The following is a 421,624-nucleotide window of genomic DNA, read 5'->3' as shown; positions in this document are numbered from 1 at the left end:
TCAAATTTGTCCAGGTTCCCTGGCTGACTAGGCACTATAACATGGACACGAGCTGCAGCTGGGAGGGGGAGGGGCCCCCATGGGCTAATAATAAGAAGGCGGAAGTAGGAAGTGAGGAGACAGAGATGGAGTGGGTTGATCATTCAGGGAGTGTCTCAAACTGCCCCAGTTTGAACTATAAAATGAAGTTTGAACTGCGAGATGAACTTTAACAGATAAGCACTAGCTGTGCTTTGGGTTCCATTTGTGTGTTTATCTTCTTGGGGATAGAACTATGCACTGAGGAGGAAGATGTTTTAAGTTCCCTTGGAGTTTTCAAGCCCTGTCAAAGAAAGGTTTAATCAAACTGTTTCACAAGGAACTTTACTTTGGGGGGGGGGGGGGGGGGTGAAGCGTGCCTTCCTTTTTGCCTTACTTATTAGAAGAAAACAAACAGCCAAGTACTGTGCTGTATAACACAACTGTTTCTACTAAGGAGCACTAGGATCTATTTTTGAGAAGCAAGACTGAAATCCTGGACAGGATTTAAGGACTGGGATTGCAGAAGTTTTTGTTTGTTTGGTTTTTTTGTTGTTGCTTGTTTGTGTCTTCAGCAGGCTTGCTTTTCAGCAGCCTCCCCCTAAAAGACGGAAAAGGACTCCTACCATACTTGTCACCAACAGTACAACCAAGGGACATTACAGTATGTACATATGTATGTGGTGTATATATATATATATATGTGTGTGTGTGTGTGTATATCTATATATCTCGTTACCTCCTAGAGCTCGCAATATGATTCATGATTCTCAACACATTGTCACCATATAGTAATACATAAATATTTTGTTACACAATTGTCTGCCAAGATTCGTGGAAATTATTCATGTTTTTTGTTTTGTTTTGTTGTTTGGAAAATTTTCCTTTATTCAAAATGTAAGCAACATTACAAAATATCAATATCACCAGGACATTCAAATGTACAACAGCGTATATGTCATCAAAAACAGCATAATGTGCTCAACCCTCCCTAAACCTCCCCCCCCCCCCCCAAACTCTACTCCCCTTGAGAAATACATAATACCATACTTCAAAATTCTCTCAGAGTACCTCTCTATTGGTGATACAGCTTCCATACAGCATGGAAATGTCACATACAATCATATTTCAGGGCAATCAGTTTTAACATCAAATATAAATTGTTAATTTTAAGCAACAAATAGTCTTTGGTGGGAGGTTCCGGCCGTCGCCAAGCAGCCGCCACAAAGAGGCGAGCCGCAGATACCACCATGGCCAACAGTTGACCCTTGGTATCTTCCCATTAAGCTGGATATTCATTGAGCAGATAGCTAAGGATGGACGGGGAACATGGGAGCCCCAATATCTTGATGCCTCTTAGAAACCATCTCCCAATAAGACTGTACTTTTGGATATAACCACCAAATATGTGCAAAAGAGTCCTCAACACTGCAACCTCTCCAACAATATCCTTTCAGTTCCAAATATCTTCTGTAATCTATACTATTGGAATAACATTTTATAACTATGTTCAATGGTTATATAGTTAGATGCAACTGAAACTCGAGTGCACCGTTTATAAATACTTTGCCATTGTGCAGTCGATAAAGAAACACCCATCTATGTCTCCCATCATTTTTTATACAGTTGAACTACTGGCTTGCTAAATAATAGTGCTTGATATCATCTGGAAATTAACCCAGTTCCTATTCCCATATGAAAAATCTTAAACAAAGCTTGATCTCCCCTTTCCCAATCTGGAAGAACCTTGATCCGCATAAAGTCATATAATTGACCATAAAAGAAGTTATCTCCTTCCCTCAACCCATACATGTCCTGAAGCACAGGAAAGGGAATCAGGGTCCCCTGAACTACCAGCTGACCTAACATCCCCCCTCTCGCCAACTATTTTCAACCTAATGATGATCCCATTGGCAAAACTTCTATCAAACCATAACCTCAACCCATACATATATGCTGATGATGTAACGATCTATATTCCTTTCAAACAAAACATTAATGAAATCTCCAACGAAATCAACCAAAGTCTACACATCATGAACACCTGGGCAGATGCATTCCGATTGAAACTGAACACAGAAAAAACTCAATGCCTCATACTTACCTCCCAATACAACACGAAAAAATTTACCGCCATTAACACAACTAAACTAAATCTGCCAATCTCAGAAACTATAAAAATCCTTGGAGTCACTATTGACCACCACCTAACACTCGAGACTCACGCGAACAACACAACCAAAAAGATGTTCTACTCCATGTGGAAACTGAAAAGAATAAGACCATTCTTTCCAAGATCTGTCTTCCGCGGCCTAGTGCAATCACTTGTACTCAGTCATCTGGACTACTGCAACTCACTATACGCAGGCTGCAAAGAACAAATACTGAGGAAACTTCAAACAGCCCAGAACACAGCAGCCAGACTCATCTTCGGAAAACCAAAATATGAAAGTGCAAAACCCTTACGTGAGAAACTACATTGGCTCCCACTCAAGGAACGTATCACTTTTAAAGTATGCACCTTAGTCCACAAAATCATTCACGGTGAAGCCCCTGCATACATGTCTGATCTAATAGACCTGCCACCCAGAAACGCCAAAAGATCATCCCGAACTCTCCTCAATCTCCACTTCCCTAACTGCAAAGGCATAAAATACAGAGTACTTCACGCATCAACCTTCTCTTATATGAGCACGCAATTCTGGAATACACTACCACGCAACCTGAAAACGATCTACGAACTTACCGACTTCCGCAAACTATTGAAGACCCATCTCTTTGAGAAAATATACTGCAAGGACCAAAACACATGAAGCCCACACACTCTCTTCTGAGTTCTCTTCCCCTGCATTTTCATCACACTTAATACTCTACCCTCTTGCTATTGTTTTATCGCCCTATCAATTCCCCATTGTTATATTCCACTGTTCCATTCCCAAATGATATTTTGACTTTGACTTTGTCTTCCCATTACTCTTCACTATGTAACCCATAATCGTAATGCAACAAATTGTATTTCCATCATTCACAATATATTGTAAGCCACACTGAGCCCGCAAATAGGTGGGAAAATGTGGGATACAAATGCAATAAATAAATAAAAAATAAACATCCTACAGCCTTGCTTCTCCCATCTATGAAAGGCCCTAGTATGGACTGGTACATCGAACCCTGAGGCATATACTCAGAGTAGCTGAAAAATATTGTTGCTTAGGGAAAAGACACATCCTAATGGAGTACCAGAGGGCTAAAGTGCAGGATGCCCATAGGGCACTTGGTTAAATCTAGAGCACAGCTGGGACAAGGAAAGCCAAGGTACATATTGTAACAGCATCTCTCGTAATCCTGCTTGCTCCAGTTGCACCCAGCACTTATCCAGAAAGGCATGCCACTCAAAAATGTCCGTGAGCTGTGTTGCTCTATAAGAAGTAAAAAAAATCCGGTACCCCCATTCCACCCTATTCTCTAGTCACATATATACAGCTCCTACATATTCAAGGTGGTTTTCGTTGCCAGATATAGTGAAATACCTTCCTTTGCAGTTTAATCAAAACCCCTTTAGGAATTGGTAATGGGAGGCTTATAAAATAATATAAAAAATGGGGTAACACATTCATCTTCACTGCACTAAACCTACCCACCCAAGATAAACTAATCCCATCCTAGCAATCCAAATCTGCTAGTACTCGAGTTAGCAAAGGAGGATAATTCAATAAAAACGAATGATCCAGATCCGCTGGGATGGACACTCCTAAATATCAGATATGATGAGACGCCCACCTAAAGGGAAAGTGTTGTCGTAGGGCCTGAAAAGTACTACCAGACATTGTAAGATTTAAAATCTCAGATTTCGTAGAGTTAATGGAAAATCCCAACACCCGGTGTTAATGATGTAGCAAGTCCATAACTGCTTCCAATGATGCCAAGGGGTTTGACAAAGGGAAGAGTATATTATCAGCATAAAGTAAAATCCTATGATCCTGTTTTCTTACACCTATCCCACTAATCTCAGGGCTTATCACGAACCAATATCAATCCTCTCTCATCTAACAGCATAGACCAACTATTTTTTGTACCTGAATAGACAACTTTATCTAAAGCTTATTAAAGCTTTAGCCTATCAACCTAGAACTCAAAACACTGGGGCTAATAAGAGCCTGCATGTTTATTTTGGTTCTGCTCATCCCTTTTCAGCAATAGGCTTTGTAATTAACACTTTATAATTACACAGCAGTGCAGCACATACTATAGACATTAAGTACTAGATTCAGTGAAGCGAGCCCAAAATGTGAGATGAGGACAATTCTATAAATGGCATTCTGAGTTGGGTGCTGTTTATAGAATAGCACATAGTGCGAGGATCTGTGCCCAAGTTTTGAGTGTAAGGGTTTACACCAACTGAAACCTGGTGTGAATCCTGGTGCAGATCCCCTGAATTCTATAACACTGCATGCATTTTTAGTGAATGCATCTGACCAAAATTGGGTGCCCCTCCATTTTGGGTGCCATATATATAATCCAGGGGTAAAGGAGTACTTTTAAAAGGCATTTCTATGTAGGAATAGCCTTTTCTAAAATTGCCCCGCGTATATATGTGTGAACTGGTACAATATAGCTTTATCTGTTTAAGTTTACTTGTCCTGGGTGGAGATACTTTATGGGCGTGAAAAGTCAGGAAATGTGTGCACAGGAGCACCTGTAAGTGTGTGTGTTTGCCTTCTGTAGGGTTATTTTCAAAAGCAAAATGTGTACATGCTTTTCCTTAGAAAATTGGAGTAACCTGTGGGTTTAACTGTTTCATGTTAGTTGGCTTGTTAAGATAATAAAAAAAAAAATTATCTGGTGGGGTTGGGATTAAGAATTACAAACACTGTTTGTTGTTGTTACTGAGACTTTATGAAATAGTTCTATAGATGTAACAACAAATGAAAGAGACAAGATATGTAATTTTACATAGCATGAATATTGAGAATTCTGGAAACTTTATCACATTTTATTTTGGAAATATGTATGCTTGATATTCTTTAATAAAAAGATTTAAACATTTTTAAAAAATGTCCTCTATCTGCGTGCACTGTCGTTAATGCATGCTATTTAGAACAGGGCTCTGTTGTAAATAATATCCCTTAAAGGCTTTAGCATTAACTTTTATTATGACCTCCTAAGTGAAAGTGAGAGCAGTTCAAACACATCTAGGAATGTTTATGTAACAGACTTGGGACCTGATTCACTAAGCTTTAACTTAAAAGGTATGTCTTGTAAATTCCTGGCTTTACCTGGACGAATGTTAGATTTTTAGTATCCTACCATCCCTCCCCCAGCTGATTCTGCAGGATTTTTAACAGTTTTGAAAAAGAAGGGAGGGTGGGAGGTTATGGCCAAGTCATTGTTTTTAAAGTAACAGATCAGGAGGAAAGGAGATCAGAGCCTAGGGTAGGATTTGTATCTAATATATAGGGAGGAAACACATGTGGTAGTTAGTTCCTGACTTTCACTACTAAGCAGGTAAATTTAGCCAAGAGAACCCCAGCTGGTCCAAATTTGACTGGCTAGCTTTTCCTGAATATTGAACAGGACACCTATCTGGCTTTACTCAGCTGAATGTTCTCCTAAAAATAACCAAATAAAAGTAGTTAGTTCTTCCACCCAGTGGTTTTCGAACATTGAACACAGTGAATCAGTCTCCATGCTGTGTCACAGCCATTTAGATTTTAAGCTTGATGCCGTAGAATCAAGCAGAGCCACTTTGGCATAGGTTATACAGAAAAAATGTGACATTTGTTTTAAGAAGAAAACATAATTGTATATAAAGGGTGGTGTTTATTAGTCTTTTAGTGACAAGTGTCTGATATGACAGTACATTAATTGAATGACCTGACAGAAGAACAAGTAGTACAGTAGCTGAATGTTTAAATCTGTTATGTTGGCCATCAATAGCATTGCTTTAGCACTTGCAAATTACATGTGAACATAGACTTTGGTATGTTGGTATTGGTATACAGACATGCTCCAAATTGAAAATTACATACACAGACACACATATGTATATAAATACACATTCAGAAAAAAAAAGTTCCCATTGCTTGACGTTCCAGGTTTTGCTAGCTGCATATTCAGCTAATCCCTAATACACAGTTGGAATTCCAGTGACAATTAACGTGCTTTTTAATAAATGAAGAAAAAGCCCTCAGAAACCGTGGGTAAAATGACCCAGGTTTAGTGCACGGTCATATAAATTTATGACACGTACCACGATTCGATCATAGGGCTAAAAAACTTCATTCTATAGTAAGCTTTCAAATTTCTAGCTTTTTACTATATTGTTAATGTTTTTTAAGATGTTTTTCTTTAATGCATTCTTTTTCTTTCCCACTTTGAAATAGTCATTTTCAATATTTAATTACTAAGGCATGGATTATTGTGAACAATGGAGAGTGCCAGATTCTAAAGCTAAGCGGCGTGATCAGATAAAAGAAAGTGCCCGAATCTCAAACCAAAAAGCTAAGTAGCACAATAATCCATGCCTTAGTAATTAAATATTGAAAATGACTATTTCAAAGTGGGAAAGAAAAAGAATGCATTAAAGAAAAAAATCTTAAAAAACATTAACAATATAGTAAAAAGCTAGAAATTTGAAAGCTTACTATAGAATGAAGTTTTTTAGCCCTATGATCGAATCGTGGTACGTGTCATAAATTTATATGACCGTGCACTAAACCTGGGTCATTTTACCCACGGTTTCTGAGGGCTTTTTCTTCATTTATTAAAAAGCACGTTAATTGTCACTGGAATTCCAACTGTGTATTAGGTTACTGTTTTTCTCCAGTGTTACTGCCACGTTCTATTGTTTAGTCTTATAAAGAATTAGATCCCTCACTTCTCCAGGCACTCTTAAGCTAGAGTGAAAGACAAGCTGGCGAGACGCTCAGAATGGACATAAAGGTTAATAATAATTTTAAAAAAGGATTAGAAAGCGATATATATATATTTATTTATTTTTACTAGCTTATATATATTTTTTTTTACTAGCTTTCTAGAGCTCATTCTCCTTTCCTGATGGCCAGATGCTCAAAAGAGAGTCACGGTAGAGGGAACTCTACTGCAAATCCAGTACAGAAAAATCAGAATGGCATGTAAATGCATGCCACATTAATAAAATCGCAGCAGTAATTTGCTGCTCATTACTCTGGGCTAACTTTCCTGTCAGTGCCTGAGTGCTGATTGACTCAGGTACTGACAGGAAATTTAAAAACAACAACAAAAAGAAATATGCCCCTTACCTCCAACCCCTTCCCTGAAGAAAAAAAAAAGCTTAAGCCTGATCCTCTCCCCAAAACCTAAAAAAAAAAAACCCTGGTGGACCCCTCCTGGCTCCCTCCCTCACAAAAATAAAAATAGCCTGGTTGGTGGTCCAGTTGGCCCACTGGCTCTACAAGACCAGGCCAGGCACCCCTGGTCCCCACTGGCCCTGATATTGTAGAAGAATCCCCTCCCCCCAAGACCTCTCCACATACCTCTTGGTAGGAAGCAGGAGGAATGCCTACTCCCTCCTGCCTCTGGGCCCTCATTAAAATGGTGATGCCCCATGTGGCCCAGTGCAGGAGGTATGTGGAAGAGTCTGGGGGGGAGGCATAGGATTCTACTAGACTACCAGGGCCAGTGGCAACTAGGGGCTCAGGCTTGGCATGGCCTGGCTGGGGGTTGGTGGGCCTGCTGGACCACCAGGCTATTATTTTGTGAGGAGGAAGTGGGACCAGGAGGGGTCTATGGGGTCGGGAGGGGCTATGGGGTGAGAGGCTTGGATGTGCATTTTTGGGGAAGCCTGGCCAGGGCAGGGTGGTCGGATTGGTGGGAGAGAAGGGGTGCTGTTAAACACCTCTTATCTCAACCAACTCTTAATGTTAGCCTGGACCAGGCATTAGGTTTTTGGTGTGAGAGCCTTTTCTTTTTTCTTCAAATACTGCGGGCTATGTAATGCATTTAAATAGAGTCTGTGCTGAAATCATTAGAGTATTCGGAACACTAACGCCAGATTAATCTCTAGCGCTGGCGTTGGGTTTTGAGCATCAGCCCCTGAGAGAAGAACAGTATTTAACTACTGTTACTATTCTTATTTTACTGTTAACAGCTCTAACCTTTCCTCGGGTCCTGAGTCAGTATTGCCTTGACCCTAGGAAGATGGTTTTAGCTTTCAAAAGCTAGTTGAAAATGTATTGATACTTTGAAAAAAAAGGTAGTGCTTCCCTATTTTTTTTGTGCTGTTTTTCTTTATTAACCTTTAGTTCTGTACAGTGAAGTAGACTAACATAGCTGCCACACTGCTTTATCAAATAGTTATGGAAAAGGAGCTTTGTATACCACTTGAAAGTATCTACCAGAAGATTAGCAAAATAAGTTCCACTTTTCTGATTGTATTCATGCTGCCAAGACTTATTCAGCATGGCCCAGTTCAGTGAGAGCCAATCCTTGTTCGCTGGGGGATTTTCCACTATCATACCCAAAACACTGCAATTTATGCAGCTACAGGATTCAGCAATATTGATTTACTTCATTAAAATGTTTCACAAATTTGTTTTTGACTACCAGACTATTGCTTGTGGAGGCTTAAGTGCCCTATTGCTTAAAAGAAGAACAGACTTTGCTGAAATATTGCTCCACTGCTTTTAAGCTGAAGTTAATGTTTCTCTGGGAAAGTGTGGCTTGCTAATTGGTACAACAGTGTAAAATGTCCCTGGTCTGTGCTAGATTCTGCTTTAGAATTCAGTGCACAGGTTAGCTGGAGAGAGTTCTAGTAGCTCCAACAGCCAAAAGTCAAACAATGTGAAAGTGGTACATTTGTAGGGGGATTGGCTCTTGTGAAGAAATTTCAAATTCCCAAAGCAATGGAGTCCAAATAAATGTGATTACATTTTCTGGAAAAGGACAGAAGGGTAAAAGGCTAAAATTGTAAGTAAGAAATATAGTAAAATGTGCAAATCTAGCAGTAATTCAGCAAAGATTAAAATTTAAAAAAAAAAACAGTAGTGTCTTACACCCTTTATGTAGAGAAGCAAACTCCATTCTTCTTTACGTCTTCAATTTGTAACAAAGCTCTTTCATCAGCTAAATGAGAGAAAAGTACTGTCCTCCAAGCTTTTTTTTTGTAATTTTTAGATTTTATTTCTTACCTGTTCCAAATCTACCTCAAGGCAAGTTACAAATTTAGGTACGGGTTATTTTCCTGTCCAAAGTGGCTCACAATCTAGTTATTTTATTATTTATATTTTGCTCACACCTTTTTCAGTAGTAGCATAAGGTGAGTTACAGTCAGGTACACTGGGTATTTCTCTGTCCCTGGAGGGGCTTACAATCTAATTTTGTACCTGAGGCAATGGAGGGTTAAGTGACTTGCCCAAGATCACAAGGAACAGCAGTGGGATTTGAACCGGCCACCTCTGGATTGCAAGACCAGTGCTGTAACCACTAGGCCACACCTCCACTACCTGAGGCTGAGCCTGCCCAAGGGTATCTGATGCCCTAGGCAAACCTTTGTGTACCCTCCCCTTCTGTGGGGTGGTTTTATGCCCTTTCCCTCTGCATTCTAGCATCGCCCCTCATATCTGTCTCTCTCTTGCCAAAGGGCTAGCATCCCTCTTTATGTTCTCTATCCCCTATTTAGCATCTCTTCTCACCTTTCTTTCCCTAACCCTCCCTCCCTCCATATCCAGCATGTCCCCCTTTTTGCTTTCCTCACAGTTCCACCTCTTTCTGGACCCAAGCCAAAGTTGAAAGGATCCTTTAAACAGAGGCCTGTACTGCCAGGTCTTGCCCTCTTCTAATGCAAGAGATCCTGTCAGGGACTCAGTAATTCTTGAGCCCAGGCTTGTACTGAAAGGCCTTGTACAAGAGCTGTAAATTATTCATTGGTATGACAAGGTGTATATCAAATGCCCATCACTCTTTTGAAGATTTGGTATCCTTGTTTGCAATCTTTGCACAATGATGCCCCACCAGGGAGATGGATCTTGGAAGTACTTTAATGACAGCACCAGAATACAGAAACCTTGGTTCCTGGTGGGTTTCTGTAGAAGCTTCTTCCTGTTTGCATTTTTTACCTTACAGTCTTTATGCCACAGATCTCAAGTTTAATTTTGAATATTGTAGGTGTAGGTTGGTAGAGGTACCTGAGACCACTGGGCATGGTTCTAATTTGGTGGGGTTGGGGGGGAGAGGAAGGCAGAGACATAGCTTGGTGGGGTGCAAGGGGAGCAACTCCTCACCAAACAGATTTTAAATGAAATAGCATCTATGGGAATTGGGCCTGCACCCTCACACTGGCACTTATTTTACAGAAGGTCTGCTCCCTCAGATGTCAATACCTGGCTATGCTTTTGGAGGAAGGAGGTGGTTGGGAAGAGGATAGGATGAATGAGCAGAGCACTACAAGAATCTGGGCACTCAACATGACAAGGGGGGGGGGGGGGTCAATGGAAAATGGAACTGGTTGAAAATTGTTGTGAATCTGTATTTAATTTTATTTGTTTTGATATGTCGAGTATCTTGATGATCTGTTGTGCTTTCTAATAAAACAGAGTTTAAATAAAGGGCCCCATGCTAGCACTGTCCAATTACACCTTTGGCTTGATCCGGGCAGAGAAGGGAGGTGGAGACATTGGACACGGGATGAGGGGGTAGGGAAGTGGAGAGGAGATGCTCCTACCACCTCCCAAATGCTGCAGGCAGAGCCAGCCTTGAGTTGAAGGAATGGAGGGTAAAGTGACTTCCCAAAGTCACAAAGAATGTTCTTGGTAGAAACAGGATTTGAACTTTGGCTGCTCTGGTTTGTAACCTGCTTCTCTAACTAAGAAGCTACTCTTCCACTCATATGACAATATTTTCATAAGGCAAAAATACAATACCAGTTTCATACTTAAATAGCCAGGTGACCCCTCGAGAAAGAATATTAAGCATTAAAAAATTGTGGGCAAAATTAACTTTCCATTAACCACTGCTGCTACGCCTTGCCTTGGACTCTATACTTTTCTGCCTGTAAACTTAGTGGCCTTCTATATGTTGTATTCTATATGTTGAATATGGGGGGGAGGGAGTATTTTTCACAGTGGAGATCCTTGGGCTGCTGAAGGATCTAGTATCTCTGAGCTGGCTACCATACTTTATAAAAAGGGCCTCCCCAGCTTTCTAAAGGAGAAACTGCACCCTCCCTCCTCCAGGGCCCCTTCTCTCTTCACCTCTCTAAACCTAGGACATCAATGGGAACATTCATTCTATGCTTTTTTTAAGCATAACGATCTTTCACAAACTGCATTATTTAAAAGAGTGGTCAGTCTGATCCTTATAGCAGCTTAATACCTGAATATCATTTTCATACTACAGAGGTGAGTTTGCTATTACTATATGTACAATTTTAAAGGTAAAATAATAAATTGCATTGATTCTCTCCCCCACATTCTTCTCATAGAAGGTACTCAAATGTCTGCATTCTTCCCCCACACACACACACTTCCCATCAGATGCAGACCTTATTTGCCTTGAATGGATTGTAAGCTCTGTCAAAAGGGGAGGATCTATTATCTGTTTGTGTACAGCACATGTATGTCTAGTAGTGCTATAGAAATCGTAACCACGGCCTTGAGTGAATTATTTCAAAAAAGACGGTAAATAAATCCTAATAAATAAATAAATTAGTAGAGGGGATCCTTAGGAGCAGGGACCCTAGCTGCACCTGTACTTTCACTTCCCTGTAGTCAGGGAGAAGATCCCCTCAAGCCCATACTCATTATGTGATGAAGCGTGGCCTAGTGGTTACAGCATCTGTCTTGACATCCAGAGGTGGCTGGTTCAAATCCCACTGTTGCTCCGTGTTATCTTGGGCAAGTCATTTAACCCTCCTTTGCTTCAGGTCCAAACTTAGATTGTGAGGTCTCCAGATACAGGGAAATACCCAGTGTACCTGAATGTAACTCACCTTGAGCTACTATTAAAAAGGTGTGAGCAAAATCCAAATAGATATGACATGATATAGGCCAGTGCATGATGAAGGTTTTTGTTTTTGGGGAGGGGGGGTACACATCACATTCAAATAACTTTATTTTGTCAAAGCTGTGGCCTCTACCTTTTCAAAGGACACCTCAATCATGGGTGTAGGTAGCAGGAATGTTCACAAATAATGGTAATTTCAGGATTGGTATATAGACAAATGAAAGCTGTGGAAAAAAACCAAAACTAAATTCTAAAATCTAAGAATGTTTTGCCTTGATAAATTTCTGCTACAGCGGTCTAGTGATTTTCTTTAGTGGATTTTATCCATCTAAAGACTGAGGCAAAAACAAAAAATACTCAACATATTCTAAACGTTCAGCAGGCCATAGAAATCTATTGCATCCTTGCATTCCAACTCGAGACATTCTTAATGTTCTAAAAGCAAAAGAAGGAAATTTATATATACCACTTCCTCTTAAACTGTATTTAATGATTGTTAGCCACAGTGGTACTCTGGGCTGTGCAATAAATGGTGCTCAAAATTTGGTACCCCCCCCCAAAAAAAAAAAAAAAATCAGGATTGAACAGTATTCTGTAAAAGAAGTTCCTTGATTGGTGCCCTTTACAACTTTGGGTGCGAGGATTTAGACTAACTGAAGCCGGGTGTAAATCCCAACATGCATGGTGGACACGGATCCAGACTCTTCTATAATATTGCATGCATCTTAAGGGATATAACCCACCCTTGACCCTTCCATCATTATGCCCCCTTTGTAGATCCACACAGAAGCAAAGTACACAAGGGTGGAATAAAACCAAGTCCAAAAGACCAGTACTGAAACCACAGTGGTAAGAGCACCAAAACCACAGTTTATTGGGACCCTACACAGTCTGTGTTTCGGCTACAAAGCCTTCCTCAGGGGTCTAAAAACATAAAATACAAAATATAACCATATAATGTAAAAACATACAAAAATGTAAATATATAATATGAAATATAAAAACTATAAATGCAAAACGCTGAAAATACATTTGAATTATAACAAAAGCATGGATCATAAGACGACATATAAAAATATAAACATAATAAGAATATACATGGAAAAATCCAATTGTATATATGACAAAAACATCTATAACACACAGAAAATTAAAAATATATATGAATGAATGAATGATATATACATATATATATATATATATATACACACACACACACACACATAAAATCACAATACAAAGGACATAGGAATGGAAGGGATCTATATTACAGTTTGCAAAACACAGGCACATTTATGAATGATGTTATAAGTGTACATACCAACAAATTGACATTTATAAATTAAGCATCTGAACCTCTCAAAATAAGGAGCAATAAGCTGCAACGGATACAAAGGAGGAGAAGGACAACTGTGAATATAATTGCGTATTGCAAAAAAAATGTCAATTCATATTACAAAGAGGTTTTACTCTGCATGTGTCATAAAAACGGGTGATGGTAATGCTGAAGTCAAAAGATAGTGTATTATAACCCAAAAAAAGTGATAAAAATGAAAATAAAATGAAAACTAAAAACCACCACTGTGAAAAAGAGATACTGAGTAGGCAGTCCGGGGAGGGAAAAGGAAACTGAACCGATGAAAAGCTGAAAGCAATATATACCAAAAGCTGCTATCGAAAAGACAGACCATGGAAAAGCAAGGAAAGCCTAAAGAGAGTGACAACGGGCTGCTGCCAAAGAAACAAGTAATGAAAACTAAACAACCAGCATGAGAGAAAGTACGTACCTAAGCAGTGTGGTCCACAATCCACGATGAGAGAGTGAACAAACAAACAAAATCGATACCCCAGTAGCGTGCCAAAATTTAAACAGGAAAATGATGATGTAAAAAACCGTCACTATCCATCGGTGACGTTAACAGAAAGGCTGGGTTAAAAGAATGCATAAATAGCAATCAAAAATGAAAAGGGAAATGGGACTTGATATACTGCCTTTCTGAGGTTTTTGCAACTACATCCAAAGCAGTTTACATATATTCAGGTACTTATTTTTGTACCAGGGGCAATGGAGGGTTAAGTGACTTGCCCAGAGTCACAAGGAGCTGCAGTGGGAATTGAACTCAGTTCAACAGGATTAAAGTCCACTGCACTAACCACTAGGCTACTCCTCTGCTCCACAATAATATCCCAGAAAAAATGTGTGCATAACTACTACTACTACTACTATTTAGCATTTCTATAGTGCTACAAGGCGTACGCAGCGCTGCACAAACATAGAAGAAAGACAGTCCCTGCTCAAAGAGCTTACAATCTAATAGACAAAAAAAAAAAAAAAAGTAATCAAATCAATTAATGTGAACGGGAAGGAAGAGAGGAGGGTAGGTGGAGGCGAGTGGTTACAAGTGGTTACAAGTCAAAAGCAATCTTAAAGAGGTGGGCTTTCAGTCTAGATTTAAAGGTGGCCAAGGATGGGGCAAGACATAGGGGCTCAGGAAATTTATTCCAGGCGTAGGGTGCAGAGAGACAGAAGGCGCGAAGTCTGGAGTTGGCAGTAGTGGAGAAGGGAACAGATAAGAAGGATTTATCCATGGAGCGGAGTGCACGGGAAAGGGTGTAGGGAAGGACGAGTGTGGAGAGATACTGGGGAGCAGCAGAGTGAGTACATTTATAGGTTAGTAGAAGAAGTTTGAACAGGATGCGAAAACGGATAGGGAGCCAGTGAAGGGTCATGAGGAGAGGGGTAGTATGAGTAAAGCGACCCTGGCGGAAGACGAGACGGGCAGCAGAGTTTTGAACTGACTGGAGGGGGGAGAGGTGACTAAGTGGGAGGCCAGCAAGAAGCAGATTGCAGTAGTCTAAACGAGAGGTGACAAGGGTGTGGATGAGGGTTTTGGTAGAGTGCTCGGAAAGAAAGGGGCGGATTTTACGGATGGTGTAAAGAAAGAAACGACAGGTCTTGGCAATCTGCTGGATATGAGCATAACCAAAACACACAAAAAATGGAGCAGTCAGGAAGGGGGCAAGGCCCACGAGTGGGAATGCTAGAGTGGCAGAAATAGAAACAAAACGGGGGTAAAATTGGAAGTGAAAGCAACGAGTTTCAGAGCAATGACCAGCACATGTCAATTTTTTTGGCTGATTGCAGATCCATATATACACATGAACATTACATTGTAGTTGCATATTGATAAAATGGGCCTCAGAGAAAATGTATCAGTTCAAGATCTTTGTTCATCCCCTTGGGTGTTACACTGTCTAGTAGATAAATGGCACGCTGTTCTGCTCTTAACAGGGAAATATCAAGATTACACCCACGCCAACTATTTTTAATAGTACGAAAGACCAAAAATTTAATGTCATTGATGTTGTATCCAGCCTGTATCCAATGTTCTACCAGGGGTGCAATTTTAATCTGTCTCTTAACGCAACTGCGATGTTCTATAATTCTGACTTTCACCATCCGATTGGTTTTTCCGACATATATCATTCCACATGGGCATACAATTATATACACAACATTCTGAGATTTACAGTTGCTGTTGAAATTGAGCGTATACTGTTTACCAGTAGTTGGGTGAATAAAGTCCTCAAGATTGAGTGAATGTACACAAACTGAGCACGAATTACATGGTCTATGACCGGTATAAGTTTCAACAGGTCCTTTTAATAAAGGGAGAGCGGATGGTACTAGATGATTCTTGAAATTAGGATTTTGGGAAAGGCAAATGTGGGTGAAATGCCTGTAAAACAGGGATGTGTCTGCACAATATGCCAGTGCTTTTTGATAATACTTTTAAATTGGTGGCTCAATGATGAAAACTAGAAGGTACAGACGATCTCAGGATTATGCTTAGGCTTATTACCAGTTTGTAATAAATCTTCCCGTGTCATGTTTTGTGCTTTGTGGAAAGCCTTGTGTGATGCATTTCTTGGCATACCCCCCTCTGAGTAAATCTTTCTGAAAGGTCTCTTGAATGACTGTAAAAGTCCTCTGTGTTTGCACACAATCACCTAAGCCTTAAAAATTGGCAAAAGGGTAGATTGTTCTTCAGAGCCCGATTGTGATAGCTAGAGTAGTGTAAATAAATAACAGTTCTTGTCTGTGGGCTTCTTATGTAATGAAGTGGTTAACCAATATTTTTCTTTTATAACCATAACATCTAAAAATGGTATTTTCTCCATATCAAATTGCATTTTGAATTTCAGATTAGAGTCAAGGGTGTTAATCCATTTGTAGACGTCATTGAGTAGCTCGACACTACCCTTCCATAAAATAAAAATATCATCAATGTACCTCTTATACATCCGAAATTCCCCCGTTAAATGGGTGGTCAGTTAGAAACATATTCTCAAACTTGGCCATGTAAAGGTTGGCTATATCGGGGGCCATGTGCTCCTCTTTAGATCCACAAGGAAACAGGTGCTATTCCAATGGTTCCCAAACCTTAAGAAGCCTTCACTCGACCCTACTTGTCCCTCTAATTACCGACCCATCTCCCTCCTCCCTTTTCTCTCCAAATTACTTGAGCGTGCTGTTCACCACCGCTGCCTTGATTTTCTCTCCTCACATGCTTTTCTTGACCCACTACAATCTGGTTTTCGCCCTCTCCACTCAACCGAAACTACGCTTACTAAAGTCTCCAATGACCTATTACTGGCTAAATCCAGAGGTCTCTATTCTATCCTCATTCTTCTTGATCTTTCTGCTGCTTTTGACACTGTCGATCACAGCATACTCCTCAATATCCTGTCCTCACTTGGATTTCAGGGCTCTGTCCTTTCCTGGTTCTCTTCCTACCTCTCCCTCCGCACCTTCAGTGTTCACTCTGGTGGATCCTCTTCTACTTCTATCCCTCTGCCTGTCGGTGTACCTCAGGGTTCTGTTCTTGGTCTCCTCCTCTTTTCTATCTACACTTCTTTCTTTGGTTCATTAATCTCATCCCATGGCTTTTCCTACCATCTCTATGCTGATGACTCCCAAATCTACCTTTCTACCCCTGATATCTCACCTTGCATCCAAACCAAAGTTTCAGCGTGCTTGTCTGACATTGCTATCTGGATGTCTCAACGCCACCTGAAATTAAACATGACCAAAACCGAGCTTCTCATTTTTCCCCCCAAACCCACCTCCCCACTCCCCCCGTTTTCTATTTCTGTTGATGGCTCTCTCATTCTCCCTGTCTCCTCAGCTCGAAACCTTGGGGTCATCTTTGACTCTTCTCTCTCCTTCTCTGCTCATATCCAGCAGATCGCCAAGACCTGTTGTTTCTTTCTTTTCAACATCCGTAAAATCCGCCCCTTTCTTTCCGAGCACTCTACCAAAACCCTCATCCACACCCTTGTCACCTCTCGTTTAGACTACTGCAATCTGCTTCTTGCTGGCCTCCCACTTAGTCACCTCTCCCTTCTTCAATCGGTTCAAAACTCTGCTGCCCGTCTCGTCTTCCGCCAGGGTCGCTTTACTCATACTACCCCTCTCCTCAAGTCGCTTCACTGGCTCCCTATCCGTTTTCGCATCCTGTTCAAACTTCTTCTACTAACCTATAAATGTACTCACTCTGCTGCTTCCCAGTATCTCTCCACACTCGTCCTTCCCTACACCCCTTCCCGTGCACTCCGCTCCATGGACAAATCCTTCTTATCTGTTCCCTTCTCCACTACTGCCAACTCCAGACTTCGCGCCTTCTGTCTCGCTGCACCCTACGCCTGGAATAAACTTCCTGAGCCCCTACGTCTTGCCCCATCCTTGGCCACCTTTAAATCTAGACTTAAAGCCCACCTCTTTAAGATTGCTTTTGACTTGTAACCACTCGCCTCCACCTACCCTCCTCTCCTCCTTCCTGTACACATTAATTGATTTGATTTGCTTGCTTTATTTTTTGTTTATTAGATTGTAAGCTCTTTGAGCAGGAACTGTCTTTCTTCTATGTTTGTGCAGCGCTGCGTACGCCTTGTAGCGCTATAGAAATGCTAAATAGTAGTAGTAGTAACCTGGTCCCGGGGCACCCCAGCCGGTCAGGTTTTCAGGTTATCCACAATGAATATTCATGAGAGAGATTTGTATGCACTGCCTCCACTGCATGCAAATCTCTCTCATTAATATTCATTGTGGATATCCTGAAAACCTGACTGGCTGGGGGACTTCCAGGACCAGGTTTGGGAACCACTGCTCTATTCTATAAATGGGTGCATGTGTTTTTGCAGAGATCTCCCATTTCTGCCCTGTTTTGGCACCTCGTATCCATTAGAACATTTTTCCGTGACAAACCAGCATGGAAGTAGCACCTAATGTTAAGCGTAATACATAGAATTCCCCCATCTGTGCATATGTACATTTATTTTTTTGCCCATTGCTGTACATTGGGCAGTTGATTTTGAGAGAACTGTCCACAATAGTGCCAGGATTTATTTCCTGAATGGCAGAAGCCAAACTATAGGTCATAATATATGAGAAGTCATGAAAGCTTTTTAAATTTTGTGTGCATACAGGGCTACGGGCGATCTTGAGGAAACTGGACTACATTCAGTTAATGTCTAAGTTGACAGCAATGCGTTTGGGCCGCCTGATCCCCTATCACCAGGTTTGGGACCCAAATACACAGTGGTTGGCGCAGCCTGATTCTGCCTTGCTAAATAATTAAGGGAATGGGGGGGGGGAAACATACAGTGGGCTCTTGTTAAGCAGATGAGATTATAATTTGTATTTGGAAAATATTATGTTGTATATCTGCAGTTCTATTTCTATGCTCAGTTTCTACTTAATAAAAATTGGAAAAGTAAAAAAAAAAAATTCTGTGTGCATTGCTTAGCAAGGTTGAAGCTTATCTGTTATGTTGACCACTCTCAATTTAGTTCACTGTTGCTGGACATAGCCCTGTTGGCAGTCTATGCATGTGTGCATGTCTGTAGGTGGATATAGTCTGCAAATGGAAATAGGTATAGCAAAGGTCTCACAACGTGAAAGAATAGGCAGCATGGCAAATGAGATTCAACACTGCTAAGTGCAGAGTAATGCACGTACGGCAGGGATTCTCAAGTCACTCCTTGGAACACACCTAGCTAGTCAGATTTTCAAGATACCAACAACGAATTTACATGAGAGAAATTTGCATACAATGAAGTTAGTACATACAAATTTATGTCATGCATATTAAGTGTGGATATCCTCAACCACTGAATAGCTAGGTGTGTCTTGAGGAATGAGGGGAAAAATTCAGTAGTGTGGAAGGTTCAATGCATCCCTCAACCATGACTGTTGAAACTGGAAGACTATGACTAGCTACAAGGAGCCATGCAAGCCCCATCTCTCACACACTTCCACTAGGCACCTGCTGCTTGTTGGCAACCCAGACAGGATGTCAGACTAGATGAACCAATGTTTAGATCCAGTTTGTCTATCTCATATACACACAGATGCAAACAGAAAATATGGCCTTTGAGTGAGGCTTAATGTGAAAAAGAAGAGAGCAAAACAGTGTCACAAGATTATAATCACTGATACTAAAGACCAGTACTGGCACTGGAAATCATTATTCTTTCTCAAGGCAGAAGTGTATTTCTGGTATAATGTAAACCTAACCTAAAGACGAGAATGATAGTAATTACAAGAGTGTGCAATTATTGATTTAATATGCATTTTTCAATACTGTCTACACAAAACAATACGAGTGAAAGGAGTACTTCCACTTACACACAACTCTGCCTGTTCCACAGGGTAGAGACTGATTAAAGCCCTGAACATGGGAGCACTTGTTTCATCCTCTTGTAACATGACCAACCAGAGCAACTCTTTAAGTGAAAGCACCACCAGTTGCTGTGTTCTTTTGTGCACGGTCTAAGTTGATATTCTTGGGTCCTTGTGGCATTTGGACCCTGCATGCCAATAGGATAAGTTTAGAGTCTATAGTTTTAAAAATAAAAATAAGGGGCCCTTTAACTAACATGCAGAAAGCAGTTACAACGTCAATTAGCATGTAGTAACTTATATGCACAGCTGTGGTATGACTGTACACTAACTGCACACCCTGTTATGGACGGCGAGTGGACATGGACTACACCTTGCAGTTTGCACACAGCATCTTTCTGCATGCTGCCACTGACACAGCACGGATGCACTTGCTACCTATTAAAGAGGTGGCGTCATGTGCATTTGTACCATTACTGCACCTACTGGAAAGTAGAGGGCTTTTCCGCATGGTCATTGTTTGGGAACATGCTGGGCATGCCCCTACAGTTCCTGCTGAGTCAATACATATTTTATGTTTCAACAATTTTTATTTTAGATATAACTACATACTAACAAACATTTACTTTCACAGGATACTTACAACTGAGTTCCACATCATTTGCTCTTATTCCAAAATGTACTGCTAAGATCCCCTAAAGTGATGTGGTTCCCCCTTCTACTTAATCTACATATTTCCATTCCTTAACCCTTATCTCCCCCTCCCCTAATCCCCTCCCAGTAACCCCTATATGCCAAAACCCACTTCTGTCAGCGTATAGCATATGATTATAAAGTATTAACAATAAGACTACGTCCTTTCTGTGTCATCTTATCTAAGTAGCATCCCCATATTTTAAAGAATCGAGATTTCCTTTTACAATGTCCTTTAGCCTCCTTTGCCTCCCAAACCAGCAATTGATGCACCTTATTGCGTCAGTGCCAGAAGGTCGGTGGATTGGCTACAGTCCAGTGTTGCATGATACATTTTCTTGCTACCAGATAGAGTTTTCGACATAACAGTGTTTTATCAGCATTCAATCTCCTTTGTGGCTCCTTCATATCTAACACTAGTTGTAGGGGGTTCATGTCTCTTCTACTACCCACCACCCCTGTAAGATAAGTAACTATTTGCCTCCAATAGCGTTGTATTAGTACACAATCCCACAGTGCATGATACAGTGAATTCTCAGAGTTATTACATTTCAAACACATAGCTGTTTCAATTCCCCCTGATTTATACAGTTGGACTTGGGTAAAGTATGCTCTGTGTAGTATTCTATACGCACATTCTCTATAATCAGCTCCTCCTATTATGTGTGGAATATCTTTGAGCTGCGTCATCATATCCCAGGAGTCCAATGCCCTTCCCACGTCTTTTTCCCATTTCTGCCGGATCTGAGTCAGTTCCTTCCCCGGGGCCAGACTCCACAGCTTCTGATGTATTTGTGATATGGAGGGGGCATGTTCAGAGATCTCATCAAAGAAAGTCTTAATTTTATTGCCTAATTTGTTATTCAATACTTCTTTACTTAGTGATTGTATGTAGTGCTTTAGTTGGCAATGTGCATATTTGTCACCCCAGCCCTGTTGATTTTGGCCTATCAACTGTGTCAGCGGTTTGATTTCCCCAGTTGCATCTAAAGCATCTGCCAATTCAATTACCCCTAGTTGCTCCCATCTGTCAAAAGTTTTATTTTCCAACCCAGGTACAAAGGCTGGGTTCCCTTTAATATTTATAAGTTCAGTTGTTCTCGGGTCCCCTCCTAGTAATGTCCCTAAAAATCTCCATGCTTCTCTTATTGGTTTAAGTAGAACGTTATTTGTCAATACATATTTTAAATCATCATATGTATTTATTGATTTATAATTTAAACTAGTAAAAAAGCCCTTTTCTGAGACCAATGAAACGGGCGCTAGAAAGGTTTTTGCTTTCTGCAATTAATGTTTTGAATGGGATATTTAGGATAATTGTGTTGTCATGGTAATGATTAATTTACAGTTGTGTGTAATATATATATTTTTTTAATTTTTTTTTTTTTTTATTGTGTTGGTTGTTATGTTATTGTATTTGTAGGATTTAGTAAAAGAGATTGACAAAGTAGTTTGTGCCACAGTTTTATTCATATGTGTGTGTGTGTGTGTGTGTGTGTTTCACAGAGATAGTTTGTGTGTGTGTGAAAGTGAGAGAGGGTTGTGTTGATTTGGAGGTTGGCGGTGAGTGGCGGTGAGTGTCTGTGTTTGTGTGGTTTTGTGTGTATGAGGGAGGGGGGGGAGGAGGGGCGGGGATGGTGAACTGAGAGGGTGTGACAGGGGAGAGAGTGAGTGTCCATGTCTCCATGTTGCACATCAGTGTGTGTGTGTTTTTTTGTGGGGTTTTGGGGGGGGGGGGTTGCGTGTGTGTGTGAGAGACAAAGATCTCTTGTTTGTCACAAAGATATGTTGTGTGTGTGGAAGTGATAGAGGGTAGTGCAAAGTTGGAGTGTGGGGGTGAGTATCATTGTGTGTGTTGTGTTTATTTTGTGTGTGTGTGTAACTTTGGTGGGAGGGATGTTTGGTGAACTTGGAGGGGTTGTCTGTTGGGTTGTATTGTTTTTGTCTTGCAGGTAAAGGTGTCTTGCTAGTTTGGGGGTCTTGGGGGGGGCATAGGTTGGGGAGGGGGTGTGAGTGTCTGTGTTTTTGTGGTATTGTGTGTGTGTCTCCCAAGGGGGGGGGAGTTGATCTGAGTGGGTGTAGCAGGGGGATTGGAGGGGGGTAAGCATTTTTGTTTGGGGGGGGGGGTGGGGATGTCCCGTGCTGGCAAAGTGTGATGAAGTGTTGTGTGGCTTTGAGGGTGGTTATTGTTGCTGGGATGATATATATAGAGAGAGATGGAGTGTGCATTTATCCATGTTCCGCATTAGTGTATGTGTTTGTGGTTTTTGTGTGTGTGTGTGTGTGTGTGTGTGGCGGTGGGTGGTGAATTGTGAGGGTTGTGGTTTGGAGTGTGCATCGATCCATGTTCCTCATCAGTGTATGTGTTTGTTTGTTGTAGGTCTTTTTTTGGGGGGAGGGGTGGTTTTGTGTATGTGTGTGTTAAAGATCATGTGTATCACAGAGCTATATTCAGCGTGTGAGAGAGAGAGAGTGTGTGTGTGTGTGTGTGTGTGTAACAGGGGGAGTTCGTGCGTGTGTGTGTGTGTGTGTGTGTGTGTGTAAGTAAGAGAGGGTGGGGTGTACTGTTAGGTTGGGGGGCCTGTGTTTTTGTGTTATTGTGTGTGTGTCTCACAATGGAAGGGGGGTTGCGGAGGGGGGGGGGGTGAGCTGAGAGGGTTGTGGTTTGGACTGTGCATCTATCCATGTTCTGCATCAGTGTATGTGTTTTTGTTTTTGTTGTTGTTGTGGGGTTTGTGGGGCGGTGGTTGTGTGTCTGTGTGTGTTTGTGAAAGTTCATGTGTGTCACAGAGTGTCATAGAGTGTGTGTGTGTAACAGATTGTGTGTGTGTGTGTGTGTGTGTGTGAGAGAGAGGGTGGGGTGTACTGTGAGTTTGGGGGCGAGTGTCTATGTTTTGTGTTATTTTGTGTGTCTCACAATGAAAGGGGGGACGGGGGGGGGGGGAGGGTGGAAATCTGTCAGGATTGTGGTTTTAGGGTGGGGGGGGGAGTTTAGGGGATGTCCCGTGCTGGCAACACACACAGAGCTTAGATCCTAGATTCTTTGCCTGTGTCGTTTTAAAATCCTCACTGAAAACTAAATGTACATAGGAAAATTGCAACACAAAACCACATAGCCTAAGATCTGTGTTCACACACACAAAAAGAGGTAATCTGAATAGGCGTGAAACAGAAACAATACTTGAAATACTGTTGTACTTGCATTACAACTATTATATACACTGTGCTCTAGGTTCCTTTCATTTTAATCACATACATATTACTTCAGCAACATTTGTAAACACTGTCATATCCTTAAACCTTTCTTGAATCCACAACCGCAGTTAGATACGATTATGGGTTATGCCTGGTTGACGCCATTTGCCTTTCGTGCATATGCAATTCTTGACGGGAGTGGGGAAAGTATTGGGGTTTTTAACGGCGACTCTGAAGTACCTCTGCTGACGGATCCGAAGTTCTGTTCTCGGCTGCGTGGCGTTGCTTCATGATTGAGCATCTGTTGAAGTTTCTGTGCGTGCGTCTGACATCAGACGCACGCACATAGACTTCAACAGATGCTCAATGGAGCCACGCCCCGCAGCCGAGAACAGAACTTCGGATCCGTCAGCAGAGGTACTTCAGAGTACCACTAGAGGGTCGCGGTAGGGGGGTGCAGGGGTAATTTACGCGGAGGGGGGTTGTGAATGTGAGAGAGGGGGTAATTTGGAATGCAGTGGGAGGGGCGTGACGGGCCTTGAACTGGGAGTGACGTGTGTGGGTGGGTGTGTGGATGTGGTTTGAGTGAGGGGGGTGTGTGATGTTGGGGGGTTGTTGATGCACCAAGCGGGGGGGGGGGGGGGGTTGTTGCGGCGCTCTCTGCCACTTGCTCCGAAGTGGCAGGGAGCAGCGCAGTGAGGGGGAGGAGTAGGGAAAGTGCTGCTATGTTGTGACTGGCCACTGTCGGAAGACGTCATCTTTTGAGGAGATGTATACAGAAGCAGTGAGCACGAATGCTTCAAGGTTTTTGTCCACGCTGCCAGCCTCAGAACGTTGGAGTTGCATTTTATTATATAGGATAGGATGTTTTTATGACTATGATTTATGTTTTAATTTCATTCAAATTGATGTATTTTTTTGTACAATGCTATATATGTTTTTCTACAGTTTTCAATTGTGATTGCGTTCATCACCATTCTTTATTTATAGAGTTTATTGTATGACCCCTGATGTAGATGCTTGCGTGCGTCGAAACACGGCCCGTGTCGGGTCCTTTTTTTAAGTATAACAATAAAGACTGTTGAATTCATATTTCCAGTGGTGATCCGTCTTTGTTCAGCCTCTACTTTTGCCTTCCGAGGCTTTGTGTGTACCATGGGGTAAGTGCAAAAGAGAGACCTTTGAATGTCTATGACCAGGTTTACTGCTACCAGATTCAATACTTGGTCCCGTTTACCCTGATGCAGCTTTTTTTTTTTTAGCAAAACGCTGAGCACCTTTGATGGGACATACTGCTCTAAAAATGTCTTTGAAAATATGGATAATTTCTTTTGAATTTTGATAAACAATTGTTTTGCACACATTTTGTTATAATTTTTGTTAAATATAAACAAAGATTATGGGAGGTTTTTTTTCAGCTGATGAAGTTATTACCTGATGAAGTCTAAATGACAATTATACATGGTAGACTGGGTTCTGAGGCGTTTTCCTTCTCTATAAACATGATAATAAAGAAGGTTGTACACTGTCCTTTGTTAATATACAATTTAATATTGTTGATTCGAGTAGAAATTAATGATTTAGTTGGAGTTGATTTAGTTCCACCTTCCTCTGTTTTATTTTTTTATTTTTTATTTTTTGGAGTACTTCAGGGTAAGTGCAAAAGAACCCTTAAGTTTGAAATTTGCCTTAGAGCCTATAAATAACATTACATTTTCCAATTTTTCTATTCCGCTCACTCCACAGTTAGTTTGAGGTGTATTACATAAAAGAAAAAATAGAAACAATCATTCTAGGAATTACAAAACCAGATTAAAACAAATTAATAAAAAAAAATAGATGTAAATATAATCAAAATAAAATTGAACCAGATAAAGCACAGCTTCGACTACTTACTACATATTTCTTAAACAATATAGTCTTAATAGAAATTCAAAAAGCAACATAGTTAACATCTCAGACCCATATAAAGGTAATAAATTCCACAGCTTTGCTGCTTGATAAGAAACATTTGCGGAGAAAGATCTAAGAAATTTTATGACCTTATAGGCAGGGAATGCCAATTTCAGTTTGTTCTGTTTCCATATCCTGAGTATAAAGTTTTAATCAAACCTACCGTGTAGGGTGGAGCAATTCCTTTAGTTATCTTAAAGATCAAACAATACAATTTAAAATGCATTGGATACCTATGGAAGCCAGAATGCAACTTAACATACCATGATGTAACCCAATCAAATTTGTTAAGAGAACAAATTAACCATATAGCAGTATTCAATATAGTTTGTAACTTTCTTAACAAATATTTAAAACAGCCTAGATCAGTGATGGCGAACCTTTCAGAGACCGAGTGCCCAAACAGCAACCCAAAATCTAATTATTTATCGCAAAGTGCCAACAGGGCAATTTAACCTGAATAACAGAACTTTAAAAACATTTGGCATGCTTTTGAATAATTAATGTGATTTTTGCTGTTGCATGCATGCTGCTAACTCCCTTCCCCTCCATGTGCATCTCCTTCCTGTCTTCCCTTCCCTCACCTCCAACAATTGCCCACCCCTCCATCCATCCATGTCCATCAACCCTCCTCTCTCCTGCCCTCCCCTCCATCCACCCATGTCCATCAACCCTCCTCTCCATCCACCTATGTCCAGCAACCCTCCCCTCCATCCACCCACCCATGTCCAGCAACTCTGCTCTCCCCTGCCCTCCATCCATCCATCCATCCCCAGCAATTCTCTTCCCTCCCTTGTCCTGCCCCCCTCCATCCATCCATACCCAGCGATTCTCTTCTCTCCCCTGCCCCCTCCATCCATCCCCAGCGATTCTCTTCTCTCCCCTCCTGCTCCCGCTCCCATCCATGCCCTGCATGTAAATCTTTTTTATTACCTCCGTCGAAGCGGCTGCGTCTTTGAAAGCCCTGCCCGTCTCTATCCTTCCCTTCGTGAGCTCGTTCCCTCAGTCAGTCCCGCCCTTGCGGAAATGATGTCAGAAGGTGGGGCTGACTCTGAGAGAACAAACTCACGAAGGGAAGGATAGAGATGGGCAGGGCTCTCAAAGATGCGATTGCTTCGGCGGAGGTAATCAGCGCCTGCGGGGAGGACATGCGAGGGGATGTTGGGTGGGTGGGCCTGGATGGAAAGTGGCTGGGCCTGGGCCCATCCAAGCCCGCCCGTGGCTACGCCCCTGGCAACGGCGCACATCCCTCTCTGGCACGCGTGCCATAGGTTCGCCATCACTGGCCTAGATAAACTGTTACAATAATCCAATTTTGACAATAGTGCCTGAACCACAATTTGCAATTTATGCAAGTGAAAATACTTCTGAACTCTTCTAAAATTGTGCACAATCCAAAAACATTTTTTTAATGAGGTCACTTGAGCTTCCTTAGTGAAATTCTGATCTAGAGTAATCCCAAAATTTTCAATGAGGATTCCAGTTTATAACTCATATTATTCACAATAAAGGAAGTTTCATGAATAATATCCAATTTAAAGAAATGTGAGTAATCATTCAACTGGAAATTAAAGAGAAACTCTCTATTTTCAATTTGATCTCAGCTATATCTATAAATGTTGGAACTAGCAAAGTGATATCCGCATACGTGAATACTAGAAAACCTGCCTTTTCTAACTGTAATCCCAGTGAAAATATGCAGACATGGAAGAAAATGGGTGACAATGGTGACCCTTATGGAACACTGCAGTCAGCTGGCTACTTATCTGAAAACATTCCATCTTTACAGTGTAAGATCTTTTTATAAGAAAATCACTAAATCACTTCAAAACATTATCTGTCAGACCTATAGAATTCAGGATAAGTGATGGACCACATCAAAGGTGCTTGAGAGGTCAAACTGCATAACCAAAACTTTCTGCCCCTTACTCATTAGCAGTTTGATCTCTGAAAGCAAAGCACAGACAACACAGTTTCTGTGCTAAAATTTGCATGAAATCCTGACAACCATGCAAAATACCAAATTTCATAAGATAATATTGATTGATTGGATACCAAACCTTCCAAAAGTTTAGCCAAAAAAGAAATTGAGGCCATTGGTCTCTCTATATACATATATATATTTTTTACAATTGCCTAAGATTCTTTTTTATTGTTTAATATAGATGTAAGAATAATATTACCCAAGGAATTGGGAAAAACACTATGGGCCTCTTTTACCAAACCGCGCTAGCGATTCCCGACACAGCAATGCCGACAAAGCCCATTCACTTTTTTGTGTGTTTCAGCTTGAAACAGCACTGAAATGTTCTTTTAGAGATGTAAAAAAAAAAAAAATCAATGTGAGGTATCCTGCAGGGAACAACAGTTACAATCCTATCCACCTTACTGGGTAATGGACTATGTTGGTCTTTATCTGCCACCCTTTCTTAAATTATTAAATAAGTTTATAAACAGCAAATAGCAGCAGTCCACTTTAAATTATCCATTTTAACTTTAATATTAGAGCTGCATGTCAATTAAATCTTGATTAATCATACCATTAAGAGACTGGGTCCAACATTGCTCTCTCCTCCCTCCCTCCCCTCTGCCCCCCCCCCCCCCCCGATCCAACATCTATCCTTCTCTCTTTCCTCTTTTCATCTCCTGGGTCCAGCCTGCCAGCATCTTATTTCTGCCCTGTGTCCATCTCTTCTTCTCTCCCCTCTGCCCCTGCTCCATCCAATCTCTCTCCCTCTCTCCTCCCCCCCTCCAGGTCCAACATCTCTCCTGCCTCGCACCCCGGGGTCCAACATCACTTTCTCACTGCTCCCTGCCCCACCCTGGGTCCAACATCGCTCCCTCTCTCCCGTCCATATCTCTCTTCCCCTCTCCATACCTTCCAAGTTTACTTAGTCTAAAGTGACAGCGCAGCCATGTCCATACCCTGCCTGCTCCGGAGGCTCCCTCTGACCTATCTCACTCCCTCTGACTCAACTTCCTATTACCTGGTGGTGACTGTTTTTCATATATAGTGCCTATTCATATTGCAGTACTGAATATATAGGATTTTAAAAAATGCCATCAATTCTGAATATTGACCAGCTTGTGCATACAATCTTCTTTACTAAAGTTCACTTTTATTCAGAAAGGTTTAGTTTTTCTCACCTTATGCTTAACCACATTCCTTGGGTGTTTTAACTTAAAAAAAACTTGATCCCATTTTTTCTGTACTTGGAATATGAATTTTTTGTTCCAACTTCAATTTATGATGCTGCTCGCAAAACCTTTTGATTTTCCACACAGTTAAACTAAGGGGAAAACACTCCTGAGCATAGGAGCCGACTCTGGGGGTGCTTGAGCACCCCCAATATTGAGAAACTTCCTTGTAAGTGTCCAGGGAGGGGTTATTTCCACTGGGCTTAGCACCCCCAATAATTTTGAAAAGTTGGCTCCTATGCTCCTGAGTCTCAATGTTGTTTGACGTTCTGCAGATCTCCCTTACACTTTAGCTTGGTTATAAGCAGACCCACAATTTCAGAGTATATATATTTTTTCCAGAGTAATTTTCCCAGCCAAACTAATGAAAAACTGTCCTCTTCACAACTACCTGCAGAGTCTGACATGCATAAACGTTTGTTTGCATTAGAAAAGCGCATTCCTTTTGTGTATGTTCAGAGCTTGTAGGTGTCATTTTAACATGCTCTCTCTCTCTCTCTACCCCATCCACTGTTTGCCTACATAATAAGCGTGAGCGCAAAGTCTGTGGGTGTTTAATGTGAACACTTCACCTCCAACCTGCTTTGGGTTGCTGTTTTTCAGAGGAAGGCAGTGTATAAGTCTGAATAATGTATTCATCATGAAAACAGTGAAAAGGGTAAAGTAAGGCTGTCCACATGAGATTTGTGTACAGTATGTCATCAATTCTCACATCAGAATTTTTGTATTTTGATTTTTTTATTTATTACACACATAAAAACTCTACAACTTAATGCTAGACTGCAGAGCATATAGCATCTTGCCCAGAAATGTTAGAAGTAATTTTAGAACTGCCCATTCTTAAAGTGAAAGGTCACCCATATTTCCACTTTGAAAATTATCCCAGGAAAGAGCACCTGCACAGATTTACTCTACTAACTCTTGCAGATACTTTTTCTAAGAAATATGGTGCATATTTTTGAAAACTTAACATACGTGGTCCCTCATGAATGCCTCCCCTACAGCTAACAAAGAGGCCCTTTTACTAAAGCTTAGCGTGCTGTGACAGGAAACAGAGCTCAAGTCCTTAAGGGGCCATGTCACAGGGTTAGGACCCTATATTAAGGAAGAAATTGATAGATGAGAGTTTGTGTAGTTCCCTTTAAAAGCTGGGGGAGGGACGCATAAGGTAGAACCTTGATGTCTGTCTCAGCATGTTGTGCTTCCTGGTTCCTCCCAGGAGGCTTAAGACTCCAATCTCAGGGAAGGGGGATAGATCCTACTTTCCTATAAAGCATATAAACTCCCTTGGGTTAGTACAGTGATTCCTAAACCTGGTCCTGGAGGCACCCCAGCCAGTCAGGTTTTCAGAATATCCACTATGAATATTCATGAGAGATCTGCATGCACTGCCTCCACTGCATGCAAATCTCTCTCATGAATATTGATTGTGGATATCCTGAAAACCTGACTGGCTGGGATGCCGCCAGGACTAGGTTTGGGAACCACTGGGTTAGGACAAGGGGAGTGAGTGGGTGGATGAACGGTAAAGGACAGTTTGAGAGTCCTGGGGGAAAAGTTCTGCCATGGGAAGTACTGAGGGAAAGCTTGGAATGGAACAGAACCTTTACAGATAGTTGGGAAGAGCTGGAACTTTAAAAGTGTAGAAGGGACTGAGAAGAGGGACCAGATAGTTTGGTGCCTGATTTGACATGCATTTCCACACAGGTAAAAGGTGTAATGGAGGTCACTCCTGATCCTTTTCCTCCTGCTAAGACTAGTGAGAACCCACACAGCTTGACAGTGCACTAAATGCTGCACATCCTATTTTATACCTATGAGCCATGTGGCACTTAGTACATATTAGTGTCCGTTAGCACATGCTAAGCTTTAGTAATAGGGCCCCAAAGAGAGGTCCAAAATGGCACTATGAAGGTATATATATATATTTTTTTTGTTACATTTGTACCCCGCGCTTTCCCACTCATGGCAGGCTCAATGCGGCTTACATATTATATACAGGTACTTATTTGTACCTGGGGCAATGGAGGGTTAAGTGACTTGCCCAGAGTCACAAGGAGCTGCCTGTGCCTGAAGTGGGAATCGAACTCAGTTCCTCAGTTCCCCAGGACAGCATTCTCTGTGTGTAAATCACATTTACATATGGAAATGATGTGGGAGTATACACAAGTAAAAAGGCACATCATAGTGCCTACATTTATGTTCCTGGGAGTACAGTTTGGGAGCAGTTGCAATGTACGCACATACTTTACAAAGCATGCGTATGCAGACATATATTTATACCTGTCCCAGAGCAGGCACTATGGCAGATTATTCTAGGACCCTATTTTCCAAAAGGCACATAGGTACTTGTGTTGTTTTTAGAAAACAAGGTCACAGAAGAGAGGGTAAAACAGCATACAGACATAAACAGTAACAAAAAAAGCAACACTGGGCCTTCAGGATGGAGATAAATGTAGTTCTTTTTATTCTAAAAGAGACCCAACAAGGGCCGCATTTTTTTTTACCGATAGCGTTTTGCAAGACTTTATGAATACTCACTACGCTTTGGGCAATATATCCTGACTGTTTGGTTCTTCCCAACTTTTCATTATTATATTTATAAGAACCTTTGGACCCCTGAGGCAGGCGTTTGTACGCCAAAACACGGCTCGTGTAGAGTCTCTTTTAGAATAAAAAGAACTACATTTATCTCCATCCTGAAGGCCCAGTGTTTTTAGAAAACAGCCACATTTTTTAGAATTTTTATGGGCATTTTGTTATAAAATCCCCCCCCCCCCCCCCCCCCCGATTTCACCAGAATACAGGGTGGACAATTTTATAAAATTCTATTTTCACAGGTAAAGCCCCCTTTTACCTGGGGAAATGGCTTTAAAATTGCCTTCCCTATGATGATGAAATGGCAAAGTTTAAAATGAAAGAAAAATTAAATTCTTAAGGAAAAGCATTTTTCCTTCTGCCAGATATGCAGACATGCATCCTTGGGCCAGTATATAAATGGCTGAGAAGCAGGCTCATTTTCACATTTTAGAAGAGTTAAGGTCATGGAGGGGAGACAAAATGATAGACAGCTACAAAGCCCACTGCTGGAGGCTTCCATTTCCAGCTCTCCAAAGCAGAGGGAACTTTTTTTTTTTTGAGTTTTAAGAAACAAGGAAAGAAAAACACACACTGAGTCTCAAGGGTCAAACATGGCTCCTTAGGAATCTTAGGTGTAGGTTTTTTTATGCCATGCTATTATATTTTAAAACTGCTCAGAACTGGGGACCAAATAACATTTCAAGATAAACACATCTGAATTTGCATCTTAAGAGATTCTGCTAGACAGCACATTCTCCTTATGAGAGGAGGTATTAAAGGCTGGCTGATATGAAAACATTTCTACTATTCACCAAACACAACAGAACAGGAAGAAGGTCAATGCCTCTATACAGAGATACACAGTAATCCTATACCTGTCAGAACAGCTGCATTCTTTAATATAAAAATATCCTTAATGTTGCAAGTTCCAGCTGCAGTCTAGAACAGGGCTTCCCTTGGATATCCTCAATGCATAGGCATGAGATCATTTGGCATCCTTTGGAGGGGCGGTGCATTCACATATTCACTGTGGATATTCTGAAAATTGAGCTGGCTGTGAGATTACCAGGATGTTTGTGAAGTCCCACACATAAAAGATTCTGTCCTAGTCACACCAAACAATAGATAAATATTGGTGTGGCATGGCCAACTGTTAAAAATGGCTTTTTAACATTTCCCGCAAAAACAGAGGGAATTGGATAAATTCCTATCTGTGTGAGAAGAAATTTTAACCCGGCATGTTGGACTGTCACTAAGGGGCCTTTTTACTAATGAGTGCCTAACACAGCTTAAAAGGGCTTACCAGGGGATGTAAACATAACATATGAGTAGCCATACTGAGTCAAACCAATTGTCCATCTAGCCCAGTATCCTGTTTGCAACAGTGGCCAATCCAGGTCACAAGTACCTGGCAGAAACCCAAATAGTGGCTACATTCCATGCTACCAATCTCAGGGGCAGTAGCTTCCCCCTGTCCATCTCAATAATACACAGTGGACTTTTCCTCCAGGAACTTGTCCAAACCTTTCTTAAAACCAGAGACTCTAACTGCTGTTACTATATCCTTCACCAAAGAGTTCCAGAGCTTAACTATTAGTTGCGCGAAAAAATATTTTGTCCTATTTGCTTTAAAAGCATTTCCATGTAACTTCCTTGAGTGTTCCTTAGTCTTTGTACTTTTAGAACGAATAAAAAAAATCGATTAACTTCTACTCGTTCTACACCACTCAGGATTTTGAATACCTCAATCCTATCTCCCCTCATCCGTCTCTTTTCCAAACTGAAGAGCCTTAACCTCTTTAGCCTTTCCTCATATGAGAGGTGTCCCGCTGTAAGTTTGGCATTGGCACATGCAAACCACGCACAAAAGAATTTTAGAACTTTTTCCATGGAGGGGGTGTTGGGAGCATAGAATGGGCATTTCTGCATTAATCAGTTAGCATATCTACATTATTGTACACTTAGGGGCCCTTTTACAAAGGCCCATAGGCACCTACGCATGTCCAACACATGTCAAATTGGCACTACCGTCCAGTTACCGCGTGCCCCGAGTGGTAATTCCATTTTTGGCTTGTGCCCAAAACACGTGGTAGAAAATATTTTCTATTTTCTACCACAGGGCGCTTACCTGGTGGCAAATGGCAGTTGGTGTGCGCTGGACGCTTACCACCCGATTAGCGTGTGAAATCTTATCACTAAGTTAATGGGTGGCATTAAGGTCTCAGGCTGAAAATGGATGCGTGCTGGTTTTCATTTTGCAATTGAACAACAACAGCGAAGATGACACACAAAAAAAATGTAAGAAGAAAAAAAGAAAAGAGAGAAAGAAAAAAAGACGAAAAAAACAAAAAATGTGAAAAAACAAGACGACACTTCAAATAAAAAAATTGTGTTAAAAAAATTGTAGAATTTTATTGAAAGGTGATATGACTCGACACAGCTGTGTTTCAGCCCAACTGGCCTGCATCAAGAGTCTTTACACCATATATGTATTTTCTTGTCTTTTTGAACTTTAATATATAGAATGTTCTGGAAAACAGAACTTTATTTGAGCAACGGAGTCTTAATCCAGACTCTGTAAGTACCGACTTCGAACGGTCTCTGTATAGAACTACTAAACTCAATAGATACGGAGCTACAGTCATATCACCTTTCAATAAAATTCTACGATTTTTTAAACACAATTTTTTTTATTTGAAGTGTCATCTTGTTTTTTCACTTTTTTTTTCGTCTTTTTTTCTTTCTCTTTTTTCTTCTTTTTTTCTTACATTTTTTTGTGTGTCATCTTCGCAGTTGTTCAATTGTTTGATTTTTTGCGAGGATCAGTTTCTTCTGTTTTGTTGGATAGTGGTTTTCATTTTGCTGCACATCCATTTTCCAGCACATTAAAAAAATCCCTTTTTTCCAGGCGCGCTCAGGAAGTGGACCAGTGCGTGTCCAAAACACGCGCTTACACTAGTGCAGGCCACTTTTGGGCGCGCCTTAGTAAAAGGGTCCCTTAGTGCAGGATTAGCACGAGAGCTCTTACCACTTACAAAATGGGCGGTGGTTAAAGCTTATGGGCTAAGTTTTGTTAATGGCCATGCGCTAATGACAACATTAGTACATGGCCATTAATTTGAAAAATAGAAAATCGGCCATTTTGCAGCTGAAGGAAAAACCTGCATAAGGGCAGATGAAGTCCAGCTTTTCCTGCAGCTTAGTAAAAGGACCCCTAAGTGAAAATAAGCTGACCGCTCTACTTCTGCTCATCTACTCTCTTCATCAAGTCAGGCTCAGACAGATAAACCAATTTTTTTGCTATCTTTCCTGCAAAAGTGGTCCATGAGTGATCAGTAGTTAAGCAGAATGTTTAAACCTGAGCTTCTCAATTGTACTCTCTAAGGGCCCCAGACAGGTCTAGTTTTTAGAATAACTAAAACACAGGAATCAACCCACACCTTGGACCAAGTATGTGCAGATATATCTGATATCTAACCATTGTGAATTTCCTGAAAAAAGGGGTCCACTTGTGACCAACCAGGCCCTAGAGTGGCCACAAGCCTTTACCAAGCACCACTCCTCCTCCCACAAACCCTCACACCAAAGAAAGAAAACCGATGCCTGCGATATACAGTATGAATTTGTTGTTTCCTAGAATGTGATTTGAAAAGTGCACTAGAGATTAGGGATCATGTGCTGCTTTTATCCAAGAGAACACAAGTTGATATTGGAATCAGAAACATGAAGCTACATTACAGGATATCAGCTGTGGAAAATAGGCCTTACTCAGTCCTGACAGACAAGACATGTAATGCCTCTGATTATCATTACAAAGAAAAACACACATCACAGATAAGCATCTGTGCTTTAAAATCTCTTTAAATATCTGCAGTAATTCCAATTAAAAGCGTATGCATACATATATTTATATGTATATATACATACAGAGACACATATGCATATACATATATATAAAAATATATATATGCACTCAAGTGGTATTTATATGGCTTTTTGTACAATACAGCTTTAGTGAAAATATTACATCTGAAAATAATTCAAGTACAAATGTACAAAATCTGTAAACTTATACAGAATTTTTAATTTATAATACACTTATTACAATCTATAGGTACAATAAAACACAACGTTCTTCAGTTCATAATTTGATTTTTGGCTATCGTACAGTGGTTTAAATTCTGGAGGGCTCCTCTTCATCATCACTGTAACCAGATTTAAAACAGACCTAGGAAATTAGATGGAATAAGTGTAGTTAGCTCTTTGATATTTTTGCAACATATATGCTTTTGAAATTGATGAGGTTTTCCTAGCCAAATGGTCAACATTTGCAACACTAAATCAAAAACTGCGAGTGTATTTAAGGATACTGTTACTGTATAAGTCAATCTGCACAAATCCTTAAAACTTTCTATATTGTATACTTTTCTGTTTATTGGGAGGAAAAGCCTCACGTGTTGTGATACACCTCCACTCTTTGCAGATATACTGTCACATATATGCAGGGTGTTTCACTAGCATCATTGGCATAAAAACCTCCCTGCTATTGTTGCTCAATTCAATATCAAGGTAATGCTAAAGTCTAATGTTGATATACATCTAATTAGACCATGAGAAAGTTGTCAGAGATGAGTGTGTGTGAGGAAGATAGTGAATACAGAGGTTAGAAATGTGGTAATGGGGAGCAGTTAAAAGTGAATAGGAAGATGGGAAATGTGAGAGCTAGGGAATGAGAGGAGAGTTGATAAGTAGATGAAAAGTGCAAGAAGGCGAAATTTGAGTGGATAGAGGCAGAAAAGAGAAAAACAGAGATAGCTTTAAGAGAAAGATTGATATATCAGAGACAGGTGTAGTGAGGGAATGTAACAAGACAGAAGGAGAGAGGAAAAATTACAAATGGACAGCGGTCACTGGAAACAGAATTTACAGAAGATAGGAAAGCAGAAAAGAGAAACTGGGACCAATGTGATGGAAAAATAAAATGCCCAGGCGCACAACGGTAGAAAGAAGTGTTTTATTTTGAATGTATTAACTGGAATATGTTAGCTTTGGGAAATGTGCATTGCAGATGTTTATGTATCGTGTTCAGTACAAAAGGAAATTCAACTGTTTTTGTTTCTCCACTGTGGCATGATATGCTGAGCTTAACTTCTTGGGGTTCCTAGTTCAATTTTTGTCTTCATATTTCTATTTCCAATTTTGGATCCCTTGTTCTGTATTTGGTGAGGGTTTGTCTGTGCTTTGTGTATGACTGAGGTGTGATATTTGTTTGCATATAGTTTCTGTGTTAAAATCTATAGCAGTCCCACTTGTTCTATTTTACTTGTATAGATGTTTTGGTGTTTTAGGGCCCAGTGTAATCTTCACTCCAGCTGCTCTGGCTGCCAACACTGAACAGCTGCTAAAGAGAATCTACTTCCTGTTTCATGTGTGATAAGTATTTGTTCTCTACTTTCAACTCCTGTGAGGTGCTGGTGGCTAGAGTGGAGTGAGCAAAGAAAGGAGCTCCCTTCTCTGCAGTGCATTTAGTGGTGCTGGGGAGATAGGAGAAGGGGGGCTGATGAGACCAGTCTGCAACTGGGAATGAGTAAAGGGGGCTGGTGCCAGGTCAAACTGCTTGTCCTGCTGAGCTCACTAGAGAGAACGCTAGTGAGCTCAGCCGGACAAGCAGTTTGACGTTGCTGTCTACTTTTTGAGCAGTGTTCTTCAATAGGGCGTCCTTCCCCTGACGAAGCGTGCAATTGGCGAAACGGACCATTGGGGAGGCCCGATTATGTAGCTGCTATAAGATAAGTGATTATATCTGCTTTCATGTCCTGAGAGGATTTATTTAGCACGTTTTGTATGAATATGACTATAAAAACAAATATTGATTAACATCTAGGGAGGTTGTGGGTTAAGGACCAGTGATTAAAATATGGGGATGGTGCATATTTGCATTTTCGCATGAGTAATCCCATTAACCTGGTTTAATGTCACCAGTCTGAGGTCCTTTTTTCCCCTCCTTTATTTTTTCCATTGTCATGCATTTTGCTTGATTTCACCCGCTATTTTTTGTTGTATTACCATAAGTGAAGCGTGTTTTTCCCCTTTTTGATTGTTACAGAAAACAAGTATACAAATACATTTATTTTTTATGTTTAAAGAAAAATAATGTGAGCTTTGAAAATGTGCATGTCTTGTATTTTGTTCTGTACTGAAGGAAATGCATCTCTGTTTCTCTGGGATGTCACTGCTCACAGTCTGATTTATTTTGTTTTCATTTTATTTTTGTTTCTACATTATGTTTCTCGTTTGTAATCTCATATTTCTTTGTTAAGTGATGGCCTGTGTTTTCCTTGTGCAACAGGGATAAGAGATTCAATTGATATATAGATTCTGTATAGGAATCTGTAGCATCGTTTCTAACTGGAAAAGAACTCTTCACCCTTATGCTTAATAAAAGACCCACAAACCCGATCCCTGAAGGTGTGCTGATGTTCTACATTTGAAATGCTAACTTTTTGTAGGTAGGGTTTGTGAAGTTTCAGCTCTTAACTTGGTGCCAGTATGGTATGGTAAGCTTCTGAAGGTCTATTTGCCGGGTTTTGATGTTAAGTGCACAGACTAGCACAAGTGCTGGAGGGATTTGTGCATTCTGCACACATTAACATGCGTGCAATTCCAGTGCTAATTGCTCCTAGTGCCGGTGTTAGGTTTTGAGCATTTGGGCCTAAGTTGTTCCAGGAACTTAGGCAGACATTGGGTCTTGGGGGGGCTTGAGCACAAAGTGGGGAGGGAAGAAAAACATGTTCCACCATGCTGCTGCTCTTGCCCCCCCCCTACCCACCCCACATACCTAAGCTGGTGGGGGTCCCTAAACTCTGCTAGTGGAAGCACTCCTCTACCCACAGGCTACAGGCTTCCTGAGTGGCAGCCACGGTCACTATACCACACATCTCCCCTCCCCCAGCACATGCTCGGTTTCCATACAAACTAGCATGGGGAGGAGGCCTGGTGTGGTGGCAGTGAGGCCACAGGTGGAGGAGTGCTTCCACTAGCAGGGTTTGGGGACCCATGCCAGCCAGGGTCCATACCCAAAGTTTGGGGGCCCAGGCCCCTAAGGCCCTTCTGTGGCTATGCCCCTGAGCTGTCTTGGCAAGGAACTCAAAAAATATAGAGCAGGCTACACCAAATGCTGATGCCTGAACCTTACTAGGCCGTATTTCAGCTACAGAAGGTATAATCAAACACCTCATAACAACTGCACGCATTCTTGCAATTTTCAGTTTGAAAACTCTTCTCTAAGAGAACTAAATAAAAGTAGGCCCCAGTTATTTACCCCTTAATTCCACCATAAGGAAGACACATTTGTGTAGGATTTTTGTTTCTGTTTTATTGTCATGTTTTATTGTAATGATGTATGCTTTGTTGCACTAAACCCAGAAATGCAGATGGTATGGAGTATAAATATTTTAAATAAAAAAAACAAAACACTGGCATCCACTGAATAATTAATATTTGCTTTCTTATACAGTGACTATAGACACTGGACTCTGCAGCCTTCATATACAGGTCAGGATCTCAGGACATTCATTATCAACATATATATATATATACACACAATGTCTGAATTTATTTAACATTGGAAACTGTTGTTTATTTTAGTGATCTTCAAAAACCAAACCTGCTTGAGGGTTATAAGTACCACTGTTAGAACAATCTCTGATATCTCTACCCCACAGACAGTACCAATACAATGAATCCACAAAGGGGATAATCTTACCCCTCTTCGGAAAAGTCTATGGAAGAAGCCCCTCTTTGGTCTAAGGTTACGTTCGCTCATATCGAGATCTGGTGACAGACTGCCATCTGTTTCGTAAACATTTATGTCTTTAAAACAGTCAGTTTCTATCATCTACATCCAAGAAAAAAAAAAGATGAACAAAAAAAACATTTAAATGAGAAGAAAAAATTTTTTTTTTTAATTTTACAAGCTGCCATGCTAGAAAGTTTCTCTTTGGTCAATGAATGGATTGAAATGAGGCAATAGCCCAGATATAGTCTCATTAAATGGAAACGAGTTTATGTTTATATGGCTGACACTGGATAACACTTCCTTCCCCCTAACAGGGCTGGCTCTAGTCCAGTGATTCTGAACTCAGTCCTGGGTTTTCAGGATATCCACAATAAATATACATGAGACAGATTTGCATACAGCAGAGGTAGTGCATGCAAATGTATTTGATGCATATTCTGGGCCGCTGAGAGGTGGGGGTAGGGAGGGCAAAATTCCCTGGGCCTGGCCTCGACAAGCTTCTTCCTGCCTGCCTGCTTCTTCCGGGTCTGTCCTCTCCTGTTCCTACGTGCCACCCAGGACCCGGATGATTGCATTACATGATATCACGTTAATGCAATCAACTGGGTCCCGACTCCATGCACGAGAGGACAGACAAAGAAGGTTGGATGAAAACAGCAGACGGGATGATGTCAAAAAGTTGAAGCTAATTAGGTTAGTCTCTCTTTCACCTTCCCCGTGCAGCAGTCATCCTACAACAAAGCAAACAAACCTATGAGCTGCTGCATCCATGTTGTGGTTCTTTAATGCTTGGTAGCATTTTTATTTGATTGCACTTATATTTTCAAATATACCAGCTTGTGCAGGAGGCAGGGGCGGTGATGTGTGATTTGGGGCGGTCTGGTATTGCCCCAGGCCTGGCTGTGTCTCTTGGCGGCCCTGTGCATATCCTGAATGCCTGGCTGGCTGGGTGTGTCCCGAGGACTGAGTTGAGAACCCCTGCTCCAAACTAACTGGCGCCCTTGTATGAAAACTAAAATTGGCACCCTCCCTTGTTAAGTGGTGGCTGTTCTGGGATAACATCCTATCTTTTGTGGTGGTGGTGATAGTGACAGTATCTCTCTTCTCTCTTTCCTTCTATGTAGCATCCCATTCTCTCTTCTTCCAGCCTCTTTCTAGCACCATTATTCCCTCCAACCCCTTCCCTATATATGGTGACACAGAGGAGGTAGAGAAGGAAAGAAGGAAGCTAGCATGGTGATGCCTCCCTCTTGTATGGCACTATGGACTAGATATGGCGCCAAAAAAGTCGGCACTGAAAAAATAGCTATTCTATAAGCTGGGCTTATAGTGCTTAAGCCCAGGAATTGTGCCTAAACTGAAAGGTGGTGCAAATATATGCGCCTACATTAGACATGTACCCCATTATTCTATAAAAACCCATGCTAATTTTAGGAACGCCCCATTCCACCCAAGACCCTCCCATTTCCACATCCCCTTTTTCAAATCAAATGTAAATTTGAAGCACTGATCCGGCACATAACATTCAATTAACTTTAATTAGTGCCAATAATTGCTTGTTAAAAAGCCAATTATTGGCACTAATTAGCTTTTTATTTAATTAAATTGCACACACCCAAATTTGTGTGCACAATTTTTGGTGACTTTTACAGAATTAGGGGGTATATCTGGCCGCACAAGTCAATTTCAAAAGTCAGCTGCCCCAGCAAGCCAAACTGCTTTTATTTTTTCTTTTATATTTTATTTTAGAATCACAAGTAAATAGTTGCAGTACTTGAAAAGTGAAAACCCTCCTCTTTCAAAGGGGAAAAAGACCATATTCTACCATGTTTTATGTCTCCATTATATCAGGGGTTCTCAATCTCAACCCAATCCTTGGGACACTCCCAGCAAGTTGGCTTTTCAAGATATCCACAATGAATATGCATGAGATAAATTTGCATGTACTACATCCAGTGTATATATTCTTTGTGGATATCCATAAAACCCACCTGGCTAGGTGTGTCCCAGGACTGGGTTGATAATCCCTGCATTACATGAACATTCCCATAATCTGAACTTCTCAACTCTGGCTCTTGAAGGCAACGAAGTTTGTTTTTTTGGGGCAAGTTCTGCAAATTAGCTTTCCTCTTCCGCCATCCACATGCCAAGAAATCTGATCACTAGTCATTGAAAACTAAACTTATTCACCATGGAATCTGCACCAATATTCACCAAAACCAGGCCAAACATTTTTAAAATATCCTCTTTCTGAATCCAATACCTCATGCTGCCAGGGGATGGAGACACAGCCTGTAACAAACTTGGAATAGAAATTGTCATCTGTAGGATCCAGATTTACTCCTTTCACTGTAGAAAATTGTTCAATATCCAAAACGTCCTTACAGTATACCGCACGTGGCTGCAAACAGGAGACAAGTATATTCAGTAACTAGCACAAAAAAAAAATGCCTTGAGTGTGCTGTGCTCCTGCCTCCTCTTTGTCAGTCTTGTTATTCGCTTGAGACCTTCCTCTTTCAGTCTAACAGTTTGTGTGGCATGCAAAATCATTTATTGTACCTTATATTTTGGGGTACAGTGCCATCAGTACAGAAGCGAAACTGGTGCTGGGCAGACTTCTACAGTCTACGCCCGGATCGTGACTGAATAGATAGGGATGGGCTTAAGTGTAAATTTTAAGGGGCTTCGACGTTAGCTTCAGAACTTTTAGTACAAGAAGAGTGCTGGGCAAACTTATACGGTCTGTGCCCTGAGAATGGCAAGGACAAATCAAACTTGGGTGTATATATATATATATATATATATATATATATATATATATATATATATATATATATATATATATAGTATCGCATATCAAGTAAAATGAGTTTATCTTGTTGGGCAGACTGGACAGAATGTATAGGTCTTTATCTGCAGTCACTTACTATGTTACTATCTAATGCTTTCAGGACTGTTTACAAGAACAAATATCTATTAGAGTAGGAGGTAAAATCCCTTCTTTCCTCAGCAACTCCTAAAACTGAGAGATTTCTTTTTACCAGAGACTTTAGCCAGGGCAGCAATTTCAGGCAGGATTCCTAACCTACAAGTACCCTAACTTATGGGGTCCACAATTTTTGAAACTTCAGAATGACAGATGTTGCACAAACAGAGGTAAATCAGACACTGAAATGTTATATTGATTTTTCAGGAGTCTCCATCTCTGATGCAGCGAAATGAAACATGTTATCATGCCAGATACTGGTCCTCCTGTGATTTGAAAGTTTGAAAGCATACTACTTCCAGATAAGTGAGTTTTTCATATTCTTACAGCAGGATTGTTTTGAAATAATATTGACAAAATAAATCTATCATGAATATTTGGTACTAGTACTGGTTGTATTACCTTGGTATCCAGTCTCTGATGATCTGATTTATATCCACTGGAAATTGGTCATTTGAGGTTATTATATTTGTCTTTACAAGATGGGCATAAAATAGGCCCCTTTGTGGACTTTTCATATAGAAGCTCTGTAATATTAGCCCCTTTAGGTGAAGATGCCCTGTCTGATTATTCCTAGAGAGTTCTAAATCTGAGGGCCTACACTAATACACTGCATCTGTCTATTTACATGCTCTACTCTTTTACCACTATCACCTTTTGGCTTATTTTAACAATTCTTGGTAGCCATCCAGTTTGAGTGCCTTATTCTTGGTGAGTTACAATAACTGAATATAAACTATCATCAAAAACCATACAAAAATTAACACAGCAATCATTGACTCATAGTATATAAACTCCCCCACAATTCATTAAAAGAGTACACTCACTTTTTTTGTGAAAAGATGGAAGTCAAGACAAAGGTTCAAAGAAAGATCATTTCAAGAAACTGAGCCCACAATTTAAAGTGCTCTGGCATGCGTCTCCAGCAGTCAGTTGCTAGAACAGCACGTAACATAACAGTCATAAGTAATATACTGAAAAGCGGTCAGTATCTCCTGTTGTATCACATGCACAAATAAAAGGATGCATGTGATCAGAAAATTAAACTGCACTTGCTGAAGAAAGCACAAAATTCACGGCTTCAAAATCCTGAAGAGGCCCAGGACACTTACATCAGGGACAAAAGGTGGATCCAACATGTTTGCTTCCAGTCTCTTGAAGTTGATGCTTCTGAAAATAGGATGCTGCTTGACTGCAGTGGCTCCATCTCCTGTGCAGCCCAGTCGCTCCTTTGGGTCCTTGGCCAGGAGCTGTGTATGAACCAGAAAAACAACACACTTTCAGGTTTCTCAGTTATTCTTAGAAAGTGTTTTTGTTTTTTAATTGCTGAAGTGAATTTCAACCCCAAATACACAAAATATATCCATTTGCATTTTTTTTGGAGACGTGAAATACATTTCGCTCAATTTAATGATCAGGAACCCCAGTTTACAACAATTCCAATATCACAGTGACTGCCACAGAATGTATACATCTTGCCATGGAATTGTAGCTACCATCTCCGCTTCCAAATTTGGCATTCTTCCTTCCCTGCCACTGCTATTTTGCTCTCTTGACCACTGCAGCTGCCATCCATTTTCTTTTCCCCACTGCCACTCCCCCTGCCTAGCTACCTTGCTCCAGTTTACTAATTCACAGCCATATACACTCCGGCCACACAGCTCCACTCTAACTGGATCACAAACATTCTCAGTACTCAGGGGTCCTTTTACAAAGCCACAGTAAAAAGTGGCCTGCGGTAGTGTGGGCACGTTTTTTGGGTGCGCACTGGACTACTTTTTACCACAGCCGTAAAAAAAAGGCCATTTTTTAACAGGCTGAGAAATGAGCATCCACAAAAATTAAAACTAATGCGTGCCTATTTACAGCCTGAGCCCTTACCGCCAGCAACTGACTTAGCGGTAAGGGCTCACATGCTACCTGCTCGGTGGCCATGTTGCCAATTACCGCCGGGAACACTCCCCGCAGTAGAAAATAGAAAAATATTTTCTACTGCGGGATTCGGCGCATGCCAAACTTGGAATTACTGCTGGGCACACGCACTATCCTGTAGTAGTGCCGATTTGGCACACACTACCCACGCGTTAGCCCTCCCGCAGCTTTGTAAAAGAGCCCCTCAGTGACCAGAGATGGGGGGGGGGGGTCATTACTTTTTAAAAGTACTTAAGTAAAAAGTAAAAGTACTGGCTTCAAAAGTAGAGAAGGAGAAGTAGAAGTCTTATAAAAAAATACTCAAGTAAAAGTGAAAAAGTACAGCTCTTAAAACTATTTTTTTTTACTACAAAGTAAGAAGTATTCTTAACAAGCTGGACCACAGAATCTAGTATGTTTACAGTGGACCTGCATTCCGTAAACAGCTCAGAGACTTCCTTTTAAGGACAGGGGGGAGAAATCACTGGACATGGAGGGGAGGGCAGGGAAGAGAGGAGAATTGCTAGATATGGATGGATGGAGGGACCAGGAGAGGAGATTTGCTAGATATGGATGGATGGATGGAGAGGCCAGGGGAGAGAGGAGATTTGCTAGATATGGATGGAGGAGAGGGCAGGGGAGAGAGGAGAGTTGCTGGACATGGATGGATGAGGGGAGGGCAGGGGAGAGAGGAGAGTTGCTGGGCATGGATGGATGGAGGGGAAAGAAGACAGGAAGGCGATGCACATGGAACATGGATGGAGGGGAGGGAAGAGAGGAGGCTGCCACTGCAGGCAGTGGGTGAGCAGCACTACTACCTCCTGACTGCACGTGGAAGTCTCTGGAAAATTCGCTCAGCTGTATGTGGAAGTCCCCACACGCATGCACCAGTAGTCAGGTGAACTCTGATGCTACTGGCCCATGCGTGTGTCAGACAGTGTGAGCCTACATCAGCCCAGGCAGAGAGGGCTTAGTTCCGGGGAGGCTTTCCCTGCAGACTTGCAGAGCTGTGCCAGCCCATCTCTGTCAAGGAGCTGCACCAAGTCCTGCAGCCCTGGCAGCTTGAGATAAAAAAGCAGCATTAATAGAGGAGGTATGGGCAACTTGATCAAGCTGCAGGAGCAGGAGTTCGCTGAACACAACGTGCACTTGTGATGACTTCAGCGCATAGATACCACCTCCTCCAAGTTCTCCTCGCTTTAATCAGTGCAGCCACACTAAAGGCCAGATGATCAAAAGTCCCGCGCTGTTCCAAACAGCGCTCTAAAAATAGTGCTGGAACAGCATGGGGCGTTATTAGACCTATGATCAGAGATAATGACATGCAAATTTAAGTACGCAATTATCTCTGATCATGGGGTAGAAGTGAGGGAGAATTGTGCCTGAGCATGCGCTCAGCACAATCCTCCCAAGCTTGTTTGACAGGTCTGGGCTGTCAAAATCCCAGACCTCTCAAACACAGGGGCTGGAGGTACATGGGACCATCAGACCCCAACTACCCCTGCCCCGAGCAAGGCAAAACGGGGGTTGGAGGTCTGGCAGACATCCGGTCCCCCCGACAACCGCCCCCCCCCCAGGTTCAAGAAGGGCTGGAGATCTGGTGGGTCTCCAGTCCCCCTAACTCCCTCAGCATTTCTAAAAGGTCCCTGGTGGCCCAGTAGGTGACCAACCCCCCCCCAGGGGGCTGGAGGTCCGCTGGACTTCTGGTCCCCCCGACACCCCCTGCCAGGTTCAAGGAGGGCTGGAGATCCGATGGGTCTCCAGCCCCCCCTAACTCCCCTCAGCATTTCTAAAAGGTCCCTGGTGGCCCAGTGGGCAACCAACCCCCCCCCTCCCAACAACAGGGGGTCTGGAGGTCCACCGGACCTCCAGTCCCCCCAACACAGTTCAGGGAGGGCTGGAGGTCCAGTGGGTCTCCAGCCTCCCCTAACCCCTAGCATTAACAAGGGGTCCAGTGTCAACCCCCCTACCCCCACCACCCCCTACCTTGAGGAGGAAGGTAGCTTGCCTCCCTCCTATTCCTTCGATACCGCCTGCAAAATGGCTGTGCTCAGCCCTGCCCAGTGTATCCCAGTTTTCTCCCTTATATGGTGTGAAACCCCGCCCAGTGCATCCATTTGCAGGCGTCGTCGAAGGAAGAGGAGGGAGGCAGGCTACCTCCCTCTTCCAACTCAATGTCACGGTGGTGACTGTTTCCTTGTCTGTGCTCACCTCGCCCTCTGGTGGCCTGAACCGGTGGCTGCTATGAACTGTCACATGTTCCAGACTTCAGCCCAGCCCGGTCCAGATCTTCCAGGCTGCCAGACTTGCTTTTCTTGTTTGTGCCTGAACAGCACCCGTAGCTGCCTTGTGATTCCTGCAGCTAAACTTCAGCTGCTGATGGGCTTTATTAGCCACCTGGAAACTTCTGTGTTTGCCTTTGCATCGTCTAAGGTCCTGGTATGTGGGTGTGCTCTGTGCACTTCTGCCTAGTCCAGTTCTAGTCTGAGTTTTTTGCCTGGTTCTAGTTTGTTTGTGTGTAGTTAGCTTTGGTTTTATTGCTTAGTGCCTAGTCTTGTTTCTGGTCTGCATTTCCTTGTCTTATGTCTGTGTTCCTTTTTAGTGGCTGCTTGGCAGCTTTCAGTCCTGACTCTCACCTGTCTGTGTTTCTGTCTTAAGTGGCTGCCTGGCAGCTTTTAGTCCTGACTCTGTTGTGTGTTTCCTGTTGGTATCCAGTTCCTGCCCTGTCCTGTAAGTCCTGCCGGCCGCCTGCACCCAGGGGCTCAACTCCTGGTGAACGGCGGTGAAGCACAGGTGAAGTCTAGCTGTTCCTGCTCTTCCTGTCCCAGCTTGTTTGCCTCTGCTGCAACTCCAGTCTGGGGTTCCAGTCCTGTTCTGGTATGGGGGTGGTTTTGCCTGCCACTGCCGCTCCATGGCAGTAGTTCAAGGGCTCACAAACCCTGTGCTTCCGTGAGAAGCCGTGACACTCAAGGTAGGGGGATTGACACTGGACCATTTTATGGATCATTTAAGTTTTGAGCGAGACCTTTTTTTTTATAATGAATAAGGCACAAAAAGGTTTCCTAAATGACCAGATCACTACTGGAGGGAATCAGGGATGACCTTCCCTTACGCCCCCTGTGGTCACTGACCCACCTCCCACCCCCCCCCCCCAAAACAGTGATTAAAAACATTACTTGCCAGTTTCAGATGTTATACTCAGGTCCATTACAGCTGCATGCAGGTCCCTGGAGTAGTCTAGTGGTGGGTGGAGCGCACTGCAGACAGGTGGACCCAGGCCCCTACCTCTTCCTGCCTGTTAGACTTGTGGTGGAAACTGTGAGTCCTCCAAAACTCACCAGAAACCCACTGTACCCACATATAGGCAACCCCTTCACTCATAAGGGCTATTGTAGTGGTTTACAGTTGGAAGTAGTAGGTTTTTTTTTGGGGGGGGGGGGGGGGCTCAGCAGACAAGATAAGGGAGCAATGGTCAAATGTATATCCGGGAGCATTTATTTGGAGTCCACTGCAGTGTCCTCTAGTGTGCCTCATTGCTCTCCTGGGATGTCTGGGGGTCCAGTCTAGTAAAAATGCTGGCCCCTCCTACATCCCAACGGCTTGATTTTCTACATTTTTCATTTGGACCTTTTTTTTTTTTTTTTTCGAAAATGGTCCAAAAAACCCCCAAAATGTACAAAACCTAATTCAAAATGGTATTTTTGAAAAAAGCAAAAACAAAAGATAGACATTTTTCTTGACCTTCTTTCCTATTCGGATTTTGGATGTTTTGTGCAAAACGTCCAAAGTTGGACTTAGACATCAAATCAAAAATGTCCCTCCACATAACTTTGTAAGTCTATGTGCTTTGAAAATAAGCACCAATATGTGCAAAAAAAAAAAAATTCAATGCTAATCAATTATCAGTCATTCAGTCTGTAATCCTCAATAGATACCACTGAAATTTGAACAGGAACAAAAAACTGCAAGTCATCAGCATAGATTCTGTACTGGACACCAAGTTCACCTAATATTTGACAAATATGATCAAGATAGAGATTTGAATAAAACATTTGACACTTCAAGATAAGGAGTTTGTGCATTACAAGAATGATTAATTGTTGTCAAGTCAAAACCAACTCCTGGTGACCTTACAGATTGACTTTATCTTCCACCTTAATTTTCTCTTAACCAACCCACCATTTTTTCCATACTCCTTTTCAAGGAATCCTTCTCCTCCCCCCTTCTCCTGCCTCTCCTCTACTAAAATATAAATATTCTTCCCAACAACCATAAGAATTGAAAGACGAAGAGACTGGAGAGAACTCCCTTTGATGCAATGAGGCAAAATTGAGCACATAAGAGAGGTGATAGAACTCTTTTTCATTATTTAGATAAACTCTTTAAAACTTTGGACTGTACTGAATGGACAGTGCATGTCTTTATCTGTGGACATATGTTACTATATTTGAAGAAAGGAATGAAGTTGGAGATTTTAATTTTGAAAAAAATATATTTTTTTGAAAAAATAAAAATAATTGAACTGATGATGATTGAAGGTGGAACTTACCCATTGCTTCTGAAAGCTTAAGTGGGTTAATACCTTTGATGGTCCAATGTAAATCATATAAATCAGGATGATGGGAGGAATATTTATGTTTTATGAGTATTTTTCCCCATCTGCATTGAATCTGTCAAGTGAGGTGCTTTCAGGTAGAAAGAAACAGACCCAACAGAGAAAAAAAAAATGCTAATTTTGTTTTTACAGTTGCTCTGAAGATGTAAATGTGTGTGTTGTCTATGCGTGCACCTGTGTATTTTATAAAATATCAACAAATATATCCCGTAAAGACTACGGAGGTCTTTTACTAAGGCACACTAGTATTTTTAGCATGCGCTATATTTAGGGCACACTAAACGTATGTTGAAATTCCTTCTAAAGTGCTGTCTACAAGCTTAGCTTCATAGCTGCCATTTTCTGCACAGATCAGTTGTGTACCTGAAAACAGCACAATTCAGAATGAGAGAAAAACTTGCATGAAAACTGACTAGTACTTTCTGGGACAGCAAAGCTTGTGTTCTTTGCATTACTTGGCATGCCCTGGTCTTCCCAGCAGCAGAGAATATCACTACTCTATGTCATTCAGGAGAAACATACACACATGGAAGAGATTCACATTCAGGCAGATGTGAGGATCATTTCTGGATTGCTAAGATCAACACTGCTCCAAATGGCTCTCAGGAGGCCGCCCACACTGAACTCACTAATGTTTCTGCAGGAAAAATAACCTGCCCTAATACCACCACTGAGGGAAGGCCCACGACACAAGTCCACTGTGATTCAAGTAATGTGGCTGCCTTGATAGTTCATTTAAAGGTAATAAATAGAAATAAAACAACAGAAGGGAAAATGGACTAACAATAAATGTTTTGACAAGCTTTTGAAGCCAAAAGCTTTTTCTTCAGGTCTGGCATGATATATGACCTTCAGAAGCTTGCCAAAACATTTATTAAGTTAGTCCAATAAAAAAAGTATCTCTTCCCTTCTGTTTTATTTCTGTTTACTACTATGATTCATGATCTTAAAAATGCCTTACTTATTTGCTCCAACCCTTATTGGAACATGCATTTTATCCTATAAACAGAACCCAGATCCATGTCTCATGGGTAGAGATCATCACCTACACTAAATATCATGTACAGAAACTTGATACTGGACAGAAGTAAGAAAATTTGTAGCTTGTGGGGAACTTGGAAAACTTTTAATCATACAAGGACAGGTCAGGGGAGATGTGAATGCCTGCTGTTCCAGACCTGGAATATGAGGAATCCAAATTGTGACTATGGCCAGTGGCCATCTTAATATGACTACTGCTCACTTGGTCAACAGATATCCTAAGTGACTCACTTCTGATGGCATCTCAACCATTCACACAGCCTTATGTAAAGCACTGGAAAAGATTCAATCTCTTGATACTGACTATAATCTACTGCTTTTGCCAGCCATAAAATGAAAAGTATGCTACAGGATGTCAAATATGGTGTTGAAACATTTTCCAGCAAAACAGAAACATATGTCAAAAAGCTATAAAAATAATTTCCAAACCTCTATCTTCACCCACCATCCTACAGATTGAGTTTGCCTCCTCTGAGAACTTCTCTGAATATTCTTCTTGGTCCTCCCTCACCCTTCGGTCTACCTCTTCCCGCTTGACCTTCTCCTTCCGTTTCCTGAATGGTGACTGGCCCTGGATCATTTCGTAGATTAGACATCCCAGCCCCCACCAATCAGGGCTATAAGTATAGTTTTCATTGTTTATGACTTCTGGAGCTACAAAAAATTGGAAAAAGAAAAAACAGAAAAGAAAAAAGATTCATGGGAGTGCAATATATAAACATTTCTGTTTTGGTGTCTAATTTAAAAAATATTGTATCCTGGGTGCCAGAGGCACTAAAGGGTTTTTCCCAGAAGTGAGTTTGTGACTTTTGAGGAAAATGGTTAGTAAATCAGATTATCAAGGTACTATGTTAACGTTTGAAGTCATTAGAAAGAAGGAAGAGGAGTAAGAGCTGGTAGGAAGATGAGGAAATGGAAAGAAGATATAGTAAAGAAGGGAAGAAACAGCAGGGAATTTAGTACAGGGAACTGGGAAGGTTTTCACAATAAGACAAAGGTAAACTACTAACTGCAATTGTATTAAATCAGTCAGATGTACAGTAAATCAGACAAAATAATTTCATTGCAACAAAGGGTTGTTTGTTACTTTACCTGAAGAATACTGTTGTGGACTATCTCGTGATTGTTCAGGATCAATATGTTTATACCCTACTTGGTCATGGAGGGACAATGACTGCAAGTGTAATTCATTAAGGGGTCCTTTTACTAAGGCGCACTGACAAATGGCCTGCGGTAGTGTAGACAAGTGTTTTGGGCGCACACAGAATTATTTTTCAGCGCACCTACAAAAATATGCCTTTTTTAAAAATTTTTGCAAAAAATGGACGTGCAGCAAAATGAAAATTGCCGCATGTCTATTTTGGGTCTAAGACTTTACCACAAGTGACCTAGCGGTAAGGTGTCATGCAGTAACCGGGTGGTAATGGTCTACACATGTCAAATGCCACTTGACGTGCGTAGCTGCCACGTGCCAGAAAATAAAAAATATTTTTTGGGCATGTGTAGCGGACGTGCGCCAAAAATTAAATTATCACAAGGGCCACATGGTAACTCCAATTTGGCATGCATTGGGCATGCATAGGCGCCTACGTGGATTAGTACAAGGGCCCCTAACTTCATTTAAGAAAATCGTGAGTAGACCACAAAAAGATTGCAGAAGTCTAAAATAATATAATAACACCGTTATTATGTAACAAGAGTGTAGGGTTTTGAACACAGAGCCCAACTTGGCCAAGTTTCGCCAAATGACTGCTTCAGGGGCTAAAATAACCAGATCAGTATGAAAACAGGCATGCACCAGATTTGGCTCGCCTTTCCCTCTCACTCAAGTCGTCGTTGACACAAGTGTTTGAGAGGGAAAGACTACAACTGAGCTAGATCTATTGCATGCCTGTTTTCATACTGATCTGGTTATTTTAGCCCCTGAAGCAGCCATTTAGCAAAACTTGGCCAAGTTGGGCTCTGTGTTCAAAACCCTCTACTCTTGTTGAATAATAAAGGTGTTTTTGTATTATTTTGGACCTCTGCAGTCTTTTTGTGGTCTGCTCACCATTTCCTTTGGTCTGGATTTTGCAGACTGCCTGCCCATTTGTGTTTTTTGGGATAGGAGTAGCAGCCCAGTGGTTAGTGCAGTGGACTTTGATCCTGGGGAACTGGGTTCAATTTCCATTGTAGCTCCTTGTGACACTTGGCAAGTCATTTAACCCTCCATTGCCCAGGTACAAATAAGTACATGTATATACTATGTAAACCGCTTTGAATGTAGTAGCAAAAACCATAAAAAGGCGGTATATCAAGTCCCATTTCCCTTCCCTCCCTTTCCCATTCATTAAGTTTATGAATTCTGAGATGGCTGGTCTATTGTATATTTGTTTGTTGATTACATTTAGCTGTACTTTATCTATTATATGATATGCATTTTGTATTTTTATGATGTTTGCTCTGTAATCAACTTTGTGATTCATAATATATAAGGCAGAATATTAAATCTAAGAAATAAACTACTCCAGCCTGAGAGAACAATAGATCTCCAATTCAACAGTGGTTCTGTGCTCGTCAGAGAAATGAAACCTCATGCACACTTTGTATTAAAGTAAAAAAAAAACAAACTACTGCACAGGGACATGGGTACATGCAGGAATCATTTCAATGCACGGTGTCTTTGCATCCTGTATGGTTAACACCCCTTATACTCATTAGCTTACTGGTGCTATTAAAGATCAAAAGGCTGAATAAAAAAAACCCTAGTTCTAGGCTCCGAGTTTGATGAACATTGGCCTCTCCTGGCTGTTTCTAAGGGATTAGTGGGTAGATATTTGATGACAACAATGGACTCCTGTTCCTTTCAGTTTGTTGTTGATAAATGGAATCAAGATTTCAGAGACTATTCAGCAGAAGCTTTAATAAGTAGCTTACGGACCGGATCTGCATTATTGAAAGTGTGCAATTGCAGTAACTTCATTACAAATTTCTTCTTTTTTGAGAAGAGTGCTTATTTCCTTAAACGCTAGACTGAAGAAGTGAGTTTTCAATAGACTTCGGAATAACAAATAGTCATCGGTGCATTTGGTTTTAGGTAAGGAGTTCCAAATTTTAGTGCCTTGATATGAAAAGTTAGCAGTATGGATGTTTTGTAGGTTACTTTCTTACAATTCGGGAAATATAAGGTAATATATTCTCTAGATGATTAAGAGGCATTACATGAAGGTAATTCAATTAGATTGTTCATGTATATTGGGGAACTATACAAAATTTTGTGAATGAAGGTACATAGCTTGAATGATATTATATCTTTTATTGGCAGCCAATGCAAATCATACAGAAGCAGGATTGCTTTGGTGAAGCGTGGTAGTCTGAATATGAGACAAGTTTGTAGTTTTTTGAGGAGATCCCCTTTAAGTCCTGCATAAATAGAGTTGCAGTAATCAAATTTTTTTAGGACTAGAGATTGAACTAGGGTACAGAAGACTGATTTTGTGACGAATGGTCTTAGCGTCTTCAATTTCCATAATGAATTGAAGACACTTGAGACCACTTTGGAAATTTGGTTATCTAGAGTGAAAAACTGGTCAATTGTGACTCCTAAGATTTTCATAGTTGAGTCAAGGGGATATGTGATGCTCTTATTGGGTATTCTTCGGTATGGGCCATTTTGAGATAGCATTGAAGTTATGATTGAGTGCAAATAGCTTATGAGTAAATTAGGGGCTGAACTGAGAAAGTAACTAGGGCAGTTATCAAATAGGCATTGTGATTTAGTGTATTTGTGAAGAGTGCATTTGACTTGATCAGTTGTAAGTGGATGAAAGGCTGACCAGATTCTGTCTGCTTGGGAGCACAGTGGTGAAGGATCATGTAGATTAAGAAAATGATCTATTGATGTTATGGACTTATGAATTCTTGTCTGATTTTAGTTATTTTCTGCTCAAAATATGATGCCAATTTATCAGCTGCTGGAGTGGGTTTGTTTGTAGTAATTACAAGTTGAGTATTCAATAGCTTATTTACTAGTGTGTAAAGTTTTCATAGATTATCTGGGGGGGGGGGGGGTTTCGCCCATGTTTTGAATAGTAAGTGGTTTTTGCTTTGATAATCATGCTCTTGTATGATTTTAGGAGTTTTTAAAAAAATTAGTCCATTGTTCATTGGATTTGTTTTTGATCCAAATTCTTTCTTGTCTTCTGCATTTACATTTCATAATTGGTGCAAGTTCGTCTAGAACAGTTTTGCAAGTGTCGTTCCATATTGGCTGAAATTAGTAGATGGATTAGAGGAAAGTAAGTTACCAAGTTGTTTGCTTGACCAAAATTTTGAGGGGTCAGTTTTACATCTGGCTTTGTAGGTATGTGATGTGTTAGTAGGCTTAGATAAATGGGTGGATTCTTTCCAGTTTAGCTTGAAAGAAAAGCTGCTATGATCTGACCAAGGTATTGGGGACCATTGTGGTTCAGATATTTGAAAGCTAATATGGTCTGTAAATTTGGTTGCTAATAAATCTAGCTTGATCTCATTAGGTTTCCCTTACCCTTGGTCTTACCCCTCTCTTTTTTTCAAACCATGCATCTTTTTCAAACCATGCATTTTTAACACATTAAATGTTCTATTGTTTCATGCTAGATATAAAAGGTTTTGATTTCTTTTGACCTCCCCCCCCCCCTTTTATGCATTATATATATTTTTGCGTTAGATATAAAGATTTGGATTTCTTTTGACCTATTTCCCCCCCTTTTATGCATTACTAGCCGGTGAGCCTGTTAAAACGGGTTAGTATGGTTTTTTTCCAAGGCCCCCTCCCCTCGCCGCTGCAGGGTCCCCCCCCCCCGGAGTCGCCGCCGCTGCCACCCGGCCCGGGCCCTCTCTTCGCTATTGAACTTACGTCGCCAAAACGCAGCACGCAGATCAGCAGAGCTCCCGTCGGCCTTCCTTCTCTGCCTGTGTCCCGCCCTCATGTGACGTAATGTCAGCAAAGGCGGGACACAGGCAGGGAAGGAAGGCCGACGGGAGCTCAGCTGATCTGCCTGCTGCGTGTCGGCGATGTAAGTTCAATACCGAAGAGACTGCTCGGGCCGGGTGGAGGGGGGCGGTGGCGACTCCGGGTGGGGGGAGCGGTAGCGGCAACCTCGGGGGGGGGGGGGAGAGCTGTAGCGACGTCAGCGGTTCCCTCCCTCTCTTTCGTGCAGTTTCCCTCTCTGTCCCGCCCCCGTCATCACGTATTGACGCGGGGGCGGGACAGAGAGGGAAGTCTCTACTGCGCATTTGCGGGTGAGTACGGTCACTCGCCATTTATTTGTTTGATATATTTATGTATCATTTTTTATTTATCTCTTATTTTTTCATTCATTCATTTTTTCATTATTTTTTTTATTTTTCATTGATTTTCGATATGCTTTTGTATATTTATCTACACTTCATTTGGAGTTGTTTTGAAATCCCTATCTATACTATTTAAGTTCCATATGTGACAAAATTAGTTGGGTTCTTCTTAATGTTCTTATGTATGTAGAATGTATATGTGGTAGGTTGGTGTTTTTGCATCCCGCATTTTACATGTGATATCCATGTATGTGTGGCATTGTGTTTCCTGTATTCTATTTCTATCCTTTTCACATACATAATTTATGTAACTACATCCATTCTTTGGATATGATGTACTACATCCATTCTTTGGATATGATGTACTGATTTATTCATACATTTGTTCTAGATATCTCTGTTAGCAGACATTTGACTGTGAATCAACTGCTTTACAAGTTATTTTGCATCAAAGATCAATAGGTATGTTCCTTGCAATACATTGCCATATTTTAGTTTATTATTCATCATTTTTAAGTAATCTATATTTTATTTTGGGTACAAAATGTTTATGTTTATATGTTTTTATATATACGTTTTTATGAGATGTATGCACACATTTTTTTCATTTGTTTCTATTTATGGTTATTATTGTGTTTATTTTATAGACCCCTGACGCAGGCCTTTACGGCCGAAACACGTTACGTATCGGGTTGTTTTTATTGATTTGAATAAAGACTTTGTTTGGGAAGACACCAACTGTGAGAGGACTCTTTTTTGGATCCACTGTTTGTGTGTTTGTCTTTGCTTCTCCTGTGGAGAGATCACCTTCTGTGGGTGTTTGCTTCACCGAGATTTATTTCAATTCCTCTGCATCATCACCCTTTAAAACTATTTCCAGTACAGGCAGATCTCTTACATCTTCTTCCTTAAAGACCGAAGCAAAGAATTCATTTAGTTTCTCTGCTATGGCCTTGTCCTCCCTGAGCGCCCCTTTGTGATCTAACGGTCCCATGGATTCCTTCGCAGGCTTTCTGCTTCTGATGTACCTGAAAAAGTTGTTACTGTGAGTTTTAGCCTCTGCGGCAAGTTTCTCTTCATATTCTCTTTTAGCCTTCTTTATTAATGCTTTGCATCTGACTTGCCAGTGTTTATGTTGCTTCATATTTTCTTCACTTGGCTCCTTTTTCCATTCTTTGAAGGACAATCGTTTGGCTGTAATAACTTCTTGTACTTCACCTTTTAACCACGCTAGCTGTCGTTTTCTCTTCTTTCCACCTTTGTAAATACATGGAATGCATCTGGTCTGGGCTTCCAAGATGGTATTTTTGAATAACGTCCGCGCCTGATTTAATGTCCTAACCTTAGCAGCCAATCCTTTTAGCTTCTTTGTAACCATTTTCCTCATTTTATTATAGTTGCCCTTTCGAAAATTAAATGCAGCTACAGTAGATTTCTTTAGCAGGTTCATCCCAGATAGCTCAAACTTGATCATGCTATGATCACTGTTTTCCAAGGGACCCACACTATGCCCTGCATGCCACCAAGTACCAGATCCAAAACGGCTCCCCTCTTGTTAGTTGCTTCAAGAAGCAGTTGTTTATTACACCTATAAATTTTATCTCCTTGGCACTCCCGGATGTAACATTTATCCAGTCAATATTGGGATAATTGAAATCACTCATTATTATAGTGTTGCCCAATTTGCCAGCTTTCCTAATCTCTGTAAACATTTCTTCACCTGTCTCTTCGTTCTGTCCCTGTGGACAGTAGTACAGCCCTACAAGAATACTCCTTCCTTTCACACTTGGAATTTCTATCCATAATGATTACACGCTGATATCTGTTTCATGTGGAATGTTTATTTTGACTCAATTCCCTAACATATAGCGCAACCGCCCCCCCTTCAATTTGATCTTCTCTATCACTGTGATACAATTTGTACCCTGTTAACAGTGTCCCATTAATTGTCCTCTTTCCACCAAGTCTCTGAGATGCCTCATCATTTAGTGCTATATACTCTAACTTTCCCATCTTATTTTTTAGGTTTCTAGCTTTTGTATACAGACACTTCAAATTGTATTATTTCCTTGGATCTACAAGCTGCTTAGAAGTTGAAGGGGATAATGTGCATTTTTTATGTGGAGGAGTAGCCTAGTGGTTAGTGCAGTGGACTTTGATCCTGGGGAACTGAGTTCAATTCCCACTGCAGCTCCTTGTGACTCTGGGCAAGTCACTTAACCCTCCACTGCCCCTGGTACAAAATAAGTACCTGAATATATGTAAACCACTTTGATGTAGTTGCAAAAACCTCAGACAGGCAGTACAGTATATCAAGTCCCATTTCCTTTTCCCCTTTATCCTGCTCTATCATTAAGCACACCTGGCTTACTTTCATCATTGTTGAAACTTCTCTACTGGGATTCTCTACTGGGATTCCCTAAATGTCCTGTTAAAATAGTATACCAAACCATGTACTCCTGGGCGACTGTCGGCTCCCCCCCCCCCCCCCATTCTAGTTTAAAAGCCTCTCTATCTCCTTTTTAAAAGTTAGTGCCAGCAGCCTGGTTCCATCCCAGTTAAGGTGCAGCCTATCCTTTCGGAACAGTCTCCCCCTTTCCCAGTCGCCCAGTTCCTAACAAATCTAAATACCTCTTCCCTGCACCATTGTCTCATTTCTTGTGGGCATGACAAATGAAGCCAAATGGCCATCTGCTTTTGGACAGCTGGGGAATTTGCCCATGCAGCTCCTCTTCTGAATACAGCTGGTTTATATACCTTCCACTCAGCAATTCATACTGATTTTTAGCATGCCAAGAACAAAACTTCCACCACATACCCATATATCCAACAGTTCCAACCCTCCCTCGGATTGTCTCTGCTTCAGGGATCTGAACAGCTAGCCCAAGATCAGAAATCCGGATGTGACCTGTGTGCAATAAATTAAACTCAAGTAAAGCATGCAATGAGTTAAGATATTTTCTTGGAGTAGCACAAATTAAAGTTGTCTGTATTTCAGTCCACAATCACTGTCACATTTCTCTTCCTCCCCTCCAAATATACTGTTTCTCTCTCATTAATCTGATTATTTACTGAAGAGGAATCTGCACCCTTCTATGTATTGTGGCACATTGCAAGAGGAACATACAACAAGAAATAATACCAGCACCAATTAAAAAACAACAACAACAAAGATTACAGTCATGTATTACAATTGAGATTGTCTCAGTAGTCTCCCCATAAATCTCCTACAGGTGGGTCTGGCAGAAGGGTTTCTTCTGTTCGGGGGAAGGAGGGAGTGGGGTTCCTTCTGTTTCAGGGAGGGAGAGAGGAAGAGCTAGGGGATCCAGTATAAATCCGCCAGGATTTTCGGTTGAGACAAAGGAAAATACAAATTTCAAGCTGGTTTCAGTGCCGAAACCAAAATTTGGTCAGCCTCTATACTCCATAGGGTCTTTGTGTAAAGTTTCTCAAAAATGTTTGTGTTTCACTTATCTTTAGTCATTTCCATTATACTAATGCTTTTCCCCAGGATCCTGGTAGAACTGTTTTGGGTTCCCTTTAAATAGTTTATTTTAGTATCTCTTTTCTGTTTCTTCTTCTCTCTGCAGCTTTTGTGCTTCAGCTGCTACTTTTATTACTGGAGTATATATGAATTTAAGGTCTTCCTCCATTAATGCAGCATGTTTCAGTTTGATATTTCTGATCTCTCTGATGATCTCGATCCTTTTAGATACCTGTCTCTTTGGGACATCTCTTCTCACAAAGATATGTTTGGTTTTTTTTCCCAAGAAGGAGTTACCTTCCTTCCTCTTCTTCCTCTGCACTTGCATCCTTGTCAGTAGAATTCTCTCAGTAATGATTTTTGCTGCACAGTTTTGTATTAATGTCTGTGATAACAATAGATGTTCCTTTTACACAGGCTCTATGGCCTTATTCGTCCTACTTATTATATTTTTTACTCTAGATATTAAATTCAACTTGGTAATCTTTTCCTCTCCTGGAGCCCAACACATGTATCTTTTTCCAAATAAGCTAAGAGTTCAATTGTTAATCCTCCACCTTTGGGACTTTCTCCTGCTTTCTGTTTTGTTCTTTTTCAGATGACATCTAAGCTTGCCCTTCATTTTTCTCCCTTTCTTGCAGTTCTGGATCTCGTCTCTCTGTCGCCACCTTTTCTTCATTGTGAGCTTCCCCCTTTTCTTATCAACCTTTGACTTGATGTTCCATTCAGGATCCATTCTTTCACTCTCTGTATCAGCTCTTCTACATATGTGCCTTTCTGGATCTCCTCCTTCCTGTGTGTCAGCCTCTCTCCTGATTTTATGTCTCACTATACCAGCTCTTTTTCTGTTGGTTGTGTTTCTTTATCAACATATATCTTCCTTCTGATACTCCTGCCTAAATCTCCCCTTTCTCTATATATTTCTTTTTCTACATAAGCCCTCAATTAATTATGATTTTATTACTCATGCACTGCTTTTCTGATCTTTTACATTAGTGATCTTAAATTTGCATCAGTTTTTTTTTAAACAGAGTTTTTTGTGGCAATATTCCTCTTTACTCCATTTTTTGACAAATTCTCTTGGCATACCCTCTTGATAAATAGAGGGTTTGTAACATAAAAGCAGCAGTACATCATCTCTCTTTGGAGTTCTAAGGTGCACTAATGGATTTAGCATATGTTAAATAAGATGCCCATAGGAACATAATGGACATCTTATCATTTAGCGTATGCTAAATCCATTAGTGCACCTTAGTAAAAGGGCCCCTTCATCTGCAGTCTATTTAACTGTAGTTAATCCTTTTATCATGTTCATTAACTTCTCTGGTTTATCTCCTACTACAGTGGGTCCATGAACTAATCCACCTGCAGCAGGGGGGGTGTTATCTTCATCTGAAATATCTATACTATGGCTACCACCATCTCTAGCCCTCGAGTGTATACTACAAATTAGCACCTTTTTATCCTGGACACTGTGCAGACAGGGGGTCTTTTACTAAAGCTCAGCTCGCGTTATCTGAAGCAGTGCCCATAGGAATAAAATGGGCCCTGCTGCTGATAACTCGAGCTAAACTTTAGTAAAAGACCTCAACAGTTTGTAGTCATCCTTTTCTTTCCAACCATACTTCAATTCTATTGTCACCTTACCGAGATTCAGTGCAGAGTTTTTACAGCGGGGTCACCACATGAAAGTACTCAGCAAGATTTGAGGAGAAAATTGTATTCTCTCCCCCTCAAGAGATGCACAGCAATCCTCCAGCTATTGCTTCTGAATTTTACCGTTTTTCCCCGAAAACAAGACACTGTCTTATATTAATTTTTGCCCCTAAAAAGGCACTAGGTCTTATTTTCATGGGCTGTCTTATTTTTCGGGGAAACATTGGGGTTGGATCGGGTTGGCCCGCCCTCTGTCGCTCCCGGAACTAACCTTAAACGCCTCCTTTCACCTTCGCAGCAAGCAGCAGCAGGGCAGGCCACTCCTTCCTTCCGTGTCCCGCCCTCGCCTGACGTAACGTCCGCGAGGGCGGGGCACGGAAGGAAGGAGAGGTCTGCCCTGCTGCTGGTTGCTGCGAAGGTGAAAGGAGGCGTTTAAGGTTAGTTCCGGGAGCGACGCAGGGTGGTTGGAGGGGGGGCCCGGGGGCGGCCTTGTCCAGCTCTCGGCGGCCCTGCTTTCAAACAAAAATTTGCTAGGTCTTACTTTCGGGGGAGGCCTTATATCTACCAATTCAGGAAAACCTCTACTAGGTCTTATTTTCGGGGGATGTCTTACTTTCGGGGAAACAGGGTATGTTGTGCTCCCTTTTGACCCCATTTAGGTTTATGAGGAGAGTGTAGGTGTGTGTGTCTGTGGTAGGAATGTGTACAGGCAAAAATAAATTTTGCAAATTTTTGGAATTTTCACAAATATTTTCAATTCTTTTTGTTCAGTTTGCTTCATACATCTGATTTCACACACAATTTAAAAGAAATACATATTAGAACTTTCTATGTGCATCAATTTACAGGTTAACACACAATAAAATGATTTTACATGCATTCAACTTAAAACACATTAACCACGGGAGGCCTTTTACAAAGCTGCGCTAGCATTTTTAGCTCGCAGGAAAAATCAGCTGGTGGTAAACCCTGAGACACCCACAGGAATATAATGGGCGTCTCAGCGTTTACTGACAGCTGATTTTTACCGCAGGCTAACAAATGCTAGCGCAGCTTTGTAAAGGAAACCCCAAACGTGCAATCACAAACGCATTTTCCTAAGCTGTGAGATGTCTAGGAGACCCGTTTGGGATGAGGCAGGAGCCTAATCAGGCACTGTGTTTTGGGCTGTAGGGATATAGATTATCAGCTTCACAGAGCAGAGACTGGTCTTATGTGCATCTGTAAAGCACTATAGTGTTAACAGTAATGTTGTACCACTAATAGTGGCTATTGTAGTGTGCATACTTACCACGGTCATCCAAAAGAATATTTTCAGGCTTTAAATCTCTGAAAAACAAAGAGAAGCAGAATTACACAGAAATAGCCCTCGCCCAGTCTGTAATGTTAGAGTGAGGAACATAATGTTCGATTCTCAGCAGCACTTAGCCAGATAGCAGATGCTGTTATTCAGGTAAGTGCCGCTGACTGGGGCCATACCCAGATTTTCGGTGGCATTATCTGGATGCTGCTGCTAAAAATCTCTGCAGACCGCCCCAATGCTATCCATGTTTGTGTGGATGTTCTGGGGTAGAGCCTGGGTGGAGCCGGGAGTTACCTGGAGACTGGTAATATTCAGCAGAAACACTGTCCTAAGTTATAAAGATGGCTGTCCAGGTAATAGCATTGAACATCGCTGCTATCCAGATAATTGCGGCTCTGTCTGCTAAGCCTGGATATTCAGCAGCAATATCCGGACAGCGGCCAACACTGAATATTCTGTTATTATTCAAAATGCCAACTGCAGAGCATGAATATTGACCCAATACTATGATATGTTTCTGCCACAAAGAAAGCTGGTATAAATAAGATTTTGTGTGTAGATATCTATTGTAGAAATTGACAGAAATATCTCATTTTCTCTCCACTATCAAGTTGCCTACCATCTCCCCCTCAGAGAATAAGTTATTGTCAGCCCCAACTGTCTTACAGGGAGTGCTCTGGGCTATAAAAAGAAAACGTACCAAATGGCAGGGTACCAGGATTGGATGACTTTGGCAATCATCTCTATAAATGTTTTGGTAAAATATTGCACCCATTTTAGTGTGGGTTTAGACTGTAAACCCATTAGGGACAGTACTAGTACCTGTATAGAAAACTGTACTTGTTAACCACTGTATGCCTATGTGAAGGCCTCAGTAGTATATTAAATGCGCTAAATAAATAAATTATAATTCTATCGATGAACATATGGAACTGCCTCAATCCTAGCACCTTGTGGTGATCACCGTTATACCTAAGCCCGAGAAAGATCCTGTTATGATCCGAATTGTGAGCCCATGGGCCGCAGTCGGAGAACTGACTGCGGCAGATGGAATAGCACCGGCAAGCTGAGCTACCTCCCAGAAACAAGGAAGAGACTCGACAGGAACAGGAGTACTATAGCAGAAGGCAGCGCCCCCAGCACAGAGGTACCTCCGGAGCAGGAGAAAGAAGGAAGGCTAAAGAGGAGACATCTTCCAACGTAGACAGAGCCTCAAGGAGCTGTTCACACAGAAGCAAGGAAGCATAACAGGAACCCACTCACACAGTAGTGGGATAGCGTCTCAGGAACCCATTCACACGACAGCAGGATAGTGTCTCAGGAACCCACTCACACAGGTAGCTGGAAAGTGTCTCAGAAACCCACTCACTCAATAGCAGGAGCGTCTCTGGAACCCATTCACTCAATAGCAGAAGCAGCACTGAAGCCCACTCGCTCAGTAACAGGAAAGAGTCTTGGGAACCCACTCACACAACAGCTGGAAAGCATCACTGGAACCCGTTCACACAGTAGCACTAGGCACAGCCAGGAAAGAACTCAAGAATATATAAAGAGCCACGAGTGTCTACAAGACCCAGACACAGCCAGGAGCTTAGAGACGTAGAGGCAACGATATCAGACCCAGAAGGTTGCTAAGTACTTTCTGGAACATGATGTCATCCTGCTGCACCTGCTTCCATGGCTCCCGCTGAGAATCCTGCGCGCTAAGCTGTGACTTGAGCCAGTACCCAGAGCAGAGATAGCATCATGCTGCTAGGAGAATCAAGTTCATCTGGGACCATGATCCAGGAGTCACGGTAGAACCGTGACAGATCCATTCTTATGTGGTTCATATCATCCCATCTTGCTGCTAGGGACAGATTATAAAATCTTTACAAAGATTTTAGCTGCTCAGTTCCAAATAATTTTACCTAACTTAGTGCCCTGTTTACTAAGCCGCGCTGTAGACGCCCAAACTTTTTGGTGCACGCTAAAAGTTAGCGTGCACTAATGCTAGAGACACCCAATGGGTGAGGAGGAGCTGGGGTTTATGCAGGCAACGGAAATATTCACCCAAGGTCTGCATTAAATTAAGTGGGTGAATTTAGGACTGCTCAAAAGCTGTCCTAAATTCACCCGCCTATCTTATGTGGGTCCCGTCTGAATATTGTTTTCTTAACCATTTTACACTGGACTATGTCTAAGGAAGAAGGTATATGAAGCAAATAAATTAATTGCACATAAATGTGTACATGACTGTCCTCATTTAATGACTCTAAAGGACTATGCATCTGAACAAAGCCACAGTGACATCCTGTGGACAGAAGATAAAATCCTTTCAGATTCCTCTGTGGAAAAGAATCATGTGAACTGTGGAGACATACAGGCCACCGCTGAACCTGCAAAGATCAAAACAGCCCTTACATTTCCTTGCGCCACATCAAACTGTGTAAAACATACACATTTGCCCTTTAGCAATTCCATTTGATGAAAAAAAGGGACTAGAAATAAATCTATTTTTAGAAATAAAAGGTAAAAACATCATAGCCAAAATGCAGCAAAAGCCACTCAGGTTAAGACAACAGGAGGGCCACTCTCACAAAACAAAAAGGAACCTATCCAGGGTTTGTACTGCAAGAGAACATAGCAGTGGTGGCACCAGAGCAGTCACTGGATAAAACATCTCCTAAGACTTCCTGTTATAATTAAAAAAAAAACCACCTCCTAAAAAGAGTGCTGCTTTTAGCACCCTCTTCCCCAATTTGGGCTTGTGCTCACAGACTGATTCAAAAGGGCACTGTGGCTCTGTGAATTACAGCACAGGGACATACCTGTACCATGCTGTGCAAGACCCTCCCCTCCTTTAGGGGGGAGCTGTTCACTTCCCTTGTGTGTATTTGTGAGGCAGGTGTGTGTACTCTGATGTCCTGTCCGTCTCTGTTGGGTAAGTGGGTTTCTGTGTCTTGTCCTGATTAACACTGCTGGGACCATATAACATAAGAACATAAAACAAGCCATACTGGGTCAGACCAATGGTCCATCTAGTCCAGTATCCTGTTTTCAACAGTGGCCCAGCCAGGTCACAAGTACCTGTCAGAAACCCAAATAGTAGCAATATTCCATGCTACCAATCCCAGAGAAAGCAGTGGCTTCCCCCATGTCCATCTCAATAACAGACTATGAACTTTTCCTCCAGGAACTTGTCCAAACCATTTTAAAACCCAGATATGCTAACCGCTCTTATCACATTCCAGGGCCGCTGAGAGACTGGGCCGGGCCCGGGACAAGGCCGCCCCCGCTGTGCCCCCCGAGGTTGCTGCTGCCGCTCCCCCTCCACCCGCCCCCCTCCGTCCGCCACCGGGCCGGGCCCCTGTATTTTAAAATCAAAGCGCCTCTCACCTCCATGTGAAAGCGCTGCAGGCAGCAGATTGCCTCCCTTCGGCCCTCCTTCTCTTGTGTCTTGCCCTCGCGGAAGTTACGTCAGACAAGGGCGGGGCACAAGGAGGGAAGGAGGCCCAAAGGGAGGCGATCTGCTGCCCTGCTGCCTGTAGCGCTTTCACACGGAGGTGAGAGGTGCTTTGATTTGAATGCAGGGGGCCCGGCCCGATGGCAGACGGTTGACGAAGGAGGGTGGGTGGGACTGTGGCGCCGGGCCCCCCCTTGGAGACCCAGCCCCAAGGAATTTTGTCCCCCCTGCCCCCCCCCTCTCGGCAGCTATGCCACATTCTCCTGCAGCGAGTTCCAGAGCTTAACTATTCTTTGAGTGAAAAAATATTTCCTCCTATTTGTTTTAAAAGTATTTCTATGTAATTTAATTGAGTGTCTCCTGCTCTGTGTACTTTTTGAAAGTGAAAAATGTATTCACTTCCACCCATTCTACACCACAAAGGATTTTATAGAACTGAAATCAGTCGTCTCTTTTCCAAGCTGAACAGCCCTAATCTCTTTAGCCTTTCCTTATATGGGAGGAGTTCCATCCCTTTTATCATTTTGGTCACTCTTCTTTGAACTTTTTCTAATTCTGCTATATCTTTTTTTGAGATACAGCGGCCAGAACTGAATGCAATACTCAAGGTGAAGTCGCTCCATGGAGCGATATAGAGGCATTATAATATTCTTGGTCTTATTTTGCATCCCTTTCCTAATAATTCCTAGCATCCTGTTTGCTTTTTTGGCTGCCATCACACAGTCCAGAGGGCTGCAGGTTTATCTGGGTTGGCTCAACGAAGGGTCAGTGCTTCTGACTCTGCAACTGTGCTCCTATTTCTTGCTATGTATCTGCCTCATGTCCCATTCTGGCTCCTGACCCATTCCAGTGATGGATTTTTGCTCCATTATTTTCTGGACTTCTACCTTGTCTTGACTTTTCTTGTTCTATTGGGATTCTTGTTTTGGACACTTACAGGGGCATTTTCAAAAGAGAAGAGTGCCCATCTTCCAACACAAATTGGGAGATGGGCGTCCTTCTCTCAGGGTCGCCCAAATCGACATAATCGAAAGCCGATTTTGGGCGTCCTCAGCTGCAGTCCTTCGCGGGGACGACCAAAGTTCACAGGGGTGTGTCAAAGGCGTAGCGAAGGCAGGACTGGGGCGAGCTTGAGAGATGGGCGTCCTCGGCTGATAATGGAAAAAAAAAGGGCGTCCCTGACAAGCATTTGGTAGACTTTACTTGGTCCCTTTTTTTTCACGACCAAGCCCCAAAAAGATGCCCAAACTGAGCAGATGACCACCGGAAGGAATCGGGGATGACCTCCCCTTACTCCCCTAGTGATCACCAAACCCCTCCCACCCTAAAAAAAAAAAAAAACTTTTGCCAGCCTCTGGGCCAGCCTCAAATGTCATACCCAGCTCCATGACAGCAGGATGCAGGTCCCTGGAACAGTTTTAGTGGGTGCAGTGCACTTCAGGCAGGCGGACCCAGGCCCATCCACCCCCCTACCTGTTACACTTGTGCTGGTAAATGTGAGCCCTTCAAAACCCACCCGAAACCCACTGTACCCACATGTAAGTACCCCCCTTCACCCCTTAGGACTATGGTATGGTGTACAGTTGTGGGGAGTGGGTTTTGGGTGCTCAGCACCGAAGGTAAGGGAGCTATGCACCTGGGAGCAATTTGTGAGGTCTACTGCAGTGCCCCCTAGGGTGCTCGGTTTGTGTCCTGGCATGTGAGGGGGACCAGTGCACTACGAATGCTGGCTCCTCGGTTTCTATTATCACCGAAAATCTGGGACGACCATCTCTAAGGTCAACCATCTCAACATTTAGGTTGACCATCTCTAAGGTTGACCTAAATGTTGAGATTTGGGCGTCCCCGACTGTATTATCGAAACAAAAGATGGGCGCCCATCTTGTTTCGATAATAGCGGTTTCCCCGCCCCTTCGCCGGGACGTCCTTAGAGATGGGCATCCTTAGAGATGGTCGTCCCCGTTCGATTATGCCCCTCCACGGGCTCTTACTAAACTGCACTAGTGATTCCCATGCGGTGAGTGTGACGTAGCCCATTCATTATGAATGGGTTGTGGCACATTTTCTACGCCGGGAATCCTTAGCAAGATTTAGTAAAAGAGGCTCTTAGTAAGGTAAGTAGAAAACTTTACATTTAATCTTTAAACAGCAATCTCCATATTTGTTATTCTGTAAATATGTTAAAACCTTTCTTTTTCTGAAGCATCTGGAATAGTATGATGAGTTAGATAGAATTATGCGTTAGTTAAATTTTTTGCGATTAATTTTGTTTTTATTATTATGTGCTTTAAACCCATTTCCATTAGGATAGAGTGAGTTATAAATACTGGGATTATGATTATTCATCATTAGCCTTGGTGTTAAGGGCAAGTTAAACTTGACTTAACCAGCTCTGTGGGTCTACACACTCATTTTTTCCCAAAGGAACCCCCATCTCAGTCAATGCCTATGTCCCTCCAGGGTCCTTCACTGGCATCCCTTCCCCTGGTTTGGCATCCTGGGAAATTGTTCTGCTTGCCCTCCCCTTGCGACCTCCCTGGATGTCATACCGAGGACAGCATCTCTCAGGAGAGCAGACATTACACTCTGTTCAGGACAAAGCAAAGGGTTTAAACATGTGAACTCAATCCAAAAGAACATTGCTGCTACTGTACCAGCAAAGCCTTTTATCCTTCTTGCTCAGTGCTTCCAGCTCTCTAACCCAATTACTACGTATTCAGTTGCAGGTGTATTTCTAACAAATAGACCCATATAGATGATATGACCCTAAACCAAGTGTCACTAGACCATGAGTTACCATCACCATACTGGCCAAGAAGTGGCAGCCTGCTAAACATGTTATGAATTAGCACACCGGGGTTCTAAGGACAATGGGTCATTCTTTCCTTTTATAATTGTCAGTGAAGGATGACTGGAGTTTTGTACATTCTTGGTCTCCATCAGTGAGCCAAGAGTATTGGTGGATTTTATGCCTCGGCTTGTGGTTTCAGCTTCAGCGCCAGAATCAACAGAAGCTTTCCCTTTGCTTCATACTTGGACCTCGAAGTACCAGATGTTCATGCAAAATTAAATTAAACAAGTTTTTTTTTCTCCAGGAAATTTAATATTGCTGGCTGGTCAAAAGGACTGGCTATTTTCCCAAGTTTCTTATGGCAAAGTGTTATCTGCCCCCCTCAAATTACATATGATTTCAATCTTAGGGAAAAACGCCAAGAAGGGGTTGACTGCAGCAGAAAGAGCTGTAGACAGAAGTAGTGCAGAGAAACCAGGGCCTAAAATGATTCAAGGCCAACAATGCTTAACCTTAAACACATCAAACGACATTGCTGCAGAACCTGAGAGTACGAGCACTCACCAATGTATTCAGGACATTGCACCACCATTCTGCAGAAGGCACTTTGGGGAACATTCTGGACTGAAGTGGGCATGTGAGCACCCCCATGTGACTATCTGGCAGTCACTTTCTCTCTATGCTGCTTAAGCATTATTATTATTTCAAAATTTAAGTTGTTTGGAATTCTCTAGGTTGTTAATGTACAAATGAAGTTTAAAAAAAAAATGTAAGTTTTATGTTAACCTATACAGAAGTACCACAGACTTTCCCAATATTTAGAACAGAATTTCCACTTGAGCCACCATAGGAAATTATAGTGAGAAAATACATAATTTTAAATGGCCACTTGTGTTTTTAAAGTTATATCAGTTATTAATCCATTGGAAATTAGATAGCTAACATCTGAATTTTGCAACCTTTAGCTCTCCTCAAACCATGCCTATTTTCAGCCTACAACTCTGACCATTTTGAGAATAAAACAGCCTAAGCTATCCCAATTCCAAAAAGAAATGTGGTTTGTGCTTCCACCAACTGTACAAATGCTCTAGATTTCCAGTTTCTTCCATCTAATCATGACAAACTTTCTGGGGTCCCTTTACTAAGATGCGTCGAAAAGTGGCCTGCACTGGTATAGATGTGTGTATTGGATGCGCGCAGGTCCATTTTTCAGCGCGCCTGCAAAAAAACGCCTTTTTGGGGGGTTGAAAAAGGACATGTGGCAAAATGAAAATTGGCACGCATCCTTTTTGGGCCTGAGCCCTTACCGCCACCCACTGACTTAGCGGTAAGGTCTCACGCATTAACCAGGCGGTAATCATCAGCACGCATATAATGCTGATTACTGCTTGGGCCACGCGATAGCCTGGTGGTAGTTCAAAATTGACGCGCATAGGACTAGCGTACATGCCTACACGGCTTAGTAAAAGGGCCCCTCTATTTGTGAAAGCCACAGAATAAACTTATCTACCAATTACTAGCACAAAAAAAAGACTTCCACTAACACTTAATAAAATTTTGCAAGATGGAAGGAACAGTAGACATTTTGAGCACAGTACGTTAGATTTAGTCAAACTAAGACATACCAACAAGCAAAGAAATCACACATCTCTCATTTGTTTGGGCTTCTTAAAGACACTGACTTTCAAGTAAAACTGAGGAAAAGACTTTACAGCTGCAACAATCTGATGTGATGAGGAAGACCAGTTTGAAAGCTTCCCCTGAACTCTCACCTGTAAACAATTCGCTCTCTTTGGAGATCCTCTAAACCACAGCATATTTCTGCAGCATAGAAGACCGCTCTCTCTTCATCAAAGCCCGGGTTTCCCATGTTGTAAATATGAAATTTCAAATCTCCTCCATTCATAATGGTTAATACGAGACAAAGGGCATCTTTTGTTTCATACGTGTAGGCTAAACTAACCTAAAAGACAAAAAGAGAAGCCGATTTACTTTATTGACCATTTATTTCCACTGGCCCCCCCAAAAAATATTCCTAATGGATCGTAAAGTATAAAATCATGACAGAGACTGTAATGCCATAAAAAAAATAAACATACATATATACATAACCCCACCCCAAAATATATACACACCAAGAATATACTGGAGCAGATGGTATCCGCACCTTCATTATTATGTCAATAAACAATTCATTGCATTTATAATCTGAAAGACCTCACAAATGAAATCATAAGCAAAGATGTACTATTACTGCCATTTTCAATCACTGGTCTAAAAAAAACAAACCCTGCTCTCTTTTATCACACTTCTGGGTGAGTTACATATATAATACATTACCAAAAGGAAAAGTACAGTTTTTAATGAAAATAATAAAACTGATTGCAAAACTAACATACATAATACAATAAAAATAATAATAGATAATACAAATTAAAATCTTCACCTAAAGTCTATTATCATAAAACTAAATCAATTCAGAAAGATAAGTTGCGCATATACCCCGGGATTCTATATATTGCACCTTAACTTCCTTGTGGAAATCGAAGCGTATTCTATAACAGTGCACGTAACTTAATTGATTAACTAGCAAATCAGTGTTGTCAATTGGATGTTAACAAGCAATTAATAGCACTAGTTGGCATTAAGATTTATGCACACAACTCACTAAGGGCCCTGTTTACTAAGGTACACTAGTGTTTTTAGTGCACAATAAAAATTAGCACACGCTAACGCTAGAGACACCCACCCATAGGAATATATGGGTGTCTCTAGCATTAGTGTACGCTAATTTTTTAGTGCGAGCTGAAAACACTAGCGCGCCCACAGCGTGGCTTAGTAAACAGGGCCCTAAGTGTATTCTGTAACGTGGTGTGCTTAAATTCTAAGTTGCATAGTTGAAAAGGCCATGGGCGGGACTTAGGTGTTTCTAAAATCTATGCGTCCAGAGAGTATGGCATAAATGGCCACAAAGGTTGCTTGGAGAGGCACTCGGTGTATTCTATATACAGTGTGGAAATTTAAGCCTATTCTATAAAATATAGGTGTACTTTGGAGAATATGCCTAGGTGTATTTTTTTCCACACGGAATTTTCAAGCACCATATACAGAATCTAGCCCATAAGTTTTAGTCTTCTTCCTAAAACTTGAAATTAGATTTTTATCATGATCTCTGGTGGCAACTGATCCTGCAGCCAAAAATGCCTTAGAAGGAGAAGTGCTTAATCAAACCAGATATGGAGAGGAGAATTCCAAAAGACCACAAGCAACTACCAGGCTTCATAAGTAGTACTTGGTTAAAGAACTGACAAGTTGTTGAAAAATTACTTAAGCCTTCTTTTTTGGCTAAATTCAAGTTAGTTTTTTTTGGTATTTGTATGTATTTTGGTTTTATTTTAAAGTGTTTAGCTGCAGTTACTCAGCTGTTGCAGTTAAAGTGTAGGTATGGGCAGGGAATATTTTAATTCCCACTGTCCAGCAGTTGGAGTGATTCCATCTATTACAAGCAGTTTAATTAGTCATACTACAACAAGCCAGAAGCCATAAGAGATTTTCTTTATGTAAAAAAAAATTAAAACAATGTGTGCTTAATTAAGCTCACAGTAGTGACTGAAATGGCTTCAACCAATACACACTGGGAGCCTTATAAAACTTTCTTGACAGAGGGCCAGTGTGAAGAAACAGTGTGTTTTAAGCCTGTAAAATGTATTGGATATTTTCCTGCCTAAATTAATTCTGAAGTGCATTTCTCTAGTTTGTCAAGTAGGTGGTGCATGTTTATGCTTAAAGCAGTTACAGATAAGTGAATGATTCATACTTTAGTTAACACTGATAGTAGGAAGTGCCTTGCAGGGATGTAACCAGCTTTTTAAAAATGATGTTGTTCTAGGGTCGGCTTGGCCTGGATTTTGAAATTACCCAGCAGTTGCTGGCTGTTGTTTCATTTCAGCCCGGGAGAGAGAGAGATTTGATAACTGGTGAGCAACTATATGTCCTGATCTCCTCAGGTACTTTTTAGGAAGTAAACAAATATTTAGGTAGTGTTATAATTGATCAATATTTCAGTCACCTGTTATTGTTTGCAGATTGCACATTTTTTTATTAATTGTTCAATATATGTTTTAAGACAATACACAATTGTTTATTGCCTCTGCCTGTCTGGACTGATAAAGAATCCTGGTGGTTTGTGTGTTGGGTCTGTGAGTCCTTTCTGGGAACTGTGGGACAACTGGGAGTAACCTAGAAATCACTGGGGATAATTTGAGAGCGGGAGATTCACCCAGAGGCAGTTGTGACCCAGTCGGTGGGAGGAGGGTGCTAGTGTAGAGCACAAGTGGCAGGTGCAGGCAGACCTTAGCTGTGCTGGGGATAGATCCTGTAAGTGCCTGCGGGGTAACCCCAGGCGGGTGGCTAGGCGTTTTGTTACAGCCTGCATAAGGCTACCATGTTAGCACATAGAAAGTGGGACCTGTTGCTAATTACACATCTTAGTAACTAGTTGAAGGTGTGACACATAATGTGCTTTAGCAGTACAAATTTAAAAGGACCTAAGGAATTATGTGGATAATGATGATAAAGATATTTAAACATAAAAGGACATAAGGGAAAATTACAATGACTGTTTTTTTTGTAAAGAACTTTATTAGGTACTCAACCAGAAAACAGACTTGCATAAGAGCAGTACAAATACAAGCCACTTCTGTGCTGTCAGAAATAATTTTTTCTGCTGCTGGACAAATTACAGCTGCATGACAAAGTTTTCTGACCCGGTCAAAGTGAACAAAATGATTCTTCTCAATAAAAACTGGAAGATGTAGGACTCAACCTAACTTCCCTTTTGACATTATGTAACACTGCGTGCTCACACTAAGTAAGAGTTGTCCATATTACAGTTAGTCTTTGGTCAATTGCTACTGCCTGTTTGTGTTACCTTGTCTGTTATAATATTAGCATAGGCCTGAGGGTATTGGCCTCCCTATTTCAATCAAGTGAATCGAATTGAATTGAAACTTTTTTGACTGAATCGGACAGTACTAGTAAAGGGTAATGGATCTGATATACTGCCATTCTATGGTATAATAAAAACGGTTTACATATATTACATACAGGTACTTTCACTGTCCCTCCTGGGCTCACAATCTAAATTTTGAACCTGGGGCAATGGCGGTGACTTGTCCAGGATCACAAGGAGCTGCAGTGAGAAGCAAACTTGCTCCTACTATACTGGACATGCTGATTTCCTTTGATAGACATTTTCTCGTACCTGGGGGTAAATTTTGATTGCAGACTTTCGTTGGCACTCAGATTGAGTCTGTCACCAGACCCTGCTTTCTGGCTTTGTGCCAGTTTTGCTCTGTTCATAGCTATTTCAACTCTTCCGTCTGTCTCTCGTTCCTTTGAGCAATGGTCGCTTCCCGTATTGATTATTACAATGTCGTCCATGGGGGTCACGTGATGCCTGCTTCCTAGGAAGACGTGGATCTGAGCAGCTCCCCTGAAACCTGCTAAAAACTGCTAAAAAATACATAGATCCGGTCGGGATAAACGCTGATACCTGCTCACCAAGGTGCAGAAAGTACCCCCAGACGCATTTGAGAACGCCGGGTGACTGAGGTATGCCCACAAAAGGGCAACGAACAGCAAAGATAACGCGGACCCTGAATCAAGCCAAGATGGCGACGCCGCAAAAGGCCCCGAGCCCAGACCCAGTTTCGCTCCCGCCCCCGACGCTAGTGCAGAACGCGGAATGGGTGCAGGAAATCACAAGATCAGTATCGGCGGCACTAGCTGACAGACTGAATAAGTTGCAATCAGCAGTGGAGGAAATCCACGAAAAATTTGACGCCCATACTCAACGAATCCAAGAGATGGAGCAGCGCATAACAACAGGCGAGGAGGAAGCGAGGGCCACGGCGAACCTGGTTGCCGCGTTGCAGAAAGAGGCGGGAGAACTCAGAGAGAGGATTGAGGAGCAGGAGAATCGTAGTCGCCGGAATAATATCCGCGTGATCGGCTTGCCTGAGGCGGTAGCGGGCACTGAGCTGTACCAGTTTTTTGACTCCTGGTTACCACGAGCGCTGGGTTTGGAGGAAGCTACAAGCGCCTTCTGTTGCGACAGAGCCCATCGGATGGGGGTCAAGGGAGACACTAACACCAGACCGCGCACTGCTATAGCCCACTATACCAACTGGCTTTCAAAAGAACGGATCATGAAAGCATTTCGAATGAAGGGAAGAGTGGATTATGAGAATCATCGACTGCTGTTGTTTAACGATTACTCTGCACGTGTAGCAGCGCAACGGAGAGCAATGGCGCCCACGTGCTCTGAACTTCATAAGAAGGGAGTGAGATTTGCGCTTATGTACCCTGCTAAACTGCGTATATGGCAAGGCGGACAGACAATCCTTGTGCAGGAGGTGGGGGAAGCTCAAGAGTTTCTGCGCAAGATGACCGCGGCAGCACAAGAGGGGTGAGAAAGCCAGAGCAATGAGAGCTAGAAAGATTTCTGCAAGAAACGATGTGACATATTGAGGATCCTGAGGCACCATAGGGATAAAGAACTTGAACTCTTGCTGTTGATAGGTTTGTTTGCTACTGTTGTTGGGTTGAGTTCCTAATTATAGATTTAAACGGGGAGAAGTTGGGGGATAGAAAGGGTTGTTATTTGACTGGGGGTTCCCTTATGTTACTGGAAGTTCAGAAATGGGAAGGTAACTTTATCACAGGTGGGAGGGGATTCGAGTAATTAAGATCCATGACGGGCGGGGGAAGGGGAGCTGCTGAGAAGATTCTAGGAAGGTGAAGGATGAAGAAGAAGAGGAAGGGGGGGAAGAGGGGGGAGGGGAGGGATGGGAGGGCAGGGGACAGAGGGCGGGAGGGGAAGGGAGGGGGAGTGGGTGAGGGGATGTATGCATGTGGTGGATGTATGGGTATGAACGAGAAGGGCACGGGGGAGGGGGGAGTAAAGATAGCACACATAAAGCGTATCCTACAGATTAGGATACAGGATGAAGAGAATGAAGATGGAGTAATGCAAGAGAATCAGAGAGTGGGAACCTGCCGGTCCAGCTGGGAGACTGGCGGGATTGATGCTAGTATGGCTTTGGAGAGTGCCCTTATGTGTGGTGATGATGGCTAATTTGAAAGTGGTCACGCTTAATGTGGACGGGTTGCATTCCCCGGTTAAGAGAACCAAGGTACTTTCGTGGCTGAAAAAAGAGAGAACAGACATAGCATTTATTCAGGAAACTCATTTAACTGCAAAAGAACACCAAAAACTTAGAAGGGGATGGGTGGGGGAAGTAGAATATGCCTCCTATAATTCCAGGCAGCGAGGGGTGGCTATTTTAATACACAAACAATTGCCTTTCACCACCCACAAAGTGATATCGGACAAGGAAGGGCGATATGTGCTAGTTCTGGGTGACCTATGGGGCCAGAGTTTCTTACTGTGCAATGTTTACGGGCCCAATGTGTATTCCCAAAGATTCTATGCAGACTTAGTGGCCAGGGTGGCGCCTTTCCCAGACTGCCACATAGTGATGGGGGGAGATTTTAATTTCGTGGCTGATCAGACAGTAGACAGTAAGCCCCGGAGGTTGAGAGGTGGGAATTGGGATAGCAAGGGGATCAACTTCTTAACATCTGAATTGGGGCTAGTGGATCTATGGCGGCTCTTGCACCCACATGACAGTGAATTCACCTTTTATTCTCATCCCCATAATACCTATTCCCGGATTGATTACCTCCTTACCACTCCTTCGTTGCTTTCCCGGTCTTCTCATGTCCACATAGTGGACTGCGCACTCAGTGATCACTCGGCGGTCACTATGACGGTATCCTTTACAGAGGGGACGAGGGAGCGAGTGTGGAGGTTTCCTTCCTCACTATATCATGACAGGGAATTTCGGGAATACTTAAGAGACAAATGGTTAGATTATCAAGCGTACAACCAAACAGGGGATGTTGACGCAGGCACATATTGGGAGGCCTCAAAGGCAGTGATGAGGGGTCATATAATAGCATACACGGCAGGGAGGAAAAAGAGGAGAGAGGCAGATCTGTTGCAGCTGTCCAATGAGTTCCACAAATTAAGACGGGCACATACGAGTACTATGAACGCTTCAGACCGGGCTCGAATGGCAGAGGTCAGACGCCAGATAGATAACATCCTGACACAAAGAGCACAGAGGGACATATACTTCCAACGTTTTAAGTTATTCAAGTGGGGAAATAAGGCGGGGAAATTGTTAGCCAACCTGGTACGACCATACCGCAAGCGGCAAATCATTACCACTATCAGAGATGACGCTGGTAGAGAGTACACTAAAGAGCAGCACATCACACAACAATTTGTGAAATATTATAGCTCCTTGTACGGGGCTCGAGACTTCGACCATGAGGCTTGTGAGGGTTTTTTTCGAGATATTCACCTTTCTACGATAACGCCCGAGCAATTGCAGACCTTAAATGGCCCCATTGCAGAGCAGGAGATCCGACAAGCTATCAAATTTTTACAACTGACTAAGGCGCCAGGGCCGGACGGCTATGGCCCAGAGTACTATCGAATGATCGCAGACCTGGTAGCAGGCCCTATGGGAGCATGGTTTAACGGGATAGTGGAAAAGGGGCTACCTATACAATATAATATGGCCCACATAGTATTAATACCAAAGCCGGGTAAGGATGTGACCCAGGTGGGCTCATACCGCCCCATATCACTACTTAACCAAGACATAAAACTTTTGGCAGCTATATTGGCTAAACGCATGAATGGGATAGTCCCCTGTTTGGTGCATGAGGATCAGGTAGGCTTTGTCCCAGGACGCTACGCCTCTATGAACATTATGAGGGCTCTTTTAGCTGTCCATGAGTGTAAAGGTAAGGGAGGGCAGGCAGTAATTGCGGGGTTAGATATGGAAAAAGCGTTTGACAGTATCTCGTGGCAATACCTATTCTGGACCTTAAACCGGTTCGGTATTATAGGGCCGTACATCTCTTGGATTAGAGCGCTCTACAATGCCCCAATGGCCAGGCTACTGATCAATGGTACACTTACAGAGAGCTTCCCTTTACAGAGGGGAACTCGACAGGGTTGCCCAATGTCGCCGCTTCTTTTTCTGTTAGCTATAGAGCCGCTAGCCATAAAAATCAGGGACAGCAACCACATACAGGGGATAAGGGTGGGCACACAAGAATTCAGAGTAAACCTATTCGCGGATGACATATTAGTCTATATGGCAAATGGGACCAGAGATCTACCTGGGGTTCTTGCAATAGTGGGGGAATTTGGGAAGTTATCGGGTCTGCAAGTAAATCGAGCCAAATCAGAACTACTCCCGTTGTCGGGAGGCTCCGAGGCTTCTGGTCTGCCGGGATTACCAATACCGTATGCTAGGGGAGCCATGCGTTACCTGGGAATTTATCTCAGTGTCAATGCATTAATCTTTTATAAAAAAAATGTAGTTGATTCCTTGGAAAATATAAGGAAGCTTTGTGACCGATGGAAGCACTTGCCGCTTTCTCTAATGGGCAGGATAGCCTTAGTCAAAATGGTCCTTCTGCCAAAAATATTATATCCCCTACAAGCGGCTCCGATTTGGATATTGAGGAGAGATGAACGGTTGTATCGATCTATTATCCGCTCTTTTATCTGGCGGGGAAAGGGGGCTCGAATAGGGCATCAAAAGTTATCCCTCAGTAGGAATATGGGGGGATTGGCGCTACCCGAGCTACGTTGGTACAACATAGCAGCGCTTATGAGACTCATTTTTGAAGGCATGACGGGCCAATATAAGTTTATGCCGGGCAAGGGGCTGGAAGGATGGTGTGCACCATGGTCTTTTACAAACTTAATACACATGAAACCCAGCACTGTATATGACACAGCAGGGAGACTGGCATTTTTGCAACCCCTCCGGAGGGCGTGGAAGTGGTGGAGAGAGCACCAGAACCGGGCACCGGAGGTCTCTCCCTTTTTGGGAATGGTGGGCAACGCGGACTTTCCTGCAGGAATACGACACTCTGTGTTCGATAAATGGAGGGATCAGGGTTGTGTGATGCTGGGTCACCTTATGGAACAGGGGCAGGAACATCTACAATCTTTTGCTCAACTGAAAGACAGGTGGGACATTCCCAATCACCACTTCCTACAGTACCTTCAAGTGCGCCACTATTTTTCCTCACTAGTAGGGGCATATGGGGTTAAGTGGCAATGGGGGCCCCTAGATAAGATCCTGCTACGAACACCTTTCAAGGTAAACAGCCTCTCCACATGGTACAAAATCTTACTTATGAATGGGCCCGTAGGGGGGTTGGAGAGAGTGACAGACCAGTGGAATAAAGAGTTAAATATGAACTACACCACAAAACAATTTAGTAAGTTCTTCCACACTATTTATGACATGGTAAAGGTAGCAGATCTGCAGGAAACGCAATACAAGATACTGCAAAGAGCATACATTACGAAGGCTAGGGGAATGGCCATGGGGTTATGGGAGGAAGGCCAATGTACTAAATGTAAGCAGGGATGGGGAAGTCTCATACACTCTTTTCTAGAATGCCCGTCTCTCTCTGTGTGGAATCAGGCATTTCAGGTATTCAGAGAAGTAACAAAAAGGCAGATTGAATGGGATTATGCATCTTTGTTATTGGGGGATCAAGCTATACTCATTGCCCAGGGCCTTTCCAAATCATGCAGGAAATTCATTTATATCTCTCTCCTATTGATAAAGAAAACGATATTACAATTCTGGACCTCCACGGAGAGTGTTCCGGTGGAGGTATGGTATGCTAAAATGAGAGCATTTGGGGAAAATGAGTGCCGCATTTACTCTAACGCATCAAAGCTTGCTAATATACAATATCACAGCATGTGGACGGACTGTTTAAGAGTGTTATCTCTACAAGGGGATGTAGAGGAAGGGGAGGGTGAGAGGGGGTGAATGGGGTATGACTGTTGGGTAATGGAATGGGATAGGATGGCGAGAGTGGAGAATGATTCTGAGAGAGCAGGACAGGAAGAGGGGGGGGAAAAATGGAAAATACAGTGTGGGGTGTGGACTCTGCGGGTAAAATATTGTTTAATTAATAAGGAAGGGTCAGCTTACGATTTCTGTGTCTTTAAGTAAAATTGTATTTTGCCAGTTTAAAGTGCCTGCGAGCACACATTGCTGCACTGTGTTTATAAAAATAAAATAAAAAAAAAAACAATGTCGTCCATGTAGGTCTCCCTTCCATTCTACTCATTTGCCTTCAGACTGTTCACAATGCTTCGATCTGCACCCTGACCTGTGTCCAGTACTTTGATCATGTAAACCCCCCTCCCCCTTCTAATTCGCCACCACTGGCTTCCGGCTTACCCAATTCAGCATAAGCTACCTACTCTCACTGGCAGGGTTTTTTATGCGAAAACACCGTCTTACCTTTCAGCAGTGATCTCCCCTTATACCCCAGCCCAAACTCTTCACCCATCTTACGATTATCGTTTGTCTATTCCTCTGGTTTCTCGCTCCTGCCTGGCATGTACTAGATGTCCTGCATTTTTCTTTCTTGCTCCCTCCCTCTGGAACTCCATCCCTCCAGTCGAGCTCCGTTATAAGAAGTTTAGGTCGGGTCTTAAGACCTTGCAGGCCCCCCCTGACTTGATTGGGCATTAGGAACATGTAATTTGGCAGCGGTCTCCCTCTCCCTCACCTCCCCCCCCCTTCTTCTTCCCGGTTCTTTTTTCTTATCTTAATTTTGTAGTTTCTTTCCATCTGGTTGTTTCAGTTTGTTTAAACCGCTTTGTCTTTGAAAGGCGGTATATCAAGATCAAAATAAACATAAACAAACATAAATATGACTGAAAGTGGCAGTATTAGAATATCTTTGTTCATGATTGCATTTGAAGTCTTTTCCTCTTTTAAGATTATAAATGTTACATATTGCTTACTGACATAACAGTGAAGTGTTTTTTTGTTATTATTTCTATTTCCAGTATTTAATATCTGTAGAAAACCCTGGACTGAAGTAAGTTGATTGCACTTACTACGAAGTGACTGTTAACTTTCTCTAGAATTCTTTTCTCGTTTAATGCCATGGCTTCTCCTTTCCTCTTTTTGATTCGCTTCTTTTCCAGCTTTTTGCAAGCGTACATTTTTCCTGTTGCCCGCACTTGGCAGGCACACACCTAAGGGAAGAGAAGCAGATTCGATAGAAAGCAATCACAGATCATCTTCACAAACCCAAAACATTCTATAAATAAGGGGGTGATTTTATGAAGTGTTTTACATGCAGAAAGTGGCTCTAATAAAAATGTACAGAGGTATACATGTGTAGGGGGTAAGTTTGTATCAGGACACATCAATAGTGCAGCCAGAGGTGACTCTGGCTGAGCCTAAACAATCCCTCCCCTCCACTGGGCATTAAAAAAAACCTTGGCTAGCAGGGATCCCAGCTGAAGGCACCTTCTGCTGGAACTGTGGAAGTCCGCAATGCACTTTTATCCACTTATTCCTGCACACCCTGTGCATGAACTAAGCAAATGCAGGGGAATGCAGGCGTCAGTATTGTTCCCTCCAAGCTGAGCTGAAGTCCTTCACCTACAGTCCTGCTAGTGGGGAGGGGTGCTGTTTCACTATCACATTTTCAATAATGAGGGACAGGCAAGCTCTGCAGGACTCCAGGGAACCTGCCTGTCCCTAGCAATTGAAAACACAATATTAAAGCACCAACTCCACTGGCAGCAATGCAGCCACCCTTACTACGCCACTGAACATAGGCATCCTGTAATCACCTCAAGTATGCAAAAGTCCACAGCTCAATGCTCCTATGTTTTGACAAAGCCTGCATCGGAGGAAAAAGAAATAGCTGATATCTGGGCGAATTGTTAACATACCTGCATGTGTACAAAGTCTGCAGGCAGCTTTACCCCTGGCCTTTCTATCACATTTCAAAGACTGGGTTTAAGCATAGTTTCCTGTTGAAAATTCTCACACCATTTTGATGTTGCACCTAGTGCTAACTTGGACCCTTTTCTTTTTAAGTGGCAATATATCCATGATGACTTCTTATTTATCTCCTTGGAAATACATGTACAAAACTTGTACATGAGCTGGGTGCATAAGTTGCTCTAATAAGCTGTCTGTTACAACAGTGTGCTGAACAGTGCATGTTGTTCTAACGCACCTGCTGAAAAAAATCATTTTACTCTCAATGAGGTAAATTAATGGCATGCAAACTACTGCAGTGTTAAATGTGTACGAACAGAAAAAAGGCACATGCTGCCACAGCAATCTGCCACACTTTAATGCACTGGATATTTTTGTCTATCTTCCTGTCAGTGCATGACCAGGGATTGGCTCACACAGTGATAGGAAGGAAGACAAAAAAAACCCCATCTTGTTGAAAGATCCCTAGTGGCCCAGTAGGCCCCAACTCCATGACCCTGCAAAGATTCCTTGTTGGCCCACTGACCCATCTGGGGCTACCTGTCCAGGGCACCTGCATTAGGGCACGTCTTTGACCAAAGACTCTTTGGTACTATGGACTAATAAAATTTAACCTGGCACAGGGAGGTATCCAGTGGTGACCTGCTCCTCCTGCCCACCATCTTGGAAAACGGTGGCAACTGACCCCTAACAGTGAATTGGGAGACGTCACTAGGGGCCAGGCATCAGATGCAGAATCAAGTGGGCATCACTTCCAATCCTAAAGGTGAGTAGGGGGAAGAAGTATCCAGGGGCCCACAAGACCACTTGTGAGAGGGGAGCGGGGTGTCCAGAGTCTACTGGGCCATCAAGGAGGCCTGTCGGAAACGGTTGTCTGAAGTGAAGTGCTGCAATTCTTCTCAGAGACCAGTTTGCTCCTGCACTGAAATCAGAGCAGGAATAAAGATTCAGCACTATGAAAAAAAAGTGCATAACAGTGCCAAAATTTTGCATTGATTTTCACATCGGGAGCACTGCGTTTTGCACTCCTGCCATACTACTCTTTGGCACAATGGTTTTACTGCTGATTTATCCATGATAAAACTTCATACTGTACAGGGGATTAAGATTACCAGAGGAAAATCAGGAAAAAAATGCTGTGTTTAAAGGATAGCACTGCTTATTACACTGGGAAGGGTTGAAGAAAAGAAAACTGGGAAAAAAATACTTTTTGAGGTTTCCAGCAAAGCCACAGAGCTTTTGCTGTCTTGAAGAAACCTAAAGGCCTTGTATCAATGCAGTTTTTCACAGCCCTGCTCTGGAGGTACACTAAGCCAGTCATTTTTCAGGACTACCACAATGGGCATGAAACAGTGCTTGAAGCTCTCTCTCTCTCATGCTCACACGTTGTGGCAATCCTGAAAAACAGCTTGGCCAGCTGTGTCTCATGACAGGACTGCGAAATCATGTGGGTGTGTGCTTCTGTTAACATGGGTTACTGGCCTGTTAAATGCCACTGCCCCTTTTCAATAGGGCGATTCACTAAAACACATTCATTAACCAACATTATTAACAACACAGGTTAATGCAGTTTAGTGAATCTGTTCCTTTAAGTCCAATTCAAGAACATGTGGAAACTAAGAAGGATATTTACAACTATAAAGTAAAAGAGAAAAAGAATTATTTCAAGCTACAGTATGTTCTGGTCCAAGGAAAGAGCACAGTGCTGACAGCTGCCACACATGTAAATTCCTGACTCTTGGCTGCAGCAGAATGTTTAGAGGAGAAAGATGCCATTAGCAGTGACCAAAACAGGAAATTACTAGCACACCAGGAACAGGGACTTGAGTGGATCATCTGCTCTGCTGGGACTGATCTTTAGATCGATCTCCCACTGCTCACCACTCAAGATCAATTTATTGAACACTCACCTCTCCAAATCCCCCTTTTCCTAGCACTCTGTAATGCCGAAAGGTGGTCTTGGTTACTGGCTGCCTAGGTAACGAAAAATGTGGGAGGAAAAGAACACATGCTACATCAGTGTTTAAGTTCTATTTCTTAATTCTTCAAAATTGACAGACATACACTCCACCCCCTTTCACCTTCCTACTCTTTGGAAAACCCCCCAAAACATATTTTTCTCAGTACCCGCTGGAAGGGAAGAACACCTTGCAAGTATACCTTTCTTTGATTGACAAAAAGACATAGAACATTGTATCCTTACCAGTTGGGCATAGCCAGCCCTCCAATTTTGGAGGTGCCCAGGGGTGGACTGGGGGGGGGGGGGCAACACATTCCTTCCTCCTCTTCTCTCCCCCCCTGCTATCCAAATAAATACAGGTGCCCAAGCTGCTCTCCTCCTCCTCACACTGCTTCTTTAACACAGAAGACCTTGCGTCAGCAGCTGAAGGCATTCTGCCAACTTCTGCAGCAACATGAGGAGGAGGGGAGCAGTGGCACTGTATTTATTTGGCTTGGTGGGGGGGAGGGGGCTTCAGTATCCCCACCAGCAAATATAAAGAGGTGCTGCCGTTCAAGGCCCGCCCACCCCATAACTACGTCACTGGTTGCACTATAGGGAGATTAAGAAATATATAGCCTTTATATGTTGGATACAATTAGTTCTGTAGCCAGCTCCGTTTTAATCAAGCCCTTGAAAAACTGCTGTGCTGGCTGACTCCTATTATAAGCCAAAAAGCAAAGCCATAAAAATAAAAAACCCTACCCCCATACTTAAAACCCAAAAGAGGAAGTGAAATACACACATCTGCATGGATTGCTTCAGTATTTGCCACCACCACACTGCTGAGACCTGAACCCTGTCCATTAGGTTTCAACAGTGAACCAAGTAAAGCCTTCCAACCACTCTGGACCCAATGGGCGCCTATTAGAGGACATTATCATACCTCTCAGACAGATGGATTGGATCAGCTCCTTAGCACTTATTCCATATGTGCAAAAGCTTTATTTTTAAACCCACTTCTTTAAAAGAGCAACTACATGACGAGTGACATGAAAACGTGTTTATTGAAATCTAAATCTCTTGGACTATAGATGGAAACATTTTGAAGATTCTACATTTTACAGAATTCACCTTTATGTGACATTTGTCAAACATTTTGAAATTACTAAGTCAATAAGGAATCCTTTTACTAACATGCGCTAAATGCTGTGCAGCTCATTATATGCCTATGGGCTGCATGGCATTAAACGCACACTAATTTGTTAGCGCGCTAAATCTGTTAGCACATCTTAGTAAAAGGACCCCTAAAGAAATACATTAACTGATCTAATACACATCATGACAGGAGTGAACATAAAAAAGAAAGTGTGGTGGGGTAGCCAAATATTTCTATTACAGTAATAAGACATGGAAAGGGGATGGGATTGGATATGCCGCCTTTCTGTGGCCACAATCAAAGTAGTCTACTTATTTGTACCTGGGGCAATGGAGGGTTAAGCGACTTGCCCAGAGTCACAAGGAATTGCAGTGGCAATCGAACCCACTTCCCTTGGTTCTCAGGCCACTGCACTATCAATTAAAAATAAAACACAAGGCGTTATGTTTTTTTTTATGAGAGCAAATACATTTCTTGACCAGCTTTCAGGGACTAATATCCCCTTCTTCAGATCAGAAAAGGTGATGTTACCAGAAAATGGAAGACTCATAAAAAGAATGCCAATGATAGTCTTAACGGGAGAGGTGAGGAGGATTGATGGGTGATCAGAAGTTGACAGGTAGAAGAATGTTATCACTCATAATGCATTAAAAAGCTCAGGGGCTGATGATCAGAAGCAAAGGCGGACGCTAAAGGCTGTTAGCACCATACCAGCGCCCACATTTGCTCCCACCCTATGATCAGAAACAAGAAGCACACAGGCTCTGACTGCAAGAAGCAGGCAAATGCATGCTAAACAGGGCATTTACTATTCCTCCCCAATGCTCAGCGGGCAGCATGCCAAACACTGGAACTGCTCCTGAAGTAAGCCCTATGCCAGCTCGGAGCTGACATTACAGTTTGCAGAGCATTGGGGAGGAATGGGGAGCCCTGTTCAGCATGCATTTGCATGCATGCAGGTCCCCACACCCTCCACATGCAAGGGGCTGGAGGTCCGGTGGACCTCCAGACCCCCACCTAAACAAGTAAAGCTTCCCTGGTGGCCCAGTGGCCTCTGCCCTGGGGGTACAGGGGGCTACACCAAAAAATAAATTCCCTGGTGACCTAGTGGGCAACCCTATCCTCCATCTGCCCTGATAGGCAAGCATCCCCTGCCTCTGTGTCTTCAATGCGAATGTTAAATTGAGCTGTAAAAAGAATATAAAACCTTTATAAAACCACTGAATTAGTAAAGAAATGAGGGAAATGACTATATATATATATATATACACACACACAATACTTTAAAAAAAGGCACTAAATACATGATATAAATGATGATTATGATGATATACGTACTTATATTGATAAGATAAAAAAATAATTTGATATAACCTTATAGTAAAAGCAAAACAATATTACAGTAAAAACAAAATCTAAGTCAATAAATATACATCAAACATAAAAAAATAATACATGTAAATCAAATATGCATCAAACTTTAAAAAGTAAATAAAACAATAATAAACAAGACAGTATTATAACTATGTGGTCATTTTTTCAAAAGTGTCCATTTTGGTGTCTATAGAAACACAGACAGGTCCAATTCCTGATTCACAGTCTTGTATCTAAAAATTAATCTCTGACCTTCTTTTAATAAAATCCCATCAGTATCTCCTCCTCTCCAATGTGGAGTGACCTTGTGTAATACTGTAAATCTCAAACCATCAAATCTCTGTCCTTTGGCTTGCATGTGCTCTAGTAAACATTTCTCGGATATATTTCTTTTAATGGCACTACGGTGCTCAATGATATATTTGTTCAGTGCTCTCTTTGGGGTCCTTTTATTAAGCTGTGGGAAAAAGGGCTCTGTGGTGCTGGTGGGGGCCATTTTTCTCACACACCAGGGCCCTTTTTACCAAAGCAGGTAAAATGTCCAAAAAAAAATGGCCACATGGTAAGATAACCCTTACCATGTGGCCATGCTGTGGGGAGCACTTACTGCCACCCACTGACGATTCAGGGGAGCTAGACTACCAGGGTGGATGGGGGGTGTGGGAAGTAGTGTTGCCCACTGGGCCACCAGGGAGTTTTTTTTTGTGTCAAGGGGGTTAAGGGTCCATCAAACCTCCAGCCCACCCTGTGTCTGGGGGTGGAGGGGGAGAAAGCCACTGGGCCACCAGGGAAACTACTTGTTCGGCCGGGGGGGGGGGAGGGGTTAGTGGAGCTGGAGGTCCACCGGACCTCCAACCTCTTGCGTGCGGGGAAAGGGGGGAAATTGTTTGACAGGTCCAGGCTCTTATTTGACAGCCCAGACCTGTCAAACAACTTCTGCAGGAGGACTGTACTTTGGGCACATGCCCAGACACAATCCTCCCACAGAAGTATCCCTATGATCAGAGCTAATAGTGCACATGAATTTGCATGCTATTATCTTTGTTCATAGGAGCATTATTGCCCCACGCTCTAACAGCGCTAATTTTAGAGTGCTGTTAGGAACGGCGTGGGGGTTTTGATCATCTAATCCTCAGATTTTTATTGCTTCTTTTCTAATCAGTTCCACACTGTCTGACTATTTTAACTTCAATTGGCTTATGTTACCAGATTATTTTCTATTTTCTTTTGAGTATCTGAAAAATAATGCCCTGTGGAGGTGTCAATGTGGTCTGCTTTATGGTATGTGATGTTAGGTCTATATGATTCATTCTTGTCTTTAACGTCTGGCCTGTTTCACCAGCGTAGCATCCAGCTTCACATGTTCTACAATGAATAATCTATACTACATTACAGCAGCAGCATGCTGAAACTCTTTACTGTGGAGTCCTGTGACATGTGCTCGCAGTTTACAGCATGAGTTATTGTAGGGACTTGCACCATTCTCTTCTTTCTGAGCTTTGGTTAGAAGCTTCCTTTTCACTAATTTTTACTTCATGTTAGGTGGGAGTCAAGAGCCCAGTACCAGCAGATCAGGGACTATCTCCTTCAGCCACTCACTCTCCAGGAGTAGAGGCTATAAGTCTTATTTTTTCTCGGGTTTTTTTTTCAACTCCAAATAGTATGCCACTACATGCAACATGGTGCTCTCTGCACCTTTCTTTTCTTTGTACTGGTGTAGGTTTGCCCTGGATGTTTAAAATGAAGAAGCAGTCTTCATAGAGATGATTTTGGGTTGTATGTATCCTTTTTCTTTGAAGGATTCAGTTATAGGTTTAACTGCTTGCTGGGCACAAGGTAAACAAGCATGTTGAACCCTCCCCACTACAATAATTATATTTTAAAACTCCAGCAAATGGGGACCCCTGTGATTGTGACTGCAGAGGGAAAAGAATCAGGTAAGACTGACTGTAGCCACATCTGTCAGTCCATTTTCTGTATTCTCTTTCTGGAACTGATGCAGATCCCACACTGTAGAGTTGGCTCAGCATGTGGCTTCTACTGCAAAATAAGCAAGAAAAAACTACCATGGTATGCAGTAAGCAATGAGCATGCAAATTACTGCCACAATAAATACATGGCAATAATCCACAGCTCATTGTCACCCTTACAGTGATTAGCTCATGTGCCAACAAGTAGTATGACAAACAAAACAAAACAACAACAAAAAAAGCCACAGGCATTATGTTATCACCCCTCCTCCCCCAAACTGATACTCCAACAATGGACAGCTACACCTCCCTGACCCAACCTGATCCCCATTTCCCTGGTGTCTACTGGCACCCATACCTACCCCCACCCCCTTCTCCCGACTTAAAACATAATTCCCTGGTGTCTAGTAGCACCCACATCTGAAAAAAAAAAACACATTTCACTGGTGTCTCATGGCACTCCCCACCCCTGACCCCTCCCCCAGGCTCCCTAGAATCCCAGTCTGCCAAATAAGGAATTTTTCCCTTTTTTTGGTAGTGTAGGCAGAGACTACCAAACAAAAGAAACATTCCCCTATTTGGCAGACTGACCCCACTCAAGTGCATCCCATGATGTACCAGATGGGGTTTGGTGCTGCTGTTTTCAAAGATGGTGGTGCTGAGGTAGGAGTGAGTGGGCATCACTCCTGAGGTTTTGAGGGTCTGAGGGAAGGGTTAGGGGAGGGGGGGTGCCACTACACACCAGGGATTTTTTTCCCACAGTTAGGGCTGGGGAAGGGTGAAGGGAGGGCTGCCAGGAAATTTTTTAAAATATCGGGGGCTTGGGTCAGGTTGGGGTGAAGGATTTAAGGGAGTATTAAACTTAATGTCAATGCCACCCTTTCTCACAAACCCCTCAGCAAAACAACCCCAATCACACTCACCCATTCTCACACACCCCAGAGTATCACACCTCCACGCACACTCACCCCTGAGCAGTATACCCTCACTCACACACCAGAGAATAGCACACCCCCACTCACACGTTCTCACACCCCCCTCAGGAGTACATCCCCACTCACACATTCTCACCCCCTTCAGTACCATATCCCCATCCACACTCACCCATTCTCATACCTCCCCATCAACAGTAGAACTCCTCAGTAGCACACCCTCACCCACTCATTCTAATATACCCATTCACAATCCATCTCAGCAGTACATCCCCATTCAGCTGGTTAGGCGCAAATATTCAATGCAAACCTGGCTATGTTTAGTGGTTAAAATAGGCTGTATAAATAGCGGGCCTATCTTTAACCACTAAGCACTTAGCCAGTTAGCTCTGAATATCGGCTTAACCAGGTAAGTTGCTGCAGTCAAAAATGAATGAATATTCAATGCTAATCACTGGAAATGGCCCGGCATTGAATATCTAGGTTTAACGCCGGCAGCAGACAGCAAAAGCACTGCCTGCTGCTGGCTGAATATTGGGAGGATAATGTAAAAACAGATAAAGTTAACATTTTAGTAATTCTACTCATAAGCAGCCATCCTGCCAATATCACCCCAAGAACAAACCCAAAAATCATCCATGAAGACAAAAAGAACTCCAAACAGACTGTAGAAGCAAGACCTGAAGTGAGCTGTTCGTGCAAGGAAGCCCTTAAATATCAGAGTTGTAGATAAGTATGGTCAAATTTCTCAAAGCTTATGTTAAAACATTGATCAAGAGTTACAGGAAACATTTAATTTAATTTACTGCTACTTGATAATATGCTACCTGTTACTTAATTAAAGGTCCACATACTTTGTGTCACACACAGACATCTATGGTTGAGTCTTGTTGAATCATTAAACTATATCATTTTTGTCCGAGTTATTTCTTCAGTTCTCATCAGGGTTTAGATTAGCATTTGTCATGGTCTGAGAATAAACTGTACTAAAATACAGAACACCCTAGCAAATGTGTATACTTTCTCAGCACTGTATAGGAGAGGTCAACTGCAAGCCTTACCAGGAAGGCTAAATGGGCCATTTTGGTCTTTGACCTCGCTCATAGAGAATGACAGAGGGACGGGGACCTGCGATAACCGTGGGGATGGGGAAGGAGCCCGCAAGGACGGGGCGGGAAAAGATCCCACGGGGAAGGGGTGGGGACTGGGACAGAGCTGGTGAGGACGGGGACAAACTTTGTCTTTGTGTCACTTTCTACTTTGAAGCCTGTTAATGAACTCAACTGTTATATTTCTGTTTGATGCACGTAATATTTTTATTTTTTTGGAAAAACAAGCTGGCCACAGCTAGCAAAATTTGCATTGGGGATCCTGTACATCCTGCTACCAGCACATCTTCTAAAAAGACATCTTCTATTGGAGGAGGAACTGTGGAAAACAGGAGAACGAAACTGAATCCTGAGATTGTTGATGACTTCTTATTCATCCACAGATTAAAAAAGCATAACAGTGCTTCATAGGGCATATTTCTCCCCTCAAGGGCATACAGAACGGGTTGTATTTTGTACATCTGGACATTTTAATAGGGTGGATTAGGATTCCTTGGGATAGTAGAAGTCAGCTATTGTTGGGGTTGAAAGGGTAGAGGATGGTGGTTGTGGGAGGGTGATTATAGCTGCTCGTTGTTATTATTGTTTTCTATTTGTAATTTATACACAACAGTTGCACAGCACATTGTTCCTTTTTATACTTTAATAAAAAGATTTAAATATAAAATTGTAAGTGTTCGAGGCTTCTGCAGATGAGAACAGAGCCCACGGGGATGGGACGGGGACAGAACCTGCAGGGATGGAGCGGGGACGGAGAGAGGGCCTGCGGGGACGGGGTGGGGATGGAGACAGAACCCAAAGGGATGGGGCGGGGACGGAGACAAATTTTGTCCCTGTGTCTCTCTACTCCCTCATCTCCTTTCTTACATTATCACAAAGAAAACGAGGGCTTGTAGCACCACGATAATAAAAGAGACTCACACTTGTGCCCTATCCAACAGAGCCCGCAGGTATGAGATGCATCATGGGATCAATATACTCAATCCCAGAGAGTAGCTTGCCACTACCATGGCAACTTATGAACGTGTTGACCAGGTAAGCCATCTAGGGTGGATGTGAGGAGAAGGGGAGTTTTCATCAGGACTAGGGGAAAACAATAATGCTGATCTTGTTTTGCACACTAGTTTGCAAGCACTACTCTTTCCTTAAGCAGAAGTAAAACACTGCAACTGAAATATAGCTTGAACAATTACACATTTCCGTTTTGGCCAATTTTATTGTTTTGTAGTTCTACAGTGGTGATTGACCATTGCACACCCTTCCCTGCAGGCTATGAATTCACACCTAGGGCTTATAGCTCTTTCTTTTTGTTTCTAATAGCTTTAATTTATTAGGCGAGTTGTAATTTGCTGATTTTCTGGCCTTTCAGCCCCCCCCCCTACTGATCACCATAGAGAAGTACCACACATTGGGGGATTACTTGCTCTCAGTTGGAAAGTCTCCATAATATTCTATTTCAAGACTGCCGTGATACAAGCTGGGATACTCCTAGCCAATCTAGTTGTCCAAATTTGCACTACAAGAGATATCTGAGTTTGTACGAAGGTGGCAGGGTAAGGGGGTTAAGGTGATTGAAGAAGCAGACACATTCCCCCACTAGCCTTCTTCAGCAACAGCAGCCACGGTCCATGCCAATGACTGAAAGCAATCTCTAGTATTCTCTCTAACCAGGAACCACAACGTTCTGGCATGGTGCTTGGTTCCATCCTGGTTTATAACTGCAGGCTAGGCCTGTGAACCCTCTGTCCAAAAAATGTTATTTCAGATGCTTTCTTGTCAGGTTTTTCTCTGCAATGTAACAGACATTCCATGTGCTTCCCCAATACAACTATTCCTGAGTCTAGGATGAAGGCAGTGGTAGGAAGCTGAAAGTGAAGCAGCACACTTCCTCCAGCTGGTAGAAAAGGTACATCTGAGTGCCTAAGAGCCCCAGTGACCTGGATTTAATTGAAACTGCTTTTTGAAAAATGCCATCAGTTGTCTAAAAGCATTGCTGCCCAGTGGCCTGAAAACCATTTCCTTAAACATTAATTATTAAGGACTATCTGCATCCTACACAGAAGAAGATCAAGTGGGAATAATGAAGAGGGAGGGGCATGTGTATTTTGCCACTACCATTATTTAATACTAGTAAAAAAGGCCCATTTCAGTTTTTAAGGAAACGGACGCTAGCAAGGTTTTCCTCGTAGTGTGTATGTTTGAGAGAGTGTGTGTGTGAGAGTGACTGTGTGTGTGAGAGAGAGAGTGACTGTGCGAGTGTGTGTGTGTGTCAGAGAGAGAGTGAAAGTGGGTGAGAGTGTGTCTGTGAGAGAGTGTGTGTGTGTGTCAGAATGAAAGTGTGTGCGAGTGCATATGTGAGACACAGCGAGACCGAGAGTTTGCTGAACCCCATCCCCTCCCCCCTTCCACCCCTGTCTGAGTTCCTGAAACCCCTTCCACTTCTTCACATGTGAGTTCCAGGACCTCTCCTGCCACTTCTTCCCATCCCCCTCTCCCCTTCCCACTCCGCCTCTCCCCCCCCTCTCTGAGTTCCAGGACCCCCTTCCCTTCCCCTCCTCTTCTTCCCCTCCCCCCTACCCCCTGATCCAGGACCCCCCTCCCCTTCCAGTTCCAGGACCTGCCCCTACCCTTCCAGTTGATTTCCAGGAATCCCCTATCCCCATGTCGTTTCAGGACCCCCCTCTGTAGTTTCAGGACCCCCTCCCCCCCGTGTCGGTCATGACCCCCCCTTCCCTCCCCTGTCGTTTCAGGACACCCCTCCCCACCTCCTGCACGTTTTAACCTCCCGCACGCTTCACACAGCCTCTTCTTTCACTTCTGTTTCAGCTGTTCCTCTGGTCCCACCCTCAAGGGCGGGACCACACGAACAGCCGAAACAGAAGCGAAAGAAGGACCCCCTTCTCCCTCCCCGTGTCGTTCATGACGTTCATGACCCCCCCTTCCCTCCCCTGTCGTTTCAGGACCCCCCTCCCCACCTCCTGCACGTTTTTACCTCCTGCACTGTAGGGACGCCGCTTCACACATCCTCTTCTATCACTTCTGTTTCTGCTGTTTGTGTGGTCCTGCCCTTGAGGGCGGGACCACACGAACAGCTGAAACAGAAGAGAAAGAAGAGGCTGTGTGATGCGGATGACGTCACTGATCTACTGCTGGAATCAGACCACGGAGCCACGGTTCCAGGCAGAGACCGAACGTTGGAGATGAGAATTATTATATAGGATAATGCAGACTTGACTTCTAGCAGTAATTGGAGGATAGACACTAAACATTTTGGGGCTGGATGTGTAAACACAATCCCTCTAAGATGAGTGGGGATCTGCCAACTGCATTGCTACCAGTAGGGGGTGGCGTTTCAATATTGCGTTTTCATTTGCTACGGACAGGCAGGTTTCCTGGAGTCCTGCAGAACTTGCGTGTCCCTCACTACCAGGGGCGTATCTGGACTCCGGCGGTAGGGGGGGCCAGAGCCAGAGGGAGGGGGCACATTTTAGCCCCCCCCCCACGCCGCCGCCGCCGCCGAGCCCCCACCGCCACCAATGACTCCACCCCCCTCCCGCCGCCAACCCTCCCCCGCTGCCGTTCTTACTTTTGCTGGCGGGGGACCCCAACCCCCCGCCAGCCAAGGTCTGCTTCCACCTGCCGCAAAAACTTCTTCTTCAGCCGGCGGGGGACCCCAAACCCCCGCCAGCCGTCCCGCGGTGTTTAAAATTGATCTTCGGCCTCCGTGGCCGTGCTGCTGTGATAGGCGCTGTTGAAATCCACTTCGGAGTCTGACGTCGCAGCACGTACAACGACGTCAGACTCCGAAGTGGATTTCAACAGCGCCTATCACAGCAGCACGGCCACGGAGGCCGAAGATCAATTTTAAACACCGCGGGACGGCTGGCGGGAGTTTGGGGTCCCCCGCCGGCTGAAGAAGAAGTTTTTACGGCAGCGGCAGGTGGAAGCAGACCTCGGCTGGCGGGGGTTGGGGTCCCCCGCCAGCAAAAGTAAGAACGGCAGCGGGGGAGGGTTGATGGCGGTAGGGGGGTCCAGGGCAAAATCTGCGGGGGCCCAGGCCCCTGAGGCCCCACGCAGATACGCCCCTGCTCACTACTGAAAATGTGATAGTGAAACAGCACCCCCTAATGGCAGGACTATAGGTGGAGGACTCCCACTCAGTTTACAGGTAACTGTGTGTGTGGATGAAAAGTCCTGGCAAATCATCATTTTCTCTCTCTTGCTTCATATTTAACCAGTTAATTGGTATCTCTGAAAACATGTGATCCTACTGGATTCTGCCAAATACTTGCTCCCTATGTTGCAAACTTTCACTGTGTTTATATTGTTATTACTGGTTTGTGCAGCGGACTTTGATCCTGGGCAATTGGGTTTGATTTCCACTGCAGCTCCTTGTGACTCTGGGAAAGTCACTTAACCCTCCATTGCCCCAGGTACAATAAGTACTTGCATATATTATGTAAGCCGCTTTGAATGTAGTTGCAATAAACCACAGAAAGGCGGTAAATCATGTCAGATTCCCTTTCCCCTTCCTTTAAATGCTGGTTTTCTTGGACTGAACACTGGTGTTTAGCCAGTATTTGCATGCTGAAAAAAAAATGAATACAGTTTGTCTGCACAAGTACACTCTCTTTCTCCTGAAAGGGTTGGGCTTGTTTTGAAAAACCTGGCAAACACCAGCTCTCAGGCAATCAACCACACCTAGTTTTTCCTTTACTATCCATGCATTTCACCTCAACTGGTTTTATTGCTCAGGTTAAACTGTATCTATAAGGACATTAATTTACACTACTTCTCAAGAATAGCCATACCGGTCAGACCAATGGTCCATCTAGCCCAGTATCCTGCTTTCAACAGAGGCCAATCCAGGTCACAAATACCTGGCAGAAACCCAAATAGTAGCAACATTCCATGCTACCAATCCCAGGGCAAGAAGTAGCTTCCCCCTTGTCTATCTTAATAGCAACTACTGTACAGCATTGTGCACACCAGATGTTCTCAATCCAGTCCTCAGGACTCACCCATCCAGTCAGGTTTTCATAATATCCACAACGAATATGAATGAGACAGTCACAGAGCTGCATACAAAGGAGACAGTACATGCAAACTATTCCCTGCATATTCACTGTGGGTATTCCGAAAATCTGACTCTCTAATAGTGTCCCAAGGACAGATATAGATACATAAAAACAGAGGACAAACTAATTCCACGTATAGCACAAAGAAGATGACCAAAACAAGATGCTCCTCCCAGACACCTTCCAAGAAATACGCACACGTAACTGCAGTGCACATGTACAGGGTGAGGCACAAAAAAAACAAACTTTTACAGTTTTTTTTTGCAGTTTTCTCAGCAATTGCTCTGAATTTCAACGAGAAATTTCATGTGCTTACTTAGTTATCATACTTTCGTATTACTATTAAATAACATACAGGGCCCCTTTTACAAAACGGAAGTACTCGTATGGCAGCTTTGCCACATGTCATTTCGGCACTACTGCCAGGCTACTGAAGGAGCCCGGCAGTAGTGCCTGCCCCTAGCATGCACCATTTCCAACACTTATTTTTCAGCTCTGGAGGTTTACCTGGTGGTAATCGGGCAGCCTTGCGCACTGTCCAGTTACTGTCAGGTTAGCGCTGGGAGCCCTTACCGCCTCCTAAATAGGTGGCGGTAAGTAGTTCACTTACAGTGTGGCCATTTTTAAAACAAAATTTACCCGCGGCAGTAAAAGGGGGCCTCTGCGTGCAGCAAAAGGGGGCCTCTGCATGCAGCAATCCACGCACTGACATTCCTGCAGGACTCCTTTACCGCAGCTTTGTAAAAGGGGCCCTTAATTATCTTAAGCTATGTTGATGTTGTTGACATTTTAGCATTATTACCTAGCAAATTTTTGTGCATTAAAAATATTTGAGCTAAACAATACAATCTATTTGTCAGAATTCTGCAATCACTGTGGATGCTCAAAGTGTCCACCTCCAGTTTTAACAGGCCTTTAGTCGCTTTTTGAAAGTTCTTAACAGCCTTGTCGATTGGCCCCTATGGCAGGCTGTCCCAGATTATCTGCCGACACCTCGCCCATGATTGCTGTTCCTATCCAAAATGCTTTTAAAAGAAATTATCTGTAAATTATCATACTATCAAATACAAATTATTCAAATTCAAATTATTGTTTACAAAAGTCTGTCACTATGACATCATTAACAGTAAACTGGTATCCTGTTTTTTTTTTTTTGTTCAAATAATGGTAGTTTTACAGTGCAACTTCAGGAATTAAATGCGCTCAAATGACATTGCTTTCTTTAACATAAGGAAGTTTTACAGTTCAAACATTTTTGAATCGTGAGTGGTCATGCTAAAAACTCTGTAACTTTGTCATGTATAAAGATAATCTTATTTCTCTTGGTACATAAATGTCGATAGTAACAACAAATAAAGCTGTAAAATTTCACATTGAAATTTTAAGCGGTTGCTGAGAAAACAGCAAAACACTCTAGGGAGTTACTTTTTTTTTGTCTCACTGTATATGTGAAGCTGGAAAAACACACCCTCTAAGAATCCTCATGACCGACCACCCCCACCGTTTCAAAATCTGGGGTCAACAGGACACCAAACAAAAAAGATATTGTGATACAAAAGAAGGTCTACATAAAATCAAGGGGCCTTTTACTAAAGTTTAGAATGTGCTAACAGAATTAGTGTACACTAAATGCTAAGAAGCCCAAACTGATGGCAGCATGCTGTTTTGATTTGCTCAATGCATTTGCTGTGCTCGCTGAAGTTTTGTGCATCCATTGCCAGACACTCTATATCATTTTATTTGCATCACAGATACATTACAGAGAGTTGTTACCCCTGAGGCAGGGAGTCATATCTGCCGAAACACGGTCCCATGTCGGGTCTCTACTCTGGTGCATGGTTTAATAAAGACTTTCTTGGTGTTTACTCCCTGGTTAGAAGTCGTGTCCATCTCCACTTCCTTTGTTATATACCACTGATCAGACAGACATTTTAATAACCCAATTTCTGTTTAGAAGTTCTCTAAATACTGATGCCCCAGGGCCAGATAAATGAATGTCTGTTGTAACAGTGGCGTAGCTAAGGGGGGGCCTTGGGGCCCCTCAAATTGGATCCAGGACCCCTGGATTGGCTGAAGCGTTTCTCCAGCAATGTGAGGGGAAGCAGGGCAGGCAATGTGCAGAGGACAGTGTTGGAGAAAATATTCAGCTGGCAGGGGTTGGGGACCCTCACCATCCAAGGTATGTGTGGTTGCGGTGAGGTGGGGGTTGCAGCCCAAACTATGCCCCCCCCCCCCCACTTTGGGCTCAGGATCACACCAAACATTCAGGTCTGGCTATGCCCCTGGGGGACAAGCTCACTGCAAGGACTTACAGGGCCAGATCACGCAAACTCAGGGGTCCTTTTACAAAGGCTTGCTGAAAAATAGCTTGCAGTAGTGTAGGCATGGGTTTTGGGAACGCGCCAATCCATTTTTTAGCGCGTCTGTAAAAAAGGACTTTTTTTTTTTGCCAAAAATGGACGTGTGGCAAAATGAAAATTGCCACGCGTCCATTTTGGGTCTGAGACCTTACCGCCAGCCATTGACCTAGCGGTAAAGACTCATGGGGTAACCGGGCGGGAATAACTTATGCACACCTAATGCTACTTGGCACGCGTTCATTACGTGCGCCTGAAAATAAAAAATATTTTTCAGACGCGCGCCAAAAATGAAATTACCGCAAGAGCCACATGGTAGTTGGGCAGTAACTCCATTTTGGCATACATTGGACGCGTAGACGCTTACGCAGCTTAATAAAAGGACTCCTCAGTGAACCAGCAGTCATAGCTGCAGAAGGAAGCAGAAGAGAGGTCAGACTGGGGAAAGCCTGGCCATGGGAGGGAGCAGGTGAGCATCCTTTACAAAGTCTCCAGCCACATTCACCATGGATATGAGACCAGTCTTGCTGTGATCTCAGACAACTCTTCACTTTGGATATGTGTGACTTCTGGGCTGGAAGGAGGTAAGAAAGCGAAGAGCTTAAACTTAAACTTAAAATGATTTGAAGAGGACTGCCTCAAGCACAACTCATCATCTATGGCAGTATGTATCATGTAATACTACATTTTGTCAGACTAAATTTGAAATATAACGCGGCAATGTGCTAGTTTAAAAAACAACTTACCTTTCCAACCATTTCCACTGTAGAAATCGTGAAAAATACATGCTTTTCTGGTATTCCTCAAAGGGGCCTCTACTTAAGTAATCATGGACAACTCTAGAAAGAATAAAAGAGCATATTTCATATCTGCCTAGCATACTAGGAAGGCTAACATTTTATCAGTCAATAAATTAACACTGCAGTAAAATGCTAACCACAAACAAACAATTGTCACTCTGTAGAGCTCAGCTGTAACTAAAATCGCTTAAGTGATTTTTTTTTTTTTTGTTGAAGTTTGGGATGCCTAGCCCAGAGTCTTCTCTCTCTGTAGCAAGTGCCAACTCTCTCTCATAAGTACATAAGTACATAAGTAGTGCCATACTGGGAAAGACCAAAGGTCCATCTAGCCCAGCATCCTGTCACCGACAGTGGCCAATCCAGGTCAAGGGCACCTGGCACGCTCCCCAAACGTAAAAACATTCCAGACAAGTTATACCTAAAAATGAAATGACAATCCCTAGCACACTTTCCTCTCTCACACTGGGGACTCGATCCTCCAGTCTGTGTTGATCACATTTTTCTGCATTTTTTGTGTAAGATAGTGACATTTTTTTCAACATTGTCAACAAAGAGACACCTTAAGCAAGGGGTAGGCAACCTTTATACACAAAGGGCTGAATGAATGTCACTGCTATCCCTAGCAGGCCACACACAGAAAATTAACATACATGCCATATAATTCACTGCCAACAAAACTCAATGTGGTGAGTGAATGAATATAAATTATTATCAGAATGGTTAGTTAACGTATACTTCTGTCTTTCCAAACAGTTGCTAACACTGTTAAGCAAGTCTTGTCCCATTGTATCCTTCAACAGTTCCACTAACAACAACATTCTGGTTAATGCTTGTGCAGGTCGCTTTCTGTGTATACATCCCATGGTCTCGTGGGCCACAAAAAGTTCAATGGTGGGCACAGGTTGCCCACCCCTGTCTTAAGCACATGTGTTCAGCCACTGGAAGTACCTTTTACAGAGTATCCACATGTGAGGGAGTAGATGGTATAGGGAAGAGCACTCCCTCATTGATGATACAGTTCAGCCACCTAGCAGCAGGTGGCGCTAGTCTGCCAAGACTGAGGCTGATGCTGAGTTAAGGGGTGGGGTTCAGATCAGGATGAAGTTAAAAGCCTTGAGGTGAATAGATCAGGGAGGGCCGATACAGAAGTTTCTATGACGGAGGTCCAGAGAGGAGAGGACTCCATTGCAAGCTGAGCTGTAGTACCAGGGAAGTGGTGTGGCTCAGGCTTCATTGGTATCAGAGTTGTGTAGGATGACTAGAAAGGTAGGAGAGACCTTGATTTACATTCAGAAAGTACTTGTTTTGATGTGAATAGACAATGTGTTGGGCTAGGCTGGGAGTTATGCTTAATTAGACTGGACTTGTGCTGAATGAAAGCCTGTAAAGTAACTGGGGGTACATGGTGTCTGAAATAAGAAAATATTTTCCTTTTTGCTTGAAAACCATGTGTGTCTGACTGAGTTTGTGCCCGATCCAAGCCACACCCTTGAACACATTACCACACCACACAACAGTAAGTTCTCAAGTGATGCGCTGATTCCCAAAATAAATTTCATTCTGCTATAAATCATTCATTTCATGAAAAAAAAAAAGTTATCAGAATCAACTGTCTCTTATGAATTCTCAATACTAAATTATTTCTGCCTTGGTAATAATAATCTGTTTCTTACTAATTTCTTCCCTCCAAAATGTATTAATTTATAGCTCGCCTTTTTAGCATAAAGCTAAATTTGGGTTACAGTAAAAACAAACCATGAAAAGAAATTATGTATTGAGAGGCATTTTCGATACAATGTCTAAATATGATGTTTTGCGAAAAATGTCCAACAATCCATAATGAACATGGCCATTTTCAAACCAGAAAAACATTCAACTTTTTGTATAAAAAATGGCCATTTGGTTTTTGTGCTCAATGAGTCTATCTTTTAGGACCATTTGCTAGACTGGCCACAAAGACATCCCAGCAGAGCAACAGGGCACCCTAGGGGTACTGCAATGGACTTCACATAAAAGGTCCCTGGTACACATCTCTCCATTACCTCCTTATGGTGAGCCCTCCAAAACCCACAAAAAACCTACTGTACCCAACTATACACCACTACAATAGCCCTTATGCCTGCAGGTGTCACCTATATATAGGTACAGTAGGTTTTTGGTGGGTTTTGGACAGCTTACACTTTCCAGCACAAGTGCAACAGTTACAGGAGGTTATGGGTCTGGGTCCCCTTCTCTACAATCCACTGCACTGACCACTAGGCTACTCCTGGGTCCTGCCTGCTACTTTAACAGAATGGCCATTATATCTGAAGCTGTCATAGAGCTTGGTATGTACTGTCACTGTCACATCTTTAGGTATTGGGAGGGGGGTCAGTGACCACTGGGCGAGTAAGCGGGGTTATGCCTTAATCCCTCCAGTGGTCATTTATGGCACCTTTTGGTCACTTAGTCATGATTGAAAGAGGTCTAGCCAAAGAGTCTTTATTTTGGCCTAGACATTTTCATTTTGTTCCATTATTGCAGAAAACAGTCTATCTGGTGCCTAACATGTCCTGCTCCCAACACACCCTCTTGAAATTTGGATGAACTGTAGAGCAAAACATCTAAAATCAGGGTGTTGAAAATTGCAACTTGGACGTTTTTAAGAAAAAAACATCCTTTTGCCACCTTATCACATTTTTGGACCTTTTTTTTTGTTTTCAAAATGAGCCCCATTATCTTCTAAACAAAACTAAGAGACAATGGGGCTCATTTTGAAAACAAAAAGAGGTCCAAAAAACATCATGATGTACAATGTGCAGGACGTCAGACTCAAAAACAGAATGAAGCCTTGTGCCGGAAGAAGAGGACCTCGGCTGGCGGGGGCTGGGGTCCCCCGCCAGCAAAGGTAGGCGATGGCGGGTTGGCGGGGGGGGGGGGGGTCGAGAGGGTCGTCGACAGGGGGGTCCAGGGCCAAATCTACGGGGGCCCAGGCCCCCGTGGCCCCACGTAGCTACGCCACTGATTTACACCAACTGAGCCCAGTGCATAAATTAGGTGCAGATTCCCCAAATTCTATAAAACTGGGTGCATCTTTTGTGAATGCCCTGATCCACCCATGCCCCTCCCATAGCCATGCCCCTTTCACTAAAAGATTTACATACATATCTTTATAGAATAGCACTTAGCAAGATGCGTGTGCAAATCCAAATTGTTGCAAATTACTATCACTAACTGATTGTTAGCACCCAATTATTGGCGCTCATTGGCACATGCAACTTTGAGCACCTTTTATAGAATGTTTAAATCTACCTCAAGCCTCTGGCTGAGCTGCTTTGGTCGATGGACAAAAAATTCTACATCTATGCTGAGAATGTGCAACTACTCATAACCATTGAACCAGATCTATTCACAGCCTTGAGTAAACTGACTGCCTGCTTAATCACAACTCGGGAATGGGCAAATAACAACAAACTCTGTCCGAACCCAAGCAAAACAGATTCTTTGGGTACCTAACACAAGTGGACAAATACTTGACTTCAAAATACTTTTTGGGAAATATGAACTCCCCCCTAAAATCACAGGTCAGAAATCTTGGGATACTGCTAGACTCATCACTAACTCTGATCCCACAAATTTCAAACATCCCTTAAAAATTGTCTTGATCACCTACAGCAGCTATGAAATCTTTCCCCATATATTGAAAAGACAAGTCTGACCATAGTGGTCCATGAGACGGTAACATCATGATTAGACGACTACTGTAATGCCCTGTACACTGGTCCAAACCAAAAAGAATTTGCATCAGCTCTAACTAACTCAGAATTTTGCAGCATGACTGATAGAAAGCTGCAAGTGGCGTGACCACATCACACCCTTCCTGCAAAAAGTACAGTGGCTACCAGTACCTTACAGGCTAAATTTAAAACTCTATGTTTGACTTTCAAGTCCTCAGACAAAATGGGCTAGAGTACTTCTCTTTTAAAGAATAAGTTAGCCCTTTACACACCTATTGAGACCTCTAAGGTCCTCACAAGGATCATCAATATCTGTACCCTTGTCAAAAGAAATTGTACGATGTGATACCTGCCAACGAGCCTTCTCAGGAGTAGCCCCCACACTCTGGAATTTACTCTCAGAAGGGCTAGAAAAAACTTGAGACTACCTCTACTTCAGGAAGCAGGTGAAAGCCTGGCTCTTCTCCCATGCCTTTAATACATAGGGTGACTTCTATACACTCATTCTGACCCTAGACCAGTGGCGTAGCCAGACAGCCAGTTTTGGGTGGGCCTGAGCCCAAAGTGGGTGGGTACAACATTTTCTCTGCTCCGCCCTCCCTCCACCACTATACCCACCATTTCTCCCTCCTCTCCACCCCTATGCCTACCATTTCTCCCCCTCCCCACCTATCCCCTCTGTATGCAGCATGTGTCCCTCCCCTCCACCTCATACACAGCCACGACTTCTCCCTTCCTCACCCCTCTACCCCTTTGCTGCATCTCCCTCACCCACCAACCAAGCCTCATCTTTCCATCTTCCCTCCCCGCTGTGCAGCATCTTTCTTTCCATCTTCCCTTCCCCCTGTGCAGCTGCTGTGTCCCCCCGTCTTCCCTCCCCCATGCGACATCTTCCCCCCCCCCCCCCCGTGCAGCTGCAGCATCTCACCCTCCTTGCAGGCCCGCCCAGCAGCAAAGTTCCTGACAGCGATTCCAGTCGCAGCGATTCCCACACGCTGCCTGCCGGCTGCAGTGCCGCTCAACAATCTCCTCGCGCTACTAAGCACTAACCCGGAAGTCTCTCCTGCAGAGGAGAGACTTCCGGGTTAGCGCTTAGTAGCGCAAGGAGATTGAGCGGCAGCCGGCAAGCAGCGTGTGGGAATAGCTGCGACTGGAATCGCCGTCAGGAACTTTGCTGCTGGGCGGGCCTGACCCGAAATTGGGTGGGCCCGGGCCCGCCCGTGGCTACGCCCCTGCCCTAGACTAGCTTGCTACAACACACTGTAACGTAGATCAGTTCCTTATATCTTGCTTAACTGTACAAAGAACTTGACTTTAGTTCAGCCACCCATCTATCTATCCCAACTGACTCTGTACCATGCATCTTGTTCCCATCATATATCTGCACTTGGTCCCTCAGCTATATGGTAAGCTGGATTGTAGAAAACATTAATATCATATCTATGTTAGCTGAATGTTCTACTGCATGCTTATTAGGTGTATTATTAACATTATGCTAACATTGTATTATATCGCTGGTATTTGAATTTCAGTGCTGCTAAATGTGTATATTTTTGATACTGTTTCACGGTAGTCCTATTATTAGGTTTTAATTTGCTGCTTTTAAGTTTACCTCATTTATTGTATTTATGCTTATACTTGGTCATTTTACTACTGTTATGTTGTTAACAAAATTGTAAGTTTTATGTTAAACTGTACCTGCTGTACACCCCCCTGGGTGAATCTCTTCATAAAGGCAATTAATAAAGCCCAATAAATAAATATGTTCCCGGATACATGAATACTGGAAAGCTATACAGTCTAGAATAAAATGCATGTGAGGAGTGGACATGCTGTGGGATCCTGGGATCTTTTTGCTAAACTTAAAGATTCCTAACTTGGATATTAAAGCCAGAGAGTGTGACTATATATGCCTTAAGCCCTGCCACGCTTAACTTAGCCTTTTTTTCTGGAAGTATCTTTGCCTGTTCGGAAAGGTGGCTAGGGAGACTGTGGAACATTTATAATATGGAAAGGATTACAGCCCAGTGGAAAGGGAAGATTGACCTTTTTATGCAATTTGGGCATCCATTCTTGTCAGTTTTTGCATCCTTAGAGGGCATACTTGAAGGCAAAAGCAGCTAGATATCATGCCATGAAATGGGTAATGATTGGAAGTGATTGAGAGGGTCTTTTGTGTTGGGGAGAGGATGGGGTAAGCATGAAAAACATAAAAAGAGGCTATGTGTTGAACTAGATGTATGGGACTATGTAACAGAAGTGTGCTGTTTGTTATTCGGTCTTATAATGTTAAAAAAATGCAAAAGGGTTTTTTGGAGAACACAGTATCCCAGTGTTAACAAGAAAGACTTCTTTAAGGTCCTTAAACTGGCCTGTGCAATTGATAACCGCATCTGCTGCCAAATGCTGTCAGAACAACATCAGGAAACAGGCTGAAGTTCTACAAAATACTGCTAGAGGCAAAGCACATGCTCATGGCACACCAGGAAGGCACGTGTCATACACATCTGTTGCTAGCCCTCTCTTGCACAATAAATGGAAGCACTATTTGACAAGAGTTTGACAAGGATAAGAGTATGTAAACAATCCCTTTGAAAAAAGTACTCAAACATTATGCTATCATACCAAAAGTATTAACAGCCAGAGGGCATGCACAGCATTTATTGCGTTAGGAAGATAACATATCTGCATTAGTGGATTTCAGATCACACAGCCAGTCCAGGATTAAACATACACAGAAATCACTGTGCTCCCCAAAAAGTGAAGATAGACTTCACCAGATCAAATTACATTTCTGGTTGATATAACCTCAGCTATAGCCGCTCTGCAAGCAGAATCAGCGCCAAGCAAATGCTGCAGAAAGTGAGCAGCAAGTCAATCACAGTAGTCCAATACAGATAAGACCACTTGGAAAAGAAAAGGTTACTTAAAATGTCAACTGAACAGCATTTAAAAAGATATCTGGCTTGCACCTTTCTCATTAGTAGCTAAGGAACAATGAGCATTTTTCTGTCCTTAAAGAGCTCACAATTTAAACTTGCAGTGGGGCAATGAAGGGTTAAGTAACATGCCCAAGATTATAAGCACCTGGCTTCCTTGGTTTTCAGGGTGCTACTCTAACCATTAAGCTATTATTCCTCCAGTCCATAGTCTTTCTGCTTCTCCATGATTTTGATCATCAACTCTGTGGAAAGAACAAGGGGTACAGAAAAACAATTGAAGGCGTTTCCTCATCCCAGCTACTTTTAAAGCAGCTCTGCTGAAAAGTGTATCTGGTGGGGTAGAGTGGATAGTGAGGAACAGCACAGTTTTACAAAGCTGAAGCCAAACCGTTGTGCTTACAAAAATACTCGGGGGTATATATTCAAAGCAATTTAAAGGACCAGAGGAGGCTCCTGGCCATTTAAAATTGGTTGGTTGGGGCTAACTAGCAGTATTCAGTGACACTTAACTGGACGGTGCTGCTGAATATTACTGCTAAACAGACAATCCCTAACCAGTGAAGTTAGGGGCAGGCCAGGGGCCTGTATTTATGTGCCGAATTTAACTGGACACCCATCTGAATATTGGCCAGTGCTCTGTTAAACCCAAATAGGGTCTGGGGAGTAGGGGGTGGGGGCTGGGCAGCTTTCTATTTCCTTTCAGGGGAAGGGATTGGGAAGGGTGACCTGACATTTGTTTTATGAGGGTCCCAGCCAATTTTTGGCTAACAATATTGAATTAGCCCCAGATATTCAGTTCAGTTGCCCAGATATGGCCCTAGCACTGAATATCCAGGGTTAATTCTGCCCGTGGCAGTCAGCGTTTAAAAAAATGGCTGAATATCGACCAATCTATGTTTACTTTTCTGGGGGTAACAGGAATTCCTTTTTTTTTTTAATCAACATTCAGATCCAACTCTCTGGTCACCTAGTCAAAGAAATTAATCAGATTTGTCTGACAAGACCTGCCTGTAGTGAAACCATGTTGCCTTGGGTCCTGTAATCCACTGGATTCCAAAAAATTACGATTCTCTGTTTTAGAAGTGTTTCCATTAATTTACTTACAACAGAGGTCAAACTTACCGACCTGCAGTTCCCAACCTCTTCCTTACTTCCGCTTTTGTGGAGAGGGACCACATCTACTCTTCTCTAGTCCTCCGGGACAACTCCTTACTCTAGAGAAGCATTGAAAAGGTAGCCAGCAGAGCCACTAGAACCTCCCTAAGTTCCTTCAGTACCCTCGGATGTATGCCATCCGGCCCCATCGCTTTCTCCACATTTAGTTTAGCCAGCAACTCACGAACACAGTTCTCTGAAAATAGTTCAGAGACTACCACCCCTCCATTCCTATTTGTCTTCTGCGGTCCTGCTCCCGGCCTTTCAGCTGTGAACACAGAACAGAAATATTTAAGTAATTCTGCCTTATCTTTATCAGCTTCTACATATTCCTCCCCTTCACCTTTGAGTCTCACAATGCCACTTCCTCCTATCACTAACATATCTAAAAAAAAAAATGTCTTGTCCCCCATTTTACCGTATTGGCTATTTGTTTTTCTATTTGCATCTTTGCTTTCCTGAGTACTCTACCAGCTTCTCTTAGCTTTTCCAGATATTGTTGCCTGTCATCTTTCTGTGATCTCTTGTAATTTTTAAAGGTTAACCTCTATTTTCTTACCTTTTTAGCTACTTTTGAGAACCAAAGAAGCTTCCTTTTCCTCTTATTTTTATTTATGTTCCTTACAAAAAGGTTTGTTGCCTTTACCAATAGCTCGTTTCAGTTTTGCCCACTGCATTCCATCTTCTTCCAGATGTTCTCATCCAGACAGCAATTCCTTGAGGTAATCCACTATCTGAACAAAATTAGTTTTTTTGAAGTCTAGAACCTTCACTTTTGAACGAACCCTCTCCACACTTATCTTAACATCAAACCACACCATCTGGTGGTTACTGGATGCCAGATGATCACCTATTATAACATCAGAAACACTCTCTCTATTAGTAAGCTCTAAGTCCACTATGGTCCCATCCTGTATGGGTTCCATTAACAACTGCTGAAATAGTTCCCCCTGTAGAGAATCTAGGAATAGGTCTTCTAAAATAAGCACCATAGTAACATAGTAGGTGATGGCAGATAAAGACTTGTATAGTCTATTCAGTCTGCCCAACAAGATAAACTCATATGCATACTTGATCTTGATCTGTCCTTGCCATTTTTGAGACACAGACCATAGAAGTCTGCCCGGCACTGATTTAGCTTGGGATTTCAGTACAGTGCACCAAGGAAAAATTACAGATGACTTGCTTGCAAAGAAAGAACATGCTCTTCACATCTCTTGGTCTGCCTTGGCTGGCAGGTGCTGCCTCCAAGTCAATCACCCAACACGTAATTAAACTCTGGAATTCGTTTCCGGAGAACGTGGTGAAGGCAGTTAGCTTGGCAGAGTTTAAAAAGAGGTTAGACAGTTTCCTAAAGGAGAAGTCCATAAACCGCTACTAAATGGACTTGGGAAAAATCCGCAATTCCAGGAATAACATGTATAGAATGCTTGTACGTTTGGGAAGCTTGCCAGGTGCCCTTGGCCTGGATTGGCCGCTATCGTGGATAGGATGCTGGGCTCGATGGACCCTTGGTCTTTTCCCAGTGTGGCATTACTTATGTACTTACGTGTACTTATCACCTCTGTACTCTGAGGTCAGTCTCTCCAAAGGAAAGAACTGTTATCACAGGTCTTCAATTTCATTTTGACCTATATAAGTGAGCAGATGGTGTATGTAAGAGGAAGGAGATATCAGCCACCACTTAAGCTGAAGACACCCAGTACCACACAAGTTCTTCAGTTTTGCACTAGTGAACTCATTTTGCTTGGAATATTTGTGCTGTGGTTAGTGTGTTTGGACTATAAGCAGGTCCCGATATCTGAAAGAGCCATCATGCATCGCTTCTCCTGTGTCAGAGGAAACCAAGGGAGCCCTATGGGGTGCATCATGGCTCAGAAGCTCCCAAAAGCATTTTGGAAGGGAAGTAAAGAAAATGTAACAACTTGTCATGGAAAGATTATGTCAAATAACGCTGTAATTGAATAACCTTAATCAACATATAATACAAGAGGAAACATCTTGGAGTCGATATTCAAAGTGCTTCTGGATGTTTAAATCACTTGTTCAGGGCTAACTGGTCATATTTAATGGCATTAACCAGTTAGTGATACTGAAAATGTCTGGTTAGTGCCCAACTCGAAGTCAGCTATTGGGGTGGGGGATGCGTTCTGGGGGCAGAATCAGCACTTAACCAGCCAAGGTAACTGCATAAAAGTCAGTCCTATCTTTATGCGGTTCGCTAGTTCTGGAAATCACAGCTGGGACATTGCCTGGCACTGAACTTCTGGGTATAACGCCGGCAGAGGTCAGCAAAAGCTGCGTGCTGCCGGCTGCCAGAGAATGGTGTAAAAGCAGTTAGCTTAGTGGGGTTTAAAAAAAGGTTTGGAAAACTTCCTAAAAGAGAAGTCCATAAGCCATTATGAACACGGCCTTGGGGAAAATCCACTGCTCATTTCTAGGATAAGTAGCATAAAATGTATTGTACTTTTTTTGGATCTTGCCAGGTACTTGTGACCTGGGTTGGCCACTGTTGGGATACTGGGCTTGATGGACCTTCGTTTTGTCCCAGTATGGCAAACTCTCATGTTCTTTGGCTCAAGCAAACAGCAGAACTGGGAAAACGACTGAGCTTTGTGGTCCTTTATTTACTATCATTCTCTTTTTTATTGTCTCATTATCAGCTGGTGCAGAAAGTCATAATGCTAAGATAAGGAAAGGAAAAAAGTGAAATTATAAAGCAGTACAGTCAAAAGACACTGCTTTATTACTATTTATACAGAGCATATAAATATTTAGAAAATTTAATAGCAGAAGGAAAGATGACCCAATAAGCAAAGAGAAAGAAATTAGAATCCAGCATTCTCCGGCACACATCCTGTGTCCCACTGAAACTGTACTATTTTCAGTCTCCAATATACAGCACCTACCTTGTGCAGTCTTTAAAAAGCTCTTTGCAAGGGCTCTGCTCCAGCTTCTCTCTACATCCTTTCACTGTATCCTGAGGTATTTCCGGTAAATGGGCTGCAGACTTAAAGACAATACAGTGCAAATCAGTAACCAAACCAGCAATCACCCATATGTCTTGGAAAAAAAACATGCAGAGAACAAACATGAGTCTTTTTTTTTTTTAAACAAAACTAGCAAACTGGCCCTTAAAACCACATTAAAACAGCCATAATAATGTGAAGCCCTTGCTAGGTAGCCCAACTTGGGCAGGGCTTGCCTTGCTAGGCACAGTGCTGGATGTATCAGGGAGCACAGCTGAGCTTTGTGGCTGTTCTCAGCATCAGGGGCGTATCTGCGTGGGGCCTCAGGGGCCTGGGCCCCCGCAGATTTCGCCCTGGACCCCCCTACCGCTGCCAACCCTCCCCCTCCGTTGCTCGCTTACCTTCGCTGGCGGGGGACCCCAACCCCCGCCAGCCGAGGTCCGCGTCCTCCTGCCGCTGCCGGCTGCCTTTGGTGCTTTCATTTGTCCATTGAAGCTGGCGCCAACTAAAGTTTCTTTTGAGTCTGACGTCGCTGCACGTTGTACGTGCAGGACGTCAGACTCAGAAACATTTTCTGAGTCTGACGTCCTGCACGTACAACGTGCAGCGACGTCAGAGTCAAAAGAAACTTTAGTTGGCGCCAGCTTCAATGGACAAATGAAAGCACCAAAGGCAGCCGGCAGCGGCAGCGGCAGGAGGACGCGGACCTCGGCTGGCGGGGGTTTGGGGTCCCCCGCCAGCGAAGGTAAGCGAGCAACGGAGGGGGAGGGTTGGCAATGGTAGCGGCTGGGGGGAGGGGGATCGGCAATGGCGGCGGCGGCGGCGGCGGCGGCGGGGGGGGGGGGGGGCTATAATGTGCCCCCTCACTCTGGCCCTGGCCCCCCCTACCGCCGCAGTTCAGATACGCCCCTGCTCAGCATGCTCACATTCCCAAATGCTGCCACAAAGGCCACTGGCCAAACACTCCACAAGCTTCTCAATAGTTTTGGCTGACATGATCCCAAAACTGAACACAAGTTAAAGAATGCTTAGTAAGCCAAGAGGTTCTGTTGAGGCCTTGAATCAGGAAGCCACAGAGGGCCATATCCTTCTGATGAATACAACTGTAAAACAGCGGGTCTGACTGTTTTGTTTCACTCATGATCTTATGCTTATGGCTCTTCCCATTTCTTTTGTGCCTGTAGCACTTTTTTTTGGAAATTTAATAAAACATCTGCACTTCACTTATGCCCATATCCCCAGTTTTAAAATAATTCCTTTCCCAGAGTCCTCCACACTCTCACAGTCTGTGTAATTGTCACACCCTGGTTTCTTAGCTTGATGCCTGTACAGGTCCTGTGATGTAAGAACTAACACAGCAGCACCTTGACTTACTGAGTGTAATGGTGGAAGCGCTAGAAAAACACATTGCATTTCAGCTTTCTATCTTCTCAGAAATTAAATAAAAACTCACAACTGTAAGATAATTTAACAGTTTATACTTACAAAGTCAAAATGTTGCTTGCCTGTCCTGACCTACCCCCCCCCCCCCCCTAGAAATTTAATATTTCACTTGAAAGGCAGTAGACTTATGGAATGGCCTTGCAGTAAAAGTTTTAGAGGTAAAGATGACAACAACAAAATGTAATAAATTCTGCAATGAGCATATAGATTCCTGAGTTAGGAGAAGAAAAGGAAAAACAGATTAACTGGACTCTGTGGTACTGGACTAGGAATTAAGGGACCTTTTTACTAAAGCTTAGTACACGCTAACTGACATTAGCTTGCGTTACCATGGCCCACAGGTACAAAATAGGACATGCAGCATTTAGCACACGCTAAGCTTTAATAATAGGGCCTCTAAACCAGGAAGACTAGATGGGCCTTAGAGATCTTATCTGCCATATTTTGTGTTTTTACTGAAATACAGACTACTACTACTTAGCATTTCTATAGCGCTGCCAGGGTTACGCAGCGCTGTACAAGTACATCCTTCTTGCAACTGATTTGCTTAGCGTTTGCTTTTAAACAGCATCTTAATTTGGCACCATACACTAAGGCAGTGATGGCGAACCTATGGCATGCCTATGGCACGCCCTCATAGGCGGGGCCAGAGCTTCAGAGACAGAAGGGAAGGGTGAAGGTGCGCCGAGCGAAGAACACGCTTTTCGCTGCCGACGCCGCCTTAACCCCCGAGGTACGCCTTTTAAATTTCAGAGGGGGGGGGGGGCCCTGGTGCTGGGAGGACGGGCGGGCGGCCTGATTCTTGTTTGGTTGGAGGGAGGGAGGGAGGCCTGGTGCTTGGTGCTAGGAGGGAGGGAGGCCTGGCGCTGGGTGTTGCTGCTGCGTGCTGGGTGGGAGGGAGGCCTGCTGCTGGGTGCTGCTGCTGCGTGCGAGGGAGGCCTGATGCTGGGTGCTGCATGCTGGGTGGGAGGGAGACCTGGTGCTGGGTGGGAGGGAGGCCTGCTGCTGGGTGCTGGGTGGGAGGGAGGCCTGATGCTGGGTGCTGCTAAGTGCTGGGTGGGAGGGAAGGAGGCCTGATGCTGGGTGCTGCTGCTGCTTGCTGGGTGGGAAGGCGGCCTGGTGCTGGGAGGGAGGGCGGGCAGGGGGGAGAGGAGGGTGGCTGGATATTTGTGGCTGGAGGGGAGAGGAGGGTTGCTGGACATGGATGGAGGGCAAGAAATGAAGAAGAAAGGAGGAAAGTAAAGAAATTAATGGAAAGGAAGCCCTAGAAACGGAGTTAAGAGAACAGATAGAGAGCAGTAGAATCAGCGACAAGGACCAATATGGATAGAAAAACAAAATCACCAGACAACAAAGGTAGAAAAAATCATTTTATTTTCATTTTAGTGTTTGGAATATGTCCAATTTGAGAATTTACATCTGTTGTCTTATTTTGCACTGGGTATACTGGAGCTGTAACAGCTTACAGAAATGATTTATAATGAAAGAAAATCATGTTATTTTTTTCTCCTATACTAGTATAATATTTTCAATGATGTCTGTTTATATGCGCCATGGCTGGTGTAAGGGGTGTGGCTATCATAAGGGTGGAGTCATATGTGGTGACCCCACCCATAATGAGTACCGGCACTTTGCGATAAATAATTAGATTTTGGGTTGCTGTTTGGGCACTCGGTATCAGAGAAATTGCCAGGGAATAGTAGGAAGGCGATATGCTGCTGAACAGTGGCGTAGCCAAGGGTGGGCCTGGGTGGGCCTAGGCCTACCCACTTTGGGCTTAGGCCCACTCAGTAGCAGCACACCTATGATGTGGCTGGCAGGGATCCCCAATATCTACTAGCCAAAAACTCCCAACAACTGTTCCTCCTGCATACCTACAGATCTTCGCCTGCAGCGAGCAGCGACTGATACATACTGCTCACACCGGCCCCACAGCCTTCCCTCTGATATATACCCACCTATGTGGAAACAGGAAGTTGCATCATCAGAAAGAAGGCTGTGGGGCCAACATGAGCAGTATGTATTAGTTGCTGCTCGCTGCCAGTGAAAATCTGCTATTTAAAAGGTATGCGGGGGAGGAAGGATGTTTGAGAGACCAGATGGCATGCAGGCAAGAAAGGGAAAGACTAAATCACTTGTGGGACAAGGCGTTCTTCTGCCCACCCATCTTGGGTCCAGGCCCACCCAAAATTGGGTGTCTGGCTAAGCCCTTGCTGCTGAAGTAGATTAATGTATATATTAGGAGCTTCCTTCATAAGGTAACTAGGACAAGGGTTTAGTATGCATTGTGAGGCTGAGTATTTTAGGAAGTAATGTTTTACTGTGTCATGCATTGGTAGTTGTAAGGAAGACCAGATTCTGTTAGTGGCTATTCCTGTATGTGTGTCTGCTTTTTTGTTTATTTTATCATCATTACTATGCCACTTACCTGACCAGAGGGTACTAGAGATTAAATTAAAAATAATAAACACACTAACATAACAATAAACACACTAACTACGCAAAAAATGAATATCTCATTGCACCACAAAACGTTGTCCCAAGTGCATGCAGTATCCCCTGAATGCTTCTCTGCAAATGCTATGCAGCACATTGTAGCGCTTCTTCAGCAGTGGCTTCCTTCTTGCTATCTTCAACTTGTTCAGCTGTTTTCCCTCTGTCAGAGACCTCTGTAGTACTTAAAAGTAATCTAAGGACTCAGGGTAACCTTCCTGAGTAGTTTCCTTAACCCACAGTTACTAACTTTGGAGGGATGCCTTGATCGGGGGGCAGTATTTCTACTTTATAATGATGGACCTTACAGTGCCCCAAGAAAACAAAAAAATAAACATTTTTTTTATAACCTTCCCCCAATCTGTATCTTGTAATACCTTTATCAGGCAGCAAGATACGTGTTTGCTTCAAATTCACATACAGGATAAACAACTTGATTTTACATCAGGGTTATTCAAATCAGCTGAACTAGTGCAGCTGCACACAGGAGGACTATATCAGACTTATCATGTGTCTTGTTAAGGCAATTTTTGGAAAAGAAGCTGATTTGAGTTTACAATAACAAAAGTTCAGAAAACTTATGCAACCAATATTTCTGTAACATAAAAAGTTTAGAGTTTGTTTTGTTGATCTACATAACAAATGACTGCTTTAATGCATTTTAGATAGCAGAATGTGAAAAATTAAAGGCTTTAAAGAATTTTACAAGGTCCAGTAAGTGCTTTAAAACTTACAAGTCAACAGTTCCCATGCTGATTTCATAAGACTAGCACAGGAATTCAGTGTGTTTTAAAACCACAGTTTAAGCAATAAAGACCGGCACTGTTGGAAGAAGAAGTGAATGTCTCCAGCAGCAGGAATAGACTTCTTCTGTCAGATGGGGGTGGAAGAGGAGAAGGAGAGAGATGGTGATCAGGAGAAAAGTGATGGAGCTGTTGAGGAGCAGAGACAAGGAGAGATGAAGGGAAGAGAAAAATAATTTTAAAAAACAAAAAAAACAGCAAGGAAGAGTAAAGAGGAGAGAGCAACAAAAAAGCAGGGAACTCAGGTAAGACAAGTAACAAAGGACACAGTGGATGACTGAAAAATGGAGGGAAAGGCTTGAAAATGTCACTTGGGTGAAAGCAAGTCCTCCTGTGAATTCTCCTCTCCTCTTCACTAGTGAGGGGAAGACTTGAAAATGTCACTCTTAGGTGAAAGCTGGTCCTCCAGTGAATTCTCTGTTCTTCACTAGTGATTGATTCTCTCTCTATTCAAATCCCTGTGGAAAACTGATTTTTCCTTGTTGCTTCAGATTCTTCTCTGCTTTAGGCAATCTCTTTGTGCAGTCTGCACTCCAGGCCGTTCAAAATACTCATTCACCCTGTATTTATTATTTGGTTTTGTTCTGCTTCTTGAAGTAAAAGGTTTGTGTTTTCTCTAATGGGTCTATGCACTGTACTTGAGCAGTTCAACAAGACCAGGGTTTGTTTGTTTGCTTGTTTTCAGTCTGTCTATGCTGAAACATTGCTATTGGAAGTTTGCTCTGTTACAGGGTGTTTAATTTGTTTGAGGATTTATGGCATTTCTGGTTGTTTGCAGAGAAAATATATTGCTCCTGCAGGTGGACAGCAGGCCCATATGTCCCCTATTTAGCACAAAAACAAAACCTTTCTACACTGCTTTATTTGGTAGACTGACTCTAGTGGCTGCTGGTGGTCACTGAAAAAATTACAAACTCTTCAAAACACTGCAATTAAGTTACTGCGTCATGCTTGTTGCTCAGATCACACTATCCCCTCCTAAAACACAACCACTGGCTACCCGTTGAACAACATATAATCTTCAAGATAGCTACCCTTACATTTAAGGCTTTCCAAATCGGCCTTCTTGCCTGCCTTACTATCCCTTACTCTCTCGCTCAGACTCTCCATTCCCTTAGCAACCATCACCTTGCCCTTCCTAGTCCCATAGTAGCACATTACGAATCAACTAGACACAGTGCTTTCTTCTTCCTTGCCTCCCACATATGGAACAACCTCCCCCTCTCCCTTCGCTCTGAATCTTCCTTTAAAAAGTTAAGGCTAATTTAAAGGGTCAAATTGAACAGATGTTTTGTTTTGGGTTCTTCAGCAGAGGCCCTCTTCTTTCTCCCTTGCCTTGTATTTTGGTATTTCTGCACGACTGTTGAGCTTCACTATTTTCTGAGAACGCTGAAATTAGATTTTCCATCACTGAAGTGCATTCGCTTCAAAACCATTATCGAGAATTTGTTTTCCTTTGCAGGGACGAGACTATGGAATATGTTACCACCAGATCTAATGCACATATCTTCCTACTTCTCCTTCAGGAAGGCCTTGAAGACTTAACTGACAAATAGTTAGGTATTATGTCAACAGTTTCAGACCACTATTTCTCATCCCTCGAAATGTCACTTCGCTCTATATGAAGAGCTTCACTTTCCTTATTGTAAACTGCAACAAATGTTTTATGGAAAATGGGCGGTATATAAAACTCCAACAAAATAGAATAGAATAATGGAGTTCCTTTTCCTTTCTAATGTTTAGTCTGTACACTGCTCTATACTGTCCTGGCAGCTAGAGTGATCTAGCAAGTTGAAATAAACTATAAAATGGTGACACTAATGGTGACAAAAGCAAATAGGTACTGCTCCTGCCTCCCAACTTGTTGGGGAGGGGGACCCACTTGAACCACCAGGGACTGCTGTAGGGCTGGTAGGTGAAGGGTCTGGGAGCCCACTTGGACCAACATTGACAGCTTTTGGGGGGCAAGGGTGGGGTTTCACACAGTGCCAGCTAACCTGAACTTCCTTCTGGTCCTGACAAACTGATACCCCTGGGGAAGCTGTGTGTAACTCAAAAATTACAGGGATTAGTGGGAGTGGAAATATCAACCCATCCACAAATGAAGACAGCAACACTGGCCTGCAAGGGCTAGAAGAATGAAATAGAGAATGACACGGGGACAAAGTTTGTCCCCACTGCCACTCCATCTCACAGCAGAACAAAATCTCATTTTTAAAAAAGTGAGCGATTGTCCTTTATTGAAAATGATGGAACTAGTGTGGTGGAATTTGAGTTTGCAGGGACAGGCTGGGGATGGTGTCAAAGCTTGTGGGGATAGGGACAAGCTTTGTTCCCGTGTCATTCTCTAAAGGAAAATTTCAGACTGCACCAACCTAAATGCAAGAAAAAAGGGGTGGGGAAGAAAGAAGAGTCAGATATAGAATGAGGGGGGGGGGGGGAACTGAATGAAAGAGGTGGCACTGAGCCTGGGGAGAAGGGAGGAGGACAGAGAGCAGTGGGAATCAAGTCTGGTGAAAGAGGAGAGGCATCAGACTTTAATGATGTACTTTTATCACAAAGCAAATTCTGCCCCAAAATAATAATATCTACCTCCTAGTATCATCCATTATCCTTTGCTATAATGTTTTTGGTTTCATGAATTACACCAGTAGTCTCTAATTGTTCTTTTTTTTTTTTTAAATTTGTAAAGTTTATTGAACAAACCTTATAAATGTTACAGTATAATGTCTCATCCTAAATTCTGGTAACAACAATCATTCTTTTCTCTGAACCATAGAATACAAACATAAAGACAATAAAGAATGTCCTCTCTTATGTCTCCTCCATTTTTCCCCCCCCCTCCCCTATTTCCCCCCCCTCCCCTCCCTTCCCGCTTCCTTAGTCCCTTCCATTCCCAAGTTCCCTTCCTTATTTCCCCCCCCCCCCCCCTTTACAATTCTTTCCCCAATATCCGTTCAAGTTGTTTCCATTCTTTGGCCTGAACATTATACCTCCCCCTTCGTTTATCTGTCAATTCCTCCATCACCATTAAACCCTTGACCTTCCCAATCCAGTTATGTATTGTAGGTCCCTTGTTTTGTTTCCAGAACACTGCTATTATAGATTTTGCAGCCGCGAGGCCCAGCCTCTTAATCCTTTGTCCCCATTTTTCTCCTTTTTGATTCCCCCACCCCAGTAAGCACCATTTTGGATCATATGGGAAAGAAGTTTCCAGGGCCTCTGTCAATAGTCCCGTCACTCCCTCCCAAAATTTCTGTATGAGCACACACTCCCACCATATATGATAAAAGGTGCCTTTTTCCTCCTTACATCGCCAGCACCTGTCTGAAGCCTCCGGGAATATTGCCTTTACTCTCTCCGGCGTGTAATACCATCTACTTAGTACTTTATATGCATTTTCTTTCAGCAACACACAAACCGAGGCTTTTTTAACCTCTCTGCATACTCTTCCCCACTCGGAGTCAGTCAGTTCCTGTTTCAGATCCCCCTCCCAGGCCTGCATGTATTTATGTTTTACGAATTGTGACCCCCTTATATGATCATATAGCCTAGATATTCCTTTTCCCCATAGATCAATCTTCCCCCATACATCTTCCATCTTTTCCTTTTCTACTAATTTATCTTTAATCCACCTTGTGGAAGCTATATAGTGTTTTACTTGCATATACGCATACATATCTGATGATGATAATTCATAGGCCTCCTGCAATTCTGCAAAGGGTTTAATCCCCTCTTCTGTCAGCAGGTCTCTGAATCTGATAAGCCCTTTATGGAACCATGTTTTAAACACTCCACCCTGAATCCCGGCCGGGAAGCCTGGGTCCTGTGTGATCCAAGCAAATGTGGATTTAGTCCTAGATCCCCTAAGCCTAAATTTTAAAGTGCCCCATAATGCTAAGAGATGTGATACAAAGGGATTTAGGGTAAGCCTCTTATATGTATTATCCGGAATCTGGGCCCATAACAATCCCTCGAGCACCCCTTCTTGTACAAAAATCTGCTCTAGTTTTGTTATGGATGATAAGTCTACCTTTCCCCATACCGCGATTTGTTTAAGCTGTGATGCCCAATAATACCAGAGTAAATTTGGTATCCCCCTCCCTCCTTGATCTGGTGTGCCCCACATTATTTTCCGCGCTAGCCTTGCCGGTGCTCCCCCCCAAATAAATGTTCCTATATCCGTTTGCAACCTCATTAGTTCCCTCTTGGGTACTGGGATTGGAAGTGTTTGAAACAAAAATAGAAGCCTAGGGAGAATATTCATTTTTACTGATGCAATACGGCCCCACCATGAGAGCCACCCCTTTTGCCATTTGGTCATGTCCCCTCTTACTTTTTTTAATAAGGGTATATAGTTTAATTGATATAATTTAGTAAGATTCCGCGGGATCTGTATCCCTAGGTATCTAAAACTCTCTTTAGCTACTTTAAATTTGAACGCTTCTTTTATTCTTTCTTCCTCCACTTCTGGTATCGTAACCCCCATCACCTCTGACTTATCATAATTCACCTTAAATCCTGATACCCATCCATAACTCTTCAACTCTTCAATCAAAGTAGGCATTGTCTGCATAGGGGTTGAGATGTAAAATAAAATATCATCCGCAAATAATGCGATCTTGTGCTCCTTCCCCCCCATCTTGACCCCCCGTATCTCTCGGTGTAACCGGATCCTCTGGGCGAATGGCTCTATAGCTATGGCGAACAATAAGGGTGAAAGCGGACATCCCTGCCTAGTACCCCGCTGAATATCAAATTGTTCAGAGTATCCCCCATTAATTTTAATTTTTGCCACCGGGCGAACGTATAATTTCTGCAGCCAGCCTAAAAAATTCTTCCCCATCCCCATCTGTGCCAGGCTCTCCCATAGGAACTCCCAATCCACTCTATCGAATGCTTTCTCTGCATCGATCGCTAACAGAGTTAGGGAATCCCCTCTCCTCTGGGCTCCCCACTTAATATTCAAAGTTCTGCGAATGTTGTCCGCTACTTGCCTGTGTGGCACAAACCCCGCTTGATCCTCATGGATCAAAAATGGTAAAAGCTTGCTCAAACGCTCTGCCATCACCTTGGCTAGAATCTTAACATCTATGTTCAATAAGGAGATCGGCCTGTAGGAGCCGCATAAAGTGGGGTCCCTCCCTGGTTTGAGGAGTACTGTGATCCCCGCTGCATGCATACTCACTGGCAACTCTTCCCCCTTGAAACAGGCATTCCCCACTCTTATCAGCAGGGGAGCTAATTCGTGCCTAAATACTTTATAATATTTCCCCGTATATCCATCCATCCCCGGCGCTTTCCCTCCTTTTAGTCCTTTGATGGCACCTAACACTTCCTCCAACGTTATTGGAGCTTCTAAGCTCACCCTTTGAGTCTCTGTTATTCTATTGAGGCCTAACTCCCTTATGTATTTTTGCTTCTCCTCCACTGTTGCTCCCTCCTCTTTCGAGTATAATTTCGTGTAATATTTCACAAACTCAGCCCTGATATCCCCGTCTTGATGCACCATGTTTCCTCCCCCCCTTTTTAGTTTGGTTATCGTATTTTGCACCTGTCTGCAGCGTAATTTCCGAGCTAACATACTGCCTGCCTTATTGCTGTATTCAAAGAATTTTTGTTGTAATAATTTCCGTTGGAATTCCATCTTCCCAACTTGTAACTTTTGCAGCTCAGTTCTACAAGCCACTAATTCTCTGAACACTTGGGCATTCCCCTCTGTCTGGTGGAGCACCTCACATTCTGCCAATCTTTGACGAATCATCATTTCCCGTATCCCTTGTTCCCTCTTTCGTTGTGCCCCTTTTTTAATCAGATGCCCCCTTACCACTGTTTTAAGAGCATCCCATAAGGTCCCGTCTGTTACTTCTGTGTTATCATTGAATGTCAGGTATTCCTGAATTATGTTTTTCACTTCCTTGCAATTTTCCTCAGTGTCAATCAAAGACTCATTAAGCCTCCATACCCTTTCCCCTCTCTCCTTGCCTAAACCTCCCACCATAACCCACACCGGAGCATGGTCTGATGCATGTATATTATCAATTTCAGACCCTCGAAGAGCTCCCCATAGCGAGCGACTGCCCCAGATCGCATCAATCCTACCATATGTCTTTTGTGCATGTGAGTAGTGCGTGTAAGTTTTTTGTCCTGGATGTTGTAACCTCCAAAAGTCCAGTAGATCTAATTCCCGCATTAGTTTGATAAATTTCCCTCTTGTGTATTTCGCCCCTTGCTCTTTTCCTTTCGAGTGATCAAGCCCTGCTGCGGGAAAATTAAAGTCACCCCCCAACAATATCTGACCCTCAACAAAAGGCATTAGACTTGTTCGTATTTTTTCAAAAAATTCCCCTTGTCCCTCGTTTGGTGCATAGATGTTAATGAGTGTAATTGGATGACCCTTAATTGATCCTTTGATTGCCAGGCATCTACCTTCCCTCCCCCTGAATTCTTGTTCTTTGGTGAATTGCAGATTATCTTTAACATATATAGCCAGTCCCCCAGATTTCCCCCCTTTGGGATTCGCACATAGGTACCCCTCGCCTAGTACCTGGTTCCTTAACAATTTTTCATCCTTCTTTTGTACATGTGTCTCTTGTAACATTACTATATCCCACTCCAGTCTGCGTAATTCTCTGAAAATAATACTTCTCTTCCCGGGGCTGTTAAGGCCATTTACATTCCACGATCCTACCCTCAAAATCCCCCCCTTCCCCCCCCTCCCTTGTCCTATAACCCCCCCTCCCCCCACCCTCCCCTTCCCCTTCAACTGGCTCTCCTCCCTTTTCGCCAGTTCCTCCCAAAGGAAGTAAGTCCCCACTGGCAATGTCCCCCGACATTTAACTTCTCCATGTCCTCCCCCTCCTCCCCAGTCGAATCTCCCCTTCAATCTTGCAGCCTCCTTGAACTTTCATGTAACTTTATAGTCTATAGCTTAATTCACTATATATAAAAACTTGAGTCCCCATGATTAGCTTATCTGCTCTTATTCAGTCCACTCCTTCATCTTCGGATTCTCTCTGCCTCTCCTTCATAATATTCGGTTCCTTTTCTCCCCTGGTCTGGCTTCCTCCAAGACTCTCTAATTGTTCTTATACCACACACTAACATTACTGGCTTTTATCTCATCTAGAATGTAAACCGCACTGAACACTGGAAAGGGGATATTAGTGGTATACAAGAATCAATTTGATTAAAAATTTGGCTTCTTTGTCCTAGTACCTAATACTCTAACAGTAAAGGCTTTTTTCACTAAACAAGTATAAGGGAATAAGGGTTAGAGTATTTTTTTTTGTGGCAGTCTAGGTCCTTTGGAATAGGCTGCTGGCAGATATCAGATTGGAGTTATATTTTTTGTGCTTCTGGAAAGAGATGAGAGGGGAAGATATCAATGTGGGATACCATTAAGATGGGTTACTTTGCCACAAGTCTTGCTATTTTAGCACAGGGTCTCATTGCATAAAACAGGACCTTGTGCAGAGCTCCCTAGAGTAAATTAAAGTATAGTGTTGAGCATCATCAGTTAAGATGCGTTATGTTGGGAAATATAAGGAACCCCAGAACTCCATTAGGTCTGAAATAAGTACATCAATCATTAACCTTTAAGAGTTATTATCAAGCTGAATGCAATTTACTTTATTGTGAATTGATTCATGTTTTTCAACTGCAATTTCACCACACTGGGACAAAATGAAATATTGAAAAGGGATATTAAACTGTAATGTTCTGCAAAAAGCCATTTATAACATTTATAACATTTATAAAAACCCCAAATGACAGAAACATTGCGTTAGCTTTTCTCTACCTTCCCATTTATAGTTCCTGTCAGCTTCAATACTATGGGCAACACAGCTGCAACTGCATATCATACACTACTGCTGATCTCACAGCTGCAGCATCTATGAGGTTATATCAACACTTGGTCAATTTTTTTAGGTTGCACATGCTAATGCGAACATTAGAGCCCGACCTGAAAGAGAAATACTTGAAAACGCCCTTTTTCCTGGGTGCACTGGGCATAACGTGCGGGAAAGTCCTGCGTTAGCATGTACCAAGCTCATTTCCTAGCGCCCTTTAGTAGACAAATCCCTTAAATTAAATAAAGACATTTCAGATATGTGTGCTGCACTGAACTTCTCAAACTGCTAAGTGCATTATACAAATCTAATCCTGAACAAAAAGAGAAAATGTAAATGAAAACACACAAAAGCAGAAAACTGCAGAGAAGAATACAAAAAAAAACAAACTCCACGATATTCAGCCAGTGACCGTCACTGGCTAAATTAGCCCCCGGTATTCAGTTCTGGGCATTGGCATTGAATACTGGGGGCTAATGTGGGTGGGCTGGGTGCCGGAGATTATGTGGTTCTGACCGATATCCAGAATGGGCCGCAAATGAAAATTATGTGGGTGCCAGCTCAAAAACTGTCCTAAATTAGGCCACTGGGTGCCGGCACTGAATATCTGGCCAGCACCCGCATAACTATTTTTTGTAGCTAAAACCCTCCCAATCCCCCACCCAGCTTCTCTAATATCCCCCTGGCTGCGATGCCCTAAGCTCCTCCCTTCCCGTCTGAATGAAACCCCTGTCCCTACATCCTCAATGTCTAGGTAGGCCCCTCCCTGGGCCTACTTGTCTCCCTGGTGATCCAGCAGGGGTCTTTGGGGGCAGGAGCGCAGCCCCCTTGTAGCTTCATTTCAAAATGGCTGCTGCAACCTCTCAAGGTACTACACAACTACTGTGAGCTGCTGCAAGAGATCGCAACAGCCATTTTGACAGGCAGCCAGAAGGGGGCAGGAGTGAGGAGGCTGTGCTCCTGTCCCTAATGACCCCTGCTGGACCACCAAGGAAATAAGTAGGCCGGTAGGGGGGCCTACCTAGATACTGGGGGGGGTTCTTTTGGGGAGGAGGGGAGGGACAGAGCATCATAGCCCTGGGGGGTAGGAGGAAGGGGGCTATTAGAGAGGCTAGGTGGGAGATCGGGAGGGTTTTAAACAGAAAAAATAGTTATGTGGGTGCCGGCCTGATATTCAATGCTGGCACCCACATACCTAAGCAGCCTAACTTAGGACAGTTTTTGAGTTGTCCTAAATTAGGTCACTTAGTTATGCGGGTGCTGGCACTGAATATTTCTGGCACCCGCATAACCCTGGGCTCCCCCCTAGTTCTGCCGCTGAACTGCCCACTTTTTGGTTGGGTGGTCTGTGGGGATATTCAGCGGCACTCTCCAGTTAAGTGTCACTCAATATCCCCACTTAGGTGGCAGGAAGCACTTCAAGCGAGCAGGAGAGGCTCCTGCCCACTTAAGTTGCTTTGAAAATCGACCAGAACGTGTACACTTTGATTTACTGGTGGACCTAAGGGTGGCTCCTCTTTCTCACCCTTTGTCAAATGCTATTGCTTGAATTCAAAGTTCAAGTCTTACTAAGGAAGAGGAGCATTCCACTGCATACGGCATGGGTCCCAGGCAGGCCAGTATCATTTAATTTAATATAAACAGTACATATACTCTGCACCATCAACCATGCTGGGCAGGTTACAACCAACATACAACTGTAGCAGAAAGCAGCGGTACAAGAAGAGCAATATACTAAAACAAATCAATCATCAACATAAATAAAATAAACATAAAACTCAAAGCTTAGTGGGTACTATTCTCAAGGCAATCGTGCATTCACAATATATTCCCTGAACGAAATAAAAACCCCACCCAAAGGCTTTTTTTAAAACAATTTTCTCTTCAGTTGTTTTCTAAACCCCTCTGACTGTGTAATACTCTAAAGAATTCAACAGAATAGGCCCATCTGTCTTTCCTTTCCAGTCAAGTGTTTTTCTTAATATCATTTTCAATATTTCTCCCCTCTGTGTAATATGCTAAAGAATTCCACAGAACAGACCCATCTGTCTTTCCTTTGCAGTCAAGTCTTTTTGTTGATATCATTTTCAACATATCTCCACATTCTGGACAGTTGCAAATTCTTAAAAGGGCCCAAGCAGTTTACACTGTTGAATTTTTCTTTGCATAGATATCCATGTTAACAGTCTTGATCCCAGCAATTTAAGGTAGATATGTATCAATTTATAAATAGAAACATAGAAACATGACAGCAGATAAAGGCCATATGACCCATCCAGTCTGCCCATCCTCTGTAACCCCTAATTCTTCCTGTTCCTAAGCGATCCCACATGCTTATCCCATGCCTTTTTAAATTCTGGAACAGTCCTCGACTCCACAACCTCCACCGGGAGGCCATTCCATGCCTCCACCACCCTTTCTGTGAAATAGTACTTCCTTAGATTACTCCTAAGCCTATTCCCTCTTAACTTTGTCATATGCCCCCTCATTCTAGAGTGCTCCTTCATTTGAAAAAGGCCCTGTACTTAAATGCCCTTGAGACATTTAAACGTCTCTATCATGTCTCCTCTCTCCCTCCTCTCTTCCAGCGTATACATGTTGAGGTTGATAAGCCTGTCCCTATAATTTTTGCGTTCAAGACCATTTACTAATTTTGTAGCTGCCCTCTGGACCGACTCCATCCTGTTTATATCTTTCCGTAGGTGCGGTCTCCAGAACTGCACGCAGTACTCCAAATGGGGCCTCACTAGAGACTTATACAGCGGCACTATCACCTCTTTTTTCCTGCTGGTCATGCCTCTCTTTATGCACCCAAGCATCCTTCTGGCTTTGACCGTCGCTTTTTCTACCTGTTTGGAAGCTTTAAGGTCATCAGACACAATCACCCCCCGGTCCCACTCTTCCTTCGCACACTGAAGCACTACACCCCCCCCCCCCCCATACTGTACTGTTCCCTCAGATTCTTGTGACCCAAGTGCATGACCCTGCATTTTTTGGGATTAAACCTTAGTTGCCAAATATCGGTCCATTCCTCCAGCTTTGCTAGGTCCTTCCTCGTGTCATTCACACCCTCCAGGATGTCCACCCTGTTGCAGAGTTTAGTATCATCCGCAAAGAGACAAACCTTACCAGACAGCCCTTCCGCAATATCGCTCACAAAGACGTTAAAAAGAGCTGGCCCTAGGACCGATCCCTATGGTACTCCACTGATGACATCCTTTTCTTCAGAGTAAGCTCCATTTACCACTACCCTCTGTCTCCTACCATTCAACCAATTTTTAACCCAATCAGTTACTCTAGGTCCCATACCGAGGGCACTCAAGTTATTTATCAGTCGCCTGTGCAGAACCATGTCAAAGGCTTTGCTGAAATCCAAGTATACCACATCAAGCACCCCTCCCACATCCAACTGTTTGGTCACCTAGTCGAAGAAGACAGTCAGATTCGTCTGACATGACCTGCCACTAGTGAAGCCATGCTGCCTCGGGTCCCGCATTCCATGTAGTTCAAGAAATCTCACAATCCTCCTCTTTAGAAGCATTTCCATTAACTTACTCACCACTGAGGTCAGACTGACAGGTCTGTAATTCCCATCCTCCTCCTTACTTCCATTCTTGTGCAAAGGAACTACATCCGCCCTTCTCCAGTCCACCGGGACCACTCCAGTTTCTAAGGAAGCACTGAAGAGGTCCGTCAGTGGAGCCGACAGAACTTCTCCGAGTTCCTTAAGTACCCTGGGGTGTATCCCATCTGGCCCCATCACTCTGTCTACTTTTAGTTTGGCAAGCTCCTCACGAACACAGTCCTCTGTAAACGAGTCTTGGTCTACCATACATCCATCCCCTTTAGCCTTTGTTTTCTGCAGCCCTACCCCCAGTCTTTCATTCGTGAACACAAAGCTAAAATAATTGTTAAGCACTTCAGCTTTATCCTTATCATCTTCCACATTATTTCTCTTCCTCAGCTTTGTGCCTCACAATGCTATTATGGCACTTCCTCTTGTCACTTACATATCTGGAAAAGGTCTTATCCTCCAATTTTACCGTATTAACTTTTCCTCCGTTTGTCGCTTCGCTTTCCTGATAGCTTTTCCAGCTTCTCTTCGCTTATTCAGGTATTCTCTTTTGGCTTTTGGGACTGAGGTGCTATTAGAACTAAGTTATAAGAGAGAAAATGTTTGTATGGCTACACCCAAATGTTGTTTGGATTCTGCGGTAAAATGATCACGTGAATGACTGTGGCCATGCCCTTGTCCATTTAACTGTGAAGGTGCACCAAGTAAACTGAGGGTGTTTGCACATCTAGAAGGCCAACAGGGCGCCTCCATTTAGGGAGGAAATTATCAAGATGGGCTTACCATTAAGATGCATTATTTTACCACTAAGTTGTGCTATTTTATTACAGGTCCCATTTTATGCCATGAAATATGGTTACTAATAACTGAGGTTAACAGTAAAATAGCACGTCCTAACGGTAGCCTATGTTGATATCTTCCCCCCTTAGGCGGCTCAATAATACGAGTAGTAAGCCTATTCTATAAGGGTGCTTATAAAATTACCTATCTACATGTTCCATCTTTGCTTATACCCTACACCCCTGATGGCGAACCTATGACACGTGTGTCAGCACTGACACGCGTAGCCATTTTCGATGACACGCGGCGCCGCCGCAGTGTGGTCCGCCCTCCCTCCTCGCTCCCGGAAACTAACCTTAAAGCCTCCTTTCACGTCGCAGCAAGCAGCAGCAGGGCAGGCCACTCCTTCCTTCCGTGTCCCCGCCCTCGCCTGACGTAACGTCCACGAGGGCGGAGCACAGAAGGAAGGAGGAAAGGTCTGCCCTGCTGCTGCTTGCTGCGACGTGAAAGGAGGCTTTAAGGTTAGTTCTGGGCCCGGTAGCGGGTGGAGGGGGGGCCCAGCGACCTCGGGTGGGCAGCGATCTCGGGTAGGGGGGCCCGGGGGCGGTCCTAGTAGCAGTGATTTTTCTTGAAGTGACACACCACCCGAGTTATGCTCGGTTTTGTGGCGAATTTTGACACACCAAGCTCAAAAGGTTGCCCATCACTGCCCTACACTGTCAAATAAAATGTTCTATTACATATTGTGTTGACATTGTAAGTAGTATACCACGTCATACAAATACATAAATAAATAAATAAATAAATAAATAAATAAATAGGATAAACCAGCACTGGCCTGCCTAGATGTAAGCACGAGCATTTACAGAGAAAGACAAAGTGGGGTCAACACACACAACATAGAAGCACAGTCAAAAAGCACCAAGGGCCTTCAAGGTTGGGATAAATACTTGGTCCTTTATTCACAGACCCATATGAATAAAGGACCAAGGGCTCTGTTTACTAAGCCGTGCTGTAGGTGCGCTAGCGTTTTTAGCACATGCTAACACTAGAGACAGCCATAGGGACATATGGGTGTCTCTAGCATTAGCACGCACAAAATTTTAGCATGCGCTAAAAATGCTAGCACGCCTTAGTAAACAGGACCCCCCAAGTGTTTATTTCAACCTTGAAGGCCCTTGGTGCCTTTTGACTGTGGTACAAGTGTTTACGACTGGTATATGGCTCACATGAATGTTCATGCCCCACCTATGGCCTTCCCATGTCCCCCTACCCTGAGAACGCCCCTCTAGTGGTTATGCACAATGCCATTCGAGTGCATAATTACAGAGTAGCAAGTAGGTACGATACTGTATTTACACATCTAATCGTTCATTTATCCACATGGATGGCAGTAAAAATTTACACAATCAGTGTGTAAATTTAAATGATCTGTTATAGGAAGGGGGGGGGGTTATTTCCTACTGCAGAAAGCTCTGTAGAAACCACAGCATACAGCTGGTGATCAGTAGGAACTATATAATGCACATACATTTGCATAGGAGAACTATCCTCCAGTTTCACATTCACTGTTCTTGCAACTATCAAATCCCCAAAGAAAATAACAGGACCAGGGAAATTAAATCATGACATCAACAAATCAGATCAACAGCAAGCAGTAAACATCCTTCCACATTTCCCCATGTGTGGCAGTCAGTATCTGCTAGCACTCCATGCACGTGTGATCTAAGCCACTTGTTGTAACCTGCCACTGAACCATCTCATGTAACGCTAATTACTTTACCTGTATTTTTATTAGTCCAGACATCAATGTGTTGAAGCCAACAAAAGATTAACCAAGCATGACTGCACCTGTTTTTTGAAAGGAAGAAGGGCATAGAGGACTAGACTGTTACACTGAAAAAGCATTTCAAATTAGCTCAAAAGGTCAAATACTTATGGGTGGATGATGCTGACACTTAAACCAAAATATATTTTCTTTTGCAATATTTGGAATTTTCCCCAGGAGCTGGAAGAACACTTTACTCCAGGACAGGCTTAGAAGAGTCATTACAGGAGGACTGATGGCTGTGTGTGACTGAAGCTTCCAATTATTTTTCACTTATTTTCTGCTTATGAGCTACACAAAAATATTTACAACCATAGGTGGCACCTCCTGCATAGCTAACTCTAACAGGAGCTAGTTACATCTCTGTAAAAGCCATCTACTTGTTGTTTCTGTAGTGCATTCTTTGTAAGATTAAATATGTATCTGCACATACATTCTTTCTTTATTAATTTCAAATTTGGACATGCAGGACAGTGTTTTAAAGAGGCCTCTTACAATATGGAAAAAGGATCAAGAGACCCAAAGGGCTTTCAGGGAGAATAGGAATTATTTCCATTCAACAATAAAAACAAGCATTGCCCCATCATTCATCTCTCTTTTTCAGGCTGGAAAGTTTTAATCCTCATTTATTTTACATGGCCAGTGATGGACCCTAATGGCAAAGGCGACTAGATGCAAGGCATAAAGGTTTTGCCTGCAGGGTGGGGGTGGGGGGAGGGGAACTGAGAAGGAAGCATTTTCTGTGGCTGCCTTTAATAGGTTCAGAGCCAGAAAGCTCTCTAACAGCCAGCTGATGCTTTAGCATTTTCCAGGAAATGAGATTGAGAGCACTTTACTGAGCTGCAGCTATTAATTCAGGTACACAGAAGCATATATGCAAAAAAATGGAAAATTCAGTCCAAGTGGATTTATGCATGAGACACAAACTATCGGCCCTGAGCATTTTCCCACAGACACAAAATGGGAGAAATCCTTCAGTACATGAGGTTTTGCAAGCTCCACATTTCTCATGTGTGTCTATTTTAATTCCCTCCAGTGCCTCCTCCAATATTACCCCCATGTGCCACTTCCTTCTCTGTCCATGTGTTTCGCATCAGTGGTACATTTTTGGGTGACTGCCTCTGGATAATGATTTCAATAGAGCACGGCAGAAAAAAATTAGTCAAACATGTCAATTGTGGTTACCAACACCCCAGAACAAGGAGTTACCAGAAAATACAGCATGCTTCTACAGCAGCACATACAAAAACAAAAAAAATAATGAACAGATATATGTAAACAAGCATTTGTGCCTGTGTCACTGTTTTTATGTCTGTGAAATACAGTTGTTCGAGTGGTTCTGAACCAACATGTTATCTGCTAACATGACCAAACCTTTCCCCTCTATTTATACTGTTCACTAGAGAATTATTTTCACCAAGATTTACAGGGCAAGTGAGTTTAGTTTTGTTGATATGGGTTGAAAAGTGAAAAGAGACCGAGTCAGGGAAACAAATAGCGTGAAGTACTTACCCCTGGATTCTATATATGGTGCACAAAATTCCGCGTGCGATTTTGGGTGCATGCCCAATTTAATTGAGGAATGAACCAGTTAGCACTGATAATCAATTAACAGAGCTTACTGAAAATAATTAAGCTTACACGCACATCTTGCTAGATGCTATTCTACTACTACTACTAACTACTAACTAGCATTTCTGTAAAGATATACTATGTAAGCCGCATTGAACCTGCTAATAAGTGGGAAAGCGCGGGGTATAAGTGTTACAAATAAATAAATAAAGATATGCGTGCAAATTCTTGTGCATGAATCTGAAAAGGGAGTATGGTCGTGAGAGGGGCATGGGTGGACCGCAGGCGTTCAAAGAATTTGCACGCACTGTTACAGAATATGACTGATCAGTGCGGGGATTTATACCAGGTTTCAGCTGGTATAAATTCTCGTGCCTTTAAGTTAGGTGCAGATTCCGGTGCTATTCTATAAACAGCCCCCAACTCGGAGCATCGTTTCTAGAACAGCACATAGTGCTCATTTTAATTATTTATTTGTTACATTTGTATCCCACATTTTCCCACCTATTTGTAGGCTCAATGTGGCTTACATAGTACCGGAGAGGCCTTTGCAGGCTCCAGTGTGAACAAATACAGGGTGATGTTGTGGTAAGATCAATTTCATGTGGCACAGCCACATTAGGGAATCGGAGAACGGAAGAGTTGTGTTATGTCCATTACGTGCTTTAGTTTGGTTGTGTTGCAGAGATTAGGCATTTAAGTTGGATTGGTAGGGTATGCCTTTTTAAACAGGTTGGTTTTTATACCAAATTTAGTCTTTAATGTGCAGTTAGCACAAGCAAACAGGCTGCCATAGAAACACGTTAACAGAGTTTTGCGTTTTTTTGTCTGTTTGCACATGCTCATAGCCTCCCCAGCCCAACCGTGACCTTCCCCTGCTGCCCCCACAAGCGCAGGCAGGGCAGGTCCATAGGTGTTCTGGAGGTCCGATGCCAGTTCAGGACAGCAGGCTGCATTGAGAAGTGTTTGCGGTGGCTCTGAGGTGCAGTGGCAGGTTCGGATGGCATTGCTGGAGAGCGCTGCAGTGTCAGGCAGTGCTGTACTGGCCACGACTGTTGTTTCGGTGGCAGCAGAGAGTCCATCGGGGCACTGCACGGGGGGGGGGGGGGACACGTTCCTGCAACAAAGGAGATAGATAGTGTGCATCGGACCACCTGTGCACATGCGTGAGTTCTTTGCGCATGTTGAAGAAGCGCTGGGAATCGAGCCTGACTGGCAGCGGCCTTGGGTGCCAGGAGGCAGAAGACAGGTGCAGTGGTTGCAGCTCCGTTCCTCTCCCCCCCCTGACATCAGCGCTGTTCCTCCCCCCGTGTTTTACCTTCTGTGGCAGCGGAAGAAGGCACTGTGGGCTCGCCTCTGGCTCCAGTTTCTCCCTTCCCTCAGTGTCCCGCCTTCTGCGATGATGCATTTCCTGTTTCCGCAACGGCGGCACACTGTGTGAAGAGGGAAGGGAGAAGCTGGAGGCAAGCCTGCAGTGCCTTCTTCTTCACCGACAGCGCTGCCACAGAGAGTTAAATGCGTGGGGGGGGGGGGCAGGAAGGAACGGAGAGGAGGACTGTCAGGGAGCTGAGGGAGGGCAGGGAGAATCGCTGGACATGGAAGGGAGAGGAGGGGGAAGAGAACAGATCGCTGGACATGGAGAGAAGGGGAGGGCAGGGGGAGAGAAAAGAAATTGCTGGAGAGGAGGGGAGGGCAAGGGAGAGAAGAGAATTGCTGGCCATAGATGGATGGAGGGGAGGGCAGAGGAGAGAGAATTGCTGGACATGGATGGATGGATGAGGGGGAGGGGAGGGCAGGAGGAGAGAACAGATCACTGGTCATGGAGAGAAGGGGAGGGCAGGAGGAAAGAAGAGATTGGAGGAGGGGAGGGCAGGGGAGAGAGGAGAATTGCTGGACATGGATGGATGGAGGGGAGGGCAGGGGGAGAGAAGGGGAGGGAGTCTCTCTCACTAGCCTGGATTTGGTAGATCATTGGCAGATTTTACACCCCCAGGAAAAAGATTTTACTCATATAAGAACTCTTCCTCTCTACCATTCCCTAATGTGTCTGTACACACGATCCTAATTCTACCACAACATTACTGTATTTGTTCATACCGGAATTGGCGAACGCCTTTATGGTACTATGTAAGCCACATTGAGCCTGCAAATAGGTGGGAAAATGTGGGATACAAATGTAACAAATAAATAAAATACTTCCAAAGCACATAATACCATGTCTCATATTGATTATGTTTTTGCATCTAAAGAATTGTTTCATACTATATTGTTAGCAGATATTGGGCCACTGGTGGTATTTGACTATGCACTTATTTGGATAAATGCAGAATTAGGAGTAGTCCCAGGGGGAGGTGTAGGTAGATGGCGTTTTCCAGCTTGTTTATAATGAGCATGCTTTTAGACTTTATTTTATACAAAGGTGGAAGGACTTCCTTGAAAATAAGGCCCATGCATCTGAACCAAGCTTATTGTGGGGAAAAGGATAAAGCTGTGATCGGGTGGGGTGGGGGATATCATTGCTTTTGTAAGCAGGCATGAAAAAATTTTATCAGCTCTCCTGTTAGAATTGAAGAAGCGTGTGAAAACATTGAAAAGGGTGATGCGGGCCCATCCAACTATACATTCTTTTGATAGGGCACAAGTTGCTATGAACGATTTGCTGTAGCAGCGAGCCCAGAAAAACATGTTTTATCATAAATATAAGCTATACAGGTTTGGAAACAAGCCTGGTAGGTTATTGGCCAACCTTACTAAGAGTTGGTCTGGGCCTACGGTGGTTTCCTTGCTTCGTAATGCATGGGGTCAGGTTGTGACTGAGCAAAAGCAACTGGAAATTTTGTGAAGTTTTACAGTTCTCTTTACTGGGTAGAGGAACAGGGAACTCCTGAGCAATTAGACACCTTTTTGCAGGCTTGTTAAGGTTCCAATTATTTCTGAGGAGGAAAGGGCCCATTTAAATGAACCTATCTCTGGGAAGGAACTCCAGAAGGCTATAAAAACTAGAAAATTGCATAAATCCCCAGGACCAGATGGATTTAGCAGAGAGTTCTTTAAAATCTTGGAACTTTCAGCTGGTGGGACTTTTAGGTGCATCAGTGGCGTAGCCAAGGGTGGACCTGGCCCACCCAGGCCCACCCAGTAGCCACACAACTATGATGTGACTGGCAGGGATTCCCAAGCCCCACCAGCTGAAAACTCCCAACAACTGTTCCTCCTGTATATCTTGTAAATAGCAGATCTTCACCTGCAGCAAGCAGTGACTGATATATACTGCTCGCACCAACCCAACAGCCTTCCCTCTGACGTATTCCTGCATATGCAGAAACAGGAAGTTGCATCAATGGGAAGGCTGTGGAGCCAACATGAGCGGTGTGTATTAGTTGCTGCTCACTGCCAGCGAAAATCTGCTATTTAAAAGGTATGCGGGAGAGGGGGATGTTTCAGAGACCATATGGCATGCAGGTGATCGAAGAAGAGACCAAATCACCTGTAGGACGGGGTGGGGTTCTGCCCACCCATCTTGGACCCAGGCCCACCCAAAATTGGGTGTCTGGCCACGCCCCTGGGGAGCATACTTTGATTCTGCAGTGCAGAGAGAGCGTATTTCCCTCCTTGGTCTAATCAAGCTGTTATTTTGCAGTGCAGAGAGGGTCTTTCCCCTCTTTGGTCTAGTCAAGCTCTTATAACAGGTTTGCCAAAGTCTGGGAAGGACCCTCTTCTGCCGAGTAGTATAAGGCCCATCTGTCTCATCAATGTAGACCTTAAAATTTTTACCAAAATTTTGGCAGATAGATTGTTTTAATTATGTTCCCAAGTTGGTGGGAGGGGAACAAATTGGTTTTGTGAAGGGCAGACATGCTGTCATAAATGTACACAAATTGATTTTGGAACTGCAGAGCTGTACATATTTGTCCATTCTTGCCCTGGCGATTAGCTTTGATTCAGAAAAGGCTTTCAAGAGGGTGGAGTTGGCATTTTTGTTTCCATTGCTTAGGGAATATGGTATCGAAGTCTTTTTCTATAAGCTCTACAAACTTAATATGCAAACCCTGCTGCTGCTGTCCTAGTGAATGGGCTCTCTTCAGAGGTCTTTCCTCTGGGGTGAGGCACAAGGCAAGGGTGTCCACTATCCCCTTTATTGTATATATTATTTTTAGAACCCTTGCTGATCCTGCTCAGAAGTAACCCACATATTCATGGGGTTTGTATTCTGCAGGCACCTTTCCCTATCAAATGTATGGACTTTGCTGATGATATTATGTTAGCATTGACTAACCCTCAGAAGACCCTGATGGATGTATAGCAAGCATTTAAACTATCAGGCCTTAAACTAAATATGTCTAAGTCAGAGGCCTTACCCATACAATTGACTATTGGGCAGTTTTGGTCTGATTTCCCTTTAAAAGAGGCGAGGGGTTCAGTAAAAAATGTGGAAACACACATATCAGTTAACTTGAGGACCTTATATGAGTTAAATGTGGCACCTCTGCTTCAAAAGACCTTGGACTGCTTAAAAATATAGGCGGACCTTCCCTTGGCCCTATTAGGCAGAGCATTTCTTTATAATATGCTTATCGTGCCTAGGTGGTTGTACTTGTTGAAGACTTTGCCGATCTGGTTAAGAGAATGAGACTTGAGCAAGTTATGTAAAGCCATACGTCTCTTCCTATGGAGGGGAAAGAAGGCCCATATTATACCTTTGCCATCGCTTATGCTTCTTAAATCAAAGGGAGGTTTGGGGATTTTGGACTTGCATCACTACAATATCGGGTGTGGGTTCAGTCACATGAGGGACTGGTTCACATGCCTCTGGTTTCACCTCTATGAAGCTGAAGGCAGCAATTTTGTCTCCTCTGTCTGGTTCTTATGTGCTGACTGCTGTTAGCACCTGAGCCCTGACCAATAAACTGAAATGAATGCGCAAAAAAACAAGGTCCTGTGGTTCCAAAATCAGGGAGTTCAGGTCTTATCATCAATATCTTTGTCCAATGGTCAAAGCTTTACAGTCGAATCTGAAACCAGAGTATTAGGGGTCTTCCTTGATTCTTCACTCACCTTCTCTTCCCATATTAATCAGTTATGGAAGAAAACACTATTCAAAATGAGACAGCTAGGTCTAGTCAGACCATTCTTCGACCAAAAAGCCTTCACACTACTAGTCCAAATGTTAGTCCTACCTCACTTGGATTACTTTAACGTTCTATTTCTTGGTATTAAGTGTCAATATCAGTAAAAACTGCAAATCATACAGAATACAGCTGCAAGATATACAGACTGAACAGATATACTAGTGTTTCAACTCATCTAAACAAACTGCACTGGCTTCCCACAGCAGAAAGATTCAGGTTCAAAGCTGCTTGTTTAGTTTTTCAAAATCTTACAGGGCTTCACCTCTGAACTGCTAAGACTGCTTCGCTATATCTGGTCCAGTCTAACAGACTGAAACAACAACTAATGCTAGCATCACTATTTCAAATGACAATTCGAAATCAGAATATTTTCAGCTCTCTATTCCCCTTACTTGGAGTCAAAATATGGAACGCTCTACCTATTCCCATCAGAACAGAAAACAACTACCTCAAGTTCTGGAAGAGGCTAGACACCTTTCTCTTCCCAAAGACTGCTTCATAATAATTTATTATGACTTCTATTTCCTAGTATCATCCATTATCCTTTCCTGTAATGTTTTTAGTCTCATGCATTACACCAATGGTCTCTAATTGTTCTCATACCTCACACTAAAACTATCTGCTTTTGTCTCACCTAGAATGTAAACCGCACTGAACCCTAGAAAGGGGATATTAGTAGTATACAAGAATTGAATTGAATTGAATTGAAGACTGCAAATACTGATTTAAACTGAGGCTGGGGAAGGGATTTTATTGGCTCGAGCAAGAGTCAGAGTTCTCAGTCTCCACCTACTGGTAGCTGTGCACAACCCATCAGCCATTTCTGGGCTGGGCCGGAGGGATGCTAAGGAAACAGTTTTTACAGAGAGCCAGAGAGATGGGCAAGGTCCACTGGAATGGCATTCGAGTTGAGCTGTATCATAACTTAGCTGCAAGCACACTGCGGAAGTATAGAGCATTCCAGGAAGTGACACTCGGTTTAACTCCGGCCAATGTGCACTATCGATGGACTTTCCCATTTGGCTTGATCATCCTGTTTAATGAGGTCCATAAGAAGGTCACGTCACTGGCAGCACCAAATGACTTGCTGCAAAAAGAGGGTGTGGAGGAATAGTAGTGCAAGCAATGACTCAGAATGATCATCAAAGTAGGGACAAGAAGCAGCGGATGGCTTATGATGAGTTGTTGCTGCCTTTTGTATTGGCAGTCTTGATCTTGTCTATGCTTTTGGCTGCTTCTTCATCATCTTTGGTGCCAGACACAATGTGGGTGGTGTTTTTCTTTTTAGTAGTTTTGGGGATGTATGTGGGGCATACTGAGGGTTGAGAGAAATGGTATAATTGGGTGGTATGTGGGGGGTTGTGCATAGGTGGCCGGTATAAGAGGCTTGGACAGGCTAAGCCTCCCCTGCTGTGCTCTGAGAGGTTTAAATTGTTGATTTACCTCCATCCTCACAGCAGGAGCTGCAGTGAAAGCCCTCTAGCCTTGTGTAACCAATTGTAGAAATTGGTTTATGGTTTGTTTACCTTACTGCTGGGAGAGCAGGGGGAGGGGGGTGGCTGGGTTGCCAGGGAGATATTTAAGGAGGATGACTTCCTGACCTGCACTGAGAACAGATAGCAGCAGAATCGGACAACCAGACAACAAAGGTAGAAAAGATCATTTTATTTTCATTATAGTGTTTGGAATATGTCCACTTTGAGGTGGACATATTCAGGTGCTCAACATTAAAAGTTTATATTTATTTATTTTCTTATTTATGGCATTTTATCCTGCATTAAACATGAATTTGGGTGTTTTGTGGCTCTACATGAGAATTGTGATGATATGATCCCTTGCTTCATATTGTTGACGGTCTGCATTTTCTGTATGGGTGGTATATTGGTGTATTAGGTTCTGCCCAGTGTAATATTTATGGTACAGTAAGGTTCTGAGTGTGTTTTTACACAAAGTTGTGCATAGTGTTTTGCAGTTGAGCAATTATGCTTAGAATATGCTTTGAGCAACCACTTTATTCTTTGACATATGATACATCTACTGCAATAAAACTCACCCTCAACGTTCTGAGGACACGGACGTCAGTGAAGCCAAGCCCTGACTTCCTTCAAAAAGGTTCGAAGGTTCATGGTGGTGAAGCCACCAAAATCGCTCTGGGCCCCGCCCTCGAGGGCGGAGCAATGGCAGAACGAAGGGGTTGGCAGGGAGGCGGGGGGTGGGAAATCGCTCCGGGCCCCGCCCTTGCGTCAAATGTCATGACGTTGGGGGCGGAGCAATGGCAGAACAACGAAGGGGTTGGCCAGGGAGGGAGGGAGGGGGGTGTTGGTGACGAAAACCTTGCTAACGCCCGTTTCATTTGCTCTGAAACGGGCCTCTTTTACTAGTATCTAATATCTAAATTTAATAAAAGGTATTAATTGTGACTTTTATTTTTATTTATTTATTTTTTTGTGTGTTATCAGACAATTATGGATTTAAGCTCCACCCCTGGCATCACCCCTAACCCCACCCCCTTTAGCCTCCCCAAACAGTTGGGCCACCGACCGCCTATGGGGTTGTGTGCGAAAAGCTTATCTGAGTACTATAGTTTGTCTGATATATATCCCTTTTGTATGTGATGGGTTTAATGGATGGGGTCTATATTGGGGACTGGAAGAGTTTATGTGTATAATTGGCTACTGGGGACAGTATCGTCCTTGGTGTGTCATGGGATAGTTGATGTATCCCACTGAGTGGGGGTAGGTGGAGAGGAGGGGGTATGTTGGGTTGGTGAGTGATAGAGGATGACGGAAAGGGGGAGGGAAATGTGTACTAATAGTTTGGTCAGGAGATACGTGTGATGAAGGGGGGAGGTGGTTAAATTTGTCTCTTATAATATAGGGGATATAAATTCTCCACACAAACATGGTTTTTTTTAGGGAATTCATCTGGATACAGGTTTCTATGTTTTGTGAGGGAAACACATTTACTTTGAGCCATGAGCGATATGTTGGGGATCCACAGCTCACACAGACATTTTGGGTGTCTACAGTAGGCTGTTCTAAGCAGAAAGTGGTGGGTGTTTTGTTTGCTAAAGGGTTGCCTATAGATGTGCAAAAGGTGGTACAGGACCCACAAGGCAGATTTTTGATGGTGACAGGAATTATTAATGAGGAACAGTTTACTCTAGTGAATCTTTATATTTCAAATGATGGACAGGATGACTTTTTCAAGTCCATTATTCCACGTATTCTCCAACAGAAAGAGGGTTTTCTTGTTTTGGGGGGGGGGGGGGGGGGGCGGGCCTTATCTTAACCATGGCACCTCATATAGATAACTCGGCTGGGCAAGTGGTCTATAGTAGGAAGGATAGAAGAGACCTACATGAGTTTGTTCAGGTGTTAAATGTGGATGGCAGGTAGCGATGGTGTCATCCCTCAGTTAGGGACTACACTCATTTTTCCCAGGTCCACCGTTCTTATTCGAGAATTGATTATTTTTTGGTGGATAAAGGTTTGCTGCAGTGGGTATATCAGGCAAGTATAGAGCAGATAACAGGTTCAGATCACATACCTATATGATTGGCATCATCTTCACCTTCAGGGATTTCGGGGGGGGGGGGGGGAGCAAGAATTTGGAAGTTCAGTGATAGTCTCCTGGATGATCCAGCTATTGTGCAAAGGTTGCATTAACCTATATGTTGGGGAGAGGCTTCACCTGAGGCAGGTTAGGAGAGACTTAAGGCCACTCTGTGGGGTCATATTTCATTGGCTGATTTTCGAAGAAGCAGCAGCAGGAGGAGTGATAAGGCTAACTCAGTTGATAAGTAGGTTTAAGATGATGTACAAGCACCACCTGAGGAATGGAGATGTGTGGGCTGAGTTGCAGGCAGCTCGATGGCACTTGAGGGATTATAAGTTTGAATGTTTACGGTTTAATTTGCAAATGCTGAAACAATGATATTTTAAATTCAGCAATAAGGCTAGTTGCTTGGAGGCCCATCGCTTGAAAATGAGAACACAGAACAATATCTACTAGGAAAGCAATGGCTCCCTGATTGTAGTTTTGAGGAGGAGCTGGGACGGTGGGGGCACCATTTCAACCTTCACCTCAGGCAGCAGATTACCTTGGGCCGCTCCTGTTCTCAGGCCTCTCATGAGAGACTGTCAAAAGCTTTCTGAAAATATAGATATATTACATCAACGGGCTCACCTTTATCCACATGTTTATTTGTACCTTCAAAGAAATGAAGCAAATTGGTGAAGCAAGACTTCCCTTGGCTGAACCCATGCTGATTCTGTCCCTTTAAACTACTGTATATGTCATACTCAGCTCCATCACAGAAGAATGCAGGTCCCAGGAGCAGTTTTTAGTGGGTGCAGTGCACTTCAGCCAGGCGGACCCATGCCCATCCCCCCCACCTGTTACACTTGTGGTGGTAAATGTGAGCCCTCCAAAACCCACTGTACCCACATGTAGGTGCCCCCCTTCATCCCTAAGGGCTATGGTAGTGGTGTACAGTTGTGAGAAGTTGGTTTTAGGGGGGTTTGGGGGGCTCAGCACCCAAAGTAAGGGAGCTATGCACCTGGGAGCAATTTGTGAAGTCCACTGCAGTGCCCCCTAGGGTGCCCGGTTGGTGTCCTGGCATGTGAGGAGGACAAGTGCACTACGAATGCTGGCTCCTCCCACGACCAAAGGGCTTGGATTTGGTAGTTTTTGAGATGGTCATCTCTAAGGACAACCTAAGGTCGACCTAAATGTTGAGATTTGGGCATCCCTGACCGTATTATTGAAACGAAAGATGGATCTTGTTTCGATAATATGGGTTTCCCCGCCCCTTCACTGGAAAATCCTTAGAGATGGACGCCCTTAGAGATGGTCGTCCCTGTTCGATTATGCCCCTCCACATAAGTGCAGAACGGGAAAGCCAATCTGAGTAGCCTTGTAGCTCGGCCTGAATGTCTTGCTGATTGTGTGACAACTCTGCCCCAGAGGGAACAATTCTTTTTGTAATGACTTAGTGAAATACCAATAATGATTTTACTTGATTGCGCCTAAATCTGAGTCTGCATTGTCTCTCTTATTCCAGCCGAGGAGTTTATCTCTGAGGGCTGGTGTCTTCTTTTTCCAGGGGGCAACGGATTGAGAAGATTACACCATGTTTATTTATGTTTTCTGTAATTTTATTCTTTATAATAGTTTCCACTATTTTGCCAGGCACTGAAGTCAGGCTTTGGTACTGTGGCAAAAACCCTTGCTACATGCTGCGCATTGGGTGTGGAGATTGAGGAGACAGTGCTTTGGGGTACTGTATGCTTTTTCCTCTTTCTGCCTCTATTAGGTAATGGCTGTGGATAAGAATACTGGTTTGGCCTGGGGAAAGGGAAGAAAAGAAAACAGAGGGGTGGATTTATTTGAATTTAGCTCATTACTTTTCAGCAGTAGCTCAACGCAAGGTACATTCAAGTACGCTAGATATTTCCCTTTTCCCAGAGAGTTATAATCTATATGCTGGTAATGAAGATAGAAAAGAATGGCAGAGTATGGAGGTCAAGCTTGGAGATGGAGGAAGAGAAGGAGGAAGAGAAAGCAGGGTCATCCCTGGAGAGGACTTAAGGAGAGGGGAGAGAGGAAAGACAAAATTGATAAGTGTTGCACTCCTTCTCCCAGGAAGCTTAATGTGGTTCCAAAAGCGCATGTCAATTGTCTTCTTGAGACAAATCCTTGCTTGTTCTGATGAAAGGTATGTCACCTGCAAACAGTCCAAACCGCACTCTCTTATGTAAGAGGAGAATGATGAAACAAACACAACTTTTAATAAAGGTCCTGTTCTAATTGTAACAATGGTGGCATAATATATCATTTTCATAAGGGAAGTCTCTTTTGCTATGTTAGCCTCCTCGGTGCTTTCCTTTTGACCAAAGTAAACATTTTTTAACTTGAAAGTTTTATTTTTTTTTTCAGAACATCTAAACATTTTTTTTTCATTTGGTATTTCTTTTTCTTGTTTTGGTGGTGGAGCAGTTATCTTGTTTTACTGCAGGCCAATATTCAAAAGCAATTCCAGGAATAACATGTATAGAATGTTTGTACGTTTGGGAAGCTTGACAGGTGCCCTTGGCCTGGATTGGCCGCTGTCGTGGACAGGATGCTGGGCTCGATGGACCCTTGGTCTTTTCCCAGTATGGCATTACTTATGTACTTATAACAGCACCTGCTTTCTGGATAAGAGATACTGAGAGGCACTAACGGGAAAATGCCTCTGCGTATTCTTACAGCCCACCTCTCTAATATGCAGGCAGTGCTGTGGCAGAGCCAGAACTTAAGCTGAATAGTGAGAAAATTCGGTCTGCTATAGAAGGCTGTCCTCAGTTATCCGGAGAGCAGACTGAATAGCTCCTGTGTTGATCACAGTGAATATCCAGATGATATATTCTGAACGTCATTTATTTATTTATTTATTTATTTATTATTTTATTTATTTATTTTATTTATTTATTGCACTTGTATCCCACATTTTCCCACCTTTTGCAGGCTCAATGTGGTTTACAAAGACCTGTTATGGCAACGCCATTCCAGGGTAGAAGATACAGTTGGTCTTACAAAAAGATTGAGGATGACAAAAAAAAAGTGCTAAGCAGACAGTAATAGAGAGACGACTTTCAGAATAAGGGCGGAGTGTTGAAATGTTGCAATTAAGCTATGGATTCTCGTGGTAGACTTTGTTGAAGAGATAGGTTTTCAGAGATTTGCGAAAATTAGTTATTTCATTAAGGAGTGGCCTAGTGGTTAAGATGGTGGACTTTGGTCCTGAGGAACTGAGTTCAATTCCCACTTCAGGCACAGGCAGCTCCTTGTGACTTTGGGCAAGTCACTTAACCCTCCATTGCCCCATGTAAGCCACATTGAGCCTGCCATGAGTGGGAAAGCGTGGGGTACAAATGTAACAAAAAAAAATTTTATTTTCAAGCTAGTTGGTAGTGCATTCCACAGCTGAGTGCTCATGTAGGAAAAGCTGGTTGCATTTTTATTTTATTTTTGTTACATTTGTACCCCACGCTTTCCCACTCATGGCAGGCTCAATGCAGCTTACATGGGGCAATGGAAGAGCTGCCTGTGCCTGAAGTTGCATGTGTTAGTCTGTATTTTAATCCTTTACAGCTGGGGAAGTGTAGATTAAGAATTGTGCGGGCAGATCTTTTAGCATTTCTGGGAGGCAGGTCCACGAGGTCTAGCATGTAGGCCGGGTCATCTCCGTAGATGATTTTATGAACAATCGTGCAGATGTTGAACGCGATATGTTCTTTAAGTGGAAGCCAGTGAAGTTTCTCTCTTAGGGGTTTTGCACTTTCATATTTTGTTTTTCCAAATATGAGTCTGGCTGCGGTATTCTGGGCTGTTTGAAGTTTCTTGATAGTCTGTGCTTTGCAGCCAACGTAAAGTGCGTTACAATAGTCTAGATGACTTAGTACCATCGACTGTACCAGGTTGCGAAAAATGGATCTTGGGAAGAAAGGTTTTACTCTTTTGAGTTTCCACATGGAGTAGAACATTTAAAAAAACAAAAAACAACAAAACACACACACACACATTGACTACTGCAATGTGGTCTATGTGGGGGCTCCACAGAACATTCTTAACTATTTACATTCACTGCAGAATACAGTTGCCCCTTTTATTTGCTGAGCGAGGCGCAAAGATCACGTGTACCCTTTGTTTTTGAAGATGCACTAGCTCCTTGTTAAATTCTGAATCCAGCTTAAGATCCTTACATTAGCCTTTAAGGCATTACATGATGGAACACCAGCCATTTTTGAATGTTCCCTGTTACCCCTCAGATCTTGAATTCTCTTAATGACCATAGATTGGTCTTACCTGGACCCTCTCGAGCTCACTGGGAACCCACATGTAATAGTGCTTTTTACTCCCCCCCTCCTCATCTGTGGAATAATATGTCTTTAGAGATCCAGCCAAGAACCATCCTTCCAAATGTTTAAGATTAATTTAAAGACCTACTTATCTTTGGAGGCCTCTGGAGTTCAGTGATGTTGGAGGCAGGGTTATAGGGGGCACTAGCATGATTTTACCGATTTAAATTCTTGTTTTATTTTTGGGCTGTCTGTATCATTGATTTACTTTGTTTTCTTTCCTATATTTGAATGGAGTTCCTTTTCTTTTATTGTTAAGATTGTAAATCATCTAGATTTAGCAGTGCCGCAGACTGGCAATTCATTAAATCTTGAAATAAACATAACAGCAGCTGAATTTTGACCTGCCAGGTTATAAAAATGAATGCCATGTTTACAGTGTTTAAATAATAAAAGGAGATTTGCTACAAACAAATTAGAACTACAGCTTTCCCTCCCCACAAGGCATGCGGCTCCACTCAATGCGTCCCACTTGTATGGTGGGAGATTTTCAATTTAGCTGCATTTGCAGCCAATATACAAGGCTTAAACAATCATCAAAACAGCTTGTGTGGAACTTCCTGTTCAAGGGTAAAACAGTACGCAAGAGGAAATCAACTGTACTTTTTCAAACACGGTATTCAATTGCTCAAAGGTTTTCTCACACAGGATGGGAGGAAACTCTGTTACATTCATTCTTTTGCTTCAGTGGGCACCAGGACTTCTCTTCTCTCTTTCCTCTCTTGTGGTTCTGTGACCCTGACAAATTGCTACCCCACCATCTCTACCGTCAGCTGCCATCCCCAGAGAAACTTGCTGGGACTCCGAGCAGCTGGGATCGGAGAGAGACACTGCAGAAGAAAACTATGCCAATAACCACCACACAATTCTGACTCATCCAGCATCCATCTCCGCAGAAAGCTTGAGTGTATGTGAAAGGAAGCGGGGGTCACAGGATTGAAATTAGGGATGTGCACAATGCAGGAGAAATTTGGCTAGTTTTTTTTTTTTTTTGTTGTTCCTTTGTGACTTTTTCCAGACTATTGTGTGGCTTTTCGGTTAGTTTCACACATTCGTTTTAATAAAGAATTTTTTTAGAGCATGCTAAATTGATTTAACTTGCAATAACTGACGAACCAAGGCACACTAAGGGGGGAATTTATCAAGCAGCATTATGGACTTAACAAGTGTGAAAGGAATTAGCGCATGCTAAATGCTGAAATCCCATTCTATACCTATACGCTTTTATATATTTATTTAGCTTTATTAATCGCCTTTATGAAGAGATTCACCCAAGGCAGTATACAGCAGGTACAGTTTAACATAAAACTTACAATTTTGTTTACAGCATAACCATAGTAAAAATAACCAAGAATAAACATAAATAAATTAGGTAAACTTGAAAACAGTAAATTGAACTCTAATAACAGGACTACCATGAAACAGTATCAAAAATATACACATTTAACAGCACTGGAATTCAAAACCCAGAGATATAATACAATGTTAGCATAATACTAATGATACGCCTAATAAGCATGCATTAAAACATTCAACTAATATAGATAAGATGCTAATGCTTTTCTAAAACACAGCTTACCATATTACCAGTGCCGTAGCGAGGGCGGCTGACACCGGGGGCGGGTCGCCGCTGTGCCCCCCCCCCCCCGGGTGCAGCACGGCCCCCCTCCGGAGCGCCCCCTCCCCCCCGGAGCGCATTCTTACATTGAATTAGGAAGCAAGGGGCGGGCGAGAGGGCCGATCTGCCCCCGAGTGCACGTCGCTGGGAGCTGCGTCAGCTCCGCTGGTTCCCTGCTCTCTCTGCCCTGGAACAGGAAGTAACCTGTTCCGGGGCAGAGGGCAGGGAACCAGTGGAGCCGACACCCCCCCCAGCGGCGTGCACCCGGGGCAGACCGCCCCACCCTTTTCCATATTGCTGAGGGACCAAGAGAAGATATATGATGGGAACAAGATATGTGGTACAGAGTCAGATGGGAAAATTTGATAGATAAACTCAAAGGAACTGATCTAAGTTACAGTGTGTGTAGCAAGGTAGTCCAGGTGCAGAATGAATGTATAGTCAGTCACTTTATATATTAAAAGCTTGGGAGAACAGCCAGGCTTTCACCTGCTTCCTGATATACATTTTAGCATTTAATGTGCACTAATTCTCTTAACATGTGTTATGACGCATTAAGGCCCTAATGCTACTTGATAAATTCCCCCTAAGTGATCCTTTTACTAAAGGACATTAAGATCTAACATGCTTTTAGCATGTAAAAAACAGGCTACTGCAAAACACATTAAAGCGTTTCATAGTATTTTGCCTATCTGCATGCGCTAAGTACATGTTAACTATTTAAAAAAAACAATATATATATATTTTTAGAATGGGCACGTCCTGGGCAGAGAAAGGGAAGGGAAGCATTAACCAGCTGGCATGTTCTCATTAGTCAGTACTAACTGGCTAACATGGGAGCAGTTAGCATCTCCTACATAGTAAGCGTCAAGTCCTCCCACCTTTACCTAAATACTTCCGAATTGAATGAGTTTAGCATGTGGGGAAGCCTTGCATTAAGATGCACTAAGCATGCTTTGGCCACCAATGCCAGAACTCATGCGCACACTTCACTGTTGCCAGAATTAGCGGTTGAAGCACGACACCAACTTAAGCGCTGCTTAGACAGCACAGGCAGAGGGACTTGGACTGCGGACCTCTTCAGCTGGCAGGACATGGGCATCTCCCATCAGACATTACAGAGTTTTGAAAGGGGCTTGAGCCCAAAGTGGAGTGGCCTAGGTCCCCAAGGCCATCTGTGGTTATGCCACTGCATCAACTTCTAGCCAGTGCTTCTCCTGGAGGTGCACCTAGCCAGTTGGGTTTTCAGGATTACCACAATCAATAAACATCAGATAGATTTGTATATAATGGGTCTCCAATACATGCTATTCTGATGCATATTCACTGGGGTAATCCAGAAAACCTGAGTAGCTAGGTGTGCCTCCAGGATAGGTTTGAGAAGCTCTGCTCTAGGTGCAGTGACCCCAAAGAGTCCTGCCGCCCAAGGGGCAGACGTCTTTGAGTTATTCAGGCTCACAGCACAGCTGCATCTAGACCCCTGAGCAGAGGCTGCTTGTATCAGTTCTAGTCAAACCGCTGATGAAGCAGAAGCCAGCCACGCAGATTCTTCTACCATTAAAAGGAACCATTTGGACTCACTCCCTGAACAAAAACATTAGCACAGTGTCAGCACGTCTTCTGTGGAGCTGCCCAATGTTGCAAAGACCTGTTCATTCTGCAATCCTCTGTGCAACCACTCACGCCTAATACACCAATGTTGGTCACAGTAGGAAATGAGTCTTCCTTGTCAACATCTTTTTAGATTTCTAAGCATTCTCACTCATTTCTAAAAAAAAAAAAAAAATGTTTACAGACTATGTGAACGGATATTTAAAAAATCCAGCAGAGATTCCTTCCTAGTATGACAGATCAGGGGATCTCAACCCAGTAAGGTTTTCAAGATATCCACAATAACTATGCATGAGACATATTTGCACTGCTTCCAAATATATCCCATGCATATTCACAGTGGATATCCTGAAAACCTGACTGGCTGAGTGTGCCTTGGGGACTGAGTTGAGAAGCACTGACACTGAAAACTATCCTGCTCCTCTGGTCTGATTCTTGCACTAAAAACAACCTATTGAGATCTGATTGTTTCCTTATGGGATCATTTTCATAAGAGAAAAATGGCCAAAAAGTGGCATAAATTTGCATTTGGATGTTTTTTTTTTTTCACAAAAACATCCAAATTGGCATTTTCAAAACCAATATTTAGATGGTTTTCTATGAAATCCTTCAGAAGTGTGTTCAAATCACAAAAGGGCATGTCAGGGGCATGTTAAGGGTGGGATTTTAACACTTAGACATTTTTCAGCCATAATGGAACAGAACAAAACCATCACTAAGTCGTTTTGAGTTAGGCCTGTTTTTATAACGAATAAGGCACAAAAAGGTGCCCCAAATGACCACTGGAGGGAATCAGGGGTGACTTCTTCTTACTCCCCCAGTGGTCACTAACTCCCTCCCACCCCCCAAAAATGTTATCAAAAACATTACTTGCCCGCCTCTATGCCAACCTCAGATGTTATATTCAGGTCCATTAGAACAGCATGCGGGTCCCTGGAATAGTCTAGTGGTGGGTGCAGTGCACTGCAGACAGGTGGACCCAGGCCCATATCTCTCCCTACCTGTTACACTTGTGGAGGAAACTGTGAGCCCTTCAAAACTCACCAGAAACCCACTGTACCCACCTTCACCTATAAAGGCTATGGTAATGGTGTACAGCTGGGGGTAGTGAGGAATGAGGAATATTTAGCTAGAAGCTGGTCTCTCATTTGAGGTTCTCCTTTCAACAGTGGTGTGCCACAGTACCTCATCTGAATATGAAAAATTTGAGGGATATGGTTCATGCTCTGATTCTTTCAAAGCTGGATTAGGCAACCCCACCAGTACTGCATTTGTGAAAGAAGTTACCATGTCCACTGTAGCTATTGCAAAATACAAGTCCAGCTGACATGCAGATTAGGAAAGAGAGAACATGTTCTCCCTAACTTAAAGCTATGAACTGGCTGCCAGTCAAGTTTGAGAAGATTTTTAAGATCTCAACATTGGTCTATAACAGTGGTTCCAAACATTTTTTCAGTCGAGTCACACCTGATGGGCAATTCTCGCATATGTGACACCGCGTACATGACCCTCATGGACATTTGGTCTAACACAATATAGCAATTCTTGAGCTAAATGTAAACATGCTTTGAATCCACAAAACCCTTATCCCCTCCCCCCTCATCTCATATCATCTGATTAATAGCAACATATATCATTCCACTACCAGGAATGTTAAATACAAAATATGAAAAAAATCCTAACTTGACATACATGTAGCAAACCTACCAAACTATGATTCAAACAACTTGAACCCTACCTATGAACAGTCAGTATTACAATATTATATGAGTTCTATAACACCAATGTACCTACTACTGGTAAAACAGAACATGAAAACAGAATACCACACTTCAATCACAGGCAAAACATAGACAGACCTTCACCAAATACAGAACCACTTTAATACTTCTGTACTAAGCAGTACATTAAGTTAATAAATCAAATGAAAACAAGGGATCACAAATTAGAAACAGAAAAATGGAAGACAAAAACTGAACTGGGGATCTCAATACATTATACTAGGTTTGTACCACAACATTAGAGAAATAAAAAAACAAAATGAATTTCTTTTTTACTGAACAAAATACAAAGACATTCGTGATGCACATTTCTCAAAGCTAACATATTCCACTTAAATTTAAAATAAAACACTTTTTTCTTCCTTTGCTGTCTGGTCATTTTATTTTGCCAAGCATTTTGGTCTCAGTTTCTTTTCAGCTTTCCTCTCTTCTGCTCTCTTTCCACTATGTACTATCCATTTGTCCTTTCTCCAATTTTTGACGCTCTTCTTCCATTCCCTCCTTCTCCCCCACCTCTACAATCCAGCAGCTTTGTGCCCCTTTCTCCCACCTCAGCATTATGATCCATCATCTCCTTGTCCCTTCTCTCTTCCCCTATAGTCCAACATCTCCCTGTCCCTTTTTCCTTCCCCTCCACCCCTATGGTCCAGCATCTTCCTGTCCCCTTTCCCTTTCTCTCCACCTCTATGGTCCAGCAGTGCCCTGTCCCATCTCTCTTCCCCTTCATTCCTATGATCCAGCAACTCTGTACCTCCCCCATCACCCCTATGGTCTAGCAACTCCCTATCCCCTCTTTCTTATGTTCAGCAGTTCCATATCCCCTCTCCCCACACCCCTATAGTTCAGCAGCTCCATGACACCTCTTCCCCCACACTCCATAGTCCAAAAACTCCCATTCCCTATTCCTTATGGTGCAGCAGGTCTCTATCCCCTCTCCACCCATGGTCCAATAACCCTCCTCCCCTTATGATCCAGCACTAGTGTCCCCTTTCTTCCCCACCCCTATAGTCCAGCAGCCCTGGGTCCCCTCTCTCCCCCTTCACTACCCTACAGTCCAACAACTCCCTATTCTCTATCTCTTACGGTGCAGCAGTTCTGTATCCCCTCTCCTCCCTCCCCTCATGATCCAACAATTCCCATCTTCCCTTATAATCCAGCAGCTGTGTCCCCACTCTTTTCCCACCCCTATAATCCAGCAGCTATGTATCTCCTTTCCCCTTCCCCTTGGTCCAACAACTTCCCTCTCCTCTTATGATCCAGCAGCTGTGTCCCCTCTCTTTTCCCATCCCTATGGTCCAGCAGCTTTGCATCATCTCTCTTCTCCTTGTTCCAACAACTCCCATCTCCCCTTCCCTTATAATTTAGCAACTCTATGTCTCATCTCCCCCCATATAGTCCAGCAGTCCCGTGTCCCTTCTCCTCCCCTGCCCCCCTATGATCCAGCAGCTCCTCTGCCCCCCCCCCCCCCCCCCCCAGAGAAGTGGAGCCTCAGTCCTCAGGGTACCAGTTCAGAAAAGAAAGCATAGGCCGCAGGAAACAGCCCAGCGGAGAAGACATGGCTACACTAATCCTGATACCACGCTCCTTACAGGACTGTGCAGGCAGCAAACTGCACTTAGGAAGGAGCACGGTATGAGGGTTAGTGTAGCTGCATCCCCTCCACCGTGTTTCCTGCTGACTGAACCACTCTCCCCTCTTCACAACTGATGTTTCTGCTGCCAGCCCCGCAACACACCAACCGGGTGCTTGCAACATACTAGTGTGTCAAGACACACCAGTTGAAAACTGCTGGTCTATAAGATTAAGAAGGAACTGAGGCCACAATATTGTTAATGCTATTGACCTGATATGAGCCACTGAGTAATTTAAGATCTCTGAAAAGTTTGTTATGTGTGCACTTATGTAAAGAATCTCAACTGCAACCACAATGCTTCCCTCTTCCAAAACATTATGAATTTGGAAAACCATTGATAAATACCTGAAATCTTCTTCTTCTTAACAGTATAACATGGCTGTTTCTGTACTGTTTGCGTTATTTTGTTCTCTTTAACATCATGATATATTATTACATATATTTATTGATGTTTGTTATATTTCTCATTTAAAACAATAAAAATATTTTTTTAAAAAGAATCTCAACTGCAAGTGACAAGAGCTACACCCTCACTGCTATGATATTTTCAGTTGTATCTATGGAACCAGCTACCCAATGATATTAAAAAAGAATTGGATTATTTGTGCTTCCCAGAAGGATTAAAGGCATGACTGTTTGAAGAGGATTTCTGAGTATGCTGTGGGAGGAGACAGTGTGGAGGGTTAACTTTACAGGAGAATTCTACTGTACTAGAAAATGTATTTTGAGATTTTAAACTTTTTTTTTGTAATTGTATTTATGGAACGTTAACTATGGATGTAAATCACCTCAAGGGTCTTGTCTAGAGGACATCAATAAGCATGAGGAAATAAATTTAAAATAAAATACATCCAAGCATGTCGACCATGGCAAGTAGCAAAAAAAAACCAAAAAAACCCCAGTACCATGAGCCTTCAAAATAGGGGCACAGTTCCTTTAATCATACTTATTTGTAAAATAATCCTCAAAAAGACCCAACATGGGCTGTGTTCCCTCTTCGTACAAAGTCAAGTAGAAAGACGCTCTCCTTCAGTTATGGAGTCCGAAAGGTTAACCTTTCAGACTCCTTAACTGAAGGAAAGTGTCTTTCTACTTGACTTTGTGAGAAGAGGGAATATATACCGTCACAGCATATTGCTTCCAACATTCCTGTTGAGTCAAACAACATTGCTGCACGCTGTTCTAGCTATTCTTTGTGACCCCTAACGCAGGCGCTGAGTGCCAAAACACGGCCCGTGTCAGGTCTTTTTGAGGATTGTTTTACAAATACGTATGATTCAAGGAATTGTGTCCCTATTTTGAAGGCTCCTGGTACTGTTTTTTTTTTGCCATTTGGACTTTTGTTTGTACTTTGCTCCCTCTCTTTGCTGTACTATGGACCATGGCAAGTAGGACAGCACTGGGGAAATAAAATATGTACCAATTGCTCTCCTGCTACTCCATAATGCTTTTAACAAGGCCAGTTTAGTAATGACTATGAAGACCCATTACGTTAAGGAAAAAAAACGATTATGGGGCCCTTTTACTAAAGCTTAAAGGCCTTCTTTTACAAAGCTGCGCTAGCGATTCCCGTGTGGCAAATGAGAGGAAGCCCATAGGAACTGAATGGGCTTCATCTCATTTGCTGAACCGAGAATCAGTAGCGCAGCTTTGTAAAAGAGGCTCAGAGTGCGCTAAACGCTACACGTCCTATTTTATACCTATGAGCTATATGGCGCTTAGCGCACACTAATGTCCATTAGCAGACTAAAGGGGTCCTTTTACTAAGGTGTGCTAATGATTAGCACACGCTAAATAAGATACCCATAGGAGTGGAGCAGTGGCCTAGTGGTTAGGGTGGTGGACTTTGGTCCTGGGGAACTGAGGAACCGATTTTGATTCCCACTTCAGGCACAGGCAGCTCCTTGTGACTCTGGGCAAGTCACTTAACCATCCATTGCCCCAGGTACAAATAAGTACCTGTATACAATATGTAAGCCGCATTGAGCCTGCCATGAGTGGGAAAGCGCGGGGTACAAATGTAATAAAAAAAAATAATGGGTGTCTTATCATTTAATGCACTATCATTTGCATACCTTAGTAAAAGGACCCCAAAGCTTTAGTAAAAGGGCCCCTATAATAGCCAATATCACTTGGCAGCAAAACCTTCCAGTACCTTCTGTTAGGGGGGTATCCTTGGGCCATAGTAGTTATGGGGGAGACCGCACTCCTTACTGTGACTGTTGCGAGGCCAAGGGAAAGACTGGTCTTACTCTAGTGCACTTTATAGGGCACAGAATTTTCCCCTTCTCTCGTCACTCTCACTCACAATAGAAGCAGTCCTGCCCAGGTTTTGGCAATAAGTGGGTGTTTTTATTTTTTAAATTGAAATTTCAAAATAATTCTCATAACCAAACAAAACTTGGAGGAAGAAACATTGAGCATGCAAATTACCATTAAGAAGTAACAAAGGCAAAAAAAAAAAAGTCAAGAAAAGAAATCTTAAACTTTGTAAATCCCCTATCTAAATATATCGGGGGCAAATTAAATAAAGGCAGTTAAAATAAAGAAAGAAACACATTTTAAGAACAAAAAGGTATTGAGCTTGATTACTGACAAAAGTATTCTAACTGCAACTAACTACTGTCATTTTAACATCTCTTGTTGGAGTGGAAGTCACAGGTTTCACAAGATATGCTGTTCGATTAAGATCCAATACAGGAAGAACCTCAGCAACATTATCCACTTGCTCCGGTCTTATTAGGTAGAAAAAATATTTTCAATATTGGTGGAATTAAGTCAACAGATATTTTCAAGTTTTCACTTAGGGCCCTGTTTACTAAGATGCGCTAGCATTTTTAGCGTGTGCTAATGCTAGAGACACCCATATATCCCTATGGGTGTCTCTAGTGTTGGCGTGCGCTAAAAACATTAGCGTGCCTACAGCGCGCGCTTAGTAAACAGGGCCCTTAGATATTTCTTAAAGGACTCACAACTTGAAGTCTTGGAAAGTTCAATGCCCTAAGATTTAAACGCTGGGTATAATTTTCCAACTGCTCTAGTTTTCTATTTGAAGAGATTTTATCTTCTTCTTCTTTTTTTTTTAATTTGCAGAAGCTGTTTATTGAAAATCCAAGCATCATGAAAAAGACAGTACAACTAAAACAACATACCAAAACTTGGATATCCCAAGAAAAGTAAATCAGGCTTTCATTTTTTAACAATAGGTTTCCATTTAGAAAAGTCCCACCCCCAACCCACCACCCTCCTCCTCCCAAATCTACAAATGAAATAAAAAAAACATCCCACCTCTCCTCTGCCCAAAGATCAGAATCCATTGATTAAATACAGAAACCCCCTAAACAAAACATGCAGTCAAAAAAGGAGCCCAAATGGCCTCCCACTTAGAAAAGGTCTTCCTCTTCAATGCAATCAAATGCTCCATGTCACAGATATACTACAATCTTGTAATCCAGTGTACCAAAGAAGGAACAGTGTGATGCTTCCAGTGCCTCGCCAAATTAAGGCGAGCCACTTGGAGAGCATGACATGATTTTATCTTTAACCAAATCTGCTCACAAAGTTTTGAATTCTTTAACTTCATTTTCAAAATTCAAAAAACTTTCTCCTGTAGGGTATCAGACCTAGACTCAGTCTGCTGCAACATATTTTGGAACTCCAGAGACAAATTTTTAAATCCTGACAACACTGCAAAATTCAAGAATCAAGCCTTAACCAGGGATGCCCAAACTGAATCGAGTGTAACAACCGACAGCTTCACCAGTGGTGGCAGAGATTTTCCGGTACTTCCTGGCGCTAAATCCCTAATGGGAGTCATTGGACCTCTCGATGTTATGTTGGCCCATTGTTCCTCTGCTACCTCGCAACCAGTAACAGGCACAGGGTCCAACTCCAATGTCGCAAAAGAAGCCACTTCTGTCTGGCCTAGAGGGATGACATCATCTCCAGGTGTCCCTCCAGGCAATGCTCCCGCTGCCACAGCAGCTGTCAGGGCCGGTGATAGTTGTGAGTGGGGGTTGAATGAAGTCTCATCACCCCAGACTCTCAAGCCTCCCTTGCTAAGAGAGAGAGCAGGCGAATTCTGCTCCCACCCCCCCAATCTTCTTTCTTGTGGCACAGGAGGCAATCATGCACCGGGTTACTGAGGAAGTATGAGGTATCACTTTTCCTTTCCTCTTACGAGCCATGGTGAAACAGACTTGTTGAGTCTCTGTACTTTTTAAATTCAGTCTAACCACACTGTTTCTTCACTGATCTGAAGAATAACTCTTGAGGGCTTGGTAAAAATATATTAAGTTCATCCGGTAAAACAGCATCACCTACAACTTTTTTGTTGACCCTTGCTTTCACATATTCAAGTGGACTAACATGGCAACCACATTTCTCATACATACAAATAAATAGACAGATACATCTAGCTATAGATAGACAGATACATCTAGCTATAGAGTCTTTACTGGGTAATTAGAAAAACATAATTAAAAAGTTGCTGTCTAAAGTTTACATTGATGTAAAGTTGCTTGTTACACAATCAATACAAGTTAATAAAGATATAATTTTTTTTAAAAAGTAGCACAGACAAAACCTTCAAAATGGGTACATATAACTTCTATTCCTCCTCTTCAGGCTCTTTTCTCATGAAGCTCCTGACTCTCTCACAGTCAAGAAACTCCTGACCTGTAGGGTACTACACCAGAAGTACCTTTCCTCTAATAACCAAGAATTCCACTATCTGGCCTCTGAGGTACTTCACAAACTCTCCCTCTCCATGTCACCAACACAGTTGCAGGAATTCTCAGGGACCAATTCCTTACGGCCTGCAGCTCTGTGTTCTTCGGGCTCTCAATATTTCTTAAAATGGCAGGAATAAGGCAACCCCTCCCCCCCCCCCGAGTTATATTGTCTAGGGATTAGGCTACTCTACAAGTAAACACATTGCTGGCTGTATGGACAGCTCAAAACAACTCTTACAATAAAGTTACTTGTCCCTGACGTAATCTAGTCATTTCATCAATTCGAAGAAGGGCAACCTTCGAAAGCTAATCAAATAATGTATTAAGTTATGTCCAATAAAAAAGGTATCATCTTATTTTCTTTTGTTTTATTTCTATTGATTATCAGTCCTACTGATATGTCAGGAAAGCCAGCAGTAGAGATGCCTGCGGCCAGTATTGAGTCATTAATGAAACTGAGTATAAGTCCACTAGGAGTCTATCAATAATAGTATTTTTTTCAAGGTGTCTCCAGTTTAAGGAATTTTTGTCCTATGTTATGGCTCTTCTAGTAGCACATAGTGGTACTTAGGTTATTTTGAGCCAGTAATCTGTCTGTATTTACTTTCAGTCTAGCCAGAGATTGGATGTTGTTACAGTATTGTTTTGAGACTTGTAGAAGTGTGACTCCAATAGCCTAAGAGTACTTTCGCTCTGTTCCTATGTGACAGGTACCATTTTTAGTATTTTCATAAAAGTTTTACATTTTAGTTATTTTTACACATTTGAATTTTTATAAAACGCTGCTTGTGTCAATTTCTGTACAGACAGCTGGTGATTTTGCCCTCTTAGTTATTTGTCCATCACAGGTTACTTGAACTCTTAGATATGGGTACCTTCTTGAATTTGTGGAGTTTTTTTGCCCCTATATGGGTAAACATTGTGTCATTTTAACATGCATTGTTTATTTTGATTTATTTTCCTTTAGCCCACCTCCTTTTTACCCCTCCTCCTCACTTCTGCCCTAGGTAGATCTATTGCTTTCTTATTCTGCATAGTTACACTTTTACCTTTGGCTATAAGACTGACATATAATATTATTCTCCATATATTTAATGTTTTTACTCCTACGAATGTATTTATTTTATAGTGTAATCCCTCGATGCAGGCACAGTGCTGGAACACCACCACATCAAGTATTGCATTTGCGTTTTATTATTTCCCTTTAGTAGACTGATTAAAACTTGAAACTATATATTTTTTGGAGTCACCTGCTTCTTAAATTCCCGTGTAAATGTCTGGCTACTTATGGGAATAATAAATATATCTATGTTGATCCTTCACATTTGGAATTGTTTCTTGTGGATAAACCTGTACTTCAAAGGGAAAGCATTTATGGGTCCTTTTACCAAAGGTGGCTTGCGGTGGCATCGGCGAACGATTCCACATGCTAAGGCCACCTTTTACCGCCATAGAGTGGAGGAGTGGCCTAGTGGTTAGTGCAGTGGACTTTGATCCTGGGGAACTGAGTTCAATTCCCACTGCAGCTCCTTGTGACTCTGGGCAAGTCACTTAACCCTCCATTGCCCCTGGTACAAAATAAGTACCTGAATATATGTAAACTGCTTTGAATGTAGTTGCAAAAACCTCAGAAAGGCGGTGTATCAAGTCCAGTTTCCCCATAGGTACTTTTCTTTAAAGGGCCAGTAAATGGCTGTGTGATAACAAGACGCAATGGCTCATGGCCATTTGCTGGGGGAGCCCTTACTGCCTCCTATTTAGGAGGTGGAAAGGTTTCCAGCACTAACCTGGCAGTAACCCAGCAGCAGGTATGCCCCCAGTGCTAGAAATTGTTTTTTAATTTCCTAGTGCCGGAAGCCATAACTACCACTGGGCTCCTGAGCAAGCCTGGCGGTAGGGCCGATTTTCTGTGCGCAACCCTTCTACTGCTGGGTAGTAAAATGGCCCATTAATACTTAATTTTTCAGGTTTGAGATTATTTGAGGCAGAATTTATAGTTTATTTCCTTCCTATTGTGATTTATATTTGCCTTTGTTAAAGTTTTTTCTTTTCTTAGATGTTAAGTCTTGTTGGCTTCCTAGAAAGAGTTGGGGTTTTCTTTTTTCGTTTTTTTTTTTTTTGCTATAAATGCTTCTGTATTATTCTGATATTTTCTTGATTTTGTTTATTGTACATACTGTAAAGAATACAAAGAGAAAGAGAAACTATATTTTAAAGCAATAATATATTTACTGTTCTTTTTTTGGCAGTTTTCCATTGGGTTTTTTTGTTTGTTTGTTTTTTAAGTCCATCTTGGGTTCAACCACTATTTTGTATGCCAGATTCAGTGTCTGCATAACAACGAGCCTCTTTCTTTTGCTTCCAAATTGGGAATCGAGGTGGATCCTTACTCCCACAATATTATAGTATACAGCTACCTGGGCAAGCAATATCCCAATAAACACTGTCCCCAGACATCAAGTTGATATCAAGGCACAAACGTTAACATACCAGGGTATTTTAGCATCCTTGATCACACACATCATTAAACTCGCTCCATTCAAGGCACTCAAGGCTTGTTCCACACAACAGAAAATTTGATTTCACATAGGCATAAATATGCATTGGTACACGTGAAGGGGCATTTTTGAAAGGATGTCCAAGTAAAAAAAAAACCCAAAACATCTAGCTCAGTTCACCCCCCAAAAAACCATACGAAGGCATTTTCAAACAGGAAAGATATCAATATTTTATTTTCAAAAATACGTGAGGCCAGCGTTAGAGAGTGGCAAGCAGGGCAATTGCCCTGGGCTCCCATACCATAGGGGGCCCCAAACCTGCTTCAGTCTAAAGTAGGCATAGACTGAAAGCCAGCTTTTGGGCCCCCTCCTCGGTTTCTGCCCTGGGCCCCTGAATGTCCAACACCAGCCCTGCATGAGTGAGAATCCCACCTTAGCTTTATTATGTATTGTGAGCCCTTCAGGAACAAAAAAAATCTACTCTGCCTAACTGTACACCACTACACTAGTGTTTAAGCCTGCAGTTATCTCCTATATGTAGGTAGAGTAGTTACTTTGTTGAATTTGGAGAGCTCACAATTTCCACCAAACAGAACTAGTTAAGAATGGGATTTGGACCTGGGTCCCCTTGTGTAGAGTCCACTGCACTTATCATTAGGCTACTCCTGGAACATGCTTGCTGTTTTGTTGAGTATGCCCATAATACCTGAAGCAGTCATACAGCCCGGTATCTCCTTTCAGTTTCACTTCTTAGGAGGGTGGGAGGGGGACAGCATCACGCCTTAATCTGTCCAGTGATCTGCTAGTTATTCAGTGTCTTTTTGTTACTTGGATGTGATTGAAACAGATCTAGAGAAAAACACCCTTCTTTTCCCCTTGGACATTTCTTCCTGTTCCATGATTGCTGTTGGATGTCCTAATTTTGGTCCCACCCTAGTCCCACCCACAAAACGTTTTTAGCCTGCCCTCTTGCTATTTGGATGCACTACAGTATAAAACATCCTATTTCTGCCTTTCGAAAATCACTATTTGAATGTTTTCGGCAGATGTTTTTTTTCATCTTTTTAAAATGTCCGTGTGCTTTGAAAATGAGCGCAATAATAGTTTTTGATTGTCAGAGTTACCTGTATGTCTCTTAAAACTGACAGATGAGAATAAGATCTGAATTTAGTACACACTTTTACAGTAGTAGCTCAAGCGTTTGCTTCTGACTGCCCTCTGAGTCCCCATTGACTATTTCAGTCAACCTCTTTCTAACTTAGACCTGAGCACTTCCTCCACATCGTCCACTACTATGTGCAGACGGACTGGCTCTAGCCAGTTTTGATTTTATTTGGACAGGGCAATTCAGAAGAAAAAGTAAGTGGGCCCCTCTTTAAGCTGACAATAAACAAAAATGAAAGAAAGTACTGAATCTCAAATTTTTTAAGTAACTCGCATATATCCATATGTGGTTTGGAAGATGCTGTCCATTAGAAAGTTATAAGTCATTACCAGTGCATCTTTCATACTACCAGAACACATTCCTTTCATTACATTCCTCAAATCTGAGGATATTAGTCTGTCGGTGGTAGTCTTGTGCCAAAACTGAAAACCCCATACTCAAAGCTTATTTCCTTTCACCATCTGTTTAACATTTAGAAACCTAAACAGATCAAGTTTTAAACAAAAATATACTGTGTGAAGTATACTAAACTGCAAAACATGTGCTTTGACAGTTTAGTATAGCACAAGTACTTACCACATAAAATCTCTTCTAGAATAATTTATTCTCTAGGTTCAAATGAAAATATTGTGGATGGGGCAATCTATATCTGTGGGAAAATGGGAAAACTACGCGAACCTCTTAATCTTCTTTCTTTCTGTGACAGTCATATTTGTCCTTATTCTGGATCATTGGGGGGGGGGGGGGGTTGGGAGGAAGTTTGAGAAGAGATTTGGGGCTGTTATGTTTTGGAGTTTTATTGGTTAAAAACAGGGGATGAAGGTATTAATGACTTTAAAACTTAAACAGGGGTCATGTATAGTGCTTATTGGCCAGCAGTTTAGTCTGAAAGGATACACCATACCTCATTTCTTTGTGATGGTTTGTTCTAGTCTTCTATGGATTTGATTAGATTTACTAATTTTATACAGCACAATTGCATGTCCCCTACCTCAACGCAAGTGGCGTCCTCGGGCTGCGTGGGGTCCCGTTGACACGCACACTTGACTGGCACTGCCTGAGCCATGTGTGTGTAGTCCTCTCTGGGTTTGTTCAGACAGCAGTGGTTGCAGGCTCCTTAATTGCTTTGCTTCCATGCACCTGTTTCTACTCTCTCTCTCTCTCTCTCTCTGCCTGGCTTCCAGGCCCCTTGATTGCTTTGCTTCCACCCACCTGAGTCTGCTCTTCCTTTGCCTGGCTTTTCTTGCTTCTCTCTTATTGGTCTTCCGGTTCCTCCTTCCCCTGCTCTTGTCCTATGGCTGAGCCCCTTCCAGGGTTGCCAGGTGGAAAAATTTTTTCCCACCCAATCGAGCCCAAATCCAGGCCAAAACCCGCCCAAAGTCAAACCCCGCCCCTGACACCCCACCCCCGCGTCATCACCCCCGCCGTCATCATCCCCACCCCGCGTCACTGGCCCCACCCGCATCATCGGCCCCGCCTCCCCCGTCATCGGCCCCGCCCAAAACGTCACTAACCCCGCCCCCCGCGGCCGAAAAAACCGCTTTAAAAACCACCCAAAAGACCCAAAAGAAGCCCAAAAAACTGCAACCCGCCGCGGGCAAAAATTTCCCACGGCGGGTTGCGGGAAACCGCCCAATTGGGCGGTAAAACCGCCCACCTGGCAACACTGGCCCCTTCTCCCTGCTGTTGTCAGTCGCCAGCATTTTATCAGCTGAGCTCTCCCTGGACTCCATGCTTCGGCTTCTACTTTGGTAGGTGTTTCTAACTCTGTGGTCTGCTTCTTATCTACTGGTCCCTCGATGCTGACTTTGCCTGTACCTGGATTACTCTCTTGCCTGCCGCCTGCCTACTGACTGCCACTTGTACCTGGATTACTCTCTTGACCTGCTGCCTGCCTGACTGATAAATTCATCACCCCGCTTCCAGCTCCATCCCATAAGTCCTGCAGGCCGCCCGCACCTAGGGGCTCAACCTCTGGGGAACGGCGGTCAGCGCAGGTGAAACCCAGGGTTGTCCAGCTGCCAAGCTGAACCTGATCCGAGTACCGGGCTCAGCAGCGCTCTACTTGGTACAAGAACTCACAAATCTGACTCACAAATACCTTAGGGGTCCTTTTACTACGCTAATGGATTTAGCACGCACTAATGATTAGTGTGTGCTAAATAAGACAGCCATTATATTTCTATGGGTGTCTTATCATTTAGAGTGTGTTAATCGTTAGAGTGGGCTAAATACATTAGCACACCTTAGTAAAAGGACCCCTTAGTATCAAAGTGGTTTACAATTAATTTCAAAACAACATCCTATATAATAAAACTCACCTCCAACGTTCTAATGTGCTTGGGACCGTGGCTCCCTCAGCACGGAGGTGGTCTGCTAGGCAGCATCGAACCCAATGACGTCACTCAACCCAGCTGATCAGAGGAACTGGCTGCTGGCACACGCAAAAAAAAAAAAAAAAAAAAGAAACAAACAAAAAGGCTCGAGAAGCACTCCCCAACCTGCCGTGCTCTAACGAGATCAACAACCGCCATCAGAACGCTAGCACCGCACGAGACTGGCGCCCAGCTGAGGAGAATACTGCCGCCCTCCAAAACCTGCCGCCCACCTGAGAATACCGCCGCCCCGACACTGCTATCCTACCGAACCTGCCACACACCATACCGCCGCCCCGAACCACCCTCTGGACCCGCACTAACAAAAAAAAAAAAAAACAAGGTGAAGAGACAGCCTCCGGCCGCAGGTTCACAGACACCGATCCTGCAGCACTAACAACAGCGCAAGCTGGATGAGGTTCACAGACAGCAGGGCAACGTCTAAGCGAGCAGGTACAATTAAGGGGGCAGAAACTTTAAGGAAGGGGGCTTGGAACTTCAAGGAGAGACAGACAAAAACACATGGAGAGGGGGAAGAGGACAAATGTTGCAGATGGATGGATGGAAGGCATGGGAAAGAAAACACAATCGCTGGATAAAAGAAGGAAAAGGAATTCAAAAACAAAACACGGGGGGGTGGGGGGGCACCCTTACACTGCCACTCACAGGAGGGAGGGAGGGCCAAACTTCTAACAGAAAGGGGGGGACTGCACTTCACACAGAAGGAGGAGGATATGCACACACACACAGTCTTTCACTCTCTGTGTGCCACTGTGACACACACTCTCTCGAACACACACACACACACTGTCTCACTGTCACACCCACAATCTCACACAGGCATACACTCTGTTTCAATGCCCACCCCTGTGGTCCTGCAACAGCTTAGCGGAAGGAGAAGGATATGGAGACACACACACGCACGCTCTCTCTCACACACAACCAGCCTACAAATCTCTGTGTCTCACTGTCACACCCACAACACTGTTTCTCTGTCACACCCACACTTACACATACACTCTGACTCACTCCCGCCCCTGTGGTTACAGAACTTCAGACACAAAGGGTGCGGGTACCTGCACTTTGGAAGGAATGAGGGAGTCATAAACACACACAGACACATACTCTGGCACACTGAAGCAGTGTCACACACAGACACAATCTCTGTCTCACACACACACTCTTTCACTCTCTGTGTCTGACTGTGACACACACTCTTTCAAACACACACACGCACACACACTCTCACATTCACTCTCTCTCTCTCACACAGACACTCTCACACACTCTCTCAAACATACACTGCACCTGGGAAGACAGTTGCTTCACATGATGGTACAACATAGCAACAGATGATTTACAAATTTAACAATTATTCCTTCTCATTATAATACTTTTCTAAAAACTCTACAGTTACCAAAAACAAAAACAAAAAAAAAACATTACTGGCACCCGTTTCCTTTCAAACAGAAACGAGCCGTTTTTAATAGTATTACAATAAAATCTCCAACACCTCAATTAAAATACTGTTTTTAAAAACTTTGAGGTTCCTCAAAAAGAGAGTTCCAGAGAAGGAGTGTAGCATATGAAACATTCTTTCTAATTGTTATAAGCTTAATAACATCAAGATCAGGGAGTTAAAAAAGACTTTTCTGAGGAGTGTAGGTGATGTGTTATCTGATCAACCCTTCTACATGGTGGAACCTAATGTTGCACCATGTATTATGGACATTTCTGTCTCCAGTCTCTAGTTTCTAAGTGCATGTCATTCACCTTTCTTTCAATTAATCATCAACAGGCATGACTGTTCTTATTGTTTCTTATTTGCTGCTATCTGCCCCACCCCCACTGTTTCTCTATTTTTTTCTCCTCTTCATTTTTGTGTATCAAGAACCTATCCAGTTCATCTTCAAATAACCGACCTCAACCAACCTATATTCAAAATGGTTAAGGGCGTACCAGACAAACATAAAATGTGGATTGATAAGGATGTGGACAGTACAAGGGCAGAGTTTGTGGCGAATTTGGAGATGGCAAATTGAAACCAAGTAACAGGACTAACATGATGCAGTATCAGAAATATACACAATCAACAGCACTGTAGAACAATCATATAACAAAAATATGATTAATGTCAATGCAATAAAAATGATATAATAGACAAGACATTATTGGGCTCATTTTCGAAAGAGAAGGACATCCATCTTTCGACATAAATCGGAAGATGGACGTCCTTCTCCCAGGGAAGTCCAAATCGGTATAATCAAAATCCGATTTTGGACGTCTCCAACTGCAGTCCGTCGCATGGATGTCCAAAGTTCAAGGGGGTGTGTCGGAGGCGTAGCAAAGGCGGGACTTGGGCGTGCCTAACACTTGGACGTCTTTGACCCATAATCAAAAAAAACAAGGATGTCCCTGATGAACACTTGGATGTTTTCTCCCAGATGTGTTTTTCTTACATATAAGGCACAAAAAGGTGCCCAAAATGACCACATGACCACCGAAAAGAATCGGGGATAACCTCCCCTTACTCCCCAATGGTCACTAATCCCTCCCACCCTCAAAAAACATCTTTAAAAATATGCTATTGGGAATTCTTGATTCAATGACTCAACAGTTCTTCCACAAAATTATTTATCATTTAGTTCCCTTATTTCTCTTAAAATGAACATGTAATATCAGTATAAGAAAAATTACCCCATTGTTGAAGTAAGTGTCTAAAACTTTCAGACCACAATCTCTGCGATTTTCATCTGAAGCCACCTCATATTCTGCCTAGGGAGCAAACATGAAAAAGAATGCTGAGTTTTTGGTTACACACAATACAAGGGCAGAAACAGAAAGATAATATAAAATCAACTCACTTATTTTGGCTACAGATTCTATGATGCCAAAATACTAAAGAGACCATTAAAGACAAGTTAAATTATCAATAAAATTCAATCCAATCTATACACTGAAAATAATGAAAACCCCCTAATAATAAAAATATTCTGTGAGAAGTGCTCATGAATTAGTGTTTAGCCATGACTGGGAGAAACAATCAAAAGGACACCATCATTGCACCCAGAGCAAAAATCTTACCAATTGCATAATTTGTCACTGACATGTACTCAAACTGTTCTTGTTCTGTAAAGTAAAAAAAAAAACAAAAAACAGAGCAAGAGATTCCAGTATATATGGAACATACTGTTTTGCATGGAAAAGAAGGTTTTGAATTGTAGAACTGAGGAATTTTGAACTTAGCAGTGACAGCAAAAAACAAAGATACAACCCAGATATAACGGTGGCGTTCAATGCGGTGGACCACACATTGCTACTCGAATGCCTGGATCAAATAGGAATAACAGGGACTGTGCTCAAATGGTTTAGTTGATTCCTTTCAAATCAAAGCTATTCTGTCAAGCAAAACAGCCAACTTTCCAACTACTGGTCTCCTAACTGCGGGGTCCTGCAGGGATCTCCCCTCTCACCGATACTGTTCAACCTCTTTATGTCATCCCTTGCCTCAATACACCTGGGACTTAATGAACTACTATTATCCTATGCGGATTACATCCTGCTTCTCTTACCAGTGACGGCATCAAACAAAGATCCAACTTAGTTTGTAGTGAATGGTATGACTGCTATTAGCACCTGGGCCCTGACCAATAAACTGAAACTGAATGCACAAAAAAAACCAAGGTCCTGTGGTTCTGAAATCAGGAAATTGAGATCCCATCATCAATATCATTGTCCAATGGTCAAAATTTTATAGTCAAATCTGAAACCAGAGTATTAGGGGTTTTGCTTTATTTTTCACTCACCTTCTCTTCCCATATTAATCAGATAAGGAAGAGAACACTATGCAAAATGAGACAGCTACATCTAGTCAGACCATTCTTCGACCAAAAAGCCTTCACACTACTAGTCCAAATGTTAGTCCTACTTCACTTGGATTACTGTATCATTCTGTTTCCTGGTATTAAGTGTCAATATCAGAAAAAAAAACTGCAAATCATACAGAATACAGCTGCTAGACTAATATACAGATTGAATAGATATACTAGTGTTTCAACATCTTAAACTGCACTGGCTTCCCATAGCAGAAAAACTCAGGTTCAAAGCTGCTTGTTTAGTTTTTCCAGGTTTTACAGGGTTTCACCTCCAAATTCTGACTAAGACCGCTTTGCTATGTTTGGTCCAGTCTAACAGAATGCTAGTGATGCTAGTGTCACAATTTCAAAAAATTCAAAATCAGAAGATTTTCAGCTCTCTATTCTCTGTACTCGGAGTTAAAATATGGAACTCTCTACCTATTGCCATCAGAACAGAAAACAGCTACCTTAGCTTCAGGAAGAGGCTAAAAACCTCTTCCCAAAGACTGCTTTATAACAATCAATTGACTTCTGTCTCCTACGCCCATCTTTCGACATAAATCCTAGGGTCGTCCAAATCGGTATAATCGAAAGCCAATTTTGGACGTCCCCAACTGCACTCTGTCGCAGGGGTGGCCAAAGATCAAGGGGGCGTGTCGGAGGCATAGCAAAGGCGGGACTTGGGCGTGGCTAACACCTGGATGTCCTTGACCCATATTCGAAAGAAACAAGGACATCCCTGACAAACACTTGGACAACTTTACCTGGTCATGTTTTTCTTATGACCAAGGCACAAAAAGGTGCCCGAAATGACCAGATGACCACCGGAGAGAATCGGGGATGACCTCCCCTTACTCCCCCAATGGTCACTAACCCCCTCCCACCCTCAAAAAATATCTTTCAAAATATTGATTGCCAGCCTCTATGCCAGCCTCAGATGTCATACTCAGGTCCATCACAGCAGTATGCAGGTCCCTGGAGCAGTTTTAGTGGGTGCAGTGCACTTGAGGCAGGTGGACCCAGGCCCATACCCCCCTACCTGTTACGTTTGTGGAGGAAACAGCAAGCCCTCCAAAACCCACATCTAGGTGCCCCTCTTCACCCTTAAGGGCTATGGTAGTGGTGTACAGTTGTGGGTAGTGGGTGGTTTGGGGAGCTCAGCACACAAGGTAAAGGAGCTATGTACCTGGCAGCAATTTATGAAGTCCACTGCAATGCCCCCTAGGGTGCCCGGCTGGTGTCCTGGCATGTCAGGGAGACCAGTGCACTACAAATGCTGGCTCCTCCCACGACCAAATGGCTTGCATTTGGTAGTTTCTGAGATGGATGTCCTTAGTTTCGAAAATCAGAAACGACCATGTCTAGGGACGACCAAATCTAGGGACGACCAAATTTAAGTATTTGGACGTCCCTAACGGTATTTTAGAAATGAAATATGGACGTCCATCTTTTTTCGAAAATATGGGTTTCTCCGCCCCTAGATCGGGACGTTTTGCGAGGATGGCCAAATCCAAACATGGACGTCCCTTTCGAAAATGCCCCTCCTAGTATCATCCATTATCCTTTCCTATAATGTTTTTGGTCTCATGCATTACACCAATGGTCTCTAATTGTTCTCATACCTCACACTAACATTACTATCTTTTGTCTCATCTAGAATGTAAACTGCACTGAACCCTGGAAAGGGGATATTAGTGGTATACAATAATTGATTTGATTTTAAAAAATAGAATATTTTTTATAATTATCATCACAAAAAACTTTTTCACGTCATGGAAGGACTGTGAGAACCACCTCATGAACAATGTTGGAGACCTGGAGCTTCTAAAGTATTATAAAGTGCCATCAAAGAGATAAGTTTCTGGGTTTTTTAGCTTTACAAAATTATCAAGAGAACAAGAACAATTTATTGAGTACATGTACATAAGTACATAAGTACATAAGTAGTGCCATACTGGGAAAGACCAAAGGTCCATCTAGCCCAGCATCCTGTCACCGACAGTGGCCAATCCAGGTCAAGGGCACCTGGCACGCTCCCCAAACGTAAAAACATTCCAGACAAGTTATACCTAAAAATGAGGAATTTTTCCAGTCCATTTAATAGCGGTCTATGGACTTGTCCTTTAGGAATCTATCTAACCCCTTTTTAAACTCCGTCAAGCTAACCGCCTGTACCACGTTCTCCGGCAATGAATTCCAGAGTCTAATTACACGTTGGGTGAAGAAAAATTTTCTCCGATTCGTTTTAAATTTACCACACTGTAGCTTCAACTCATGCCCTCTAGTCCTAGTATTTTTGGATAGCGTGAACAGTCGCTTCACATCCACCCGATCCATTCCACTCATTATTTTATACACTTCTATCATATCTCCCCTCAGCCGTCTCTTCTCCAAGCTGAAAAGCCCTAGCCTTCTCAGCCTCTCTTCATAGGAAAGTCGTCCCATCCCCACTATCATTTTCGTCGCCCTTCGCTGTACCTTTTCCAATTCTACTATATCTTTTTTGAGATACGGAGACCAGTACTGAACACAATACTCCAGGTGCGGTCGCACCATGGAGCGATACAACGGCATTATAACATCCGCACACCTGGACTCCATACCCTTCTTAATAACACCCAACATTCTATTCGCTTTCCTAGCCGCAGCAGCACACTGAGCAGAAGGTTTCAGCGTATCATCGACGACGACACCCAGATCCCTTTCTTGATCCGTAACTCCTAACGCGGAACCTTGCAAGACGTAGCTATAATTCGGGTTCCTCTTACCCACATGCATCACTTTGCACTTGTCAACATTGAACTTCATCTGCCACTTGCACGCCCATTCTCCCAGTCTCGCAAGGTCCTCCTGTAATCGTTCACATTCCTCCTGCGACTTGACGACCCTGAATAATTTTGTGTCATCGGCGAATTTAATTACCTCACTAGTTATTCCCATCTCTAGGTCATTTATAAATACATTAAAAAGCAACGGACCCAGCACAGACCCCTGCGGGACCCCACTAACTACCCTCCTCCACTGAGAATACTGGCCACGCAATCCTACTCTCTGCTTCCTATCTTTCAACCAGTTCTTAATCCATAATAATACCCTCCCTCCGATTCCATGACTCTGCAATTTCTTCAGGAGTCTTTCGTGCGGCACTTTGTCAAACGCCTTCTGAAAATCCAGATATACAATATCAACCGGCTCCCCATTGTCCACATGTTTGCTTACCCCCTCAAAAAAATGCATTAGATTGGTGAGGCAAGACTTCCCTTCACTAAATCCGTGCTGACTTTGTCTCATCAGTCCATGTTTTTGTATATGCTCTGCAATTTTATTCTTAATAATAGCCTCCACCATCTTGCCCGGCACCGACGTCAGACTCACCGGTCTATAATTTCCCGGATCTCCTCTGGAACCTTTCTTAAAAATCGGAGTAACATTGGCTACCCTCCAGTCTTCCGGTATTACACTCGATTTTAGGGACAGATTGCATATTTCTAACAGTAGCTCCGCAAGTTCATTTTTTAGTTCTATTAATACTCTGGGATGAATACCATCAGGTCCCGGTGATTTACTACTCTTCAGCTTGCTGAACTGACCCATTACATCCTCCAAGGTTACAGAGAATTTGTTTAGTTTCTCCGACTCCCCCGCTTCAAATATTCTTTCCGGCACCGGTGTCCCCCCCAAATCCTCCTCGGTGAAGACCGAAGCAAAGAATTCATTTAATTTCTCCGCTACGGCTTTGTCCTCCTTGATCGCCCCTTTAACACCATTTTCGTCCAGCGGCCCAACCGACTCTTTGGCCGGTTTCCTGCTTTTAATGTATCTAAAAAAGTTTTTACTATGTATTTTTGCTTCCAACGCTAATTTCTTCTCAAAGTCCTTTTTTGCCCTCCTTATCTCCGCTTTGCATTTGGCTTGGCATTCCTTATGATCTATCCTGTTACTTTCAGTTTGTTCTCTTCTCCACTTTCTGAAGGATTGTTTTTTGGCTCTAATGATTTCCTTTATCTTACTGTTTAGCCACGCCGGCTGACGTTTAGTCTTTTTTCCCTTTTTTTAATACGTGGAATATATTTGTCCTGAACCTCCAGGATGGTGTTTTTAAACAGCATCCACGCCTGATGCAAGTTTTTTACTCTGCGAGCTGCTCCTTTCAGTCTTTTTTTCACCATTTTTCTAATTTTGTCGTAATCACCTTTTCTATAGTTAAACGCTAGCGTACTTGATTTCCTAGTTTCACTTCCTTCAATGCCAATATCAAAACCGATCATATTATGATCACTGTTATCAAGCGGCCCTCGTATCGTTACCCCCTGCACTAGATCATGAGCACCACTAAGGACTAAGTCTAGTATTTTTCCTTCTCTTGTCGGCTCCTGAACTAGCTGTTCCATGAAGCTGTCCTTGATTTCATCAAGAAATCTTATGTCCCTTGCGTGTACAGATGTTACATTACCCCAGTCTATATGCGGGTAATTGAAATCCCCCATTATTATTGTGTTGCCCAGTTTGTTTGCGTCCCTGATTTCCTTTAACATTTCCGCATCCGTCTGTTCGTCCTGGCCAGGCGGACGGTAGTACACTCCTATCACTATCCTTTTCCCCTTTGCACATGGAATTTCAATCCACAGTGATTCCAAGGAGTGTTTTGCTTCCTGCAGAATTTTCAATCTATTTGATTCAAGGCTCTCGTTAATATACAATGCTACCCCTCCACCAATCCGATTCACCCTATCACTACGATATAATTTGTACCCCGGTATGACAGTGTCCCACTGGTTATCCTCCTTCCACCAGGTCTCAGAGATGCCTATTATATCTAATTTTTCATTTAGTGCAATATATTCTAACTCCCCCATCTTATTTCTTAGGCTCCTGGCATTCGCATATAGACATTTCAAACTATGTTTGTTGTTCCTAAGTACATCATGCTTAGTACTTGACAGTATTAATTGGCAATCTTTTGTCTGATTTTTATTGTTATTTAAAGATACCCGATCTACTACAATCTCTTTTGCAACCTCACTATCAGGATACTCTATCTTCCCTGTTATGGTGATATCTTTGAAAGATACCTTATCCCGAACCATGCTCTTTTGAGCGACTGTCGGCCTTCCCCCCATTTCTAGTTTAAAAGCTGCTCTATCTCCTTCTTAAACGCCGATGCCAGCAGCCTGGTCCCACTCTGGTTAAGATGGAGCCCATCCTTTCGGAATAGGCTCCCCCTTCCCCAGAATGTTGCCCAGTTCCTAACAAATCTAAAGCCCTCCTCCCTGCACCATCGTCTCATCCACGCATTGAGACTCTGGAGCTCTGCCTGTCTCTTGGGCCCTGCGCGTGGCACAGGTAGCATTTCAGAAAATGCTACCCTGGAGGATCTGGATTTCAGCTTTCTACCTAAGAGCCTAAATTTTGCTTCCAGAACCTCTCTCCCACATTTTCCTATGTCATTGGTACCCACATGTACCAAGACAGCGGACTCCTCCCCAGCACTATCTAGAATCCTATCTAGGTGACACGTGAGGTCCGCCACCTTCGCACCAGGCAGGCAAGTCACCAGGCGATCCTCACGTCCACCAGCCACCCAGCTATCTATATGCCTAATGATCGAATCACCAAGTACAACAGCTGTCCTAACCTTTCCCTCAGTGACAAATTATGCAACTGATATGATCTTTGCTCTGGGTACAAAGATGGACTTCTTTGGTTGTTTCTCCCAGTTATGGGTAAACACTAAGGGCCCTGTTTACTGGGCTAGCGTTTTTAGCACGTGCTAACACTAGAGACACTCATATGGGTGTTTCTATCATTAGCACACACTAAAAAACCCTAGTGCACCTAGAGTGCGGCTTAGTAAACAGGACCCTAATTCACTGAGCACTTTTCACTAAATATTTTTATTAAAGGTTTTTTTCATTATTTTCAGTATATGGATTGAATTGAACTTTATTAGTAATTGAACTTGTCTTTAACGGTTTCTTTAGTATATTGGCATAGCATTAAGTGAGACCAGGTCTTTGTACTTTACCCCAGACAATATTTAGAAATTGTATGAGACATTGCCTTGTTCCCTCTGAAAGGAGAGTGCTGCACGCTGCCAGGTTAATGCCAGGCTAGCGTGGGAGCCCTTACCACTACAGTGGGTGGCGGTAAGTGCTCCTCCCAAAATGGCCATGCGGCAAGTGCTTCACTTGCCACACGGCCATTTCTTTTATAAAAAAGGAAAGACCTGCCTATCACCTGTTGCGGTAAAAAGGGAGACTTGGCGTACGTCAAAAACATGTGCTGATGCCAGCGAAGGCCCCCTTTTGCCACAGATTCATAAAAGGACCCCCAAATGTTTATTATCACTGAAAAACGACAAGGGCCGTGTTAGGGCCACTAGGTCTGCTTCAGGAGTCTAAAAATAATAAAAGAATGTAAGTATACCAACAATAATATACAAAATATAAACAATAAAAAACAAAATACAAAAGTGAAAAATGGACATCCTAATATAACAACAACAATTTGAGGGATAATTAAAGAGAGGATACGTACTCTGCATTAAAGAAACCAAAATGTCAATAATGGTAGAAAGAACACACAGATTTAATACTAAAATTCCATATGTAAAACTATATATCATACTAATAACATTTTCATACTAATGCTGACCGGTCCTCATAAAATATGTCCAAAGGAAGGTTCTACATTGATAATGTATTAAATTTACTGATGGGGGACATTTACATACTAATGCTGACTAGTCCACAATGACTATGTACAAGTGAGTCCACAATCAAGAGGCAAAACAGATCTGTACATCCAGTAGAACAATAAAAACAAGATAGATCCAAATGACGGTCTCCTAAATATGGATACCCAATTGCCGGACCTCAAAACTGCATATAAGTTGATTCAAGATAAGATGGAAGATATGGAAAACAGAAGTTGGCGCTATAATTTATGCTTTCATGGAGTGCCTGAACCCCCCGCTTATATAGACTGTCAACAGGTAGTACAAAGTATTTTGGGGGCTCTACTTGGCACGGAGGGATCCACAATTCAGCTAGACAGGACCCATAGAGTCCTGGGGACACTTCGCAACAATATGCCAACAGATATAGTAGCTTGTTTTACCAACTACAAAATCAAAGAACAGGTCTTGCAGGCTGCCAAGAAAGCAGAGAATTTTAAATGGGACTCATATCTGATAGAGATCTACCAGAATCTTGCAAGCATCACTTTGAAACTGCATGGAGTTAAGGCCTGTAACTCTACAATTGCTAACAACAGGTATACAATACAAATGGTGCCACCTTTTTGCCCTGATATTCTACAAGGTTGGTAAATTACACCAGGTAAGCACAATTGCGGAGGTCCAGCAACTATTTCCAGAGACTAGTGCTTCTACTAATGCACAACAACCATGTGGACGTAAACTGTCTCTTGGGCTGTCAGATCCACCAAAATGGCAGAGGGTGATTAAAGGGGGTGGCCGCTTGAAAAGACAATTGTCTGCAAAAACTATGTCTGAGGCTGGTGCTACTTGAGTAGCCTGTCAGCGGAGGATGATTGGCTGGGAGTTTGCTGGAATGCCTCCAGGGCAGCAGATGACTTGCAGGAGTGTGTGTTTCCAGAGCTGGACTGGTTGAGCATTTGTGGTTGATGAGCTATCTTGCTTACTTTTTTCTGACTTTTTCTTAGTTATAATGAGCTTGGGTTAGTGTTTTGTCTTAGCTCTTTAGAATATATGCCAGGGGGGTTTATTCTTTTATGACGTGTATTTTCTTGTGGGGGGGGGGGGGGGAGAGACTGTCCTGAGAATGCACTTCCTCTACTAAGTGGCCTCTCTATATAGAGGAGGGGGGACTGCTTTATATTTGGATGGAGGGGGAGGATAAGGGTAGAGAGGTAGGGGAGGATAAAGGTGGAGGAGTGGGAGCTGTGGGGTCCCACTGGGGGAAGTTTTGGGTGTGGAAGAGTGGGAGGGGGTCTGTAGGTGAAATGGTTCTTAAGGGTCCCTCGTTTTTCAGGTTCACCTGGGTTCATGTTCTTTTGAAGACTTTATCAGATGGATAGGGAAACTTTGATCAGTTACATTAGAGGCCTCAATTCCCTGATAAAGCAACAACTTTTATTTAAAGAACTTGAGAGGACAGATGCCGCAATAGCATATGTGAAGGAGATTCATTTGCTTCCTAGATATAAAAAACTGTATAGGTATAGGCAATATCCCACCATATAGTATGCTTCTAACGTTGTCCAAAAGAAAAATAGGGGAGTTTTGATAGCTTTATCTTGTAAATATCCGTGGGTGGTTAAGAAGTTGGTGAGAGGTAAAGAGGGACGATCTCTTCTCCTCTTGGTCCAACTGGTATCCATGACCCATACTTTGCTCAATGTATATACTCCTAATTACGATTAGGGGGTGTTTTTACAGGACTTAAGTTTAGTAATTTTAAAACATGCTCAAGGCAGAATTCTATTAGGGGGCGACTTCAATCTTACATTAAATCCTTTGCTGGACAATTTCTCGTGAACAGTCAATCGGTGAGTCTTTACAGTCTTCCTGGCTAGATGGAGTTTGGTTGACTTGTGGAGAGAAGAAATATACATTCTACTCAGCAGTGCATAAAACTCACTCTTGCATGGATTATTGGTTTGAGGATTTAGCAATCTGGCCTTGTAGATGGTCGGATCATTCTCCAGTGCAACCTGAGTTGTTAGTGGGGGTGGAACAGTGGGGCCTTCGGTATTGGCATCTTCATGACGCTTTATTGCAAGACCCAGTCAACGAGAGTCAGGTGGAGAGGGATCTGTTAGTCTATATCTCACCAACACAGCAGGAAGTGAGACTAAACAAGAAACTAAACAGAAGATTAAAATTCCACAGAAATGTAGATGGAAAGCGATTACCACAAATGCTCGCAGTCTAAGCAATAAAGTTCATGACCTTCAAGCCCTGATGTTGGAGGCAGACTTAGACGTTGTTGCAATCACGGAGACATGGCTCAATGGTTCCCATGAATGGGATGCAAACATACCAGGCTATAATCTATTTAGGAAGGATAGAGATGGTTGCAAAGGTGGAGGAGTAGCTCTGTATGTGAGAAATGATATCGCAGCGACTGAAATGACAGGGACCTGGGAAAAGGAAGAAGTGATATGGATCACCTTAAAAAGAGATGATAGAACCTCTGTCCATGTGGGTGTTGTCTACAGACCTCCGACACAATTGGAGGAACTAGATAAAGATCTGATCGCAGATATTCAAATGTTGGGAAAGAAGAGAGAGGTGCTGTTGCTGGGAGATTTCAATCTGCTGGATGTAGATTGGAAGGTTCCATCTGCAGAATCGGAAAGAAGTAGAGAGATCGTGGATGCTTTCCAAAGTGATCTGCTCAGATAAATGGTGACGTAACCCACGAGGGAGGGAACAACACTGGATCTGGTGCTCACAACTACTAGCCAATCAAAACCTCAACCCCTACATATATGCAGATGATGTCACAATTTATATCCCGTTCAAACATGATCTAAATGAAATCACCAACGAGATCAACCAAAGCCTCCAAATAATGCACACCTGGGCAGATGCATTCCAACTAAAACTTAACGCAGAAAAAGCACAATGTCTTGTACTCACCTCACAACATAACACAAAAAACTTCTCCACCATAACCACATCATACTGTTCTCTTCCTGTCTCACAAAACTTGAAAATTCTTGGAGTCACCATTAATCAAAACCTCACTCTTGATACCCAAGTGAAAAACACGACGAAAAAGATGTTCTACGCCATGTGGAAACTCAAAAGAGTAAAACCTTTCTTCCTGAGACTCATCTTCCGTACCCTGGTACAGTCAATGGTAATAAGTTATCTGGACTACTGCAATGCACTGTACGCCGGTTGCAAAGAACAGACAATCAAAAAGCTCCAAACCGCCCAGAATACGGCCGCAGACTCATATTTGGAAAAACTAAATATGAAAGTGCAAAACCCCTAAGAGAGAAACTTCACTGGCTCCCACTTAAGGAACGCATTGCGTTCAAGATCTGCACGATTGTTCACAAAATCATTCACGCAGACGCCCCAATCTACATGCTAAACCTTGTGGACCTACCTCCCAGAAATGCCACAAGATCATCCCGCAAATTTCTCAACCTGCACTACCCCAGCTGCAAAGGACTTAAATACAAGCTGTTGCATGCCACTACCTTCTCTTACATGAGCACGCAGTTATGGAATACATTACCTACAGATTTAAAAGCAATCAACGAAACAACTAACTTTCAAAAATCCCTGAAGACATTTTTCTTCAACAACGCCTACAATGAGAACCTATAGCCTCACTGAGCCACCTCACCAACCCACTCAATTATGAACGCCCACCTTCTATAACTACCCTAATCACTCCCTTCCTTCTCCTTTCTTCCCTTACTTAATCACTACACATTACTAATGGTACCTGATATCCTGAAATGACAATGTTAACAAAACTATGTAAGCCACATTGAGCCTGCAAATAGGTGGGAAAATGTGGGATACAAATGCAATAAATAAATAAATAAATTGGGATAGTGTGTCAAATGTCCGAGTGGGTGCCCACCTGGGCAGCAGTGACCATCAAACAGTTTGGTTTGATATGACAGCTGAAGTGGAGGGCGGCCACTCAAAAATCAAAGTCCTGGATTTCAAGCATGCTGACTTTAGTAAAATGGGGGAATACCTGAGGAAGGAGCTGATGGACTGGGAGGACGAATGAGAAGTGGAAGGATAAATATGGCCACAAACCTTTATGTAAGGAGAGTAAATAAAAGCAAGAGAAAAAAAACCCCAATATGGTTCTCCAAGCAAGTGGCTGAGAAAATAAAGGCTAAAGAGTTGGCGTTCCTGAAATACAGAAAACCTCAAGAGGAACACGGAGAGGAATACTGGATGAAACTGAAAGAAGCCAAGAGAGAGATACATCTGGCGAAAGCGCAAGCGGAAGAACAAATGGCTAGAAATGTAAGGAAGGGTGACAAAAATTTCTTCAGGTATATTAGTGAAAGGAAGAAGGCTAAAAAGGGAATTGTGAGACTGAAAGATGCTGCGAACCGCTATGTAGATAATGATGAAGAAAAAGCTAATTTGTTAAATAGATACTTTTGTTCTGTTTTCACAGAAGAAAATCCTGGAGAAGGACCATGATTGACTGGCAAAAGTACATATGAGAATGGAGTGGATATAGCACCGTTCACGGAAGAGAATGTGTATGAACAACTTCAAAATCTAAAGGTGGACAAAGCTGTGGGACCGGACAGGATCCACCCCAGGATATTGAAGGAGCTCAGAGAGGTTCTAGCGGGTCCTCTTAAAGATTTGTTTAATAAATCCTTGGAGACGGGAGAGGTTCCATGGGATTGGAGAACAGCGGATGCGGTCCCTCTTCACAAAAGTGGTGATAGGGAAGAAGCTGGAAACTACAGGCCGGTAAATCTCACTTCGGTTATTGGAAAAGTAATGGAAGCGATGCTGAAGGAAAGGATAGTAAATTTCCTGGAAGCCAATAAGTTGCAAGATCCGAGACAACATGGTTTTACCAAAGGGAAATCGTGCCAAATGAATCTCATTGAATTCTTTGACTGGGTGACCGGAGAATTGAATCAGGGACGTGCTATAGACATAATCTACTTATATTTCAGCAAAGCTTTTGACACGGTTCCCCACAGGAGGCTCTTGAATAAACTTGACAGGCTGAAGATAGGACCCAACGTGGTGAACTGGATTAGGAACTGGTTGACGGACAGACGCCAGAGGGTGGTGGTTAATGGAATTTGCTCGGATGAGGGAAAGATGAGTAGTGGAGTGCCTCAGGGATCGGTGCTGGGGCCGATTCTGTTCAATATATTTGTGAGTGACATTGCCGAAGGGTTAGAAGGTAAAGTTTGCCTTTTTGCGGATGATACTAAGATTTGTAACAGAGTGGACACCCAGGAGAAAGTGGAAAACATGAAAAAGGATCTGAGGAAGCTAGAAGAATGGTCTAAGATTTGTCAATTAAAATTCAAAGTGAAGAAATGCAAAGTGATGCACTTAGGGAGTAGAAATCCACGGGAGATGTATGTGTTAGGCGGTGAGAGTCTGATATGTACAGATGGGGAGAGGGATCTTGGGGTGATAGAATCTGAGGATCTGAAGGCGACGAAACAGTGTGACAAGGCGGTGGCCGTAGCTAGAAGGTTGCAAGGCTGTATAGAAAGAGGTGTGACCAGCAAAAGAAAAGATATTTTAATGCCCCTGTATAAGTCGTTGGTGAGGCCCCACCTGGAGTATTGTGTTCAGTTTTGGAGGCCATATCTTGCTAAGGATGTAAAAAGAATTCAAGCGGTGCAAAGAAAAGCTACAAGAATGGTATGGGATTTGCGTTACAAGATGTATGAGGAGAGACTTGCTGACCTGAACATGTATACCCTGGAGGAAAGGAGAAACAGGGGTGATATTGATACAGACGTTCAAATATTTGAAAGGTATTAATCCGCAAACGAACCTTTTCCGTAGATAGGAAGGCGGTAGAACTAGAGGACTTGAAATGAGATTGAAGGGGGGCAGACTCAAGAAAAATGTCAGGAAGTATTTTTTCACGGAGAGAGTGGTGGATACTTGGAATGCCCTCCCGCAGGAGGTGGTTGAGATGAAAACGGTAACGGAATTAAAAAATGCGTGGGATAAACATAAAGGAATCCTGTTCAGAAGGAATGGATCCTCAGAAGCTTAGCGAAGATTGGGTGGCAGAGCCGGTGGTGGGAGGCGAGGCTAGTGGTTGGGAGGCGGGGCTAGTGCTGGGCAGATACAAATCAAGGTCAGGTATAACATGAAGTAGCACATATGAGTTTATTTTGTTGGGCAGACTGGATGGACTGCGCAGGTCTTTCTCTGTCGTCATCTACTATGTTACTATATCAAACATAATGATACTGAGGAGATTAACCCGCTTATACTTTGGGAAGGGAATAAAGCGGTCATGCGGGGGAACCTTATTGGTTTGCAGGCTCACTTCAAAACTACACGGCAGAGGAAGGAAAGGGAATTGCAAGGGAAAATAATGACCTTACAACATCAGGCAAAGATCTTGGGCTCAGTCTTTAAGGTGGGAGGCGGTGATTTGCACAGACTTTGGGTAGAGCTGGGTGAGCTGCAGTTGGCAGAGGTAGTGACCACATTAAAACAAGTACAACAATATTTTGAATTTGGTGATCGAGCCAGTCACCTTCTTCCTTGTAAATTGCAGAGAAAGGGCAGTGCAGACTCACATCAGCTCTATTCGAGATGAGGCAGGCGTACTTCATAAATCCACAGCAGGTGTAAGACAGACTTTCATACATTTCTTTGAACAACTTTATACTCTGGATACTGCCCCCATGGCAGAGGACATACAGTCTTATTTAGCCTCTCTTGCTATTCCTCGGCTCTCTGCTTTGAATGTTGATAATTTATCTTGCCCCATTGAATTAGATGAGGTCTATTGGGCTATTAAGAGCCTCCCTGTTGGGAAGGCTCCAGGGGTGAATGGCTTTATGAATGAGTACTATAAATGTTTTTAGGACGCACTGGGCCTCATTGTTACATCGTGTATTTAATTATTTGGAGACGAGCAGACATTTGCTGGACTCCTGGACACAAGCAGCAATCACTGTGCTGCCTGAACCAGGGAAAGACCCCCCCCCCCCCCCCCCCAGTTTTGTGGTGCTGATCAACCCATTTCCCTGTTGAACATAGATTATATTTACAAAACATTTGGCCCAGCGCCTCTAAAGGTAATTATCTTATTTGATTCACAGTGATCAGTCTGATTTTGTGATTTTATTTTTTGTTATATTTGTACCCCGCACTTTCCCACTCATGGCAGACTCAATGCGGCTTACATGGGGCAATGGAGGGTTAAGTGACTTGCCCAGAGTCACAAGGAGCTGCCTGTGCCTGAAGTGGGAATTGAACTCAGTTCCTCAGTTCCCCAGGACCAAAGTCCACCACCCTAACCACTAGGCCACTCCTCCACTCATAGTCATACATCTTATCCAGCAGGCCCATAGAGGTTATACCCCTATGCTTTTCCTGTCTCTAGAAGCTGAAAAGGCATTTGATAGGGTTCACTGGACTTCCCTGTTTGAGCTTTTGGATAAGATGGAATTCTCTGGCTGTTTCATTACTTGGCTTCATCAGCTCTATGCTCAGCCAGAAGCTTGTATAAAAATCAATGGCACCTGTACACCCACCTTTACTTTACACCGAGGGACGCGGCAGGGGTGTGCTTTATCCCCATTGTTATTTGCTATTGTTATTGAACAGTTAACACACGCCATTCGACAGCAGTCCCTGATTACTGGGCTTTGGTGGGGCGTGAAGGAATATAAATTACAACTTTTTGCAGCTGATATTTTACTGGTGCTTACAGACCCGACCGCGTACTTCCCTGTTACACCTGGAAGTGGAGCTGAGGCAATACATGGCTTTAAGATAAACATGTCCCCATGCATACTTCCTACCCACCCCCCTCCTCCCACCCTGTCAGACTGTCATAGTAATGCTTGAATGTTTTCACTTATATACACTGTCAGCTAGCACATTTGCTTATTTCCGATCTGACGAAGAAGGGCAACCTTCGAAAGCTAATCAAGAAATGTATTAAGTTATGTCCAATAAAAAAGGTATCATCTTATTTTCTTTTCCATGTTTTATTTTGTTTGATTTCTATTGATAACCTTAAGAGTGGACTAACACGGCTACCACACGCCTCTACTTAAGATAAACATGTTAAAATCTGAGATCTTGAATCTTAATTTGGATGTGGGAACAATAACATCCTTACAGGCTCGATTTCCATACTGTTTGGAACCACATCATATCAGATAACTTGGAGTGACTTGACCGCCAATATCAATTAACTTTATGTGACAAATTTCCCTCTCAAAAGTAGATAAGGTTTTTAAGGACTTAGATAAATGGGAAGACCTTAGTCTTTCATGGGTGGGTAGAATCAACAAAATTAAGATGATGTTGTTGCCCAAATTGCTCTATTTATTCATGGCCATAACTCTCCTGATACAGAAAACTTTTTCTCAGGATTAAAAGGAGGGTATTTGGATATATTTTGAATAAACGCCCACCTAGAATGTGAGCTAAAGCTTTATACCACCCATAAAGCAGGGGGGAGGGGTGGTACCTTATTTTTTTCTCTATTACCAGTCTGTTCAGCTCCATATTCTGAAGGGCTGGATAGACCATTCCTTTAAGGTATGGATGAGCATGGAACAACGCCCTTGTGGGTGGTTCCATAGCTTTCTTATCCTGAGCTCTTGAGGGTGTTAGGAGATTACCTGTAGGTATTGGCAGTTATATGACATACGGAAAAAGGTTTTCGCTAATAGGGCTTATTTATTACAAAAACCTATATACTATGCTCCTGGGATTGTCCCTGGGCGGAATGAGGGAAAATATCGACAGTGGGAGTTCAACAGGCTACATATATGTGCTTGGACAGATTTAGGAGGAGGGGGACCTTTCATCATTTCAAGATCTACAGGAAGAATATGGCTTGCCCCTCTACCAGATTTTTCAGTATAGACAAATACAGGATTATATCTATAGGAAAGCACATATAGACCTTCTTCTTAACCCATTAGTGCCCAATGTTCCCATAAGAAGCCATATGGGAACAAATTGATTTGTTCCCATATGGGAACAATGGGCACTAATCGGTTAATAAAACACTATTGGAAAGGGCTATGAGAGGGGGATGAAGTAAAGTGTTGCTGGCTTCTTCCTCCCCCCCCCCCCCCCCCCCGTTTATTATATTCATTTTTGGAGAGGGACTTGGGGACAACATATGAGTCAAAAATGGGGAAATGAGTTTTAAATATCTCTTTAAATTATCTGTCTCCAGTACATTGAATAAAAATGGACATAAAAAGTTTCAAGAGCCTTTGTAGGGTGTAGTACCAATGATACAACATTTTAAGTATGGTAAGAGATTCTGTTTGGCGCAATTGCGATATGGTGGGGGATATGCATCATGTGTAATAGAAACATCCTGTAATACAAAACTACTGGACAGAGGTACATGCTTTGATATAGCAAATATTGGGGGCTCCCTATCTCTTACAAGCAGAATCTTGCATTTTTCACCACAAACCACTTGGAATTACAATACCACAACATAAATTGGTAATTCATATTTTTTACTGCCTTTCAATTAGCACTGGCAGCAGCATGGGAGTGCTCTTCTGCTCCGGATCTGTCAGTGACTTTACAACAACTGGAGTATCTCTGCTTGATGTCACAACTGACAGCTATCGGGACAAGACAATTAACCAAATTTCATGCCATCTGGGATGGCTTCCGCAATTGGCAGTCTACTCCAGTGAATCAAATGTGACTGGAACCTTTCCATTTAGTGGTTATTCTTTTCCGTGCCCTTCTCTTATGTGGAGCCTTAGGAAGGGGATCTAGGGGGTTTGTTTCTATATACCTGCTGTCTGGTTTATATTACTCTGTTTTGAAGATTATCAATAAAAAAAAAAGAATTTTTAAAAAACAGGCCACATTAATAGCAGGGCCTATCTTAACCGTTAAACATAGTCGGTTAGTGCTGAATATTTGCATTTAACTGGCTAAGTCATATGACACAGCCGGTTACCAGCTAGCTGCTAATATTCAATGGAGATAACTGGTTATCTCATGCTGAATATTAGCGGTTATCCAGCTAAGTGCTATTCAACCGGCCAAGAGCCGTTCCTGACTAGTTAAATGGCACTGAATATCGGGCTCAAAATGTTTTTTCCTAAACTAATATATTGTTCACAAAGATAAGCGGAACAGAACTGATCTTGGGACTGACCCTGAATTCCACTCATCACCTTCCTTTCTTCATACTGAATTCCAATTATCATCACACTCTTGTCTATCCCTCAACCCATTTCCAATTCACTCTGTCACCTTAAGTCCTACCACTAATCTACTGGATTTGGAGGGTCATTTACTGAGGATTATCATGTGATAATGTTATCACACGTTATCTGCAAGGTAGGTTTGGCTATAATATTTCCTGGTAAAATTAGTCACATACATTGGTTTATAATGTTCAGTGTCTACCCCATTACCTATTCTGTAAAGATGGCTAACACTGATTCTTCTCCAGTCTCATGTAAACACCCATCTCCATGGATCTACTAACCATGTCCCTTTAGTGGATCTGTCAGAACCTCCCTGATGTTTCCTCCCATCCTTTCAGTCTTCAAGGGCCAACTTTTTAGGATATCCATATGAGTATGCATGAAAGATCTGCATGCTTACTACCTCCACTGTATGCAAATCTCTCTTATGTATATTCATCATGGATACCCTGAAAATGGCCCTTGAGCACTGGGAGTGAATACAACCAACTGAACACCACCATAGATTTGTCCATTTTCAGTTTTCCTACCTCTACAACCTCTTATGAGACCTGAGAACCAACCCAGTTCCTTGGGGGTGACATTTGAAGACCAGACATGGGTTGTGAGCAAACCTTTCTAAATTGCTTTACTCTTGCTGCTCAGAGACACCCATTGATCCCTAAGCAGATTTCTCGCCACTGTTGGTTCAAGGCCAGCCAGCACCTTTATGGCAGCACTTGGATGTGCTGTACAAGTTTTCTGAGTCCCCGCAGGAGTGGCATATATAAAGAAAAAGTCCTATGTCTAAATACAGGTTTGGAGGTCACAGCCTCTGCACCTTCAGAGTTTTGCAGAAATGGAGCCATTGCAAATGAAGCTCCTTTTACAACTGCCCCACCTTTGCTACATGTTCTATCAATAAGTTAAATACTACTGTGAGCTCTCAGGCAATAAAGTCAGTAGAGGAGAATAACTACTTAATGTTCTGAGAGAGCAAAACACATGCCTCACTATCTGAATTGCCAATACCACACTTTTATTGGCAGGAGTGCAAACACAGAAAAGGGTTTTAAAGACTGGATTATATTTATCTTTCAAAACTGCAGCTGTCATAATCTGCTAAAATGTATTGATATACAGTAGCTTAACATTTTCCACCTCTCAATAGAAAAATATAAGTGTGTACATACACACACAAAGTTCAACTTTGCTTTTTATATTTGTGGGGATGTTCTCTCTTCAGCAGTTTATTATGCCCTGCCCTTACCCCTTTCTAACCTTTATACATACTGCAGCAACCCAAACTGATCTCAGAAAACAGCTTGAGAAAAATGAAGTCCTTCCTTCACTAGAGAATACAGTATGCTTGCAACCCACTGTCAGCTGGTGTATCACAGCACCTGCAATTTTGGCTATGGTGAAATACTGCATTAAAGCAGAGGTGAGTAGACCTTTGGGTCCATGTAGCAGGACCATGGTCTCCTACAGTAATGAATGAGGAGCGAGTGATGGGCTACTGACAGCATCACTACTTCCACAAAGCAACGTACACTAACTGCTGAGAGAAGGATGCGATCAAGGCTATTTTTCTCAAATCTACGCAAACAATTCATGCATCAAACTGAACAGGCACAATGTCTCCGACTTTATTTTATTACCAGAAAAAACCTAAACCTCCAGAGATTCACAGACCTTCTGGAAAGTGATCTAGATGTAATCAAAAAGGCGGTAAATAAACCCTAATAAATAAATAAATAAATAAATCATTGATGATACATTGAAACTCTCTGCTCAGCATGCAGCGGTGGCTAAGAAAACGAACAGAATGTTAGGTATTATTAGGAAAGGAACGGAAAACAAAAATAAGGGCATTATAATGCCTTTGTATCGCTCCATGGTGCAACAGAACCTCGAATACTGTGTGCAATTCTGGTCTCTGCATCTGAAAAAAGATATAGTGGCATTATTAAAGGTACAGAGAAGGGCAATGAAAATAATAAAGGGGATGGGACGACTTCCCTATGAGGAAAGGCTAATGCGGTTAGGGCTGTTTAGCTTGGAGAAAAGACAGCTGAGGGTAGGTATGATAGAGGTCTATAAAATAATGAGTGGGGTGGAACGGGTAGACGTGAATCACTTGTTTACTCTTTCCAAAAATAGTAGGACTAGGGGGGGCACGCAATGAAGCTACAAAGTAGTAAGTTTAAAACAAAAATCACAGAAAATATTTCTTCACTTAACGTGTAACTAAACTCTGGAATTTGTTGCCAGAGAATGTGGTAAAAGCAGTTAGCTTAGCGGGGTTTAAAAAAGGTTTGGATAGTTTCCTAAAAGAAAAATCCATAAGCCATTATTAAGATGGAAAATCCACTGCTTATTTATAAGCAGCATAAAAAATATTGTACTGTTTTGGGATAAGCAGCATAAAATGTACTGTACTGTTTTGGGATCTTGCCAGGTACTTGTAACCTGGATTGGCCACTGTTGGAAACAGAATGCTGAGCTTAATGGACCTTCAGTATGGCAACACTTATGCACTTATGTATACTTATGGAATTAATTCATAACACTTTCTCCCAGATCACAAATGCATGCGTAAACTATTTAGTCAATTAAGTGCTAACAATCAGTTACTGGATTTAACTTGCGGTAATTAGAACTTACACACGCATCTCTCATACATGCTACTCTATAATGTGCACCTAAATTTCACAATACGCAACTCAAAAGGGGGTGTGGCCATGAGAGGGGTATGGGTGGGTCAGGGGCATTCCCAGAAATTAGGCGTGATATTATAGAATACTTGGATTTACGTGCCCAACTGCTATCAGCTGGACGCAAGGATTTACGCCAGGTTTCAGCAGGCCCAAATCCTCATGCCCAAAGTTGGGTGTGGGAAGCCGAGCTAAGTGCTATCCTATAAAGGCTGATTAGTACTAAGTGACCTTTACAGAACTGGTGCTTAAAGCGGATTGTGACGGCGCCTACCTTTGGGAATCTGACCCTTAATGGCTATGTCCACACTATTTTGAAGACTCAAGAAGTAATAGTATCAGTACTTTCTTTTCTAACTCCTCTCTGTTTCTGCCCAGTTAAGCCAGATTATTATGCCTCCCATCAATTTCATTCAATCTTAAAGGGAAGTGAAGGACATATAAAAGTAAGAGTCATGCCCAACAATTTCCTCCTGTTCCACTAGGCTTCCAGTTCAATGATAGAATTAATCGCTTTGTCACCAGCATGCCTTAGGAAGAAATACCCACCGACATGCAATGCCTACTTTTTCTTCAGGTCTTGCTTTCCAAAGAAAATGGCACTCAGTTTTGTTTCAAAACTCTACACACTATTGCCTCCACAGTGGAGGAGTGGCCTAGTGGTTAGAGTGGTGGACTTTGGTCCTGGGGAACTGGGTTCGATTCCCACTGCAGGCACAGGCAGCTCCTTGTAACTCTGGGCAAGTCACTTAACCCTCCATTGCTCCAGGTACAAATAAGTACCTATGCCACATTGAGCCTGCCATGAGTGGGAAAGCGCGGGGTACAAATAAAAATTTTTAAAAAAGTGAAGTTGCTAACCTGCAGCAGGTGTTCTCCCAGGACAACAGGCCAAGCATTCTCACAGACGGTGATGTCTCCTGATACAGCCCCGTAGGCTGCACCATACATGCACAAGTGCCTTCCCGCCTGTCCGAGTCGAGCAGGACAATCAGTTGAATAAAAAAAAAAAAAAGCATAAAGAATGCAACTCCTAGGGAAGATGGGAGGGACTGAGAGAATCTTTGGCCTGCTGTCCTTGCAAAACACCTCTTAGCAGAATATTTTCTGGAAGCCAGCAGGATTCTGGAGATACCCTCAGGCAGTCAAAGGGAAGCAAATTCTACACTCTCATCATCCCATCCACAAAGGTCAGGGACTGGAGGTGGGGATGCAGAAAAGATCCCCTGTTCTATGTGATGAGAGTTGGAAAACAGTCCAATCTTCACGGTTCTTCGGAGGACAACTCCAGAAGTAGAAGGAATCATATTAGCCTTGGCCAGTATGGCATGAGTATCATGGCTCTCCAATCCTGCTCAAGTTTCAACAGAGCCTTCCCTATGAAACATTCAAAAGACCCTCTCTCCAATCGAGGAAGGCATCCAACATGGGATCTGAGTCTGGAGAAGAACTGAGGGGCCTTGCTGTTGAGGTGAGAGGAAAAAAGATCCACCAAGGGGGTACACCACTCTCGGAATATCTTGCAGAGAATGCCCATGTTGAGAGATCACGCTTGTGGTTGCATTACCCTGCTCAGTCTGTCCGCTATACAGTTGTCTTTCCCTGCCAGGTATGTGGCTCTGAGTATCATGCTGTGGCTGGTAGCCCAGTTCCACATCCCAACCACCTCCTAACACAAGGGGTAGGATCCACTACCCCTTGATTGTTAACAGAGTACAGTGCAACCTGATTGTATTAGCACAAATTTGTTTAGCAGCCAATCATTGAAAGCCTTTAGTGCGTTCTAGATTGCCCACATCTCCAGAAGGCTAATTTGAAGATCAGACTCCTAAGCAGATCAGAGTCCCCGGCTGTGAAGCCCATCTACATGGGCCCTCTACCCCAGAATGAATGCATCTGTGTTTAGAACTTTATAGGGCGTAGGAATTTGGAATGAAAGTCTCAGGGTCAAATTGGTCCAAATCATCCACCAGCAGAGGGACTGGGCCAACTCCGGTGTAACTGTGATGACATCTGCAAGGTTTCCCATCACTTGACACAACTGGGAAGCAAGAGTCCACTGATGGCCCATAAATGGAGGCAAGCCATGGGAGTGACATGCACTGTGGAGGCCATGTGGCCCATTACATCTACATCTTCTGAGCTGTGACCTGCTGGCTGCACTTAATCTAAATGGCAATGGTAATGAAAGCATCCGCCCATGCCATAGGCGGGTAGGTTTGAACTTGCACCGTGTCTAACAGGGCTCTTATATACTCCAATTACTGGCTGGAAGTAGATGGGACTTGGGATACTTAATACTGAACCTTAGTAGCTCCAACACCCGAGTAGTTTTCTGCATTGATTCTTGAGTATCTTCCTTTGATGTGCTCTTGACTAGCCAATTGTCCAAGAAGGGAAACACATGAACACTCAGTCTGTGTAGCGATACTGCAACTACGACTAAGCATTTGGTAAAAACTCTGGGAGCAGATGCAAGGCCAAATGGCAGGATGTGTTACTGGTAGTGGTGTTTCCCCACCTGAAGTCTGAGATACTTCCTGTGACTGGGGTATATCTGAATGTGGGTATAAGCATCCTTTAAAGTCCAGAAAGCATAGCCAATTGTTTTCCTGAAATATGGGAAGAAGGGTGCCCAGGGAAATCATCCTGAACTTTTCTTTGATCAGATATTTGTTCAGGGCCCTTAGGTCTAGGATGGGACAAAATCCCCCATCTTCTTGGGCACAAGAAAGTACTTGGAATAGAATTCCTTCCCTTCTTCCCTTAGTGGAGCAGGTTTGCACTTCCTGGTGCTGAGAGCTGAATTTTGTGGCTCTATGGGCAATTTGGAGGAAGTTCATGCCAATTTAAGATGCAACCCTCCCGGACTATTTGCAAAACCCACAAGTCTGAGGTTACAAGGGGCCACCTCACTTGGAAAACAATTCAGTCTCCCTCCATTCAGTAAATCGTCTGGGATGGGTACTTTTATGTTGGCTATGCTCTGCTGGAGCCTGTCAAAAGCTCACCCCTTGCTTAGGCTGGGGAGCTGGCTGCCAGAGACAGGAGCATGGAGGCTGGGCCTGTTGCTGAAAATTGGAGGAAGGAATGTAGTTATGCCTTTGAGAATAGTAGGCACTCTTTTGGTTCCCACTCAAAAACCTCCAAGATTTGGAAGCTTCAGAAGAAACAAGCCAAGACAGGGACTTGATGATCAGTCCTCTTCTTAATGAGGTCTGCTACCTCTTCTACCTTGTCCCCAAAAAGATTATTGCCTTATCACGGGACATCTGCCAGGTTCTCCTGAACTGTTGGCTCAATGTCTGATACACGCAGCTATGAGAGTCTGTGCATGCCGATACCCATAGCAGAGAGTCTGGATGTCACATCAAAAGTCATAAAAGTGGTCCATGCTACATAATTTCTGCACTCCTTCCACTTATTGGTTACCTGGCAAAGGCATGTAGCCTGATCCAGTGGAGAGTACCTAATCTCTAGCACAGTGCCCATCAAGGACTTCAAGTGTCATGCCCCTCACCTGTTTTTCGTGGTCTGCAGCAGCATTTCCTTGCCAAAAAGAATCTGTTTTACTTCCTGGAAACCCTGCACTTCCTTTATAGCCTTGCAAGAGAACTGAGGTCATCACTTCTTCTTTAGTAGTATTTAAGGAAGTTCCTGACTCCCAGCCAGTGCCATTGCAACGGTTGCAACGGGTTGCCCAGCCTGGTCTAATGTGAGTTGCAGCCTTATTGTAGCCTGCATCTTCAGTCCTGTTCCAGTTTTTGTCTTCAAGTCTTGTTCCAGCCTTGTTTCAGCTACTACCTGGACTTGACTCCATCAGGCCAGCCCCCAAGGGCTCTCATAAGAGTAACTCTCTGCCTGTCTTGTTGGGGCACCCTCAAGGGCTCTTAAGAGCCACTTTCTGGTCTGGTGTTTGTCGGGGCATGACTTGCCTGCTGCCAGCTGGGGTCTGCCTAGCCTTCGGGTTGGGTAGGCAGTGTAAACCTGACTGCGTCCCAAGGGCTCACCTACCCCAAAGCCCCTACCCCAAGCCGTGACACAAGTAGATGCTCGTATAGAGCTGGTAGAACTGGATGTGGGAAATAAGCATTGAGCCCAAGATTCCAGAGTATGAGTATCCCTGCCTGGGGGAACCAAGGCATGGGTCCTTGAGCTTCCTGATCATAGACTGCTGTATCAACTGTGGCTTCTCTAATCCGGGAGCCTTTTGGACTCTATACATAGTCAGTCTGCTTAGGTATCCCAATTCCTAAATGGAGACTGTCACAGCTTCCTTGGGAGGAGAATCATCATTGAGCCTGGGCTTATCCTCGACCTCCAACTTAAATAGAATGGCCTCTGCCACTTCCTTCAAAGATCATAACAAAGGAGAGTTCCTCGTTGTATGTGTGTTGGGTGGGGGGATCAGAAGGAAGGCCATAGAACCTCTCCTCTGAGAATTCCTCTGGCTCCCAGAAATAGTTTGACTGCACACATGGGTCAGAAAGGGGCACGCACAAATTTTTTGCAGGTTTTCTTTGTCATAGGCTGAAAAGTTGAGTTGAGTTGAGGCTGAAAACTTGCGCACAAAATGTTTTTCACGACACTTGGACCAGCAAAACTCTCTAAGTTGGCAATATTCAAACAACCAGATAACCAGAGTAAATACACCTAGGTTTTCCAAGGTACACTAGCAAATGTCTAAGTATTCTCTCTCCCCATCCCAGGCATTTTTCCTGAGGAATATATATACATACTTTCCCCTTCAAAAATAGTAGGAAGCCCACAGGCAAACTGTTTTTGAGAACGTGCCTTCCTCTGGCCTGTTAGTGAAGGACTTGAACCCAGAAAGGGTCAGTGCGGAAGGCAAGAGACTCACCAACAGAGCCAAAGACAGAGAAACTCAATCTGAAGCCTTACTGTAGAAGAAAGAAGGTATGTGAAAACATAGTCCTAAGACAGCCTACAGCTCAGGGGAACCTGATACTCTCATCGCCTAGTAAACGCTGAATTTCAACATGTAAAAACTGCCTTGGTTAGAACAGTGGAGTCTGGAATTTTGTGCCAGAGGTAAAATATGAACTTGGTTTTTGCCAAGATTGTACATCTCGCTTTAAAAATAAAAATACATGATTTTCAGTAGACACCAATATGATTATATATAAAAACAATGAAACCATTTCATAAGAATAGAAGTCTGGCTACTAATCCAATGCTCTCAGATCATTCCTCATCTCACATCTGTTGTGCATATCCTTTACAAATCGAGTTTAAGTCCCTCAACTCCCCCACCCTTTCCAGATTACGGTTTTCTAGCCAAACAGAAATGGAGCTTACCACTGCATCCAAGAATTCAATGCACCTTTTCAGCTCTGGCCTGGAGTCACAGAACTGCCTGAAGAGAAGTCTCCCAATGGGCTGCTTCTCACAGAGACTGGTATAGTCCTTTTCTAAGTGAGAAAAACACAGAACACAAACAACCATTACAAACAACATATGAGGGTAAGAGCACATAACTTAGAAACATTTTCCTCACAGACCCAAGATATAATGATAGTTAATGCCCTGTTCAGAAAGAATGGAATCAAGTGCTTGAACTAGAAACCTGTAGAAAGGAAGAATCAAAGAGATTTTTTAAAAAACCCTGTGGCTGATGTTCTTGGACAATGCCAGTTTTACTTTTCTGAATGTTTAAATTTGCTAGTGCCAAGCAGCAAGAGTGCTTTTCTGGGGGAGTTCTTGTCTGTTTTCCATGTAAGTCACCATCTAAGATTCTGAATTATCTGTTGCAAAAGCTGTCAGGCATTACTTTGAAGAATTTTTGCACTTGTGCACTCCATTTTGGCACCATCAGGGAAACTTCCTGTAGGAAAAGGGAGGCCAGTCAATGACAGAAAGGCAGCTACGGCCACTGCCAGGGACCAAAATGTAGGTAAAGCAGATAACAGGAATAATTCAGCCCAGTTATCAAGCTAAAGCACACCATGCTGGACAGGCAACAACAGTGACCAGTCCAGGCCATCAGAATATACTCAGTAGATCCAAACGTTCTGGGGGCTCGAGACTGCGGGAGGGGTAGGCTGAAGGTTCAACAGCAGCAACAGCAGTAAAGGAAGGCTGTAAGTTGGTTTATGACAACAGCTGTGGCAGAAAGTGAGGAGGCAATGGCCAGTTATGCCCTGTCCACTGGGAATGTGTGTTGTTCTGAGCAAAAACGTATTTATTTTTCGCTAACATAATTTATTTTTATTTATTTAGACTTTGCTCACACCTTTTTCAGTAGTAGCTCAAGGTGAGTTACATTCAAGTACACTGAATGTGAACAAGAGGCATATTTTCAAAGCACTTAGCCTTCCAAAGTTCCATAGGTTTCAATAATCTTAATGACAAATATTAATATTCACAATCTTGCAGTATTACACAGCATGTGAGGTGTGTACTTGTTAAAATAATCTAATTTCTTAAACATGTGATAGCATGGGTGAGTATAAAAGCCCTGGGCTTCTGGGAGGCCTGTGAAATAACAGGGACAGCTTTAGGAACAGACGAAAACACCTTTTATTCAAATGAGTAATGCAAAACACAAACAAATAGAGAATCTGTCCTACGCAGCATGCAAAGTCAATCTCTCAGCAACAAACCCTCCTTACACATAAGCAGTGAAGAAACAGTCTGGAGGGTTTCTTCTTCCCGCTCTGGACCTCCCTGCTTTACTCTGGAGCTGGGTGTAAGTTTCACTGGCGGTTGGCTACAGGATTTCACAGACAAGGGTAGTTTGCAGTGCAAAATCAAAGGAAACTTTATTGGTAGAAACGATTAAAGCAATACAGTCTGTTCCCCTGTCACTGACTCTTTCCCACCTTGGTCAGCAACCCCAATAACATTCACAGAAAATGAAGGCACTCCTTTACCTCTGTAGTCTTCTGTTTCTTCTCATGCAAATCTCAGAGCTAGGGACACTCCTTGCTTCCCTGGGACCCCCACCCCCAGGTACTGCAGCCAAGCTAATGCTTTAGGGAGAATTCCTTCACTTGGAGCTTCCCTTCAGGAGATCTCTGAACTTGGGCTGTCTCTCCTGGAGACCCCTTGCTTCAGGGCCTCACTGGTTCCACACGCTCTCAAGGCATTTAACCCTCTTTCCCTCTGAGCCCCGCCCTTCTGACTCAGGACCTGCTTTGGCTGTTTAGCCCCACCTGCTTCCTGGCCTCTAAACTATATCCTCTTAGCACCACCTGCTATATGGTGGCTAACCTGCACCTTCAGTGAGAGAGTGTTCCTAGGGACCACCTGCAGCTATACTACACACTCCCTCACTTATATTTTTCAGTTTGATAGCCTGAGTGACGGTTGAGCACAAACTCTTCATAGAACAACTGGAACTGCCATGAAGTGCTACAGTACCATCTTTATAACGGCAATTTGAAATACAACTTTATCCCTTTTTCCAATTCCATTCCAATCAAATTGGTTAGTGTAAATGTAAATAATTTGCATAAGCTGGATCCCATGAGTGGGAGGAAAAGAAAATAACATCATTCTTAATCCCACAAGAAATGGCCTGAAGTAACAGAAGAGTTGGAAAACAGGTTAAAAAGTACCCCAGACCAGAAGAGTGACCAACTGTTGGCTCAAACAGTTAATATCCCTTCAACAAGACATATCAAATTGCAAAAATCAATTGATCAACCAGATTTGACACCAGATTGGATAACAAGAGACACAAATAATCTTCCCAAAAATTACAGACCAGTAACTTGTTTACTACAACCTATAAGCCAGTGATTCCCAAACCTGGTCCTGGAGGTACCCCAGCCAGTCAGGTTTTCAGGATACCCACAATGAATATTCATAAGAGAGAACTGCATGCACTACGTCCACTACATGCAAATCTCTCTCATTAACATTCATTGTGGGTAACCTGAAAACCTGGCTGGCTGGGGTGCCTCCAGGACTAGGTTTGGGAACCACTGCTATAAGCTGTTCACTGCAATAGATGCTGACAAAATATACTAGCATATTGACTCCAATAACAATAAGAGGGGAGCATATGGAATGAAAGATCAACCATCATGGCAGTAAACATGTAGTAATCAGTCCCTAGCAAGGGAATTCTTTGACCTAGTTGACATCCAGGGAGATCGCTATCCCTATAGCCTCAAGACCTGTACAGCTGGGATGAGGTTCTGGCCATCTCCTTGCCTCTGAGGTGGCTAGATATGGACTCTGTTTTTGCAGAAGGCAACAATTCTGTCCAAGCAACTGAACTGTAAGCAGATTTTCTTTGTTTGCTATGATTGCTACATTAAAAAAGAGTTGGATTAAGAACTGAGAGTCTACTGATAAAGGTTTTACTTGGTTTAGCTGGTTGTGAAGCTTTGTCACCTCACCTAGCCTAGGATAGCACACCTTTATTTGGTCATGTCCGCTGTTTGTTTTATTGTGTTCAACCTTTTGGATGCCATAGGTTTGATTAAAAAGAAACTTCAAACACACCTGAATAGGTTGCCTATACACGTAAGTATCTTATGTACTTCAGAAGGAAGCTCTCTTTGGCATGATGCAAGTACTATGACTAGCGTTAGCAGTAAATTTGAGAGTCTGAGTTCATTTTTTACGTGCCTTGGCTTAGCAGTGAGGTTCATTATTGTCATGATTTGTGTATAACTAACCTATTTGGAGAAGTTGTTCCCAAGAAAAATCATGGGACTGATGCAAGCAAAAAGATGGGTGGATGAATTTATTCCTGCTCTCAGCTGGATTAAAAGTATTCAGGGTGGAGACTTTGATGAAGATGGCCAGACAATGGAAAGTATATGAAATGTGCCATCTCCTGCTTTGTCAGAATATTTTTACTGAGGCCTTTGTGAATAAGTTTGAGAGCTTGAAAATACAAATCCAAATATCCCCTCTTATGACAGTAACTACCTAGGAAAACCAGGTATTTGGCTGCTATTCATCTCCTGAAGGTCAAAATAGAAAATGGTAGGTGAAACTAACTTGAAGTCCTAATAATGAAGAGATAATAACTGGAAGTCACTGCACCATCTGACTAAAGAAAGTATAGAGGAAATGGGAGAATGGGCCTGCAAAACACGGAAAATAGGAAATAGAGGAGCATAATCAATTTCTCATTGCCCTTTATTCAAAAAAAATTACAGAGAAACAAAAGAATTCCAATAAAATCCTCTATATCATCAGAATGCAAAACACCCACTCATTTTTATATAGTTCCCTCTTCTTACCTTAAAGGGGCACACTGTTGGGTGCTCCTGGGTCAGGTAAAATTCAATACAGCCCCCACATTTGAAGAACACACAGAGTTATATTCCTCAAACCCTCCTATCAATCTTCTGAACCCAAAAGCAGCTGAACAGGATGGAATACTAGGGCTATGGTTTGACAGATATTTTGTCCAATATAGCATCAGCGATTGGTTTGTTTTTGGCCCCTCCAACCCTAAAAGTGTGCCGCCACCCCTGTCTAAACATTTTCTGTGTGGTCTATTCAATCCGCGTCCTTGGGCCAGCTGGGGCTTCTTTAGCTGGGATCCTGCCTCTGAGGCCATATGCAAGGAATGCTGAAGTCAGCCCTAGGCCTGACACTCCCACCAGTCCCTGCAGCAAATACATATGAAGGGGATCTTTTACAAAGGCGAGCTAGAGTTTTTAGCGCACACTAAACGCTAGAGATGCCAATAGAAATATATGGACCTCTCTAACATTTACTGCACGCTAAAAGCGCTAGCAAACCTTTGTAAAAGGACCCCTAAATGATTAAATGGATAGACTCAAAATGAAACGGCAACACTTTACTTACCACTTAATCATTTAAGGATAGATATTTAGCCGGCAGCAATGAGCATATTTTAGTCACCGCTGGTATTATTCCTAGATGTTCAATGCCGGGCCATGCCCGTTAACTGAATATTTGGGTTTATGTGGCCAGCTATCTCTTTTATGGTTAAGTACCATATTCAGCATTTAACCACCTAAGTGATACCGCATAAAGATAGGACTGTATTTTATGTGGCCCAATTTGGCCACTTAACTTGGGTGTTTAAGTACTGAATATTGGCACAACCACATAAGTGCCGACTCTGCTCTCAGACTACCCACAAAATAGTTGGCTTTCACTTCAGCTGTCTGTGGTGATATTCAGCGGCACCAATCGGTTAAGCCTCTCCTGGCCACTTAAAATCACTTTGAATATTGACTAATTAATATTTTGAATCGCTATGACCAATGATTAGAAAGCATCTGGTAGCTGTAGTGTACCAAAGGCGGGGCAGTGGGGACGGTCCGGCACGGGTGCAGGCAGCAAGGGGGTGCAGGCAGCAAGGGGGTGCAACAAGCAGCTACGCAACTGCTCAGCTCACCCCCTTGCTCGGAGGAGGGGGTGCTCCACCCTGGGTGGCAACTACAATAGGTACATCACTGGCTCTGTCAAGCAGGGACTGTCTCTTCATATTCAAGTGTACAGCGCTGCGTACGTCTAGTAGCGCTATAGAAATGCACACACACACACACACACACACACACACACACACACACACACACAATAGTTCTGAATCTGTTACAAGCCCTCATGTTCAAACCTAAAACAAACAAAAAAAAGTCAACACATATAACAGAAAACATGCATAGTATATATTTCGACATCCAAAATATTGCTGCTGGAAGTCATTGTGAGCTGCAGAAGTTAATGCTTAAGTTTATGTATTAAATGTGAAGAACCAGGGCTTTTTTTGAGGGGGTACTTGGGGGTACTGAGTACCAGCACATTTTCCATTGTCTGCTAAAACTGACCCATGGTCTCCAAATTTTAATGAAAGAGCTCAGACTCTACACACCAATTCTGCCTGGTCATAGATTCTATGACTGGTTGCAGGGGGCCTAGCTATTATGGGGTGGGTTCCTCGGTGATTACCCCACCCTTGAAGGGTGGCCAGGCATTTGAGTAGGGGCACCTTTTTTGCTAGAAAAAACAAAGGACAAAGTAAGATTATTCATTGACCTGCCATCTGAAAATCACAGAGCAAACTAGTAAAGCACAGGCACAAATTTGCCCGTTCCTGTCATCATTAAGAATTGTGCCTGAACAAACAGGATAAATCCTTCAGCCTCCGCCCTCTCCTTCAGCTCCTGCAAGGAATGGATTAAGACATTAGCATAGAAATGTCAAACCACAAATACTGTACACTTGGCCTCACATATAATATGCTGTAGAAGAAGATTGGCCACTTACTTTTCCCCTCAAAGAGAAGACTCTATTGTCATTGTGAAAAAAGGCAGTTTAAGGTTCACACTCTCAAACTTCAGAAGTCACTGGGGCCACAAGCTTATTGACATCAGTACTCTACTGCACACCATCCAGAAAGCGAAAGAGGATAGTGGGGTTAAGGCAACAGGATGGGGGGCAGTGGGCAAAGGAATGCTAAGCAAATATTAAAAAGGACACATGTAAGAAAGTAAAACAGAAGCAAAAAGAGAGGAAAAGTTAAAGGACATGAAACTTACACAACATAAAAACAAAAAGTGGAAAATGAAAAGACAGCAGTTTCTCTTAGGATATCTAGTGTTGAAATACACTGTGGTATGTGTAGAACATGAATACTAGGAATGTCTGCCAGCAAGAAAAATTCAGTCAATTTTCATTATTTTCACAATTTTTTCCTGATTTCTGGGTGCTCTTTGCAGTTCTTTCACAGGGAATTTGTAGTGCTTGCTGAACTGATATGACTTCTAATGGGTAAATCAACATACTCTTTGAAGTCAATTAGTGCATGTTAAAAAATTTGGGGGTCAATATTCAAAGTGACTTAAGTGCACAAGAGACAGATACCAACGACACTTAACTGGCCATCTTGAAACCAGGCAGGAAAGGATGTTACAGAGGTAGAGACCAGCTGGCAGTTGAGAAGGTGCAGACAATATTCAGGGCCGGTGCCTGCATCCCTAAGTGGACAGATAGGACCACACAAAAAGTAGCTCTGTGGGTGCTGTCACAGCTTCCATATACCAGCCTGTACCTTCCATTGTTCTCCCCTTTCTCTCAACCCCACCGACAGGCCTTGATCCCCTCTCCTGACCTCCCTCCACTAACCTGAGTCATCTGAAAATTCATTTTAATTTAAGAGCTTAAAAGCTCTCCTCATACATTTAGGCCTGCCATTCACAGAGATGCCAAGGGTGAACCATCCCAAAGAGTGACATTTACAACGCCAAGGAGTGAGATTGAAGGCCGAAGAGTGAGATTTTTCAGATTTTATATCCAGAGTATAAATCTAACATGATTTAAGTATAATATTGCTTTGCAAATGAATCAAGGCAGCATTAAATGATATTGGCTTTTCTTTGGAGCCTCTGAAAGGATACAAAGGGGGGAACAATTTGGGTAAATTTTTTAAGCTGAAAACTATCTTCCACCCAATAGTTAAAAGTATGTACATCGGTTTCAGAGCACACGTACTTGCAGTAAAGGGAAAAGGGACAGGGCAGAGGGAAACAGTAGTCAGGAAGGTGTGCTCAGATTTCTTCTTACTGTTGGACCACTTGGTTTTCTTAGAGTTACTATACGTCTGGTTTTACCCGGACATGTCCTCTTTTTGAGGACACTACCGGGCATCCAGGCAGGTTTTGCCAGCCTGCCTGTTTCTCCAGATTTACAGGTGAATGGGCAGGCTGGCGGGCAGACAGGCCTCAGGGTGTCCTATCCTCCCCTCCCCTCTTTTCCCTTATTGTAGTGCCCTGGTGGTCTAGTGGTCTCTTTGGGGCAGGAAAGAGCCCCCTCTTTCCTGCCCAGCGCAACTGCAGACTTGTCTTGCTCCCAGCACTGCTTCAAAATAGCTGCCAAGAGTTCAAGTGGCAGCCTTGTGAGACTTTCACAAAAGTCTTGCAAGGTCACTGCTTGAACTCTCGACAGCCATTTTGAAGTGGCGCAGAGAGCAAGACAGGTCTACAGCTGCACCGGACAGGAAAGGAGGAGCTCATTCCTGCCCCAAAGAGGCCACTAGACCACCAGAGCACTACAATAAGGTATAGGAAGGGAAGGGAGGGGTGGTGAATGGAGTCATGTGAGTGAAGGCTAGAAAAACTGGTGAGGGGAAATACATGGGGGGAGAGACAGGGAAGCTGGCTTTCTTTGGGGAGGGTCAAAGTGACAGGGGGGGTGGGTGTGACAGGGGGCAGGCAGGGTGGGGTGTGGCAAGGATAGGGCGTTGTGTCCTCTTTTTTCTTTGGGCAAATATGGTAACCCTAGGTTTACTTCTCTAAGGCTTATCTCTCATGAAAGCAGTGATCAAGATCAGTGCACTGATACTGAAGCTCTAATGAGTGAGAAATAGGGCTCATGGGGTGTGAGAGTGAGAAAGCTTTCAAATGAGTGTGACAAACTCCTAATGAGTGAAACCTGGCATCTCTGCATTAATTTGCCTAGATTTATGAGCCTACTGCTGAAAATCAGTACTAAGCTCCCAACTCCACCCCCCCCCCCCCCCGCTCTAAATCCACTCCTGTTACCACCCACTTTTTATGCTCCTAAATTCAGGAGTTTAGTGACATTCTGAGTACAAATTTAGGTGCTCGCCCCTTTGAAATAATTATAGCAATATAAAGTCGGAGTTGCAGGCTATTTCAGAAGATGTACCTGAAAAGCACAACATGCAGGGAGAAGCTGATGAACTCTGGACAGCTAGCCACCCTATAAAATGGCTTTCATGGCAAATGTCTAGACCACCTTTCTAGTTCGACTGAATGCCATGTGTGCTATACTGCAGAAAAGCGATTTGATCTTGCCACGGGTGTTGGAGTCCTCAAGTCGCTGCTGAGTTTCCTGGATGAGCAAATAAACTTGTTCAACAGCTATGAATGCTAAGTTCTAGATGTGTCTACAAAATGGACATTCAGGGGAGATGGAACGCAAGCATTTTGCTGATGAAACCGATGATGAAGATTCAGATTTTACTCTCAAAGGCAGGAAAACATTTCAGATAGAGGCATTTAACGTGGCTATTGACAACTTAGTTAACAGTCTCAGGCGCCGTCTTGATGTTTACAAGCATCTGGGTACACTGTTCGTACTTTTCGCTACAGAGGCACAGATTGCTCCTTCAATCATGCACAAGGCCAAGCGCCTCTCCGACACGTATCTAACTGATCGGAATAGCAGCCTGGGCAATGAGCTGATTCAGCTGAGAGCATTCATTGCCAGGTGTCATGGACAGAAGTCAGATGGCAGAATGCTGCCACAGAAACTGATAGATATTTTGCTGCAATATGGGTTGCAATGTACTTTACTTAATGTCTATATAGCTCTGTAAATGATTTAAATCTTATCTGTGACAAATTGTCAGGGAGAGTGGTCATCCTCACGTATGGGATGGATAAAAAAATGAGCTATGTACAAGAATGAAACAGGAACGACTACATTCACTTTATTCACGTCAATTGAAAGTGAAGTTGCTAAACACGGATGAGTTTTCACAGAGAAAAACAAGAAAAAAGCCTCTGTGAAGATACCATACTGTAGGCCCTATGTCTATGTCTGTTAGACAGACAGCAATTATTAATTACATGTAGAACAGCCAGTGAGCTAAATCCTTGATGACATACACATATTTGTTTAACTTTAAAACATAACTTGATGTTATACATGTACTTGTATAAATGTAAAACACTTGCACAGTTGCATGTATATTATGTTCCTTGTGTGATGGATACAAAAACTATGTATTTGGCCCACAAACTTGTGATCCGCCCCTGGATGACAGTAATATGCCTTCAAACACTTTCTAAAAGGTCACAATCATCAGAGTGCAGCAATTTACTATATAATGCCTTTATAAACTTTGGCACTGGTATTCAAATGGTTCAGACTCCTAAAGTAACTCCATATTTATGCTTCTTACAGCAGTTTCACTGGGCTCCTATATTTAGGAGCCTAAAATGTGAATAGTGGAAACAGGGCAGATTTAGGGAGGGAGAAAACGTTTGGAGCTTAGCATCCATTTTCAGCACCAGGCATCTAACACAGGGTCCTAAATTCAGGCAAACGAATGGCAGTGCTAAATTTAAAGAATTTAGATGAATTCTCAGTTAAAAGCTTACACTATTAAGCTGGTTGAAAACAGGGGACAAACGTAACCACCTAACTGAAGTGCCTAAACTGAAGGGGCTTTTATTAAAATGCAATAATATTTTGCATGTACTGTGTGTCAGTTGCAAACACTAGCGTACGCTAACTGCAAAACCTGTACACTAAATACAGGGGGAGTATAACAGAAACATAGAAATATGACGGCAGATAAAGGCCAAGTGGCCCACCCAGTCTGCCCATTCTCAGAAACCACTAACTCTTCCTTTCCTAAAGCATCCCCCATGCCTGTCCCACACTTTCTTAAGTTCTGACACAGTCCTCGTTTCCACAGCCCCCACCAGGAGGCCATTCCATGCATCCACCACCCTTTCCGTGAAAGAGTATTTTCTTAGATTCCTCCTAAGCCTATTTCCTCTTAGCATCATCTCATGCCCCCTCATATCTGAGTTTTCCTTCATTTGAAAAAGGCTCACCTCCTGTACATTAATGCCACTGAGGTTTTTAAATGTCTCTATCATATCCCCTTCTCTTCCACCTCTCTTCCAGAGTATACATGTTGAGGTTCCTACGCCTGTCCCTATATGTTTTATGACTGAGACCGCTTACCAATTTTGTAGCTGCCCTCTGGACCGACTCCATCCTGTTTATATCCTTCTGTAGGTGCGGTCTCCAGAACTGCACACAGTACTTTAAGTGGGGCCTCACCAGAGACTTACACAAGGGCACTATCACCTCTTTTTTCCTGCTGGTCATACCTCTTCCTATGCAGCCAAGCATCCTTCTGGCTTTGACTGTTGCTTTTTCTACCTGTTTGGAGACCTTAAGCTCATCAGACACAATCACCCCCAAATCCCACTCTTCTTTCGTACACAGAAGCAGTTCACCCTCTATATTGTACTGCTCCCCTGGGCTGTTGTAACCCAAGTGCATGACCTTGCATTTCTTAGCATTAAATTTTAGTTGCCAATCATCGGACCATTCTTCAAGCTTCGCCAGATCTTCATGTCATCGACACTTTCCGGAATGTCCACCCTATTACAGAGTTTGGTATCATCTGCAAAGAGACAAACCTTACCAGACAGCCCTTACGCAATATCACATACACAGATGTTAAAAAGAGCCAGCCCCAGGACCTATGATACACACTGATAGCATCCTTTTCCTCAGCGCAAGCTCTATTTACCACTACCCTCTGTCTCCTTCCATTTAACCAATTGTTAACCCAGTCAGTCACTTAAGATCCCATACCGAGGGCACTCAGTTTATTTATCAGTCGCCTGTGCGGAATCATGTCAAAGGCTTTGCTAAAATCCAAGTAAACCACATCTAGCATACCTCCCATGTCCAAGTGTTTGGTCACCCAGTCAAAGAAATCAATCAGGTTTGTCTGACATGACCTGCCTCCAGTGAGCCCATGCTGCCTCGGTTCCTGCAGTCCATTAAATTTGAGAAACCTCATAATGCTCCGCTTTAGATGCATTTCCATTAGTTTGCTCACCACTGAGGTCAGACTGACAGGTCTGTAATTTCCAGCCTCCTCCTTACTTCTGCTCGTATGCAGAGGGACCACATCTGCCCCTCTCCAGTCCTCCAGGACCACACCAGACTCTAAGGAAACACTGAAAATCTCAGAGAGTGGAGCTGCCAGAGTTCCTTGAGCACCCTCAGATGCACTCCATCAGGCCCCATCGCTTTGTCTACTTTTAGGTTAGCTAGCTCAAGAACACAGTCTTCTAAGAATCGGTCCCGGTCTACCATACATCCGTCCCTATTAGCATTTGTTTTCTGCAGTCCTACTCCTGGCCTTTCATCCATAAACACAGAACAGGAATAATTGTTGAAAACTTCAGCTTTATCCTTATCAGCTTCAACATATTCCTCCCCCTCAGCTTTCCTCCTGTAATTTGTATATCTGAAAAATGTCTTGTCTCCCAATTTTACTATATCAGCTATCTTTTCTTCCATTTGCCTCTTCACATTCCTGACAGCTTTTCCAGCTTTTCTTAGCTTTTTCAAGTATTTTTGCATGTCCTCCTCTTGCTAAGTGTTATTCTAACATATGAAGGCGAACCTTCTTTCCCTTACCTTTTCAGCTACTGCTTTCGAGAACCAGAGTGGCCTTATTTTCCTCTTACTTTATGTAATTTTTTTAACATACAGGTTTGTTGCCTTTAAAATAGCTCCTTTCAGTTTTGCCCACTGCTGTTCTACTTTCTTCAGCTGTTCCCATCCAACTAACTCTTTCCTGAGAAATTCTCCCATCTCGGCAAAGTTAGTTCTTTTGAAATCTAGGACTTTCAGTCTTGAATAAGCCCTCTCCTCCTTTGTCTTAATATTGAACCACACCATTTTATGATCGCTAGATGCCAAATGTTCTCCTACCGTAACATCAGAAACATTCTCCCTGTTTGTGAGCACCAGGTCTAGGATAGCTCCATCTCACGTCAGTTCCGTTACCCACTGCTGAAACAATTCTTCCTGTAGAGAATCCAAGGTCTCTTTGCTTCTAGACAACCACACAGCAGGGACACCCCAATCAACGTCCGACATGTTAAAATCACCTATCAGTAGTACTTCCCATTTTCTAGCTATTTTGTGGATGTCTTCAATTAAGCCTATGTCCAGTTCTTCTGACTGTGAAGGTGACCTGCATATTACACCGATGTAAATACATTTTTCCTTTCCCTTTTACCAGTTTAACCCAAAGTGTCCTTACTCCATTCGTCCTGCAGTTCTGTCACTTTAATATATAATGTCACTCCTCCGCCCTTTTTTCCTATCCTGTCCTTCCTGAATAGATTATAGACAGGTATAACTATATCCCAGTCATGGCTCTCTGTGAACCACATCTCCATGACCGCAACTAAATCCAAGTCTGCTTCTATCACTGCAGCCTCTAGAGCAAGAAATTTGTTTCCCATACTATAGGCATCGGTATACAAGGCTCCCCAGATGTTACTTTCTTCTCCCTTTTCTATACGGGTATTTGATGTCTTACCTTTCTGAGGGTTATTAATTACTTTGGGGCTTTTCTCACCCATCCCCAACAAATTTAGTTTAAAGCCCTCTTTAGTACTTTAGCCAGTCTGTTACTGAAGATACTTTGTCTCTTCCTTGAAAGATGGACACCATCACCGTCCTGTAACTCTTGGAAAATCATCCCATGGTCTAGGAAACCGAAGCACCATCCACGTAGCCACACATTTAGCTTCATGATGCGAGCTTCCCTTGTTCGGCCTTTTCCTTCAAAAGGAAGGACTGATGAGACCACAACCTGAGCATCTAGATGCTTTATACCTTCTGACCCAGAGCCATGAAGTCATGTTTGATATGTTCAGTAAAATACCTAACAGTATCATTTGGGTCAACATGGACGAGCAGCATAAGATATGGTCAGTAGGCTTGATGAGTCTAGGCAATCTTTCTGCTACATCTTGAATCCTGGCACCAGGCAGACATTACACCTTCCTGGACATCATGTCTGGTTGGCAGATAGGCATCTTAGTACCTCTCAGAAGAGAATCACCACCAACCATTACCTTCCGCTTCTTATTGGCCACCAATCCAGCGACTTTAGGATTACTGACCATCATCTCCTCTTGTTTTTCAGCATCTACCCTGCATTTACCACAGGGCTGGCATGTACCACACTACATCATGTTACCTACAGGTCCAAGCATAAAGAAATGTTTGAAAACATATCTGCCACAGTAGCACTCCTCTCCCCCCACATACATACACATATGATCCCACTCACAACCCCCTCCAGTATATGAAAGGATGCCTCCTAATAGTAGTACCTTGACCCTTACCGGTAATATTGCAACAGTAGTATTGCAAAATTACCGGTAAGGGTCAAGGTAGCTATTTTTGATCCCCAAAGGTGAATGGGTGGATGTGGAGGGGGAACTGTTCCCATCTCAGGCCACACCACCACCAGGGAGCACCTCTTGGAAAGTCCCAGAGACGGTGGGGGTGCCAGGGGATGGGGGATGATTTCTTTTGATGCATGTAGGTAGGGCTTGGGTTTGGGGAAGGGGTTTATCGCATTATGGGATCCCAGGGTTGGGAGTTTACATCAGGGGTGTTGGGGGATTGGAGGATGTGATCAGGGAGTGCATTTCACATATTAACTGCTTATTACACTTTGATAAATGACCCCCTTAGATACTCAGTTTTTTTTTTTGGGGGGGGGAGGGGGGAGGTTAGGATATTGGTTTCTAAGCTTTCTGATTGTACCAAAACTCCTTGAAAGTGGTTAAGAGCGGAGGGGCCTTGCTACCTTTCTCCCTAACTGCACTCAAAGCACGCCTCAATTACAAGCGCCTAGAAAAATCATTCATTCCTTAGTTCTTCATCTAACTGCAATGAAGCAGCAATGCCCTTTCTGTTGTCACACATTACAACTTTCAAATGTACATATATCCAACCATTTTCTGTTTCTCAAAAGCTGTATTACAGAGAGTGCTTTCTCTTTCCCCTAACTCCAACAGATAAACACATAAGAAAAAAGTAATGCATGCTTCGCTCTCACTTTCCTACAGTAAATCAACCAATTCATTTTGGAGAAAGCAATTTTCACTGTAAACAAGTTGAGGTTTCTGATCACCAACCAACCACATAAGTCAGCTGTACAGCCCAGTAATAAAGCTTATAATTGGGTAGACATAAGCTTCTGTACTCCAGGTAGCTGCAATGTACCCTCTGCCCTTCATAGATGCTTTAGTTGGTTAGACTGATGAGGTGTGGTTAGGAAGCCTAGGTCTTTGTGGCAAATATTTAAACAGCTCACTCACCAAAACTTTCCATATTGAAAGGCAGATTTTTTTTAAATAATGCTTTCAATTAAAACCATAAGGGCTGGCATTTGCTGTAACAAAAATACCCCAAAACAAAATAACATTGCTCTGAACTGCTTCATCTTCTAAGGGGGGTGGGGGGAATGCACCAATCCCAAAGATAATACAATTCCAAGTAAATGTATAGAGTGGATGAAGCAAGCTCCTGCTCCAATCCGTTTTCCAAAAAGCAACTGAATAAGTAGTGTCTCACATATTGAACATATCAGTTATTACACGGATAAAATAACACTTCTTACATTGAACCAGAAAAAATATTAATTTCCAATAATAATCATTAACATAGCATCATATACATTACAGTTACTGTGAAAAACAATGCCATCAAATTTGTCATAATTGCTGACATTAAAGAAAACTGTTGCTGTAATATTTAATGTTAATCCCAAAAAACAACAAGGCAAGCGATCTGCAAAGTCCAATATGGGAAAGAAAGCCAGCAGATCAATATAACACCACAAAGATTTTATTGAAGATACCGTATATAAACAAATTGCCAGACACAGGCCATGTTTCGCCCACCAAGGGCTGCGTCAGGGGCTACAATAAACAAATATAATCAACACACTATAAAATATCAAAAATATGCATATATTTATTTTAACTACTATTTTTTATGCATTCCACTAAAGCTTTTTAAAGATGTGGCAACCCGAATCGAATACAATATTCGAGGTGCGGTCACACTATGGAGCAATACAAAGGAATTATAACGTATTAATTTTTGTTTTCCATTTCTTTCCTAATAATATCTAGCACTCTATTTGCTTTCTTAGCCGCCACCGCACACTGAGCAGAGGATTTCAACATATCATCAACAATGACGCCTAGATCCCTTTCCTAGTCGGTGACTCCTAATGTGGAACCTTAAATCACATAACTATAGTTTGGGTTTCTCTTTCCCACATGCATCACTTTGCACTTGCTCACATTAAACATCTGCCATTTAGATGCCCCGTCTCCCTGTCTCTTAAGGTCCTTTTGTAATTTTTCACAACTCTCTTGCGATTTAACTTTGAATTTAATTACCTCACTAGTTACTCCCATCTCTAGATCATTTATAAATATGTTAAAAAGCAGTGTCCCAGCACAGACCCCTGGTGAACCCCCAGTATCTCTCCTTCTGCATTGAGAATATTTACCATTTAACCCTACTCTCTGTTTTCTATCCTTTAAACAGTTTTTAATCCACAATAGAACACTACCTCCTATCCCATGACTCTCCAATTTCCTCTGGAGTCTTTCAAGAGGTACTTTGTCAAATGCCTTTTGAAAAACCAGATACACAATATCAACCAGCTCACCTTTATCCACACGTTTGTTCATACCTTCAAACAAACGTAGTAGATTGGTGAGGCAAGATTTCTCTTCACTAAATCCTGCGGGGGTGATCTGGGAAACTATAAACCAGTGAGCAGGTTTGATAGTGACACTTAAAATGATAGAAGCCTTTCCAGAAAACCAAGTTACTAAAAATATAAGCACAACATTATGGGAATGAGCCAGGATCCATTTAATAAAGGTAAGTCTTCCCTTACTAGGGGTTCCTTTTACCCAGCAGCATACCATAGCTTAAAAGAGCTTATTACAGGATGCACTCAGGCATCCTGTGTTGTTTGATCTGCATGCGCAAACCACGCGCTAAAATTTATTTTTTTTCTGGGTGGCTTGTGTCTGGGGGCAGACAGTGGGCATTTCTGTAATAATCAGCATATCTACATTACTGCGTGCTGATTAGCGCATGAGCCCTTACTGCCTACAAAATAGGTGTCAGTAAGTTCTTGCATGTTCATTTTTTTAAACAGCAAAATTAGCGAATGGCCATTAATTAAAATAAAGGAAAATCGCCCATTTTCCAGTAGCAGTAAAAATGGCCTCAATACGCAGGAAAGACCCACGTAAGAGCACGCTAAGGACACTTTTTATTACAGCTTAGTAAAAAGACCCCTAAGTTAAAAGATTTTATTGAATGTATAAAAAAAAACATGGAGATAAAGGTCAGCCAGTTGAGAAAAAGGTGAGCTGACTGAAATAACATCTTTGGATTTTCAGAAGATGGTTTATAAAAAGTCCCTCCTGAGAGACTTCTCAGAAAATTAAAAAGTCATAGGATAGAAGGAAATGCCCTTATTATAGATCTGAAATTGGCTAAAAAGCCAGGAATCAGAAAGAAAGACTAAATGTTCAGCTTTCTTTCCAAATAGAAAAGGGTCTGGACTGAGACCTATGCTATGGAATAGATTAATAAATGACCTGGAGAAAGCAACAGTGAGTGAGTTAATCAGGTTTGGAAATGACACAAAAAATTCTAAATTCTAAACAGAAGAGGATTGTGAAGATTTGCATAAAGTTCTTGTCAGAATAGAGATAAAATGTCATCTGTCATTTAGATGCCCAATGCAGACAAATGTAAAATGATACACATAGGGAAAATAATCCCAACTACAGGTTCAAATGCTAGGTTCTGTGTTAAGAGTCACCACCTAAGAAAAGGATTCTGGTGTCATTCTGGACCATAGAAGAACATTTTCAGCCCAGTATTCCTCAACTACCAAAAAACAAGCTGGTTAGCCTAAAACTATTTTTTATTGGTGAATCAAAAGGAAAAAAAACAAGGAATTGTTAGATTTCAATGCAACTGAATCAAATACAATATTTCCTTTGTAACTAGTTAACTGCAGACTTCAAAGAAACACAAATCACCATTTCATATTACAGTAATCCCCCATTCCCCCTTTCCATCCCATTAATACAATTAATTTGAAACTTTGTTGTTTTGTCACTATACAACCAAACTTCATTAACCAAATTCTAATACCATGATTCGTGCCCAGTGCACAACATATTATGCTTCCACCGCCTTAAAAAAGAACACCCCCCCCCCCCCAGTAGGCCCTCAAAGTGGCCCAGTAGGCCCTCAAAGTGGCATATAGGAACCCCCATCTCCACCCTGTCAAAAGCATTTTTGGTATTAAAACTAATTAGGAGAGAGAGTGTTTCTCCAAACTGCGCCAACTCCAAGGCTGCCAGAATTTAACCCATGGTATTATGACTGATGACCACTTATAAATCCAACCTGAGGCTCTGCAAGCAAGGTGGGAAGCACTCTGGCAAGCTTATTTGCCAAGATTTTCGCCATCAGCTTGGCCTCATAGTTCAGCAAAGAGATAGGACAATATGACTCTGGCCTATCCGGAGCCTTCCCTGGCTTTAATAACACTAGAATTTGCGCTATGTTGAGGTAGCTGGGTAAAAAAACGGCGATATGATTTTATTAAAAAATGAAGTCAATAGAGGACATATCTCCCCTTCAAGAATTTATAAAACTCACTTCTTAGGGTATCAGGCCCCGAGGCCTTGCCCAACAGGCTTTGCTGTATTGCCCATTCTACTTCTTCTTTGATGTGCACATAAGCATTTCGGTGTCCTCCTCAGAAATCCTAGGCATATCTAGACTAGATAAATAGTCTCACCATCCAGCTCGGAGTCAGCAAGAGAAGCATACAGCTTAGCAGAAAAAGTATTCAAAATATAATTTATAGTCTGGTTAGTATGTGCCACCTCTCCTCAAGCATCTTTCAGTATGGCAATTATATGGGGTCCAGTGCTACGCCTGACCAATTTAGACAGAAAACTGCTACTTTTATTTGCAAATTTATATAGATGATATTTGTAACAATTAATAGATTTTTGGCCATTTTGATGAAGAAGTTCATTCAAAGTCTGCTGGGCCTCCAACAATTGGGCTTTAATATGAGATGAGGGTTGAAGGCTATATACCCTGAACAAAATAGTCACTTGATGCTCCAGACGCCTCCCGATGTCATGCTTTCTTCTGAAAACTAGAGTAAGAGATTATTTCTACCTGTAATACTGCCTTACATAGTATTACTGCCTTACAAGTATTGCCATACTGAGAAAGACCGAAGGTCCATCAAGCCCAGCATCCTGTTTCCAACAGTGGCCAATCAGATCACAATTACCTGACAAGATGCCAAAACAGTACAATACATTTTATGCTGCTTATTCTAGCAATAAGCAGTGAATTTTCCCCAAGTCTATTTTAATAACGATCTATGGCCATTTCCTTTAGGAAGCCAGTCAAACCTTTTTTAAACCCTGCTGAGCTAACTGCTTTTACTACATTCTCTGGCAACAAATTACAGAGTTTAACTACATGTTGAGTGAAGAAATATTTTCTTCGATTCATTTTAAATTTACTACTTTGTAGCTTCATTGTGTGCCCCCTAGTCCTAGTATTTTTGGAAAGAGTAAACAAACGATTCTCGTCTACCCGTTCCACTCCACTCATTACTTTACAGACCTCTATCGTATCTCCCCTCAGCTGTCTTTTCTCCAAGCTGAAGAGCCCTAGCCACTTTAGACTTTTCTCATAGGGAAGTCGTCCTATCCCCTTTATCATTTTCGTCGGCTGTCTCTGTACCTCTCTGTATTCTCAGTCTGTTATTAATGGTTTTTCTTCTGGTAGGGGTTTAAGGTCCAATTTTGCAATGCACTAGTTTTGGATTTAGTAAAAACGGCACATTATGCTGTGAGGAGGATTTCAGCATTCTCTATAACAGGGTCTTTGATGCGGAACGCCTTACTTGGTCAGTTATGTTTATGTTCAAATGTTTGGCAATTTACAAAACTGTTAAAGACACAGATTTCTGTTCAGGCATTTGCTAATGTTTAATTGTTCACAGACACATGATGGAAGATGACTGTAACAGCATATCTGTATTTGTATTTTGTTTGTGATTTTTATTATGTATGTTTTTTATGGTAGCCATTTAGGTGTTAAGATGGTTATAATTTTTTTGGGCTTTTTTAAAAATAAATACATCTGGAGAATCGCAGGAGACGAGGGGGCCTGCTTAGAAAAGTTCATTTCAGTGATTCTAAAACCTGTCCTGAGGGAGCATCAGCTAGTCAGTTTTCAAGGATACTACAATTAATAAGATAGCTCTGGATGCAGTGGAAGCATATTCATTGTGAATATCCTCAAAACCTGATCTGATGGTGCTCTTCCAGACCAGGTCTGAGAACTATTGATCTATTCAAGGTGTCTAACACCTCAGATGACTTGCTGGCTGGCTTGCTAGTAATTGGCTTGCTCTGAACCAAGCAAAACCTTTTGCTTTATGGATGTCCAGAGTTCATTGTGCCCTTGAAACAGTTCTACTATTAGCTGGTATTACTCACCACATGTAGGACACCACAGTGAGCCTAGAAGTAGTTCTAGACTAGAGCTTCCAAATCTACGGGTTGGGACCCCAAATATGATCGCAAAATCTGCGTTTGGAGTCATGACCTGGGTGAGTTCTCTATAGGTGCATCATTGTTCTGCTCCTCAGGGGAGGTCATACAATTTTATTTGACCGTGATCATGGGGTCATGGCCACAAAAAGATTAATAAGCACTGTACTAGACAGTGAGCTATCTATGAAGCTTCAAATTAATAAGCTAATGTGGATCTGTTTTTATTTCTTCTTTCTAATTTGCAGTCTTACTCCTTCTAATCTTGTGTTGGTAATCCATGCCCTTGTTAGCATATTGGATTATTCAAACTCCCTATTTTAGGGTTTACCTAAATATGAAGAGAAAACATTTCAAAACACAGCTGTGCATCTTCTGAAAAGACTGAAGCAATATGATCCTAATACTGTTTTGAAAGTCATGCTGGTTTTTTGCTGAAGCCAAATGCAAATTTACGATCCTCTGTAGTATAGTGTGAGCTATTTTATCTGGCTAGAAGACTGTAGTATGTGTGTCAGACAATAATTCCTCAATCATTTCAAAAAGGTTTATTATGTCTGCCTTCAATTTCTGATATTCATTTGTCTTTGTCTTCTCACTTGGCGTTCTGATACTATGGTGCACTGTAATGGAACTCCTTGCCTCTAGAACCGAGATTTATTTTCCAGGAAACATCTGACAGCATGGGTCTTTACTCAGAATTACGAGTAGTTGGTTTATTTTTAAAGATTTATTTTTAATTTATTGTTTTATTGTACTGATTTTCTTTTTGAGAAATATTATGTTATTTGAGCTGTATTATTTAATTCTTTGTTGTAAACCACTTATTTGTTTTGCATAATGGGCCCCGTTTACTAAGTCGAGCTAAAGGCGCGTTAGTGCTTTTAGCGTGCGCTAACCATTAGCGTGCGTTAACTGTGTAGGCAACCACAATATTCCTATGAGCGCCTACACAGTTAACGTGTGCTAATTTTGTGCACGCACTAAAAACGCTAGCGCACCTTAGTAAACAGGGCCTTTAGTGATATAACAAGATAAAAACATGAAATGGAATGGAAAATGAAACAATGTCAGTATTGCAAGTAATGAGAAAGGGAGTACTTTGCTAAAAAAAAAATTTCAGGGCGCGTGGGAAACAGGAATTACAAGAAAACGTTCCTTAGGAAAAATTATTAAATTTATGTTTGGTTAAAGGAGAAACCATTGTTATTTGTTAAGCAAAGTACCCTGGTTTCCATGTTAGCTCATTTAATTTGAATAAGTAAAAATAAAGGCAAAACCCAATTTGTTAATCCAATACAAGGGTGTCCATTACCGCTCAATACATCGGAGACAGGCTTTGTTCACTAATTTAGGATGCAAATGATTATTCCTCTGTAAGGTTCCTTGTATTTTCTACATGCCCAACATGATTTTGAGCAGTATAAATTTAAAATATTTCATTTAACCTGGGAGCCATATATACAGACGTTGCCCCCGAGGGCTCATAGCTTTGTAGTAAATTCTCTTTAGAAGAGCGCTGACTTCCTTCCCCCCCCCCCCTTCCCCACCAAAGTATAGGATGTGAAGTGCTAGGAGCGGGGCTATAAGAAACCAAGCCCCCTCCCAAGTAAAATTAGAGTAATCTGTTTCAGTAGGTGTCAAGGCTTTTTAAAAAAATTTTTTTTAGTATGATTTGGTGGACAGAGAGGGATCAGCACAAAGTACTGGGAAGGGTTGGAGGGTGGTTGGGGGATATGGGGATTAAGGGGTCCTATTACTAAGGTGCGCTGAAATATGGGCTGCACTAGTGTAGGCGCGACTATAAAAAAGGCCTTTTTTAAATTTTTGCTGAAAATGGACGTGCGGCAAAATAAAAATTGGCACGCATCCATTTTGGGTCTGAGGCATTACTGCCACCCATTGACTTAGCGGTAAGGTCTCACGCGGTAATCACCTACGCGCATAGAATGATGATTACCTCCCGGTTTCCATCACACGCAGGAAAATAAAAATTATTTTCTGGCGAAAGTAGCGGACACGAGTAAAAAATGAAATTACCGCCTGGGTCACGTGGTAGCCGGGTGATAATTCCAAACTGATGCTCGTAGGACGTGCGTACGCGCCTACCTGGCTTAGTAAAAGGGCCCCTCATACTTTTGGAAATTTATGTGATGATATTTGTTTCAAGGCTGATTGCACTGTACTTGTTCCTTTTCTGAATGTCATCAATAAAAAAGATTTCATTCAGAAATTAGAAATAACTGTTAAAAAGTTGTAGGTGACACCTTTTCATTGGACTAATACTATTGCTGTGACCAACTTTCAAGAACTATATTTCACTAAGGGCCTCGTATATCACGCTGTGCTAGTGGTTCCCATGCACCAATGCCGACGGAGCTCATTCAAAGTGAACGGGCTTTGTTAGCATTACCGCACCGAGAGCCGCTAGTGTGGCTTGATAAAAGAGACCCTTAATGAAGTACAACTTGCGAAAGTTGGTCACAGCAATAGTATTAGTCCAATGAAAAGGAGTCACTTACAACGTTTTAACAGTTATTTCTAATTTCTGAATGAAATATTTTAAATTTATGCTGCTCTAAAGCATGTTGGGTATGTAGAAAGTACAAGGAGCCTTGCAGAGGAATAATCATTTGCTTCGGGCATCTGTGACCCCTAGTAGTAACGGGGCACTGAAGAATCCAGGCTCACGAGACTAAAATTTCCTTCCAATGAATTCTTCTAATTCTGACAGCAGTTAAGATCTATAGGTTATTACTGCACAGTGGTGTTTGACAGGGCATGCACAGGAGAGAAGATAGTGTTGGCATCTCTTGTTCACTCTGAGGATGGGGCTGCCCTGAAAATAGACAAGAACAAAGCCCCTTCCTTGTCATCTATACCAGACCAGTCCAGACTAATGGGTTGTGTCCATCTACCAGTGGAAGGAGACAGAGAAAATAGTTTCAAGTAAACTGCCCCTTAAGGGTATCGTGCAGCCTGGAATGTTCAGTATTTTCTCTCTCTCCCAGCGGATGGTGGACGGATCGTGCAGCTGCTCTGGATTGATGGCTGGTAGCTCCTGTCCCAGATCCTTCTGGTGACAGTGGAGCTAGGAGTGTGCTGGTAGCCATTTTGGGGCTAGTTTTAGATGATACTCAGTGGTCCTGAGTTCCTCATCTGCCAGCTAGGGTGATATCCAGTGACCCTGGTTCTCTCCCCTACCTCCCCTGGCTGTCTTTCTAGCAGGGTGATGGTTGATTGTGGCATGGAGTAACTTGTCTCCCCTATGGGGTTCTTCTCTTCTGTGGTGGTAGGTATATCTGAATTTCTGCCTCTGAGGTAAGTCTTTATTTATTCCTGTCACTAATGAAGAAGGTTGTTAAAAAAAAAAAAAAAAGGAAACTTTGTTTTTCCCTCCTTTTCTGCCTCTGAGGTAAACCTTTATTTATTCCTGTCACTAGTGAAGAAGATTGTTTAAACAAAATAAATAAATAAGAAACTTTGTTACCTGATTTATTTTCCCGCCTTTGGCAATGTATTCTAGAGGGTCGCTTGCGAAGTTTCTTTGAATTTCACTGGCCGGCGTCTGATTCTGATCTTGGACCCTTCCGAGCTGGTACCAGTTGCTTTGATTTTTTTTTGTGGGGCATGGCTCGTGTCTGGATCATGAAACTCAGATGTTTTTCTCCTCTTCACGGTCCTAGACGGCGGCTGGTTCAGAGGGCGGCCCCGTTGCTAGAACTCGTACCTTTGCAGTTCAGAGGTCTTAGTTTGCCATTTCCAAAGTGGGGGAAGTCTCTTGTTGGCTCTGTTTGGCTGCAGGCTCGGTCTTTTTAGTCCAGGGCTATTTTTTCATTCCTGTCAGCCTTACGCGGCTGTTGGTCAGTTCTTTTTCAGACCGTCCGGTCCCTGCTGCTTCTGGCATCTTGCTTGAGACGCCCCTGCTATTTGATTCTTGTTTTGGCAGCAGTTTTTCCACCCTTCCTTAGGGAGGTTCTGGTTCTCTCGTCCCCATGGATCCCTCCTGTCTGCTCTGGTTTGTCTACAGGGTACTTTCCTTCTGGTGAGGGTCCGAGTTGCCCTTGGTGTGCAACTGCTAGCTCAAATCCCTCTTCTGAGTACCCTCGGCAGCGCCATTCTTGCCAATCTTTTGCTTGGACTCAGTTCAGTGTCTCTTTATGGGAATGTGCCTTTTTAGGACTAGTTTGCCACAGCTCTTCCTTGCTTCCCTTGCTTTCAGGCAAGAGTTTTAGCCTGGCACAGGCAGATTTTGCCTTTTCTAGTTTCGGGCGCCTCTCTCCTGGCACATTTGGCACTCCTTCCTTTTTCTGTAAGGGCCGCAGTTCTTTCCTGCTGAGCAGATCTATTGCTGTGCATCTGGATTATCACCTCTTAGCTCTGCACCTTTCTCTACTTTTCAGTAGAGAAGTGGCTCTGTTCTAGATGTGGAGTTTCTCTCCCTTAGCTGGTTTTTCCGCAGTTTGGTGTTAGTGGCCAGCTTCCTCTTTGCTCCTGGCCTGGCGAGAGTTGTTTCTTCCTCACTGCCTTACGGCTGCATTTTGCTCCCTATGGTCTGAGGATTCCAGATCTGTGATGCTTACTTCCCTCTTGGCGGGAGTTCTTTCTCTACGTTGGCTGCCTAGGAGGTCATTGTGCCTCAGAGACCACTTGGGGACCGAGAGTGTCTCTTGAGGCACGGGGCTTTCTCTTCTTGTAGTTTTTAGTCCCTCTAGGCCAGGGGAGTGCAGCGCCAGGTCTGCATTTCCACAAGTTGTGCTCCTTTCCTGTTGGCCTCCTGGCAGCACCTTCTTCTCTGGCTGTTCCCCAGGGCTCCATCTATGCATTTTGGTTGTTGAGCACAGTTCCATCACTGCATTTGAGCACAGTTCCATCACTCTATGTTGAACATAGCTCCATCGCTGTATGTTGAACATGGCACCATCGCTGCATGTTGAGCGTGGCTCCATCATTGCATGATGAGCACAGCTTCATTATTCCATGCAGTTCCACCGTTCCATGTTGGGCATGGCTCCATTGCTGCATGTTGGGCACAGTTTCACAGTTCCAGGTTGGCTTTAGCTCCATCGCTGTATGTTGAGGACAGCTCTATCATGGCATGTTGAGTGAAGTTCCTTCGCTGCTTATTCTGCAACCTTTCATCTCTGCATGTTGAATGCAGCTCCATTGTCACATGTTGAGTGTAGTTCTTTCTCTGCAGGTCTCAGTGTGGGGCGCAGTCCTGTGTCTGCGTGTAGAACACAGCTCTGTGTCTGCCTGTGGAATGCAGCTCCTTGTCTGTGTGTGGCATGCAGCTCTCTCTTTGCGTATGGAACTCAGCTCCCTGTCTGCATGCAGAGCGCAGCTCCACCGCCTGTTGAGTGTAGCTCCATCTCTGTGTGTTTAGCACAACTCTTCTCTGCAAATTGGGCGAAGTTCCAGGGTGGTATGTGGAGCACAGCTCTATGACTGCAGGTGCTGCACAGCTTCATGTCTGCGTAGGAAGCATATCTCCTTGTCGGCGTGTGGAGTGCTGCTCCTTGCCAGCGTGTGGAGCGCAGTTCTTTACCAGTGTCTGGAGCACAGCTTCTTACCGGTGTTAGGAGCACAGCTCCCTGCTGGCATCCAGAGCACAGCTCCTTGTTTGCGTGTGGAAAGCAGCTCCTTGTCTGCGTTTTATACACAGTTCCATTGCTACCGCAGCTTCAGTTCTGTAGGTACCTCTAACATCCAGCTCTTTCAGTGGGGCACTGCTCAGTCTATTACTCTCAGCTTCTTCTCTGCTTGTTCATTGCATTTCTATCTTTGCCAGAGGTGTGCAACTGTTTCTCTGCCTGTGGTGCATGGCTCAGTTTGTGTGCTTTGAGTGCAAATCCGTTTGTTCTCGTTGAGCACGGATCCTACTCTGTCTGCACTCACTCTTCAGATACACTAATGCACATTCTCACCTTTCAGATATACTAATGCACATACGTGCACTCTCATTCTTCAGATACACTAATGCACATTCTCACCTTTCAAACACACTAATGCAGCACAAACACACCTTTCAGATTCACTAAAGCACATGTGCACTCTCATTCTTCAGATACACTAATGCACATTCTCACCTTTCAAATACACTAATGCACATGCATACACTCTCATTTTTCAGATACACTAATGCACATTCTCATCTTTCAGACACTTAATGCACAAGCGTGCACTCTCACTCTTCAGATACACTAATACACATTCTCACCTTTCAGATACAATAATGCACATACTGACCTTTCAGATACACTAATGCACATGTGTGCACTCTCATTCTTCAGATATACTAATGCACATTCTCACTTTTCAGATACACTAATGCACATGCGTGCACTTTCACTCTTCGGATACACTAATGCACATGTGTACACTCTCACCTTTCAGATTCACTAATGCACATGTGTACTCTCATTCTTCAGATATACTAATGCACATTCTTATCTTTCAGATACAATAATGCACACACTCACCTTTCAGATACACTAATGCACATGTGTGCACTCTCATTCTTCAGATATACTAATGCACATTCTCACCTTTCAGATACACTAATGCACATGCGTGCACTCTCGCTCTTCAGATACACTAATGCACATTCTCACCTTTCAGATACATTAATGCACATGCATGCACTCTCACTTTTCAGATACACTAATGCATGTGTGCGCTCTCACTCTTGAGATACACTAATGCACACTCTCACTCTTCAGACATGCGCATTATCGTACTTCAGACATGATCACATGCACATAACTCTCACTCTTCAGGTACATGCATGGTCTCATTCTTCAGCTCATACCAATGTCATCTATTTGATCTTTTCATTTAAGCCTTTATTTATAAACTGTATCCAACTCAAAAATTCAGTGCTGCTCTCTGTAATTTACAATTCTCTCACGATTCCAAATCTTTTGTACTCCATTCACAACTCTGCATCAAATGTCAGCACTGTATGATGTTTCAATAACCAATGTGTGACCAGAGGTGCTGCCAAACAGCTAGCTGGATTATGAGATTTATGTACATTTAAATGCAATTTCAAAGCCTGAGTAGTTCTCCCAGTGTAAATCAAATTGCAAGGACATTGTATCATGTAATTGTGCCTTCTCCCTTACTGTTTACATGATACAATGTCCTTGCAATTTGATTTACACTGGGAGAACTACTCAGGCTGTGAAATTGCATTTAAATGAACATAAATCTCATAATCAAATTAGAAGTTTGGCAACCTCTTTGGTCATCCATTGGTTGTTGAAATATATACTCTCATTCTTTAGACATACAGACAAGCACACAACAGACGCCAGAGGGTGGTGGTGAATGGAGTTCGCTCGGAGGAGGGAAAGGTGAGTAGTGGAGTGCCTCAAGGATCGGTGCTGGGGCTGATTCTGTTCAATATATTTGTGAGTGGCCTTGCCGAAGGGTTAGAAGGTAAAGTTTGCCTATTTGCGGATGATACTAAGATCTGTAACAGAGTGGACACCCCGGAGGGAGTGGAAAACATGAAAAAGGATCTGAAGAAGCTAGAAGAATGGTCTAAGGTTTGGCAATTAAAATTCAATGCCAAGAAATGCAAAGTGATACACTTAGGGAATAGAAATCCACGGGAGACGTATGTGTTAGGCGGCGAGAGTCTGATAGGTACGGACGTGGAGAGAGATCTTGGGGTGATAGTAGCTGAGGATTTGAAGGCGACGAAACAGTGTGACAAGGCGGTGGCTGTATCTAAAAGGTTGTTGGGCTGAATAGAGAGAGGTGTGACCATCAAAAGAAAGGGAGTGTTGATGCCCCTGTATAAGTCGTTGGTGAGGCCCCATCTGGAGTATTGTGTTCAGTTTTGGAGGTCGTATCTTGCTAAGGATGTACAAAGAATCGAAGCGGTGCAAAGAAAAGCTACGAGAATGGTATGGGATTTGCGTTACAAGATGTACAAGGAGAAACTTGCTGACCTGAACATGTATACCCTGGAGGAAAGGAGGAACAGGGGTGATATGATACAGACGTTCAAATATTTGAAAGGTATTAATCTGCAAACGAACCTTTTCCGGAGATACGAAGGTGGTAGAACGAGAGGACATGAAATGAGATTGAAGGGGGGCAGACTCAAGAAAAATGTCAGGAAGTATTTTTTCACGGAGAGAGTGGTGGATGCTTGGTATGCCCTCCCGTGGGAGGTGGTGGAGATGAAAACGGTAACAGAATTCAAACATGCGTGGGATAAACATAAAGGAATCCTGTTCAGAAGAAATAGATCCTCAGGAGCTTAGCCGAGATTGGATAACAGAGCCAGTAGTGGGAGGCGGGGCTGGTGGTTGGGAGGCGGGGATAGTGCTGGGCAGACTTGTACGGTCTGTGCCCTGAAAAAGACAGGTACAAATCAAGGTAAGGTATACACAAAAAAGTGGCACATTTCTTGGGCAGACTGGATGGACCATGCAGGTCTTTTTCTGCCGTCATCTACTATGTTACTATGTATCTGTGAATTGTTCTTCAGACACACACACATATGTACATATACACAAACTGCCTCTTCTGGTCAGTGGCGTTGCCATGGATGGGCCTAGATAGGATGAGACCCACTCAATTTGGGCTCAGGCCCACCCAAAATTTCATCTCCCTTAGTATGGTTGGCAGGGATCCCCAAGCCCTGCCAACCAAAGTCCTCCTCCCCGCCAAATGAGCTTAATTCTTGGGCAGCCGCCAGCACTGTCCCCAAGCTGCTGGCCAGCCGCAGGCCCCTCCACCATGTGCATGCATGAAACTGAGCATACGTGGAGGCCGGAGGCTGGCAGCAGCTGCTTAGGGACAGTGTCGGTGGCCGCCCAAGAGATAAGCTTGGTAAGAGGTAAGGAGGTCTTCGTCTGGTGGGGTTTAGGAATCCCCACCAGCACAGGTATTTAATTTACTTTGGGAGGGCACCAGGAAGGGAGGGGGCGCCGTGCCTGGAGGAGAAAGCAGGGGAGGGGAGTCGCGTACATGAAATGTTTGGTCCACCCACTTTGATCTTGGGCCTGCCCTAAATCGGCTGTCTGGCTACACTACTGCATCTGATGCTGTTTATGTGTTCCTTCAGCCAATGTCCGCCCCCCCCCCCCCCCCCCAAACTAGCTCTGCCCTTGATAATGTAGAGTTCTTGCATTTGGCACCAGCTCTCTCTCACTCTGAAGCAGGTTCCTCATACTTTCTTCCATGCCTCTTATATTCCCCCCATCTCAACACACCCCAGGACATTCATTTCTCATGAAGGCACCATGCAGAAGTGGATCTTATCACAGTCTCTGAATTGGAAGGAGGGGAGGACTGGAGAGCTATAGAGGGCTAAACTCTGAAAAATATCCAGACATGTTAGTCCTTTTCCAGGCTTCCACACAGTTTATTAACAAATCTGTAGTATCCTGAAAAACAAAAACCAGCTAGTTGGCAATCCTAGCCTCCTGAGTCCTGAGTACATTTAACAGGGCTCCCCCTAAACCTCTGGGCCCTAGGCTCATGCCTAGTTTGCCTATGCCTTAATCTGGCTCTGAGACCAGGGCAGAAATCTGGGAGGGGGTCACCAATGCTCACTAACAGGCTGTGCTTTCCTCAGCTTTAAGCAATTTTGGAGCCCCTTGTGGCGTGAGCACCCGGGGCAACTGCCCTGGTGTTTATTTATTTGGATTTATTAACTATCTTTATGAAGAGATTCACCCAAGGCGGTATACAGTAGGTACAGTTTAACATCAAGCTTACAATTTTGTTAACTGCATAACAGTAGTAGAAATGTACAAGTATAAACATAAATGAAATGAAAAAGGAAAACTTGAAAACAGCAAACTGAAACCTAATAATAGAACTACCATGAAACAGGATTTAAAAATATACACATTTAACAGCACTGAAATTCAAATAACAGAGATATAATAAGATGTCAGCATAACAGTGATGGAATAGCACCCACCCTAATATCAACCCTGTTTGTAAGCAATCACCAGTAGGATTGAGACAAGCAGGGTTGCCAGCTGGGAAAAATTTTCCCAGCCCGAAACAGCCGTAAACCCACCCGTAGCCAATCCCCATCTTCCGCGTCACCGAACCCTGCCCCCGTGTCACTAACCCCGCCCCCGCATCACCTAACCCCCCATGTCACTAACCCCGCCTCCCACATCACTAACCCCGCCCCCGTCATCCCTGACTTCAGCCCCGCCCCGGAAAAGCTTCTATTGGACCAAATTGGACCAATAGAAGCCCCGGAAAAGCTTCTATTGGACCGAATTGGACCAATAGAAGCCCCGGAAAAAACAGCCGAACTCGCACAGCGGCGACGGGAAAACCGCCCAAAAAACCGCATCCCGCAGCCGGCGAAATTTTCCCCCTGCCGCTGGCGAAAACCCGCCCAATTGGGCGGTAAAACCGCCCACCTGGCAACCTTGGAGACAAGTAGTAAAACTAAAATCATCTTTTATAATTGTTTGGCCAACGATTCTATCCCCCTCCCAATTCTACTTTTTCTTTTTAAGATAAAAAGCTTGAAGAGTTCAATTGTAGAGGGAAGACACTTAATTAATTTAACTTTATTTCTTGAACTATGGAAACAAGTGAACTCTTACTAATAAACATTTATATAGCACTGCAAGGGAACACAGAGCTCCTTCAAACTTCTCATAACCTGGGGCAACCCTGGAGAAGAAATTAATTAACTAGAAAAAAAAAGTACAAAACCAATATAGTTTTTCTTTTTTTTTTAACTTCTTAACTCAAGGAAAATGTTTTTCCAATGGACAAATGAACACAGAGGTGTGAAATTTGGTCTGTTTTGTCAGTTTTTGTTTTTCTGATTGACGTGTAATTTTGTACACTGCTTTGGCAGGGCTCATTTAGATCTCTGGAAGGCAGTTTATAGATTAATAAATGAAATGACATGCAATTGGTCAACCATACATAAAAGAAGACAAATTTGTTTATATCCAAAGAATAGTTTTAAATCAAGCCTTAGAGTGTAACCTTCAAGAACAGAAAAAGAAATTGAGGGAGAGATTATGCCTAAGACTGTCCATGTTTGTGTTACAGCTGCCAAAGTAGGATTTAAACTCTTGGTTTTGAGTTGCAGTGTTCATATCCAAAGTGGGCATTAATGCACGCTAATGCTAGGTTAGTGCTTACATAAAATCCTTCTAGTTCATGAGGCTTCCCATCACAGATGCTAATGTAATTTATCCTCCCCCTTCAACTAATTTCAAGAGGCTTTAAGACTGCAAACAGGAAACGGTTTGTTCCAATTTTAAGAGGCATCTCAGGAAAAAAAAAAATTAATTGGTTTTGCAAAGGAGGTTCATTGGGCCTACAGCCATGCGTCACATCTCAAGCAGAAGAGCTGAATGTGGCTTTCTGCAAGGTACTGTTCTCTCCTCTACTACACATGCACATACCAAGGCTCCGACAGACTTAGGTTTCCTGGGCATGAACAAAATTCTGTGTATCCAAATTTGCAACTGTTCTCCTATAGACTATTTAGAAAACAAAACAGCAACAAAAAGAAATAGTGGGGGTAATTCTCTATCGGTTGCCTGAAGTTCGGCACTCAGATAATGTGAGCTAAGCGCAAATTCTACAATGGCGCAGTCATAGAATACTATCGTAAGTCTGTACAAGCTCAATGGCTGGTGTAAATATTTGCACCTAAATGTAGGCAGTTAGATGTGTAACTGCAGGATATTCTATAACCCGCATGCGTAAGTGCTAGGTACGCAACTGACCTGTCCACACCCCTTCTGGCCCCTTGCAGTTTTGTGCTCTGGATTCTGCGTGCACAATTTATAGGATACCGACTAATAGCAGTTAAATGCATAACTGCCACTTAGCACTAATTTACTAGACAATAACTGGTAGTTATCACCAATTAGCATCTAATTAACATATTAAGCTATGCATGCAACTAATACTATTCTATAACTTGTGTGCTCAACTTTCTGTGTGTAAAACTGGTGCATAAGTTTATAGAATTAGGGAGAATCTGTTTAACTTCAGCTTGTTTATTTTTGTAGGTTTTTTTTTTCAAATATATTTTGAAGGTTAACATCTTCCAAACTAGGATTATCATACATCTGGATTTCCACAGATATGTCCTCCTTTTCAGGGGCCTGTCAGAGGTCTGGGTGGTTTTTTTCCAGCCTTCCCATTTATCCAGGTTTGTGGGTGAGTGGGCCTCAGGGTGCCAAAACGTACCTTAAAGTGCCCTGGTGGTCTAGTGGTGGCCTCTTTGGGGAGGGAAAAAACCCCACTCTTTCCTGCCCGCTGATCTGTTCACTGCTGCCACTTCAAAATAGCTGCCGAGACTTCCATGGAGCGTGCAAGGCCACCGCTCAAAGTCTTGGCAGCCATTTTGAAGCAGCGGCGGCAGCGAGCAGATCAGCAGCACAGGGCAGGAAAGAGTGGGGTTCTTTCCTGCCCTGAAGATGCCACCACTAGACCACCAGCCCTCCCAGCTTTATTGTGTACCCACATGTGGTCTTCACATTCCAGCGGTCACCCCACTATGAGGAAGGATAGAGGCCATTTCAGATTCAAAGAGCAAGAACCAGCTGCTTAGACAAAACACTGAAGAAGACTGCTGGGAAGAAGGCAGAAGAATTTTAAAAAACACCTACCAATTGAATGCCTAAGTTCTTCACATTGCATGATATGTGGTAACTGCAGCATCTCCTTCCATTTTTTACTGCGGCCATTCCGCTTGCCTCCTCCTCCTGGAGAAAACAAAAGACACCATAGGTCAGAGAAGGAAACCTTGGCAAAGAACTGCAAAAGACAAGTACAGGTCCGGCACCCTTCTCGGGTGCTGTTATTCTTTGTGTGCGCACCAGGGTGCTACTCTGACTATACACATACACAGACACACAGTATACACAGGCAATCCAGAGCAGGCTGCAACAAGCTTAGAAACAGAGCAAAGCACTGGGACCTGTGATCCTCATCAAAAGCTCTGCTCATTATTTAAGCATTGCTTGTTGGACAGGATTTTACAATCAAACCACTAAGAGGTCATTTGCCAAAACTCCAGATGTGTGCTGCAGAGCTTTGCGAAATCACTCACAACTTTTCAAGGTCAAATTTCTTCCTAACTGCCAGTGCGCATATAAGAAACAAATATTTTAATACAGCAGCATTTTGGCAGCCAACTCTTAGCATGATTACTAGCTTATGGTTTTAGTAAGGGACCTCTAACTGTATTAAATTATTCGGATGCTCTGTTAATGTTCTGTGGTTTAAACTGAAATCAACCTAACATGCAGGATGCCAAAATTGCACAATGAGAGACTGATATCCTTTTTAAGGAGCATTGGAAATTCATTTTACTCAACAGAAGCTTTACACCAGGACACAAATTGGAGCTACTGCAAAACAGAACAGTGACAGGGGTCCACGCACTGAAAAATAAATAGAAATATAATAATGTCTAGTGCCAGCCGGGTGGCTCTGTGCTGTGCATGCTACCTGGGTGTGAATCATATGTCAGGCCTTCTGCTCCCCAGATTGGCTGGGAATACATCAAAAGGAAGCAGTCACAGCTCCTAAAAGGAGCGAGTCACTGCACAATGGCAACACATTAATAGCCAGGTTTCAGTTTAATGAGTCCAGGATTCCATAAAGAACACTGGTGTATAGCCCTCAGCCAAGAAATGTCGCTGTAGTCTCTTCGAAAAAGATATAAAAACAGGATGAAATCCCTGGAGAGTAATGAGTGAAGGCTTGTGGCACAGAAATCTGACGCTGGTGACAGAGCGGGAGGCCCAAGAACCAGAAGGGAAACTACTAGACTCAAAATCAAACAACATTCTTATAAAATCACGTCGCCAACTGCTTTAGGTAATAAGAAATGTATATATTGTCTAGAATTCATTTTATATAACTTAGAAGAAAGAATAACTGAGATGACCATGCTTAAATCTGAACCTAGCCAGCTTGGATTCACAAGGAGGCTAAAGGTAAATTAGATAATTTTTTTTTTATTTTATATTTTTTTAATTTAGCTCATGTTTTCCCGTGGTAGTTCAGGGTAAGTTATATTCAGGTATAGTTGGTATTTCCCTGACTTCTGTGGGCTTACAATCTAAGTTTGTATCTGAGGCAATAGAGGAGGTTAAGTGACTTGCCCAAAGTCACAAGGACTATCAGCAGGATTTGAATCCTAGTCTTTTCTGGTTCACAGCCTGCTGCTCTAACCACTAGACTACCCCTCCATTCTACCATCTATGGCTGGAAAGATGCAAGCCCCCATCAGTTAACAGTGAATATACATCACAGATTCCAAAGTGGAGGAGTGGCCTAGTGGTTAGGGTGGTGGACTTTGGTCCTGGGGAACTAAGGAACTGAGTTCGATTCCCACTTCAGGCACAGGCAGCTCCTTGTGACTCTGGGCAAGTCACTTAACCCTCCATTGCCCCATGTAAGCCGCATTGAGCCTGCCATGAGTGGGAAAAAGTGCGGGGTACAAATGTAAAAAAAAAATGTCAGAGCAAGTAGAGCATGGGAAGATGCTGGTTGCCATATCCACCACTAGAAAAATGTGTGTTGTCTCTCTCTCCCCATACCCAGATTATGACAGCTGCCGTTATTGTCTCTGAATGCTCCAGTCTTAATTTCCCTGAATTCTATATAGTGCGACTTAAGTTGTGCGTGCAAATCCGATCATATTCTAGATTTGCACACACAACTTAATTAGTTAACAAACCAATCAGAGTCAATAATTGCCAATTCACAAGAAATTATCAACACTAATTGGCATTAATTAGAATTTATGCATACAACTAAGCATATTCTGTAATATGATGCACATAAATTCTAAGTCGCATAGCTGAAAAGGGGTGTGGTCATGGGCAGGAAATGGGCGGGCCATGGGCATTCCTAAAATCTATGCGCATTGTTACAGAATACACCTGGTCTGTGCCTAATTTAGGCATCAGCATTTACACCAAGTTCTAAATTTAGTCACGCAGATGGACACTTGGCATGTTCTATAAACCGCGCAGAAATTCAGGCATATTTTATAAAGTAAATTTAGGTGTATTTTTTTCCACACCAAAATTTTTTTTTTTAGGCATGATATGCAAAATCTAGTCCTTTGTATGCAAAATAAGGGTTTTTCTTCCATTTAACAGCCATCTTCACAGACTGGGATAATGTAACTGTTGCCACAACTAAAGGTACTGCCTAAGCTCTCAAAGCCACATGGGTGCCAGCTGCCAGTCTTCTGCTAGAAGTGCGGCACTACACACGGGAAAAGTGTACGCAAGGGAGGAAACGCAAGCCAACAGCTCTGGAAAAAGAACCTATCTGGCTGATCCAATTAATGGCATCAGAAGCTAAAAAGGACAAACACAACCAACAAAACTAACTTCCCATCTAACCAAATCACTCCATTTCCAACGTTCCACAAAATTTTACACCCCCCCCCCCTTTTATAAAGCCGCGCTAACAGATTCCGCGCGGTAATGCCGACAACAGCCCATTCACTTGAATGGGCTGTGTCAGCATTACCGCACCGGCAGCCGCTAACATGACTTTGAAAAAGAGGGGGTTAATTTAAAGCTGAAGAAAGCATCTAGCAAGCCCTAGCTCTTACAGGATAAACTGTGGCAATCAATCTCTTGTATTGTGCTGACAAGAGGAACAGCATTTGGACAATCACATATTACAAGCTAAAAGAACTAAATCCACCCCTCCCCCCTTGTGAAAACAAATAAGGTTTCGGAAGGATAAATTATTTACAAGCCTGAAATACAGTGCTGCTTTACAATAAGCCAGAACATTTTTCACTGCTGGAGGCAGGGACATTTACTAGAGAAGCACTGCTTGTTCCTTTGCCTTACCCCTTAGAGGATCCCAGCAATTACGTTACATCTTTTCTACGAAATGGTGCTCAGTTACTTTTTAAAAAATATAGGGCTGGATATTCAAAGGGGTGTATATGTCTAGTAGCAGCCACTAAGAAAACAGTTTTACAACAGGGCATCTAGGTTTGTTGGTAAAGAATAAGGTTGCCAAATGGACTGGGTTGATCCAGTCCTGGGTTTACCCTGTTGCAAGCAAGGGCTTATAGTTCTGATTTCCCCATCGCATTCCCTAAGAAAAGCAAAACTACAAGTCCCAGCATATACTAGGGTAAACTCAGAACTGGACCAGTGCTGTCCTGCGAATCTGGGTCCAGTTGGCACCTACTTGCACCCTATTTTATGGAGATGCATAGGTGCCTATTGGGCTCATTTTCGAAAGAGAATGATGTCCATCTTTCGACATAAATCGGAAGATAGACGTCCTTCTCCCAGAGACGTCTAAATTGGTATAATGGAAACCCCATTTTGGACGTCTCCAACTGCAGTCCATCGCAAGGACATCCAAAGTTCAAGGGGGCATGTCGGAGGCATAGCGAAGGCAGCACTTGGACGTGCCTAACTCTTGGACGTCTTTGACCCATAATCGAAAAAAAACAAGGACATCCCTGATGAACACTTGGACATTTTCACCCGGACGTGTTTTGTTAATGAGTAAGGCACAAAAAGGTGCCCGAAATGACCAGATGACCACTGGAGAGAATCGGGGATGACCTCCCGTTACTCCTCCAGTGGTCATTAACCCCTCCCACCCTCAAAAAACATCTTTAAAAATATGTCATGCCAGCCTCAGATGTCATACTCAGGTCCATGACAGCGCATGCAGGTCCCAGGAGCAGTATTAGTGGGTACTGCAGTGCACTTCAGATAGGCGGACCCAGGCCCATACCCCCCCCCCCCCCCCACCTGTTACATTTGTTGAGGAAACAGCAAGCTCTCCAAAACCCACCAGAAATCCTCTGTACCCACATAAAGGTGCCCTCCTTCAAACGTAAGGGCTATGGCAGTGGTGTACAGTTGGGGGTAGTGGGCTTTGGGGAGGGTTTTGGAGGAATCAGCACACAAGGTAAGGGTGCTATGTTCCTGGGAGCATTTTATGAAGTCCACTGCAGTGCCCCTAGGGTGCCCGGTTAGTGTCCTGGCATGTCAGGGACCAGTGCACTACAAATGCTGGCTCCTCACACGCTCAAATGGCTTACATTTGGACGTATTTGATATGGACGTCTTTGGTTTCGAAAATCGCCAAAAGTCAGAAATGTCCATGTCTAGGGACGTCCAAATTTAAGGATCTGGACATCTCTGATGGTATTTTTGAAACGAAAGATGGACGTCCATCTTGTTTCGAAAATACGGGTTTCCCCGCCCCTAGATTTCGATGTTTTGCAAGGACGTCCAAATTGCAACTTGGACGTTTCTTTCGAAAATGCCCCTCCACATATGCTCATAAAATATCAGCACAAATCCTGCAGAAATCACTGAGTAAAATGCACCTGGGTACATCTAAACCTGATAGAAAGAATGTGTAAATCTACCCGGGTGCATGACTATTTTTTTTTAAACAAAGTATGCACGTAACTCACCCCTCCCCCTGCCCAAATTCCGCCAAAGAACTTAAGGAATGTGCAGGCCATACATTTTCATTCTGTTTGGTTTCCCTTGTGTTTATGAAATTTTTCATTTTTTTATTTCTGGGCACTATTGTAATTATTGTGCACTATTCTTCAGCAGTGAGCGTCTCTGTTAAAATATTGTTTGGTGCCTGTCCTATTTGATTTCTCTACTGTGACTAAGTTCTGGGTTTCAGTATGTTTGTTTCATGCTAATAAGGGAAAGGGAAATGGGACTTGATATACTTTTTGCAATTATATTCAAATTGGTTTACATATATTCAGGTACTTATTTTGTACCAAGGGCAACGGAGGGTTATGTGACTTACCTAGAGTCACAAGGAGCTGCAGTGGGAATTGAACTCAGTTCCCCAGGATCAAAGTCCACTGCACTAACCACTAGGCTACTCCTCCACTACCATGAACTACCAGCAGTTTCATCTATGCAATTATGACAAAGTAGCTCATGAAAGACTCCTGAGGAAATTACAAAGTCATGGGATAAGAAACAATGTCCTATTATGCATTAAAAACTAGTTAAAAGATAGAAAACGGAGAGTAGGGTTAAATGGTCAGTATTCTCAATGGTGAAGGATCGATAGTGGGGTTTCTCAGGGGTCTGTGCTGGGACCATTGCTTTTTAACATATTTATAACAATCTAGAGATGGGAATAACTAGTGAGGTAATTAAATTTGCCTGATGATGACAGAAAGTTATTCAAAGTTGTTAAATCGCAAGAGGTTTGTGAAAATTGGAAGAGGAACTTACAAGACTGGCCATCCAAATGGCAGATGACATTTTATGTGAGCAAGTGCAAAGTGATGCATGTGGGAAGGAGGAACCCAAACCCTAGCTGCATGATGCAAGGTTCCACATTAGGAGTCACCGCCAAGTAAAAGGATCTAGGTATTATCACTGATGATACATTGAAACCATCTGCTCAGTATGCAAATGCAGCTAAGAAAGCAAATATAATATTAGGAACTAGTAAAAGAAGCCTGTTTCAGAGCAAATGAAACGGGCGCTAGCAAGGTTTTCGTCGCCAACACCCTCCTCCCTCCCTGGCCAACCCCTTCGTTGATCTGGTATTGCTCTGCCCCCAACGTCATGACGTTAGACGCGAGGGCGGGGCCCGGAGCGATTTCCCACCCACCCCCGCCTCCCTGCCTCCCTCCCTGCCAACCCCTTCGTTGTTCTGCCATTGCTCCGCCCTCAAGGGCGGGGCCCGGAGCGATTTCCCACCTCCCTCCCTGCCAACCCCTTCGTTGTTCTGCCATTGCTCTGCCCTCGAGGGCGGGGCCCGGAGCGATTTTGGTGGCTTCACCACCACGAACCTTCGAACCTTTTTGAAGGAAGTCAGAGCTTGGCTTCACTGATGTCAGTGTCCTCGGAACGTTGAGGGTGAGTTTTATTATAGTAGATTATTAGGAAAGGAATGGAAAACAAAACTGAGAATGTTATATAATGCCTTCGTATCATTCTATGTTGCCACTGCAACTCAAATACTGTGTGCAATTCTGGTCACTGCATCTCAAAAAAGATAAAGTGGAATTAGAAAAGGTACAAAGAAGGGCTAAAGCAGCCAGGGCCGCCGAGAGGGTAGGCGGGGGGGGGGGGGGGGGGGGGCAAAATTCCCCGGGCCTGGCACCGAGGTCTCTCTCTCTCTCTCCTGCCCCTGACGGGACCCAGGTGATTGCGCCCCGACAGGAGCAGGAGAGAGAAAACCCCTTAGAGGCTGAGGAGGACTCGGAGGAGCAGACACAAGCAGGCTGGCGGGGGTCAGCACTGCTTTTCTTCACTCTGCCAAATGGCCTGCCAGTGCCAAGCAGCTGCTTTTCCACTCAGGCAGCGCATGCTCGGTTTTGAAACCGAGCATTTGCGACGTGAGAGAAAAGCAGCCGCAGGGGCAGGCCTTGCGGCAGAGTGAAGTAAAGCAGCACTGGAGGAAGATTCTTCTGCTGGCAGGGCCTTGGGATCCCCATCAGCCAAGGTATTTACAGTTGCAGTGGGTGGGGGGCGGCAGCGATCCTGGTTGGGGTGGCAGCGGCAGCAGTAGTGATGATCCTTGGGGGTGGGGGGCGGCAGCCCTGCCCCGGGCCCAGCTCAGTCTCACAGCGGCCCTGAAAGCAGCTAGGTCTCTTCAGCTTGGAGAAAAGATGGCTGAGGGGAAATATGATAGAGGTATACTGAGTGGAGTGAATCAGGTAGATGTAAACTGCTTGTTTACTCTTTCCAAAAATACTGAAATAGGGAGTGCACAAAGAAGCTACAAAGTAGTACATTTAAAACTAATCGGAGAAAATATTTCTTTACTTCACCAGCAATTAAACTCTGGAATTCGTTGCCAGAAAATATGGTAAAAGCAGTTAGCTTAGCAGGGTTCAAAAAAAGGTTTGGTTGATCTCCTAAAAGACAATTCCATAAGCCATTATTAAGATGGACTAGGGAAAATCCACTGCATACTCTAGGATAAGCAGCATAAAATCTGTTTTCTGTTCTGGGATCTTGCCAGGTACTTATGACCTGGATTAGCCACTGCTGGAAACAGGATAGCGGGCTTGATGGACCTTTGGTTTGTCCTAGTATTAACTCTGTGGTTCTTCAGGGACTGTGGAATTCATTTCCTGTTGAAATAAGACATGAACGAGGCAAATGCAAAGTTTAAGAGAATGTTGAAAACGTGATTACTTAATAAATATCTGAGTTACTTTTAATTTTATTCTAATATATTTTTAAATACTAAGATTCAGAGACAATCAGTAATAGAGACAAAAGAATGGATATGGATGAATTGAACTAGGAATGTGTGGTGTGAACTTGATAGCCAAAGAGAAGCACAGAGCTATAATGTGAGGGAGAAACAACCCAGAAATAAAGAAGAAAACAGAACAGAGGCAGCCAAAAGTCATTTGGATGATCAGGACAACCAAAGAACAGTCCTTAAGACTGTTTTCTTGGCTGTAGCTTGCTGTCTTGAGTCATAAACCAGATATCTGTACCTTTTGTTCTGTGCTGTATAGGTTAAAAGCACTGTACCTTACACCTCAGATCTTCAGTTCCTCCAAGATATGCACTGTCAGCGAATGCTGGCTCATTAATGCTTACTGCTCCAAAACACCATTTACACAGAACTTAAAGAAACCACATTCTAAATGTTCAATAATGAAATATTAGAGAAACCAGTTTCTTGACCTTTTAAGGAGGCTGCTAAAGATGGAAGCGACAATAACTTGTGGAATGGGAAACCCCTTTCCACCTTTTAGTAATTCAGTAGATACTGAACAGCTTGTCCCTTCAATCTCCAAGGCTGAAAAAGAAGTCTGGGATTCAAGAAGGAAAGACACAGGAGGAGGAGGAGTTCTAAGAAGGGCTTAATGAAACCCTTATCACCTGCTCTAAGAGCAGCTTGAGTGGTCTTCAAAGGCTTATCCATAGGTCCACATAAGGGCCTAAATGAAACTACTTTAGTCTTGACCTTCTTCTTACCCATCTCATCTGGGCCTGACTTCAAACTGACCACACTGAAAGCCTGCCCCCCCCCCCCCCACCAACTCGCCAAAAAAACCCTCATCAAGGACATTGGGTGGTACCTAAAGGGATAGAGGGGATGGAACTGCTCCCATAGAAGGAAAGGCTAAAGAGGTTAGGCCTCTTCAGCCTGGAAAAGAAAAGGCTGAGGGGGGATATGATTGAGGTCTACAAAATCCTGAGTGGTGTGGAGCGGGTGGAGGTAAATCGATTTTTCACTCATTCAAAAAGTACAAAGACCAGGGGACATTCAATGAATTGCATGGAAATACTTTTAAAACACATAGGAGGAAATATTTTTTTCACTCAAAGAATAGTTAAGCTCTGGAATTTGTTGCCAGAGGATGTGGTAATGGCTGTTAGCGTATATGGCTTTAAAAAACATTTGAACATGTTCCTGGAGGAAAAGTCCAGTCTGTTATTAAGATGGACAGACTGGACTTCCCCGCTCCCCCCGTTTTCTATTTCTGTTGATGGCTCTCTCATTCTCCCTGTCTCCTCAGCTCGAAACCTTGGGGTCGACTCTTCTCTCTCCTTCTCTGCTCATATCCAGCAGATTGCCAAGACCTGTCGTTTCTTTCTTTACAACATCCGTAAAATCCGCCCCTTTCTTTCCGAGCACTCTACCAAAACCCTCATCCACACCCTTGTCACCTCTCGTTTAGACTACTGCAATCTGCTTCTTGCTGGCCTCCCACTTAGTCACCACTCCCCTCTCCAGTCGGTTCAAAACTCTGCTGCCCGTCTCATCTTCCGCCAGGGTCGCTTTACTCATACTACCCCTCTCCTCAAGACCCTTCACTGGCTCCCTATCCGTTTTCGCATCCTGTTCAAACTTCTTCTACTAACCTATAAATGTATTCACTCTGCTGCTCCCCAGTATCTCTCCACACTCGTCCTTCCCTACACCCCTTCCCGTGCACTCCGCTCCATGGATAAATCCTTCTTATCTGTTCCCTTCTCCACTACTGCCAACTCCAGACTTCGCGCCTTCTGTCTCGCTGCACCCTATGCCTGGAATAAACTTCCTGAGCCCCTACGTCTTGCCCCATCCTTGGCCACCTTTAAATCTAGACTGAAAGCCCACCTCTTTAACATTGCTTTTGACTCGTAACCACTTGTAACCACTCGCCTCCACCTACCCTCCTCTCTTCCTTCCCGTTCACATTAATTGATTTGCTTACTTTATTTATTTTTTGTCTATTAGATTGTAAGCTCTTTGAGCAGGGACTGTCTTTCTTCTATGTTTGTGCAGTGTTGCGTATGCCTTGTAGCGCTATAGAAATGCTAAATAGTAGTAGTAGTAGTAGGAAGTCACTGATTGCCCTGTGATTGGAAGCATGGAATGGTGCTACTAATTGGATTTCTGCCAGGTACTTGTGACCTGGATTGGCCACTGCTGGAAGCAGCTAGATGAACCATTGGTCTGAACCAGTATGGCTAGTCTTATGTTCTCCTTTGGCCTTGCACCATCAGCTATGTGCCAAGGAGGGAGCTTGCCTTTATGGAAGGATGCTGTCCCAAGTGAATGACATCAGTTGGAGGGACGTGATCTCATTCCCAGAAGGCCCAGATCAAATCAGATTCCTCCCTCGTTGACCATCTGGACAGCCCCAACTGGACAGAAACACACTCCTTCAATGCCTCCAACCTCTCAAATACCATCAAGTTTCTAAGTTTATTACACACATTTTATCCCACTCTATGGCGTTGCCATCTAGGTGGTTTATACTCTAAAAGTAATAACAATTAAAAAAAAAAAGAGGGGAAATGCCAGAATACAACACAGTGAGGGAAAAAGGGGGCAGAACTACAATATGTGACAGAAAAATCTATTGCAACCTGAAGCAACAACATGGATTAGAAGAAAAGCATATAGTATCACATATAGGATGGATCTCATAATTTGTTTTGCAAATCCAACAGATATTCAAACATACCTACAAAAAAAACAAAACAAGATGGTGAAGCAGGATAGCCCCAAGACAGACAGACAGATCACAAAGCCTCCTTCACGGCAGTGTTGTACAAGAGCAAGTTCAGGTATGAGAGAGCACTACTGTGTTAGAGCCCTCGAGACATGGAGGCAAACGAGGATAGAGATGTGTGTAGAAGAAACTCTGCAGATGGAGAAAGGACAGCAGTAGAGCTTGCAGGATGTGCTAAGCGCAGCTCGATAAAGACTGAGGGGCTAGAGTCATTCAGAATAGAAAGTTAGGAGAAATGATCAATCCAGAACACAAGTTGAAATCCAAACATAATTTATTTAGGAGAGTGTGGAAATAGTAATCCTTTATAAATTGGATGATTGTAAATGGAAACTGGAGATGACTACTGCCAGGTGCTTGAGTGTACGAGTGATAATACAAAACCCAAATAGTGGCAACACTCCATGCTACCAATCCCAGGGCAAGCAGTTGCTTCCCACGTCTGTCTCAATAGCAGACTATGGACTTTTCCTCCAGGAATTTATCCAAACCTTTTTAAAACCCAGATACGCTAACCGCTGTTACCACATCCTCCAGCAAAGAGTTGAAGAGCTTAACTATTCGTTGAGTGAAAAAATATTTCCTCCTATTTGTTTTAAAGGTATTTCCATGTAACTTCCTTGAGTGTCCCCAATTCTTTCTACTTATGAAACGAGTGAAAAATCGATTTACTTCTACACCACTTAGGATTTTGTAGATCTCAATCATATCTCCCCTCATCCGTCTCTTTTCCAAGCTGATGAGCCCTAACCTCTTTAGCCTTTCCTCATACGAGAGGAGTTCCATCCCCTTTATCATTTTGATCGCTGTAATACTTACCTAAATACTTTAGGAAATGCTAATAGAGCAACCGTGGTTGTCTTACAATCCATTCCTAACTTAACCTAACTTAACACTCCCTCTACTCTACCTACTACTTCCAAAAAGTTACTTATAGTGACAATATTGTTCTCAGGCATAGATAATTTGTGCATTTGGCCTTCTAATCTATTTTCTTTCAGAAGTTCATCCAGAGTAAGATGGCCAAAATCAGCATCCATCTTCTTTTTAAAATTACAATTATGATTTATTATTACAATTATGATGTCTATATTGTGTAGTCATTGCTCTACACATCAGGTGTTCTAGAAAATCACCAATGGAATGCACTTGTACAACACAGAATTTCCTTTCCCACCATTAAACACTGTCCAAGGCAAAACCAACATATAACAGAACTACAGGCAGAAGAAAATCAAGTCTGGGAGCAATAAAATACATCAATAGAAGTCCCGGAGGTGCATGTTAAAATAATCATTATCAGTAAACTTATGACCAAATTCAGCTATAAGAACACTGAGAAACAAAGAAGGAAAATCAAGATTGTGCAACTAGACTTGACACAAACTCCTGATATGTGCAAGCTGTGAAAGGTGCTACCTCCAACCAACAGCTGTCTCAGAGCTCTGCAAAAGTAGAAAACAAGGCTCATCCTAGAAATGGAAAGCTTCCTGGCATCCTGACAACAGGGAGTCCTCTCTTGAACCACTCCTACCCAGAAAAACAGGCATTCGTTAGCCAGCACTAACAATACTGAAGATCCAGTGAAAGCAGTTGCAGATTCCAACATAGTCAAAGTCTCAGAGCCAAGAAACTGGTCAGTAAGTTAAAAGGCTATGGACAATTTAATCCAAGTAATCTCTTTCCCCTTAGTGGTTCCCAAACCTGGTCCTGGAAACACCCCAACCAGTCAGGTTTTCAGGCTATTCACAATGACTATTCATGAGAGAGATTTGCAACCAGTGGAGGCAGTGTATGCAAATCTCTCTCAAGAATATTCATTGTGGGTATCCTGAAAACCTGACTTGGCTGGGTACCTCCAGGACCAGGTTTGGGAATCACTGCCATAACTCACCACAATTTTCAACAATAAAAATAAACACACTCACCTAATTAAAGCTCGTATAGTTACACACTGGGGGTATATATTTAGCATGGGTGACCCCCCCCAACTACAAAGCACAATAAGCTTTATGACATACACAAAACTCTAATTTCTCAAACATGAATGCTGTAATACAAAAAGAGGCCATGGACTTCATCCATATGCAAATTAAAAAGTCAAATGCAAATCTTCTGTTCCACAGTGTCGCGCCTCACGCGCTCGCCGCGCTCTCGAGGACCTTGGCATACCTTCAGGCTTCGTCCCCGGGAGCGCGGGGTTTGTGAGTCCTTAAGGCAAAATCACCTTCCAGGTAGAAAGCAGGAAAGACTGAACCGGAACTCCGGACTGGAGTTGTACACCAGAACACTCGGAACTGGAACGCACCGGACTGGTGCGCACTGGAGTGGGGCCCACTGGAGTGGACACACTGGAGTGGCCCCACTGGACTGGAACATACAGGAGTGAAACCCGCTGGACTGGAACACACTGGAGCGGAACCCACGGAACTGGAACACCCTGGACCTAGGCTTCACCTACACTTGACTGCCTTCCCCCTCGGGTTGAGCCCTCAGGTTCTTGCAGCCGGTAGGACTTACAGGAACAGCAGGAATGAAGATCCAGGAGTGCCCCCTGGCACCTAGGCGAAGGCAAGGCAGACAATCAGGAACTATCCGGGTTCTGGTAGTCAGCAGGAATCAACACAATGACAAGTAAGCTGGACCCAGGCGCATAGAGACGCTGTACCCGGGCAACCCAGTCATACACAAGAACATACACAGAGCAGACTCAAGAGGCTTGGAAGGCTATACACCAGCTAACAACTAAGCTGTGCCCCAGCTAACAAGTCATGCCCTGGACCCAAACACAGAAGACTAGCACGGCTTGACACAGGCTACACGCCAGCGGGGCCTAAGCTGGCTAGTCTACACTAAGAACAAACACAGTCTTGGAGTAGTGGCTAGCAAGGGCGGCTAGGCTCACTCTAGGAACAAACACAATCTTGGAATAGTGGCTAGCAAGGGCGGCTAGTCTGACACTAGAAACAAACACAGACGTGGAAATGGCTAGCAGGACGGCTAGCTGACACGAGGAACAAACATGGTCTTGGAAACAGCTTAGCAGGACGGCTAGCTGACACGAGGAACAAACATGGTCTTGGAAATAGCTTAGCAGGACGGCTAGCTGACACAAGGAACAAACATGGAACACTAGTACAGCTATGCACAGGCAACAAGCCAGACGGTGCCTTAGCTAACTAGTCATACCTTGGAAACAAACACATAGAACTAGTAAAGCTATGCACAGGCAACAAGCCAGACGGAGCCTTAGCTAACTAGTCATACCTTGGAAACAAACACATAGAACTAGTAAAGCTATGCACAGGCAACAAGCCAGGCGGTGCCTAAGCTAACTAGTCATACCTTGGAAACAAACATAGAGCACTAGTAAAGCTATGCACAGGCAACAAGCCAGGCGGTGCCTAAGCTAACTAGTCATACCTTGGAAACAAACATAGAGCACTAGTAAAGCTATGCACAGGCAACAAGCCAGACGGTGCCTTAGCTAACTAGTCATACCTTGGAAACAAACACATAGAACTAGTAAGGCTATGCACAGGCAACAAGCCAGACGGTGCCTAAGCTAACTAGTCATACCTTGGAAACAAACATAGAGCACTAGTAAAGCTATGCACAGGCAACAAGCCAGACGGTGCCTTAGCTAACTAGTCATACCTTGGAAAACACATAGAACTAGTAAAGCTATGCACAGGCAACAAGCCACACGGTGCCTAAGCTAACTAGTCTGAACAAACATAAAACACTAGCAAAGTTATGCACAGGCTAAGCTACACAGTGCCTAAGCTAGCTAGTCAAACAAACATAGAAACTCACACAGAGCAAACACTGACACCGGGTACAGAGCACTCTATACACCAGGACCTTTAGATGAGATGGAATTAGATACAAAGGCCAGGACTGTAGTCTTCAGGTGACTAATAAAGCCCAGCAACACCAGAGCCACAGGTGCAGCAATCACCTTGCAACCAAACAGAGGCTTGACACTCAGAGCAGGCATCCCATAGAAAGTAACAGCGGGAGCCATCTTGGATACTGGCAGAGACGAAGAGGCGGCAGCCATCTTGGAAGAGGCATAGCCCACACAGGTGAGGTTCAGTAGGGCAATCAGCACACAGAGCCAGAGAGAACCTAAGACAAACACAGACACAGAGACAAGCAGAAGCCAGCACAGACACTGACTCCCAGAAACAGGGTAAGTCTGAAGGGTGGCACGGCCACAAACGGGACAGTATCCCTTCCTCAAGACCCCCCTCTCGGTCTCCCGGAGACGGTCGGGTATCCAGGGGTAACTATGATGAAACTTCCTGATAGGTCTCAAAAGCCAGACATAGATCACTGGGCTGGAAGTCACAAGGATGATCAAAACTGGCAGACAAAAGTAGCACTTGTGACCAGGAAGCTCCTTTGAGTCACCATGGGGCAACCTCAGGAACATGGAGACATCAAGAGGAACACAATTCAAAAGTAACCCTCTCCTGAGGGAACCCCCAATGTCCTGAACCTCTTGGCAAGTCCATGAAATGACAGGAACAGGGCTGGAGTCACTACTCCAGCTGACATTAGAAGCTGGGCTGAGGCTCCAGGTGGCATTCCCATCTTGGCAGGAGCTAGAAGTCTGAACAGAAATGGATCTGGAACTAGCACCCGGGTTGGCCTCAACCCCTTGACTGGAACTGGATTCAGGGGCTTGACTGGAACGGGAACTCAACAGAAAGTCAGCCTCCTGACGGACACTGGAACTTAGGACGACCTCAACATCTTGGTCGGACTTGGAACTAGACATGGACTCAGCCTCCTGGCTGGAACTAGAACTCGGAACAGGCTTAGCATCATGGTTAGAACTGGAACTTGGAAGAGATTCAGCTGCAGGGCTGGACGCCCCTCTCTGGCCGGACCGGGACGTCTCTCTAACCTTAGCTTCGGGCGGCCTCTGCCGAGCCGGTTTCAAGAGGAGACGGCCCTGGTATCCCCAGAGCATGCTAGCAGGCTGAAATGCAGAAAATGGGTTTCTCCGGGCTCCAAGCCGTTGAACACACCCTCTCTCAGCTATTGCTTCGGAGATCTTCTCCCAGGCTGAATCAACACAAGGTCTATCACAGTCCTCTGGGAACATCATCTCTTCCTCAATAGCAGACTCAATATCGTGGCTGACCTCTGCACTCGGTGCAGATTCAGCATCTTGACTGGACTTGCAACTCGATCCAGGCTCAGCATCTTGACTGGACTTGCAACTCGGTCCAGGCTCAGCATCTTGACTGGACTTGCAACTCGATCCAGATTCAGCATCTTGACTGGACTTGCAACTCGAGACGCCCTCTGCCTCCTGGCAGGGACGGAACTTTAACTGAGGCTTGGCCGAACACACCCTTAGGGCAGGGATCGGCCGCTCGATCTGAAAAACCCCTCGAACTGGGCTTCGGAGCTTGCTTGGAGGTGCCTTCAAGACTGGAAGCGGTGGTGCCACCTGAACCACCCTGTGGACTGGCACTGGAGGCTTGGTTAGAAGCCCCCCTCGAACTGGACTCAGTGGCTTGACTGGACGGGTCACTTGAACAAGAACCGGAGACCTGACCCGAAGCGCCACTTGCACAGGAATCTGAGGCTCCATCGAAAGCTTCCCTCGGACTGGACTCGGCAGCTTCCAAGGGCGTGCCACTTGAATGAGGACTGGAGGCTCGACCTGAAGCGTCACTTGCACCGGAATCTGAGGCTCCCTCGACAGCTTCCCTCGGACTGGACTCGGAGACTTCCAAGGGCATGCCATTTGAAGGAGGACTGGAGGCTCGACCCGAAGTGCCACTTGCACAGGAATCTGAGGCTCCATCGACAGCTTCCCTCGGACTGGACTCGGAGACTTCCAAGGGCATGCCATTTGAAGGAGGACTGGAGGCTCGACCCGACGTGCCACTTGCACAGGAATCTGAGGCTCCATCGACAGCTTCCCTCGGACTGGACTCGGAGACCTCAAAGGGCAGGCTATTTGAAGGAGGACTGGAGGCTCGACCTGAAGTGCCACTTGCACAGGAATCTGAGGCTCCATCGACAGCTTTCCTCGAACTGGTCTCAGAGACTTAAGCCTCCTCGTTACTTGGACTGGAAGAGGAGGTTCCGTATGAAGCATCCCCTGGACTGGACTCAAGCGCCTAGGAGGCCGCGCTACTTGAACTGAGGTCTGGGGCTTGGTCTGACGCTTCCCTCGGCCCGACCTCAGTGGCTTGACTAGAGGTTTCACTGGAGCCCCTCTTCGAACTGGACTCAGCATCTGTGGACTATAATCCCGATGAGAAGTTACCCCACCATGGTACAGCCAGCTACTCGGCTGAGGAGGACGAAAAGACCCGGGCGACGAAGGTTCCCGGCGCCTTCTCTCGAGCTCAGACTCCAGAGTATCCCACAGAGCAGGGTCTTCCCGAAGTCTGCGGCGGTACTCCCGGAGCGTGATGCCCGAATCCATGGCAGAAACTGGGTCATAGTGGCACCGACTCCAGTCGATACGCTCTATCTCCGCTGCTGCTTCAAGAGTATCCGCAAAGGCTGGATTCCACAGAAGTTCGTCTCGGTATTCCTCCAGGCTTATATCGGGATCAAAACTAGAAACTAGACTGTCCTTGGAATCAAAAAAAATTTCAGAAGTTCCCCTCGGATTGTCCGTAGAGCACGAACTTATGGGCATGAAGCCCACCTGGACTGATGATCTCGCCGAACTCATGGCCTTTGTATTCTGTCGCGCCTCACGCGCTCGCCGCGCTCTCGAGGACCTTGGCATACCTTCAGGCTTCGTCCCCGGGAGCGCGGGGTTTGTGAGTCCTTAAGGCAAAATCACCTTCCAGGTAGAAAGCAGGAAAGACTGAACCGGAACTCCGGACTGGAGTTGTACACCGGAACACTCGGAACTGGAACGCACCGGACTGGTGCGCACTGGAGTGGGGCCCACTGGACTGGACACACTGGAGTGGCCCCACTGGACTGGAACATACAGGAGTGAAACCCGCTGGACTGGAACACACTGGAGCGGAACCCACGGAACTGGAACACCCTGGACCTAGGCTTCACCTACACTTGACTGCCTTCCCCCTCGGGTTGAGCCCTCAGGTTCTTGCAGCCGGTAGGACTTACAGGAACAGCAGGAATGAAGATCCAGGAGTGCCCCCTGGCACCTAGGCGAAGGCAAGGCAGACAATCAGGAACTATCCGGGTTCTGGTAGTCAGCAGGAATCAACACAATGACAAGTAAGCTGGACCCAGGCGCATAGAGACGCTGTACCCGGGCAACCCAGTCATACACAAGAACATACACAGAGCAGACTCAAGAGGCTTGGAAGGCTATACACCAGCTAACAACTAAGCTGTGCCCCAGCTAACAAGTCATGCCCTGGACCCAAACACAGAAGACTAGCACGGCTTGACACAGGCTACACGCCAGCGGGGCCTAAGCTGGCTAGTCTACACTAAGAACAAACACAGTCTTGGAGTAGTGGCTAGCAAGGGCGGCTAGGCTCACTCTAGGAACAAACACAATCTTGGAATAGTGGCTAGCAAGGGCGGCTAGTCTGACACTAGAAACAAACACAGACGTGGAAATGGCTAGCAGGACGGCTAGCTGACACGAGGAACAAACATGGTCTTGGAAACAGCTTAGCAGGATGGCTAGCTGACACGAGGAACAAACATGGTCTTGGAAATAGCTTAGCAGGACGGCTAGCTGACACAAGGAACAAACATGGAACACTAGTACAGCTATGCACAGGCAACAAGCCAGACGGTGCCTTAGCTAACTAGTCATACCTTGGAAACAAACACATAGAACTAGTAAAGCTATGCACAGGCAACAAGCCAGACGGAGCCTTAGCTAACTAGTCATACCTTGGAAACAAACACATAGAACTAGTAAAGCTATGCACAGGCAACAAGCCAGGCGGTGCCTAAGCTAACTAGTCATACCTTGGAAACAAACATAGAGCACTAGTAAAGCTATGCACAGGCAACAAGCCAGGCGGTGCCTAAGCTAACTAGTCATACCTTGGAAACAAACATAGAGCACTAGTAAAGCTATGCACAGGCAACAAGCCAGACGGTGCCTTAGCTAACTAGTCATACCTTGGAAACAAACACATAGAACTAGTAAGGCTATGCACAGGCAACAAGCCAGACGGTGCCTAAGCTAACTAGTCATACCTTGGAAACAAACATAGAGCACTAGTAAAGCTATGCACAGGCAACAAGCCAGACGGTGCCTTAGCTAACTAGTCATACCTTGGAAAACACATAGAACTAGTAAAGCTATGCACAGGCAACAAGCCACACGGTGCCTAAGCTAACTAGTCTGAACAAACATAAAACACTAGCAAAGTTATGCACAGGCTAAGCTACACAGTGCCTAAGCTAGCTAGTCAAACAAACATAGAAACTCACACAGAGCAAACACTGACACCGGGTACAGAGCACTCTATACACCAGGACCTTTAGATGAGATGGAATTAGATACAAAGGCCAGGACTGTAGTCTTCAGGTGACTAATAAAGCCCAGCAACACCAGAGCCACAGGTGCAGCAATCACCTTGCAACCAAACAGAGGCTTGACACTCAGAGCAGGCATCCCATAGAAAGTAACAGCGGGAGCCATCTTGGATACTGGCAGAGACGAAGAGGCGGCAGCCATCTTGGAAGAGGCATAGCCCACACAGGTGAGGTTCAGTAGGGCAATCAGCACACAGAGCCAGAGAGAACCTAAGACAAACACAGACACAGAGACAAGCAGAAGCCAGCACAGACACTGACTCCCAGAAACAGGGTAAGTCTGAAGGGTGGCACGGCCACAAACGGGACAGTATCCCTTCCTCAAGACCCCCCTCTCGGTCTCCCGGAGACGGTCGGGTATCCAGGGGTAACTATGATGAAACTTCCTGATAGGTCTCAAAAGCCAGACATAGATCACTGGGCTGGAAGTCACAAGGATGATCAAAACTGGCAGACAAAAGTAGCACTTGTGACCAGGAAGCTCCTTTGAGTCACCATGGGGCAACCTCAGGAACATGGAGACATCAAGAGGAACACAATTCAAAAGTAACCCTCTCCTGAGGGAACCCCCAATGTCCTGAACCTCTTGGCAAGTCCATGAAATGACAGGAACAGGGCTGGAGTCACTACTCCAGCTGACATTAGAAGCTGGGCTGAGGCTCCAGGTGGCATTCCCATCTTGGCAGGAGCTAGAAGTCTGAACAGAAATGGATCTGGAACTAGCACCCGGGTTGGCCTCAACCCCTTGACTGGAACTGGATTCAGGGGCTTGACTGGAACGGGAACTCAACAGAAAGTCAGCCTCCTGACGGACACTGGAACTTAGGACGACCTCAACATCTTGGTCGGACTTGGAACTAGACATGGACTCAGCCTCCTGGCTGGAACTAGAACTCGGAACAGGCTTAGCATCATGGTTAGAACTGGAACTTGGAAGAGATTCAGCTGCAGGGCTGGACGCCCCTCTCTGGCCGGACCGGGACGTCTCTCTAACCTTAGCTTCGGGCGGCCTCTGCCGAGCCGGTTTCAAGAGGAGACGGCCCTGGTATCCCCAGAGCATGCTAGCAGGCTGAAATGCAGAAAATGGGTTTCTCCGGGCTCCAAGCCGTTGAACACACCCTCTCTCAGCTATTGCTTCGGAGATCTTCTCCCAGGCTGAATCAACACAAGGTCTATCACAGTCCTCTGGGAACATCATCTCTTCCTCAATAGCAGACTCAATATCGTGGCTGACCTCTGCACTCGGTGCAGATTCAGCATCTTGACTGGACTTGCAACTCGATCCAGGCTCAGCATCTTGACTGGACTTGCAACTCGGTCCAGGCTCAGCATCTTGACTGGACTTGCAACTCGATCCAGATTCAGCATCTTGACTGGACTTGCAACTCGAGACGCCCTCTGCCTCCTGGCAGGGACGGAACTTTAACTGAGGCTTGGCCGAACACACCCTTAGGGCAGGGATCGGCCGCTCGATCTGAAAAACCCCTCGAACTGGGCTTCGGAGCTTGCTTGGAGGTGCCTTCAAGACTGGAAGCGGTGGTGCCACCTGAACCACCCTGTGGACTGGCACTGGAGGCTTGGTTAGAAGCCCCCCTCGAACTGGACTCAGTGGCTTGACTGGACGGGTCACTTGAACAAGAACCGGAGACCTGACCCGAAGCGCCACTTGCACAGGAATCTGAGGCTCCATCGAAAGCTTCCCTCGGACTGGACTCGGCAGCTTCCAAGGGCGTGCCACTTGAATGAGGACTGGAGGCTCGACCTGAAGCGTCACTTGCACCGGAATCTGAGGCTCCCTCGACAGCTTCCCTCGGACTGGACTCGGAGACTTCCAAGGGCATGCCATTTGAAGGAGGACTGGAGGCTCGACCCGAAGTGCCACTTGCACAGGAATCTGAGGCTCCATCGACAGCTTCCCTCGGACTGGACTCGGAGACTTCCAAGGGCATGCCATTTGAAGGAGGACTGGAGGCTCGACCCGACGTGCCACTTGCACAGGAATCTGAGGCTCCATCGACAGCTTCCCTCGGACTGGACTCGGAGACCTCAAAGGGCAGGCTATTTGAAGGAGGACTGGAGGCTCGACCTGAAGTGCCACTTGCACAGGAATCTGAGGCTCCATCGACAGCTTTCCTCGAACTGGTCTCAGAGACTTAAGCCTCCTCGTTACTTGGACTGGAAGAGGAGGTTCCGTATGAAGCATCCCCTGGACTGGACTCAAGCGCCTAGGAGGCCGCGCTACTTGAACTGAGGTCTGGGGCTTGGTCTGACGCTTCCCTCGGCCCGACCTCAGTGGCTTGACTAGAGGTTTCACTGGAGCCCCTCTTCGAACTGGACTCAGCATCTGTGGACTATAATCCCGATGAGAAGTTACCCCACCATGGTACAGCCAGCTACTCGGCTGAGGAGGACGAAAAGACCCGGGCGACGAAGGTTCCCGGCGCCTTCTCTCGAGCTCAGACTCCAGAGTATCCCACAGAGCAGGGTCTTCCCGAAGTCTGCGGCGGTACTCCCGGAGCGTGATGCCCGAATCCATGGCAGAAACTGGGTCATAGTGGCACCGACTCCAGTCGATACGCTCTATCTCCGCTGCTGCTTCAAGAGTATCCGCAAAGGCTGGATTCCACAGAAGTTCGTCTCGGTATTCCTCCAGGCTTATATCGGGATCAAAACTAGAAACTAGACTGTCCTTGGAATCAAAAAAAATTTCAGAAGTTCCCCTCGGATTGTCCGTAGAGCACGAACTTATGGGCATGAAGCCCACCTGGACTGATGATCTCGCCGAACTCATGGCCTTTGTATTCTGTCGCGCCTCACGCGCTCGCCGCGCTCTCGAGGACCTTGGCATACCTTCAGGCTTCGTCCCCGGGAGCGCGGGGTTTGTGAGTCCTTAAGGCAAAATCACCTTCCAGGTAGAAAGCAGGAAAGACTGAACCGGAACTCCGGACTGGAGTTGTACACCGGAACACTCGGAACTGGAACGCACCGGACTGGTGCGCACTGGAGTGGGGCCCACTGGACTGGACACACTGGAGTGGCCCCACTGGACTGGAACATACAGGAGTGAAACCCGCTGGACTGGAACACACTGGAGCGGAACCCACGGAACTGGAACACCCTGGACCTAGGCTTCACCTACACTTGACTGCCTTCCCCCTCGGGTTGAGCCCTCAGGTTCTTGCAGCCGGTAGGACTTACAGGAACAGCAGGAATGAAGATCCAGGAGTGCCCCCTGGCACCTAGGCGAAGGCAAGGCAGACAATCAGGAACTATCCGGGTTCTGGTAGTCAGCAGGAATCAACACAATGACAAGTAAGCTGGACCCAGGCGCATAGAGACGCTGTACCCGGGCAACCCAGTCATACACAAGAACATACACAGAGCAGACTCAAGAGGCTTGGAAGGCTATACACCAGCTAACAACTAAGCTGTGCCCCAGCTAACAAGTCATGCCCTGGACCCAAACACAGAAGACTAGCACGGCTTGACACAGGCTACACGCCAGCGGGGCCTAAGCTGGCTAGTCTACACTAAGAACAAACACAGTCTTGGAGTAGTGGCTAGCAAGGGCGGCTAGGCTCACTCTAGGAACAAACACAATCTTGGAATAGTGGCTAGCAAGGGCGGCTAGTCTGACACTAGAAACAAACACAGACGTGGAAATGGCTAGCAGGACGGCTAGCTGACACGAGGAACAAACATGGTCTTGGAAACAGCTTAGCAGGACGGCTAGCTGACACGAGGAACAAACATGGTCTTGGAAATAGCTTAGCAGGACGGCTAGCTGACACAAGGAACAAACATGGAACACTAGTACAGCTATGCACAGGCAACAAGCCAGACGGTGCCTTAGCTAACTAGTCATACCTTGGAAACAAACACATAGAACTAGTAAAGCTATGCACAGGCAACAAGCCAGACGGAGCCTTAGCTAACTAGTCATACCTTGGAAACAAACACATAGAACTAGTAAAGCTATGCACAGGCAACAAGCCAGGCGGTGCCTAAGCTAACTAGTCATACCTTGGAAACAAACATAGAGCACTAGTAAAGCTATGCACAGGCAACAAGCCAGGCGGTGCCTAAGCTAACTAGTCATACCTTGGAAACAAACATAGAGCACTAGTAAAGCTATGCACAGGCAACAAGCCAGACGGTGCCTTAGCTAACTAGTCATACCTTGGAAACAAACACATAGAACTAGTAAGGCTATGCACAGGCAACAAGCCAGACGGTGCCTAAGCTAACTAGTCATACCTTGGAAACAAACATAGAGCACTAGTAAAGCTATGCACAGGCAACAAGCCAGACGGTGCCTTAGCTAACTAGTCATACCTTGGAAAACACATAGAACTAGTAAAGCTATGCACAGGCAACAAGCCACACGGTGCCTAAGCTAACTAGTCTGAACAAACATAAAACACTAGCAAAGTTATGCACAGGCTAAGCTACACAGTGCCTAAGCTAGCTAGTCAAACAAACATAGAAACTCACACAGAGCAAACACTGACACCGGGTACAGAGCACTCTATACACCAGGACCTTTAGATGAGATGGAATTAGATACAAAGGCCAGGACTGTAGTCTTCAGGTGACTAATAAAGCCCAGCAACACCAGAGCCACAGGTGCAGCAATCACCTTGCAACCAAACAGAGGCTTGACACTCAGAGCAGGCATCCCATAGAAAGTAACAGCGGGAGCCATCTTGGATACTGGCAGAGACGAAGAGGCGGCAGCCATCTTGGAAGAGGCATAGCCCACACAGGTGAGGTTCAGTAGGGCAATCAGCACACAGAGCCAGAGAGAACCTAAGACAAACACAGACACAGAGACAAGCAGAAGCCAGCACAGACACTGACTCCCAGAAACAGGGTAAGTCTGAAGGGTGGCACGGCCACAAACGGGACACACAGTTCTGTCGCCAAGGCATGGAGTAGCTCACGTGTTCACAGTCTGTAAATAGAGGACTTGCCCCATTAATTTTTGTTTCTGTGTATTCCCCTAAAGGAGGTCAAGAGACCACACCCCCCCCCCCCATCTCAACTGGCTAGAAGAGAATCCCAAGGCCTTCCGAATCCAGGAGCTGGTACAGATCCATCCACCACCTGTTGGAGATAGAGATATACTAAATGGCATAGGGGCTGGCCATCTGGTATGACTCTCTTCAATTTAGTCACTCTATCTCCACCTGCTGGTAGACAGATAGTTCCTGGATTCATCTGCTACTGGGGCTAAGGAACAGGATTTTGCAATTGCAAACCTCGTCACACAAACAGTGAATCGTCTCATCTTAAATTTTGGTGTTCAGGGAATACAGCCTATGAGAACAGCTGTGCTTGTTGAACTGGTTACTAGTCTTCAGCCAAACAGTGATGAGTTTGGTCACTTTGAAGCGGAGATGACGCTGAAGCTGGCTGCAGTTCTTAAGTGAACAGACATACGTCTCTTTCACGACAGACTGCTGGACATCCCATGGAAAAATTTACATTAGCATGACAGTCCACTGGATTGATAGTCTGCTTGTCTGGCCTTAAGACTGAAGGGTTTCCAAACTTATGACATTCTTAAATCAGTTCTTGAAGATATTCAGAGTTTGCCATCAAATGAAAATAGGACAACAGATAATGATTACAACTTTGTGTAAACCTTCTCTGTAATTGGACGACAATGATAAAGATGAAGATGCACTACTACTAATGCAGATAAAAGCATTCTTTGCTATAAGGAAGTGTTTCAGACAGAGATTACTTTGATCAATACCTGCAGACCCAGTTAAAAGGCATCAGTAATACTGCGGCCTGGCCTGATTTGAAGGAACTTCTTATCAGACTGAATAATCCACTTCAGTCCACTTCCTGATAGTTCAATTGTTGAAACACCTTTTTAGCTGTGGTGGATTAAAGACTCACAAGTGCACTTACATGAGTGACAATCATTTTCAAAATTTAGCTTTATTAAGGCTTTGCTAAGGCAGACATCGAAGCCGCCTTTCGGTTGTTACCCGTACCTACTGACAATTTCCCTATACTGGGTTTCCAGTTTAGGGGGCAGTTTTACTTTGATAAGTGTATGCCGATGGGCTGCTCTGTGCCTTGTTCAGTACTTTCTTGCATTGGGTGGTGGTCAGATCAGCAGGGAGCAAAAACATCATTCACTATTTGGACATTTTTCTACTTATTGAACTTGCAAACAATGGCTCATGTCAGCTCTTGCTGGACCATTTTAGGGCAATCACAGAGAGATTCGGTGTCCCACTTGCTCAGGATAAAACTATGGGTCCAGTTTCTCGTTTATCCTTCTTGGGCATTGAGCTTGACTTGACCACTATGGTTTCGAAATTACCACCTGAAAAATTAACAAAGCTGAAGGGTTTGATCTCTTGGGCCCTGGGCAGAGAAAAAAATTACACTACGGGGCATGCAGTCTTTGGTGGGCAACCTTAATTTTGACTGTTATGTTATAATTATGGGTAGAACTTTCTAACATAGGCTGTCCAGTTCTATGGCTGGTGCCCACAGACCTTCCCACTTCATCAGATTGACCTGCTCATGAAGGATGCTCTGAGAATATGGGTCATGTTTTTAGTGCAATTCAATGGCAAAGCAGTTCGGGTAGGAGACCCCATTTCCAATGTAGATCTGCAGTTGTATTCACATGCTGTGGGCAGCATTGGTTTTGGGTTTTACTTTCAAGGTTCCTGGTGTGCAGGTTTGACCTAAAGAGTGGAAGGAGGTGTCAATCACTAAGAATATCACATTTCTTGAATTGTTCCCCATAGTGGCAGCTGTCTCCATATGGAGGGGCAAACCGAGTAATGCATATGGGATATTCTGTTCGGACAACAAGGCTGTCCATGTCATTAACAGACAAACTGATCGCTGTTCCCTTATGGTCAATTTAATGCGGGAATTAGTTTTACTGTGTTTATTCAATAATATTCATTTCTGCGCAAAACACATAACCGGTACCATTAACGCTACTGCTGATGTTCTCTCTCAATCCAAGTGGGAGTTGTTTCGCAAACTGGCCCCGCAGGCACAGTTGACAGGAGAATGCGTCCCGGAATACCTGTGGCAGTTCGGAGCCCCAAAGCCATGGGATCTGCTGCGACACACCACTCACTATAGTTATGGCACTTTTATTTTTTATTCAAAAAGTATTATATTGGGCATTAACTTTTTTACTTTCACTTAAGCACATTTTTTAACGTTTTCATTGTACTTTTACTTAAGTATTAAAATATACATTTATTTTTACTTTTACTTAAGTACTTTGAACAACACAGCTGACTGGGTTAAAAACTGGCTAAGTGGAAGGAAACAGAGGGTAGTGGTAAATGGAGTTTGCTCCGAGGAAAAGGATATTAACAGTGGTGTGCCGCAGGAATCTGTCCTTGGGCCAGCTCTTTTTAATACCTTTGTGAGTAATATTGAGGAAGGACTGTCTGGTAAAGTTTGTCTTTTTGCGAATGATACCAAACTCTGTAATAAGACTGACACCCCAGAGCATGTGGACAGCATAAGGAGGGATGTAGTGAAGCTTGAAGAATGGTCCAGAAATTGACAATTAAGATTTAATGCTAAAAAAAAAAAAAATGCAGGGTCATGCACTTGGGCTGCAAAAATGTATTTCTGTGTAAGAAAGAAGAGCAGGACTTGGGGGTGACTGAATCTGATGATCTTAAGGTGGTAAAGCACATAGAAAAGGTGGCAGTCATAGCCAGAAGGATGGTCGGGTGCACAGAGCAAGGAATGGCCAGTAGGAAAAAAAGAGATAATAGTGCCATTGTACAAGTCTCCGGTGAGACCCCATTTAGAATACTGTGTGCAGTTTTGGAGATCGCACCTTCAAAAAGATATAAACAGGATAGAGTCAGTCCAAAGGCCAGCTACCAATTGGTCAGTGGTCTCTGCCATAAAGCGTATAGGGGCAGACTTATAGACCTCAATATGTATACTCTGGAACAGTGGCGTGCCAAGGGGGGGGGGGCGGTGGGGGTGGTCCGGGGTACAGGGAGCTGTAGCGAACGAGCAAAGAAGTTTAGGGAACTCGGAGCAGGCGCGCGCTGCGGCACCCCCCCCCCCAGCGGCGTGCACCCGGGGGGGGGGGGGTGTCATTTCGCCGGAGGGGGGGAAGGTGTAATTTTGTGGGGGGGGGGGGTGCATCGGCGCTCCACCCCGGGTGCCATCCAGGCAAGGAACGCCACTGCTCTGGAAGAAAGGTGGGAGAGAGGGGATATGATAGAGACATTTAAATATCTCTGTGGCATTAATGTATAGGTCGTCAGCCTTTTTCAAATGAAGGAAAACTCCAGAATAGGTGGGCATAGGATGCAGTTAAGAGGTTATAGGCTCAGAAGTAATCTAAGGAAATACTTTTTTACAGAAAGGATGGAACATTCATGGAATAGCTTCCTGGTGGAGGTGGCGGAGACAAAGACTGTGTCTGAATTCAAGAAAGTGTGGGACAGGCACATCAGGGTCTCTTAGGAAGAGGAGGAGATAGTGGATGCTGTGGAGGGGCAGACTGGATGGGCCATTTGGCCTTTATCTGTTTCTGTTCTTAAACAGAACCAATGCACTTTGGCACGACAAACTGCGTTAGTTTAGAGCTTTCTATTTCACTTTCAAAACAGACCTTCACAGACTTTAAACACTATTTCATATTTTTCTGGTGAACAAAATTTCCACACCAGAGAACTCATTCATATAATAATGTCTTCTGCTTACTGAGGGAGAGAAGGCATAAACAGCCCACCCATACTACAAACCCAACCCAACTAGAAATGAAACAAAAATTAAAATATTTTAGGGGCCCTTTTACTAAAGTGTGGTAAGTTTTTGCATTTTATGTGCGCCAGTTGCAAAAACTAGAACACAGTTAACCCCGGATTCTATATATGGCACCCAAATGCGAAGCAATATTTTGCTCTTGGCCCCATTCCCCTCGGCCTCCCTACCCTATTTTGGATGATCACTCCCTCCCATTTTGTGAAACAATTAAAATCCTTAGTGTTACCTTTGATTCTCATTTACCATTTAAGCCCAGTTCAACTCTGCCTTCTTTGCCCTTCATCACATTTGTCCTTTGTCATCCCTCCTTGATCCCTTTCTTATACACATGCTTCTTCTCTCTCTAGCTGTTTCTAACATAGATTACTGTAACTCTCTTTATGCTGGCCTCCCCCTTTACTCTCTTAAACGTCTTCAGCTTGTTCAATCTACTGCTATCAAACTTCTCCACTCTGCTCACCACTTCAATCTCATCACCCTCCTTCTCCGCTCTGAGCACTAGCTCCCTGTCTCTGCCCGTTGAAAGTTCAAACTTCTCGCCTCCCTTTAGCACCTGCCTACTTCTCCTCCCTCCAGCACCTGCCTACGTCTCCTCCCTTCTCACCCCTTACAATCCTCCTCGCTCTCTTTGGTCCTCCTCTGGTAATCTCCTTACCATTCCATCCTTTCCCTCTTTCTGCCTCTCACTATCTCATAAGACTAGCTTCAGCTTCTTAGGACCCTCCCTCTGGAACTCTCATGCACATGCATTTAGAAGTCTCCTACCCCAAGTTGAAATCATTACTCATGACCCACCTGTTTACCAAGTCTTTTGGCTCATCCTCTTAACCCCGTCTCCCCTTCCTCCTGTATCCACCCCTAATTGCTTTTATATTGTAAACTGCATAGTCGCCTACATGGATCATGTGCGGTAAATCAAACGCTGAAAATAAATAATATTGAGTGCGATATTTGGGCACCGATCCAAGAAATGCATCCAATTAAACTGGCTAACGAGCCAATCAGGTGCTAACTACCACTAATTTGCATTAATTTGAATTTGCACACACTTGCTACATGCTATTCTATAACGAGTGCCCAAATCCCATTGCGTGCAACCCAAAAGGGGGCGTGGCCATGGGAGGTGCCTGGGCACTCAGTGTTATAGAATATCAGGGATATGCATCCAAATTGGGCACTGGGAAATAAGTCCTAGTGCCCATGTTTGGGCACCAAATTCGGCTATCAATGCTATTCTATAATAGGTGCCCTCTTCAAGTGCTGATTTTTTTTTTTGGCACCGATGTTTGGGTGCCATTTACTGAATCTAGACCTAAGTGTATAGCCTGTGCTGTAAATGCAGAGGATGTGCCAGAATCTGCACAGGGCAAACGCTTATCCCACGGGAACAATGTTACATGTAGTAGCAGATAGTACGAGTGCTCCCATGTGACCTGCTACTCCATGTAATGTGGTGCTAGCCCACAAAGACACAGAGTAAATCTGCTGCTGCAGCAGTGGCAGTCACCTCCCTCTCAACAGTCCCCCCTCCTTATACATCTCTCCCTCCTGATAATCCATTATCTGATCCCCCCTCCCAACACTCCAGTATCATATCCCAAACCCTGAGTTGAAACTCCACCCCCCCCCCCCCAGCACAAGGCTCCCCTCCAATGACCGCCATGCCCCCTCCCCAACCCAGGACCTACCTAGAAGCTTTCATTAATGTTCAGTCGGTCTAGGCAGGAGTGGTCCCTCTCTGCTCCCACCCAAGACTGCACTGGGATCCGAAATGGCCACAGTGACTACCCCCAAGACTACTGATGGTGGTCATTTTTGTATCCCAGTGCAGTCCCAAGCAGGAACACAGAGGGACTGCTCCCATCCAGGACCAGTCAACACCACTGAAGGCCCCCAAGTAGTTGCTTAGATGATAAGGTTTAAACAGGGGGGTGGAATCCGATACGGGGGTGTTGGGAGGGTTGGATAATGAGAGGACGGGGGAACACTGTCACTACTGGACTGCTGATAGAATGACTGTACCTAGGCCACTCATCTGCACTGTCCTGGTCATACCTGAGTTTTTTCCCACGTTGGCTGTTTTAAAGTGTTAAATATTAGGGCAGGTCCACACTAATGTATAATGAATGGTAAAATGCATGCTAAATGCTTAACGCAGCTTAGTAAAAAGGCCCCTTGGGGATACCAATTTAAACCCCACAGTCAGCTTTCTTTTTCCAATTTCTTCTACAGCATTTAAAACATTCATGTATATTCAGCAGCACTGAACACATATATGACCACTGAGCCATACATAAAGTGGAAATGTTCTGCCAATATCCACACACCAACGAAGTTTAAGGTAGAACCACTATAAGGATAGCAACTGAATATCACTAACTACCCATAGAGTTGGGTGGAGCACCCTCACTCCACCTCAGTACTATCCAGATAGTGCTGCTAAAGATACTATTCATACAGGGGCAATTCTATAACTGGGGGTCCACTTTACGCAGGCTGTGAGCCTATTCTATAAAGGCACTTACACACATAATTGCTGTAATGTTTTATTGTGTATTGTGTCAACACTGTAATGTAGTATACTATGCTATACTTTGTATTGTTATTTGAATATTTTTAGTGCTGTACTTGTCCATTGCCTATGTCTGACTAAGAATAGCCATATTAGGTCAGACCAATGGTCCATCTAACCCAGTATCCTGTTTCCATCAGTGGCCAAGCCAGGTCACAGGTACCTGGCAGAGACACAAATAGTAGCAACATTCCATGCTACCAATCCCAGGGCAAGAAGTAGCTTCCCCATGTCTGTAAATAGCAGACTGTGAACTTTTCCAATACAGACTTCTCCAAAACGTTTGTAAACTCATATATGCTAACCGCTGTTACTACATACTCCAGCAAAGAGTTCCAGAGCTTAACTATCCATTGAATGAAAAAATATTTCCTCCTATTTGTTTTAAAAGTATTTCCCTGTAACTTCAGTGAGTGTCCCCTATTACTTTTAGAACGAGTACAAAATTGATTCACTTCTACTCATTCTACACCACTCAGGATTTTATAGACTTAAAATCATATCCCCCCCCTTCAGCCATCTATTTTCCAAGTTGAAGAGCCCTAACCTCTTTAGCCTTTCCTAATACGGGAGGAGTTCCCGTATCATTTTGGTCGCTCTTGTTTGAACCTTTTCTAATTCCGCTGTATCTTTTTTGAGATACTGCGACCAGAATTGAACGCAATACTCCAAGGTGAGGTCGCACCATGGAGCAATACAGGCATTATAGCATATAGTATTTTCAGTCTTATTTACCATCCCTTTCCTAATAATTCCTAGCATCCTGTTTGCTTTTCTTGACTGATGCTGCACACTGAGCAGAAGACTTCAGCGTATTATCTACAACAAGACATAGATCTCTTTCTTGGGTGATGACGCCCAAGGTGGAACATAGCATCAGGTAATTTTGATTTGGATTATTCTTTCCAATGTGCATCACTTTGTATTTGTTCACATTAAATTTCATCTGCCATATGGATGCCCAGACTTCCAATTTCCTAAGGTCTTCCTGCAATTTTTCACAGTCTGCATGTGTTTTAACAATTTTGAACAGTTTTGTGTCATCTGCAAATTTAATCATCTCACTCACTGTTCCGATTTCCATATCATCTATAAATATGTTAAATAGCACCAGTCCCAGTACTGATCCCTGCAAAACTCCACTATTTACCCTCCTCCATAGAGAGAAATGACCATTTAACCAGGCCCGTGCCAAGGGTCTGTGCCGCCCCCCCGCAGACGAACAGTTGGCGCCCCCCCCCCGCAGATGAACAGTTGGCGCGCGCGCGCGCGCCCCCCCCCCGTGAAGATGATCGCGGCACACCCTGGGGGCCTTTAAATCTTTTACTTGCAGTCGCAGCAGCGTCTGTGAAAGCGGAGCGCTGCCGACGTCTCCCTTCCCTTCGCGCTGTTGGTTCCCTCAGTGTCCCGCCTTCTTCTGACGTCAGAAGAAGGCGGGACACTGAGGGAACCAACAGCGCGAAGGGAAGGGAGACGTCGGCAGCGCTCCGCTTTCACAGATGCTGCTGCGACTGCAAGTAAAAGATTTAAAGGCCTCGGCGGCGCGGGGCGAGGGTAAGCACCGCGGCGGCGCCCTCCAGAGGTGGGCGCCCTCCTGCGGTGCTTACCCCGCTTACTGCATTTAACCCTACCCTCTGTTAGCACCTAAATATGACATTTATATGGGTAATTTATAGTATTCTTTAAGTTAAGTGCATAAAAATTGGCTCTGCCCCTCCCCTGTGAATGTCCCCCTTACAATTATATGCTAAGCCATTTTAGGGGGTAATTATAGAAAAGTGGTTGGTCACACTACTCACATTTATTTACCTAAGTATACACTTATTCTATAAATTTAATTACGCAACAGGTACTTAAATTTAGGTGACCTGTTAAAGAATGAGAGGGACATACCTATATTTAACAGCCACCATTAAACATAGAGGTGTTTTTCAATATTGACCCAGGTATGAAAATTGATGCCTTTAAATTATGGTGCTGGAGAAGAATACTGAGTATACCATGGACTGCACAAAGAACAAATCAATTGGTACTGAAGGAGATCAAATCTAAGTTTTCCTTGGAAGCTCAAATGACAAGACTTTGATTTTCAGACTTCAGACACATCATGCAAAGATAAAGATCACTAGAGAAAAACATCATGCTAGGTAAGATTGAAAGTTAATGGAAAAGGTGAAGATCAGCAATGCAATAAATCGATAGAATAGAATCCATAGCTGTTACTGTATCAATGATTAGCCACATGAATAATGACTGATCAACTATCCAGAAGGCTCCCATGAGTCAACTCCTGTCCAAATATATCTAGATTCCTGTAGTCCTCCTTTTCTACATAAATAAAAAGTTCTGTTTATCACGGGTTCTCTCATTCTAGGATAAACTTTTGACAAATTGAGCCTGAAAGACTTTGGGAACAGAAAGAAATACACATGTAAAAATCTTCAGGGATTTTTAAATTGGCGAGCATGGTTTATTGTCAGTGAAAGCCTACCCCAAGTTCTCGGGGATCCACGAAGCATTCTTGGCTATGAGGATTCAAGGTTTAAATAACCAACCTTGAAGATCATGGTACAGTTTATAAGCCCTCTTCTGGCCTGCCCTGCCCTAAGTGGTTTGGACATGATCTCCACCAGAAAATTAAAACGGTAGAAACCCTGGATATTTGATGACGTATCGCCCAACAGAACAAGTTAACTTATCACTTAAGTTCAATATACAATCCACCATGTTCCAAAGACTGGAAAAGGCATAATGTAAAAGGGTCCAGGACTCTATCATGGAAATAAAGCTTGAAACTAGTGCTTCACACTTTGCCTCCTTCTTCTTTAACGTGGTACTACAATAATAGAAACAAGGCTACTTCAACATGATTAACAGCTACTTTAAAAATAGGAAACTTCTGTGTGCCTGTGATAACTATGTGAGGGATAGATAGAGTAGCAAAAATATCTTTAGTACCCAGCAGAGTTGGTCAGTTTTGCTTTTTGCTTTTTCTTTCATACAGAAGCCAAATAGTTCTCTACGGAAATCATGAGAAGCTGAAGAAATTATGCTAATAATGCAGAAGAGAAAAATGAATTCAACAGCCTTAAATATGGAGATCAAAACTTAAAACACACACACAAATGCTGAAAATTCATACAACAAGGCAGGTAAGATACGGGTGAGTTCAGTATCTTTCTCCACAGCACACAGTATAAAGTGGACGGAGATGTACTTAAAAAAAATTACCTGATGGGGAAATAAAAACCCCACAACTGGGAATTAAGTGTAGTCTGTGCAAATGTAGTTTATTCTTCCTTCCCAGCTAGCTCTTGACAGAGGACAAGAGCCAGTGGAAATGAATATTTTCAATAGTATACATTTTTTCAGGGCTATTCAACATTTTGTTTGGCTGCAAATTTTTATATGAGGGAAAATAAACCACAACAAAAGTATGGTTTTGGTGGGTGCTCAACAGTGACTCAGAGTTTCAATAAAAGCTTGTACTTAAAACAGTGCAATCTCCTGCTGTGCATACAACTGAGATGCATAGACATCATTTATTGAAACTTGATATACCACCTAGCCTGCAGTGTTCACAGCAGTTTACAACATAAAAATGATTAAAACGGAGCAGAAAAAGAACACCACTTAATTATAGAATAGACTAACACAGGCATTTATTTATATTTATATCCCGCTCAATCTTGCAAATTCTCAGCGGGTTACAATAAAAACATACACATTCCATCAGAACAAAAAACATAAAAACAAAATAAAACAACACTAAAAAAAAAACATATTCGTCCTGCTCTTTCCACACAATTATACTGAGTGGAAACATGCTCTTACTCTCCAGAAATTATTATTTAAAATTTAAAAATACAAATCCACAGTGTTGATAACAGTATCAAGCCCTCCATAAACCAATAGAGAAAATATATGTAACAAAGTAGCCCACTTAAACATATTCAAGCAGATTACAGTGTCAAAGAGCATTTATATATGTATTAAATTGAACTGACTAATAAATACTGAACAGTTTTGCCAGTGAGACACTATATTGTGAAACCTTAGTAAAGATGTGTTAAGACACAGCAGCTCCAGGAGGAGAGGGTAATCATTGCTCCTTACAGATCTTGCTTATAATGAAGAATTAGGGTCTCTTTCTTTTCCCATCAAACTATATCAGTTTGAGAGATTCACTGAAGCACGTCCATCCTCTGAGCCCCAACTGATTAAATATTATGATGAGATATTTCAGAAGAAACTGCAAACTTTAGTGAATTTTAAAAAATGAGTAGTCAGCATTTTTATTAACCCCTATGTGCAAGGTTATGCAAATTTCATAAGCACTTACTACTGATGTATAAATACAGTTCCAGCAAAATAAATACATCTGAAAGATACTTTAAAGTCTCCTTCCAGGTTCCCCCTCTACAAAAACAGATCAGCTAAGGACTTCTTAAGATGCATCCATCCTATAGGAAGTAGCAGCACAGCTGTAGATGCTAATCTATATCTATCTATATCTATATATATAAAAGGCAACCCCAACGTTCTGAAGCCTCCACGGAAGTTGAGGCGCCCAAGATATCTGGTGTGCCCTGGAGTGTCTGCACCGCCCTCGCGTCAAAACGTCATGACGTCGAGGGCGGAGCTATTGACACTCGAGGGCCGAAATGGCCCACAGCGAACAAGGCAAGTAGCTTCGAGGGACGGAGGGAGGGGGCCCCTTGCTAGCGCCCGTTTCATTCCGCTCAGAAACGGGCATTTTTTCCTAGTAACTAATAAAGAAAGGTTTGCCTTGAAACTTGTACAAGTTGCAGCAGTGCCAGATGTTCTATTAACACATTTGTCTGTTTGTAGACTCCCTGTTTTCATGGAAATAATCTGTGGCTCACATCATCCATTCACTCAGCTTATGAAGTGTGCTACAAAGCAAAATGTTGTGATGGATGAAATACCTGTTTTTTTTCCTACCGTATTTTTCCTCACTTACATCTCCACATACTTGTTTTGGTGTTTGAGGGAGCAGGGAGAGGAGAGTTACATCATGCTCTGGCTATGGAGTGTTTTTTTAATCAATACTTTCCTACAAAGTCAAATTATTTCATACCCATTAAACTGTATTCTCCAGAAAAAGGCATCCATTTCAATTTTTCAAAGTACTCCATGACCAATTACATGGACAAATATTAAATTATCATCCATCACATAACGAAATCAGTTTCTCAAAGTGGAAAAGTAAATCAATATCCCTTTAGCCTAGGACAGTGTTCATTGTAGATATTCTAAACACCTGATTGGCTGGGTGTATCTCAAGAACAGAGCAGGGTCATCTCAAGGGTTGTGACGTCATGAACCAATTGTTGCTTTTGTGCCACTACCTCGGGGTTAATCTTGCAGTATGAACCACGCAGATGTTGGGCTCATTCATGGTCCCACACCATATCTTTGTTGTCTGAACATATTTTTCTAGTTGGGTTGGTTCTGGTTTCTCTTTACAATTCCCCTTGTTGGTTTTCTCATAAGTACTTTCCAGGATCTCATTTCTATTTTCTGTTTCTTCCTGCTCTCCGTCTTCTTTCTTTCCTTCCCACATCCATCTCAGACATTGATGTTTTTGTTTCATCTCTCTCCACTTTTCTTATATGCTTTTTTATGAACCTATAGCTAGATTTCATTCCTCTTTTCCTCCTGCACCTACTTACTAGTTTTCCATTTCCTACTCTTACTTCCCGACTTCCCATTTCCCCTCTCTTTTACCAAGCCCCCTCCCCCATTTCTACCCTATATACTTATTTCCTCCCCAGACTCCTTTCATCTGCTTCTCATGGCCTCACTTGCCCCAGATCATTCCATGTCATTCTACCCCTTTCTATCTTCAATACCTTTTTCATGCCTTACCCCCATTTCTCTCTTTAATTCCCACATTTCTACCCTCTCTCACTTCCTTCAAAGACCAGATCTCTTCCTTTAATTCTCACTCATTCTGTATCTCTTTGTCCCTTTCAACTACCTTCCACACCCTCTAAGTTCTTCAAACCAACTCTCTTCCCCACTGTTCTGCATAGTCTCACAACCTTATTCATACCCTCAACCAATCACCTAGTCCCCACTGTCCTCTTCATCCCTGCTCAGTTTCCTAGGTCACCTCTGGAACTCTTTTTAAAAACTGGCATTACATTGGCAACCCTCCAATCTTCTGGTACCATGCTTGATTTTAAAGATAAATTACATATTAATAACAATAGCTATGCAAGTTCATTTGTCAGTTCTATCAGTATTCTGGGATGTACACCATCTAGTCTAGGTGATTTTCAACAATTTATTTTGCGACCCCATCCTGAGAACTGCGTTCAGTTCTGGTCACTATATCTCAAAAAAGATATAGCGGAATTAGAAAAGGTTCAAAGAAAAATTACCAAAATGATAAAGAGGATGGAATTTCTCTCATATGAGGAAAGGCTAAAGAGTTTAGGGCTCTTCAGCTTGAAAGAAGAAAGATATGATTAAGGTCTACAAAATCCTGAGTGGTGTAGAACAAATAGAAGTGAATAAAATTTTTACTCTTTCAAAAAAATATATGAAAACTATGGAACAATTAATTAAGTCACATGGAAATACTTTTAAAACACATAAGAGGAAATATTTTTTTCACTCAAAGAATAGTTAAGCCGTGGAACTCATTGCTGGAGGATGTGGTATCAACAATTAGTGTATCTGGGTTTTAAAAAGGTTTGGACAAGTTCCTGGAGGAAAAGTCCATATTCTTCTATTGAGAGAGATATGGGGAAGTCACTGCTTGCCCTGGAATTGGTAGCATGGAATCTTGCTAGTATTTGGGTCTCTGACAGGTATTCATGACATGGCTTGGCCACTATTGGAAACAGAAGACTGGGCTAGATGGACCACTGGTCTAACCCAGTATGGCTATTCTTATGTTAATTGTCCCATTACATCTTCCAGGTTTGCAGAAATTTGTTTCAGTTCCTCCGACTTACCACCAATGAATATCATTTCTGGCACTATTATTTCCTACATATCTTCCTCAGTAAAAACCAAAGCAAACAATTCATGTAGAGGGGAATTTTTCAATATGACGTCTAAATCCAACTTTGTGCGTTTTGCTGAAGATGTCCAAAAATCTAGGGGTGTTCATTTTAAACCTGAAAAATGTCTATCTTTTTGTATCGAAAATGGTCATTTCCTAGACGTTTTTAGACATTTTGTGCTCAGTGCATTTTTGCTTTTGTGACCATTAAAAAAAAAAGTCCAAGGGGAAAAACGCATAAAAACAAGCCATTGGGATGTCTAGAGGCCAACATTCTTAGTAGACTTGCACTACAGATATCCCAGCAAAGCAGTGGGGGCACCCTACGGAGCACTGCAGCAGACGTCACATAAAAGGTCAAAGGTACCATCTCACCATTATGCCCTTATATGGTGAGCTCTCCAAAACCCACCAAAAACCTACTGTACACCACTACAATAGCCCTTATGTCTGCAGATGTCACCTATATGTGAGTACAGTAGATTTTTGGTGGACTTTGAATGGCTCACACTTTCCACCACAACTGCAACAGTTAAGAGTGGGATATGGGTCTGGGACACCTTCTCTACAGTGCATTGCATCAACCACTAGGCTACTCCAGGGGCCTGCTTGATGCTATAATAGGACTGGCCTCAATATTTGACGCAGTCATAGAGGCTGATCTGTCAAGTTTCTTTCACATCTTGGGGGGGGGGGGGGGGGAGGGAGAGGAGAGGGAATCAGTGGCCACTGAGGGAGTAAGGGGAGTCCTGCCTTAATCCTTCCAGTGGTCATTTGCAGACTCATTTTCAAAAGAGAAGGACGCCCATCTTTCAACACAAATCGGAAGATGGGCGTCCTCCTCCCAGGGTCATCCAAATCGGTATAATCGAAAGCCGATTTTGGACGTCCCCAACTGCTTTCCGTCGCAGGGACAGCCAAAGTTCAAGGGGACGTATCAGAGGCGTAGCGAAGGCGGGACTTGGGCGTGCCTAACACATGGAAGTCCTCGACCTATAATGGAAAAAAAAAGGGCATCCCTGACAAGCACTTGGACGACTTTACCTGGTCCTGTTTTTCTTACGACCAAGGCACAAAAAGGTGGCTGAAATGACCAGATGACCACCGGAGAGAATCGGGGATGACCTCCCCTTATTCCCCCAGTAGTCACTAACCCCCTCCCACCCTCAAAAAACATCTTTCAAAATATTTTTTGCCAGCCTCACATGTCATACTCAGGTCCATCACAGCAGTATGCAGGTCCCTGGAGCAGTTTTAATGGGTGCAGTGCACTTCAGGCAGGCGGACCCAGGCCCATCCTCCTCCCTACCTGCTACGTTTGTGGAGGAAACAGCGAACCCTCCAAAACCCACCAGAAACCCACTGTACCCACATCTAGGCACCCCCCTTCACCCATAAGGGCTATGGTAGTGGTGTATAGTTGTGGGTAGTGGGTTTTAGGGGGGGGGGTTGGGGGGCTCAGCAGACAAGGTAAGGGAGCTATGTACCTGGGAGCATTTTCTCAAGTCCACTGCAGTGTCCCCTAGGGTGCTCGGTTGGTGTCCTGGCATGTCAGGGAAACCAGTGCACTACAAATGCTGGCTCCTCCCACAATCAAAGGGCTTGCATTTGGTCGTTTCTGAGATGGGCATCCTTGGTTTCCATTATCGCCGAAAATCAGAAACAACCAAGTCTAGGGACGACCTAAATTTCAAGATTTGGGCGTCCCTGACCATATTATCGAAACAAAAGATGGACGTCCATCTTGTTTTGATAATATGGGTTTCCCTACCCCTCCATCAGGATGTTTTGCGAGGATGTCCTCAACAAAACTTGGGCATCCCTTTCGATTATGCTCCTCCACGTCATTTAGAGCATCTTTTTATGACTCAGTCCTTATTGAAACAGGTCCAGACCAAAATGTCCAACTTTTAGCCCTGGAGGGTTTTGCTTTGTTCTATTATGAGAGAAAAACACCCGAGTTGTGGGAATTCCCAAATCCTGCTCCCAACACCCCCCCCCCCCCTTGTGATTTGGACACATTGTAGATAACTGCATAGAAAAAGTCTTAAAATGTGTTTCAAAAATAGCGATTTAGACATTTTTGTAAAAAAATGGCTGCTTTGTGTCATTTTTTGGATGTTTTTCTGTTTTAAAAATGAGTTTTTTAGGGATCCTTTTACCAAGCTGTGGGAAAAAGGGCCCTGCACTAGTGGTGGGGACCATTTTGCCCATGTGCCAGGGCCCTTTTTACCACTGCAGGTAAAAAGACCCCAGGCACATTGGCCATGCAGTAAGAGGCGGGGAGATAAGGGCTCCCACACTAACCCGGCAGTAACCAGTAACCATTAACTGGGTACCGCTGTGCAAGCCATTTCCTGGGGTTTTCTTTTTCCTCCAAGTACTTGTGGCTTGGATTGGCCACTGTTTGAAACAGGATGCTGGGCTTGATGGACCTTCGGTCTGTCCCAATACTTATGTACTTACGTACAGTGGGGGAAATAAGTATTTGATCCCTTGCTGATTTTGTAAGTTTGCCCACTGACAAAGACATGAGCAGCCCATAATTGAAGGGTAGGTTATTGGTAACAGTGAGAGATAGCACATCACAAATTAAATCCGGAAAATCACATTGTGGAAAGTATATGAATTTATTTGCATTCTGCAGAGGGAAATAAGTATTTAATCCCTCTGGCAAACAAGACCTAATACTTGGTGGCAAAACCCTTGTTGGCAAGCACAGCGGTCAGACGTCTTCTGTAGTTGATGATGAGGTTTGCACACATGTCAGGAGGAATTTTGGTCCACTCCTCTTTGCAGATCATCTCTAAATCATTAAGAGTTCTGGGCTGTCGCTTGGCAACTCGCAGCTTCAGCTCCCTCCATAAGTTTTCAATGGGATTAAGGTCTGGTGACTGGCTAGGCCACTCCATGACCCTAATGTGCTTCTTCCTGAGCCACTCCTTTGTTGCCTTGGCTGTATGTTTTGGGTCATTGTCGTGCTGGAAGACCCAGCCACGACCCATTTTTAAGGCCCTGGCGGAGGGAAGGAGGTTGTCACTCAGAATTGTACGGTACATGGCCCCATCCATTCTCCCATTGATGCGGTGAAGTAGTCCTGTGCCCTTAGCAGAGAAACACCCCCAAAACATAACATTTCCACCTCCATGCTTGACAGTGGGGACGGTGTTCTTTGGGTCATAGGCAGCATTTCTCTTCCTCCAAACACGGCGAGTTGAGTTCATGCCAAAGAGCTCAATTTTTGTCTCATCTGACCACAGCACCTTCTCCCAATCACTCTCGGCATCATCCAGGTGTTCACTGGCAAACTTCAGACGGGCCGTCACATGTGCCTTCCGGAGCAGGGGGACCTTGCGAGCACTGCAGGATTGCAATCCGTTATGTCGTAATGTGTTACCAATGGTTTTCGTGGTGACAGTGGTCCCAGCTGCCTTGAGATCATTGACAAGTTCCCCCCTTGTAGTTGTAGGCTGATTTCTAACCTTCCTCATGATCAAGGATACCCCACGAGGTGAGATTTTGCGTGGAGCCCCAGATCTTTGTCGATTGACAGTCATTTTGTACTTCTTCCATTTTCTTACTATGGCACCAACAGTTGTCTCCTTCTCGCCCAGCGTCTTACTGATGGTTTTGTAGCCCATTCCAGCCTTGTGCAGGTGTATGATCTTGTCCCTGACATCCTTAGACAGCTCCTTGCTCTTGGCCATTTTGTAGAGGTTAGAGTCTGACTGATTCACTGAGTCTGTGGACAGGTGTCTTTCATACAGGTGACCATTGCCGACAGCTGTCTGTCATGCAGGTAACGAGTTGATTTGGAGCATCTACCTGGTCTGTAGGGGCCAGATCTCTTACTGGTTGGTGGGGGATCAAATACTTATTTCCCTCTGCAGAATGCAAATAAATTCATATACTTTCCACAATGTGATTTTCCGGATTTAATTTGTGATGTGCTATCTCTCACTGTTACCAATAACCTACCCTTCAATTATGGGCTGCTCATGTCTTTGTCAGTGGGCAAACTTACAAAATCAGAAAGGGATCAAATACTTATTTCCCCCACTGTACCTCTCTAGCATGCCCCAATTTCATCTAGGAACTTGACCTCTCTAGCATGCCCTGATGTTTAATTTATCCAGTCAATTATCAGGATAATTGAAATCACCCATTATTATTGTGCTACCCAGTTTGTTAGCCTCTCTAATTTCTAATAATATTTCTGCATCTGTCTATTCATTCTGGCCAGGTGGACGGTAGTAAACTCCTATCACTATCATTTCCCCTTTACACATGGAATTTCTATCCATAAGAACTCCAAGATATATTTTGTATCCTTCACAATTTTTAGTCTATTTGATTCAAAACCCTCTTTAACATATAATGCCACTTCCCATCACCTCCACCAATTTGATCCACCCTATCCCTGCAATATAATTTGTTCCCTAGTATGACAGTGTCCCATTCGTTATCTTCTTTCCACCAGGTCTCAGAGATGTCTATTATATCTATCTTTTTTATCAGTGCAATATATTCTAACTCTCCCATCTTATTTTTTAGATTTCTGGCATCTGCATACAGATAACTATAGACAATATTTTTTTATTCCTATTTAAAACTTGCTCAGCAGTTGATAATGATAATTTGCAATCTTTAAAATCTCTCTGCCTATTAATAGCCAGCAACATGAGACATATTAATGATTGGTTCAGAGACACCTCAGAGTTTTCAGTAACTCAGATTGAAACTAAACTTCTGCCGGGCTACCATTTTAACGAGCTCTTGCATGTTCCCACTGGAAAAGTAGTTTTTGTGTTAAAGGATTTTCTGTTGCTGCAGCCATTATGAACCCCCTGGTGATGGGTATGTAAACATCACAATGTCTTGTTATTGTATTTAACCTGAACTTCTGTCCTGGAATTGACAGCAAAGCTCTCCTTGCTTGGCAACGCAAGGGTATTCATTATCTATATCATGTCCTCATGGAGGAAGGTACACTGAAAGAATTCATAGAACTCCAATGTGAGTAACATGCTGACCCAACTGATTTGTTTCCATATTGGCAGCTTTGGCCTTATATCCACGATCTACCTCAAGCCCTCTTAACAGAGGATATTCAGGAGAAACTCTGCACAACATATACTTTTGTATTTCAGTTTAAGATGCCACTAGCCATTAGTGGACTATGCACTTCTGTCTGCTAGTTGAACTGAGGATTTACAGTTTACTGTCCTTGAAGAGCTGATGGAAGCTTGCTTTAAATGCACTAAAATACTATCTGGCAATGCAGCTAACTGGGAAATGAAGTATAAATTTCTTCTATGATTATATATTTCACCTAAACGTGAATACAGGGCAAAGATACAAGCATCAGACAAATGCTTGAAATGTAATACTCCCTCTGCCTCTCTGGGACAGTGTCCAAGAGTGATGCTTTTTTGGAAATAATTCCTTGAATTTGTGGCCTGCCAGTGGAAGCAACAAATTGCGTTACAACCCAACATGCTATATGGAGTATACAAAATCCCTCCTTTGCTTCAAAAAGCTTCATGGATAGAAGTATTCTGATGTGTAAGAAAACTAAAATGTTTTTATGGATCTCACAGGACAGCCCCACTTTTGCCCTCTAGTGCACCCAAATGATTTACTTGTTAACTATGGAACGCTATGGAATTTCTGATATGGCCTCTCAGAAAGTTATCCAGTTCCAAGTTTTTATTAGGCTTGATATATATTGCTTTAGGGAGACCCATCAAAGTGATTTATAGTGCAAATTATCAAATCTAAAATTTCAACAGATCTGGGGGCCATTTTGGAATACACTAACTCTCACAGCAAGAAGTAGGATCTTGAACTTCCCGTAGACTTGATCACTTGATGTGATCTAATTCTTCGTAGTGAAGATGTTCCCATGCAGGGGGGGGGGGGAGGGATGGGTGGTTGGGTGATGGGTGAGTGGGAAGAGACATGTTTTTATCTTATATGGAACAAAACCATGATATATGCCTGGGATCTCTGCAAGAATATTTTTGGTTCTGATGAAAATCTGTTATTTGTAAATTGGTTTGACTCATATTAATCAAAAGATGTTAAATAAATCTGTCTGCTCCTTATGTAAAGTCGCCTAGTCTACTATGGCCTTTATTGCAACCTCACTAGTGGGATACCCTATCTTCCCTGTTTTGGTGATTCTTTAAAGATACCTTGTTCCAAACCATGCAGTTTTGAGCGACTGTTGGCTTTCTCCTAGTTTCTAGTTTAAAAGCTGCTCTATCGGGGGAGACTGTTTTAAGATGGCGTCTGGTTAGGACGCTGAAGTCGGAGCTGGAGAGTCTTTTTTCCCTTGAATTGTTTTTCTTTCTTATTGCTATGCCTAAACGGAAAGGGAAAGTACGAGGAGGAATCTCCCTACCCTCCACTGACCTGACCCGTAGGCAACCTCCAATAACAGCCTTCACTGTTCCAGTATCATCATCGGGCGCTCCGCAGCCCGAGACCGAGAGGAGTCCGGGCTTGGATAGCGAACTTTCGCTAAGCCCTCGTAGTCCGTCGCAGATTCGAGTGGCAGGAAGTATTCCGGGAGGAAGTCCCGCCCTTCGGCCTGAGAAAGCGGCTGCGGAATTGGAGAGGGAGAACTCCTCTAGAGAAATGGCGCTGCCAATAGCGGGGATTCCCCGCGAAAGATCGAATCTGGAAAGTACTCCCAAGGAAAGCAGAATTACAGACAACTCCATGGAGCAAATTTCTGCGGTTCAGCAAAGCTTTGCTGACCAGCCTATCCCACCCGTGACTCTGCAATCTTTGGAGAAACCACCGAATGTTACATTAGAATCTCTATGGGGTGCTATAGAATCTCTGCATAAGGTATGCTTGAATTTTGTAACTAATTCGAATACTAACTCTCTGAAAATTGAAAATCTTCAAACTGAATTGTCTATCCAAAAGAAGAACTTACAGCAATGTGATCTTTCGATAACTCAGACAAAAGATCAAGAGATTAAAATATTTCAAAATGTGGACTTGATGCAAAGAAAGATTGAGAATCTAGAAAATCGAAGTAGGTGTTTAAACCTGAGATTGTTAAACTTTCCCTCTCTTAAATAAACCTCACCAAGAGATCTGTTTCATAAGTTTCTGATAGAAGTATTTAAATATTCAGAAAACAACCTTCCTCCTGTGCAAAAGATTTATTTCCTTCCTGTGAAAACTACACCGCAGAGGGTTCAACCTTCTGTGAGTCTTGATGTATCAGCTTTATTAGAGCAATCACAGGAGGAGGCTGAATTTAGATCTATGCTTTTGGTATCATTTGTGTTTCTTGTTGATAAAGAATCCTTGTTAAGGTTATATTTGAGGCAAACTTCAATGATCACCTTTATCGGTGAAAGGATTCAAATCTTTCCGGATGTGTCGAGGGCCACACAAGAAAGACGAAAGAAATTCTTGATAATGAGACAAGAGACTGTTCAATTGGGAGCGAAATTCCAGTTACGCTTTCCTTGTAAATGTGTAATCTTCTTTGACTCGGAGACATACCATTTTTTTGACCCGGTTCAGCTTCGATCATTTTTAAATGCAAGGAATCCTAAACCATCATGAGAGTTTCTATCACGGACTTATATTGTTTGATGTTAAATACCTAGACGCCTTCTTTTTCTTTTTTTATTTAACTTGTTGCCTAAATAATACCTAACCTCTTATTAGGTTTATATGTACAGTCTCCTCCTATATTGAGGACTATGTAATTATAGAAATTTATTTCCTGGGAGTATTCCCAATATTTGATTTTCCTGTTAATAACTGAAGCTTTTTGACAAAGCTTTGCTTTGGATGTATAAAAAAAAAAATTGCATAAATAAATAAATTAAATTAAAGCTGCTCTATCTCCTTTTTAAATGTTGATGTCAGCAACCTGGTTCCATCCTGGTTAAGGTACAGCCCATCTTTCTGGAATAGGCTCCCCCTTCCCCAGAATATAGTTCAGTTCCTAAAACCCTCCTCCCCGTACCATTGTTTCACCCATGCATTGAGACTCCAGAGCTCTGCCTGTCTCTTGGGTCCTGCAAGTGAAACAGGGACCACGTCTGAAAATGTTACCCTGGAGGTTCTGGATTTCAACTTTCTATCTAAGAGCCTAAATTTGGCTTCCAGAACCTCCCTCCCACATTTTTCTATGTCACTGTTAACCACATGTACCGAGACACTAGGCTCCTTCCCAGCGCTGTCAAAAATCTTATCGTTTTACCGTTTATTAAATTTTCTATACTACTTTGTTATGACCTAATTAAAGCAGTTTACACTAAAATAATAAACACAATTAAATAAATAATCACACACAAGAGAAATGAAAGCATACATACAAACTAAAATACTTAAATTAATTTCAAATAAATAATCATCCATGCACTTCCCATCCACCATTCCTGGTCTCTCACTGCAGGATCTAGATGACAAAAGAGGTCCCCCACCTTCGCACCAGGCAGGCAAGTGACTAAGTGATCTTCACACCCACAGGTCACCCAGCTATCTGCAAGCCTAATGATCGAATCTCCAACTAAAATGGCTGTCCTAATCCTTCCCTCCTGGGCAGAAGTCCCTGGAAACACATTCTCAGTGAAAGAAAATATTGCATCCCCTGGCTACAGGATCACTTCCTGCCTCTCGCAGAGATTGACAGACTGGAGGTGGGACTTCTCTACTATGTCCCTGTAGACCTCCTCTATAAACATCTCTGTCTGCCTCAGCTCCTCCAAGTCTGCTACTCTAGTCTCCAGGGACTGGACCCATTCCCTGAGTGCCAGGAGCTCTTTGCACTGAGTACACACATATAACTTCTCACCTACTGGGAGATAATCAAACGTGTGACACTTAATGCAAAAGACTGAATAGCCCCCATCTTGCTGCTGGACTACTGCCTGCAACTTATTATTGGTGATTTCTTAATTAAGTTGCTAACGGAGTAGGAGTCTGTAAACTGAAGTCCTCTAAGATTGCTAGTTATATGCTAGACTACATTAATATTTAATTTTTATTATTATTAGTAGGCTCTCCTCTATGGACCTAAGTAGACTGTATTTCTAAGAGCCAATTATTAGCTGATAGAGATGCCCAAGTTATTTTCTAGCCTCCTAACTGGTTCAAGAGCATGGACGTCAGACTCGCAGAAACAGAAGCCTGCGCGGCCGCGTTGCTGTTGTGCAAGGGCAGGCTTCTACATGGAATGTTGCTAGTGGAATAGCAACATTCCATCTAGAATCTCCAATAGTAGCAACAGAATCTCAACATTCCATTTGGAATCTCAAATAGGGAAAGGAAAATAGGACTTGATATACCGCCTTTCTGAGGTTTTTGCAACTACATTCAAAGCGGTTTACATATATTCAAGTACTTATTTTGTATCAGGGGCAATGGAGGGTTGAGTGACTTGCCCAGAGTCACAAGGAGCTGCAGTGGGAATTGAACTCAGTTCCCCAGGATCAAAGTCCACTGCACTAACAACTAGGCTACTCTAAGTCTACCTTTCCCCAAGTTTACAAGCAATTTCCTAGCAAATAGTTACCAATGCCATTCTCTCCCTCTCTGTAAGTCCACTCATAGCACCTCTTCTGGGAGGAGAGCAAGAAGTGGGCAGTGATATTAGTGCAGAATGAACTCTTACAGCCATGTTCCCAGGGAAGGAAGCAAGATAGAAACGGCATAACAGATAGACTTTCTGCAGGCAAAATTAAGAAGCTTTATGGGATGGATACAACCCACAGGCTAGCAGCTCCCCAGCCCTGTGTTCAATATAAACTTTGTCCAGTATCCACTGACAAATGGACTGGAGAATAACTTCTGATTATTGGCAAGGGTACACATTTCTATTTAGATTTATACACTGCTCTTCTGAAAAGACTCAGAGGAGCATAGCATAAACAAGAGAGCCTAAATTAATAGCCTAACATCACAGCATACAATAAGTTTCCAAAATACACAAAAAAAAAAACCACACCCATTTGCAGGAAAATGTTTTCCAAACTGACAAAAGTACACATGGATAATGCTATGAAGCCAAATGACATACATCCTAGAACACAAAGAGGTTTTAATGACTCTGATTATGAATTTTTTTCATAAAGAGGTTTCAGAAAGGAAGAACTTACCTCATATTCCTTAATGCTTACAATGCAACCAGAATCAGTGCCAGGAGCCCCCTCATTCATAACCATCTGGAGTAATCTGTTTGATAGCCCTTTTCCTCTCCCAGTTGTATGTGTGGGTTTTTTTTTTATAGCTGGTCATTGTGGTGAGGGGTCACACTCCCTTCAGAATTTGACATCATGAGCCCCCCAAGTTCAGTCTGTGAGAAGACATGGCTAAGCAATGACTGAGGTTTCCTTCTCCCTAGGGGTTGTGAATACAGTCCTCAGAACAACCTCTGCTCCAGCTGGAAGAGACTTCTCGCCCAGCAATATAAACTGGTCGCTCTGTATGGCACTTCTCAGCACTGCTGATGAGACACCGGGCTGTCCCAATACAACCCAAAATGGGTGCGCTGCAGCGACCTCTCTGGGGCACCGCGGCAAATCCTGACCTTCCGCCCGCCCGAACTGTTACTTAACAGAGCAGCGCAGCAGCAGCAGAAAAACAAGAACAACAAAAAAAAAAGCATGTGCAGGACTTCAGCAGCCTTCAAGCATGCGCTGTCAGTTCTGCCGGTTCTTTGCCCCCGGAACTGGAAGTTTATGTCAGCGGGAGTGGGCAGAGGACCAGCAGAGCTGACAGCGCATGCCTGAAGGCTGCTGTGGCCCCACCCTCTTTTTTTGTGGCCAATGGAGACAGGGAGTAGACCGTGTTTAGGACTCAGAGGTGACTGCTAAGGAGGTTGGATGAAAACAGGAGACGAGATGAAGTAAAAAAAATTGAAGCCAATAGGTAAGTAGTCTCTGTTTCCATTCCCATTCAAAAGGAAGCAAGCAAACCTATGAGCTGCTGCATCCGAGTTGTCATTCTTTATTGTTGCTGGCATTTTTTATTTAATCTCACTTATATTTTTAAACATGCTGGCTTGTGCAGCATACGGATGTACAAAGAGGATGTAAAATAATGGAATAATGTTTCATAGGTAGAATAGTAATTTGCTATAAATCGTAATCAGTGTTTTATTTGGAGGGGCTGGTTATAGGGACACCCTAGCACTGATATATTTGTGAGGATAAAAAGATGGAGATCTGTGTGGCTGGGGGGGGGGGGGGGGGGGCGAGACCTGTGTGGTCGAGGGGGCGGAGACCTATGTGGTCGAGGGGGGGGCGGAGGTTGGGGGATGCTGCAAAAAATTGCTGGGACAAGAAGGGTGCTGTGAACTGAAAAGGTTTGGAAACTACTGCCCTAAGCAATCAAATTTGCAAGATTAATAGCTTACAATCCAAGTTTCAGCACAGGGAGGTCAAGGGACAATGACAGGTGGAAAAAGACAAACTGGAGTGTACAAGGTCATAGCCAAAGTACATCATGAGTACCAAGAAGAGGTTACACATTAACACAGTAAATGACAAAAGATAAAATCCAGCCTGCCCAGCTGAGATTCATCCACTTTGGGTAGATAAACAAAACACATGTAAGCCAGCACCTTTTTTAAAAAACTTTTTTCTTTTCTTTTTTTTTGTTCAATTATAGTTTTATTGTTCCTCTTTTAAACTATCCTTTAGCTCTATAGACTCTCGTCATTGTTTGTTCCTGGGAGCTGTCAATCTTGTGTCAGACAAAGTCCTGAAAATATTATCTAGCTGCCTGACATCTTAGCATGTTTCTCAACAATGGCAAATGAGAAGTTACCAGATAGGTGCCCTTTAGGGGTTTGAGGATTTGAGCCGAAACTATGACTTGAAGTCTGAAGAAGGATCAAGCTGCAATGGCTCTCCAAGACAGAAAGTCAAGGCCACTTAAATAGTTTATTAACCTTTAATATATGGCAATACTTAAAATATCAAAGCGGTTTACAATTTAAAACATTAAAAACATGAAACATACGAACCAAATGAACCATTTGCTTCGGATGGAACATCTTTCAGTTATGTGAACTACTCGTAAAAACATTGATCACTTTATCAAAGTGTGGATCCCATTTTTGGACACTTTTACACCTAGATTACGCAGTGGACCCTTGAATGTGTTACAGTGTTGACACTTGGGACTGGGCACCACTTTCCTGGTATTATCTTTCCATGTATCGTAATGAATACTGATTTTGTTGGACTCTATGTCATTTGCCTGAGGGGGCGGGTAGGGTTGGGGCTGTTTTCTTTTCGTTATTGTTTTCTTGGTGACCATCTGTTTCTGTATTTTATGGTTTATAAAACTTAATAAAGATGCTTATCAAAAAAATAAAATTGGGGTCAATGAAGGCAGCAGCGGAGGCCACTCGCTCTCACCCCTCACAGCCGCTACAAGAACAAGACTGCCACGACCTCTTCCACCTCATTGTACTACACAGAGGTTGTAGCAGTCATGTTCTCTTAGTGGATACAAGGGGCAGGAGCAAGTGACCTACCAACTGTGCCTGAGAAATAACAGATGTTCTGGTATAACCATGCTTCTTAATGTAACCCAAGTCTACTAGGGTAATAATTGTATGGATGGACTTTTTCTCCATGAGCTTGTCCAAACCTCAACTGAATGCCTATGTTAGTTGCCTTGATCACCAGATCCAAAGAGGAAATCAGAAAAGAAAAAAAAAGAAAAACCCTACACACAAGACAGCAAAATGTCAATAAACAAGTTTACACCCTTCATTGGCTGCTGGAGATCTGCTTGGTCCATCCCTACTTTTGCCTTGATCACACCCTCCAGCTTCAGATTCCACCCCTTAATTAAGCACTTTGTTAAACAAACAATTTCTATGATTTGTTTTCAATCTGCTGATCATTAGTTTATCATGTGTAAGATGTTTCAAGTTATATGTGTACCATTCAGCTGACTATTGATGACTCAGCATGTAGCTTGAACTGTAAGAGAAGTGAGAACACGTTCAAAGAGGAAATGAGGAAAAACAGTGAGCTAGGCCGTGGAACGTGGATAACAAAAAGTGGCAAGGCTGGAGAAACTGATGAAGGAGCTAAAATTAGACCACTACACAGAGGGAAGAGAAGCAATTGGTGGGGGGGGGGGGGGGCAGAGAAGCAATAGGAGGTAGAAAGAAAATTAAAGAGAAGAGAAAAGTGAGAAACTGTAATAGAGAAGCACAGGAAAAAATATTGGTGTGGGGGGTGAGGAGACTTAAGCCAGAAATCACCATGAGGGCACTGAAGTGCTATTTATACACGGAGAGAATAATTTATTAAGCCATTTCTACTGGAAAGCGAATGCTTTACCTGTGGAAATGGCCTTTTAACTACTCATCCTGTGTGCATGTAAACTTATGCTCCTAGTACTGGAATGCGAGTAGTTTGAAACTGTGCTGAGGGATTTGTACTTATATGAATGAGTTTCAATTTTCAAAACTATGCGCATAATTTTCCTCAAGAAAATTATATACTTTAGTTAACAGATATACAAGTATGGGGATAGTAATTCTGGAGTCATTTTCAAAGTTAAGTTGCATGTGTAATTACATTTTGAAAATTAGTGAAAATGTTAACGAAGAATATGCAAAATTAGTGCCTCCATGGTCAGCAGGCGGAGAGAGCAAGCATCCCCACAACCGCAAACACAGAACACCACCAAAATCACAGAACAAACCTCGCTATTATCCTTTTTAAAACTTGCCTTTTATTTTACTAACATCATTTCTTCTTTTTAACCACTTAGATATTATTTTAGCAATGCACATACCAATTGTCATGAGAGCAAAATTCCACTGAATTGGAATCAGCACCCGCCTCTAGAAATTTTAGATACTGTCATAATATGTATACTATAGAATGCTGAGGGAATGACCAACATGGCAACCAGCTCTGGTCTCAATTCCACTCATTGCAGAGTGAGCAAATTCCTAACACTCCCAGCTTTGATGATCATTGACTGGAGAAACTCAGGAAAGGGCCAACAGAGAGTAATCCACTGCACCCATAGCCAGGGCCGCCGAGAGGGGGGGACAGGGGGGACGACGATTTCTGTAATGTTTTTTTTCCTTCCTCCGCTTCCTCCAGCTCCCTCCATGCTCGCGCAGTGGCACAGAGAAACTACACTACAGTCAGGGCCGCCAGGGGGGGCCCGGCGACGACGATCGCACGCTGTATTGGTGTTTTTTTTTCCTTCCTCCAGCTCCCTCCGACCCCGTGCTCGCATCCGGCACTGGCAGCAGCCTCGCGATTTGCTGCTGTGCTCCTGCGTACGTGCGGCGCGTGCCGCATGGGTGGTGTGTGTGGGCCAGGCAGCCTATGCAGTGCTAAGGGGCGGGCGGGGCTAGTGCCTGCTGCAGTGCTGCTCCTTCTGGCCGGGTCGCGTCGGCGTCGTGGGGGCGGGTCATCATCACTCTCAGAGTCAGGACAGGTGTGGCGGGCTAAATTTGGAGCTGGACTCTGGAGCAATAATTTGTGGGAGACCAAGCACAGTTTTGGAGGCTGCAGCCAGCCAGGTCGGGGGATTATTTGAGTGTGCACAGACTTGTGCACTCCACTGACTGGACTCAGCTGAGAGAGGAGGAAGAGCAGCCAACACCAAGCCAGTGCAGTTGTCAGTCACGTCACGTGCCACTGCACCAGGTAATAAAATTATTGTTTAATTCTTTATAAATGCAAGCCTTAGGATGCTAATCAATTAGCACCACAAAATGTATACAGCAAGGACTAGGTGACATAACACATTTCTGGACTGTTTTCACCAATCTGCAAGTTTAAGAGTTTTCCCATTAATTTTCTTGTTTCTTGAATATTTTATATGTGCACAGGCAGGCATACTCTGTCTCACAATGAAGCTGAGAAGACAACAGGGTGGATGGGGATAGAATTAAGAAGGGAAAGCATGGCATGGGAAGCAATGAAAAACGGAATTCTTTACAACGTATGTGTGTGTGCAGTGCCCTTAAAATGGTTTGGGCCCGGGGGGGCCCTTAAGATGGTTTGCCCCGGGCCCAGCGTTGTCTCTCAGCGGCCCTGCCCATAGCCACATCAAAACAGCACCTTTGCATTGCTGCTCACAAAGCAAACAAGAACCTAGCTGTACATTAAACAGGAAATTAGCGCAACTCTCACAACTTAAAAGAAAACTGCAAGCCAAACAAGAAGCCACAGAGAACAGCATGAGTCTTTGAATAAGGTACATTTGCCTGTTACTTATTCTGCCAAAGCCAAGAACAGTAAGATCTTCAAAGGAGCTCTGCCAGAAATGGAGGAAGAAAGTTTTCTGAAAACAAAGCTGCTGCTTTCATATGCTAGTGCAACACCCACACCCCATCTGTGTCAGAACATCAACAAAAAAACAATTACACAGATCTGGGATCATGGAGCACTAATACTTTTGTTCCAGATCAAACTTTTGTACACACATAGTTGATATTCCTGGATGCCAACTGCTAAATGGAAAGTGAAAATAATAATGTAATTCCCCCAAGATTAAGCGAGCAGAGGGTCGTGGGGGAAGGGGCACTAAAGGGGGCTAGATGCCCTGCTTTCTATAGGAAATCCTGTTTTATTTATTAAACATTATTGCATAGGTAATATGAAATGATGAATGGCAAATAAATAAAGAGGTTAGGGCTCTACAGCTTGGAAAAGAGATGGCTGAGGGGAGACATGATTGAGAGTGGTATAGAACAAGTAGAAGAGAATCAATTTTTTACTCTTTCAAAATGTACAAAAACCAGGGGACGCTCAATGAAGTCACATGGAAATACTTTAAAAACAAATAGGAAGAAATATTTTTTTCACTCAACGAACAATTAAGCTCTGGAACTCTTTGCTGGAGGATGTGGTAACAGCAGTTAGCGTATCTGGGTTTAAGAAAGGTTTGGACAAATTCCTGGAGGAAAAGTCCATAGTCTGTTATTGAGATAGACATGGGAAGCCACTGATTGCTCTGGGATTGGTAGCATGGAATGTTGCTACTATTTGGGTTTCTACCAGGTATTCGTGACCTGGATTGGCCACTGTTGGAAACAGGGTATTGGGCTAGATGGACCACTGGTCTGACCCAATATGGCTATTCTTAAGTTCTTATGTACTTGATTCCAGCACAGCAGATATTGTACATTGTCAAAAATTAAACATATACCCAAAATAAGCTGAAACTGGTACAGATAACTCCTTTCCTCCTATCTTTGTTTCATTCTCCTCTCCCCCATTCATGCTGTACACATTCCTCTTACATTGAAATCTTAAAACATTCTCATGTACTCACCCTCCCTTATTCTTCAGTGATCTTTACAGTGAGCTACTATAGTACTAACTAGCAAGACCACTATCTCTTAGACACTTAGTTGTACTGTACTTGAACTTAGCATGTATTCTGTTTATTGATTTGTTCTCCTGTATTGCCAAATGCTAAAAGATCAAGGCTCCTGATGAAGGCACACTAGCTGAAACACGGTTGTGTCGAGTAGTCCTGCAATAGGCCTTCAGAATCGGTGAGCAATAAAGACTTGTTATATTCACAAGCTTGGTTTCCTCATCTTTGATTACGTCGCTCCTTTTTCCTGTTGCTGTGCATTTCCATGAGGATTTGACTTTCTCCTTTTTTTTGCTTGATTTCTTCAACTGGAACCACTGTGGTGAATGGCAGGCCAGCATGCACATTAAGATCCCTAACACCTTAATGATTAAGTACATAAGTATTTCCATACTGGGAAAGACCAAAGGTCCATCAAGCCCAGCATCCTGTTTCCAACAGTGGCCAATCCAGGTCACAAATACCCGGAAAGATCCCAAAACATTTTATACTGCTTATCTCAGAAATAGTGGATTTTCCCCAAGTCCATTTAATAACAGTCTATGGACTTTTCCTTTAGGAAGCCGTCCAAACCTTTTTTAAACTCCGCTAAGCTAACCACCTTTACCACATTCTCTGGCAACGAATTCCAGAGTAATTACACGCTGAGTGAAGAAACATTTTCTCCAATTCGTTTTAAATTTACTACATTGTAGCTTCATCGCATGCCCCCCTAGTCCTAGTATTTTTGGAAAGTGTGAACAGACGCTTCACATCTACCCGTTCAACTCCACTCATTATTTTATAGACCTCTATCATATCTCCCCTCAGCCGCCTTTTCTCCAAGCTAAAGAGCCGCTTTAGCCTTTCCTCATAGGGAACTCGTCCCATCCCCTTTATCATTTTCATCGCCCTTCTCTGCACCTTTTCTAATTCCACTATATCTTTTTTGAGATGTGGCGACCAGAATTGAACACAATATTCGAGGTGCGGTCACACCATGGAGCGATACAAAGGCATTATAACATCCTCATTTTTGTTTTCCATTCCTTTCCTAATAATACCTAACATTCTATTTGCTTTCTTAGCCGCAGCAGCACACTGAGCAGAAGGTTTCAACGTATCATCAACGACGACACCTAGATCCCTTTCTTGGTCCGTGACTCCTAATGTGGAACCTTGTATGACATAGCTATAATTCGGGTTCCTCTTTCCCACATGCATCACTTTGCACTTGCTCACATTAAACGTCATCTGCCATTTAGACGCCCAGTCTCCCAATCTCGTAAAGTCCGCTCATAATTTTTCACAATCCTCCCGCGATTTAACGACTTTGAATAACTTTGTGTCATCAGCAAATTTAATTACCTCACTAGTTACTCCCATCTCTAGGTCATTTATAAATATGTTAAAAAGCAGCGGTCCCAGCACAGAGCCCTGGGGAACCCCACTAACTACCCTTCTCCACTGAGAATATTGACCATTTAACCCACAATGGAGCACTACCTCCTATCCCATGACTCTCCAATTTCCTCTGAAGTCTTTCATGAGGTACTTTGTCAAACGCCTTCTGAAAATCCAGATACACAATATCAACCGGCTCCCCTTTATCCACATGTTCGTTCACCCCTTCAAAGAAATGTAGTAGATTGGTGAGGCAAGATCTCCCTTCACTAAATCCATGTTGACTTTGTCTCATTAATCCATGCTTTTGAATATGCTCTGTAATTCTGTTCTTAATAATAGTCTCTACCATTTTGCCCGTCACTGACGTCAGACTCACCGGTCTATAATTTCCTGGATCTCCTCTGGAACCTTTTTTAAAAACCGGCGATTAAGACACTGAGCCAGCAGCTGTGTCAGTAATCAACTCTGGGACGTCACTCGGGATGCTGGTTGGTGACTAGAAATGAATTGCTGGAGAGGGCAGTTGAATTAACAGTGCCTCCTACAACAGAGATGGTGAAAGTCTGACACTCGTGCCTGGTTGATGCTATTTTTGTAGTAGAAAAGCAAAGTTGTGGGGGGAGTGGCAGGCATTGTAAAGGATGCAGAACTCACCATCCGTCACCCAACTATCTGTGAAAGAAAGTCTATCAAACACCAAAAAGCACATAAGTTGACACTTCAGCGGGTCAGCATTTTTCAGAACCTGGGCAATGCATCAATAACCTTATGGTCAAAATAGTAAGCAGTAACGTAAAATATATCATCTCAATTGCAAAGGTCTTACCTTCCTGGAGTGGTTTAGACACTCAACTGACAGGACTTAACAAGGATCTGTGTATCGTTATCTCGCTTTATAAACCATACAATTATATTGCTTTCTCACCTTCTGATCACTCATTCACCTCTCTCTGTTTCTCACTCCTGCCCCGCCCCCACCCCTACCTTTACTGTCACTGGAACACTTTTAATTTTTCACTTATATATATTCTGATACTATCATCGTTTGTTCATACTTGACCTGAAAAAGGTTCTGTCTTCAAAAGCTTGTCAAACAATGTATTAAGTGAGTCCAATAAAAAAAGTATCACTTTACTTTTCTCTCTCTTGCTTCTTTTTATTTCTGCGTATTGGCTGTGAAAGATAGAAGCCAAAGATTATGTTCTTGAATTAAAGCATAGATCAGTGGTTCCCAAACCTGATCCTGGAAGCACCCCAGTCAGTCAGGTTTTCAGGATATCCACAATGAATATTCAAGACATAGATTTGCATGCCGTGGAGGCAGTGCATGCAAATCTCTCTCATGAATATTCATTGTGGATATCCTGAAAACCTGACTGGCTGGAATGCCTCCAGGACCAGGTTTAGGAACCAATGGCATAGACTAAAGTTGTTTTAGGCTTTGCCAATCCAACATTCAGAAGACCCTCCTGAATGGAGTTGCAGGCAAACCTTCGGGACATTTGTCTTGTTCTTTAATGTGCCTCAGGGATCCTAGTGGTGTAACACTCAGAAAGGTCGGTGGTTAGGACAGCTGTGAGGCATCTAGTCCCAGGCAGACAGCTTTAACAGAAACAGATCAGAGGTTTGATGAAGGAGTGAGGATAAGAAGAATAGAAGGGCACAGTTTCTGAGGTCATAGAAACCAATAGTTTGTACAGAGCGGAAAGTCTGCCACACACAGGACAACGAGTAACTAAATTTGTTGTCCTGGTAGGCACAAAGTGGGAAAACTCTTTAGAATGGTTGGACCAAAGAGGAGGAGTTTAAAAAAACCATACATGTGTCAAACATACAAACAACATCAGATTCAGATCCCCAGCTAGTGCTGATCTCTCAGCCAATCACAATAGCTGAAAGGGCCCTAAAGTTTCAATAAAAAAAACAACAAAAAGAACACCTTCTCTACAACATAGATAAGGGAGATAGAGTAAAACTCTCAAGTCATTAATTTCTAATGAGTGTTTACAACCACATTAGTGAATTATATGCCAGGTTTTTTATTTTCTGTATACAAGTGGATTAGCAGTTGTGACATCTGCTTACGTGACAAGAGTTCTGGAATTTGGAAAACTATATAAACAGCAGTTCTGGGAATATAAACAGGAAGTCATGAAGAGAAGAGACCAGGGATATTTTCAGTGCTTTAAAAAACTATGGAGGTAATTTTATAATAGGAGGTCTATGTGAGAGGTCCAAAAAGACACCTATTTTAAGCTTCTTGTACAAAGGCAACATAGATACCTATAAAATAGGCTTCCAGATCAAGCCCCCATAGTGCACAGCTATCCATGCACAAAATGTACACCTGCTTCAAAGGTGTAAATGTGTTCATGTACTCTACATTTTATAATACACGAACATACATTACACTTCCACCTCTGCTTCACAGAAATTATGACCCCAGGAACACCGAAGAACATAAAAATAGCTATACTGGGTCAGACCAATGGTCCGTCTAGCCCAGTATCCTGCTTCCAACAGTGGCTAATCCTGGTCACAAGTACCTGGCAGAAACCCAATTAGTGGCAACATTCCATGCTAGCAATCCCTGGGCAAGCAGTGGCTTCCTCCATGTCCATCTCAATAACAGACTATGGACTTTTCCTCCAGGAACTTGTCCAAACCTTTTTTTAAACCCAGATACGCTGACCGCTGTTATCACATCCTCCAGCAGTAAGTTCCAGAGCTTAACTATTCTTTGAGTGAAAAAAATATTTCTTCCGATTTGTTTTAAAAGTATTTCCATGTAATTTCATAGAGTGTCCCCTGGTTTTAGTACTTTATGAAAAAGTGAAAAATCAATTCACTTTTACCTGTTCTACACCACTCACAATTTTATAGACCTCAGTCATATCCCCCCCCCCCCCCCCACACCCTGATTCAATCTTTTTCCATTAAGTTCTATATGTATACAGACAACATTCTTTTAGTTTCCAAACAAAATCCTTCTGCTCCAGATTAGAGAATGACATGGATACGGGGACCCACAGTAACTGCGGGGATGGGGCAGGGACATATCCCACGGGGATGGGGACAGAGCCCACGAGGACAGGGACAAACCTTGTCCCTGTGTCATTTTCTACTTTGAAACCTTTTAATGAACTGGACTGTTATTTATGTTTGAGTGATGCAGACAAGAATATTTTCATTTTTTGGAAAAACAAGCAAACGTGCTTGCCACAACTAGCAAAATTTGCATGGGGGATCCTGTACATCCTGCTACCAGCACATCTTCTAAGAAGACATATTCTATTGCAGGAAGGACTGTGGAAGACAGGAGAGCTAGACTGAATCCTGAGATTGTTCATGGCTTCTTATTCATCCACAGATTAAAAAATCATAACAGTGCTTCATAGGGCATATTTCTCCCCTCTAGGGGTTGTATTTTGTACCCCTGGACATTTTAACAGGGTGGATTAGGATTCCTTGGGTAGTAGATATCAGCTATTGTTGGGGTTGGAAGGGTAGAGGGTGGTAGTGAGGAGGGTTATTTTAGCTGCTCACTGTTATTATTGTTTTCTATTTGTAATTTATACACAATAGTTGCACAGCATATTGTTCAAACATAACACTTGTACAGAAAAGTTACCTGGTTCCATTATGTAATATATAAAATCTGAAATTTTATATTAAAGAAAAACAAAAAATATATAAGGAAATTATTTCACCAGATTATACTCAAGTCCACAATTAGGATTCAATATGTTACATATATGGATATTTAAATCAATTATCTAGAAAAACAGAGCAGTGAGTTGAGGGGGATTAAAAAAAACATACTTATTCATCTGATATTTAACAACGCACTTGCAAGGATATCTTAGAAAAAATATTGCCCCCAAATGAAGTACCTCTGGCTTCATCATAAGAAATTGTTGTCTATGCTTCTGAGTGACTTAAGTCACATCAGGAAAAACACGAATTTTCAGTCGAAGAAAACTTTTTTCCCTATTCTGAAACAATAGTCTCGTTAACCAGGTTTTATCTGAAGTTAATGCCACAATTGCAATCAAAGTCGACGATATTACCGTTTCACTGTCAGAAGCTTCCAGAATCTCTGAAACATCAAGTTATTGGATTTGATTCTCTTTTGTTTTTGTTGGCAAATAATACATAGTAACATAGTAGATGATGGCGGAAAAAGACCTGCCGGGTCCATCCAGTCTGCCCAACAAGATAAACTCATATGTGCTACTTTTTGTGTATACCTTACCTTGATTTGTATCTGTCATTTTCAGGGCACAGACCGTTTAAGTCTGCCCAGCACTATCCCTGCCTCCCAACCACCGGATCTGGCACAGACCATAAGTCTGCCCAGCACTATCCCTGCCTCCCAACCACCGAATCTGGCACAGACCATATAAGTCTAACCACCACTATCCCCGCCTCCCAACCAGCCCCCCCTCCCACCACCGGCTCTTTAAGAAAACAGGGGAATGGCCTCTTCAGCCACTCCCAATATATCTCTTATGTATTTCCTTAACACATCTCTTGGAGAAGTCGCAAATTGTTTGGGGAAATTCAAAAAACGAAGATTATTTCTTATCGAATTTTCCAAAGATTCAGTTTTTCTTCTAAGGAATATTAGGTCTTTAGTTATACATTCTTGATATGATTGTGTCTTTTTAACTTCATTTTCATATTCCTTATTTTTATTCGCTATGGTGTCCATTCTAGATTGTTCCTTTTATACTTTAATAAAAAGATTTAAATTAAAATCATAACTGTTTGAGGCTTCTGCAGATGAGGACAAAGCCCATGGGGATGGAGCGGGGATGGGGTGGGGACAGGGAGGGGATGGAGACAGAACCCACAGGGACGGGGCGGGGATGGGGACAAACTTTGTCCCCGTGTCATTCTCTACTCCAGATTTAACTACCCTTCAACACTGCCTGAATGCAATTGATAGTTGGTTATCCTCTAATAAACTTATCCTTAACCCAGATAAGGCTGTAGGCCATTGGGTGACTGGCCACAAGTCTCACCCAAACGTTTCTCCTGCACTGAGGAACTCTTTTCCTTTTCATCCTCCATCTTTCACTCATTCCCCACATGGGCAGCTCTAAGACTGCTAGAGAGGCACCTCTTCTGCCACTCCCACTAAATGGAAGCAAATTTCCATCACGCACACCAACTTGGTTTTGCTTAGGCTGGAAGATGGGTAAAAGACATCACACAATGCGCCCAGATCCATTCAGCTGTCATGGAGGGATGTAAATCTGCATTTCCCCATACCATGGCACTGCCTGTGTTACAGTGCTGGCACATCAAAGCTACTGAACTTCCATCTCTTGCAAATTTCCATTATACTTTATCCTCCACACTTTTGCTTTCAATACTTAATACCCTTTATTAAAGAAAAAGATAAATAAAAGTATTTTCCCACCCACAACGAAATATTACTGCACAAATAACACTGTCATCACATGCTAAGCACTAGTAAACAGGGGCCTAAATACAACATTACAGGATTAACATTGACAGGGACTTGCACTTTAAGTTTTTATTTTCACTATGGAATGTTAATGTTCATAACAACAAAATCTGGAGAAAACTAGTGGGTAAAAAATGCCTCATTTTTCTGCTGCAAGTGTCATTGCTTATTTATGCAGACACAGGCCAGGACAGTCAATACATATATCTCAGGTACAATAAAATGAAGAATCTTGGAAAATTTCAAGGGAAACTAAATTTAGATTATGAGCTCTTTCAGATACAGAAGAAACATCTTCTGTATCTGAATATAACTTGCCTTCAGCTATATTCACAGACATATAAGGGGGGGGGGGGGGACTCCATCTTTTGGAGGGTGATATTTCTGGTGCTTTCGCAGGTTGTCACAGGCACTAAATCTGACCTTGCTCATCCTCCCCAGTTTCCTCAGCCCCTACTATTCACTCTCGCCCCTCTCCCTTTTTCCAGCCTCCATTGCTCACTCTAACCCTCCTCCATTTCCAGTCCCTAGTACTCACTCTCACTCCTTCCCTTGCCTGACCCTCACTGCTCAGTCTCCTTATCTCCCATATAAAATTCCTGATCTGGAAACCCTAATGATGGTAATAGATTTCGACACATTGTGGCCATTATAGAGACATGGTTCAATGATGAGTCTCATGAATGAGATATCACCATACGCAGCAAAAAGAGAGAGGAGTAGCTCTCTCTCTCTCACGAACAACATCAAAGCTGCTGAAATGCAGGGGATACAAGGAAAAGATGAAATCCCTGTGAATCATGTTGCAAAGAGGAGACGGTACATTCATCCACACCAGTTAGTCTATAGACCTCAAACTCAATCAGAAGAACTGGACAGAGATCTGATCAGTGATACTGCAAAAGTGAGAACGAAAGGAGAGGTGACGATACTGGGTGACTTTAAATTTACCAGATGTGGACTGGAGGATCCCGTTTGCAAATCTGGAAAGCAGAAAAAGAGCGGATGCCTTAGAAGGGGTTTTGCCCAGAAAAATGGTGACAGAGCCCACCAGGAGAGGATTAACGCTGGATTTAGTACTCATTAATGTAGAAAGCGTGTATGACGTCTGGGTGGGCACTCACCTGGGTAACAGTGATTGTTACACCAGTGGCATGGCTAGGTGGGGCCACGGGGGCCTGAGCCCCCTCAAATTTCTTCTGGACCCCTGGCTTTGCTCAATGTCACTAAAAGGAGCGTGCAGGATATGAAGGGAAGACAGAGCAAGGCAGGCAATGCAGTGGCGCCGGACACCAGCGCTGGACAAAGGCTTCAGCTGATGGGGGTTGGGGACCCCCATCAGTCAAGGTATTGGCAGCGGGGAGCAGCGGTGCGGCAGCGGAGGGGGGCAGTGAGGTGGCGAGGGGTGGCAGCATACCAAAATGTACCCCCCACCTCGGGCTCTGGCCCCCTCCCACCGTGAGGTCTGGCTACGCCCCTGCTACACCAAACTCAAAGTTCTGGATTTCAAACACACTGACTTCAGTTAAATGGAGAAGTATCTAAAGGAAAAGCTGGCAGGGTGGGGAGAAACAAGAAAAATGCAAACCCAGAGTCTAAACTGAAAAGATATAAAAAGGTCTACTGACCTTTATCTAAGGAAAGTAAATAAAAGAAAGATGAAAAGAAAACCTTTATCGTTCAGCGATGAAGTGGCTGTAAAATTAAAGGCAAAAAAGGCAGCCTTCACAAAATATAGAAAATCACAAAAGGAGGAACACAAAAAAGAATGCTGCATAAAAATGAAACAGTCAAAGAAATCAGGATGGCAAAGGCAGGTGACAAGACATTTTTCAGGTATACCAGGGAAAGAAAGAAGACTTGAGATAAAATTACAAGGTGCTAAGGGCAGATCCAATGTTGAAAGTGATGAGAGAAAAGTGGAAATGCTATACGAATATTTCTGTTCAATGTTCACAGAAGAAAAACCCGGGGAAGATCTGTAGACGATTGACAAAGGTACATATGAAGATAGTGTTCAGTTTTGGAGGCCATATCTTGCCAAGAATGTAAAAAGAATTGAAGTGGTTCAGAGGAAAGAAATCAAAATGGTACTGGGTCTCTACCAGAAGATGTATGAGAAGAGATTTGAAGACTTGAATATGTATACATTAGAGGAGAGGAGGGATAGGGGAGATATAATACAAGCATTTCAACACTTGAAAGATATAAATGAATGAATAAACCTTTTCCAAAAATGGAGAGACTACAGAACTAGAGGACAAAAAATGAAGCTGCAAGGGGGGGGGGGGGGGGGAGAATAAAAAGCAACATCAGGAAATACTACTTCACAGAAAGGATGGTGGATACCTGGAATGCTCCTCTGTGGGAGGTCGTGGAGATAAAAATGATGAAGAAATTCAAAAAGGCATGGAATAGAGGAACCCTATATGAGAACAGGATAGAATAAAATATAGAGTATTTTCACTCAACAAAATAAATAAATAAGAGAGACTGAACATAGAGCGGAGGTAACCTACACAAACCAACAGGTACAACCTTACAAAGGGGTCCTTTTACCAAGCTGAAGTAGAAAGTGGCCTTACTGTGCCCTTACATGGGTCTTTCCCGGACGCTAAGGCCATTTTTACCGCTGTCGGAAAATGGCCATTTTTCCATTTTTTGGATGGTCAACTGCTAACTGCTGTTAACATGTAAGCCCTTACCACTACCCATTCTGTAGGAGGTAGGGGCTGATGCGTTAATCCTGTGCTAATCAGTTAGTGTGTGATAATGTAGCTGCGCTGATTTGTGCTATCATGCCCACTCTCTGCCTCCGACACGCTTCCTCTAAGAAAAATTCGAAAACAATTTAGCGAATGGTTTGCACACGCTCATTCAGAACTTATCATGGGACACCTCAGCGTGTCCCACAGTAAGCCCTTTGAAAGCTGCAGTAAGCACGCGATTGTGCTTGCTGCAGCTTAGTAAAAGGAGGCTAAAGGGAGGAGGGTAGCCTGCAATGACCACCTTTCTGGGCAGACTAGTTGGACCATGTGGGCTTTATCTGCCATCATTTACTGTGTTACCTTCTGGGGTCTGTGCAACTGCTGCTGACCCTTAGGTGGTTCACACAGCTCATGGGCACATCAAGCTACACTGTACTAGAACTTTCAACCATCATGATGAAAACTGCACAGGATTATGGGTACCTGACAGCTCAATTTTCCTTAAGTTAAGGTTGCGTTTACTAGCTTTTTCTCAGCTATTTTATACTGTCTGTGGTTTCACTGTTTTAGGGCGGATTCGCCAATTTAATTTTGTTTGTTTATTGTATTGAGTGTTGATTTGTATATTGTACTATTTGCTTTTCTTGTACCAGTCTTGGGATGTTAATATAAGCGGTATCTCAAACCAGACAAGCACATGGTTCTCCTCCTATCTGTCTTTCTTTCTCATTGACTCTCCCTGATTCTTCCTCTATTCCATGTCCCCTGATTTGCTCCTCAGGGCTCTGTTTTGGCCCCTCTTTATTTATTTTTAAGCCTCCTTGCTACCATAGTATCACAAACATCAAGCCTCTCATAATATAACAAGCGGATCCAACAAGGATACTGCTGCGTCTTTCAGTGTTGAAACAGAAATGTTTCACAACCTCGCAGGCTCAGTGTCTGTGAAAACATATTAACCTTACTCATACTGAAAACTAAGGACACCTGAACCAGGCACTTGCAAGGCTGTGCTGGGTCATCAATAAATTGCGACCACACCTAATACTATGTGCAATTCTGGTCACCACATCTCAAAAAAGTTTTCCCCCTCTCCAAAGGGACACCACCTTGTAGAGGTGGAGGGGCTTGTGTGTTTCAATGACTTAGAGGGCTATGCTGAAGGGTTACCCATATCAGACAGGCCTCTGAGGAGAAACCAGACAAAGAGTGTCCCAAACTGGGAGAGTAGTAAGATGGTGACCTGAAGTTCGTATGCCCAACAGCCCAGCTGACCTCTGAAATTTTGTCTTCTTCAAAATTTCCTCTCTGCAATTGCAGTTACCTTAACTGAGAGGTAGGAGACAACCGGCGATCAGCCGCCGATGGCCAGCGTTTTATCCCCTGAGCAGCAAGTGCGGGACCGCTGCACGACGAACTGCCCACAGATGAAAGGGTTGGTGAGTCCTTTGATTAGCGCCAGCGAAGGAGCGTCGACGCTCTTGGACCTGGAAAAAACAACTCCATCGCTCCCGACTTATTCAACCACCATGTCCAAAGGAGTGGAGGAGTGAGTTAGAGGTATATGCTGAAACGGAGGACGTTTACAGCAGAACCTGATTCGGCGGAACCACTCCTAAACACCTATGAGAAATCAACTTGGAGTTTTTGGCTCCCACTAAGGTTACATTGAATACCATCTGGAAGGCGCTTCGGGACCTAACGGTGGCAATAAATAATTTTGTTTCAGATATAATTTTATTAGAGAGAATTACATGGACAATTCAACTGAACCTTTTGAGAATAAAAAATTGATATAACAAATGATTCTATACGAGCAAAAAGTGGTTATGATTTTGAAAATGATAATAGACCAGAAACTTTGAATAATAAAATGAATATTATTATAGATGATTAATATCGAGATTATTGTTTTTCCCAGAGTTCCGGGTATGACTCCTAAAGTTTTCCTCAGAAATATTTCCTCAATTATTACTTTAAAAGGAGTGAAGCCTGTGAAAACTGGGATTACTTTAATCAGTGGGATTTGAATTAGATACTTAAGTATATGTATTGTTAAATAACTTCTGGTTTTTAAAAGAGAGAGAATGTAATCAGATGTATTATTTCTAACTAATATTGGACAGTAAGTATGTTGTTCAATGAAATGATTTGATTAAACACCATATTGGCCTTGAAGAAGCCAACCAGATGATCAATGTGGAATAATGAATTAGACGAGTAATATCTGGGGATAATCAGGTTAATACCACGGTTTTTTTTCTGTTTACTGTTTAATTGATCTCCTTATCTTGTTTCACTCTCCCTATTTAGTGGTCTAAGGAAGAGAATAGAATTACCTGACTGAAATAATTCCTACATATTACTTTCTCTGTATTTTCAGCAAGTTGTTTTATCGCTTGTAAAAATTTAAATGGTTATAAATAAAAAAAGTAAAAAAAAAAAAAAGATATAGTAGAATTAGAAAAAGTACAGAGAAAGGCAACAAAAATGATAAAGGGGATGGGACAACTTCCCCATCAGGAAAGGCTGAAGCAGCCAGGGCCTTTCAGCTTGGAGAAAAGACAGCTGAGGGGAGATATGATAGAGATATATAAAACCAGTGCTTTTTTTGTGCCGATGTACCGGCACCTTTTTCCTGAGGTCCAGCTGACTTGCCCGCTCCCTTCTGTTCCTGCTCCCACGCTCCAAAATCTTTTGATTACCCGGTCACGATTCTCCTCTCTCCCCTGCCCTCCCCTCCATGTCCAGCATGTTGCCTCTCTCCCCTGCCCTCCCCTCTCCAAGTCGCGGCGAACCGGAAGTAAAGGCAGCAGTGCTCACTGAGGCAGGCAGGTTCGTCTCCTTTCGCGTTGCTTCCCTCTCAGCGCTTCCCGCCTTCGAGGGCGGGACGCACTGAGAGGGAAGTGACGCGAGAGGAGGCGAACCTGCCTTCATGCCTGCCTCAGTGAGCACTGCTGCCTTTACTTCCGTTTCGCCGCAACTTGGATGAGAGGGGAGGGCAGGGGAGAGAGGCGACATGCTGGACATGGAGGGGAGAGCAGGGGAGAGAGGAGAATCGCTGGACATGGAGGGGAGGGCAGGGCAGGGGAGAGAGGAGAATCGCGGGACATGGATGGGAGGGGAGGTCAGGGGAGAGAGGAGAATCGCGGGACATGGATGGCAGGGGAGGACGGGGCAAAGGAGAATCGCTGCACATGGATGTGAGGGTAGGTCAGCGAAGAGAGATTCGCTGGACATGGATGGAAGGGGAGGGCAGGGGAGAGGGGAGGTAAGGGGAGAGAGGAGAATCGCTGGACATGGGAGGGAAGGGCAGGGGAGAGAAGAGAGATGCTGGACATGGATGGAGGGGAGGGAAGACAGGAAGGAGATGCACATGGATGGGAGGGGAGGGCAGGGGAGAGAGGAGAAATGCTGGACATGGATGGATGGAGGAGTTGGCAGGGAGAGAGAAGAAATGCTGGTCTTGGATGGAAGAGAGGGGAGAGAGAATTATTGCTTTATATGGATACAGGGGAGGGAAGAGAGAGGAGAAATGCTAGACATGGATGGAGGGGAGGAGAGAGGAGAAGTGTTGGACATGGATGGAGGGAAGGAAAGAAAAAAGAAGAAGTTGCACATGGATGGAGATGAGGGAAAGGGAAGAGAGGAGAAAAACTGTACATGGATGGAGAAAATAGGCAAAAGCTGGATCCACGTTATACCTCCTCCAGTCAATTCCACAGAGGAGGACCCAGCTTTTACTTATGGATGTAGGGCAAGAAATGAAGAAGAAAGGAGGAAAGTAAAGAAATAAATGGAAAGGAAGCCCTGGAAACTGTGTTAAGAGAAAAGATAGAGAGCAGCAGAATCAGAGACTGGGACCAATATGGATAGAAAAACAAAGTCACCAGACAACAAAGGTAGAAAAGATCATTTTATTTTCATTTTAGTGTTTGGAATATATCCAATTTGAGAATTTACATCTGCTGTCTTATTTTGCACTGGGTATACTGGAGCTGTAACAGCTTACAAAAATTATTTATAATGAAAAAAAAATCACATTATTTTTTTTCTCCTATACTAGTATAATATTTTCAAGGATGTCTGTTTATATGCGCCGTGGCTGGTATAAGGGGTTTGGCTAATGTAGGTGTGGTTAAAAGGGGTGGCACTATATGTGGTGACCCCACCCATAATGAGTACCAGCCCCTTTTTTTCTACAAAGAAAGCACTGTATAAAACAATGTGTTGAGTTGAACGGATAGACGTGAATTGCTTGTTTACTCTTTCCAACAATACTAGGACTAGCGGGCACACAATGAAGCTACAAAGTAGTACATTTAAAACAAATCGGAGAAAATATTTCTTCACGCAATGTGTAATTAAACTCTGGAATTCGTTGCCGAGAATGTTGTAAAATCAGTTAGCTTAGCAGGTTTAAAAAGGGTTTGGCTATCTTCCTAAAAGAAAAGTCCATATGCCATTATCAAGATGGACTTGGGAAAATCCACTGCTTATTTCTAGGATAAGCAACATAAAATATATTGTACTGGTTTGGGATCTTGCTAGGTACTTGTAACCTGGATTGGCCACTGTTGTAAACAGGATGCTGAGCTTGATGGACCTTCGGTCTGTCTCAGTATGGCAATGCTTAAGTATGGCTCCAGTGACATCCTTATCCCCTTGGCAGTCTCCACCTTTGCTGTTTTTGCCCATTTATGCCTGAAATTGACCTGGCTTATGTGGTTGTGCCTAAATGTAAATGCACCAATGCCAGCTTACAGTAGTTTTCTATAATGGTATTTTGGTACACAGATGCCCTTATAGAACTGGCACTCAGCGTACAGCATCAGGGTCATAAGAAGATAAAAAGAACATAAGCGTTACCATAATGGGACAGACCGAAGGTTCATCAAGCCCAGCATCCTGTTTACAATAGTGGCCATTCTAGGTTACAAATACCTGGCAAGATCCCAAAACAGTACAATACATTTTATGCTGCTCATCCTAAAAATATGCACCAAGTTATATAATTGCCACTAAATCTTCAAATTCCAGAGCAAATAACTATTCTAGCAGGGTCTCTGTAAAATGTGGACAAGAAGGGCAAGTGCCCTTGGTGCTCAAAGAAGGGTATTTGCCAGCATGAAAGGAAGTGTGGGGGGGGGGGGGGAGGGGGAGGGCAATGACTTCAGAATCACTTTGTGTAGCCACTGCCCAGTGTTCTCACTTCTTTAGGTTGGCGTCATATCACTACATGAGGCCCTGTCATCTTTGATTTACCCAATTGCATTTTATTTATTTATTCAGTATTTCGTAGACTGCTATTAGAAATCAAGCATCATAGTGATGTACAGCACTTGTAAAAAAAAATGGTTAAAAATTTAAAAACAATCTAAAAAAGTAAACAAATCAAGACAAATACAGGCACATGATGAAAGGGAATGCATAAAACAATAAATACATAACAATAATTAACTGAATACACAAGGCAAGAGAAAACAAGTACTACAGCTAAGAAATCAGTTACAAATGGTAGATAAGGGCACAGGACCACAACTTGCAAAAACAGGTGTGTAGGAAGCAAGGTACCATCCAGGTCATCTGACTACAACTGATCATTATTGTAACCTAGAAAAGCTTGGTTAAAAAGCCAAAACTTCACTCCTTCATTAAATATCGTTTAAGAAGTACCTTGCCTAACATCAAATGGCAATGAATTCCGAAGGGCTGCAGCCACACAGCTAAATACTGTGAGGAAGACTGTAGGAAATTATCGCTCCCCGTTAACAGCACTACCTCACAGTTACAGAACCACCTTAAAAGGCAGGGAAGAGATGACTTAGCAGGTGCACAGCTGGGAGAGCATGGTCAAGGCAGAATAAAAACCCCTCAGCACAGGTCAGGGAGGCCCAGAGAAGAGAAACCCTCCACTCTATGCCTCCAGTGGTGAAGTCAGAAGCGTAACTAGGTTGAGGGCTTCTGATGGCACCAGCACATATTTTAAATGCAACAGATCGCATAAAAAATAAGCGCTGGCGCTGTTGGAAGTCCATTTGGGGGAGTGGCTGCTCCCCTGGCGACCTACCTAGCTAAGCCTCTAGCTGAGTATAAGCTATTGAAGCTCTACTCAGGTAGGAACCCTGCTGAAATTGTAACTTTTAAACTGGGGAACAAGCCTGACCAATTGTGCTGCCTTTTTGGAAAGACAGAACTGTAATACTGGGACTCCAGGCCCAAAACATGCTGGTTGTGCTGTCTTTTTAGACAGAAAGAGACTTGTATCATATGCCAGGGCCTTGCCAGAACCAGCCTCAAGAGAGAACTTTATACAGATCAAGACTGACTTTTGTGTTTATTTTCTCCTGACCTGTGAAGGGAATAGGTCACCCATTTCCCTACACATAAAGTAACTTTTAAACCTCAGTGTGGTTGTGGTTTTTCAAGACTCCAGGCCCACCCTTGTTCACGCTACTAAAGAGACATATCTAGTTCCAGTTTAGCTACTGTTGGTATCACCAAATAATGAGCTTGTTGAGAGGACTCAAAGAACATTGTGGAGAATAAAGAATGAGAAAACAGGATAGATTGGGATACCCGTATAAAAGAGTGGGAAACGAGGAGCGACCACAAAAAGTGGAGGAACACTCTATCCCTACGAAAAAGCAGTCCAGTGAAGGAAGAAGTAGGGTGGGCTGGCTCTTTCAAAAAACCAAGGGACACATATATACTATTATAAGACTTTATTTAGGGAACATCAAGTGACTCAACACAGCTGCTGTGCTCCATATAGACTGTTGCAGTAGTCTTTGGCAGTATTATTTTCAAGTTTTTGGGTTGTGACTTTAGTTTTAAGTTCTGTTCTCTGAGTTAGAACTGAGAAACAACAGCTTTTACTTTGTATTTGACCTTGGAAACATCACAAGACTCCTGAGGCAGGCGCACAGGCGCCGAAACACAGCAGCTGTATGGAGTCACTTGGGGGCCCTTTTACTAAGCCATGTAAGCGTCTATGCGTGCCCAAAGTGCACCAAAATGGAGTTACCACCCGGCTACCGCGTGGCTCTTGCGGTAATTTCAATTTTGGCACGCATCCAAAAAATAATTTTTATTTTCAGACTGCGTAATTGGACACTCACCAAGTGCCATTTGACGCCCGTAGGTCATTACCACACGGACTTTACTGCTAGGTCAATGGCTGGCGGTAAGGTCTCAGACCCAAAATGGACGCACGTCAATTTTGATTTTGCTGCACATCCATTTTCGGCAAAAATTTTTAAAAAGGCCTTTTTTACAGACATGCTGAAAAATGGACATGCGCACGCCCAAAACCTGCGCCTACACTACCGCAGGCCATTTTTCAGCACACCTTAGTAAAAATACCCCTTGATGTTCCCTAAATAAAGACTTATAATAGTATATATGTCTCCCTTGGTGTTTTGAAAGAGCCAGCCCACCCTACTTCTTCCTTCGCTAAAAGAGTGGGAAGCCATCATCTAACAAAGCATAGACAGTGCACTTTGTGGATTCAGCATTCTCTCGCCTGTGCTTTGTTAGTACCTCCACGTTTTTGGCGTTGTGCTGAAGGTTCATGCTACCCGACTCCTAAGGAAGGCTTGTTGCCGAAACACAGACCGTGCTGGGTCCCAATAAACTTGTTCTGAAGCTCTTACTCTTTTGTCTGGCCTGGTCATTTGGATTTGTTTTTCTTCCACCCTTGGTTTGTTGTGCTCCTCAAATAACTGTCAGGCCCCTAGCCCACCAGATAACCCCAACACCACAATACTGTAAAAATGTCTGGACATCATACTTGGAGTGTATGTGGTTATTAGGATCCATCCATTATGCAATCTTTTCTGCAGAGGTTTGTTACCTCCCACCCACAGAAGCTGCTTTCCTAAGCATATGCCTAATCTTGCCTAATGGTTATATTGGCCCTGATTAGCAAGTGGCAGTCTCTGGATGCACGTTGGTGAGATGGAGGTACAGAAGACTGTTCTTCCACAGCCAATCCTAAGTCTTTGTCAGGCCCTAGAACCACTGATTTATTACACTAACTGATCTGAAAATCTTGCACTCCAACTGCTATTTTATTCAAGAACGTTTTTCCATCTTAAAGGACATGTGGAGGGGCATAATCGAAAGGGGCGTCCAAGTTTTCCTGAGGACGTCCTCGCAGGACATCCCAGCGAAGGGGCCGGGAAACCCGTATTATCGAAACAAGATGGGCGTTGATCTTTCATTTCGATGATACGGTCGGAGACTCCCAAATCGCGAAATTTAGGTCGACGTTAGAGATGGTTGCCCTTAGACATGGTCGTCCCCGATTTTCGGCCATAATGGAAACCAAGGACGCCCATCTCAGAAACGACCAAATCCAAGCCATTTGGTCGAGGGAGGAGCCAGCATTTGTAGTGCACTGGTCCCCCTGACATGCCAGGACACCAACCGGGCACCCTAGGGGGCACTGCAGTGGACTTCACAAATTGCTCCCAGGTGCATAGCTCCCTTACCTTGTGTGCTGAGCCCCCCAAAACCCACTCCCCACAACTGTACACCACTACCATAGCCCTTATGGGTGAAGGGGAGCACTTAGATGTGGGTAGAGTGGGTTTCTGGTGGGTTTTGAAGGGCTCACATTTACCACCACAAGTGTAACAGGTGGGGGGGGGGATGGGCCTGGGTATGCCTGCCTGAAGTGCACTGCACCCACTAAAACTGCTCCAGGGACCTGCATACTGCTGTGATTGAGCTGGGTATGACATTTGAGGCTGGCATAGAGGCTGGCAAAAAATATTTTAAAAGGTTTTTTTTTAGGGTGGGAGGGGGTTGGTGACCACTGGGGGAGTCAGGGGAGGTCATCCCCAATTCCCTCCGGTGGTCATCTGGTCAGTTCGGGCACCTTTTTGAGGCTTGGATGTAAAAAAAAATGGACCATGTAAAGTCACCCAAGTGCTCGTCAGGGACGCCCTTCTTTTTTCAGTTATCGGTCTAGGACGCCCCTGTGTTAGGCACACCCCAGTCCCACCTTCGCTACACTTCCAACACACCCCAGGGAACTTTGGTCGTCCCCGCGACAAAAAGCAGTTGAGGACACCCAAAATCGGCTTTCGATTATGCCGATTTGGGTGACCCTGGGAGAAGGACGCCCATCTTCCGATTTGTGTCGAAAGATGGGCGCCCTTCTCTTTCAAAAATAAGCCTGATAGTGTTACTCTAGGAAGCAAGGCCTGAGCAGAACTGGAAGGCCAGGAAAGAGAGAGAATCAGAACTGCACAGCTACAGCATCAGATCATACTATGTTATTTTTTGTTAAAACCACATTAGTGCAACGAGGGCCAATCTCTGGACTCTTCCACAGCCAGCTAGCAAGTGATGAAACTGGAATTATTTTCTGCCAGTAGCAGAATTTATTATATGATTTAGGACAACACTGTTCTAACAGATCTTTAAAAGATTCTGCTTATTATTCCAGTGTATAAAATTAGTGAACAAAGAATCTTACTCATCACTTTTTAAATTTATTATGTGTTCCTTTGTCTTCAGTGTTTTCCTGTCTGACAAGAAAATGATGCGTGGTATAGACACAAAGAGGTCTTACAGGCAGAGAGAGGGCAAAACTAGATCTGGTAAAATCTGTGAGCACATTAGGCAGGTAAGAAAAGAACAAGACAAGGGTGGAATAAATGGTCATTTGTTTCAAACAAATCTTTGCTTTTAGGATAAATAATCTCAGTGAAGATCATGATGATGCAGTCACACATACAATCCTTCTGGCTTGTAAGAAAGGGAAAGGGGGGAAAGCGAAATGGGACTTGATATACTGCCTTTCTGAGGTTTTTGCAACTACATTCAAAGCGGTTTACGTATATTCAGGTACTTATTTTGTACCAGGGGTAATGGAGGGTTAAGTGACTTGCCCAGAGTCATGAGGAGCTGCTGTGGGAATTGAACTCAGTTCCCCAGGATCAAAGTCCACTGCACTAACCACTAGGTTACTCCTCACTATATCTCCTCAATATACCTAATGCACCTCAATATATCTTCTGAGATGGCTGATTCAGAAAACCCTGTAGGAGCCTTCAATGTTTAGCAGAAGCCTAGATAATGTATATTCAAGGGATAGACAATCCCATGTCAGCACAAGGAGAAGAGCATTAGCAAGGATGTTGAAAATCCATTTCTTTCTGTCTTCTCCTAGGATTTAAGTCTACTCCTGACTGGAGATCGAGTCCATTACCAAAACTGAAAAAACTGACAATAAAATCAAGCTTTTACATTAGAGCTCTCTTCTCTGCTTTCCCCATTCACCCAATATTCGGGACATCTTGCTTTCAAAACCATGTTGCCCGTTTTTATTGCCCTCACCTCCCTCCCTTTTGCAAAAGCCTGACTTCTGTAACCATACACTCCCAGCAGATGTGTTGGACTAGAATTACATATATATTTTTGCCACTGATAGCGAGGAGAAAATTTGACAAAATTTTAAAAGCAAAGGCACTCCGGAAGTGGTACAGTTGATGAAGTTTGAGCAAAAGTGATACATAAAACACAAGTTCTTCTGGAACAAGGATTTTCAACTCTCTTGTTTCTTTAAAATTACTCTTCAGTCCCTCAATGAATCAAATTTAAATTGCTAGTATAGGGTTTTTGCGTGTTATGTCCTGCAGACAAGCTGAAATTGGATTTACAGTCCAGTCAGAGGGTATCAGAACTCCCAACAGTGAAGGTCTTGCCATGAATGCACAAGCGCTTTTTCTTTAATTGTGCCTCATCGAGAAATCTGCCATGAAATGAACTTGCTGGTTTTCAGTAAGAAGTCTTCCCATTTCCTGATCCAGGAGGCATTACAGTTGGCTAGTCTTAATTCTCTCTCACCCTTGATTCTGTTCATCTTGTAGCTAGTAATATAGATCACGATGATGAGCTAAATTTTAATGTAAAATTAAATACCCTCTGAATGGATTTTGTTCAGGAAACAGGTAATATGATATTTACTTGGCACATAACAGAATGATTGCTGTAGAATGGTATGTTCCACATTGACATTATGTTAAAATGTATTGGTTCCTCTCTAAGCCATTATATACTTCTTCATGGAAAGGGTGGTGAGTTCATGGAGCGGTGGAGACAAAACCTGTATCTGAATTCAAGAAAGCTTGGGACAACTATATAGGATCTCTAATAGAGAAGAAAGGATACTAGATGGCTTGGATTTGGATAGGCCTCTCTATCTGCCTTCATTTTTCTCTATTTCAATATATGCTCTAGTCCAGTGTTTCCAACCTTTTCAAACCTACAGCACACTTACATTTTCAAAAATACTGTGGATGTGGGAGAGGACTCATAGTTAAAAGAAAAACCAGAGAAGCAGTGAAAGCCTCATCAGTGGCTGGAAGGGTTTAAAAGCAGCTGCTCAGGAGGGGGATGAGGAGGAGGAGGTAATATGTGTGGGCTGCACAGAACAGGATCTATTCATATCCTAAGTGCTGTCTGTTCATTTCCATACTCCAGGGCTTATGCTTCATCTACGAAGGAGAGAGGTGTGTATGGCAGCTGAGGCACATCAAAGAATCTTATTCCTGCAAGATGCTGAAAATAGAGCTCATGTGCAGGTCCGGATCTGATCAATAACATCAATTACTGATGTGCTATGGCACACTGGTTCCTAAACACCGATATTGTTCTACACTAGTAATGAAGTTTATAAAAGTGAAACTGAAAAATAGAATCAGCCCCTTAAACCATCACAAATACCTCAAGCTACATTGTCTTATTGAACTATAATAAAAGTACAAATATAGCTCAACTGATAGGGAAGGGGAAGAACACATTTAAAACAAAAGACACTAGAATGTTCTCATTTTGCAAAATACAGTGGAAAATCCCAGTGGAAGCCGGCAGAAATGATGCATGGTTGAATTATCTTAATTATGTATAGCTAAGCTACATTAATAGTCCATAATTAAAGTGAAAAGCTTCCTAAAATTCACTGAACTTTGGTATCTAATTAGACCAGGGTTGTCCAACCTCAGTCCTCAAGGGGTGCAATCCTGTCGCGTTTTCAGGAATTCCCCAATGAATATGCATGAGGTCTATTTGTATGTACTGCCTGGATGTCCAACCGTCACCTGAAACTAAACATGGCCAAGACGGAACTTATTGTGTTCCCACCCAAACCCACTTCTCCTCTCCCTTCACTCTCTATCTCAATTGATAACACCCTCATCGTCCCCGTCTCATCTGCCCGCAACTTTGGTGTCATCTTCGACTCCTCCCTCTCCTTCTCTGCGCATATCCAGCAGATAGCCAAGACCTGTCGCTTCTTCCTCTATAACATTAGCAAAATTCACCCCCTCCTCTCCGAGCACACCACTCGAACTCTCATCCACTCTCTCATCACCTCTCGCCTTGACTACTGCAACCTCCTCCTCACCGGCCTCCCACTTAGCCATCTATCCCCCCTTCAGTCCATCAAGAACTCGGCCGCACGTCTTATCTTCCGCCTCAACCAATATACTCATATCACCCCTCTCCTCAAGTCACTTCACTTCCTCAAGTCAGATACCGCATACAGTTCAAGCTTCTCCTACTCACCTACAAATGCACTCGATCTGCAGCCCCTCCTTACCTCTCTACTGTCATCTCCCCTTATGTCCCCACCCGTAACCTCCGCTCTCTAGACAAATCCCTCCTTTCAGTACCCTTCTCCACCACCGCCAACTCTAGGCTTCGCCCTTTCTGCCTCACTTCACCCCATGCTTGGAACAAATTCCCTGAGCCCATACGCCGGGCCCCCTCCCTACCCATCTTCAAATCATTGCTCAAAGCCCACCTCTTCAATGTCGCCTTCAGCACCTAATCACTACACCTCTTCTCAGGAAATCTTAACTACCCCAACTTGACATTTCGTCCTTTAGATTGTAAGCTCTTCTGAGCAGGGACTGTCCTTATTTGTTAATTTGTACAGCGCTGCGTAACCCTAGTAGCGCTCTAAAAATGTTAAGTAGTAGTAGTAGTAGTATGTACTGCCTCCATTGTATGCAAATAGATCTTATGCATATTCACTGAGGAAATCCTGAAAACCCAATCTGGCAAGGGCCAAGGTTGGACACCCCTGAATTAGACAACCGTTTTACCTTGCCTCTCTTTTTCATACTAATACATTAGACAACGAATGGAAAGGGAAGGTGAACACTGGGACCCAGGACATCAATCACTAGCCCATCTAGATTAGAAGGTGCACTGGATGCTGCCAGAATACAGATTTGATGTATTCTGTATAGCAGTGCTCCTCAACCCTCTCCTGGAGGAGCACCTAGCCAGTCGGGTTTTCAGAATTACCAATATGAATATGCATTAGATCAATGTGCATACAATGGAACTCCAACATATGCAAGTTTATTTCATACATATTCTTAGTGGCAATCCTGAAAACCTGCCTTTGAGAGACGGCTGAGAAGTACTGCTGTATGATTTTATTTTCACTACTTTGAAGGCTTGTATGACCAACTCTAGACTGCAAGGGTGAATACTCTCTCTCTCTCTCTCTCTCTCTCTCTCTCTCTCATATATTTGGCAGCATGGTAGCTTTGTAGATTTTGATGGTAATAAGTAATTTGAGCATGTATAACAGGATTGCCAAACAACTCCAGATTTGGCCGACAGGGTTGATTCAATCCTCGGTTTACCCCATGGTATGCAGAGGTTTGTAGGCTTGATTTTGTTTTTTGTTTTTTTTACAGAATGCAATGGAGAGATCAGAACTACAAGCCCCTGCATGCAATGGGGCAAAACCTGGACTGGATTAATCCTGTTGGGCACATCTGAAGCCAGCATTTAAAACACTGTTATTAGGCACTTATGAAATTACCAGGGGTATATGCCCATAGCAGAAGGAGTTCAGAAAACAGAAGCAGATATACAAAGGGTTCAGGCTCTAAATTTTGATAATTAGGCTCCTAAATTGGCCTCTCTGAATGTTCCTTAGAGCTGAGTACCTACATTTATGCACGTAAATTTACTAGGCTCCTATATTTAAGAGCCTAAAAAAAAATGACAACAACAAAAGCAGATTTCGTGTGGGGAAAAGTTAGGAACCCACATGTAACATTGGTTTCAGTACTAGGCACCTAAATTGAGTTTCAAAATCTAGGGAAAATGAAATGGCAATCCTAAATTTAAGACCAGATTCTAGGTTTAGGAGAATTTTTGGCAGAAAACAGAGAACAAATTTGGGAAACTAACAAACACCTAAATTTAGGAGCTTGGTTTTTTCTTTCTTATGAAACCAAGTCCAAAGGGCCTACTTTTATGCAATATGCCAGGAGGAGATCAATTAGGTTGTGAAAGATCTGATGATACAATCTTTTATTAGTAGATAGGATTTTTCCACAGCTGCTTTTTCTCTTGTTGAGGAAATGAAACTATGTTGTCATGTTCCTGACCCTTGGTTTCATCAGGAGCCACGATCTTAACACATGGATAGGAAGCACCTGCCCATTAGGATTTGTACATCAACACATTCGATGGTTTCATCTTCAAACAAGTCAGCATAATGATTATGATCAAACTTTGCATCTTCGGCTCCCAGCTGTTTCTGTCTGTTAAGCCCAATGACATCACACAGCCATCTGAAGACACCAGATTGCAAATTTCAAAAGCCACAACTGTATTGCACAATGAACCTATCATCTATGGTTCCTGAAAAAGAGTTTGTTCTATCTGCCAGTCAACCTATTTCTCTTCAGGAAGGTCAGTGGGGTCACTTCATTTCCTTCCCTAAGATTTCACAGATCGTGTTCCCTATCTGTCCATGGTGCTGTCAGCAAGCTAAGCTTCTCAAAATGCTGCCCTCAAAACTGCACTTTAAACATTCTTTCTGGATTATAAAATGGCTTTTGTCTTTCATCTTCCATGGTCCTTCCACAAGTGTCAATTGGAGGAAGCATACTTTGACATCAATTATACAATCTCCTCCTTTAGCACAGAACATAGGATGACATATCTGAGTAGACATGGAGTTTATGTTTTGAATCCTCCAAAACTGGCTTCCTTGTAGTAGGAGGGCAGGGCTTTTTCGAGTCCTTGAGGTTCCACAGCAGGGCTGGCATTGGCAATACTGTGCTGTCCCTCCCACCTACACTAAGGTTGATGTTATATGTTGGTTGTTTCTGTTATGCTGCAGTAGAGCTGGAAACCAAAGCCAAACTGATTAATATTCAAGGTTGGGTTAGGTTTTTTTTTTTTTTTGTCTATTAGATTGTAAGCTCTTTGAGCAGGGACTGTCTTTCTTCTATGTTTGTGCAGCGCTGCGTACGCCTTGTAGCGCTATAGAAATGCTAAATAGTAGTAGTAGTAGTTTTATTTTTTTTAAGAAAAGGGTAATGTGTGAGGTGTAGTCTTTGTGGGGGGTAAAGACCATGGCCTCAGAGAAGTGGCCCCTCACATTGGGCATTGTAGGAGCTGGTTTTTCATGGCAGGCAGACAACAAACAGATGTTACCTGAAACCACAATGGCTGAAGGAGAATATCTTCTGGGGCTATGGTGGACTGACGACCAGGGGCGTATCTGGACTCTGGCGGTAGGGGGGCCAGAGGGAGGGGGCACATTTTAACCCCCCCCCCCCGGCGCCACCGATCCCCCCCCCGCGCCACCAATGACACTCTCCACCCCCTCCTGCCGCCGCCAACCCTCCCCTGCTGCTGTCACTTACCTTTGCTGGCGGGGGACCCCAACCCCCCGCCAGCCGAGGTCCTCTCTTCCATGCAGGCTGCAAGTTGCAATGCTTCCTGTTCTTCTGAGTCTGACGTCCTGCACGTACAACGCGCAGGACGTCAGACTCAGAAGAACAGGAAGCGTTGCAACTTGCATCCTGCACGGAAGAGAGGACTTCTGCTGGCGGGGGCTTGGGGTTCCCCGCCAGCAAAGATCGGCGACGGGTTGGTGGCGGGCGGGAAGGAGGGGGAGGTGGAGAGGGTCGGTGGTAGGGGGGTCCAGGGCGAAATCTGCGGGGGCCCAGGCCCCTGTGGCCCCACGCAGATAAGCCCCTGCTGACGACCCAGCAATTCAGGGGAGGAGAAGGAGAATGTGTGGAAAATTAGATTGCAGAATTTGTTTGTATAAACTTATACATGTGTACAAAAATTGAGGGTTCCTTGGTATATGAAAAAATATTTTAGAAGTTCTGCTATAGTAAAATGTTTGGGAATCACTGCCTCAGTTGGACAAAAAAAAACAAAACAGACAGACCCTCAACAAATATGAAACAAGGGACCACACATCAGTAATAGAGGTATGAAGGCATGAAACTGAACTGGAAGCCATGCCAGACTCTGCACACAACAATAACAGAGACAGAAACTGAAATGCAAAATACCAGTTAGGCACTTTCAAAAGCTGACATATTCCAATTAATAAATTCAGAATAAAACACTTTTTTCTACCTTTGTTGTCTGAGCATTTTATTTTTCTATTCATGTTACTTCAGTATGAAGGTAGCTCTGCCCTCATCATTCCACAAAACAAAAAGTTCAAGTTCCCAAAAACCACCTCTCTCTTTAGATCTAGGCACAGGAAAAAAAAAAAAAAAAAAAGATTCTAAATGCTCCCAGGTTTCAACCTAATTCATTTTTAATATGGGACATACATTTCATGAATAAATAAATAGACAGATAGAAACTCTGAATGTTGAGCACCTGATTCTCATAACATGATGTCTGTTTTAGTGGCCTTTTACCAGAAGAAAAAAATCTCTGCACAAATATAACACGTGCTAAGGTGTCCCTATAACCAGCCCTTCCAAATGACACACCGATTACAATGTACAACAAATTACTACTTTAGCTATGAAAAGTTATTCCATTATTATACTTCCTCTGTATACATCCGTATACTGCACAAGCCGGCATGTTTGAAAATATAAGTGAGATTAAATAAAAATGCTACCAGCAAAAAAGAACAACAACACGGATGCAGCAGCTTATGTTTGCTTTGATTTAAGTGTACTGTACAGCCGGGGGGATGGCTACGTGTGGGGAGAGGAAGCAGAGACCAACCTCCATGGTTTCAACCAGAGGCGTATCTGGACTCCGGCGGTAGGGGGGCCAGAGCCAGAGGGAGGGGGCACATTTTAGCCCCCCCTGCCGCCATTGCCAGACCCCCCCCCCCCCCGCCACCAACGACTCTCTCCACTCCCCTCCTGCCGCCAACCCTCCCCCACTGCCGTCGCTTACCTTTGCTGGCGGGGGACCCCAACCCCCCGCCAGCCGAGGTCCTCTCTTCCGTTGCAGGCTGCAAGTTGCAAAGCTTCCTGTTCTTCTGAGTCTGACGTCCTGCACGTACAACGCGCAGGATGTCAGACTCAGTTTCAAATTCTGAGTCTGACGTCCTGCACGTCAGACTCAGAAGAACAGGAAGCTTTGCAACTTGTAGCCTGCTGCAACGGAAGAGAGGACCTCGGCTGGCGGGGGTTGGGGTCCCCTGCCAGCAAAGATCGGCGACGGCTTGGCGGCGGTAGGGGGGTCCAGGCCAAAATCTGCGGGGGCTCAGGCCCCTGTGGCCCCACACAGATACGCCCCTGGTTTCAACTTTTTGACGTGCTGACTCCTGTTCTCAATCTAACCTCCATGGCTTCCATTGAATCAGCCTGTCTCTGGGCTTCGGGCCGTCCCTGAAATGCAACCCACCTTCGCGGAAGCAGGAAGGTGTGGCAGTGAGGACAGGCTGCGTCATACAGGAGACCCAAAGCCCCGAGGCAGGCTGATTCAATGGAAACAGTGCTGCTACCAGGTCTGATGGCAAGGAAAAAATGTTACAGGAACTGGGAGGAGGGTGGAGGACAGCCGCTAGAACAGGGTGGGGGTGGACAGACGCTGGAACCGGGGGAGGATGGAGAAGGGCAGATGCTGGAACTGGGAAGGAGGGGAGGAGGAAAGGGAGAGATACTGGATACCAGCACCTGTCCATGCCAGACGCTAAAGTCACCCCCTCTCAATGTGTGAGAGGAGATGGCTTTGGTGTGTAAGCTGGAGTTGGGGGCCCAATGCGTGTGGCTTGGTATGACTGTGGGATCGCGGTTCACATAAACTGTTGGGTCTAAGCTGGCGTAAGAGGACGAAATGACCTGCTGTAACCTCTTCTTGCTCCATGAGCTGTGCTGGAGGGCTCAACAACTGGCTCGCAAATTCATAAAAAATTAACAACCCGCCGGTGCGAGCCAGATCCAACACATCACTGGATATCCTGAAAACCTGGCCTGTTTGCAGCCCTCAAGGACTGAACTTTAACATGCCTGGTTTAGAATTTTGAAGAAACTAAAACCAAACATAACCTTTTAGGCCTATGAAAAGCAGTTTTGTCAACAACGGCACATTTTATTATTAAAGTTTCTGTTTATTGAAATTTTTGCTCATCAAAACAGTATAAAACATCAAAGCAAACAGAGATGTTAGATGATTACTGTTCCAAATGTAAGATAAATGCATTACATAGTAACACAGTAGATGACGGCAGAAAAAGACCTGCACAGTCCGTCCAGTCTGCCCAACAAGATAAACTCATATGTGCTACTTTTTGTGTATACTTTACCTTGATTTGTATCTGCCATGGTTAAGATACACAATAAATACTACAAACAGCAAAACAAACTAAAATAGACAAAATGTAACTACAATAAACACAAAAACAGCTTATAAACAAAAAAATCATTTGCACAGAATTAAAACACACCACAAGCAAAAATAATGCCTAACTGCAATAAACCAAACTAAATAATAATTTTCTAAAACGTAAAACAGAATCAATGCTATGAAGCTCAAACAGCAGCAAATTCCATAAACAGGCTCCTTCAACACGGACCATAGTGGCCCACAAAATACTGTATGTTTATTTGAAGTCTGAACACAGAACCTGAACAAAAAATAAGTATAAAATAATACATTTAATAATAAATAAATAATAATACATTTATCATATATTATTATGTTTTATTTTCATTTTGAAGCTGGTGCATTAATCAGAAGTGACATCTCCCTACCCCCCCCCCCCCCAACCAACCAACTGAATACCCTTAAATGACCCTAACATAGAAACATTCATATCTGAAACTTTGGTTCTGATAGCCTCAAATCCTATCTACCATCCTGCCCCAGTCTAATCCCTGCATGCAACCCTCTCCCCCTTCTCATAAACATAAGTGCATTGTAAAAGTTGCACCATGTAGTAATTGATATAAATTCTCAACGTGTTCAATGGAAACAAGGATACAAGGCTGTCCTCTCCTCTTTATTGCACGCACTGATCCTAAGCTACTGGTAATGAAAACCAGATCCTCCACCACATATGGCTGGTATTTGGCTTATCGTGGTCTGATCATGTGTCTCCTCTACTGTGCCGCCCGTGCTGGCTACCTGTGAAACAAAGGATAAACTTTAAGCTATTATTACTGATCCTTGTTATTTGCTTACTGCTGTCCAGCATTATGTGCCATTAAGGTATCTGTGATCAGCTGACGCTTGCTTATGCTCAATACCGGATTTGAGGCACTTGCACCTACAAATTACTAGAACCAGTACTCTTTCTGTGGCTGGACAGCAAGCATGGAGTAAGTTACCTTTACCTTTGAAATTGTAGCCAAATACTACATCCTATAAACAGATGTTGAAATGTCATCTGTTGGACCATCTTATTCATTTATGATGTTTTCTGATATTGTTGTTGCTGCTGGACTTGTGATGAACTGACATTATTGTTTTGTGTAATCTGTTTTTTTGTTATATTTTAGATTATATATGTTGAGCTGTTACCCACCTTGGATAAAAGCAGGCTATAAATAAATAAACATTTGAGTGAGCAAGGGAACAGAGCACTTCCCTTTATGAGATGTTCTGCTTAATAGAGGAGCAGGTAAAATGAACCCAGTTCCTCTTAAGTGCACTCCTTCACAAGGCCACATTAAGAGAAATATAGCTAGCTTGCTTACCCGGGAGGGCGGGGCTCTGTCAGAGAGAATTAAAACCCAAGAGAAAAAACAGGACAGAGGCCCAAAGCAGGATAAAAGGGTTCTTCAGGAGAGTTTACAAACCTGATGCTGCAGATTCTGGGCCAGGTAGGAAGAAGGTTGGGAAGAGAGTTTTCAATCCTGTGGCTGAACTGCCAGAAGATGGGCGAAGATAGGGAGATTATGTTGTGCAGGTTTGGCACTGAAGCCTGCTAAAAGCTAATCCATATATGTGTAAATAATTGAGTTTAACTGAAGTTGGGCTTTGGGGAACCTGACTGAGTATAGTTCCTTCTGTGTATAATTGAGCTCCCATTTGATTGCTGACTGTGTTTGACTACCAGATCTGTGACAAGAACAGACCTTTTGTTTGATAGTAAAGACTTGCTTTGATTTACCTTGGCTGCTGATTTGTCTGTGAAGGCTCCTTGCCCTTCCGCTGACCATGCTATCACAGGCTTATCCTGGGAAACTGATGCTATCGCTACTGAGGGACCAATGCACAAATCAACTGTGGGCTTAGCTACAGGGTTACCATGAGTTGAAAACAGGTTGTAAGCGCCCCGCAATGTAGTATGGAATTGTGAACAAGTCAACTGTGCAGGAAGAAACAGCACAGTTTGTATTAAAATGCATGCTGACAAGCTAATTAACATAGTCTGTGCAATACTGAGAATACATCAACCACTTTTGATGTGTACACAATGCGAGAATTTTATCACCAAGTCCAGGGCTGTGTGGACATTTTTGCAGAAAGGATTTCTTATTAATCTTTCACATTTAAGTGCTTGCTTTCTCTTGTTTTGCAATCGGAAGGAAATCCATGCAACATGGGTGGAGGAGTGGCCTAGTGGTTAGAGCACTGGTCTTGCAATCCAAAGGTGGCCAGTTCAAATCCCACTGCTGCTCCTTGTGATCTCAGGCAAGTCACTTATGTTTTAACGGTTTTTATTGATGAATCAAAAAGTACAAATCCACCTCATCACAACGATTTCAGTACAATATTGCAACACTCACGGTAGTAACACAGCAAATATACACCACTGCTTACAGTCATCAAACTTTTTAACATTTTTACCCCCCCCCCCCCCCAACTATACTTTATATTCATGTTTCAACAGCTCTTATTAATGATATTATACAGATAACAATTATCATCGATGTTGTAGTAGAACACCCCCTCCCCCCCTACCAGCATTCTAAAACAGTCTCCTTTAAACTCATATGTTCCCCAAACCCATATCAAACTTCTACCACTCTCAAACTTTAATAAGGAACAGAATGTTACCAAAAATTAGAACAGTAAACCAAACCATGAAATCCTTCCCTCCCCCCCCTACCCCCCTCCCCTTGTTGAGAGATATCCATACTTCCAACTTCTTCCCACAAAAGATGGTCTGACTTCAGTATATATTTAAAGCGAGTTCACCACTAAACTCCGTCCCCTAGGAGACAGGCTGTGAATATATGGTCCCCAAACATCCAAGAACCGCCTCCGCCGCCCAGGGGAGCTGCCCACACCTCTCCTCTCAAACAACATAAACTCATGGAGCTTGTTGCGCCAATGCCAGAAGTCCGGAGGGGTCTCCGCCACCCACTGGCTCATTATTAGCCTCTTACCAATCAAAAAGGCCTTCCGAACCAATTGACGGGCCGAGCCCCCTGCAAAAGAAAAACTTCATATTTGTCTAACAGAATTCCCATCGGAGAGCACATGATTCTCGAGTCCAAAAGATCCGCCAGATATTGAGCAATGGTGTCCCAAAAATGTCTCACTTTATAGCAGCTCCACAAACAATGAAAAAGAGATCCCGGAGCCCTCCCACATTTCCCACATAAGGGTGTAGAAACCCCCCCCCCCCCCCATCTTGAATATCTGAGCCTTCGTTAAATAGGCCCTATGAAGAATGCGATATTGGCACTCTCTAAGCCCTGCACTCCCCGCCAAACTCCGTATCCTGGCCGTCAAAACATCGAACTCTAAAGTAATATGTGGTCTCTCCAAATCTCCTGCCCACCTCTGTCGAATATACTCCCGATCCTTGGGCTTCAAAAACTTCCCTAACACTTTGTGCAACCCAGAAATTGAAAGACGTTCACTCAGTACCGAATGGAAAAACTGTCTCAAAAGACGACAGTGCCCAGAGCCTAGGGCCTCTGTATCTAATGAATCCACATAGTGTTTTAACTGGGCATGGGCAAAAGCACCTCCCATATCATACCCTAGCCCCAGTGCTCCCAGGTTCAACATGTAACCTTGCCGGTTCAACACATGCTCCAACCGAGTTATCCCATGTCGCGCCCAGATCCGAAAAACCGCATTCTCCAAACCCGGCCGAAACAGCAAGTTGCCTTGAATAGGCAGAAGATCCGAGGTGCATCGACTCAGACCAAACATCCGCATCATATCTCTCCAGAGCGTCCGCAAAGGGAGTACTAGTATACTGGAACGCAAATCAGGAGGAAGTGACTTGCTGGGAGCCTGCAAAAGAAAGTGGAAATGACACGGCGCATAGTATTGGCTTTCCAACCTCCTCCAAGTGTAATCATCTCGCGCCAAAAACCAATCGCCAAGATAACGCAGAACACAAGCCCAATTATACCTCCTCAAATCCGGGAGCCCCAGGCCTCCTTCTCTCCATGTCCCCTGCAGCATATGTAACGGTAATTTTGCCTTCTTACCTCCCCAACAGAAACGCCTTATCTCCTTTGTTAACAGATTCAAATCCCTTGTTTTCAAATAAAGGGGCAGCATATGTAATAGGTATAACCACCTAGGGAATTCCACCATTCTGAATAACTGAATCCGCCCACTAAGAGATAGCGGCAAAGACTGCCAAGCACGCAGTCTCTCCGTTGTGGCTCTCAACAATCTAGAAACATTCAGGCTATACAATTCTGAGACTTTCATCGAGATATGTAGACCGAGGTATTTAAAAGATCCCGACGCCCATCGAAGAGGGAATTCCTCGCCCCACGCCTGCCTTAGGTCCTCCATCGAGGACAATGCCAATGATTTACTGTAATTGAGACGGAACCCCGCAAAATCCCCAAACTCCGTAAATAGTTCCAAGAGAGCCGGTAGGGAAGAGCGCGGCTCCGTAAGATGTACAAGCAAGTCGTCTGCGAAAGCAGAGAGCAAGAACTCGGAATCTCCTATCTGTACACCCTTAATCTCCGGGTGCTGTATCATTTCACGGAGAAGAGGATCCAAGGAGAGAATGAACAAAAAGGGAGACAAGGGACATCCCTGCCTCGTCCCTCTATAAATCCGAAAGGATCTCGAACGTTCTCCATTTACCCACACATAGGCCTTCGGCTCCGAATATAAGACCTTGATAGCCTCTAGAAAAAAACCCTCAAAACCGTAAGAGCGTAAAACAGCAAACAAATACGACCAACTGACCCGGTCAAATGCCTTTTCCGCGTCAAAACTAACTAAAAGCGATGGTAGGCGTTTCCGGGCTACAGCTTCCAGAGAGGTCAATAGAGATCGAACATTTTTCACTGCCGTCCTCCCCCTCACAAAACCCACCTGGGACTCCTCAACCAGGGGTGGCAAGACTAAGGCTAATCGATTGGCTAAGATTTTAGCATATAATTTCGCGTCCACATTGATTAGAGAAATGGGTCTGTAAGATTCAGGGTCCACCACGCTCTTCCCCTCTTTAGGTATCACAACAATTTGAGCCTCCTGAAATGTACCAGGGAGCGCCCGCGTGGACATCATTGAGTTGAACAAAGTCAACAAAGGCCCCTGAACCTGATCAAAAAACTGCTTATAAAATTCTACTCTATAACCATCAGGCCCAGGAGCCTTGTGAGAAGCACTCTGTTGTAAGGCCAACATCAGTTCCCCCTCAGAAAATGGTGCATTCAAACCCTCCCTCTGCCGCTCAGAGAGGCTAGGTAAAACCAAGTTGTCCAAATACAGAGTACTATCTAACACTACATCCTGATCCGAGGCATATAACGCCTCATAGAACTTACCAAAAGTGTCCGCAATATCCCCAGCCTCTTTCATCATCCTCCCATCCTTGGCCTTTAACTGTGAAACCCGATTGACCCCCTCCTTCCTACGAACCATCCTAGCCAACATGCTTCCTGCTCTATTACCATATTGAAACAAACGGTATTTATAATAGAGCTGAGTCTTGGTCGCCCGTTGATGCAATAGCTCGTTCAATTCTTTTTGCGCCTCCAACAGCGCCGCTCTACGTGTAACTGTAGGCGAATGCCCGTATGTTCTCCGCAGCCTCTGGACCAAGCCTCCCAGACGAACAATTTCCTTATCCCTCATTCTCCTCATGTGTGTTGTGTAGGAAATAATATCTCCTCGTAACACAGCCTTTGCTGTTTCCCAAAACAGGGCCGGTTGATCTGCATGAGCTCCATTGTGATAAACATAGTCCCCCCATCTATCTAACAGGTGTTTATGAAATCTCGGGTCTCTTACTCAGGCAAGTCACTTAACCTTCCATTGCCTCAGCTACAAACTTAGATTGTGAGCCCTCCTGGGACAGAGAAATATCCAGAGTACCTGAATGTAAATCACCTTGAGCTACTACTGAAAAAGGTGTGAGCAAAATCTAAATAAATAAATGCATGGTAAGCAACAATTATGCAGATGTCCAAAACAAAAACAAGTGTCAGCATACACCAGACCTGTTCTTCTGCACCTAAATATAAGCCTTTCAAACATTTGCAGTACACACAATTTTTGAAAGGTTCATCTTTAGGCATAAAAGGGCAGGCGCCAATGTGTGCCGACACTTTCATTTTTGATTCACACATGCACAAAAGAAGCTGCACTTACTGCAAAACTGATGCGCATGCGTCCGGCATACTCTCCACCCATTTGCTGCAAGATTTCTGCACATAAAATCTGAATTGGCCTCTGAGGATGGATATAGGCTTAGTTATTCTAAACTGGAGGTTCTGTCACTATCAGGCAGCCTGAGCAAGAATATATTTTTAAGTCTGAGTTCTTGGTGGAATACAGAGCATTTTTTTGCTATCTAGGAATACATACCCCTTGATGTAAACAGTTGACATTTATAAATTAAACCTGCCTCATGTGATGAAACAAGTTATTTTTTTTTTTAAACTTTTCCAGTGGAGCATTTTACCACTTATTAAACCTATCGAATGGTATGCCCAAACTATTGTGCTTATTCCAGACGATTGCACTGCAAGTACCATACTGAATGTGGCATCTTGAGACTTGAAAAGCACATTTGTTACAATTATACAGAATCTAGAAAGACAAGATTTACAACTCGCATGTCTATTTGCCACAGAGAAGGCGGCGAGATGGTGATGCCTAACTTCCAGGGACATTTTAAGCCAGTGCAGCTGATTTATCCTAAGCAGGAGATACCTGCACCACAGGATACTAAAAGAATCCTCTTGAGAGAAATCATGACCATTCTTTACAGACTCTGCCAGATGTTTATCCAGGCTAAACTGCTTCTTTTGGGAATTAGACAACAGATATTAACCATACTGCAAGCCTGACATAAAGCACTGAAAAGGGATGGATTGAACAAGAATAAGGATCTTCAGCTTGGAGAAGAGACAACTGAGGGGAGATATGACAAAGGTCTATAAAATCCTGAATAGAGTGGAATGGGGGAACGGGCAAACAGCAATTATTATGGAATGGCTGTCATTTGTGACAAAATGTCATTTGCTCACAAAAGTGTGCATTCCTCTTAAAGAATGCATACTATGTGTAAAGAGGGTGCATTCTTTCCCAACAGTGCATGCACGAGTAAACCACTGTGCATGTGTGCACTGCTGGAAAAAAAATGCACACTATTTAAAAAGGATGCACCTCTTTCACATAGTGAGCACTCCTTTGCAACGAGTATGCAGTCTTGATGGCATTCATTCCAGACTGAAAAAAAGAGCACAAAAATACGTGACATGAATTTTTTTTGGCAGCCCATTCCTATTTACTTTTTCAAAAAAAAAGTACAAAGTACAAAAACAAGGGGACGTACCATGATGTTATTAAGTAATACATTTAAAACAAATAAGACAGCATAGTTTGGCAGGGACCCTGGGTCTGGCTCATGGGGCGGTTCTGTGGAAATGCCACTACAGAGTGATTCATAGGGCATAGACTATTTTGGATGGAAGCATTAGAAACACCACCTTGTCTAGGGGGTTATCAGAGCCAGGCCAAGATGACACCTGAGGCAGAGCTTACATGTCGCCCCCCCCCCCCCGGACCGAGACGCTGCCCCCCCCTTCGCAGCGTTTTACCTCACGGCGACGTTCCAAACCTGTAGCAATTCCCATACGCTGCCCTGCCACCGGCACCTGCCTCTTCCCATTAATGCGGCTGCCTGAGCCTCTGATGAAACAGGAAGTTACATCAGAGAGGCAGCCACAGTAAAGGGAAGAGGCAGGTGCCGGCAGTGGATGGGCAACGTATGGGAATCGCTGCTGCTGTCGGGTTTGGAACATCACCATGAGGTAAAACGCCATCAAGGGGGAGATGCCACCCCTCTAAGGTGCCGCTCCTGATGAGTGCCTGAGGATGGTTGAGCCATCCCTGGGAGTTATAATTATATTCATGTTTTTTGGTTGTCCCACTATAAAACCTTTTTGGCAATAAATACAAGGGGTTTTAACCCAGATTCTACATACACAAATTCCACTTTAATCTCAGGTTTACTTACTGAACTTTTGGGATTCTTCTGCATATTGGCATACTGGAATTAAACTGCTTATCAGGAAAGCATATTTAATTGGGGAAAAGGGCATTTTAATATCTCTGGGGTCCTCTACACCCTCTTCACATTGGACATGGAGGGCCCTTTTAAATCAATTAATGCTTTGGGATTTGTGGCAAATTTCATAGGAAACTTTTTTTTATTGATTTGAGAGGCCTATTTACAATCTCTATCTTCCCGGGCTCGGAGCTTGGTACTTAACACATTATAAAATTTACTTTACTCCACCAAGGGCTTAGAGACATCCTGCTATCCTTGTCTTTCCTTTTCAACTGATTAGATGTGGTCTGCTGGTCTTTCTGGCTTTACATTTGGGGACAAAAGGGTTAGTTTTTGCTATTATTGAATCTGTAAGTGGTGGGAGGTCACGAGAAACCAGACTTCCTCCACTGTTTATGTTCACTGAGATGGGATATTTGGGCTTAAGGAATTGGGGAGAGGGGAGGTCTCTCCTATATCATTTTGAGGTCTGAGGGTTTGGGATTGTTGGAGACTTGGGTTTCTTATTATAATGCACAATAATGTTCAGTTATACATCATTTTTTGTGGTTTCTTTTGTCAAATGTTCAATAAACTGTTTAAACATAAAACAAATAAGACACAATAGTGTATCATTTGTGAATATTCATTAAAGTTTTTCTTATATTTCTTAATTAATCTTTCTGTTTCCAGTTATATTTAAAATCAACATTCACACGCTCAATACGTACTTAGGCTCTGGAATTCCTTGCCCTAGGATGTGGCAAAGGTAGTCAGCATAGCTGGATTTTAAAAAGATCATGATCTTATCCTTCTGAACTTGTCCAAAACCAGCTATTAACGTAGACTTAGGGAAAGCCACTGTTTATTCCTGGTGTACGAAGGAAGGAATCTTGCTACTTTGGGGGATCTTGCCAGGTATTTTATAAACTAAACTGACCACACTTAGAAACGGGGCTTCACTGACCTTTGTCCAGACTCAGTATGGCAACACTGACATACGGTACTTATGACTGTAGAAGAGAAGATTTTGTATTGTATCAGGCTTTGGGATATGCAATACAGAATTATTCAGTATATGCTTATTATACTATACTGGCTGTATGAAATGAAACTGAAAACATTCTCACTGGAGAGGGTATAGCTAAAACAGAACATGTAGGGAGAGAGAAAGACAGTCAAAGGTGATGAGCTACTGTACTACCCGAATGAAATTGTTTCGGTTTTTGGTTGTGGTGCTGAAAATGACTCAAAAAGCTGTTTCGGCAAGTTTCTGTTTCCAAAAAAGCTTTCTGCAGGATTTTGGTTACAGACGGAACTGGTCTCTTGTTTACGCTGAAACCCCGCCCCATCCCCCAGCCCTGGAAGAGGAGCTTATCTCTGGCAATGATGTATCACTCTATTATACTAATTTTAACAAGCACATATGTACAGTTCAATGGCTCTGGCAGCAAAAGGAGCAGCAGCAGCTCAACTCAAGCAGCAAAAAAAAAGTGTGCTGTAACCTGTAAACTGTTACTATGAGCAAGACACTAACGTTCAGTAAACGGACCTGAGAGTGCAATCAGTGTATCAGAATAATACCAAACATAACCCAGATCCAAAGAGATTCAGATTCAATACATTTATTAGCAAAACAGTTTAAAAAGGTGAACAACTTAAGTTTCTCAGACTGCATTGAAACAACATGCAAAGTATAACTTCCCTTCAAGCAGCCTATTTACCTTAGCGCAGTCTCTCCTACACATTCCAGCTTCAAGCAGTCAATTGTGCTCTAACTGCTGCTGCTGCTGCTATGGGCAATAGGGTAGTATTAATAAATTTGTTCACATCCACACAACCAGACTCAGGCCTTTTTCTATTGTTTCAGTTTAGGCAGAAATCAAGCACCTAGTTTCGACCAGGGTGGCTAACTGGGAAGTTTATCAGTATACCTGTATTACTGAAGAGTCACTGCATTATTCCTTTGTTCCTTCCCCCCCCCCCCCCCCTTTTATGCTTACAGCACATTAAGTCAGTTCACTAGCTGTGTGCAGGATATAGTAGCTCTGGTCCCTGATAATCTACAAAACAGAAATAAGGATCAACAAAACAGCTGACCCTCAATGGTGTTGTTTACAAAAGGTATGCAGAGCAGCAGACTTAGCTGTATTAATGTACTGGAAGCAGATCTCATCTCCTACCCTTTAAGCTTGGACTGAGAGTATATTCGATCTAGACTCATGAACAGAGTACACACCTTGTTGAACTTGTGCAGTTTGTCCCTCAGAAATCAGAGTATACCAGGGAGTTATCTAGAAAAGTTGTTAAAACACACTAATCTAAATAGGTGGCGTTATTGGTTATGCCAGTGGTTCCCAAACCTGGTCCTGGGAGACACCCCGGCCAGTCAGGTTTTCAGGATACCCCCATGCAAATCTCTCTCATGAATATTCATTGTGCACATACTGAAAAACCTGACTGGCTGGGGTGCCTCCAGGACCAGGCCTGGGAACTACTGAATTATGCGTTTGTAGCTGGAGGGTTTTTTTCTTCTATAAAAATCTGAACTGGAAATTATTCCATATGAACATCTGATAAAACAAATTCGCTCTTATTACACTAATTTTAATATAATTCAGTGCTTGCTTTGTGAAAATTTATAAAGAATGGCGTTCCATTGCTATTTTCTTAGCTCATCCTCCTCATCTCCTAGTCATGTTCCTGGTAGGTTGGGAGTATGAAAAGTATAAGCAGAGACACAAACTGGTCATTTTTTGTATACCAGATAAATATATTTTAAGCACTTTTCTTTTCTTTCTTTTTTTTTAAGGGAATAGAACCAAATGTAGGACTATCACCCAGTCTTCACTAAAAGTGTATGATCAACAGGAAGCACTGCTGTGCTCAAGACAGTGGCACAGCTACGTGGGGCCACGGGGACCTGGGCCCCTCCAATTTCCTGTGGGCCCCTGGTTTTGCTGGCGGGGGTCCCCAACCCCCGGCAGCTGAAGTATTGTCCAGTATGATCGCGTTGCCTGCCCTGCTCTGTCGTCCCCTCACATCCTGCATGCTCCTTTTAGTGAAATTGAACCTGTTGCCTGCCCTGCTCTGTCTTCCCCTCACATCTGGCACGCTCCTTTTAGTGAAACTGAGCATGCTCAATTTCACTAAAAGGAGCGTGCAGGACGTGAGGGGAAGACAGAGCTGGGCAGGCAACACGGCACAATGCTTCAGCTGGCAGGGGGTGGGGACCGCCGCCAGCCAAGGTATTTGCTCCGGAAGTGGGTGAGAAGCGGCAGGGCGGAGAGTGCCCCCACCTCAGGCTCTGGCCTCTTCCCACTGCGAGGTCTGGCTATGCCCCTGGCTCAAGTACATTAGGCCAGTTACTCGGTTGAGCACTACACTTTAACACATTCAGGACTACATTCAGTAAATCAGGACAAAATACTGGTTAGTAAAAAATTATGCATCAAGCACTATTCTGTAAAGGGTATCCACACTTTACAGAATAGCTGGCACCTAAATTAGATACGGATTCAGCGCATTCCATAAAAATGCACGCAAATCATAGCAACGCCCCTGAAACACTACCTAAACACGCCCTCTTGAAGTTAAGTGCTGTAAGAGTTATGTGCACATTGTTATAGAATACAATGTGCATGTTAATCCCAATTAAGGCAAACATCAATAATTGGTTACTAGCAGCCAATTGCTGATACTGACTGGCTCATTAATCAATTAAGTTACATGCTTAACTTTAGTCATCATATATATAATCTGAGGGTCAATACGTAAACAATGCACAGACTTCTTTAGAGTCAAATAAACGAACAGCGGATCCAAAAAAGAAATCCTCTCACAGATGGTGTTTCCTAAACAAGGTCTTTATTCACATCAAATCAATAAAAACGACCCGACACGAATTGTGTTTTGGTTGTAGCGGCCTGCCTCAGGGGTCTATTGATCTTTGATGCAAAAAACTGATAAAACAAATGACTCACAATCAAATGTATTCAAAACAGAGATAACTCTGTCAGTTCTAATATCCCAAATGAAATCGCCGGAAGAAGGGACTTCTTTAGAAACTTTTGTCAGGGATGCATTTTATTTTTTATTCTTTTTTTTTTTTTTTTTAGGAATTAAGCAGATATCCAGCCTGATGGCTTGGGCAGCAAATGCTGTGCACTGACAGTGGAAAGTCCCTAGTTTATTTCCCACATTGGGCCTTCTGCTACCTGGGATGGCATACGGGAGAGGAGGGAGTCATAGATGTTGCTTAATGGTGACATTTATTTGCAGGATTCAGGACACATGATCAAAAGCCATACGGTCCCTGGCTGAGGACTATCACTGCAATGACCAGACCAGATATGGTGGGGAAATAAAAAATCTGGGTAGCTGTGGATAAAGGTTCACAATATCATCTCCCAGCCTTAGTTCCAAAATAGAAAAATAACTCGGGATATATATTTATAACAGAAGACCATTCGCCGAGATTGGGAGGCGGGGCTGGTGTTTGGGTGGTGGGGCTAGTTCTGGGCAAGACTTCTACGGTCTGTGTCCTGAAAATGGCAGATACAAATCAAGGTAAGGTATACACAAGAAGTAGCACATATGAGTTTATCTTGTTGGGTAGACTAGATGGACCGTGCAGGTCTTTTTTTGCCATCATCTACTATGTTACTATGACCATTATCATGCATGCAAAGCTATTACAAAAACTGTAGCTATTTTTTTCTGGGCTAAAACATTTTTCAAAAACAAAGACTTGGGAGCATTTATGCATTTGGGCTCTCCCCTCTGAACCTGCTGCCAAGCACTAATTGACACAGGCCCTGTCATATGCACGCTCACCGAGAATGATTTGGTGTGATTAATGCCAGAGCTGTCTTGCAGCAGAGTGAGTGAACTGCTCTAGGGTATGTGTTCTGCTAGCCAGGGCTGTGGAGTTGCTACATCAAACCTTCAACTCCACCTCCTCTATTTTTCTACTGGCCAATGCTGACTCAGATCCAGAACAAAAATTTTAAAACCTAATATCAGTAGGAGTCTAAGTACTGATAAATATAATATACTAGTAAAAAGGGCCCGTTTCTGCCTGAAATGAAACGGGCGCTAGCAAGGGCTCCCCCCTCCCTCCGTTGCTGTCTCCCTCTCTCTCGAGTCCCACGCGCTCCTTTCCTGTCCTCCAGGCTGTCCTCCCTCTCCTCTCCCACTCCCCTGTAACTCACCACTTTGTCCGGCGTTCCGGTGGCAGACGGAGAGGGGTGAGTGGAGGGTGGGAGCAGCGTTGACGACGACGGCGACTGTGGCGGCGCCATTTGTGGAGGGGTGGTTGGAGGGTAGCTGGGCCTTTGTGGTCACTGTAGGGTTCGTCGGTTGAAGCCATCTCTCTCTGGCCATGTCTCCGCCCTCGACGTCATAACGTTAGACGTGAGGGCGGGGCTAGGAGACATGGGCAGAGAGAGATGGCTTCGTTTGGGCACGTCCTCGGGCGGTTTTCTTTGTTTAGCAGTCTGCAGCGATTCGTTCGAAGGGTAGGAGTAGAGACTCCTCCCCGTTCGTTCTTTTTCGTTTTTTTGTAATTGTTCCGCCCTCGACGTCATCACGTGTGACGCGAGGGTGGGGCACAGAGACATGGTCAGTGTTTTGGCTTCACCACCATGAACTTACGAACCGGTGTGTGAGTGCCTGCAGTGACGTCAGTGTCTTCAGAACCTTGAGGGTGAGTTTTATTATAGTATATTTACCAGTACTTTAGATGCAGGACAAAGATATAGATATAAGAATAAAATGATAAATTTACCATATATTATAATGTTGAAAGTCTTTATTCTGAAGCTGAAGCTGGAGCTGGTATGCCACCCAAAATTGCTTTCGAATCTGACTCCACAGCCATGCTACTAGCCTCCTTTATCACAGGATAACAATGTCACTGCAATGCCATACTTTACAACACCAACTGTAAAGAGAAATTATTCATTTTCTGCCACCTTTCTGGTCTTGGTGATATGCATACAAGTTAGCTGTGCTTTATCAGTACTTCCCATAACATGGAAATCAAGCATTAACCTAAGCAGCTACTCAAGGCCCAGACCCATAAAACTGCCAAAGATTTCCACACTGAACTATTCCAGCTTTCAGTTCAAGCTTAATTAAATACATGCCTAAGTACTTTTACTTTCACAGGCAGTGCTCAGCCCCTTACCTATTCAAGGCTGGTTTATTACAAGGGGAGTTAAAGTGTTCACCCAAAACTAAAAGATCACATTTATTTTTCACCCTCATTCTGGGGGGAGGGGGAGGAAAAAGTAATAATTAAAAACCATCAATGCAGTTTCATCACACAACCCAATGAAATAAACTCAACTTAGTCAAAAAAGCGTGAATGGCATGCAACACAACCAAACATCTACAATCCTATGTGGATATCATCTTCCAGGATTTCTCTTTGCCTTGCCTTAGGTTGCCCACAAAGCGATTGTTAAGTGTTTGATGAAATTTAAAAGCTAGAAGTGCTCAAACATCCTACAGCAGACTCCTGATGCAGGCCATATAGGCCGAAACATGACTCATGTCAAGTCTTGGATGTGTATTAATACATTTTTACTTCAGTGAACATCGTCTAGTTTCCAATTCTGTGTTACCTTCACTGTGTGGTGTGTGTGTGATTCTGAGGTACATCAGGGAGGGCCAGGGATTCAGAGAGGGGGCAGATGCCGGTCTTTGGGAGCGGGGGAAGGGGCAGGTTGGAATGGACAGAGGAAATGCTAAGCTAAGGGGGGGGGGGGGATTGAAAGGGCCCATCCCAGTTAACTCTGGCTACACTACTGGCCTAATCAGGTGAAAAGGATCATTTTCACAGTAAAATTTGGTCATCCATAAATCAGCTGAGAGAGATTTACAATTGCAAAATGGCCCATACTGAGGACAGAGTGAACAAGCTCGCAATCATTTTCATGTCAAAAATTCAGATGCTGTGTGCTCTATTCAACTCCCCACACTTGGCTTGACTGCATTTGTACTTCCTAAACTATTTGGAACCATTTTGATTCTGAGGGCTCTCAGGCAAAGTAAGTGTTTTGATCATAAAGAACTCAACATCTCCTCTGGACTTGTGCAGCCTGGATGTTATTAAAGGAATCAAGAGTCCACTTCATTCTTTTATGACTAGCATACAGTAAGTATCTTTTAGGGAAAGTACAGTCCCCTCATACTGAAGGAAATATTAATGCATCTTCTTTTGAGACATCAACTCTAGATCAGGCTGTTACAGCTAGTTTCAGGACCACAGCCAATCTCCCTTTGAGTAAAATTGTTTTAACTCAGCTTCTGGGAATTATCAATGATTATGGGCTGTCTGACCTTAGTCTGGATTTAGAAAAGCTCACAGCATGGATAGGATTCCATGCTGAATACTCTTCATTTGAGATTAGATGGGGTGACAGTTAACTTTTTAAAATATTTCTTTGGTCCTTTTTAAAAATATTTCTTTGGTCCTTAACAGTAAGTCAGTTTACCTTCCCAGCTAGCTTTCAGCCTGAGTTTTGGATCGAAAATATTGAAATAAGTTGAATTATTTTTTTTCCCAAGTCATGCTAAGTTTTCTTCATGGCAACTGTGCTATTCAGGAGTACCACAAAGGCTGGCTTTGTCACCCCTTCTTTAAATTTGCATTTTAAGCCTACCTGCCAGCTATGGACTTTGTTGGGGAAGCTATAATATTTATGCAGAACTTTCTCAGCTGAGTCAGTGGATGGGATTGCTTCATGTCTGCACACAGCAAAGTGGTGGATGCAAGGCAATTGTCTTGCTTCATATGTAGGTCAACTCATAGGCTTTGTATATATCTTTCAGAATGGGGGGGGGGGCTTTCTTTAGTTTTGAATGTGGGCATTTTATCCACTCTCTGTTCAACATAGATTGTTCAAATTTAGGAGTAGTATTTGATGGGGATATCAACCATGAAATCTCATATTACAAAGGTAGCCCTCGGCAAATGACCAAGACTCTACCTTTCTACTAAGGATTTCCAGACAGTGATCCAGATATGCGTTTTAACTACAATAGATTATTGTAATGCTGGTTTTGTATACTTGACCAAATCATGAGTTATCTGTTCTGATGGAAGCTTTATTGGGCCTGGGGAATGCTTTACCTGTCTCATTGTGACAGGAGACCCATTGACGTACTTTTCATGAATAAACTAAAAACTTTCTTTTTTTCATGCAATCATTCAATTAACTGGGTCTCTTGTTTGGGTCAAGGAGTGTAGAATTAGGATGATCTGTTTTCAATTGTAAAGTTCATTTTTGTATATTCTATATATGTGTGTGTTATGAGAATGCCCATTTTACTATTTCCTGCTGGGCACAAGCAGTTTGCACCAACGGGTTATAAAAGTTTGCATACACGAGTTGCTATTACAAGCAACACAGAAGAAAGAAACAAACACACCCAATACAATCCTTAAACAAAAAAATGAATACACACCTGAAATTTGACTGGTTATATTTTCATAGAGGTAAGAATGGAGAAGGGCCAGTGGTTGTAAGTGTAAATACTGACTTGAGACTCAAAAGGCAACTGCTGAGGCGTATGCCTGGATATGTTCCCAGGTCCTCATACCAGGTACAGTATATACAGTAGTGTACAGATACAATTCAGTGATTACTACTACTACTATTTATTTAGATTACATTACTGTCAGTGACACAACAGGTCATGCAAGGTAATTCTCCTCAATGGGCAACCTTGACCATAAGATGGTGTGTAAAGATTTTCATGATGCCTAGTGTCCTTCTCTAGAACTGAAATGTGCACAATAACATAGCAAATGTTGTCAAAACTATTTCTATTTTATAAGTAGTTCAAAAGTAATTAGAAACATTATTCTACATTGAAAACTAGGCTAGAAGTGGAGTCAGCCAGGCAGGCACTAGCCAAGGTGAATACAAATCAAGGGATCCTACAAACACACTGATAAATTTCTACTCTACTCTAATTTGACTAATAAAACTAAAATTGTTAGAAATTCCAGCCTGGTACATAAGTACATAAGTATTGCCATACTGGGACAGACCAAAGGTCCATCAAGCCCAGCATCCTGTTTCCAACAGTGGCCAATCCAGGTCACAAATGCCGGGCAAGATCCCCCAAAAAGAACAAAACATTTTATGCTGCTTATCCCAGAAATATTTTCCCCCAAGTCCAATTTAATAATGGTCTATGGACTTTTCCTTTAGGAAGCCGTCCAAACCTTTTTAAAACTCTGCTAAGCTAACCGTCTTTACCACATTTTCTGGCAACAAATTCCAGAGTTGAATTACACATCGAGTGAAGGAAAGTTTTCTCCGATTCGTTTTAAATTTACTACTTTGTAGCTTCATCGCATGTCCCCTAGTCCTAGTATTTTTGGAAAGCGTAAACAGACGCTTCACGTTTACCCGTTACACTTCACTCATTATTTTATAGACCTCTATCATATCTCCCCTCAGCCGTCTTTTCTCCAAGCTGAAGAGCCCCAGCCACTTTAGCCTTTCCTCATAGGGAAGTCGTCCCATCCCCTTTATCATTTTCATTGCCCTTCTCTGCACCTTTTCTAATTCCACTATATATTTTTTTTTTTGAGAAGCAGCGACCAGAATTGAACACAATATTCGAGGTGCGGTCGCACCATGGAGCGATACAAAGGCATTATAATGTCCTCATTCAAGCCCCAATCATTTTCAGCTACTCTCTACAGACCTGCATACACACAAAATGGTATGAACAGAACCAGATATGAGATTTTGGGAAGCCATCCATTAATTCCCAGTCTGTGGTATGGAGAAATGTTTAGGGGATTTGTTTGTTTGGGGTGTGCTGCCCCCCGTCTGCATGGAGTCGGGTTGCCTGTTGTTTATATGTATATTTTGAACATTGCTTGTTTCTAATGGCAAAGGGCTCGTCCTGAGCCCGCCCTTAATGGGGGGGGGGGGGGGGGTGGAGCTTCACCTGATGCTGGCCTGAGTAACTATGGCGGGCTTCAGGTGGTCTTACTAACAAGAAGAACCCAATTGGAGGAGGAGGTCAGCCTGTACAGATTCGACCAATCGGAAGCAAGATTTTTTTGAAAACTGCTGCTCAGCAGGAAGGCTCAACTAATCAGGCACTTTCCCTCAAGCAGCTGGGCAGAGGGGAGTTTTTAAAAGGGGAGCGGCCTTGGAGGAGTAGGCTTCTTCCTGATCCTCAGAGGCATTTAATTAGCGGCTTCATGAGTGCGAGGTCCACAATGGCGGTGCAGTTGATGGAGTCAGATCTTGCTGGGCTCTCCTGGATGGTGGTTGAAGAATCTGGGCCGGGTGAGAGATCTGTGAGTGGGGGTATCCTTTGGTATCGGTGGGGTTTTTCCTTTTGATATACAGGCTGGTTTGGTGCTGCTCCCCAGGCATGTTAAAAAAAGAAATAAGAAAAACTCTAAAGACTGATGGGGCTGTTGTCTTTGGGCCTGCGGTGCATTGCTCCAGTTCAGCCTCTTGTTTCCCTGCAGTGCTGGGCTTCTGGGTGAAGCAGCCATTTGCATGAAGCACCGCTGGTGGATCTTGTCACAGAGTGCAGGATTTGTCCTTTGATGTTTTGGATCGAGGCCTAGGCTGGAGAGGACGGCGCCATTCTGGCTGAGCAGGGTTCTCCCCCCCCCCTTCCCTACTACTGTTATCATTACATAAACCAATTTTTTTTTTAATGTGGAGCTATAACTTAATGGTCACAACTTCTGCAGATGTCTCACCTGCAGCGCCGTAAGGATCTTATTCAAAACCCAGCACATACCTTAGTGAAAAATTCTCCATGATGGCTGAGAATCTAGGCTGCCTCTTCCCGGCCAGAGGGATCTTCTAGGTCTCGCTAGGTTTAAAAGAAAAAAGGACTTCCTTACCCTGGATAGGGGATTCTTAGCCATGGCTGAGATGGTGTGGAGTTTAGAACAGTTGTCTTGTTATTCAGAAGTTACAGGTTCAAATCCCACCAGAGGTACCGTCTCCTGGTCCAAGATGGGCAGCAGATTTTGCAGGGTGGAAGTAGGGAGCTTCAGGGTAGCCATCCTGGTTGGGATTTTGGCTGCTGCTTCTGCTTGTTTGCTTTCCTCTCATGTCCAGTTTCCCAAAGTGACTCCAGTCGTGCAAGTGGGTACTGGATCTGGTGGTGAGCTTCAGAGGTGGAGTGCTTCAAGACCTGGTCCTTCCTCATTAGAACTTGCTCTGTTTGCTTCATCTTCTGTTCCTGGTGTAATGCGGCCAAGTTTTTGCCGGGTAAGGTTGGAGAGCTTGTGGGGTTCCTCTGGGGCAAACATGGGTATTACTTTGGGGATCGGGCTTCAATCCCACTATAGCTCCTTGTGTCTCTGGGGATCTGGTTTCAATCCCGTTGTAACTCCTTGTGTCTCTGGGCTAGTCATGTAACCCTTCATTGCCCTAGGCATTATTAAGTACCTGCATATAATGTTTAAGCCACTTGGATTGTAACCACTGAAACAGCGGTATTTCAAATCCCTTACTTTATTCTAAATGGAAGTCCAAGAACTTTAGGCTTTCTTCGGCATGGTAAGGGGAGTGCGAGGAATGTAGGGGTTTTTTCGACTACTAGTCTTCTTGTCTCTCTTCCCCTTCTGCCTTTTCGCATCTTCTTCTGGGTTGCACTACTCCCTGTTTAGGGTGCAGCCTCTGTGGTTTATGCTCCGGTTGGGGTGGGCCAACTGGCCATGTGCCATTGACCAAACTTTGATTTTCTGTTATCCGGTCAATGCATATGAAGATAAAAGCTGACATGCCAGGATGTTTACGTAGATACAAGACAGGTGCAGGTCAAAGGGAAGATGTCCAGTATCAGACATTGACTCCACGAGCAGGATGGTCTTACAGAAGGTAGTCACTTGGGTACGATCCCAACTTAAATATGTTTGTTCTACCTTCCTGTGCAAAGCTGGTGTCTGGGGTCATGAGAATCCAGTGCTACATGGATTGTTGCACAGATATGCCAACACCATCCTAGACGCTTTTCAGTGTTATGTAGGTGGTGTTAGTTCATTTATCCAGACGACTTTAGAACCATGTAGGAGGTAAACCTCTGCCGGGCTTGCGGGCCCAGGATATTTACCTTTGGTTAATAAATAGGTTGCAGTCCTTAGTTCTATGGTGGCTGAAGGCCACTGGTTCTTCATTTCGGTGGTAGAGCAAAGTGGTTGCACAGTGTTTAGAGAATTGGAAGACCTAGATTCAAATTCCACTTTACACTTTTCAGCTAGTCTTCTCCTTTACTGGTCATCACTGCTAGGAATATACCTAGTAAGTTCTATCTCCTCCCTCAGAAGCCTCAGTCTCTGTGGCATCTGTGTGAGTTTGGCATGGTACGGTACGCATCTTTGACCAGGCTGTGACACTGTGGTCCTGATATGTTGTGGGAATTAGTTAATATCGAGTGAGCGTTTGGCTGGTGCCGGTGCATCCTAATTTCCACTCTTAGGTTTCAGTTGCATGACTCGTGTTATTTCGATGAATGTATGACCATGGGCTGTTCTGTCTCATGTGTTTCTTTTGGGAGTTTACCCCATTTGTTCTTTGGGTGGTTGTCCAGCAGTCAGGCCTAGATACTCCGATACTTTCCTAGGGGGATTTTCTGGTCATAGGCCCTGCAGCATCTGGCAGTTGTCTCAGACTGATGTCGTTTTTTTGTCCCATGGCCACTGAATTGGGCATACCCTTGTTTGAGATTAGAATAAGATCCTTGTAAGATTTAATTTGGGTATAGAGATTGATACGATCCATATGGTGACCAGTTTGCCGTGAATACTGGCTTGGATTTACTCGCCTTGGTCTCTTGATCCGGGCTGCGTTGAAGTCTTGGCTGTGTGTCATTCGGTCTTTGAGAAGCAGTTTGAACTTTGCTTATAGGGTGCTTCCAATGGAGAATGCTTTCCTGTGACATTTGTTGGCAGCTACTGTGTGTGTGTGGGGGGGGGGGGGGGGGTGGATCTTGCAGCCGCATCACTTTGTCTGGCTTTCAGAGGGCTTCTAGGAAGATTTTGGCTATTTGGGGACTGTTTTTAGAGATTTTTAGGTGCACAGCCTATTCAGCAAACTGAATTGTCAACTGCTGTTTATGACTGGTTCTTGGATACCGCGGGGGGATGGGGAGCAGGCTGTGTGTTTTGGTCTGGGCTCTTGGTGTGCTGATCTGTGGCCACTGGTGTGGTGTTAAGTGAGCTGTCTATGAATATCTTTCCTTTTGGGTTTATTCCAGCTTTGGCTGGGTGGGCTGTGAGTTGGAACGGGTCTTTCAGTATGACATCTTTGGGCTTGTGGAGGTACTTAATCAACAGGTTGCCCATTGCCCTGAGTTCAGTTCATCAAGGCAGTTTCCCAGTAGTGATCTGGATATTGATGTGACACTGTTGCCCCAGATATGTGGTGATCCTATGTTGCTGTAGAGTACTCTAAAGGGGCGGTAGTACAGCTTCTTGCTGGTCTTGTATTTTGCAAAAGCCAAGGGTGAGGCATCACCCAGCAGGGGGATACGTTTTCAAGGCTGGGAATGGGTCCAGCCTCCAATGCCTATTGTCAGGCTCTCTATTAAACACAATTTTTCTGTCCTCATTTGTTCAGCATTGCCTTCAGTGGATTTTGTCTGCCTTTGAAGAAGTGCTATCCAGTGCTGCCTTCAGCATAACATGCTTTGCGACCCTACGAGTTGGCAACCTGGTACCCATATGAAATGGGATATGGGTAGTCCAGGTATGGTTTCATCAGATTCCTTATTAGTGATAGCTGGAGCTCAGTCTAATTGGTTCATGGACATGCTATCATCTTGCAAAGAGATTGTGGGTCTTGCCATGTGCTCACACCTCACTGTCCAGCAATGCTGGCAGATTCAACTTAGCGGAACTTCCCTTTTTGGATTCATGCCGGTGATGCTCTGCTAATTCGTTTTCAGTTTACAGCGGATATGCAAATGGTGGTATGGCACCTCAGGACTGACCCTGCTACATACAATTCTCACCCTCACATATCAGGCTGAGGCTGGAGGCTATTTGGCATATATATATTAGGCAATGCTAAAATGTCTATTCTGGCTGTTAGATTCCCCGTTTTTTGGCTGGTTTTTTGTTTTTCTTTTCTTTCAGGCTTAACGAGGCCCTGGGTGGCATGGATGGCAGTCATTCATTCATTGGGCAGATCAACATGCAGCTAGTCGTCCTTGTGGACTTCATCTGGGGCTAGCTTCAAATAGAGTCTGGGTGTCATGGTGGGGCAGTCAGGGAATGTGTTGGTATGACCTGGTCCCCTTATTTGGGCATTCAGGCGATAGCACAGGCATCTGGACTTGCTGTTAATTCACCTGGGTGGTGATGATATCTGGCTATATCACCAATCAACTGGTTAACATCTCCGAGGATGATATGAGACTGCAGGCGCAGTTCCTAATCCTTCATTTGTGTAGTTGGACATCATTCATTCCCACATTGGGTCTACATCCAAGGATGGACTCATGGTCTCAGCAAGGTCAACCAGCAGTTGGCCAGAAGTTGATGATTAGAGGTGGTTTTTCCTATGCAACACTATTGGGCTGGTGTTGACAGTCAAGGATGTGTGGTTGTGAGGGTGTTCACCTGTCTGACATTGGCCTGGACCCCTTATTCAACAATTTCAGGACCGCTTACATGTAATGGTCAGCAGCTTTGTTTTATGGTGGGGGGTACCTGAGCTAGGAGCACCTTCAAAGGAGGGCCTTTGAAGAGGGGGCCTTAGCATTGACCGGGTAATCAACTTTAGGCCCATGCTTGCCAGCTCAGGCCTGGAGGTCTAGGCCTGACCCTTGCCCCTGCTGCCGTAATGGGATAAGCTGGTTTAATTATACTATGGGCTTTTTGCTGGGGGCTGTGGCTAGATGCCCAGATTTTGGTGTATTCCTGATTTATATTTCTTGTTGTTGTTCGTTGCTCAGGTCCCATTGTTGTCACCATTGAAAGCGAAGCTGCAGCATTGTTTGTACCAAATAAATTTTGTTTGTTTTTATTAAGAAGTGTGTGCTATTTGAACATGCTGAGGAGGGTGAAAATGTCTCACATTGCTTGTAACAGTTTACAGTGCTTGTGCCCTTAAGAAAGGCAGAAATGCCTTTGGACTACAAATCTTAATGTTTCTGCAGTGCCTTGTTATAGGCTCTTCCTGGGAACATGTCCCTATGCTTTATGGGACTTTTCCTATTGGCTGGCCTTTGTCCCTGTGTATGCTGGGTTGTAGTTGGTCTGCTTCTCTCTCCAGTAGGGTGTAGGGAATCTGTCTGCAACATGCAACTGTATCTAATACTGTACCTTGCTGCTTGAGCCTTTCAAAAGCTTTGTAACGTCATCAAATTTTCATCAGTTTAAAAGTATTTACAGCATCCACTTTCTCAGCCTTGTGCTGAGATCTCCCAGTTCCTCTTGTATACAGAGTGAGCTATAGAGAACAGACTCCCAGTTCTGCAAGGCAGGGACTCTTGTCCAGCACATCTATCTAACTGTAGCTCATTTTCTTTTGTTTGAATTTGCATTAAAGAAGATTTTGGTTCAAGAGTTCTGAGTCTTCATAGTGATGTTCTATACTCTGGTTTAACTGATAATCTAGCTTAGTGTTTGAGACAGCACTTCTGCAAGGACAGTAACAGAGGGGGAGGAATAGGCTCACCATTTTATCTTGACAGGAAGGAGGAACCTAGTTACTGTGTGCTGATTAAAGACAAGGAAAACATGGCTATGTACTTTGAGATGGACAGTGTAAATCAGCTGCAAAGGGTTAGGTGTCCAACTTCTGACACAGAGAAAGCAATACTATGTGGCCCTCAACCTACTCCCAGAGCACACACCAGTCAGTCAGGCTTTCAGGATATCCCCCCACGAATATGCTTGCTCCTCTATCTGCCCATCCTTCTCAAGCAGATTTAATTGTGTATATCCTGAAAACTAGACTGGCTAGAAGATACTCAAGAATCCACTTGAGAAACAATGATCATGTGAACAGAGAAGAAAACTGAAATCTAGGAGAATCAAGATCTCAATTTAAGAGGCAGTGGGGGGGGGGGGGGGGGGGGGGGGGGAAGAAGCAGAAAGAAAGAATGTGCCTACTTCTACAGACCCTGGTAAGAATCCTCAGTACATTTATTGGCTCTGGGGAAGTGAAGATGATCTTATGTAGGAAAAAAGGAGTTATGTGGTTTGTGTGAAACATTCGTGCGCACTATTTCAGGAATGTCCACGTAAGTAAAAGGAAAGTACCAGAATTTGAAATGAAAAGTCATAGTAAACTTCTGGGCTAAAATAGCAAGTTTACGACCCAGATGACAAAATGACGGATGTGGTGATCTGTGTTAGTACATTTCTTTAGTATTTTTTTATCTGATATAATCAAAAACAAGAAGAACCTTCCCATAGTTTTTTTTTTTAATTCTATCTGTTTAGCAGGCTAACATGATGTCTGAGAAAGTGTCAAGACCTGTCCCCACAGATGAGGCCTGAGGCAACTCCATAAAAATGAGGGTCTTTGGTCTCAGAAAACACTGGCTCTCACTCCAACATGAACAACAGAATCAGAAAATGATTTCCAGTACAGCTGAAACTATAGTTCTGTTCTCCACAGTGGTGTGTGCATGTTTACAGTTATTATATTTGTACTATATAATTCAAGCTAGCATCAGCTTCCTGGTAGGACTGTTTTCACAAGTCATCCCTTGCATATGACCCATTTTCTCCAATCTTAAAGACCTGCCAGCTTGATCATTCATCCTTCTCTCCAAGCACATGCTCTGATCCTACTGGCCAGGCCATTTCTTCAGCCCCTAGTCTTCTGGGTGCATCCCTCCCTGCAGAGCAGAATTCTCCATTTTGGGCTCAAGAGCAAGCTGTCCTAAGATTTCTGTCCCCTCCCTTTCCTGAGAGAGCATCCTCTTTGCTATCAAAGAGGCCAATATTCTTTCACAAGGCCCAATATCCTTTCTGAATTTATCCAGTCGACAGACATCGCTTTTCCACTAAAGTTTAAGTTCCACCTCGTCAATAATTCAGAATCCATCTCTCCAGTCCCATAGCATCCACTCCTTCAGTGGCAGTCTTTCATCCACATGATCAGCATCCAGCTTCAAGGACTCATCATGCCTGAGCAGAACTCTTGTTTTTCAACTGGGTTTTTTTTTTTGTTACATTTGTGCCCGCGCTTTCCCACTCATGGCAGGTTCAATGCGGCATGTTTCACTTATTTTCAATAAACAGTTGAAAATTAAGAAAGCGAGTCTTCTTTCAGTTGATGGCTTGTTTAAGCTGAATGTTTAAATAAATAATATACAGATATGCATTGTGAAATTAGCATAACTATCATAAATACTAACAAAGCAAGGTCATGAGCAGTACCATCAGGCTTAAGCCAAAAAAGCAAGTCCAATGAAGATAACCACGTTACATAATTTTCTAGAAAATCTTCATGTTAGCAGGAGTTTTGTGGTCAGAAAGCTGTGTACACTAGGATTATGGAAAGGAGCAATTCTATTTTGGCAGGACACAAACTTGTCAGACTGGTTTGTGGTTTAGATCACAGGGCTGCATAAGACAGATTAAAAAAAAAAAGGCACTCATGCTGCATGACTTTTACTCTCACTACCTCCTAACTCACAGGCCATAAACAGATGAATGCAATTCACAATAAGAAACATTTACTCTAATATGTTCAAGGCCACAGCATCAAACAAAACCAGAGAACCTGAACTGACTGGAAAAAGTGAGGAGTCACACAGCAAGCAGTGGAAGGAAATATAAAAGCATACTCACTAAAAAGAAAACCCACATTACACAGTCATTTGTCTAAGACAATGCACAAACATCTTCTGGTAATCGAGGAGTTGTAGCTATCATCAGAACACAACATCCTTTTACACAACTGTTACATCATAGTCTTCTCCAGCACGATCCCACAATTATACGACATACATAAAATGGGAAAAAGGGAGGAAACTTGTCAAATCTCAGGGCAAACAAAGTCTGTGCAAAAAATATATATGGAAGAGGCAAAACAATTCAAAAGTGAACTTAAAATCAAAGACAAGATTCAAGATCTGCCACACAAAATACTCTACGTAACCTTCCTCAATTAGCAGGCCATCTATAACAGTGCACTGTTTTGCACCTTCACATTACTGTTATGCAGATAGCCACTCATTACCAGAAGCAATGGTGGTATATTATCACTCAACAGCCAGAGCATCACCATCTATACTCAACGTGTAATTAACTCTGGAATTTGTTGCCAGAAATGTGGTAAAAGCAGTTCGCATAGCGGGGTTTAAAAAAGATTTGAATAACTTCCTAAAAAAAGAAGTCCATAAGCCATTATGAAGATGAAGATGGACTTGGGAAAAATCCACTGCTTATTTCTAGGATAATCAGCATAGTGTATTGTACTATTTTGGGATCTTGCCAGGTACTTGTAACCTGGATTGGCCACTGTTGTAAACAGGATGCTGTGCTTGATGGAACCTTCGGTCTGTCCCAGTAGGACAATGCTTATGTTCTTGTAGCCTGACTAGAGGAGCGGCAAGGGTGAACTGTGCATGTGCAAACTGAATTCATCACAGACAGTTATTTTTTTAAAGCAAACCAAAAAATTATTCATTATTTTCCATTTCTTGATATTCCACTCATGGTCAACCAACAACCTTATATGGCTGATATTATAAAATAATGTATTCAAATCATCATAAAAATGCAACACACAAAACCACCTTCGCCGAGTTCTTACTGAACAACTTTCAGAGGGATAAAATTTAGTTTTGAAAATCAAAGTGGCTGGCTGGCTATCTAGCGGCCAGCCTAACAAGCACTTTATGTTGCCATACAGAGGATCTAGGTTCAGTTCCCAGGTCAGCCTTCTGCTCCCTGGAATGACCATATCTCTGAAAAAACATTTGTGATAACTGGAAATAGGAACTAATGAGCCTCCTGTCATCAAAAACGTCAACACATAGAAGCCAGACTTAGGGCCTCTTTTACTATGCCGCACTAACGATTCCCGGTGCAGCAAATAGAAACACAGAAACATGACGGCAGATAAAGGCCACATGACCCATCCAGTCTGCCCATCCTCTGTAACCCCTAATTCTTCCTGTTCCTAAGCGATCCCACATACTTATCCCATGCCTTTTTAAATTCTGTAACAGTCCTCGACTCCACCACCTCCACCGGGAGGCTATTCCACGCCTCCACCACCCTTTCTGTGAAATAATACTTCCTTAGGTTACTCCTAAGCCTACTCCCTCTTAACTTTGTCATATGCCCCCTCATTCCAGAGCTCTCCTTCATTTGAAAAAGGCTCTCTTCCTGTACATAAATGCCCTTGAGATATTTAAACGTTTCTATCATGTCTCCCCTCTCCCTCCTCTCTTCCAGCCTATACATGTTGAGGTTCATAAGCCTGCCCCTATAATTTTTGCATTCAAAACCGCTTACTAATTTCGTAGCTGACCTCTGGACCGACTCCATCCTGTTTATATCTTTCCGTAGGTGCGGTCTCCAGAACTGCACGCAGTACTCCAAATAAAGGCCTCACCAGAGACTTATACAACGGCACTATCACTTCCTTTTTCCTTCTGGTCATGCCTCTCTTTATGCACCCAAGCATCCTTCTGGCTTTGGCGGTCACTTTTTCTACCTGTTTGAAAGCTTTAAGGTCGTCAATCACAATCACCCCTAAGTCCTGCTCTTCCTTCGCACACTGAAGCACAACACCCCCCATACTGTACCATTCCCTTGGATTTTTCCGACCCAAGTGCATGACCCTGCATTTATTTTGATTAAACCTTAGTTGCCAAATATCGGTCCATTCCTCTAGCTTTGCTAGGTCCTTCCTCATGTCATTCACACCCTCCAGGGTGTCCACCCTGTTGCAGAGTTTAGTATCATCCACAAAGAGACAAACCTTACCAGACAGCACTTCCGCAATATCGCTCACAAAGACGTTAAAAAGAGCCAGCCCTAGGACCGATCCCTGTGGTACTCCACTGACTACCTCCTTTTCCTCAGAGCAAGCTCCATTTACCACCACCCTCTGTCTCCTACCATTCAACCAATTTTTTTACCCAATCAGTTACTCTAGGTCCCACACCGAGGGCACTCAATTTATTTATCAGTCACCTGATAAATAAATTGCCGTGCCTATATTTATATTTGCTAGCATGGCTTAATAAAGGAGGCCCTTAGTGGTCAAAACTGCAGGATGTTAAAAGGAACTCTCATATACAGCCCCTCTGCTAGAATGTCACCATGATAGATAACCTAAGAGAATTTGGAGGAGGTTATAACATTGAAGAAGCCTTCTCCCACACCCAGGTAGCTGTGAATGAAGGCTTATGGCATTGCAGCCCAAAGGAAGCCTTTTCCAATTGAGTTCACCACCAAAGCGGTAAGAAGAAACTGCTAAGCCAAAAACAGAATAAAAAGGAATCAACAGACTGTCCATCAACCCACACTAGAGATCTGCTGTTCATGGTAGATGGTTGGGGGCAGTGCAATACAGAAAAAATGCAATCAATTCTACAGAGAAAGACAATGGCTGGTCCTATTTTGATGTCCCCTGCTGGTTATGCACTGATGGTGAGTCTTGGAGGACATGTGCAGGGGCATAATCGAACGGGGAGCCCAAGTTTTCATGAGGGCATCCTCACAGGACGGCCCCGTAAAGAGGCGGGGCAACCCATATTATTGAAAGAAGATGGGCATCCATCTTTCATTTCAATAATATGGTTGAGGACACCCAAATCATGAAATTTAGGTCGACCTTAGAGATGGTCGTCCTTAGGTTGTTTTTGAGATGGTCGTACCCGGTTTTCGGCAATAATGGAAACCGAGGACGCCCATCTCAAAAACGACCAAATCCAAGCCATTTGGTCGTGGGAGGAGCCAGCATTCGAAGTGCACTGGTCCCCCTGACATGCCAGGACACCAACCGGACACCCTAGGGGGCACTGCAGTGGACTAACTGATGCACTAACTGAATGGAAAAAGCCCTTCCCTTACCAATCCCTTAGCGATTCGGAAAGGAACGGGCATGCATGAAGGAAATCGCATGCAAATGAGCTGCTCGCTGTTAGCTCATTTTCACACGATTTACTTCCTAAAGAGGGGAAGCCAGTGCAGAGCAGCCAAGCGTTATGCGTGGCTGCTCTGCGCATGCCAAAGACAGCTTCATACACGCAGACAAGCTGTGTGTATAATAGCCATCTACAACCTTAAAAAAACACAAGTCCAGGTGAAAACGTCCAAGTGCTCGTCAGGGACGTCTTTTTTTTTTATTGAGTATGGGTGAAAGACATGCGCCTTTGCTATGCCTCCGTCCCTGTCATGGGCAGTTGAGGACGTCCAAAATGTGGATGCTTCTGTGAGAAGGATGTCCATGCCTTTGCTATGCCTCTGACACCCCCTTTATTTATTTATTTATTTATTTATTTGGATTTTGGATCACAAGTAGCAGCAGTGGGATTTGAACCAGCCACCTCTAGATTGCAAGACCAGTGCTCTAACCACTATGCCACTCCTCCATTCCACTCCCCTGAAATTCACTCCCTTGAAATTTGGCCATCGCTGTGGGGGGGGGGGCAGTTCAGGACATCCAAAATGTTTGAAATAAGGACGGCCACGCCTTCACTATGCCTCCGCTGACACACACACACCTCCCCCCCCCCCCCCCCCGGGACCTGAGTATGATATTTGAGGCTGGCAAAAAAAGTTTTGAAAGTTGTTTTTTCCAGGGTGGGAGGGGGTTAGTCACCACTGGGGGAGTCAGGGGAGGTTGGTCAGTTTGGGCACCATTTTGAGGCTTGGTCATAAGAAAAAATGGACCAAGTAAAGTCGGCCAAGTGCTCGTCAGGGACGCTCTTCTTTTTTCCATTATCGCTCGAGGACACCCATCTATTAGGCACGCCCCAATCCCACCTTCGCTACGCCTACAACACGCCCCCAGGAACTTTGGTCATCCCCGTGACAGGAAGCAGATAGGGACGTCCAAATTCGGCAGCCGATTTGGGCGACCCTGAGAGGACGCCCATCATCCGATTTGTGTCGAAAGATGGGCGCCCTTCTCTTTCGAAAATAAGCCTGTTAGCATTTAGTGTGTGCTAATCATTAGCGCATGTTAAAAACGCTAGCGCGCCCTTAGCACAGCTTAGTAAACAGGGCCTCAAACCACCCATCCCAAACTCACTAAGCTTATCAAGAAGCTTATCATGGTCTACCAAATTGAAGACCCTGTCTGTCTTCTGTCTGCCCACTTAGATTTCACCCTCTCACTCTTCAGTCCTCCATTTACATTTCAACTTCCATCTCCTCTCAACCACTAGCTCTCATGTTTCACTCCTTGCCTTCTCTTCCCCCATTACTACACTTCTATCCTCTGTGGTCACCATTGTCTTCTTGCCTATCTCTCTGACAACCCCAATGGTCTCTTCCACATGGCTCCACCATACCTAGCATCTTCCCTCTCTCTCCTTTCTTTCACCCTTGCAGTACAACATATCTTCTCTGTTTCTCCACCCACATTTGTAATCCATCATTTCCCTGCCCCATCTCTCTCCTCTACACCCCTATGGCCCAATATCTCACTGCCCCCCTCTCTCTCTCTCTCCTCTACACCCCTATGGTGCAGCAATTCCCTGTCAGCTCTCCCTTTCCCCTCCACTCCCATGGTAAGGCAATTCCCTGTCCCCATTCCCCCATCTCCAAAAATGTGCAGCTTCAATGTTTACAAAAGGCAGCAGGCTCAGAGGGGTGCTTGGCCGCAGAAATCCCAGCCCATTGACAGGAAAGGCAGCTACATAAACCCCTGATGCTGTGCTCCTTCCTAGATGTGTAGTCAGCAAGCCATATACCAAGTCTGCTAAGTGCTGTTTACTGGCTGCACAACCCAGAAAGGAGCATGGCATTGGGGTTTGCATAGCCACATTTCCTGTGGGTCCAGCCAACTCTCCCCTCCCTCTTCCCTACATCCCTCACAGTCCAGCATCTCTCTCTCTCATGCACTCTCTCCCTCCTACATAGTCTGGTTATCTTCCCCTTTCTCTAGTCCCCTCATAGCCCCATATTTTACCCTTTCTGCCCCCCTCCCCCCTACAGGTCCAGTACCTCTCCCTCTGTCTATCCGCCCCTCAAGTAAAGCAGCTCTCCCTCTGTACCCCTGGCAACCTCTGCTCCCCGTCATTCCAGTGCCTCTCTCCTCCCCCTCAGTCCAACACCTCTTCCTCAGCCTCCATCCCCATCGTGAGTCCAGCACCTTTCCTTCATTTTCCCTCATCTTCCCATCTTCTCACCTCCAACTCTTTCAAATCTCTCTACTTTACCACACGTAAACAAGAAGTTACATCTGAGGGGCGGGACCTGGCTCAGGAAAAGATCCGGGTTGGCTCAGGCATCAAGTTACCGATGCCGCTGTTGCTGCTGGCGAAGAAGAAAGATTTGAAAGAGCAGGAGGTGAGAGGATGGGAGGCTGAGAGAGGATGAAGGAAAAGTGCTAGACTCACAGGGATGGGGTTGGGCATGGGGGTGGGATGAAAAGTTTCCAAAAAGAAAACAAAAAATAGTAATGGCATGCCACTGCAACAACTGTTCTTTTTTGTGTGCCAGCCCTGTGACACACATCCCTGGTGTTCGCAACACATAAATGTATTGCAACACACTGGATGAGAACTGCTGTTATAGAGTGATATCACTAGTTCTCAGTCTCCATCTGCTAGTTGGAGAACAACAGTATATCCACGCTTCTGGACTGGTCTGGAGAGATGATCTAACTGAACCCAAATAAAACAGATTCTGTGGGAGCTGGTTGCTTTCCCTGGATTTAGTTAAGGGAATTTTTTTTTTTTTTTTTTTTGCAGAGGGGGGATGGAAGGAGTAATTATTAGGCTGCTAAAGTATTGGGTTGAGGATACTAGAGCTCAGTAGTAGGTCATAAGGATTCCTTGGTATGCAGTGTAATAGCAAGCTCAACAATCAACTGCAGTAGCAATAACAACAAATCATAACCCAAATTTACTTTGTACTTAGCAGAAATGTAGAATTCTAGACAATGCTGTTAGAAGTACGGCCCCTCACTGTTCTATCTTGCTACCTTGATTCTGTCGGTGGAATGAAGCTTCCTGGGTTTGGAAGTACAATCATGATGGCAGTCTAGGGGTGTCATTAGTCGGATTCAAACATGCCTGATGGGTGGGAGGGAGGGGATTTAAATGTTCATTGTAAGTGGACGTAAAGGGAGGAGGAGGCTGATTTAGGTACTTTGTATTTCTGATTGGGAGTATGGGGGGGTATTGGGAGGGGGACATGGTAAAACTAAAGTGAGAGGGAGGGATGGGGTTCGAGTCTGAGTTGAGGGAGGGAGGAAATGTTAAAAATTTTGTTATGATGCCATCATGATCTCTTTTGTATGCAGAAAGATATGTTAACAATTTTTCTTTTGTTGTATATTGAACATGTTGATTGTTTACATTGTTGAAGCATCAATAAAAATTGTTGAAACTAAAACAGATTCTGTGGGTTCCTAAGACAAGCAGACAGGTGCTTACTTTGATCCCACAAATTCAAACAACCTTTAAAAGCCACTTCACTTTCAGCAATTAGAAAACCTCTCTCGTATGTCAAGACGAGTCCAGTAACAGTGGTCTATGGTGTGATAACATCAGTTAGACTACTGTAATGCCCTGCAAACTGCTCAAACCAGAGTTTACACCAACTCCAACTAATTCAGAATGCTGCAGAATCTCTGAAAGAGGGTTTCAAGTGGTGTGACCACATTGCATCCACCCTGCAAAAACTGCAATGAGCCAAACCTAAAACTATGATTTTTTAAGGCCCTTGGACAAACCAGGCCAGAGTACTTAAAGAATAACATTTGCCTTCTCAACACACCTTTGAAACCTCTTAGGTCCTTTCAATGAGAATCACTATTTGTGCCCTTATCAAAGAAAATCGTACGATATGACACTTGACAACAAGCTTTCTCAGGATTAACCTCCATACTCTGGAACTCACTCCCAAAGAAGCTATCCCTAACTCAAGACGACCTCTACTTCAGGAAACAGATGAAAGCCTGGGTCTTCTCTCAAGCCTTTAATGCCTATGGTAACTACTAACTCTGCATCTGGACTAGCATGCCACACACCTTATGACTAAGACCAAGACCAGGTCCACTTATCTTTTCAACTATACATAAATGTATATGTATGTGGCCGCCATATAGTTGGTCTCAGGAGTAGCTAGCTCCGAAAACCCTCAGCGGACTTAACTGGCGAGCGGCCACAGATTGGCCTGATTTCGCTGTAAATGCATCGAGAGGTGCTGCGGAGCCTATACTAACTCTCGGTCACCTGGGCCGGGCCAGGACATTGCATGGAGACTGCCGAACCAGCCGAGACTGCCGCATACGAAGGCCCAAGACTGCGCTGCTGAACGGCCCAGGTCTTAGCAACCGCCCGATTTCACCCATCACCAGCATCACTGGCGGGCTGCGATCACCTCTTGTGCCACCGACGAACACCGCCTTTACCGACTGCCGTCTGCTCGCCGGCACCTACCTCCTAAACAGCTGCTCATTTGCCGCGCCCAGCTCTGGCACCATCGGCAGGCTGTCTTGCACCGCCGACCACCAGCCACCGACGAACCCCACCTGTACCAACTGCCGCCAGCATCTACCTTCTAAACAGCTGATCATTTGCCAAGCCTGCCTCCGGCACCGTCAGCCAGGCTGCCAGCATTGAAGATTGTGAGAGATATCGGCCAGCGGGGGAGGGAGCGAAGTGCCACACAGTGCTGAACAGTGGGGAGGAAGGAGGCGGATGAGGAGAGCAGGTGAGAGGACCAAGCGTTGGAGGCACCACGAGGGAGCAAAAGGATTAGGCCCAGTTGGACCTGTTTCCCCGCACAGACCAAGCGGCTGCATCAAAATCGACCTATCTACGGCCCTGGGGAGGTACATTTTGGGAGATCCACTCATACCGGGTTTTTAACAATTAAAGGGAGACCGGACCCGTGACTCCAAAGACTGCGACATAACAACAAAGGAGCCACGAGAAACCTGTTTCAGGACAACAAGGGCAGCCCACTGCATACTCTGTATACTTTCCTAGCACCGGAGCGACCACTACAACTGACTGTGAGTAACTTATCCTCTTCTACCATCACCAAAAATCCCCCAAAACCTCCCACACTCTCACTCTGACCAACAGCACTGCGCCTAAAAACACGGAGCCCAAGTCCTAGGACGTCACTCCTGATCATCGGACTGAGAGCTATCTACCAGTTTCCAAAGTGGCACCAGAATTAATATATTCAAATCACTCCTAGCAATATACTCCCTATCACTGTTTCAACTATCATTTTCCATCCCACTCGCAGATAATATCATACCCATCATACTGAACCACCAAAGACTAATTAAACACGCCACATCTCACCAAACCGACAACCATCAATCTAAAGGAAGAACAAATATATATGGACAACACCAACAAAGTGGAATGACAGGTCAAAACAAACACACACTAACCAGGGAACGACAACTTATGAAAATCCACATTTCTCCAAATATAGAAGCCCCATACCAAAACATTCAAGTGGGCTACGTTAACGCCAGATCCGTAGTAAACAAAACAACAATAATAACAGATTGGATCACCTCAGAAAACCTTGACCTACTTTTCATCAACGAAACCTGGATCCACGATCAAAAAGATCCCATAATCCTTGACCTTTGCCCTCCAGGATATAAAATCACCCATTGGAACAGAAAGGAAAAGAGAGGTGGAGGCCTTGCACTAATTTATCGCTCCCATTTCATCACCGAAACCACCGCCGAGTCCATAACAACCCAATTAGAAATTGCCTTAATCAGAATTCACAACAAATTCCTAGTTGATCACCTAAACTGCGCCCTATTTTACAGACCACCCGGCAACTTGAACGATTGCCAGCCTAACCTTATGGACTTTATCTCAAACATTTGTGTATCCAACCCTCACACACTAGTACTAGGTGACATAAACCCCCACCTTGAAGACATTAACTCTACCAATGCTCGAGATTGCAAGTAATTCCTCCACTCAGGACGTTGCAGCCAGCTATGAGTAGTTGCTTCCAGTTCTTTCTTACAAAATCTACAAATGTCAGTTGTACTAGCTTTTCTATGTTCACTGTGAACCATTTTGTCCATAATCTGCTGTCCTGAGCTGCAACTATCAGTCTCTCATTTTTAGGTTTCAGATCTCCTCTTCTTAACCAACCATTCGTGTCGGGACTTGATCCATGTACAGTTCCTAGCGTAATACTTCATATTTCCCACAGTATTTGTACATTTGCCACTTATTTTTCCTTGTTTGGTGAACAACTTTTTTAAAGAACTTTTTCTCCTTTGCATATTCTGTGGTTCCAATTCCTGTACTCCCGCTCATTCCTTTTACTCATCGGAATGCCTGCCCAAGTTTAATGATGGAACTAAATTCTGGACACTTGCTATCATACTTCAGCACTTTTTGCAAATTTGGATCTGTTGATGTTAAATAGACCTGGAGCTTATGATGGTAGCTCTATACGTGCAATTTATTTTCATGAAGCCCATTCTTCCTTCAGCTCTAGGAATGTACGATCTTGGCATACACATTCTCACAGACTTGGGAGCACGGAGTAGTTTTCTTGTTTGTACATCCAATTTTTCAAGATATTTAAGAGGTCAGTCCACAACTCCAAAGGTATACAAGAATACAGAAATTGCAAGCTGGTTGACAGCCTGTATCTTATTCTTTGATGATAGAGCACTTTTCAGGATCAGTTTTAATCTCCTATAACACTCTTTGCTGGTCTTTTCCCTCAGTACTTAATGCTGGATTGTTTCTCCTTTCTTGACTCTCAGATATTTATGTGCCCCTTCCTGTTCAAGTTCCTTGATGGCACAATCATCAGTCAGAGAGATGTTTTTGGTTTCACTTCATTTCCTTCCTAGGAAAGTTGCCTTAAAACATTTATCCAGGCCGAAAGTCTACGTTGTGAGATCTGCCACTGTTGGAGATGTAATGTAAGCTTTTCTTATTTAAGTTAGGGTATTTGGGTATAATTTCAATATCTCATATTTACTGCTAGTGTTCTTAATATGGTGTATTGCATTTGATATACTGCAAACAATAATATATGTATGTGGTTTACAATAAATATGAATGATAATATAGAAGTCTAGAGCAGGGAAACCCTCCTGCTGATGGCCTTTAGATGTTGCAAAAGGTAATAAGCTAATTAGTTTTCAAGCATCTACAGTCTTTGCCACCTTTCCTGTAAGTTCTATTACAAACTTCACCAAGTGTTGCCCCCAAATGTTGGGAGGGAAAGCAATACTTGTAATGGGTCAAACACTTTCTTTCCAGAGTTTGACTATGATGTACCTTATATATACACAACATATCTTTACTTCAGGAAGCAGGTGAAAACTTGGCTCTTCAACCAGGCCTTTAATGGAAGAAGTAACTAACTTGTTAGTCTCACTCACACATACGAGTGACTCGGGCTGCACATACTGCAGCGGGACATGTTTATCCACTCCTACCCTAGCCGAGATAATATTTAACCATCTCTCTGACCTCATGCGAAACTTTCTTTAAATCAGTCACCTTACTTTGCCTATTGCTCATGTTTGATCTATTCTTACTGTACCACCGCCTTGAGTGAATTCCTTCAAAAAGGTGGTAAATAAATCCTAATAAATAAATGAATACATAAATAAATACTGAGGTCAGCTTAGAGTTCTGTTTTTTGTTTTGTTTTTTACTTTTTATTTTAAAGGTGAACCATAGTACATCTTGTGAAGCACCATGGATTCTTCACTGCCCACTCAAATAAAAATAAAAAAAATCAAAAGATAATAACAATGGTAAACAGAAGTTGTTTTTAATCCAGGATAGTGCTATCCAAAAAATTGGGACTATTCCTGTATCTTGATCTCCGCATTTTCCTGATCTCCGATTTCATCTCTTAGCAATGATTTCTTTCCATATGTAGTACAGAACAGTTGTTTAGTACCGATGCTTCCATTAGTAATGTCTTGTGGTTTTCTCCTTCACCACAATATCTGATTTTCTAGCATCAAACTTTTTATTGGTTACTTTGGAAACATCTCATATGAATGAATAATGAGACATTCTATACAAGAAAGAACAAGAGGATAATTCTATAAGGGGGCACATAGATTAGGCACTAGGAAAGCATCTACAGTATTTGAAAACTATTCTCACTCATATATATTTTTTCTTTTATTATTATTTGTTTAAATAGAATACAAGCATAAGCCAACATACTTGCACTTACCTTGAGGGATGGATATTTACACCAGCCACATAGCTGCTGTAAATTATCCTGCCTAGACTGCAAAAGAATGTACATAGATTATAAAGATTTAAGTACATAAGCATTGCCACTGGGACAGACCAAAGTTCCATCAAGCCCAGCATCCTGTTTCCAACAGTGGCCAATCGAGGTCACAGATAACTGGCAAGCGCCCAAAAGGTTCAATGCATTTTATGCTGCTTATCCCAGAAATAAGCAGTGGATTTTCCCCAAGGACACTTCCTTTAGGAAGACGTCCAAACCTTTTTTAAATCCCACTAAGCTAACTGCCTTTACCACATTCTCTGGCAAAAAATTCCAGAGTTTAATTACACGTTGAGTGAAGAAAATTTTTCTCTGATTCGCTTTAAATGTACTACTTTGCAGCTTCATAGCATGCCCCCTAGTCCTAGAATTTTTGGAAAGAGTAAACAAACGATTCATGTCTACCTGTTCCACTCCACTCATTATTTTATAGACCTCTATCACATCTCCCCTCAGCCGCCTTTTCTCCAAGCCACTTCTGCCTTTCCTAATAGGGAAGTCATCCCATCCCTTTTATCATTTTCGTCGCCCTTCTCTGTACCTTTTCTAATTTCACTATATCTTTTTTGAGATGTGGTGACCAGAATTGAACAGAATATTCTAGGTGCGGTCGCATCATGGACTGATACAAAGGCATTATAGCATCCTCATTTTTGTTTTCCATTCCTTTCCAGTAATACCTAACAATCTGTTTGCTTTCTTACACGCCACAGAACACTGAGCATAGGGTTTCAATGTGACGCCTAGATCCCTTTCTTGGTCGGTGACTCCTGACGTGGAACCTTGCATTACTTAGCTATAATTTGGGTTCCTCTTTCCCACATGCATCACTTTGCACTTGCTCACATTAAACGTCATCTGCAATTTAGACCCCAATCTCCCAGTCTCGTAAAGGTCCTCTTGTAGTTTTTCACAATCCTCTGCACGCCACCCAAACTCCACCCATATGAAAACCCCCCTGCAAAGTACACACCATCAAACCTTGGCATATACTTACTGAATACTGTGTAGCCAGAAAGTGGTCATTTATGCATATGTCCACATTAATGCACGTTCTTGCCACCTAAAACTAGGCACCCCCTTACAGAAGTATCCCTTAGGGTAAACGTACAGTAAGAAATCAGAGGTGACAGTTTAGGATTGAAGCTTGCCCCCTTGTCTGCGTCCAACAAAAATGGCATTCCATTGCTTCAGATTAATAAATGGAGCAGTTACACTTTGCTATTATAGACACTATGGTTATTAATTCTGTTAAGATTCCGGAGCAGATAAATGAACAGATGCAGGTGGCAGGAGGGCATTCATCTTGATTAGAACAGCTTTAATTTTGGGCTCAAAAACCTATGCAAACAGCCACTAACTACTGGCAGCAATATTCATAGTGGTATGTTATTGTTCAATAGTGTGGCTTTAATTTAAGATATCCTTTGAGAATCAGAGCAAGAAATGTCACTTTGGGGCTCATTTTCAAAGAACTTAAACTTACAAAGTTTGATAGGTTACTATAGGGCTCATTTTCAAAAGAGAAAAACATCCACAAAGTGGCATAAATCTGCATTTGAACGTTCTTCTCACAAAAACGTCCAAATTGGTATTTTCAAAACCAATTTTGAGACGTTTTTCTATGAAGTCTGTCAGCAGTGCATTCCAATCACAAGGGGGCATTCTTTACCAGTGTTGGTGGATGGGAATCTGGAGACTGAGCTGAACTGTTTCGAGTTGCCCAGCAATACCGGTTACCACCTGATGCCAGGTAAGAAGGTTATTCTTACTGTATGTGGTGCTGTGTATGGCTAGGATTTGTTGCTTGTCCCTTCAATGCCTTTTGATCTCTCTTATTTTTATCTTCCTGCTAGTACAAAGCCAATAAAGCATTATGTATATCTTCTTATATGCTTCCACTATTCATGATGTATTGTAAGCCACATTGAGCCTGCAAAGAGGTGGGAAAATGTGGGATACAAATGCAATAAATAAATAAATAAAATAAATAAATTATAGGAACTTGGAAAGTGGTTTATTTAACTGAATAATTTGGCCAAATACATATCTGTTTGCACTCTTGTTACGTCTATCTTGCAGCTGGGAATTTATCTTTTCTAATCTCAGTGTTTCCCTCTCAGATTTGGTTTTGGAGATATCCTTCAGAATCCTCAAGCCCCCTCCGGGTGACACCCCTCTTTCCTGGTTGAGGGGCTCCCTGGTCTGTCCCGTCTCATCTCTAGGAAGACATTTAGGGCACTATCCAATCCACCTGGAGTATTGTGTTCAGTTTTGGAGGCCGTATCTTGTTAAGGATGTAAAAAGAATTGAAGCGGTGCAAAGAAAAGCTACGAGAATGGTATGGGATTTGCGTTACAAAACGTATGAGGAGAGACTTGCTGAACTAAACATGTATACTCTGGAGGAAAGGAGAAACAGGGGTGATATGATACAGACGTTCAAATATTTGAAAGGTATTAATCCGCAAACGAACCTTTTCCAGAGATGGGAAGATGGTAGAACGAGAGGACATGAAATGAGATTGAAGGGGGGCAGACTCAATAAAAATGTCAGGAAGTATTTTTTAACGGAGAGAGTAGTGGATGCTTGGAATGCCCTCCCGCGGGAGGTGGTGGAAATGAAAACGGTAACGGAATTCAAACATGCTTGGGATAAGCATAAAGGAATCCTGTGCCGAAGGAATGGATCCTCAGGAGCTTAGTCAAGATCGGGAGGCGGGGCTGGTGGTTGGGAGGCGGAGATAGTGCTGGGCAGACTTATACGGTCTGTGCCAGAGCCGGTGGTGGGAAGCGGGACTGGTGGTTGGGAGGCGGGGATAGTGCTGGACAGACTTGTACGGTCTGTGCCAGAGCCGGTGGTTGGGAGGCAGGGCTGGTGGTTGGGAGGTGAGGATAGTGCTGGGCAGACTTATATGGTCTGTGCCCTGAAGAGCACAGGTACAAATCAAAGTAGGGTATACACAAAAAGCAGCAAATATGAGATCTTGTTGGGCAGACTGGATGGACCGTGAAGGTCTTTTTCTGCCGTCATCTACTATGTTACTATGAAGCATGAGACCAGAAAGGAGGAACACGCTGAAACTGCTAGCACTGTGATACAAGAAGGACTTTTACAAGACACAGAGGTTGATAGTATTGCTTTATTCTACTTTCCCTCCCAACAATAACCTCTCCAGAAGTATGGAGTACAGAACAGTACAGACCATCAACATGATCTCAACTTTCATTGGAGACTGTGTTGGTTGTCATGTATTTATACAATCATATACACTGCCCTTCCTAAATAAGACAGAAGGTGCTTAGCTAGATGATTAAAGCTAGGAAGAAAACCACAAATGACATCGACTGCAAGGTTTTAAAAAGGCTCAAGAAATAGAACTGGAAGAAGCTCTTTGGCAGGAGGGGTGGAACCTAATCAATCTGTTTAAAAAATCTAATGCAAACCACACCATGCTATACTGTAAAAGCATGCCACTTCTAAGAGCAACTTTGTTTTTTTGGAGACGGGCTATAAATCATTTAATAGATGCATTCTAAGAGCTATAGCAAGCTGGAATGCTCACAACAACAAAAAGCCCTTGGCAGCTGTAAAATACCTCTCACAAGCAGTTTTAATAGACCTTTATTGTTTGATGTACTGAGGCCTACAACATTATCTGAGCAAAGACACTAAAATCTTCAGACACAGACCTTGAATCCTATTATATGGATTTTAAACATCAAAGTCCATTAGAATTGGACAATTAACATTTGGTTACACTGCAAGACAAACTTAGAAAACCAGAAGGTTAAAGCAGAAATGAAGGGTGTGGTGAGATTTAAAATAACCATCTCTAAAGAATTTTCTAGATTCACTTTGAATTATTATTATTAAGAAATGAAAGTTAGGCTACCTAAATCTATCGTCATTTTCTTTCAAAAGTGCTAAGTGAAACACAGTAAAAGATGGTAGATAAAGACCTGCACAGTTCATCCACAGTTGCACCAGCCACTCTGCACAGGTTATAGTAATTCATGCTTATACTGGTTGGCAATTTGCTATCATGCCAACCACATATAGGCAGTGAAATATGATAGAGTCTTGGGACAATATATGTTATAACCAAAAATTCTGCTAACAGTATTTAAATTCCTATTTAAGATGTCTTCCCTTCCCCCTGAGACCCAGTAGCAACCACCCTCACCGAAGCTGTAGCGGAAGGTAAAGAAAGCATAAAAAGGTTCCCAGGTTGGTGGCCTGCCAGGAAACTACCACAGCTTTACATGCTACTTTGACTTGACTGTAGGGAGACACATCTACATTCATGAGTGTTCCAGAAGAAACAGAAACATGGCACAAAACGTGAAAAGCACCCATGCTTCATTTATTGGGTCTTAACGGAAGCTGATTTTTTGATCCCTTAATATTCTCCCGTGACCACACTTCCACTAAAACATTTCTAAAACCACAGAGGTAGTTTCAGCTTCCTTCAATACATGAGCTGTGAAATAAACATCAGCCCTTTAGAGAAGGCTCCTGCAACGGGCAATCAACGTTCTTCTTGTGAATGTAAAGCTTGTTAAATAGTCTTCCCCTTGTCTGAAATATTTTGCTTTATTTGATGTTAATCCAGGAAGCCACAAGATGTCAATCTTAAATTTGAGTTTCTTACTCATAACATTGTCTCCCACAAGGCCTGGAGTTTTGGCTGCAGCATGTTGTGCAGTAAACTCAATGTTACCTCAGGGTAACTGGCATCTACTCTTAATAGAAAATCAATATTCTCAGAGGACCCAGAGAAAATAAACAATTCTCCTATTGTTTAAAAAAATCTTTAGCAAGAAGGGGTGGGGAGAGAAGGGTTGGAGTATTCAATTTTCCAGAAATTCACACAATAGGCTTGATTTAATACATGGAGGATCTGTGCTTATGGGGAAATCTAACTCATTCATCATCTGGAATTTAACTCTCTGGTTATACTTCTCTGGACAGGTGTGGGAGGGGGGAGGCTTCTGGTAGCTATTGGTAGCTGTGACTTACATATATAGTACAAAATCAACTCTCAGCCACAGTGAGTTTTTTCAAAATGAGATTAGTTTACTAGTTCAAAAGCGTAACAGTAACATTCTGACAGACAGTACATTTACTTAGGCTTGAATCCACAAAACAGTTTACAAAACAATGCTAAGCTGGCCATGCAGGGACTTCTCTTGACTTTAGAACTGCCTTCTGTCTACTACAAGGTTCTATCTTTTAATGTCCTTAGAACCCATTATTGCTTTCTATCCAGGCTCTTTGTACTCTTACACTTGAGTTATGACATATAACACACTCTTCTTCATACTTTTTCCCCTACTACAAGGCTCAGGTCAATCAGAGATTTTAAGCCTAAACTTTCTCCCCTTGGAGAGAAATGCAGAAGTACAAAGGTTTACACTCATAACATAACAAACACAATACACTTATACCCCGCAAAATCCCCATAAGAGTTCATGCAGTTTACATAAAGATCAAGCAAGGGGCATACCTTGAAAATTACATGGTTTAAACAGTATAATTAAGTTTGAGTTACAAAACTTAATTATACTGTTTAAACAACTGTGCCTGTGATTTAATACCCTAATATTTGAAGGCAAAGAATTCCACCATTTTGCCACCTGAAAGGAAAAAGATTCATCAAAAATGGATCTATAAATGACCCATTTGGGATTTGGGTATTGCAATTAAAAAAAAAAGCTAGTCGTCTGATAAGCCACAATGGCGATGTGACAAAGTTATTAAACCTAGCAAATAGGCCAGAACCAGGCCATTCACAATTGAAAAGATTATAGTACACAGTTTAAATATAACTCATGCCTTCACTGGCACACAGTTTAAATATGATATGCCTTTATTGGCAACCAGTGTAGATGTCTCAGCAATAGTATGGCTGATTCATATCTAGAAAACAAACATATACAGTGGGGGAAATAAGTATTTGATCCCTTGCTGATTTTGTAAGTTTGCCCACTGACAAAGACATGAGCAGCCCATAATTGAAGGGTAGGTTATTGGTAACAGTGAGAGATAGCACATCACAAATTAAATCCGGAAAATCACATTGTGGAAAGTATATGAATTTATTTGCATTCTGCAGAGGGAAATAAGTATTTGATCCCCCACCAACCAGTAAGAGATCTGGCCCCTACAGACCAGGTAGATGCTCCAAATCAACTCGTTACCTGCATGACAGACAGCTGTCGGCAATGGTCACCTGTATGAAAGACACCTGTCCACAGACTCAGTGAATCAGTCAGACTCTAACCTCTACAAAATGGCCAAGAGCAAGGAGCTGTCTAAGGATGTCAGGGACAAGATCATACACCTGCACAAGGCTGGAATGGGCTACAAAACCATCAGTAAGACGCTGGGCGAGAAGGAGACAACTGTTGGTGCCATAGTAAGAAAATGGAAGAAGTACAAAATGACTGTCAATCGACAAAGATCTGGGGCTCCACGCAAAATCTCACCTCGTGGGGTATCCTTGATCATGAGGAAGGTTAGAAATCAGCCTACAACTACAAGGGGGGAACTTGTCAATGATCTCAAGGCAGCTGGGACCACTGTCACCACGAAAACCATTGGTAACACATTACGACATAACGGATTGCAATCCTGCAGTGCCCGCAAGGTCCCCCTGCTCCGGAAGGCACATGTGACGGCCCGTCTGAAGTTTGCCAGTGAACACCTGGATGATGCCGAGAGTGATTGGGAGAAGGTGCTGTGGTCAGATGAGACAAAAATTGAGCTCTTTGGCATGAACTCAACTCGCCGTGTTTGGAGGAAGAGAAATGCTGCCTATGACCCAAAGAACACCGTCCCCACTGTCAAGCATGGAGGTGGAAATGTTATGTTTTGTGGGTGTTTCTCTGCTAAGGGCACAGGACTACTTCACCGCATCAATGGGAGAATGGATGGGGCCATGTACCGTACAATTCTGAGTGACAACCTCCTTCCCTCCGCCAGGGCCTTAAAAATGGGTCGTGGCTGGGTCTTCCAGCACGACAATGACCCAAAACATACAGCCAAGGCAACAAAGGAGTGGCTCAGGAAGAAGCACATTAGGGTCATGGAGTGGCCTAGCCAGTCACCAGACCTTAATCCCATTGAAAACTTATGGAGGGAGCTGAAGCTGCGAGTTGCCAAGCGACAGCCCAGAACTCTTAATGATTTAGAGATGATCTGCAAAGAGGAGTGGACCAAAATTCCTCCTGACATGTGTGCAAACCTCATCATCAACTACAGAAGACGTCTGACCGCTGTGCTTGCCAACAAGGGTTTTGCCACCAAGTATTAGGTCTTGTTTGCCAGAGGGATTAAATACTTATTTCCCTCTGCAGAATGCAAATAAATTCATATACTTTCCACAATGTGATTTTCCGGATTTAATTTGTGATGTGCTATCTCTCACTGTTACCAATAACCTACCCTTCAATTATGGGCTGCTCATGTCTTTGTCAGTGGGCAAACTTACAAAATCAGCAAGGGATCAAATACTTATTTCCCCCACTGTATCAACCCTTGCGGCTGTATTCTGCATTGTCTGCAGTATTTTCCAAAGACTTTCAGATATACCTAATGCTATGTTATAATAGTCTAATAGCAAAGACTGAACCAAAAGTTTAAACGCATCAAAATTTAACTTTGATCTAAGACGTCTAAGCCTTTTCGTATTATAAAATTCTTTAACCATTTGGTTCACATGGATGTTCATCAAACATTATCCCTAAAATCTTAACTTGATTTTCCTGTTTAAATGTGATGTCATTTACAGTCATCTCAGCAAACAGCTTAAATTTGGAACTTAAGACCATAAATTTTGGGTATTTTTTGTTATTTAATTTTAGCCGGAACACAGATGTCCATTCATTAAGGATTTCAAATCCTTGCTTGATCTAATTATTTATTTCTATTAGTGAGTTATGAAAAGGAATGTTCAATGTTATGTCATCAGCATATATATGTGAAGTAAAACCTTTATCTTCAAAAAAGACAGCTAATTGTGACATCAAAACATTAAAAAGGCCGGGTGAAAGTGGAGATCCATACGAGACTCCACAATTTGAATCCAAGCACTCTGACACACCTTTTTGTGTTTTTACTCTAGAAGATCAAAACTTCACAAAACCTTTCAACCATCCAAGAACAGCAGCACCTACACCATAATTGTCCAACAATGATAAAATATCATGATCCACCAAGTCAAAAGCAGCTGACATATCAAACTGCATTATCAGAAGTCTCTTTCCCCAGCTTAGTTCTTTTCTAGCTTGGGTTAACAATGATGTTATCATTGTTTCCATGCTGAAGAATCTTATGAAGTCTTGACTGAAGCTCTTTCAATTTATTATCTAAATATTCAGTCAATTGATGGGCTACTATAGTTTCTATTAATTTAGTTAACAACGGAATAGATGCTATAGGCTTATAATTCGTCATATCTGATAAAGATAGTTTAGAATTTTTAGGTATCGGAGAAAGAAGTATCCTACCCACATCTTTAGTAAAAATTCCCTTTGATAGAATATCTTCGATACACGTATGTAAATATAAAAAAAAAAAACTGATGAAGGATTTTGTAGAAAAGGATTTGGACAATTATCTAATGAACAATGCTTAGTAGAAAGTTTGCACACATAAAAAATTAGGGGCCTCTTTTACTAAGCAGCAGTAAGCACAACGAGGGCTTACCGTTTGCTAAACAGGAAGTACCGCTGGGCTACTGCAGCAGCCTGGCAGTACTTACCACCCCAAGCGTGCTGCCTGGTTACCGCCATCTCAATGGGTGGCAGTAAGCGCTCCCCCCAAAATGGCTGCGCAAGTGAGGTAAAAGGGGGCCTCGGAACATGTGAAAAACACGCGCCGACACCAGCACAGGCCCCCTTTTGCTGCAGCTTGGTGAAAGGGGCCCTAGGTCTGTTTCATTAGGTATTACAAATGAATGCCACATTCTATCAGACATTACTCCTCCTAGGGTCACAATATCATTGTTTACATAGCTATAAGATTGATAATCTACTAAAATTAATGATCTCAATTTCTCAATCTTTGTTTAAAAAATATAGCTACGTCATTGGCAGAAGGTATATCATGATCTTCCTCTAATAAGTGAGAGGTTGATACAATTTTATTAAAAACTTGATATAGCTGTTTAGTATCTACATTGTTAACTCCAATTATTGAGTAATATATTTTTTTAATTCTTTAATTGCTATTTATACCTATTAATAAGTGTTCGCCAATTTTGCCTACCTTCTTCCAGGGAAGTTTTACGCCACTTCTTTTCCAATCATCTACACTCCTTTTCTACAGTGAACAAATCTGAAGAATAACAAGCAGCACATTTCGATTGATATTTAAACTTTTCACGAAGAGGTGCAATTTCTTCTATTATCAAAAGACTGTCTTGGTTCCACTTATCAATGGTAAAATCTTCCTTGGCCAATCATCTTGCAATATAAAATCCATGTTGGACCAAAGCTCCTTCTCGTTTATTTTTCCTCTAGATAATGAAGATACATACCTGTAGCAGGTGTTCTCCGAGGACAGCAGGCTGATTGTTCTCCCTGATGGGCGATGTCCACGGCAGCCCCGAGGTCCGGAAATCTTCCTAGCAACAAAAAGTATGCTAGAGCCTTCGATCGCTCGCGGGCGCACGCACCACTCATGCGCAGCCATCTTCCTGCCCATCGCACGAGAGTCCCGATCAATTCATTAACAAAGTAAATCCTTCGACACCCCGGAGCTCCCGGTACCGTGTCTGGAAGGAGACCAATGTCGATGCTTCTTAGCCTTTGCTCGAGGCAAGGCATCAGTACTCCTCGGTACCGACGAAGAGGACGTGGAATCCACACGCCTCCTCGTGGTCGGTCCCGATGGACCTGCGCAGCAGGGGCCTTCGAGACAGGTGGAGGCCCACTCAACGGCTCACTACTCCCAGTGTGCGGTGGTCTGCAGTCAGCCATTACCTGCACTCCCAATGTTGATGCCATCTCCGGTGCCGACATCAACACTGCTGACCTCGGTACCACTGTCGACGTCAACGCCGAAGTGCAAGGCAAAGCTTCAAACAGACGCCTGTGTCCGTTTTTTAAGACTGAGACACAACTTACATGCGTCTGGGCAATGGTCGGGCCCAAGGCACTGGATACACCACGCGTGGGGATCAGTACCTGAGATTGCCCGGCTGCACCGACAGCACTACTTGAAGCTGCTGGGAATCCTCGATGACATGGACGGAAAAATAGCGGTGGCGAAGTCAAAGTTCTCAATGGTGCCAAAAAGAAGGGCACAAAAATGAGAAACCCAGATGCATGGCCAAAGAGGGCTGCGACAGAAACGAAAAGAAACTTAGAGGGAACAAATCTAAGAAATAAAGGTTCGGGTTTGTTTGTTTTTTAAAAAGGAAACAGCTCAAATGAGCGGAAAAACAAAGAAAAAGACGGAAAAAAACGGTGAAAACGAAGGCTCTTTTCAGGGCACACGGAGAGGGACTGCAAGCAGTCTCTCTCTTACTGCAGAAAGAAAAGAACTGATCGGGACTCTCGTGCGACGGACAGGAAGATGGCCGTGCCTGCGCGCGATCAAAGGCTCTAGCAAACTTTTGTTGCTAGGAAGATTTCCGGACCTCGGGGCTGCCGTGGACATCACCCATCAGTGAAAACAAGCAGCCTGCTTGTCCTCGGAGAATGTACAATTTAAAATAAAACACATTAGATTATTTTTCCTCTAGATTGTACCTTACAATTTAAAATAAAACACATCAGATCAAATAATAGGTTCCCAAGTCGAACCAGATTCGTAAAACTGGCCTGTTCACCTAATCTATAAGCAAATAGATCAATTTTATGACCTTCATTGTGTGCTGAACCTAAACCTTCCTTTTGAAAAAAGATGTAAATCTAAAATGTTTAACTTTATAGTCATTAAGAACTTCCAAATGTAAATTCACGTCACCTAACAAAACTGTATTATTACACTCTAAGTCCATCCCTGCAATAAAATTCATAAAACCCTGTTCTGCCTGTGACCATTTGTTAGGGGGCCAATTAAAAAAAATATAATTCCTAAAGTATTATATAACGATTCATCCTGCATCTTACTACTACTACTACTATTTAGCATTTCTATAGCGCTACAAGGCGTACGCAGCGCTGCACAAACATAGAAGAAAGACAGTCCCTGCTCAAAGAGCTTACAATCTTACATGCTAATATTTCCAAAGTGGGGGTAACAAAGGATGAATGAATTTGAAGTTTTAAAAAAGATTTATATAATAAAGCAACACCTCCTCCTCCCCTTTTCTTTAATCTGGTGATATGAGCAATTTTATAACCCAAAGGACACAGTTTGTTAACAGCTGGATCGTCCTGAAAACTAAGCCATGTCTCAGCTATAACAATTATACCCGATTGATTTGTCTCTATCCATTCTTTAATCACATCCAATTTATTACATACTGATCTTGTGTTAACATAATATATTGGGAACGGTATGTATGAGATTGTAATTTTTTTGGTTACTCTCTATTTGAATAAAATTATGCACCCTACAAGTTCTCAATGAGTGATCTACTTTTGCTAAGGCCTACATCTTTGATTAATGATTGGTTCTATCCTACTGGGCATTAAATGTTCACAATCCACCAAATTTCTACCATATTTAGATTGTAAGCTCTTTTGAGCAGGGACTGTCTCTTTGTATCAGATGTTCAGCGCTCTGTGCGTCTGGTAGCGCTATACAAATGCTAATAATAATAATAATAGTTTTGAATTTCAAAAAATACATTGATATCTGTGTCATCTCTGATAGGATTAAAAAAAAATTAAACATATAAACAAAACCCCACAGATAACAGAATAACTAAATAAATTGCAAACTTATCCATCTCCATAACAATAATCAAATAAAACTCAAAGCGCCGACTGGCGGCTTAGGTGCTGCCCTTTAAAACCACTCGGCAGCGTCTGACATCAGGTGAAAGGGAAGAACAAGCTCCTATGCCTGAAATGTTGAATACAAGAATCAAAAACTGACAATGAACAAACTAGGGGTACACCCACAATGTGACTTTGAGCCACCACCTCTAAACTACTACAGGTGCAGAGATGAGAGGCTGATATCCTTCTCCAAACCCTAACCTAAGGCCCCCAGAACATTCTTCTCAGACCACTACACTAAACTCATGGTTAAAACCATAGGGGCCACTCCTATGATGGAGTGCCTTTAGTAAAAGGTCTGTCCCACTACATTAATCTCAGCTACAACATGTCCTCCTGTGAGAAAAGAAAAACAAACAAAAAAACCTGGTTAATTATCCATAAAAGGACCTACTGTCTTCTTATGTGCAATTGTGGAAGCTGTATTTCCCAAAGGTAAGGAACAGACAGAACTAGTCCAGAAAAGGGCTGGCAAAATGATAAAGCACCTGGTCCATAAGCCCAATAACAAAAAAAAAAAAGAAAAGCCTACATCGATACTATATACCCTAGAAGACTTAGGGGCCCTTTTACCAAACTGCAGTAAAAAAAAAAATGGACTTAGCGTGTCCTTACCAGCGTTCCCTCTATGGTGAGCTCATGAGTGATCACTCATAGAAATGGGGAGTGTCGCTCACTGTTTTCCACTCCTTTGGTACTTTCCCTTCCTTTCCCTTCTATTCATGCCAAACCAAGCAGAGAAGCCCCCCCCCCCCCCCCCCCCCCCAAGCTGGCATCTCCTCTTTCTCTTCCTTCCTCCCTCCGTCAGAGCACTTGAGGGCTACGGGACCTGCCCAACAGTTAAAAGAGCATTATTGGGTTGGGGAGGAAAGGAGGGTCTCCGCCCTAATTTCTTGCATTTATGTTTCATGAAAATCAAATATTATGTAATTCACCTTGCACCTTTTTCCTACAATAGGTGGAATATATAACTAATATAAACAAAACTCCCAACAACCAATAAAAAAAACTTGATGCTAGAAAACCAGACACAGTGGCAGAGGAGTAAACAACATAAACTGCTTTCTGTTCTCATCCTGGTCCACCTTTCCTGTTTCTGCTTGATAAACCACAGAAGTGTCAATACCAAGCAACTTTTCTGCACTACACACAGAAAAAAAGAAGATCCACAAGTACCCAGAGAGGCAATTGGAGACCAGGAAAGGATACAATAAAGATACAGAAATAGTTGTATTTGGCACCACCGGTTTGATCCAAAAGAACTTCCAAATGCACTTTTACACGCTGCCTGTGTCCTAAGCTCTGAAAGAAAATTCTCTGGCTGCAATGCAAGCATTAAGAAAAACACTAACCATGCTCAGCAACCTATACAGAATCCAAGCATATGTGTTAGCAAGCACTGGATACTAACGTCTCTTACCCAGCTCTTGGGATATCATGAAGATAAGTACTTTGAACAATATCTTTGATTAGATTCAAGTTATTGATGGGGATATATGAACACTTTTGGTTTCTCTGTTTGTTATAAACATTTTGGGTTACTCACAAACTAACGCCTATGTTTACTAAGGTGCGTTACGGGCGCGTTAAACGCTAACATGCCCATAGAAATGTGCATTAGCATTTAATGTGACAAATTTAAAGGTGCGTTAGAAACACTAACACACCTTAATAAACACACTCATAAGGGTCCTGTTTACTAAGCTGTGCTGTAGGCGTGCTAGCGTTTTTGACGCGCACTAAAAATGCTAGTGCACCTTAATAAACAGTGCCCTATATATACAGTGGGGGAAATAAGTATTTGATCCCTTGCTGATTTTGTAAGTTTGCCCACTGACAAAGACATGAGCAGCCCATAATTGAAGGGTAGGTTATTGGTAACAGTGAGAGATAGCACATCACAAATTAAATCCGGAAAATCACATTGTGGAAAGTATATGAATTTATTTGCATTCTGCAGAGGGAAATAAGTATTTAATCCCTCTGGCAAACAAGACCTAATACTTGGTGGCAAAACCCTTGTTGGCAAGCACAGCGGTCAGATGTCTTCTGTAGTTGATGATGAGGTTTGCACACATGTCAGGAGGAATTTTGGTCCACTCCTCTTTGCAGATCATCTCTAAATCATTAAGAGTTCTGGGCTGTCGCTTGGCAACTCGCAGCTTCAGCTCCCTCCATAAGTTTTCAATGGGATTAAGGTCTGGTGACTGGCTAGGCCACTCCATGACCCTAATGTGCCTCTTCCTGAGCCACTCCTTTGTTGCCTTGGCTGTATGTTTTGGGTCATTGTCGTGCTGGAAGACCCAGCCACGACCCATTTTTAAGGCCCTGGCGGAGGGAAGGAGGTTGTCACTCAGAATTGTACGGTACATGGCCCCATCCATTCTCCCATTGATGCGGTGAAGTAGTCCTGTGCCCTTAGCAGAGAAACACCCCCAAAACATAACATTTCCACCTCCATGCTTGACAGTGGGGACGGTGTTCTTTGGGTCATAGGCAGCATTTCTCTTCCTCCAAACACGGCGAGTTGAGTTCATGCCAAAGAGCTCAATTTTTGTCTCATCTGACCACAGCACCTTCTCCCAATCACTCTCGGCATCATCCAGGTGTTCACTGGCAAACTTCAGATGGGCCGTCACATGTGCCTTCCGGAGCAGGGGGACCTTGTGGGCACTGCAGGATTGCAATCCGTTATGTCGTAATGTGTTACCAATGGTTTTCGTGGTGACAGTGGTCCCAGCTGCCTTGAGATCATTGACAAGTTCCCCCCTTGTAGTTGTAGGCTGATTTCTAACCTTCCTCATGATCAAGGATACCCCACGAGGTGAGATTTTGCGTGGAGCCCCAGATCTTTGTCGATTGACAGTCATTTTGTACTTCTTCCATTTTCTTACTATGGCACCAACAGTTGTCTCCTTCTCGCCCAGCGTCTTACTGATGGTTTTGTAGCCCATTCCAGCCTTGTGCAGGTGTATGATCTTGTCCCTGACATCCTTAGACAGCTCCTTGCTCTTGGCCATTTTGTAGAGGTTAGAGTCTGACTGATTCACTGAGTCTGTGGACAGGTGTCTTTCATACAGGTGACCATTGCCGACAGCTGTCTGTCATGCAGGTAACGAGTTGATTTGGAGCATCTACCTGGTCTGTAGGGGCCAGATCTCTTACTGGTTGGTGGGGGATCAAATACTTATTTCCCTCTGCAGAATGCAAATAAATTCATATACTTTCCACAATGTGATTTTCCGGATTTAATTTGTGATGTGCTATCTCTCACTGTTACCAATAACCTACCCTTCAATTATGGGCTGCTCATATCTTTGTCAGTGGGCAAACTTACAAAATCAGCAAGGGATCAAATACTTATTTCCCCCACTGTATAACCTCTACACAACATTAAATGTATATGTCACCTTGCAATGACAATGTTAACAAAACTATGTAAGCCACATTGAGCCTGTAAATACGTGGGATAATGTGGGATACAAATGCAATAAATAAATAAATAAATAAAATAAGGACTGGACCTATGATTAGAATCTGATTGAACCTCACACATAAGACAATTTGCTATAGCTTATATTTATATGATGGTCCTGTAAATGATAATATTTTTAATCTGGCTGCTACTTCAGTTACGTTTATAGGTTTCAATGTGGATTTATTTTAATTCTATATACACTGCATTGAGATAAGGGGTTTTATCCCTTGTGACTCAACTATTTCTTCAATTTCCGATTAAGTATCGGGGCCATAGGTATGTTATTTGACTCTTCTCAGTTTACTATCTGAGAAAGAGGAGTTTTGGGTGGTATGTCGTGCCCTCCTGTTGGTTGGTATTAATGTTTTGGAAGATGTGGACGTAGGTCTATCTCTTCCTTGTCTTTACTCTATTTTCCTTTTTTTTTTTTTTTTACGTAGCAGCTTTATCCTTTCTTATCTTGGGTTCCCCTGCTTATGTGAACTAACTTCTTGTTCATCTTACGGACGTGTTTGTTCAAACATTTTACTTTATGAAACATATTATTTTCCTGCAAACCTGTGTTCTATAACTTTGTAAAATAGCATAAAGGTAACTTTTTTTTAAGCATCATGGACAGACAGAACTGACTCACAACAGTAACAGAATTCAGCCAAGTACAGGATAAGAACAACCTATCTTTAGATATAAGAATGCAAGGGTAAAATCCAAGATCAGAAAGGCTCTATAGTACAAGATTAGGATGGGCAGCCTAGATGGGCCTTGCAGTCTTATCTGCTGTCACTTTCTATGCTTTTATGGTGTGTTCTTCCTATTGCAGATCTTCATATCATCTGCAAAAAAAGTACAAACCTTAAAATCCACAGAGCCAGTTATCTGGTTCTTCCCCATGACTTTGCTTTGTCTAACATACACATGCATTTTCCAGGATTTTTTTTTTAACAGGAATTAATTACTGAGCCAGATTTTAGTTAATATCATTTGCTTAAGAGACATGTTCAAACACTCATATTAAAGAGAACCGCTCAACTCCTGCAAATGTTTTCTTCTGGACGCACAGCCTAAATCTTAGTGGCATAACCAAAACAGTGTTGATGATTCTGCAACCCAACACTTAATCTGTCAGTCAGCATCACACTTCAACTAATCATAACACATCTAGGGAAGAGATCTGCCTCTCTCTTTATTAATGCCTTCATCACTTTTATGCCATCTAACTAACCTTATTTCTCTTGTACAAGGTTCTGCTCAGCAGAAATTCTATGGATGCACAACTCAAAATCAAACCCAACCTCAATCACACAAACGATATCCCAGATTTATATTGTTAACAAAAAAATTCAAATTAATATTTTCTGGGAAACAGGACCCACTAATTAAAACAACTTCTCATACGCAACCAGCAAGAGTTCCATTCTTTTTCACGCTGTCACCTGACTCTTTGCCTCCCTGCAGAGGGCTTCCTGCTGCAGCCTCTAATAGAAACTTTTGACTCTGGTGACGTAAGCATCAGCCTCAGTGCCCTTACACAACATGTGCTCCTGTGGCTTTCGCCTTACAGCAGCCCGACAGACACTGATGCAAAAGGATCCAAAGAAATCAAAAGGAAAAAAAAAAAGTATTAAAAAAAAACTATCTCCTTTTAAATATTTATAATCTTGAAAAGATTATGCCATTCACCTGGACATGAATTTATGCATATCTTAAAATAATAATAGCCATATTGGGTCAGACCAAAGGTCCATTTAGCCCAGTATCCTGCTTCCAACAGTGGCCAATCCAGGTCACAAGTACACGGCAGGCACCCAAATAGTTGCAAGACTCCATGTTATTAATCCTGGGGCAAGTGCCGGCTTCCCTCATGTCCATCTCAATAAGACCATGGCCTTTTCTTCCAGGAACTTATCCAAACCTTTTTTAAATCCAGATACACTAACTGCCGTTACCACATCCTCCAGCAGCAAGTTCCAGAGCTTAACTTTCACACAATTTGTTTTTAAAGTATTTCCATGTAATTTCATGGAGTGTACTTTTTGAAAGAGTGAAAAATCAATTCACTTGTACCCATTCTACACCACTCAGTATTTTATAGACCTCAGTCATATCCACCCTCAACCATTTCTTTTCCAAGCTGAAAAACCCTGACCTCTTTAGCCTTTCTTCATACAGGAGTTCCATCCCCTTTATCATTTAAGTAGCTCTTCTTTGAACCTTTTCTAATTCCTCTATATCTTTTTGAGATATGGCGACAATTAATGCAATACTCAAGGTGAGGTTGGAGCAATACAGAGGCATTATAATATTCTTGGGGGGGGGTTTTCATCCCTTTCCTAATAATTCTTAGCATCCTGTTTGCTGACGCCTAAGGTGGACCCTAGCATCAAGTAATTATGATTCGGATTATTCTTCCCCAATTTTATTTATTTTTATTTTTGTTACATTTGTACCCTGCGCTTTCCCACTCATGGCAGGCTCCATGCGGCTTACATGGGGCAATGGAGGATTAAGTGACTTGCCCAGAGTCACAAGGAGCTGCCTGTGCCTGAAGTGGGAATCAAACTCAGTTCCTCAGTTCCCCAAGACCAAAGTCCACCACCCTAACCACTAGGCCACTCCTCCACTTTCCATTTGTCCACATTAAATTTAATCTGCCATTTGGATGCCCAGACTTCCAGTTTCCTAAGGTCTTCCTGCAATTTTTTCACACTGTATGTGTTTTGACAACTTTGAAGAGCTTTCCGTCATCTGCAGATTTAATCACCTCACTCGTTCCGTTTTCCAGATCATCATTTATAAATATGGTAACTAGCACCGGTCCCAGTACAGATCCCTGCGGCACTCCACCCTCCTCCATTGACAAAATGACCATTTAACCCTACCCTCTGTTTTCTATCCAATAACCAATTCCTAATCTACGGAAGGACATTGCCTCCTATCCCATGACTTTTTAATTTTCTCAGGAGTCTCTCATGGGGTACTTTCGCAGAAGCTTTCAGAAAATCCAGATTACACTGACTCACCTCCCCCTCCCACCCAATCTTACATGATACATTATTTATGTCACTCATTAATGAGACTATACAGTGGTCTTACAATTATTAAAAAAATGTCAAATTCTTATTAATAACTAACCTACCCTATGGTGGGGAGGGGATGAAGAAAGGTGTTCTCAAAGTGCACACGTGTTCAGTTGGAAAGAAAAGCTCCTATTATGGAACTAAAGGCTACAGATTGGTTACAAAAATGGTTCATGCGTGTGGCAACAGCTTCACAGCAAAGTCTTTTTTTTTAAGTACCAAATAACTTCAATTATTGCATTACAAGCAGAAGGTGAAACTACTAAATAAAAATTAGATACCTGACAAGATGAAAAAAATGCAAGCTTTCTTTTCTACATTATGCATTTACAAACTGCACAATCTAAAATGGAAAAAAAAAAAAAGAGGTACCGAAGGCAGAATTTTCAGTTAACACTGTTTTACTAATCGTCAGCAATGCGATCCCTTTGCAATCAGATGTGTTACTTTCAAACGCAAACTTATGAAACATTTGGGACACAGCAAGTACTTTTGTAATTGAATGTTAACAATGATGCAATGTTTACTCCAATGCAGTTTTACAACGTGAGCATGCATCTATGTGCATTTTTTTTATAAAGTCACCATTTAGATCCCCTGAGATAGTACAAATTAAAATGGGGAACCTTTCCATAGTGAAATCATGTGTGCATTTGGCAGACACACAGTAAAACTAAGTGCAGATGGTTACGTCCCTTCGCCAAAATTTAACAAATGTGAAATACTGCACTGCATGGAGCCAGTTTGCCACAGAAATTCATAAAACGATTCTTTTTTTTTTTTACCTTTTTCTTTCTCAAATCTATGAAAGTGAACTACCCCTAAAACGGCACCTACTACTACTTTCTATAGCGCTACAATGCATACGCAGCGCTGTACACCATACACACAAAGACAGTCCCTGCTCAAAGAGCTTACAATCTAAATAAGACAGGTAACGGACAGACCTGACTTCTGAATCCATAGCTAAAGAAAATGTAAATATAGAACTAGGGGTTTTACAAAAACCTTCAACAGACTCCGGGCTAGCAAGAAAGCCTGCAAACATCTCGTTTCCTCTAACCTGGCTCCAGAAACCGCCCCTCCGCAGGAGAGCCACTGGAAAAATTGCCAAAGAGTAACCGGCAATTGCCCAATGTCTCACTCCCCCTGTCAAAAGTCAGTCCTGATCCCTCCCCCATCAAAAGAGCTACGTCCCCTATAAAGCAACAAGCAGAAATCAGCTTCCGGCCTAATAAAAGAGAAGTAAGAGCGCTATCCGCCTGTTCAATCACCTACACGTAATACTAGCTAAGGGCACCTAAAATCCCCGGCTGCAGCACTGGGCTCCATGCATGCTGAGCAACACACATGCACATGTGATCATGGAAGGAATGGATTAAGCTCATCGATCCTGCAAAAACCAGCCTCGCATCAAAATATCCCTAGGCACTTTTATTTTACGTAGGCTCCAGAACCTCACTTCTCACTGTAAAGCACGTCCGTCCTATAGCCATAGGTGAGGGTGCAAAACAAACATGATCGCAGTCCTTCCCCCACATTCTCTGCGGCCGCCAGCGCCCCTGGTTTGTCCTGCTCTTACCTTCCCGAGCCTTCAGCAGCACAGTGTTAGCTACAATGTTTTCAATCTCCATCATCGGGACGCGAAGTGGCAGAGAAGAGAGCACATCTCGGGGCTTAGAAGCAGTGTACGCCTGCCGCAGCCTGCCTGGAATCGTTTTCCCTCTCCCACACGCTCAATCTCGGTGTCAGACAGCAGCAGTTCTCCCTCAGCTTCATCCCTTCTACATTCTCCGGTTCCTGCACGGACTGCCTCCCTCTGCATCTGGCTTGACTCCCCTTTCTTTCTTCCTGTTTCTCTCTACCTCTGCTGATGAGGCGGCCCACAGCTGGGAGGGGCTAAAGCGCTGAGCCTAAGATCAGCAGCTTCGACTCCCCTCACCCTCAAATCGAAATCCCAGACTTTCCCCAAAATCCACTCACCAATGACTCTCCCTCTCACCTCTTCCTACTTATGACTGACGGTAGCTCCAGTTTCCCTCCCTCCCTCCTCCGCCCACTGTCCTTATAACGAGAGCTGAATTTGAAACCCCCTCCTTGAGAAACAGTATTGCCCCTGTAACCGAGCACTCACTAATGCGCAGCGCCCCCTTAAGGGACGTAGCCACGGGCGGGCCTGGACAGGCCCAGCCCCCCACACCCACCCAGCCACTTTCCCTCCAGGGGGCCCGCCCATGCAACATCTTTCGCTGCTGTGCTGTTGGGCAAGAGGTAAAAAACGGATTCAGCGGGATCCTCGGGATCTTCCCGGATTCCATCACAAAACTTTTAAAACTTCATTTTTTTTAGGCAGTCGTTTACATTGGAACATTTTACATGTATCCTCCGAATTTTTTTTTCTCTGTTTATGGTATTGAACGCTGCAGATTACTGATTATGCTCCCCGACCCTCCTATTTGCGCTGAATCTCGTCCACCTTAAAAGGGGCGAGCCCCCGTACTAGAGTAAATTTGACTGGTTCCTCTCCAGAGGACGGTATCGTGACATCACAGGGGGCGTGACCAGTGGGAGTCCCCGTACTGACCAAAATTTGACTGGTTCTTCTCCAGAGGACGGTAACGTCACGTCACAGGGGGGCCTGGTAAATTTGACTGGTTCCTCTCCAGAGAAGGGTCGAGCCCCCGTGCTGACGTATCTATAAAGGGACTGAAAGGGAATATTGGTTTCCTCCTCCTCCTGCAGGTATAAAGAGTAGTTACTTACCTGTAACAGGTGTTCTCCGAAGACAGCAGGCTGCATATTCTCACAAGTGGGTGACGCCACGTCGGCCCCGGAGGATTTTAAAGCAAAATCTCAAAATCTCTTTACGGCGTTCCGTCGCGCGAGCGATCGTACTGCGCATGTGCGCACACCTATTCCCGCTCGCCGAGCGGACACGCCCCTCAGTTATATCCAAAAGATGGAGGAGACAACTCCAAAAGGGGAAGGTGGGAGGGTTTGTGAGAATATGCAGCCTGCTGTCTTCGGAGAACACCTGTTACAGGTAAGTAACTACTCTTTCTCCAAAGACAAGCAGGCTGATATTCTCACAAGTGGGGTATCCCAAGCTTTCAGGCTTACACAACAAACAGTGGTCAATAGAGTCTCGCAACGGCGAGGCCAGAATAAAAATTGACCTGAAAAGAAGAAACATCTAAATGAGTGTAGCCTGGAACAGAACAAACATGGGCTTAGGAGGGTTGGAGTTGGATTCTAAACCCCAAAGAAGTTCTGCAGCCCCGACTGCCCAAAACCGACTGACGCGTCGGCTATTCTGCTGAAGGCAGTAGTGAGATGTGAATGTGTGGACTGATGACCACGCCGCAGCTTTGCAGATCCCTTCAATAGTGACTGATTTTAGATTAGTCACCGATTCAGCCATGGCTCTAATTTTGTGAGCCGTGACATGGCCCTCTAGAGTCAGTCCAGCTTGGACAAAAATGAAGGAGATGCAATCTGCCAGTTAAGAAGAAATGATGCGGTTTCCGACAGCAACTGGCATTAAAAGAAATAAACAACTGGGCGGACCTTGCGAGGGAGCTCGTCTGCTCCACGCAAAAAGTGCGCAGCTTGCTTTCGCCAGGGCTTGTAAGATGAGGGAGAAAGCATGTTGGCAAGACAATTGACTGGATCAGATGGTACTCTGATACCAGCGCCCGTAAGAACCTTGGCTGCATGCGAAGAACTACTCTGTTAAGATGAGAAGTAAGGTAAGGAGCTTGAGCTACTAGAGTCTGAAGCTCACCGACCTTTCGAGTTGAAGGAACAGCCACCAAGGAAAATGACCTTCCAGGTCCAATACTTCAGATGACAGGAATCCAGTGGCCCGAATTGAGCTTGCAGCAGCTGGATGAAAACGACATTGAGACCCCAAGATACTGAATAAGGAGTGATAGGGGCTCTGACCGAAGCATAAGAGCCAACTGTAAAAATTATTGGGGGTGCTAAGCCCAACAGAAATAATCCCCCTTAGACACATACAAGGAATTCTCTCAATACTGTGGGAGAAGTAAACGTCATGAAGTGGACAGCTAAAGGCTGACCTTTTACACGTTGATGATAAGCTCTTATTGCACGAAGATGAATACTGACCGAGTTGGTCTTGAGACCAGATTCAGACAGGTGTAGAAAGAACTCAAGCAAGGTCTGTATAAGACTAGAGGCAGGATCTAGGGCCTCGCTGTCACACCAGACGGCAAACCTCTTCCATGAAAAGAATAACACCTCTTTGTGAAATCTTTTTCTGGAAGCAGGCAAGAGTCGGGAGACACTCTTCTGGAAAAGTCAACGAAACCTACACTCTCAACATCCAGACCGTGTGAGCCATAGATTGGAGGTTGGGATGTAGAAGTGCCCCCTCGTTCTGCGTAATGAGAGCTGGAAAACATTCCAACTCCAGAAGAAGAGGGAATCGTATCTGACGTAGCTAGAAAGGAGCAATGAGAATCATGGCTCCACAATCTTGCTTGAGAATCAGCAAGTCTTTTCCACCAGATGTATGGTAGGATACGCATACAGAAAACTTGTCCCCCAAAGAAGGAGAAAGGCATCCGATGGTAGTCTGCCGTGAACCTGCAGCCTGGAACAGAACTGAGGGACTTTGTGATTGAACTAAGTTGCTCAGCCTGTCGGCCAGACTGCTGTTTACGCCAATTAGATAAATGGCTTGGAGAAAACAAGCCGCGTTGGCGAGCCCACCGCTACATCTGCATGGCATCTTGACTCAGAGGACAAGATCCAGTACTCCTTTGTTATCGAGTACATCACAACCCGATTGTTTGTTGAATTAAAATAATTTGGTTGGATAGCCAGGAGGGATGCAACCTTCGTCAGCAGCTTTTGACTGAGTAAGGTGGACTGGACACCTCAGAATCAAAATGGAGAGAATTAACCACCTCTGAGGGGAATTCCGAAGACTGGCGAACAGTTGGGTTACATCCTCTAGATGTGCAAAAGTGTCAAGGGAGTGACGTGAACTGTGGAAGCCATGTGTCTAGAAGTCTCAATATTACTGTGCTGTAATCTGTTGAGACGGGCAATCAACGTGTTAAGGGAACACTTGCACTCCCAGTCCATGAAGATACGCTGCAACAACAGCTAGGCACTAGGAAAAACATACTCTGGACGCAAAGTGAGTAGAAGTATCTTGTAAGCCCAGAGAGCATAACCATTCGTTTTCCTGAAGTATGGGAAGAAGGATGCCCAGGGAAATCATCCTGAACGAAATCTGTTGAGGCCCCTTATGTCTATGATGGGACGGAACCCACAAGGAAGGACCTGGGATAGAAACTCAATCCTTCTTACCCTTGTGGAACAGGCTCGACTGCATTGGTACTGAGAAAGGCAGAGTGTTCCTCTGCAAGTACTCACTGTTGATGGAAGCTAAAGGATTAAACTTCCAATGAACAATGTGGAGGGTTTGATTCCAGATTGAGAATGTATCCTAACCGGACTATTTGAAAAAACCCCCCGGTTGGAGGATATAGAAGTCACCTGTGGTGGAGAATATTTGAACTTCCCCCCGACAGGCAGATTGGCCGGTACGGACATTTGTTGTTTTTTTTTTTTTTTTTTTTTTATATAGTGGCTATGCTGAATTGGAGCCACTCCAAAACCCCTCTCTGGTTCCTGCGGAATAGCTGCAGGAGCCTGATTAGGTGCACGCCGCTGACTAGAACGAGCGTGCTGATCTCTTTAAAGAAGTTCCGAGATGAGGAAGTGTATGCACAGCATATCAACAATTTTCTGCTGAGTCTCCTCCTCCAGGTGAGAGGCACACAGTCATGAGAGTCTGCGCATCACCATACCTAGAGCAGAAATCTAGGTGTTACAATACAAGTGATGAAAACGCCATTGGACAGGAACTTGCGACACTTGGAAAAAAGATGTAGAGCAACTGTCATACATACAATTCTACAGAACAGCTATGGAAAAATATGTTCTCCTGTAGCAAAATGGCTGTTCTTAACATGCATTTCTGGGCCTGGAAGCCAAGGTATGGAGGCGCGGTAAGTTCTACGAGCGAACACCCATACCAGAGGCAGCATCGGTGAAGGAGACCAGTTGAAAAGCTAGATGCCGCGGGAGGCGGTAGCATCCATGGCATCCAATGGTACCCATGGTCTCGAAGCCAAGGACAACATCTGGCAATGCAAGGGAATCGAAACCAGACTGCCAGATGACTTCCATAACAGAGATGTGACCACGCACAAAACCTGGCGAGACCCCATCTACGTTGGGCCCTTCAAGATAGAAGCCCTGTCAGCCACAGCTGTCAGCCACTCCTCGGTACCGACGCACCGGTGACATTCGGCACCGACGGCACCCATGGTACCGATGATACTCGGTACCGACGGCACCCATGGTACCGATGATACTCGGTACCGACGGTACCCATGACACCCGGTACCGATGATACTCGGCACCGACGGTACCCATGACACCCGGTACCGATGGTACCCATGACACCCGGTACCGATGATACTCGGTACCGACGGTACCCATGACACCCGCGATGCGGTGTATCGACGTCCAATGCCAGGATACCTCCATAATAGAGGGAGCAACGCTCTCGGCACCGACTGATGTCTGAAGCCCGAATACCTCCATAACAGAGGGAGCAAAGCTCTGGGCACCGATGGTACCGACACCCGCTGATGCGCCCGAATGACCTGCCAAGCAGGAGGCGCCGAGGCAGGTGGAGACCTACTCGATGCATAACTATACCCAGCGTGCATCGGTCTCTGTCGGACTCCAGAAACTCCTTTGGGCATCCCTGACAAGTAGCATAAGTCTCGTCTTTGAGACACTACTTGCGCTTCACAGGGAGATGATCCGGTCCTTTGGGCATCCCTGGCAGAGTAGAATACGTCTCGGTACTTTGAGACACTACTTGCGCTTCACAGGGAGATGATCCGGCCCAAGACACTTCCGCCGATGCGTCCGAATGACCTGCAGAGCAGGAGACGCCGAGACGGGTGGAGACTCACTTCAAAGGTTACACCACTGATATTGTGTCACCAGGCTGCCCATTCAGTGGCTAACCAGGGATGCACCTGCTTAGGTTCCTGGTTTTTCCTGTGACATACACCTTCACCACTTGTGAGGCTCAAAGACAGTAGTGTGCTGAAGCAGGCTCTCACAGCTCTCGAGAGCAATTTGTTTAAGTTTTAATAAATGGATCAAAAAATGTGGGCTTGTTTTATTTGCTGGCTAGCCCACAGATAACAATATACCAGCACTTTTGAAGAAAAAAGAAAAAGAGAAGCTTATATGCTTCGTTGAGGCACAGCCCCTTGTGACTCTGGCAATTACTTAAATTTTTTCTTGCCTCAGGTACAAAAAATACCTGTATATATAAGCCACAATGAGCCTGCCATAAAAAGTACAAATGAAAAAATAAAAAAGAGATTTACTCCGAAGACCTGAAGAAAACACGAAGCCCTAACGAACTCCGTGTCTCCTCAGACGCGGAAAAAGAAAAACTGAGGGGCGTGTCCGCTCGGCGAGCGGGAATAGGTGTGCGCACATGCGCAGTACGATCGCTCGCGCGACGGAATGCCGTAAAGAGATTTTGAGATTTTGCTTTAAAATCCTCCGGGGCCGACGTGGCGTCACCCACTTGTGAGAATATCAGCCTGCTTGTCTTTGGAGAAATCATAGTTTTCCATGGACAGGATCTTCTAGCCACACCCCTTGAATATACGCCACGATGACGTGCGTGACCCGGCCATCCAATAGCAACGCTTTAAAAAGAAAGCAAAGAATTAGCGGATTCCCGCCCATACATATGGTATAAATACCCTTGACAGCTCAGACCAGTCAGTTTTATTTTTTCCGCGATTGACAGCGACCCGGTTTTTACTATTTACTCAGTTAGTCAGTCAATTAATTTAAATTTATCACGTTATGTCTCAAAAGAAAACGGGGTTTAAGGCTTGCGCTACATGCCCCCGTAAATTATCTCTCACAGATACACATTTTAGATGTTTGAGGTGTTTAGGTGAACATCACGATACCAAGTCCTGTTTTGCTTGTAAAAATATGTCTCAGAAATCTTTGGACATTAGGGCGTTTAAATTACAACAGTATCTAGCAGCGTCTCAGTCTGAAACTCGATCGGTCAGCTCCTCTGACAAAGCTTCACCACATATGGCGGCCACAACAGCAGCAGCTTCAACGCTTCAGGATGTGGCCATTCTCCCTGCTCTCCCCCTTGCCTTAGTGCCCGGGGATCAGGAGGCGTCCATTCCTGCTCTCCCCCTTGCCTCAGTGCCCGGGGATCAGGTTGTTTCAATACAAAATGGACAGCAGACTTCGAGGAGAGAAGTCACTGACATCGAGGTCAGTTCTCGAGATCGACGTCGGCATCATAGATCTTCGAGATCAGCTGATGCTCGACGTCGTCATGACAACCCTCGACATCGTAAAAGGTCAGCCAGCTCGACTTCGAGTAATGGATCCATGATCGATGCCAGGCAGGTTAGTGCACGGCACCATTGACATTCCTCAAGATATGAGTGTTTTCCTCGAGGCAGAAGCACTGTCCAATCCAGTTCTTCTTCTTCTTCATCTGCTACTCCTCAGAAAAAGCGATGCAGAAGGCAGGCTCGATCACCCTCCCGCTCTGTTAGATGCAGGGGATCGACTCGGTCTATTTCTCATGCCTCCTCTAGAGGGCGTTCTTCCACTTCTTCCACTACACAATTGAAAATAGTGGATTTGCTAACAGCAGCCTGCAGTTCATTCTGACTCAATTTCTCTACCTCATTCACCTCAGAGACAGCAATTATGTGCCTTTTCTCCTTCACCTTTGGTGCAAGACGAATTGTCAGTGAAGTCATTAGTAAATTCACCACCTCCTTCAGTGGATTCTTCGCATCATTCACACAAGACTACCACAGGACAAGATTTACCTGTGCTTCCACCTATTCCTTCCACGTCTCAGGAAGAGACTCTTCCTGTTCAAGATGAGTCTTCTACAAAATTTTTACACAAATTAGTGACTACTTTGCATATACCCCTTACATCTCAAGGGGAGATTTCTGAAGGTAAAAGATCTGTCACTAAATATTTAAATTTAGTCAAGCAATCAATAGCCTTGCCTATACCGCAGGTGCTTCAAGATCATCAAAAATTAGTTTGGTCCACACCTTATTCAATTAGACCTACACAAAGGTCGTTAGATAATAAATATAAGGTTCAGGATTCTCTGGGTCATGAAAAGTTGCAACTTCCTCATGCATCTTTGGTAGTCAAATCAGCCATGAGACGAAGTAAGTTACAGAAAGATATCACCAACCATCCACCACCAAAAGATTTGAAATTTATGGACATTCTAGCACGGAAAACTTTTCAGTCTTCCATGTTGTCAGCACGTATTGCGATTCACATGTTCCATCAGATTGAATACCTTTATACCATCATGGAAGACTTATCTAAATTACAATCATTGATTCAGCAACAGAACATGCCACTTTTTCAGCAAATTCTGCTGAATTTAGAAGACAGTTCTAAACAAATGATCCGAACTATTCATGATCAGTTTGACACTTCGGTCAGAACTGCGGCTACTTCTATTGCATCCAGACGTTTGTCATGGCTAAGAGCGTCTGCATTAGGAGAAGATGTTCATGACAAGGTAGCTGATGCTCCTTGTCTTGGGGATTCTTTGTTTGGAGATAAAGTAAAACAGTTAATTGAGGGTCTTAAAGAGGACTGTACAACGTTAGATACGTTAGAGCAGGATAAACAACAGCCTTCAAAATCAAACTATAAACGCTTGCCTTATTTTAATACTAAGAATAGATTTTTTCAAAGGAAATCTTTTCCTCCTCAACGGTCAACTTCTCATTTTAAATCTCAGTATCACCGATACAATTTTCATCCTAGACCGGTTAGAGAAAGGCGTTCTCAGAAGCCTATTCAACCACATCAGACGCAAAAGCTTACACCATCTTTTTGACCCTTCCCAGACCCAACATCCGGTGGGGGGCAGGATTCAACATTTTTTCCCTGCTTGGAGATCAATAACAACAGACAAGTGGATTCTGGAGATTGTTCAACATGGTTATTCTCTGGTATTTTCACAAACCCCCACCTTTTCGATCATCTACACATCTCCATGTCCCCAGTTCTCAACTTTTTCAATTACGTCAAGAAGTATGCAGACTTCTTCAACTCAATGCTATAGAGATTGTACCTGCTCACGACATAAACAAGGGCTTTTACTCCCGATTTTTTCTCATTCCCAAAAAAGATGCAGGTCAAAGAGCGATACTAGATCTCCGGCATCTCAACAAGTTTCTCCCAAAACAACGATTTCGAATGACATCGTTACAAGTCATTCTCCCTCTATTGAATCAGGGAGCATGGTTTTCAGCCATAGACCTACAGGATGCTTACCTACATATTCCTGTTCATCCCTCTTCAAGACGATTTCTTCGGTTTGTCTGTCAAGGGCAACATTACCAGTACAAAGTTCTGCCCTTTGGTCTAACATCAGCTCCAAGGGTGTTCTCGAAGTGTGTCATAGCACCAGTGGCTCAATTACATCGACAAGGAATTGTCCTTTTCCCATATCTCGACGATTGGCTGATTGTAGCACAGTCTTCTCAGCAGAATCTTCAAGATTTACAAACTACCATTGTGCTTCTCGAAAAGTTAGGTTTAGTGATCAATTACAAAAAATCACATTTGATCCCAACACAAAGATTGACTTTCATCGGAGCGGATCTGGTGTCATACGAGTCTCTAGCGAAGTTACCGCTCCTTCGAGCTCAATTGCTTATCCAATTAGTTCCCTATCTTCAATCACTGAAAATCATAACAGCTCGGGTTCTTCTCATTCTGTTAGGTCATATGGCATCAACAGTTGCAGTACTTCCACTAGCACGTCTGCACATGAGACCTTTACAGTGGTATTTAAAGAACAGGTGGATTCAGTATCAAGATCCACTTACTTCAAGGATTCTTCTATCCTCCCGAATCAAACGTCAGCTCTCTTGGTGGACACATCAACACAATCTCTTGGTAGGAGCGCCTTTCCAGTCACCTCTTCCAACAAAAGTTCTTACCACAGACGCATCCAAAGTGGGATGGGGAGCGCATATCGACCACTTCTCGACACAAGGCTGCTGGACCACTCAAGAGAAGAGTTATTCCATCAATCTTCTAGAATTGAGGGCGGTCAGATTACCTATTCAAACTTTTCACCATCTTCTTCGATCCCAAGTGATACAAGTTCGTATAGACAATCAAGTAGCAATGTTTTACATCAACAAGCAAGGAGGTATGGGTTCTCTTCATCTATGTCAAGAAGCTGTCACACTCTGGAACCTAGTTCTCTCCCTCAATTCGGTGATTCAAGCAATTTATCTACCAGGTCGGGAGAATCAGATTGCAGATGTGTTAAGCAGGAGTCTTCAACCTCACGAATGGTCACTGAAGACCATAATTATTCACGATCTGTTCCAGATGTGGGGCTGGCCTCTAGTAGATCTTTTTGCCTCCCCACAGAACAACAAATGTCAGAGATTTTGTTCAAGGTGGCCTGCAAAGAACAGAATAGCAGAGGACACATTTGCTATCCGTTGGACAAATTCTCTGTTTTATGCATTCCCTCCAATCCCTCTTATTCCAAGAGTGTTGCAGAAAGTTCTCCAAGACAAATCATCACTCATTCTAATAGCGCCGTATTGGCCGAGACAGGTGTGGTTTCCTGTGCTAACCCAGTTAACTATCCGACCACCACAATTTCTGCCTCTAGTTCCAGACCTTCTTTCACAGAACAATGGTCAGCTTCTACACCCAAATCTCAACCACCTCCAGCTCACTGCGTGGTATCTTCAAATCAATCATTAGTTTTTTCTCAACCAGTTCTTGCAGTCTTGTTGGCTTCCAGGAAGCACTCGACTCGAATGGTTTATGCCTCAAAATGGAGAAGATTTTGTCATTGGTGTACAGCACATCAACTTGACCCAGTGTCCTGTTCAATTTCTTCCTTATTGGAATATTTCCTTTCTTTATCTAATTCACAACTAGCTGCATCTTCAGTAAAGGTACATGTTGCAGCGATTTCTGTTTTTCATGATTCAATTGATGGTTGCACTGTCATGTCACATCCCATCACTAAACGATTTTTGAAAGGGTTATTTAACCTTAAACCTCCGATTCAATTACCTCCAGTAGTTTGGGATTTGAATTTAGTTTTAGAAAAACTTATGGAACCTCCTTTTGAACCTCTTCAAGAAACAACCCTTCAATATCTTACTTGGAAAACCCTGTTTCTTATAGCTATTACTTCAGCTCGAAGAATTGGGGAATTACATGCACTGGTATATTACAGTCCTTATACTCAAGTATTACATGATAAAGCGACACTACGTCCTCATCCGAAGTTTCTGCCAAAGGTAGTTTCTTCTTTTCATATAAATCAATCTATTGTTTTACCAGTGTTTTTTCCTCCTCCACATCAATCTGTTCAACACAGTAGGTTGCACACATTGGATTGTACCAGAGCATTATCCATTTATTTGCAACGTACATAAAATAGTCATAGACCTTCACAGCTTTTTTTATCATACAATAGTAAGGCTCAACAGCCAATATCAAAACGAACTTTATCATCATATGTGACTCAGTGTATAAATTTTTGTTATAAACAGCATTCATCACATCCTCATGTTACTGCTCATAAATTACGTTCAATGGCGGCCTCTACTGCATTTCTACATAGAGCACCTCTTATTGATATCTGTAAAGCAGCTACCTGGTCCTCTCTGCATACGTTTTCAAAGCATTACTGTTTGGATGCAGCTTCACGGGCAGATTCATTGTTTGGACTGTCAATACTGCGGGAGGCTATGTAACCGACAACTGTCCTCCTCCTCCTATCACAGGTAACAGATCTCCAACATGGGATTTACTTTATACTTCATGTTAATGATTGCATGTTTTGGTTACCTGTGTTGGCTTGGGAGTCTTCAAGGGGTGTGGCTAGAAGATCCTGTCCATGGAAAAATCTTAGTTTCTTACCTGTAACGGTAGTTTTCCGTGGACAAAGGATCTTCTAGCCACACCATCCCTCCCTACCCTCCCTGGTTGTCGTAGCTATATTATTAAACTGACTGGTCTGAGCTGTCAAGGGTATTTATACCATATGTATGGGCGGGAATCCGCTAATTCTTTGCTTTCTTTTTAAAGCGTTGCTATTGGATGGCCGGGTCACGCACGTCATCGTGGTGTATATTCAAGGGGTGTGGCTAGAAGATCCTTTGTCCACGGAAAACTACCGTTACAGGTAAGAAACTAAGATTTTCTTACCTGTAACGGTAGTTTTCCGTGGACAAAGGATCTTCTAGCCACACCTTCTGAATATTCGTCACGGTGACGTGCGAGACCCGGAATCCAATAGGAATGCTTTAAAAGTAAACACATTAGCATTAGCGCATTCCCGCCTAGACCGGCACTATAAATACCCTTGACAGCTCAGAATAGTCAGTTCATTAAAATAGCTACGACAACCAGGGAGGGTAGGGAGGGATTGTGTGGCTAGAAGATCCTTTGTCCACGGAAAACTACCGTTACAGGTAAGAAACTATGATTTTTCCATGGACAGGATCTTCTAGCCACACCTTCTGAAGACTCCCAAGCATACACAGGTAACATTACGTAAGACATTATAATGAGAAGCACCCACAAGCCTGATTTCATAACATGTTACCTGTGATAGGAGGAGGAGGAAGGTTGTTGCTTACATAGCCTCTTGTAGGATCGATAGCCCAAACAGCGAGTCTGCTCTAGATGCTGTATCAAGACAGTAATGCTTAGAAAAAGTATGTAGAGATGACCAAGTAGCCGCTCTGCAAATATCTAAAAGAGGTGCACTATGCAAAAATGCAGTTGAAGAAGCTTTTGCTCTTAACCTATGGGCTGTCACATGAGGATGTGACTCTTGCTGCTGATAGCAAAAATTTATACAGTGAGTAACATAAGAAGAAAGAGTTCTCTTAGATACTGGTTGTCTGTCCTTCGTAGAATACGAAAGGAACAGCTGTGATGGTCTATGAGTAGTTGACGTTCTCTGTAAGTAAATTGATAATGCTCTGGTACAATCCAATGTATGTAACCTGCTATGCACAGTAGATTGATGTGGAGGTGGAAAAAAGACTGGTAAAATAATGGATTGATTGACATGGAAAGACGACACAACCTTTGGAAGAAATTTTGGATGAGGTCGTAATATTGCTTTATCATGTAAAATTTGAGTATACGGAGAATAATAAACCAATGCTTGCAGTTCTCCAATTCTTCTAGCTGATGCAATTGCAATCAGGAACAAAGTTTTCCACGTCAGAAATTGTAAGGAAACTGTCGTAAGTGGTTCAAATGGAGGATCCATAAGTTTTTCCAGAACTAGGTTCAAATCCCACGCTACTGGAGGTATGCGGGTAGGAGGGTGAAGATTCATTAAACCCTTTAAAAATCTTTTAGTGATAGGATGTGCCATCACTGTACATTCATCAATTGGATCATGAAAAGCACTAATCGCTGCCATATGAACCTTAACTGAAGATACGGCCATGCCTGATGAAGACAAATGAAGAAAATACTCCAATAATACAGAAATAGGACAAGAAATGGGATTCATATGATGTGATCTACACCAACAGTGAAATCTCTTCCATTTAGCTGCATAAACCACTCTAGTTGAGTGTTTTCTGGAAGATAATAATACATCCAAAACTGGTTGAGAAAAAAAGGATGAATCTAATTGATTAGTTGAATAAACCAAGCCGTGAGATGAAGTTTGTTTAGATTTGGATGCAGTAGTTGCCCATTGTTTTGAGATATGAGATCTGGAATGGGAGGAAGGAAAAAAGGCTGGAACAGAGCTAATTGAGTGAGCACTGGAAACCAGGTTTGTCTCGGCCAATAAGGTGTTACTAGTATTACAGAGGCTTTGTCCTGTATGATTTTCTGTAGAACTCTTGGAATTAGAGGAATTGGAGGAAAAGCGTAAAACAGATAAGTTGTCCAAGGAAGGGCAAACGCATCTGCTGCTATCCTTTGATTTGAAGGCCACCTTGAGCAGTATTTCTGACATTTGTTGTTCTGTGGGGATGCGAATAGATCTATTTGAGGCCAACCCCATCTTTGAAAAAGAGCGTGAGTAATTGTGATCTTTAGAGACCATTCGTGAGGTTGAAGCTGTCTGCTCAAGACATCTGCAATTTGATTTTGACGACCTGGGAGATACACTGCTCGAATCACCGACTTTAGAGACAGAACTAGTGCCCAGAGTCTGACTGCTTCTCGACACAGGGTTAGAGAACCCATACCTCCCTGTTTGTTGATGTAAAACATTGCTACTTGGTTGTCTACACAAACTTGAATCACTTGAGACTGAAGTAGATGTTGGAAAGCTTGCACAGCTAATCTGACTGCCCTCAGTTCCAGAAGATTTATGGAAGAACAACTCTCTTGAAAGGTCCACTGGCCTTGCGTTGAGAACTGATCCAAATGGGCTCCCCAACCAATCTTTGATGCATCTGTGGTAAGTATCTTGGTTGGACTCGGTAAATTGAATGGAGCTCCCACTAACAGATGATGTTGATGTGTCCACCACAACATCTGTAGTTTGATCCAATTTGATAGATATATCCTTGAAGAAAGTGGATGTAGAATAGGACTCCATCGTTTCTTTAAATACCACTGCAGGGGTCGCATATATAGACGAGCAACAGGTAGAACAGCGACCGTTGAGGCCATATGGCCTAAAAGTATTAGAATTTGGCGAGCAGAGATGATCCTTGCTGACAGAAAATTCTGCATTAATTGAATCAAAACTTGTGTTCGATTCAGTGGTAGTTTTGCTAACGCTTGACAGGAGACCAGATCTGCTCCTATAAATGTCAATCTCTGAGTGGGGGTCAAATGAGATTTCTTGTAATTGATCACTAAACCTAACTCTCCGAGAAGGAGCATGGTCCTCTGTAAATGAAGAAGATTTTGCTGATGAGAGTGTGCTACAATCAACCAATCGTCGAGATATGGGAAAAGTATTATACCCTGACGATGTAAATGTGCTACAGGAGCTATGACACACTTGGAGAAGATTCTGGGAGCTGATGTTAGCCCAAAAGGTAGAACTTTGAACTGGTAATGTCGATCTTGACACACAAATCGAAGGAATCGTCTTGATGATTGATGAATAGGGATATGCAGGTATGCATCCTGTAGATCTATAGCTGAAAACCATACTCCTTGTTTTAGCAGAGGAAGAATTGTTTGTATAGATGACATTCGAAAACGGTGTTTGGGAAGAAATTTGTTGAGTTGTCTTAAATCCAGTATTGCTCTGTAACCCCCATCCTTTTTGGTTATTAGAAAAAATCGGGAGTAAAACCCCTTGTTTATGTCGTGAGCAGGTACAATCTCTAAAGCATTGAGATTGAGGAGTCTGGAGACTTCCTGTTGCAAAAATGGGATCTGCGATTTTGGAACATGAAGACGTGTAGGTAATCGCATAGGTGGGGGCTGTGAAAATCTGAGAAAATATCCATGTTGAATGATGTCTAAAATCCATTTGTCTGTTGTTATAGACATCCAAGAGCTGAAAAAATGTTGAACTCTGCCCCCCACCGGAATCAGAGACAATGACTGGTCAAAAAGACGGATTGAGTTTTTGCTGCTGGTTTGTTTGAGCAGGTCTTTGGGACCTCCGGTCTCTACCTGCTCTAGCCTGAAAATTGTAACGTTGAGGCTCAGATTTAAATGGAAAATTAGACCGTTGTTGGCCAAAAGATTTTCGTTGTTGAAATCTATTCCTTGCATTAAAATATGGTAGTCTTTTGTAATTCGATTTTGGAGGCTGCTGTTTATCTTGCTCTAGCGTGTCTAAAGTTGTACAGTCTTCTTTAAGACCTTCAATCAGCTGTTTAACTCGATCTCCAAATAAAGAGTCACCCATACAAGGAGCATCAGCCACTTTTTCATGAACATCTTCACCTAATGCAGATGCTCTTAACCATGAGAAACGCCTAGATGCAATTGCAGTTGCTGCGTTTCTAAGTGATGTATCAAATTGGTCGTGTGTAGTACGAATCATTTGTTTAGAACTCTCTTCCAATTTGGTGAGAATCTGCTGAAAATTTGCAGTCTCCTGCTGAGGAAATACTGCCTGTAATTTAGACAGATCATCCAAGATAGTATACAAATACTCCATTTGATGAAACATATGGATTGCTATACGTATTGAGAGCATTGAGGACTGAAAATTCTTTCTTGCTAATAAGTCCATGAATTTTAAATCTTTAGTTGGTGGGTGATTGGTAATATCTTTCTGCAACTTATGTCTTCTCATTGCTGATTTGACAACTAAAGATGCATGCGGAAGCTGAGTCATACCATGACCCAACAATTCTTGCACTCTATACTTATTTTCTAATGATCGTTGCTTAGATCTAATAGAATAAGGGGTGTTCCAAATTAATTTGTGATGTTCTTGAAGTACTGAAGGTATTGGTAATGCTACCAATTGTTTAGATAAATTCAAATATTTCGTGACTGACCGCTTGTCCAGAGCAGTATCAGTTTGCGGAGAGACATCTATGTTTAAAACTGTTACCAATTTCTGTAAGAATTTGTGGTAAGACTCATCCTGTATAGATAAATTTTCTTCCTGATTTACAGGTGGAACGTCAGAAGTAGAAGGTAATTCTAGGTCTAACTGAGTCTGATTATCAACATGCAAGGAGCGAGATAAAGAAGGTACTGGAGAATGTATACAAGATTTATTAGAAGCACACTCTTGTACTGAACTAGATGGAGACACAGACCATATAGGTTGTCTCTGATCAGTATGAGTCAATGAATTTGATTGAACTGGTGCAGTGTGAGGAGACTGCACTTGGTTAATTTCAGGCACTGTCTGCTGAGTATGTAATAGTTTTGTAAGTAACTCCAAAATCTTCAACTGTGCAGAAGAAGAAGAGGTTGATTGAGCCCTTGAAGAAGCATGAGAGACTGAATAACGAGAAGCTCTATGCTTAAAAGAGCTGTGATCTGAATGAGAATGTAATTTAGAACGTTTTCTCAAAGGCACATCCGATGATGAAGTGGAAGGTGATCTCTTACGATGACTTTTACAAGAAGAACGACTATGCCTTGATAAAGTGCTGTGTTTGGAATCATGACGACATCGGGAGGATCGGCCATGCCGAGAAATTCCTCGATGTCGATCGAGTCCACTGCTCGAAGTCGAGTCAGAAGAATGAGAGCGGGATCGGCTCCTTCTCCTTCGACTTTGATGATCAGCTGATCTCGAAGAACGTCGATATCGACGTCGAGATCCAGACCTGACATCGCTCTGATGAGCCTCATACTCTGCTTGTTGCCCATTAGATACAGCTTTAGCCTGATCCCCGGGCCGTAAGGCAAGGGGGAGAGCAGGAGTGGAAGGCACCTGATCCCCGGGCACTAAGGCAAGGGGGAGAGCAGGGGTAATATTCTCTTCCACCAGAGCTGGGGCATCCGATACTGACACAGACATGACAGAGTTTTTATGAGAACTTACTGATGACGATTCCGATTGAACTGCTGAGGTTAAATATTGTTGCAGCTTAAATGCTCTGATGTCCAAAGATTTTTGGGACATACTTCTACAAGCAAAACAATTTTTGGTATCGTGAGACTCCCCTAAACAGCGCACACATCTAAAATGAAGATCTGTGAGGGAAAGTTTACGAGTACAAGTCGCACACGGTTTAAACCCCGTTTTTCTTTGAGACATAACAGAAATGAAGTAGTTCTAGATGACTAACTGACTGACTGACTGACTGAATCTGAAAAATTAATTGCGGGTCGTTCCGTCAACGCGGAAAAATTAAAACTGACTATTCTGAGCTGTCAAGGGTATTTATAGTGCCGGTCTAGGCGGGAATGCGCTAATGCTAATGTGTTTACTTTTAAACCATTCCTATTGGATTCCGGGTCTCGCACGTCACCTTGACGAATATTCAGAAGGTGTGGCTAGAAGATCCTGTCCATGGAAAAATTCTGTTTGTCTCCTTCAGTTTTCTCCTCCCTTTATAAGCAGGAACTTGTATCTAAATGACTAATTTGTACAGCTTTGTAAAGAAATGCTGTAAATAGAATCTGTAACTTTTTGCATTTGGGCAACTTCATCTAAACAGTCTTATAGTTTTATTACTACTACTACTACTACTTAACATTTCTAGAGCGCTACTAGGGTTACGCAGCGCTGTACAATTTAAGAAAAAGAGACAGTCCCTGCTCAAAGAGCTTACAATCTAATAGACAAGTGAACGGTCGGTCCGATAGGGGCAGTCAAATTGGGGCAGTCTGGATTCACTGAACGGTAAGGGTTAGGTGCCGAACGCAGCATTGAAGAGGTGGGCTTTAAGCAAAGACTTGAAGACGGGCAGGGAGGGGGCTTGGCGTAAGGGTTCAGGAAGGTTGTTCTAAGCATAGGGTGAGGCGAGGCAGAATGAGCGGAGCCTGGAGTTGGCGGTGGTGGAGAAGGGTACTGAGAGGAGGGATTTATCCTGTGAACGGAGGTTACGGGCGGGAACGTAAGGGGAGATGAGGGTAGAAAGATAGTGAGGGGCAGCAGACTGAGTGCATTTGTAGGTAAGAAGGAGAAGCTTGAATTGAATGCGGTATCTGATCGGAAGCCAGTGAAGTGACCTGAGGAGAGGGGTGATATGAGTATATCGGTTCTGGCGGAATATGAGATGTGCAGCAGAGTTCTGAACAGACTGAAGGGGGGATAGATGGCTAAGTGGGAGGCTGGTGAGGAGTAAGTTGCAGTAGTTCAGGCGAGAGGTAATGAGAGCGTGGACGAGAGTTCGGGTGGTGTGTTCAGAGAGGCAAGGGTGAATTTTGCTGATGTTAAAGAGGAAGAAGCGACAGGTCTTGGCTATCTGCTGGATATGCGCAGAGAAGGAGAGAGAGGAGTCAAAGATGACTCCGAGGTTGCGGGCAGATGAGGCGGGGAGGATGAGGGTGTTATCAACTGAGATAAAAAGTGGAGGAAGAGGAGAAGTGGGTTTTGGTGGAAAGACGATAAGCTCTGTCTTGGACATGTTCAGTTTCAGGTGGCGGTTGGACATCCAGGCAGCAATGTCGGATTACACCATGTATATATGCAGTACAGAGAAAAGAAGAGTTCAGAATTATTCCTCTTCCTGTTTTGCAAGATAACTTGAAATTCTTTCCATTCCTGTAACTTTCTGCATTTCTTTGGTAACACATACCATAGCACAGAGGTTTCTTGAATCAAGAATTGTATAGTAATTCTGCATCTTGAAAGCCCACAGAAGTCTCCCCTTATAGTTATATCCCATCAGCAATTTCTTGCTTCAGTGTTGGAGAAGTTAAGGATGGCTTGCCTTGATTTTGAATACTTTTGACTCAAGGTCTTTCACGAACTGCATACATGGCTGAAAGGAACTTAGCTGATTGATTTTCTGTTCTATGTAGTTTTGGTGAAAGATACAGACCAAAAATGGCAGATATGGAATGGAAGAATGACATGGGAGAGCTGTGTAGTGTGAGTCATATGTTTGATAGATCTCCAAGGACAGTATTGTGTATCTGCAGTGTTGCACTGGGTACTATACATGAGTTGTGGTCTCATTGTAAGCCACATTGAGCCTGCAAATAGGTGGGAAAATGTGGGATACAAATGCAATAAATAAATAAATAATGTTTTCTCTCCATTTACACCGGAGCTACACTTCTAATAATTTTGCTTCCCCCTTCCCCCAATAAAGTACTTTTGTGTGGTTACGTGGGATACAGTGTGTGTTGGGTCTGGGATGGAGTGGGGGGGGGGGGGGGGCAGGAGCACATCAGTAAATTCCTTTGCTGTGGTTTACCATGGCAGGATTTTGTGTTTTCTGCATTGTGACCTTTAGGTGGACTTTTGCTTGTTTTGTTGCAGTATTTGACATTTAAAACGAATCATGAATATATATATGTGTGTTTAAAATTCCTGTTTCCTCAATAATTATGGAGTGCTGGATATAGGGCTGCAAGGACAGACTCAGCTGACTGGGTTTAATTCTGTATGCAGATGGGGTAAGAGAAAAAGCCAATGCAGACTCCATCCTGCTCTGTGGTTGGTAAGAGCTGCAGAGTGCTGCAGTGGTAAAATCCTTACTATCCTCTCCTCCTGCCCTCCCTCCTTTCTCCCTGATACACACATATCTCTGCCATGCTACACCAGACACCAGAAGCAGTCCTGAATCTATGGGCCAGGTCTGCCACCTTGTGCAGAACTAGAGGACAAAGTAATATAGGCAGCCAAAAAAAAATGTAATGGTTCACACATACAGTCTGTTTGAAAGAGAATGAAGGAGGCCTTAAAAAAAACCCACACACGCACTGGCACCACTAATGTAATAACAGTGTTGAAAATGTCATGCTGTTAGTATTATACTAACTTCTTTCTGACCATGCTTAATAAGAGCAATTAATTTAGCTTAAAATATGAAATGGAATTTTGAAACCAGGGGTGAGAAACTTTCTCAGTTTTGCTCCAGCACATAAAGATCTTCTTGGTTTTGCTCTGTTGCATTTCTTATTGCAAACACTGGAATGAGCTGCTGCTAACACTTCCCTACTGCTAGGCTGATGACTAGGACCTCCACATGTAGCTAACTACAGCCCCACGGTCACAAACTATTTCACAGAAAATAATTCAGCAACTCTGGCTTTTACAGTTTTCTGTGGTTTTTTTCTGGGCTCATTAGGTGTCACAACAGAATTAAATCAATCTACACAAAATACATCGGGCAATTCTAGAACCGGGCATCAACGTTAGGGGCCTAGACCGACGCAGCACACTGAGCACAAATTCTCTAATGGCATCTGGGTGCCCAGATTCCTTTATTGAAGTGATTCCTAAACCTGGCCCTGGAGACAGAGTTTCAGGATATCCACAATGATTATTCATGAGAGAGATTTGCATACACTGCTTCAACTGCATGCAAATCTCTCTCATGAATAATCATTGTGGATTTTCTGAAAACCCGACTGGCTGACGTGCCTCCAGGACCAGGTTTGGGAATCACTGCTTTATTGAATACTAGTGTAAACTGTCATCTACGGGTAGACCCACTTATTCCATGTCAATGCACATTTTAGAGCTTTTCCTACATAAGCACACAACTCTGGAACACATTACTAAAAGCCTTGAAAATGACGCATGGTCTGGAACACATTACCAAAAGCCTTGAAAATGATGCACAACCACCTAAACTTCCGGAAATCAGTAAAAACTAGCCTATTCAAAAAGGCGTACCCTGCCGATCCAACCTAATGCCTGATCTCTGTGACACAACAAAATTAAACTACGTAATGGACATAACTCAATTCCTCCGCTGCACGTTTCCCTAAATGTGACTTTGCTACATGAACTTTATCCTGCCACAATATCACTTTGTATTTGTTCTCTCCAGAGCCGGCAAATGCCTTCCAGTACTATGTAAGCCACATTGAGCTTACAAATATTTTGGAAAATGTGGGATACAAATGCAATAAATAAATAAATAAATAAATAAATAAATAACTTACAGCATTTTATAAGTTATGTGTGTAAATGGGAACCCCATCTATATAACCTTCATCTAACCTCCAGCTTCTATACAAGTGGCCAAAAGTTAGGCGCCAAATATTGAGAATGAATCCCAGATCCACATGCAAAATTAATAATTGAGCTGCAATTATTTAATCATTGGAGTTAACAAACACTTAATTGGCACTAATTTTGATTTGTGTGTGTATCTGGCTGTGTGCTATACTATATGACGACACAAAGTTATTCAAAGTTGTTAAATCGTGAGAGGATTGTGAAAAATCACAAGAGGACCTTACGAGACTGGGAGACTGGGCGCCTAAATGGCAGATGATGTTTAATGTGAGCAAGTGCAAGTGATGCATGTGGGAAAGAGGAACCCGAACTATAGCTACGTAATGCAAGGTTCAACGTTAGGAGTCACTGACCAAGAAAGGGATCTCGGTGTCATTGTTGATGATACGTTGAAATCCTCTGCTCAGTGTGCTGCAGCGGCTAAGAAAGCAAATAGAATATTAGGTATTATTAGGAAAGGAATGGAAAAGAAAAGTTAGGACGTTATAATGCCTTTGTATCGGTCCATGGTGTAATTGACTGGAGTGGACGTGAGCCTATCTAGTCCTTTGGTAAGTCCCCCTCCTAAATCAGCCAAGCAACTGGAAATACACGCAAAACCTGCTACAGCCGGTCAAAACGGTAAGCTTTGAGCATTGGCCCCTGAATTCCCTGGAGGGGCACAGTCCCATAATCTCAAATAAGCTTTTGGTGGTTACATGCAGAAAGTAGCACAGGGCAGGGCGTGCAGCATTGTCAGCGTGTCTTCGAGCACGTGGATTTAGGCAAGAGGTTAAAAATGGATACAGCGGGATCCTCGGGATCTTCCCGGATTTCATCAAAAAACTTTTAAAACTTCATTTTTTTTGGCAGTCCTTTGGATATGGGCATTTTACATCTGTTCGCCGAATTTTTTTTTGTTTTCTCTGTTCATTGTAGTTAACGCTGGAGATTATTGATTATCCTCCCTGACCCTCCCATTTGCGCACAATCTCATCCACCTTAAAAGGGGTGAGCCCCCATACTGCTGTAAATTTGACTGGTTCCTCTCCAGAGGACGGTAACGTCACGTCACAGGGGGCGTGACCAGGGGAGCGTGACTTAGCAGGATCTGTTTTCTCGGGGGTTGGAAAAAAAAAGGGCGAGCCCACCTGCTGCCGTGAATTTTACTGGTTCCTCTCCGCAGGAAGGTAACGTCACGTCACAGGGGGCGGGACTTAGCAGGATCTGTTTTTCTCGGAGGTTGAATAAAGCCAGTAGGCGGAGCTTGCTTGGACTACACTGAGCATGCTGCCGTTTTAGTTCACCAAAACAATAGCAATTGACAACACTACCAAAAGATTATTAGAAATAACGGACTGGTTATGCTTATGCTTGGTCCATCTGTATAGTCTAAACCTAATCCAGTTGGATACAGATGGCCAAATTTCATAGAGCTCATGTTTCCTGATTGGTTCATCTTAATTGTTGTTGGAATCTGCCTTGGGAAGCCTGGTGTTATAAAGATGGAATAAAAAACTCTCCTTTAATTGGGGCACATGGAATCACATCTTCATCTCATCTGTCATGTAGACGTTGACATTTTAGATATACAAATTGATTATTCTATTTTTAGGCATATTTCAGGGACAAGTGGTTTTATAACTCAAAAGAAAAATCAATATTTTATTTCATGCAGATCTCTTTTGCTTAAATATAAATGAGCTAGAAGCCCCTAATGCAGTCCATAGGTTTTCTTATGTTCTGTTCTTGTTCTTACAAGCACCTCCGGTGCTTCCGATATTACTGCGTGATTTCCAAACCTGGTGATTGTAGTCGGGCCTGGTTTCAGGAACTCACTGCAAAACACCAAAGCTGTTGTAGAAACACTATCCTCGTCTTCCGTCCTCTAAGGGCGGAAGAGGAAAATGAAACTAATTTAGGATTTGGAATGATGGTATTACCCGAATTCAATGGCACCAGACACTATTTATTAAATAGTTCACAGATATTTATCAAATAACAATCACTTTAAAATAAGTAAATATGTGATCAATGTATTCAGAACAAAGTTTTGCTCAGTTAACTGCCCAAAAACTCTAATACCACTAATTCTATTTTCTTCCTTTCGTAGATCAACTCATTAAGAATTAAAAATCAGCAACATCAGATAAGTATTATATTTTTTCCCTCCCTTAAAACTCTATTTTCTAACTAAAGTATTCTATCCAATCAATTTACTCTCTTTTATTTCTCTATACAAGAATTTGATTCTTTCTGTGTCGTTTTTGTGTTTTTCAGGATTCACCTTCGTCAAGAGAACCCAGGATCTCAGGTAAGTACAAATGTTTTGATTGATTTGTGTTTCAAGTCACTTAGCTGCTATTAAGTGCTGTCCTTCTTTGTAATGCAGGATTCTTTCTTGCGTTGGGGCCCAGTTGTTCACTCCGCTCAGTGTCCGGACGCCTGGCTCTTCACCCTAAACCTAACCTTAATAACTTAAAGTGAGAGAAAACCCTTTCTCCCTGCTGGAATTTTCTTTACAATCAATTAATGAGGATTACACTTTGGCCATATAGCTCTCCAAAATAAAATAAATTAAATTTCCCTATTCTACTGGACCTATTCTATTATTTATTTATTCCCTGTACTAGGAGCGCAAGCACCACTCATTCAAACAACACTTCACCCCCTTAGCTAATTCACCCCAGCCCCAAATGAATCCCAATCAAACCCCTTTAAAATTTAAATATATTTCCTATAACACTCCCCTCCAGCACAATTCCCCTCTTTCCTTACCAGCACTCAAAAAGTTTTTATTATTTTTTTCCAATCACACCATTCAGTCCCTGCTAACACCTATGTTTTCCCTCAATCTCAGACACTCAGCCAGACACATCCACTCCCTTCGGTGTCTTCAGCTCCTCTGACCAACTGTCCGCAGCCCCGTTGCCTAAGCAACGGAACTGTGGCCAGAGTTCCAGAGACTCCTCAGCCAATCAGTTGTACTCCCCAGGGTTCCGTGCCTTCCCACTGACCAACGGAACCCTGGGCAGCACAACTGAATCTCCATTTTATTTTATCTTTTTCCATAGGAAATAATGGAAAAAATATTTAAACCCAAATTTAAAAGTCCCAATTTACCCAAATTCCACCAAAATCACACCTAGATACTAAAAATTACCTCCTCTTTTAAACCCAGTTTTTAAAATGTAAAACATTTTTTTCACGTCCGCCCTAATTTTTCCCCAAAAACACCACCTTAAAAATCCCAAAATTATTTTAAACATATCCCAAAAATTCACTCACCTCCACTTTAATCTACCTCGTCGAATTTAAAATATTAACTCTTTCATAACCACCTAAAACTAACCCCCCTCCAAAAGACCCCTTAAAAATATCAAAATTCAAAAATTAACTCGGCAGAAAAATCAACAAAAATTCCCCGAACCCGAATCTGAAAACAGAATTTAAACAAATCCCTGATTTTTAAAAAATAGAAAACCCCATTTACACAATTTTAAAATAAATAAATTACAATTTTGGGTCAACAAACCCCTTACCTGGACCGGGATTTTCCCCTCACTCGACCCCTGTCCTTGGTTCCGGTCTCCGACGTCCTGGGGCTAAAACGGAGTTAAAAATAAAAAAACTCCGAAGCCGGCCCAAAATTTAGGCCCCGGCTTTGGCCTACTCGCGAAAACGCGCGCCGCCGCCAATTCGTACATGAGGCGCGCTGCCTCATGCACACCCGCACAGCCTTCCCTCGACGTCCTCTTCACCGGCAGCCCGCACATCCGGAGCTCCGTCGACTCTTCACTCCCGGGGACATGCTAATCATCCCCAGGAGTCCAGAAACTGCGACACTGTTCCTCCTGGCGTCCATCTCCTTCCTCCGGCCCCGCCTGTCAGTCTTCACTCCCGGGACGCGCTCCATCGCCCCGGGAGTAAAAAAAAACTTCAACGCTGCCTTCAGCAGCGTCTCCAGCCCGCACTGGCCCCGAAAAATGACGGCGCCATTTTTCCCCATGGCGACCCGATGCCCTACTTCCTGGAGACGTGCCCAATCGTCTCCAGGACAAAAAACAAAACCGCCACGCCACCTGGAGCGCATCTTCATCGCTCCGATTCCCCTCTTCAGGCCTGGGAACGTACTCCAACGCTCCCGGCCCCCGAAAACTCCCGAGACTGCCCAGAACGGGCCCAAACATCCCCGCAACTGCCCCAACCCAAAGACAGCCCCAAATCAACCATTTACTGACCCCAAAGCAACCCCAGAACCCAGAACGAACCCCAGGTATTAATTTAAAAATTTTTCCCCCAACTCTTAACCCCTTGGTTACATTGTCATGACTTATACTGTGCCAAAACAGAAATCTCTTATCTCTATCTGTTCAATAATTGTGAACAGTATTCACCCTAAAAGGTTGTTATGTGGCTGTACAGGAGGAATTGTGATATTGAATGAAGCGAAAGATACATACCTGTAGCAGGTATTCTCCAAGGACAGCAGGCTGATTGTTCTCACCTGTGGGTGACGTCCAGTGGTGTGCTGGTAAATGTTTAACAACAGGCTCTCTCCCAAGTCCACCTCTGTATGCCCCCCACCCCCAAATTGCAGAGCTGGCTATAGCTGGGGAGAGAGCCTGGGGGGGGGCAATGCATTACTCCGGGGAAAAAAAATTAAATGATCCCAGGTTCCAATCTAATTCATGTTTAATTTGGGATAAAATGCCATAAATAAGTAAATAAATAAATATAAACTTTTAATGTTGAGCACCTGATTCTCAAAGTGGACATATTCCAAACACTATAATGAAAATAAAATGATTTTTTTCTACCTTTGCGAGCCGGCTCCAGCACACCACTGGTGACGTCCACAGCAGCCCCCTCCAACCGGAAGAGTTTCCCTAGCAAACTTCAAAAGTCTTGCGGGAGGTCCCGCGTGCGGGGCACACCCACTGCGCATGTGCAGCCGTCTTCCCGCCCGTGCGCGACTGCTCCCGCTCAGTTAAGTGAATAGCAAAATTAGAGGAAGAAGTACAACTCCAAAGGGGAGGAGGGAGGGTTGGTGAGAACAATCAGCCTGCTGTCCTTGGAGAATACCTGCTACAGGTATGTATCTTTCGCTTTCTCTGAGGACAAGCAGGCTGCTTGTTCTCACATGTGGGGTATGCCTAGTACCCAGGCTCACTCAAAACAACAAACATGGTCAATTGGACCTCACAACGGCAAGGACATAACAATAATTGACTTACGAAGAACAACTAACTGAGAGTGCAGCCTGAACAGAATAAAACAGAGCCTAGGGGGGTGGAGTTGGATTCTAAACCCCCAAACAGATTCTGCAGCACCGACTGCCCAAACCGACTGTCGCGTCTGGTATCCTGCTGGAGGCAATAATGAGATGTGAATGCCGGCCCTCTGATTCCAAATACACCAGGGTCTATTTTCGACCTCAAGGGCCACAATCACTGGGATCCTTGTTTATTTCGCTCAGAAGGGTGAAATAGAGCTGGATCCTGCTGTATTTGAGACCAGAAGGCCGTCATTCAGCTCGATCCAGGTCTATTTTTGATCAGAAGAGCCGCAAACTGCAGGATCCAGCTCTATTTTCGACCTCAAGGGCTACAATCACTGGGATCTTTGTTTATTTCGCTCAGAAGGGCGAAATAGAGCTGGATCCTGCTGTATTTGGGACCAGAAGGCTGGCATTCAGCTCGATCCAGGTCTATTGTTTATCAGAAGGGCCGCAAACTGCAGGATCCAGCTCTATTTTCGATCTCAAGGGCCACAAACACTGGGATCCTTGTCTATTTTTGTCAGAAGGGCGAAATAGACCATGATCTTGATGTATTTGTGAACAGAAGGCCAGCATTCAGCTAGATCCAGGTCTATTTTTGACCAGAAGGGCCGCAAACTGCAGGATCCAGCTCTATTTTTTATCTCAAGGGCCACAAACACTGGGATCCTTGTTTATTTGGCTCAGGAGGTCGTATGTGGATCCGGGAAGATCCTGAGGATCCCGCAGATCTGGCTTTTACCCCGTCCTGAGTTTCTGCTGTTTCTACCAGGTGCAATAATGTTTAATGCTGTTTTACTGATTTCAAAGTTTATGTTATATGATCATATTGGAAGTTTTCAAATACATGAGATTTCTGTCATAGAATACAATATTTCACACCCATAGGCATAAACATTTGCAAGTATTTTTAAAGAGAACTATCTTTATTGTCATCATAAATAAATAAAAAAAAACAGGCATCTAGGCTCCAATAAAAACCGCAATACAGCATTGGAAATAACAAAACAGCTTCTGCAGCACTGGCAAATACATTTTGAAAATAACCCTACCCCCTTCACAGACCCTCAAAAATTCCACTAGCCCCCACAGCTTCTCTTAGATCTTCTTCCCCCCTCCCCCCCCCCCCCCCCCCCCCCCCCCCCCCCCCGACCCATCCCCTATCAAGAGATAATGCAAATCTACTTTGCTATTGTTTTTGAGAAACAGAGATAGGTGCTTCAGGGGGAACAGTCTTCAACTTTATTGTCATACCGTCTCCTGTGAACTAAGATAAACTCATGCCGTGTCCCTTCATTTACTACTACTACTACTTATCATTTCTATAGCGCTACTAGACGTACGTAGCGCTGTACAGTTGAGCATGAAGAGACAGTCCCTGCTCGACAGATCTTACAAGCTAATCACCTCAAGAAGATAAGGATAAAAGTTTTCAGTTTTGGCATAGTATAAATCACCACAAGAACTAAATATAAGAAAACCGATGGACTGCATTAGGGGCTGGTTTATAGCCCACATAGTTAAGTAAAAAAAAAAAATAGAGCTGCAGGAAAAAAACATTATTTTGACTTATAAAACCACTTGACCCTGAAACATGTTCAAAAACAGAATAATCCATTTGTGTATCTAAAAGGTAAACGTCTACAAAACAGATGAACATGTGATTCCATGTGACCCAATGAAAGGAAAGTTTAATTCTACTTCACAAGATATCCTCACTGAAATCTGGTCATCTGTATTGTATAGGACAGTGAAGAAAAATGACTACAAACTACAGAGTTTATAATTTCTGATTCTACCAGTTGCAATAATTTTGGAAGCTTTTTACTGATGATATGCAATTATGTATTTTCTCCTCCACCTTGTTAGGCCTACCTATCCAACTGAAACTGCTTTAGACTTGTTACAGTTGGACCAACAATAAAGGACAACAACGTGGATCCAGCAACTCATTGGTTTCCTTGATTTGAGTGTATGGGAATGACAGCGCAGGGGAGTGGAAACAGAGATTAACCAAATGGCTTACAGTGGACTAGGCTCACTTCCCCTCCAGTCTATTAAACTCCTTCATAGTGTTGACAAAGAAACAAGGAGAACCCGGAAAGAGAGGAAATAGAGAAACGCAGCGCTGGGTTACAACTGGTGATCGCTGCATACGATAAGAAGCAGGCGCCCGTCAAAACAAAGAAGCGGCCGTCAAAACAAAGAAGCGCCCCACTCTTAAGGTAGTACTTAATAGATCCGGAAGATCCCGAGGGTCCCGCAGATCTGGCTTTTACACCGTCCCTGTGCTGTTGTCAGTGTCGCTGCCAGTGCCTTACCTTTTCTCCCGCGGCTCCGCCGGGTACGTACGGCCGTCCAGGAGGCAGCGTTCAGCAGCGTTGCCTGCGTGCCTGTCTTTAAAATAATTCTCCCCAGGCTCCGCTGCATTTTCTTTTTCATCCATGGCAAAGCCAGGCAGCTCTGCTCCCCTTTGCCGTGTCCATCTGGCCCTACGTAATGTAAAGGATTAGAGAAATTAAATTAAAGGTGGCCCCATTGTCGGGGTTTTACCTGGGTTCTGGGCTGCTCCGGGCTGGTTTTGGCCATCCAGGGGTTGTTTGGCACTTGGGCTGGGATGTGCCCCGTGGTTTCTTTGACCCCCTTGTGGGTCCGGCGCTTTTCGGGCCGGTTTTGGGCCATTTGGTGGGTGGCCGGCGTTTTCTGCGCTGCTCCAGGCTTGCTCCTAAGCAGTGCTGTAGCGAGGGGAGCTGACACCCGGGGTGGGTCGCTGCTGCGCACCCCCCCCCCCGGGTGCAGCACGGAGCACCCTCCCCTCGGCGCGCAACTCCTCCCCCCCGGAGCGCATTCTTACATTATTTAGAAGCGAGGTGTGGGCGGGAGAGCCGATCCGCCCCCGAGTGCACATCGCTGGGAGCTGCGTTGGCTCCCTGGTTCCCTGCTCTCTCTGCCCCGGAACAGAAAGTAACCTGTTCCGGGGCAGAGAGAGCAGGGAACCAGCGGAGCTGACACCCCCCCCCCAGCGGCGTGCACCCGGGGCGGACCGCCCCACTGCCCCCCTCTTCCTACGCCACTGCTCCTAAGGAGGCTAGGGCTTTTCAGCTTGGAGAAGAGACTGCTGAGGGGAGACATGATAGAGGTATATAAAATAACGAGTGGAATGGAACAGGTGGATGTGAAGCGTCTGTTCACGCTTTCCAAAAATACTAGGACTAGAGGGCAAGCGATGAAACTACAGTGTAGTAAATTTAAAACAAATAGGAGAAAATATTTCTTTACCCAACGCGTAATTAAACTCTGGAATTTGTTGCCGGAGAATGTGGTGAAGACGGTTAGCTTGGCAGAGTTTAAAAAGGGTTTGGACGGTTTCCTAAAGGGAGGGGGGGAGAAGAGGGCGGGCAGTTGGGACATGGGAGCGGGAGGGCAGGGGAGAGAGGAGCGTGAATGGGAGGGCAGCGATCATTTTCACTGGGGGAGGAGGCGCGCGTGCGCCAACTGTTCGTCTGCGGGGGGCACTGGGGGCGCCAACTGATCTTCTACAGGGGGGCGCCACAGACCCTTGGCACGGCCCTGACATTAATACACAGCAGGTGAGCCTCTTTCAATTGAAAGGAAGCTCTGGAATGAAGGGGCATAGGATGAAGGTGAAAGGGGATAGAGTCAGAAGTAACCTTTCCATACTTATGGCAGAGTTTAAAAAGGGGTTAGACGGTTTCCTAAAGGACAAGTCCATAGACTGCTACTAAATTGACTTGGAAAAAGCCACAATTTCGGGAATAACATGTATAGAATGTTTGTACGTTTGGGAAGCTGCCAGGTGCCTTTGACCTGGATTGGCTGCTGTCGGGGACAGGATGCTGGGCTTGATGGGCCTTTGGTCTTTTCCCAGTATGGCATTACTACTACTACTACTACTACTTAACATTTCTAAAGCGCTACTAGGGTTACGCAGCGCTGTACAATTTAACATGGAAGGACAGTCCCTGCTCAAGGAGCTTACAATCTAAAAGACAGGTGTACAATCTAAAGACAAGTGTATAATCTAAAAGACAGGTGTACAATCTAAAAGATAAGTGTAGAGTCAATCTGATAGGGCATACTATATTTCTCGAAAGGTTAGGTGCCGAAGGCAGCATTGAAGAGGTGAGTTTTAAGCAGAGAATTGAAGATGGGTAGGGAGGGGGCTTGGCGTAGGGGTTGAGGAAGATTGTTCCAGGCATAGGGTGAGGCAAGGCAGAATGAGCGGAACCTGGAGTTGGCAGTGGTGGAGAAGGGTACTGAAAAGAGGGATTTGTCCTGTGAGTGGAGGTTACGGGCGGGAACATAGGGGGAGATGAGGGTAGAGAGGTAGTGAGGAGCCGCAGACCGGGTGCATTTGTAGGTAAGGAGTAGAAGCTTGAATTGTATGCGGTATCTGATCGGAAGCCAGTGAAGTGACTTGAGGAGAGGGGTGATATGAGTATATCGGTTCTGGCACGCCCCTGTCTGATGTTACCTTCAGGACGTCTCTCCTTCCCTGACCTGGGCACGCCCCCATCTGACGTAACGTCAGACGGGGGCGTGCCCAGGTCAGGGAAGGAGAGACGTCCTGAAGACTCACGTCGATCAGCTGTTGTTTTTCTTGCCCGTGCAGCGCCTTCACACAGAGGTGAGAGGCGCTGCGTGGGCTCAGTAAGGCAAAGGGGGGGCCCGGTGGAGGGGGGAGCGGCGGCGATAACCTCAGGGGGCGGGGCACAGGGGCGGAGGATGGCGGGAGGCGGAGCAGTGGTGGGAGAAGGAGAAAGAGAGAGACAGGAAGGGAGGGGGGCCCGGCGCTGCAAAAGTTTTGATTTTTATTTTGAGTTTTTATTTAATACAGGGAGAAGCGGGGAGCAGCGGCGACCTCAGCCGGAGGGGGGGGGGCAAGGCCGTCCATACAGGATGCTCCTGATGAGTGCCTTTGCCCCCTCCCAATCCTTTTTTTATGTTTGTTTTGATTTTAAATTTTATGCAGGGGAAAGCGTGTTTGTGTTGTTCATCTCACTTTTGTTTTTAAACATGCCAGCTTGGATTTTTATGCTGCAGGGGGAAGCGGGGAGATGACAGCTCAGGCCTTAACGACAGGTCTGACCTCACGTTAAATTTATCACGGTAAATGATTCGTTGCAATCGTCGGTATGGTTAGTGCATCCCGAATTGTCCACATTTCAATGGTAGTTACTCGTTTGCATTCCGTTTTCGTTAGCTGCTAGCGTCGTCGGAAAATGGCCTTTAATGCATGCTACGGTTGAAAATTTCTTCGTTAAAGGGTCATTAAGGTTTAGTGCATCTGGTCCTTAGTGAGGGTACGTGTGTTGACGGTTGTACGAGTGAACTGATGTAGAGTTTTGAGTGAGTTTGTTGATGTCCCTGACAAACAACAGAGAGTGTTCCCCTTCAGACAGGGAAACAAGTATGAGAAAGGCCCCTGGAAAGGAAAATTAATTATTTTTCTTTTAAGGGCAAGATAGTCAGCCACGGTATAACAATATTAAGTAAATCCCTATTTAGGTTCCTGACGGAGTAGGAAGACAGGGTATTGCTTCCTTTTCTAAGTTAATTAAAGAACAGGTCCTAAGAGCAGCTAAAAAGACAACGCTGGACCAGAAAGTGCACCAGCGTCAAAGAAAGACCAAAGCTACCATCATACAAGACAGGTCTACAAACAGCTAAGTGTTCCAGCCATCACTTATTCCACTAATCTAAAGAGACTATATAGTCATATAAGTCAGTGGTGTTCCTAGGGGGGGCCGTGGGTGCGGTCCACCCCGGGTGCACACCACTGGGGGGGTGCCGCGCGCCTGTCCACTACGTTCGTTCTGTGCTCCCTCTGCCCCGGAACATGTTACTTCCTGTTCCGGGGCAGAGGGAGCATGGAAACAAACGAAGCGGACAGGCGCGCGGCACCCCCCCCCCCCCCCCCCCGCCAGCGGCATGCACCCGGGGGGGTTCCTTCGCTGGGGGGAGGGTCGCGCTGCACCCGGGGGGCGGGACGCATTGGCGATCCGCCCCGGGTGTCAGCCCCCCTAGGAACGCCACTGATATAAGTACTTACCTGAAAATTGGGAGTTTAAACGTCAACTGATCCACTTTATATAGGGAAACTGGTTCTGAAAGAGAAATTAACACAAAGAATCAATTTCCTGGGAAATGTGTGAATGAAATTAATAAAATTTTGGTAAATAGAGGGAAAAATAGTTGTGGTACTTATCTGATACATTTATGCTGTTTCTAGTTGCCAATTATGAGATTTGTTGTCTAGAAGTGTTCTTTGCTGGAATTGCAAAGAAATTGGAAATTGTTGTGAGTTAGACAAACTTGTCATTTTAAAACATTCATTGCACTTTTAAAACATTTTGTGCATTAAAACATTTTCAAAATAGCTGTTCGGCTTATCTACATTAACACACCAGAGGGAATTCATTGGCTATTTTATAGTATACATCATATAACATAATACAGAATTTCCTCACATTTTTCCTGTAAAACTTCTTGATGGTGAGAGTTAATGTGGGGAACTCCTATGCCGTGATTAAAACATCTAACCACCCAAATTGAAATTCACCAAGGGGAGTACTACAGTAAACAGGAAGTGCATCAGAGAGGGCCGGATGGACGCGGCAAAGGGGAGCGGAGCTGCCTGTGTGAACGGCAGCACTTTGCGACAGGCGAAAAAGAGAATGCAGCGGAGCCTGGGGAGAAGAATTATTTTAAAGGCAGGCACACAGGCAACACTGCTGAACGCTGCATCCCGGACGGCCGTACCCAGCGACAGCAGCGAAGGATGTTGGATGGGCGGGCCTGGAGGGAAAGTGGCAGAGAGCTGCTGGACATGATGGGAGAGAGAGGAGAAAGGGGCTAGAGAGCTTCTGGACATGGGAGGGTGAGGAGGAAGGGACTGAGCTGCTGAACATGGGAGGGAGAGGAGGAAGGGGCTGGAGAGCTTCTGGACATGGGAGGGAGAGGAGGAAGGGGCTGGAGATCTTCTGGACAAGGGAGGAAGAGGAAGAAGGGACTGGAGGGAAAGGAGAGCTGCTGGACATGGGAGGGAGAGGAGGAAGGGGCTGGAGAGCTGCTGGACAAGGGAGGAAGAGGAAGAAGGGACTGGAAGGACAGAGCTTGTGGACATGGGAGGGAGAGGAGGAAGGGGCTGGAGAGCTGCTGGACAAGGGAGGAAGAAGGGACTGGAAGGAAGGAACAGAGCTGCTGGATATGGGAGGGAGAGGAGGAAGGGGCTGGAGATCTGGACAAGGGAGGAAGAGGAAGAAGGGACTGGAGGGAAAGGAGAGCTGCTGGACATGGGAGGGAGAGGAGGAAGGGGCTGGAGAGCTGCTGGACAAGGGAGGAAGAGGAAGAAGGGACTGGAAGGACAGAGCTTGTGGACATGGGAGGGAGAGGAGGAAGGGGCTGGAGAGCTGCTGGACAAGGGAGGAAGAAGGGACTGGAAGGAAGGGACAGAGCTGCTGGATATGGGAGGGAGAGGAGGAAGGGGCTGGAGATCTGGACAAGGGAGGAAGAGGAAGAAGGGTCTGGAGGGAAGGGAAAAAACTGCTGGACATGGAAGGAGGAGGGGACTGGATGGAAGGGAGAGAGCTGCTGGAGGAAGAGGAGGAGGAGGGGATCTGAGTGGAAGGGAGAGAGCTGCTGGATGTGGGAGGAGGAGGAGGCGGGGGCTGGAGAGAAAGAGCTGCTGGATGTGAGAGGAAGAGGAGGAGGGGATCTGGATGGAAGGGAGAGAGCTGCTGGATGTGGGAGGAAGAGGGGGAGGAGAACTGGAGGGAAGGGAAACAGATACCAGACCAAGGAGATGAAGGGAAAGGGAACAAATACTAAACCTACAGCGTGAGGGAGGAAGGGAGGGCGGGGTGGGTAGGCAGTCAGGGAATCAAGCAACCAAACCAGATGTTGGAAAGGGGAGGGAGTGAGAGGGAGAGAAGCTGGATAGGGTAGGGTTAGAGAGGGTAGAGATATAATGGCACTGGGGACAAAGAGAGGGGAGAACCTGTACAGATAAATATAGGGACACAGAGAAAGGGGGGATACTAAACATGAAGGAAGATAGAGGTACAGAGATGGAAGAAGATGGATAGTGGACATGGAGAGAGAGTAGAAATATCAAATGGACATAAGACCTTGGTGAGTGAGTTAAGAGAAGACAAAAGGATGTAGAAACTAGAGCCTGGGACCAACATGACTTGGAAAAATAAAATAAACAGACAACAAAAGGTAGAAAAAATAATTTTAGGTGGGACCACGTGATGCCGTGAGGGGCGACGGACGTTACTGCCTGGAGCTGCTCCAGATTCCATCCCTCCATCCGTTTCCATCGGCACTATTAAAGACGACGTCCCCCTTATTTTCAGCATTATAGTGGTCTCCCGGTGTATGGGAAAGTTTGTGACGGTAACAACTGCGATGGCGGCTAAATTGGCCAGAAAAACCACAAAGCGTACTAAACAGGCTGAGGACACGATGGCTGACTCGCCAAAGGCCCTGCAGATTTCCTGTACAGAGACGGTGATCGCGGATCTGACGGCCGCGGTTGTTCTGTCCTCCGACAGCCTCGCACTAGTTTATAATGTGATCCTAAAATGTGTGTAATGCCTTTACTGTTATTCTCAGTCCCAAGAACTATCATTGCTGCAGTTTCCCACTGGAAAAATACATGAGCAATGCACTGTGGGTAATGTAGTTCACAGGCAGTGCAACCACACTTGTTTGGCTGTGTAAGAACTGTTACCACTGGTTGTGAGGCTGCCCAGACCTTCCCTCTCTCTCTCTGTGCCAAGCTTGGCTCCTTTGTCTTCCTGTTCAGTCTTACTATCTGTCCTCAGAGGTCAGCCAGGTATGACCTTTCCCTCCTATCTCTAGGACTATCCCTTGCTATCTGATGGCAGGCTCTGTCCCCATTGGTCTCTATCTGCTCCTCCCTGTGTGAAGCCACACCACTTATTTGTCCTTTCAGCCACGCAGGGCTTCTTTCACCATTCTAGCCAGGGACATGGAGCTAACACCATCTGGCTCCACACAGCTCTGTCCTGCTGAGAACTCCCCGTAAAGAACCTGGTTTTTTACCCTGAGAATATCTCCTTCCAAATGAGATATCGCACATTCCAGTCACCCAGCTTTGGACTATTTCTACCAGTTCAACTACCTTCCCCTCCCCCTGCAATACAACTACCTCTCTTCAGATCTCCACTTCCCACAGCCTCCAGATTAAGAAGTCTCTGTATCCTGAACATCTATCTGTGAGTAAATTATCTGTGATTTATTCAATAAAAGAGACTTCATAAAATAATAGAGACTTCAGGTGATTGCTGTGCCAGGGTTATACTTCATGATATTGGGGCTTCTAATTACCAAGCTCCAAGAGTCATGACAGCGGTGGTCAATGCATTAGATCCGAGGCTGGCTCAACTTTCCGAGCAATTATCGAGCATATCGCACCTAACAACTGATTTAGCCCGGAGAACGGGTGAGTTAGAAGTCCGAGTATCAGACATTGAAGACGGCGCGCAAGCGGATCGTGCGGAACTGGCCCAATTAGCAGCAACGGTCAAGGCACAACAGCTTAAACTCGATGACCTAGAGAACCGATCTCGCCGAGATAACTTGCGGTTTGTAGGCATTCCAGAGTCGGTCTCGGAGAAAGCGCTGCACCCTGAGATGGAACGATGGCTGAGGTCCCTGATGGCGGCAGCGGGACACGTGGCCAAGGTACAGCTGGAGAGAGCACACCTTTTGGGTGCGAAAAGAGCAAGTGATCAGAGGCCTCGGATCGTCATCGTTAAGTTCCATCACTTCACACATAAAGACCTGCTTCTACAATGCTTTCGGGTGCATCGAGAGGAGGTACGCTACGAGGGAGCACCGGTGCGCATGTTCCCGGATTACTCTGTCGGCCTAGCGGCAAGACGCCGTCTGTTTTCCACGGTGTGCTCCCGTTTGGTAGAGCTCAACTACAAATTTCAATTAAGATACCTGGCGCTCCTGCGAGTCTTTGATAAAGGGCAATGGCGCACACATGAGACCCCGGAAAGTGCGCAGGCCTGGTTGCAGGAAGAAGCAGTGAGTGCCGCCCCGCAGAACTTGGGTTGACAGGCCCTGGATCGTGCTGATTTTAGCGCTATTGAATCTAGGTGAGACTTGTCTGTTTTGGGATGGAATTTGGGGAGCAATACTCCGTGTTGGTACAGAACTGATGGAAGACAAGAAGAACTTTGAAATTGTGAGCTTGTGCAGACTTACATAGAGGTGATACGAACATTTGAGATAGCATTTCCCTTTGAGAGGCAACATTTGCTTGTCAGCCGGGGAAACAGCTTATATGTAAGGGGATTGTGCACGGATTGTATGACCTGGGCGGAGTGCATGGAATGGATGGTAGAAGAGGAAAGAATATATGTGCCAGCATGAAAAGGGGAAGTATGATTGATGCGTAGGAGATGAGTAGTAAAGTTTCAATACTTGTGATTATATTAGGAGGGATGGAAACTGTTAGGCGTTGGTAAGTGGTCTTTTGGGTTGGTAAAGACCCATGTGGAGAGTGCGTGGAATGTTCGGGGGATGGGGTAGAGAGTGCGGGAAGGGAGGGAGGGGGATTAGGGAAGGGGGAAAGTTGAAAGTTGTAATATGGTTTTTGTTGGGATTGCGTGTCATAGTATTAGGGGGATAATGGGGTTCTGGGGCCATGGGGGTGGGGAGCGAATGTTTTTGAGAACTGTCTCCGTGCTGCTGCTGAGGGATGACAAGGACTCCTGGGTGAAGACTGGGCACCTAGGGGTGAGATTTTGGCAGGAAAAATTTTCTTCTAGGTTGGTTATCTGGGAATATGGTTAGGCCGCCAGCCCCAAGGATAATTTCCTGGAATGTTTCTGGTATCTCATCCCTGGTAAAGCGAACAAAAATTCTGACTGCCCTGCAACGCCACAAAGCCGCCATTGCATGCCTTCAAGAAACCAAGCTCACAGACATTGAACATCTGAAACCCCCCTGCCACCAAGTCCCCCTCTAGTCCCAATGGCCAGCAAACACCTCTCTCTTTCTCTCTCTAACCACACAAATGGGTTCCCATCTTCATCTCGGAGTCCAGCGTCCTTCTCCCCTGAACCCTCACCAGCAAGTCCACTCCACCTGTCACCTCCCCGGGTGCTCCCATCTGGCCCGATCACTGGCAGCACTGCAGCTATGACCATGGCAGACTGACCCTGCCGACATTGGGATTTTCCCTGTAGGATGTCCCGTCTGCATGGAAACAGGAAGTCGCGTCATAGGAGGTGGAGCACCACAAAGGAAACACTCTGATGGTGGTTATGGCTCTGGCAAAGGCAGTCTATCACAATCACACAACCGCTGACAGCGATCAAGCCAGGTGGAAGGACCCGGGGAAGCGATACACAAACTGGACCCACCCGGGGGGGGGGGGGGCTGTGGGAACAAGGTAGAGAAGCGCCGCTGGACTCGGAAAAAAGGGGAGACGAAAAGGGAAGAGTTGTGAGGCTGCTGAGTGGGAGATGAATGCAAGAGATTTAGTCTGATGTTTGGGTCGGTAGTGTGGGACCCCTGGGAGCACGAGGCCTTGTGTAGCCATACCAGTCACTCCTGCCTAAGACCGGCCCTGTGCATGTGGAATGGGGAGTACTTCTGAAAATGCTGCCCTAGAGGTTCTGGATTTGAGCTTTCTACTTAAAGGCCTAAATTTGGCTTCCAGAACCTTCCTCCCACATGTACCAAAACAGCAGGTGCCTCCCCAACACTGTCTAAAATCTTAACTAGGTGCAGCGAAGTCTGCCTCCTTTGCACCATGCAGACAAGTCACCAAATGATCTTCACATTCACCAGCCACAGAGCTATCTACATGTCTAATGATCAAATCTTCAACTATAACGGCTATTCTAACCCTTCTCTCCTGGGCAGAAGTCCCTGGAGACACATCCTCAGTGCAAGGATATTGCATCCTTTGGAGGGCAGGTCCTGTCATTAACAGTGTGACACTAATGCCTATTCCTGAGCAGTACTCTCTGATTTAAAACAAACAGTATATATTGGTTTCAGACTCCTAACTCTTTCAACAAAGTTAGCTAAGTAATTTCTCTGCCTCAAGGCAACACAGATCCTGCCTTAGCTTAATCTTAAAGATGCCCAAAAAATGTTGAACTACTCTGAACATTTCCTTTAGCATAATTGTGGTCTTATCAGTTGAGGCACAGAAGCTTTTTCTTAGCTGCATGCACAGCTGTCAAATTTTACATTGTTTCTTAGCTCCAAATTTTCTTATCACTCAGGGCATTGATTTTCCTCCACCATCTCTCATATTACCTCAGCTTCCTCTTTGAATCTCTTAACCAGCTTAAAAAAACAAAACAAAACAGCTAACATTAGCTTTAAAGTGTTGACAAAATTCTCTAACTGGAGCCATAGCATCTAAAGAAGGGTTGTCCAGCCTCGGTCCTTGAGGACCGCAATCCAGTCGGGTTTTCATGATTTCCCTAATGAATATGCATGAGATCTGTTTGTATGCACTGCCTCCACTGTATTCAAATATATCTCATGTACATTATTTGGGGTAATCCTAAAAACCCAGACTGGCAAGGGTTGAGGTTGGACACCCCAGATCTAAAGTGTAGCAAGGTCCACATATTACCTAACCTGGGCAGCCACTGAATCAGATCCTTCCGAATCACAAATTTCCAGTGCAGCATCAATCTTACTTCTCGCTAATTTCCATTATTACTGCAGGGAGTTCAAAGTCTTTGGGCTTCCAAATAAAATTTAAAGGGGACAAAGTAATGATCTCACCAGGAGACCTGAATACTTGCCTCCACTCTATGCTTACTTTGTTCTAAAGTATCACCAAACCCAAAATTCAGTACCAGTGGCATAGCCAAGGGTGGGCCTGGGTGGGCCCAGGCCCGCCTAGTAGTAGCACATCTCTGATGTGGCTGGCAGGGATCCCCAAGCCCCACCAGCCAACAAGTGTCCTTCCTGCATACCTTGTGGATAGCAGATCTTTGCCTGCAGCGAGCAGCGACTGATACACACTACTCGCACTGGCCCCACTGCCTTCCCTCTGACGTATTCTCGCCTATGTGGAAACAGGAAGTTGCATCAGAGGGAAGGCTGTGGGGCCAACATGAGCAGTATGTATTAGTTGCTGCCAGTGAAAATCTGCTATTTAACAGGTATGCAGGAGGTGGGGCTCATTTTCAAAGCACTTAGACTTACAGAGTTCCAAAAGTTACTATCCAGCTTATTTTCAAAAGAGAAAGACGCCCATATTTCGACCCAAATCGGGAGATGGGCGTCTTTCTCCCGTGGGCGCCCAAATCGGTATAATCGAAAGCCAATTTTGGGCATCTCCAACTGCAATCTGTTGCAGGAATGGACAAAGTTGATGGGGGCATGTCGGAGGCGTGGTGAAGGCTGGACTGGGGCGTGTTTATCGACCGAGGAGAGATGGGCGTGCTTGGCTGATAATGGAAAAAAGAAGGGCGCCAGAAGCGAGAATTTGGGTCACTTTTTCTGGACCCTTTTTTCTCACAAACAAGTCCCCAAAAAGTGCCTCAGCTGCTCAGATGACCACCAGAGGGAATCGGGGATGACCTTCCCTGACTCCCCCAGTGGTCACTAACCCCCTCCCACCCAAAAACAACAACTTTAAAAACTTTTTTCCCAGCCTGTATGCCAGCCTCAAATGTCATACCCAGTTCCATCACAGCAGTATGCAGGTCCCTGGAGCAGTTGTTAGTGGGTGCAGTGGACCCAGACCCAGGCCCATCCCCCCCTTCCTGTTACACTTGTGCTGGTAAATGGGAGCGCTCCAAAACGCCCCCAAAACCCACTGTACCCACATCTAGGTGCCCCTCTTCAGCCATAAGTGCTATGGTAATTGTTTAGAGTTGTGGGCAGTGGGTTTTGGAGGGGGATTTGGGGGCCTCAGCACCCAAGGGAAGGGAGCTATGAACTTGGGAGATATTTTAATTTTGTTTTAATTGTTACAAGTGCCCCCTAGGGTGCCTGTTTGGTGTCCTGGCATGTGAGAGGGACCAGTACACTACGAATCCTGGCCCCTCCCATGACCAAATGCCTTGGATTTGTTCATTTTTGAGCTGGGCGCCTTCAGTTTCCATTATCGCTGAAAAACGAAACCGCCCAGCTCAAATCCGCCCAAATTCGATGCATTTGCCCAGCACAAACCGTATTATCGAAAAAAAAGATGGACACCCATTTTTTTTCAAAAATACGGTCTGTCCCACCCCTTCACGTACCTGTCCTCAGAGATAGACGACCATGAGATGGGCGTTCGCATTCGATTATGCCCCTCCACGGAACTTTGTAAGTCTGTGCTTTGAAAATACACCTCTATATGGAATGCAGGCGAGAGAGGGAGAGACCAAATCACTTGAGGGACAGGGCGGCGTTCCTTTGCCCACTCAAAATTGTGTGTCTGGCTACGCCCCTGTTCAGTACTAGTGGTATACTCCCCTGGATGAGCAGGAGTGGTAGTCAATTGATCTAACCATGATAACTTAAAGGTGCAAAGCAAACTGACTACCACAATATCTAAGCCCACATCAATATGCACATTAAAATTATTAAGAATAGTAACAACATTAAAAAAAATCTGCCTCTGTGAGTGAAAGGAGCCCTTTAGCTGTACAGTTCACAGATGTTTGCTATTTTCTTTATTTTTTGTGGGGGGTGGGGTGGGGGGGGAGGGGAATGAATGCTGTTCCACCTTCAAGAATTAGGTTTTGTAAGGAGGCTGGGTAGAATGGGTCTTGGGGGTTTTGTATGACTGCTAGTCCTTTTACTGTTTTCTATATGGTTTGGTACATTTTGAGGCATATTTTCAAAGCACTTAGACTTACAAAGTTCCATAGGAACCTATGGAACTTTGTAAGTCTAAGTGCTTTGAAAATGAGCCTCTGTGTATCACAATAACTGTTTCCTTTTATTTATTTTTGAAAAATTCTCAATAAAAAGTTGAAACATAAAAAATATGCCTGATTATCAAAATCAGTTCAAAGAGACAGACCCAAGCCTCCGTTCCAAACCCTGACAAGACACAAACCTGAATTACAGGTTAACAGGTTGGCTAAAAGACAAAAAGGGAAATATGGGTATTAAATATAGAACATGCATGCTCATCCAACCAGATTTGTAGGAGCAACACAAGCACTATGTACAGCTCTGTGTCATGTCCCCTACCTCAACACAAGCGGCATCCTTGGGCTGCACAGAGTCCCATAGACACGCACACTTGACTGGCATAGCCCTGAGTCATGTGTGTGTAGTTCTCTGGCTGCAGGCTCCTTGATTGCTTTGCCCACAGCAGACACTTGTCCTTGTCCTCTCAAGGAGACTGGGGGAGGGGGCGCAGCTGTCTAGGAGCCTGGGGGGTTGTAAAAGTCTAGCAGCAGTCTTCTTGCCTTTGCTCGAACCTCGGGGGTGGGCTGCCCACAGCAATCCTATCCTCTAAGCCCTGGTGCTTCTAAGGTGCTCTTAGGGGGCTGTGTTGGAGGAGCTTGCTTGCTGCCCTGGCTGAACCAGCCTTTCTGATGTGTCGCGGGGGGGGGGGGGGGGGGTGGGCAGGGATGTGGCAGCACAAACAGCCTTAGGTGCTCAGCTGAACCCTGCCTGTTGCAGGTGCTTTTTAACAACTTCGGAGCCGACTCGGAGGGAGCAGTGGTGCTGGTGAGCACTTGTTTCACACTTCTCTCACCCGTGCGATCCGACAGCAGTGCACGACGCAGGCAAGAGCAGGACCTGGCTTTACAACACGCACGCGCCATCGATCAGGTGTCATCTTTGTTGCTATCGGGTGCGTGGAATTATGTTGGATGTGTAGACAGGGGATCAGTGTGGTGGTGGGGAGATGCAGATGCCACACTATAGAGGATGGGTAGGGCTTGGAGGTAGGGTAGGGCTGGTCTGGGCTACAGGGAGGAGTGGGGGCAGGGCTGATGCTGGGCTACAGAGATGGATGGGGGGCTGGGAAGGTTAGGGTTGATTCTGGACTATAGGGATAGATGATGTTGTATTTTGTGTTATTGCTGCTGCTGCTGCCATTCGAATTTCATAGACTTCCTACAATATTTCTATTTTACCCCTGCTAAAAAATATGGATGGCATGTGGAAGGAAGAAAGGGCTGTAAAACAAACAAACAAAAAGGTGGATGATAATTGTGGGGGCTGTAAGAAAGTGGATGTTAGGGAGGCTGGGAAAATATGGATGGCATCTGTGTACAGAATGGGCTGTAATATTGGTTAAATTGTAAATTGAGTTTATCTTGTTGGGCAGACTGGATGGACCATACAGGTCTTTATCTGCCGTCATTTACTATGTAAACTATGTAAAATGGCAAACTTGCAGAATTTGCAAATGTTGTGTAAAGAATTTTGAATTTTTTGTGCATGATTTTTTAAGTTTTTGGCACAGAATTCTGGCAGTAGTACTATTTGCTGTTTTGATCATTGCTGCATGCTGAGCTGAAAGTACTGCCTTTTAGTCTGATGCCCAGTTTTGTGAGCTGGAACAGACCAGGGCTGAGGATCCTGTGTTTTCTTAGATTCTGTCCTTTCTCAGTCACCCAGTCTGCCCATCCATGCCATCTACTCTCCCTTTCCATCCCTTACAGATCCTGTGTACTTGTTCCAAGCTTTCCGGAATTCAGATATAGTTTTAATCTCCACCACCTCCACCGGGAGGCTGTTCCAGAAATTTACTACCCTTTCCATGATGAAGTAATTCCACAGGCAGTGGTGTGCTGGTAAAGTTTTAACTACAGGCTCTCTCCCTGGGTATAGCCAGCCCTGCAATTTAGGTGGGGGGGGGGGGGGGGGCGCAGAGGTGGACTGGCCCCAGTCCACCTCTGTGCCCACCCAAATTGTAAGGCTGGCTATACCTGGAAGGGGGGAAGGAAAAAAAATTAAAATCTCCCAGGTTCCAATCTAACTCATGTTTAATGTGGGATAAGAATCATAAGATAGAAACTCTGAATGTTGAGCATCTCATTATCATAACATGATGTCTGTTTTAGTGGCTCTTTACCAAGAGAAAAAAAAAATCTCTGTACGAATATAACACATGCTAGGGTGGCCATATAACGAGCCCATCCAAATGACACACCTATTACGATTTATAACAAATTACTACTCTATTTATGAAAAGTTATTCTGTTATTATTATACTTCCTCTGTGTACATCTGTATGCACAAGCCAGCATGTTTGAAAATGTAAATGAACTGAGATTAAATAAAATTTCACAATTTTTTAAATTGTAACTTCACCCCACCTACCTAACTATTCCAGACTTCCTCCCCGCTCCCAGGGCTGTGCTAACACGGTAAGCAGGGTAAGCACCGCAGGGGGGGCGCCTGCCTTCAAGGGTGCCGCGCTTACCCCGCTTACCGTGTTAGCACTAGACTCCCGACGAAATCTGCCGCCGCCGCTGCTGTTGACCTACGCTGATCCACTGCTGCCGCCGGCGCTGCTTCTTCCCACAGCCAGCATAAGAAGAAAAAGAAGCGCGGGGCTGCAGCAGCCTCGGCCCCGCGCTTCTTTTTCTTCTTATGTTAGCGCCTTCCTCTGCCAGGTACTGCCCCTCTGACACGATTTCCAGAGATTTGGACCAGCTACCGTAAAACACAAGGGTCTGGTGGTGTCAGGTAAATCGGTTTTTGCAGTGTAAAATGTATTGTTTCATTTGTTTAGCACCTAGGTTCCATTAGTGGTAATTCCTAACAGAATCATTGCAATGGACAGCGATTAAAGGAAGGTGGGAGTGGTGACTGATGGATATTGTAACTGATTTTGAAGGTTTTGAATGAGAACTGCAGTGGAAAAAAATGCTTGCTGCTGGTAATGGATGAGTGGAGCTCAACCTTACAGAAGGATGGAACTGTCAGAAGTCCTTGGGCAGCAGACTGTAGGGCCCTTGCAGGAGAAAGAGAACCAACAGACTAGCTAAGAAAGAGGGCAGGCCCGAAGATTGCATGTAATGACAGAGAATATTAAGTTTAAAAGAGATCCTATAAGATATTGGGAGCATATGTTCTGAAATCAAAAGAGGGGTAACGTGATCAAATTTCCTACAGGCATGTAGAAGCTTAACTACAGTGTACTGGATTTGCAAAATGCTGGAAGGAGGGGGCAGAATGAGGGAAGATGCTGGTAGGGAGGGAAAGAGGATAGACACTGGAAGGATGGGGTGAGAGAGACATGCTGAATGGAAAAGGGTTGAGATAGAGGGAGACAATGGACGGAAGGATTGGGAGAGGGTAATGGGTGGAAGGATGGAGAGAGAAAGAGGGATGACACTAGATGGAAGGGTAGGAGAGAAACAAGGATGGTGCTGGACATGGATGGAGGGGAGGGAAGTATATGCACATGGATGGAGGGGAGTGAGGAGAAATGCTGGATATGGATGGAGGAGAAACTGCTGAATTTAAGAGCTGGATCGGGACACTGAAGGATAGGGACAGGGCTACAGATGGTAGACAGGACGCATAAGGACACAGGAGGATGATGGACATGGTGAGAGAAAAAATATCAAATGGACAGAAGACACTGCAAAAAACAGAAGACACTGGGACCAAAGCGAATAGAAAAACTAAATGATCAGACAATAAAGGTAGAAAAAGGTATTTTATTCAGAATTTATTAACTGGAATATGTCAGCTTTTGGAAATGCTCTTAAATTAAATGTCACCAAATAGCACACTGTGGGGACTAATCATCCAAGCAAGTAGTTAATGTCCCAAACAGTTATATCTAAAGCAGGAATTCACAGCATAACATCTAGTGCATGGGGATAATCAGACTAACTGCTTACCACAACCATATGAACAATAGTGTTCCCTCGCACAGGCGAATTGGTGTGGAGCAAATCCTCATATACATCCCCTTACTTCTATTTCTTTTTATCGATAATCTTCCATCTTTTATATATCAAAACTGTGCAAATTCACATCAATCAATATTTACATTCTTTTTAAATTCTTTTTAAACAATCACTTATCTGTAAAAGGCAGCGATTTAACAGTAACAGGGAACCCCCGCCGACATGGCCAAGTTTCGCATAACGCTTTCTCAAGGAAGAGGCTCTCTGCAACACAAACCAAGTGCATATTACTGCTTGCAGTAAAACAAAAGCAACCATCACTTATTCTACTTTAAAATAAACTTATTACCGTTTCATCCTGCATATATCCCTGTGTATCAGAAAATGGCCGCGGCGTTTCTACGCGAACCTTACCTTATAAAGAGCTACAGCTGATCAGAAAAGGAGCAATGCGATTGGAGCAACCATCCACACTACACAACCAATGAAATCGCTGCCCTTACGATTACATCATCGACCACCAATCAATTTCCGAATTGAGCCCGTCAGGAACTAAAGTCTGTAACCTGAATATCCATTGCTGCTCCCTAAAGTTTAAAATTTGAGCAATGTTACCACCCTCCCACCCCACGCTCACCTGATCAATTATCCTCCATTTAAGATCAGAAAGTAAATGTTCCTTTTCCACCCAATGTTGTACCAAGGGTGCTGACAAAATAGAATTTTTGATGCGAGATTTGTGTTCATTCAATCGTATTTTAATCGATCGACTGGATCTTCCTATATATAATTTGTTACAGGGACAAACTATCATGTACACCACATTCTGCGACAAGCAATTTGTATTAGAATGAGCATGTATAAATCTAGACCTCTCAGAATATCTCCATGAGACCCCCTCAATCGTGTTTTCACACCATTGGCATGACCCACATTTTGTATGACCCGAAGTAACAACATTCCTGTTCTTACCATCAATATCTCTAAGGGATAATAATTCCCCCAAGGTCTTACTGCGAGTATAGGCTCCAATAGGATGTTGAATAAAACATTCATAAATTTGTAGCACATGCCAATGTTGATGAATACTTGCCATAACGTTTAAACTTAAAGATGAATAGGGGAGCACAGCAGTTAACCTATCCTCATGCTCATGGGATCTATATTGTAATAGTAAGTCCCTATTCGCAAATTTCGCTCTCAAATAAGCTTTTCTAATCACTGATCTAGGATAGCCTCTTTCCAAGAATTTATTTGTCATCTTTCTAGCCTGCTCCTCAAACATCCCCATATCAGAGCAGATTCTCTTAATCCTTAAAAATTGACTAATAGGTAAGCTACTTTTGAGATGGTAAGGGTGAAAACTAGAAAAGTGTAACAGAGTATTCCTAGAGGTGGGTTTTTGAAACATGGTTGTATGTATCCCGTTAGATGTTCTAAATACCCACACATCTAAAAACTCAAGTCCTTGACAATGATGGTGAAATGTAAATTTTAAATTACCTTGTAAAGAATTTAATCTAGACATGAGTTGTAGGAGAGATGCCTCAGAACCCTCCCAGATCAAAAATATGTCATCCAAATATCTCTTCCAATATGAGATATTACTGAATTCTTGTAATGTATATACCAGAAGATCCTCAAATCTGGCTAGATATAAAGTGGCAACCGAGGGAGCCAAAGTGGCCCCCATCGCTATGCCTATTTTCTGCTCATAAAACTGTTGTTGAAAATAAAAATAATTACTTTCAATTACTAGATGAGCCAGTTTCATAAGAAATTCAGTGGACATACGAGGGGGGGTAGGACGTTGGTCAAGAGTTTCTTTAATAATCTTTAAGGCCTCATCCTGTGGGATAACAGTATATAAAGATGAAACATCCACAGTCACAAAAATTGAATTCTCCGTAAGTGTAACATTTTGAAGACTGCACAAGAAATCCGTCGTATCTTTTAGGTAAGATTTTACCTGTTGAGCAGCTGGTTTCAAAAAAATATCCAATAGTATCGATAACGGTTCCAATACAGTATTACATAATGCCACAATTGGGCGACCAGGTGGTTTAGAAATATCTTTATGCACTTTTGGAAGGAAATATATCCGAGGAGTTTTAGGACATTCAACATGCAGAAACCGCGCTTCCCGAGAAGTCAACATCCCAGCTGCAGTACCTTCTTCAATAATAGATTTAATGTTTCTTTGAAGGTCCACAACTGGATCCCCCATTAATTTTTTATAAGTGAGTTCATCCTCTAACTGACGATGGCTTTCCTGTATGTATTTGTTAATATCCCAGAGAGCCACCGCTCCTCCTTTATCCGCTCGTGTAATCAAAATATCATGTTGATTTTGCAATTGAATCAATGCTTCATATTGTTGTTTAGAAAGATTCCACATCTGAATATTATCTTCTTGTTGTTTTTCCATTATTTCTAGATCATGTAAAATACATTTCTGGAATGCTATCACAGACGGATCTAAATTTTCGAATGGCATCCAAGCAGATTTCGGATGGACCAAAGAGTTATCAGGAAGAGGTGGATTCACCAAAAAAAATTTTTTAAGATGTAATTTTCTAAAAAATCTAAACAAAGAAACTCGCATAGAAAACGGATCGTATTTAGTTGAAGGAACAAAACCTAATCCCAAATTTAATAGTTGTTCTTGACATCCAGATAACTCAAATGAGGAAATATTAATTATTGCTGATTTTGATTGGTCCACGCCCGGGTTTGATAATATCTGCCCGGACCTGGAGGATCCCCATGAGTTCCTTGCGTTTGAAAACGTGTTTGTCGTCCTCGACGCCCCCTGAAAAAAGGCCGATGATTGTCTGAGGACCCCTGATTTCTTCCGGACTGGCCAGCTCTTCTGTCCTCCCCACTTGAGTCACTATCACTCATATTCCCTGAAAAAACAGTATCTGCCGTGATTCTTAAAGGGCGATCCTTATTCATCCAAAAGTAAACTTGATTGGAAGCAAAGTCTCTTTCATCCCGTTTAAATTTTTTTATTTTAAACTGGCGAATTGATTCACGGGCAGTTTTCAATTTTACAGTCAATTCTGACATGGATTTCGAATATTCCTCTGCAGGGGTACTTTGTTGAAGTTGGTCTGTCATCGCAGCTACTTTCAGCTTTAATTCTTGTTCTACCGTAGCTGTTGTTTCCACGATCAATAACATAAGATCTCTGCTACATTTATTTAATATAGCATTCCATTTTTTCACAAATCCTTCATCATACGTAAACAATGATGGTGCCTTCTGCATTCTTAAACCCCTAGGGATCATATGGCATTTGATGTATTGTGCCATTGTATCCCCATGTAATTCAGCCTGTATAAGGCGTTTATTCATTGATTCAAGTTCAAACCAAGTATTACCCCCTAAAGCAGAGGAGTCACTCCCCAGTATATTGGCACGTTGAATTAATTTAGTCATTTGTTCCTCCGAGTATCCAAACATCTCTAATTCAGTTGTGGTCATATTGATAGCTGTAGCTCAGGTGAATAACAACAGATACTCTTAAATTAAATGTCACCAAATAGCACACTGTGGGGACTAATCATCCAAGCAAGTAGTTAATGTCCCAAACAGTTATATCTAAAGCAGGAATTCACAGCATAACATCTAGTGCATGGGGATAATCAGACTAACTGCTTACCACAACCATATGAACAATAGTGTTCCCTCGCACAGGCGAATTGGTGTGGAGCAAATCCTCATATACATCCCCTTACTTCTATTTCTTTTTATCGATAATCTTCCATCTTTTATATATCAAAACTGTGCAAATTCACATCAATCAATATTTACATTCTTTTTAAATTCTTTTTAAACAATCACTTATCTGTAAAAGGCAGCGATTTAACAGTAACAGGGAACCCCCGCCGACATGGCCAAGTTTCGCATAACGCTTTCTCAAGGAAGAGGCTCTCTGCAACACAAACCAAGTGCATATTACTGCTTGCAGTAAAACAAAAGCAACCATCACTTATTCTACTTTAAAATAAACTTATTACCGTTTCATCCTGCATATCCCTGTGTATCAGAAAATGGCCGCGGCGTTTCTACGCGAACCTTACCTTATAAAGAGCTACAGCTGATCAGAAAAGGAGCAATGCGATTGGAGCAACCATCCACACTACACAACCAATGAAATCGCTGCCCTTACGATTACATCATCGACCACCAATCAATTTCCGAATTGAGCCCGTCAGGAACTAAAGTCTGTAACCTGAATATCCATTGCTGCTCCCTAAAGTTTAAAATTTGAGCAATGTTACCACCCTCCCACCCCACGCTCACCTGATCAATTATCCTCCATTTAAGATCAGAAAGTAAATGTTCCTTTTCCACCCAATGTTGTACCAAGGGTGCTGACAAAATAGAATTTTTGATGCGAGATTTGTGTTCATTCAATCGTATTTTAATCGATCGACTGGATCTTCCTATATATAATTTGTTACAGGGACAAACTATCATGTACACCACATTCTGCGACAAGCAATTTGTATTAGAATGAGCATGTATAAATCTAGACCTCTCAGAATATCTCCATGAGACCCCCTCAATCGTGTTTTCACACCATTGGCATGACCCACATTTTGTATGACCCGAAGTAACAACATTCCTGTTCTTACCATCAATATCTCTAAGGGATAATAATTCCCCCAAGGTCTTACTGCGAGTATAGGCTCCAATAGGATGTTGAATAAAACATTCATAAATTTGTAGCACATGCCAATGTTGATGAATACTTGCCATAACGTTTAAACTTAAAGATGAATAGGGGAGCACAGCAGTTAACCTATCCTCATGCTCATGGGATCTATATTGTAATAGTAAGTCCCTATTCGCAAATTTCGCTCTCAAATAAGCTTTTCTAATCACTGATCTAGGATAGCCTCTTTCCAAGAATTTATTTGTCATCTTTCTAGCCTGCTCCTCAAACATCCCCATATCAGAGCAGATTCTCTTAATCCTTAAAAATTGACTAATAGGTAAGCTACTTTTGAGATGGTAAGGGTGAAAACTAGAAAAGTGTAACAGAGTATTCCTAGAGGTGGGTTTTTGAAACATGGTTGTATGTATCCCGTTAGATGTTCTAAATACCCACACATCTAAAAACTCAAGTCCTTGACAATGATGGTGAAATGTAAATTTTAAATTACCTTGTAAAGAATTTAATCTAGACATGAATTGTAGGAGAGATGCCTCAGAACCCTCCCAGATCAAAAATATGTCATCCAAATATCTCTTCCAATATGAGATATTACTGAATTCTTGTAATGTATATACCAGAAGATCCTCAAATCTGGCTAGATATAAAGTGGCAACCGAGGGAGCCAAAGTGGCCCCCATCGCTATGCCTATTTTCTGCTCATAAAACTGTTGTTGAAAATAAAAATAATTACTTTCAATTACTAGATGAGCCAGTTTCATAAGAAATTCAGTGGACATACGAGGGGGGGTAGGACGTTGGTCAAGAGTTTCTTTAATAATCTTTAAGGCCTCATCCTGTGGGATAACAGTATATAAAGATGAAACATCCACAGTCACAAAAATTGAATTCTCCGTAAGTGTAACATTTTGAAGACTGCACAAGAAATCCGTCGTATCTTTTAGGTAAGATTTTACCTGTTGAGCAGCTGGTTTCAAAAAAATATCCAATAGTATCGATAACGGTTCCAATACAGTATTACATAATGCCACAATTGGGCGACCAGGTGGTTTAGAAATATCTTTATGCACTTTTGGAAGGAAATATATCCGAGGAGTTTTAGGACATTCAACATGCAGAAACCGCGCTTCCCGAGAAGTCAACATCCCAGCTGCAGTACCTTCTTCAATAATAGATTTAATGTTTCTTTGAAGGTCCACAACTGGATCCCCCATTAATTTTTTATAAGTGAGTTCATCCTCTAACTGACGATGGCTTTCCTGTATGTATTTGTTAATATCCCAGAGAGCCACCGCTCCTCCTTTATCCGCTCGTGTAATCAAAATATCATGTTGATTTTGCAATTGAATCAATGCTTCATATTGTTGTTTAGAAAGATTCCACATCTGAATATTATCTTCTTGTTGTTTTTCCATTATTTCTAGATCATGTAAAATACATTTCTGGAATGCTATCACAGACGGATCTAAATTTTCGAATGGCATCCAAGCAGATTTCGGATGGACCAAAGAGTTATCAGGAAGAGGTGGATTCACCAAAAAAAAATTTTTAAGATGTAATTTTCTAAAAAATCTAAACAAAGAAACTCGCATAGAAAACGGATCGTATTTAGTTGAAGGAACAAAACCTAATCCCAAATTTAATAGTTGTTCTTGACATCCAGATAACTCAAATGAGGAAATATTAATTATTGCTGATTTTGATTGGTCCACGCCCGGGTTTGATAATATCTGCCCGGACCTGGAGGATCCCCATGAGTTCCTTGCGTTTGAAAACGTGTTTGTCGTCCTCGACGCCCCCTGAAAAAAGGCCGATGATTGTCTGAGGACCCCTGATTTCTTCCGGACTGGCCAGCTCTTCTGTCCTCCCCACTTGAGTCACTATCACTCATATTCCCTGAAAAAACAGTATCTGCCGTGATTCTTAAAGGGCGATCCTTATTCATCCAAAAGTAAACTTGATTGGAAGCAAAGTCTCTTTCATCCCGTTTAAATTTTTTTATTTTAAACTGGCGAATTGATTCACGGGCAGTTTTCAATTTTACAGTCAATTCTGACATGGATTTCGAATATTCCTCTGCAGGGGTACTTTGTTGAAGTTGGTCTGTCATCGCAGCTACTTTCAGCTTTAATTCTTGTTCTACCGTAGCTGTTGTTTCCACGATCAATAACATAAGATCTCTGCTACATTTATTTAATATAGCATTCCATTTTTTCACAAATCCTTCATCATACGTAAACAATGATGGTGCCTTCTGCATTCTTAAACCCCTAGGGATCATATGGCATTTGATGTATTGTGCCATTGTATCCCCATGTAATTCAGCCTGTATAAGGCGTTTATTCATTGATTCAAGTTCAAACCAAGTATTACCCCCTAAAGCAGAGGAGTCACTCCCCAGTATATTGGCACGTTGAATTAATTTAGTCATTTGTTCCTCCGAGTATCCAAACATCTCTAATTCAGTTGTGGTCATATTGATAGCTGTAGCTCAGGTGAATAACAACAGATACTCTTAAATTAAATGTCACCAAATAGCACACTGTGGGGACTAATCATCCAAGCAAGTAGTTAATGTCCCAAACAGTTATATCTAAAGCAGGAATTCACAGCATAACATCTAGTGCATGGGGATAATCAGACTAACTGCTTACCACAACCATATGAACAATAGTGTTCCCTCGCACAGGCGAATTGGTGTGGAGCAAATCCTCATATACATCCCCTTACTTCTATTTCTTTTTATCGATAATCTTCCATCTTTTATATATCAAAACTGTGCAAATTCACATCAATCAATATTTACATTCTTTTTAAATTCTTTTTAAACAATCACTTATCTGTAAAAGGCAGCGATTTAACAGTAACAGGGAACCCCCGCCGACATGGCCAAGTTTCGCATAACGCTTTCTCAAGGAAGAGGCTCTCTGCAACACAAACCAAGTGCATATTACTGCTTGCAGTAAAACAAAAGCAACCATCACTTATTCTACTTTAAAATAAACTTATTACCGTTTCATCCTGCATATATCCCTGTGTATCAGAAAATGGCCGCGGCGTTTCTACGCGAACCTTACCTTATAAAGAGCTACAGCTGATCAGAAAAGGAGCAATGCGATTGGAGCAACCATCCACACTACACAACCAATGAAATCGCTGCCCTTACGATTACATCATCGACCACCAATCAATTTCCGAATTGAGCCCGTCAGGAACTAAAGTCTGTAACCTGAATATCCATTGCTGCTCCCTAAAGTTTAAAATTTGAGCAATGTTACCACCCTCCCACCCCACGCTCACCTGATCAATTATCCTCCATTTAAGATCAGAAAGTAAATGTTCCTTTTCCACCCAATGTTGTACCAAGGGTGCTGACAAAATAGAATTTTTGATGCGAGATTTGTGTTCATTCAATCGTATTTTAATCGATCGACTGGATCTTCCTATATATAATTTGTTACAGGGACAAACTATCATGTACACCACATTCTGCGACAAGCAATTTGTATTAGAATGAGCATGTATAAATCTAGACCTCTCAGAATATCTCCATGAGACCCCCTCAATCGTGTTTTCACACCATTGGCATGACCCACATTTTGTATGACCCGAAGTAACAACATTCCTGTTCTTACCATCAATATCTCTAAGGGATAATAATTCCCCCAAGGTCTTACTGCGAGTATAGGCTCCAATAGGATGTTGAATAAAACATTCATAAATTTGTAGCACATGCCAATGTTGATGAATACTTGCCATAACGTTTAAACTTAAAGATGAATAGGGGAGCACAGCAGTTAACCTATCCTCATGCTCATGGGATCTATATTGTAATAGTAAGTCCCTATTCGCAAATTTCGCTCTCAAATAAGCTTTTCTAATCACTGATCTAGGATAGCCTCTTTCCAAGAATTTATTTGTCATCTTTCTAGCCTGCTCCTCAAACATCCCCATATCAGAGCAGATTCTCTTAATCCTTAAAAATTGACTAATAGGTAAGCTACTTTTGAGATGGTAAGGGTGAAAACTAGAAAAGTGTAACAGAGTATTCCTAGAGGTGGGTTTTTGAAACATGGTTGTATGTATCCCGTTAGATGTTCTAAATACCCACACATCTAAAAACTCAAGTCCTTGACAATGATGGTGAAATGTAAATTTTAAATTACCTTGTAAAGAATTTAATCTAGACATGAATTGTAGGAGAGATGCCTCAGAACCCTCCCAGATCAAAAATATGTCATCCAAATATCTCTTCCAATATGAGATATTACTGAATTCTTGTAATGTATATACCAGAAGATCCTCAAATCTGGCTAGATATAAAGTGGCAACCGAGGGAGCCAAAGTGGCCCCCATCGCTATGCCTATTTTCTGCTCATAAAACTGTTGTTGAAAATAAAAATAATTACTTTCAATTACTAGATGAGCCAGTTTCATAAGAAATTCAGTGGACATACGAGGGGGGGTAGGACGTTGGTCAAGAGTTTCTTTAATAATCTTTAAGGCCTCATCCTGTGGGATAACAGTATATAAAGATGAAACATCCACAGTCACAAAAATTGAATTCTCCGTAAGTGTAACATTTTGAAGACTGCACAAGAAATCCGTCGTATCTTTTAGGTAAGATTTTACCTGTTGAGCAGCTGGTTTCAAAAAAATATCCAATAGTATCGATAACGGTTCCAATACAGTATTACATAATGCCACAATTGGGCGACCAGGTGGTTTAGAAATATCTTTATGCACTTTTGGAAGGAAATATATCCGAGGAGTTTTAGGACATTCAACATGCAGAAACCGCGCTTCCCGAGAAGTCAACATCCCAGCTGCAGTACCTTCTTCAATAATAGATTTAATGTTTCTTTGAAGGTCCACAACTGGATCCCCCATTAATTTTTTATAAGTGAGTTCATCCTCTAACTGACGATGGCTTTCCTGTATGTATTTGTTAATATCCCAGAGAGCCACCGCTCCTCCTTTATCCGCTCGTGTAATCAAAATATCATGTTGATTTTGCAATTGAATCAATGCTTCATATTGTTGTTTAGAAAGATTCCACATCTGAATATTATCTTCTTGTTGTTTTTCCATTATTTCTAGATCATGTAAAATACATTTCTGGAATGCTATCACAGACGGATCTAAATTTTCGAATGGCATCCAAGCAGATTTCGGATGGACCAAAGAGTTATCAGGAAGAGGTGGATTCACCAAAAAAAATTTTTTAAGATGTAATTTTCTAAAAAATCTAAACAAAGAAACTCGCATAGAAAACGGATCGTATTTAGTTGAAGGAACAAAACCTAATCCCAAATTTAATAGTTGTTCTTGACATCCAGATAACTCAAATGAGGAAATATTAATTATTGCTGATTTTGATTGGTCCACGCCCGGGTTTGATAATATCTGCCCGGACCTGGAGGATCCCCATGAGTTCCTTGCGTTTGAAAACGTGTTTGTCGTCCTCGACGCCCCCTGAAAAAAGGCCGATGATTGTCTGAGGACCCCTGATTTCTTCCGGACTGGCCAGCTCTTCTGTCCTCCCCACTTGAGTCACTATCACTCATATTCCCTGAAAAAACAGTATCTGCCGTGATTCTTAAAGGGCGATCCTTATTCATCCAAAAGTAAACTTGATTGGAAGCAAAGTCTCTTTCATCCCGTTTAAATTTTTTTATTTTAAACTGGCGAATTGATTCACGGGCAGTTTTCAATTTTACAGTCAATTCTGACATGGATTTCGAATATTCCTCTGCAGGGGTACTTTGTTGAAGTTGGTCTGTCATCGCAGCTACTTTCAGCTTTAATTCTTGTTCTACCGTAGCTGTTGTTTCCACGATCAATAACATAAGATCTCTGCTACATTTATTTAATATAGCATTCCATTTTTTCACAAATCCTTCATCATACGTAAACAATGATGGTGCCTTCTGCATTCTTAAACCCCTAGGGATCATATGGCATTTGATGTATTGTGCCATTGTATCCCCATGTAATTCAGCCTGTATAAGGCGTTTATTCATTGATTCAAGTTCAAACCAAGTATTACCCCCTAAAGCAGAGGAGTCACTCCCCAGTATATTGGCACGTTGAATTAATTTAGTCATTTGTTCCTCCGAGTATCCAAACATCTCTAATTCAGTTGTGGTCATATTGATAGCTGTAGCTCAGGTGAATAACAACAGATACTCTTAAATTAAATGTCACCAAATAGCACACTGTGGGGACTAATCATCCAAGCAAGTAGTTAATGTCCCAAACAGTTATATCTAAAGCAGGAATTCACAGCATAACATCTAGTGCATGGGGATAATCAGACTAACTGCTTACCACAACCATATGAACAATAGTGTTCCCTCGCACAGGCGAATTGGTGTGGAGCAAATCCTCATATACATCCCCTTACTTCTATTTCTTTTTATCGATAATCTTCCATCTTTTATATATCAAAACTGTGCAAATTCACATCAATCAATATTTACATTCTTTTTAAATTCTTTTTAAACAATCACTTATCTGTAAAAGGCAGCGATTTAACAGTAACAGGGAACCCCCGCCGACATGGCCAAGTTTCGCATAACGCTTTCTCAAGGAAGAGGCTCTCTGCAACACAAACCAAGTGCATATTACTGCTTGCAGTAAAACAAAAGCAACCATCACTTATTCTACTTTAAAATAAACTTATTACCGTTTCATCCTGCATATATCCCTGTGTATCAGAAAATGGCCGCGGCGTTTCTACGCGAACCTTACCTTATAAAGAGCTACAGCTGATCAGAAAAGGAGCAATGCGATTGGAGCAACCATCCACACTACACAACCAATGAAATCGCTGCCCTTACGGCAGGCTAGAAAGATGACAAATAAATTCTTGGAAAGAGGCTATCCTAGATCAGTGATTAGAAAAGCTTATTTGAGAGCGAAATTTGCGAATAGGGACTTACTATTACAATATAGATCCCATGAGCATGAGGATAGGTTAACTGCTGTGCTCCCCTATTCATCTTTAAGTTTAAACGTTATGGCAAGTATTCATCAACATTGGCATGTGCTACAAATTTATGAATGTTTTATTCAACATCCTATTGGAGCCTATACTCGCAGTAAGACCTTGGGGGAATTATTATCCCTTAGAGATATTGATGGTAAGAACAGGAATGTTGTTACTTCGGGTCATACAAAATGTGGGTCATGCCAATGGTGTGAAAACACGATTGAGGGGGTCTCATGGAGATATTCTGAGAGGTCTAGATTTATACATGCTCATTCTAATACAAATTGCTTGTCGCAGAATGTGGTGTACATGATAGTTTGTCCCTGTAACAAATTATATATAGGAAGATCCAGTCGATCGATTAAAATACGATTGAATGAACACAAATCTCGCATCAAAAATTCTATTTTGTCAGCACCCTTGGTACAACATTGGGTGGAAAAGGAACATTTACTTTCTGATCTTAAATGGAGGATAATTGATCAGGTGAGCGTGGGGTGGGAGGGTGGTAACATTGCTCAAATTTTAAACTTTAGGGAGCAGCAATGGATATTCAGGTTACAGACTTTAGTTCCTGACGGGCTCAATTCGGAAATTGATTGGTGGTCGATGATGTAATCGTAAGGGCAGCGATTTCATTGGTTGTGTAGTGTGGATGGTTGCTCCAATCGCATTGCTCCTTTTCTGATCAGCTGTAGCTCTTTATAAGGTAAGGTTCGCGTAGAAACGCCGCGGCCATTTTCTGATACACAGGGATATATGCAGGATGAAACGGTAATAAGTTTATTTTAAAGTAGAATAAGTGATGGTTGCTTTTGTTTTACTGCAAGCAGTAATATGCACTTGGTTTGTGTTGCAGAGAGCCTCTTCCTTGAGAAAGCGTTATGCGAAACTTGGCCATGTCGGCGGGGGTTCCCTGTTACTGTTAAATCGCTGCCTTTTACAGATAAGTGATTGTTTAAAAAGAATTTAAAAAGAATGTAAATATTGATTGATGTGAATTTGCACAGTTTTGATATATAAAAGATGGAAGATTATCGATAAAAAGAAATAGAAGTAAGGGGATGTATATGAGGATTTGCTCCACACCAATTCGCCTGTGCGAGGGAACACTATTGTTCATATGGTTGTGGTAAGCAGTTAGTCTGATTATCCCCATGCACTAGATGTTATGCTGTGAATTCCTGCTTTAGATATAACTGTTTGGGACATTAACTACTTGCTTGGATGATTAGTCCCCACAGTGTGCTATTTGGTGACATTTAATTTAAGAGTATCTGTTGTTATTCACCTGAGCTACAGCTATCAATATGACCACAACTGAATTAGAGATGTTTGGATACTCGGAGGAACAAATGACTAAATTAATTCAACGTGCCAATATACTGGGGAGTGACTCCTCTGCTTTAGGGGGTAATACTTGGTTTGAACTTGAATCAATGAATAAACGCCTTATACAGGCTGAATTACATGGGGATACAATGGCACAATACATCAAATGCCATATGATCCCTAGGGGTTTAAGAATGCAGAAGGCACCATCATTGTTTACGTATGATGAAGGATTTGTGAAAAAATGGAATGCTATATTAAATAAATGTAGCAGAGATCTTATGTTATTGATCGTGGAAACAACAGCTACGGTAGAACAAGAATTAAAGCTGAAAGTAGCTGCGATGACAGACCAACTTCAACAAAGTACCCCTGCAGAGGAATATTCGAAATCCATGTCAGAATTGACTGTAAAATTGAAAACTGCCCGTGAATCAATTCGCCAGTTTAAAATAAAAAAATTTAAACGGGATGAAAGAGACTTTGCTTCCAATCAAGTTTACTTTTGGATGAATAAGGATCGCCCTTTAAGAATCACGGCAGATACTGTTTTTTCAGGGAATATGAGTGATAGTGACTCAAGTGGGGAGGACAGAAGAGCTGGCCAGTCCGGAAGAAATCAGGGGTCCTCAGACAATCATCGGCCTTTTTTCAGGGGGCGTCGAGGACGACAAACACGTTTTCAAACGCAAGGAACTCATGGGGATCCTCCAGGTCCGGGCAGATATTATCAAACCCGGGCGTGGACCAATCAAAATCAGCAATAATTAATATTTCCTCATTTGAGTTATCTGGATGTCAAGAACAACTATTAAATTTGGGATTAGGTTTTGTTCCTTCAACTAAATACGATCCGTTTTCTATGCGAGTTTCTTTGTTTAGATTTTTTAGAAAATTACATCTTAAAAATTTTTTTTTGGTGAATCCACCTCTTCCTGATAACTCTTTGGTCCATCCGAAATCTGCTTGGATGCCATTCGAAAATTTAGATCCGTCTGTGATAGCATTCCAGAAATGTATTTTACATGATCTAGAAATAATGGAAAAACAACAAGAAGATAATATTCAGATGTGGAATCTTTCTAAACAACAATATGAAGCATTGATTCAATTGCAAAATCAACATGATATTTTGATTACACGAGCGGATAAAGGAGGAGCGGTGGCTCTCTGGGATATTAACAAATACATACAGGAAAGCCATCGTCAGTTAGAGGATGAACTCACTTATAAAAAATTAATGGGGGATCCAGTTGTGGACCTTCAAAGAAACATTAAATCTATTATTGAAGAAGGTACTGCAGCTGGGATGTTGACTTCTCGGGAAGCGCGGTTTCTGCATGTTGAATGTCCTAAAACTCCTCGGATATATTTCCTTCCAAAAGTGCATAAAGATATTTCTAAACCACCTGGTCGCCCAATTGTGGCATTATGTAATACTGTATTGGAACCGTTATCGATACTATTGGATATTTTTTTGAAACCAGCTGCTCAACAGGTAAAATCTTACCTAAAAGATACGACGGATTTCTTGTGCAGTCTTCAAAATGTTACACTTACGGAGAATTCAATTTTTGTGACTGTGGATGTTTCATCTTTATATACTGTTATCCCACAGGATGAGGCCTTAAAGATTATTAAAGAAACTCTTGACCAACGTCCTACCCCCCCTCGTATGTCCACTGAATTTCTTATGAAACTGGCTCATCTAGTAATTGAAAGTAATTATTTTTATTTTCAACAACAGTTTTATGAGCAGAAAATAGGCATAGCGATGGGGGCCACTTTGGCTCCCTCGGTTGCCACTTTATATCTAGCCAGATTTGAGGATCTTCTGGTATATACATTACAAGAATTCAGTAATATCTCATATTGGAAGAGATATTTGGATGACATATTTTTGATCTGGGAGGGTTCTGAGGCATCTCTCCTACAATTCATGTCTAGATTAAATTCTTTACAAGGTAATTTAAAATTTACATTTCACCATCATTGTCAAGGACTTGAGTTTTTAGATGTGTGGGTATTTAGAACATCTAACGGGATACATACAACCATGTTTCAAAAACCCACCTCTAGGAATACTCTGTTACACTTTTCTAGTTTTCACCCTTACCATCTCAAAAGTAGCTTACCTATTAGTCAATTTTTAAGGATTAAGAGAATCTGCTCTGATATGGGGATGTTTGAGGAGCAGGCTAGAAAGATGACAAATAAATTCTTGGAAAGAGGCTATCCTAGATCAGTGATTAGAAAAGCTTATTTGAGAGCGAAATTTGCGAATAGGGACTTACTATTACAATATAGATCCCATGAGCATGAGGATAGGTTAACTGCTGTGCTCCCCTATTCATCTTTAAGTTTAAACGTTATGGCAAGTATTCATCAACATTGGCATGTGCTACAAATTTATGAATGTTTTATTCAACATCCTATTGGAGCCTATACTCGCAGTAAGACCTTGGGGGAATTATTATCCCTTAGAGATATTGATGGTAAGAACAGGAATGTTGTTACTTCGGGTCATACAAAATGTGGGTCATGCCAATGGTGTGAAAACACGATTGAGGGGGTCTCATGGAGATATTCTGAGAGGTCTAGATTTATACATGCTCATTCTAATACAAATTGCTTGTCGCAGAATGTGGTGTACATGATAGTTTGTCCCTGTAACAAATTATATATAGGAAGATCCAGTCGATCGATTAAAATACGATTGAATGAACACAAATCTCGCATCAAAAATTCTATTTTGTCAGCACCCTTGGTACAACATTGGGTGGAAAAGGAACATTTACTTTCTGATCTTAAATGGAGGATAATTGATCAGGTGAGCGTGGGGTGGGAGGGTGGTAACATTGCTCAAATTTTAAACTTTAGGGAGCAGCAATGGATATTCAGGTTACAGACTTTAGTTCCTGACGGGCTCAATTCGGAAATTGATTGGTGGTCGATGATGTAATCGTAAGGGCAGCGATTTCATTGGTTGTGTAGTGTGGATGGTTGCTCCAATCGCATTGCTCCTTTTCTGATCAGCTGTAGCTCTTTATAAGGTAAGGTTCGCGTAGAAACGCCGCGGCCATTTTCTGATACACAGGGATATATGCAGGATGAAACGGTAATAAGTTTATTTTAAAGTAGAATAAGTGATGGTTGCTTTTGTTTTACTGCAAGCAGTAATATGCACTTGGTTTGTGTTGCAGAGAGCCTCTTCCTTGAGAAAGCGTTATGCGAAACTTGGCCATGTCGGCGGGGGTTCCCTGTTACTGTTAAATCGCTGCCTTTTACAGATAAGTGATTGTTTAAAAAGAATTTAAAAAGAATGTAAATATTGATTGATGTGAATTTGCACAGTTTTGATATATAAAAGATGGAAGATTATCGATAAAAAGAAATAGAAGTAAGGGGATGTATATGAGGATTTGCTCCACACCAATTCGCCTGTGCGAGGGAACACTATTGTTCATATGGTTGTGGTAAGCAGTTAGTCTGATTATCCCCATGCACTAGATGTTATGCTGTGAATTCCTGCTTTAGATATAACTGTTTGGGACATTAACTACTTGCTTGGATGATTAGTCCCCACAGTGTGCTATTTGGTGACATTTAATTTAAGAGTATCTGTTGTTATTCACCTGAGCTACAGCTATCAATATGACCACAACTGAATTAGAGATGTTTGGATACTCGGAGGAACAAATGACTAAATTAATTCAACGTGCCAATATACTGGGGAGTGAC

At 43.3% G+C, this 421,624-nt stretch overlaps 1 protein-coding gene, 1 long non-coding RNA gene and 1 pseudogene across 3 annotated transcripts; all 3 read right to left on the bottom strand.

Annotated features, from left to right (window-relative positions):
• Window positions 1-22,325: 22,325 nt before the first annotated feature.
• LOC115461376 lies at window positions 22,326-31,482 on the bottom strand. Its single transcript, XR_003940699.1, has 3 exons — window positions 30,832-31,482; window positions 28,285-28,286; window positions 22,326-22,336 (listed from the first exon to the last, which is right to left on the bottom strand). It is a non-coding gene; the product is annotated as an uncharacterized LOC115461376 (long non-coding RNA).
• Window positions 31,483-35,364: 3,882 nt separating this feature from the next.
• On the bottom strand, window positions 35,365-360,007 carry GRK4 (G protein-coupled receptor kinase 4). 2 transcript variants are annotated; one of them, XM_030191135.1, is made up of 16 exons: window positions 359,613-360,004; window positions 220,164-220,259; window positions 187,655-187,767; window positions 161,563-161,640; window positions 108,013-108,113; window positions 97,237-97,329; window positions 82,483-82,546; window positions 79,672-79,812; window positions 69,416-69,606; window positions 61,396-61,433; window positions 57,783-57,872; window positions 50,097-50,305; window positions 43,197-43,334; window positions 41,362-41,499; window positions 39,066-39,197; window positions 35,365-35,528 (listed from the first exon to the last, which is right to left on the bottom strand). In XM_030191135.1, the coding sequence occupies exons 1-16, from the start codon at window positions 359,665-359,667 to the stop codon at window positions 35,475-35,477; spliced, it is 1,731 nt and encodes a 576-aa protein (XP_030046995.1). In that variant the 5' UTR covers window positions 359,668-360,004; the 3' UTR covers window positions 35,365-35,474. The 2 variants fall into 2 exon arrangements, with proteins under 2 accessions (XP_030046995.1, XP_030046997.1); XM_030191137.1 differs by lacking the exons at window positions 35,365-35,528; window positions 39,066-39,197 and having other exon boundaries at window positions 41,410-41,499; window positions 50,081-50,305; window positions 359,613-360,007.
• On the bottom strand, window positions 202,348-202,525 carry LOC115463889 (annotated as a pseudogene).
• Window positions 360,008-421,624: the final 61,617 nt, after the last annotated feature.

This window comes from Microcaecilia unicolor, chromosome 2 (genome assembly GCF_901765095.1).
Source record: "Microcaecilia unicolor chromosome 2, aMicUni1.1, whole genome shotgun sequence".
In the NCBI taxonomy this organism is placed as follows: Eukaryota; Metazoa; Chordata; class Amphibia; order Gymnophiona; family Siphonopidae; genus Microcaecilia; species Microcaecilia unicolor.
Note: the sequence above shows the minus strand (reverse complement) of the source record. Positions and strands in the feature narration are given on the sequence as shown.

Coding starts and splice junctions, on each gene's coding strand:
- GRK4 (XM_030191135.1), bottom strand. CDS start 359,667: ATGATGGAGATTGAAAACATTGTAGCTAACACTGTGCTGCTGAAGGCT. Junction 161,641..187,654: donor TTGAATTCTTGGATGCAGTG/GTAAGCTCCATT, acceptor TTTGCTCCCTAG/GCAGAATATGAGGTGGCTTC. Junction 39,198..41,361: donor CCATCCCCTGGCAGCATGAG/GTATTGGATTCA, acceptor TCTTGGATGTAG/ATGATAGAAACTGACTGTTT.